Source organism: Stegodyphus dumicola, chromosome 1, assembly GCF_044657685.1.
Source record: "Stegodyphus dumicola isolate Sdum_Otavi_A_Nest chromosome 1, ASM4465768v1".
Lineage (NCBI taxonomy): Eukaryota > Metazoa > Arthropoda > Arachnida > Araneae > Eresidae > Stegodyphus > Stegodyphus dumicola.
Window position 1 is genome coordinate 242,578,675 of NC_140768.1, and position 576,716 is coordinate 243,155,390.

Here is a 576,716-nt window from a genome sequence, read left to right on the forward strand (position 1 = left end):
CCGTACGTATGTATGCATGTATATCGCATAACTCAACAGCAGAATAGATGAACTGGCTGATGAATGAGATCAGGCAGTTCGGCTTTTATAGAGTAAAATCACTTTGGGGGTAGAAAACAAGTAAACAGCTTGGACAAAGGAGCTTCTTGAGAAAATAAATGTATTTTCGAGTTACAATGCAATTTCCTTGTAATTAGCTATATATGAGTTGCAATGCAAGTATTTATATACTACGTGCATTATCGAGATGTTAATAGAAACCAAACAAAACAAAAAAATTCTTTGTAGCAAAATTGTTAACTATATTATTTCTCCAAGACATTTACGCATGTGTGTATTCTTTTCATGAATGATGAAAAATATGTTAACAGTTTTCCGAGCAGATGCTCCAAATTATACAGCTTTGAAGATTAAGTAATAAAAACATAAACTCTTATTTCTGGTTATGTGCTGAAAAAGATGTTACCCTTTTCAAAGAAAACACCTAATAGCGGAATCTCCAAGTTGATTTCAACGTAAATATACCTCCAGGGGGTACTGAACTAAAAGCTTACCACCTTTGTACATTTTCTACTTTATATGGGAGACCATTACCTTTGTGCAAGGACAAAAAAGCATCCGCTATCTATTTCTCAGTTCTTTCATTTTGTTAAATATGACGAGAAATGGAGCTGCCGTAAATTCTAAATTTATTGCTTCTTCCAAAGACTCTGATTTCAAGTTGTGTATTTGCCGTCTGTTAGTAATTTAAGCTACCCTGGCTTTAAATTCAGAAACATCCTTTCATCAGTAATTACAGTACATATAAACAAAATATCACTATTTAAATTCAGACTTTAAAATCTTCATTTATGTTAAACTATGGAAAGTGCAATATATATATATATATATATATATATATATATATATAAATTTAAGCAGTTTATTTCGTGAAAATTTATCACATTTTTCGTAGGAATTATTAAAACTGTTTTGCATTTTGCATGTAAACTCTCTCTCTCTCTCTCTATATATATATATATGTAAACACACATACAAAACACTGTGTATACATATGGTGATGTATGTTTGTGAGCATGTGTGCGCGTGTATGTTATATTTCGCTATTATATATCATATCAGTATTTTATTGAAAGTAGTTATAAACAACATTTAATAAAAAAAACTGAAAAGTATAGTAAATCTGAAAATGATAGTGCAATTATGAAACTGAATATTACATGAAATCGAAAATTCATGTGAAGCAACTATGGAATGAAAATAAATTCTAGTTAGGTTTCACAGCATACAAAATAACACTTTAATCTAACCACTTGAGTAAAACGAATGCCAAGAAAATATCCTGAAAATGTATATCGGGAAAAAAAAAATCTCCGGAAAAGACCTCACGGAAAATATGCACCTGGTTAAAAATATCGCTAGAATAATAAACAATGTAAATATTTTATCAGGTATATATACACATGCACCTTGAAAAATATTTGTAATTTTTATACTTTGTAGAGATATATAGAGGATTCTTTAGTATTAAATATATTTTTCATTTATTTATTACAAAATATTCTTTCTTACTAAAAATATGCTTAATGATTACATCGTTTATATATCCTAATTAATTATGAATATTTTTTTAGTTTTTTGTTATTTGTGTTTCGTTTCTGAGAATTATTAAAATTCAAGCAATCTGAATTTTACACAAAAATAAATTCTTTCCTTAGTGACAAGTATAACTTTTGCATTAGAAATTATTCATGATAAATGCAATCTTGCTTTTTCGCCAACAGAATGTTTTGGCTTATTTGACTACATCAAAGCATACTAGAGCTGCCTGCCTAAGAGGAGGGTCTCTTCGTGGAGGAATTTTTAAAGGTTAGGTTATTTAATTACGGCAAAGCCTCGAGGGCTATCTGCCTAAGGGGAGGGATGGCTTCGTGGAGGACACTCTAAGGGAAACTGGCTCGTATACACGTTACACATGGTGAAAACCACGAAAACACCCATGCAGCCAGCCCGTTCGCGGGATTCGAACCTCGAACCGAACTACGAGTGTTCAGCGACTTTACCGCTCGGCCGCTGGTGGGCCCCAGGAATTTTTAAAGAAACTGCTCGTATATATGTTACATATGCGGAAAACTATGAAAACGCCCATGCAGCCAGCCCGTTCTCTTAGAATCTAACTTAAGTCAGAACTCGGTATTCTGCGACTATTCAGCGACTTTACCGCTCGGCTGACAGTGACAGAATGTCTACTACCTATACATTAATCTACTACATAGGTAGATTTGTTTCCGAGAAAGAGATGCGAAACAGAAAAGATATGCGAATCATATCCATCTCACTGAGATGAATATGATCATTTTCAATGTGCCATTTGGTAGTGCTCTATTTAAATGGTCAACGTGTAAGTTAAGTGGGTGGCCAAATACCAGACAAGACATTTTTTAAAGCATAAAGATAATTAATTGTATTTTAAAAATTGAGTTTGTAATCAAGCTTCGCTATCTAGGAATAAGATATAGCTTGCAGTTAAGTTATATTCTTTTTTAAAAAAAATATTTCTTTTGTTCACCTATTAAAAATAACAATCAGCAGCGTGTGTTTTTGAAAATATCCCTAAATGCAACATAAATACAAGGCAGATTTCTTTAGGGAATCCTTTACGAACCTAAGTGGTAAGATTTTACCACTTAGGTGGAAAACGTTTTGCTAAATTAAACTCTAAATTTACAAAGACTATTTTATGAGAAAACAGAAGGAGGACTCTACATTAGACTAATAATTAGCAAGTTGCTCATCAGTGAAACATGATGGCAATCTTGTATAAAATGAAAGTCAGAACGATATTATTGCAAATTCTCCAATAAAGCATCTAACGTATTGCAAATTAAAAATTTAAAAAAGCGTTCTTTATTTTGTGAGTTTATTTGTGAAACTATTTGAGAAATAACTTCATTTTATCTTGTAATATTGGAAAATATTTTCAGCTGTCATCATCTATCACAAATTAAATACTTTGAAAGTAGATTCATTTTAAGCTGTTTAAAATATTATTTGTGTTCGTGCTTAGGGTGAAGAAATGTTTGTGTGCTGTGTTCATTCATAAGTATATGTATTTCGCCAGGATTTTGATTTTGCACTTCCCAGTTTTTATCAAATAACATAAAAATAGCATTTCATGGGGGAAAAACATTTTTTTGTTTATCTTTAATTTAAACAACAAAGGGATTAGAATTTTTGTTACTTTGCAAAAAGTACTTAGTAAAAAGATGGATTTCGAATTTGAAATGTTTTTGCTATTTGGTTAGTAAATTAATTAATATAATGTAGTATCCTACTTAGTTCACTATGTGTTTATTGGGAACCATTTAAGGACATATTATAACGGTGGAAATTACTTTTGTTCTTTTTTAAGTTCCTCTATACATTATAAAATTAACCAATTGATAAAAATTTGCATTATACAATAAAATAAGTACTATAACACAACAACAACGATAAATAGCCTTCTTATATAACAGCCCCAATTAAAATTACTAACTAAAAACAACGAACGTGGAGACATTTCTATTATGTAGTAAAGTAAGCTTTAAAATATTTTGGAAGAACTGGTCAGAAATTATGTGAAAGAAAGTGAATCCAATTTTCATTTAAAAAAATTTTCTTATAATGTGTGAGCTTATTTTAAGCCATTTTACCTAGTAATAACAACTTGATATTGTTTCAGATTAAAAATAATGAATGCAATATCATCCATATTTCGAAATGGGCTTATTTAGTTATGCTGTTATAACTACTAATAACTGTTGATGAAACATTTCCACAGCAACATAATTTTGATCTGCTATGCAAGTTTATTTATGTGTTCATTTTTTAAACAAATATTGAATCGTCAAATGTAAAAAAAAAAAAAAAAAAGCATTAATAAAATCTTTAAATGCCTGTCTTTGAATTTGAGTTCGAATACAGCATATTTAAAACAAGAGACTATTACAAGACTTTGCTAGGATCCTGCTAGCCGCCCAAGACGCTTTGTTAGAAGGAAATAACTGATTGAAAGCATGTGTTCAAATTATCACATCTGTCATTTATCTGTCGAAGAAAAGGTAGGACTTTTGTATGAGTATGTTTCAAAGCTTGTTTTTCCGTTCCGTAAGTACGCCAATCCCCAGGGGTGTAATTACTCTTTTACGACAAATCTGAACTACTGCAGTTCTTCCGAAACGTGAAGAGAATATACTTACGATGACATTACTGAATGATCTCAAAGCCATCTGCTATTCTGAACTATTTTGTACTTTCTTTAAAAATACAGAAGGTTATAAGTACAGTTTTTTTGCACATCTACAGTTATTGTTTTCTAATTACTGTCATGTCACATAATTGCAAAAGCATTTGATATTTATTTAGTCTTTCGCATAATATGTCAAAACAAATTTCTCTTAAGTCATCTGTTTATGGCTGAAGTTGCTATGTGTATTTCTTTAATTTATGCTATGGAAGTTAAAAATACAGCGATCAATAAAAAATATAAAAATACTGCACATGTGAAAATAAAATTATGGTAAAAGGCTTGAACACCATCTCCAAAACAAGAGACTAAATTTTAAAAAAATCATGTTTGAGCTAAAATATTAATGTCTTGCAAAATCTTTCTAACATACGTGACAATTTTCGATAGAGGGACAAGCTTTTTTTTACTGCCTAGACCTAGAGTACTTTTTTTTTTTACTTCTTACTAAACAATCATAGATCCTTTCCCAGATTTTACTAATCAGGTCTTGCTGGCCTAAGATGTAATACTTTGGTAAAGAAATTCTAAAAAGTTTAGCTTTTTTTATTTCAGTAATTCTGAATACTTATAAAAATTCGGACTACTGCAAATTTTAGTAAAACTCATCCTATGATTCAAAAAGGTGCTTCAGACCGCTGACGAAGTTTTTAAATTAAAAAGAAACTGTATTTGATATGGTAATGAAGTTAAAATATCATTGCACCTGCTTAAACAATATTCAATCTAAGAATGCTACTATTTTAGAGAATTATATGCATTTCAAATAAAAAATAGCACAAATAATTATTATATATTCAAATTATACACTACTACTGCGTCATTCGTAAACAACATACATTCAAAAAACAATAAAAAATTAAAAAAAAAATCTTACAGGTTTCAGATTTTAAATTACGTCCAAAAGGACATTTCTTTAACGTTTTGTGTGGTACCTTTATTTATTAAATATCATGTTCTTTGCACTTACACCTTAAAATTCAGTTCAATAGCAATGTCGATAATTAATTTTAAAATGAGCATATATTTAGAATTTCCGTTACACAATTCCGCGCGCTGGAGATAAAAAGGTTTCCACCCCCGTAGAGTGTTGCTATTGTTTGCTTTGAAATCGTTGAGTTTGTTACTCAAAAATTCGTTAAAGTTTCACAAAATATGAAATAGATAATATCAAATTTGATCTTCCACATGCCCATATTCGTAGGAGGATTACGTCATTCAAACTTGGATGGCCTTTTTTCAAACCTTTTTTTTATCACAATGCCAGAAATATACACACATTTACGCAGATTTTCATTATTTACTTACTTCAAATGTAATGCGGGACTCTAACATTTGGTGGCAACAGTCTGAAAAGTGATTCGCCGTTTATAGTGATTCAACGCAAAATCGCAAAAACGAAAACAGTATCAGTATTTAAAACAATAGTCTCTCAAGGACTATTGTTTTAAATACTAATACGCCCCTTTGGACTAATAAATAAAAATATGAAAGGTTTCAGATTTTAAACTACAGCCAAAGGAGCGTTTTTAACGTTTTGTGTGTTACCTCATTAAATATCATGTTCTACGTACTCAAACCACAAAGTTCAGTTCAACAGCAAAATCTCAAAATTACTTTAAAATGAGCGTATCTTAGAGTCTCTCGCGCTGGAGATAAAAATGGGATTTTTTTTCGTACGGTGTTGACATTACTCGCTTTGAAATCGTTTAGTTTTTTAATCAAAAATTCGTTGAAGTGTTATAAAATATGAAATCGATAATAAAACAAATTTCAAATTCAAATTAGGGCTTCCATTTTTGAAATTTTGATAGCTCTAGGTACCGTTGTTTTATTACAATGCGAGAAACATACGTACATTCATGCAGATTCTTCATTATTAAATTTCTTTATGTATAATACAAAGCGATAAAATTTAGTGGCAACAATTTGAAAAGTGATCCGCCGTTTATAGTTTTCAATGAAAAATGCCAAAGCGAAATTAAAAGTCCTTCAGGGCAAATTGCCCCTTTGGACTAAAAATAAAGTAAGCAAACATAAAAAAGTAAATTTTCGTGCTTCTTTTCTTAATAGTATTTCGTTTTATTTATTTACTGCGGTTTTTTTTTAACTGAAATTTGTTACTTTTAGAAAAGTTGCGGGTTATATTTTGGACATTCAGTTGTTAGGCTGTAGGTTGGTTATTTTAATAATTTATATAGCAAAATACAGAAATTTTAACACACCTTTGCCTTTCTGCTTGTAGTTATTTTGCGTTGAACAATGTAATTACAATTATGTAAGAAAATCAAACTCATTGAATTTTTTTCTAATAAAAATCGCATTGAAATCAATGTACATATAAAGATTTGGAATATTTGAAATGAATTTGAACAGAACTTCATCAAACCAGTATAAGCGACGAATATTGTTCCAAAATGAATAAATAATTCGTCATTATTATTTTTACTATCAAATTAGATTATGCTTCATAAACCCGTTCAAAATACGTTTATTATAAATTACTGTTGATGGCTAATTTTTATTTGAATTATTGCTTAATTATGTTATTCTTTACATGTAATTATATAACTCATATTAAATGCAGTATTAAATTAAATGCAGTAATTAAATGCACTATTCGTTCGCTCGAATAATTAAAACTTATAACTTGTCGGTTTTAATTATGTATCTATATATCCATAAGTAAATTTGTTTAAATATTTCCTAATGCTATTTTTTAATTGAATTCACGAGCATTTCGCATATTTCTGAACAATCAATTTAAAAACTAAAGGATATTTTATGAAAATGTTATCTGTTTAAAGAGAGTATTGAAAAAACATGCTTACATGCTACTTTTTTATTTCGCGAAGAATGTCCACGTTTGTTTGTTGTTTATAAACCACTACATGTTCAAGCGTTTTCTTGGCGATTAAACATAGCGGTCTAAAACGAAAAAGAGCAACCCTCTTTGCCTCCTACTGAGAACTGTCATTTAGAGATCTCCAGGGTTCCAGAAATAAGGGGGGGCAGGAGACATCTGCACGGCCGCTTTAAGGCGGTCATAACGCTTTTGAGGTCTTCACCACTGACGGCCTAGAACCGTCAGTAACGCTTTCGAACACTTTTCCAGTGACCGCCTAGAAGCGTCCGTAACGCTTTCGAGGTAGGCCGTCTTGACCGCCTAAACCCGGTCATAACGCTCAGAGGGTTGAAAAATGCAATTGGAAATGCATAAAATGTTGTAGAGTACGAGCAGTAACATCTATTCAATTAATGGGAGAACTACCTGCAAGTAGAGTGATTCCAAGTAGAACCTTTTCAAAGGTTGGCGTTGATTATGCCGGCCCATTTTCTGTGAAAATGAAAAGGGGAAGAGGTATAAGACCAATTAAATGTTATGTCTGTATTTTCGTTTGTTTAGCTACAAAGGCTATCCATTTAGAGATTGCTAGCGACTTATCAAGTGAAGCATTCCTAGCTGCTCTAAAACGATTTGCTTCGAGAAGAGGAAAACCTCAAGAAATAAGAACTGATTGTGGAACTAATTTTATAGGTTCAAATAAAATCCTCAAGGAAGCAGTTTCATCTGTCGAGTCAACCTCAGAATTTCAAAGGTGGTTAGCAAATGAAAACATAAGGTGGATATTCAACCCGCCAGCTGCTCCACATCATGGTGGTATATGGGAGGCAGCTGTTAGATCTATGAAGCTGCATCTAAAGAAATGTGTTAGAACTAAAATTTTGACTTAGGAAGAGTTTCTAACTCTAATTGCACAAATTGAAGCATGCTTAAATTCGAGGCCAATAACACCGGTCTCCAGTGATCCCAATGATTTGACAGCTTTGACTCCTGGACACTTTATTATAGGGACTTCTTTAACAGCTGTTCCGGAACAAGATTTAACCGAAGTACGAGTGTCTCCATTGCAAAGATGGCAACTAACACAGCAAATGTTCCAAGGGTTTTGGAAGCGGTGGTCTAAAGAGTACCTGTGCCAACTACAGCAGCGTAACAAATGGAGACAGCCTAGCAGAAATATTCGTCTAAATGACTTGGTTCTCATTAAAGAAGATAATATGCCTTCATTACGTTGGAAACTCGGGCGAGTAATAGAAGTGTTTCCTGGAAGAGACAATAATGTCCGAGTGGTTAGACTAAAAACTGTGCACGGGGACATTAAACGTCCTATTACCAAACTGTGTCTTTTACCAGTTGAAGAACATTAACTTAAGTGTTTGGTTTATATTGAATATGTTTTATTATTATTTTCATTTCTTATTGTACTAATAATATTATTTGTTTGTTCTAGTTTAACCCTCATAGATAACGTTTCAATATAGTAAGATATAAGATGTTTTGCTAGAAGATTGGTAAGTGTAACATGTAATTTTATACTTTTTGAAGGTTTTTGTATCTTTTCAGTTTCTATGTTTTTCATTTACTTGTTTGCATATATTGAAGATTGTATTAAGATGAATGTAATTCATGGGGGGGGGAGGATGTTTTGGCCTCCTCGGTGATTGCGGTGATTTGTGCCCAGAGGGCGCACCGCAGAAAAGGTTAGTTGCGTTACAGAACGTAAGGGAAGCGGACACGCCAAAATGTCGGGCGTATTACCGCTAATTGAGGTAATTGCATCGTATCTGTCAGGTGGAAGAAAACTAGTATGATGTATCAATTCACACGCCAGGTGGCAGAATATGTCTATCATGTACATGCCAGGTGGCATACGACTTGTAAATAAATTGTAAATAAATGTACAGTAAAATATCTTGGTGCAATAGATCAAGGAACACGCATCAACAACCTTCTGATCATTTGGATACGTACACAGATGGTAGTCACTTATTTATATTCTGGGGGGGGATCTCATGTTGTTAAATTACATTAAATTTACAAACTAAGGAGACATTAAATATTGAGAAGAAAACAATATTTACAATAAACTGAAAAATCAACTAGGAAGGAATAGCACTGGCACTAGTTGTAGTGCTGAAAGTGTACAGAAATGCCTTCAAACTTCAGTTGATATTGAAATAGAACATGCAGCAGTCAAAATTTATAAATGTCACTAAACTAAAAGATTTCTGTGAATCTGTATATGTAGACTATAAAAAAGTTCTTCAACATAAACAACACCCATTTTCTTTTGCTATTTCCAGCTGTTGACAGAATACTTGAAATTTTATTTCACAAGATCATTTTGAAAGGATAAAAATTTTATCGAAATGTACTATTTATGGTTTGTACAAGGGCAACGTTATTTAACAAAGCTATATTAATTATGGAAAGTACAAAAGCAACTGATATTGTCAATGAAATTGGGAAAAATTCTGAAGAAAAATAGATATAAAATTTCAGTAATTTCAAAGAAAACACATTTCATTGCACAGTGCCATTCAAATGATAGATTTCATTGCACAGTGCCATTCAAATGATAGATTATATTTTCAAGAAATGCGAGATACACTAGCAGCAATCAAAAGAATGTCAATTATCTGAGCATCATAAAAAAAATTGTTTGAAGAAAGAGGTAAACTGGCTGAATCAACAGTAAAAGGCTTTACTAAGCTGCAAAATTAACAGCCAACTAAATTGCAGTGAAATTTTCCATACTGTAAAAAATAACAAAGAATTTTTAAACAAAGTTCACACTAGACACTAATGAATAATATATTGAGTTACTAAAAAACTATGTTGACTTATTGTTATTTTTTGTTAATAACTTCTTTAGTAAGGCTTTTCAATCCTTCTTTATTTTCCTTTTTTTTCTTAGTACAGTCAAAAGTCGTTAATTCGGACACCCATAATCCGGAATGATCTATAATCCTGACCTCAAAGCTGCAAACTTTCTGCGCATGCGTCGCGTTCACGCATGCGCACAGGCGTTTACGAGTGCGCGTAAGACCTTTAACGGCTGCGAATATGTTTTTGCGCATGCGCGTTTAATGTGTAACGGACGGTATAATCTAAGCAAAAATTATTTAATTCAGTTAATGTTGCAGATTGCGTTGTTCCTTAATCTTCGAATTGGATCCGGCTTATTATTTTTTGCGGACTGTTAGAGCAATTTCATAAAAGTAAGCTTGAACTTTCGATTATGTCAAATAGAATTTCCGATATATATTTACTAATATGTAATTTGTATCTGCAAAGCGAAAGTATGTTTTGAAATCCAAAATCTGTTTATCAATTTCACGTCGCGGATTGGAAGTTGATCTGTCAGCACTATCCTTATCTTCAGGGCAGATGTTTTTATTTTATTTGGCTTATAATTCCTTACTAAGTGTAGTATTTCATTGATGTACTCCGTCTTTGATATGATTTAAATCAAGTTCCTCGTCATTATAATTCGTCTCTGATAGTGAAGAAAGTGACTCAAAGGTTATTGAAAACGAAAAAATTTCGATTGACAAATTAGTCGGTACTCTCGACACAGCAATTATAGAACTTAAACAGCGGAACTTTGTAACTAAACAAGAAATTATGTCTGTTTAATAGAATTAAAGAGAAAGTATTATCACATGAAACGGAGCAAATTAAACAACTGACATTGAAAGAAATGTTTAATAAAGTAAACAAATAAATATTTAGCTTTTTCTTTTTGTAAATTTTGATACCCTTTAGATCATAATTGTTGGCATTAATTCTTTCTAAAGTTTTGATTCATAACATAATCATGGGAAATATATTTGCAAATTTGTTCAAAGGCCTTTTTGTGGGCGGTAGTGGGTGGCGTACCCGGCCGGAGTCAGGAGTGATCCGGTTTTAAAAAGGGACATAAGCTGGAACGGGTTCTCTGTGAGACTGGAATACTCTTATTACTGCTGGATTTCTTTTGCGCGAGATAGAGACATCCTTTGAAGCGTGTTGGAGACATCGATTGCTGGATTTTAGGCGAAGTATTAGAGCATTAGCGAGATAGAGATTCCCGTGAAACTGTCCTGTTTCCATCCATGTGGCATACTGTGATACTGCCCTGTACGGGTACGTTTTTATTTAGAAGCGTTTTTGATTGTGATATCTAATTTTTATGGCATTTTTTATGATTATTCTATGGCCAATTGAGTATCTAAGGAAATTCAAGTAAAAATTTATGTAATACCATATCATATGTGGCAAAATTTTTCTTTTCTGTTTATTGTAAGGCAGATATATTGGCATATTTAATAAATGTGTTTGTATTTCTTTTGAAGCGTTGTTTGCCTTATTCTGTACTGGCTCAAGGCATATATAGTTGATTGCGATAATGTTATTTATGTAAAGTACAGGATAAATCTGTAATGAAAACTTGAAGCGTTTGTTGCCAAATCTGTACTGGCAAATGGCATACAATTTTATTGAGATTTGAAATCTTTCCGTAATTACTTTGGTTTCTTTGATTTTTGTCATCTTCGTTTTGTATTTTTCTTGTCTTGTGCTTGTTATTTGTATATTCTTTTTTGTATTGTATTGTTTTGTGTGTTGGATGTTTTTGTATTTTCTTATCTTGTTTTCTCTCGGGTTTTGGGGGGTTTTATTTTTTATAGTGTTTTATGTATGTGTGATTTGTATGTTTTTAGATTAAGTGTTATAGTTTTAAGTATACTTAAGTCCGTGTTAAAACCATTATGGGTGCACGGCACCTCTCGTTGTAAATCCTTTTAAAACTGCGTTTGTGCGCAGGTGAAGGTCGTAGGCCCTGCGGGCACCTTATTTTTTTTACAAATTTACATGCTTAGAGGTTCTCCTCAAACTTTGAAATACTTTTATTGTATAAATTTTATTGTAATTAATAGAGTTCAATCTTGAACTTATATATTTTTTATATTTTCTTGACTTGTATTTCATGATTTTTTAACTGAAATTTTTGGAGTCCCACCACTTGATACTAAGTCTTTAATCATGCCTGGCTCTGAAATCAGAATGGAGGAAGATTGTATTTCACCAGGAAAAGAAGAAAGAGATGTGATAAAGATTATTAATGGATTGCATAAGGTGGTAGACAAAATTAAAGCCCAGAGGAAGATTGGTTGTTCTCTTACAGATAAGCTGACTGAGGGACTTAATTTGATCCTAACTTGTATTGGTGATTTTGGTGAAGGAAGAGGTTCGCAGATCATAAGTTCGTCAGATAATACCAAAGATATTGAGATTAAAAATGAAATGTCTAGACTTAGAGAGGAATTAACTGCTGGAATTCAAAAGATCTCTGAAAATATCTCCCCTACCTATGCAAAAGTGGCAGATAAAGGATTAAATGAAATTATTATTAAACCAGCTGCTCCAGATGTTAATGCTTATGACGAAATATGTGATAAATTTAAACCAGAGGAAATTGGAATAAATATTAAAAAATCATCTGTTGGTAATAATGGGGAGTTACGACTCCGACTTGGCGATAAAAATGAAGTTGAACAACTTGAAAGGGCAATTGCAGACAATAAAGATCTGCATAAGAATCTCATTACGAAAAGGAAAAGATTCATTAAACCTAAAGTCATAGTTTATGATGTAGAGAATTGTGTCGAAAATGAGGAAATAGTGGAGATTTTTAAGTCCACTTGTATATGTGGTGGAGATTGTGTGAAACCTCTCTTTGGACTTCCATCTAAGAATGGAAATAAGAGACATCGTGTTTTTATTGTTAGCGGTCTGTGCCAAAGTGATTTTATTTCATCCAGAAGTATCAATAGAGGATGGAGGCACTATAATGTAAAGCTCTTCTTGCGACCGCGACAGTGTACCAAATGTCAGTCCTTCAGTCATACGAAGAAGAACTGTCAGGCAGAAATTTTTTGCCCCAAATGTGCTGGGCCACATGTTGGCAGAGAATGCACTAATGATAATTTATGCTGCATTAATTGCAACTACTCAAACCAAAAACTTCAAACTAATTATGATGTCTGTCACGGTGCTACCGACAGAAAATGCCCATGCTTGGTTAACGAGCAGAATTTCTTGAAAGATCATCTTGATGTTGAGTTTGATATTTAGTTCACTTTGGAATTCAGTGGTGGGTTCCAATTAATGCCTTTGATTGTAACTTTTAATTGTATTTGTCTTGTTTGTTCTATTATATACCTTGTATATATGTTTTTGACTATGTTTTTTGACTTCAATTACACTTTTATATATTTAATTATATTTTATCTTGTTGGAGAAATCAAATTATGATTATATTGAGCATCAATTTAAATCATTGTGCTCTGGCTCAGGCCCAGCTCCAGGTTCTTGATAAAATCATGGGTTCTATCCCAGACATTATTTGCATGCAGGAGCCCTATGCTGTTCAGGACTCATTAGCTTTTGTCAGCCCTGGCTGGAGATCCGCCTATTTTGGTAAGGGTAGGACAGGTATACTTGTTACTCGACCAGGTATTGATTTTACGAAAGATTTGGAAACAGACACCATTACTGCCATCTCTGTGTTTAACCGTGACTCTAAGAGATTGGGTATTATCACAGTCTACTTTTCTGCTGCAGAGGACATTGACAGCCATTTATCGAATTTGGAAACCGTTTTAACAAAATATGAAAGTTTTATCCTGACGGGTGATTTTAATTCTAAACACACATGTTGGGGCGCGGGAGTCATTGACTCTTGTGGCCGACTTGTTTGTGATTTTATTATTTCAAACAATTTGATCTTATACAATGAATCTGACTCTGTTGCCACTTTCATATCGGTTGTTGGCGAGGGATGGACGGATTTGGTTCTTTCCTCCTCGGATGTTTATACTTGCTCTGGAAAGCTAGAGATTCTATTGGATGAAAGTCTTAGTGATCACCTTTATGTACGCCTTGTCTATGATATGGACTTTCATATAGATCCCAAAATTAACATTTCCAGGGATGTCTCAAGGATCACAAGATTTTGTAAAAGCATGCATAAAAATGTACACGATTTTAAATTAGAGCTTGATGTTTGCAGTAATTCTAAAAGTCTTGATTATTGTACCACGAAATTCTTTGAAGATATCTCTCAAGATGTGGAAAAGAAATTAAGGGTTGGACATACCAACGATAAAAACATCTCTTGGTGGAATTCCCACCTTACCTGTCTTAGACGTAAAATACGAGCCTTGAGAAAAAGCTTCCAGACTCCTGGCATTTTAGAAGATGTCCGCCTAAAAAGAAAAATCCTATATAAAAAGGAATTAGCTATTTATAAGTGAACAATTAGGAAAACTAAGTCTGATACCAAAAGAAAATTTTTTATTAATAATGTCAACTATTATGATGGTTTTTACCGCATTGCCTCTGGTAAAACCAAACCTGCTTCTACTTTTAATAATCCTACGGGAATTAGTGACTTGAAAGAACTAAATCGCCAGACTATTACTGGGGCTTTGAAACTGGGCTGTTTTGATAGCTTTGCCTTTGATGATGAGAAAGTCGTAAATGATGTTGAGCCCTTGATTACATCTGTTGAGGTCAGATGTGCTGTTAACCAGCTGAGGAGGCGAAGTGCGGCTGGTCCTGACTCTTCTAGTCCAATTTTTTGTACAAGTTTTTATCTATACATTTTTAGATTTATTTTTACAACATTTTAATTTGTGTTTTAAATTTGGTGCTTTTCCTCGATGCTGGAAATTGGGCCGTGTGATCTTACTCCCTAAGCCAAATGGTAAACTGAGACCAATTGTACTCCTGAGTGTATTTGGTAAGGTTTATGAGAAAATCATAGTGGAAAGACTGAGACATTATTTAAATATTAATGCTCCTCTTAGTCGGCGGCAATATGGGTTTGTCCCTGGTCGTTCTACGGATGATGCTCTTTACGATGTTATGGATTTCATTAAAACACATAAAGAGACACAACATGTAGTTTTGGTTTCTTTAGATGTGTCCTCTGCATTTGACTCTGTACGATGGCGTTCCCTTCTCCAGACCCTCATTGCCCTAAAGACTCCAAGGAATATAGTACGGAGCTACTTTGACTACTTTGCTGAGCGCAGAATTATTTATAATAGATTTGGAAAAAGAGAGGCCTTGATTAAACTCGACATTTTTATTGGTTGTCCGCAGGGCTCCTGCAGTGCCCCCCTGCTCTGGAATATTATTATTGATAAGATCCTCTCTTTGGATTTTCCCGATGGAGTGGAACTTGTTGGGTATGCTGACGAACTTGTCATTTTAATTACTGCTCCGTCTTTAGCAAAAATTGAAAATTTATTCGATCACGTTATGGAGAAGCTTGAGAAATGGAGAATAAACGAAGGCTTAGAATTTAATATAAGCAAGTCCTCTGCTATTATGTTCCCGAGGGGCGGAGCGAATATTAGAACTCCACAGCTTCGTTATTTAGATCAAAGAATCAAGTTCGACACCACTATTAAATATCTAGGTGTGATCATAGACCATAAGCTCACCTTTACAGAGCATTTTAAAAACATACATCGATCTTCTGATAATTTGCTTATGTATTACAAGAGGACCTTCTCTGCGGACACTCTGGCTATTAAGGCACATACATTGAGAGAGATCTTTAAAAATGTTATTGTCCCGAGGATATTCTATGGTATCGGTGCCTGGGGTTCCAGAGAGGAGGAAATTGTTAGATTAAGGAACAAGTTTGATACCATTCAACGGAGCTGGTGCCTATGTATTACCCGTTCATTTCGTACTGTCTCTACTGAGGTGCTCTGCGTTCTCGCCGGCACGTCGCCCTTTTCTTTATTATATAAATTATTTTATGAAAAATTTCTTCTAAGGACTAATAGATTAGATCTTATTTTATATGATGACATTTTAATTACCAGATATATGTTTGAAAATTTTTATACGGGCTTCTTACACCCTTCTGATTCTATTATTATAGATTTTGATAAATGTTTGCCTACTGTAAATGAAATTGATGTTTATACTGATGGGTCGGGGCAGGCTGATAAATTTGGTGCGGCTTTTGTTGTTTATTATTATGGTATTGAAATAGCATCTGAAATGTACAAATTAAATAATTATAATTCAGTTTATCAGGCAGAGTGCTGTGCCATTCTTAAAGCTTTAAAATGGATTCAGAATTATTTATCCTCTGTAACCACCGTAAATATATTTTCTGATTGTATGTCCGTACTCCAATCCCTGTCCTCGACCCGCACCAATAATTCTTAATAATTCTTTGATTTTTGAAATTAAGGAAATTTATAAATGCTTGAAATGTAAAATGAGTATAAAAGTTCATTGGGTTAAAGCCCATGTTGGGTTTATTGGCAATGAAAGGGCCGACGTGCTGGCTAAGCAGGCTGCTACAGATGATGATATTCCGTTTCTTGAGGTGTCAGGTTCCAGGAGCTTTGCCACTCGAAATATGAAGAGTTACTATATGAAAACATGGTCTTTCTTATGGCATGAATCTGAGAGGTGCGTGGGTCTACTACAAAATATCAAAATTAAAAAAGATATGTCACTTTTCTCTGATATAGATGTCAACCAGTTTTTGACTGGTCATGGCAGATTTCCCGCGTACCTCTCCCGCTTTAACTTGCAGAACACTGATTTATGTGGTTTTTGTAATACTATTGGGAACGCGGAGCACTTTCTTTATCATTGTCCTCAATTGAATAACTTAAGAAATAAATATTTTGGCACTGCACCAGTTGATTTGAAAGGATTGAGAGGCTTTGCAAGGAGTGCTATGATTATGATTAACAGTAATAGAACGGCCTTTGGTATATATATTTGATGATTATGCTTTTATCTTTGAACTTTGTAGATAATTTTTTTTAGAATAACAGTGTTTTATCATGTAAGAAAATATATTTGATTTTATATATTGAGTTTTTATTGAGTTATATTAGCTCCAATTTATTGGACCTCTGATTGTTTCAGATATTGATTTTATTGTCTGCCAAATTTTATTGTTCTATTGTAAATTTTAATATATTGAAGTTTATACAAAACCCGAGAGAAATTTTACTGATTTATGCCTTGTCTTGTCTTATTTCATTTTTACACTTTACTTACGATTTAAACATTTTATGCCTGAGGTTTTAAGAAATTTTATTACTTATTGTCTAATTCATTGAGTATAAAATCCAATGTTTTAATTATTGCTTTGAACACTATACATGTCTTTCAGAGTTAAATGCCTGTGAATTTGTGCAGTATAAGTTTACCAAGATCTGTAAAAATTTTGTTTTTGTAATTATACTGAAGTACCACTGAACTAGGGTCTCAGTGGTCAAATCGGAGGTGATCCTTTCCTGGTTAACTTAGATTTTCAAAACAAATTAACTAACTTAATTAAATCTTTCTAAATTGATTGAATTGAATTGGGATGAAATAGTTAGACATGAATTTAATTAAATCTGATTAATTGTACCGGAACTAGAACAATTAGATTGAACACCAGTATTTGATTAAATAAAAGTTTAATTGGGAATTCCTCGGCGACTCTGTTCCTGGCCCTTCCAGGTATTTTCAATTCTTGGATTGTGTTATGTGTTTGTGTGCTTGATTATTGTGAGTTGTTTGTTTGTTTGTAGTTCTTCTTCCTTTTCTATTTAGTTGTTATTAACAAACATTTTCCTGATTTAGTTATTTTATGTTCTCCTCGCTTTCCTTTTGTATGTGTGAATTCCAGCTTTGTGACCTTTAATTGTAAGTTTACTTTCTTTTTGGTTTCTTTAGATTAATGTTTTTCGTTGCCCGGACTCATGCTTTGGTCTCTCGGATTATTTTAATATTATCTTTGGCTTAATGAGCAGATCTATATCGTTTTTTATATCTTTTGGTAGTTCCGGCTCTCTATACCGCGAGGAACTACGGATTGCTGGTAGCCGTCGTTTTGGTTCTTCCCTGGGGGAGACCTATACATGATCATTTGGTCTTTAATAAGACTAGGCGGATCGGTCTCCCTCGCATTTCACCCTTTAGATCATAATTGCTCTTTATTTCATAAATTACGGTTTCATATTTTTAATTTTGTAATTTCTGCATGCCATCTTACCAGATTTAAACTGATGATCTATAATCCGGAAAAATCGATAATCCGGAATCGCCGAAGTCCCGACGAGTCCGGATTAACGACTTTTGACTGTAGTTGCTTTTTCAGGTTTTATTTTCTGTGCGAGTATTTTCTCAAAATTCTTCTGGTTTGGGCAAAAAATATTACTGTAAGCCTAGTCATTACAGGATCGATGAAGAATAAAATGTGTCTTTTAATCAACAACAAGAAAATATACATATATAAACTGCATTAGAAAAAAAATTGAAAAATGAGTTTCAATTAATTGATTATGGGTGCTACTTTGGTAGACGGTTGCACGGATTTTGGCGAGCAATACGACTTATGGTGAACCCATTGCTAGTTAAGTTATTTAAGGTAACCGATACTTTGTTGTCATTTTATTTAAAAAATAATGCGTTTTATTATGCATAAATTCCGTGTTTTAAATATTGTTTATGGCTTCTAAATATTACAATAATACAATTTAATTTTGCATTTTTATAAAAATGATTTTATTATGTATGATTATTTAAGTAATCTTAATTCCATTTGTGATGTAATCAGCTCCCTGATTGGTTAATGAATATATGTGCATTACCGCGCCATTTTAAAATTTTATTATTCATCTCTTCGAATTCCTTATATTACATTTTTCAATTTTTTTAACAATTTTTTCCCTTAGATTACATTTTAAAAATTATATTACATTTTACAAATTTTTTTTCATTGACATCTAAATTATGATTCTGGTTTTTTTGTGGTACCTATCAATATACGACAGGTTAAATACTAAAAAAAAAAAAAAAAAAAAAGGAAGTACATATTTTTCTTTTACTTTATAATTGCATACTTCAATTTTTATTAAAAGCAATTAATACACTGTTTTCAAAATTTGCCGAGATATTTATTGTCACATATGTTTTAATGTTAAATAATTATATCCTATAAAACTTATTTTAAAGGATTTGAATTTAAGTAATATTTTAAATAAAAATTAAACGTTGGCGCAGTGTTTTCATAGCAGTGTTTTTATTCCATTTCTTTGCTATATGAAAGTAATACTTAGTATTTTATACTCGTAGTAAAGGGATTTCTTTACATTTGCCTGCCATTTTAAAAAGCAACATTTTCAACAAAAAATTAATCCATTATTTTTAACGATATTTATTTTTTTAAAGATTCGAAAACTTTACTGTGCGTAAAATACGTAAAAACAGCGTTTTTTGAGATGGCTGACGATTGTAAAAACCGCGCCAACAACTGCGCCAACATAAATCGCCAAAAAATCCGAGCAACCGTCTACCAAAGTAGCACCGATTATGGCAAAGCATTCAACAATTGAGAGATGCCTTTGTGGAAAATATGAATTTAAATAAATTTCAAAAGAAATTTTATAACAGTAAATATAGGATGGAATATCAAACAAAAATACATTAGGAAATAAATATGAAATAAGGCAAAATGAATTGATTATTAAGCGTTACAGAAACCTACAGTATTAATTTAAAAGAAACGCAAAAACATCAACACGGCAACGAAGAATAACGTAGGTTTCCCCATAAGCTTAACAATTTACAATGTGTGCCTGAAGTCTACATTCGTCGCCAATCGACGAAAGTTGCCGTCCTGAAAAAATGTGTATTGCGCGTGCGTAAAGTTACTACTCTGGACGCTACTACTCTAGTGTGACAATATTTAACGGTGTGTGGTGTATTTAATTATGGCAAAGCTCACTAGGGCTATCTGCCTAAGGGGAGGGATGCCTTCCTGAAGGACTTTCTAAGGGAAACTGGCTCGTATACACGTTACACATGGGGAAAACACCCATGCAGCCAGCCCGTTCGCGGGATTCGAACCTCGGATCGAATTACCAGTGTTCAGCGACTTTACCGCTCTGCCGCTGGTGGGCACCAATATTTAACGGAACAACATTAATCGCCAATCTTATGATACATCGCCAATAGTGTATAACAGATGCAGCCTATTACGATAGCAAAGCATATCTCCGTGCATGCGTGAAGCGGAGACACTACTGTCAAAAGTGGGGTAGGCCGTCTTGCCAGATCACAGAACTATCGCCCTATCAGTTTATTTAGCCATCTGTCTAAAGTCACTGAGAAAATTCTACTTTTCCACATCCAAAAAAATTCACCCTTAAATGAATTTTCTCCCAGAAGAACAATTCGGTTTGCGTAATCATCATAGCAGTTGCCACCAATTTCTTAGAGTTATCAACATTATCACTGAAGGCTACAACTACAAGCTTCCGACCGGTGCTGTATTCCTCGATATCGCGAAAGCTTTTGACAGGGTATAGCATAGAGTCCTTATTTACAAACTAATCATTCTCAATTCTCCAGATCATTTTATTCGCTTAATAGCCTCTTTTCTCAGCAACAGAACATTCACAATCAAAATCGGTACTGCTTACTCTACCACCAGAGTAATCAAAGCTGGTGTCCCACAGGTGTCGGCACTTTCACCGTACCTTTTTAGTATTTATACACAAGACATCCCTAAAGACCCTTCTGTTCATCTTGCACTCTTTGCCGATGACACCGCCATACTTACCAAAGCCTGCGCAGTTATCGCCGTAAAAAACCAACTCCAACACTATCTCATAAAACTGGAAAAATGGCTCACCCTTTGGAGGATTAAAATTAACACTGATAAAACCAAGGCAATAATTTTCCGTAAGGAAAACATGAAATACTATCCTTCACCCCCTGAAATGTTTGACGAAGAAATAGACTGGATTAATGAAACCAAATACCTTGATCAAAAACTTACCTTCAGAATCCACTTCCGCTTCGTAGTACAAAAATTTAAAATCACCACAGCTAGTATGTGACCTCTTCTTGGTAGAAAAAGCAACTTATCTACTACAAACAAATTAATTTTATATTGCTCCATACGTCGTCCAGCCCTCCTTTATGCAGCTCCGATATGGGGACATGCAGCTAAAACCAATATTAAACAATTACAAATTCTGCAAAATAAAATTCTACGAGAAATTATCAATGCTCCTTGGTATATTTCAAACATCTACATTCACAGAGACCTTCAAATCGAACTTATTCAAGAGTATATTAAACGATTAACAGTCAACTTCTTTTATTCAGTACAAACCCAGAGTAATAGCCTTATTAGCACTCTCAGATACTCCCCGCATCCCAGTGAAATACATCGGTACCCTTGTGACATTCTACCCACATAAGAATTAAAACCTTGATTGACTCATTCACGCTTAACTGACTCTGCAGTCTGCCACCCGCGGCTACATCTTATAACGACACTGAACTTACCCCTCCTTTTTCGCCGCCGCTAGCGCGGACCTGACTCTCTTTTTCCGCCTCCCACACCTCCTTCCACACTACACTTTCTCCTCCTCCATGATTCTTATCAGAAGTCGAGTAAAAAGATGTTTCTACATCTTGACTCTCGAGAATAAAATACAATCTGTGTGTGTGTCTTGCCAGGTGAAACTAGTCGATATTTCCGTGAAGTCAAAAATTCGAAAAGTTGGATAGGGTTTGGAAATACGCATTTCGGCAGGGACAGACTTTACGAAGAATGGCTGAACAGCCTCCTCTTCTAGGCCACCTTCGCAAAGTCCTTCTGGATGATATCAGAGCAGCCGAAGCTCTCTGTGCACCATAGAATGTCGACAGAAAAGTTAATTATGGGGACATCACTTCTCGTTTTTCGATGGCTGACCCAAATTTTCTTATGTTCGCTTAATTCACCTTAATAACCCCCGAGGCAGACTTTACGAAGAATGACTTAAATGCCTCCACTTCTAGTCGACCTTCGCAATGTCCTTCTGGTTGATATCAAACTAAAGCTCCTCGCATGCACTATAGAATGTCGACAGAAAAATAAGCTACGGGGCCGTAACCTTGCGTTTTCAGATGGCTGACCCAAGTTTTCTTATTTTAACCTAATTCTCCTTAATTTTCCCCTTTTCAAGACATTAACTCTAAATGCTGTTCCCAGTTACGAATTTTGATGTGTTTGAGCTGTAATATGAGACTAAGGCAAACCAATACAACTTGTTTTACTGAAAGTACATTTCAGATTTCATTCATCGGGAAATGGCTAACGAAGCGCGAAATAAAAATCAATACTGAAGAAACGGTGGCGATTTTTTTCATTGAAAAAAAGAAAATTGAGTAGAATCTTAAATTTTATGGAACTACTTTTCCATGAGATAAACAAGTCTCTTATCTTGGAGTGATCCTGACAAATTCTCTCTCATGGATCATACACATTACATCTATAATCTAGAAGTTTCGAACGTGCAAAGTTATATTCTACTCCTTGACTTCTGGAACTAGCATTCTGTCTTTTAAAAATGAGTTGCTCATTTATGCAGCTATTCTGCATTCAGGGGCGTAGCTAAAGGGGAGCAAGGGGCATCTGTTCCCGGGCGCAGAATCCAAGGGGCGCCAAACTGATGTTACCACATTTTATAATTAAATGTATTCCATGCTTGGCAAGCAGTAGGGGCGAGAAATCTTCAGTTGTCCCTGGGCGCTAAAAACCCTAGCTACGACTCTGTCTGCATTCCATGCTGTGTTATGCCTGTCCAGTCTGAGCTTATTCTTGCGAAACCAAAAGAAAACAACTGCAGACTGCCCAGAATAATGAGCTGAGGCAAATTACATATTTTCCTTGGCATATTCATTACAAAAGGATACTTGAAGAACAAAAAACTGTCCAGCTAAGGATTTATTATTATCATCTAGCTAAACGTTTTCACGAAAGACAGGAGCGAAAAACCTTGAAATGCCACATTTCAAAACAATGACACATGTTTGAAGGAAATGTGCCTAGGTGGAAGCTAAAGTGTAAATTTGCCTGGAAACTGGGAATGTAAACATTAGGCGGCTATGTTGAATTTAAGCGAGATTAATTTAGGTTTTTTTTTAAAACAAATTAGGATTGAAAGGAACTAATTTAACTATAAAATGAATTTAAAATCCAAATACTTATGGTTGGCATTTATAGTTGAAATTATTAAATATGCCTATTTATTCATATGAAAGTATATATTTCAGCTATCAGAATTACCTGCAGTTGGGATGATAGTGCTTCTTAATATAATTGTGTTCAGGCTGTGTTATTTCTTTGATTAAAAGTAGTAATAAAGAATTGGGAAACGTCTGCCAATGAAGGACTTTGTATTTTATATGTAAAGTGAATCATAAAAGTAAATTTTGAATTTCTTCTTACATAATTAGTTCTGTTTTTGAAAAAGTTACGTTTAAATTTATAGTTTGAATTCATAACTGAGTTTGTAAGTGAATTGGGTACTTTTCTTTTATCGGGATCGGATTCAGAAATGTATTCATGGATGTACGTATGTTAGTAGTACGTGCATACATATATACGTACATGCACACATTCATTTCTGAATCCGATTCCGATAAGAAAAATATACCGTGAATTGAATAGCTTTTACATATTCATAAAAACTCCCAGATTCTGGATATGCAATGATGCTAGTAAATTAACAAAGTGTTAAGCGCCACTGAAAGAAGAAATCAATTTACCATAATTGCAAAATTACTGTGTTGAATTACTTATTTTGAATATGCAAACCAAAACGGACTTGATTCTAATTTCATTTAACTAACTATTGTGTTAGTTTAAAGGTTATTTTTATTTTGATCATTAAATATTCTGCAGTATCTCACTGCTACAAAATTTAGTGTTACTTATTTTTTAAAATCAACACCCCAAAATATGACTTATATCAATTCTCAAAATAATAATAATATAGAATAAATAATTAATATAGAATACGATTACCTTTAGGTTAAAAAAAAGTAATAGTATGCTATTTTTTTTATTCTCAGTTAATTTTCATCTGTTAACAGATGAAAATTTAGTGTTAAACTGATCTAGACTGCATGAGTAAATATTTTGGAAGTTTAAAGTATCTGAAGCAATATGCAGTTTTATAACAATAAAAAAATAAATTACATTTTGTCCACAGACACAGTGGTCAGTGCTGCTGATGCCGTGTATATTAAAATATTCAGAAAAGGCATCATGTCCTACAATAAATCTTGTTAATTGTGGAGAAGTGATGTTGTGTTTGTTGTCCACTTGTGTGATGTAGTAGTACGTGCTGCAGTCTTGTTTACATTCATCCCACTCTGTTTGCCATTTGATTTTGTGCTTATGCTATTTACCTTACGTTCAGTTTCTTCTTCAATTATGAGTGTGTCCAAGTGCTGGTTGGGCATAATACAGGATTTCATGCTGATGTGGTTTTTAATTTACATTGGTCATTTAAAAGAGCCTAAAATTTTTCAGTAATGAACATATGTTAGTAAAAAAAAGAAACACATATATCTACTGTTCAGAAAATTGCTTTTTCATTTTTCTGCAGCCAAAATTATTCTGAAAACATCTTCTTTTGCTGAATTAGATTTTTCTAGATGCATTTCACGTTTATGAAAATCTTTCAGTTCTTGTTAATGATTTTAGTTCCAATCTGTCTTTCCCTCCAGCTTTTAAGGAAGTTATTTCATAGTTGTTTGTATTTTTCATGAATAGATGGTGCCTGCAGTTTGACTTCCTTCCTCTCTTTTTTACCACCTGAGCACAGAGACACAGCTAGGGTTTTCAGCACCCGGGGACAACTGAAGATTTTGCACCCTTTTCTGTGTGCGGAGAATGGAAAACATATTATTCTAAAATTTCATAACATCAGCTTGGCACCCCCTGGATGCTGCACCCAGGAACAGATGTCTCCCCTTGTCTAACCCTAGCTACGCTACTGCATGAGCCCTGGCTTCTCTTTCATCATTTGCACTTCTGCAGGTAAAGCAGAAGAGTTTATATTTAAACTTCAAGACTAATCCTGCAATATTAATAATAAATCGGGTCTTGCTGCTTTAACTTCTCCAATAATCATTATTTAGTGAGTTATTTTAACTCAAAAATATTAATAGCTAATGATAAAATCAAAGACTTTGCAAAGAAAATTAATTTGTGGTGTTAATACTGCTTGGAAATTAATTTTGCAGCATTTCCTACTTTTATTCTTTTTACTACTGGAAAGTTTTGCAACTAGAAAACAAATTAAAGGCTGTTTAATCCTTTATTAAAGAGATAATAACTCACTTGACAGATGTTAAGTATCGATTTAATATCTATTTTTCAGGCTCTGAATGGATCTGAATTTTTTTTTCAGTTTGTGTTACTTAAAAAATTATTTCATTTAAGCACAATACTGAGTTATCATTTGATAGAGAATTAAAATTTGTTTTCAGAATTTTAAAATTTATATTATTAGCATTTACTTTATCTTGTATGTGTAAGATGGTGTTTTCCCAATTTCTGTATACTGAACAGTTTAAATACTGAAACCGATTAACAGCAGAGCCACCTGTAACACCTGTAAGACTTAACCTGCTCATAATGAAACCATAAATATAACTACCTATAAATAAGACACAGACTCGTAGGTCTCATTAATTTTTTTTGTAGTCTTTTAAAATTGAACTTTTTAAAACTTCCTCCTCCCTGTTATAACCCTGTGTTTTAATTTTAATTTATAAATGATTAGTGCTAGTTAATTTTTGAACTAAGTATTTGTTAACTACACAGTTGATTTTCAATTTGTTGTACTTGCTTTGACACTAATATTAGTTTTGTATGAAATAATAAAAAAAGCAACATTCTCCTGATTTTTTATATTACCTAGTGTTACGTTTTGAGCAGTTAGTTTATTAATTGTGTATACTTTTGAGTCAACATACTACTTCAGTGTTTCTAGTAGAGTCACATTGCCAAAAATTTTGAATACTACTGGTCTAGTCTAATGTAAATTTTTGATTTAAATCTGATTCTCAAATACTTTATCCTACTTGTATTGTAACTAAAGTATTGTTTAATTCTTAAAGAAATTTTTTTTTTCTCATTTTCCTTTGTTCATTGGGTGATATTTTGTTCCTTTTTATTGTTATTATTATTTTTTATTAATTGCTGTTCTAAATCAAGTCTGATTTGTATCTCTTTCTTTTCAGCAGAATGAAAGTGAAACTAGAACGGATCATTTATTGGGCTGTTTGGACTAGTTCAGTATTATGGTCCCTTCTAAAGTTTGTTAAATCTAGTAAAGGTAAGTTTTTTAAACTTGTGCAATAGCCTGGTGCAAAATAACTTTGCAAGGAATGTAAAAATTGCCAAGTAAAGTTAATGCCATTCCCTTTTCTTCTAAAGAGTATATAGCTCCATTTCCTATAGAAGATAAATCCAAAATTTTCAGGTCAGTTATAGTTGCCTTTGAGTTAAAAGTCACAAAAATCGAAATAAAATTCCGGATGAGGATTCCTGTTATGCATCATTTAAGCAACCCTACAGTCAGGCTCTTTATCGCTGAATTCAAAATTTTTTCTCATTTCCATTGTCTCATAATAATAATTTGCAAGTGAGCTTTAAATTGAATTTGCGATTTTTCTGCAGTTCATGCATCTTTATGCTTCTTAAGGAAGCTTGCATCCTCGTAAGTTAAAAATCAATTCTTCTTCTTCAAGATTCTGCAATATATTTCAATGTTTGTTTACATTTGTATCTCGCAGGATGTTCTCTACCAAAATTGGGATGGTACTTCCATTTTCTTATAGGTATAAACTGGTTGCCACATGCTGTGCACTCTGGGCAATGTTCTTGGTGATGAGAGGGTTTGACGTAGGAGTATCAGCCGTTCCCAATAGATGTATTGCAAATGTCTGGCCATTTGAAACAGCGACAACAGCAGCAACATTTGAAATATAATTCAAATAAAAGCAGTATCATGCTCAAAGAAAAAGCTTATTTTAAGATGTTCATTACAGCTTGTACAACATTTCTTTTTGTATGCCTAGAAGTAGCAACTCATTATAGCTCTTATGCTTACATGTTGCAGCACATCATTCTGCAGCTTGTACTGAAGTTAGACTTGTGCCATATTTACAAGTACTTGCTCCTTTCTAGAAAAAATAAAAAGACAGCAAATATACCAATCATCTGTGATTGCAAATATATCAAAGTCATATAACATTACATAAAAAATTAAACAATTTTTAAAAGAATTGTTTTGAAGAAAATTTCAAATTGAACATATGAAGTGATTACATTTAAGGAATTGATAGATATAGTAAAATGTATTGTAGTAGATATTTGTCTGTCTGATACAAAGAGGGATATTTGTTACATTTATTTCTAATTTGTATAGTTTTATTATTTTTTTAGAATATTTTTATGCATTGAATCCTGATGATTTTCAAAATGGTTGGCAGATTTTACAAGGAGAAAAAAAGGTATGTAATTTATATACAGTCTATTTTGGAATGTATTAAAACTTTTTTTAGTAAGTCCTGGGATGTAAAATTTCAAATATTTTTAGACTGTAAAAGAAGTGATGACAACCATTGAAACCTGAGGTTTAATTAAATTAGGACTATACCTAGGGCATTCAATAAATTTTAAGCCTAACATACTTGTAGAAAATAAATGGCTAAAATTACTTCCTTAGTTTTTCTAAAGACATGGTATCTCCATTGTCAACTTTTTTTCGTGTTAATTCTTCATTTTAAATAGCCATAGTTATCAGTGTACATCAGCAATAGTTCCATTAAATAATCTAGTAATATATATCCTTTGTCAGAAAAGTTCCTAGACAAAGGCCATAAAAATAGAAAATTATATTTGCCAAGTAATGATCCTAACTGCTAATCAAAGTAGTCTCCTTGGCTATCTATACACAACTGCAAACATTTCTGGAAATCTTGGAAGCAAGCAGGGAAATCGTCATCTCTGATGCTTGCAAGCTCATTTGTCAAAGTCCATTGGATGTATGCAATAATCTTGATGAAGCTTTCCTTTCAGTCACCTTTTCACTCACGGAAACAAGAAAAAAATCACAATAATCTTTCACACAAATTTGGGATCACGTCTTGCTCTATCCAGTAGTTCAGCAGAAATTCGTCATCTTTCCTTTTTCTTTTCGTCTGTTAGTGAGAGAGGAACAATTCTTTCATTAAGTTTTTGTTTCCCTAAATCTTTGGGTAAAATCTTATGATGCACATCACAATTCAAATTCAGTTCTTCTGATATCGTACTCACAGTTACATGACAGTTTTGCAATAACAGCCTTACATGCACCACTTTTGCATCAGTATGTGCTACAAACGAGCAACCAGCTCTGCAATCGTCTTGAACTGAATCTCTGCCTTCATAAAACCTTTTGTGCCACTCAAAAGCACAACTCCTTGAAAGTGCCTTGCCTGCATATGCTTGCTTAATCATGTTCCATGCTTCACTAGGGGTTTCCCCGAACTTAACGCAGAATTTAATGTTCAGTCTTTGCTCACAATCAGCATCCATTGTGTCACCTTAATAAACGTGACAACAATCCGAACATGCCTAGTTTGTGTAATTCTCTGGTTTTTTTCTAAAGCGAAAATAGGTTGATGTGTACATGGATACTGAGTTTGTACAATTCTTTGACTTCTTATTTTGGAATTGTGTAGCAGCGACTTTTAGTGCAAAAATAGCTGCTACACGAAGCTAAAATAACAAGTAACAAACTTGGTGTCCATGTATTGCCAAAAATCGCCAATTATTGCCAAGGGACACCCATAAATATATTTTTACTGGAAAATTTTCCAGTTACTGGAGTTTGTGAAGAAAATTAGAGAAGTGGTAATAAATGAAGATGATATAGCAGAAATTTATTTTTTGGTAATAATGCCCCAATCATCAATCATCTAACAGTCAGCAAAGTCTATAATATGATTCTAAATCCAGAAAATATTGCTACTGAATTAAAAAAAGTAAATGAGAAATTATTGTGAACAAAAAAATTTCAATTGAAAGTTTAGTGATAATAGTCAACCTGGTAATTACAGGACTTGTGCTTTGTAATTGAACAAGAAATTATGTCTATGTATAGAATTAAAGAGGAAGTATTATCACAAAAAATGGAACAACATAAACAACTTATGTTGAAAGAAATGTTTAATAAAGAAAGCAAATAAATACTGAGCTTTTTTTGTAAATTTTAATTCTCTTAATGCCATAAATGTTTCATTATTTCATAAGCTACTATTTCATATTTTTAATTTTATAATATCTACATGTCATTTTACTAAGTTTAAAATGATGAATCCTGACGAATCTGGATTGTACTGTATCTTGTCTTCATCCTCTCAGTCACTATGTTGATGCTCTTCCTGCAAACAAATGGATGTTTTCTAACTAATGAAATGTGCTTGCAGATTTTCAATATCTGCTCAGTTGAAGAACTGTCTGACAATCATCCAAAAACCAAATCACATGACAGTTGAAGGTCATAGCCAAAAGTAATTTCTGATGGGGAAAGTTTGGTGCTGTCATAAGCAACACTCCTATATATCAGCATGAGTAAAAGCAGTTTTTTGTAACAGTCCTACTGACTCTATTTATTGAACATTAGTCGAACAACATTGGACTATCTCTTTTAATTCACAATACGTGAAGGGTGAATGTATCTGTTTGCCAATCTTTTCGAGCTTGAAATGCATCTCAGGACTAGCATCATTTTATTCCATTTGCCTTGCCCCAGAACATTCACAAATGTAATGTAGTGTATTTGTTTCACCTAAATGACTTCCACCAGAGTACTGTGAAGCTCTGACAGAATGCTAAGGATTCCAAATCTCGGTAAAATGAATTGCTATCTAAATGTCTTTCTGTCACCAGTTTCCCATTTGTGGTAGAGAACTCCATCTTGCAGGTGAAATGAATCCCATAAAGCACAGCCTATTTTCATTGTCGCACTAAAGGATGCAAATTTTCGTGAGCTGGGTTTTTCGCTTCTTCATTGGTCTTATTTTAGAATCTTCCATTTAGGCATTTCTCATTTCTTCATTCTTCTAGGGATCAGCCTATGATGCTAGTCTATTAATTTTTGTGACAAGTAGGCCTTTAAAGCCTTTATTTATTTTTTTCCTTTTGAACAATGTTTACAGGCTTCTGTGCAGTCTTGAAACTGCATCAGCATTTCTATGCAAAGGTCCTTTATGATGTTTAATTTCCATTCATACTTCTGTATCCTTGTGGGCACTTGATGCTCCTTCTTAACACATGAGAATTACAGTAGCTTTCTGATATCACTCACAAAGTAAACTTTAAAACGTAATTCAACTAGTTTGTTTGAACCACAGTCTCTTTGAAATTACATAGAACAGACTGGCTACTGTCTGTCAGATCTGTATTTATATGCTTTCCTGAGCTTTCGCAATCTTTAGAAAAATTCTCTCTTAGTACTTGGAAAAATTTGTGTGCATAAAACTTTCAGAAAATTGCAACATAAATTGTTACTGTGGCCCTTCAGGTGGGTTTTTGTCTCCGTCTTATTCTCTGATTGAGCTGTTTTCACACCTTAAATGTTATGGATTCAGAACTATAGAATTTAAATAAAAACTTATAAACAAAAAGCAATTTCTACGGATTTAATGTGGTAGTCCATAAATGCGTGCACATTTTTTGGTAAATTTTAAATAATATAAAAAACACCGTTTAACATTTTAATCAATAATATATTTTCCTCCATTATCTACAATGTCTCGCCATCTTACAGGCAGCTTTTTTATGCCATTGTTGTAGAAAAGACTCTGGTTTTGATGCAGAAAAATTTGAAAGTTCATTGTGTACATCCTGTTTAGAATTTAACTTTTTTCCTAGTAAAAAATTTTGTAAGGCTTGAAATAAGTGAAAATCACTTGGGGCAATGTCTGGGGAGTAAGCAGGATGTGGCAAAAGCTCCCAATTAAATTCACTTTTTTTTTTCTAGCATTGTTCGAGCCGTATGCGGTCTAGCGTTATCATGATGAAACAACACTTTCTTGATATTCGCCAATCGTGGGCGTTTTTTTTTTTATTAATTCTGAGTTTAGATGACAAAATTGTTCACTATAAACTTCTGAATTAGTCGTTTGATTTGGTTCTAACAGTTCAAAATAAATTACACCATACATTTCCCACCAAACACTCAAAAGAATGTTTTTGGGATGTAAAGACACCTTTGCTGTTGGAATCGGCTACTTATCTCTATCTGTCCACGTTCTTTTTCTTGTGATGTTATGATAAATAATCCATTTTTCGTCACCTGTTAACCAAACAATCTAAAAATGGCTCTCTTTCGAAACGCAATAAAAGGGAAGTGCAGACGTTTATTCGCTGTTGCCAATTGGCTTCGGATAGCTCATGCAGTACCCACTTTCCAAGCTTGGATATTTTCCCAATCTTCTTTAAATGATGAAAGACTATTCCATGAGATGAATTCATCCTTTCTGTGATCTGATCCACTGTTAATTGTGGCTCTGATTCCACAAAATTTTGAAGAATGTCATCATTAAAATTAACAGGACGTCTTGAACAGAGTTCATCATCAATGCTGCTTTTTCCAACTTAAAATTTTTTAAACCATTTTTTGGGCAGTCCTTACACTAAAAGTGTGTTCACGATGTACACAATTAATTGTTATCGCTGCAGACCTGGCAGATTCACCACACGAAAATAAAAAATGTAGCACATCACGTTTGTAATGATTATCTATACTTATCTTGTATGGTACTAAAATGCATTCAATATTTACGAAAGTTGGTGATGAACTGAATAATATATTAATCAAACGATGAAAAGTTTCAGCAGGTTCAAAATTGTATTGTTTTAGTAAATGCATTGTAGTGAATTCCACGCATACTCTTAATGCGCATGAATTTATGGACTGACCTCATAATTACACAGAAGTACTGTAAAAGTTTTAACTAAAATGCAACAAGTAAACAAACAAATTGATAAAACATTATGTAATATCATTACAATGCACAGAAACAAGAATGTAATCAAATTGGCTCAGATATTTACAGAAATTTACAAAAATATCTGTGGCATTTTCCCTTTAAATATTATTTTAGATATGTAACTTAGTTTTGTGTGATTTCAACATATATTTTTCTGACAGAATTATATGTGTTTGCTCATAGGATAATTCTGATGTTGAGTGGTCCATCATAAGTGACACTTTTAAACGTTACTGGATTATTCTTATGTTCCAAATATTCTGCACACAGTTTATTTTAAGGATGCACAGAAATGTAAGTATTTTTGAATTTTACATTTGTTTATAATTGTATTCAAAATTTTTCCCTCATATATTTATTTGCTATTTTATATATCATTTTATCAGCAATGGGTTATTTTTAACTGTCTATTTATAATTAAACATTTTATTAATTTATTCTCACAAATACTTTTTTAACTTATGCATTTTCTTATCATTATGTAAGCATCTCTAAACTGCTGCAATATATTAATTACATTTCTGATGTTTTTATTAATGGAATTATTATTTTTCATGAAAAATTGTTCACAGTTTTTTGGTTGTACTGCTGATTATATTGCTTCTTTTTTTATATATTGATGGATAAAATGAATCTACAGTGGATTTTTATGTCATGTAAATTTTATTAATTACAGGAATAGAGGTAGGAACTACTAAAAGTGTAAGGTTATTATAGTGCAAGGATACATGAAAAAATGTATATTGGCTGCTCTTTAGATTCTGCATTATTAAACAACATTAGGCATTTCTCAGCAAAGCATAAAAAATAGATATCTTATATAATTAAAAATTTAAAAAATGAAATAAATATTATATGACATTTAAAATTAAGCAGGAAAAAGCAACCTTAGAATGGTATAAATTTTGAATAAAACTATCGATTTTGAGAGTGATCAGACTAAGAATGGTCAGTGTCCTTCTCTTTCAGAAACTGAAATATTTTTTATTTTTTTTTTAAATAGAACTAGTAGCAATCTAATCTCTTTCAGAAACTAAAATATTTTTTAAAAATGGGAGGAGTAACAATCTATCCCAAGAAAATCATATTTATAATGATCAGTGCTGTTTAGAGAAATTAAATGCAGTGTCATCTGTTACTGAAACAAGTTTGAAAACATGTTTCTGCCATATTTCTAATATCAGAATAATGAATTCTAATTGTATACCACAAAATATTTGTGATTACTTCTGACTGTAGGCTATGTGTTATGATAGCAAAAGCAAAATTTGTGTAACAACTTTATTATCATCGCCTTTTATCCTTCTACCAGTTACAAAATTGCTCAGATTCTCCAGTTTAACTTTTAGGTAATTTTTTTTTGGGGGGGGGATACTGTTCTGTTATTGGAACTGGATTCAGATCAAGCCAAAAGCTGACGATCTGGTGAGAAATTTGAAGCATAAAAATAATCACCAAATTATTGTTGATACGGTTTAGTTGAAGAAAAGTCCAAGGGAAAAAATAACATAACAGATATTCTTACGGTTAGAATTTTTTAATGTAAATTAAGCAAATTACCAGAAAAAGTAGGAAAGAAAAACAGTTAATGAATTTAGTGAATTAAGAATAATGCAGAGGCATGAAACTGTGGCTATTATTTAAAATGTCTGAAAAAATTTGCAATTTAGGATGCTGCTGCCGCCACATTAACATTAAAGTAAAAATCTAATTGGTTATGTTTAGCACCACATTGAAGTTTGTTTCGCACTGTCCTATAACTTTTCAAAAGTTTGAGTATGATAACTAGTATCGGGACCGATAAAGTTATACTTATGGTTAATGCAGAAATGTTCAAATCTGGATCTTTACATCTCCGTTCCGGTGTTTCTTTCGAATTGAAGTAGAACTTCATTTTATGGTTTTTCGTGCACTTTCTTCCAACATGACCAATCATTCGTGAAGAAATTGTATGGAAGATGTTTCATCATTAGGTAAGTCCCAAAATTTCAACTCCATGATAAATATTAGGATAATAATTTAGTGAATTAAGATTAATGCAGAGGCATGAAACTGCGGCTATTATTTAAAATGTCTGAAAAGATTTGCAATTTAGGATGCTGCTGCCGCCACATTAACTCAAGTAAGAATCTAATTGGTTACACTTAGCACCACGTTGAAGTTTGTTTCGCACTGTCCTATAACTTTTCAAAAGTTTGAGTATGATAACTAGTATCGGGATCAATAAAATTATACTTATGATTAAGGCAGAAATGTTCAAATCCGGATCTTTACATCTCCATTCCGGTGTTTCTTTTGAATTGAAGTAGAACTTCATTTTATGGTTTTTCGTGCACTTTCTTCCAACATGACCAATCATTTATGAAGAAATTGTATGGAAGATGTTTCATCATTAGGCAAGTCCCAAAATTTTAACTCCATGGTAAATATTAGAATAATAAAAACAAAAGTGACTGTTACAATCTTTAGAATTTGCATTCTCGTTGCTAATATTGAAATGCATTCTTTTACTTTTTTAAAATGTAAGCATTGTAACAAATTTAAAAGTAAACATTGGCGACTTCACATAAATTAATCTCTTGGCAAATTTAGCAGAATATTTGGCAACGATTCCGGTCCCAGTAACAGAACAGTACGTTTTTCATATATCAGTAAAATTCATTGTTTAGTTCTTAAATATCTGGTCAGTGATTTTAATTCTTCAGAAATTTATATCATTGTCAATACAGTTTAATATACAGGGTGACCCAAAAGTTCATTAACATTTGAAAGTTCAGTAATTCACTGAGTAATATAGATATAGAGGTAAAAACTGACACACGTACTTGAAATGTCATGGGGTTTTATTAAAAGCAAAAAGAAAAAAAAAAAAAAAAAAAAAAAAAAAATTACTCAAAGTGATTAACGTATGGGGCTTCATATGATAACAAAAGCAATAATTAGCCTAACAACAGATTTTTAGGAAAGACTATTACTGTATATTAAACTTTATAACAACTATTCAACATGTTGGCCGTCATTCATCAACAACACCTGTAGTCGATCATCAATGCTTTGAACAGCACTGTAAAGTATATCTGTAGATATGATGAGAATTTGCCATCACCATGTTGTCTTTTAGCATCCCTGATGAGGTTGGATGATTGCATTTGACTTGCAATTTCAGATAACCCCATAACCAATAATCACCTGGATTGGGTCTGGGGACCTGACAGGTGTAACTGGTGGTTCAGCACACAATCTTCATCAAAAGATGTGTGCAAGAGATCTTCCACATGTGTAGCAATATGAAGTGAACTACCTTCCTGCATAAAAGTCATACCTTCCAACAGGTGTTTATCAACTAGTCTAGGAATGATGTAATCCTGTAACATATCAGCACTTCTCACATCTGTCACACTGACAATTTGATAGCAGAACCACATATTTCCTCAAAGAGAAAGGTCCAATCATGATTGATGTGATAAATCCACATCCATACCATAACCAACACCCAGAGGCGAGGATAGAAAAGTGACAAAGTCATGATGGGACTGATTCCTTCTTTCATTACAGCTCATTTCAGACACAATTCTCAAATGCAGCGTCACTGGCATTTTACTGCCCAGTGCCATATGTTGGTCTTTTTTATTTATTTATTTATTATTGTTTTTAACTTTCAATAAAACCCTGTGTCATTTCAAGCATTTGTGTCAGTTTTTACCTCTTTATCTACATTATTCCATGAATTTTTGAATTTTCAAATGATAATGGACTTTTCGGTTACCCTGTATATCAGTCAAACTGAAACAATGGTCAAATTTTTTGCATTAAAGAACATGAACCCATAGGATTGTTGTGATTATCAAGATTGGCATCTAGGTGTATGGTAGATTGAAAAGAAGTCTCTGTAGTAGTATAATTTCTAGTGCTTTTCTGATTTTAAGGCTGCTTTTATGCTGGGGTTGGTTGATGATTTTGGTTTTGTCCCATTCAGTTACCGAGTTTATATATTCTAATCTAATTCTAGATATTGATCTTGGGGAAACACAATAACTATGCAAAGCAGCCTTGCAGAAAACAGCAATAAAAAGAGATCTTGATTGAGCCATTTATTCTTGGATATTAATTTTTATGGATAGCCATTTATTCTTAGATATTATTTTTTATGGATAGCCATTTATTATCAGATATATTTGAAAAATTAAGCCATTTATTCGTCTTATTTGGAAGCTCTAATCTAATTCTGGATATCGATCCTGAGAAATACAGTAACTATGCCAAGCAGCCCTGCAGAAAATAGCAATAAAAAAAGAGCTTGCTTGAACCATTTATTCTAGCGTCAGCTGACGAAGCAGATGCATCATGTGCAAAAACTCATAGTATACTACAGTCAAAAGTCGTTAATTCGGCAACCAATAATCTGGAATGATCTATAATCCGGACCTCAAAGCTACAAACTTTCTGCTTATGCGTCGGTTTGACGCATGCGCGTAAGACCTTTACGGCTGTGAATATGCATGTGCGCGTGCACAGAATACGTTTATGAATGCGCGTTTAATGTATAACAGTTGGTATAAGCTAAGCTAAAGTTATCTAATTCAGTTAATGTTGCAGATTGTGTTGTTTCTTAATCTTCGAATTGGATTCGGCTTATTATTTTTTGCAGACTGTTAGAGCAATTTTATAAAAGTAAGCTTGAACTTTCGATTAAGTCGAATAGAATTTCTGATATATATTTACTAATATGTAAAGGATCTTCAAAGCGAAAGTATAAGTCCATTAAAAAAAAGTGGAATTGCTTCAAGAAATGGATAAACGCATATCCTTTGTTTATCTAAACTTTAACGTTTGTTTATCTTTAACGCCGTGGCACGCAATGAATTGGAAGTTGATCTGTCATCACTATCCTTATCTTCAGGACAGATGTTTTTATTTTATTTGGCTTATAATTTCTTATTAAATGTAGTATTTCATCTCGATGTACTCCGTCTTTGATATGATTTAAATCAAATTCCTCGTCATTATAATTCGCTTCTGAAAGCGAAGAAAGTGACAGAGGTTATTGAAAACGAAAAAATTTTGATTGACAAATTAGTCGGTATTCTAATTATGACAAATTAGTCGGTATTCGACACAGCAATTATAGGACTTGAACAGCGGAACTTTGTAACTGAACAAGAAATTATGTCTGTTTATAGAATTAAAGAGAATGTATTATCACATAAAAAACGAAGCAACATGGATAAGGTCCATTAAAAAAAAGTGGAATTGCTGCAAAAAATGGATAAAGGCATATCCTTTGTTTATCTAAACTTTAACGTTTGTTTATCTTTAACGCCGTGGCACGCAATGAATTGGAAGTTGATCTGTCATCACTATCCTTATCTTCAGGGTAGATGTTTTTATTTTATTTGGCTTATAATTTCTTACTAAATGTAGTATTTCATCTTGATGTACTCCGTCTTTGATATGATTTAAATCAAATTCCTCGTCATTATAATTTGCTTCCGAAAGCGAAGAAAGTAACAGAGGTTATTGAAAACGAAAAAATTTCGATTGACAAATTAGTCGGTATTCTAATTATGACAAGTTAGTCTGTATTCGACACAGCAATTATAGGACTTGAACAGCGGAACTTTGTAACTGAACAAGAAATTATGTCTGTTTATAGAATTAAAGAGAATGTATTATCACATAAAAAACGAAGCAACTTAAACAACTTACATTGAAAGAAATAAAGCTTTTTTTTTTTTTTTTTTTTTTTTAATTTTGATACCTTTTAGATCATAATTGTTCTTTATTTCATAAATTTCAGTTTCATATTTTTAATTTTATAATTTCTGCATGCCATCTTACCAGATTTAAATTGATGATCTATAATCCGGAAAAATCGATAATCTGGAATCGCCGAAGTCTCGACGAGTCCAGATTAACGACTTTTGACTGTATTGTGTTTAAACATGGCTTTAGTGAGTCAGCCTAGAACATTTTATTTTAACTGGGTGTGCTGTTTAATACTTATATATCTTCAGTGTATATAATTTATTGGTGTGGCTCTAGGGAATGATGTCATGCATAGAAAACATTCAAAAACACAAGGAGTAAATTAATATATTATCTATAAAAAATAAAGTTTTTTACAGAAATGCTGTCAACATGAAATTATACCTATAGCGTTCAAGATTAACAACTGAAATTTCAAAAAGAAAAGAATTTTCCTAAGATGCTAGAAGGAACTTCATTTAGATTAAAGCAGCGAGCAACAAGAGGACCTAAAGCGACTGTAGCCAAGTTGGAATTAAAAGCCTATATTTTATACCAGAAGTTCAACTCATGTGTTCCACCTTTAATTTTTGATAATCTTGTATAGAAAATAATAACTATGATAGAAACAGTAAAATAAAAAGTGAGATTGAGACATTTCAAGCAAAGGAATTTCCTCTCCAGAGAGATGTATTATAGACATCCTAAAAGAAATTTTGACAAACCCATTAGAGAATATTCTTAAAAAAATTTTAGACAAACCCAATATAGAATATCGTAATATTGTTAATTTTTTAAAGATCAAAATTCTAATGCATATGAAGAAGATACTTTTTAAGGGCCTCAAATATTCTCTCAGAATAGAAAATAATGCTTAACAAATTAATGAGCATACAGAAATGGCTATGGAGAATGTCACAGATTTTCATATACCCCTCACTGGAAACAAAACTGTTTTTGTTTTATTGGAGAATAAAAAAGTATTTCTACTCTGAATAAGTGCATCTTTCTGCATCTGGAAAACGAGAAAGTTCATGACCAAAAATGGTATTGGAGTATTCAGATTGGATAAAATGGTTGATCTAGTCAAGAAGAATTCAAGAAAAAAGTTCAGGAGTGTGTATAAAATACTAAATGCTCTGTTGACGATAGCACTAACACTGTAATTTGTTTTGGATCAATTAATATCAATAAAAGTTTCTGTTTAGAGCCAACAACTAACATTAACATCAATTGGGTGTTTAGAGCCAATAGCCAAGCCTATAAAAAGGAAGATCTGTTTATAGGAGCCTAAATGTCATCCATTTGGGCTGAAATTGCCACTAAATCATGTTACAACAGAGACCTTCCTTTCAACTTACTATGTATATGGACATTCCAGGACATTAAACCTTCAAAATACAATATTCATATGCTAAGCAATCCAGTAGAAAATAACAGTAAAAGAAGGCAAACTTGATCAAATCATTCTTTCCACCTAGCTAATGAAGCAGATAGGTCATCTGTAAAAGTTCCTACTTTGCTCATCTTTAAACAGGATTTTAGCATCTTGGCCTAGAACATTTTGTTTTAAATTATCTTGATTATGTTTATTTTAATAATTACTTTTTATTCTTCAACAGTTTTAATTGTGAAATTACTGAAATTTATCTGAAATTTTCAGATTATTTTTTTTAATATTTATTTCAACTTTTTGAAACTATAATGGTAAATTGTAAAGGGATTTAGATTGTAATGTAATGCTTATTTATTTATTCGTTCTGTGAAACTCAAGTTATATCTTGATTTATCTTTTATATTTTACTTAGAAGTAATCTGATTTGAAGTAAAATTTTCAGGGTGTTCCTTTCTTTTATGCTTTCTATTCCATGCTGTGCCTTGTAGCAATTATTGGAACTCAAGCAACTACTGTGTTTTTATCATACATTGCAATTATGTTTGTTGCTCATATTAGTGGGAGAAAAGGGCTTTGTTATTTGCTGACTTTACTTGCTTTGGTGTTGCTACATAACCCATATTTCCAAGATGCAAAGGTATGTTTATTAACTGGATCATTATATGGTATTTTACTAGAGTAATAATATAAAAATCTTATGAATTGGAGCATTATATGGTATTTTACTAGAGCAGTGATTCTAACCTTTTTTTGTTGCAGCACACTTTTAATGATTTCAAAATTTGACGGCATACACAAAAAAAGATAAGTTTAAAAGTGGTTTACTTACTTATAATACACTGTGTAAAATAATTTATAATAATAATTTTGAATGTAAAATAAAATATGTACTACAAAAACAGCAGTATGTTCATTAAGAGATTAATTACAAATTAAAAATACTTTTAATGAGAAATTTGAGCTTGATAATTTCATTTATATTTGGTCGTAAAAATGACAATGCTACTGTCATATCATCCTCTACATTTAACAGTCTCGATCTTTTTTTCGTTTTTATATTGGAAACTCATACAAATAAGATGTAGAAAACTATAATAATATTTTAAAAGCTTTTTTTGGCCGTCATGGGATAATCACGTCTGATGTAAATCCAAAATGAATTCATTGATTCTTCCGAAGATTTTAAAATTAAATCTCGATTATTATAAAGCAAAATTAGCTCTTCCTCTTCATTCAAAGTTAATTCAAATACAGAAGTCTTCGGCATTGGCTTGGATGCCACAATTGGCACGCTTATTAATATTTTAAAAATCGAATTTCGCCAATTCTCATGTATATCGTATACTAGGATTAAACCCATTATAATTTTTACTGTATATATTTCTAAAATTTGGCGGCACACAAAAGTGCCATGGCATAGTGGTTGAGGATCACTGTACTAGAGTAATAATGTAAAAATCAAAGCATTTATGGATGAAGCTGATCAGTATGCAAATGTATTCTGAAAAGAACAGTGAATGAAAATATTATTATGGTAGAATCTGCTCACTTTGGGATCAAGGGTTATGGGAATTAAAAGATTTTGTGGATTACTGGTCATTAATATCTCTGAAGTTTGTTTATATTTTTTCATTTCTAATTTTTACATTAAATCTGGAATAATTACATATATGAGGGCTGTCTAAAAAGTATCTAACCTCTGGTGGGGAGAAATATTACTTATATGACGGGAGTGAGATCCTGATTCCCTTTAAAGTAGGCCTCTTGCACTTCCACACAGCCCACAGATCCTTCACTGCTGAACACATTTCTGGAAGGCTTCCTTTAGAATGATATTTAGCTCTTCCATTGCATTCTGTGTTTTTTCTTCTCTATTTTGAAAATGCGATCTTTTCCATGTCGTCTTCAGTTTCAGAAACAACCAGAAGTCGCTGGGAGCTGTGTGTGGAAAGTAGGGAGGTTGATTAATGACTGGAATTCCATGCTTTATCCAGAAGTATTAATTTAGCATGATGAAAATGCTAGAGCATTGCCAGGATGCAACTGCCAGTTTTCTTGTGATTCATAGATCTGGCTTTTTATGCTTAACTGCATGACAGAATTGACGTAGAATTTTTAGTAATACTCTTTTGTCATTGTTTGTCTTCCTGGCACATAATTCTTAGGCACTGTTCCACAAATATCAAAGAATGCAGTTAACATCACTGTGATTTAGCTTTACACCTGTCATGCTTTTTTCAGCCTCGGGGACTCAGGATGCTTCCACTGTGATGACTGTACTTTTGTTTCTGCGTCATGGCTGATCCATTCATTAATTTGTATCTTTATCTCGAAACACCTGCTGAATCTTACAAATTGTTTTGCTTTGAGAATCACTAAGCTTTTGACAAAATTTGATGTAGTATCTTGCTCAACTTATTCAGTTATCTTGAGAGAAATCAAAAATCAACAAACATATATAACAGCACCTCAACTGGCAACAAGGGGGGCAGTGAATGGCACTCTTGACAATGTGGAGAAAAAATTCAAGCATGCACATTAAGTTGTATCTGTCCACTGTGAAGAGTGGTGCCGCCTTAGCTTCACTACTATGAGTGGGAAAATTTAAGGTTGACTCATAAATAACTAACAGGAACATACTCATACTTTAAGAATTACTTAATCAATATTTATTTAACGCAAAATTTTTACATTTTTAAAACAGTGTGTACAAAGAAAATAATATGAGCACAAAAGGAAAACATAAAAGAGAGAAAAAAGAATAAATAAAAGAGAAATTATCTGAAAGCATTCATTGTAAAAATGTATCCTTAAAGAATTCTGCTGTAAACATGTATCAATGTATCAAAATATTTTATGGCAAAATGTTATGTATTTGCTATCAGATTATTTTTTAAGTAGTTTTTACACTCTTAAATGAAAGGAGAAATAGATAATAAAAAAATACTCACTGAAGCTCTAGCAGTTCAGTTTTCTGTAAATTGAGTCTGTGTGCTATTTCTAGCATTACATTCTAAGCTTGTGCAGTTGGATTAGCAACACTATCAGCAGTTTACAAAAACTTGAAAATTTAAATTTCAAATTTATTAAAATAAAAATTTTGTTTTTTTAATCGCTTGTTATCATGTTTATATTTTTGATGCTAGAAAAATCTCTACAAATGTTGTTTTTAAAAAAATATATTTATTGAACAAATGTACTCCTGAAAACTTTCTCTGGAAAAATGTTTGGGTGGGGGAAGTGCAATTCTTGTAACTGCATGTTAGCTCTAATTGGTCTGAAATTGATGCTGAAATTTTTAAAAAGGAAGTGAAGAGTATTTCAACTCTTTAACTAAAAGCAATCTCTACCTCGACTAAAAGCATTAACAAGAAAATAAATAAAAAAGTCATATCTTTCTAAGGAAGTCAGGACAAGCGTGTAGAGTTACTAAATGCTATTAGGAAGCAGAGTCAGAAAGCATATTTTTGGCAGTATGTCGAAGATATTGGTTAATGCACAAATATCCATTAATTTTTGGGATTGTATAATGAATTTGATTATGCATGAAATTTCTTATATTTAACATTTTTACAAACTGGAATTTTAAATAGAGTTAGTTCTCTTGCTTCATTCTGGTTTAAGGTAGCATTCAGAAATCTGCATTCAGAAGCAGCATGTGTAGCAGTATTTATATACAATCCCCAAGAATCTTAATTAATTGTATCTTTTGTAATTTTGATCCTGAGGGGGGTACTTTACTTTTTCTCTACAGGGCTTCATTAAAGTTTGTTTGTTTTTTTGTATTTTTGTTAAGAGGATTATGTGATTAGTATAATTGCCAATATTGTGCCTTTTGCCCAGCTGTTGGATATAAGAGTCCTTAAAAACCTCAAGATGTTTCAGCAGAGAAGGTTAATGAAAAATGAAAGAGACAATGCTTAGCTGTTTTACTCATTCTTTTTAAAAAAGTTTAATCATTCAGATGCCATAAAGGAAATTTGACGTGAGTATGCATTCACTCCAGAAGGTTTGAAAAGTACTTTCAAAATATAATAAAAATTGGAATGGTGAAAACTTTACAAACAAATAAAGCAAAGTGAGCGGTCAGATGAAAGAAGTAGTGATGGTTTACATAAAACTTGATTGACTGTGTTCAAAGAATGTAATAATTCCTGAAATTGTGTTGATTAATTTTAAGATTAAATTTTATTTGGAAGGCAGTGAAGGCATTATACTGTCTGTAACAAACAACTGAAAATGTATTACATTCACAATTAATTACATCATCAAAATGCGTTGCATGTATTTTTTAAACCATAATCTTAAAGAAATCATCAATAGAGCTGCTAACCATCCCTTTAATACTAGAAGATTTACAATTTTTCATCACATCTTCCTGATTTTCCATTTAATCTCCAGATCTTCCAGTTGTCAATTTATAATTTATCTGAATTTAGATAGTTAGATCATTTCTTTTATATGTAGTTCTGGAAAAGCTGCTGATTTTTTAAATGTTAAAAGGAAATGCTATAAAGAAAGCAGGTTATGATTAATAAAGAACAGGTGAAGTTCTTTGTACGTGCGACACTGGCTTTATTTATTTAAGTGATTGAAGTATAAGAATATCATTACAGGGTCAATGTTAATGTTGCCGTGGGTTTTTTTAATGCAGGTATTGCATTGGCCTTTTGAGAATGGTCATAAGTTAGAAGAACACTAGCGATCCTCTTTCCTGTGAAGGCATTTGTGACTTTCATTTGACTAGTGCAAAAGTCCCAGGTTTGATCATTTTGGACATGAGTACCTTTTCTACCAAGGTACAGATATATAATTACATACTTTGTTCTATAAAATCATTTGAACAAACAATTTGTTATTTCATAAAATGTTAGATTGGTTTTTTTTACTCTTAATTTTAAAGGAAATTCTGAATAACTAAAGCTAATTTGGCCAAAACTTTGCCAAAGTAGCTGTAATCTGGGTGTGTACTGGTTAACTAAAACTGCATGTATAGAACTAGAGATTTTGCATAGCAAGAATTTATAAAAATGTAAGCATAATGCTTGAACTTTCATTAATTTTGATAATATGGGTTGCCTTTTTGCATTTAGCTCTTGCTTTTTACTTTAGTTTTCATTATTGTATCTTTTTTGCTGGTACTTAGAAATTTTTCTTAAAAAATTCACCTTATTATGAACACCATTTTATGAACTTCTTATTGACTATTTTTAGCTTCTTATATAGTTAAAATTGTAAATTTAATTTTTGGAAAATAAGTTGCCATTTAACTTTTTTTCTTTTTCTTTTTTCACTATTGTGTCTTTTCTGTTAATATTTGACACTTTTTCTTAAAACATTTTTATTAGTTTTTGTTTAATACAGTTTTGCACATTTTATATTTCCAGTGCTTAGACAATTTTGCCTTTTCTTGCAATATAATTACTTTTAATTTAAAAAAATCATTAAATTTTCTTTACTTTGTTTCATTTGCTTGCTACTTTGCATTCAAATTATTTAAATTTAAGTTTTCATAAAATATGAAATACATACTGTTATTAAGTTGCATCACGGCAAGCTGTATCTTGATAAGTGCTTTACTATAATTTCTTTAAATATTCTTGAATACGTTTCTTAAATTCTGTTCTCGATGTTTGTAAAAATATATTCTCATTTTATTGCTTTTGTTTTAAATTTAAAAGCAAATATTTTTATTTGATCGTTTCCTTTTGCAATTAATCCAGATATAACTCAAAAATTACTAAATATCTAATTGCTTCAGTGTAATATGTTTTGTATTTGCTTAGTTTTAGATGTTTGCTATTAAAATTATGTGTTACTGTTATTTAATTAACAATGCATTGTCTTTATTGGATAGAATTTGATTTTATTATTTCCATCATGTAAACTTGATTGTAGAATTATTGATTATAATACCTCAAATATTTCCAGGCATCTTTAACAAAAGGTGAAACTCAGTCGTTTCTGTTTGAAGTTGGGCTTGCTTGGATGATGGCCAAATGCTTAAGCTTTGCAGTTGATCGCATTGAAGATGACAATCATAAAAATGTGACTGCTATGGATGTTGCTACTACATTATCATATTGCTTATATTTACCAGCAGTGTTTACTGGGCCTATATTTCGCTACAGTCAGTTTTTAAAGGAAGTATGTTTCTGATAATTAATGTTTTTTCTTAAATTGTAAGATATATGCTAAATTAAAACATGCACAAGCAGAATTGCATTAAAAATACATTAAGGAAAAAATCTTAGGTTAATCTGGAGGTTTTAAACATTTGTTGAAAATTCCAGATATGAGAAAAATACACCAATAGCATTATCACACTGGAAACATGTCACACTATGACAGTTGCAACATCACATTCATGTCACATAACACCACACACTGTCAGTAATATTGTATGTAAGTTTTAATGTTGCAACATTTATGCTGTATTTTGATGTTGGTGTGAAGTAAAACCATGACCTTTTACAGTGCTATGTTGATGTTGTTATACTGATATATGAAATTATTTAGTTGTGAAGTCACACTCTGACAGTCTTTCTTAAAATACTTTTTTTGCAGTGTGATAAATGGATAACAATTACCATACTGCAAAGTTATTGAGTGCTTACATATTAGCGCAACCATCTTTGCAGAAGTTGCAAAATTTTTAAAATGTTCCAAATCTGACAACCGGGAGCATAACGGTTCTTCAGGCAAACATGCACATATACCACCATCTAGTGAGACTTAAAATAATATAAAACAACTTATCACCTCTGGTGCTTTAGTCGCTTATTAAGGCTTATTAAGTATATTAAGTGGATTACAACCTCTGAAACTCTAAGCGAAGTTACGACACTAACTGCGTCAGACAGAGCCCAATTAATTTTCAAAATTTGCCAGCTGTGCGTACACCACACCCTTTAGCTTTGTTCTGATTAGCAGGTCTCTCTAGGCAAGCAGCAGCACTGACAACAGCCAGTCTTTTGTTAATTATACTGATTATGATTTTACTTCTCATTTTAAACTATGGCGCTTGACATGAAATCTACCTGCTATTTAATAAACCTGTAGACTGAGCAAGTATTTGACAAAATGAGACATTAAAAAATCAACATAAAGCTAACTGTTAGTAAAACATAAATAAAATGTCACGTATCTTCTTTTAAATATGTTCAACTATTACAAGTGTAAAAATATTTATTAAATATGTAAAAATATTAAATATGTTACTTGAGAAATTTCATAAAGTTTTATTCTCAAACTTCTTAATAATTATATTAATAAGGTTATGTTGAATAATAATGCACCTTACTTACGGATCTATTTATTTTTAGGATGGTATTACAAAAGTTCAGGCATAGATAATATTTTTAATTGAAATTATTCAGTTCCCATTTGCTCGTAGGTCCTTAATTTTTTCATTAATGGTCCTTAAAAGTACTTTATTTCCGTGTGCAGAAATGTGTACTAACCCAGGTTTATGCAGCTATCCCATGGAATATTGTTTAGTTTGATTCAGTTGTTTGATTGATACAACCATGTTAAAGTGTGAAAAGCAGTCATTTTCTTTTTGTGGAAAGGGATGTGAAAACTTCAGAAATTGTCCAATTGTTTGCAAGAAGTATTCTGTTCCCACATTTGAAAACTCTTTATGGCATGTTCGATTTCAGAGTATAACAATGCGATAAGGAGAAAGAGAGGAAAGATTGAAAAAATTCTCCAAGGATAGCTTAAAAGAATTAGTTTTTCTTTGGGATAACTGTATTCAGTTAAATGGGGATTATGTTTAAAAACTGTATTATAATACTGATGAAAATTTTTAAAATATAAAAAAATATATATATACCTCAATTTCTACAATTTAGGAAACATTCTATGTATAAACTATAACATGTTGTTGTTGAACGAGCATTGTTCATTGTTACCTAGATATCGCAGAGATATAAATGCAAATCAAAATTAATTTAGATTTGCTGATACTGTGAAAATAACTTAGAAGGAAATTCAGTTATGATATTCATTGCCACCTTGACAGTATAGTGGTTAGGGAAGCCTACTGCGGTACCAAAGGGCCCGGGTTCGGAAGTTGGTGAGTTTCTTCTTTTTTACTCTTTTCCAATTCTTCCTTTTTGATGTTTTTTGTTCACCACATTTTCGTTGCTCATTTACGCTTTTGAAATATGTCAACAGATAAGAATCGATTTTGTAAATTACACCTGAAGTGTATGAAATACTTGAACCATCTCCATTTTTTGCTCAAATGCAAACATCAGAATATCATTCCCAAATTTATACAAGTTAAATGTAGTCTCAAATCTGTTCATATTTTGAAAATTATGCATAAATTCAAGTTATCACTACTTCGTAAACACTATAAGACAGATGCTCAAACATTTGGCTAAAATTGAACAGGAATTATATAACCTTCATTTAAAAATTGATAATTCCACTTTAAATTTTTCCTCATTTTATCATAAATCTTGGTCTAGGACTGAAACTGCTTGTCAATGCCATATAAACATTTTTGTTTCTAAATACCAAAAGCTCAAACTTTTCTAAGTCATAAAAACCTTCAGTTCTTCAAATCATCACCCCAATTGAAAAAGCTTTTAAATTCTCTAAAATTTATGAAACACAGAAAGATACATTTCGCCCAGCCATTCAGTTCACTTTAGAATGTGAATTTTAACTACAAGTCATTTGTTTTTAATCTCAACCAAAAAGAAAAGAAAACATTCATTCTAATCCTAATATTATAATTTCGAAGGCTGATAAGGGGGGACAGATTGTGTCTATGAACAAACATACATATATTAATGGGGCTACGAAACTGATAAGTGAAGGCCCATACTGTTTGATCTCTAAAGATCTCTCAACTTCTGACCTCACAAATGTTAAAATAGCATTTAAATCTTCTCACATACTTTCGACTCAGTTTAAGGAATCACTCATTCCACCTAATGCTAGCTGTGCTAGATTTTATACTCTCCTCAAAGTTCTTAAAATTGGAATTCCTTTTTTACCTATAGTTTCCAATTTAGGAACGGCATCATACCCTTAGCCAAATATTTAGTTTCCGTATTTTCTCCTTTACTTTCCAATAATATTCACACCGTAAAACTTCTTTCTAAGTCATTGATAAGCTTAAAGATATTTCTCCCTTGTACTGCATTATGGTTTCGTTTGATGTTAAATCACTGTTTACTAACATTCCAGTCGAAGGTGCACTAAAAGGCGTTGAAACTAGACTTCGAGAATTTCATTTCTCACATATTGAAATTGAAGAGTTAATTTCCCTCACTAAAAGTCTCTGTGAATCAGACTCACTTTTTTTTCCAAAATGAATGTTATCGCCAAATTGAAGGACTAGCTATGGGTAATCCCCTCAGTCCTGTACTTGCTGACATTTACATGCACTATTTTGAGGTCAAATTATTTGAAAAACTATCTTTTCGTCTGTGGATTCGCTACATAAACAACACTTTCGCTGTGTTTGATGGTGATAAGAAAGACTTAACCCAGGTATTATCTGTGATAAATTCGATTGAACCAGCCATTCAGTTCACTTTTGAGACTGAATCTGATAATACACTTTCCTTCCTTCATATTCTTATAATCCATAATGGATCTAATTTCAGCATAACTGTTTACTGTAAACCCTTTTCTGTTTGTTTATCTCCTCATGCTAAGTCATGTCACCCAGTTAAGCAAAAAATGGTTTCTTTTTACTATTATGTATTTTGAACTCTCAAAGTTTGTTCCTCAGAATCTTTTTCTTGCTAATGAACTCAATTATTTAAGATGTGTTGCACTTGACTGAGGATTTTCTCCTGTAGTCATTGATAAAGCTGTTCGAAAGTTCTCATCGTGCCATCTAAGAACACATTCTGATGTTAGAAATAACATTAATAACTTATCCATTTCATCCTTCTATTAGTTACAAAATTGCACGGATTTTACACAAGTTTAATTTTCAAGTTGTTTACTCGCCGATAAGTAAAATACGAGGTTTGGTTTTTAAAGATTCTTTTTCTGACTTTAATTCTTGGAGAATTCATAGCATAGCATGTCAGTGTGGCTTAAGTTATATTGGCCAAACAAAAAGAGCATTAAAATTTCGCGTAAAGGAACATGAATTTTACATCCAAAAAAGGCGAAATTAACAAATCTGTAAAAAAGGCGAAATTAACAAATCTATGAGGAGTGAAGGCTGGTCCTTATGACTGAACTATTTTCCAGTTTCTCTCACAAGAGGATTGATAGCATTGTGTAAATGTGAAGAACGCAGATGTTAAGTGAAGACATGAACGCACAACAGAATATACATATGTCTTTTTTTCCATCTGAGAATTCATCAATAAGAAGCTGCACATATGTTAATATATGGGACACCTTCTTCAATGTAGTCTATGCAATATAAAAGCTGAACTCCATTCCACAAAATGGCAGTTCACACTTTGCAATGTTGGACTCTGCCTGAGTGATATATTCCTAGTTGTATTGTGTAACCATCATATGTTCTATAATCATTAAAAAAAAGTTCTATAAAATTGTGTTTATTTATATTAATCATTACCAATATGTTAAGCATGTTAAAAGCAAATACAGTCAAAAGTTGTTAATCCGGACTCGTCAGGACTTTGGTGATTCCGAATTGTAGATCATCAGTTTAAATCTGGTAAGATGGCATGCAGAAATTATAAAATTAAAAATATGAAACCGTAATTTATGAAATAAAGAACAATTATGATCTAAAGGGTATCAAAATTTACAAAAAAAAAAAAAAAAAAAAAAAAAAAAAAAAGCTGAATATTTATTTGTTTACTTTATTAAACATTTCTTTCAATGTAAGTTGTTTAAGTTGCTTTGTTTTATGTGATAATACTTTCTCTTTAATTCTATAAACAGACATAATTTCTTGTTCAGTTACAAAGTTCCGCTGTTCAAGTCCTATAATTGCTGTGTCGAGAATACCGATTAATTTGTCAATCGAAATTTTTTCGTTTTCAATAACCTCTGTGTCACTTTCTTCACTATTGGAAGCAAATTATAATGATGAGGAATTTGATTTAAGTCATATCAAAGATGGAATGCATCGAGACGAAATACTACATTTAATAAGGAATTATAAGCCAAATAAAATGAAAACATTTGCCCTGAAGATAAGGATAGTGCTGACAGATAACTTCCAATTCATTGTGTGTCGTGCCCCCCCCATCGCTGCAGAGCAGCGTGAAATTGATAAACAGATTTTGGAATGATTAGGTCATTTTTTGCAGCAATTCCACTTTTTTTTAATGGACTTCAAAACATACTCTCGCTTTGTAGATCTTTTACATATTAGTAAATATATATCGGAAATTCTATTTGACATAATCGAAAGTTCAAGCTTACTTTTATAAAATTGCCCTAACAGTCTGCAAGATATAATAAGCCGGATCCAATTCGAAGATTAAGGAACAACGCAATCTGCAACATTAACTGAATTAGATAATTTTAGCTTAGCTTATACCGTTCGTTATGCATTAAACGCGCATGCGTAAACATATTTTGCGCATGCGCACACGCATATTCGCAGCCATAAAGGTCTTACGCGCATGCGCAGAATGTTTGTAGCTTTGAGGCCCGGATTATGGGTGTCCTAATTAACGACTTTTGACTGTACACTTTTTTACCCACTACTTTTTTGGGAGATCAAAGAATTAAAACAGGAAATTTACAGGAAGTACTTCTGTCACGTCACATTTTTTACATTATCTTTTATTATTAAAAGCAATAAAAGTTGAACTATATCTACCAAATAAAAATGGCTTCCTAAATTGAAATTTTTATCAGCGAGATAAAATTGAGACTAAAACTGATGCCCTTGCATCTGCAGTCGGATTATACAAATAAAAGTGAATCAGTTGTCAATTATTCCTTTTTGTTCATAATTTTTAAATTATGCATTAATTATTATATATTAATTATTACTGATATCATTTACATCATTATACAATAAACAGTGCTTACCTGAAAATTTTGCAGTAACGAGGTCAGCCAAGAGTAGAAACAAAACTAAAGAAATGACCACGAAAATCCTCAATACCAAAAAAAAAAAAAAAAAAAAAAAAAAAAAAAAAAAAACCATACTTAATTATTTTGTGATACTTTTTTAATATCACATTAAGAAAAAACATACTGTGAACTAAATATTTTTAACAAATAGGAACTAATTTAAATTGTAAGCTATTAGCATAAAAAAATATCGATGAATCGAGGGAATCAGGCCGCAGGATCATTAAAATAAAATAAATACATGCACAATAATAATACATGCGCAAAGCCAGTGTGCAAAGATAACTCTCATTGAAGAAGAATTACATGAACATGAAAGGTCACATTATATGTTTATTGTAACGCATATGTGACATCAGTGCAATATTCACACCTACATCACAATATGATATTCTATCTTGGTCACATATGTAACATGATGAAAATTTAACATTGATAAGTCACAGCAACTTCATGTGCTGTATGAGTAATGATTTATGAAAGTAACATTTTCAATGAAGCCGTTTTTGGTATCGGCCAAAGCCTCTAGACAACCTCAGAACTGATAACATATATATTTATAATGACAGATTTCTGAAATGCCTGACGAGTTCTTTTTCTCAGTTACTTTCATTCAGTATTATTAATGATCATTGCAACTGCATCTCACATGTAATAATCTGTAGGATAGCAGTCAGGTAAATTGTAAAATTCTTCATGACTTTCTTCTGACATGAAAGACTACATGACTTATTTCTTTTTTACTACATATCTTACTTTACGTTTATGTAGAAGAAATTACTACATGACCACAGCTTACCGAGGTGTAATTTATAACATTTAATTTTTATTTAGTTTTTAATAATTATTTTTATATTTAGAATAACTGTATTTAAAATAATTATCGAAAACTGTTTTTAGCACTAATATTATAAATAATGATTCCTGTTTCAATTTTTTAGGTTTTTGAATCAGAGAGATCACAGCCAGGAATAATCTTAAGAAATGTGTTACGTGTTTTTTATGTGTTGTTATGGTACTTCATTTATGAAATTTTGTTGCATTTTGTTTACTCATCAGCTGTTCAGTATTTTCCAGAAGTTGCATTTAATTTTGATAGCTGGTCTTTATGTGGATTAGGTTATACATTACCTATGATGTTCTACCTAAAATATTTCATTATTTATGGTATGGCAGGAAGCATTGCAAGACTGGAAGGTTTTAATTTTCCTCCTGCACCTAAATGTATAAGTTGTATTCATTTATCTTCATACCTGTGGCGGTGAGTTATTTAATTTCATTGTTTATAACTCAAATATTTTATCAGATATAAGAATAGGCATAGTGCATTTCATGATTAAATGAAACTTTTATTAATTGAAGTTTTGTATTTATAGCACTGTTAAATATTGTTTTTAAATTAGCATTAAATACCACATAAGTAGTAAAATTTTAGATTTACTTGACGCTTATAATAATTTTTTTGAAGACAAAAGTAGCTTTTCTTTTTCAACTACAACAATGCTATGAGTGAACTATCATTTAAAATATTTTAGCACCAGCATTTTAGCTAAAAACTGTACTTAGACAGATTCAGCTTCTGGGGATACATAATCAGTCTTTGCAGTGACTAGAACCATCAATAATTCAGTGGTCCGTTCAGTTGCTGCAACGCCCATAATCAGAATCGTAGCTAGGGTTTTCAGCGCCCAGGGACATTTGAAGATTTCGCGCCCGCTACTGCTTGCCAAGGATGGAAAAGATGTAATTCTAAAATGTCGTAGCATCAGTTTGGCGCCCCTTGGATTCTGCGCCCGGGGACAGATGCCCCCCTTGGCCCCCTCTAGCTACGCCCCTGCCCATAATGCTACCATGAAATGCGTCTCAGGTTGTGTGATGGTTACATGGTAGATAATATAAAGGTTGCCCTTGAGGGCTTCGCTCCATTGGTCAGTTCAGGGAGACTGATACTGTCAGGATATACTTGTCATGTGCTGTTTTAGTTTTTTCGGTGACCAGATATTGTCTGGTCATCAAAAAAAACGAAGACACTTTGTCGCCAGGGGTTGACCACTGGGGAGGGGTTTGCACCCCTGTGTATTGCCTGTAGGCATCACTCTGTGTTAAGGACTTTACATAGCCCAGGTCAGGAAGTCTCTACTTTCTAGTGTACTGTATATTACAGTTATTTTCTGACACAGTATTTTTTAAATAATATTATCAGGTTAAAAAGAAGATATGTCTGCCTTTGATAAATTTAAAATAAGCTTTCTTTCTGAAATCTCTTAACTCTATAATTTCCATTTTCAGGTAAGTGTAGGAGTTCTTACAGGCATGGTATTCTTGCTTAAATTTTGATAAGAATTCACTTTTTGTGACCAAAATTTTAAAAAGCTGGCTTTAATGAAGTCAATAATTTAGTACAGAAAACAAGAAACATGTTGGATATTTTTGAACAAAGTGATTTAAGAATTAAGTTAAACAGTTTTATGCCAACTATAACAAAATGATTTGCATCAAGGTGCTGCCATCACATTCATTAAAATCGAACTTTTGTGCAATTAGAATCTGGCATTTTGTTTCTGAAAAGATGTTTATGTTCATAAAATTAAAAGTAATAGTTATGCCAAATATAAATGAAACATAAATGTAATAAACTCCATCCAATAGGGTTGATAATGAAAGTCATTTTTTTAAAAGGAGTTGGTGAAAAAGTTGATAATCTTTAGTTTTTCAAAGACCATTATCCCTGAATTGTATTATTCTCAGTTTTGCCTTTAAAACTCTCTTAAATACATTTAGAAACTATTGCATTATATAAGTTATTAGCTTTTTATCTTAGTTATGAAATGCTAAGAGATTCATATATAAACATTATAATTTTTATGGCTATTTCTTGATCTAATATCCATAAAACAAAAAAACAAAACAAAACAAAAAACAGCCATAACAGATTTTTGTATTTGAGGCATATCTCAAAATTGCTAAACATTGTTTCGTTAATTTGACCTTAATATTTAATTCTTGTATTTCAATTTGTACTGCAGTACAAAGTCTTTAATCCGGACTTGTCAGGACTTCGACGATTCCGGATTATAGATCATCAATTTAAATCTGGTAAGATGGCATGCAGAAATTATAAAATTAAAAATATGAAACCATAATTTATGAAATAAAGAGCAATTATGATCTAAAGGGTATCAAAATTTACAAAAAAAAAAAAAAAAAAGCTTAATATTTATTTGTTTACTTTATTAAACATTTCTTTCAATGTAAGTTGTTTAAGTTGCTTCGTTTTATGTGATAATACTTTCTCTTTAATTCTATAAACAGACATAATTTCTTGTTCAGTTCCACTGTTCAAGTCCTGTAATTGCTGTGTCGAGAATACCGACTAACTTGTCAATCAAAATTTTTTCGTTTTCAATAACCTCTCGTTCACTTTCTTCACTATCGGAAGTGGTACATCGAAACATGCTTTCGCTTTGTAGATCCTTTGGCAGCTCCAGAATCGGAAACTCTTTTTGACATAATTGAAAGTTCAAGCGTAATTTTTATAAAATTCTCTAACAGTCTGCAAAAAATAATAAGCCGGATCTAATTAGAAAATTAAAGAGCAATGCAATCTGCAACATTTACTGAAATAGATAATTTTAACCTAACGTATACCATCCGTTATACATTAAATGCACATGCGTAAACATATTATGCTCATGCATAAATGCATTTGCGCATGCATAAAGGTATTATGTGCATGCATAAATGTATTATGTGTTTACGCATGCACAGAAAGTTTGTAGCTTTGAGGTCTGGATTATGGACGTCTGGATTAAAGACTTATCTTGTACTGTATTTCTTGTTTTTTTACCTAAGGCACGTGTTTAATTTAAAGCACAGTTTGCGCTACTGAGCATGAAATTTTATGCACATTCAAATGTTTTCTCAGTTTTTAGAGTAACTGTGCAGTTGTCTTTCTCCCCCTTGTTGACATAAATAACCAGTTATAGAAGTACTTTAAGTAAGGAAAATAGTTGTGTTATTGTCTTTGGTCCATATACAAATTTCTAATTATCCTAAAAAATAAAACAAAAGATGTGTGACTTTCTACCTGCAGTTCATAGTTTATTTATTGCAAAGCATAGTTTTGCAATCTTTTATGGTTTGCCATTCCTTTCTCAAGAATTGTATTGCTCATCATCCTCTTGGGACTTTCTTAATACCCCCTTATCTTTGCAAAATTAATATAGTCCATGTTTCTGTGAAAGCAATCAGCATCAAATAAAATAGGCCTTAAATTTTTTATTGCATTTATTGTTCATTTGCTTCTGAACTTCCTCTTATTGCTCTTTAGACTAATAATACTTCTCCTCCTAGAATTTCTTAGTGCACACATTAGAGAACTATGTAGTACTAAATCATTAATTGTCAAATGAGCAATTTTTGTTTTGCAATTGCTTCTTAAATTTAGAACTTAAAAAGTAAAGATGCATTTTTACTTGCTTGTTGCCTGTCTACAAAAGGCATGGTTAAGGCATGCTGTCTTAACAGACATGTTGTCTTTTCAATAATTTAAATAATATTTCTTTAAATAAAATTGATTCATTTTACATTTTACTTAATATTATCTCCAAAAATTCTGCATTAAAAGAGAATGAAACTTTTATATTTAACTGATTATTGGTATGAATATTATGCCAATGGGAATTTTTACTTCGTAGGAATCATATTTCATTACATTTCATCTCTGCAGAATTCTGAATTATTCTGAAATTATTTCCATGAAATTTTTTACAAATGCATATCTAGAATCAGTAATAATACAACTTGTAACTGGCTTTTTTAAACATACTGTGTTCTGCACATGGTCATTGGTCATGGATAACTGAAAAACACGGATAATCCAAACTATGAATTTGCATCCATATTGTTTATTTCTTTAAAAAATATGTAATTTTATTTTATTTTTGAGATGTTTTAAATATTTTTCGAATTTCACTGCGTACTTTTGAAAGTGCTATTTTGTCATTATATTCAAATTCCCTTTGGTCAATGAAGTCAAAGAGTTTCATCAGAACTCGTTGCTGTTTCAGGACTAACCAAACCAGTGATCAACCAAAACAATGCACATTCAGAATGAACTTTATGAGGTAATCATTGGAACTAAAACTAAAGATGCAATTCACCAGGTTTTAGTGTCTAGGGGTTACATACTGTGCTGCATAGCTTTAGTGTGCATGCATGGGTACTGTTATGTGCAGATAATCCTCACCTGGACAATCGAGAGTGTATTCTATCTACTATTGAGGAGGCATAGTTGGTAAATGTTATATAGTTGATTCTCATTTTTCAGTCTTGTCCCAAAAGCTTTATTTGATACTTGAATTTTAGCTCTCACCCACCAATGCTACCACCTGTTAGTGCTTCTGTATTAGTGTATTCTGCATTCCTGCTAGTGTTGTGACATTTTTCAGTAGCTGTTCTGTATTCTGTAAGAAAGATAAAGAGTTTTTATTTACCTCCTTTAGTTCCCCCCTAAGAAAGGGTAGAGATAGCTACTTTTTATCTTAAATGTCATCTTCATACCAGTTACAGCATCTTTCAGATCAATTACAGCAAATGCATATCTTCTTTGTATTATTAATATTTGTAACTCTTTTCCCTTTTTTAAAAGATTCAAAGATAGCTATGAATTTAATATGAAAAAACACTTCAATTGCAGATATTTGCAAAATTTAGCAGCAGTGTATTTACAAAAAGGATAGAGCTTATTTTAAACACATAAAAAATAAACAGAATTGAATTGGTATTACTCAAACAACCTCCCACCTTGCAATTTTGTAGGATGCCTATAAATTGCAACAAAAGTTATAAATAAAGTCTATTGGAAATTTTAACATTTTGACAGGATCTAGTGACAAAATTTGGGACTTTGGGTAATGAATCATCATCTTCACTGGAATCTGAATCATTAGCTGCAGGGCAGAGAGGCACTTTCATCCTTTTAAGCATCTTGAGCAATGAATGGTAACTTTTCCAAACTGTTGATTTCTCATGGATAAAGTCTGTGGAATGGTCTGAACTTCTCTCCATCAGCTGTTCTCACTCTGGCAACTCTTGATTACCCATCTGCTCCAGTAAAGTGCTCCAGTAGTGACGATTTCTAAAGGCCAGTTGATACGCTTTCCATCAGTTTCTAGGAGAACAACCTTCCCAACTCTTAAAGATTCATCCCGGCTCTTACCTTTATGAATCAACATTGCTAAATACTCATCCCAAATTCTCATTAGTAAATCCTGTCTTGATTTTTGTACAACAAAATGCAATCTTATATTTAGGCTTTTACTGTCAATTTCCTTTAAATCAGTTGTTTCACTGCTAGAATACTTTGTAAGAAATAAGCAGGAGATAATGGCTTCAGACCTTCCGAATTATCTTCAATATATGTAAGTTGTTGTATATCTTTGTGGGTAATTATTTCACAAGACACTGTATTTAATTACATGCTACTTTATTATGTACAAACACATCATCCTCACTCGTATACATATCATTACAACTACTCACATTCCAGTCTTAGATCTGGTTTACAATAACTTTGCGTGCTTGCCATGCTTGGTGCTGCATCAGCTGTTAGTCCGATTATGATTAAGTTCTTGATACACCACATCCCTCCCCCTTTAGCATGACTGCAGTCTATCTGGGGAACATCGAATTCTTCTGGACCGATGCAAAGGTTGTGGCACAGCAGCTTTCTTTAATAACCTGATTTTATCAGAAGCAAATCCGGTGGATGGAATATCTGATAAAACCTTAGGCTTAGAAGACGACATAGACTTGTCTACCTGGTGGCTATTATTTTTAGATGGTTCTGGAACTCAACTCTTATCAGGCTGTTTGGAAATCATGAGAGCTGGAGGTGGACATATGCAGATATCATCAATTATGGTTCCTCCATCATGCATTTGATCGATATATCGCTGCCATAGCTGACCATCTATATTTATGGTGTAAAGAAACTGCCCATCCTTGGATTGGACAGTTCTAAATCTCCATCGTTTGTCACCTTGGCGATAATTTTTCACTGCCACTCTATCGCCAACTCTAAATGCTCGATCTGCAAACTCGTAGGTTCCTTTTCAAACTATTTCTTCCACCTTCCTCTTAAGATCTGGTCTCAATAAATCTATTCTTGTTCGAATTTCCCTCTTCAGCATTAGCATTGCAGGGCTCTGTAAAGTAGTTAAATTCAGAGCTTTTCTATATTGAATCAAAAATGTACTGAGGTTTTGTCTCAAAGTTCCCCGATAATTTTGCATTGTTCTTAAAAATTGTATTACTGTAAGCACATACCGTTCAGCCTGCCCATTACTAGACGGTTTAAATGGTGCTGTAGTTTTGTGTTTGATTCCATTACGCTGTAGAAATATTTTAATCTCATGTGAAGTGAATTATGGCCCGTTATCACTCACTAACAATACTAGTAATCTGAATCGTGCAAAAAAGTCCCATAAACATTCTATTGTTTTCAAAATCGAGCTTGATTTCATTGGATAGGCTTCTAGCCACTTTGAGTGAGCATTGACGATTATCAAAAACATATGCTCAAAAATAGGTCCTGCATAATCAATGTGAATACCTTCCATTGGAGCGCTTGGGTACTGCCAATAATGAACTTTTACTTTAGGAGGATCTGTTTTATGTTTTACACATTCAGAACAGTTTTTAGTAGTACTTTTGATATACCATTCTAAAATACATAAGATCTAGCAATTGCTTTCATCTTTACAGTTCCTAAATGTCCGTGGTGCAACTCTTTCAAAACATCCTCACGGTATCGTTTTGGAATACAAATGCCTTGACCATACATTATGCAGCCATCTTGGAGACCATCTCCCTTCCTTTCAATTTACCACCGCTTTGAAGTATTCATAGCAGAGGACTGAGTTCTGCATCAATTTCAGTTTCTTTAGCCAAATCTTTGGCAGTGATTGGAAGAGTTTCAATCTGCTGTAACTAAAAAATAGTTACATCATCCTGTACAGACAGTTGCTCTGAGTTTGTCAGCAATCATGATAGAAAGTCAGCATTACCATGCTTGTTTGTTTTACGCTAAATAATGTCAAAGTGGAATGACTGTAAAGTCAAAGTGTAATTAATGTAAATTTCCTGCCTTTTAAGTACAGAAAAAAAAAAAAAAAAAAATTTAGTTCCCCAAATGATTGACAAAGCTTCTTTATCGGTTTGAGAATATTTTTTCTCTGTTTCAGTGAGTGTTCTAGAAGCATAAGCAATTGGCCTTTCTGTTTCATCAGGAGGTTCGTCAGAAAGTACCACACCTAACCCCACTGATGATGCATCATTTGCCAATGTTAAGGGCAATTTTGGATCATAATGCATCAAAATGAGAACACAATTCTTTTTTAATGTTTAGAAAAGCCTCCTGACAATCCTTCGTTCAAATCCATTTTGAGTTTTCTTAGTTAGTTGGTATAAAGGATTTGCGATTGTCGCTAATTTGGGGCAAAATTTTCCATAAAAATTAACCAATCCCAAAAAACTTTGAATTTTCTGTGCATTTCGGAATCTTGGAGACCTTTGCAATCGCTGATATTTTTTCAGCAGTTTTACGTAAACCATTAGCATCAATTTCATGACCTAAAATTTGTATCTCTTCCTGAGAAAATTTACCTATCTCTAAATTTAATTTCAGTCCATGAGTTCACTTCTCAAAGAAATTTTTTAAAGTATTTAAATGTGCCTCATCATCAGATCCTGTTATTTGCACATTTAGTTAATTGTAGCTTTGCAGTCACATAGAATAGTTTCCAGCTCTTTATAGTCAAGACATTTTCTGCCCAAAATTCTTCTTAGCATCTCTTTCAACATTCTAATCTTGCACTCTCACCATCCTCCATACCAGGCGGCTGTTGGAGGGTTAAAATTTCTTTTGATTTTCTTGATAGTGGAAAATTATATGATCTTCTCCCAATCTAAATTTCTTAGAGCATTGTTTGAACCAAGTTTTTACTGTTGTCAGAGTAGATTATATTTACTCTAACTCTTCAAGTAGAGAATCTTCTTAAAACCATTATAAAAACTTCTGTAGACAGGGAATTGACTAATTCAATATGAAGAGCTCTATAAATGGCATAGGTAAAAAGTACAACCCATGTCTTTTTGCCAGAACGTAAATACAAAGGGCCTGCGAGATCAATCTCTAAAACTTTGAAAACTGCCGCAGCCTTTATTCTGTCCCTAGGAAGAGGTGTAAAAGGTGGTTCTGTAGGTTTAGCTTTCAATCTTTTACATGAAATACAACTAGAACTAACTTGTTTTGCTAATTTATTGATTGAGATAATTCAGTAATCTTCTCTTAAATTAGCATTCAGAGTTGTAGTTCACATTGCTTTTGCCGAATAATCTCATGGCTTCCAGGCAACAATATGGGGCACTTGAAATTTTCCTCTTCATTTCCCAAGAGAAGCTTTGGTTTAAGTCAAACAATATCATTTTCATCTTTGAATATTTGCATGTTTTTCAAGATTTTCATTTTTCTTCCAGAAAAACTGATTAATTAATTAATTAAACTTAATTAATTCTTGCTAAATTAATTTTAGCAAACAGTTTTCAGCTCATTGAACTTTTTCATAAGTCAGTTCCGTTTTCTTAATTTTTTCTTTTCATTGGTACTCTTTAATGAAATGAAGTTCCAGGTATTCTAAGAATCTTCGTATATTTCGAGAAATAAAGTAAATTGTCAGTGAAGTTAACTGATCCATGCTCCACATTACTGACTGTCGTTTTTCTCTCTTCCAATGCAACCAAATTTTCATCAATGTATTGTTTTTCACTTAATGGCCAGAATTCTTGTGACTTCCATAACCATTTGCTTTTCAATAAATTCTTAGGATCACAACCTCTTGAAGGCAAATCTGCTGGGTTCATATGCCCTAGTACAAAATGCCAGTCATTCGGTTTGGCATTCTTTCTTATTTCTATGACTCTGTTTCCTACAAACGTATTCCAAGAACTCTCTCTTTTGATCCAAGTTAAAGCAACAGTTGAATCAGTCCAAAAATACACTGTATTGTCTTTCAATTCAAATCTGCCTGCTACTTAACCATATAATCTTGATAAGATCAAAGCTCCCAAGAGTTCTAATTTAGGAATTGTAATCTCTTTGGTAGGTGCCACTCTTGACCTACTCCTTACTAACTTGACTGAAATCTTCTCATTAAATTGAGAACGTATGAAAATACAAATTTCATTGGAAACTTCACTGACATCACAGGAACAGTTGTAGACTTACTCGGCAGTCTTCAAATAGAATCTTGCATTCTTTCAGTAAAGATAGTTCCTTGACCCAGGCTAAAAATGTATTTGATATACAGAAGTTGGACAAAAATATGGAAACTCCTTTAAAAAAACATGTTTCTTTGCTTAATATGGTGTAGGAAACCTGTTGGCATCCAAAACAGCTTGCAGTCTTCTCGGAATGGATAAATACAGTTCCTGTATGTTTGCCAAGGGAATATTATACCATTCTTCCTGCAAAACGGTGGCAAGTTCAGATAACGATGTTGACGGTGGATAACGAGAACGCACTTTCCGTTCCAACGTAGACCACAAAGGTTCGATAATATTCAGGTCTGGTGACTGTGGTGGCCAGACCTGAATGGAACCTGAAGGGGAGATGGGACAACTCATCCTCGTGCTCAGAAAACCAGTCCTGGACAATGTGAGCTGTGTGAACAGGGGCTTTGTCGTCTTGGAAGACACCATCACCATCGGGGAACAAAGTTTGTACCATGGGATGAACTTGATCGGCCAAAATGTTCACATAAGTCTTGGCAATCATGTGCCCTGACACAGTTATCATGGGGCTAGCAGAGAACCACGATATGGCTGCCCAAACCATAACAGAAACCCTGCCATGTTTCACTCTTGGCAACAAGCAGTCTGTATTATAGGCTTGAGATGGCGTTCTCCAGACGTAAACTCGGCCAGAAGTGGGAATGTGAAAGAAGACTCGTCAGACCATATTACTCGCTTCCACTGCTTTATAGTCCAGGCTTTATGACTTAAACACCACCTTTTCCTGTTACGGGCATTAGCATCACTGATGAGTGGCTTCTCAATTGCAGCACGGCCAGCAATTCCCTGTTTATGGAGCTCCCTTCTAATTGTTTTGGTACTCACAGGGTTCAGTAACACAACATTCATTTCAGCAGTAACTTTTGCAGCTGTGGTCTTCTTATTTTTCGTCACAATTGCCCTTAATGATCGTCTGTCACAATCACTCAGGACACACTTTCGTCCGTGCTGTGATTTAGCAGATGATGTTTTTCCGCTTTTCAAATACGCGGAATAAATCTTCGATACAGTACCTCTTGAAACACTAAACACCTCGGCTACCTTGCTTACGGAAGCACCTACCATACGTGCTCCAACAATTTGCCCACGTTCGAAGTCTGTTAACTCTGACATAATGCAATGACAACCTCACATAACAGTACTCCGACAACAACTGAACTGTTTAGCACGTTTACGAAGTTGTATAGGTGGCGTCAGTAGTCAAAAACGCCAGCGCCACCTACATATTTCATTAAAATCAATCTTTCTTTTCAAACATGCATTTCACAAGGTGTTTCCATATTTTTGTCCATCCATTGTTTCTATGGCAGTACATTATATCAATTAATAAGCAATACTTTAGGTATCAATGAAACAGGACATGTTATCCCAATAGGATCAAATAATCTTTGGGCAGCTGATAACACAACTCTTTTAGTAATCCCCTTTTCTGGAATTTCAACCATACTGCTGCAGAAAATTTCATTGGTTTCGGTGTTTCAAGAATTACTTAGAATTGAAATGAATCTGTCATGTGTCTCTTCTACAATTTTTTCAGAAGTAACCCAGCTTCATAGTTTGAATTATGCTGAAGACATCAACTCCTTAGCTTCAGAAATACATTTTTCTGCCTCTTCTTTAGTTTCTAAACTTGTAATACAGTTGACCACATAAAAACATTCTTTGAGTTGACAAGCTGTTTGCTTCCTTTCATCCGGAGCATTCTTTAGATGGTAAGCTGTAGAGAAGCACCACATACCACTCTACAATGTTGGAGAGTGATTATTTCTCCTCATCTTGATAACGCCTTCCACCACAGAAATTAAAAATATTCCCTATCCTCTGGATTCAAACTGATCTTTAAAAATGTTTTTTGATGTCTGATGTTATGCCAATTGTGTTTTTCCAAAACTGCATTATCAATTTGGGTAACAACTCTAATAAATTTGGCCCTTTTTCTAAACAATTATTCAAGGAATTTCCTTTGGAATCTTTTGTCGATGCATCAAAAACCAGTTGAATTTTGTTGTTGTTAAACCAATTTTTATTACAGGATGATGTGGTAAATAATGTCCCTTTTTCTTATCTTTATCTACAATTTCAGTAATTCCATCCTAAACCCACTCATTAAGCACATCTTCGTATTCTCTTAAATGTTTAGTTCTTTGGTAATTGATATTAACAGTTTAGTGGCTAATTTATTCATTTCTAATTCTGGACGTCCACTTTTCCATGCCATTTCCTTTTCCTTGCTTTAATAGCTACCAAATTATTATCAATGGACTCAATTCTCCCAGTCAATAATGCGCCAAGATAATCAGCTCTTATTAATAAACCTATTTCAGGCACATATTCTCCTGTATCACTTAAATGTATATTTTTCTTTTTCGAAATTGGATAAATATCAGGATCCTCTACACGTGAAATTGCACTGCAAATCTTCTTTTCATTGAAAACTGAAATAGTGCACTTGAAATTTGAAAACAAGCTTTGCAATGTAATATTGTAGACATTGTGGGACTCTTGTTTAGTTTCACTGCCCCAAAAGTCCATGACTCATCATTTCTTGATCTACAGGTTTCAATCCTAGTTTCTCTGCAATATCTTTTCTTATGAAAGATCTCTGAGCACCAGTGTCAAGTAATCCGTGAACGATTCTTGACCTGTCATCGTTGATGATTTTCACAAATACACAATAATGTTGGCAAATTTTTTGGCGACAGAGGAACCTGTGCATCCGATTCAGACTGTTTGACTTGTTTTGATTGATTTATATTTGGATAAATAATGCTATGGTGTTTTTCCTTGCATATACTACACTTTAAATTAAGCTTTGCAGATCTTAGAATTGTGTCCTGGTTTCAAACACACGAAACAAGCCTCCCTTTTCTTCAATGTTTCCTTTTTCGTCTCCAGTGGCATCTCGGCAGCCTTAAAGCATTCTGAGGTATTTTGAAATGACTTCATCACATAAAAAAATGAACAATGCTTGCCATTTTTCTCAGCTCTTTGCTTTTCATTAGATACAATGCAAGCTGCAGTGGGAATTTTTTCTTCACTTTAAATTTTTCAAATTCTTGATTATTCTCAAACCCTGATGGAGCAAGTTATAACTGCTCTTCACTTTTGACTTCCAAATGAGGAAATTCTAATAAGTTTCTTAACATATTCATCTTGTCTTTATTTTCTACATGGCTATGCATATGTTCCCATTTCTTGATAAGAACTTCTGGTAGACATGCTTTTACTAAAGGATATAACATTGCTTCATATTTTTCAGATGAGACCCCTAAAGTCTTTAATGCTCAAAGTCGAGTCTCCAGTTTATCATAAAGAGCCTGCAAAGTAAAATTTTCGCTACTTTTCGCTTGTGTTAAAACTAGATTTAAAAGTTAACGAACATAAATTTGAATTAAGAGTTCATTTTTAGCAAAACAAGATTTCAGCAGTTCAATAGCATTGTACTAGTTTTTACCAAATGGCAGAAAACTTGCATCTAAATCTCTGGTTCATGAACCTTCTTCAGTTGCTTATAAAAGATGAAATTTGGCATCTGCATCAATGATATCATCATCATGAATTTTTTTTAAAAATTGTCTCCAGAATCCTAGCCAGTTTTTACTATTATCATCAAAACGTTTCAATTCTAACTTGGGAAGATAGAAATTTTGCATAGTTTCATTTATTACACTGGAAATATCGCCCTTTCTTTCGGTGGTTGATAAAATTAAATTATCTTTCGTTTTCATAGCAACCCACTGATTTCGATAGCTTTCCATTAAATCCATATTTCTTAGAAAATTCATCTTTATTAAAGTTTTCCATTTCTAGCCTCGTTAGTTTAATTTTTTCATCTAATTGAAATAATCTGTCATTTTTGTCATTAAAAATATTAAATACAGGTATTAAATCAATCTTACTTTCAGAACAGTTTCCACTTCTTTCAAAGAAATTGTAAAGCATCGCCGTAGTTGTGTTCTTTCCCATTTTGAATTATTCATAGTTCTTTTGCTTGGACTCCAGAATTTTAAACGATTTGAAGATAACTAGGGATTTAACATGAAAACACATTTTTGTTGCAGATATTTACAAAATTTAGAAGCAGTATATTTACAAAAACGATAGAGCTTATTTTCAAAACATAAAATTTAGAGTTGAATATTGTAGCTGGTATTACTCAAATACCCAGAGAAGTCCTCAGGACCATGTTTGTTCATCTCATACTAATTATTACTACATTTTGCACCATGCATTTAGTACATATGCTTAAAAATAAAGCAATCTATCATTTTACTAAAAAATCATAAGTATTCCTATTTTTATGCAATTAAACTGTATGATGGAAGGTGAATGATGGAAATGTTATATTAACAACTGCCATTAAAGTGTTAGAATAAAAACTGCTACCTTCTTATTTAGCAGGGTTCATATGGAGATAGGGACAAACTGCAGAGAGTAACATTTTGTATGATTTGATTTTGGATGCAATTGCCAATATTTACCAGAAATTAAACAACCTTTTTAACCAATATGATGATAACAGAAATATGTTTCGTTGTCAAAAGATGCCAATACATTGTTTACTGTGTATCAGTGCTTTCCAGCTAATATCCAATTACTACTTATTTTTTAATGACATTTCTATATATAAATTTCCGATTTTACAAATGTGCAGTCTGACTTAAACTCATAAGTTTACCATATAATGTCTGTGCAATTAAGAAATATTTTATTCCTGAGAAATTTTTCATGAGATGGTGCATATTTATTTCAATGATGTTTATGAGTTCTGGTCATCATTATGCATTTTTTAATCAATCTCTTTTGCACACATATATAAACACATGCATACATTTATTCACATGTATTTTGTTTATATATGACTATATATTACAAAATATGACTTTTTTTGCAGGCATTTCGACAGAGGCCTTTATTTGTGGATATTAAGGTATAACTTCTTTGGTTTTTTTGATTGCATTTTATCACAAATGAGTGAAATACAAACGTGATGAACTGAGTTTTTAAATACTTTATAATCTAATTTTTATTAAAAATTTATTGATTTTACACTTTTTCTAAATTTAGTACTTATTATTTATCTACAAAAAAATTAAAAGAATTTCTGCCTTAATTTTTCTGTGAGGTCATAAAATTGACAGACATTTCTATATTTATACAGATATTTGTTTCTAAATAAAGGTATATATGTCTTTATTTAGAAACAGCTGTCTTTTTAAAATTTGAAACTAATAAAGTTCATTAAGCTGTTAAAGCTCCAGTTGTCAATGTAAACACATTGTGTATTATTACTGTGCTATCATTATGTTCTTTCTGAATCGATTGGGAGTACAGACATTCATTAATAAAATTCATTGCATTAGCAAAATAATATATGTGAATAACTATGAGCAAAATGTTCATCATTCAGTAGTGCTTAACATTATTAAATTCCAATAATAATGTTTTCAGCATCTCCAGTAAAAAATATATCTTGCTAACTTTGAGAATTTTTTTATCTATTTACTTTCCTCACTCTAAATAATTTATTAGAGCTGTGAGTTCTAGTAATTTGCTTAATTTCATATTTGTGAGATTCAAAAGATTAAATGATGAACCACAGATAGATTTTTGCATGAACTCCTGATTAATGATGGAGATTATGCCCATGATTAACTCAAAATCATGGATAATTTGAAGACTTTGAATTGTTAATCTGGATTGACTGAAGTTAAAAAGATACAGGGAAAAGAAATAGATTATATTTTAATCAACCAAAAATGTTAACATCTATTTTTAAACAGTTTAGTGGTTAAAATAATTTAATTTGGTTATGTAAATTAAATCAGCGTTGAGAGCTCTCTCTCTTTCCCTTCAGCATTTGCATACACCTTCTTTCTTCCTGTTGATATTTCTTCCTCATTTTGTGGTGCATTTGATGTTTGGTTTACTTTGCATTATTCTAATATTTCAATAGAAACTGATGTGAAACCTAAGATTTATGGCTCTGCTCTTGATGTACTTTTAAGAGAGTTTAACAATGTGTACATATTCCAGATTAAGTACAGTTTAACTGTGGATAAAAATAACTACTAAATAATATGACATCATCGACTGTAATTGCCATTATCCCCCCTTTTTCCCCTTTCTGTCTTTCTTTATACATACAGGGTGTCTCAAAAATGTAGTGACAAACTTTTAGAGAGGTAGGGCATATCATAAGAATTGAGAATTGCATAGTAACTCATGACTGAAAACATCATCCTTCACTGGTGTATTAATTTACACTGATGCAGACACCTTGGCTATGAAAGCAGGAACTGTCATTGTATGCCACTTCACGAGTGCTGGGGGGGGAGACAATTTTCTCATTTGGGCGATAGCCAGCATATAAAGAGCATGCAATGGTATAAGAATGGTGAGCTTGCAGACATGCACATAGTGTTTGGAACAGCTGAGGGCAGTGGACGAGCCATTGAAAGAATGTATCGAGAATGCTTCCCAGACAGACATCAACCACATCACAGCATGTTTGCACGTGTGCATCAAAATTTGTGCTATTATGGTTTATTAAGAATTAATAGAACTAGTAAGGAATTAATAGAACTAGTAAACTAGAAGTTAATAGAAGTAGTGAACTTCTTTAAATAAATATTTAAAGAATTATTATTAAAGAGGGCAGACCACGATTGACATGTTTTGTTATTATGCAAGAAAGTGTTTTGGATCCTGTGAAGACAAATCCCAGAGCCAGTATATGGGTCGTTGCCTCATTGCATGTTTTGAATGCTAAGTCCTTACATGCCATTCATTTCTAAAGGGTTAAGTTACTGCTGCCCAATGATCATCGTGCACATGTATGTTTTGCACAGTGGTATAATTTTAATGAAAGATGCATTTAAGACACACTCGGCAGTATTATGAACAGTTGTCAGACTTTGAGAAGATTTGCATGATAGGGCTAAAAAGGGCCTGTTGGTTAAGTAGGTGGATTGGCTAGCATATTGGTGGAAGCAAGTATAGCCATCTGTTGTTCGAACCAGTAGCTCAACAAAGGTATAGTCAGCTACTGTAGTGGCTCAGCACGTCCCTGGGTCATCAATGTGCATAATTAGAAGAGCTGCCACATCTGCACCAACAAGTTACGCTATCACAGATTCAGTGCCATTTGTTGACTCGCAGGGATACTATTTCCAGAAGACTAAGTGACCCTGGGCTCGGATCTTGACATCTATTAAGATGCTTGCCATGACACTTCACCATAAGCAATGTCATCTTACATGCTGCTGCTCTAAATCAAGTTCGACAGTATCCGATTGGAGAAATGTGATCTTGAGCTACAAATCACGCTTTTCTTTGTATTGATGATCACCACATACGTGTCTGGAGATGGAGAGATGAGCAGTCTAGTGTACCATTTATTAGTGAGTGGCAAAGAGCCAGAACACAAGGTGCAACAGTCTGGGGAGCAGTCAGCTGGGACAGCCATTCGCCATTAGTCATGTTGTGAGGTACTCCGACTGCTCGCAAGTACATTGATCACATTTTGCAGCCGATAATACTGCCTATGCTAGCAGGTCATCCAGGTTTTGTTTTCCAGCAGGACATACAGCACAACTTTTCCAACAAAGTCTTTGACATGTTAATGTCCTCGACTGGCCTGCCAGGTCTTCAGACCTGTCACCTATTGAACATATTTTGGAAATATTGGGCAGGCAAATTCAGCCATGTAAAAATATGTCCCAGCTCACTGACACTTGCTCCATTTGTGCCATAATCTACCACAGAGGGGCATTGGCAACTTAATAAACTCCATGTCCAATCAAGTATCAGCTTGTGTAGCTGCTGGGGTTGACTTTATCACCTACTGATTTTCACAATCTTTGTATTGCTACTCATAAATAAAATGCTTTTTCTCATTCCAGTTTTTGATCACTTTTTATATACTTGAATAGTATACTGCCGAGTTTCATAGTTGTAGCTCAATCCTTTTTGAGTGCATGCAGTTTTTTACAACAGTGTGCATATATAGTATACTCTCAATTATCCATATGTGGTGGTGTTTATGCATGCACAAGAGTGTGTAAAAAACAAACATGTGCAAGTTTGATCATGGAGAAAGATTCTTCCTAATACAGAAACTGGAGATTTATCTAATTGTGAAGAAGTTGAGATAACAACTTAGGTTATATGTTAAAAAATTAGAAATATAAAATTCTTCAAATATGTTGATTGGGAAAATAATCTAGGAATTGTTCGATATGCGATTCAGCAGAGCCAGCCTTTCAATGTTTAAGTAATGTGAACATCATTTCAGTTGTCACAAGAATAGAAGAGGCAGAGTGTGATACTGAAAATACAAGTGAAGAAGATCCTGATAATTACATTAATCCAAAGACAGCAATAACTTCTGTCGAAACTCTATTAGACTTTGTCGACCAATAGAATTTGAATACAGTTATAAAATATCCAGTGAAATTAAATAAATATTTAAACATTCTCAAAAGCAGGGGCATTGTTTCAGGTCATGTGGTGCATGCCTGAAAATAATAATTATTTTTTAACTCATTAGTATATTAAAAACCTTATTATTTTAAATATTTCATTTATGCAAAACAGTTATTGATTTTATTTCATATCAGTAATTCAAAACAGAATTAGTTGCATGTTGTTGTGTCTTCTCTAATTCTGCTTTTGCGTGGTATCCATATACCATCATCATTAATAAAATAATGTATTTCAGGAAGGCAAAAGGAAAATTTTTGTTCCTTCATTTCTCCCGCAATATGAGATGATTAACCAGTTTTTCCCTATGTGCATGCTGCCAGCACATAGCATTCAAGAAGGAAGAAATTAATATACGTTTTTCTTCCCCCCCTGAGATATAAGTGCATTCTTGTTTTCTCTGAATGAAAATATTTATTTCTGTTTTATTGTCTCCCTGTGTATAGTGGTTAGCAGAGGCTAACTACTAGCCTGAATGCTGGGGGAAAGTTATGTGTTCTTACGTCTCCTCTTGTGCTTTATGATCAGTGTAACCTGTTGGTGTACCTTGTACAGCATTCCCCATGATAAGGCAGCTGTAAGACTGATAGGGTCAGTTATTCTTGACAAATGCATGAGAAGTATGCATCCAGCCATTAAAAAAAAAAAAAAAAAAAAAAAAAAAAAAAAAGAGAGAGAGAGAGAGAGAGAGAGAGAGAGAAAGAAAACTACTACCTTTTATCCTCTGTATCATGTCTTATTATTATGAACTTACTTATTTTTTAGTTCTTTAATTATTTTACTAAATGTTTTTGATTTATAATTTATTAATTTTCATTTAATGTTTATAATATTTTAATTCATTATTTACTTAATTATTATTAACTTAATTTATCAATATATTTATATCTTTGTATTTTAATTCACTTTCATTATTTATTGCCTTATCTATTATTTTATTTAACTGTTTTTGTTTCCATTTCTGTCAACATTCTGTAGAGTTCCTGAACTTCTAATTTTAGAAATTAATTCCTGGCTGTAGTATTGGGATATGTTTAGAGCTTTTTACACACGAGTAATAAAGAATAGATCTTAGTAAACTATGTGCATTAAAATATCTATAAAACTTTTAAAAGATACCGTATAAAAGCCAGTAAAATGTTAAATTGATAGATAAATTATGTATATGCTTTCGTAAAACAAGAGCTTTCTCAATCAGTGTCCTAATTACACAAATAGATAAAATTGTATAAAATTGATAACTTTAAATAAAATTAGAAAATGTAAGCATGATTTAGCATCGATATTTTGTATTGCTTAAACTGTATGATTTTATAAATTGCAATTAAAAAACTTTATGACTACCATATAAAGAAAATAATGATTTATTAATTTGTTTCTGTACCCCCCCCCAAAAGAAACAATCACAGGTCACAAAAAGGCGACACACAAAGAAATAATTTTTTTCCCTCCAAACAGAATGCATCTAAAAAAAATGTGAAGTAAGTTACCTATAGTGTGAAACTGTAATATGTTCAAGAAAATAAGCCACATTTTCTACTTTATTTGCACTTATTCATTCTATTAATAAGTGTGAATCTGCAAATTTTCTTGAATGCTGAGAAATTTCTTTTTTCTGATTACAGTTTATCTGAAATTTTATTAAATATATCTAACTTTAGTCCAACGAATTATTTGACCTTGAATGTTCTCTATTTTTCTCTTGAGACTGAAAATAAATTTGCATGTGTAAATAGCATTAGTGATCATAACAGAAGTGAAAGAAGTCTCTGTTTTTATCACTATCAACATCAAATATACCAAAGCTCAAATTTTATCTAGCATTAGATTGAATTAATAATTGATTAACAGTTATTGATTATACTTGAAAACATATCATAGGATGATCAGTTGAGAAAAATTAAGTTATAACTCTAGGATATAAACTGTTCACAAACTTTACCTGCAAAAATTTCTATTTCAGTATTTTTGACCTTAAATTTGATACATTTTTATTGTGTGTATTTCATTATTTTACATGCTCCCAATAATTAACAATATATTAAAACACAAATAGTATAGCTAGCTTTTGAATACATGTAATTCTAACTTCCATTCATAAATATTTTTTTAAAATTTGTTTTCAGGAGCAAATCCTGTAGGCAACGTAAAATCACTTTTTTTTTTTTTTTTTTAATAAACACATGCAGTATGCATAAAAATTGATAGTTTGGATTATTCTTGACCTACATCCTCAACATAAGCACAGATAATCGAGAGTATTCTTTATATACATTGATTAATTGTTTAACAAAATGGCAGAAATAATGCTGCAGGCGTCCGGGTTCGTAAGAGATTGACACAGAACCTGTAGCTTGATAAATTATTTCAACCAAAAGAAACACTTCATAGTTCTGAAACTTCTCACAAAAATACTCGCACAGATCTTCACAGTATCACGGAACACAATCAGTAGTTACACATCACACTAATAAAGATAATAAGATTGCTCAGCATAGTTAAAGAGCAAAGCTCACATGGAGATATCTCAATATTTCAAATGAACGCTGAACTAACAACAACTCAGAAATCTAACTCAGAAACTCATGCTTTTCTGGGTCTTATATAATTTTCTCCCAGATGCTGAGAGATTTTTAGTACCTTCCATATCTTGAAATTACTGGAAAGCATATGGGGGCCAGATACATTACAGCTACTTGTATCATCAATTACAGTTATTCAGTTACAACACCCATTACAGTTATACAGGGACTGGACTAATATAATGTCTTCAAATGGTTGCCAAGTTTGCCGATTTCTGGTGAATTAGATGCCAAAACCGTCACCAGCTTGGGGATATCTCATCAATTCAGTGAAGTAGCCATTTACTCAACCATAAATAAGCTTGCCGCTGTATTCCTGCTTTTCTGAAAAAACTTCGCTTTTTTAGATTTTCATGTTATAATATTATGCAAATATATATATATTATACTGCAGTTTCACATATAATTTCATTAAAATTATTTACATGTGTGCAAAATTTGTAACAATAAGTTTTGGTTTTGTGTACAGATTGCTTTTATGTTGAGTTGTCATCACATCTGTGAAAGAGTCAATTTATTTTTATTTGAATTGTAGGTATATATATCATCCTTTGGTAAATAAACAGCGTACAATTTTTAGAAGGGTATATGCACTTGTTTTATCTTTCACATTTGTTTCCGTTTGGCATGGTATGGATAAACCTGTATGTGTATGGAGTACATTGAATTTTTTGCTTGTGTTTTCTGAAGTACTGATGCAATATACTTTATCCACTAGAGCTGGGAGATATTTTGAAGTAAGATAATACTTAATACAATTACATTAAAAATATTTTCATTGTATTTTAAAACAAATCTTTTATTTATGTTTCATGTTGACTTTTGAACAATTAAACTATAATATTTTCTGTTTTTAATACTTTTTGTTATAACTTAATTATGTAAACTGCTGTGACCAAAAAGTATCAAGGATGATTCCAAAAAATAAAAAATTCAATTTATTGCCAATATTTATTACATTCTCTTTAAAGTAATCCTCTTTTCCTGCAGTTCACTTGTGCCAACATTTTATCTGATATTCGAAACATGTTTTAAGATCATTTTCATGCAATTCTTTGAGGACTTCTTGTAGTTTTTTTTAAAAATTGTATCAAGAGACTCTAGGTGGTAACTATGTGACAGTTTTATTGGAAGAAATTTAAAACAGTTCACATTAAGCCATTTCAGATAAATATGCTGCTCATGGAGCTATTTTTTTGATTTCGATCAAAAATTCACGAACAGGTTACAGGTTATGGAGGACGGAGACGCCTGGTGTCTATGCACAATTTTAACACTGTTGCCTTTCGAAGGCATCAAACAATACTTGGATTCTTGTAACAATTTTGTCGGTAGAGGTTTCTGTAAAAGAAAAACAATCATAATTAATAATGTGTAACATTTTCGGAGGCCAGGATCTGCGCCCCCCAGCCGCTTCCAACCGGCAGTCTCCGGTCATCACTGAAACCCTGGCCATTTTGCAAATCAGGTGCTACAACTCCGTCCTTCGGTTAAGTTGTTTAATTTCTTAGTCTACTCAGGAACGTCGTCGGCTAGTCCCCGCTCTGCGACTTAAAAGTCATCGGAAACAACAAAATTATCTCCTTGGTCCCTTCCTTCAAAAACTAACGTGTTATTCAAAAATGGTTTCCTCGTATCTCCTGAAAACACTGTGCAGCCACTTTAATAGCTGGCGCGTTTTTTCAAAATTTGGTGTAGATGTTGATCAGCAGGAAGCCAAACCAGCAACCTGAACCTAGAAATCTTCATGGGAAGGGGTTTCCCGACTACCATAAGAGCCATTTATCTCCATTCCTCCTCTCAGCTTCCAAGGCCACACCAATGTGTCATCAGATCCACAGACAAAAACAAGGGGGGGGGGAAGAAACGAGCCTCGCTCGAGGTCCCAGTCGACAATGCAAAGCTTCTAACTCAACGAATATTTTCCCCCACCATAAAATATGCTGTAGAACCTCTCCATTCTCGCCTGTCCAGCAAAACATGGTCCTCTTTTCGGGAAACACCATATGGTATATCCATTCAGCACTTCACCCCCCACATATGGTTTTTCGTTTGGGAGAAAGTAATTTTGGGGTGCAGTAAAACCTCATAAGATAAGAGTTTCCGAGAATAAATTCCAAGCCGAAGGCAAGGGGTGAAAATTCTCTGAACCAAGTGAATACAAAATTGACTTGGGGAAATTTAAAAAAAAAATGCAACTACTAATTACACAACATTATAATTCATAATAAAAATGTCAGCACTATAAAAATTGTTTCTTCAGCAGCAATTTAAGTATACACACATATTAACCAAATTGAATTACAATTACAATCAATTTTTCCTACCGCCAGTCAGAAAATATGTATTCGTTTAACTTTAAAAGAAAGAGGGATAACAAAAATTAAGTTACTTAAGGTTAAGAAAAAAAAAAAAAAATTAAGCACACCAAGGTGCAGCAACAAGGCTTTAAAATAATTAAAGTTAAAAGTTAAACAACCTTAAAGGTCAAAACAGCAAGATACAAAAACCAAAAATCTTAAGTCCCTAAACTCAAATTAAAATTAAACAACTTCAACTCAAAAAACTTTTAAAGCAACTTAACCTAAATTTAAAGTTAACAAAAGTTACAATTTAAACTTACAACCAACTTTCAACCAAAAAAAAAAAAAAAAAAAAATTAGAACTTCAATTACAGATTAAAACTGAAATAATAAGCAAAACAACTTAAGCTTGAAAATAAAACGATTAATACATAACAAATCCTCCCCTGTTCCGAAAAGAAAAATTTTGGTTTACCAAAATTTTTCGAAAGAATCAATAGTCTCTGACTTTACAAGCACTCATATTGCAAGATACACGCTAAGTAGTAGTGACAGTGACAAATTTTTAAGAATTACTTGGAAACAAAACCAGCACTTAAACTGGGCAGAAATTACAAATCTTTAGCAAAACACTTAAGTGAAAACACAATTAACTAACCTACCAATTCTAATGAGAATCAGAATCACCCAACACTCACAGCAAAACAGAACACTCAAAAGTAAGCAACTCAAAGTATTAATCAAACAGACGGCAAAACAAGCCGGAAAAAAAAATAATAAAAAATAAAAAAAATAAACACACAAGAATTGAACTAGTACACAGCTAACCTTACTGAACTAAACGGTGAACCCGACGAAACTTCAAAGATCAATGAATCCAATACCAAAGACGAAATATAGTCGTCTTCCAAAATAAAATCAGTAAACTACAAAGTAAAACACAAAGTTGCTCCTAAGTTGTTCAACTAACCTACCCAAACAGATACAAAAAGGTAGGCTAAAGGGAAATAACCCAAATCTCAGAACACGTAAAAATAAGAAACGACAACCAACAAGTCAATACTAAGCCTAAATGCCCTAAGTTGCAACTTAGAAAGGAAAAAAAAAAAAATTTCGATAACCTTAACTTGAAGATGAAACCAAGTTGTCCAGCCACCAAGATCTAAAAAAAAAAAAAAATATTGAGACAAAAAGGTTGACAATCCTGACAAAAACGTGAGCTGGATAAGGCCAAAACAAATAACCAATCGCGCAGCACACACAATAACAAATACACTGGATCCAGTAAATTGTACACAAACAAAACTTGTGGTGAAGAAGAAATATCTTCCTAACCCTACCAATATGTACAAAAGTGTAAAGCTCAATTACTTCTTTACAAAACCATGAGTGTCTCTAGACCTTAAATTGTAAGGCACTTGTGTAGTAGTCTCACTAAGTTGACCAGCAGAACAACGATCTTAATCAGAGATCTCTAAAGTAGGAAATGTAATTCTATCTGGCACCTTGGTTAAACGATCAACACGTACTACCTGACGTGTATGTGGTTTAGAAACCAACTCTATCCTGAAGTTAACCTTTGATAACTTCTCTACTACTCAATAAGGTCCCTTGTTAAATTTACATAACTTCTTAGCCGTTCTGGCTGTACTACAGGAGAATATAAATACACTGTATCACCTAACTGTACGTTCTTGTGATAAACTTTAGACTCTCTCCTATTTTCTTGTTTCTCAGCTGCAGTAGTTAAATTTGTCTTTACTACTTGAAATGATTTTTGCAGTCTTATGAGCAGATCCTTTGAATACGTCTTAGTATCATCATACGTCTTAAATTTTGACTGTGTCAAAATGTCAACAGGTAACATTAAATCTCGGCCATACAAAAGAAAAGCCGGACAATCATCCAAAGCCTGATGCTTCCCAGATCTACGTGCTAACAAAGCAAATGGTAAATGCCTGTCCCAATCTTCTTGTGTTTCAGACACCAAATAACTTAAAGAATTGATGAGTGTACCATTTAACCTTTCCACAACCCCATCTCATTGTGGGTGATAACTTTTAGTTGTGTATTTACAAATTCCAAGTTTTTTATAAACATCAGTAATAGCTTGTGAAATGAAATTTGTACCTCTGTCTGTAATTATATGTTGTGGCACTCCATGAGAAGCAATAAACATTTCCAATTTTTCAATTATTGTTTCAGACGAGCAATTTTGTAAAGCATAAGCCTCTGGCCATCTAGTGAAATAATCAGTAATAACCAAAATATATTTATGTCCAGAAACTGTCAAAGGTAGAGGGCCTACAGTATCAATGGCAATACGTTCAGTTGGTCTATTAGCTATTGGAACTGTCATTAAAGAAGCTTTCTGTGAAGCTTTAAAACCTTGCTTCTGTATACATGAATGACAAGACTTTATGTAATTTAGAATTTGTTTATGCATGTTCTTCCAAAAGAAAGCTTTCTGAATTCTATGAAGTGTTTTATGAAACCAGAAAATTTTTGGAACTAATGTTTGTGGTACAACAATTCTATTTTTTTTTTTTTTTTTTTGCCAACATGCATTAGGATTCTTAAATTTACAGTACAAGATATCATTTTCAATTGAAAAAATTTGTGAAAGAGGTTTTGGAGTTTTATTGTTTAGTAATTCTTCTTTTATTTGTTTACAATAAGGATCTAGAGCGTGTTGTTCTTTAATGGTGTGTATAAGATCAGGTGTAGTAGAAGTTTGTATTTGTTCAGCTACATTGACAGATCTGGATAAATAATCAGCAGTTGAATTCAATTTTCCTGGTTTATGAACAATTTTATAATCATATTGAGACAACCCCATTATCCACCTGGCAATCCTAGATGTTGGATCTTTTACTTTTAACGCATGGGAAAGTGAAGCCTGATCACAATAAACAGTAAAACTTTTGCCTAAGAGATATTGTCTAAAATGGGCAGTCGCCCAAACTACAGCTAAAGCCTCTTTCTCAACTGTGCTATAATTAATTTCAGGACCCTTCAGCTTTCTGCTAGCAAAACAAATAAGGTGTAAAAATCCATTCTCATCTTCTTGACCTAAAATGGCTCCCAGAGCAAAATTCAAGGCATCTGTACACAAAGCAAAAGGTTTCTTGAAGTCAGGTAAAGCCAAAATAGGCTGTGTTAAAAGTTCAGTCTTTAAAGTATCAAAAGCCTGTTGAGTTTCATCAGTCCAACTAAAAGTTACTTTATCTTTAGTTAATTCAGTTAGTGGTAAAGCTTTGTGTGCAAAATTTTGAATAAATCTACGATAGAATCCTACAAGACCTAAAAATCTTCTCACTTCCTTCCTATTGTTAGGCACTTGAAAGCTATTAATAACCTTAAGTTTTTTATCATCAGGCTTGACTTTACCTTCAGAAACTTTAAAGCCTAAATAAGTGATCTCATTTCTCAGAAAATTGCATTTAGAAGGTTTTAATTTGAGATTAATTTCATCAAGTCTATCAAAGACAATTTTTAATTAAGTGTTCCTCTAATGTATTAGAAGCTATAACTATGTCATCAATATAAATACCTATCTGTAAAAGCGAAAGATTTGCCAACACAATTGACATAAATCTCTGAAAGGAACTAAGAGCATTTCTCAATCCAAATGGAACATGTGTCCAATGATAATGACCAGAAGGTGTAGTGAAACCACTTTTGTAAGTGTCTTCAGGGTGTATTTTCATTTGGAAGAAACCTGAGGTTAAATCCAACGTAGAAAAATAAGTAGCATTCCCTAAACCCTCAATAAGTTCAAACATGTTTGGCAGAGGAAACGAATCTTCAACAGTCTTTTCATTCAATTTTCTAAAATCTGTAACCAAACGATAACTACCATCTTGCTTCCTAACCAAAATAACAGGTGCAGAATAAGCACTATCACTTTCCTCTATAATTTTTGCCTCTAACAACTCAGCAATTTGTTTATCTAACTCTTGTCTTAAATGATAAGGAACTCTGTAAGGTTTCTGTCTGACAGGAATATTGTCCTTTAAATTGATATTATGCAAAATAGTATCACAACCAGTAAGTTCAGTAACTGAAGAAGCAAAAATATGCTTATACTTGTCTAAAAGACTCATAAGTTCATGTTTCTGTTGTTCCAGTATATGACTTAAGTCAAACTGCCCTCCCCAGGGTTCAAACTGATCACCAGTCTCAAGACTTGTTGAAAATACTGGCTGAATATCAGGTGTACTGGCATTAACAGGAGCCAAAGTGGCTAATTTCATACCTTTGTTGATGTGTATGAAGTCAGGAGAAAAATTTGCAACCTTAATGAAAAATTCATTACTATCATGTTTACTATTGACTGAACGTGCTACACAAAATTTAGAGTGCTGATGGTGAGTGAGAGGTTCAATAAGTACAGAAGACTGTGAAAAAGGTAAAAGAGGAGATGAGACTTTGAGAATATTCTCAGAGAAAGGAGGAAGTTTATGTTTTGTCACAGAGTAGCAAAAGATATCATTAATAGGGTTAATAGGAGATGAAGTACAATTATTAAAAACATCAGCATTTGACGTAGACTTATGAAGGTGCAAAGGCACTAAAATGTGTTGACCTAGCAAATCAAATGTATTAAAATCAATACACAGTTTGTTTAAATTTAAAAATGTAGTTCCTAACAGTGCAGCATACTGATCAGACACACTATCAATAATGAGAAATTCAGTTTCAAAGATCTGATCTTGAAATTTAACAGGCAAAGTGGCCTTCTTGTTAACTAACACCATGTTGCTTGAAATCCCTTTTAAATAAACTTCACAAGGTTGAACTTTTAGTTTCTTCCCAAAACACTGACAGTATTTAGCATTTAACAAGTTAACAGTAGCTCCTGAATCTAAAAGAAATTTCACTTTATTACCCAAACTCGAGCCATTCACTATTGGAAGAGGTGCTTCACCTAAAGAAACAGAATACACTGAAGGTACCTTCAAAAGGGCTTCCTGGGATGAAATGAAGGTTTTGTTCCCCCTATCCCTAACTAGTTTAAATTCTGGCTAAAAACAGGAGCCTGAGGATTTAACTGAGTCGTGTTGCTTGTATTAGCCTGTCTTGGAACCTGTTGTGTGTTAGGTGTCACTCTAGCATTACCTTGCTGGCTAGCAATGTTACGTGAAAACTGTCTCGCTCTGACATTGTTGTTAGGAACCTGAGATAAATTCACCATACAATTTCTAGCTATGTGACCTAACCTATTACATCTGTAACAACGAGGACCTACTTGTCTACTATTAACTGTAGACTTGGACATAAATGACTGTACTTGCGTTTGCAAATTTCCTAACATGTTAGTCAAAGAAACAATGTTCTCTTGCTGTGCCTTGATAGCTGCAGTTAGTTCGTCTTTCGAACTATTAACCTGTGCAGCCTTAAATGTGACACGAGGAGTGAAAACTGCATTAACTTCAACAGTGTGGACATTGTTAAGCTCATCTGCATGAGTCTTAACCCAAAACTCTTCTTCAGCTATAGCATGTCTTTTAGCAGCTGCATATGTTTTGTGGTTCTGAGGTAACAACAATTGCCTCAAATGTAAATGGAAACCTTCCAGAAAAACTGACAAAAGTAAATCAAGTCTCTGACTCTCCACAGTTGGATCTTCCATCTTATCCAATGGCACATTTTTACATGAGAGTGCCTCTATTCTAGCAGCAAACTGCCTAACTGTCTCTCTAGGCTTCTGAAAAGCCTGAATTAATGCTCTAATATGAGCATGCAAAATGTGCACTGTCGAAAATCTGTCCTTAAGGCATCCACTACAGCAACCAAGTTGCTCTCATTCTTGAGACGAGGATTACTGTGAATAAATGCAGCCGCCTCACCCTCCAATTTTACTTTAATGGTAGTCAACTTATCAGAATCAGTCCAGCCAACATGTGCTGCAACTAAATTAACTCTGTCAATAAAATCACTAAGCTGTGGTAGTCGGGAAGGGGTTTCCCGACTACCATAAGAGCCATTTATCTCCATTCCTCCACTCAGCTTCCAAGGCCACACCAATGTGTCATCAGATCCACAGACAAAAACAAGGGGGGGGGGAAGAAACGAGCCTCGCTCGAGGTCCCAGTCGACAATGCAAAGCTTCTAACTCAACGAATATTTTCCCCCACCATAAAATATGCTGTAGAACCTCTCCATTCTCGCCTGTCCAGCAAAACATGGTCCTCTTTTCGGGAAACACAATATGGTGTATCCATCCAGCACTTCACCCCCCACATATGATTTTTCGTTTGGGAGAAAGGAATTTTAGGGTGCAGTAAAACCTCTGATAAGAGTTTCCGAGAATGAATTCCAAGCCGAAGGCAAGGGGGGGAAATTCTCTGAACCAAGTTATTACAAAAATGACTTTGGGAAAATTAAAAAAAAAAAAAATGCAACTACTAATTACACAACATTATAATTCATAATAAAAATGTCAGCACTATAAAAATTGTTTCTTCAGCAGCAATTAAAGTATACACACATATTAACCAAATTGAATTACAATTACAATCAATTTTTCCTACCGCCAGTCAGAAAATATGTATTCGTTTAACTTTAAAAGAAAGAGGGATAACAAAAATTAAGTTACTTAAGGTTAAGAAAAAAAAAAAAAAAAACTTTAAGCACACCAAGGTGCAGCAACAAGGCTTTAAAATAATTAAAGTTAAAAGTTAAACAACCTTAAAAGTCAAAACAGCAAGATACAAAAACCAAAAATCTTAAGTCCCTAAACTCAAATTAAAATTAAACAACTTCAACTCAAAAAACTATTAAAGCAACTTAACCTAAATTTAAAGTTAACAAAAGTTACAATTTAAACTTACAACCAACTTTCAACAACAACAACAAAAATTAGAACTTCAATTATAGATCAAAACTGAAATAATAAGCAAAACAACTTAAGCTTGAAAATAAAATGATTAATACATAACACATAGGTAAACAGTTTGCACATTAACGGTTGCTTGAGTTTGCATGAGTAGTTTACAGTTGCTTGAGGTCTCTGTTTGCGAACGTGCACTTATGAGCTTGCTGTTCACAGATCTTTGCGAGAATTTTGACAGAGAAAACAGGAGGGTGCAGCTGGCTGCAGTTGTAGTGGTGCAAATAGCGGCAATTTTAGTACAGGAGGATGCACATTTGCACATTCTGCAGTTTGCACAGTTTGTGGTTTCAGTAAACACAGATCACATACATGGAGTTTCATGGAATCTAAAAAGTTTGAAGTTGATGGTCTTTGGTTGCTCATGTAGATCGTGTGGTGGGCTGTTATTGGGAAGATGGCAAGGGTTTAGTATGGCTGGCACAAAAAATTCACAGGCAGCAAAAACATAGTAAGCAGGTGCATTATCTATGGTGAAAAACTGAAAAATTTTCTTGTCACAATTTAGGTCATTTGCTTTGAATTGCTGTATGCAAATGCTGAATGAAATACAGTCAAAAGTCGTTAATTCGGACACCCATAATCTGGAATGGTCTATAATCCGGACCTCAAAGCTACAAACTTTGTGCGCATGCGTCGCGTTGACGCATGCACGTAAGACCTCTACGGCTGCGAATTTGCGTGTGCGCGTGCGAAAAATACGTTTACGAATGGGTGTTACGGACGATATAAGCTAAGCTAAAATTATCTAATTATCTATTTCAGTTAATGTTGCAGATTGCGTTGTTCCTTAATCTTCGAATTGGATCCGGCTTATTATTTTTTGCACACTGTTAGAGCAATTTTATAAAAGTAAGCTTGAACTTTCGGTTATGTCAAATAGAATTTCCGATTTATATTTACTAATATGTAACGGATCTTCAAAGCGAAAGTATGTTTCGGAGTTCATTAAACAAAAAGTGGAATTGCTGCAAAAAATGGATAAAGGCATATCCTTTGTTTATCTAAACTTTGTTTATCTTTAACGCCGCGTGTCCGGCGTGCGATGAATTGGAAGTTGATCTGTCAGCACTATCCTAATCTTCAGGGCAGATGTTTTTATTTTATTTGGCTTATAATTGCTTACGAAATGTAGTATTTCATTTTGATGTACTCCGTCTTTGATATGATTTAAATCAAATACCTCGTCATTATAATTCGATTCCGATAGCGAAGAAAGTAACAGAGGTTATTGAAAAAGAAAAAAATTCGATTGACGAATTAGCCGGTATTCTCGACACAGCAATTATAGGACTTCAACAGCGGAACTTTGTAACTGAACAAGAAATTATGTCTGTTTATAGAATTAAAGAGAATGTATTATCACATAAAAAACGAAGCAACTTAAACAACTTACATTGAAAGAAATGTTTAATAAAGTAAACAAATAAATATTAAGCTTTTTTTTTTAAATTTTGATATGCTTTAGATCATAATTGTTCTTTATTTCGTAAATTACGGTTTCATATTTTTAATTTTATAATTTCTGCATGCCATTTTACCAGATTTAAACTAATGATCTATAATCCGGAAAAATCGATAATCCGGACTCGTCGAAGTCCCGACGAGTCCGGATTAACGACTTTTGACTGTAATATTTTTTGTTCACTGTCTGGTCAGTTGATAGAAATTCATGATGCACAGTTCCATGACAGTAAAAAAAAAGAGTCACTACTTTGATAAGGTGTTTTTTAGTCTTACTTCACTTTTCTAGCACCTTGCACTTAATCAGTGAGCTGTTTCTGTAACAAAAACACAGATTCATGTTTCCTTTATACGGCAATTATTGTTGGTTTATTCACTGTTGCTCATTAGTTAAAGTGGATGGGCTACTAGAACAATAGCTCATCTTGTATTATCTGCTTTCGTAAATTGTCTAACACCGCTCATGAAATGTCTTGTATTGTCTTACACATTCCAAAATTTTTATTTTTGTTAAATGTTGTTCTTAAAGACCTTTGAAGCATTTCATATATTTTTGCAGCAAAAACTCAATTGAGAAAAATAATTCAATGCATAAACTTTGCTCACTTAAATTCACAATTTTTGGAAAATGCCAAAGCAAAAAGTTTATGTTCATTAAAAACAAATTTATTTGCAAAAGATAAAAGAAAATTAAATATCAATTGTTTGATGCTAATAAAAGTTTGGGGAAGGGGGATGAAGTTATTACTGGTAGTGTTTAGTGCATATTCCATATGCTTTTTTTATCACAATAATATTATCAGTCTTTTGTTTTAGATATGTGCAACGTGAACTTGAATGAAATTATGTAAAATTAACATTTATGATGTAACCCTATGTTCTGACTATGTTACAGAGAGATAGACAATTACAGACTTTCACCTTTAAGCCACTTTAACATAATTTTATTGAGTAGGAAATGAGTTTTTTTACTAGGGGAAAATACTTTCACTTTGCATTTTTTTAATATTCTATTATTTTGCATTTATTTTTAATATTGTTTATAGCTTGATGTCTGTGAAATTCAAGATTGCTTATGGCTGAACAAAAGTGTTATGCAGCTGTAATGAAGATTCATTTTCATTTGTTGTCATCGCAAAATTATACCGTTTGAGATTGACCATAATATACTTTTTTTTCTGTGTAACATGATCATCTCAAATATTGTCTTAAGTACCATAACTTTATCTTATTAACATAACTTTTTTTTAATTGCAATCAATGCAAATTTGTTTTAATAATAACAATGCAGAGTATTTCAAAAGGCAGTAGTGGATTATATTTGCTAGAAAAACAGTCTCAGCCTCATAGGCCTGTAGACCGATTCTTAAAGATTTTTCCCTTTTGCAACTTTGTCAAAGATAAACATTGGTTGTGAAATGTTACAGAAATGCATTTTATAACTATGGAAATTGTATGAAGCAATAAACTATCATTTTAATGTTAGAACATATGTGAGGTGCACACAGAGATTGTCTAATATAGCAAACTGTCACCTTTTATCCATCAGGTAATTTGTTTTTGTGTTGTAAAAAAAAAAAGTAATTCTGCAGGCAAGATTTGCTTCCCTCTTTAAAAAGAATATATATATATATATATATATTGCATGTTAAAAATTGAACTTGAAGCAGCATATTTATTTTTTTTTAATTCTAAAAAAATGATTTTAGTACTTCAGATGTTTCTGCATCAAGATAGCAAATTTGATTAATTCTGAGCTGATAATATCTGAATTTCTTTAACTGAGGCATAATTACTGATACATATCTTTAAAAGATTTTCTATTAAATTTACGTGCATTATGTTGCATCATTTAATAGACATTCTGTTAAAGAATCTTGACGTATTTCTTTCTTGCTTTTTTTTTTTTTTTTTTTTTTTTTTTTTTATATATATATATATATTTTTCATTTTAATATATATTTTACAATTTCCATGAAAAGTGTTATAATTATATCAAAATTTCTTGGACGTGTTATTTCTTCTAAATATAATCCTAATCAAAGGTTGAATTTTGACAAATTTTAAGGTTTATGAACTTCTTTTATATCTATAACCATTATAATACATGTTTAGAGCAGTTTTTTTCACAAAAAATTTCGAATACAGAATAACTATAAAAACAATCAGTGATGTGTATGTTATTTCAAAGCTGATGATTAGTGATGAAAAGCCAATATGCATGTATATCTGATATGTGTTTCAGGTAGTGCACTGCCCAAATAAACACGGAATAATATAATGTTGAATGATAATATTTAATAATACCACTAAGATTAAAACCAAACCTAAAATAAATCAAATGATGATTTGATTGTGATTCTTGTATTTTAGAATAATTTTTTGTTGTAACATTTTAAGCCGACATCTTTCTTAATTTTATGAACTGGTGGATTTTGATATCTTCAGTTTTTTAACAACTTGATGGATAGAAAGAAATACCTGGTTTCTCTACAAACAAACTTCTGTTCAATAATTTTCATGACCTTTTTATTTCATTTTGAATTTTTTCCCTAAATTTTAGATTGATATTATGTCATTGCTCTCCATACTATTTTTAAATTTGTCAAATTATTTCTTTCGATATTTTGCTATTTTTATAGCACAGTAGAGTTATAGCACTTGTCTTTCTGTATCACCAGAACCAGTAACATTTTGCTGATCAAACAAAACTCTAATTGCATTTTAATTTTGTAAATTTTCCACTTTCGCTTTGTGCTGTTATTTCTTGGAACCTATAAAATGAATTTAGTGAAAGGTTTTGTTCTTTTTATGGAAATTCTATCAGTAACAAAGTCAGGGAGCTGCTGTTGATTCCCACTAATATTCCTTTCTGTTTAGCCATACGCAAACCTGCCTGAAGGTTTATAGCTGTACCCTATTGTAAATTAAACTTTCAGTTCATTCTAGGTAGGGTTTCTCAGTTTATATCGAGGTTTACATGTGAACATGTTGAAGAAAATTAAAACGAAACAAATTAGCATGACTAGAAATGAAACTGGATGCCTTAAGAGACTGTACAAAGGAGAAAGTATTAACAAAGCTCCCATGGATTTAGGCATTGGGTGAAATTATTATGTGAATAACCCATCCTTTCTTCTGTAAAATTTGATATTTCGGGAACTTGTTGCCCTCTCAGTTCACATTAGATCAAATTTATGAGACATTACTGTATTTAAATTTATTTTGCTTCTTTTGGCATCACAATTATAAAAATGTATTGGTTTTTTCTTATCTTTTGTTAAATGAGGTGCCATTTTATAAATGGTTCAAAGTATTTAATTGGAACTTTTGAAGCAAATGAATTGCTGTTACCATAGTAACTTGAAAATTTTGCATATTTGTCTGTTGTCTGATACTTCACTACTTTTGTCTCTCTGTTTGTCTCATATCTTTTGAGGATGCTTTTTACATAATCTGCTTTCTGTGAAGTCTTTTTACTTCTTTGTACAAAGTAAAGGAATGATTGAATGATGTTTCTTCGCAACATCTGTACAAAGCGACAAAATAGAGGATTCCTTTTCCAAACACGGGTTGTAAAAAGGATTTAAAATGGATTTAGAAGAAACTTTTTTCATGATGTCTGTACGTACATATCTCTATTTCAATATTGACATTTTGTATATAGGGCAGCTATAATAGGTAATTGTGCACCTCCCTTTTCGGTTGCAACTGGCTGCACCAAAAGTATATAAATATATATACCCACTCTGTTACTTGGCTTCAGCTGAGTTTTTTTTTTTTTTTTTTATTTTTTATTTTTTATTCTTATATATTGATAAATTCTGCATTTTTTACTTTAAAAATTGTTTGTTTTTGCAATAGCCCAAAGGGGCAATTTGCCCAGAAGGAATATTAATTTCGTTTTGGCATTCTGCATTGATTCACTTTTGAAATTGTTAAAAATAAAATTATCTTGTGATCTCTGGCAGTCATGTGTTTGCTATCGTGGATATGTTTTTCCTGGCAGGCCTTGAGATAAATGTTTATGTAAACAAATATTTAGAATTTGGAATGTAACGGATATTTTTTTCTTACTAGATTAGTTTATTCTTTTTCTCTGATTAATTATATTTGGATTATATTTCAGTCCAATATGTTTATGCTTGAAATGTGTCGTGAATAAAAATAAGAAATACTTTATGCGAGAATCACGTTTATTCTTTAGTGGAATATAATATTTTTTTTCTGGTATTGCTGTTGAATTGAATTTTATTGTTTAAGTGCGAAGAACATGATATTTAATAAATAAAGGTAACACACAAAGCATTAAAAAAGGGTCCTTTTGGGCATAAATAAAATCTGAAAACATTAAGAATTTTTCTTTTTATAGTTTTCAATTTTTAATAATAATTTTTTGAGGTTTTATGTAATTTTGCCTTGTTGTGAATTGAGAACTGAATTAATTGAATGAGAAATATATCTCTAATGAAATTCGAGATAATAAGTTTAAATGAAATGCAGCAAACGCGTATAATTTAATATTCTGTACAAGGAAGTTATGTGGTGTTACACATCAGATTTTTTTCCAATTGTTCTAAACCTAATTTTTAAAATAATACGTTTGTTTTCAATTAGAGTGATAAAAACTTCAGTATTAAATTTATGTAATATCTTCTTTGGAATTGATGATTAACGTTCTAATTTAAATGAGTGTTTTTATATTATAGAAATTTTCGGTCACTTCCCAGAGGCGACTGAGAGCTTTTTCTGCTACACCACATTTCATCCTAATGTGTATATCATGTTCATTTTTCCTTTCTAATTGGGATATAGGAATTTTGCTTGTTCAGAGAGTGATATTTGGTAAGATACTTTCAAATAGTAAACTGATGAATTTATTAAAAAGTATTGGTATTTTTATATATTTTTAACTGACAGTTCTTGAATTAAGACCTAAGATAAAGATTTTCAGAGTATGTTTCAAGAGCTGAAAAGTCGAGATGCATTGTCACTAGAACAAAGATTTTAAATTGACAACACTACTACTAATCAATTTGAGAGTGCAAAGTGATGATGCCTTATGTTGTGGTTCATATCCAACTTTTTTCCTTTCTCTACGTAAGGACCACTAGTGACTTCATCCCAGAGAATAATCTAGGTCTGTTGGTGGTTTTATGGTCTACCCCAATGTAGTATGCAGGGGTGTTTGTGGGACCCCAAAAAATCCCCTGAAACTTTTACGGGCTTACTACTGACATTTACTCTACCAACATTTTGGAGTTTTGAGAAGGGGGGGGGGAGAAAAATGAAAAATTACAATTATGAAGTATTGAATGACCTAATTATAAAAGTTCAACGAATTACTTTTTTTGCAAAATTAATAACCATAAATTTTCAAACATATAAACTACTACATTTTATGTAAATATTTTAAATTACCTGAATTAATTCTTAAAAAAAAAATTATCTAATTTCTGCTGCTTTTTTTTATATTCTGATGTTTGTGGGCTTGTCTTTCTTTTGTGGTGAACTTCATAATTGCAGGAAAGTTGACTTTTATTTTCCTCATTTACAGTTGAAGAAATTTCCTCGAGAACTGCACATGCAGAGGTAGAAGCAGTTTGCTTTTCTGCTAATGTAGAAGGTTTTTCAGAGACTTTTATAGGTGACTCATCTGAAATACATGTTTGTAAGTCCTCTTGATATGTTTTCCAACTTCTGTTCATATTCAGTAAGAGATCTTTGTGAATTGGATCAGTCATTGGATTTTTTGAGCCATATTTTTCACATGAGGTTTCTTTAGAAGCCATTAAATCATATTTAATTGTCTGCACTGCATCTAGGGAAGAGAGGTTCTATAGTCAGTGACAAGTGTATCCATTAAGTTGAATGTACTTTCCACTAATGGGCCATGGAAGCAGCTAAGGCAGGCTTTGGCCAATGTAGGATACTTATAATCATTTGTGAAATCATCTTCTAAATTAAAAACTTTAGACCAATATTTATAAATTGTACACTTGACTTGATTTCCACTTTCATCAGATGTGTAGAGCATTTCTTTGGTGATATCAATATCACTCTGGTATAACCTTATTTCAGCTTCTGCTTTTGACTTTTCATTATCACTAAAAATATGGGACATAAAAGATGATAATTTTTCAAAAGCTAATATTGTACTGGTTTTACATCTTTGCTCTGGATCTAATCTTGTAAAACTAATTAGATATGAATTCTTAAGGGGTAATTTCTGTTTCATATGCTGTGCTGTATTAGTATAAGCTTTCATCAGAGAAATTTGGAATTCTTTTGCTGTTGGATGATTTTTTGATAATTTCTTCAGGAGAGTGGAAGCTTCTGCACCAGTAAATATTACTTTGCTAGGTAGATGGAATTTTGGATTTGTGACATCAACCTTTAATAAACCATTAAGTTGAGAAGCGATCAATGACAAATAGCTAATACGGCGAAAAATCCCCCTTCTCTACTTATTGGCGCCACGCCAGGAGAGATAAGACCTTTGAACCCAGAGTCACGTGATCGCACATCTGGTCGAACGAAGTCTCTCCCTTTTTTTTCTGCCGCGCCTACTTTTCGAACAGAATCCAGAAGAGAATGTCCGAGAACCGGGGGGAATGAGTCATAACTCGCAATAAGGAAAGAACAAAAAAGAAGTTTTTTCCCCCTTTTCACGCATTATCACTGCCTTTGGAGAAAGAAAGGAAAAGTTTTCACCACACACACTGACCTTGCGTTTTCTGCTTTCAAAGCAAACAAAATTACCCAGATCAAAATAAATAATTCATTATTATTCCTACTTCCTTTTGAACGACGATCCCCGGAATTTACGGGTATTGAAGTTCAAAATCCGCGGAATTCCGGGGTTTCCCCGAAGCACAAACACCCCTGAGTGTGGAAGCAAGACAATTGCTTTCAGAAAATATCCTTCCCCTTTAAACAAATAGTCATATGTGCTCTGCCATAATCTGATAAAAATCGAGATTAGTCGTGGGTTAAAGAAATGACATAGTCCAGGTCGAGCAAATAAAAATATATTGGGAATATCAGGTTACACGGGAACAAGCAACCACAGCTATGCACACCAGACAGGGATAGAATGACAACAAAACTGTTGTTGCCAATTCTCATAAAGTAAATATTGGGAGTGGCACATTTACATATATTTTTAACACGCCCCCTTGCCAGTCACACTATTTGCAAGATACTTACATACTTCCACAAAAATTTACCACGCTGTGGTTGTACACATTTACAGAAAAACAATGTAGCTGCTATTACATGCTTAAACACTATTGACTTCTACTTATGAATTACATCATTAAATGAACACATATTAAGTTATACTAGGAAACACAATGTTTATATAAAAGCAATTAAGAAAAAATTTGTATCTAGACTTCTTTCTGAAATTTTAAGTCAAGTCTCTACACAGACACTATCAGTCGTAAACTTCAAAGGAGATCATTTTTACGTACAAGTCCCGGCATAGTTCATGTCACGTAAAAGTTTTTTTGAGGTCTGCTTAGTTAGGAGATCAGCGAGATTGTCGCTGGATCGCACATGATCAAATATAATCACATTTTCCTTCACTAGGTCTCTCAGAAAATGAAATTTAATATCAATGTGCTTACTTCTTTCAGAAGTAACATGGTTCTTTGCTAAGAAGATTGCTCCCTGGTTGTCGACTAGCACTTTTTGAGGTGAAGCAGCTAATTCACTACAGATTTCCTTGATCAAATTTTTAATCCATAGGATTTCCTTGGCAGTGTGACACATTGCCACATACTCTGCTTCTGTCGTCGATAAAGCTGTTGTGGATTGCTTCTTGCTCGACCATGAGATTGGAGCACCTGCGAGTAGCATTATATAACCACTATAAGATTTACGGTCAGTTCTGTCACCTCCCCAGTCAGCGTCTGAGTAGACTTGAAGTGGCTCACCTGTCTTCTGGAATCTCAACTTCTGTGTCGTGTTCCCTTTAGGTATCTTAGAATGTGCTTCACACCTCTCCAATGTTCTTCCGTGTGTTTCTCATTGAACTGGCTCATATAAGTGGAAGAATAAGCCATGTCTGGGCGAGTACCACAAGTCAAATATAGAAGACTTCCTATAGCTTGTCTATAAGGGATTCCCTTGCTGTTTTCTTTGATTTCTTCCCACTGCTGTTCATCTACATTTTTATATTTTATGCTGGGGTCCAGTGGTGTGGATGCACATTTTGCTTCAGTCATTTTAAATGTTTCTAAGATTTCTGATGCATAAACGATTTGATCTAGTGTGTATGACCCATTATCTTCTTTGCATATTCGCATGGATAAGATCTGGCTTGCAGGACCTAGGTCCTTGACACTGAACCTTTCCTTAATGCCTTCCTTGAATTCATTTATCTCTGGCATGTTTCCAACTATCAGGAGGTCATCAACATAAACTCCAATTATGATGTTCTTCTCATGACAAAAGTAAATACAAGGTTCTGCATTTGATCTTTTCAATCCATACTGGATCAGGAAGTCATTCAAGCAAGTATTCCATGCACGTCCTGATTGTCGAAAACCATAGATGCTTTTCTTCAGGTGGCAGACAAGGTGTTCTTTCCCTTTCTCAATGCAGCCTTCTGGCTGTGCCATATATATGTCCTCTTCTAGGATTCCATTAAGGTATGCAGCTGTTACATCCATTTGGTGAACTTCTAGGTTTTTCTCTGCAGCTACGGCAAGCAATAATCTTACAGATTTGAGTCTGATGACTGGTGGAAAGGTGTCTTGAAAGTCCACTCCAGGCATTTGCAGATAGCCTTTTGCTACCAATCTGGCTTTGAACTTTGCTCGGTTCCCAATCTCGTCTTTTTTCTTACGAAACAACCATCTGGATGGTATTACCTTAGCTCCTGGTGGTTTTGTAGTTAGTTCCCAGGTTTGAGCTTGAGTGAGGTTCTGAATTTCTTCCTCCATGGCTTTTAACCACATGTCAGCTTCGGGTGATTTCAGGACATCTTTTAGGGTTACTGGGTCCTTTTCTTCAGATTGTTGTATCTCTTGGGCATCGTACAGATAGAAGTCTTCGAAACGTTTAGGAATTTTGATTTTTCTTTTTTCACCTCTCTCACTTCCACGGGTAGGATTTCTGGCTGCTACTTCGATTTCAGGGTCTAGGTTATTAGCAACGTCTTGTATTTGAGCAACTGATTGGCCTTCATCTTTGTAATCTGGAGTATTTTCAAGCTGTATGTCTGGACATCTTTCGGAATTTCGGTAAATTGGATCTGTATTGGGACATTCGGTTTCATCCAAGTTATTTACATCATAAGTTATATAATCTAGAGATGAGTCACGAGCTTCTGTTTCAGGTAGGTCCAAAGGATATTCTGATTCAAAGTCTTGAATTTTAAGGGTAGCTTGTTCTGCAGGATTGTCACACTTGCTCAGTTTTAAAGGGAAAACATTTTCTTCAAAAATGACATCTCTGCTGACGAAAAAATGTTTCTTCTTCAGATCATACAATTTGTAGCCTTTAACTCCTTTAGGATATCCCACAAAAACACATTCTGTAGCTTTAGGATCAAGCTTGCTTCCTCTTGAGTGTGAGCGAACATGGCTCCAGGCTCTGCATCCAAAAACTCTGAGGTGGTCTGTTTTGCTTCTATACCCTGACCATCGTTCCTCCGGAATATCATCATCAATTGCCATAGATGGCCGCTTGTTGTGGAGATAGGCCGCAGTGGCCATTGCTTCAGCCCAAAACCTGTGATCTGCTCCGGACTCAATAAGCAAGCATCTCGTTCTGTTTATCAATGTTTGGTTCAGTCTTTCAGCCAGACCATTTTGTTGAGGCGTGTCAGGTACAGTTAGTTGTCTTTGGATCCCATGCGCAGCAAGGTACTTGTCAAACTTTCCACTTATATATTCCCCACCATTGTCACTTCTCAAGAATTTGATTTTTCTGTTTTGGAGATTTTCTACCATGCAATGGTACTCCTCAAATTTTTCTAGTACGTCACTTTTGGCTTTCATAGGGAATGCCGTGGTATAGTGAGAAAATTCATCCGTGAAAGTCACAAAGTAATTTGAGCCTCCAAAGGAAGGGGGAGAAATTTTGCCAACAACATCTGAATGTATAACTTCTAGGATGTCTTTAGCTTTTGTACTAGCGGCTTTTGGAAATTTCTTCCTTTTCATTTTTCCCTGAATACAAACTTGGCAAGGTTCATTTGCTAATACTGTTGATTTCAGGTTTCTATCGATAGGGACAATATTGTTTGTTGTACACGAATGTGGATGACCAAGTCTACGATGCAGCAAGTCGGCACTTTCAGTTTTCGTAGCGTAGGCAGTTGCCATCTTTTCTTCGATTATGTATAGTCTTCCTTTTTTCTCACCAGATAAAAGAGTATCTCCATTCTTATCAATCACTTTGGCTTTTCCTTCAGCAAATTCTACTTTTAAGCCTCTTTCTTCAATTCTACCAATGGATAATAGATTTCCTCCTAGTTCTGGAACATATAGGACATTTTCAATAGTGATGTTTTTTTCTCCGTCTTCTTCTCCAACAGAAAATGAAATATTTCCAATTCCAGTGATCTTTATTCTTTCTGAATTAGCAACTTCAACTTCAGATGTGTACTTCTTAAGGACTGAGAATTTTCTTTTATCAGAGGTCATGTGTTCTGTAGCTCCGCTGTCTAAAATCCACAGATTACTTTTTCTTGATTTTTCTTCATTTGCGAGAAGTGCAATGTTTGTCTTGAGGTGAACTGCAGTTTTGGCGCTGTTTTGTTTCTGATATTTGGCCTCTTCACAATTTTTAGATATGTGCCCCCACTGGCCACAGCTGAAGCATTTAGTATTTCTTCCTCTGTTAGTTTCTTCTTCATTTGGCCTTTTAGCTGCATACTTCTTCATGGGTTTTCCAAATGCAGGCTTCTTCTGGTTAGTGGCAAAACTTTTAGTGTGAAGAGCTTGTTCTTCATGATACACTTTGGCTGAACTCTCACTTCTGACTATACGTTTCTCTTCTACGAGTAGCCTTGGTTTCACAATTTGTAGTTGTCAGATTTGCTTCATCTTTTTCCAAACTTAGGATAAGCGCTTCATAACTTCTAGGCAGTCCCAACAGCATCACTAGGGCCACTTCTCTATCTGTGAATGCATATCCACCATTAGCTAATTTTCTATGTAAGTCCATTAATCTTGCTAGATAGGATTGGACAGACTCATTTGGCTTCATATTTATGTTAAAAATTCTCTCATAAGCTGCAGTAAGTAAAGCAAACCGAATTTTGTATGCATTTCTTTTAAACAGTTCCAGGCGTCTCTGGCTCTAATACAATCTCCGATATCATCTAGAAATGTATCTTCAACTATGAGGAATAATAGGGTAAGAGCTTCGTCATTCTTTTTCCTCTCCGCTTCATTCATTTCAATTCCATATCCGGGTTCCACTACTTCCCAACATCTCTTCTGCACCAGCACGGCACGCGAACGTATACACCACGTGTGATAATTATCGCCGTTTATTTTCGGCATTTTATAATCTTCAGATGTCATCTTTTAAGTAAATATATTGAGCTAAATTAACCAAAACAATTTTTATTTACTTCGTTAAAGGATGGTTATCCAGCTCACTTCAGATTCACAACGTGGTTAGGCTTCGGTGCGATCTTCAATCCTGGATCATAATGGCATTTCCTTTTGAGCTTTTCGTGCTGATAACGTGATAAAAATCGAGATTAGTCGTGGGTTAAAGAAATGACATAGTCCAGGTCGAGCAAATAAAAATATATTGGGAATATCAGGTTACATGGGAACAAGCAACCACAGCTATGCACACCAGACAGGGATAGAATGACAACAAAACTGTTGTTGCCAATTCTCATAAAGTAAATATTGGGACTGGCACATTTACATATATTTTTAACATAATCAAATAATATAACCAATCCCTACCAGAGCAGCTGGCTGCGCTGTTCAATTAATTTGTAGAATTATTAGGTTTATCAATGCAGGAGACACAAAAAATGTGCTGTGCCCTCACTGGTATTTGAACTCTGAACCTCCAAATTATGCATCGGACATGCTTCCAGTTAATGCCATGAAGGCACGTGGAAAAGAGGGAGAAAATATCTTATGTACTCACAATTTAAAAGACGACTAGGGATAAGGGGGCACAAATGCCAAATCCTTATAGTGACAAATTATCATCCACCACCTTTTAGTTTCAGTGCCACCTGTAGAGTCTTTTTTAGAATTTTTTTGAACCGAGGAAATCTAAGAAATCTGCAGTGCCCTTGCTGGGATGTGAACTCTGGACTTCCTGATTATGCGTCGGACATGCTATCCACCACAAAGGCATGCAGGATAGGAGGGAGAAAATACCTTATGCAGTGCTTAAGGTTCATGGCTGCCAAAGCCCATAGCTTCCTATTCAAGAGAAGGCATGGATGTTTATAATTACCTAGCCCTATTTTTTGTAGGTATATTTGTTTAATCCCCTGTACTTCACTCTGAGCAACATTTTCTGCGACAAGATTGCTAAGTAAACAAAGGGTTCGGCCATTCCTGAACATTGCTTAATAAGTAAGTGTCAGTCTTTGGCAAGTGGAAAAGTATCCATTGTCAGTGACAAAAAAAAAAAAGGTCGTCTTCCTTGTATTCTTTGTAATTAATTTCATTTTCTGTCTTAAAGTTATTTTTAGTCTCCAATTCATTCAATTTATCCGCATTCTTAAAATTAGGAAAAAGAGCAGAAATTGTGACTAAATCATGTTACAATCGGAAGTTCTAATCATCTTAATACATTTGAACAGCTGTCTTAAGAAATAAAATGATTCAGCATGTTGCCATTAATGCACTAGCTGCAGTTATTCAGCAAAGCAGTTCCTATTTCATTTCATCTTAGAAATTATTGTATGGTGAATGGCATTATTAGTAAGCAGGAAGAATAAATATCAATCCAGTGGTTTTCCCACCATGATTTTGATTGCATTTCTTTCTTCTTCCTTTTTTTTTTTTTTTTTTTTAAGGAAAGGCTGATATGGATTACACAGTTTGGCAGCTCTCAAAACAAAGAACATTTGTTTTTTTTATTCTCTTAAGATAGGTGTTACCATACTGTGTTCAGAAAAACCACAAAATGAAATTGCATTTTATTATTGCTTTTTTTCTTGCTGCAAGAAAAAAGGTTTATAGAGGGGGATGTTAGTTCAAAGGATTGTGCATTCTTTTCTTTTTGGCAGACATTTGGTTAATTTACACTAATGTCAAGTGCTAACCCAAGCCAAATAGAAATAATTCACATGCAATTATTGATTAATATAATTAATATACGTTCTTATTTGTAGATTTATGATTTTTTCTTTTATAATCTATTACTCAGAAGTTACAGGGGGGATTATGGAAATATAAAAAGAAAGAATAAAACTGGAACCTATTCAAATTCCAGCTGATAAAGCAAATGAACCATTCTGAAAGCTAGAAAAATAACCCAGAATTTTTTATAATGTGCAGAATCTAAACTCTCAGGGTTTAATATTTCGTATTACATATTGGTTAATTTTATCCTGTATATCTCAATTACATACTGTCATAGTGCTGTAATGCTTTATTAGAAGTTTTTAATTTTCATATTCCTGAATAGAAATTTTATTTTTGCTCTTACATCACTTTGTAGTATGTTAACTGTTCATAAAAATCTTAATATACACTGCTCGACATTGAAAATGCAACACTAAGCCTTCTTAATGTTGCATTTTTCACAGTTGCACATTTCTTAGTCACAAATTTATGCAAATTTTAGAGTAGACGCACGTCACTGAGTTATGCGAATGATGTGAAATGCACAGCTCTCCGACACACATGCAGAATGGGCAATATTTGTGTCGTTATTTCTGCCAGACGAATTATCAAAGAAAGTTGGTTTTTGTCCCGGAGGATACGTGCAATACGAGAGAATGCCAGGCCACCGTCAACAAAGGCACTTCCAGCAGATAGGCGATTTCACGAGGGGTATGGTGATCGAACTGAGTAGGGCGGGTTGGTCCTTACATCAAATCGCAGCTGATACCCACATGGATGGAAGCACAGTGCATCGGCTATGGCAAACATGGTTAGAACAAGGAAATGTGGGAAGAAGGAAAGGAGCAGGTGCAGCCAGCACGCGTGGATCGTCACATCCGCCGACAAGCTGTGACGGTCTCGCAAGTCACTTGTACTGCGATTCTGCAGCATGTACAAGATACCCTGGATGTTCCCCTGTTGCCCAGAATCATTTCTCGTCGATTGGCCTACACTCACGGCGTCCGTTAAGAAGACTGCCATTGACCCCACAGCATAGACGCTAACATTTAGAATGCTGCTGGACTGGAGCAATGTGGATGACAGAATGGCGAAATGTCGTGTTCTCAGATGAGTCGCACTTCTGTTTATCCAGTGACAGTTGCCGCATACGTGCGTGGCGTCGACATGGAGACAGATCTAATCCGGCAGTAAATGGAACGCCCCACCGCGTGACTACGTTGCATAATGGCTTGGGCGCTATTGCATACAATTCCAGGTCACCCCTAGTTCATATTCAGGGCACAATGATGGCCCAACAATACTTGGATAATGTACTGCGGCCGGTGGCAATCCCCTACCTTCAGGGGCTGCCTAATGCAAATTTTCAGCAGGATAACGCCCAACAACACATTGTTCTGCAAGGTATACAGATGCTTCCCTGGCCACCGTACTCTCCTGACCTGTTACCAATCGAACATGTGTGGGATGTGATTGGATGCCGTTTGCAGACTCTGCCCCTGCCTTGTTCAGAAGACGAACTGTGGCAAATGGTTGAAAGGGAATGGAGAGCCATCCCTCAGGACACCATCTGCACTCTTATTGACTCTATGCATAGACGTGTTTCTTCGTGCATCACTGTCCGCGGTGATCCTACATTCTACTGAGCCGACACCGTTCTCGCTCTGTCTGACTATCAGTTTGAAATAAATATCACTTATTGCTGCTTTCTGTCTCTGTCTTTTTTCCAAATTTCATCACTTTCTAACCACTCCTTCTTGGTGTTGCATTTTCAATGGCGAGCAGTGTATTAACCCAGAGGAAAACGTGAACGTTTACTACAGCTAAGTGAAAACTATTTTTATATCATCTGTATATATGAAAATTTTTATGTATTTGTTATGATGGGAAAAATAATACATAATGTGATATGAAAAGTTTTTATTCAACAACAGATATTTATTCTTTAAAAAATGAAAACTGATACATTGGGATAAAAACTGTCTTATATTTATTGTGATATGAAAAATGAGACTCTGTTATGCAAATTGTTATAAATTTCAGTTATAGATGATGTAGTCCTATTAAAGTTATTACATATTACAGCTTTTAACATGTTCTTTAGAATTCTAGGTTTGATTTGTGCTTATTTCATTTTTGTAAATAAAATTTTAGCCTCTCTCTCTATATATATTTAATAATTTCAGTTCTTGACAATGTTGAAATGTAGATGCATAAAGTAGTTGTCAGTAATCAGTGCTTTTGTTTATTTAAAAAAAAAAAGTTCTTGACATAACATATAGTTAAATTGGTGCAATCTGTACACTCGTCCTTGATCACATTTGTAAATTTTTTGCATCTTTATCATTATTAATTTTGTTGGTGGAAAGAGAGCTGGCAACTAATAAAATAATAGCAGAGAAGTGAAAGAATGAGATGAAAGTCAGGTGCAGAATGATTTAGCTTTATTCCTTTTGGTTATCATTAAGTTTCCTTTCCTAAATTTAAAATCTTCATTAGCTGAAGTGTTATGCAAACACCAGTATCATTTGCATTAGAAAAAATCATATGGCAGGACTAAATTCATGAAAATTTTATATATATATATATATATTTAAATGTTTTTACTGGAACAAGGAATTGATCCAGTTATAGCATGGGAAATGTTGCTTTGGTTGATAATTCTTATGGCTGCTATTTCAGGAACACAATATAGATTATCTATCATTTTGTTTCTGTGTTTAAAATTTAAACCAAAATACTTCCAATTATTCCTTAATTCACTTCCAGGATTAATATCCTGAAATCAAAATTTTAGTGTTGTAATTTAACTCTTTTTGTAAGGTTATGAAATACACTAGAAATAGAAAATAATTCTTTTAGCTATCACATTTTTGGTCATTAAGGCTGCTAAAATATCAAAAAGGCATCAGAAATTGATTTCAAGATTTCTTCTAAATAAACAAATAGAGAAATTAAGATAAAACCATGTAAAACATATTGAATAATTCATGCATAAATATTAACTTTTTCCAGTTTTATACTGACATTTTCATTTAGTGAGTTTTGAATTTATGTTCATTAATTACTCATTAAGTTTTATATTTTTTTACTGTAACTTTTTGTTTGCATTTTTCTTTTAGGTGGATTTATTCCTCTTGTTCCTTTAGCATTTATAATGTACTGTGGCTGCCATGTATCAATGGATACAAGGGAATGGGAAGAGAATTCCGCAGTAAACAAGAAAACATTTTTTAGAACTAATATACCAAGGTGAAAATCAAAACAGGTCTTACATAACTTTAAAATTGCACTTTTACCATAAAATAGTCTCTCTGAATCAACATTTTGATGCCGGATGCTTGTTCTGTAGAACTAAGGAACAAATTCTAACCTTTTTCCCATGGTAAACATCATTTGTTTATTTCTTTATTTATGTGTGCTTGAGCCCACGAAACTAAAGTATATGATGGTTATGGTATCAAAATTACTTTTGTGACTAGGGCAATGCTGTGTGCAAATTAATTTTAGTTCAGTAAGAAATATCTGTCTTTTAAGATACTTTGATATAAAGCCACAGAAATCAGAGATTCTTCAGCAAATTCAGTTTTATGCACAGAAATGGTATTACTGCCTTTAGGAGATCCAACAAGGGTTCTCACATAACATTTTGAATCACTGCGGGAAATCAGTTTGTGTACAGTTCTTTCTGTGACAATATATGCATATCGGCAATCTCGTGTTGCAAAGTCATAGGCGTAGTAGAATTTTACGAATTTATTTGTATCTAAAGGATTAGTAAGAAATGTAGAGATAAGGTTTTCAATGAGTCTCCAGCTCTAATGATCATGTTATGTATTATCCATTTAAGCAAGTTCAATATGTGCTTGTTTTAAAATCCGTATGTAGTTGATAAAATGAGTTTCTTAAGGTTTTATTTTGATACCTAACAAATATTTTAAAATATGCATCCAACAACTTAGCTTCTATGAATATGTTCTTGCTCTTATTTTAATAAATTCATCATGAACTAAGTATATATACCAGTCTCGAGGTAATATGTTTTGTAAAAACTGCTGTATTCCTCTTGCATATTGCTCATGATGAACTAAATTAACAATTAATTTCCTCCCACTGAAAACCTTTCCTCGCACTATATAACACCTTTCCTCCCACTGAAAATTCTCAGATGCCCAAAAGGGGAATTTATGAAAATTGCCTGATCAAACATGAAATGTAAAAGTAGAAATAAATCTCTCATTATTTGTAAATAATTGTCATAATGAAAAAGCTGGAAAAAAATTTAAATCACAAAAATCACATTACAGAAAGTTTATATATCAATTAAAAAAATTTTGTGTTATAGTATAGGAAATATTTAACTGTAGGATATAAATGGTCTCTCAATGCTGGTTTTGCTGATACACACAATTACTTAAAAGAATTTTTTCCAATGTACGGCATGTGAATTAATTTTAGTGGCATATATAGATCACCCATGATGAATTTATTTAGAAAGTATAGATAGGTTTTATAATTAAGATGTAAGCTTTTATTAATTTTTAAATGAGAATGCTCATTTATTTTAAGTATCTGATTGTTAATCTACTTGAATCTGTTCAATGTATGTTGATAGAACAATTCATAATGATCAGAAACTAAATTTAAAATTCTAAGTGGAATAAAAAATTTAGAAAAAGTAAAATAAGGAGTATGTTTGTATGATTTTTAATAATGATAATAAACTTGATTTTGCTAAGAATATACTTCACATAATATGCAATTCAGTTTCTATGCATGAGATATAAAATTACATATGATTACAAAAATATAATTTCTAAGAACTAATAAATGATTTATATATAAAAGAAACACTTTTATTAAAACATGCCTAATCAAAAAATGTATTAATGAATAATTTTACTGTAGTTTCTTACATTTTTACATTGAAAAGTCCTGAGTAGGAAAGGAGAGCTTTAAAATTGCCATACATGTTTTGAAATGTAACATGCTACCCCTCTGTGCTAGAAATAACTTAGTTGTTACTTTTTTTTTAATGTTATAAATAAGAGCGATTAATAATATCAAAGTGAACATTTGCTTTCACTGTTGCTTAAAAAATGCTAAACTCTATGGCAATCATAACCAGTTATTTTAAGTAGTTTAAAAATATATATTGCCACCAACCTGTTTGGATCTATGACCACTAGTATCTTCATTTATATTGATACTTTATTTATGCATCTACCTATCATGCTATAAGACTCTTATTATATTAACTGACATGTATGAGCTGTGAAATAGTGTCATATGGGCTGTTATAACTTTAATTGTGACCACCACAAGGAAAAAATGAATTAAAATAAAAGGCTACAATTCTATACTGAGAAAGCTAATGAACAGATTTTCACTTAGATGTAAAATATCTGCTTACTACTCGTATATATATGGTATGTTATCCAATTAAAAGATTAACAAGCAGAAACACTTACAATAAGATGACTGTTAATGCATTTTTCAGCAGACTGGAATAGTAAACTTGACAAAATCAGAATAATAATAGGTACATTTGAAGGGGATATTGATAGAATAATGTAGGAGTACTGCAGTTTTAAAAATTAAATTGAAGTTTTGAATAATATAAGAGAAGAATAAAAATGCTGAATAAAATATTTTGGAAAGGTAAATGCTATATACATGAATGCAAAGTAATATGAAATGTAAAGTATGACGGAAAGATGACCTCATTTAATGAGGATGAAGCTCATAATCTGTGGATTAGCAATAAAGCAACTTATTGAAAGCAATAGGAACAGAAATAATAAATGGAGCAGTAATTAGAAATATTCAAGAGGCAGTGGGATGAATTCTCAGACTTCTGAGAATTCTGTAGCTGAAAGATACTTCATAGCTTTTTGTTAAAAAAAACTAATTATTGCATTTGAAGAAAAAAAAAATGCTGTATTTTTTTCCATTTTTTCCGTCCTTATGAATCTCTAATAGAACATGGAACATGATAAATTGAGAATTTTGTTTGTCAATACTTACAGCTTTTGAATATCTGAAGTATTTGTACTAGTCCAGGTAGAGGAATGTGGCAGATGATGGGTTAAATAGTTTGCACAAAAAAATCTCCTGCATTTGATTAACAGTTTAGAGTGGTTTTTAAGAATCTATTAAAGATTTAAGAATAACATAAACTTTGATTAGAATTTACTGAATATGCATGTTCTATGCAATTTATGTTTTTATTTATTTAATTTTTTAAAAGATTATAATGAGGTAATTAGCAGTACTAAAAAAGATATATTGATACCTAATGTCTGTAGTTTTCATGCGCAGACTTCTTAGGCATAAATTGTCAAAAAAATTTGTTTCAACAAATGAAGGCACCAGCCATACTCAGATTATTGTGACACTCACAAGTGGTTATCATATGCTTGCAATCATTTATTGTGATGTAATTAATACATTGGTACTATATATTGTCACAATTACGGCCTACCACATTGGTACTATATATTGTCCCAATTACGGCCTACCAGCAGGTGGGTGCTTAAAGTCGCCAAACCCTAGTAGATCAGTTTGAGGTTCAAATCCCATGGACAGCCTAGCTGCATGGTGTTTTTGTGGTTTTCCCCATGTGCGATGTGCATATGAACCAGTTTCCCTTAGAGAGTCCTGCACAAAGGCATACCTCACCTTAAGCAGATAGCCTCAAGTGCTTTACATTACCAAATAAATAACTAAACTAAAATTTTGAATCTCGTATGAATAAAATACTCTGTACAATGCAAGTTTGTATTTTCAAAATGCATTAAAATTTTGTATAAAGTTGAACAATGAAATTCTAAAATGTAGAAAATCAGAATAGTACACATTTTAATTTTACAATACATTGGAACTATGAGTAGTTATCCATTCAATACAATGCTAAGTATTCATTAAGAAGAAGAAACACTTATTCAGAAAGCATAATTTCTAAGAACAGTATACTGTTAAATGATACAAAAAAAAAAAAAAAAAACACTCAGTTACTGAAGTTATTAAATATCAAATTCTTTTGCTCATGATTTCAAATTTACATTTAGACAAGTTAACAATTAAAAAATTTATACAAATTATATATAAGATATATTTATATATCATATACAAGTTAAAATAAAAATTCATATGATTAATCATTTTTAAATCACTGATTGTATTCCACTAAAATATTAATTAAAATTTTAACTGAATTATAAACTTATCTTTTTAATTACTTAACAAGTATAAAAAATCTCCCTTGCAGCAGCAATATTTGTATCATACTTACGTCACATCCAAATCTTAGGGAATGTTGTATTACTTCTTAAAAATAATGAATATTTGTTCTAAACATATACAAGTGATCTATTACCAAACATCATTTATGAGCTTGTAAACAGGAATACCGTTGAAAAATCAAAAGTTGCCAAGTTAGTAATCATATTGCAATGAAGCATCATTTCATTAAATTTAAATCGAGGCACAAGAATTTTAAACTTAATTTCTGCTAAATAAAATAATGATAACACCCTTAATAATAACTACATAAAAGTTATACTTTCATGATGCAAAAGCTTCCATAGATTACCTTTCTGCTTCTTCAGCTAGAATTCGATTCAATAGTTAAACTCCTGTCTAAAAAAAGCAATTTTACATCTGCTTTTAATCTTATTTGATAATAACAGAATCACATTTTTTATTCCTAAGTATCACAAAATAAGTTGGTGTCCAGCTCATACATAAGTACTGAATAAAGAAATAGAAATCTTCATTTTTACAAAATGGTTAGAGTAGAGAGAAGGGTACTCTTTGTATTATCGCGAAGTTGTTGTTTTATTTATGGCAGCCCTATCATGATGTAATCGATTGCATGATTGCGGTAATTTCGTATAAGGGCTTGTGTGTGTTAATTTGGAAGTATATTGCTTGTTTTGCGGTTTAGACGGTAAAATGGGTGATTGTGGTAAGATTAATTTAAAGATTCTGTACAATTTGGAAAGAAGGGAGCATTACTTGATTGATGTGTATATAAAGGTTTACTTAGTAGCCATTATTAAGTGTCCTGTTTTTAGGAAGGAAATGTGTATGGTCGGATGATATTTTTTACTCTTATTTTGTGAATTTATGTCCCAAAGCCATTACACAGATTCTATAGATAATTTTAGGATGCTGTTAAGGAATTTTGTTTGACTGAAGACATGTTAATTCGTAAATAAGGTACCGTAATTTCGCGCGTATAGTCCGCGGACTATCTGTGTTTAAAATGCGAATTTTTGAAGCTGCGGACTATCCACCAGTGCGGATAATACGCTGGTTGTTCACGGTTAAAATTGTTGAAATTTAAAAAACACGCTGTCGTGAACTGCCGATGATCAAATATAAAAATAGCGTGAGATTCCAAGTATCCTTCGCACTGCTTTAGCACAACTGCCGGGAGGGGGAAAAGTCGATGCGTCAACTCGGTTTTTAGGAGCCATAGTAGCAAGTACCTGGAGTACGAAAAAAAAGCGTGATTCGTTTACTTTAGCGTGGTTTGGCAACACCGAGTGAGTGGGGTCGAAGGTCACATTTCATTACCACTTATCACGAAGATAGCACGTTGCACAGTATTTTGTTTTCGTATTTTGTCTTTCATCTTCGCTAACGTTGATGAAACATCGCCGGAGATTTACTGCTGAGAGGTAGTTGAGAAAACTGAAAAAGATGGAAATAGAGAAGCGGGCCGTTATTGGTTTAATCCTGGTATCCGGTGCACACGGGATTTGACTACTTTTGGCGACTTTATGATGAGCAGTAAAAACGGGACATATACGATGAGTAGTTAACGGGTCATTCAAAGAAAATATATAGTTAAACATAGTATATACTATGTATATAGTATATATACTATGCGTGTATAGTATATATATAGACGTTCTTTGGATCATTTTTGGTGTTGGCAAAGTCGCGCCAAGGCTGCACCGTATACTAGGATTTTACTCTATTATTTTGAAGTGGACAAGAAAGCGGTGAGAAATTTGCGCAAACAAAAGGATGTGTTTAAAAAGCATGGGAATATTGCCGTATTAAAAAAACGTAATTTCGGACGTATAGTCCGCGGACTATCCGGTGGTGCGGACTATCTGAGAATTTTTAAAATTTTTTTTATATAAAATCGTGTCTGCGGACTATACGTGCGAAATTACGGTAAGTGAATATATCCTTTGTGTAGTGCAAAGTCCTTTTTTATGTTATTTCATTGTTTGATTCAAAATGTATTTTATTGAGATTGCTCCTTTGACTTTTTAAGTGAATATAGTTCGATGTGGAGTCAAGTCAAGGAAGCACACAATGCCTAGTTTGTGCAATTCTCTGATGTTTCTTAAGTGAAAATAGGTCGATGTGTACATGGTTACTGAGTTTGTGCAATTCTTTGAGTTATTATTTTGGCTTGTGTATCTATGTACCGCCAAAAATTGCCAATTTTCACCAAGGGGTACCAGTAAATATATTTTTACCTACAAAATCTCTTGTCATTATATGAATTACTATGTAACATTCATTTTTCAATATATACAGAATTTTATGCATAAACTTATTTTCTATATTATGGGATATAATTCAGATCAGGGATGGCAAAACTTAATTCACTATTGGAACAGTAATGACACTGAACTTATTTATAGACTACTGCTCCAGTGTTAAAAGTATAAGGCTGCACAGAGTTAGTCACTGCTAAAGGGATGTTGTGAAAATTCGATATAGAACATACTACATGTCATGTAACTGGCTGCAGTCAGCCAATCAGCTGCCTGCCTCATGGTAAGAATCCAGCAAGTGAAACAGACGAGAGTGATCTGCAGAAAATGTGGTAGGGCGTTTACACCTGAGTTCGAGTTTCGATTTTAGCCAGCGTGGCTGATTAATTTGTAAGTTATTAAACAATTATTAGTTGTGTTTCATTTGAATAGTTTCTTAAATCATATAATATCAACGTCATGTAAATATTTGTACGTAAGAGTCATGCTTCTATATAATAAAGGATTCATTTTCCAATAATGTATTGTGTCATGTCTCTGCCATCCCGACAAGCATGACACTACAAATGAAATAATAAATCTCCTTCCTCTTAATATATAAGAATTTAATGCACAAATTCAAATATCTCAACCTACAGCATAAATGGGTTGATCAAATTACGCATTTATGCAAATAAATAATTTATATTCCACTTGCTCTAAATGTTTCTGTATTATACAACATTTGCTTAATGTACTGCCTTCCCCCCCCCAGATTAACAAAGCAATTTCTCCTCATTTAATTTTGTTTTCATGACTACAACTGCCAACTCATTTTAATATGTAAATACTAAAAGGAAACACCCACATGTTTTTAAAATAATATAAGAGTTTTCCTTTCAAATGAATAATAAAACAATAATTTGAAAAGTGGTTTAGAAATTTTTCTTTATTTTAACTTGTATGTATCAGGTTAGTATGCACTCTGAAGAGACTGCAATTCAAGGTGCATGTTATTTTAAAATAAGCTATTAGCTTTCCAAGATCATGGCATGAAATTATTTATTTAGTTTTTATCACTCAAATGTGAGGACAAAAACATGGAAACTAAACCTAACCTCAAATCATTTAATTAATACATTAGTTGTAAGATGCATCACTAGATACCTCATAAACAAGGCAGTCACAATTGCATATTCACAGCATTGTTCAGTAAGATTTGAGATAGATCATCAGTGCCTTGTCATTTCCTATTATATGAATAGTCATTACTTTTACTAAAAGAAACATTGTCATAATAGAAGTTTCAGAAAGCCCTTTATTTGATGCTTAACCTATGGAACACTCGAAATTGTTTAACACACAATGCACATAAAAGCTAAATTACATTACTATAACATAATTTAGAAAAGCAAATTACTTACTGTTGGAAAAGTGAGTCACAGCATGATTTATATTTCAAACTGCATTAAAAAAATCAGATTACTGTTTGATTCAATTCAAACTGCATTTAAAGACATACAGCTTGAAGTTGTGGTTTAGCCATACTTAATCTAGATATTAAAATTCTAATTTTTTTCTTGTTGGGTAGAAATAATATACATAACCTGTATTGCACCAGTTTAATATAAAATTTGAATAATACATACAATTCATATTGAAAATACATGTGAAAAATTAAAAAATTCATGTGCCATTGAAAAACAGCCATAATGAAATCTTAGCTATTTCACTTAATTTTTAGACAGCAAATATGAAATACAGTGAGAAATAATTTTCACTTAAACACATAAAAATATATTTCAACAGAAATTTCTTCACCTTTGTGCAAAACTATGTTAATGACATCAAAGACAATAGCTATTTTACTCATGGCAAAGAATTTAACACAGAAATCATTTTTTATTTTAGGATCTAAATACATTTATATCACCTGCATTCAAAACAAATATTTAAAGAAATTGGCGAAGCTTTTGATTATTTTCTGAAGCAACTATTCTAAAAAACAAATTTTGAGATGAAGTAAATTGTTTGCCAAGATAGCATTTATGTCTATGCTAAAAAACTCATTTCCAGCAAATTTCAGTTTATAATGTTCTAATATAAATTAATTATTTGCCAAACAAAAACTGGAATGTCATTTTTTTAATATCTCACATTCAGAAAGCTAATATACAAACAAATAACCCAAATTAACTTTAATAATAAATAAATAAGTAAAAGAAATTTAATGCTCTTGAAAGACATCAAATTATTCATTTTTAAGCATAAGTTAATCTTAACAAAGCCATAAAAATGTATTCTCACTAAAAGGCAATATATAAAATGTTAAGCAGTTGCTATATCTACATGCAAATCATAATATATTGTTTAAACATATTAAAAACATCACAACTAAATGCAGATCTGTTCTCATTTTATGGCTAACAAATATATAAAAATTTACATTGAAAATCTGAGAAAATGTTTATATGCAATTAATCAAAATATTGTAATACTGAACATCATGCTGTAGTATATTTAAGTGACTAGAAGATAATTAATATTTTTATGAGATTTCAAAGACCATTGACAAAAACAGCACTCTGGCATCCATTTTCAATAGAAGGGTCAACAAGTTTAGAAAGGCGGGATACTTCATTAGATAATGTTTCAATGTCTTTTTGTAAATGCATATTTTTAGTAAGTGTTTCCTCCAACATTCTTTGCATACGACGATTTGTTTCCCTTAAATTTTCATCACCTCTATCTTTAATAAAATCCACGATTCTTTTTATTGTCAATTTATCTTGCACAACAGAAGTATGCGGATCCGATCGACCTTCCATGCAATAAAATTGTATTAGAGCAGTTTTTTTTAAGACATCGTCTACTAGAGCTTCATTGCTCATTTCTAAATGATTAACTTTCTCTTCCAAAGTCCAGTTTTTCTGCTGTAGTTGTGCAATTTTTGCAAGCAGATTAGTGGTTTCGGTCTCCAGCACTGTAGGAGAAGCACGATTTGGCGATTCACGGCCACCAGATGATGTGTCACTTTGCATGTTATTATCTTTATTTTCTCTTTCGGCTGTTCCCCCAGAAACATAACTCCATGAACTGATGCTACTTGTATCACCTTTCTGTTTATCATACACATTTGAAGATTGAAGTATTTCATCTACTGAACGATTCTGTTCATTCAATACTTCTTGTAGCCGTTCTTGCAACTTTTCTGCTCTATTCCTTTCAACTTGTAACTGACGCTTAAGATCTTTAACCATGGCAAAACCCTTCTTTTCTTGTATTTTCTTTTCATCTATAGAGTCCTTGGCTTCTTGTTGAAGAACTTTTAATTTCTCTTCAAATTCAATTTTTTCTGCCTTTGTTATTTCTAACTGAATATTTAAATCTTGTAATTTGGAATCAAATTCTTGTTTCAAAGTTTCTATGGCATTTTTACATTCTTTTTCTTTTTCACATATTATTTCCTCATATTCTGCAATTTTATTATTCAGTTTTTCTTCCATATCTTTCACCTTATCATCAGAGCTACAACGTGCCGTTCGAAGTCTCTCAATTTCATCTTTCAAGGACTGTGCTTCATTTTTAGATTCTATGAGCTTTAATTTAGTTTCCTTCTCTTTATCAAATAATTTTTGCAAGGCTTCTTGTTCTTCTGCGAGTTGACGAGTTAAATTTTCAATTTCTCTGGAATGCTTATTTGTTGTTTCCAAAAGATGATTATTCATGTCTTCCATTAAATTTTTTCTTTCTTTTGCAAGATTGGTTTTCTCCAAAAGAGCTTCTTCTAATGATTGCTTTTCTTTTTCTAACTCCTCTATTTTAAGACACAAATCTTCATTACGTTTTTCAAGAGTTTTTATTTTGCTTTCTGATTCTTGCAACTGACAATTTAACTGCTGCATTTTATTCTGAATGTTAATTAATGAGGATCTAGTTTCGCTCAAGGAGCATTCAAATGTAGCTGTATCACCAGTTATTTCCACAGTTGCATCAAGGTCTTTGTTAACTTCATCAGATGTCAGTTTATCATTAAATTGAAAAGCACTTCTCAAACTGGATTGCATGGTTTGAAGTTGTTCCTTCAATTGCTCAACTTCTGAAGATTTTGATATTTGTAAAGTTTCAATTGTTTTTTTACTCTCTGTATACAACTGTTCTTTCTCATCCTGCAATTGCAAAAAACTTTCTTGTTTTTTTTTCAGTTTTTCAGAAAGTTTTTCATTTTCATTCTGCATTTTCAATAACTGCTCTCTATAATCATTTTCAAGTTTATTTATTGTATTTTGCAATATTTTATTTTCTTCTAATACTGTTTCTAGTTGCAAATCAAGCTTAGTGTTCATATCAGAAAGAGTTGAGTCTTCACACGGACTTTCGTTCTCACGAGAGGATATGAGTTTTCGCAAAGCAGCATTTTCAGCTTCTAATTTTATTTTATCATTCTGTGTTTCAAATGTGGAAGAGGAAATACACTGTGCTTTTGATAATTCTATTTCTTTTTTTAGCTCATCGTTTGATGCAACCAGGGATGAGATTTCATGCATTAATGTTTCATTTTGCAAGCGAAATTCATCTTCTTGCATTTGGAGCTTCTGCTGAAGTGCTTCATTTTCTTGGATAAGTTGATCTACTTCCCTAGCATTTTTGCTACGAGAAATTATTTTCTGACATTTTGCAAGTTCTTTCCTTAAATCCTCTAACAACTGATTATTTTGCAAAAGTTCAGTCTGAATTTTTACATTTTTTTCTCCTAATGTATAATTTTTAGTCCTAAGTTCTAATAACTGAGTTTGCATTCGCTGAAATTCTTCATCAGATAAGGATGCTGCCATGTCTCTGAAAAATAAAACAACAATACTGTCTTATAATAAAAATAACATTTATTAACCTCTTAAAAATGAAGTCAATAACTGAGAATAATTCGTATGCTGAGTATAAAATTTACTGAATTTGCATAATGATTATAGATAATAACTGGCACTACTAACACTGCAATGAAAACTCAACTATCCATAAAAGCCAGATATAAGAAAATTATAGATAGAGTACATAAAAAATGGAAATACTAATCATTTTTTCAAAATGTATGAAAGAAAGACAGAACTTATACCCTTCTTTACAAAAATTAAACCAGCTTATCGAGAATAAGTCAAGCTTACATAAAACCAAAGTGAAGTTCATGACTGTTGTGATGTAAATCGCATTGTTTGGTGACAATGTATATGCACCAATAATATAACGAGCTCTATTACAGCATTACAATCTGTCATTTACTTGACTTTTCAGAGGAAAAATTGTTTCAAAATTTCTAAACAATTCCAGTTAGTAGAATGCTGGATAGTTAAGCTTTTATTCTACATATATAACATTGGAAATTTTTTACACAAACAGAAATAAAAAGTTGTAGACTTGAGCTCTGCATATTATATTTCTTCAAAGTATACCTCATTTCAGTTGACACACTTGGTATCCACTAAAACCTTCTTAAATACAGTGATTCTAAACTGTTGCAAAGCAAATTTTTAATGAATTGGAGGTCAAAAATATACTTTGCACAACCATTCTATGATTACAGTGAATACAAAAAGTCACGAGAAGTAAAATCAGGGATGTATGCCAAATGTATTATTTAACATCTGAGGCAATGAAAAATTTTGTTCTGCGTACTACAACGTAGTTTGGGATATTGCAGCAACTTTGTGGCTGTTTTTCCCGAACTCCTGTATCATCTGTAAACTAAGAGATGTAACATTTAGCAGTGATTGTATAATGCTTCATTAGCAATATCATCATAATACAGTCTGTCTGGCTGAAGAATATTCTAGAGACATAAGGTATTTTTTTAGAAGCAGGAGATATAAAAAAAGAGCAGCACCGTCGTCAGGAATCAAACCACAGACTTCTGGAATATATGCTCAGCATGCAGTTCACTACACTATGAAAGCACGCTAAGAAGACAGGAGAAATATACTTCCCCTTTTGAAGGGCTACTGGGGTTTTTAGGGCACCCAATCGCCAAATCCTGGGTATGAAGAATCATCATCCACCACCCTTTTAGTTCAGGCGCCACTGTAAAGACATTAGGTATTTTTTTAAAGCAAGAAATGTGAAAAACAAGTAACACCTTTACCGGGAATCGAACCACTGACCTCTGAAATACGCGCCCAGCGTACAGACCACTACATCACGAAGGCACGCTAAGAAGGCAGGAGAAATACCTTATAATATTACTATCATTTTTGACCAATTTTTTTGGGGAAAAAAAAAAAAAACAGATGAGGACATAGCACTAATAAAACAAATTGCTACATAAAAGTTTCATCACTTGTTACAATATCACACCTTGTACTGGATTTATGAGATGAAACTTCATTATTTTAGATTAAATTCATTTCATTATTTTCATGTATCAACTTTTAGGTCACTGTCATTCCTGAATCATCTGTCTGCAACAAAACATCCAAACAGCAACGACATGCAAAAGATCATTTAAAATTGATTCATACCACGGCCTAGGGATGCCTAGATCTCTGTATATGTCATTTACATGCTCTCTTCAATCATATGAGACATTATGATCACATTCTTCTGAGCTGTCACAGTCACGAGATACAGTCGTGCTGTACAATGCTCAGCTTTTGTCACCCATGACGAAACTCACTCTAACTTAAAAATGGTACAATGACATGGAGCTTCCCTCTAAAAAACAAGACAGAATTATTTGTAGCTTTTCTGTGACAAAAACTGTTAGAATTATTTTTCCGAAGTACTGTTCTGTAAACTCAGTTTTGTCCCCTATTAAATAACCTATTCCAAACATTGCAAAAACCACGTCACTTTTGCTGCACTGCCATACATACAGTACAAGTAATTGTGATCTTATAATTATGTACTCAAGTAATATCCTGTTGCTTCTGCAGTCAACAGCAGTGGCATATACTCCAAGCTAAGTAAGCAATGTCAATAACTGATACTATAAATAATTTATAAACAAATCTTTTAATTAATATTTTTAGCTTAGCTTAAAACAAACAAAGCAATCAATGCACAGACAGCCTTGCCTTTGCTCCTTAAGTGAAGACTTGGATATTTTAGTTTCTATTACAATACAAAGTTACAGAGGGAAAAAGAACATCACTGGCAAATATGCATGACTGTGTAATATAATCTTCACTGTAGGGAGGGGGAAACCTTGCAGAAATTTCATTCTCCTTCATATCTAGCAGCAGTTTGATTTTGCCTTCACATCTAACTGCAAAAGCATGTACTTTTTTATTTTGGTTTTGTTTTTTTCTTTTGTATTATGCACATTTGTATTCGCTTTATTGTGCTGTCTCATACAATTTTTATTTTGCATAATACTATAAAAAGGGAGCAGTGTTTCTATATTCATGCAAGCTGGATTTCGTAGAAAGGTATGCCAAAATGAGCAGTGCTAAGGGCGCCATACTTGTGCTACGAGACCTGCAGACCTTAAAACCTGCCTGCTGTTGACAAACTGTTTTCAGCCAGAGGCTAAACTCAAGTTAAATGCCTTTAAATATTACAATATTTTCAGCACATTTTAAAAATTACTGTTCAAGAAATCTCAAAAAAGGTTAATAATTTATGATTTTGGAAACACATCATGTACTAACATGCTAGGCTGAAAGTTGCTGAGATCTCGCTATCCATACATGCCAAAGTCATTCAAATGACAAACTCCATTGATTAAAAATTACAGAATTTAAGTCACAGTCATTGTTTTTTAAAGACTCTATCTTACAAAGTGGGTACTCATATGCATGTTTTAAACTTAGAATGACAAATAATCCATGGGAAGAATATGTATGCATAAAAGCTGCTCGATGTGTACACATCATAAGAATGACAACTCATGGGAATAATGTTTATGCACAAAAGCTGCTCTATGTGTTCACATTATAAGTTATTCTTTACAATGTCCATGTCTTTATCCTTTAATACAGGAATTCAGAGACAGTATGACGTAAATAAAATCTGTTCAGCTAAAGAATCCAATAAGCTAATCATTCACATGGACTTCTATTCTAAAATGAAATTACAAAGTTTAATAAGAAATTAAAATAGGTACTCAGTATCAGTGCATTTTATCTTTAGGAAAAAAAATATGTGATATAGTCTATTTTATATACACCCAACTCTTATTTTACACGATTTTGAAATAACATGGTTCACCAATAAGAACAAATATACATTTTTGTCGGTTGGTTTATACATGTGTTAGTGACTTGGTCTACTTCATCAAAAAATTTGTAATGTTAAGAACACGCACGTAATAGCTGTTGAGCAGGTGATGAAAGTCGAAGGTATTTACCTTCGACTTCGAAGGAAAGTAATTACATGACTAAAAATACAAGCTTCGAAGCTTTTTCAAAAGCTAACTTGCTCCCATAGCAAATTCTGACTAGCTGATAAAGCATTTTCACCAACTACTTCACCAGATGATTATTAAAATATAAGCAGCATACTTAAAAAATTGGTATCTGTATATTTTTTGATAAAAAAATTGACAACTTTTTATTTTTACTTAGCTAATAAGTAATATAAAATACACTTATTTTGAACATAAAAAATTTTTGAAAATAAACTGATAAACACAGTTACATAATCACTGAAATTCTAAATATTCTGCATAATCTAAACCAGGGTTGGTTTACGGAAACCCACAATTACAGGTGGCCCTGAGCTTGATAAGGGCCCCCGCCATGCATATTCATAAACCTGGGGCTGAACTTCTCACTGAAACTGTACTTTAAAATGTCAGAGAAATCTTACATGCTCCAGCTCAACAATTAGAAAATAACACTGCAAAAACCACAGCAATAATTCTTTTGTCAGAATCTTTAAAATCAAATTGATGCTGTGCCATTGATTCACACCAAAGTATTTGAAACTCAAGTTCCTTGCTTCAAAACACAATGGTTCGACAGAGGGGTCTGCATAAATGACTTGTCGCCAACAAAGTGTAAAATTTTGAAAATTTTCTGGATGTTGCTGCTTCAGTATCAGAATTAAAAAATTGAACAAGTTATCCACATGCAATAGACAATCATAAATATCCAATTCCTTCACTTTGTTAACAGATGTGGTCACTTTCTGACATAAAACATTTTCTCTTTTTCCTGTTTATACTAATTTATGTTCAGAAACGAAAGACAAATAGCAACAATGAAACTTTTCAATATTATTTTTAAATAAGTTTTTATTTTATTTAATAGTACAGATTAATTTTTTTAATTGGTGGTAATGGTTATTCATTTTGTTTAGGGATGATAATGTCGATTAGTCGAGTTTTACAATATTTCCGCTGTTATTGAAAGTAAAATGATAAAATAAAAATGTATCAAAATTTTAAGTCAAGTGGGGGAACATTTCTATAAATTTTTATCATATTTCATATGTTTAGAACTTTAAAATGAGGATAATTTTTAACATTTTATAGACAGTAATCTGGTATTTTTCAGATTGCAAGTTCATCATTGTTATTTTCATTCCTATTGCCATCATTTCTTGGAAGAAAAACCTAGGCAAAAACATAATTCTTATATAAACTTTACTTGCTTTCTAGGCTAATTAATGGCAATTTTTTGGACATATCCCAATTTATTAATTATTAGAATATTTTTTTCATTCATTTTGCACTTTAAAAAATTTTAAAAGTTCATAAAATAAAAATACATATATAAAAAAGGGGGGCTTATAAAATAAAGTTTTTCTAATTTATAATTACATAGCACATAAAAAATTTTTAATGACAATTTCTAATGCATGCATTTAGAAATAGGATTAAAATAACATAAATCTGCAAAACTTTTCACATAAATTAAAAATTAAAAGATATAATAAAATATGACGAATAAAGAAGAAGAAAAATGAGGAAATTTCACACATGATTAGATACTAATCAAAAACAGCTATAAAGAAAATTATGCATTCATAAATATTTCTCAAATTTAATAAATAATTCCATAGTCATACTGGAAGCAGGGATTTTTTAAATAAAAAGTTCTTAATACTTGATCTCTGGGCCAGTTTTGCATAAGTAAATTTTCTTTAATTAAATAATATTATGCGAATAGGAAGCAATTTATAAAATAAATACTTTTACCAGATACTTTTTTGAATATATTTGGAATATACTCTAATTGGTAATATTTGACTTCATATTAGTAATATTTAATCTGTTTTGTTTTATTAAAAACTATTTTGCTACTACTAGAAATGTGTAAGAGTATGATTGTGGTTCTTAAGCAGCAGCTTTTCAGTATTCCTAAATTTTTTCATGAGGATCTTGGGCACCTTCCTCTAGCTTTTAAAAAACATCATGTGTATTCGGGAGACAATTATTAGTGACTTGAACAAATGAAAACAATTTCAATGTATTACAAAATAATTTTCAAGGATGTTTTGCAACCTTGATTGCTAGCAGTTGATTGAGAGGGAGACGCAAAATATTCTTTGCAGTAAAATATGGAAGTGATTATTTTCTCAGGCTATGTGTTAAAATCAGAAATTAGAAGGATCATAGCATCAATAATAAGAAAAGCCCTGGGACCAGACAATCTTACAAGAGAAGTGATAGAACTACGACTTGCGAATGAAGAGCTCTTGGTTCAGACTCTAAATAAATGGCTCGAGCTAAGATACTTTCCCAATTCACGGAAGAACGCAGAGTAGATTCTGCTTCAAAAAGAGGAGAAAAGTAAAAGCAAATCAGATTCGTACACACCCATCTGCCTATTACTGGAAAGGGGAAAGACAAAATGACTCAGCGACTAACCTATCATTTTGAAAATAATAACTAGCACAATTTGTCTTCAATAAAGGTAAAAGCACCATAAATATCCTTAACAATATCTAAGAAACCATCTTCCAGAACAATAGAGAAAATCTGTATACTTGTACAATATGGCTGGATGTAGCATTAGCCTTATGAACTATAGTGGCCGGCATTGAAAGTAAGGGTCAAAGAACTTGCTCTATTAACCGACAAACTAATAAGCAGCTACATGAAAGTCTAAAATAACACATAAAAGAGATACAGTAAGTATCACAGCAGAATACCACAAAGAAGCCTCCCCCAAGATTTGAATATAGGCCTATATTCTGGTACATGATAGCAGACACAGCTTTAAAGATGGACTTCGAAGAAAATGCTCAAATACAAGCATATGCTGATCATTTTATCTTGATAATCAGCGGAGAAAATCAAACTACAATACAGAAGAAAACAGAATATGCAGCAAATAATCTAATGTCCTGGAGTTCAACATATAAACTTAAATTTAGAGTAGAAAAGACTCAGATAATTATATTCTCAAAAGAGTAAAAAATAGCAGCTAATCCTCCAAACATAAAATGGCAAGGGATCTCTTTAAGAAGATTGTTCTGGATATAAAATTAGCATCGGTCTCTCACTTAACATCAGTCAAGAACAAAACAAACAAAGCATATAAATGAACTGAACAGAACAGTGCAAAAAATCTAAAAAGAAGACTTAATTGTATTTTAGAGCATAGAACAAATAAATGGTTCTCTATGGCAGCTTAGTGTAGATGAACACAGCAGGGCGTGTACCAAAAATTAACTTAATTATAATAATATAAACTTAAATTTAGAGTAGAAAAGACTCATAATTATATTCTCAAAAGAGTAAAAAATAGCAGCTAATCCTCCAAACATAAAATGGCAAGGGATCTCTTTAAGAAGATTGTTCTGGATATGAAATTAGCATCGGTCTCTCACTTAACATCAGTCAAGAACAAAACAAACAAAGCATATAAATGAACTGAACAGAACAGTGCAAAAGATCTAAAAAGAAGACTTAATTGTATTTTAGGGCATAGAACAAATAAATGGTTCTATATGGCAGCTCAGTGTAGATGAACACAGCAGGGCGTGTACCACAAATTAAAACAGAACCAGCAAAAAATGCTGCTCAAAATTACCCCAGTTTTCAGAATGCTGACAGCAGCACTACAAGTTCTTGCAGGGACAATGCTTCTGGATCTAAAAGCACAGATGGAACACACAATTTGCAGGCTCTAACTGTCTGGAAGGCACAAAGTGCAAAGAAAATACATTATTACATAGTAAATTTGTTGAGCACTCAGCCAAGCAAATATGTCTACAGCCAGCAGAAAAGATGGAAGTACACTGGCCCAACATCCCCAGGAAAACAAAGATAATTTTTTGCCGATGGCTCAAAGTCAAAAAATTGTTTAGAATCAGCCTACCTAGCTACTTTGAAGTTTACCATGAAGAACTGACTTAGCAATCATACTACCATTTTCCAAGCAGAGTCTATGCTCTTTACAAAACAATGGAAAGCATCGAAGAGAAGACTAAATTCTACACAGACAGCATGAGCGAGCTAAGAGAAATTAATAAAAGGAACTCAAAACCACTTCATATATATGCACTACGACAAGTGTTAGCAATGCTAAAGATCACCCACCCCACTACTCTAAATTGGGTTCAGGGCCAAGTAGGGGATCAGGGACAATAAAAATGCAAATGACTTACCAAAACTAGCTTCAATGACAGATGAGGCAGATGTGGAGGTTTTGCCTCAGAAGACACGGTGAAAAAATACTAGTCGCCATTTATAAAAGAATGGAACAGTAACAATACAGGAAGATTTACCTATGCAATTTTCCCCCAAACTGCTCTCAAGAAATTAGAATCATACTATTTTTATCTGCAAGCATGCACTAACTATGGAAAGTTCTCATTATATTTCATCCATTTCTTGAAAAACAAAGTAAATTGTGCTGCTGCACCACAGGAGAAGCTGACATCCTTCACTACATACTACACTGTTACAGAACTATGCAGCAGACACCTTCTACCCAACTACCATAATCTTTCACTTAGAATGCTACTCACGAATTACTCTATTTTCAAAGGAATTGGGGCCATCATAGCTTAAGTAAACAGTAAACACTTAATCACAGAAGTAGAAGCATAGCATAACAGGTGACAGCCTAACAAAGATGAGTAGCCTATGACCTACCATAAGTACATAATTTGTAAATAATTACTAACAAGTTCTACTAACATCTTGCCCTACTGGTAGAGATAAATTTTTAATCTGCATCTCCAGGATTTGGGGAGCTTTGCGAGTACTCATTATAAAACATACATTCATTGTATAGATTGCATTCTAAAACAAAAATGAATTAGGAGAAATGTGATGTAAATTTAATATATTGACATAAGCTTTACTTTTTATACATTTTAAAATTTTGCATATAGAAATTGTTAACTGTTTTATAATTCTGAATTTAGTGAAAATATGGACTTTATACTACATTTGCATTTTGCTTAACATTAAGTAAGTGTAACATTACAGTTTTTAATACATTTGCACTCCATTATTTTGAAAACAATTTACAAATAATGTAAAATTATTAATGATTATAATTTATACAACAGTCTGACCCAGACACAGAAAATACAATATGACAGTATTAAAAGGGATCCTGTTTAGTTAAGAGGACCCCATCTTGCCACTTGTGCAGAGCCCCGAAATTTCTTAAACCAGCCCTGTTTTAAACAAATATTCAAATAAATCATAGAATCAATACAAAACAAATAATTATAAATATTCTAAATGAGAAATTATGCAAAATTTGCATTACCAGCATAAATCATAATTAATATAAATAAAATGTTCAAAATACTTACAGTATGTTAAGAACAGTTATGAGAAAAACTTTCCTCAATGCTGTATAACAATATTCTTGAGAAACACAAAAGTTTCATTTAAATATGTGCTGTAAGCACATTTTAGAAGCATTACAAAAGAGTCCAATGGCTTTTAGCTTCCCACTAAAAGAATAAATGATAATAATCAATATATATCGTTACGTTTTTTGTATTGAATTAGCTATTTTTAAATAGAATTAATTAAATTTGTTTTATATTACTGTACAATGCAGCACAAGACTTATTTGAAGAGAAAGGTATGCCAGAAAAATTAAAAATAGAGGAGCATGCACATTTAATAAATAGATATCTCATAATTGTAAGCTTTTCAGGAAAAATCAAGAAATATCACAATATCCTCGTGCACATTTAAAAAGCTTATAAAAGCAGGCTCAAAATATCTCAATTCAATTTGTTTAGAAAACTGTTGTTTACTGTAGTGAATTTGCAGTGAAATCGGATTAGTTTTCTTTAAGTTCTGTTGAACATTTGAATAGTTTAACAGATAACTACTGTGAAATATTGCAATATTGTATGAATATTTGAGAAAATTTAAGCATTTTGTTTTATTTGCTGTGATAATAATAAATTTTAATTCACATTTCATCGGACTTGCGCATTCAATTCATTATGAACCCTTACGCACACAACACTTTTTGGTGTCAGAAGTGGGATTTGAATACCAATCACTAGAACGATGGAAGAACAATTGAGAAAGCTCATCACTACTTTTGCTGCATTCCAAGAAAAGATGGAAGCTGGCCAAGCATCATTTAAAGAAGACATGAAAGATTCTGTTAAAGCAGAGATGGAAGCTGGTCAGGGAAAATTTGAAGCATGTCCAGAGGAAATGAAAAGAGAAATAACCTGCTTAATAGAAATAAATTCGAGGCTATGGAAGACAGAATAGGAACTGTCGAAAATAAAGCTGGACAAATTGAAGAAAAGGTTTCTTTGTCAGAGATCAAATAGAAGAGAGAGAGTGTCGGCTGTGGAGCAACGAATCAAAGGAGGAGTTTCAGCCGTCCAATAATTCAAACAACAAATTAAAGAAGTTGACATTATAAAGAAATTTCTAGCAATGGCAGAGAGCAATTCTGATGTTTTTAAATTTTTACCCATGCCTGTTCGTTTCTCCCTGAAGTCATTCACTGGAGACACAGATGGGAAGACTTCCTGGCAAGTGTATAAGATGCAATTTTCAATAGTAGAGGAAGCAAACGGATGGGATTCCCAAGCTAGGGCCTGTCATCTCGCTGATTTTCTGAGAGCAGACGCTATGGGTATCCTTCAGACTCTTCCAGAAAACCAAAGGCTAGATTTCAAAGCTTTATTCAGCGCATTGGAGTTGCGCTTTCACGAGAAATGTGTAAAAGATTACAGCAGGCTTCAATTAAAATCCCATCAACAGAAGCCCACGGTAAAACTCCAAGAGCTCACTATGAATATAGAAAGGCTGTCCCATCTCTCCTTTTCGAAGGGCCCAACACAAGAGAAATACTCTGCCTGCAATACTTCATCGATGGCATTCGGGATCCCGAAATACAGAAAGCTCTATGAATGGTGGATGTCAAGAACTTGAAAAGTGCTCTTACGTATGCCATGAAATTCGAGGCAGCCCAGCAAGCAACTCGTAGCGATTGCTACCCAGTCAGAGCTGTGACAGTCCACGAGCCAGTGGATCAACTGATGGCTCGTTTAGAAGATTTATCCAGATAAGTCAATGCTTTGATATGGAGTAGGAGTGAGAACAGACTGGCTCTAAGGTATGCAAGATAAAACAGATGATTTTACCAGACAAGTCAGATTATGGAACAGAAGTGAAAAGAAACCAATTCTAAAGTGCCAGAACTGCGGTGCTGATGGTCACATACGAAGGAAAGTTCAGAAAACAACAGAGCATGGAAAATAAGACAGAGGATATAAACAGACAATTAAATGCCATGAGATGGAAAAGGAGTGACAAGGAATAAAAATGCTGGAACTGCAGAACACTCCAGGGCACAGAGATTAAGACCATTTCTCAGAAACGACACAGTAAACAAATTAATGATCATATTGGGGAGTGAAGTTTGAAGGCTAGTGAAAAACCCCATTTTAAAGCACTAAGATTTCTGCAGTGAGTGGCAGTAGTAATGGACTATCCAACAATGGGCATATCGATAGAGTTCCTTACAATATGATCATTGACACAGGAGCTAATGTTACCATCTTCGGAGAGATTTAGCTCAACAATTTAAAGAAAAACTCATTTGGATGCCATCCTGTGTTACCCTCCAGACTGCGTCTGGTGATAAAATAGACATAGATGAGAAGTTACATGTGAACATCACGTTTGGAAGTGCCACTTACCATCACGTGGCATATGTGGCAGAGATTACAGATCCTTGCATACTCTGACTGGACTTTTTAAGGAAATACAATTTTTTCTTAGCACCAGAGGACACAGCTATCCATCATCAGAAGGGATCCTTGCCTGGAAAGCCCAATGTCTTGTCTAACTCTACTAAGAAAGCTGCAAAATTATACTAGATGAAGGGAAACACCAGACTACCGACTATTCTCCATGCCAGATATGCTCATCGGTCGTGATCCTGGTCTTCCAAGTGAGGTCTTGTTTGGTCGTCTTCTGCATGCACCTTCATCGCTTGAAGAATATGTTCAAGATCTCCAGGCCTATTTTGAAGTGATGCAAGAGCAAGTCAACTTGGCGACGGAAAAGGTGAAGACCCACTACGACACGAGAGCTGCTGGATATCGATTCAACGAAGGAGACAAGGTGTGGTTGTTGAACCCGATTTGACGGAAAGGAGTCATCCGTAAATTACAGTCACCTCAAGATGGTCCTTACACAGTCCTAAACAGACCGAACAATGTTGTGGTTTGGATCCATAAGTCATCGAACTCCAAGTCTCGTTCATTATAACAGGTTAGCTCATTACTATGGCCATAGTACGAAGTGTAAAACCATGGTCTCCTTTTGATTTTGACTTCTATTTAGTATTTGAATTGTTTTAAACTATTATTGCAATTATTGTTTATGTTGTTTGTTATTGTAATGTTAATTATTGCATGGAACCTTAGTTGTAAGTTTGACTTCCAGTCTAGGGATTGTACTGCCCGGGATGTGCAGTCCTCGGGAAGGGGGCAGGGTTACAGTTTTTGTACTGAATTAGCTACTTTTTAATATAATTAATTAAAATTGTTTTATATTACCGTGCAAAGCAGTACGAAACTTATTTGAAGAGAAAGCTATGCTGGAAAAATTTTAAATAAAGGAGCATGCGTATTAGATACCTCATAATTGTATGCTTTTGCTTTTTGGGAAAATTCGAGAAAATACCAGAATATCGCTGTGCACATTTAAAAAGCTTTTAAAAGCACAATCAAAACATCTCAATTCAGTTTGTTTAGAAAACTGTTGTTGTTTACTGTAGCAAATTTGTGGTAAAATTGGATTAGCTTTCAATTCATTACAAACTCATACACATGCAACAATATTATAAACGTAAGTGTACAGTGTGTGTGTGCCACTAAAACTCAGAAACGAGTCCCGGTACAATCAATAAATGTTATATGGTGTGGTAGCCTTCTATATCCATGAAGAAGGTTCAAATTTTTACCTGAAGGGCATGCTTTTGAAGATATAAGGGCTGGAAATTTATAGAACAGTCCACAATGTTCAAGATTCCAGAACACTCTCAAAAGCTGTGGAACATTGAAGACTATTCGAAGCCTTTTTTGTATCGGTGGGGGAATATAAAACAAGATCCATCCTGGGTTCGTACTTCAGTTTCTTATCAATAAAGTATGAGTAATCGAAGTGATACGGTGACTGAATATAAATCGAAAATAAAATTTGAAAAGTGTACTTAGTGTATTTCTCAACAAAAAGTTGATTTGATTTATATTTTATAGAAAGCCCAAAGGTAAAAGAGGTGGAGATCTTGCCAGTTCTGAAGTAAAACTGCAAAAACCAAAACAGTCGAAGAGCACAAAGCATATTTACGTCCCCAACAAAGGAAAATAAGCACCGTGAGAAGAAGAAAAACTGAAGAACAATGAAATAAATTACTTGGAAGAATAAAGAATTGCAACACAATCTTATAATAAAAGACTGCGAAAGCAAGCCACCCATGAAAATATCACCCTACAAGAAGCACAGACAAGGGTAAGTAAACAGTACAACCTAACACATGAAGCACTTCACTATGATTCGATGAAAGTATATAACAAATGCAAACAAATCGTAGTCGGAAAATCAGATCACATCCGCCAATTTTGCAATGCGAAAAAATTCAGTAGCAAATACAGGAATCTGTTGCATGAATGGAAAAATTCTATTATCACCACTGGAACCAAATATGTAGGAATTTCTACATTACATTGATGGGGAAATTTCAGAATAATAATAAAACAAAACCTGAAAGGTTTCAGATTTAAAATTATGGCCAAAGAAGCGTTCTTTTAACATTTTGTGTTTAAATTTGGGCTTCCAGATGCTTATATTCGCAGTAGGAATACGTCATTCAAAATTTGATGGCTCTAGGTACTGTTGTTTTATTACAATGCGAGAAACATACATACATTTATGCAGATTCATTATTAATTTCTTCAAATGTAATACAGGGCGATAATATTTAGTGTAAACAGTTTTAAAGGTGAAACGGACATTCAGAATGATTCGATGCAAAATCGCAAAACGAAAACAATAGTCCCTCAGGGACAAAGCTCCTTCGGACTAATTAGTCTAGAGATTTAAAATTAACAAAGCACAAACTTTAAAACATTGTGACATCAACCTCAAAGACTCTCGCTTCTCTCACGGTCAGCTATACGTAGCTTGCTCTCGAGTAGGAAATTCGAAAATTTTGTCAGTATTTACGCCAGACAACAAAATGAAAAATGCTGTTTATAAACAAGTATTGTAAATAGAATATGTCATCAATAAAAAAATTTTATCTCTTATATTTTAAAGTTTATCCTTTTATTCCAACTGGAACAACTTCAGTATAGCTCACCTTCAAAGTTAGGCGAATTTTTTGCGGGACGGCAAAGTACGTGAAATATGTTGTTTTGGAAAATGGCTACCATCGAGATTTTTGACGAAACTCCATGTTTCAAAAATGGTGGCCATCTTGATTTCACCAGAAATCATAGATAATGGAAATAAATTTTTGACTATTATACATGATTTTAAAAGTAAAAAATTATTAAGGAATGATTAAGGTTAAAATGATATAATTTTAAAAACAATGCCAGAAAATCTCACCTTTGCTTGGCTTTCCCATATGTAAGATACCTTTGCACAGAATTTTACATTTTTCACAACAAACTTTATCCTTCATTAATCCACAATCCCTCAAAAATCCTCTAAAAAGTTCATACTCTCTTGCTAATTCATGCATAAAACATCTGTTTGGAATGCCTAGCTTTCCCAAACTTTTACACTTGTTTGAAAACTCCCACCTTAAATTTTCCTTTAAAATCTCCCGATACTTAATCACAACATCACATCACTAACAGCAGGTTTAGAGCAATTCTTAACTAAATGCAAAAAAGTCTATATCCAAAACAGTATTCTCCCCGATATCTGAGAGTTAAACAACTGCCGAAAATAGTGTTACAAATTTTGTGTTTAGATGGTTAATTTTAGTACAATTCTAATTTAAAATGTTGTATTTTCCTGTGCAATGCAGCATGAAACAAATTTTAAAAGAAAGCTATTAAAAATTGCCGGAAAAGTAAGAATACAGGGGCACATGCATTTAACTTTGAGTAAATGGATATCTCGGTAATTTGTATTGAAATTGAATAAATGTAATCGACCACTATGTTACCTGTAAACGTAATTCAATCCTTTTTAGAAATTAGAAATTTACAATTGTTTACATTGCATTTGCCAAAATAGTATGGGTTACCACATGCTCGTAAACTGGTGTGGGTTGCCACATCGTAACATTTATCACCATTCTTGGCAATATTTTTTGGTTAAAATTATGGGTGGGCTATGCTAAAGGTCGCTGCTTTTTCAGATGGCCCAGACTTTCCTTTTACTATCGATAGGCAGACTTTTGCCATCGATAATGAAATGGTCGTTGTTTATCGATTACGAAGGTTTTAATGTTTTGGATTCGTGTATGAACTTTGTCAGAAGGAAAATTAATATCGCGAGACCTTGCAATTTAAAGGAATACTTTGCAGACACGAAGTACAAACTGTTAAAAAAATTTGCTTACTACTATAGAAAATCATAATCATTTCGATGATAAGAGTATGTCATGAAGTATGTGATGTATGATACGAGTTATGAAAGTAAATGTAAAGATAATGTATGTATGTGAAGTAAATAAAATCCTCTAAAATGCAAACGCTTTACTTTGTTATCTAGTTGAAAGTTTGGCCATTTTGTTCTATTTGTTCCTAAGTACTTATCAACATAAATTTTTATTAATTTTATTGCCTAAGATCTAGTTGATGTTTCGAGATCTGGTTCAAGTTAAAAATAAAAAAAAACTGTTTATAAACGTTCATATTCATAATTTTGTTGCATAACGTGTAATAGAGTTCTGTTTTATTTTTATCTGGTTTCATTATCAGCTATTGCATGCTTTTTTTTAAAAAAAAATAGCTGATGCTTTACAGAACCTTCCATACTATATTAAACATTAAACAGGGTATACTATGATAGATTTGAAAATTTTTATTCTTTCTTCAGAAACTCAACAATTGCCTCAATGACTACTGTATTTTTCATCCTGTCTTATTGTATAAATGCAATCTGTTGATTTGAAATATAATAATTTAACAGTCAGTGTGTAAAGAAAATTCATTCTTTAGTTTTATCACAAACAACGTTTTTCAAAATAATCTTATAATTAAAACAGGAAAGTTTTCTGAAGTGTATTTATTTCTTGATGTATAAGTCAATGATACTTATCTTGTATAATATTAGTCTATTTTGACTGGCACCAGTAGACTAGCAGATAAGATAGCTGAACACTGGATGTTTGATCCAGGTACAAATACTGGTGAATAGGATAGCTGCATGGGAATTTTTCTGTTTTTCCTCATGTATTATGTGAATACAAGTCAATTTCTCATAGAAATACCTTCTCAAAGGCATCCCTTTACCTAAGGTACATAGCTCTCACTGTACATTACCTTGTTTTGTGTAATTCAGCATAGCCGTCAACACCTTAATAATTTTATTACAAAATGACAAGAATTTTTTTTTTTTGCTACCATATTACCACAGTTTCGCAGGATGCACCAAACTGTGTCAACCATGTGTATGTGCATATAACAATTCTTTAGTTTTTAATAAGCAGCATCACCATTTTTTGTATGTTTTTTTTTTTCTTTTTTTGTGTGCATTTGTCCAAGTTACAATGATTTTTATAACTCATTTTTATTTTTATAACAAATCATTTATAAACAAATCATACTTTTTTAAATATGAAATTTTAAAATATGCACTTGTGGAATTGGTCTGCAATGGATGAAATAGTAGTATGAATAAAATTCTGAAAAAATAAAGATGTATCAAATTATAAAGTTACAGAAGAATGAAGTTTGCTATGTTGTTTAAATTACCCAGAATCTTTCTCCCTTCGCTGTTGCTATACCACCAAAAGAAAACCAATTATGAACAGCATCCTGCAAACAAAAACTTGCTTTTAACAAGGTTTATTGATTGATTGGTACAGACTTTAATGGCATATTTGTTACCAAATGAATCTAAAGTAAACCAGAATGAAGGGTAGTTTTACAGGTTAACTTGTTTTCGAATTAGCAACTCTGTAAAAGGGATCATCCAGCTGTACTGACACTGCATGTTCTTTCTCATATCTTGTTATTTGATTGTAACAGGCAGTTAAGATAAAAACACTTGTAACACTGCTTAATTTTTATGTATGGAAGCCCAGTCACATGACTACAACATTTTTCCACTACTTTTTTTACACTGTACACTTGGTTTAGAAAGTTATTTACCAAGATTTTGGGATGTTGTATAAAAATATCATATGGAACAACTACAGTGAAATGTATTGTTTCAGAAGAGAGTATATCCTCTTACTGAATCTTTTCCTGCACTTATTGTTTGATTTAATATTTCCAGTATAGTGGAATGACTATCATGAAAACATAGTGTCCTGTAGCTCTTTCTGTATAATTAATTCCATTCAGATATTCACACTTTTATTTTTGTAAGTTAATGCAGAAGACAATACATATTTACATCTATTTCTGATACTTCCAATTTTAAGGAGTAATCATGGAGTCTATACTGTTACATAGAAGATGCTAAAAAAATATTTAACAGGGAGTTTAACATTATTCATGCAACAAAGGAGCTGAGGTTTATTGCATTTTTAACAATATGTTAAAACTCATACAAGAATTTATTTCTTTTATTATAGATGTAAATCAATGACCAGTTCTTAAAGTATTGAAAGATAAAAGTCAAGAAAAAAATTCTCAGTTCATTGTGCCAAAGTATTGTGTTAATAATGATAAAATTCAATTAAAGAAAGATTACTCATGTTATTATGTAGAATTGATGCTAAAATTCTATATTAGAAACAAGTATCAATTAATTGTGTTAGGTAGAATTAAAGAATAAACAGTCCGGCAGAAATTTATTAAATGCATAAAACATAACAAAAGCCAGGGCTGTATTTATTCATCTATTTCAAAAATTGTGGCTTTTCTATCCAACTCTCTTCAAATCTGTGAATTCAGAAAAAACTAAATTTGTAATTTTTTAGAGAGAAGCATTTCCATCCTCAGAAAAATAAATGTTAAAAAAGAATTGAAATACAAAATTTGTGCATTTTATGCAGAAAGTGAAAAGAAAATCATTATTTCATTATAATTTTAATCATAAAAACAGATCTGCTTAATATTATTTTTTGTAACAATACTTTATTTTAAGTATGTCCAGTGATATTAAAAATAGTTTTAAAATTTTGATTTTGACTTGAAGATGCCCCAGAGGAGTTGCACGAGATCTAAAATTTCTCTGAAACATAGTTTGAAAACCTTCAAACTACTTGTAAACTTCCAATTATGTGTAAAAAGAAATGTAGATGTAAACAATAGTGATTAAAAAGTTTTAATGACTAAAATATTTTCATTCCATCAGATTATTGGTTTATTTTGAAGAAGACACTGTAGAGACATTAGGATTTTTTTTGGAAGCTGAGAGACATGAAAAACGAGCAATGCCCTCCCCGCGACTTGAACCATGGACCTCTCGAATATGTGCCAAGGCATGCTACAAAGGCAGGAGAAATACCTTATAACACAATCCGATAATATGATCACAAATAGAAGATAAGAATTTTTTTCTTCTGGAAAATTTAAAAAAAAAAAATATTCATATTGCATATAATACAAGCCTATACCATAAATTGTAACATATATAAAATTCTTTGATTATCTAATGGGAAAAAAGTAATAAATGTAAATATTAATATATAAGAAATAATAAATGTAAATATTTGAATAAATGAATGGATAACAACAACCTCATGTTTAAATTACTTAGAAAAATTAATGCCAACAAAAACATTATTATTGAAACAAATGTAGATAAACACAAATTGAATATCTGTAATAATGTATTTAATTTATATATCTGTTTTGGAACGAAAGGTGTAAACAGCCTTAATGTGCTTAATAACTCAGATTTGTAATGCATATATTTTTATTTCCAATGGTAGACAAAAATATATCACACACTAAATAACAAACAGAGAATAAGGAAGCCTATTTAGTGGTTGAACATACTATTTAGTGCCTTCCAGTAACAGCCACATGGATCCTGTACAAAGAGAGCTATGTATTTCGCAGGTGGTGGAGGTTGTATCTTGGGCCTTTTTTTACAAAGGATGATCACGGAATTTTCAAATAGAAAGGTTTCGCTGAATAATGACCGGGTAAAAGATAAGTTATTATGATGAAATTAGCCTTTGGTATCGGAAATGGACATGTAGTTGAAGAACGAAAGCTTGCTTTAAATTACAGAGATTTCTAATACATTAATTTAATATATTTTTAAAAATATTTTAATTATATAATACTTTTCTAATATATTTATTTTATTACACAAAATTATTTTCTAATTAACAGAAAGTTACGGCATAAGTTTCAGTGTTCGATTGTCAGAAAGGCTTCTTCTGGATGGCTTAATAATAATAATACAAGGAAATAAGCTTATTTTACACATGCCTCCCTAAGACAATTATCCCTTCCTAAGACCTATGTTATTTATGTTGTTAAATTACCACTTTTGTCATCCTGATACTGTTGTGTGTCTATACATTTTGAATCTGAAATAATGCATTCAGCACAGCATGCACACTGGGTGTAAGGAAAGAGAAGTAACAGAAAGAAACTGAAGAGTATGGTTAAATGATAAAAACCAAATCCTTAATAGCACTATTGACAGAAAGAGGCCAAAATGCAAATAACAAGCAAATTTCCTTAAAAGCTAACAATGAAGAGGGATTAAAATTATAATCAATGGTTAAAACCATGGGATTTTTATTGATATAAAACATCAAATGCCAAATGAAGTGTTGTCCCCCCCCAGTATAATTTTTCGATGTGGAGAAATAAAAAACATGATTTTTTTAACTAGCAATCATAGGCAATGCAGAATTTATGAATTTCTTTTCTTTGAACATAATTTTGTGTTGTTCAGTACAAAATTTAGGTCACGCATCTCTGCTGTTTGAAGGAAACTTAAAAAAGAACTCTGTGAACATAATTCAAAAACAAAATATACGGGTCACTAAAATAAATAAAAATTCAGATTCTTTTCTTGTGTTCTAACATATGCAATTATTACTTCAGTAGATTCTAATATTTATTTTATAATCATGCATTATTACTACTTAGGCAACAATACAGACATATATATAAATTTTCGCTATTTTTTACTGTCATTACATGCACAATTGCTGTTTTTTTTTTATTAACAAGAGGATTGAACAAAGCATATCAATACTTTTGTATCAGCAATAGATTAAGTCTTTTAAAGTTCTCAAGATGAATTAATTCGAATAATGGAAATAATTGACTGTAGCATATTAATATTGCATCCACTCTCGTATACAGGAAGAAAAAAAAATTAAATATGAAGAGCGGCCCTTATCAATTCCGCAAGATTTTCCATATACAACCTTACCACAATTCCGCATAAAACGTAAACAAAGTATCAAGACTTCGTAATCGATTACAAATCGCAAAGCTATCAGCTATTCGCCATCGATGGGGAAGGAAAGTCTGAGCCATCTGAAAAAGCGGCGACCTATGCTAAAGCTATTCCTTCCAACTACCACACAATCTCATATCAACATCCAGAGCGAAGGTGGGTACCCCAGCTAGTAATAAAATAAAAGTTAAGGTAATCTGACACACCAAGCAGAAAAAGCTTTGATAATTTAAAAATTATTCAAATTAAATGGCTTATGTTTTGTTTTAAAATTAACAACAAAAGTAAAATGTGTTTTAATCATAATTTTTCATATTAACTTCTCATTAAGTAATATAATTTATTTTATCAAATCATTAGAAGTATTGCAAGCTGTGTGCATTCATACAGATACTAAAATCTACTCAATGTATGTATATTAACCCTTTGTTGCATCATGTCCACTCTAGTGGACAAAAGTTTAAATTTGTTTATTCTTCTGTAAATGCTTTAATAGATTTCATTCCTGTGTTTATTCATTCTATATTCTTAGCACTTTCAATTGTCGATTATAGATGGCTGCATAGCATCACTCAGTAAAGCATTGCTATTTGGAAAATGGCTGCTACTTCTGTTTCCAAGTTAGTACAATTTCTCGTAGTAAACATTATATAATATTGCTTACATTTTCTTATACTGCCCTTTTTTATTCATAATTAGTAATTTTAGACATTTTATTTTAAATGTCAGTTTGAGAAAATTGTGAAGTGGGTAAATAAAGATCTACCGAAAAGAGTGAATTGAATCTCAAGCCAAAACACCACAGGAAATGTTTATGTTTGGCAAGGAATTTCTAGAACATTTGACATTTGAATCCAACAGGTACAGGTTACAAAATCATAGCAAAATGAATTCAATCTATGAAATGAAGGTATTTTGGGGGATCTGTATGAGCATGTCAGTTGTAGATTTACCATTTAGAAGATGGTAATGATCACTACAAACAAGGCAGGAAATGATTTCATATGCAATGACCATAAATTGTTGGGAAGAGATTTGTATGCATGTACATACATGCATGCTGTCCATTGTAGTGAACAAACTGTAGCAATTACACTGGTTATCATAAATTAAGGAAAAATCACAAAAATAGCGATAACTCCCTCAAAAATAAGCCAAACCGTGTAAAATTTGGATATGTTGCCAAGTAAGAATATCTGAGTAAAACTGTGATATGCAAATTAGTGGCGCTGCTTTCGGAATACGTCATCTGCGAGGAGCATAAAAGTCCATGTTTGAGAGCAAGCCCACATATTTCACTGTGACAGTGACATCAGACATCTGAGATAGCCAATTTGTAACAATGACCTCCAGGCATCATTTGCCTGCTGAACTTCGATGGACAGCCATTGGGAGACTAAAGGCAGGACAAAGTCAAACAGAAGTGGCTAGATGGCTAAATGAGAGCCCTGTGGTTTATAGACTTTGGAGGCAATTTCAAACCACAGATTCAGCATCTAGGAGGTTCAGCCAAGGATGGCCAACTGCTACGACGAGCGCTGATGACCGATATTTGACATTATGTGCATGCAGGAATAGAATCGCTACTCCGACTCTTCTTAGATCCTCTCTTGCTGCAGCCACCAGAAGGTTCGTATCAACGTCAACTGTGCGTAGCAGGCTTCTCGAAGGTGGTCTGTATATGCAAGGCGACCAGCCATTTGTGTGCCGCTCACGTCACGTCATAGGAGGTACCGTTTTCAGTGGGCACGACAACATGTCCACTGGACGCCTGATCAATGGAGGGCAGTTCTCTTTACGGATGAGTCCAGGTTTAGTCAAGCGATAGTATGCGTTATTTGATATGGAGAGAACCTAGAACCCGTTATCATCCGTGAAAGAGATGCATATGGAAGGGGCAGTGTCTGTGTTTGGGGTGGCATTTCTTTGGGTGGACGAACAGACGTCCATGTCTTTCCAAGGAGAACCATGAATGCTCAGATTTATAGAGATGACATCCTTGATGTTTATGTGTGCTCATATACCAGGGCAATAAGTGATGCTTTCCTGTTACAGGACGACAATGCAAGACCACACAGGGCATCATAGATGATTATCTTCAACAGGAAACAATTATGCGCATGGATTGGCCAGCTCGATCCCCGGACTTGAATCCTATTCAGCACGTTTGGGATGCTTTAGGGAGACGTCTAGCTGCTCTCAATCCGCCCCCCCTCAGACCCTTGTTGTGCTTGCAACTGCTTTGCAAAAGCAATGGCTCTCGCTTCCTATGGAACTGATAGACTGCATAATTGTAAGCACTGGCTGATCTTTAGAATATGGTTACTTGGCGATTTTTTGGCGACCAACTCTCCTACAGCAACCCTCTTTTTTTTTTCCCCGCCGCCATTTTGTCTTCACGAAATAAAGACATGTTTCTTTTCTTTTTATCTACTGAACACTTCTTCCAACAATCTACTAGCCGAATTACACTTATGCTAGAAATTTTATCTAACAAAACTACTTATGACAAATATTCAATGCAAAATTGGGAAAAAGTGCACAATACCATACTCCTTACGCGTTTTTCAAAATAACACATACACATAAACCATGTCGACTTATTTTTACTTAAAAAAACATCCCAGAATTACAAAAAAATGGCATTGCGCACACTCTTCACAATATCCATGTACACTGCTTTTTCTCATAAATTAGAAAAATTTCATGAAAATACATGACAATTTTCTGAATCTTTAAACCCGGTAAAAAGAACATATATGAAATTACCTGATCGCGAAAAAGTATATACCCTTTCCAAATATGAACATTTCCACATATAAAATAAATAAAATATCCAAAAACTTTTACCTCTAAATCATCTATTATATTATAAACGTCACCAACGAATTCATACCGCAAGCATTACAAATACTTAGTGTCAAATATTTAAATTATTTCCATGCACGTTTACTTCAACTAAAACGTATACCAAATTCCTACAAACATAAAATTCACAAAATAACTATCATTTAATTAAAATATCACTAAACCATATCGTCGACTTATTTTTACTTAAAAAAAAAAAAAAAATCCCAGAATTGCACAAAAATGGCATTGCGCACACTCTTCACCATATCCATGTACACTGCTTTTTTCTCATAAATTAGAAAAATTTCACGAAAATGCATGACAATTTTCTGAATCTTTAAACCCGTTAAAAAGAACATATATGAAATTACCTAATAACGAAAAAGTATATACCCTTTCCAAATATAAACATTTCCATGTATAAAATAAATAAAATATCCAAAAACTTTTATCTCTAAATTATCTATTATATTATAAACGTCACCAACGAATTCATACCACAAACATTACAAATACTTAGTGTCAAATATTTAAATTATTTCCATGCACGTTTACTTAACTAAAACGTATACCAAATTCCTACAAACATAAAATTCACAAAATAACTATCATTTAATTAAAATATAATTAAATTCAAAAACACTACTTAAAATATAAATAAGCACATACATTAAATTAATAAAAATTAGCTTACAATCCTAATTACTTTAAACTAAATCATTGCTAATAACAATTTTCCCAATAATACCAAATTACTTTACTTCCACCTTACATTTAGAACAATGCATAAAAATAATATCCTCAAATAATTAAAAATACTAACTTACCTAATCTTCTTCAGAATCTTGCTTACATGGTGGATACACTTTTATTATGTATTCAATACAATTATTGAACGATTTTTTTTCTGCGAATTTTTCCTCCACACTTGCTCCGCTAAATAAAAAGCAAAATTCTCTTTATCACAATGCCTCGGAATAGCGCTTTTTATAGCACTCCACGTGCCCTTTATTGTATTGGTATGTGCACCTGTTTCCGGATCTTTAAAATAATATTTGTGGTTCAGAGCAAGATGTTTAAAACCTTCATCTTCCAAACATTCATACGATTTTTCACTTTAGACAGCACCATACAATCCCAAAATTATTCAACCCTACTTCACACAACACACAATGAAGCTTAATACAAAATAATATACAGCCACAGATATTTTTCCAAATTCCCCCCTTTTCCGATTAAAGAACCGTAATTCGTCCATTAATATCACATGACATATCCCATGATCTCTCATTTCCCTCACACAAAATAATGCGTAATCGGAACCGAGTACTGCTCACATTATTACCAAAGTCCCAGGTAGTAACCTTTATCGCCTCCAAAATGTCGCCAAACTACCAGTTACCATATTCTAAAGATCAGCCAAAGCATCACACATCGCTGAATGTGCTGTATTGCTTCTAGAGGCAATCATATTCCATATTGAAGGTACTTTTCCTATAGCAAACTGACACCTTCGATTTGTTCATTTTATACATTAGCTATACTACCATATTTGTCTGGTAATTTATTTTTATGTTATTTGATACCTTACTATGTGTTGTATATTGTGGGTAAGTTTCATTAAATTCTACATGTAACTTTTTCAGTAATCGTGATTTTCCCTTAATTTATGATAACCAGTGTATTTAAAATGAAATTTGAATAAAGATAATTTTTTTTATTATTACTAAGGTTATTTTAAGTAGAAAAAATACAAACATTTTCGTTTAGCTTCTCTAGATTATTTGTATGCAACAAAGGGTTAAAACTACCTTATAACTACATTACAAAATACACATTATTACAAAACTAAGAACTTTTATTAAGCTATTGATCTTGAAAGCCGTTATGACTGGTCAGTTTCTCAAATGCTATACAGTCAAAAGTCTTTAATCCGGACACGTCGGGCTTTCGGCTATTCCGAATTATCGGTTTTTCCGGATTATAGATCATCAGTTTAAATCTGGTAAGATGGCATGCAGAAATTATAAAATTAAAAATATGAAACCGTAATTTATGAAATAAAGAGCAATTATGATCTAAAGAGTATCAAAATTTTAAAAAAAAAAGCTTAATTTTTATTTGTTTACTTTACTCAACATTTCTTTACCAGGAATTTGATTTAAATCATATCAAAGACGGAGTACATCGAGATGAAATACTACATTTAGTAAGGAATTATAAGCCGAATACAGGGTTCGTACACATTTCCTTACATGAAAATTAAGGACTTTTAAGGACCATCAAAGAAAAAATTAAGGACCTATCAGCAAACAAAAAAATGAATAGAATAAAGCAATTATCCATACAACCGACTTCATGCTTGAATTTCACTTTAAGAAACTAACAAAATTTGCGGTTTTGCAGCTGAAGATGATGGTTCGGTAAAACCATCGAAACTAGTCCTGTGAAAATTTTGTAGGTATAACGCTGATTTTTGTTGTTTGACTTCTGAATTAGTATTTATTCGGCGTGTTATTGTGTCTTAATTAACAAAAGTGTGTATTATGCCCTATTATTAAATTCAATTTAATACTTACCATAAAACAATTTTGAAAATTAAACTAACTCCCTACAAGTTATGAAGTAGATAACATTAAATTAGGAACATAATTTCTTAAAAAACATGTATAAGTGTATTTTACACTAATAACAGTTTGAAAATTAAACTAACTCCCTACAAGTTATGAAGTAGATAACATTAAATTAGGAACATAATTTCTTGAAAAACATGTATAAGTGTATTTTACACTAATAACAGTCACTATTTTAGAGATTTACATGATTATTATTTAACTTATTTGATATTTATTTAAACACAGTGAACTACTATTATAATCACAATGTAAGAATATTTTGCAGATTAAAATAACTTATTTGTAAACATACAATTTATTTCCTTGGTTTTTTGAAAGATACTAGAATAATAAACTAAACAATAAAAGATACAAAACATTTGTGCTTTTTTTAAATCTGAAATCTTTTCAGCTATTTTAACATCTAATTTATTTATGTCTATTTCCTTTTCTTTAACTATTCTTCTACGTTCATTTGCTTTGATAAACAAATCAATGTTCCTGCTGGTCTCAGCTTCATCTGCTAAAGCATCTACTTCTTCATTAATATCTTTAATGTCCCTTTGAAGAAATTTTTTCTTCTGCTTCATATAATCAATTTCTTCCTCAATAATATTTCTTTTCCTCTTTGAATTTTCAGATTTAGTTAAAGATTTTTGTTCTTCTAAATACTGAACTTCTAAATAACGAACTCCACTTCTTGCAGAGGCTGCTACTGATCTCATTTCTTTATTAATTTCGATATTAAGAACACCTCCAGAAAATTTTATGTAATCAAATACTGTGCGTTGAAAAATGTATGATGAGTCACTTAAATTTTCAATTTCAATTGCTTTATTTACAGAGAAGCCCCTTTCCACAGAGGCCTGTTCATGTGACAAGATAAGAATACTTGTCACAGTGAATACTTGAATAGTGAAAATATACATTTTTTACTATATATATATATATATAATTTATTTCCTAAACAATATTGATTAATTGATTATATTATCTAAGTTTAATTAAAGTAGAATTATTTTAAAAGAGTGAATCCATACTGGTAAGTTATATTTTGAAAGATGTATACATATATACAGTACAAAGTCCAAGATCCGGACATTCAATATCTGGAATGATCTAAAATCTGGACCTCAAAGCCACTACCAACCAATTTTTTACGGCTTTTTTGAAGGGAAGGGGTATGCTTTACGCACGCACATTAGATTTTTTTCCTCATCATAAAAAAACATGTCGGAAATCCCGATTCTTAATCTCAGTTTGGCGCTAAATAAAATATCTCATTATTGAAGAAATAATTATTTTAGCATAAATTTGTGTGATTAGTAAATTGACTCCATAGCTGCGTATCTGCTTGGCATAATCTCAAACCGAAACATTTGTTAATTTTACACCAACTAATATTTTATATCCTTGATGCCGAAATCGCAAATCATTATTTATTGTATTTTGCTTTCATCACCGCATCTTTATCAACGGATGACAACCTGAGTGATGACTCATGCAGCGACGCCAAATAACAGAGTATTATCCGATTACAGATTTAAGTTTAATGCGCTAAAATGTTGACAAGGGGAGATTTAGCAGAAATTTCTTTTCTTATGCTAAAAATAGATTTTGTTAATGATACTCATAGGACAAATGATTATATTTAGTGCTATTTGAATTAAGAATAACTGATTTGTTATTCACATAAAGCCAGAACCAGCGCCAGAGCTCGCATGGCCACACCAGGCGGCAGAATTTAGTGAAGTTAAACAGAAGTTTTTCATTGTGATGACAATGCCCAATCATCAATCAATTAACGGAGGGCGAAATCTGTAGTATGGTTCTAAATCCAGAAAATACAGCTACCGATAGTGAAGAAAGTAACAGAGAGGTTACTGAACGAGAAAAAATTTTGATTGACAAGTTATTCGGAATTCTCGACACAGCAATTACAGGACTTGAGAAATGGAACTTAATAACTGAATAAGAAATTATATGTCTATAGTATTAGTCTAAAGTATTAGCAGAGAAAACAAATCAAACAACTCACATTGAAAGAAATGTTTAATAAAGTAAACATATAAATATTAAGCTCTTTTCTTTTGTAAATTTTGATACCCTTTAAATCATAAATGCTTCATTATTTCATAAATCACGATTTCATATTTTCAATTTTATAATTTCTACGTGCCATCTTAGTAGATTTAAAATGATCTAATATCCGGAAAAATCTCAAATCTGGGATCGCCAAAGTCCCGACGAGTCCAGACCTCGGACTGTATATATATATATATATATAATACGGAATGTATATTTTCAGTTAAACTTCTACCCAATAACTTTAGTAATTCATGAAAGTTAATTTTGCGTCTAGTTAATTCAGGAAAATTAGTTTCAATTAGTTGTTTTCAGCTTTAAAAATATTAAAAAATTTTTTAATTAGTTAGTTATTTTCAAATAATAATTGTATCGCCATTAGCAAAAATTATGCATTACTATCAACAACATAGGTTTAAACCAAATACTTAATTGTCTATTGAAGCTTCAAAATGTATTTCCGAACTTCACTTTTTCTCGGCTAGCGTTGCCGAATTTGCCCTTGGCGACCTAAAATCAAAATGGAGCCAACAGATTTCCCGCGAAACTGATAACAGACCCTCTGCAGAAATAAACTCATAATCCCGATATCCAATACATATAGTATGTGCAAAAGAGAAAACTCCGTAGAAGGTGATAAAAAATTAATTTATGGCTTAATTGAAACAAACACAGAAATTAAGCTAAGCAAAACCGTGTAAAAACAAATTGAAATGATGAACTGAAACTTAATTTTCATGTGGATTTTCAGCACTGACTCTCCCATTCTAGAAATTTCAATTTGTTTCAGACAAAGACCACATTTAAGGATTGCCATCCATCAATATCCAGTCTTTGTAGTCAGCTTGATGAAGCCACAGTTTATTGAAAATGCACTTTCCAGGCATCTCATTCCTATTGGCATTGGAATGGTTGTGACCTTCCAGGTTGGAATTGCTCTGATTTTGGCAAATATTTTCAGAATCCCCCCCTTTTTTTTTCTCGAGCACCTTCATCACCACTTTCACCTCTTAAAGAACTTCCGGCTTCACGCTTTCGTCACAATCTGCCTAAATTTATGGATAACACCTGTTTCGAAAGATTGCGTGAATAGCCAATCAGACACCGATACTTTGATACTTTCGTTCGGGTAGCTAATTGTTTTTTTTTTTTTTTTTTTTATCGTTTGCAACGCAAATCAGCCAACAGATTGGTTAAGAGCCGTGTAATTTTAATTCCATATTCATGAGAAATCGTAATTCACACTTAGAATGGCAATCATTAGAAATGATAAGAAATGTCAAATGAGCAAAATTAAGGACCATTTATTCATTTTGGCCAAAATTAAGGACTTTTAAGGACCAAAAATCATTTTTGAAAAAATTAAGGACTTTTAAGGACTGTACGAACCCTGCGAATAAAATAAACACAGCTGACAGATCAACTTCCAGTTCATTTCGTCGCCGCGATATCCCCCCCCCCCCGAGAGCAGCGTGAAATTGATAAACAGATTCGAAATGGTTAGAGAAACAAAGGATATGCCTTTATCCGTTTTTTGCAGCAATTCCACTTTTTGTTTGATGGACATCGAAACATGCTTTCGTTTTGTAGATCCTTTGGCAGCTCCAGAATCGGAAATTCTTTTTGACATAATCGAAAGTTCAAGCTTAGTTTTATAAAATTGCTCTAACAGTCTGCAAAAAATAATAAGCTGGGTTCAATTAGAAGATTAAGGGACAACGCAATCTGCAACATTTACCGAAATAGTTAATTTTAGCTTAGCTTATACCATCCGTTATACATTAAACGCGCATGCGTAAACGTATATGCGCATGCGTATAACGCAACTGCGTCTACGCATGCATCGAAAGTTTGTAGCTTTGAGGTCTGGATTATGGACGTCCGGATTAAAGACTTTTGACTGTATTCAGTTTTTATCACAAAAAGTTTTTTTGGTACTTAAGTATTAGGTTGTCCGGAAAATAATGCAGGTTTTTAACTTATATCTTTAAAGTATCATAACTCAAAAACAATTTTATTAATGAAAATAAGTACCAGCCGAATCAATGCATTTTTGCCGACGATATAGAAGTTTATTTATGCGGTAGAGTAAAATTCTGGAGTTCTGGACGCGATAAAGTTGTCAAAGGCATTTTTGGCTTCGTCTTGATTTCTGAAGCATTTCTTCTGCAGAATGTTATCCAGATGTTTGAAAAAGTGGTAATCGGTCGGCGATAGGTCAGGCGAATATAGTGGAAAGGGGAGAGTCTCGTATTCCAATTCATTCAACTTCTGTAGGGTCAGTTGCACGACGTGCGGCCGAGCATCGTCATGGAGAAGAAGTGGTCGCTTTCTGTTGACCAATGCCGAGCACATGCGTTACAATTTTTGGTGCATTTCGTCGATTTGCTGACAGTACTTACCTGCCATAACCGCTTCACCCAGATTTAGAAAGCTGTGGTGGATGAAACCGGCTGCAGACCCCCTAACAGTCACCATAATTTTCTTTTGGTGCATATTTGATTTATGGAAAGTGTTGTGGTATCTGACTGTGGTCCAACCACTGAGCCGAACGTCACCAGTTATTAGAGTCCGTTTTTCATCGCATGTGACAATTCGATCAAGAAAAGGGTCACTTTTGTTGCAGAGAAAAAGAGCAGATGACACTTCAAAACGGCGAATTTTTTTATTTTCACTCAATTCATGAGGCACCCACTTATTGAGCTTCTTTGACTTTCCTATACGATTTAAGTGATCAGAAATCGTTGTTTTGTTTACGCTAAGCTCCTCCACCGGCTCTCGAACAGTTGTGCACGGGTTTGTTTCAGCTTAAGTCTTCAAATCTTCATCATCATCAGTTGAAGAGCATCCACGATGCTCTTGTTTTTCCAGGTCAAATTCTCCATGATGAAACTTTTCGTACCACCGTTGAATTGTAAATTCATTAACACTTTTCTCGCCCCATACTTCATTGACATTTCGAGCCATTTGTGCTGCACTGTGGCCTAGCTTGTACTCATAAAAGTAAATTTGCAGAAAATCCTGTTTTGTCATCTAAACAAAAACACCTAGTAAATATTATTTTTTTTTTTATAATTTTGGAACAAAATGATTATTATAGAAATATAGAGCGAAAATAGAACTTCAAAATGATATATAAACCAATGTTATTCAAAATATTTTTCTTGCTAAAAATGTACAGGAAAGATAAACAATTGCAATAACCTGCATTATTTTCCGGACAACCCGATATCATCCCACTGAACATAAAGTCAACTACCATCAAACCATGAAACTTGTGGCGATCATACCCAAGATGCACCAATCATTCTGGCAGAACGCTTTTATTCTTACAATAAAATATTCATCAGTCTCTCTGCACAATTCACCAAACAGCCACTGCTGTGGAAGTACTCGACCCATTTCATTTTTTTGCTTTAGGAAAAAGCTTTTGTCAATTTCTACAATCTTGTTAGGCCTTCTAATGTTACCAGGTCTATTTCGAATGCTGTAAGTACGACTGTAGGTAATTGTTGCAATCTATTACTACTTTGTTGACCATATTCAGCTGTTCTTTTCCACATTCAACAAACATTAATTATTTAGACGAGGGTTTCTAAAATTTTTTGGTGTGAGGACTCTTATTATTTACGAAAACTTTGTGGACCCCATAAGTACTGTGCAAAGCTGACACACGCGCGAGTGAAACTGTCAGTTTCTTTACTTGTACTCTAATATACTATTGCAGTTTTAAGTCATTAACTTTAATTCTTAAAGTAAATGAATGTTTCTATTATAAAAAAAAAAAATTTCGAAACATTAACATTTTTCTTTGTTTGTATTGTCTTATCATTATCTATTTTCAAATACATTATGTAAATATATTCGGTAGTTGTAAAATTATTATAATAAGTTAAAGAAATATAAAAATTGCTAAAATTTTTGGCAACCCCCTACTGCAGGTCCTGTGGCCCCAATTGGGGTCGTGACACATATTTTAAGAAACTGTGCAAATGAATCAGAAAACAGTCACAAATATGATTCTACAGCCTTAAAACTAAGTCTCTTTTCAAATGGATATTCTTTTGTCACAATTTCCCATGTTATATTGCTATTGTTCATCAAATGAAAGTGGTGATGTTTTGTGAAGGTTCTAATGTCACACTTATCCACAAATGGCACTAAATTACACTATTTGACAAGTTTTATAGTTGACAGAATAAGTAAATTTTTTTTCCTTCTTATATAAATGTAATCAAAAGAATCACAAATTCAGTTCTAAAAATTCTGAAAACTTCATTAGTTAAGTCGCCTAATTTGCTATGTACATAAATCATTTGCACTTACAAGTTTTATACAAAAATAAAATTTAAAAAAAAAAAAAAAAAAGTGTTCTTTAATGAAAAATTGAATAATGAATGAAAAAGGGATCAAAGCAGGCAGACAAATTATGAAAATATCAAAATTTCTGAACGTTTTCAAAGGAAATGCTTCTGAAGAGGTTTTAAAGACAATAAAATTCTTGCTAGGAAGCCAAGAAAAGGTCATAAAAGAAAAGAGCTGCTTCTCAAGACAGATGTCAGCCAGTAACTACATACATTTTAATTACAGTATATTAATTAAAATAGATGTTTTAAAATAATTTAATGAATAAGCAAGTTGAATTAATTAATATAATACTGAAAATAATCTGCCAGTTGCTGAAATTATAGCCAGTTACATCCAGTTTTTACTATCAGCAGAACAAAACTATAATCAGTACATTTTCATTATCTACTCTCCTTGTTTCAACATACAACACTATTACTATGCATCTGGTGTATCTTAAATTATGCATGCAACAACAGCCAACCCACACTTGCATGTGCCAGATGTGTTTACGTGATTTTATACATTATATATATAACCATCATTTTGTTGAAGAATTTATACCAGCTGCAAAAATGTGAATTTCAACCGTACTACTTTTTTTCCTCCATAAAATTTCTTGTTTTCATAAAATGCTTTTAATTATTATTTATAAACAGAATAGTATGTATGAGTCATAGAGATAGCCAAACAATGTTTTTTGCCAAAATGGCAACGAGTGAAAACTTTTCTTACAGGTGGAGATAATTAGAAAATGCAACTAAACAATAATAAACAAAATCAGAAAAGGAGGTAAAATATTTGGAAGCACTTCCGCAGAGAACCCGGTAAATGTAAACATCGCCAACTCTGGCGATAATAGTTCAAACCAGGTAACCCAGCCGATTTATCGTTTTCGCTTGTTCGAAGTTTGCAACCATTTCTCTTGCGTTCATTTTGTTGAAATATCACTGTTGTTTGCATTTGCAGATTTACATTATTCTTCTCTTATTTATTATTATTTTTTCTGAAATTTTAACAACGAATAGATAGAAATATTTTCATAGATAGAGACCAGTTCTCGGTTCGGGATGAAAGGAAGAAAATACGGCGGGAGGGGTGAATGCTAATTTGTAACACGGCTGTTCACGTTGTGTGTTCTTAATTATTAACAGCTCTAAGAACCATGAGGTTTCCAACCTCTAAAATAATTTGTTTCCGTAGGCCGGAAAAATATGCATGTGCATCTTAAATAATTAAATAATGCTTTTATTTTTATTATTGGTTATTGTCATCTAAAATTATGAGAATAAATCAATTTTTATGGCGTAAACTTTTAACAAGATAATATATTGTTAATGCTTTTCTAACAATAACCTTTCAGAGGATGGTAGGTGTGACATAAATAGATGATTAAATTGAAATAAAAAATATTATTGATTATCTAAGATGACAGAATAGTTTGATGCATCACCATGGTCATCAAAATTAGCAAACCACTGCTGATGTAAAGAATATATTGTTTTCTGTGTTAATTGGAATTTAAGACAATTTTTTTTTTCATTTCTCACGTTTAACCGGTTAATTTCAATACATTAATACTAATTTATAATTTTAAATGAATTTTTATTTCCGTTATAAATGCTTATATATTGTCTTATGCTTAATATATTCTTTTCTGTGCTAACTTGAATTTAATTCAAATTTATTTTCGTATAACACGTTTAACCGGTTAGTTTTACATCTACATGCTTATTATCTGCGAATTTTTACTACCATATGCTTGTTTTGTCTGCTAACTTGAATTTACATGCACTAAAAATCACGTTTACAAAATATCACATTGACGGCTCGGCTCATCCAATCATCGTCGATGAACCGCGAGATTGGTGAGTAAAAATGCAACGGCGCCAACGGATTCTTTCCCGAAGCGCCAACGGGTTCTCTGCGGATGAAAACCCAAATATGGGAAATATTTTTTTTATTTAAGAAGTACAAATGTGGCAAACAGAATGTCTTCACCTTTTATGAGGAAAGCGTGTGCAGATATATAACATCGACATATTCTTTTCTGTTCAAAAAACTTGCATTTAAAAATTTATAGAGATAAGAAAGGTGTGAAAAATAAATACTGGTATTTTAAAAGTGTTATCTCAGTTTTATGGGCCTTGTAATTTTTCTTTAAGCATCAAGAAATCAGATAATTTTCTTAAATTATGTATTAAATCTTTGTTCCATGTTATATTATCAAGGACTAAATACTTTTAAACCATTAAATACCTTTTATTAATATGAATATCCAAATCATAAAGCTATACCAGAAAATACAATTTTGGAAACCAAATTATTTTATTTCAGGACTTTCTGTAAGAAGATAAACATAAACAAAGATATAATATACAGTGTTTTTAAATGCAGTGTAAAGTTCATGCATGAAATACTATTAATTAGATTAATTTATTCGATATGTAGCTTTAGAGTTACTAGAGTCTTAGAGATGTATTCAATATGTATCTTTAGAGATATTATATGCCATATCATTAAAATGCCTACATTGCACTTGATATTAATGTTTCAATTTCTAATTTAGAATTTTTTTGCAAAAGTAAATCCTTCCAAGTGTAATGACCTTCTAAGTGTAATTGAATTTTTTATATTAATGATATAATTAATGTATAGATCATATGATCATTTTTTATAGCAAGGGTTTTCCCCAGCAGGTTAGACTATGTTAATTTCATAGCTGTATAAATACAGCTATAAATAAATTAGAACACTCAGAACCTGCATTTCACTGTTAGTTCAGTTTTCAGCGAAAGAGATATACTCTTTATAATGAAATCAATAACAAAATTTTTTAGAGGAACTAAAATTTTAATAGGTCCCTTTTTTAAATAAATAAAATTATTTATGACTTGTTAGAAAGCTATCACTTGTCCATTATTTCAAGACATTATATTTTATCAATTTAAAATAAAAACAGAATACACGAACAGTATTTACCATCCAAACAATTTTGAGATTTCTAAAAATCTTCAATATTGATGCATATATATAATTTTTATACTCACATTAGAGAAACAGAAATATTCTCTTAACATTAATTTCCAATTCAAATGAATAATCTTCGCAGAATTGTCAATCGAAACTGCAATTCAATACACGTACAATGATAAAATAGATCGCACTTTCCAACGCAAAAATGATATAAAAATACAATTGAAGTTGTAGTGTTTAATTTTTTCAGTACCCTGTTGCACCTATTTTGCACTCTAAAGAATAGTCTAGAATAGAAAAGAAACACCGAAAGTAAGTACACACCAAGGAGGTTAGAATAGAAGGAGGGAGGGTTCGCGGTTTCCTCCACTAAGGCTCCTATATACCAGGCTGAATCATCAGGCATTCGCTATCCCAAGTGGGAGATTAAATGGCGGCTGTGTAGTTACGGTGCAACAATTTTTTTGTTTTTTTTGTGTAAAATGGGCGGATGTGCAGCTATTAATTGTTCAAATCATTAACGGAAAGGTCATACATTGGTAAAATTTCCTAAAAATGAAGAAAGAAGAAAAATATGGGTAAATAATTGCCGAAGAGACAATTGGAAACCTGGTCCAAGCGCTGAAATTTGCTTAGTAAGTATAATGTTAATTACGCCTTGATTTAGAGTTTATATCTTCTCTGATGTTTATAATGTGTAAGTAAAGTGAAATTCTTGTGTACAATAACCTAAGTATCTGCTAATTTCTGTAATAATAGCTATAATTAAATTAGTCTAGGGTTAATGTACCCGTCGCCAAACATCGCCAATGTGGATGTTTTGAATGTGGAAAAGAAATTTCTCTTCTAATATAAAGCGCAAATTTTGTTTTCCTGTGCTAATTGTGGAAATTATACTAATGTAACATGAAAATCATTAGCAAATTGAAATTTATTAAAAAACAAATCATAATTTGGAAAGTCAAGATAAAATCTGAATGTTTGCTAAAGATATATGTAACATTATACTATAGTTGCAATATCGTTGGAATGATATATAATTTTTTTCTTTATTTTATAATCACTATTGTTAAAAAGTTAGATGAGTTTTTTATGCACGGTGCCCACTAATGTTTCTTGGTTAAAATAACTTCCAGAATTTTGACATTGACATCTGAAGTCAATAGAATAAATTGAATAGTATGAGACAAAATATATATAATCTGACTTCAATAATTGCAAGTACCATATATTTATAATCACAGTATTATACAATTTGGCAATGGAGTAAAGATTTAGAAATGAATGCAGAACATTCAAATAAGCACAGAAAACTTGTGAAACTGCATGTGTATTTTTCAAAAATAATTGTAGTGTTTTTAATGCATGTGTAGTGTTTAATGCATGCATAACAATCAAATAAATCTGCCTATAATGATGAATTTCAAAGGCCAAGCCAAAATCCTTTCATGAATTTGATACTTCTAAAGAATGTGATCTCGTCAAATTAAATCCTCATGACATTGATAAACAGTTATTACTGATATGTGTTACAAAGCAGATTTTTATACATGATAAATAATATTTTCTGAAGCGTTATTTTGTGTTGTCATCTCTAAATAAGAAATTGCCTACAAATTCAGAAAGCTACTGAACTACGTTCTAGAGTTTTTAATAACTTTAATTGGATATGTCTGTGGGGATGTAATTTAAAAAATTGTCGTTTAAACTGGCCTTGATGCTTTTTAAAATGCATGTTGGCACTGTGCTTCGAAATTAGGCCTATGTTTTGAATGATTAGAGAATTAAAAATTAAATATTTCAATTAAAGCAATAAACATTACTACAATTATAACAAGAATCATAGTCTGCTCTAATTATAAATGTATTTATCGGCCTAGTATCTTAAAAGTTGGGTGAAGTGAACTCATATTTTCTTATCTATTGTAAGAGCACTATAGCAAGAAATATAAAGTTTTATTTTAGTTGTTTTTAATTTTATAGCAAAACACTACTTCATTTAATTTTTGGATAATGTTCTAAAGAACACTTTAAATTATAGGCAAAAAATAAATATTGGATAATTAAATTCTGCCCAAGCTTACAAGATGCTGCTGCTGATATGTTAGACATGGTTTGTTTATTGTTTCAGTTTTTTATAATACTGGGCCTAATTTAATTACCTGCATATTTATTTATTGCCTATACTTACTTACAGTTCATGCTTGCTGCCTTTGGCACAACCTCACTGTGTGAAACACTTTTCTCACATTTCTTTCGTGTGGTTTGTTTTTTGTACTTTTATTTATTTTGTATACTTTTTTTTATTACTTTATGTATTTACAGGATCATTTTGAGGAATTTCAATTTGAGTCACTATGCAAAGATAGTTAAAAACTAAGAAAAACTGCAGTACCAACACTCTTTAGCATTCCAAATCCACCACCATCTGTAACTGACAAGAGGATAAGAGAAGTAAGATGTCCTAAGCTAAATACTGAAGTGGTAAATTATTTAATATTCTCCAAAAAAATTGTTGAAAAAATCATTGTTATTACAAATATATTAATTCAGTCAACCATTGTTTAAAAAAATAATCACAGCATAACATGTTTACTATTTCTTTTTGAATTTAGGAAACTCTACCTGCTTCAAATGAAGAGTTGTTAAAAAAAAATAGAATTCCTTGAGCAACAGCTTCAAGAAAAAGATGCAAAATTGACATCATTTTTGTCCGATGAACAAGTAGGAACCCTTGCTGTGCAGTCAAAAAGGAACTGGTCAGAAAAGTCCATTATAAAAGGACTGAAGATGCGATTTGCTTTGAGCAAACATGGATATAATTACCTCAGAAGTACTGGATATCCAGCACCATCGTACAGTACCTTGAACAGGAGGATTAGGGACATAAAAATTAATTTCGGCATTTTAGAAAATTTGTTTTTTTTCCTCAAGACAAAAGTTCATTCATTGGATGCTCTTGATAGGAACTGCTGCCTTTTAGTTGACGAAATGGAAATAGCTTCATATCAAGATTTTGATACATCGTCTAAGTCATTCATTGGAAATGTTACGTTAGGAAGCTAAGCATTACACTATTGTAATGCTTAGAGGCCTTAAAACATCATGGAAACAGATTGTTGCCAATGAATTAACAGGGCCTTCAACATCAGGTTCTGACATGAAAGATCTAATTCATAGAACTGTAGTAGCAGCTACAGAAATAGGTTTAACTGTAAGAGCCTCTGTTTCAGATATGGGAAGCAATAACAGAGCAATGTGGTCGTCATTGGATGTGTCTGTCTCTAGGAGAGATAGGAAGACAAATTACAACATTGGAGGACCTGATGTTTTCATTCACAGTATTGCAGATGTACCACATCTCATTAAAAATATGAGAAATACATTTCTTTCAAGTATTATAATATTACCAGAGGAATTTCGCCACCAGCATGCCTTGCCATCGAGGATAGTATCTTCAGTGTATGTGAAACGACTCTGGTCAAGTGAGATAGAAGCAGATGCTGCCCTGAGATCTCTACATCACTTGAACAGAGTTCATCTCTTCCCAACACACTTTTCCTCGATGAATGGGGCATCTGCTGTGCAATTGTTTTCTGTAAAAACAGCTGCTGCTATTGAAAAAGCAGGTATTTTACACCAAGTTGCAAAAGAAGCATTAACTTCTGCATGGTGGCTGAGACTTGTAGCAGAATGGTTTACAATTATGACTACAAGGCATCCAAAAAAAGGCATCACTATCAAAAATCAAGATGAGAAATTTAATATTTTATTGAAATTCATTCATGTGACTGAAACTGTTCAGTTTGGGAAAGCATGGAAGCCATTTCAAACTGGCATTATTATGAGCACATTGAGTGTTGTGAAACTCTCAAAAGAATTATTTTCTGAGGGGTTTACATTTTTCTTACCAGGCAGGTTGACACAAGATGCGCTGGAAAATGCCTTTTCACAGATTAGACGAAAGTTGGGTGCAAAGCCTACTGCTTTGCAAGCCAAGAGAGCACTGAAATTAGTGTGCCTATCACAGTTCATTTCAGATATCAATAATCCAAATTATTGTTCTGAAAGTGACCACAGCCTCTTTGATGCTTCTGAATTAGAGGTTGCTATCAGAAAGGAGGTCTTGCATCCTATCTCCAATTCTGTAGTGCCATCTACCTCTTCTGCAGTGGCAGTGAAACGTCGCTTGCCCCCAGCTGTGGAAGAAAATGATATACATTACATCGCAGGAGCCATATATAATAAGTTGTTGAAAAAAAAAAGCATATGTGAAAATTGTAAAACAGCTATGACCATTTCAGAGGACATGCTGGAACCTGACATACCCGAGCATCGCACAATTCTTACAAAACATAGCAATAAAGGTGGACTGAAGGTCATCTCTTCAGGAATGTATCAAATATGTAGGGAAGCTGAACGAGAATTTCAAAAATGTAAAGATGTACTCCTTCGTTTACAATCAGCCATCACAAAAGAATTAGTTGAAAGAATAATTGATAAATGTACGCATGTGGCCATGACAGAATGCTGTAATCTTAAGAAAGTAATTATTGATAATTTTTTTATTACTAGATGCAAAGGCCTTACACAGCATCTTATCAACAAAAGAGCCCATAACGTTTCATATTCATCAACATCGGCCAATAAGAAACAAAAAGTAAAATAATTTTAGAAGGTATGTATGTTTTATATTAAATAATTTATGTGTTTTATGTAATATGTATTACTTTTTCCTAGGCTACGAGTATATAAATTTCTGTGTTTGATGTTATATATGTTACTTTCTGCTAGGCTATGAGTATATTATTATGGTATTATTTTCTTGTTTCTAATATATAGAAATATAGCATATTTTCCAGTATAAAATTTCAGTTCAGTTTTACTTAAAAGTATGGGAAAGCAGATTTGTTTCATGCATGATCTTTATAATACTGGAATGAAATGAATGAATTTTAATCTGTAAACAATTTTTTGTTAATATTGAAATGTGTTTCCTTGGGTACATTTTTAGGCACTTGTGGATCATGTCAGACAACATGCAATAGAAAAAAGATGTCCGTGTGCATAAATTTTTCATTGTGTTACTTCATTTTATCTAAATTTCAAGGATAATTCTTTTCATTTTTATATGGCATGTTATTAGTATAAAGGCTAGTGAAAATAAATTGGTATGTGTATCTGTTTTTGAAGTGTAATGCTTAAATAAAAAGATGGTGTGTGTTTCTTCATTTAAATAAAATTTCAAAGATAGTATTTTTCAGCGTTGTACTGTTTGTTATTTCTCAATGTAAAGGGTAACAAGGGGAAAAAAACTGGTATGGTACATCTGTTTTTTAAGCATGATAATTTTATTTATTTCTTTAGTGATGCATATATATATAGAGAGAGAAGGTATTTGGTCCAACTGAAGTTATAATAAATCTAATTTTACTAGATCTCTCCCTCCCCTCAGGTGTAGAAAATTTTCAAATGCAGAAAGTTTATTTGCAGAATTAATTCATTTCTGATAAACTTAATTTTTTATATACCATGTTATTAAGTTACACGTATGACTACTGTGTAATAAACTTGTATTTAGGGCAAAAAATTAACTGTTTTGCAGCTGGTGACTAATATCATATGCTTCTAAGAATATTACTTTAACTTTTTTCATAACTTTTGTATTTCAGGAACATGAAACTGTTATTTTGATATACTTAAATAATAAAAGTGTGTATCTGAATCAATTAATGGATACAAATATTTTACAGTTATTTTTAGAAGATATTTGCCATATCGCTTCTAATAATTCATAAAGTATATTAAAATATAGGTAAATAATTTGGTGCAGAATTCAAATTTAGGGTTTGAAATATAGTGAATCATGAGACTAAATGATTTTTATTGTCATGATTTGCCTGGGCTTAAGAATGTACTTTTCGCCCGGTGGAAATTGTCATCAAACTGTACTGAACAGGCTTTTTGTTGATAATAACTTCCAGGCTTATCAGTACCTCCTTTTGAGTGGAGGGTATACAAATATAGTACCCAATTTAAATTACATTGTGACTGTAATAATATTGTGGTATTAAATAAGTGATTATAATTACAATTTAGATAATTGCTTTGTAATTATATTACATTGTATCTGTGAACTCTTAATTTCATTACTTTATGCAATTATGTTGTAAGTGCATAATCTAATTGCAATAATATAATCTATTCACAATTACAAAATAATTATAAATGCAGTTACATCTTAAATAGAGGCCATTTTAATACTTTTAAATTTTTGCAAGATAACTTCCCATTAAGGTTCATTTGGAGGAAACTATGCAAATACTAAAAAAGAAGTTATGTTAAATTTACATATTTTGTACAGTAGTTTCTTGTTATAATGCTGTTCAATATATCTTCAATACTTTTGTAAATTTAACGACATTCTTTGCAATTACTGTGGGGCTTTAAAAAGAAGTTTCTTAGTTAGGCTTTCTAATAAGAATGTGTTAAAAATTAAGTATTATGTATAATAACTAACAATTAAAAAAACTTGACTGCATGAAAATGCTGTTGCTGTGTAAAATAAAAAATAAGCTTTCTTTTATGCTTTGAAATGAATTACATGTGGTTAAATCGTCCTTTTACAATTTAAGAATGTGGTTAACACACATTCTTAAATTGGACAGGTTTTATCTAAATTATTAGTATAAAATATATAAACTATGAATTATTTTGTAACATAACTCAAATTACAAAATTCATTCTATATACGTTCAAATTTATTATCTTTTATGGAATAACTGTTTTTTAATTTAGGTAAAAATTGGATTTTTAGAAGTATTACAAATACAATGCAACACAAAGGTGATCTGATTGGAGAGGAAGGACTTTTTATTACGGTTTCTAGTTCGTATTTATATTACATTTGGTGAAAGTCATCCAAAACACAGAATGCTGTACTTTCTTCTTCCATATATGTTATGAAATATTTCACACATTTAAAAGAAAGTGTTTCTTCAGAGTCTTGCACAATTATTTCCATATACCTCAGACTAAAATGACAACATATTCTTAAGTTATTTTTTTAGTATGAATTTACAGTGTTTTTATGGAAATTTTTGTTAAAATGTCATTAAGATAAATTTATTTGCACACTCTACGCTTTAACTATTTCCCCATTTGACACTATTGAAAGTTTTTATTCATATCTTATTTATTTTAGTCTGCTAACGAAACTGAAACATCTAAAGAATAAGTTATTTTGAATATGTTTACAAAATATACGCGAAATTTTTATTTAAGTGAAAACGTCTATATACTATTCGAGAATTAATTAATTATCCGAAAAGTTTATGTGCGCTGAATGCCGAGGGTCTATAAAATAAATCTTTAAAAAAAAAACAGCAGACATTCAGCCAGCGTGTGCGATAAACGCGCCAAAATTGGTAGCGCGTTCCCTCCCTCGCCAAGAGAGAAAAGTTGGTGATTCAGCCTGGTTTAGAGGAGCCTTATCCTCCACTATCGGGGAATGAAACTCCGCCGAACAAGCGGCGTCCATGTTTGTGACTTCAAAACATTGCATTACGGCAGTGACATGTACGTGTTTCTAACCTGTTCCGTGCATTTATTTTCCAGTAAAAATATGCTAAATTTATAATGAAATCCCTCGCTATTGTTGAATTTTTGTTTTAAAGTAATAAAGATGATATCCATAATTTACTATGTACAGCAAATTATTAAGAAATAGTTCGAAATCTAAATGCATGCGCATAACATTAAAGCCTTTAAAAAATGATGTTTCTGCATATTTCACGGACTTGCTTAGGTTAGAAAATAAATCTTAATAAAATAAAACAGGTTTATGTGAATTCATTGATTTCAGTTTATGCGCATTTCATATTTATTAATCTCAAAGAAACTGCCTTTAATTAAGTTGAATTACAGAAATACACGTATATAAGTTTTTGGATACATCTTTTCACATGTTCAATTGTGTAAATATTTTACTTAATTTTATCACTATACTGCCCAGAAATTTGTAAGTTTATGCAAAAACTTTTTAACAACAGAACAGTTTATCTTAAAAAAATGAATAATAATTAATATATAAAGAAAAGCATTGCTTTATTTAACACCTTTACAATTAATAAAAATAGTAACAATTGATTTCTTACTTTTCATGAAAGTTATAAAACGAATTAACTAAAACATTCAAATTATACAATTTAAATCCTACCATATAGCATTGTATCTTAAGGAACGAAGATACCAGCTATAAACAGAAACATTAAAATGTATTTAATATATTTTGATAATAGTTATATTAAATAACCTATTTTAAGTCCTTTTTTTTTCACATCTGGAAAGAAAACCACATGACGTGATATTTTTTGACATAGTTGTCATTTTACATAAAAAAAGAAAATTAATACTTACGTGTGAAAAATAATGCCCGGAATTTTTTTCGAGAATCTATTTGTGCATCCATATGCAATACAAGCTGACATGCTTCAAAAAGAAAAGAAAAAAAAATGTTGCAATGACAGACTTCCTTGCACAAGTCACGGTGATAACAGGAAGATGGCCGCCAAGCTTCACCGTTTGAGTTGAACCTTCCCTCCTTCTATTCTAACCTCCTTGGTACACACAGACCGTATTTTATCAAAGCCAACTAGATCTAGTTGGCTTTGCTGCGAACCCTCCCTCCTTCTATTCTAACCTCCTTGGTAGTAGCAGATCGTATTCGGAAAATATTGTTGCGTTTGCTCTGTGCTTATCAAGCAAAGGGCCCTCCCTATTCATGACATTTTTAACCACAGCGTTAAGTGGAACACATGCAAAATAACACTTTTAACCAGTTTGCTACAATAATAGATGTTAGATTCCATATGAGCAAACTTCAAATAGCATATTTAAAATAAAAAAAACATGCTTTATATGCAGACATGCTATTAATTTTTTTCAGAAATTTAAACTGTGAACTTGCTAAATATATTAAAGCGCCAGCATGCACTTATATATTTATCATGTAAAAATTTATTGACAATTCTAGAAAATTATCTATTGATTCAGGAAAGCTTTAGAAACTTAAAAATTACTGAAGTTGTATTCATACCAATTTGTACCCACAGCTTTAATGGCCTCTAAATATTTTAACATGTAATGTAAATAAAAGTAATATGCTTAACTCCATCGGTACTGAAATGCCATAGCTGAGAAATTAAGAATTATCATACAAACAGAGCCCTGAGAGACTTTTAATTTTTATATTACACATGAAATTACCTTGAATTCTAAAAGGAAAAAGTTATATAACTATGAAAGTATGATTATAAATCCAGTACAACCTCATAAAAATTTAAGCATACAGCTGGGAGAAATTTATTGTCAAAAAATAGATTTTGAGATGCTTAACATTATACATGTATTTAAAAGTACAAATTGAAAATTCAGTAAAGAAAGTATTTTTAGCTAATATACAAATGTGAAATATAATATATGAAAATGTTTTAGAAACTTTTAAAATAACTTAAATCATATGAGAAATTTGGCAGTTTAAAAAAAATACAAGAAAGAAGCTGAAATGCAGAGAAAAGAAGGGGGTCAAAAGCCACACATCTTTATATGAATGCAAAAATTCGGAAGTTTGGATACCCTAGAATGTTAAATAATAACGTTTTAGCGAACACTGCTAAAGAGCCAAAAATGGCACCCCAAAAACCTGAAATACAACCTTAAAGCGTGGCTACAATACGAGGCCCACGCTTGAACATGGCTGATGAGTCAACCTGTATCTCTAGTAGCTGTAATATGATTGGCTTATTTTAACGAACTTCCCCAACTCTCGAACGAAGGTTATTTACTGTAAGGATCCCTCCGACGCCCGTTGTCACGAATGCCAATTTAACCAACAGTCCTTACCAAGGAGGTTAGAACTCCTTGGTCCTTACGGTTACTGGAGCCGTTAAATTTAGCGGTCGTCCGTTAAGAGAAGATCGTTATTTACGCTCCTTGTCGTGAATCCGGCCCAAAGAGTATTAAATTAGAAATAGCACATAATTGAGTAAAATATTATTAATATATGTTAAAATAAGTGTCTTGCACCTATAAATATTTATTTAATGCTTTATTTTCGGTTTTCATTTGCTTTGTTATGCTTCCCTGTACTCATCGATGTTCAAACATGGTTTATTCTATAGCTTTTTAGTATTTGTTTTATGTGAATTGATTGCAAGTAATCTAATATACTCTTGAATAAGTTCGATTTGAAAGACTTTGGAGTTTATTCAGAACGTGTTTTCGCTGTGTTTCTGTTTTTAATTCACGATTGTGTTCGTGCTGTGCTTTCTACTTGCCGGTGGATTACTTCGATTTAGCGTGTGTTAATTTTTGTGTTGTGATCATCAGCGCTTCGTACTTGTGATCAACATGTGATATGGAGGAAAGTGAATCTCCTCCGGTTAATCAAAGAATATGTTCGAACCGAAATAGAGTTTAAGGAGGTTACACGATGGATGCGTTAGGCCGGCATCCAATTTAAGGCTTTTGACCTGAAACAGGACAGGCCTATAGAAATTGTCATTGGAGGTCTCCCTAAAGAAAGTGAACTCGAGGACGTAAAAAATGAAGTGGAATCTTGGGGATTTCAACTGAATAGGTAGGATCGGTTGACTAAACCGTGCACTAAACACCCTATGCCACTTGTTTATACACTTGTCCGACCTCATCCCTTCATTGACCAATTGTATAGCATTACCGATATGTGGGGGGGGGTGAGGTCAAGTTTAGGGCTTACAGAGGCCGTAAAGGCCCCACTCAATGCTTTAGGTGCCAAGGATTTTTTCATTCTTCTGAAACTTGTACCCTTAACATCCGTTGTGTGAGATGCGCTGGCCCGCACTGGGCAAAGGTATCTGACTACGTTCTGATCGTCAATTTTGAAGAAATTTTTCAAACAATTTTTATTACTTTAATTTAAAGCTTATATTTTTAGCTTCGAAAAACTATTTTTGTTTTGTCTCTCCGGTGATTAGAAGTAGAGTTATGGCTGTTTTTGTTCTACAGGAAATTGCTGTTTAAAAGGCCGGAAGTTGCTGTTTAAATGGCCGGAAGTTGATGTTTAAGGGACACAGACTGCTCTAAACACGAATATTTCATTTGAATACTGTTGGCGATATTCAAAAGAGGATTTTGAAATATATGTATCATTATTATGCGCTTGGAAGCAAGATTACTTTCGAAATTTCAGTATCGTATTAGGGAAATTTTCCGTTTGTGTTTACATTCTGATTTGATTATACTCTGAATTAGGGAGCTTGCTGTTATTCAGTATTATTTTTTATCTCATTCTGCTTTCTTATTTTAACATTGTGATAAAAATATTTTCACTTTATTATTGTAAACGTCGTAATGGGTCGGCGTGGAACTTTTCGTTCTAAAAAACGGCGATTTTTCCCGAAACAGATATACTGTGAAAGCTTCTATCAGTGAATCGAATCTAAGAAACAATGAAACATTTTCTGAAAATTATAATGAAGCTAATAATGCTGCTGATAATAAAATATTCGATGTTAAAATTCTAAAATCTTTATTTTCTGCATTATCCCGTCCAGTGTGTTTCGGAACTCAAAACAATAATGAGAGGTTTAATAACGTATCATACCAAAACAAGTGTTTGTTGAGTTGACAACATTGTGTCTTGGTTCCTATGTAGGAGTAATACAGTTTAATAATGGAATTTTGGATATGTTAAAAATATTGGAAAACTTAATATGAAACATGGACAATATACTGTCAAGGGATATAACTGATAAAACTCGGACTTGATAAAACTCGGACTGTCAATTCAAAACGGCATTCTTTACATTCCGCAAAAATCACAAGAAAAAATTTAAGAGCTTCTTTAAAGAAAAAAATCTTCTAAAATAGAGTTAACAGAAGGTGCAATATACACAACAGGGCACTTTTAGCAATGTAATATATCAATTTCGAATATATTTTCTAAAGATAAAACTTTAACCCTCTCAGCGTTATGGCCGGAATATTCCGTATAGAAGGCCGGCTTCTTATTCATTACACATGAGAATTTCTGCTAGCTTTTAATGTATCCGATTTCGGTATCGATGTAGACCACCAGCGGCCGAGCGGTAACGTCGCTGAACACTGGTAGTTCGGTCCGAGGTTCGAATCCCGCAAACGGGCCGGCTGCATGGGTGTTTTTCCCCATGTGTAACGTGTATACGAGCCAGTTTCCCTTAGAAAGTCCTCCACGAAGGCATCCCTCCCTTAAGGCAGATAGCCCTTGAGGGCTTTGCCGTAATCTAATAAACCAAACCAAACCAAATCGGTATGGATGTATATTTAAAGAAAAAGAATCAAGGTACAAAGTAAGAGAGCAGTCATTTAATTAAAATCAAGAAAATACCACTTATTCATGACAGTTTGAGGAATTTTTGAAATTTTAGGGTTAATCATGTAACGCTCGGAGGGTTAAATTTGTTTTTTGAAAAACTTGTTTTTGTCAACATTTCTAATACGAAAAACACCGTAACTTAAAATATTACCATAGCAATTTTATGATACTTCCCACACGTATTCTGTAGAATATTGGGAATTAAATGGACTAAAAGTTTAGGTTTCTATACATATTTAAGATTTTTGCAGACAATTTTGTAAATGAAAAGAGAAAAATTTTTCGAAAAATAGCTAGTGTATGTACTCAAACAGGTATATTTAATAGACATTTTGCTTTATGACTTTAGTTCATTTTATTCCTTATGCTTTAATAAATATAAGTGAGTGTGTGTGTGTGATTATGGCAAAGCCTCGAGAGCTATCTGCCTAAGGGGAGGGATGCCTTCGTGGAGGACTTTCTAAGGGAAACTGGCTCGTATACACGTTACACATGGGGAAAACCACGAAAACGCCCATGCAGCCAGCCCGTTCGCGGGATTCGAACCTCGGACCGAACTACCAGTGTTCAGCGACTTTACCGCTCGGCCACTGGTGGGCCTAAATATAAGCGAAAAAAATATAAGTAAAATATTGATAAATAATTTTTAGGGAACTAATCTCGTGATACTGAAATTTGAATACATTTTTGATCCCAAATGTGAGAAAAAAAGTAAAAATTACATTTTAATAATATGTTTATAAACTGTTTCTATCATTTTAGGTAGCATTCTGCTAATTAACACCAAAAATGAATTTATTTGTACACATTATCAAAATCAGGGTATCGAACGTAGTCGGATACCTTAAGTGACGATCAACCTGCTTGCTGTTGCAACTGTGGAGGTTCTCATCCAGCATCATTTAAATCTTGTCCTCGTTACGCAGGTAGCAACAAGAAGAGCACTAAAAAACAAGCTCCTAGGGCAGCTGCATAACAAGCCTCTGTGATTGCCCCACCAAGCACAAGCTTGTTGTCTTATGCAGCGACCCTAGGTAAAGGACCTACGGAGCCCCGATCCAAAACAAGGGTCCAAATCCGGCGGCTACTGCGAATGTGCCTCAAGTAGCCCCCTCAATTAGTAGAAGTGGAGTGTCTGAGGGGTAGTGTACGAACAGCGCCAAATTTGGTCGAAGATACCCGTCCCCCTCTTATTTAATCCCCGAACTGCGCGACGTTTCCTGTCCCCTATTTCTTTCCCAAGAAGATTGGGTGCTACAAAAAGTCATTTATCGCCATTAATGGGTCATTCTATTGAGACTGACCTTTATTTTCGTTTATCAATATTGTAAAATTGTGCATGCAAAACAAATATTAATTTAAAGTCTGGCGTGTGCTAAAGTAAAAATAAATTTCTTTTACACTCATTTTAAAGTTTTATGATGCTTAAAGGAATGCTGAGCCAGATCTTTTTTATTCTTTGTAAGAATTAAAAACTTTCCAAGTTGTAGATTTTAATCGCTGATTTATATATACAGTCAAAAGTCGTTAATTCGGACACCCATAATTCGGAATGATCTATAATCCGGACATCAAAACTAAAAATTTCTGCGCATGCGCCACGTTGACACATGCGCAGAGGCGTTCACGCGTGCGCGTAAGACCTTTTACGACTGCGCATATGAGTGTGCGCAAGTGCAAAATACGTTTTCGCGTGCGCATTTTATGTATAATGGACATATAAGCTAAAATTATCTAATTATCTATTTCAGTTAATGTTGATGATTGCGTTGTTCCTTAATTTTCGAATTGCATCCGGCTTATTATTTTTTGCAGACTGTAAGAGCAATTTTATAAAAGTAAGCTTAAACTTTCGATTATATCAAATAGAATTTCCGATATATATTTGTTAATATGTAAAGGATCTAAAGCGAAAGTATGTTTTGAAATCCGAAATCTGTTTATCAATTTCACGCTGCTCGGCGGCGGGCGCCTAATGAATTGGAAGTTGATTTGTCAGCACTATCCTTATCTTCAGCGCAGATGTTTTTATTTTATTTGGCTTATAATTCCTTACCAAATGTAGTATTTCATCTCGATATGCTCAGTCTTTGATATGATTTAAAACAAGTTCCTCGTCATTATAATTCGCTTCCGATAGCGAAGAAAAGTGACAGAGGTTATTGAAAACAAAAAACAAGAAATTATGTCTGTTTAATAGAATTAAAGAGAAAGTATTATCACATGAAACGAAGCAAAACTTAAACAACTTACATTGAAAGAAATGTTTAATAAAGTAAACAAATAAATATTAAGCTTTTTCTTTTTGCAAATTTTGATACCCTTTAGATCATAATTGTTCTTTATTTCATAAATTACGGTTTCATATTTTTAATTTTAGAATTTCTGCATGCCATCTTACGAGATTTAAACTGATGATCTATAATCCGGAAAAATCGATAATCCGAAATCGCCGAAGTCCCGACGAGTCCGGATTAACGACTTTTGACTGTATATATCACTTTTGAATAGTAAAATTGATAGATTAATGACATGCACAAAATTGATACATATTCAACGTATCAAATATCGGATTTGTAGGTCACCTTAAATAAGTTTCTTGTCTAGATAAATATTAACAAATCTTCTTAGATAGCAGAATGGTTTTAAACTTTTAAATTTATCATTTTAGGTAAACAGTTCTAATTTAATTAAAAAAATTTTCTTTATTAAATCTAAAAATTGGACTTCTTAAGTCGTTCTAAATTCACTCTAATATTATTACAATATATTCCCGTATTAAGCTTTCCATTTTTAGTCATTGAAGTTATTTTAAGGTTATTTTGTTACAAATTCCATATTTTAATACTAGAAACGTTTAAATATTTATTCTGTTTTCCACCTGATGTACTTTATACATTTAATTTCTAATACACATTTAATTAATAAATTAATAATTATGAGCATCAGCAGAATTTTCATAATAAAAAATAAAAATAAAAATAAAAAAATCGAACTCCCTTATATTTATATCCTGGAATTTTCAGTTCCCTTTTATTCCATTCCTTTTTCTCATATTGTTGCACTGTACTCAAGTTTTCATTGTATGTAGAATTTATATACTACTTTGTATTGTATTAATGCGAATTTATATTTAAATGATAATTTTTTCAAATTCTTTCATCACAACTCTAGTTAACAGAAGATGTTTCTAACACCTTGGCAAAGCTTAATCTTCAGCATGTAGCTTATTTTCTAACCTAGTTTCAGGCTGAATTATTTGTAAAATTAATTACTTGAAATTATTTGTTAACAATGATGGTCGCTAAATCCCGCTAATAATATTTCTAACTGTTGTAATTTATAATGCAACGAGTTCGCGTGATTTATAATATTATTCATTTATAATTTTTTCAGCGGTATTGAAATTAACTGATAATATTATACATTTAGATTACAGTGTTTTAGATTTTCATTGCCTTCTTCATTGATGCTTTTATGCTACATTCCTAATATTTCATAATGGCATACTTATCTATGTTTAACTCATTCACCAAACATGTTAATCTGTAATTCAGCCACTTTTGTTTTTACATATGCTGTATCTTCTACTTTCTTTAATATATTGTTCAGCTTAATTTCGAAAAATCTTACTATCAAGCGAAAAAGTCACTAAACATTGGTAGTTCGATCCGAGTTTCTAATCCCAGAGATCCTCCAGCTTTTTTTTTTTTTTTTTTTTGGTACTTATTTACTGTGTAAAAATGTAGCGTAAAATTTTCAGTTCATGAAGTAAAAATACTTTTTAAATTTATTCTTTAAAAATATTGCAAAAATTTTCACCTTAGCATATCTTTTTACAAATCCCTCTAATAAGAAAATATAAGGAAAGAGATTAACTCGGTTTCGGTGATTGATACATCGGTGGAAATTATATATAACATTTTCCCAAAAGCATAGAGTTTATATGGATATCAATAAATTAAGGATTATTTCTCCATCTAATTTTCTTAACATGTTTATTCCAGAATTTTCTTTTCACACTGTAGCGCTTAACTTTATGAGTTTTCTATAATCATTCAATTTCTCTAGCCATGGCAACTTTGCATACCTTCTGACAAGTAGTTATATTTTTAACCACTGTATTTTAATTCCTGTTGACTATCAGTACATTATTCACTTATTTCACAAGTGCAACTTTCATTTTATACGCAAATCTACGTAAAATAGCATTAAAACTTCAGTTATGCTGAGCTCCTCATCGATTGCTTGTTTTAGATTGAATAAAATTAAGCTTAATGTTACTGTTAATTAGCTTGTTATTAATTTAATTATACATTTCTAATTAATTATATGTTCAGATATTTCCAAGTATATTACTCAAACTTTTGTATCCCAATTTTTAATTTTTGGTTAAAAAAATAAGCTTTTATTTATTGAGAGTGATTACATTAATTTGCAGTATTGTTTATCTAATTCCTTTCTTCTAGATAAATTTTAGAAAAAACTTCTTAGCATAATAATTTAAATTTATTTACAATTTATACGTCAGTGTTCCAAATGCATAGTAATGTTGTTATAATAGATTTCATGCTAAGCATTTTTTAAATTTAACTAAATTTAATTTCTGCAAACATTTACATGATTACTTTAATTAACAAAAAATATTTTTAGCACACTTTAACACACTTTGATATGAAAGAATTTTTTGCATGCTAGTGAACTCTATTAAATTTTCCAGTCTAGTTCAGACATCTTGACTATTACTGATGTAATTTATTAAAAATATAATTTGTATGCTTTATAATTATTTAATTTATGATATTATTATAATAAGTGGAAGATGTTTGTAATGCTAATATTTATGTTTACCAATATCTTTTATTTTCTGTGTTAGCTCTCGCATTTATTACTGTTATTCAAGCAATTAGCCTGCTTGTTAGATACTTTTTTACTTGGTCTTGTGATACGTAATTCTATTTATTTATTTTTATTTTCCTCTTGGCTACAATTGGCTTCGAAAAGTTAAATTGTAACCCTGTAGAGGCAGCAGGGGAAAGAAATTCTGATCGGCGCATTTGGACTATAGCAGGATCTGAAGGGGATTTTTATCAGCGCAGTTGGAGTACACCCCTCTGAGGATGTTTTATTCTCTACTTTAAAATACCTTATTGAAATCTCCTGCGACCCAGCGGTAGATAATCATATTCTACTACAAGGGCCTTGCCAAAGCTTAGGCAAGTAGACGCTCTTACGAGTGCCTTACTAATTTATGAAAGCTATGTTATGCTTTCAAATTAGGATTATTCAGCTGCTTTGAACCATGTCTTAGGTTTTTCAGAGCTGTAATCTTTTCATAATGGCCTTAAATTCAATTTTCGAAACAGACAAAGTTCTATTACCAACAGAGAACTTACCATGTGTACATGGAATGCAAACGGCCTCATCAATAAGATCGATGAGGTCAAAGACTTTATCGCAGAGCACGATCTTGACGTGTTATTAGTCCAAGAGATTCCCTTAACCCCAGGGAGAACTCCCAAAATTGGAAATTATGACATGTACTCAACTGACAGGGTGTCAATAGCCAGTCAAGCAAGTGGTGGCACCTGCATCTACATGAAGCGTTCGATTAAGCATCACATGATACCCTTCTCTGATTTAAGTATTTTGGAAGCGACAATTATCAAAATTTCCCTCTACAATTCTCCCCCACTAATAGTCATTTCGGCATACTTACCTCCACTTTCAGCTGCACGTGGAAGAAGTACTTTTCCTATCAGTGATTTTGATAAACTTTTAGCAATATCAAATCACCTAATTATTGCCAGCGATCTAAATTCACATCATACCGCTTGGTTTTGCTCTAACAAGAACAGGTATGGCATTAGTCTAAATTCATGGTGCCAGAGTAACCATATACAGATCATAGATCCTACTCTCCCGACTTACTACCCTGTTAGAGGGTCCCCTGCAGTTCTTGATCTGGCTGCCTTTTATAATGTCAATTTTAGGCATGAAATAAAAGTGATTCAAGACCTTGATTCTGATCACTATCCAGTTTTGATGTTCAAAATCGTTACTGAAAATTACAGGAGCATGTCTCTACAAATTTTTTAGACTTATCTTAGAACGGAGGATTTTAGACTTATCTTAGAACGTACTGCTACCCCCTAACAAAATTTGCAGCAATTCGGACTTTGACAGGTGCTTACAAAATTTGGAGTCCATACTTAAAGAAACGAGAGCTGCGGCTTCCAAACCTATTTTCTATCCGGGTGTCAGACTCCTACCTGAGACTAAAACCAAAATTAAGCAGCGAAACTTTTTGCGAAAACTTTGGCAAAGGTCGCGCGATCCCAGTATCCGCGCCCAACTTCGCAAAATGCAGCACGAGATAAGGACTGAAACCTGTCTTTTTAAACAGACGGAGTGGAAACACTACATTGAGTCCTTAACGACTGAAGATAATTCTCTTTGGCGTGCCGCCGCGCGAATACGCAAACAATCTAGAGACATTCCTCCCCTTCAAACGACCGATGACGCACAGATGGCTTACACAGACACTGAAAAGGCTGAAGTTTTAGCCGACAGCCTTGCAACACAATTCACTCCAAATAACGACGCCTACTGTAACCGCTCGGTTACACAAGGGCACATACATTCACGTGTTGAAGAGTTTCTAACGCAACCTATCACGCCTGAACTCAGGCCCACTGATCCTAAAGAGGTGATGGAGTGCATCGAAAGACTAAAGCCAAATAAGGCTCCAGGCATAGATTGTGTCTCTAATCGCATGATTAAGAATTTCCCCGTCATGTTTGTTGTTTGGATTACGGTCCTTACTAATTTAATGCTCAGGAGAAGCTACTTGTTGGAAAATTGCAGCGGTCGTCCCCATTCCAAAACCGGGCAAAATTTAAATTTACCCGTCAATTACAGACCCACTAGTCTGCTTTCTTCACTCTCGAAAGTATATGAATTTGTCTCTTTTTTTGTGTTTTTTTTAATGTACTGATCATTATTGTTAATTTAAAATTTAAATTTATTTATAACTTCTAGTCCTCGGGATCCTTGTCTAATAGCAATGAATTCTATATTAAATAAATCTCGCTTACCTATTATTTTGGTGTGTTAATTGTTAATACTTTCCACATACACTTTCTTAAACAAGGTTGTAGCACGTTTAGATTACACAACGCAATGGTTTAACTTTTTCTAGGTCATTTTGATTTTGTTGTTGGTGTTCTTCTTAAGGTAATTAAAAGGCAAATTGTTCACCACTTTCAGTTGATTTATTTTATTTAAGAGTGAGGAAAATTATACACCCCAACATTCTCCAAAAGAAATAAATATGCCAATGAATAATATGTTTTTCAGTGTGATAAGATATCCATATTCGTTTGACGCAAATTAACTAATATATATTTTTAATCAAAATTTAATCAAAAAGGACAGATTTTTAATCAAAAAGGACAGATTTCAAATATTACTTTCAAGTACTAACTACACAGAAGTTACACTTTTTAAAGTTTTTAAACGCAGTTTTCAATAGTTTCAGCTTCTTTTATAAGTGCTTCGAACCATCTTATTTCTCTAATTTTTTGTTAGCAAGGTAAGGAACAATATATATAATGGCACTTTTTTCGCACAATCAGTTTTTGCATATGTCTGTCATATATTCGTATCCGAAATAGTCCATAACTGAAAGCCTAATTTTATTCAATTAGTTTTTTAGACTAAAATCATAGCTGCTTGTACTCTTTTTAAGATTATCCCGGATAAATATATATTCTAAAATAGAAATGGCAAAATCATTTCAGATGTAATTTTTGGTGTACTCCAACCGCGAATGAAAATACCCCCCTGGGTCCTGCTATAGTCCAACTGCGCGAATCAAAATTTCTTTCCCTTGTTGCCTACAGGCTTACAATTTAACTTTTGAAGCCAATTGTAGCCAAGAGGAAAATAAAAATAAAGAAATAGAATTACATATCACAAGAACAAGTAAAAAATATCTAACAGGCAGGCTAATTACTTGAATAACAGTAATAAACGCGAGAGCTAACAAAGAAAATGAAATGTATTAAACGTCAAACAACAAAAATCAGCGTTATATTTTCAAATTTGCTGTGAAATTTGAAAATATAATGCTGATTTCTGTTGTTCGACTTCTAAATTAATATTTGTTCGGCATGTTATTGTACCTTAAAATAAAAGGTATTGGTAAACATACATATTAGCATTACAAACATCTCTCATTTATTATAATAATATCATAAATTAAATAATTATAAAGCATACCAATTATATTTTTATAAATTACATCAATAATAGTCAAGATGTCTGAACTAGACTGGAAAATTTAATAGAGTTCACTGGCGTTCAAAAGATTATTCCATATCAAAGTGTGATAAAGTGTGCTAAAAATATTTTTTTGTTAATTAAAGTAATCATGCAAATGTTTACAGAAATTAATAGTTAAATTTAAAAAAAGCTTAGCATGAAATCTATTATAACAACATTACTATGCGTTTGGACACTGACATATAAATTGTAAATAAATTAAAATTATTATGCTAAGAAGTTTTTTTTCCTAAAATTTGGCTAGAAGAAAAGAATTAGATAAACAGTACTGCAAATTAATATAATCAATAACGCCTCTCAATAAATAAAAGTTTATTTTTTAACCAAAAATTAAAAATTGGGATGCAAAAGTTTGTGTAGTATACTTGGAAATATCTGAACTTATAATTAATTAGAAACATAATTAAATTAATAACAAGCTAATTAAAACATTAAGCTTAATTTCATTTAATCTAAAACAAGCAATCGGTCAGGAGCTCCGCATAACTGAAGTTTTACTTCTATTTTACGTAGATTTGCGCATAAAATAAATATTTGCACTTGTGAAACAAGTGAATAATGCACTGATAATCAGCAGGAATTAAAATACAGTTGTTTAAAATATAACTACTTCTCAGAAGATATGCAAAGTTGCCATGGCTACAGAAATTGAATGATTATAGAAAACTCATAAAGTTAAGCGCTACAGTGTGAAAAGAAAATTCTGGAATAAACATGTTAAGAAAATTAGATGGAGAAATAATCCTTAATTTATTGATATCCATATAAACTCTATGCTTTTGGGAAAATGTTATATATAATTTCCACCGATGTATCAATCACCGAAACCGAGTTAATTTCATTCCTTATTTTTCTTATTAGAGGGATTTGTAAAAAAATATGCTAAGGTAATGGTGAAAATTTTTGCAATATTTTAAAGAATAAATTTAAAAAATACTTTTGCTTCATGAACTGAAATTTTTACGATGCATTTTTAAACAGTAAATAAGTACAAAAAAAAAAAAAAAAAAAATAAAAAAAAATCTGGTATTAGAAACTCGAGTCGAACTACTAATGTTTAGTGACTTCCGCTTGATCATAAGACCTTTTGAAATTACCTATTAAGAAAAATAGAAGATACAGCACAGATAAGAACAAAAGTGGGCTGAAATTTGAAATTTACATGTTTGGTGAATGAGTTAAACTTATCTGTATGCCATTATGAAATATTAGGAATGTAGCATAAAAGCATCCGTGAAGAAGGCAATGGCAATCTAAATCATTGTAATCTAAATGTATAACATTATCAGTCTCTGCTATTAATTTCAATACTGCTGAAAAAATTATAAATGAATTGTATTATAAATCACATGAACTCGTTGCATTATAAATTACAACAGTTAGAAATACAGCGTGATTTAGTGACCATCTTTGTTAACAAATAATTTCAAATAATTAATTTTACAAATAATTTAGCCTGAAACTAGGTTAGAAAATAAGCTGCATGCTGAAGATCAAGCTTTACCAAGGTGTTAGAAATATCTTCTCTTAACTAGAGTTATGATCCAAGAATTTGTAAAAATTATCATTTAAATATAAAAATGGCATAAATACAATACAAAATATATAAATTCTACATACATGGAAACTTGAATACAGTGCAACAATATGTAAAAAAGGAATAAATAAAAAGGGAACTCAAACTCCCAAGATATGAATATAAGGGAGTTCGATTTTTTTTTGTTAAATATGAAAATTCTGCAGATGCTTATAATTATAAGTTTATTAATTAAATGTGTATTAGAACTTAAATGTATGCCAAAGTACATCAGGTACAGTAACTGGAGAACAGAATAAATATTTTAACGTTTCTAGTATTAAAATATGGAATTTGTAATAAAGTTAAATAACCTTAAAATCACTTCAATGACTAAAAATGGAAATCTTAATACAGTATATATTGCAATAATATTAGTGTGAATTTAGAACCACTTAAGAAATCCAATTTTTAGATTTAACAAAGAAATTTTTAAAAATTAAATTAGAACTGTTTAACTAAAATGATAAATTTGAAAGTTAAAATCATTCTGCTATCCAAGATGATTTCTTAATATTTATCTAGACAAGAAACTTATTTAAGGTGAGCTACAAATCCGATATTTGATATGTTGATTATGTATCAGTTTTGTGTATGTCATTAATCTATCAATTTTACTATTCAAAACTGATATATATATATATCAGCGACTAAAATCTACAACTTGGAAAGTTTTTAATTCTTACAGAGAATAAAACATATCTGGCTCATCATTCCTTTAAGCATCATGAAACTTTAAAATGAGTGTAAAAGAAATTTATTTTTCAGCACATGCCAGACTTTAAATTAATATTTGTTTTACATGCACAATTTTTACAATATTGATAAATGAAAATAAAGGATTGCTGTCTCAATAGAATGTCCCATTAATGGCGATAAACGACTTTTTGTAGCACCCAATCTTCTTGGAAAGAAATGGGGGACCATGGAGGTAGGAAAGGGAGGAGGGGCCAACCTGCGCTAAATGTGAAGCACTGCTTTGGAGCTTGGGTCACCAGATGGGGTGTTCTTTGTTTACATTCAGAAGCTCGCTTGACAAGATTCTGATAGTATTTCGACACATGACAGTTCCATAGAAATCGAAAAAGGGACACTTTCGCATGAAAGAAACATTCATAGTGTGATGGATAATAGCAATTTGTATAGTTTAGTGACATTTACGCAAAAATCACATCTTTTTTATTTTTCGATAACTAACAACAGCGATTTTGATTATGAATTTGTTTTATAAAATTATAAGCTGTTGCACTACAAAAATATAGATTTTAAGAAAAATGTTATGCTTAAAGAATGAAAAATACCTTACGGTATATTTAAAATTGTATACATCTTTTGATACCCTTGATAGACTATTCGCTACTTTTATTTTATTTTCCAAACGTCAAAATGTTTTAAATAAAACAATTTTTTTTCACATCCATATATTATTGTAACATGTACCTTTTAAAATTTTTTAGAGGAGAGGCTTTACTGCTGCTCATTTTAAACGCATCGTTTTAATTTTATATATCTGAAAAATAATCACTTTGGGCTTACCCGTTTTATAAATATAAAATTATGTATGTTAAAATATTTGTAATTAGGCACATAGGTCAGATTAAGTTTTTATTAAATAGAGTAACGCATGCAAGGGCTAACTGCCTAAAGAGAGAGATGCCATCGTGGGGGAATTTTGAAGAAAAACTGACCTTTGAGTGGGTATTAAAAATAATACTTATAATTTTCATTCAAATTATATTCATATATATTTTTTATGTAAAACTTTCGGGTGTATCCTAAATTAGTGTAAATTACTTTACACGAAAAATATAGTGAATGCACAGAAATTAAAGATTTGCACATGCCGGAAATGATAAATAGGAAATATGTATGGGTATTTATGCATGTGCTTGCAAAAAGCATGTACCTGCCTTTGGCAAAATACATAAATATTCATTTAATTATTTATAAATGTACTTGAAATGAAGAATTTATTCACTTATAAACAACTGTGAAAGTACTGTGAAGAAATCTAATTATTAAATGTATCTAATTTATAATGATTATAAATGTTATCTAAATATATAATAACCTTAATATTGAATTGTAAACATAAATTGAAATCCTGTTGACAAATACGTTATAAAACTATTTAATCAAGAATTGTTCGCATTGGAAAGCAATCTGTTAAAAGGTATTGTAAAGCAAATGCTATGAGATGCGCACTTAAGAACGTAATAAAGAGTTTTAAAATATGTATTGTTAAAATGAAGGGTAAAAAAAAATCTGATAATTATAATTAAAAGAATTATTCCCCTTACATTTTATAATAACTCTTACAAGTTTTAAATAATACTTAAAAAAAAAAAAAAAAAAAAAAAAAAAAGAACTTATTTTATTCCCTTTCAGAAATGTTCAGAGAAAATCAAGTACTATTTAATACCTATTTAATTATTAGGAATTAGCGAAATACTAATTCCTAATAATTCTCTAATTTAAAATGAACCGAATAGAGCATTAATTATAAATTGACTTACATTTTTCGATTTAAAAGATGCCTCAGAAGCCAAAAAATCATGTCATATTTAAGAAAGTATTTTAGGAAGAAGCTCTATAAATAGAAATGAAATAATGCATAATTTTAATATTAATAATACAATAAACTTTGATCTTAATTTTTGTACCTTAACCGAATAAAATCGAATTACCTTAATTTTTTTTTTTCTAATGTAATTAACGAAAACTTGAGAAAATATTTCATTCAAATTAAACCATTCTGAAAACTGTCCTGTGAAAAGTATAGCATTTAATTCCGTTCAGAATGAAATGCTGTTTAAAAATATGTTGTTTTCACATACTTAGGACTCTGAAGTGTTGTAGAAAAAAAAAATATATACATTTATATGTATATTTACGACGTAATTACAAAATATTTACATCCGAACGCGTCAAATCCCATAGAACTCAATGGTAAATGACCCAATGTTTTGGTCACCACGTAGGGATCGCCGGTGCTTCAGAGCAGGGTACGGGAGAAACTTGTTTAGGGTGACTCAATCTTACTTCCTACCTCCATGTGGGGGACAGGAAACGTCGCGGAGTTCGTGGATTAGAAAAGAGGGGGGGGGGGCGGGGATTTTCAATCAAATTTGGCGCAGTTTGTACCCTACTGTCCGGAGACTATGGAGGGTGACTTATCGTTGCAGTTAGATGCTTTTCAGGATACTGTTGTACAGACAATGCTGTATGAGGCTTAGCTGTATCCAAAATTTCCTCATCCTTTAAAACTGAAAGGCTGCCCTATCTTTGTTTGGTTTATCTTTAATGCCTTTGCGCCCCCATTTAAAACGGTTCTACCACTACACTTGTGTTCTTGACAGCAATACATCACCGTATAGAATTCGGATCCTCTCTAACTTTTCGGTAGAAGATTTGCCTAATTTGTAAAAAAAAATTCAATGTTACAACGTTGTTCCATCTCGAAGCAGATTTTTGTACAATGCCTTCTCAGGAAATGAAAACGATTCCAGTATTTTGATCTGGAAAACCTGTTATCGGCTATAACAAGAATTAGCATGTCGCTCTTCGCAAACATACATTAATGTTTTCACTTTTTTATTTTATCGTTTGGTCTTTTAATTTTTCCTGTTACTTTATGAGTGCACATTGTAATCACTTAAAAATCCGATATTTGATAGATTTATTATGAATCCGTTTTATGTATGTCATTAATCTATCAATTTTATTATTCAAAACTGATATATATATATATATACATATACATATATATATATATATATATATATATATACATATACATACACACATATATATATATATATATATACATATACATACATACATACATATATATATATATATATATATAACAGCAGCTAAAATCTACATAGTTCTTACAGAGAATAAAAAAGATCTGGCTCATTACTCTTTTAAGCATCATAAAACTTTAAAATGAGTGTAAAAGAAATTCATTTTTGCTTTAGCACATGCCAGATTTTAAATTAGTACAGTACAAAGTCCGTAATCCGGACGTCCATTATCCGGAATGATCTATAATCCAGACCTCAAAGCCACAAACTTACGCATGCGCGTAAAGCGATTACACCTGCGTGCTTTCAATAGTGAAGAAAGTGACAGAGAGGTTATTGAAAACGAAAAAATTTCTATTGACAAGTTAGTCGGTATTCTCGACACAGCAATTGCAGGATTTGAACAGTGGAACTTTGTAACTGAACAAGAAATTAGGTCTGTTTATAGAAGAAAGAATTAAAGAGAAAGTATTAGCATAAAAAACGAAGCAACTTAAACAACTTGCATTGAAAGAAATGTTTAATAAAGTAAGCAAATAAATATTAAGCTTTTTTTTTTTTTGTAAATTTTGATACCCTTTAGATCATAATTGCTCTTTATTTCATAAATTACGGTTTCATATTTTTAATTGTATAATTTCTGCATGCCATCTTACCAGATTTAAATTGATGATCTATAATCCGGAAAAACCCCTAATTCGGAATCGCCGAAGTTCTGACGAGTCCGGATTACGGACTTTGTATTGTATTTGTTTTGTATGCACAATTTTTACAGTATTTTATTAGATAATAATTTATTAGATTTATTAGACAGTATTTTATTAGATAGTAATTTATTAGATAAGAATGGGGAGGATCTTCGATCAAATTTCGCGCAGTTCGTACCCTACCTAATTTTTCTTTCTCAAAACAAACTATTTATTTCGCAAAAATAATTTTAGAGCTATGAAATATAAAATCAAGAAGAGGAATAAGTATTTTTAAATTCATTCAGTTGTAAAATAAAATAGGAAACGGCAGCACAATCTTATAATACATCATAATAATATCAGCTGAAAGTGATAAAAGAGAAAAAAAAGTTTCAAAGCTCTGTCCGACGCATTGGAGCTGCGCTTCGGGGAGAAATGTTTGAAAGATTACAGGAGGCTTCAGTTAAAATTTCCGTCAACAGAAGCGCACTGAAACACTCCAGGAGCTCGCCATGGATGTTGAAAGGCTGTCTCACTTCGCCTTTTCGGAGTGCCCGACAGAGACAAAGGAAACGCTGTCGCTACAATATTTCATTCGTCGGCATCCGGGAACCGGAAATATAGAAAGCTCTGCGAATGGCGGATGTCAAGGACTTAAAAAGCGCTCTAGTGTACGCCATAAAATACGAGGCAGCCCAGCAAACAACTCGTAGAAATCGCCAACCAGTCTGAGCTTTGCAAGTCTACGAGCCAGTGGATCAAGTGATGGCTTGTTTAGATGATTTATCCAGTCAAGTCAGGCTCTAAAGTGTTGAAAATGTGGTACTGAAGGCCACATACGATGGAATTGCAGAACACCCAAGAGCACGAAAAATAAAATAGATGATTTTATCAGAGAAATAAAATAGATGACTTGAGAAGGAACAGGAGTGAAAATAACCTATACTGAATTGCTCAAACTGCAGTCTTGAAGGCCACATACGAAAGAACTTCAGAACACACCAGAGCACAGAAAATAAGGCAGACGATTTAAACAGACAAGTGAATGTCATAAGACGGAAGCGAAGTGACAAGAAACAAAAGTGGTGGAATTGTGGAGCTGAAAGCCACGTACGAAGGTATTACAGAACACCACAGGGCAAGGAATAAGACCATTTCCCAGTAACGACGTGGGAAACAAATTAATGATCATATTGCGGAGCAGAGTTTGAACGATAGTGAAAAACCCCGTTTTAAAGACGTCAAAATTTCTGAAGTGAGTGGCAACAGGATATCGATGGAGTTCCTTGCAATTTGATCATTGACACAATAGCTAATGTTACCATCATTTGTAAAGATTTAACTCAACAATTTAAAGATAAACTCATTTGGACACCATCCTGTGTTCCAATGACACAGGATGGTGTCAGACTGCATCCCTAGTGATAAAATCGACACAGATGGGAAGTTAAACGTGAAACGTTTGGAAGTGCTGCCTAACGTCACACGGCATATGTGGCAGATATTACAGACCCTTGCATACTCGGACTTTTTAAGGAAATACAAATTTCCTTTGGACTTCAAAAAGAACAAACTGCTTTCAGCATCAGAGGACATAACTATCCATAATCAGAAGGGATCCTTACTTGGAAACGCCGATGCCTTGTCTGAAAGACCCTGCTCAGAAATCTGCCGAAATCATACTAATGTCGAAGAGAAACATGAAACTACCAGCTATTTTACATTTATACATATATTTATGCAGATTCTTCATTCTTTAATTTCTTTAAATATAATACAGGGCGATAATATTTGGTGGCAACAATTTGAAAAGTGAACCAACATTTATAGTGAATCAACGCAAAATGCTAAAACAAAATTAATAGTCCTTCTGGGATAATGCCCTTTTGGTCTAATAAGGAATTAGGCAAATTGGGCTTGGACCCAATATTTTGCTTTAGCCCCCTTTCCCATGTTTACACAGCATGGTGTCATAGCTGTCAACTGATATGGGTGGAAATAAATATGGAAAAAAGTGGGAGATTTTTATGCCACACGGTAATGCAACTTCAAATGAACTAATACTTTGATTTAATTTCAAATGCAAAATTTGGGTTAGTGATAACATGATTTTAATGCAAATTATTTTAATTAAAATTTAGCAAAAAAATTAAAATTTCGAGGCACAAGTTTTATGCTATTTACGTAGGTAATCCAGAAAGTAAGTTTCCCTATTTAAGAAAAAAAAGGAACTCATACTTTCAGGAACACATTTATTGGTAACAAGTACAGCAATGTTTCAGCTATTTTTCAACATAGCCATCACCAAAAATGAGCTACTTGTCGTATCGTAGGATCAACTTTTGTATCCCTCTGTCGCCTGTGAATGAAATCAGCGTGTGACAGATGTATTCAGCTCTTCATCGTTGCCAAAATGTTCACTGGAGGACAGGAATTTCTTGAAGTGCAAGAAATCGTGAAAATCACTGGGAGCAAAGACCAGGGCTGAAGGGTTGGATGTTCAAACAACTCCCAGCCAAATTCCGTCAAAACAGCTGCTGTGTGTCGAGCCGTATTTGGACGAGCACAACCAAAGCCAACTAGATATCTAGTTGGCCTTGAGCAGGCCTGTAGATATCTAGTTGGCCTTGGCACAACACCTGAAGTAAGCATTCCACGCCTCTTGTTTTGAATAGAATATTCAATTTCCGCAGTGTTTCACAGTAACGGTCAGCGTTCACTGTTTCACCCCGTGGAAGGAACTCAATGAGCAGAATCCCCTTCCTGTCTCAGAATACCGTGCACATCACTTTCCGTAACGACAGTGTCTGTTTGAATTTCGTCCTGACCGGAGATCTACTAAGCCGCCAATGCATTGACCGCTGCTTGACTTCTGAGGTAAAGTGCGAAATCAAAGTCTCATCGCCCGTGACGATCCTGTCGAGGAGCTCGTCGCAGTCATCGTGATACCGTTGCAGAAATGTCAGTGCTGCTCTTATGCGTTCAATTTTGTGTTGGGGTGTCAGCTTTTTCGGCACCCACCTAGTACACATTTTTGAACAGCAGGTGCTTAGTGACAATCTCATGCAACAAGGATCACGATATCTGCGGAAAATGGCTGCTCAGCTCCATAATCGTGAAATTACGGTTCTCCATAACGTGCTGCCACACAAGCTCATCATTGATGAGGGACAATCGCATACTGCGCTCTTCATCATGGTCACTTTGATGACCTTAGAAAACTGCCTACATCAGCGATGCACCATTTGCTTACTCATGATGTTTGGCCTAAAGACCTGATGATAAATTTCAATTGGCGTAATGCTTTGTGCATTCAATAACTTTATCACCAACTGAACCTCGCAGGGGGCGGGAGAAGAAATAAGAGCTTCCATTTCGGACCACTGCTATCACGCTACTGGCACGGGATCTTGGATCATATCTTTACTGCTGGCTTTAGCTACTAGGAGCTCTTACCAGTATATTATCATTTTACCATAAGCCATAAAGTTAAAAATTTAAGAGGCGTATTTAAATACACCGCGCCCGAAGGCGAGATCAATAAATGAGAGAACTCATAAAATAAGTTTTGCTAAATTGCATATCATGGCATAGCATGGGTGATTATATACGTAAATGGTGGCGAGAAGCGAAATGAAAGTCTAAGCTTCTGCGTGAGTCAAGAAGAGCAGAAATACGTGATCAGCGTCCGGCATTTAGATTGGTCGAGGAGTCAGAGTTCGAAAAATGAAGTTTTTGGCAATAAATAAAGTTCGAACATAATAAAAGCAACATCTATTTGTGAATTTAAGAGTCCTATGTCTTTCGAAACATTTGAAAATCTTCTAAACTTGCGATATAATCATTAAATGAATAGGAAACTGTAAAAGGCGAAAATGAGGTCATGTAGCTCACTAGGGCTAATGAGTGAGAGTAAGCACTTAGTGTTACCACGAACTTTGATTTTAAAACACACGATACGAAATAGTAAAAATAAAAAGTAAAAGTAAAAATCTTGGTTAAATTAGTAACTGGCACAGGGCGGAACCTGTCCAGCTGTCATATGATTGATACGTCACAGACCTGTTATAAATGCGCAATTGACACGGCTAACTACGTTTACTTTAAAGAGGAAAACATCGGGAAACTTACTTTCTGGATGTGCCTCGTATATTTGTTCTTGAAATTTTTTAAAAAAATATACTAGTGAAAACTCAAATAGGGAAGAAAAGATTTTATTTATCAAAATGTTTTTTAATACATGAAACATAATTTATAACTAATGAACATATTCTTCAGAACAGAATAACTAAAAGATTTAAAGGAAAATTAAATATAAATGTTTAACCATTAAATTAGATCTTCAGAAAAGTTATTCTGAAAATTACCTTGAGGAAAATGCAATTCACACAGTTTAAGTTTCGATAAAGGTCAATACAACTGACTTATTTTTCAGAGTTTCTCTTCATAGTGTTTCCTGTTACTTTGAAACTTTGTAATCACAATTCCTTCTTGATTTATATTTGGAAAAGAGGCAAACCAAATGCAAACAAAATAAAAAGTGCGAGATTTGAAAATTTACTGCCAGATGAGATGAAAAACTGGGAGTCTGTTGGTTTTATGGGAGGGTTGGTGGCTCTGCATAAAGACGTATGTGAAATGGTTGCAATTCATAAAAACATTCAGTATGTAGATAATTTATTTGAATATGGTCTGATTGCAAATTCAGTAAATTATGAATTAACTGAGGCAAGTGATCTTTTTTATGAAGATATAGATGAAGAATAAGTATATCAATAAAAGATATAACAGCTGCAACTGGAATTTCATTGAATTTCTGCCGAGAAGTAGAAACGCAATCAAATATTCAGCACCAATGAATACCTTGAAAAATGGAATAAATTAGCATTCAGAACACATGAAATAATTTAGCAAGACTAATTTTATATATGTATATATATATTCTCACCAAAATTTTAAAAGATAATGAAATTCCTTTAATTCCACTAATAGTGTATTAAGAAATATGGAGTACTCAACACCCTATAATACATTTTAAAAGTATGATTTTTTTTACCCTATAATACTTTTTAAAAGCATTAATTTTTTAACTCAAAGCTCCAAAAGAGAAGGATGTTATAAAGGGTATATAGGATTTTTTTAAATTTTAATTACTATTCTGTTACTAACCATCACCTTATATATATTCAAAGTCAACATGAGAAGCCAATGACGTGAAGACTTTTTACTTTTATAACATAGTTCCTTTACTTCCCTTTTCAACTTTTTCTGTAATTTTAATTACAAAATTTAAAAAACTACCATTTAACTTAATGGATTACAAAAAAATTATTAAAAACTATTTGATTGCTTTTGTGCAACTTCTTGAGTCTATTTCTTATGGATTAATTGATTTTTAAATTTAATTAAAGTTTTACACTAAATAATATTCTTTTCTCGCATTTTTTGTTTTACAAGTCAGAATTTACTTAAATATATTCAGTTAATATGCAAACGTTTTCTCTGACTAAAAAATAAAAATAAATTTTCATTGAAATATTTAAAAGTTTTTCTTTTGGTTTCAAAATTACATATTTTGTACCAGATTTTAGCCTTTTGAGCGAATACTTCCTCGTCAAGGTTTTTTAGTTTTGCCAAGAAACCAAACTGGCAAACCTGTACATCCCTACTGTTCCACATCTCAAAGTTTAGACTGGTGTCTAATGAAAGTGCTAGAAGTTTTTAATTACTTCTGGCATGTTTTGATTACATTTTTTTTCCCAACTATGTTTTCCAATTTCACTCGTATTTTAATCTTTGGATTACCTATTTAAAGGTAAACATTTTGATTAAAATTTTTCTCTGAATTATTTTTTTTTTCACTTTTGTTTTCAATTCTTTCAATAAAATAGAGTTCTTTTTATTTGAGGTTATTCTAATTAGAATTTAGTATATTTTTTTACTTGCTTTGGGGAAGGGCCATAATTTTTACGTAAACTATTACAATTAAAATACATTGAAATGGTTGATCGGCTAATTCTGGATACAGAAAAACAAGGATTTTTGTAGAAAAGAGATTTCAATGTTCCTCCCCCCAGAGAAAGTAGCATTGAAGTTAATTGAATTCCTCTTTTGTTCTTGTTCATTTTTCTTTAAATTTCATTAATTTTTTGAAATGAGGTTTTGCTTGTTTGAAAAATTTTGGTTTTAACATTTTTTAAATTCTTTGTTGCATTTATAAGATCATTTGAAATTTATTAATTATTAATTTAAATTTTTGGTCTTGAAAAATTAGTTCTAAATTTCTTACTTTGTCTTTAATGATAATTTTTCTGCCGCTTAATGCATGAAAATATTAGGCATGTTTATATTTGTTTTCAAAAGAATTGTTTTATAATTATATACAGTCAAAAGTCGTTAATTCGGACACCCATAATCCGGACCTCAAAGCTGCAAACTTTCTGCGCATGCGCACAGGCGTTTACGAGTGCACGTAAGACCTTTACGGCTGCGAATATGTTTTTGCGCATGCGCGTTTAATGTGTAACGGACGGTATAATCTAAGCAAAAATTATTTAATTCAGTTAATGTTGCAGATTGCGTTGTTCCTTAATCTTCGAATTGGATCCGGCTTATTATTTTTTGCGGACTGTTAGAGCAATTGGTGCTACTTTGGTAGACGGTTGCACGGATTTTTGGCGATTTACATTGGCGTAATTGTTGGCGCGGTTTTTACAGTCGTCAGCCATCTTGAAAAATGCTGTTTTTACGTATTTCACTCATAGTAAAGTATTCGAAACTTTAAAAAAATAAATATCATTAAAAATAATGGATTAATTTTTTGTTGAAAACGTTGTTTTCATTAAGATGGCTGACATATGTAAATAAATACATTTACTAAGAGTATAAAATGCTAAAGTAAGGTTAAATTATTACTTTCATATAATAGAATAAAAACATTGCGCCAACATTTAATTGGAATAAAATATTACTTAAATTGAATATTGAATTGAAAACATCATACCAACGTTTAAAAGAATTAAAATTTTTCAACTACTTAAATTCAAATCCTTTAAAATAAGTTTTATAGGATATAATTATTTAACATTAAAACATGTGGCAATAAATATCTCAGAAAATTTTAAAAAATATGTATTCAATTTTTAATAAAAATTGAAGTATACAATAACAAAGTAAAAGAAAAATATGTACTTACATTTTTTTGAAGCATTTTACTATACGCATATTGAGAAGCACCAGGGGAAAAAAAAAAAAAAAAAAAATCTTCATCTGTTATCCACATTTCTTGCATTTCATTGAAGAAGCAATTAGCGAGGTTTCCTTCAAATATTTTAAATAAATTTCCTCTGACCTTTGTAACAATAAATAAATGTTTGATTAGGAAATCCAGGTTGGCCAAAATAAGGTCTCAAACGGCAATTTTTTTATGCCGATACCAATAATTCTTGGTAATTACCACTAACAACATTCATCTTCGAAACGGAGACATCCATTCGCTTTGAAATCTGAAGAATTCGAAGAGATGAATAATAAAATTTTAAAATGGTGCGGTAATGCATAAATATTCAGTAACCAATCAGGGAGCTTATTACATCACGCCTAGAATTAAAATTATTTAAATAATCATTCATAATAAAATCATATTTAAAAAATGCAAAATTAAATTGTGTTTTAATATTTAACAGCCATAAATAATGTTTAAAACATTAGATTAAATTTATAGATATTAAAACCAATTACTTTTAAAATAATGTGACGTCATTCATTACATCACTCACAACATAAAATTCCATAAAATATCATAAACAATAAAATTTTTATTTCAAATAAAAATGGAAAATTAAATTCATTTTTATTATTTAAAAGTCATAAATAATATTTAAAACACGGAATTTATGCATAATAAAACGCATTATTTTTTAAATAAAATGACAACAAAGTATCGGTTACCATAAATAACTTGTCTAGCAATGGGTTTACCATAAGTCGTATCGCTCGCCAAAATCCGTGCAACCGTCTACCAAAGTAGCACGGAGCAATTTCATAAAAGTAAGCTTGAACTTTCGATTATGTGGAATAGAATTTCCGATATATATTTATGGTACTTTTCCGTTTCGCCGGCGCAAATCTCGCCAAGCAGACTTTACTGGCGACAACATACATTATACACACAAAAAATATTGAAAAAATGTTAGTCCTAAGAATTCTTTTTTGAAGGCATAAACATTTTAATATCGCTTAAAATTTTATAAAAAGCCAATAAATAAAGACAATAAATTTATAAAAAGACATTAATTTAAGAATTTACTATGCTTTCATGATTCAACATCCTGTTTCGCCGGTTCATATCACGTGACCCCAAGCGATCTCATCTCACGTATACTACTCTACGAAAATATAATGCTCTCAGTAATTATCTACATTAATTTCAAGTTAAATCTTAATTTGCAACACAAGTTTAAATGCAAGAAATACTTCAATTCGTACGAATAGCTTACTCAGAAATTTTGTAAAACTGCAGTGCTTTACTTCGCTAATGCATTCTCATTAGAATTGATGAATTTAACCCTTGACTTTACCTTTTCTATATTTTCAGCTTCGGGTAAGCACTGTGATTGCATCCTAATTGATTTAATTGCCGAAAATGGCCTTAGACATAAAACTGAACTATCTGAATGAGGCGTAAAAGGTTACCAGCGAGAATATTCCGTTTGGCATCGGTTGTACCATTATTGGCGACTTTATCGCTTGCGCCAGCAAAACGGAAAAGTACCATATTTACTAATATGTAATTTGTATCTACAAAGCGAAAGTATATTTTGAAATCCAAAATCTGTTTATCAATTTCACGCCGCGGATTGGAAGTTGATCTGTCAGCACTATCCTTATCTTCAGAGCAGATGTTTTTATTTTATTTGGCTTATAATTCCTTACTGAGTGTAGTATTTCATCTCGATGTACTCCGTCTTTGATATGATTTAATTCAAGTTCCTCGTCATTATAATCCGTCTCCGATAGTGAAGAAAGTGACTCAAAGGTTATTGAAAACGAAAAAATTTCGATTGACAAATTAGTCGGTACTCTCGACACAGCAATTACAGGACTTAAACAGCGGAACTTTGTAACTAAACAAGAAATTATGTCTGTTTAATAGAATTAAAGAGAAAGTATTATCACATGAAACGGAGCAAATTAAACAACTGACATTGAAAGAAATGTTTAATAAAGTAAACAAATAAATATTTAGCTTTTTCTTTTTGTAAATTTTGATACCCTTTAGATCATAATTGCTCTTTATTTCATAAATTACAGTTTCATATTTTTAATTTTGTAATTTCTGCATGCTATCTTACGAGATTTAAACTGATGATCTATAATCCGGAAAAATCGATAATCCGGAATCGCCGAAGTCCTGACGAGTCCGGATTAACGACTTTTGACTGCATAATCATTTTGAAAAAGAAATTTACAGTAACAATATATCATTCATAAATCAGCATTATATTTTTAAATTTTCACAGGACTAGTTTCGATGGTTTTACCGAACCACCGTCGTCAGCCACAAAAGCGCAAATGAACAAGATAGGATATAATGATTAGATAAGATAAGAAAGCCTGCACAAGAATAAGCAAGTGGGGCCATCTGTTGATGAAACCAGAACTAAAACATAATTTCTTTAATGCTTTCTGCTAATGAAATTTTTAAACTTGGCCATTTGCAGGTGAATGGTATGGAGATGTGCGGTGTCGAGCAGTACCCAGGAACTTGGTTAGTACATCGAAAAGTGATGATCCCTAGTCGGTAGTTAGCCGAAGTGATCCTTCCTTAGTCGGTAGTTAGCCGAAGTGGGGATCCGAATCTGGAGATCCAACCTGCGTAGAAAGCTGCTCCAACAGATTGTGCGGATATAACTGCTAACGGAAGTGCCTTTAGCCACTTAGAAAGGCTTTAATGCCTGGGTGAGAGAGAGAGTGAAGGATGCTAAACACTGCTCAACGAAATGACTGTGGAACGAAAGGATGAATGCAACCAGTGGCGATATCACAGTGCAGAATAACTGGAGGCTGACCAATTAAGAGAGGCTGCAGCACTTATGAGGTAGTCGAATTTCCTGATAAAATATTTTGCAATTCGGTATCATTTCCCTGCTCCTTGGCAAGCTGGTAGTAGTCAATAGCAGATGTGTGCTAATAGTAGCTATATGAATCTGAGACAACGCATCCGCTACCACATTGTTTGAACTTTTCAAGTAGCAAATACAGTCGTAAATTGGCTGATAAAGTCCAGTTGTCTTAGTTGTCATGGGTAGCATTTATCTTCTTTTTGCCAAAATGGAAATGTAAGCTGTTTGTGGTCCATGAATAAAATGAAGTTACAACCTTCGATCATATGTTGAAAGTGCCTTATGGCCATATATGATGCGAGGAGCTCTCTATCATATGTACTGTATCTCTGTTGTGTTGGAGATAGTTTGAGTAAAAAGCAAGAGGTTGCCATCCTTTTTCAACTTATTTGTGAAGAGCTGCACCCATAGCTATGTCAGAAGAATCAACTACAATTGCGAGTGGGGCCTCTGACGAAGGATGGTACAAGATCGTGGCATCTGACAGATCTTTCTTACATTTCTCAAGTGCATTTGTGGTTGATGCTTCTGACATAGCTATGAGAGGGGCTCTTCACCAACAAGTATTTATCAATGAATTTTATTTCAAAACTTTGTAACTTTCTTGCCATTTCAGTTTTTGCGAAGAACAGCATAGAAGAATGTGAATGTTTTCAATTAAGCAGCCATCAACTGAAAGACTTAACGACTTTTGACTGTATATGTAATGTTTTCAGTTATTCCAACACATCGTGGGCGAATGGTGAGGCTATTCCATTACACGTTCTGGCAGATGGTTGACGAAGCTGGGATGATTAAAGCATGGAGAAAAATGACGACTCAGGACTTTTCACTTTTAACAGCATATCTTTATTTTATTTTATAGCAGATGACTTTTTCCAGATGAAGTTAATGAAATAACTTATTCAGTAATTGAACTATTAGATACGACTGTCTTTAATACGTTATAACATTCTAACAAAGAAAGAGGAGCATAGCAGACGAGTTAGCAGAACGAAGGCAAGAAGGCATCTGTGTAGGAGAACTTATGACGCAGCATTTATATGAAAGGTTATGTAACAGAGTAGCTTCTAGAAAAATGTAGAAAAACTTATGACGCAGAATTTATATGAGGAGGTTATGTAATAGGTGCGAATGTTCTAGAAGGTACTGGGCTAGGGGACGATCTTGAATTTCAGAAAATTAAGGTTGCTTGTTCGCAAAGAGCAAAGCTATCGTATTTTTTTTATATTTTACATCTTCCCCCCCCCATCAAAAAGAGAATGGGTGAGAAATGTATTAGGACAGGAGTGAAGCAAAAGTATGAGAAAAGGCATGAAAACATTCAGAACATAGCGTACAAGCTTTAACTATGGCCTATCATAGTTCATGACTTTCTCATATAAAATTTTGACTTTATAGCATATGAAATTTTGAACATTAAAACTATGAGTTATAAATAAATATACAATATATGACTAATTTTAAAACTATAACATAATAAATATGGAATACTGATAAATAAATAAGTTATAATTACAAAAGTCCTCAATTTTGTTAAAAATGTCCATTTTGTGTTTTGTCCTTTTCATAAAAAGAGTTCGAAGAGAATGAAAATATCTGGTAAAATCTCGAAATGCCAGATAGTCCACAAATATGATGCATGTTGATAGTTCACAAATATGATGCATTTTTTTCCCTGAATATGTTTTCATAACAGTAAGCTTTGATTAGAAAATATTTTAAATTTTTCTTCTTTTGGATAAAACTTAGAAAAGAAATAGATTATACAATTTATGAATAATATATTATGTGCATTTTTCCCTCTCATCGTAGGCAATTAAAGATTGACATATTTTACACTTCAATACAAAATATTATAATTATTCAAAAAACAATTCCATATAAATAATACAATTATACACTAGAACATGAACACTTTGACTTTAAAACTATGGCATGCCCTCGCCAACCGATCAGCGTGATTACTTGCTGATGGTTGGGGGGTGCTTGGTACAAATATCGAAAAACCTCCGTTGCCTAATACAAGATAACTGGTTTTTGGCATCGTACATTACCTCAAAGTGGTTTTAGAAAAATAAAAATCATATAAAGTCAAAATTATAAGACAGATAACTTGTATAATCAAGTTAAAGTCTTTTTTATAATTTTGTAAATTAGAAACAAATATTATCCTACAATAAGAAGAAAATTTTTGCTACAAAATAATTCAAATTATGTGAAAAATATAAAAGGTCAAGATCGGGAGAATAATTTGTCATAGTCGGGAAAATAACTTGTCATAGTTAGGGTTTAAGTCTAAATTAGTATTAAAAGTCATAATCAGGAAAATGTTTAAAAGAGAATTTTGAAAAAATTAATTTTAATTTTGAACAGAGATAGGAATTCTTACTATTTCTGACAGTTAACTTAAACTCACTTGCTGGATTAAAATGTCTTAATCTAGTTGAATGAACAATTTCTGATTTCTTTTTAGTTAACGAATTAGGTTTATTATTTCATAAGTAACTTCAGAATATTGTTTTAAAATTTTATAAGGTCCTGAGAATGGAGGAGATGATTTACGTGTATTAGGGTATTGAAATTCTTCATACATTACTAAATCACCAATTTTAAAATTACTAGGTTTAAAATGAATATCATATCTTTCTTTATTTACATAATGATAATCATCAGATCTCTTTTGAGCTATTTTTCTAGCTTCTTCTATTGACGGATACGATTCTTGATTTTGAATTAAGGAATCATAAGGTAATTTTCCATACATTAAATATGATGGAGGGAATTTAATTACAGAATGAAGGGTATTATTATACTCTTAAGTTACTTGGGGTAACAATTTTGTCCATGCTATATTATTACCTTGATAAGAATTTAGTTTACATTTTAATCTAGTTATAATAGTTTGATTAACACGTTCAATTTTACCATTAGTTTGGGGTCTATTTGCAGTAGTTAGCAATTGTTTTACATTATGATTCCTTAAAAAGTGCTTAAATTTTGAAGATGTAAAAGCAGCGTTCCTATCACTTAAAATCTTTTTAGGGACCTTAATTTGGAAAATTTGTTTTAAGCAATTTATATAAGTACCTGTAGTTACACTTTTGGAAGCAAAAGTCCAGATATATCTAGTTGCATGATCAATAATTATGTGAATATACTTTTGAGTAGAATTATAATAATTTAAACCACCTACAGTATCAATAGATAATATTTCAAAAGGTTCACTAACTGATGGTAAATTTTGCATTAAACCAAATTTCTTTTGTTTACTTTTCTTATTAAACTGACATACTTCACAATGTTTACAATAATTTCTAACATCTTGAACAATTCCTGGCCAATAATATTGTGGAGATAACAAATTTAGCATAGATGATACACCAATATGACCAAATTGTATATAGGCCTTTTCAAAAAATTTCGTACATAGAGACATGGGTATCACAATCTTGTACAATCCCTGTTTTCTGATAGTTAAGACATCATTCATTTTCCTTATTACAAACATTATCTAAATTTTGATATTCTTTTATTTCTTCTAATGATAATAAATTACTTTTCAATCTTAAATGTTGACACATAGGATTTCTAGAGAGCATGTCAGCTTCAACATTAGTAGATCCTTTTTTATATTTTATATCAAAATCATACATAGATAATTTTAAAGACCACCTAAATAGACGACCTGTAGGGTGTTTTATATTTTTAAGCCAAACTAAAGCAGCATGATCAGTATGTACAGTAAAATGGTTACCATGTAAATAATAATAAAATTTATCAATTGCATCAATAATAGATAAACATTCCAGCTCAGTAATGGCATAATTTTGTTCAAGATCTTAATTTTCTAGAATGAAAAGCAATTGGATGTAAACTACCATCAAGATGTTCTTGTTTTAAAACAGCACCAACAGCTTCTTTGGACGCATCAACAAATACATGACAGGGATATTTAGAATTAAACAAAGTTAAAATAGGTCTAGAAATCAATGCATCTTTTAATTTTTGAAAAGCTTTTTGACATTCATCAGTCCAATTATAAGGAGTATCTTTCTTAAGTAAATTAGTTAATGGGGCTTTAATTTTAGCATAATTTTGAATAAATTTATGATAAACATTAATACTTCCTAAATCTTTGTAGTTCTTTGATATTTTTAGGGGGTTGCAATTTCTTAATAACCTCTATATTTGCATTACTGAGCTGGTATTTACCTGCTTGAATTTCATATCCTAGAAAATTTATTTTTTCTTTAGCAAAGTTACATTTAGATTGTTTTAATTTTATATTCTCTTTCTCACATATATCAAATATTATTTTAAGATGATTTAAATGTTCATCAAAATTTGGAGACAATACTATAATATCATCAAAATAATTTAAAGCAAATTGAATCTGATATTTGTTTAAAATTTGTCTAACAGCTCGTTGGAAAACAGCTGGGGAATTTTTCCAACCAAAAGGTAATCTAGTAAACTCATACAGTCCAAAATTTGTAGTAAATGCCAATTTTTCAGTATCCTTTTAATTTAATTTTATATGCCAATAGCCTGATGCCAAATCCAATGTAGAAAAGATTTTTGCATTTGTTAATTCATCTAATACAGCATCAATTCTAGGAATAAGTTCAGAATCAGTTTTAGTAATTTGGTTAAGCTTCCTGAAATCAATACACAATTTGCTTCTGGACTGCTCATCTCGCTTATAAGCTAAAGTTACAGGGGCAGCATAAGGACTATAAGAAGGTTTAATAATTCCAGCTTTTAACAATTCATCTATTTGTTTTTTTAATTTCACTATTATCTTTAGGAGATGCTCTTTATGGTCTATAGGCTATTGGTAACTCAGAAGTTAATATAACTCTGGGAGGTTCAACCCTTATACAACCAACATCATATTTACTTTTTGCAAATATATGATTATAACCATTCAACAATTTCTGTGATTCACTATCAGAATTTTTACTATTTTCAAAATAATTACCACAATTTTTAGTACTAAGATCATTTTTAGATACAAAATTTTCGCTATTATCAAAATATTTACTAGATTGTTCAGCACTGATATCATTTTTACATACATAATTATTTTGGAAAAACTTGTCTACTTTAACATTTTTACTTACCTGTTTTCCAAGCTGATACACTTCATAATTATTAAAATTCAATTGTAATTTAAATAATGAAACACATGGTAATGAAGCAATAAATAATTCAAATTTGAATCTACTACATAAAATATCACATTATTTTCTATTTTACCTACTTTACACTTTACTTTGATTATTTTCTCTATATGAACTTGACTAGATATTCAAAATATTTTATCATAGGATTTCACTGAAATTCTCTAAATTTATCAAAAATTTTGTTAAAAATTTTTAACGGTAAATCGTTAATTTGCGATCCCGTATCAATAATACTGGAAATTTTTTCCTGTCCAATTTGGACATTCACTTTAAAGTAATATCATTTTTTAACTTCTCTTTTAGGAACCGTGTTATTATTAATAGCAGGTAATTGTGGATATTGAATTGGCCGACACGCATACTGTAGAGGTCGGTATTGTACTTGTTGATAATTAAAAGGTCTCACACTACAAAAACTTTGATAAGGAGTTGCTTGCACTGGTCTGGGATAATAGCACCTCGGAACAGTTTGCCTTGGAGAAACAAATTGGTAATTACTATTTCCTAGACCATCCAACGAACTGGAAACAGTTTCCTAGCAAGAGTAATCCAGTCTTTCAGTGTGTCTAATTTTTGCACCTGTTAACAGCATTCTTTGAGACTCAGGAAGTCCTTCTGTAAGTGCTTCCACCATTGTGGAATCAGTTAGTTTCAAGCTGGCTCCTAATTTCAACTTATTACGAAAATAAACATCAATATTATTAAATTTCTCGTATTTTAAAGACACAAAATCACTAAAAGTAACAGATTCCGATGTTGTGAAGTACGTCTCGAAAATATCCTTTATGTTGTTCCAGTCTTTATCTAAACAATCACGTAAATAGTGGGCTAAAGCCTCTCCTCTAATACACTCTGAGAAAACAAATTTCTTTTCCTTTTCTGGAATGTTTTTTGCGGCACATTTCTCTTCAAACAATAGAAGATATTTGTCTATTGGAAAATTTGTACTTGTGCCATCAAAAATAGGGAATTGAAATTTCACTGTATCCACAATAGCTACGGATTCTTGCTTATCAGTTGACATTTTTGCCGTTTTTGAGCGTGTTAGCATTCCAATCACAAAATCTTGAATTTAAGAGTTCACATACACATCAATTTGAATACTAAAATCAATCACTTTAGAAGCACTTGATAAAACGCATAACTTTGGAGCCGAAGTAAAACACTTAAGCACCGCCGGAAAAGAAGCAAAAGCATAAGACGATCACACACTGTCCTTGACCCACTGTTGAATTTAGAAGCGCGTTAGAAATAAATCCAGGAGCTTTTTTCCCACGTAGAGGATATACCCTACCGGCTAATTAATAACTGTAATGTTTTCAGTTATTCCAACACGTCGTGGGCGAATGGTGAGGCTATTCCATTACACATTCTGGCAGATGGTTGACGAAGCTGGGATGATTGAAGCATGGAGAAAAATGACGACTCAGGACTTTTCACTTTTAACAGCATATCTTTATTTTATTTTATAGCAGATGACTTTTTCCAGATGAAGTTAATCAAATAAATTATTCAGTAATTGAACTATTAGATACGACTACTGTCTTTAATACGTTATAACATTCTAACAAAGAAAGAGGAGCATAGCGGAGGAGTTAGCAGAACAAAGGCAAGAAGGCATCTGTGTAGGAGAACTTATGACGCAGCATTTATATGAAAGGTTATGTAACAGAGTAGCTTCTAGAAAAATGTAGAAAAACTTATGACGCAGAATTTATATGAGGAGGTTATGTAATAGGTGCGAATGTTCTAGAAGATACTGGGCTAGGGGACGATCTTGAATTGCAGAAAATTAATTAAAGGTTGCTGGTTCGCAAAGAGCAAAGCCATCGTATTTTTTTAATATTTTACATATATATGTATATATATAATATGATTAACTGTGTTCTTAATTAGAAACTTTAATTATAAGATTATTTGCTATTTTGTTTAACAAGATTTTTTTGGCTTGAATGGAGTAATGTCTTTATTTGCATTGAGTATTAATTGTGATTTACGGCTTGAATCTAGCAAATAATTTGATGCTTATTTGGTGAAAAACTCTCTTTCACAAAAACTGATGTTGCCTATATAAGAGCATAATTTTCTTTTACACATTCATGAAATTTGAATTAATTATTTATAAAATAATCTACATTTTCTTAATTGTAAAGCAATGTAAAATGAAATTTAGAACTTAATACATAATAAGTAACAAAATTCAGTACAATAACACTATAAACTTTGATAAAAACGGGCAAATCCTCTACAGTGCAAATCAGTGTGACAACTTGCTGATGGCTGTGGGACGTTTAAATATAATTACACATAGAAGCCCCCTTACTTAATAAAGGCTTCCAGTATTGTATAATTATCAAAGTTTATATTTATAACTTATAGACATAAAAATCTTCAAATGAGTTAAATGAAATGAAAAACAAGTATGCAAAAATTAAAGATATATTAAATTCTAGACTGCCTTACAATAATAATATATACCAAATAATTTTGTGAATATAAAATATGAAAAAAAAATTCATAATTATATTTGTTTAGGGAAGACTTTTAAAACGTTTTAAGTATAAAAATTTCACACACATCCATTAACATTATTAAATCGTGGAAAATTTTCAAAATATTATAATGTAATTAAATTTTCATTTGAAACATCATATGAAATAATAAACTCTTCTTATTGAAATTCTCAATTTACTTATTTTGTACAAACTGGAAGACCCAACAGCATTCTCCAAGTACATACATATCCAGCTATTTGGGCAGTTACTTGGAAAGGCCTTGGCAGTCGACATGGTTTTAATTCCATTTTTATTTTCCAGTTGACATTTGTGGCCATAATTACTTGGCACTATTCAAGAACATTTACATTTTTGATATTATAGCGACAGCAAGCAAGACAACGAAATTAGATCTTAGCAGGGCAGAAAACGAGGCTGAAGTGCATAATTATGCAAGATGGACGCACACAAAGAGAAATGTTTTGGTTCGATTTAAAAAGTTTCAGTTTACCATTATTACATCATTAGTGCTGCGCAGACTATTCAAAAGGAAAGATCTAGAAATAACGCAATCCAGAGAAGTTATAACGATTTCTTATTCTGAGAGAGAGAATTAAAGTTTTACCGTTAGCTTAAATTATAATTTTGATTTACATATTTTTTATCTTACACACACGCGCACACACACACATATATATATATCTCAGTAAAGACATAAAGTAAGAAATTTAGAAATTTGAAATTCATAAAATCCAATAAATGCACAAAAGAATTTAATCAATGTCAAACTAAGAATTTTACACACAAAAGACTCTAATTAAAAAAAAAAAAAAAAAAAAAAAAAAAAATGAAATTTAAAGAAAAGAACACAGTAGAAGAGGAATTCAATCAATTTCAATGTTACATCGTCAAGAGGAGGAACATTGAAATCTCTCTTTCACAAAAAATCCTTGCTTTTCTATATCCAGAATTACCCGATGAATCATTACATATAATATTTTAATTTTAATAGTTCACCCAAAAATTCTGGTCCCTCCCCAAAGCAAGCTAAAAAACAAAGTAAGTTCTAAACATAATTCTACTTTTAAACAAAGAGTAATTGTATTGTAATTAGTTATTTTCAATTATTTTAACGGCTTTTTATAGGTTTTAAATTCCTTAACTATTTAAGATTATTTTATAAAAATTTATTTAAAAAAAATTTATTATTTTATAAAAAGCAGCTCAAGGTGCTAATTTTTAGACTTATTAGTTCTTTTGTACTTTTAAAAAAGCCTTTTTGACTACTTTATTATTATTTTATGATATTATATATATACACATATTTATAAATTGACTTTTTTGATCAAATCATTTAAAACTGCTAAAGCCCATTCCAAGTAAAATTGCTTAATGCATATAATATGCTTAAGCACTTTAGGAATAATTGTTTAATTTAATCTTTTTTTTTTAAACGGATTAAACGAAAAGTTAGATAACAAAACAATATAAAACATCTTATAAACTTTTTGTCTATGGTTTATGATAAGATATAGTTTACCTATTTAAACTATACTGAATCTTCTAAATATTAATGATATTTTAATTTCTCAAGTAAGTACTGTTTTGATGGAATATTATCTCCCTTGCCAATTTCCAAATAACATTCAATACAATGACATTTTAAGGTAGTGCCCTTTTCTGTCAGCCTCTATAGTATTGTTATAATGTAAGTCATTTGTACATATGTAGAATGAAATGAATTTAGAACTTAGCTTTCAAACAAACAAACAAAAAAATTGATTCTTATTAACAATTTATTACAGAGAATATTTTATCAGAAAAAAAGATTTTCACTAATATGCATATCAGTTTTTACAAATGACACAAGATGAAATTCTGTACTTGTACTAACTTCTTAGCTTTAAAATTATCTATTTTTTCCCTACAGTTCAACCACATATTAAAGTTATCAAATGATTTTACAATTTTATTAAGAAACAGCTTCAGAAATACTGAATATTATTATATTGGTCCATTGTGAGTTTTTCAACATGTGCAATTACATTCAATCACTGGAAGAATAAATTTGAATTTACAAAAGATATGGTACACTTTAGCTTTCTTTATTTTGAAACTGCAGTAAAATTCAGACAGCAAACAAAACAGCAGTAAAATTCATGTACATCTTATCAATAAGATTTTATATATAATTATAATTCAATTTACACAAAGCTTACAAATATACAATAAATCTAATTTGTGAATAGGCGGTACTACTTTTTAATTAATAACACGAAGCAGCTTCTCTAAAATAATTTCATGCTCATGAGCTTGCAGAAAATAAAAGCTGAGAAGTACAAAATTCCACTGCGTGTGGATAACATCAAACATATTCATCTCAACTTGCAGGAACAGCAAATTCATATTCATTTTCAAAACATTAAGTATTTTAATACAAGATATACAACTCTATAAAATACTTATCAATTTTTACATCTGCATAAAATGTATGTCAGAGTTACGTTAAGAGAAATTAGAGGAATAATAATAACATAAAAAAAAATCACCCAAGGCATTTTTTTCTGTCAGAACACAATCAATTTTTATTCCTATAGAAGTTATTATACCAACTTCCATATCCTAAAAGGTAGAAAGATTTTTAATATTAATATCATACGAAATGTTAATGTCATTACACTAAATATGTATAAAACAATTTCCTGCTGATATGTTGGTGATTAAAACCCATTTTTGAAAAGTTTAGTAAGAAATAACAATGAAAGATTAAAGATAAACACACAAAGATTTTTTAGACAAATATCAACATTTACACAATATATATAAAAAATTAAACAACTAAAAGTGAGCATAAAATTTATCTCCAAAATAAAATATGGAGAACACGAAGAGGAAAATATCCAAAATTTAAGTATATTAAAATTTCTAAATAATAATAAAAAAAAAAGACAATGAGAATAAAATCACAATATATAATAATGATCACAGTAAGAATTCAGATTTTCAAACACAGAAAGGAATATAGCAAAAAGTATGTAAAGTTTATAAAAATTCAAACTGCTAATAGAAGGCAGCAAAAATTGGTTAAAAGGTCAGGTATTGCAGGAAGGTTGAAAACAGATAATCATAAATGACAGAGAGACAAACCAAAAACTTACAAATATACTCTGTAAAAAAATATATATATAGTTCTCTTAGAGAGCCGAAAAATTCAATATATATCAGTTTATTTCATTTTAAAACCAGTACTTCTCTTTCTTTGCATTAATCTTCTCTTCCAAATCAGATAATCCTTTTCTTTAATTGTTTTTAGATCACTTACATGGCCACTTCTTCCAACTTGATAAGTAGCAAGTTGAAAAAAAACTATATATCAGTCCTTCTTACCGTGATCAATAAATTACATTTTGCAATTAATTAAAAATGTTAGAGTATATTCTTAGCTTCCTTTCTAATAATTATAATAATAAAAATCCCCCCCGAATGAGATGGCATATATGTTTCTTTAATGCATTATTCCCCCCTCAGATTCACAGTAAATAATTGATATGTATATAAATTAGATTATTTCTACATTATTTTCACTTTGCACAAAGTAAAACATTTGAACGAGTAAAACGTGTGTTTAAAATGCAACTAAAAACTTATGATTTCATACATTAAAGCTTTTGCAAAACAAAGTGAAGCAAGCTTAAATTCAAATAAAAATTAGAAAAAGCAACACTGACAGTTTAAACAAAAACTGGATAAAAAACAGTGCTAACTCTAAGTTGTAAAAGTAAACAAAATTACAAAATAAATGCTAATGGCATGTAATCATGAAATGATACTTTAAAGAAATTATTTAAAAAATTTTTTTAAAAGAAAGTGATTAAAAGAAATTATATAAGTTATTTTTTTATCATGCATTATGCAATATAAATCTCTATGGGATTCTAAATGTCAATAAAAGATATGAGATCCTAGATATATATTTTAGTTACACTGCAAAATAATAAGTTAATTTATAAGTAAGTCATAAAATGTTTTGTCTTCCCCCAAAAAAGCTTGAAAAATTTATTGATACAAAAGTATACCACAGCATAGAAACATATTAAATTTATTTCCCCTTAAATAATGCAAAAGAACAAATGATAATCAATCAATAAAATTTAACTTTTCACCAAATATATGACAAATATCATTAACTCGAGCAATTCTTCTTAAAACTGGCTTTATAAAACCATGTCAATATTGGTAAGATATGCATTTTATTAATCTAAAAAATAATCTAAACTACAGATGGCACTGAGATAAATCATAATTAGAACATCATTCTTAAGAAAACACATAATTAGAACATCATTCTTAAGAAAACAAAGTTAAAAAAAAAAGCAGAATGCAAACTGTAACATTTTTACAATTTTCTGGTCAACTGAAAAACTGTTTAAAGAAAAGAGCAATCTCACAATGAAGAAATGATAAATTTGAACCTCTCGATCATATAACACTATAATTCAAATTCATATTAACATAAACATAATTTGCATACAAATAATAAATCTGCATTGATACTTTCATTTAAGTAATAAATTACTTATTTATATCACTGAAAAAGTATTAAATATACGGGGAGTTTTCAAACTGCTCTAAAATACAGAAATGGGTTCTGAATTATATGCAAGAATATTTATTAACAAGTATTAATGAAATAAAAACCTTTCCAACATGTAAAACAACTAAATTGTTCTTCTTCAACTATAAAGCTCCAAGCATACACACTCATAACAAAGTTTCAATTTTACATTTCTTCATTTTCTTAAATATACCTTTAAGAAGACATTCGTAAAATATGTTCAACTCATTATGTTCAACAAGAGTAAAATTTAAAATTAAGATAACAGAAGTTTAAGTATGCTTAAGGATTACACAATATTTAATGAAATGATATATATATATATAAAACTAAGAAATGCTAAATTCAGTATAGCACATACTGGAATGAAATACTTTAGAACAAAGGTTCTCGATTTAAGGTAGCAGTAACCGAAGAGGCCTTCAGATTACTTAAAAATCTTCCTGCTGCAGATATTATATACAGTTATATTAATATACATTAAATATATCTATTTGTTAATGTATTACTTTTATAGCTCTTGCTATGCTTAATTTTAAGTCTGAACACAACTTCAGAAGACAAAATATTTCAAAATTTTATTACAAGACCAATACAATGATTAACATAATCATACAAAATAATGGAAATGCATAAAAAGGTTTTAAAGGACACTAAGAAATGAATTAAAAGTAATAAAAGATAAAGAAGCAAAGTGCTATGGCACATACAAATTTGAAATTATGAGAACCACTGCTCTAGAGTTTGAATTGAACACCTAGAAAACAAGAAAAAGACAAATAGAACACTTATGGCAATTATTGTCTACTTAGAAACACTTAAAGGGAAAACTTTATTCATTAGAAGATAGAGTTTTTCATATCAAATAAGGCTGACTCATTTAAAAGTGCATATATATTGCAGTGTTTACACATATTTTCTTAAAAGGAATATACAGCAGAACATTTTGACTAGTAAAAGATTCTTTGTACAAAAGAAATCTTTGAAAAAAAAAAAAAAAAAAAAAAAAAAAAGAAACAGATTATGAAAGCTAAAACATTCATTTTTCTCTTGTAACTTGGTCTGCCTGCAGACATTTAACAGGTTTTATAATTTGCTTTAAAAAAATCAACATCCAATGTAAAAAATTTTGAATGTTTTACAAACGCTACTGTACATATATTAAAACCAGTTTATGAGCTACATTCAGTCTTTTCAGGAGGAATGAATACATTCTTTTCAGTGATGTCAACAGCATAATTTATTTCCTAGTTTGCATAAAAACTTCAAAACACATTTTTTGAGCATTCTGCAAAAAAAAAAAAAAAAAAAAAAAGTAAAATTTACATAAATTTTTTTGAATTTTAATAAATGCATAAATTTTAAAAAACATATGGAAAATTAAAAGAAATATTGCTAACCAAGCAGAGATAATCTGAATTCCCCCCTTTAATTTTCATTTGCATTCTGTTTGAAGTATCTTTATAGATTAGCTGCAATCTTCTATCTGTGCTATAATTCCCCTATCTGGGTCTTTTTCAATGCCTGTGGAAAGAAACACAACAGAGGTGGCCAATGTGCTTCTAACACTCAATGGCTGATTGGAAAAAAAAATCTCTCTGGACTTTTATGTGCACTCTCTCATAGATATGCTAGGAGGCTATGGCCTCTTACGCATTGCAATAATAAATTTCTTAACATGTTGCGGTGACAGCGCAGCAATGGGACCAATGTCTCTGAGTCAGAGTTTAAAGGACAATGGCAGCCAGATGACTATGTTAGTGACAATAATCTTAGCTTGGAAGTTGAAGGGAAGGCCTCTGAGCACAGACATAGCAGACTTGTGTTCATAGCTTAATTAAGATAGTTTATGGTTCTAGGAACAGATATCTTTCAGAGACTCTTCAGTCCTTGTTTTCACAAGACAAAAACACATAAGAGTTTCTATTACAGAGTGGTTATAGAAAGATTTCAGTGACTTTTAAAACATGTAGCCCTATGCATGGGCCTCGGAAATAATAAGTAAGTCATGTGGCTTACAGCAGAACAAGTATGCAATACTAATTATACTCTATAAAATAACATACATCTATACTACAATTGCCATTTTAAAGTACTGGCCAGTTTCGCAAATAAAAATTATTTTTGTAAATATTTACATACTGTGAGCTGAGAAATATGTTCAGGTATTTCAGAACAGATCTTCCTCTATGCAATAACTTTTACATAAACATCTTAAATGAATTTTACAGAATATTAAATGCAAAAGTAATAGGCAAAAACTTACTTTAATTAACTAAACTGCAACTGAACTTGAAGTTGATGCTTGATGAAAAGGTCCTGTAAGAGGTGGCGTTCCAAGCAGTCCTAACCTCTGTTTCTGCTTTCGTTGTTCAGTCATCTATAATGAAATACAGAATACTCAGCAAATTAATGAGGTTATCAGATGAGTTGTTAAAGGTAATAAATACATTTATTTTTCAAAAATTTCTCACAGAACTTTTGTGCACATGCTTACTTTAAAGCATGCTTAGTAAACTCCCGATTTATGTAAATTCAAAGTCAGATAAGCATACAAAAGCTGTAACATTCAAAGTGAAACTTCCCAATCAGGATTCCTAAACAATAAAGACTTCCTAAACAATTCCTTCCTTCCCCGATCAATATGCCTTCGGGGGCTCTTTGTGATCACTTTGTGAGTACAGGTATTGCAATCTTGAGGTAACCTAGTTCTTCAGGGATTATCCTCTTGGTGAGATGGGGTCATGGCACCAATTACTATTGTTTAAATGGTCCTTGGACCATAGAGTGAACAGAAGATTAGACAAACATATTGTTTTCTAGAGAGGTGTTTTGTCAGCGTCTACGAGAATTTCCATGAATGAGATAACAAAAAAACCCTACTCATTTTTCTTGGTGCAATGTCAAAAATAAAAAAAACTGCAATCCCTCCAAAAAAACTGTGACTAGGATGATGTTTCTTGTCTATGACAGAACAGTTAAAGAACTTTAAATAGTATTAGGTAAACGAACTTGGAAAAAATTGTTGTGGCTGTTCTTGATGTTCAAATTGTTCTTTGGAAGAATGATTAAATACTGTGTTTCACAATTTTGTGATTAATTATTCAATACCAAAAATTGGTTCTACACAGCACACTCAAAGGCTGCCTGTCATGGCCCCCTAAATGTGCTTACTGCTCTGTCGTGAGCCATGAGGGTAAAATTCACCCTGCCAAGCTACTTTGTGTCAACTGTAAAGGAAGTGGACCTTCATTTTGTTGTTCATGTCCCAAATGAAAATCTGAAAAGGAAATTCAAAATACAAGAATTGCCAAAAATGATATCATATGCAGAAGCTAAATACTGATAGAAAGTACTCCACCTGGCCTGAATCAGTTTTGTGGATGCAACAAAACCTGTTCATTCAATCGCCACTCACACAGCATTTAGTACTCAAATAAAAGTTAAAATCAACCCCCCTTCAAATAGAATTAACTGAGAAACCATAACTTCTGGTCACACCTCTCTAGATAGTATATTTCCAGATACACCTGATTCTGAAATGGAAATGGAAAAAGGGATAGCTTTGGCAAAATTAACATCAGTGATGGCCACTTTCATATCTTGGAACTGTTAGAATTTCACCATAACGAACATCACAAGTTTGACAGATATTTATCACCCTGCCTACATTACAAAGTACAAGACATTTCAGAAGCAAGAAGATATCACAGATAAGCTGAGGAGATATTCAAATATCAAGAAAGACAGTATATCAGGTGAGCGTGACAGTGCAGAGTCAGTGTGCAGGTGTTGCTATCCTCACTTCATATGACCATCTTTCTTTTGAGCATATGTCTCCAAGCTGTTACAGTTTAGATCAATATCAGAATTCTAGTTACTTGTAGGTATCATCTACTTGCCTTCTAATGAAGTGATAAATAAAAAGGAATTAAGCTTTTTGGTAGAACAGTTGCCTGTTCCTTTCATTTTGATTGGGGATTTCAATATCACAATCCTCTGTGGGGTAATAGTGTCAAACTTTTGGGGAAGATAAATAGAAGAATTGACTGGTGATCACTGTTAACTGCAAAGAACAAATTTATTTCCACTAGCCCATGAGGACATTTCACAGTATTAATCTGGCCATTTGTTCACCATGACTCCCTCCAGCTTACTTAGAGTCAAAAACGTCACTTTAATGACCACTTATTTATTTTTGTAACCTTTAATGGAATTAAAAACATTGCAGATTTCTAAATAATCCTGATTTATGGACAAGCAGACTAAAAAATGTTTTTGTATTTAGCTATGCTCACTGATAAAACATGATAAAGAATGTGCCTGCCAATGAAGCTGTGATGGCCACATAATTCATACTGTGGTTCAAGCAACTAAAATCTATATTCCAAACAGCAGTGAAACCATGATTGTCAAAAAACTTTTGAACATAGGGGAAAAAAAAAAAAAAAAAAAAAAAGAGCCAGGAGAATCTTCTGCAGATACTCCATTAGCAATCACATCTCCTATATAAAAGTAAAAGAGAATGCAACACCAGAAACAGAAGGATGCTTAGATCCCTTATGTGTCATTCATTACATTTCAACTCCAAACAAGTGTGTATGAGGAAGGGTTAAAAAAAACTCAGGCATTTTTTATAAGGACCATGGACTTCCCATTTTGAAAATGAATGGTTTAACCTACAGCAGAAGAGAACAAATATAATGCCAACATCATAAATGAAAAATTTGGTGCTGCATCAAATAGTACTAACTATCCATCAGCATTCCTCTTAACTAAGTTTTGTTGCAAGAAAATACCCTTCAATTTTAACTCTCCCAGTATAGAAGCATACAGTGTTGACTTCACTATGCTGGAGATAAGAAAACTTTGGCTCTGACATCTATGATTATCCCTGATCTTTATGATACCAGCTATGTCATACTGAAGCATTTGTTCAGTAAATCATTGGAATCACTTCTCACTTTCTTACAACAGAGTATGGAGGAAGTACATTCTCTCTAATGCCTGGGAAAATGCTGTACCTGTAGCCAAAACTGGAGAGGATCCAAAGAATTACTCAAACTATTGCTGTATCACACTATATCGCCTATGCAAACTTCTGGACAAAAAGGTAAATGATCACCACGTCCATTATTTGGAAGAAAATGGTTACCTGTTCCCTAGCCAAAGTAGTTTCTGGGAAAGCAGATAGATGGACTACAGATAATGTGCTTCTTCTTGAGACTGCAGTGCATGACTTTTTTAAGAGGAACCATTCAGTGCCAATTTTTTTTTCAATGTGGAAAAAGTATATGATGAGACTTGGAGGTATGGAATTCTCAAAGATCATTATCATTGTGGCTTATGGAGAAACCATCCAGTTCACATCCACAATTTCATGAAGAACAGGCTCTTTCAAGTAAAAATTAGCTTTTTGCTATCTAAATCCTTTTACTACGAACAGAGAGTGCCACAAGGCTGTGTGCTGAGAGTGACCTTTTTAAATATTAAAATAAATGCAATTCTGAAGCAAACTTCTTTAAGTGTATCCAGCGCTTTATTACACCACTAGCATAGAAATAAGCTACCAAGGTACTGACATACAGTACATCAAAAGGCAAACTGAGATCGCCATTAATAGGATTGTTGAACAGACACAGATAAAAATGGATTTTTAAAGTTCTTTAATCAGAAGATGGTTTGTGATAATTTTTGCTGTAAAAGAAATCTTCATCCTGATCCAGAGATCTTATTAGAAGGCTCACCAGCTCCAGTATTGATGGAAATAAAATTTCTAGAAATAATATTTGATAAAAAAACTAACCTTTGTTTTATGCCTGAATAAAAAATGCTTGAAAATATTACACATTTTGAAATTACTATTATATACCTCTTGGATTGTGGATAAAACCTGCATGCTTTGAATTTACAGAGTTCTTATTTGCTCCAGACTCTACAGATCAGCGGTTTATAAATATATGCAAACTCTAGTGTTAGTGAAGCTTGATTCCATTCCTCACCAAGCTTTGAGAATCTCTTTAAGAGCTTTCAGAATATCTCCTGTGCAGAATTTGTATGTGGAATCTTTCGAGCCATCACTCCAGTTCAGGAACAAGCAGTTGTCTCTTTGATATTACTTCAAAATTCTTCTGCATCATGATCATCCAGCTAACCTTGTTATGTTTGATAACCACTTTCATTTGTTATACCAAGCACATCCCTCCTGTATTCTTGTTTTTGGATTATGCATCTGACAGTGATTACAAGAGGATGACTTAAAACAGGTGAAAAGACAAGCAGTAAAGCAACCAGAGATACCTCCTTGGAAAGATGCACACATCAAGCTTCTAAACATATTTTGCAATTTTGTTAAAGATAACACTGATTTCATGTACAAGCAGATTTTCTACGAACACAGACAAGCATTCAACAATATACACAAACAGATCTAGGTTCCATGATCATGCTTGATCGGCTATTGTGTTCGAGAATACTACCGAGGAAGGCAATTTCATCTCACTTGTACCATCTTTACTGCGGAGATCACTACTATATTTTTAGCCTTTTCTTTCATAGGTAAACAAACACAGATAAAATTTCATTATTTAAGCAGACTCACTGAGAGTGCTGAGTGCATTAGAATAGTATTTAGATAATACAAATCTGTTAATCATAGAAGTACTGAAGCTCACTATCAGCTTGAAGGCAAAAAGTTACAAGATACTTTATTGCTGGATACACGATTTTATAAAAGGGAATGAATTGATTGACATTGCTGTAAAATATGCTAGTGAAACGTACAGCTGATCTGTCCCATATTCCGATATAAATACAGTGATCAAACTCTGATGAAATGGCAGAGATCCCAGGATGTGCAGTTGAGCAATAAATTAAGAACTAAAGTCGACCATTTGAAGTGTGCCCGAAATTGAAAGCAGGAGGTTCTTCTAATATGGCTAAGAATCAACTAAAGGCTGATACATAAGTATCTAATGAGGAGGAAAAATGAGCCTGAATGTGTTGAATATAATACCATTTTAACTATTAAAGACAATTTAATTGATTGTCCTATTTTAAATTGCTTTCAAGTTTTATATTTTTATAAATGTGAGAACAGCTGTTAAATATTAATTATTAACTTTAATTAGTTTAAATACTATAAAATTTTAATACTTTTTCTGAATGCACTGAGTTTCATTTATAGTTGCTTGGAAAGTGTAACTAGATACTAGTTATGCTGTTATTTTCAAAATGCATCACAACATGGTTCGAAGATAAATCTTTGCAAATTTTATTCCTTGACTATACAGGTTTTTATTTACATTTTATGGTTTTTTTGATGTCCAAGCTTCACATGGGAATTTTCTGCCGTTCGGTTTTATTGAAATTTACAATAATTTCATACCTATAAATAATTTTATATTAATTTTCTACTTAATGTACATTAACTTAGTATATGTATCTTTTATCTTGCTTTAACTTTTAAACTCTGAAAAATGCACAACAAGCATCTGGCTCTCTGGTTTTGTAAAGGAGGGGGGGGGGAGAACTAATTAATTCGAACACATAATTCTTGCATTCAAAATTATTCATGAAGTTAATTTATAAAATAACACTATGTAATTAATATACATATATATGTATATATGCGTGTATATATATATATAGATATATATACTTAATTTCCAATGACAGATTAGAAGACAACTGTAGTCCGAAATACAAACAGAAGAAACTAGAAATACAGTAAGTCTATAAATCGTTCACCTTGTGCCAAGCTCTCCAGTATTTCTCCCACAAATCTCTCGAGCCTAGTGCAGGGCAGTGACTCGTACGATAAAGATGCTTGGAGAGAGAATCATGGCCAGTAGTGAGATGAAAAGTTGCAAAAGATCTGACCCTTGGCCATAATAGAATATTTGTGATTTCCTCAATTCTTTCTTGTCTTTGTTTGCCTCTTAGATGTTTTTCCAATAGTCCTCTCTAAAAGATTTTTTAATGAACCATTTGGCAGTATAAAAAAGAATTGGATTATCTGTTATTTGAGCAATTTTGGTAGCCTTCTTTGACAGGGAGTCAGTTATTTCCTTACCCAGGAGTCTACAGTGTGCTGATACCCACAGCAAAGAAACCTCTTTATGGTTTTCTATTAAATCAATAAGGGTTAGACGAATATTCAAAATATGAGCTGAAATAGGAGCTTCAAATAAAGCAATTGTCAGAAGGGCAGCCCTCTGAATCTGCTAGTATAACAGCTCTTGAAAAATTTTCAGATTTTCATTGGAGCTGTGACAAGGTGATTTGAATTGCAGAAATCTCCACTTCAAAAGCTGTTTTAAACCTTCCAGCAGGATTGTAAAATGAGAAGAGCCTACTGAAGACACCAGTGCCAGTATTGATACAGTATATATAGTATATATATGTATGCATACAATGATAGTAAATCAAAAAGTAAAAGTCGGAATGCAAATTAAATAAAAGTTCTGTTCCAAAAATATGAAGGTCTAACTATTTCTCTCTCCGGGTAAAGCTTACCAAACTGAATAAACGCAAATTAAGGAAACATTAAAAGAAAATTAATAGAGTAGAAATCTGATAATACACGAATGCTTGCAATCTACACTCATTTTTAGATTAAACAAACAAAATTCTGATTTTCAGAAATACTCTTGTTTTATAGTAAACATTGAATCGCTGCAAATTTTTTGTTTTAGTTAATCCTTTCCTTTTACATATGTATCACACAGTCTTTTAGATTTTGAGTTTATGTGGTTAGTAAGTGTAAAGCATTTCCTTGTCCACAATGCTTCAGATACTGAGTTGTAACTTAAATGTATAGTTTAAATTTAGTTTGTTTATGTATGTTATTAGCATATTTATTTACATTGGTGATGAATAGTATATATAGAGATATAATTAAAAATAGCACTTCTACAGATTTTTTTCCTGGCATCAAAAACAGAGAGTATTTCTATCACATTTGTTAACTGCTAGCAGTATTCTTAATCAAATTGCCTATGTGTGGAATGTAATAGTGGAATTAGCATAAGGGTTAAATTTATGGGAAAATCTTCCTGCAAAAGTTTTTGTTCCCTTTCATGTAAGAGCAAAAACTAATTTTCAAAGTAGTTTCGCTGGTAAATATATCAATATATCATGCACAAAAAGTCCGTACATAGCCTTTTATAAATAAAGGTACATGAGAACACTAATAACACTTTTTTAGCATTTAAAACTTGTAACATTACTTGCATGAAAATTATTTCAGCATATGGAATGTAAAATATATATATATATATAAAATTAAATTACTCGTAAATCACAAAGGAATATCACTGAATGGCATTTAAGGGTAACAAACCAACCATGAATTATTGTAATTTATTTATTAACCAACCCCTCAAAGCAAACTGAGTACGATGGAGGGAAACATGAAAATTCTGAAATTAAATATCTCGCCAATATATATAGGAATTAGGAAACTGTACAAAAAGTTAATAATTTTTATAAATTTATATATAAAATTTAATATTTTGAATTAAAAAAAAGGAATCCTTGCATCATTTAAAACATTTTTGTAACTGGATTATGAAATTAAAGGCTGGGTTAGGACTTCTGTAGACATGGTGTAGGTAATAAATTTTTTACTTTTTGTCTACACTGGTCTCTCTCTATATACAAAATGTTTTGTCTACACTGGTCTCTTTTGAAAAAAAAAAAAAAAAATCGAAGCACCATGAAGGAAGTAGTCGTTTTTGATGAAATTGAATATCTGTATAGCTCATATACAGATAATAAAATGCTTAAAACATCAAGGTACCTGTTCACGGCTCACAATCACCCATTGAGTGTTCAAATGAGTAGTTGGTTGAACTGCCCCTGGCAGCAATGCATGCTTGAATTCGTCGAGGTAAGGAGTGGTAGAGGTTTCCAATGTCATCCTGCGACACATTCTGCCAGGCATGTCTGGTGAAATGTCTGGTGACTGCTGCCCGAGGAAGAGTATCAACTGCACGACGACAGTCCAGAGATATGCAAGCAGTATGTGGTCTGGCATAATCTTGTGTGAAAATGGCCCCAGGATGACATGCCATGAAGGGTAATGCAACCGGCCACAGGATGGTATCAACATATCATTGAGCAGTTAAAGATGTATGAAGGATGACTAAAGATGACCTGCTGTCATAAGAAATAGTGCCCCACACTATCACACCAGGGGTTATGGCTGTATGCCTTTGTAAAACAAAGGCTGATCGGGACTGCTGGCCCCATCCTCTCCAAACATGAACACAGTGGTCATCTGCTTCAAGTATGAAGTGGGATTCATCGCTGAACACTATATGATGCCAGTCTGATGGTAGCCATGATGATCGGCTGCGACAACACTCCAGATGACTCTGCCGATGTTGTGGGGTCAAAGGCAAATGTCTTAAAGGTGAACTCTGTGAGAATAACCCCGCATCAGACAAGCTGTGTGAGATGGTAGACAGTACCACAAGAGGTATAGTTCGGACTGTCTTACCTGCAACCATGAACGCAAATATGCATGCGCCATTTGGACCGATTTATTCTCAAAATGGAGTGGATGGAATCAGGGTAGAATCATGTCGTAGGGTTTTTTCTATTTTACTTTTCCCCTGTTTATTTGTACAGCGTTCAAAGGGCACAGACTAAGAAGATAAAATTACTTTTCAGTAATCTAAGCTGATATGCTGATCATCATTTATTATTAGCTGTTTTATTAAATTGTGTTTAATATTAAGCATTTATGTATATATTTTTAAAAATACAAGTGTTTTCTAAAATTAGTTTTGCAGCATATGATTTTATAAAAAAACATAATAAGTAAATTTTATTATAATTATTCAATTATTATATTTTATATATGATTTTCATTATTATATTATTACAATGAATTCTAATAATTCCATTATTAGAATTAATTATAATAATTATATGGCAATAATAATTATTATAACTAGTTTATTTTTTTATCTTCGAGCTTCGATCTATCTGCATTATAACACACTGAAAAAAATTTCGTATTAAGTAATTATAGTAAATAAATATTACATCTCTTCAATTTTTGCACTGAAAGCTATATGCAGTATTACATGTACTGGAGAGCTAAAAAACGAAATTTCTTAGCTCAGTACTTATTATTCTGTATCACAGTCACTACACATATCCAAGTTGTCTTCCTCTTCATCAGAGGAAATAATCAAAGATTCGCATAAATCTTCAATCAAACCATCTTTTTCCCAGTAGTCATTTTCTACATGAGTGCAGTACTTCTTCCATTTTTCTATTGTTATCCAGTTGTGTTGCAATTCCAATCAAAGTTGCTTTATTTCACCCCATACGAATTTAATTGCATTAATGTCGCAGTGGTACGGGGGCAGACGTAGAGCCGCAAAACCATGTTTTTCGAGCATTGAATCAAATTTATGACTTTTCTTTAGGAGCATTTTGTTTCACAAGCTCCATTAACTCCACTTTCCATAAAACTGGAGAGAACTGTACATTTTTGTTAACTAACCAATGGATAATTTCTTCTTTTCGGCTTGTCATAAGTTGGACATTTATTTACTTGAACAGTGTGGTAGGAGGCATTACCTATTATCACTACAGCACTTGGTAGAAGATTCGGAATGAGATTTTCAGAAGTCCACTTTTTTAAAAACAGCAAAATTCATTTGCCTGTGATAGTCCCCGGATGGGTAAAAACCCCATATCTCCTCCAGCACATAAAACAATAATTCTTTTTGATGCATGGCTTTTTCTCCATACAAATCCAATACTATGCAGTACATTTCTTAATGTTTCTCGTTTCCATTAAAATCAATCTTTTCTTGCAGCACAGGAAGTAATTTTGAAAGGCATGGGATTTTCCTTTGCTTAATATAAAATTCATGAACAGTTCTTCGAATAATATTGCATTCAAAATCATCTAAACCAATCCGGTTTAATACTTCTTTTTTTTTTCTTTCAGGGAACTAAAAACTGCCTATCGACAAATTTTCTTTATTGTTGTCAGCGATACTCCTGCAATGCTACTGGCTCTTTTCTTTCCATTCTCGGCTTTGATGTCACAAAATATAATGACATTATGCAGCAGTTTCTTAGTATCACTGTGAAAAGCTTTGTTTTTACCAACAGAACTCATTTTAACAATAAAAACAAGCTATCCCTAATGCTTACACAAAAGATCGCAATATTAACAAATGTTAAGTAAACAGTCAATCAGGATCTAAATAAAACCCGCGCAAATGTGATGGAAACTTATTGATCGGTTATTTTTCTTTATGACAAAAAAGAATACATCTGCTAAAGAATATAGTTTCTTGATTTTAGTGACCTCATCTTTAAAAGTAAGCAATGAACTATGCATTGTTCATATAAAATTCATACATTATGAAAACAATTTCAACATTCTAGGTTTCTGGGCTGCAAACCAATTTGAAACTTAGCATTTATTTCTAAAAAACTAAAGGCGCGAAAGACGATTGATGCAACATCATCACCCGACGACATAAGAATTTTCCCTCCCTCGATCATATAAATTCCCTTTTACAGACTAAGAGAGAACTTTCACGTGACCTCTCACCACTTAACTGGCGCCCCTTTTGGACGATTCTTAGTGTTTTGGCGAAATGCCAACAGACGTTTCGCAACAGACGGACGAACAATATAGACGTGATTGTAGTGTGTTGAATAGTCGATAATGATATCGTTGGGGTGGTTCGGGTCTGGGGAACAATCCATCCTATCTTGCCTCGCATTTGTGATCCTTGGCCTTCCAGAGCCTTCATTTTATCGTTAGTTTCTTCTTTACGGAATTACAATGGCAGCAACAAAAAAAGATAAATTTTAAGCCTCTATTACTGGTTTTATACTTTGTGAATTACACACTAGAAATGTGCAGTATGATCACAATTCCTGTTCATTTGCCTTGAAACTTTGATCATTTGCATGTTCGATAAAGATGTTTTTGCATACCAAATTTCATCATGATCGCAAAAGTCTTTCTTGGTGCTTCGGTTTTTTTTGTAAAAGAGTGTATACTTGTGTTAAAGGATACTGATAAAAAAAATATATATATATTCAACAAAATTCAGTTTATTAGAGTAGATTTGTTTGTATATATGCATTTATTTAATAAAAAATAATTGAAACAAAAAACTTCACAAGAGCCTAATGAAAATTAATACAAAATTTTCAAGTTCAAAAAGTTGAGTTTTTGGAAAATAACCTAATATTTTTCTTTCCATTGTCTTTTTCAACATCAAATTGTTCAATGTCGTCCATTTTGTTATACATTTCACCATTGGAATGTGGGTCTATATAACTGCGCATGCTTTTCATTTTCTTCATCAGAATCTGCATCAATGATATTTTTTTTAGCTTTGAACAAACTCCAAAATGTCTTTCTCTGCCATAATTGGAGCTGTACACACATTATCATCAACTACTGCAACGAATTCTTCTGATAATACATTACAACAGTCCAATAGTACAGAAACTTTCTCAAACATTTCAGTAAACCTTTCAGGACGGGCGTCCCATATACGCATTCCCTGAGAACACCTCTTACAGCCGGGCATCCCATCCACGCATCACTAGACATTGCATTCAGAGGATGGGTGATGCGTATACGCATTTTAAGCTGGAACGTTTTTCTGAAGGCCACTAGATGGCATTTTATGTCCATTACTTTTGAAATTAACACAGTTTTAGGTTCCTGACCTTGAGTTTGATATATTCTGTCTGACTTTTGAGAAAAGGTATTTTACTCATCAACTGTTGCGAGGGTGGGGGGGGGAGGGAAAGCGTAAACAAACGTGGGCTCTTTAAATCGCCATGTGCTAATATAAATATTCGCGTGTCTGATTTATATTCAATTCCTTTTTTTTATTCTGTTTTCTCCCTCTAATATATACGGTCTTTTAGGGTTAATATGTGGAGTTCTATTATGTTTTGCATTGACTTCAGATATATTTCCGTTTCTTCTCTTTTTATTTTGGAAAGCCTCACCTCCAGTCTATTATGGAAGGCGCTATTTATCAGAGGAAGAATACCCTCCTATGGTTAATGAGCCATTTACTAATGCAGATGAGAGTGATGATTCTTTTTCTAAAGAGTTAGAAAGTTAGACTTCTCCGTGCTTCGAGATTTACCACACTCCGTCTTCATTTTAAACTTTGTTACTTCTTACTGTAAATAGTCTTTATGGTGTTGTTTTATTAATTTTAAACTTTATTGATTAATTTTATCAATTAAAACTTTGGAACAATTTGAATAGCGCTTCCAAAAATTATTTTACAAGACAAGGAAATTTTTAAGTATATTTTCATATAAAACAAAGAAAAAAACATTATTAAGTGCTAATTTTAACATATATAAGAGCTCAAGTAATAATCTAAAATGATTCCAAAAATTATGATGCTAGAAGTGAAACTTTTTTTTTTCTGATTTATTTTATAAAATTAGGCTTAGCACTTAGCAATGCAAAACCTCCGTCCTGTACAGTGACTGTTTTCGAGTCACTTCCATCCCGCACGAGCATCTTAAACAAAGGTGCGCCGTCGCGAAAAGGTTAAGTATTGACACAGTTTCAATATCCTCCTTCTCCATTTCTTTTGGCGCCAAAGAATCTGATACATTCGAGAATCGTTCATGACAAAAACAATTTTTATTTGTTCTTGGAATCGCTGAATTCCATGCAGAGTGCAACATACGAACCAAACTTACAGATTTTTACTCACACTGTGATGTACTCGTCACTGAATTTCAAAGCCAAATTGACAAGAGATGAGATGCTTGTATGGCATTTGTAGGGGTGGAAGGTGAAAGTAGCTTAAATAAACAAAACTGGCTCATGTCACAGGCTATTTCGAGGATATATCAAAGCTAAGTTAGCCTCCTTTCTATGAAACATGTGAAACCATCTCTCTTTCATTTCACACCCCCTCTTAAATCTCACCTGCGAGACCGGTGTTTTCCGTATTTTGTTCATTCCCAGAGAAGATATCTTTTTGTGTTAAGTGATTTTTGTTTCGTGTTAAGAGAAACAAAATGCATGAAAATATATAGTAGTTTGTTGGGACTTTTGTATTATTCCATGTTAACTGATATTTCATCTTAAGCGTTTTTGCATTAAATGTATTTTGCTGTACATACACACACACCAAAATTTTTGGTGCATTTTAAAAAAGACTTCTTTATACTTCTGATTTAATTTCATGAGAATATGTTAGAGAAAATTGTTTTAAACATGATAAAGAATAAAGATAATCTTTAAAAAATTGAAAACAAGAAGAATATTAAATCACAATTTATTGCTCAATGCAGAAATTTTCAAACATTCTTTGCTCATTATGTTCTGAATAAATCAAACAGATCCCCCGTCACCCCATACTTACAACAATTACTGCAATTTATTTATTAACCAACCCCTCAAAGCAAACTGAGTATGATGGGGAAAAAATGAAAATTCAGAAATATTCAAAATCAACATCAAATAAAATGTTAAGCAGAAAAATTTCAATTCCAATATAAAATTAGGCAAATTCTGAAATTGAGTAATGCTTAATTTTATACTTTCTCAATATCACAGAATTTCTTCACATATTTTAATTGAAAGAAATGCACTAACCAATTACTCTGTTTAAGAGTAGCTTAATCTAAAATCTTAATACAATAAATAACGCTTTTAAACATTTTACAAACAACAACTTTGCTTTTTTTTTTTTTTTTTAAATACCACAAATGCCAATGCAATATACGAATACCATACGAATACTAATACACAGCTTTTCAAATCTTCAATGCACAAAAAATATTAAGCATATACTGGAATAAAACATATTCTGTATTTTAATACATACAAAATTAAAACCTGATATTTAGATTTGAGAGTACAGTTAACGAAATATAACAAATATTAGATGCTAAGAAATTTAAAATTCAAAAATGATAAAAACACTAACTTGATCTCGCAGTTCAGCAAGCTGATGTGATAATGTTGATACAAGCTTTTGAGTATTTTCCAACTGAACCTGTAAAGTTCGCATTTCATTCTGCTCTCCTTCAGCTTCATCTGCAGCAAGAGACATAGCACGCATACGAGGAAACCAGTCCAGGTTACGATCCTAAAGAAATTTGTAAACGTAATTTTTTAAAAAAATTCATTAGAAACATGTAAAATATTCAGTACTGAAATTTTTTATGACAACCAGATAACTTTAACCTTTTTTAGCACTAGAAGAGGAATTATTTTATTTAAATAGAAAGTCTAGTTCAGGATCAGTTATTGAAGAAAAATATTATTTAGAAATTGAGGGGAAGAAAAAGACACAGATTACAATTTTGCAAAGTTACACTTCTATTTTTGTTAAAGATAACAAATAAACAACTAATAAATTAACATACATGGACAATTATTGGCTTCTTTTTCAATTTCAAATTGCTGGTGATATCTTCATTTTTCTTTATTATAATGGTTTTCTTATAGCAATAACTTATTATTTTCCCTCTGTATATTCTACTCATTATGATATCACAAACCAGAAATAAAAATTTAAATTCCTGCCATAGTTGGCTTCTTTTGAAAGTACCAAAACATAGTATGCTACATAAATAATTCGGTATAAAGAGAACTCAAGGTATGTCTAAAACATAGTCTATGCTACAGAAGAACTAAGCAATTTCTCTAAGAAATGGTTTTGTCAAAAAACAGCTATATGTTTTCAGATGGAGGAAGGAAAAAAAAGAAAAAAAGAAGAATGACATCAATAAAGTAGATGGATATTCAAATGGATTTGAAAATGTTTCATACACAGTGTAATATCTTGTTATTTAATAAATAAATATAATTATTGTTGAAGTGGCAACGCCATATTTGCATTAAACCCGTTACTCAGCAATGTGAGATATTGTTTTTAAAAGATTAGAATTCTGTATTTTTTTTACCAGCTAGGAGTAGTATGAAAATTTTGCCACTTAAGAATTGTATAAAATTTGTCTATCACAGTGAACTAGAAATAAAATTTATGTTCTACTAAGAAGATTGTCTGTTTTGTAAATTACTGCAAATACATTACACTCTTAATTAATTGGAGGTTCCACCGAGATCCTGGAAATTAGGAGTGCAATTATCAATTTCGATGGTGCTGGTTTCCTAATCCCAGAAATTTGCTAAATTTTTTAGAACAAGTTTGCCAATTCCAATTGCCGAGTTTGTTTATTTCAAGGAGAAATGAATGTAAGAAGTCTGCCGTTTTAAAGCCAGATTTGAAATGGATCATTTAAAGGTTATCTTCTGTGCTTCTGTAACTTGCGTCCGAGCAAAAATCTGTCAAAACAGGATACTGCTGATCTCTGAAAATAAGATTAACTTTTGGTTTTCTTAAAAAAGCTTTTATTGAATTTTAATACTTTGTTTCAGAATTATAGTTCATCGTGTATGATTTTATTTAAAATAACTCACACTAAAAATATTCAGCTTAAATTTATAATTGGTATTTGTGGTAAAGAAGTATTTTAAAATTATTATTTATGCTTTGCTTTTATTTGTATCGAATTTTTATGTTGATAATTGATATGTGTAAGCCATCCCGGCATTTATATATATATATTATATATATAAATATATAAAAAAAAAAAAAAAAGAACTGCTAGCTGAATTTTGAATTTGTTGCCAAGCAGGCGCGTGGAAAATAAGTAGCAACGTCAAACTGACGTAGTGTGATTTGATTATACTGCAGAATTGGCAAAAGTTTTTTTCTTAGTTCTCGCCACCTAGGCGTGTGGTAGATAGTAACGTCATCCCGACGTATTACAGATTGTATATTCTAAAAGTTGTATTGCCAAACTGGTAAAAATTGTTTTTGTTATCGCCAACCAGGCGTGGAGATAGATAGTAAAGTCGTCGAACTGACGTGGGTAAAATTGCCGTGAAACCTGAATTTATGATTGCTCAGTTGTATAAATTGATTACTGAAAGTCCCGGTTATGATGAGGAGTTCACTCGAGAACTACTGGCTGCAATTAGAGAAGAAAGGGAAAGAAAGGAATAATGCGAAAAAGAAAAAGAACGCGAAAGAGAAGAAAGAAGAGAAGAACGCGAAAGAGAAAGAAAAGAAGAGCGAATTAGAGCCTTTGAGCTACAGAAACTTCAGTTGGAAGCAATGGCTGCAACAGCACAGCTGGTAGAAACTACGCAGTTAGCTGAGCAGCCTTTAAAAATCAGAATTCACGATGTCATGCCACGTTTCAACTTTATTTCTGGTGTTATTTGAGCGTCAAGCTAAAATAATGAATATACCTGCTGAAAATCAAGTGACTCAACTTATTTCATTGCTGCCTCCCGACATTGTTCAGCTTATTGCTAGAGAACCAGAAGAGGACGCTAAAAAGTATGAATATGTAAAAACTTTACTGTTACAACGATTTAAATTAAGTGCGGAAAAATTTTGACAACTATTTAATAAACACCAAAAATCTACTGAAAGTACTTGGTATGATTTCTACTATGAATTAAAGAATTATTTAGAAGGATGGCTTAACGGATTAAACATTAAAACTTTTGAACAGCTAAAAGATCTCATGCTGGTTGATCAAATAAAAAAGCGTACCTCTCCCGATTTCAAAGAACATTTTATGGATCAATGGACAACCATCATTTCACCTACTGAAATAGTTAAGAAAATTGAAGATTTTGAAGATGTGAGAAAAACAATAAAACCGAAATTTTCTGCCAATCAAACTGAGAAAATTAACAAAGGATCATTTAAACCGCGTTACGATAATTTTGTGAAAAAAATAGAGCATCCGCCTCATTTTAAGCATTCTGATAGATGGGATGATTCAAAATACAAGAAAGATCATCAGCAAAGGAATCAGTTCCAAAACAAAAACCAAGAAAATTTATATGACAAAAGATATCAACCACGTTGTTTCGAGTGTGGATCATATGAACATTTTAAGCCTCAGTGTCCTCGCTTAAAACCAAATGAAAAGGTAAATTGCGTATCTTCAAATGATGATTTGTTAGAGACATATACAATTAACGGTTTAGTTAATGGGTATGAAATGCCTATTCTTTGAGACACAGGAGCCACAGTAGATGTTATATCTCGAAAATATGTAGATAAAGCAAAAATGATTGGAGAACATGTCTGGGTACAATATCTCTTAAATGACCATTTAGTATGTCTACCATTAGCTGAAGTTGAAATTAATTGCGAACTTGGTCATATAAAGACAAAAGCAGCTGTTGTTACAAATGATCCCAGAAGATATGTATTGGGTAACAAAACTGCATAATTGTCCAAAAATAAATCATTCTTAAATTTAGAAAAAAATAAATGCAGTTTTGACATGATCTCAAGTAAAAAGATCTCATGAAGATGATCGAAGCAGAGAAATTGAAATGGAGAAACTAGAACTGAAGTTTATTGAAACTGACGAAGATATTTTACCTCAAGCTGATGAGGAAGACAAGGAACTTAAGAAAGTGATTAATGTTAATTCAAAGCTAAAAATGAAAATTCCAGCAAGACAAATGATTTCAAAGTATAAGAAAACGGATTGTTGGTGAAAAAGAAATTAGATAAAAATGCAAATGAAAGGGAAGTAATTGTTAGTAATGAAAAATATAGGGATCCAATGCAGAACTACACAATTTTGATTCAGAACCAAACAAATATTAATGCTAAAACTCATAATAATTTGGTCAATACTCACCCTCCTAAAAGTCAAGTTTCTGTCAATGCTTCACAGAAATCTGACAAACCACCTTATTTACCTGGTGATTCATCTTCTATGGATAATGTGTATGATTATTCCTCTACAAGTTCCCCAGTTCCTTCTCCTCCAAAAAGCAAAGATGTGTTTGACAGTTTGTTAACAGCAGATCAAAGAACTTCTGATAAAAGAACGCATGAAGGTGCTTCTAAGGCTAAGAAATTAAAAATACGTTCAGAATATAAGCTCGTGTCAAAAAACTCAGGAAAGAGGCATAAACATGATAGAGGATACTCAAAGTTGCTACATTCAATGAGAATGCAAGTAACAGATAAGAACAAAGGTTCATCTCGCAACAAGCAAAAACTATCTGAAAAGAAAGAACTGACAAAATTAAACGATTCTCAGTTAAAAGTTCCAAATGAATTGTTAAGTTCTGGAGTTGAGATGCAAGTCAAAGAGAAGTTTTTCAAGAAACTAAACAGACAAGAGCGAGTTGTTGAAGAAGCAAAACTGCCGCAAAAGCCTTTGTCACACTCGCCTGATTTCAATAAGGAGTTTATTTTGCAAATTGATGTTTCAGATGTGTTTCAGATGGGTGTCATTTTAGCTCAAAAAGATGAACGAAACAATGAACATCCAGTATTATACCTCAGTAAGAAGTTTACAGAAACTGAAAAAAAGTACTCTACCTCAGAAAAGGAATGCGCCGCCATAATATTTGCTGTAAAGAAACTTCAATGTTATTTAGACGGGCATACTAAATTCCTCATCATGACCGATCATAATCCCTTAGTTTAACTCAAAAATAACGTGAGTCTAAATCCATGACTTATGAGTTCGGCACTAGTACTACAACCCTACAATTACATGATCGTTCATCGAAGTGGTAAAAACCATAAAAATGTAGACGCATTAAGTCGTACTCCATGGCCTGATTAAATAATTTGTTTCTCTATATAGATAAAAAAAATATTTTGTTCCTTCCTCTCTTCCTCAGTGTATCTTATTATGTTATATCTTGTATTTCAATTCTGTATTGTGCTGATATTGTTGTTTTGAAAAAACCATAAAAATATAAATTAAAGTTTATCTGGAGGGGTAGAGGTTGTAATATCTTGTTATTTAATAAATAAATATAATTATTGTTGAAGTGGCAACGCCATATTTGTATTAAAACCGTTACTCAGCAACGTGAGATATTGTTTTTAAAAGATTAGAATTCTGTATTTTTTTTACCAGCTAGGAGTAGTATGAAAATTTTGACACTTAAGAATTGTATAAAATTTGTCTATCACAGTGAACTAGAAATAAAATTTATGTTCTACTAAGAAGATTGTTTGTTTTGTAAATTACTGCAAATACATTACAACAGGCAATATTCCTATTTAAAATATTTATAATTACATTAAATATGCTGGCAGAATTATTATATACTCTTTTTTTTTCTTCATTTCTTAATACGGGAAGGGTAATACAATAACAGGGAGGGTCATTTTTCAATAGTGTATAATTTTAAATATTACCCTGAACATTCTGAATAACTGGAATTTTGCTGCAATCAGAAAATTAATGAGATGAAAACTTCATACTTTAAGCAATGTACACACCTTTATCATGGATGCAACATAGCTTTCTGGGCCAGTAAATTCAGTAGGATCTTTAACTCTCACCAGAACAATAAAATATAAGTAATGCCACATATTATGCTCACATCGTATGTGTTCTTCAAATGACACAGTTTTATTATCAAAAGATGCTCTATCAAGGCCTAAAGGAGAAATTAAATTTCAGGCATACAATGAAAGGACATAGATAAACTTATATACAAGAAACTACATAACACAAAATTTTGGAAACAAAGATACCATAATATTTGAATGCAAATTAATTTAAGAAATATATAGACTAGCATTCAGTTATATTGAAATTTACACAATAGCAGCCTGTATTAAACGAAAGGCATTTAATACATCAAAAATAAAATGAACACTAAACTGAGGTGATTTAATGACAAAACATTACCCTTTAGTACGTACATTAATTATTCTAATTGATCAACAGAGATCCATTGTTCACCTCAGTGAAGTAAAGTACATATATGCACACATATTTTAAATATATTTTTCTTTCAAATTTTGTTTTTCTTAGGCTCAGAATGAAAGAAAGAATTGAAACTGGTTTATACAGTCTTTTTTGTACTTTACTGCATATTGTACAGCACACTATTTACAATTAAGTTTAAACTATTAGCTAGCTTTTTGGGAAGGAAATATAGAGAAAATTTAATTAATTTTTATGGCAAGCTGTAAAGAGCAAATTTTTTCTAATTACACAAGACCCAGCTCAAAAGATAACAATGACAAGTACATGAATGTTTGTAACATAAATTACACATATGAAAACAAAATTTTTTACTATTATTTTGATTTATGGAAACATTTTAAATTATTTAAAATCCCTAAATATATTTGTCATTATTTGTTACAAAATTCATCTGAATAAATTGTTTTTCTCTAAGACAGACAATCCACGGTTTCAAATCATTTTGTCTTCTCTGAAGGCATCACTGAAGAAAAATACAGTACAAAGTCCGAAATCCGGACTCGTCGGGACTTCGGTGATTCCGGATTTGGGATTTTTCCTGATATTAGATCATCAGTTTAAATCTAGTAAGATGGCATGTAGAAATTATAAAATTAAAAATATGACATTATTATTTATGAAATAATGAAGTATTTATGATCTAAAGGGTATCAAAACCTACGAAAAAAGTTTAATATTTATTTGTTTACCTTATTAAATTTTTCTTTCAATGTAAGTTGTTTAAGTTGCTTCATTTTTGTGTGCCAATACTTTCTCTTTAATTCTGTAGACAGAGAAAATCTCTTGTTCAGTTACATTGTTGAAGTCCTGTAACTGCTGTTTCGAGAATTCCGACTAACTTGTCAATCGACATTTTCTCGTTTCCAGTAACTTCTCTGTCACTTTCTTCATTGTCAGTAGCGGTATTTTTTGGATCTAGAACTATACTACAGATTTCGCCATTCATTAATTGATTGATGATTGAGAAGCAGTGTCATCACAATGAAAAATTTCTTTTATATCATCTTCATTTATTACTGCTTCTCCACATTTCTTTACAAAATCCGTTAATTGGAAAATTTCACCTTTGCTTTGCAATATCCTAAAACCTTTAAAATTAGCCGCTATCATCATCAAATTTATCTATCCTTCACTACACATATTTGCCTATGCATCATGAGCTTGGCAACTAACGACAAGTTGTTCTGTTGAGTTTTATCATGCTTCTATCATGCACTAAGACAATTAAGCCTGAACTGCAACAGTTATTTATTATAGTTATGTCTATTTCTTGCACATGCTTAAAGCTCATCAGAGTTCTGAATAAATAAATTCCCACATATACTTAAGCCATATGAGGGCCAGCTCTAGATATCTTATCGCTTGATACAGTCTCTGTAGGCCGTAAATTCTGCGACTGGGTGCGGCCATACGAGCCCTGGCGCTGGTTCTAGGTTTATGTGAATAATAAATCAGTTATTCTTAGATCAAATAGTCCTAAATGTAATCTTTGGGTCTATGAGTATCATCAACAAAATCTATTTTTAGCATATGGAAAAAAAAAATGTTGGTAAATTTTTCCTTGTGAACATTTTTTAGCGCATTTAACTTAAATCTGTAATCATCACCAAGCGTCATGACAACATAAAAGGTTACCATACTCCTTTATTATTCAATTACAGATAAAAAAATTGTTTAAGCATCGCTACATGAGCCATTACTCAAGTTGTTATGTTTTTATAAACATGTGGTAATGAAAGGAAAGTATAATAAATAATTATTTGCCAGGTTGGCATCAGATCAACGATGTATCTAAGTGGAATGTTTCGGTTTGAGATGTATGCCAAGCAGATATGCAGCAAGGAGCAAATTACTGATTGTACAAATTTATGCCAAAATGATTATTCTTCAATAACAAGGTATTTTGAAGAAAAATTAAGAATCGGGAATCTACAGATGTTTTATTATGCGCGGGGGGGAATCAAATGCGCATGCGTAAAGCCTATGAGAAAAATATTGATGGTGGCTTTGAGGTCCAGATTTTAGATCATTCCAAATAATGGACATCCGGATTTAGGGCTTTGTACTGTATAACTATTGTTCCAGTTTGACTATGCCGATGTTCCAGTTTGACTATGCCGATGAACTTTCACTATGCCGATGTTCCAGTTTGACTAGAAACTTTCACTATGTCAATGTTCCGGTTTGATTAGAAACAAAACCTGAACCGAATGATTCTGTAGATTCTTTGACCTTGTCTTCTAGATGGACCTTAATTCAAAAACTTAGAGCTAATTTCTGGAACCATTGGAGCGTGGAATATCTTACTCATTTGCAGAACCGCTCAAAATGGAATCAAGTGAGGTCCAACCTCAAGAACATTATCTCAAGAACTAGTCTTGTTAAAGGATAAAAACAAGACACCCATGAGGTGGACAATAGCTCGCATCGAGGAAACCTTTCCTGGTCCAGATGGACTAGTACGAGTCATAGACGTCAGAACTTCAGATGGAATCTTTCGCCGAGACGTCTCCAATATCAGTCCACTCCCATTTCCAAATGATGTTGGACAATCGTCCAACGGGGGCCGGAATGTTCCGGTTTGACTAGAAACTTTCACTATGCCGATGTTCCGGTTTGATTAGAAACAAACTTTTCTCTGCCTCAGAATGGCAACAGTGACAACTTGACTTTCGATTCATTATGACGCAGCTAAAACGCTGCTCATGAGATGTAACATTAGATTCGATTCTAGATTAGATTAATTTTAGTATTTTAATAAATCCTTTTAAAACTAGATTAAGTATTTGATCATAGAATTATAGCTGAACCATCGCATGCAGAAATTTAGATGTGGCATTTAGATAAGTCATTAGATTCATAGTTAGATGCATAGGCAGCGACATTCGTGATTCAAATAGTGTACATTAGTGCGTACATAAACATTTTTTGGTGCTACATGCCAGGAAGCCAGCTAATATTCGAAAATATAGATTCGTAAGTATGGATTGGCACAGTGTGAAGTGTGCGAAGCCTGCAAACAGGTAGGATAAGTTTTCTATTTTAAAGTAATTATGGAAGATCCTGTCGCTAAGCTTAAATCGAAATGCAAAGTATTAAGGACCACAGTGTCCAAGGTACTAAAGAAAATTGAGACAGAATTAAGCAAAGATGATGTTAGTATAAATGTAATAGAAGAAACTTTAGACATATTAAACGAAAAGGCAAACACTTTGAGTGATTTAAACACTCAAATAGAACAGGATTTGAAGGTCCCAGAGGATGAATTTGAACTTGGAGTTTCATGTGCTCTAGAATATGAAGAAAAAAATCTAATTGTGGCAATTTAGAGCAAGAAAAAAATTGAAGGAATTACACAAACTCAAAAATTCGGATAAGGAAAGTATGAACATTCCTAATAAAACCGCTATAGATTCCAAACTTGAAAATAATAAAATTATTTGCCTTCCAAAATTGACTATCGCTAAATTTTTTGGTGATTCTAGGAATTGGCAGGAATTTTGGAGTCAATTTGAGGCAGCTATCCATAACAATGACTCATTATCAAAAGTAAATAAGTTCAGTTACTTAAAGTCATTACTAGGAGGGGTAGCTTATAATGCCGTTTTCGAACTCTCGCTTACAAATGAAGAACTACGATTCAGCTATAGAATTGTTAACTAGCAGGTTTGGGAGAAAAGATTTGGTAATAAATGCTCACATGAATAAACTGTTAAATCTTTCCCCTATTAGAAATGTAAGGGATATAGAAAATCTTAGGAATTTATATGATCAGTGTGAAACTCAAATTAGATGCTTAAAGTCAATGAACGTCGTATCAGAAACTTACGGTAGTTTACTTTGCCCAATATTGTTAAAATTAATTCCATCAGAGATAACATTAGAATACAGTCACAGTAGAAACAGTGACTACACATGGAATGTTGACAAATTAATGGAATTTATTCGTAAAGAAATAGAAAGCCGCGAAAGAGCTATGCAGTTAAATGAGAGTAAAGAAACAAAAACAAAACACCGAGCGGAAATGATTCATAACTGGAGGCATAAATCAAACGATCGTCTCCACTCCGCTCACGATAATGTAAACAACAAGCGCAGTAAACAGTTTGAGAAAAGTTCACCTAAAATGTATGAATATGTTGCTCCAGTCGCTAGCAGTAACTGTGACGAACTACACGATTCAGAGCGCTGCGAAATTAAAACCGTGGAGGAGACAAGAAATATTTTAAAATCTCAAGCCCGATGTTTTTTGTGTCTAAAATTCTCAGCATAAAATTAAGCAGTGTAAGGAAAGAAATATGTAATAAAAAACGCAATAGGTCTATTTGTTTTCAACTCGAAACCAAATCGGTTGTGTCGACAATTCCATCCAGTAAAGAAGATGTTCAGATTAGTCAATTAAAAACCGAAACTTTCCGCAGTGCATTGCTACAAATGTGTACTGTGATGATACGTCTATTTTCTGAGAAGGATAATTTAGAACCAGTTCGTATTCTATTGGACAATGGATCGATGAGAAGTTTTATAATTCAGGACATTTCAGAGAAGTGTAAATTACAAACCTTAAACACCACGCAGTAATTCTAATCAATTTGCTGAATGACAAATACCTTTTAATGAATTCGTTCTCAATGGAATTTTCACCTGTGACTGTTGAGTTCACTACAGCTCCCCTTCAAAGTTTAAGCTCTTCATGATCCTTGAAATCTCTTACTGATTCTGCAAGTTTAAGCCACGAATTGATGCTCTGTAATAGCCACTTAGGTCCATGCCACCACATGTCACTATTTCGTAGTTCAGAATTCACTATTCGTAGTTTACCCTGTTATTCGAAAGGAGACTGTCCGTATTTGCCTTTGGGGTTAACCAGGCAACAGAGCAAACTTACAATGTTGTGAAAGTTAAACTAGAAAACAGAAGTAAACCATCCTTAAATATATAAATTGAAGCTTTAGAAACTAACCAAATATGTGCAACTAATTTAGCTTTCCCTGATATCCCAGTTTCCAAAATTAACAAAGAGATAATAGGACTATAATTAGCTGATTCTTGTGAATTCAGTGACAAAAATATTACTGTTTTGATCGGAGCAGATTACTATCATGAAGTAATAACTGGTAGACTTAAACGTTTTAAAAATAAACTTATAGCTTCCGAAACAATATTTGGATGGTGCCTTCAAGGCCAGGCTGATTCTAACGGTAAATTGTTAAACATGGACATTATTGTTGATGACAAATTGGTCTCAACACAGTTAAAGCAGTTTTGGGAATTGGAAACACTGGGAATAGAACAAGGGAAGGAAATTAGTAAAATAGATAATGACATTTTAGAGAATTTTAACAGAACTATCAAATTTAAAGAAACACGATATGAGGTTAAGCTACCTTGGAATGAAGAAATGATCCACTGCTTCATCAGCAGTATCAGTCAGTTATAGAACAACATTTAAAAATGGGTATAGCTGAGGAAATTGATCCAAGTTCTGAAGAAATAGGAAGAATTTATTACATGCCTCACCAGCCAGTTATTCGACCTGACAAGCCCGTGAGAGTTGTATTGGATGCATCCAGCCATTTGAAAAACGAATATTCTTTAAACGATTGTCTCTATTCCGGTCCTAATTTAAATCCACCATTGTTAGAGATATTAATACAATTTCGTACACAGAGCATAGCATTTACTGCTGACATTGAACAAGCCTTTCTCCAGATTTCTCTGTCATCTGAAGATAGGAATGCTGTAAGATTTTTGTGGGCAAATAACCTTACAGATAAGGATGGGAAACGTAACAAGAAAATACTTAGAATGACTCGCGTTTTGTTTGGAGCTACATCCAGCCCATTTTTGCTTGCCGCTACTATCAAACATCACATAGATACTTTTAAAGAAACAACGCAATAACTAAACTATTAAACGAATTAAAAACTATTGAACGAATGTTTATACGTAGACGATTTAATAGGTGGGGATGAAGACGAAAACGAAGCCAAACTCATATATGAAGATATTAGATATATTTTGAAGGCTGCTGGTTTCAACATGCGAAAATGGAAAACAAATTGTGGGAATCTGCAGGAAGTTTTTGACGAATACGAAAATGGTGAAATCCAGAAAGTTCTGGAATAGAAGGTATTGGGATATAAATGGAATTACAAGGAAGACCTTCTGAAGATAGAATCATAAAATCTAACTAATCAAGGGAAAACAAAGTTAATGACAAAAAGAGAAGTTCTTAAAACTATTGCAAAGCTTTACGATCCCATTGGATTTATAAGTCCATTCACTATTAGGGCAAAAATACTAATGCAGGAAATTTGGCAACTTGGAGTAGATTGGAATGATCCGTTACCATTGGACTTTGAAAACAGAATGAAAAAATGGATTAATGAACTATCAGCGATTCAGGATGTAAAAACTCCGCGACATTACTTCCGAAAGACTAACAAGTCTGAATTGAGAGATATTCAAATGTATTGCTTTACCGACGCTAGTCAGAAGGCATATGGAGCTGTGATATACCTGCGATACGTCACGATGGACAGTGAAATAGGAAGTAGTTTTGTCATTTCCAAAACCAGAGTAGCTCCATTGAAGAAGCTGTCCCTTCCAAGATTAGAGCTGATGGGAGCGCTCATCGGAGCAAGATTAGCCTCAAAGGTGAAAGAAAAGTTAGAGAAAAGACTCCAGATGAATGTATATTTTGACTCTTCTGTTACGTTACATTGGATAAAGGGCAATCTAAATAAATGGAAGCCATTCATCCAGCATCGAGTAATGGAAATACGAGAGAAAACATCACCCGAGTTCTGGAATTATTGCCTTGGAGATGAAAATCCGGCTGATAGGCTGACCAGAGGAACAAAGACAAATTCCCCGAAAGGAATAATGTTGTCTGAACTACGAAATAGTGACATGTGGTGGCATGGACCTAAGTGGCTATTACAGAGCATCAATTCGTGGCTTAAACTTGCAGAATCAGTAAGAGATTTCAAGGATCATGAAGAGCTTAAACTTTGAAGGGGAGCTGTAGTGAACTCAACAGTCACAGGTGAAAATTCCATTGAGAACGAATTCATTAAAAGGTATTTGTCATTCAGCAAATTGATTAGAATTACTGCGTGGTGTTTAAGGTTTGTAAACAACTGTAGAACCAATCCACCATTAAGAAAAGAAAGTTTTTTGAGTGCTTCTGAACTACAGAATGCAACAAAGGTGCTAGTCAAATGTGTACAACATTCTGAATTTCAACCTGAAATTAAGTGCCTGCAATCAAAACAATCAGTTCCAAGTAACAGTAAGGTTTTATCCTTAAATGTATTTCTGGATGAAGATGAACTTTTACGAGTTGGTGGGAGACTACATTACCCCAATCTTTCAGAAGACCAGAAACATCAACTTCTTTTACTCAAAAGACATCATTTCATTGAATTATTCATAGATTATTATCACAAAAAATCTCTTCATTAGGGCGTTCAAACAACACTTTCTCTTATTAGACAATTATACTGGATACCTTCCGGACAAGATAGAGTTAGGCGCGTTATAAGTAAATGTATGACGTGCTTTCGAACAAGGAACCAAACTATAAACCAAATGATGGGAGACTTACTTAGAGATAGAGTTGTAATAACTAGACCATTCGAAAAAATAGGGTTGGACTTTGCAAGTGCAGTTTTAAACAAGCCTAATTTGAAAAGATCTAGAGTTACGTTTAAATCATACATCGCAATATTTATTTGCTTTAGTACAAAGGCTATTCATCTAGAAGTAGTATTGGATTTGTCTACTGAAGCATTTGTAGCATGCCTTAGAAGGTTTATTGCCAGACGATCTAAACCAACCATTGTTTGGAGTGATAATGCTACGATCTTCAAGGGAACGAAGAATGTTCTTGATAAACTCTTTAGAATTTGTAGATTGGATCCTATTCAGCGCTTTAGTTCCGAAGAAGGTATAACATGGAGATTTATTCCTCCTTCTTCCCCGCATTTTGGCGGATTATGGGAGGCTAATATAAAATCAATGAAGAGAATTTTGACAAAGGTCGCAAAAACGACAATTTTAAACTTTGAAGAGCTGTATACATTAATTACACAAATAGAAGCCTGCTTGAACACTCTACCTCTATCACCTATTTCGGCTGATCCAACAGATCTTCAGCCTTTGACTCAAGGTCATTTCCTAATAGGAGCTCCACTTTTGTCGATACCTGAACCGAATGATTCTGTAGATTCTTTGACCTTGTCTTCTAGATGGACCTTAATTCAAAAACTTAGAGCTAATTTCTGGAACCATTGGAGCGTGGAATATCTTACTCATTTGCAGAACCGCTCAAAATGGAATCAAGTGAGGTCCAACCTCAAGAACATTATCTCAAGAACTAGTCTTGTTAAAGGATAAAAACAAGACACCCATGAGGTGGACAATAGCTCGCATCGAGGAAACCTTTCCTGGTCCAGATGGACTAGTACGAGTCATAGACGTCAGAACTTCAGATGGAATCTTTCGCCGAGACGTCTCCAATATCAGTCCACTCCCATTTCCAAATGATGTTGGACAATCGTCCAACGGGGGCCGGAATGTTCCGGTTTGACTAGAAACTTTCACTATGCCGATGTTCCGGTTTGATTAGAAACAAACTTTTCTCTGCCTCAGAATGGCAACAGTGACAACTTGACTTTCGATTCATTATGATGCAGCTAGAACGCTGCTCATGAGATGTAACATTAGATTCGATTCTAGATTAGATTAATTTTAGTATTTTAATAAATCCTTTTAAAACTAGATTGAGTAATTGATCATAGAATTATAGCTGAACCATCGCTTGCAGAAATTTAGATGTGGCATTTAGATACGTCATTAGATTCATAGTTAGATGTGTAGGCAGCAACATTCGTGATTCGAATAGTGTACATTAGTGCGTACATAAACAACTATTAAGTAACATTTTAAAAATATAATTACCCTGCTATAACATTTTCATAAATGTGAATATAGAGACTGTGAGTATGTAAAGAAACTTTTATATTGTAATTTTTACAAATTTAATTTTTTTTAAAATTTAAAAATGTCAAAGTACTGTCGTAGAAGTATATGTACTATATAACCAATGGTTTTGAGAAAGTGCCATGTTTATTAGTCACACTATACATTGCATAAGCTTGATGTACACTGAAAAAAAAAAAAAAAAAAAAAAAAAAAAAAGAGGGACAGTTCTATATCTGCCACTCTACTGGGCCGATTGAAGAAATTCAACTTGTGTTTTTCATGTCTCGAAAGTGCGACTTAGGATATGTATTAGATTTATATATAGCATCATTCTAATATTCGATTTTGACACAAAAAATCGAACTTTTTGTAAAATAACATACCAATTGTTTTCCATATTTCAATTCTACGACTCAAATTTACGCCAAAGTACCAAGTTTACCCATTTTGAAATTTGTATATTTGTTGAAAGTGATAAAAACATCGAACGTGGTTTAGACATTTTGCTAAAATTATTTGGAAGTAGAAACGAAGTGTCTTTTCCTGTTCATGCACAATGTAAAAAGGTAGGAACGAGGTGCCTATTTTTCTGCTCTGGCATGACGGAAAGGAAAGGAAAATTGGTTGCCACATATTAAGAAAATCGCCAAGTGAATTATACTTGGCTCAAACTGAAAAAATTCCACCAAGATAAGTTTTTGAATTTCTCCATAAATTTTGCACCAAATTTTACAAAATTTAGTACCTAGGCATAATTTGAGTCGTAGAATGAAAATATGGAAAAAAATAATGGTATGTTATTTCAGAAAAAGTATGATTTTGTGTGTTAGAACAATGCTATATATAAATCTAATATATGACCCAAGTTGCGCTTTTGAGACATGAAAATCACAATTTGAATTTTGTCAATCGGCCCAATAGGTTGGGAGATATAGAATTGTCCCATTTTTTTTTGGGGGGGGCGTAGTGTAATTGTTTAATCGCTGGGTGCCGCATGAGCTGACTCAAGCAGATATGGACAGATGTGTTCGAGCCTGCACTAATCTGCTTGAATATCAATGCAAAGACAAAATTCTGAACCACATCATGAGTCGTGATGAAAATTGGATTTACTTCAACAATACTGGCCAAAAAGGGGGTGGTCTGCAGCCGCTGAGCCCATCGGCAGCATCACAAAGAGCAATTTGACTAACAAAAAGATCATGCTTTGTATCTGGTAGTAAAACCCTCGGCAGTAAGGTGTACAGCGAGATGCTAGTCTGTATTGATGCTGCTATCAAGGAAAAACATCGAACTGAGCTCTGAAGGAAAAAGGTAATGTTCCATCAAGGCAATGCAAGACCACATGTGTCAACACTCATGGAATAGACTCTTTATAGACTCAAATGGGATTTTTTGCAACACCCATCATATAGTCCCAACATTGCTCCTTCGGACTTCTACCTTTCTTCACACCTGCAGCTACATCTTGCTGGTGCTATCTTCCATTTTGCACAGGACGTCTGAAGTAAGGCTGATCTATTTTTGGACTCGTGGCCACCAAGTTTCTGGTTCGAAGGCTTTGCAGAACTATTAAAATGCTGGCAGAAAATTATAGATTTGAGTGGTGATTACTACCTGCACTAAAAGGTACTCTTTTTTTTATTTTTTTCTAACTTGATTATGAACGTTTTTTGGTGAAGAACTTTTGTTACAACCAGATATTTTGAATTCTGAAGAATTGTTCCTGTTCAAAATGAGAAAGGATGTTTTAACTAATGACAGCTGGCTTTAATCACACAGCTTTTAAACACAACTGGCTTGTACAAACCAGCTGTGATTTTACCTTTTACTCATTCTATGCAGCAGTCTTCTCAGCCATAATTAAAAAGTGATTGGTTTCATCATCTCTACTCAGCTCTGCTAAATTCTATCAATGTACCATGGCTTCAAACCTCTATAATGTCACAGACACACACACACACATACATACATATAAAATCTAGGTTATTAAATACAGTATAATGAATTATAACATTGTAAAAAAAAGTATTGTACATACCACAGATGAAACAAGTGTTTTTCAAAATTTCCTCTTTCTGTTGCTTTTCACTTCTTAAGTCAGCAAATGTATCGATGATAACACCAAAAATTAGATTTAGGACAATAATAATGACAACGAAAAAGAACAGCAGATCATATATAACTCTAGCGACAAACAATGATTCCTGTAATGCAAAAATAAAAGCAAATATTTAACTATATAACTTATTAAAAGCCATTCATTATTTTGAAGATAAATTATACAATACATAACTACAAAATCATTATGTCAAAAATGTAAAACAAACTCACAGAATCAGAGAGGTAACTACTAGGAATTAGCATGAATTTTCAGATTTTTGAAAGATAAAATTACAAAAATTCAGAGTACAATTTATTATGGAAAAGAACTTAATTCTTCATAAAAAATTCTGGTTGATTCTGGCTTCCAAATAATGCTTTTCTTTATGATACAAAAGATCACTACACTAATAAATGAGGGTTTTCACAGAAACCAGACATAATTTTCTTGCTTTTCCATAAAAAACAGAAAAATTTCCTTGATGAAGTATAATAAACTAGTAATAGAATTAAATAAAAGTAGTTAAAATTTTTATGCATTTACCACAAAATATAATGAAATAGTTAAGGATATTACCAAAATTTATCATTATAATATTGTTGCATTTTTTTCTGACACCAGTTGTTATGTTTAATTTTCTTCACAGGTTTGTGCAGATTTGGAGCGAATAACGATGATACTCGATGAAATATTGAAACACACTTTATTGGCCGGTATTAATCAGGACAGCTTCAAAGTCATGTTTTACAAACGTCGAAGATCTACTATAAGCACACTGGAATAATCAGCAACACAGCCTTCCCACTGTCAGGCAATAATGGTGGGAGACTTCACTGCAAAACACCAGAGTACAGCTCCCGACTCTGCTTGGTCTTTCTCGCAACTCCATGTACTCTCGAGACACTCCCCACTACAACTCGCGATGCACTCGACGACACACAGAGCACAGCTCCCGACTCTTTGGTTCAGTCGTTCCTGGAGCTTAACACACTCTCTCGATGATGCACTAACCGCGATACACTAAGAGACTCTTCGATGCACTCGACGACCCACTCAGCATTTGCTGCCCGGCTGTCAACTTGATCGACTCAGCACGGACTGACTAACTTGAGACTAACTATCTCGCACTCTCGAGACACTCCCTGATTGTGGACCAGCAGGGTTTATATAGCTTTCGGCTTGTGTTCTAGAATATTCTGGGCTAAACCAGTTAGAATTCATTCCAGAAGGTTCTCCATCCGTCCATGGCTTATTGCCAATTTTGTCGCCAAATGGGCTATTTATTGCGAAATTAAGCAACCCTGTCTTCCTTGTTATTTTATGGCAACCATAAAACTGCTTTGCGGAGAAGCTATCTTAACGCGCCTGTACATTTCGTAACACTGCCCCCTTCCAAGGACTGCACGTCTCGGGCAGTACAACTTTGGGATCTGATTAATGGCTAGACACCCAATTTAGAAAAATAAATTCTTTAATTAATCAAAATACGTACATGGCAATAAATAACAGGAATCTCAGCTATGAGTAAAACGCGTACAAGCACTTGTACAAACAGAAGGCGAAAGTTCTCTTTTGCAGTCGCGCAGAGATGATATTCTTATCGCGCATGCGCGAAGAGGAGAACTTGAAGTGCCGAAGAAATGAGTGTGTGTGGGGCTACCTTCCCCCCACACAACCCTTGGTCAGAAGCCTAATTCGATACAAACAAAATGTTATAAAACAAACAAATAACATAACTAAAGAAGCAAATATTTACACTATATACAATCTAGATACACAAATTAAACATAACAATTTTAAATTATACAAATTAAAGTTCAGAAAGAATTTCCGTCTTTTCCTTAAAATATACCCGGGTCAAATACTTCTCCACTGCAGTTCTCAAATGTATTTCTGTTTTGCATATCATAGTCTGAAGATTCAGTCCTTTCAGACTTGTCATAACACAGGAAGATCCGAGACAGTTTGTTCACTACTCTGTAGTTCATTCGCAGCATGCTTACAGTTCACTTTGGTATTTTTAGCAGATGGTACATGCTCATTCACCTCAGTTTCCTGGGAACCAGATCCCATGTTTGCACCAGGGTCACAAATAGAATCCTATTCTTTACGAGCAGAAATATCCAAGTTTAGATTCAAGTCCTTGTGTACAAAATCTGCACTATGAGATGCACACATAGTTTGCAAAGTGGGTGAATCTTCTTGCAGTACTGGAGCACACTGCCTAAGCTGTACATCAGCTTCTTCCAGCTCTGCATCCCATGCACTTTCAGATGATTCAATTCTTGCTAACTGCGACTTCGTAATTTCACTATCAGTTTTGTTGAACTTAATAGTCGCATTTTCACTTTCTTCCATTTCCACTTCAGGCACTTGAGAATCAAAAGCTTCTTTCCCTATTTTTTCACATTTTCGTTCTTTTTCTTTAATCCCGTTAGATGTTTCATCCATCATTTCTTGTCTCAGACAGTTCGTTAACCACTTCCTTCATTTCTTCCTCCTTTGACTCTTCAGAAGCCATTTCTCTCATTTCCACATCATCTTTTACGGCTCCACTTTCACCTGCTGGAGTTGATCTTGCACCTTTTCATGGCCCACATTTTTTTCTCATCGGACCTTCTTCTCTTCCAGTCCAGCTTTGATCTCAGTCCTCATCTCTGCATATCCAGCATTTAGCTCTTCCAGTCCAGCTTTTTTCTTATCATATCCAGCTTTTATCTTAGCTAAAAAGTCCATCAAAGTCTTCATTTCCTCTGCGCCATGATTTTTCTCTGCAGGCGGGTCACTGGCATTCACTCGCAAATCCTACTTCTGACATCAGTTGTTGCGTTTTTTTCTGACACCAGTTGTTACGTTTAATTTTCTTCACGGGTTTGTGCAGATTTCGAGTAAATAACGATGACACTTGATGAAATATCGAAACATACTTTATTGGCTGGTATTAATCAGGACAGCTCCAAAGTCACGTTTTATGGTCATCGAAGATTTGGAACAATCAGCAACAAGGCCTTCCCACTGTAAGGCAATAACAGTGGAGACTTCACTGCAAAGCACCAGAGTACAGCTCGCGACTCTGCTTGGTTGTTTTCGGAACTCCACGTACTCTCGAGACTCTCCACACTACAACTCGCAATGCACTCGATGACACACAGAGCACAGCTCCCAACTCTTCAGTTCAGTCGTTCCCGGAGCTTAACACATTCTCTCAGCGATGCACTAACTGCAAAACACTAAGAGAAACTTCGATGCACTCGACGACCCACTAGGCATTAGCTGCTCAGCTGTCAACTCGATCAACTCTGCACAGACTGACTAACTTGAGACTATCTTGCACTCTCGAGACACTCCCTGACTGCGGACCAGTAAGGTTTATATAGCTTTCGGCTTATGTTCGAGAACAGTGAAACTTTGTAACTGAACAAGAAATTATGCCTGTTTATAGAATTAAAGAGAAAGTATTAGCACAAAAAACGAAGCAACTTAAACAACTTACATTAATAGAAATGTTTAATAAAGTAAACAAATAAATATTAAGCTTTTTTTTTGTAAATTTTGATACCCTCTAAATCATAATTGCTCTTTATTTCATAAATTACGGTTTCATATTTTTAATTGTATAACTCCTGCATGCCATCTTACCAGATTTAAATTGATGATCTATAATCCGGAATCACCAAAGTCCCGACGAGTCCCGATTATGGACTTTGTACTGTATATATGAAAAATCCTAGAAAACACATTACAGTCAAAAGTCGTTAATTCGGACACCCATAATCCAGAATGATCTATAATCCGGACCACAAAGCTACAAACTTTCTGCGCAGAGACTATTACAGCTGCGAATATGCGTGTGCGCAAAATACATTTACGAATGCGCGTTTAATGTATAACGGACAGTATAAGCTAAGCTAAAATTATCTAATTCAGTTAATGTTGCAGATTGCGTTGTTCCTTAATCTTTGAATTGGATCCGGCTTATTATTTTTTGCAGACTGTTAGAGCAATTTTATAAAAGTAAGCTTGAACTTTCGATTGTGTCAAAAAGAATTTCCGATTCTGGAGCTACCAAAGGATCTACAAAGCGAAAGCATGTTCCGATGTCCATCAAACAAAAAGTGGAATTGCTGCAAATATCCTTTGACTCTCTAATCATTCTGAAATGTTTTTATCAATTTCACGCTGCTCTGCGGGGGGGGGGGGGGGGTAAACGTTGCGGCGCACTATGAACTGGAATTTGATCTGTCAGCACTATCCTTATCTTCAGGGCAGATGTTTTTATTTTATTTGGCTTATAATTCCTTACTAAATGTAGTATTTCATCTCGATGTACTGTGTTTGATATGATTTAAATCAAATTCCTCGTCATTATAATTCGCTAGGTTATTGAAAACGTAAAAATTTCGATTGACAAATTAGTCGGTATTCTTGACACAGCAATTACAGGACTTGAACAGCGGAACTTCGCAACTGAACAAGAAATTATGTTTGTTTATAGAATTAAAGAGAATATATTATCACATAAAAAAATGAAGCAACTTAAAAAACTTACATTGAAAGAAATGTTTAATAAAGTAAACAAATATATATTAAGCTTTTTTTTTTGTAAATTTTGATACCCTTTAGATCATAATTGTTCTTTATTTCATAAATTATGGTTTCACATTTTTAATTTTATAATTTCTGCATGCCATCTTACCAGATTTAAACTGATGATCTATAATCCAGAATCGCCGAAGTCCCGACGAGTCAGGATTAACGACTTTTGACTGCATAATCATTTTGAAAAAGAAATTTACAGTAACAATACATCATTCATAGTATTAAATATTACTTTATACCATTTTAAAATAGAACTGAAGAGAACACTGGATATGAAAAAACGGTTTAATATAGTCTTTATATTATATAACAAGATAGCATATTCTAAATTACATCATTTGCTTCTGAAAGGCAATTATATTAATTCAGAAGTCAAACAACAAAAATCAGCATTATATTTTCAAATTTTCACAGGACTAGTTTCGATGGTTTTACCGAACCACCATCGTCAGCCACAAAAGTGCAAATGAACGAGATAGGATATAATGATTAGATAAGATAAGAAAGCCTGCACAAGAATAAGCAAGTGGGGCCATCTGTTGATGAAACCAGAACTAAAACATAATATCTTTAATGCTTTCTGCTAATGAAATTTTTAAACTTGGCCATTTGCAGGTGAATGGTATGGAGATGTGCGGTGTCGAGCAGTACCCAGGAACTTGGTTAGTACATCGAAAAGTGATGATCCCTAGTCGGTAGTTAGCCGAAGTGATCCTTCCTTAGTCGGTAGTTAGCCGAAGTGATCCTTCCTTAGTCGGTAGTTAGCCGAAGTGGGGATCTGAATCTGGAGATCCAACCTGCGTAGAAAGCTGCTCCAACAGATTGTGTGGATATAACTGCTAACGGAAGTGCCTTTAGCCACTTAGAAAGGCTTTAATGCCTGGGTGTGAGAGAGAGTGAAGGATGCTAAACACTGCTCAACGAAATGACTGTGGAGCGAAAGGATGAATGCAACCAGTGGCGATATCACAGTGCAGAATAACTGGAGGCTGACCAATTAAGAGAGGCTGCAGCACTTATGAGGTAGTCGAATTTCCTGATAAAATATTTTGCAATTCGGTATCATTTCCCTGCTCCTTGGCAAGCTGGTAGTAGTCGATAGCAGATGTGTGCTAATAGTAGCTATATGAATCTGAGACAACGCATCCGCTACCACATTGTTTGAACTTTTCAAGTAGCAAATACAGTCGTAAATTGGCTGATAAAGTCCAGTTGTCTTAGTTGTCGTGGGTAGCATTTATCTTCTTTTTGCCAAAATGGAAATGTAAGCTGTTTGTGGTCCATGAATAAAATGAAGTTACAACCTTCGATCATATGTTGAAAGTGCCTTATGGCCATATATGATGCGAGGAGCTCTCTATCATATGTACTGTATCTCTGTTGTGTTGGAGATAGTTTGAGTAAAAAGCAAGAGGTTGCCATCCTTTTTCAACTTATTGGTGAAGAGCTGCACCCATAGCTATGTCAGAAGAATCAACTACAATTGCAAGTGGGGCCTCTGACGAAGGATGGTACAAGATCGTGGCATCTGACAGATCTTTCTTACATTTCTCAAGTGCATTTGTGGTTGATGCTTCTGACACAGCTATGAGAGCAGCTCTTCACCAACAAGTATTTATCAATGAATTTTATTTCAAAACTTTGTAACTTTCTTGCCATTTCAGTTTTTGCGAAGAACAGCATAGTAAGAATGTGAATGTTTTCAATTAAGCAGCCATCAACTGAAAGCCGTATTTCATCAATACTAAAAAGAAGGATTCATTTTTTATATATAATATCTCAAGCATGCAGAAATTCATTGATATTTATAATTTTGTTTTCAACTGAGAAATAAGTTATTTAACTAATATAATATGAGGCAGTTTAATATCATATTTTGTATCATAAATTAAGTTTTGTGTCTGTGCTAAGTTCTTGATGATTTAAGTTATTTAAGTTTCACTGATACAAGTTAAAGATACAAAGTCGATAATCTGGACGTTCATTATCTGGAATGATCTATAATCCGGGCCTCAAAGCCACAAACCTTTTTTTTTTGTATGCTTTATGTTGGCAGTGGCGATAAAGGCAAAGCATATTTTGCTTCCCTTAAATAAAGCTAAGACTAATCTAAATAAAATACATACTTTATTCCGTAAATTAAAATAAAATAAGCTAACACTGTAGCTTTTACACTTAAAATCATTTGCGTGAAAGAATTGCGTTATGCTAACTCATAACAAGAGATTCGCTGATACCGGCGTACATATAATACTCGGCCAATCCGCCGATCTTGACGTCATTGGCCAATCAGTGGCAACCACGTTAGCTTACCGCCGATTGACCTCCGATCAAAATTTGCATAAGGAAAAACTAAAGCCAACACCTTATGCATGAGCGTAAAGAATGCGCATACATTACGCGCCCTATACTTATATAACAAAGAATATGTATTGTTTATGTTCTTTGGTTATAACACCTTGGTTCTTTACTCTTATTAGGTATAGCGCATGCTTTATTTTGTATATTAGTACTTGAATAACCCTTATTCTTCGTATCTGGAACGCGGATTTTCTCATATATTTTAAATTTCTCTTTGAATTCAGAAATAGTTTTACACCCATACAAAATAATTTTGTTACTACTCTGATCGGGTATCCCATTGATTACATAATCAAGAATTGATGAATCATCAACAGAACCGCTACTGGCTATTTCACGCTTGGCAATTAAAATATTCGGAAAGAGATTCACCAGGTTTTAAGTGTCGTTTAAGTCCAGACATAGTCTAAATGAACCGCATTTTTTCTATTTAGCACTATATTACTTGCGTAATCAGAATAGCTTGGCTTAATGATTTGTTTCTCTAACCATTCGGAAAACTGTTTATCAATTTCCAGCTGCTCTGATGAAGGGGGGGGGCGTCGTGGCACGCAATGAACTGGAAGTTGATCTGTCAGCATTATCCTCATCTTCAGAGCAGATTTTTTTTTTTTTAAATTCGGCTTATAATTCCTTACTAAGTGTAGTATTTCATCTCTGTGTACTTCGTCTTTGATATGATTTAAATCAATTTCCTCAGCATTATAAATATTATGAATACACATCAAATAGTTTTCTGGTTGCAATTTTTTAATTTCGACTATGCGTAATGTATGCTTTACTCATGCGCACGTTGAAAGAAATGTTTAATAAAGTAAACAAATAAATATTAAGCTTTTTTTTTTTTTTTTTGGAAATTTTGATACCCTTTAGATCATAATTGCTCTTTATTTCATAAATTATGGTTTCATATTTTTAATTGTATAATTTCTGCATGCCATCTTCCAGATTTAAATTGATGATTTATAATTCGGAAAACCCCCTAATCCGGAATCGCCAAAGTCCCGACAAGTCCGGATTACAGACTTTGTACTGTATTTTATTTTATAATTTCTTGGGGAGGGGAGGGGAAAACTGGTAAAGAAAATATTTATAACAGTGCCCAATACGAAAATTTCATCCTATAAAGAAATGGAAGCTTTAAATTGGAAAAGACCAATGCAAAATTTAAAACTAGGCAAGAATGCTTTGGTGGAGATTTTGAATAAAATTCTGTTGATTCTTAGGAGGATCAGACACTGTTCCCTCTCCTTCAAGAGTGAAGGGTTCACTTCAAAAGTAAGAATAACTTCTAAATGTTTCTTCTTTTTTGCACTTCTAAATGGAAGCTTCCCTTAGAAAGTTCCATATCCACACTTTTTCAATGCTTTATGAAAAATGCAAATTCAAATTCCACTGCTAGGAATGGTTTATGATCATCTTGAAAGTTAAAAGTCACTAATGTTCTAATAGCAATATATATATATTTGTAAGATATAACAAAATCCGATAACCGCTTTAAAAATAATTGGCGACCTCAAAATTAACATTCTAGATTTGGTGAACTCCACCTAAATTCCTCTGTTCTTCTAAATTTCTATGTTATGTAAAGCTATTGGAAAAGGGCAACTAAAACTAATATTAACCAATCATAGCTTGCCTCTACAATTGCATCATACTTAGTATAAATATCTCTGGCGAGCTAATTACGTCATTATTCTGCTAGCTTCTACCTTGCTAATATCTCCTCGCTTCGCTTCTGCAAAATGCCTGCATCTTAATTTTAAGAAACCAAAGTACATAGCAATTAGATAATTATTTTTAAAGCAGCTATCAGATTTTATTATAAACTTCAGCTCTCTGTCCTAAAAATAGCACTATAAATCTAAACTGCGCCAAAAAATGTAATGACAACACAATATATTTGAATAGTCGATGATATCTTTTAGAATGATGAATTTACAGATAGGAATAAATGTTCCATTGAGTTAGTAGCATAGCCCAATCCAGTATGACTAATAAATGTAATATTAACACAAGTTGGGAAGCATTGAATGTAAGCACACTACAACGAAGATACGCAGAAATGCTGATGGCATAAATACTTGATGCTTAGAGCATCCATCCATTTTGAAGAAATTAAGCCGGATTAAATTCCGTTATTTATTTAAATTCACAATGGTGGCCATAATTCACTTGTCACTCTATTCGTGTCTATTAAAGAACATTTACAATTTTGATACTATGGCGATAAAAGCATGACTGCAGCAACATCTAATCTGGCTCGATTGTTTCTCCTTCAAAATGGATGGACGCTCTAAGCATCAAGTATTTATGCCATCAGCATTTCAGCGTATCTACATTGTAGTGTTCTAACATTCAGTTCTTCCAAAATTGTGTTAATATTACATTTATTAATCATACAGGATTGGACTATGCTACTAACTTCAATGGAACATTTATTCCTCAGTTGGATTTCTGTAAAATAGTATCTGCAAATTCATCATTCTAAAAGATATCGACTATTCAAATATGTTGTGTTGTTAATGAAAACAAGAAAAAGACGGAGCAGTGTTATGTGTAATACCTAGATAGGGCAGATTGCAGATCCATATTGAAAAGGAAGAAATTTGATCGCATACCATGCTAATAGGCTGAGTTCGTAATATCTAAGAAACTTGGCTGTCGAGGTGGTTTTTAATTTCATTTTTATTTTCCAGTTGACGTTTGTGGCCACAATCACTTGGCACTCATGCCTATTTAAGAACATTTACATTTTCGATATTTTTGTGATAGGAAGCGAGCACAGCAAAATTACGTCCAAGCAGCACACAGAGAGAAGCTAAAGTGAAAAAGTGAAGCATTAATTCAGAGAAAGAAGGGAGGGAATCCAAAGTTCCAGTTTTTAAGTTTTGGTTTACAGTTTGGTAACTGGTCAAGAGGCATCAGCATTAAGCATTATATAATATCGCATAATTAATTTGAATGATGCAGTTTAGACTTGTAGAGCTGTTTTTAAGACAGAGAGATGAAGTTCCCAAATTAAATAAAAAATAAAAGAGGTTATACCCAATTAAATTTAGAGATCACATTTCATAGAGAGAGAGACAAGTAATCATATAATTAAATTTATTATAAAAATATTTGCTGTTTACTTGAAATACATACATACCACAATGAATGCCTAGGAAAAAGACATATGTAAATCTGAATTTATAGACTGCACAACAGAAAGAAAATGAATGCACAAAAGAACAGGAACTTGCCTCATGTTATAAACTGCTGCTTAACCAAAGCATAAAACTTCACATGAAGAAAATATGAAGGATAATTAGTTTACAAAAAATCATCTTTTGCAATCATGTCTATTATGCAGTGAAATTATGTCAATATACCTTACAAATAAATATGGAAAGAGAAGCTCTCATTAATGTGAAACTATTCAGTTCAGGCATGAAAGATACTTTATATATATATATATAGAGAGAGAGAAGAAACTGTAAATATCACAGTAGGTTAATACTTGTATTGGGTTGGCAATTAAGTAATTACGGATTTCACTCATAGATGGCTTCAGTTGAATTTTTAGGGTTGCAGACGTAGTACAAATGTAAAACACATTTTGTTATTTGATAGTTGGCAATTCAGCTGTCAATCAGTAAAAAAAGTTTTTTGATCGGTTGCGTAGTTTTTGTTTGGCGTTCGTTGAAAAATGGAAAATCAAAAGGAACATTTTCGTCATATTTTGCTTTTTTATTTCCGTAAAGGGAAAAACGCATCGCAAACTCATAAAAAGTTATGTGCTGTTTATGGTGACGAAGCCTTAAAAGAAAGGCAGTGTCAAAATTGGTTTGCCAAATTTCGTTCTGGTGATTTTTCACTCAAAGATGAAAAACGCTCTGGTCGTACAGTTGAAGTTGATGATGACCTAATCAAAGCAATAATCGATTCGGATCGTCACAGTACAACATGTGAGATTGCAGAGAAGCTTCATGTATCACATACATGCATTGAAAATCACTTAAAACAACTTGGTTATGTTCAAAAACTCGATACATGGGTTCCTCATGAACTGAAAGAAACGCATTTAACGCAACGCATTAACAGCTGCAATTTGCTAAAGAAATGTAATGAAAATGATCCATTTTTAAAACGACTGAAAACTGGCGATGAAAAATGGGCTGTTTACAACAATATCAAGCGGAAAAGATCATGGAGAAGGCCAGGCGAATCAACTCAAACAACATCAAAAGCTGATATTCATCAAAAGAAGGTTTTGTTATCAGTTTGGTGGGATTACAAAGGAATTGTCACCTTTGAACTCTTACCACCCAACCGAACGATCAATTCTGATGTCTACATTGAACAACTAATGAAATTAAACAATGCAGTTGAAGAAAAGCAGCTCGAATTGACAAATCGAAAAGGTGTTGTATTCCATCATGACAATGGAAGGCTACACACATCTTTGGTCACTCGGCAAAAATTATTGGAGCTTGGTTGGGATGTTTTGCCACATCCACCATATAGTCCCGACCTTGCACCATCTGATTACTTTTTGTTTCGATCTTTACAAAACTCCTTGAATGGTAAAAATTTCAATAATGATGATGATGTCAAATCGTACCTGATTCAGTTTTTTGCTAATAAAAACCAGAAGTTTTATGAACGTGGGATTATGATGCTGCCTTAAAGATGGCAAAAGGTCATTGATCAAAATGGGCAATACATTACATAATAAAGTTATTTAGTTCCATTAAAAAATTGTCTTTGATTTTCTAAAAAAAAATCCGTAATTACTTAGTTGCCAACCCAATAGAATAGGAAAAAAAAAAAAAGAAAAAAAAAAAAAATGCATGATAAGACAGCGATAAAAAAAATTAATTCAAGATAAATTGATGAAACCCAATAAATTACTCTTTTGAAATTTTATACATTTAGAAATGAAAATGGCAATTCAACGGGGAAAAACTAAATGCCTGAAAAATACCTTTAAATGCTACTTAAGATAATGGTAAAAATAAATGAACAATTGAGAATTAAACTGAAATTCTATATGAATTTGTAGGACACACTCACAAAAGGCTACAAAAAGGGTAATTAAAACAGGCTAATTTATTTCATATATTTTGACCAAGCTTAACATAATTTTTAAAGTCTAGCTTATATTCAGAATATAAAAAATTCAAGTAACATTAATTCCTCCCCCCTCCCTAAATTTTTTTAATACACATTACAGTTTTTAAAAATTCAGGTTACAGAAAATAAGTTTTCTCTGTTCTAAATAAGACTAAGTTCTACTGATATCCTGCAAAATAAATTTGCATATTAGACTGAGATTTCAGACCTATGATTTAAGTAAACTATATGTGTTGAATCTAATGAAATAAAAGCTAGCATTTATAAAACATTTTTTACATGACTGCATTTCAAACTATTAAAAAATATCAACTTGAAATTTTCATTTTTCATCTCATGGATTAAATATTTTCTCAGTATTTATAACTTTAGGCATTTTAAAAGAGCATATTAGGGGTGAAAATGCAGATTATGTAACAAAATTTTCTCAAAAAACTAGAATTTCATCAGCTATAAATATACCTTTGAACTAGGAGCTCTAAGAACATCTCCAATACCACCACCATTTCTTAAACCTTGATTCAAAGTAGTAACAATGCACATTAACAAAGAATCACAAGCTCGTTCAACTGTTTTATCATCATCATCAACATCATCATTGCCATTAACCGCTGGTTCTGCAGCTTGAGCTAATAGCTTCCCTTCTGCAAAAGAATCAAACGTATGACTTATGTATGAATTTTATCATTCATAAAAGAATACATAAATCAAAATTAATGACTGAAATTTGTGAAACTCTGATTAATATATTTGGAAAAGAAGAGCATGTCAGCTAGAACTAGGTCAGGTTAGTACAACAATAATTACACATGAATTTTATTTTGCAGAAGCACTTTTAATGACTAAATATTATCACTCTCTTTAAGTACAACTACTGAGTTGTTCAAAAAGTAATTTCTTTTTTTAAATGGAAATTTTGTTCTTAATAATATATAAATATTTTTATTGAATAATATTTTGACTATTTTTGCCCAATACCTTTTTTCTTTTTAGCAGTAGCATGATTCCATGCTCATAAAAGTTCTGATCTTTACCTTTAAAAAACTGATGGAAGTGACTTTTGTGATCTCATATGAAGTAAATGTTTTATTATTTAAACAATTTTGTAAAGACCAGAACAAGTAATTATTTGAGGATGCCAGATATTGCGACCATGATAGATGTGGTAGTACATATCATCTAAGTTCTAACAGCTTCTGATAAGTTACCAGACTTATTTGAGACATAACAATATCACAGTGAAATACTACAATTTTTATGTTGGTCTATTCTGGCTTTTTCTGCTTGACAGTATCATTCAGTTTGTCCAGTTGATATCAATGCACTTCCAAATCCACTGTAGAATTGTCTGGTAGGAGCTTAAATACAGTTTTCTAAAAATTATTCCAAACAGGCAGCATCATTTTTCTCTTTTAATGAACATCAGCTTTTGAAGTGCTCTGAGCCAACTCATCCCTTCTGCTGCATGATTGCTTAAATTTGACATTGATGTAAACCACGGATGGACAAACTTTTTCAATTGTGGGCCAAAAATTGGGGGGGGGGAAGGAAAAATGTTTGGTGGGCCAAGACAAATTTTTCTTAAATTTTAAAAACAATATACAAGTAATACAATTTAAATATGTTAATGAGATGAATGAAATTGGGATTTCATTTTAAAAAGTTCCTTATATTGAGGTTCAAAGTGAGATGTACCGATTCTAAGGAACGAGGTTAAATGCTCATCTGTCAGTGGACTTCTGAAATAATTCTTTCTAAGGTTCATAGTTGAAAACACTAGTCCATATATAAAATGAAGCAAACACAGCACTGATTTTCTGGGCGTGAGATACTAAATTTAGGAAACTTACTTTAATGTTTGTAAAACTCTAACTTTGTAAATTTGTACTATAATGTTTTGTAAAACTCTAACATATTTAGAAACAACTGCATGATTGTTAGATTGCAACTCAATTAATTCAAGCTGCAAATGACTTCACTGCTTTACAATTTACACTGAAACGCATGGTAAAAAATATCCAATTCTGTTTAAATGCCAATGAAATCTTGAAATCTGCATTCGAATTCAAAATGCAGTTTTTTTCAAGCTATCTTCATAATTCTTAAGCTTTTCTTCATTTACTGAGGGTACTGAACTTAACCTCGGGAAATGAGACAAATTGTTCTTAGCTAGCTTCCCAGCAAACATATTAAGTTTTAGTTTAAAAGCTTTGAGATAAGCCCATATATCGTCAATAAATTGATTTTCCCTTTCATCTTGACATTTAAATTGCTCATATGACAAAGAAGATCTGTGAAAAATGCAAAGTCCGAAAGAAATTCTGTATCTTGTAACATTTCGCCCTCCGCAGAACACTGTTTCTTATGGAAGAATGATACAATGTTGTCTTTCAGCTGCCAAACTTGCTCGAAAACACATCCTGCCACCTTACTTTCATGTAATACAGTACATCAGAGTATTCAGATTGCGTGGACTGAAGAAAATCTGGAAATTGAAAAAGCCCACAAGAACGAATAGTATTTACAAGCTTCATGACTGCATCAAGCATGGTTTCATAGTCAATGCAGGTGTACACAGAGCATTTTGATGTATAACACAATGTAGAAAAACAACACTGTTCCCGAGATAGTTTTGATTAGAGTCCTAGAAATCCAGATTTTTTTTCCTGTCATATTTAGTGCTTCATCGGTCATAATATTACATATATTTGTTATAGGAATTTTCAAAGTTAAAAGCCCTTCCTGAAATTCACAAAAAATAGTTCCCTTTAAAGAATACATGCACGCCACCTCCTCGGCAATTTCAAGGTTCTCATCAACACCTCTTATAAATAATACTAATTGTACAGTATCAGTAGAGTTATATCAGTGCTTTCATCCACAGCTATGGAGAAAAATTTAAACTGGCCAATCATTGACTCTAATTGTGATGTCAAATTTTTATTGATGTCTTCTATTCTAGAAGTCACCGTTTTTCGAGATACGCTTACAGTCTCAAAATTATTTTTCCTACCTGGACATAAAACATCACAAACTTGGAGCATGCATTCTTTAACGAACTCCTCATCGTGACAGCTTTCTTATTTTTAGCAATACTGTATGCTACAATGTAACTTGTAGTATGTGTAGCTGCTTCTCGGATACTGTTTACCTTCTTGAAAAAATTATGTCGGCCTGATGATTTTTTATGAAAACTTTATGCATTTTGTTTTCTTTCATATTCGGACATTGCTTCATAATTGGAATTCTTATACTGAGATGTGAAATGATGGGAAATGTTAGATTCTTTGAAAACTGCTACAAGTTCACTGCAGATGAGACACACTGGTTCATCTTCTAATTCACCTATATTGCATTCCCATATGTCTGCTCCCCGAGAAAGATATAACGCTTGTTAGCGCCAATCTACAGCTACCTACAGCGCCAATCTACAGCTATAGCCAACAAAGAACTTCTGCTTTTAACACTTTACTGATTGAAAGCTGTCTGTGCTTGCTATTTCTGTCAATTAATGTTTTGTAGAACAAAAATAGAGAAAGTAAAAAGATTATCAGTCCTTCAAAAAAGGGAAGAAAAAAATAATATTTAAACAAAGTAGAAAAGGAGATGGATATATAAGATATAAATATATATTTCTTTTAATTTGCCTCAAACTGGCAAATTAAAATTTTATCCGCGGGCCGGATAGAATGTTTGACAAGTGAGTCGCAGACAGCAATGTGATGCGACAAATTTATTTCTTTAAAAAAAATAAGGAACCCATATATTGAAAGAATCATTTCATGTGATCATAAATGGCCCATATGCTATCTCTCGATGATTTCTAATGTTGTTGTTTGACAGTTTACTTTTATTTTTATTTTGTCAACTTCCAGAACATAATACATCTTCAGTAGTGAAAACTGCTGGATTTAAATATTGCAGACCACTTTTGGCACGAGTATTCTGTCAAGTCATCTCCTTCAAACACGTCACATTTTTCTTATTACCTGAACAGGATTCTTCTATTTTCGGACTATTTTCAGTAGAATATCCTGACAATGCTACTTATCAGTTTCTATTTTTAATAGGTATTTTTTGGTGGAGGAAGGGGGCTCAGAAACAATCAAGAAAAAAAGTTTTTAAAAAAAATTATGCTCATCTCTATAAAAAATATTCACGAGACAATACACTATGTCACTGACATAGGCAACCCATTACGTTGCCAAAATGTATTTTATGCGGCAACCTAGGTATGCACACATGAGCAGCAAACAAGCATGGATTTCCATTTTAATTAGACAGTTTTTTTTATTAATGTTTGTTCCTGTACTGGCTATATTTTTCTTCTTCTAAGAAACTGAAATGGACTGTGAAGTTTGCCAGCAGATGAAAAGAAAGTGTTGCCCCCTTTTTTTTTCTTTTTCTTCAGAAATACGGTATTTTGTCCAATAACAAAGAATGCAAAAATTCTTATTTCAGAAGTTGTGCTTCTTAACTGATCAATTTTTATGGACTGGAATTCGCTTGCGATACCCAATTTGCGAAATTCTTCGATTTTTTTTCAAGGGAAAACAAATTGCTGTGTACATGGGGAGAAAACAATGAAATAAAAAAATACATATGGATTTCTTGAAAAAAGTAAAGAGTTTTATTACAGATTTCTTTTATTTCCATAATTTTATCGATTCATTGCTCTTTCGTGGAATACTTGGTGGACTGTTATTTTCAAAATGACTGTTGCCTTTTGCATACTACCTTGGCAAAAAAACAAGTTATTAGTATATTTGTTGATCTTTTGGAATGTGGTGCAGATAATCAGAAAGCACTCAATATTTTTTTACAAATAAACCTTCAAATATCAGTTGTCAAAATAAATAATGACAATATAGCTGAGAATGAAGAAGGCTGGTTAAAAAACTAGTACCTCCAATGGCGAAAAAATTAAATTACTATCAGAGCAATACAATAAATGAAAGGCGAGTCCTACAAGCAAAAAGAAACTTCATGAATTACCTAATTTATTTTGAACATGATAACTAAACATGATTCATTTTATGATATTATTCTATAAATAATAAGCAAAAGAATAAGTTAGGAAGAGAAAGCCTTGACAATGCTGCACTTTGGCCCACCAGCGGCCAAGCGGTAAAAGCCACTGAACACTGGTAGTTCGGTCTGGGGTTTGAATCCCGGAGAACAGGCTGGCTGCATGGGCATTTTCGTAGTTTTCCCCATGTGTAATGTGGATACAAGCCAGTTTCCCTTAAAAAGACCTCCCTCTCCGTGTAGTGACTAAGGGCGGAGCACGTAATAAATAAAAAATGCTGCACTTTATTTAAACAAATAATAATCTATAATGCATGCTAGTTTCACTGACTGTCTTCTGGCCTTTGCTACTGTTTTATGTTTAAAGATTGCAAACACTTTAGGAACTAGGTTTACAGTATTTAATATATTGCTAATGTTGTACATATTTAACTTTATTCCAAGAATTCTACAAGAAGCAGTGACTGAGATAGTTTAAACTCTTAGTTATAACTACCAGTTTCACAGTGACTCAACTTTCCAGATTTTTTCCAACTCAGATTTTACTCTCATTAGTACTAAAATTAAAATGGCAAGAATAATAAATCCCCTGATAACACAAGAAAGTTAAATAAGGGTAAATTAGGTTTAATTTAACAATTTAATTTAGGCTTGCAACTTGAAGAACAACTGATGCACATAAAATTTTTTATTGATTTTATAAAAAAAATTCACTGTAATCAATTTTTTAGTAAGCAGCTTCTTTGTTTAATCTATAAGTATAACATAGTACACTTAATTTTTTATCAAATTCTATCAAAAATTAAAATAAAATATTAGGTAATTTCATATTTTACAGCCTACAGAAATTAGTTTTAAGAAAAATAACATGTTCTTCTATTTCTGTTATCTGATTAAAGAATTTTCAGTATTTTCAACTTTAATTATAAGAACATTAATACATATTTTAATTACATTTCATTGGGTAATTACACAAATTAGTCAAGATTACTAACCACTTGCATTGTCAGATGCATTTTTCTCTGGGATGGAATCATAAATATTTTCATTTCGAAAAGGACAACTTGAATCTTTCGCAGAACAGTAATTGTCTTGAGACATTGGCACTTGAAAAGGCTGAGGTGATGTACTACGAGAATTTTCTTCTACTCCTATAGCACCTGAAGAAAATGTATAAAAAGAATACCAAGCAATTTATTAATTTTTAAGCATACATCAGTTTCATTGTTCAGAATTTTAGCATATCAGAGATAAACAAACACAGAACTATCAAATTTGAAATACATGTTTTCTGGCCAATGAAGGTGTGCCCTTAAAGTATCCTTTCTTGTTCTCAAAATTTTAATTAGATTTTTTTTAAATTTCAATTTTTAAAATGCAGCTTTGTTGATTTATTCCCCCCCCCCCCAAAAAAAAAAAAAAAAAAAAAAAAAAAAAAAAAAACTCCAAATTCTGCAATTTATTTTTGCATCACTGAGTGGAATGAAAATAAAATCTATTATATGAAGTCATTATTGAATTTTTAATGTAATTAATTTTTGACAATTTTTAAAAAATTTAAAAAATTAAGTCTTTCAATTCAGATTCATTATTTTAAAGTTCCGATATTAAAAAAATTATCTGTTAAAAAATTTTTAAAGGTTATAAAACAAAAATGATAAAAATATTAATAGGTAAATTTTCTAAAAATTTTTTGTTTATAGATTGCAGTATGATAAGGAAGTTTCCATTTTTTGGGCATCATGTCATTTCCATTGGAAACATGGTTTCAAGAATATGACATTATTACATTTTCCCACCATTCTTTGTTGAACGCCAGATATGTGACCTGATATCCCAGCAGTGTTATAATAAAATTGTAATCTACAGTTTGTTAATGAAATTTGATTGGAATTTAATTATTCTAAAATTTTATTTTCAATTGAGGCTGCATCTTTAGCATGAATTTCAATAAATCCCACGACGATTCATTGATAGAAACTTTCTGCTGGTAAAATTGATAGAAACTTTCTGCTGGTACCTACATACCTAAAGACTTGCTACATTTGATCTCGATGACCAATATCAGGAGTTGAATCAAATAAGTCCATAATATTTATTTCTTGTGCTGTCACAGATTAGTTGATTATTATAGTTTAGTGGCCGAATTAGTAATAGTTCAAGGTCAAAGAGTTTATAATATAATAAGACTAAAGTATATTTGTTATCATTTTAAAATAACAAACGTGAGCTGTATGTGTATTTCGCTTTAAAAAAAAATTCACTATTTTAGAAAAATAAAATGTTCAGAAAGAAAGAAGAAAGAACGTTTTGCATACGGAGATATTTGATTGATTTACAGCAAACATTACTAATAATATATTTTATAAGACAAATCAAGAAAGGACATAACTATATTACAATAATTATTAATTAAAAATTTATTTCTCATAAATCAATCAAAATGGAAACTGAAATTTTCTGGAAAATCTTGTTTGTCTTGGGAACCATCTGGCACCTTTCTGTGAACGGCACCCAGGGCATGATAGACCCCTTTGCCTCCTTCTCGCTATACCAGATATCAGAAATGAATTAACAATAAATTCCAGAAAATTCATATAAAACTTTGCAAAATCTATATTTATTATTTGTATCAAGCCAAAGAAATGATTTAATTTTAATGAAATTTTACATATCCTACAATTATGAAATTACTGAAATCCTAAATAAAGTACAGATTTACCTTTTGTGAAAAACTAAATCACATTTTGAATTCTGTACATATAAAGTTAAATATTATATCATTTTCTAAGATTGATTTTTTTTATGTTCATTTTTTGATATATATGAACATACAAGCTAAAAACAATTTAACTTTGAAACTTTAAGAACCATGCAAATAAAGGGTTTGAGCACTTAAAAAGTAAAATTTATTATTACCATTACTGCTTTAAAAAACATTAATTTTTTTTAAATAATACACCCTGCAACAACAACAACAACAACAACAAAAAAAAACAAAAAAAAAAAAAAAAAAAAAAAAAAAACTATGCATTCAGAAGAAATTGAGCCACAATCACGAAACTCAGCAGAAATGTAGTTTCGTAAGAGACATGCATATGATTAAAATTTTGATGCCAATGAGACAAGGGTAAGCACCATAAGGGTATATGAGATGCGCAGTTAAGAGAGTTTAAAAGCAAGATTGCTTGTGCGGTAGGGCTATTCAAACGAATGTGTTGGATGAAGAGTACTGTGACTAGGAATGCCTCTGAGACTTAACTGGTGGCAGAAAAAACAGTTGTCAGACTTTGAAAAAGGATGCATAGTAGGCCTCAGAGAAGCAGATTTGTTGAACAGGCGAATTGGCCACCACCTCGGTCGGAGTGATATGGTAGTTGCTGGATGTTGGTGACAATGGATCATGGAATATAGTCTACCATCGCGGAGGGTCAGGGCATCCCAGGAACACAAATGACAGCGATGATCAACCAATCATAAGAGTGGCTATTTCTGCACCAACAACCTCGCTAGCATAGATTTGATGCCATTTACCATTTTCCAGTCATGCGGTGGTATCGAGAGGAACCATTCAGACATGACTGGCTGATGCAGCCAACATTCATCAAGAAGCCTATCACTGACCCCATGCTATAGGTAGTGTCAATTGGTTTTTGCTTAACTCGGGCAAGCTGGACTGCAACCGACTGGAGGTCGGCGATCTTCAGGGATGACTCCCGATTCGGTTTCAGTGCTGATGACTAAAGCCCATGTGTGTGAAGGCGGTCAGGCCAGCAGTCCGATCTAGCATTCGTTGTCGAGAGGCATACGGTGATTACACAAGGTGTGACAGTGTGGGGAGTGATTTCTTGGGAGACACGATCGCCTCTAGCCATCCTTCAAGCCAACTTTGACGGCTTGCAGTTATGTGGACAATATTTTAATGCTGGTTGTACTAGCTATGCTATCAAGCCATCCAAGTGCCATTTATCAGCAAGACGACGCTCGTCCACATACCATGTGACTCTCCCAACCATGTCTTCAAGGATATGGCTTATTCCAGTGGCCTGCCAGATCACCAGACCTCTTGCTAATACAGCACGTTTGGGACATGCTCGGAAGGCAACCCTAACCTCCCTATATGAAGCTTCTTCATTATGTCTCATGTCTGGGCAACACTAAGTACTTACACATATCTCTCATAAAAAGGAAGTGATATATGGAAAACTTTTGGTATATATATATACATATATATATCAAAAACAGAGTTCACTCCTTTGTACAGTTAATGCTAACACAGTGAATGCTGCTGTGATGCAAAATTAAGGACATTTGGGTTATTATAAATTTTTAAACTTACTTATTCTTATAAAGAAAAAAATAGGGGAAAAAAACAAAACAGGTTTTAGCAAATGGTTTTTGGTAACATTTATACGTTAGCTCTGGAAAATAACATTTTCAAAGGGATTATGAGGAAAAAGTTTTCCTCTCATTAAAATGAACTCTGAGATGAAGTATCATGTTGAAGATTTTTGCTGAATGCTTACACACTGCAGAAAGTAACTGATTATTGAAAAGTTTCCCTTTTCTATTTTTTTCAAACTTTAAAGTTTAATGTTTACTCAAGTACAAGAATAAAAGCTAGTTTCAGAATTCAGTTAATACATTTACTATTTTAATGAGAAGTCACACAAGCCCCTGTTTTTAGCAGTGAAATTGATTCACTCTCTCCATATTCACTAATTGTTTAAAGGTAATGCAAACATAAACACTATTTTTTTTCTTTCTTATAAAGACCTATGTTATTTGAAAAATTGAATTATGAAAAATAGTTTCTTGTGCCTGATTAGCTTTCTGACTTTTTTTTTTTTGACATACCCTTAGCTAAACTGTAGCTGTATGCAATTATTCTCTGCAATTCATGTGTGTTTACGAAATTAAAAAAATTAAATGGAAATCTGAAAGAGCACCTCAAACATATACTAAAAGCAGCTCTGAGATTTCTCTAGCTGAAAGTCTTTTTAATTAGTAAAAATATTTTTTTTCCAACTACATTACACCACATTGAAATTGTGCAAAAAACATAAAGATCATACGAAAAAGAATGCCTCAAATATGAGATGAAATATGGCTTTGAACATGTCCCAAAATTTTAATAATAATAATTTTAAAAAGTTCAGATTTTGTATAAATACCTGGCAGGTTTGTTTCAGTTCTCACATCAACTTCCATTAGGAAATCATCTCGAAAGAATAAATATCCAATAATAGAAAATAGATATACTAAAATTAGTGCTAAAACAGCAGTTAGTATGATAGAACGTCCATTTCTAGTAACTGACTTGATGACATTTTTCAAAGTTTCTTCTTGATATACTACATCTAAGAGCTAAAAGAGGAACCAAAATAAAATTAATACCATAAAATATTTTATATATAAAATTTTAAGGATTTCCAAGGTTTTATTTGCATAGCAGATTAACTAATCAAAATAATAAATTCATTTTTATGAGTCACATTATGCTGTTAAATAGAATTACGATTATCAATTTGTAATTGCAGTAGGCACTGCTTATAGTGATCATGTTTGTAAAATGATTATTTTGATAACAGTTACAGACAATTTTATAACTATTTTGATTAATAGAAAATGACTATTTTGATAACATAAGTGATGAGAAAAATATTTTTTAAAATACCAACAAAATTTAACAAATTTAATGTAACTAGAAACCTACAAATGCTTAGTTTCACAGCATTTTAATTAGAAAAAGCCAATAACATTTCATTGTCTGGAATTCTTATGCAAAAGTTCAGTTTTTGATCTGTTCATAATGTATCTGAAAATTATTTCAGTGATGCTGTATTCATAATCTTAATACTCATATAGCAACCCTTATCTCGGGATTTGTAAGAAATTCACTAACTTCATCATTACCTTCTTTAGAAAGCTTAACACATGACATGCTTGAATTTTTTTCAAAAAGTGATATATTTCAAAAATGATATATAAAGTAATAGGCAGATATCTTCTTCTGTCACTGAATCTACAATGTGAGGTTTTTATTAATATTCATCTAAGCATTAAATTCTTCAAAATTCATGTTCGCTGAAGACGTTTTTTATTCTTCACCTTGTATTTTATCATTTATTAAAAGGCTGTCATGTTTAAAACAGTTCTTGATTGTCTTTTCTAAGTCATAGCTGCAACATTTTAATATCAATATAATCTTAATATCTTAAATCAATATCAAGTCACTTGGCAACTTAAGGCAATACAGCTCTGCCATTTGGTGATCTCTTTATTCTATTTCAACCTAATCTGGTGACATAACTTCAGTTTAAAAAATACATTCTATAATATTTTGATAACTTAACTGACTTGTTGATCACAATAAATGATGTATTTTCCATGATGTCACATACAAATGGGAAGGGCTTTGGCAATTCAACAACATAATGTTAAGTGATGAAGACATTAATCATGATTGCATTAAGTGCTGCCTACCATACAAGATATAAATAATACAGTACAAAGTCTGAAATCCAGACTGGTTGGGACTTCAGCAATTCCAGATTTGGGACTTTTCCGGATAATAGATCATCAATTTAAATCTGGTAAGATGGCAGCAGAAATTATACAATTAAAATATGAAATCATAATTTATGAAATAACATTTATGATCTAAATGGTATCAAAATTTACAAAAGAAAGCTTAATATTTATTTGTTTACTTTATTAAACATTTCTTTCAATGTAATTTGTTTAAGATGCTTCCACAAAAAATTCAAAAAGTTCCTTTTTCTTGTGTCATATACAGTGGACTTTCCAATGCCATACTCTTCCCATAATTTTGAGACTGATATGCCTTTATCCATTTTTTGCAGCAATCCCACTTTTTGTTTAATGGACATCAAAACATGGTTTCACTTTTTAGATCCTTTGGGAACTCCAGAATTGGAAACTCTTTTTGACATAATCGAAAGTTCAAGCGTAGTTTTTAAAATTGCCGCAATAATGAAAGTCTGCAAAAAATAAGCTGGATCAAATTAGAAGATCAGGAAGCAGCACAGTCTGCTACATTAATTGAAATGACTTAGAATCAATAAAGATAATTTTAGCCTACCTTAATAGCATCCGTTATACATTACTGGCTGTGTATCACAAGATTAGCGACAAAAGCCAAGTTGTTTCACTAAATTTTGTTTTGCTCCTATAGCATACTGAATTAAGCCTGAATTGTATTATTTTAGTTATCTACTATACTTACATTTATTTCTTGCTTTAAACTAATCTGAGTCCTGAATAAATAAACTCTCACATATAATTAAGGCTTTATCTAGGGCCGGCGCTCAATTACGGGTCCTAAATTCTACTACAAAGTGCTTTTCTAAGTTCTAAATTTTCACCATGCCTAAACTTTGGATCCCAGTGCTTTCACTAGATCATAAATACTTCTTATCCCTTAATTTTGCCACTCGGACCAAGGACCAAGGCAATGGCTTAAGGAGTATGCTTATCCGAATTCCAAAAATTTCGTCTTCCCTAAATTCTGCCGTCTGGTGCCGACATATTCTGCTGCCGCTTCTGGGTTTATGGTGAATAACATATCAGTTATTTTTAATTAAAATAGCACTAAATGTTATCTTTTGGCCTATGAGTTTCATTAACAAAATCTATTTTTAGCATATGAAAAGAAATTTTTGTTGAATTTTTCCTCGTCAACATTTCTTTGAGCATTTAAAAATCTATAATCAATCAAGCATTAGCATAGTAGGTTGTCATACTCTTTTTATTCAATTACTAATATAAAAAAAGTTTAGACATCACAGCATGAGTTATTACTGAAGCTGTCATGCATTGATAAACATGCGGATTAAATAATGCATGCAAAAAATTAAATAATGACTCATCAGATCGGCATCAGGGATATAAAATAGGTGAATGTTTCGATTTGAGATGCATGCCAAGTAGATACGCAGCTACGGAGCCAAATTATTAATCTCACAAATTTATGCTTACATGATTGTTTTTCCATAACGAGGTATTTTATTTAGTGCCTAAGTGAAATTAGGAATCAGAATTTTTAAGTGAAAATCTCCACATGTTTTATCATGGAAGAAAAAATCAAATGCACATGCGTAAAGCATTAATAATAAATAATGTTTGTGATTTTGAGGTCCGGATTTCGGACTTTGTACTGTATTACTGCATTCATATCCAACATACTAACCACCATATTTAACATACTTCTATATACTAGCTTAACCTATATCTAAAATTACAAATAATCATACATTTAATTTAATAAATGATGAAATTTTTAAATGAGAAATAGATTTTAATGATTTTTATTTATATTAAGTGATCCTGAAGAGGATAATAAGCTTATTTTCTTTCAACTCAATGTGCTTCAACTTTAATTTTAGGCATAAATTTAATTACAAGGCAGATAGCTTAAAAAATAAGTGCACACATAAAAATATATAACTATTAAAAATAAATTAAAAACTGCTTACCAAAACACTGTAAAAAAATGGATGTGCACAGAGTCCCAAAATACAAAATATTAGATAGACCATATGGTACAAGAGTTCAAAATCTGTTAGAATTTGACGAAAACTTTTGGTAAAAGTTCCATGGTTACCCATGATACTGACTAGGTGAACAGCTGTTATAACAACCTGCAAAATAAAGTGAAAATGTGCTATAAGAATGGAAACATTAAATGCTAAGCTCTCATAAAAAGTGTAAAGTATCAGAAATTCATTTTTGAATACTTCTAAATTAACAACATATTAAAAATTACTAAGAATTACCAACAATAACAATAATTTAAGATTAAAGGAATTTGTGAGCTAGTTGAACGGAAGACTGGTTTTGCAACAATACTGCTGTACTCAGTGGTAGATGCACAAGTTGCAATCATGAGGGGCCTCACATTCCAAAAGGCACTAGAATGACTGATTAATTAAAAAAAAAATATTAAAAACATCTTCCGTGTCTTAAGACGACTGGCTTCTAAATGGTGAAGTGGGCCACCCCACTTCATATATCTGCCCACTGGCTGCACTGAAGCCTAATTTTCTTTCATTGATATTCTGAGAAATGATTAAAAACTCCCACATACTGAGATCAACCTATGACTAAGAATCAACCTGTTCATAGTTCTTTCTATTAGACACAATTCAATCACTATCATGCTATGCTGTGGAGCATCCTCACTTTGCTTACCTTCTGTAGCAGACAAGATATGCCATTTCTTCAATTAAAAATTTTTATGACACTGATAATCATAAATTAGGACTATATATATATAAGAGACTAGGACATGCAAACTGAGCTACTGATATAGGTTCTAAAACAGTGCTTCTCAAACTATTTGCCCCATGCACCCCTTTCATTATCTTCCTCCTCCCCAAAACTAAAAAAATACATACATACATACATTTATTTATATTCAGATTATTTTTTAATGCATTTTATAAGTTAAATAACACAAAGTATAGAAAATGTTGATAAGTACCAAAACTTGAATAAAAATAGTTTTTTATATTTATGAACTAAACCTAAATATTAACATCAAAATAAAAGGCTAACTGCATGTTCCCTCTGAAACTATGAAATTCCTCTCCAGTGGGAATTTCCTTGTTGGAAATTGTTCTAACACAAGGTAAACATGATTGATCTTGGGTTGTGATTCCCTGAATATTCATCATAAATGCATTAATTTCACACATACATTAAACCAAAAAATAGGTAACATTTAAAAACAAAACATTTACATTTACTGTTCCTAACATCCAAAGAGTTGGCTGAAGTCCAACAGAATATATCATTCTAAGTATTGAAGAAAACACATAGGCACGAATAACAGTTGTTCCAGGAACAGTTATGACTGCAGCCAAGGAAGCAAACATTACAGTCCAAATCAAGCCAGATACACGAGGATCAATTTTACCTAAGCAAAAAAAGAAAAATCTTTAAAAATTTATCTGAAAGAAATCATTAGACAAGCACACACTTAAATAACAGGTAAAAAAGTTCATAAATGCCAAAATTACTTTATTTATTTGATTATAAGGCAACACCAACTAAAGTTGGCCGCAGGAAGTAAATAAATGAATCTAATTTCACTGACTTAATGCTCTTGGTTCAAAGCTGATAGACACTTTTTTAAACTGGGGGGGGGGGAGAGGGGGATTGGCTTGCTATAAGGTACATAGTTGTCTTTTGCGAAATTTTTGCAGATTTCATATATGTTGTTTCGGCAAATTAGTAGAAAATGTGCTTAGTTTGATAAACAGTCAAACTCAGTAAAAAGGGTATAAGGTATTTCTCCCGCCTTCTTAGCATGCCTTCGCAGTGCAGTGGGTCCGCACGCTCGGCGCATATTCGAGAAGCCCGTGTTTCAAGTCCCAATGAAGGCATCGCTCATTTAACATAACTCCTGCTTCCAAAAAATACCTAATGTCTGTACAGGGTTGCTAGCTAAAATATTATTTTGTTAATATACTTGCTCATGGGTACATAACTTACACTGTTATGTGTTTTGTTTCATCATTTCCTCGCAAAAGAGATGTTATTTGAAAAAATTATTTTATTAGTCAAAAGGGACTTTGTCTCTGAAGGACTATTGTTTTCCTTTTGCGATTTTGTGAATCACTATAAACGCGTATTACTTTACAAACTGTTGCCACACATTTTAGAGTCCTGCATCATATTTGAAGAAATTAAATAATGAAGAATCTGCATAAATGTATGTATGTTTCTTGCATTGTGATAAAACAAAGGTACCTAGTGCCAACCATTTTGAATGACGTAATCCTGCTGCGAATATGAGCATCTGAAAGCCCAAATTTGAAATTTGGAATTTGTTTTATTATCGATTTCATATTTTGTAAAACTTAACAAATTTTTGATTAACAAATTCAACGATTTAAAAGCGAACAATAGCAACACTCTACGGGGGAAAAATTTTTTTTATCTTTAGCGAGTGGAACTGCGCATCGAAAATTCTAAAGATATGCTCATTTTAAAATTATTTTGCGGCATTGCTGATGAACTGAATTTTATGGTTTAAGTGCAAAAGGCCATGGTATTTAATAAATAAAGGTAACACACAAAACGTTAAAAAAGCGCTCCCTTAGACGCAATTTAAAATCTGAAACCTTTCATATTTTTTTTTTACATGCTCTTTTAGAATATAACTTTTAGAGTATATTCACCATTTTCTTGTGAAAGAGACGCTAACTAAAAATGCATCTTGTTTTAGTATACATACTCGCTATTATAAATGTATTTTGTTATGTTAAATAAGAAAATTTTTACCATTTTCTCCAAAATGTGATGCTAATTAAAAATTATCTTTTTAATATTCTTACTCGTTACTTTTATTTTCGTGTGCTAAATAGAAGAGATTACTGACCATATTCTTCAAAAAAGAGAAGCTAATTAAAAATTATTTTGCTTACATGCTTATACAAAGAACTAGAAATATGAACGATCAGCTACAGTCTCACCGGTATCTGAACAACAGATCTTCTAATGCTACCTATCTTCTTGACACTGTGGCCCACCAGCAGCCGAGCGGCAAAGTCGCTGAACACTGCTAGTTCGGTCTGAGGTTCGAATCCCGCGAACGGGCTGGCTGCATGGGCGTTTTCGTGGTTTTCCCCATGTGTAACGTCTATATGACCCAGTTTCCCTTAGAAAGTCCTCCACGAAGGCATCCCTGCCCCTTAGGCAGATAGACCTTGAGGCTTTGCCATAATCACACACACACTTCTTGACGCATTTTTCTTCAGCCAGAGAAACGAAAAATCTAAAAAGTGTTGGTCCGGCAAAAATCAAAACACAGAAATACATCTGAAGATCTTATTTACTGTCACTCCCTTTCAATGATACCATCTCTAATTTTGTCACTGATTAAATTTTCTAACCTGTCCTAACTAATTACTTATTTTCGACTTCTGTTTTCAGATCACCAGCACTGAAATGACGAATACCATTATAGGTGACGTGGGGTCCTTTTTTGTCCCATTTGAGGTGCGTAATTGCGTTAATATGTGCTATGAAGTAAAAGCACTTCATAGTTAAATCTTGCTATATTAAATAATAACTTGCTATATTAAAAAATGTCCGAATAAGTTGCAAAAATGCATTAAAAATTCCAATTAGTTTAGATAATAGCTTATTTTTAATTTTAGTGTTTGAATATTTCTCTAATAACTTATTTTAAACTTCAGGGTTTGAAAGCTCACTTGAGAAATCTCGAAGAACAGGAAAAGCCTCTTCCTGCAGTTTCTCTTAGTAAAAAGCAAACTTTCTACATACAAGCGGCTCAAGTATTAAATTTTCTTTTCCTCATTTTATAGTTTTTTAATGTCTCGTAATAGTAACGTAGCAGTGAAGAATATGATGATGCTTTACTCGTACATATGTTTACATGAAATTTTCTTTCAAAAAATTTCAGAAAAACGTAAGTTATTCCTTTAAAAAAAAAAAAAAAAACTTTCTGCTGTTATTTATAATAAAACATAATTAATAAGACAAGGAATAGACAAAGTATAAGGAATTCCTGGTGTATATTAGACTGAACTCGGGAACAAATGAACAAATCAGAAATAAATGGGCAAAAATCATTGACAATTTAAAGAGGCTTCACATGTTGATGCATCATTTTACCATATGAGAGATATGACTTGCATCTTCATTAAATGAATGTTAAAAAAAAGCTGCATGTTTCCAGTAGCCAAAAATAGTGATTTTCGTATAGAGCTATTAGAATATGGGTGTTGAATCTTTTGCCATATCTGGATCTACAACTCAAAAATGCCAAAAGACTAACATCCTGAAAACATTATTCCATAACTAATGCAATATGGCGTATTTTGATGTAGCATCCGGTAAAATAGTATATAATTCTTAATAGAAAATACAAACTTCTTATTGAGAATATTAGGTTTTTTGCTCATGAAAATATAGTTTCGCAGATGTGGTAACGATAGTGTCTGATATAAAATGCGATGAGTTACGAGAGATAATGGCGCTGGTTCCAAAATAAAACTAAGTTAGGCCACACAAATATTTAATTATTTACATAATGTACAAAGTTACAAGTTAAGTGCTCCATTAGCACAGACAAAGTGGAACGAGCGGACGCACCATAGGTCCGCTGCGTACATTCTTCAACAACCAACTCGACTAAATTTGGCTTCTCTCACAAGCGGGCGCTGATCCTAGAGGGCGCTATATTAAACTGAACATTCCGGCCCCCATTGAAACAAGTTTCAATAATGCTATAAAAGTTTTACAATCAATTCAAGTTTACACATACATATGCAATACACAATGAAATGCAATTTAACACAAATTATTTCAATTACAATTAAATTCAGTAGCATATAACATAAAAAAAATAAAAATGTCACACATAAAAATATTACACTTGCACTAAATGAATAATGTAATAATGTCCATTCATAATATGGAAATTTTATATCTGATAGTTGTCTGGTATGGGCAAAATACTTAATTTTGTGACAGGCCTTTTAAAGAGACCCTTTGCTGTGTGTACACTAACTATTCTAACTCTTTTATCCAATCTGGGTATAACTTCTTCAACTCGACCTAATATCCAGTGACAAATAGGCCAATTGTCTTCCTTCATGAGCAACATGTATAGAACATAAAAAAAAAAAAAAAAAAAAAAAAATTGCGTTCAACGCCTAATTAGTTTAAAGCACATTCTAAAGTATCTTTAAATTCCAACATTTTTTATAGCTGCTTTATGTAACAATCTTATAAAAATACATAAAAATATTATATTATATACCCATAAAATAATAAAAATTCAGTCCCAACATGTTAATGAAATTTCAATGTAACTGCTAATTTTATTACTATTAAAATTTTGACATGTTGGCATATACATAATAACAAAATCTTTATCAAGCATTTACTTAAGTAATAAATATGTAAAAATTTTACCTGTGAAATCAGGAAATGGATAAAAAATAGCAACTATGATGTTGACTAGCACTGCTAAATTAAAGGCTATGGTGCTCCACATGGACATGTGACGGCTTACCCAGTAAAGAAGAGGTTGTCCTGGCAAAGAAAGATTATTGTTATACTGATTAATAAATATTTGCAATATTAACAGAGATTTGTATAGAACATATATCACATTTGACAACACTATTAAAAATATTTTGAAAACTGAAACTTGAAGGAAGAGAACACTGCATGAAATAGAGGTACAGAGGCGACAGAACTGCAGGAATGATAAATCTTGAAGCATACTGAACAAAAATATGAAAATCCATAATTACAATTTTGAAAAAACAAAACACAATTGATTATCCATTTGGTATGCAAATGAATTAATGATGATTTTTGGTGTAATCTCTCTATATTGATCCTTACATTAGTTGTATGTATGAACAATACAATATTTTTTCATGCAAAAACTCTGGTAAGTTGGTTGTTTATTTAAAATAATTTCTGCATTTGAATCCAAAGCACTATACCCAAAAACTATATTTCCCCTCTCCTAAAAAATAGTCAAGCTAAGAATAATAATAAAAAAAAAAAAAAAAAAAAAAAAAACCCTTTTAGTTCAATTTTACAAATTAACATGCTATTTCGCACTAGAATAAATACAATTTCTATTACTGTAAAGAGCACTACGTATTCTTGCTATTTAAACCTACTTTCACTGAAATCAGCTGAGTGTTATAAGAGGAAAATACTTGTTCTTCTGTCAAAAAAACAGTTCTATATATTGCAGAAAAGTCTGACAATATGTAAACAAAAAAGGCATCCCTTGATTACAAGAATAAATCATTTATGTGTATACTGAACCAAAAATTATTTATTTACTACTTTAAAAATCATATAAATATCTAGTAACAGCTCTTGAAATTTAATTCTAACACGCAACTCCAACTACACGAAGTTAAGCCACTTCTGATTTATACGCTTCTTCACTTCTCCCATTTCCCAAAAAATAAATTTCACATTTTAATTTCAATACTTCTTCATTGCCTCACCCTCATTTTGATAATCACATACATGTAGAGAAATGAAACAGCAATCATTTTAGCTTAAGTATTATATGTTTGTTCATGTATTAAGTATAAGAACTTTTGCATAATAGAGAGCTAAGTACAGCATAATAAGGAAACTGAAAAACTAAAATATACAACTGTAGCCAAAAACAATGAAAAATATCATGATTAAAAAAACATGCTTTACTGCAAAGTGGTTCTTGGATACTGTGGCAGAAGAGGAAAAAAACTACAATTAGCAAATGCTTACACACTTTTTAAAATGATTTCAATAAAAATTTAAATAGTAAATGTTTTGGAATAAAAATTTCTGGCAACAATTTATTATTGGAAATGAAAAATATAATTTTATATTTATTCTTCTTTCAAAATGCTGCATGTAAAGAAGCATTGAACTGAAGGATATGTTACTGCACTTTCCAAAGAGAAATATATCCATTCTATAAATTCAAAACTGTTATGAAATGCATGGTGCAAATAAGCAACATTATTAATTGAAAGGGAAAAACCATCATTCATTACTTCTACATAGAAAGAAGACTTCAAACAAATAAAGGTCCGTACCATTTAAAATGTTTCTAAAGTTAGATTGTTGGTCAGAAGAGAAAATCTGATGACATAAAGATCAGCTGCAAAGTCTTTATATACAATTGTAACAACAGTAAATAAGATAATAAACCAAGATTTACAACTTAGAAAACCTAAACAAAATAATATTTGCCAGCTTTTGCTATGGCATGTGGCTCAATACAAAATAATTTGTAAAACTCTGTATGAAAACTACTTAGTGGGAGATAAATGAAAACACATTGTGACCCTTGATGCAGCATGGATTTACCTAAATGACTGCCACAAAAGAAGGTATATTTATTTAAAAAAAAAAAAAAAATGTGCAAATCTGCTTTCATCGGTACAAATAGAGTTTCAGCAAGGAGCTTATGATTGTCACAAGATTCTCTCAAAATAGGAAATTAAAAATAAGAAGAGCTGAAAAAAATGTTAAAATCAACTCAACTTGCCATTACGAGAAGGTTTGGTTTATTTGATTATGGCACAGAAAGAACCTTAGGCTATCTGCCTAAGGGAAGGAATGCCTTTGTGAAGGTCTTTCTAAGGGAAACTGGCTCAAATACATGTTACACATGGGAAAAACCATAAAAATGGTCAAACAGTAAGTCTGTTTGTTAGGATTTAAATCCTGGACTGAACTACTATAGTTTAGCAATTTTAACACTTGGCTGCTGGTAGGCTTATTACCAAGAGAAAGGTTTACATTAAATATTTATAAAAGAAATTCCATTTTTTTAAATCCCAATGATGTTCAAACAGTGAAATTTCATCAAGATAAAGAAATAAGTCATAATTCATAAAATACCATTGCATTCCTTGAAAAATTAAAAACGATACAAGTACTACATATATACATTTAAGAAGTATTCCTGCAAAGTTCCCTGACATTTCACCTATGGACTATTATGCTTCTAGTTTCTTGAGCTCTTTCTAAGCACAAACTCACTATGAATGTTCTTCCAGTAGAGGACTGGGAAAGAAATGGAAATAAAAAAACACCAGAAATTTTATGAAAAGCCCTTCTATCACAAAACCACAATGCAAACTTATAATCCAGAAGAAAGCTTATCAGACTCAACATTTAGAAAAATACTCACTGCATTTTATATTCTAAAAATGTGTAAACACCCTCTGTATAAATTTCATGATTTCAGTACTGACCCAGAAGCTATGCCTTACAATTAGATAAATAAATAAATGATACACTTAAAAAACTAATTAATCATGCCTTATTTTTATAAATAATTTTAATCAACAATTAGGCTCTTAATTAATATAATAATTGAATGAAAGGAATGGGAAATTAAAATTAATACAGTTGCAAATAAATCTGATGTGAACCAGGATAAAGACATTTAAACTTGATGCACTTCTTTCTTCACTTCATGGTACTTTGAATCTAATAAAAATACGTAATAAGTGCACCATTATTATAAGCACAGCCAGATTTAGACTTGATAAGGCCTTAAGCTATTTGAGATAATTGGACCTTTATATATCTTTTATACTATATTTTACTTTTTCTGGGGCCTCCAAGAAAGTGGAGGCTCTAAGCTATAGCTTGTGTAGCTTATACGTAAATCCTGCACTGAATATAGGGCTGTCATTTTGCATGCTGAACCAAACTTTTGCATAAATTTATTCTTTTCATAGCTATTTTAGCTATGCAACTCCTTTTACACTATTAATACAAAGTCAGAGATCCGAAATTGCTCACACTTTGGCGATTCCACATTTTGGAAATTTCTGGATTTTAGATCATTAGTTAAACTCTAGTAAGATAGTATTTCGAAATCACACAATTAAAAATCTGAACTAATGAAGCATTAATAAACTTAGCAGAATAACAAAAATTACCAAAAACTCAATGTTTACTTTATTTTTGTAAACATTTCTTTCAATGTAGTTGTTTAAACTACTTCATTTTCTTTACTTTCTCTTTAATTTTATATAGATAGACATAAGTTTTTGGTCAGTTACAATATAATTGCCATATTGACAATTTCTAATTAACTGACAATTGAAATTTTTTTATTCTCAACTTTTTTCACTATGAATTGCAATATTTCTGGATTTAAAACCATACAACAGATTTCACTGTCCATTAGCTGACTGCTGATTGGGCATTATCATTTCAATGTAAAACTTCTGCTATATCATCTCTCCACATTTCTTTACAAACTCTATTTAATAGGAAAATTTTCCCTCCTGCAGCATTCAAAATTTATGTCAAAATAAATTTACTGTTTTGACTAATTTGAAATTGCATTTTTTTAAGTCTGAATTGCACCAAGGCTGTTATAAAAAGGCAAGTATCAATTATGTTTTCATTTTGTAGAACCTGCTACAGCTCCAGAATTAGAAATTCTTTTATACATAAACAAAAATTTAAACTTCTATTCTGATAAGATATCAATAATAATAACTGCCTGCAAAAATTAAAAAATAATCAGCTGGATTAAACTAGAAAGCTAAGGAAAAGCAAACTTTGCTATGTTAATTAAATTTCAGTTCTTTGTTATTGATGTTGTTGGTTTGTCCAACAATGAATACTCTACAAAAGCTCCTAACAGTACTAGCTTCAGAGTCAAACTGCACTGTTATTAACTGCAACAGGCCAAGAACAAAGTCAATAAAGAGTGCTCATGGTAAGTCATTTGATTTCTTAAGATAGTGTAAAACCTTATATCATTTGAAAGACCAAGAGTAACTAACTGGAAGTGGCTGGAATGTTTTGCCTAATCTGCTGAATAACCTAAACCTTGAACTAACAGAATACCAGACTTTCCAGTTGCCAAGTTGTACGTCCTCATTAGTCCAAATCATGGTGAATGAGTAGTGAACAGATTTCTGGGTTTTAAAGGCATCCCTTAGCACAAAATGTATGAAACATAAGCATATCAATATGTAATTTTAAATTAGGCAAAAGCCAAAATTACCACTAATACTGCTTTTATAGAAAAATTCACATATTTTTGAGAGAGATACTGAAATGTGGTCCTTTCTTTCAAAAAGCAAAAAAATCAATATTATAGAAAAGAAATATGTAATTTAAATTGACAAAATAAAAATCTTTCTCTTTTTCGGTATCAATTACGTACAAGAAACGATCATTTATTCTTTTCACAAAAATCTCCTCAAATGTTCCTTAAAATGTTTTTTTTTTTTTTTTTCTCTAAAACCACATATTTAGGGTTAAATCTTCTTCAATTTTGAAACTTCATCAAATAACTTTTAATAGAAAAGGGAAACAACAACAAAAAACTATAACAATAATAATCAATGCAATATGAAAGTATGACTTGTAAGGGGTATTTAACCCTTTCAGGGGCAATATGTAAAAGAATTTAAAATATCATACAATTTTGCATGAATTGTAACATATGGACCCTAAGAACAAAAAATTGAGACTTAGAAAAAAATCTAGAGTGAAATCCTGAATTTTGAAGGCTGGTGTATATTTATATCCGCCTGTAAGACATTTCTTTTCCATGTAGCTGCAAATTTTTGGGTATTTTTGACGTGTGTCTATAGGAATGGGTGCCTACGTAAATCTGTAGTTAAAAAGCACTAAAATTTCTTTAGAAATTTAAAATTTTAGAAACAAAATTTATGTTTTTAGGCAATTTGATGATGCCACCCAGTTGAATATAAATGAGTAAAATATATGTAAAAAGCTTTTAAAGTGATTTAAATTCAATACTGTTTTTTTATCGAAAAGTTTAGCAAATATCACACTGCTTGCATAAAACGTATCATGCTGTAACTGACCTAGCATAATGTTACAACAAAATGTAACTCAAGCTGAAAAATGAAGACTAGGACTCAGTTGAAAAATTAGTTATATATTTGAGTACAGAAAGAGAAGGCTGGTGCTGCTATCTATTCGCAAGGTACCCTCAGTATGGGCACTCATATATTGTATATACTGATATTAAAATCCTATAAATAATCTTTTAATTACCAATTTTGATTGAAATAGAGTAAATATATAAGGTTTAGGAAGTGTACATCATATATTTGAAGATTTTGAATTTTTTCCTCCCCTCCAATAGAATTTATGAATCTTCAAACATGAAAACTTTGAACGAGGTATATTAATGTCATAACTGCAAAATATTGAGCATTCATAGGGTAGTGTTGCCAATTAGAATCAAAAAGAAACTCAAGATTACAGTTTCTGATGAAGAAAAATTAGCATTTTTTAGGTTAAAAATTTGAGAAACTTTCCTTATATGGTATACACTGGTGGCCTTTAAAGGGTTGAAAAAGATACAGCAACTTTTATTTGCACACAACATTAAAATTCATGCAATTCAAAAACAAGTCATATATTAAATCACAAGGAATTGATGAATTTTTGTGATATGAGATATCTTAAGTATGTACTTAACCTAAATCAATACACATCATCAAAGTGATAGTCAATTTTATGCTACACACATTCTAGATGCATAATTACTAATAGGATATATATTGCAGTGATGTGCTACCGAAATTTTTGTAACTTGATGAATATGGTCATCAGATACATAATGTCTTAAAGGAAAAAAAAAAAAAAAAAAAAAAAAAAGATTAGATCTAATGAGCTACAGGTGACAAGTAGAACAGATTGATATCTTATGCATTTAAGTCAGAAATAAAGAATGTTAAAACTTAACATCCAATGCAATTGCACATAAGAAAATTTAAATTTTCTTCGCCCATCAGAATGTTTCTATACAGCAAGAAATAATCATTTTCCAAGCAAATAAAGTTTTAATTCTTTTTTAAACATCCCATACACATAAGATATGATATATTCATAAACAACTGCTTAGAAACTGTAATAAATTTCTAAATAAAAACCAAAAACTAAAAATAAATATATTTAAAATGCACCTCTAAGTTTCTTTTGCCATTTCATTTCATTAAATAAATCATCTGTTCTTTCAAAGAAATCAGATACCTAAGAATTGAGAAAAAGACAATTACACAAACATACTCATTGATTAAGACACAATAACACGCCGAATAAATACTAATTCAGAAGTCAAACAACAAAAATCAGCGTTAATTTACAAAATTTTCACAGCTGTGAAAATTTTGTAAATTAACGCTGATTTTTGTTGTTTGACTTCTGAATTAATACTCATTGATTTTTACACAATTTCAGATAGGCATAATTTTTACATATTTAAATGCAGAAATTGTCATCAATGTCTTTTAATTCTTTTAGAGCAACTTAATTCAATAAGTAATTTAATATACATATCAAACAATAACATATGAGAGCTAAAGATCTGAATTTTTCAGTTACTTAACGCACTTTGCTTCCTTGTTCATCCCTTTCAGCTTTATAATAAACCTCCATCTTTGATTCTCTGGTTAAAAATTCACAAATCTGAGGGACAGGGAAGACAATTTGCTCCATTGTGCGATCATGACGAACAATCTAAATTCAACAGAAGAAGGAGAAATACTTTTAGTAATGACACTTCGCTTCAGTTGTAATTAGCACAAGGCATAAAGAATTAAAATGATATAAAAGTTTAACATGTACATTTTGGCAACACATAAGTAAAGAGGCATTTTTATTTTCTTGTACCAAGTAAAGGAAATAAAAAATTTTGGGTATAACATTTCAACAGAAATATCCATTTTGATCATTCCTGAAACTATTTTGACTTTTTTTTTTTTTCCTTCTCCACAATGTCTGCATGCAATGACAAAATACAGGACTTCCCTTTTCCAAAATAGATTGTAAGATGAATTTAAAATGGATTTTTTCATGACGTCTGTAAGAGCATAGGTATACATCTCACGTAACTCCAAAACAATCAGGCATAGAACGCTGAAATTTTCTATATGGGATTGCTATAACATCTAGATGTGTACCTCAATTTTTTAGAGCAATTGGCAAAAGTCACCCCATTTACCTCGCTAAAAGTTCATACCATATACAAAGTTCACTTTCGCAATCATTGGTCGTAGCCATACACTTCAAATTACAGACATGTTTTAAATGAAGAAAATATTCATGTTTCAGCAATGTTAAATTAAAAAAAAAAAATTTGGACAAACAACAAAATATAACTTTTAATGCAGTCTCCTGGTTCCTATACTTACATTTGGGATGGTTTTATACTCACTATGAAAAAATAAAATTAGAAATTTGACTCCCATACGACTATGCTGACCAGGATTATTTAAATTGAAATTTATAATTTTTGAAATCATTTTAAACTTGTCTTGAGTGATCACATAATTGAATTAGAACAATTTGAGGAAATAAGTTTAAATGAAGTGCAACAAAAAATGTGTATAATTTAATAGGCTGTACAAGGAAGTTGTATTGTTTCCACATCCAATTTCTTTTTTATTAAACAACATTTGAGAATAAAAATAGAACAGCATTCTAGGAGTTAAGAAATAAAATAAAGCAATTTAAAACAATAATAATACAACTGATGGGTTTTGTTATTGCATGTTGAGGAAAAGAAGTTGAACTTTGTTAACTACGTGACAATAACTAAATTACAACATAGATGAGATAGTTCTCTTTAATTGATATAAGAATGTCTAAGAAAAATAGTACAGTCAAAAGTCGTTAATTCGGACACCCATAATCCGGAATGATCTATAATCCGTACCTCAAAGCTACAAACTTTCTGCGCATGCGTCGCTTTGATGCACGCGCATAGGCGATTACGCGTGTGCGTAAGACCTTTATGGCTGCAAATATATGTGTGCGCATGCACGTTTAATGTATAACGGACGGTAAAAGGTAAGCTAAAATTATCTAATTCAGTTAATGTTGCAGATTGCGTTGTTCCTTAATCTTCGAATTGGATCCGGCTTATTATTTTTTGCAGATTGTTAGAGCAATTTTATAAAAGTAAGCTTGAACTTTCGATTATGTCAAATAGAATTTCCGATATATATTTACTAATGTGTAAAGGATTTACAAAGCGAAAGTATTTTTCGAAATCCGAAATCTGTTTATCAATTTCAAGCTGCTCTGCGGCGGGGGGAGGGGGGGGGAACGCCGTGACGCGTAATGAATTGGAAGTTGATCTGTCAGCACTATCCTTATCTTCACGGCAGATGTTTTTATTTCATTTGGCTTATAATTTCTTACTAAATGTAGTATTTCATGTCGATGTACTCCGTCTTTGATATGATTTAAAGCAATTATAGGACTTGAACAGCGGAACTTTGTAACTAAACAAGAAATTATGTCTGTTTAATAGAATTAAAGAGAAAGTATTATCATATGAAAAGAAGCAACTTAAACAACTTACATTGAAAGAAATGTTTAATAAAGTAAACAAATAAATATTAAGCTTTTTTTTGTGAATTTTGATACCCTTTAGATCATAATTGTTCTTTATTTCATAAATTACGGTTTCATATTTTTAATTTTGTAATTTCTGCATGTCATCTTACCAGATTTAAACTGATGATCTATAATCCGGAAAAATCGATAATCCGGAATCGCCGAAGTCCCGACGAGTCCGGATTAACGACTTTTGACTGTATATCAGAAAATCATGAAACTGCTTAGTGCATATTAACAGTATAAGAAGAAAAAATTCTTAGTGGAGGAAACTTTGCTGTAATGATATGAATTTAATCCATGTTAAGTGCATAATGCAATAAGTTTAGTGTGCAGTACTAGTAAAAATGAATATCACATTTTTCGGAAAGTAGGTAACATGATGAAAACCTATGTACTAGACAATCTAGCAAACCTAACCAGTGCTCCTCCACACTCTGCAAAGTATATAAGCATCTTACTGAAATATAATACAGGGCAGTCCATATTACTGAAAAATTTCAATAGAGAGGACCTGGAAGAGATTGCCTGTAATAGCCAGCTCATTTGGCTTCACAACATACAATTTTTGGTTGTGAGCAATATTCAAAGAAAGTTTTTATGCAACAAAAATCACATACTATCAGCAATGCATATGAAAGATTTAAAGTTGTTATATATTGGGTCTGGGAAAAAGTTCATGCACTTTTGGAGTAAAATTCAACTGGTTTTCTTACAGTGTGAAATAAGAATTATTTAAACCAAATATGCTCCATTATTATTGACAATGTTTCGCTATCTTTCAGGTAGAGCCATGATGCCATTGGTGAAGAACTTCTGTAGTTTTTGGTTAAAACCTGAATCAAGTAGTTTTCACAGGCTTAATTCCATTGAGAGAGTTCTGAAGAAATGAAAGAAGTGATAATCTGATGATGCTATGTCTGGACTATATGGTGGGTGCATCATAACTTCACAACCAAGCTTGCACAATTTTTGACGAGTCATCAATGAAGTGTGTGGTCAGGTATTGTCATGATGACAGACAATACTTTTCTTATTATTTAATTCAAGCCATTTTCTTTCAGTTGCCTGAATAATCTCTAGTTGTTCACAACAGAGTTGAGAATTAATCATCTGAGCAACTGGAAGTAGCTCATAGAGGACATTCCTTTCCAGTCCAATCACATACATAGCAGCATCTTATTTGGCATCAATCCTGGCTTCGTAACAGCTTGTGATGACTCTCCATCCTTATCTATGATCTTTTATGCTCACGATTGTCATACATAATCCATTTCTCATTCATGGTTATGACACGTTTGAGAAATAGCTCGAGTTCATTGTGTTTCAGCAGTGCATCGCAAATGTTAATTCGGTCTAACATGTTTCCCCATGCTTAACTCATGTGGAACCCAGACATGGAGCTTTTTTTTTTTTTTTGTAGCCAGCTCTGTTTAAATGGTTCAAAACAAGTTTGTGATCAATGCCCAGCTCCATACCAATGTTCACACTGCTGATGTGTTTATCTTGGACTTTTACAAGAATTTCATCAGCTTTTTCAGTAATTGGAGGACCAGAGCATGACTCAACTTTTACATTTAAATTACCAGAACAAAAGCAAATGAACCATTTCTGTGCATAAGATTTTTGTTATGGAAGCTTCACCATACACAGCAAAAAATTTTTCACAAGCCTTGACAGCATTCTTTCCTTTGTCATAATGATAATACTGCAAAATACAGAGAAATTTCCCCTTACTTTTCTCCATTCGATATTTATACACTCACAGTAATGCTCGAAGAATCACCTTTCCAACAAGCATTTAATGGTGTGGCTGTGATCTATGTTTTCTGAGTTATTTGCTATTGATGCCATCTACTGAGAAAAGCACAACAAACTTTTATCCAGACACATTATATTACACCACCAGGCAGAGGTGTCTCTGTGCTCCACATGGGATACGTTTAAAAAATATCTGGACAATGATGGCACACATGTGAAAAAATCCTCATGTAAATATTTTTTGTAAATATATAAATTCTGTTGAAACAAATTTATATAATGAGAAGTACACTTCCTATATTCCTTATAGCGTTTATATTTTTTGAAGCTATATATAAATACAGGGTGTTTCATATTGAATGGGGCAAAAAGAAAGCATACCTGTGAATGCTGTGATTACTTAATTTTGATAATTCAAATTTACAGTGAAACAATAGTTATCCAAGTTTCTATAGATGTTCTACGTGTGCCCCTCCGGAGACAGCAAATATCTATGCAATATTCCCGTTCCTGCCATACTTGTAAAAGAATACCCTTCGTTAACTATTCGAGCACTTCAGTTATCCACTGCTTTTCAGTTGCTGTAAGTCCTGGGGAAATGACTGTACAAACTCTTTGTCTTTAATAAAAACACCATATGAAAAAAATCACAAAGTGTTAGCTCTGTTGATCTTGGTGGCAAAAAAGCAATCGCATATCGTTTGGCCCATGGTCAATCCAGTGATAGGTAGACTATCATTAAGGTGCTGGAGTATGTTTTTATGCCAATGTGGTGGAGCACTGTACTGCTGCAGAATGAAGTTGGAAACCACTTCCACCACCTGAGGGATGAGAGAACAAATATTCTGATAGCATATCTTGGTACATGCATGCTAATCAATTTTTTCACAATGGAAAAAGGGACCAAAAACACAACTGTTGGAAATGTTGCAGACAATGTTCACCTTTGGAGAATCATGCTCCTGTTCCATTACACCACGTGAATTTTCTATGCCCCAAAATTGTAAATAGAGGCAATTAACTTTGCCAGAAATTTAAAAAGTGGCTTCATTTGTAAACACAAATCTGTTCGCCAAACCATCTACTTCCAATTTACCTTGCAAATTCTCAAAGAAAGCTTTATGCTATGGTTTATCGGAAGGCCCTGCACTACCTGAAAGTTGCATGGCTAGAATTGTAGACATTTTGTAGCACACACCATACTGTTACATGAAACACATCGAGTTCAGAACTTGCATGATGCATTGATTTAGTGGAACTTTGTAAAAACATTTCATAGATTTTTTCCAAATGGCTGCTGTTCGTTGTGGATTTCTTTTCTCACACCAGCAACTTATGTCCTGAAACTGCTTCATCCATTATTTGATGCCTGTATGCATGTTTCTCAGACTGAACAAACTTTCTTTAGGACACAACAAGTTTTGCTTCTTCCATGCCCTGCTTATGTCCCCAATAAGTCACCCATTGAACATGTTTAATATTTCATTGATCGGCAACTCGCTCATACAGCTACTAGTGAAGCACACACTAAGACTTAACTTGTGTCATGTCGAAGCCATATTGAATGTCATTCCGCAGGATTATATTTAGAACCTGTATGATTCAATGCTACGATGCATACAGGCTCTCATCGCTCAGCATGGCAGACACACAAAGTACTGATTTGCAAATTTTTTTTTAGTTCAAAGGGGCAATTTGCCCAGAAGGACCATTAATTTCATTTTGGCATTTTGCATTGAATCACTAAAAAATAGCGTATCACTTACAAATTGTTGTCACCAAATATTATCGCCCTGTGTTATATTTAAAGAAATTAAATAATGAAGAATCTGCATAAATGTATGTATGTTTTTCGCATTGTGAAAACAATGGTACCTAGTGACATCAAATTTTGAATAACACATTCTTTCGCTGAATATGGGCTTCTGGAAGCCCTAATTTTGAATTTGAAACTTGTTTTTATTATCAATTTCATATTTTGTAACACTTTAACGAATTTTTGATTACAAACTCAATGATTTCAAAGCGAACAATGGCAACACTGCATGGGGGGATTTTTTTTTTTTTTTTTTAAATCTCCAGCGTGCAAGACTGTGTATAGAAAATTCTAAAGATATGCTGATTTTAAAATTACTTTGCAATATTGCTGCTGAATTGAATTTTATAGTTTAAGTGCAAATAACATGATATTTTATAAATAAAGTAACACACAAAGTGTTAAAAAAAGCCCCTTTGAGCATAATGTAAAATCTGAAAGCCTTCAGATTTTTTTTTTTTGGAGGGATAGGGTTTTGTAAATTTGATCAGTTATTTGAACCAGTATCAGTAATATGTGGAATAAATTTCATTCATTTCTGACAATTCCTTCATGGTGCTGCATTTTTCACGAACATTAATTAGTATACAATTGTAGTTTCAGAATTAATTTATTTCAGCTAAGTCAATCACAGAATTTGTACTATGCTATTCTTTTTGTCGCATTCAATATGAAATACCTTATATTTAAGCAAAAATATACTTACCAAAAGAAGTTTCTTTCAGTTTCAATTTTAATTTGTTCAATAAGAAATAATCTAGAGACATAAAAACAATGAATAGAACATAGAAAGAAACCAGTTTTCTCAGAGACCAAAAAATCATGGGCATTCTTAACCAATACTCATGCAAGAGTAAAAAAGTGTTTTGTTAAAAATAGAGCATGCAAATCCTGTGACTATTTGTTCATAACAGCTTTAAAAGCCTTCAAAATGTCTAACAATAGCCTTCAAAATGCCCGAAAAATTATAAAGACATTTTAAAAAAGCAAAGAAAATTACAGACATTATCTTGATATGAGACTAGGCAGGAATACTCTTATGGCTGAAGGGTAATCTATGCTCTTTTAAATCAAATTCGGGACCTTTCTTAATGGCTCATATTGGAAACATATTTTATTATTCAGAAACAACAGTTTTCAAGAAATATGAAAATCTCTCATTTGCAGTTCTGATTGAAGCTATGCAATGTTGCTCATTATCATGCTATCAAAAACAATTAACAAACCTTTTATTTCTCTAGATCTTCCACTAACATGATGAGCAGAAGTTTTATTTACTTTAGATCTACAATAAGCTTAATATATACATGCCAACTAGGCAGTAAAACCTAAGAATGTTTTACCTAGTTGGAGGGGGGGGGAACTATTAGAAATAAGTCAAATATGACTATTCTGCTTTATTTGCACTCAAAACAGAGTTTTTTTTTTACTGTTACATCAACGCACATTCTGCCAATTATGATTGAAGTCATCCTGGAAATTCTGGCACAAAGCATATGAATGGGCCAAATTGCCATTAATGTAAATTTATTCAAGATACAGATGTAATTTGCAATAATACATGTTATTTATTCACTATTCTTATTTTTTGATACAGCTACTTCAGATGCTACTTCTACTACTGAAACTTTCTTAGAAATGTTGTGCTTTGAAAATTCATTTCTAATGGAGAGAAAATTTTATGTAATACATATGTGAAGGGGCATTTAAAAATGATGCCATTGGTCTTGAACTACAGTATTAATCAGAAAAATTATGGAACACATCATGTAAATATATAAAATAATTTATGAATAAGCTAGATAACCCTTTTTTTTTTTTTTTTTTTAAACCAGGTATTCTTCTTTGCAAACTGACTACTTTTTCATACTGCATGTGAATAAAAATTCTTATTCAGTAGAAAATAGCTTGGAAAAATGTAATTCAAAAGATCATTACTTGTATAAAGCTCTTCTTTAGACAAACTTATCTGCCACTAAATAATCCAGAGAACATATGTTTGGATATGACAGAAAAATTGCCAAAAATACAATTAAAGTTTTAAACAAGACTTTTAAGTGTAATTAAATTACTATATTATTATAATAGGTAGCTGCCAAATGAAAATTTGACCTTCTGGAATAATGTCAAAAAGTTTTGATAATAATATGTATTTAATGGCCCAAATGTCGTTTTTGCCCTTGGCTCTAAAAAATAATAATAATACTTCTGTGGATTTCTCACTACTTTACTTCAAGTTACTGAAAGTTGAAAATATATTTTTTAAATAACAACATATTTTTTTGTACAATTGTGTTGCATAAATAATTTTTTAGCAAAATCTTAGGTACCAAATATTGCTCTCCCTCAAGTTTTATAAGGGAAGAACATCAAGTTCAGAATTTCTAACTAAAACTGAGAAGCTGTGGTTTACATTTAAATATTTAACAATGCTGTTAAACCAAAAAAACTGCATTTTTGTATAACCATCTTTAAAAAATAAAATTTTAATAAAATTTTAAGTTACATTGCTGTTACACTCTTTAATTTTAAAGAAAGTATCTGCATGATTAACTGATTTCAAAGCAGAGAAACAACAAAAATGAATTCTACCAACAGAAAATTACTTACTTCAATTTGAGCAGTATGGCTAGCATAATATTGCAAGGCTTGATTCATCTTAGATTCAGGATCAGCAAGATTAGGTTTCAACATAGCTGCTAATTCTTTATTATGCTGAGCAAGCTGGTGGCACAAAATGTAAATGTTGTGACCAACTTCTTTTGGTGAAACCCCATCATCAATTTCAAGAACATCTTCACTGTCTTCATCATCTTCATCTTCACCTTCTTGATGATATGCATTACATGCTACATCCACCTATAGCAAATGTAAAATAACTTTCTTATGCATACTAGAAAAATTTATGCATCTTTTCCACTGAATTTTAGATTTTTCTTACCTGGATTATACATGTAAGATAAAAAGTATGCATATCAAAATTATAATTAGCAACAACCCCTTAATCTCCTATTTCAATTTGGGTACTTTCCATCTTTCTCTTCTAAAAATAACAATAACTCTTTTGGACTGCATTTCATTTCTAGATTAATCCTATCATATTACTTCTATATAATGATGACGGCACAGCTAATTTGGAACTCAAAACTTTGAGAACAAAAACCTTTCCCTTAATAAGCTCCATACTGGATAACTGCTCACTTTGCTTCTATTCAGACTAAGTGGATGCTTCTTTTTCCTATTACAACAATATCATAAATGTAAACGTTCTTGAAAAGGCCCTATTAGTGCACCAATTTGTTTGTGATCACAAAATGCTTATTGAAATAAAAATTAATATTTAATCTGCCTCGGCTGACAAGCTTGCTTTTCACTATGGATCAACACCTCAACATCTATGCTATCAACATTAATACATCATTTATCTGAATCTACAACAACATTATAAAAATATGCAAGAAAAATAAAAAGATATGAATAAAAATTTATAATTTAAACTAGAAATAGCTCTTTTATGCTGAACTTTAATTTGGGTATTTCCTCTCCCTATTGTAAAAAGAGTAATACCTTATTTTGCACTGCATCATTTCCAGACTTATCCATGCCACATGACTCTTACATAATGCTGGTGACATAAATGGAACTATCACAGCCTATTATAATTTTTAGAGCATTAATAATTATCCAATCAAATGTACTGAGAACTGAAACTAACTCATTCTAAATTTAAGATTTCATCTTGAATGCAAGACGTCCATTTTCTTCATTTCGGCCGAGATAGACTGCTATCCGCTGTTTCTCTTTTTTTCCCACCGCAAAGCTATCCAAGATGTAAATGTTCTTGAAAAGATACGAGTAGTGTGTCAATCTGCTTGCAATAGAAAAAAGTAAAAAAAAAAAAAAAAAAAAAAAAAAAAAAAAAAAAAAAAATCTTTGACTGCTAAGTTGCTGTTTAATTATGGATCAACATCTATGAAATACAATATTTCACAATCTAAATTTGCTTCATCTCGCACATGTAAACATGCATGCAAAGGTATTTATTTAAGCATTTTTTGAATTGTCTCCTACAAAAAATATATATACACACACACATACATATATATACATAAGACAGAACAAAATATGATAGCTGCTTTAAAAAAAGAATTGGCGATCTCAAAATTAACACACTCTATTTATATATGTATATCAATAATTATATGAAAAAATTATAAGGTGGGAGCCTTCATAGGTTATATCTTCTGGTATGAGGAGGGCAAAAAAAGGAACAAAAAAAAGAGGTAAAAACAGGGCTTCTGTTTTGAACCAACACTCTCTCATCATACTCTTTCTTTATATGCAATTATTTTTTTTAAAGCAGCTATCGTATTTTGTTATATCTTACACATATATATATACATACAGTTCTTAAGTAAAAAGATACTGAATTGAGCAACAAAATACATTAGCGCCAAGTAACCATAGATAATTACATTAAAAAATGCATTGTAGTATAGCAAAACCATGGATAAATGCTAACAACTACACTTAACATGATATTCATGCAGCATATAAAATACAGCAAATTTCAATTGATAAATTATACACATCAAAATATTAAATAAAATAAATAATAAACTATACTGCATGCCAGCGATCTCAAATATGTAGCCTGTGGGCTGCTTATGGCCTTTGAAGCAATTTTATGTGGCTCACAAAGACATTTCAACTATGTACTTGTTGCAAATATGGTGTCCCAGAAATTTCAAGATTTTAGTTATTTGAGTCTATATTAGTTTCATTCCCATTAAAAACAAATTTGTATTCCTGTAAATACAAATTTGAATTTTTTTCTTTTGCGATATTATTACTTCTATTTATGTATGTTTTAATATACATTAAATAAAATAAATTTAAAATTTATTAAAAATATTTTTTAATTTTATTAGTACAATTTTTCATTTTGTTAAAAAATATTCAGGCCCATTAATTGTTTTTGATCATGCATGTGGCCTGCATATAATTTGAGTTTGAGACCACTGCTGTATGTTACATTGAGCATTTAACAATATACCGGGTGGTTATAATTAAACTATTCCTATAAACGTTATCTATCCTACAGTGCAAATGGGTGAACGGAATGCAATGAAAATTTGTATATGGCCTATATGAGATGCGCTCAAGGAATTTAGAAAAAACATTGTTGGTTCCAAAATGTTCTCCAGAGGGCACATTTTCGAGAAAAACATGAAATTTAACACAACGACCAAAATGGAATACAAAAACAATAATAACAATCCAGCAGTGGCGTAGCAAGAGGGGGGCAAGGGGGTGCATGATGCCCCGGGAGCCGCTCGTACAGGGGCGCCAAATGGTCTCCAAACAAGATTTTCCGGAAAATTTCTATTTTTATTTTGATCGATTTCTGGAAAATATATTTAAAATTAATAACTATTGTAATATAATTAATTATTTTCTTGATTTGTGTGATAAAATGTGTAATAAAATGTTTGCAGTACATCAACCAAAACGTTCTTTCTGATCACTTTATTTCTCCAAAGTAGAGATATATATTTAAACGAAATGCACGTATATCTCCCGCTTTTTATTTTAAAACGATAACACGACCTTGTCCCGAATTTCTCAAATATATCCAGTTTCCAAAATCCAATTCCATAATCTGGAAATGACATTTTTTGAGATTCGTAACGCTTCCGCTACAATGGATTGCGTTTGACTCTCCTATAAACGGCTGATGGCCTTCCTGGCTACCAATTCAACTAAGCCATCTTCCTGAGACGTTGTATATTAACTTCTACGAAGCATTTAACGCATGTGAATTGTTTTTAATCTTCTATTACAAAAGGAATACTGCAGGTCGTTCCTTACTCCTTATCTAAAACACATAGTTTTCGACGTCACAGACTAAATTTGCGTATTCCCAACTTTGTAAACGTTATAATTTTCCTTTATAATCTCTTCTATTTTCTTTTGTTCAAAAATGTTATCGATTATATGGTTATTTCATACCGAACCCACAATATCCCCTAATTGTTTTGAGCAGTGAATGTGACTGCATGACGTTACTCCGCAGTAGAAAAGAAACAGAACCTAAAACTCCACTACATATCTATAGAGAATATGTTTTTCCAAACCTAAGAGTCGCACTTTAAATACTACTTACTATGAACGTTCGTTCAGCAAATTAAAATAAATTTTCACATATTTACAATCAAAGGTGGGACAAGATCTCCTAAGTCATCTAGCATTTTTAAGTGTGGAAAGAGAAAAATTTGGAAGGATCGACTTTGATGAAGTAAATGATAAATTTGCTTCATCCAAGGTAAGAAAAATGTATACACAATAATTAATTTTATTCATGTATTATATTATTATTAATAAATATAAGAGCCCGACCAAGTCGAGGTGCACGTGATTGAAGCGAGATGAGGACAAATTAAAATTTTTAAGTTGGTTGGTAGTGTGTCTGACAATTTTAGATCTTTGGCACTCCAAGCATGAACGTATCCAGTTGGCTATGTCCTTTTGCATGCTAGGCCATACGAAACGTTTCTATATAAGTTTCCTTGAAGCCTTGATGCCAGGATGTGACAGACGATGTAACTGACTAAAAATGGCATGGCGAAACCCGGAGGAACAGTCGACCCGGAGGGAAGTCGAAATCTTGAATCCTGAACATCACAATAAAGTGATTTTCCAGGTGACAGCTGCATAGGCTGCAAGTTGAGATTAGTGGAAGATTTTCTTTTCAAGAGGGTTTGTAGTTCTGAATTCCGGTGTTGTTCATCCGCAAGGGCAGCAAAGTTTATTGGCGAAGGAACGGCTAGTTCTTCAATACGAGACAAGATGTCTGCTACAATATTCTGCGAACCCGCAATATAACAGATATCTGTTGAAAATTGCCCTATGAAGTCTAGGTGTCTCATTTGACGAGGAGAAGCTTTCTTCGCTGTTGAAAAGAGGCTGCTGAAAAGTATAGATTAAGGGTTCGTGATCTGTGAAGATCATGAAAACGCGTCCCTATAGCATATAATATTTCACAGCTTCATAATTTCCTAATAATTCGCGATCGTAAGTGCTGTATCTGGTTTGTACTAGTAAGAGTTTTTTAGAAAAATATGAAAGGGGTTTCCATAATTCTTGACCTTTCTGTTTTAAAACTGCTCCTATACCTGTCGTTGATGCGTCAACGTGTAGAGATATTAAGTTATTTTTTGGAAGCAGAAGAGATGAAAAATATGCAACGCCTTCGCCGGGAATCGAAACGCGGACCTCTGGAGTACTGGCCCAGAGTGCAGAACCACTACACCACGAAGGCACGCTAGGAAAGCGGAAGAAATACCTTATATACTCCCCTTTTTAAAGGGCGACTGGGGTTTTTAGGGGACGCAATCGCCAAATCCTGGGTGTGGAGAATCCTCATTCAACACCCCTTTTATTTCGGGCGCCACTGTAGAGACATTAGGATATTTGGAAGCAAGAGAGATTGAAAAAATAGCAATCGCCTTCGCCGGGAATCGAACCGCGGACCTCTGGAGTACCGGCCCAGCGTGCAAAACCACTACACCACGAAAGCACGCTAGGAAAGCGGGAGAAATACCTTATAAACGTAGAGTGATAACGGTTTAGATGCGGAAGGATACTGCAAATTTGTTGCCGAAATTAAATCATTTTGCATTTTTGGAACGCTTCGCGAGATTCTGCGGTCCAGGTTATAACACGTTTATCGTTTTTCTTGATTCCAACCAAAAAAGAATTTAGAGGTGCTTGTATGGTTGTTGCATGAGGTAAGAAACGTCGATAAAATTTGAGCATAACAAGAAATCTTCTTAAGTCGTTAGTCCTTCACTGTAGATGGTTCGGGCATATCGCGGATAGTGGTGACTCTATCTGGAAGGGGTCGAACGCCATCAGAGGAAATTTCATGACCAAGAAAGCATACTCTTGGTTGGCCAAAAACGCATTTGGATGAATTAAGACTGACACCGTACCTTTGAAAACGTTCAAAAACTGTTCTCAAATGTGAAAGGTGTTCTTGCTCTGAAGAGGAGGCGATTAAGACGTCATCAAAATAAGGTACACAAAAGTCGAGGCCGTTTAACACCTGGTTCATGAAGCGTTGGATCGTTTGAGCAGCATTGCATAAGCCGAAATCATGACCGGAAACTCAAATAGTCCAAAAGGCGTAATAACCGCAGTTTTTGGAATATCAGTTGGCTTATCGGGCACTTGGTGATACGCCTGCTCAAGATCAATGGTTGTAAAAATAGCTTTTCACTCGAAAACTTGCATACAGTCTTGAATGTGAGGGACTGGGTAACGACCAGGAATTGTAGCTGCATTTAACCAGCGATAATCGCCACTTACCATTTCGTTTTCGAACTAGATGGAGCGGATTTATGCAGGAACCTTTTGAAGGACGGCAAATTCCCTGTTCCATCACGTATTGAAATTCCTCTTTGGCGGCTTTAAGCTTGTCCAGAGGTAAGCGTCTTGGTTTAGCGTCAATCGGAGGTCCGGTAGTTTCAATATACTGTAATACATTCTGCTTGGGTTCGGAAATACCCATAACTGGGCGCGTGTTTGTAGGGAATTCTCTGAGAAGTTGATGTCGTGGGTAGTTACCGGAAATCAGTTTAATGCTCAAATCTTGACTATTGCGAATTACTCCCGGATAAGTTAAGTTGGTTGTGGAATCTATCAAACGGCGATTCTTAAGATCGGCAAGAAAAGAAAATTTTTGAAAAAAATCTGCGCCAATAATAGGACTTGAAACAGTAGCAATCATGAATGGCCATTGGAAGTTGCGGTGCAATTCTAAATCAACAGATATCAGGCGTTCACCAAAAGTTTGAATAGGAGTTCCATTTGCTACATAAAGTTGTAACTTGGTAAGGCGCTTTTGTTCGTGAAAATGTGGTGGAACGACAGAAACATCAAAAGACAAGAACTACAAGAAACCTTAAGCCCGAATTCTTTTCGATGAGAAAAAGGCGTGCAAAATTCCAGCCGCTGTCGTTCACAACTTCGAGCAACAGCCCTTCTCGTTTCCCTGGTCGTTATAACGACACGGTGGGCGGTATTTGTTTGCCTTGTTTCGAAATTTGTGGTGGTAAAAACAAATACTCGGAGGAGGGCTTTGATAACGTTTCCTCAGTTGGCTACGGCGTGTATTTCGACCACGTGATGTGGAGCGGTTGCGCTGAAAAGGTTCAGCTTGGATGACTACTAACTGAGCAACCTGTTTGAACAAATCATCAATATAAGCTTGTAACGCCACAATACCTGGACCAGGAGCCTGCATTACGTGTATTTACGCTGGAATGGCCATCTCGTGAATTTTATCAGCGATTTCGGGAAGATTTTTAAGTGGCTCGCTACTGGCCGCTAAAATGGTTTGCATGTTAGATGGGAGTCTATTCATTCATAATGTTTTAAGAATGTTATCCGTTAGTTTACCGGCGACTAATTCTGACATTTTAGACAGCAAGTGAGAAGGCCTCATATCACCCAACCGTAAATCATGCAACAGCTGCTCGATTTTAACTGTCTCGGATTCTTTATAAACAGAAATTAATTTTTTTGTATTTGTTCGTCGTCGGTGGATTCAAAATTATTTCATGAGCTGATTGCAGTACCTCTGATTCTAACGCGGCTATCACTGTATAAAATTGAGTTTCGTCGGCAGTAATGTGACTCAACTGCGCATCCAATTGAATGAACCATAAACGATGGGTCTCGGCGAGAAAAAAGCGGTGGCTTAACTGCCACTCGCGCCAATTGCGAAGCAGCATCGTTGTCAACCACTTTAGATCAATCAAATATGCACAATAATAATATGTATAGAATATGCACAATAATAATATGTATAGAATATGCACAATAATAATATGTATAGAAAAATAATCAATATGTATATAGTGACACAGTTTCTTGGTATTTGAAATCAGAGATATTGGAGGCTCAAATGCAGCAGACGATATATATATCCGCTGAAATTATGACAGAAATATGTTGACTCACCGGAATGCGGTAAAAAGCTTGAAATGACAGGTGGATGTCTTACTTCATCTCATCACACTGGATAACTTACTGTTGCTCAGAATGTAAACATATAAACTCCATATTCGTGCAACATTGAAGGTTGCTATTCGTAATAAATATGTGTCACCAATTATGGTAGTACAATTTTTTGAGACAAATCGTTAAACAATTATAACAATTGAATGGAATAAACATCATTTTTGTTTTTGGTTGCTATGGTTTATCAGACTGGCAGAGTTGAGTTGTAGTAGGCAAGTTGCCACATATCTATTTATCTATAATGTATATTAAACTTTTAATTGTTTAAAAACTGTACTTTTTAAAAACACTTATATAAATATGTAAAATAAATAACACCTTTTTAACTAATTCTAGATCATCGTATGTCAGATTTTTCCGCCGACACAGATGCATTTCCGAATCCAAGGCTAGTGCAGTTAGGTAGTGACTAATCTTAATATATTTTTGAGTATTTTATGGCAGATTCAGCATTTTATTATTATTTGCATTATTTTCTTATTACGAATATATTCTATACACTATATTACTGAAAGTTTTTTTGTGGGGGGCGCCAAAACGTTATTTTGCCCCGGGCTCCAGTTATGCTTGCTACGCCACTGCAATCCAGAACAAGAATTACGAATAATAAAATGCAAAACCAGAAAAAGCTGGTAGCTGTAGGAGAAAAATGTCGAGATATGCGTGCTTGAGAAGAAAATGAAGCAAACAGGTTAGGGTATGAAACGTTTGTAGACGTTGTCATGTTTAAGCCAATGTTTTTGGCTGTACTAAGTACAGTCTCTTTAGTTGAATGTGCGTTATTGGTAAAGCTGTTTTACAAAAACAAGTTGAATGCTTCTGCTACAGTTCGTGAATTTCATCGTAGAAAGAACCTACTGCGTGGACCAATGCCTACTAAAGGTATCCGGGCCATGATTAAGAGATTTGATGAGATGGGGAAATTAGGAGTTAACCTGGAAGAGGCAGTACACGTGTCACACCGATACCTGTTGATGCCATCAAGACAGCTGTTCACACACAGCCCCAGACTTTAGAGTTTGGGGCAGTAGCGCATATGCAGTTTCTCAACAGACAGGTTATTCTTACAGCACTGTTTGAAAAGTAATCAGAAACATAATGCACTACTTCCCTTACAAGATCCGTCATACCCATAGACTCCAACCTCCAGCAAAAATTGTCAGTAGTCAATGCGCGAAGAACATTTCTACAACTTTGAAAATGCGTGTGTAATGCATGTTGTAATTAACCATTTGTTAATTTTTAATTAATCATTAATTGTAATCAATTTTATTACATTTAAAATCCATATACATATAAAACTGAATAATTAAAAATATACATTTTAAATTATATGTACATTTAATTAGAAATTTTCATTTAACTCCTCAGGCATGTATATCACTAAATCTTCTAATACATGAAAAAGCAAGTATTTTAAATCACTATTAATCATAGAAAAAATCATATATCTTTATTCTGGATTTGATTTCCACAAGGAAATAAAATTTAAATAACCAAGAAAAATATATATAAGTATTAAAAAATACTTATAATTTACGAATGCAAAAAAGATTTATATGTAGCATGCTTAAGTTCTGATTTTGAGAATGTTTTTTTATAACACAGTTTTTCATTCGCCTGCATATTTATTTTTTAAATCAAAACTTCTTCGAGAGTTTAGTAACCTAAATTTGGTCGGAATTCCATCCGATTTTTTTTAATAATAGAAAAAATTCTTTGGCAAGCTGAATTTGAATGAGGTATTATTGAGACAGCAAGCATTACAGTAGGCAATACTTTGTATTTAATACTCCCATTCATATTTTTTAATTTGGCAATTCCCCCCCCCCATGCTATATCAATATGCAAATCTACAATTTCTTTTAAATCATCGACTTCAGTGTTTCTCAACTGGATTTACTCCAAGGACTAGTAAAATATTTCGGTACGTTCTCGCAGACAGTTAAGTTTAATAATTCAACCCATTGGCACAATTTTTTCACATAAATACAAAATAAGTAAAAAATAATTTATCAAATTAAAGGAAATAAAAACTAAAATCAATGAGATTGCTGCTGGTCTCTGCTGCTGACTAAAGTGTCAATCCTAAGCCTTAAACCAGTTGCAGCAACATGTAAAGCAGGTGCAAGGAGCAAGTCGATTTCAACGTTTCGTCTTAATAACAATCATAGCCAAAAATGTAGTTTCACACAAATACGTTGTTTTTACGAGTCTGCGTACACACTATATTCATGAGATTTATGTTATTCTAATGCTATGTATATATTTTGATTTATTAAAAGAGTTTATTTTGCTAAATGGATGTCTAGCAATTAATTAGGCCCCCAAAGGCTGATAAATAGTTTTCAGTTGTCTAAGCATGCAGAAGAATGTAAGCAACATAAAAAGCGAAACCTAACCTAAGGCGCCTTAAACACTACGATAGATATTCAGTGTTCAAGTAATCAGCGATACTCAAGGCAGACAGGGGTACACTAACTGGTGTACTAAGTGTATGGCACGGCAATTTATGAAAGGCGATTAGGTACATAGTCGCCAGCTTGTTACATTTTTCATCATGGATCATATTATTTTCTAAATTAGTAAACTATTATTATTGTAATGTAGGTGCTGTTGTAATAGTGGTTGTCGGCCAATGACACTGGATTTTGGACAGATAGCTGGATATTTTGCGAATTGGCAAATATTTCTTGTGCACCGGTGCCGGTTGAGAAACACTATTCTACTTGATACATGAAAAATTCAACTTCCACTTGATTAAGATATTTTTCATCATTGATTAAGATATTTTTCATATCTTAATCAACTTCCACTTGATTAACATATTTTTCAATGGATGGAAAAGTATTCATCAAGTAAAGAACAGATGAAAATGAAACTTCAGTTCTCAAGTTAATTTCAGCATGTTTTAGAAGTGGATCACTTAGTGGAAATTTATCAATTATATATGAACACACAATTACAAAAAAAGCTCGCACAGAATTTAAAAAATGATTTCACTTCACTTTCATTAAACTTGGCATTTTTTAAATATAGTCTTGTTTCCGCACCAATCACTAAATTTTAATTTCTTTTTGTTTACTACATTTCTGAAATGGAATAGACATTAGAGTAACATCTTCATTTTCTTCAGAAATTACTGATGGTTTTATCAGTCTAACAAATAAATTCATTAAAAGTTCAACAAGTTCTCTTCTCGATTTATGTATATAAGAAGCTTGTTGTTGCAAATTAATATTTATGTTATAAAAAAAGGCAAAGTATTTTTCAAAAATAACAAGTACACTTTGGTGGTAGGTGACTGTAACATTTTTTTTAATGTTTTGGCAATCTCTTTCCTTCATTCTCACTGTTATCTGGTTGATCTCCAAAAACATTTATCACAGCATCCCACTGTTCCAAAATCCTTGTTATAAATTCTAAAAGAGACAACCATCTTGTACTGCAATATTTCAAAATTTTATGAGATTTCGCATTCTGTCAGAAACTTTGTTGAACAACTTTGAAGCTATGCTTCTGTTTCGAACTTTTCTTCAAGTAAAAATATATATCTATTAACAACATTTCAATTTCTGAGCCAATAATTTTTCAGTAGCCTATTTTGCAGCTATATGCAAGAGGTGGCATGGACAACCTGGGATGATTATACTTGGTTGATGCATTTTGATAAACAATGCTACACCTTTAAACTTTCAATCATATTACTAGCATTATCTGAAGAAAATGATCAGCAATTTTTCCATTCTAAACTTTTGCTTTTAAAGTTTTCATTTATACAATTAAAAACATTTTCTCCAATATTATTCATGCATTCTAAAATAGAAATCAATGACGTAATTATACTTTTCTTTACTATAATATGTTATAATCAATGGGTACAGCTTTTTATCATTACTTAGAAAAAATGATGTATTGCACACTGATTTTATAATATCAGCGACAGTACTTTCTGCATGCGTTTTCACAATAGCAGCAGTTTTGGTATGACTGCAGCTAAATTTTTTTGCTATGCCAAAATCCGGAAACATTGCTTTGAAAAGCTCTTTGGAACGATCCAAACCAGAAAGGGGTACATTACGTTCAATTAAAAATCAAACAAACAGCATTTGGCTTTTACAGGATCTGTTTCATCATCTTTCATTAAGAAACTTGTTATTTCTTTAGATTTTATAGTGCCAAGTTATATATACTTTTGATAAAAAACATGCCGTTTACAGTCATCTTTTCCGCCATGCGCAACTGAGAAGTCTTTGTTGCATACACTACAGTGTGCATGATTCACAGAAATTTCAGATGCTTTAATGCATGGAAATTCTGAAGAATATGAATCTTTAAATTTCCGCTTTAATAATTTTGGCTTCTTCTTTCGAGGTAGCATTATTAACAAAAAACTTCCACCTGAATCACAGTTCACAAGACCACACGCTAAGCTCTTGCTGTAATCTAAACAGTGGAGCCGAATGCAGCCTAAACACGCAGCAGCAAGGAACCTGGGAGACAGACAAAGTAGACAGATGTAGCGGGGGAACTATTGACAAGTCATTAACGGTTGGAGTTACTGATCTACGACTGGCTATTCTTCAAAACCAGCAACGCACTCAAAACAGGATATATAATGACACGAGTATTTAGCCAACCATCGGATGAATTAGTTGGTTCCGTTTTGCGTACTGGTTCTCCTGCTCTGTAGAATCTGTAGTTTTTCCCATACTTTTCGTAGCTCGTAGTTTTTCATGAATTTCTATAGAAACTACAGAGAATAGTAGCTGCAGTCTATGGATACTCAGGAGCTGCTTGATAGAAACAAGCCACAAGGTCTCTCATTTGCAGTCAGTTTTCTCAACAGAATGACTGTTGATATGTCATGGCCTTGGAATATTCCGTGGAGTGATGAGGCTCATTTCTACCTCAATGGGACAATGAACACACAGAATTGCCGCATTTGGGCTAAGGAAAATCCTCAGATCCACACTGAAATTTCTCTACAGTCTTCAAAGGTCACCACCTGGTGTGGATTCATGGGAGCATGCATCCATGGGCCATTCTTCTTTGAGGAAATTGTTGAATGTGGGCCTGTCACATGTTCCGTTACAGGCTGTCGGTACCATGACATGCTACAGATGTTTCTTGTGTCGCAACTACAGCAAAGGTGGGTCCTTACATCAACCATTTTCATGCAGGATGGTGTGCACTTACATATCCATAAGTCCGTGAAGGCACTATTGCTCCAGCACTTCATAGAGAACGTGTTATTAAACACTCCTTTCCTAATCTATGGCCACCATATTTGGCGGATCTAACTTCATGCGATTTCTGGTTATGGGGCTGTTTAATCGTAGAGGTGTTTCGATGTTGAATGACTTAAAGAACTTCATAACGCTTCATGTTCAAAGCCTCACAACTGATCAGTTACGATCTGCTATTGAACATGCTGTCCATCAAGTTGAAATTTTGCAGGTGAATGAGAATTGTCACGTGAAGCATCTTTCCCTACATCATCCTGGACACGATTAACAACTGCTTCTCTTGTACAATTTCATCCTACTCTGTTCTTGTTTCTGCAAACTGAACTGTTTTTGTTTCTTCCTTACCTTTAACTTAATGTGGTTCAATGACAAGGTGATCAGGAACTAGTCAATAAATTTTAATATTGTTTCTGTATTCCGTTTCAGTCGTTTATTGTGTTAAATTTCATGTTTTTACTGAAAAGGGGCCTTCTGGTGGACCTTTTGGAATTAAATTTTTTTTTCGAAATTCTGTGAGTGCATCTTGTGTATAGCCCACATACAAAATTTTGTTGCATTCTGTTTACCCGTTTGCGCTGTAGGATGCCGTTTACAGGGGAAGTTTAATTATAACCACCCAGTACTATCGCTCATACGTATAAATATTTTAATAGTTTAGCTTATTTTAAGAGACAATGCACTATATAATATCATAAAGAGTTTTTTAAAATGGTGACAGGAAAACAATAATAATGTTAATAATAATCATAAAATTTCCATTCATTCATGAAAACTGCACTGCATAAACAATGAAGAGACTTCTAGATCACTCATATTTGCATCATGGGAATACAGTAACAGTGTTTTTGAACTGTTTTACTTTATATTACAGCTCTTGACTGTTTTACATGTATTGTATCTTGTAAACCATTTTGTTCTTTTCATATTTTAAACCTTACAAGTCATTTACTTCTTTAGGTTTTAAGAAAAAGTTCTCAAGATTTCAAGTGTTATTGATGGATAACTGAAACTAGAGATTCCTTAATCAGCACATATAGAGGCATGATTATATAAATATAAGTACACAGCAACATCACAGATATATACTACTTGTCACAGTCAGTTAACATAATGTTTCCGTACAGTTTGCTTGGGAGAAGTTTAATTTTTTTTTAATAATACACTGTAAACACTTGATAACAACATAACATTCCCCTCCCTTTTTTCTCATAAAATACATTATTTCTACTTAAATTTATAATACAGAATAAGGTACTATTCCGTTTTGAGGATCGTAAAAAACTGCAGCGAAAATGTATGGGCAAAAGCGCCAAATCTAGCAAATGCGCCCATTTAACAGCGTGCCAAATCTAGCTTATGTGCTGATTTCAGATTGCGTAAGTTTATATAGTTCTATATTTCTTAAGACGCCATTGAAATACTAGTTTAATTTTTAAATCCTTTTTTAATATCCTATGGATTTAACAATTTTGAAATTGCCCATGACGAAAAGTCGGCAATAGAATTTTGGGTAAAGTACATAATCACCCACTGCTTGACGTGTTTTTAAGAATTGCACATACTCGGTATCCATGAGCACATCGACCTATTTTCACTTAAAAAAAATCCCAGAATTGCACAAAAATGGCACTGCGCACACCCTTGGCTTTATCTATGTACACATCGACCTACTTTCACTTAAAAAGTAAAAGAAAATTGACAAAAATCCAATTGTTTTGACCCTTGTAAAAAGAGAAAAAAATGGCATTCATTATAGAAAATTACACTTGAAAAACCAACGAGATGAAATTATGCTTTAGCGATAACTCGGTAGCAAAATAGTGATGCAGGCTTCCATTCAGTTATGTTTAGCAATTTTTGTATAAATTATAATAATGATCTGAAATAGTTATTTACTCATATGCTTCCATTCAGTCATGTTTAGGCTTTTTTATATAAATTATAATAATAAAAAAGAATTATATGAAATTAACCTTTCATCTAAATTAAAACATCAATCTTAGATAGTTATTTACTATTATACTTCCTTTCTTGCGTTAGGGTTGCCGCAATTATTTTTGGCAGCACTGACATCAACTATAGTTTGCGATTTTTTACGGCCCTCAAAACCGAATAGTACCCAGAATAATAAGCATAATAATAGCATGAACATTTTCAAAATCCAATATACTAACTATTAAATGGAAACATTATTTTCCCTAAGCACTTCAGTGTTACTGTATTGGGACTTATAAGTATGAAGAACCTCAAATTCATTTAACTTAGATTTTTCATGAAAATTTTTATTACTATCAAGCAAAAAATGAAGTATATACTGCTACCACAGCAAACAGAAGTAAATTGTTTGAACAACAGCTTTAGACATTAATTCAAAATGGAGTGATTTATAAGTTTATAGCTGTCAGAGTAATGGCCAATCTTGTGCTTTAGCAAAAATTTCCATATTTCCTTTAATGTCCAAACGATAAACACACATATGGGATTACTTTGTTATAATAAATATTAACACTACATGAGAAATTTTATATCAAAATGTGAAAGCAGAAATATAAATTATGACTCAAAATAATAATAAAAAAGTTCATGCCTATTTACTTAAATAAAACATACAAAATTTCATAATCATCACTGCATTTTTAATATTTCAGGAAAACTCACCAGTTGCTTGGGGCTCATATTGTACAAAATCCTCTCAGCATTTTCACTGTCTCCACGACTTTCCATAATAGCCAGAAGCAATTTAGAAGCATTATTCTAAAATTATAAATGAAAGAGAAAAGACGCATTTCAATAATAATTAAAAAATTGCACTCATTACATAAAAATAAAGCAAGTAACTTGATAAAATTAATTTAATACAAATACTTTATGATTATTTGTAGCCTCACAAAAAGTAAACAAGATATTGTTTTTCATAAATTATAATAAAAATGAACACTTTAGATGAAATAAGAAATTTTGTAAGGAAAAAAATACTGATAAAAAATGACAGTTGAATATAAAGCATTAAACCTACATATACTCAAACATAGATATTGTATCCGTATGCAAAGGTTGACTGTTATCAAGAATATACTTGATAAAATGGCAAAAACATGACATTTCATACAAAATGTTGAAACCAGGTGTTTGGACAATCAGAAAGTATTTTAATATTTTTCTTCGATTGTCTTATAAAATGTTTACGTAAGCTTACATGGCTGAAGATCTTTTATGCAAGAAATAAGATCCTTTCATATTTTTCTGAAAATTCAAACTAAACTATACATATTATACGAACAAGAATAATACCAATTTTATGCTTCTCTTGGCTTATAAACTGTATTTATGTACATAACACATAAAGTAACATCACAAATTTTGAACTCAGCAAAAAATATGAATATGTGCATTTCAATGCATAAGGCTGACTCTTAAATAATTAGATATCAAAGAATATGTGCATTTCCATGAATAAGGCTGACTCTTAAATAATTAGATATCAAGGAATATGTGCATTTCCATGAGTAAGGCTGACTCTTAAATAATTAGATATCAAGAAACAATCTCATGTTTTGCTCTTTTTGTCAGAGATGAAGAAAGAACAATGTCAGATTGTTTTTTGAAATACCCAACTGTCTTGAATATAAGATGATAATTTCCCTCTTCAAGTGAACTTTTAGAAAATTATAGCCATCCCATATGTATAGACTAACATTACTGTGTTCCAGCTGAAATTCAACTTTAAATTACCCTGATTTTCCATGATCAAATGGAGCAATTCCTCCAACCAAGCATAAAGAACTAATTATCAGATTTAAGTATGAATAATTGCATTTTTATGTGTTGCAAAATATAGTGAAATAACCAAGAATGTTAAAGAATATTTTAAAATAACTGATACTGTGAAGCAAATAAAAAATAAATACAGGAAACATGCACTAAATGATTACATAGGCATTTTAAATAAATTCTAGAAAAAAGTTCATTCTACAAAAATTTAGAACAGTATGTATATTAAATATTACTCCTTTGACATTTCATAATAAAATTGAAGAGTTTAGAATTTTGCTGTATCGAAAAATATGTTTGATTAATTTAGATATGTTTGATTAATTTAATATGTTTATTATACAATCCCATAATGTGGTGGCTTCTTAACCCTCAGTTGGAGGGGCTGGCGTATGGTACAATCTTAGAGGGACGGCGTATGAAGTACGCCAGGTCATTTTTCGAGCCTCTGCTTCGTGTTTGAAACTATTTAATTTTATACATGGCATTAATTAGGTGATTCGTCATAGTAAAAATGATATAAGAAAAGGAATAACAGAAAAAAAAAAAAAAAAAAAAAAGCAGTAAAGATGGAAACTATGAATTTTTAATTCAAAAAGGTGGATGCACTGGAAATGTAATTTAAATAGTATTCTGCATTATTTTCTGTATGAAAATTATAAGAACATAAATCAAAATTACAAATTATAAATATTCCGTAAAGAAAAGTTTGGTAAGTAATAAATTTCACAAATGAGAAATTTGGAAACCTTTTGCTATTTTAATCCTCTTCTGATTGTCCCTGTTCACTGCAGCAGGGTTTGCAAAGTTGTACTGTCTTGCCCAGATGATCTTTGCAGGTAAACTTAGAACACTCAGAACATTTTATGGTAGTGTAATTATTCTTCATTCTACCGCACTCAGCGCAGCGGCCTTTGATCTTTTTTGCAGGTGGTTTCTCGTCCCTTTTGGCCGTCTTGTCCGCTTCTGTTGTTACCAAGTCTTCTAATAATAGCTTTGGAATGCGACAGGAGAAATGGCATTTTCAGACGATTCTGAAGATATGGTTTCAACAAAGATGTAGTAGATTTTTCAAAAAATATCTTCTAAACTTGATGGTTGCATCAGGTTTGGAGAAGTTCAAGAGCACTTGCGAATTTATGCCCGCTACGTTTAGTAGTGCAAAAAATATTGCCATTGTCCACCTCTTGGTTTTTCGGGCGACAGTGAAATTAGTACAAAGATAGTCAACGGTATCAATTCCGCCTTTACATTTGTTATAATCGAGGATTATTTGAGGATTATTTATTACATTTGTTATAATCGAGGATTATTCGTTTCCTGGTCAATTTTGTCATCATCGTGTAAAGTACTGAGCAGTATTACTCACTTATTTTTTTTCGTTGAATATGAAACAATTGTCATATCCTTTTGAAAACCAAACAGTGAACTGCGGACTTCTCTGGTTTTTGATGGCTGGAATTCATTTGGAATTTCCTTTTTATTTATTTTTTTCAGCGTGCCCACAAGTGCTATACCTTTGGTAAGAAGATATTGAGCTAGCGGATACCAATTATCGGTCGTCAGATTACGGTTGGAACATTCGTACGCATCAATTAGCCTTTTGACAATGTCAATACTTGAATTAGAAGCCTTGTAAGGTCCTGGGGTTTGATTGCCACAGTAAATTTCAAGCTTCAATGTATAAAACGTTCGTGAGTCAACAACTGCAAAAATTTTCAGACCATACTTTGCGGGCTTGTTGGGGATGAATTGAATAAAAGAGCACCTCCCGCGAAAGGGTTCCAACTTCTCGTCGATTGTGAGTTCATCACCTGGTGTATAAACGTTTTGACAGTTCTGATTGAAAGATTAAAAAAATTCTCTTAGTGCAGCAAGCTTATCAGTTTTACTTCGCACATACCTTGTGCCTTTATCATCGAATCTAATAGCAGCACACAGGTTTCTGAATCGCTTGAGACCCATAACCCCTTGCAAAATTTCAATTCCAGTACCGTCTTTTGCCCATGCTTCCTCCAAATTGAGTTTTGACATTTTTTTGCAACCTAATAAGAATAAAATTCCCAAAAAGGCCAACATTTCTACTCTATTAGTATCACACATATTTCTCTTTGAGATGTTTTGGAGATCATCTGCAGTCCTGTTACATTTGAGATAAATATCTGTATATTGTACGATAGCATCAATCATATTTGTATTTATGATTTTCTGAAAAGCAGAAAGCTCATCATTCATATCGTCACAAGTTTTGTCACTTGGGCATATTTTTTTCATCAAATTTTTCGAGGCGTTCTGGTGAATTTGCTCTTGAGGGGAACTTAATTCCACTTATAAGTTTCCTTTTCTTCTTTCAGAAACTTTCCTGAAACTTTCTTCTTTTTGTAAATTGTTTTTACAAAAAAGTCCTCATATTTTAAATCACTCATGTCAGTTTCAATATCACTAAAATCGTCATTTGTTGGGGAAACATCATTTGAGGAAGGAAAATGAGGATGTTTAGAAACATTTCCCTCAATTTCTGAGTCACTTTCCTGATCAGAATGTTCGATGACTTACGATTCATTGACATCAGATGCGTTATCCAAATTGTCGGAGTCTTCATCAACCGAGACTTCTTCTAAAACGCGCAAATAATCTTCAGGAGGTACAATATTCTTTCTGTACATACTTGGAGTGGCGTACTGCGTTCGCTTACGCGACACATTCACAATAACTGCTTTCGGAAGGTAGGCGAAAACCAGACTGACCAGAAATACCAGGTGCATTGCACTCATGGAATGTTTCTAGGAGGGTAGAGGAAGGGAGGAAGCTCAGGAAGGAGTTGTCTAAAAATTACAGCCCAAAAGATGGCATTGGCGGTACTCTGTACGCTGGCCCCTCCACTGCAGGGTTAATAACGAAATTTAGTTTTGAATGCCAATGACACTTTTAAAGAGAGAGGTAAAAAACAGTGAAATTTCTAAAAACAAAAAAGTACAGCTCATTACAAAGTGAAGAACAAAGTTATAAATTTGGTAAAATTATTTATGTGACAGATAAAATACTTTCTGCAAGAAAACCAAAGACTGCAGTAACAATTCATTAACTTTCTCTTTGAGAGGGACAGCTTTTAATTACTGTATATTATTTAAAATATGGATCATTTTATTATTTGAGAGAAATAATTGGTATTTTTTTAAAACATTAAAATTTCCCATGTCCTTTTCAAAGAAAGTATATATTTTTTCCTGATCATTTCCCGTTTCTCTGATTTTTCAGTATTTCTTAACTGTATGAGAACCCTGCATTTAAATATAGTAATTTAATACCAATCTGGCGATTTTTCCATTAAAAAAAAAAGCACATTCATTTATTCTAAGTAATAAATAATCTGTCATATTTTGAGGTAAATTATAACAGACTGTTTAATTATCTTCCTCAGAGAAAACCTTTAATACATGAAACTCATTTTTGTGAGACCATCTTATATCATTCAACATGTTTTCTTCTCATAAAACACAGACGATTCTATCTTCTGCTTAGATCAATACATATGAGGACTGGAAATTTAATAGTGGAAACTATTTATTTACAAGGAATACAAAAGTTATTCATGTCACCATGTTTTACAGTCCTTCAAATAGTCACCAGCATTGTGTACAACCCGTTTCCAACGATGTGGAAGTCGCAGAATACCTGTAGCAGCGCCTGTTTTGTTGATAGTTTGAATGGACCGGTCTACTGCCACAAGAATCTCAGGAACAGTTTGGAAGCGAGTGCCACGAAGTGTTTCCTTCATCTTGGGAATTAAGTCATAGTCACAAGAACTTATGTGGTATGGTAGATGGTAAAGCACTTCCCAGACTCACCGCTTGAACAAATCAGTCACAGCTCGCGCTGCATGCACCCGAGCATTGTCATGCAAAATGAGAGGAGCGTTCTGCAGAAAGTGTCGCCGTTTTTTTCTCAAAGCTGTTCGGAGATTGTGCTCCAAAAATGAGCAGTAATACAGCACAGTGACGGTCTCCTGTGGGGGAACGGTATGCGTTAAGATGACACCATCACAGTCGTACATGAGAATCACCATAACTTTCACAATGCTGGGGTTCTGACGAAATTTCGAACGTTGTGGTGACCCGTGATGATGCCATTCGTTTGATTGGCATTTCAGTTCTGGCTGGTACGATCGGGCCCAAGTCTCATCCAGCAAAATGATACGGTGTAAAAAAGCATCTCCTTCGCGCTTATAGTGCTCCAGGTGGGTTCGGGCAGAATCGTATCATAGCCATTTCTGCATTTCCGTCAATTGATGTGGAACCCATCGTGAAGCAATTTTTCTCATGGACAGGCGTTCCTTCAGAATGTGCAGCACAATCGTATGCCCTAATCCTGTTTGTCCGCCAGCTGACAAATTGTTTGGCGGCGATCACTGTCCATTAGTGCGGCAACAGCTTGCACATCTGCATCACTGACACTCGGATGACCTGGCCGCAGCATGTCTGCCACGTTTTGGCGTCCTTCATTGAATGCTTTCACCCATCTTGCTACGGTTCTGTAAGGCAATGCAGATTCCCCACAAGCCTCTTGAAGCCCTTGATGACACTGTCGTGCTGTACAACCTCTGGCACATTCAATTTTTATCCAACATCGTGGTATTTGTTTTGAAAACATCCTGACAACACTTACTTTAGACCGCGAGCTAATACAAGGATCCATTCTTCGCGTCACTCTGCATGCGCGTGACGTAGGTAGGACAAGTCTTTTTGCTGAGAGGTAAGGTAGGTATGTAGTTCACGTGTGGTATACGTGATATTCTTCGGTTTTGTTGCGTAGCGTTTTTTCAGCTGTGTTGCCACTATTAAAGTTCCAACCCTCATATATAAAATTTTATTTAAAATTACCATCTGTTTTAAGTTAAATTTCACCTAAAAATCATGAAAAACAAATTTATGCTTCAGTAGTCTTATCAGGCACTTCATATTACAATAAAAGACAGAAAATTTAAGTCTCTGTTTTAATGATTAAAATTACATCATTCAGAATATTTCACAAGATTTTCTTTTAATAACGTATATTGATAAATAATTAGTCAATAAAAATTTGGCATAGATACCACTGAGTAACAATTTACTCATAAAAAAACATTCAGCATATACACCATGTCCATAAAATATTATATAGCCTTTATAATGGTTGCTCTAAGACATGGACTTTCAATTATAAAAATGTTTTAAGTAACATAAGCATTTACGTTTTAGCATTTTTAAATGTAAAAACTCAATTTTGAAAAAATTATGGAATTTAGTTTTTTTATATGATCTTTATTATATTTAGCAAAAAATTAAACTCATTCTAAAAAAATAAATACCAAAGATTTGATATTTTAAAAATTTTAAAAACTAAAAAAAGGGGAGGGGGAGATTATTTGTATTACTTAAAACAGAAACTATATGCCAATCAAACAACCAGTGGCTTCAGAAATAAAGGTCACATAAAGACCTCTATGGAGACAATTTATATTTACATCAATGGCTCAGATCTATTGTTATATATATTGCTAAATTTATAATTGAGAAAGTAATATAAACAAACCTTTAATTCTAATACAAGATCCATTCTTTTCTTTCCCAAGGGATTTATATCATTCAGGATGAGTGCAATTATTATATCAATTCCATTGCTTTCATGAACAGCTATGCAATTCTATGAAAAAGAAAATTTTTTAGAAACTAGGTTATAAATATATGTCTCACAGAATTCTCATAATAAATTTATGACCGATCAGTTTTAAATAATTTTGATACATTTATAGTACAGTATAAGCAAATGACTTTATTTAATGCAAGTAATATTAAAAATTAAAAATGATTTTAATAAAACTAGCATAAAAGTGATACCCAATATACAATGGAAATTTATACCTCAGATACTTCATGAAATTCTTACTTGATTTTCATGGCAAGGCCCTTGACAATATTCAGTGAGTGTTTCCAGAGTTTGATCAACAAGAGAAACATTATGTTCATTGATGTAAAGTCCAAGCAAACCTAATCCTCCAGTTGTACTGCCACAAATGCAATCGAGAAACATCAATGTTTCAGACACAAGATTGTAGTTATTTTTGTTATTTTGGTTTCGTAAAAAGTTCTGAAAAAAGATAAAATACAAAGACAGATTTCAGCTGTTTCTGAAGAACAAAATTTCAGATAATACTTCTTCCAAGTTTTCATTATATATATAAATATATACCCCTCCAAAAAAATGACATAGCCAGCACATGAGATTCCACCAATTCCATGTTTTAAATAGCAGTGACCATCAAGTAAAATATCACTTCCGGTTGATTGTTTTAGACAAAATCTGATTTGTTGTTCTAATAAACAGAAAGATCTGTAATATGAAATTTTGAATAATATTTTATTAGGTATAATTGGTCAACTGTAAAAACTGCTTTTTCTAAACTTATAGCAACATAATCAAATGCTTGCCTACTTTCTTTTTATAAAATTAAAATTTGTTTCTAATTGGGGCTTGAGTAACATATCATTTAATTGGAATTAAAGAAAAGTAAATATTTATAATATTTGAAATAAATACATTGAAATGTATACAATAATTTAATTTTCTTAAATTTCCATTGAATGCAATAATTTAGTTTCTTAATTATGTTATCTATCTACAGTATCAAAAAATCTAAATTTATTTTGATCTGCATGTATATTCCCATGACAAATATCAGTACACAATATTCATTGAACTGCAACAATATGTTATGGTTTAGATATGCAACAGTACGATATGTCGATCGCTACAAAACCGTTATAGGCTTCAAGTACCATTTCTAGTTTCTAATATTACTCAAACTCTAATCAACTCTCTTTACGAATGTAAAACACATATATGTGGAAAACAATTTTTTTGAAGTTTGATATAGAACACATATACACATACATATATGTCACATATACACATACACAGACAATCATCATTGGGAAAATAGTAAAAATGTGTTATGGGGACCTTAATTTGTGCTTATTCTCTGAAAACTTAATACTGAATTTTCGGGCCAAAAATATTATCTTTCTTACTTGAGTATAAATGATGGCAAGAGGGGGGGGATACAACTCGGCACTTAAAAAATTATAAGACATTAAAGGGACATATCTATATGGTTCTAGGAAAAAAAGCCCACAGGAATAATGCTCATAGAAAAATGCTCACAGGAAAAAAGCCCACACAGAAAAAAAGCTCACATGGAAAAATGCTCACTTAGAAATATGCTCACACGGAAAAAAGCTCACACAGAAGTATGCTCACATGGAAATAAGCCCGCAATTCACATAGAAATATCCTTACATTAATGAATCAATTGATTTGAACATCGTACACCTACTTGGATTTTCTAAAGAAAAATTATTTAAATTACCCAAACATCTATTTTATATATTTCAAAAACTTTATAACTTATGTGTAGATTTAGTTGCTACATAAGATTAACAAATGAATTAAACAGAGAGGGGAAAGGAAGTAAACATGAAACAGAATTATACAGTAAAAAATTATTATAATTTTAATTGTTAAAAAATAATAAATATAAGATACATGTTTTTAATATAAACATTTAGAAGAATAATGAATAAGAATTTAGAATGATTATTTTATTTAAATTACTTAAAATATTTAATTTTATCATTGATTTCATCACAGTTTCTTACATGATTCATGATTACCAAATGTAAGTTTTTCATGTTTTCTTTTTTTTACTTCAGTACATCCTGTATTTACATTAGCTAATAACAAACGTTGAGAGGCTAAATCTGTTTTCAGTCCATCAAATAAAAACCACATACTGGGATGGCTACAATTAAATAATGAATTTAGTGTGTTATGAGACTCTTCGCAACAATTTGTGGTTTTAGGAGATTTTTTGAAGGCTGCTTCATAATGTTCAACTGAGAGGAATCATCAAAGTGCCTAAAAATGTTACTTTTATTTCTAAAATTTTAAATTTCTGCAGAAATTTTACAACTTTTTTGGCTCAAAACTTGAATAACTACTTTTAAACATCAATTTCTATAGATACACATCAAAAGTATGCAAAAATAAAGTAAAGAACAAAAATTAATTATTAGCAGTTACAGGAATAAAATGTCGTACAGAGGCAGTGGTAAAAAATATTACAGTACATGCAAAATTTTACTACAGTTTTCATGCTTTTATTTATCGCCCCTGAAAAAGTTAATGTGAGCATTTGTCCATGTGAACATATTTCATGTGAGCTTTTTTCCGTGTGAGCATATTTCTAAGTGAGCATTTTTCTATATGGGCATACTTCCTTGTGGGCTTTTTTCCTGTGAGCATTATTCTGTGAGCATTTTTCCAGTTACCATCTATATAATTCAGAATTTAAAAAAAAATTATATTTAATATATTGATATTTTAATGTTACTATGTGGCCCATGTAGTTTAAAGGAAAATATGTTTCATACATTTTTCAAGAAAAAGCATTAGCAGTAATAATATAAGCATTTTATACACAAAAAATAAAAATTTAATAATACATCACTCTTTGGAATGATTCAAAATTTATGGAAAAATCAAACTGAAACCTTCAATCAACATGCATAACTACTAGCACTCATCAGCTAATACAATATATCCATGACATCAGCTGTAGAAATTGAAAATTATGGCAGTTGTTTAGCTAACAATGATTTGATGGTGGTCAGTTTATGACTGAAATTCAACTATTTGAAATACTTTAAGAAAGGGAAAACAAATAATCTAAATTACTTTAATACATGAAACATTTTCAATAAAGGATCAGCTTTAAAGAATATCAAATTAAGTTCAGCTAAAAGGAAATAAAACTATGAAAATTTGTTGCAGCGATTTATGAAATTATGGATTTTACATTATCAAGTAATATATTTCAACATAAATTTTGAATACTTTCAAGGGTAAGGGTATCTATTAATGAATTAGTTTAAAAACAGAGAGAAACATCAATACGGTAATAATTTAGAAACAGCAGAAATTGCTTTGCTACAGTTGAAAATCAAGTTGTTTCACAAAAATCACAGATCTTCACATTAACATTCAGCACAAAAATCTCTCTCTGTATAAAGTTACACCAAAGACCTCTCTATATAGGGTGACATTTTTCTGTTGTTCTAGATATATAAAAGCTTTTTCTTGTATAAAGTTTGTAAACAACCTATATTCAGCCTAATTTAAAAGCCACTATACAAGTTTCTGTCTTTGTTCACAATAATCTACACCGAGTAATAATGATCTGCGGCAAATGAACTAAGTAGTTTTTTTTATGTAAATAATACATGTTGTTATATGCATATTTTCATAAACACAACAACAAAAATGTTCCCTTTTATACGTCTCCCTCATATAAAACAATTTATTATGTTACCTTAATCATAAGCACATTTGCATTACCATGAGAGGCGACAGTTATATCAGAGTTCCCAATTTATTTTTGGACCATCATCCCCTTCACAAGAAAACAAATTCTAATGCCCTCCAGTTAATTTTACCTAATATTAAAATATTATTGTGTATTACCTACACTTATTTTATCTGTCTATCTATTAAAAATCTCAAAGTAGAAATTAATTAATGTGACCATCAAATGTAATAAAAAACTGTTTATTAAAAATTTTAAAATAAACATAAAATTAATAATAATAAAAAATAATAAAATGGTTGAGGTGGAATTTTTACAATTTGTTAATGTTGGGTTCCAGTTTTATTAACCTCAGACACAAACTGCCAACGATGTTCAATGATCTGCAGGCTATTCCTTTTCTTAAACTATAAATTTGCTACTGCTCTGAACCCATGTTCAGTCAAATATGATGAAGGAGAAGCAATTAAAATTTCTGTAATCTTGCCAACAATCCCGAGTAGACAGCCGGTACTGATTTTTTGAAGTCATAACTTTTAGTATTCATTTTTGAATTTTATTTTTAGTTCTTAGCTAGTTGTCAGTTCTATGAGTTCCTCTTCCAAATTTGATGATTCTGCTGCATTTCGTTATTATTCATGTTTAAAAGAATCACTTAATAAAATTAACATGAAGAATATGCAAGTGTTGGTAGGAAATAAGTACACCTTTATATTTTGCAGAGATTGTTGATAATGTAGGAAAATGGCTGCATTCACCTCTATCTAGATTTTGTTTGAACAACAGAAGTAAAAAAACTGCACAAAAGCAGCTCTGATGTTTTCTTTTTTAATTAAATTCAACTCATCACTTTGCCACTGTAAACTAACTTCATTAAATATTTCAGCCAGATCTGTTAAGCAAGCATTGGGATGTAATCAAGCCTTCATTAGGTTTTATGTGTGTTTTCAAGGAAGTCCAGTACTGGGTCAAACAGAGCGTGTGTATGTGTGTGCATATGTGTGTGGAGATTCAAATACCTTATGAGAAGCCAACAAACTTCTGTGTGCAACAGCAAGCAGTTGTCATTTCTCTCATTTTTGCTACAAATTTGGCCAAATAATCTGTCATGTACTGAAATACTTCTAATCATATTGACTGCACTTATAAATGTAACAAAGCAATGCATGAAGGTATTCATTCAAACTTTTTGCAACCAAATGCTGATGAATAACACAATATATCATAAGTAGTTTGACACTACTTGTTTCAAATGCACTATGAAACCTTTCATTGCTGGAGCCCCATTATAGCAGCTGACAAAATATTACAAACAGGAATTTCTTTCTCTTGAAAAACTTTGCTCAAAGTATTAAATATTGATTCTTCCTTTGTACCATTTTCCAGATTTTTAGCAAATAATAACTCTTGACAATTCTTTTCTTCTTTTACAAACTAAATGTATGATAAGAGTAATGCTTCATTATTTGGTATTTGGGTTGAATGGAAAATTTGCAAGTAACTGCACAATGCTTTAGCTATTCCATCTATTTTTTTTTATACCAAACTATTTCTCAGAGGAATTTTTCTGATGATACCTGACAGTGTCTTATAGAGTAGGATAATCTTTATCACCTCTCTAATTGCCAATAAAAACAATTCCTCACCAATTGTGTCTGGTTTCACTGCTTTTGTGATTAACAATGAAACATTATATGAGGCTCGTAGTCCTACATCTTGTTGCTTAGAAGACAATGCAAAAAGGTTTGATTTGTTAGTTTACTGATTTAAATATTTCTTACAGTCTTTGAAAGTATGATAAATTTTTGTTCTTTTTAATGAGCCTTTTATTCGAATGCTTTTGTAGCCTAAAAGGCTTCATTTGAAAAAGCGTTTTGGGAAATTAAATACATAGGCAATGAATGGTTTGCAGAAGATTGCATAATTTCATATTTCAAGTACACAATACAATACTGCAGCATTTCCTCTTAGATTTAGACATTTTTGGTATACAAAATTTACCATGGTTTAAACAAATTAACCTATTTCAACACATTTACAGCTAGTTAAAATAATAATGGCTATAATGACTTCTTCACTTTCTCTCATGAATATGGATCTTTTGCAAAGCACACAAAAGTAATAACACATTCATTCTTACAGCTATTCTTAACTTTTCTAGACTTGATTTTGTGCATATATCAACTTGTATGCCTTTGTTTGTTTGTAACGCTAATGCACTTGCTCTATAAACAAGTCATTACTAACTTCCATATTTTTGTCAAAACATGCTTGACTGCTTGAATTATGTCTCTGTTTACCATGCAAAGACTTGTCACAAACAATACTAAAACCAAATTAGGTTTATACATATACTTAATTTGGTTTAATGTTTTCCTAATGCTAATTTAAATATTTTAATGTTTACTTAAGCAATAACAATAAGATAAAAATTTAAGATAGCTAAGTAAAATGTTTAGGCACCTAAATAGTAGATATTTTTGAAGTATTTTATGATATTAATTTTCTAAATAGGTTGGTATGCCACAACAGCCTCTCTTAATGCCAACCACAACCATTTGTCTCTGGGCCTGCTACTGCCACCCCCTGAAAAAAGATTCCAGCTTCCACTGGGGGTAGTATTACCCTATGGGAATCTATGAGTTATATGAATGTAAATACAGTAAATTTGCTGATATTAATAAAGAAATAGAAAGGACTTCAGTTTTAAAGCAACATCAATTTGAAAATCTTACCTGAAGATCATAGTTGTGGTTTTCACAAAGAAGTTGAAGAAATCTTAGTATCGGTTGCATAACCATAACTTCTGGTGGGAGTTTATTTTCCTCGGCATCTTTTGCTTTCTCAGCCTTTTCAGCCAAAATTTCCTCTAAAGCAACATGCGTATGAGTACCTAAAATAAGGATATTAATACAAAACACAAAATGAAGAAACTTAACTACCAGAAAAATAATTGTATGAGACAGTTGAGCTAATTTTCTTTCTAGGATTATAAAAGTTATATAACCTACATATTTGAATGCTATAAATGCAATTTTCAGAAATCCATACAGTATTTAATAATAATATTATTATTGTTATTACAGTCAATCAATTAAGTAATACAGAGGACATACATAAATAATCAAATGGCAATTAAAAACACAAACAGTTATATAATTATAATTAGCAGAAAAATTATGTAAACAGTTTACCCATTTCTTCAGACATTTTTACCCGCCAAGTTAATTTGATAATGTAAATTAAATCAATACTAAATGTAAAACAAACACACTATGAATAAGGATAGAATAAATATCAACAGTAATGAAGAAGAAACTAAGTTTAAAGAGAATTAAAAAAAATGAAATTTATAACAGAACTTAAAAGATGTCATTAAATTCAAATCAGTACAAAAAAGTCAGAATTTTTAATTGTAGTATGTTTATATGTTTTGGGTTGCATATTTTTTAATTGTACACTATAGTGGAAAAATCATCTCTCAAATTCTATGACATCGTTTCGTTATTCCCCACATCCATTTTCAAGTTTTTGTATTGTCTTAAGCTGATGATTTGTTATCATAATCTTCCCATCATTTCGCAATAAATAAACTTTGTTTCTCTCTCTCTTTTAAAGTGTCCCAGTTATTTATTTTAAAGTGTCCAGTTGACTGTTATTACTGTCACTAAAATGATAAATTGTATTGCTTCATTTAAACATATTTGGTGTAAAATATAATATATTCATTTTCAGTTTGCATACTCCTCCTCCACCCCCCCCCCCCCCCCACAAAAAAAGGTTATCTCTATGTGCAAATATTCCCTTTGACTCACATATTCCTTCACCGACTCTTCACTTATAAGTGACCTAATAATTTCATTTCTTAAAGTGTAAAATTCATCATTATGACAATAAATATATTATACCAATTTATGAAGCAATAAAATATATAGCAATATTGTAGAGAATCTCCAGCAGAAGGCCTTGCAGTAACTCTAAACTGAGTCTGATTCCAGAAAAAATCTGAGTTTCAGTTTTAGCTGAATAGCTACAGTAGATATAGTATGAGATTAATTTTATATAATATGATTAAATAAAGATATGTATTTAATTTGCATATACACAAAATGCTGAGTTATTCTGAATTATTTTATCATTACCAAAGTAAATTTAATCAACCCAAGTATTATTTCCTATACTTTTAAAATATGGCAAAAATAAAAGGATAATTTTCTTCTATTCCTACAGTTTTTTTAACTTATATATTTAATTTTTAAAAACTTTAATTTAACAGTGAATTCTTGATTAACCAAATAGATTCTATCTAACGAGGGGGAAAAAAAGTGACTGCAGATAATGTCATAGCATTTGGGGACTTTTTCTAAATCCATAACAGTATATAATTTAACTATAAATGATCTAGAACAGTGGTTGCCAACCGGTGGTCCGTAGAAAAACTGGGACATTTTATATATTTTTATGAAGATTCAGTTTAAAAATGACGAGTAACAATACCTATTATGGAATATGGATTATACTTTTTTTTTTAAATTTTAGCTACTACTTTTAGTGAAATTCCTTCTGAATTTAGCCACTTTTTATCTACTTTTGCAAGTGTATCTAGCGACATTTGAAAGTGAGAGCTGGCATCCATAGATATGCTGCTGTTATCAATAATAGCGGGTACTGGAATCATCTTTTCCTTTGAATTACAAACATATTCTATTGTAGTTGTTAATGACACAGTTTTTCTCCATGTCAATAGGCAACTTGATGAATTTTATGAGAACCATCTGTATTCTTGTTTATAATTGCATCATTGGAAGTTTCCATTTTTTGTTTTGTCTAATTGTTGATCAATGGCACCATTGTTGATTAAGCGATGATTATTATGTTTACAATTAAAAATTTGCGGCATAACACTATCAGTTTATTGATATTGCTTTATGTTTGCCAGTTTGTTCTTGCTTTTTGTGAAGTTCCTTTTCAATGATATGGAAATGTGAAGCTTTCTGTACAAGAAGGTAAGATTTTTGTACTTTTGATGTAATTTTTCAATGTGAACGAAATATGTGTAGTTTGCTGATTATTATTGTATACATGTATTTACCTTTCTAATTCAATTTAGTGGTCCACCAAATATAAAATTATATATGTAACGGTCTGTGAAGTTTTAAGGGTTGACGACCACAGACCTAGAATACAGTGCAAATATTTAATAATTAAAAAAGAAATTCTGACTTTTTGATTGCAAGTTTTAATTTAAATGACATCTATAACTAACTTATTTCCATCATCTCTAATGATATTAATTTTTATTTAGAGAAAATTTTTTAATAATAATTTAATTTAAGCAATCAAATAAGCATGTCCTTCTGATTAAATTTCTTGAAAATAAAGACAAATTTTTAATAGTATTTTTCTTTTAATTATAATATGTATTATACTTCCTTCCATTTTTGTTTAACTGCACTTGGATTAATCCTGGTTTTGAGTCGATCATGAATACTGCTCCCATAATTCAAGCAATTCCCGACTTACCAGACAAAGCAATATCAGTAATTCAAGATAACCGACTGATTTTGCAGGCACCTAATATGTCATTGACTGAGGAGGCACTTTTACTAAAATACCAAGGCTATTTAAAAAAGAATGATGTACGTAAAATCCAAATTTTGTGGCTTTCTACAGAACTTCCAAATTTACTTGTTTAAAAAAAAGCTTCACGTAAAAAAAAAGTTTTTTTTTTTTTTTTTTTTTTTTTTTTTTTACAGAAAAGAAAAATATTGTGTGTTATTTGACTTAATAGTTTTGATAATGATTAATAAAATAGAAATATAGGAAATTTTGGATGGCACTATTTTATAGGACTAAGTTTTTCAACCTGCATTTTTCTAGACTAGGATATATAGACCACCATTTCTTACCTTTCACAGCAATTTTATAAATCAGATACCAGATAAAAGAGAATCAAGGACAGGGAATCACATTTTTTCAAATATCCTGTTGACACCCCCCAAGGGCTTTATTATTCTAAGATTCAGACATAAATTTGAAATAATTTCTTATTTTTAATACTGAAGATTAAAAATCTCCAAAAAAATTTTTTAATCGGCACACTTTTCAACCACTATGCCAACTTAAATTTTAAAGCTGGACAAAATTAAACTGACATATAAAACACTTTTCTTAAAATTAATAGACAAACATGGAAAATACGCTTTTCCAAAAAGTTAAAATTTATAGTACTTACAGACAGCTGGAAAAATGCCTGCAATGGTGAGTAATGTGATATAAATCAGCAGAGAAAAAATATAAGTAAGTTAATAACAACACACACACTTTGGAAAAGAAAATACTTAATTTTTAAATTTTATCAAACTTATTTTTATTAGATAAATATGTAAAAGTGATAAGAATGAAGTAATCTAAGCCAAGCTGTGAATTAAAGGGGAGAAGTCTTATTTCTGTGTTGTCACCCTAGATAATGCAGTAGTCAGCAAAAGTTGACTGCTAGGCCAAACCAAGACTGTAAGTTCGATCCCATACGGAAGGTTTGCTTGAATGTATGCGTCTTCTTGCCTCCTCGTAAGTGTAATTACTGGTCTACTCCTTGTGCTTTATTCATATTAATATGATAACTGAATGCTCATATAATTTAGCCTCTTCTGATGAATATTTTTGATTAAAAACCTGCCCTTCGGATACTCTTACCCTAAAAAATTTCCTAGAAGAACAGTACAATAACACCCGTAATTGTTATTCTTTTTCTTCTAGAAAAGTGGCAAAATATAATATACAAAGGATCCCACATGCACAGAATATATCTTGTGAGATAATAGTAAACTCGTAAGAAAAAGTAGATGAATTTATGATTGTTTAATCCTTTTGAGATGGAAGTTTCACATATGCAAGTCTGCCAATGTTATCTCATAGCAGGGTGTATCATATGTGAATCACTGTTTAAACTGACTCTAAGGACAGGCATACAACATATGAATTTGTTAGAACATTTAATAAGTATTTTCTGTTACCACTAGATGCAGCCCTAGGTCTGTTATGATAGAATTTATTGAGACTGGAGAATGCTGACCTTCATTCTATTGCAGTGCTTTTTATTTTTAGTATTTTATTTTAAAACGAAAGTGTAAAATTGGGGGGGGGGATGTTCTCAATGTTTCTGAATACTTTAGTTTTTATTGCAGACATGCAAATGGCCTATTTTCAAATTTTGCCTACATGTGCTGTCTCAGAAGAAAAGATAAAAAAAATTCAAGATAAATTAATATTTAAAGTTTAATTTGAGCAATGCATTGCAAAAAATAACTATAAATATATTTCTACAATTTACAATATAAAAAAATCAACTGAAAATTTTTAGATAAAAATTTAGCAAATCAATAAAAATGATTTATCTTCCACTTCATGTCAAGTACATTACCTTTAGATTATTTTACCCCAATTAGTTTGTAAATCTGCCTAAAAGGGGGCAGTATATTCAAAGTAGTCTAATATAGATTGATTAGTTTATCTATGTCACTGAATATGTAGCACCCCTTTTAGACAGATTTACAAACTAATTTTGAGTAAAATAATCTCAATATAATGGACTTGATATGAAGTGGAAGACAAATTGTGTATGCGTCTTCTTGCCTCCTCGTAAGTGTAATTACTGGTCTACTCCTTGTGCTTTATTCATATTAATATGATAACTGAATGAATAATCATATAATTTAGCCTCTTCTGATGAATATTTTTGATTAAAAACCTGCCCTTTGGATACTAAAACATTTCCTAGAAGAACAGTACAATAACACCCGTAATTGTTATTCTTTTTCTTCTAGAAAAGTGGCAAAATATAATATACAAAGGATCCCATATGCACAGAATATATCTTGTGAGATAATAGTAAACTCGTAAGAAAACGTAGATGAATTTATGATTGTTTAATCCTTTTGAGATGGAAGTTTCACATATGCAAGTCTGCCAATGTTATCTCATAGCAGGGTGTATCATATGTGAATCACTGTTTAAACTGACATGTCCAGTATGTTACCTTTAGATTATTTTACCCTAATTAGTTTGTAAATCTGCCTAAAAGGGGGCAGTATATGTAGAGTAGTCTAATATAGCTTGATTAGTTTATCTATGTCACTGAATATGCAGTACCCCTTTTAGACAGATTTACAAACTAATTTTGAGTAAAATAATCTCAATATAATGGACTTGATATGAAGTGGAAGACAAATTATTTTTTTATTAATTTTTTAAAGAAAAAAAAAAAAAACTTCTGTAATTAATTTTTATCATGAATATAACACATTAATAGTTCATATTAAAAATAATTAAACTTCTTTATTCAAAAAAATAAATTAATTACAAAACAAAGAGGTTGAATAACATAAAACCTGAAATGGACAGGCATGTTTTGCCTATGATCACACATTTTAAGATTTATTTCTAAAAAATCTCAATTGATTTTTTAAATATTTTGAATCATAGAAATATATTTATAGTGATCTTTATGTAGTGTATTGCTCAAATTAAACTTTAAACATAATTTATCTTTAATTTTCTTTCTTTTCTTCTGGGACAGCATATGTAAGCAAAATTTGAAAATGGGCCAAATATATGTCCTATCATTTTAGAAGTTTCATTCATTCCTCTCAGAGTTGGTTAGTGGTGAGGTGAATATTTTTTGTATCATTTAGTGAAACATGTTTTATCCTTCAAATGGCAAGGAAAATATAATGAATAAGTTTTAATATTAATTCTGACAACTACCTGAGCACTCCTCACATAATATGACAAATATTAAAACAACTGGATCACAAATTTAATTTAGACTAAATTTTTCCAAAGTTAGTCTTAACAGCACGAATTACCCATCTCCACAAGACTGTACATCTTGTTAGCACTTTGTCCCAACAGGGTTGTTTTGGTGATTGAGGAACCCGTCACGAAAGGTTTAGTAGATATGAGAATTGTATAGTAACTGATGAAATTAACTATTTGCATAATAACATTAACTAATCAAAAGAGAGCTCAGTTCAGATGGATTAAAGACTGCTGCCAATGCAAAGAGCTTTATATCTTACTAAAATCATCACAAGAAAAGGTTGAATTTTACCTTGTTTGAAAGTCTGTGCTTTTATTTTGTCCACATTACAGCTGTATTATTTAAACTGAAAGTACTTCATTTATCATATTAATTAAAAAAACATAAAGCAAAATAAAATTACCTTGCCCAAGATTCAACAAATCAGTTTCAGAAGCTGCTGTCCCAGATGTACCAAGAGTACGGACATGAGCATAAGCCTTGCTAGTAGCAACAGCTGCGTCTTCCAACTGTTCCTTTAACTCATCTGTCATAACAAGACCATTCTGCTTCAAATCTATAATAATTCATATAAAAATGTCAGTGCTACAAGCATACAAATATAATTTAAGAAAAACTAAGTATATATATATATATATATATATATGCTGCACTTTAAAGACCAACAACTGTGAATTTAATCAGTTTCATTCATTTAAGATTTATTAAACATTACATTTAGCCTATCCCCTTTAAAATAAACAGACAAAAAATGCACAAATTAAAAACAACTGAATTACCAAATTATTTACATAATGGAACCAAACACTTCAATAAAAACAATCTAACACATGTAAGAAAACTAATCTATACTTTCACTTACATCTATTAAAGATACACATTCATACATAAAAGAAAAGCTTAAACACACATATAAAAAAAATAGTATTACACAGGAAGAGAAGAATATTGTAACAGCAAAATCTTTACAGGATGGAGTTAATTTTTTTTGCTAGAAATATGCTGCAAACTACTGCATAAATGTATAAATATTATAAATTACAAATATGAAATATATTTTCTAATATGAGTTAAATCATTAGAGTACTATTTACAACATGAAATTTATTTTTCATTCACAGGTGTTTATAATAAATTATAAACACAATTTAGAAATTATTATTATTTTTTGAAGCTAAAACTCAAATCTTCACCAGCTAATACATAAACATGAGGAAAGTTGCTAAAGGCACATTAAAAATTTGGACTGGAATGAACAGTGGCATTCCTGAGTGCTAGCTCACAAACTCTTTGGTGTTAGCACAGATAAGAAGTGTGACACCACTTGGCCTGTGCGCTTGAAAGCTGTAAATGATCTCGTGGGTTGAATATGGGTCTGATTCACAGAAGTCAAATATTACACCACCATAAAAAAAAAAAAAAAAAAAAAAAAAAAAATATGTAATGTCACAAATTATTTGGAATATGGCAAAAAAACACATGAGGGCTATCTGATTAAGGACAGGAATCTCTTCATTGAGTATTTTTGAAGGGAAACTGACTCATATACATATTGTCCATGGATAAAACTGGATAAAACCATCAAAACTCCCATGCAATTATTTAGCTTGCAACGATTTCAGCCTAGGTCAAATTACCACTACTTGATGGTCTTACTGCTCGGCTGTTGGTTTGCAAAATTTAGTAAGAGGTCTCAGGTTACAACTCTGTATTGGCAGAAATGTACTGTTTCTGAATACTAGTTGATATGAATTTTCCTCCTTTATTAAAAATAAAAACAGATTTTGCAACAGATAATGAATTTGAATGTTGGTTCTTCTAACTCTCCACATTAAAAATTAAAGTTCACTTATACACAATTTTCTTCAATATTTTTTTTTTTTTTTAAAAGAACTATATGCCAAAAATGAGCTGCTACTCTCCTTATATTTAAATTAAATTTTTAAAGCAAAATTAACAATTTCATAACAAGTGTTGATACACTAGATAATTTTCTTAATATCTACAATGATAATAATATTAATTAAAAAATTATAGTTTTTGAAAATCAAAACATATTTTAATTCATTTGGCTAAATTTTCCAACCATTAATTTGAATAAAATACTAGAAACTAAAATGCAAAAATGATATTGAGCACAAAGCATGGTTAACAAAAACTCAAAGCACATGCAAAACACAGAAACGCATACAACAAAATGAGACTGTGGAACAACTGATATGCTTATTATAAATCATTCCTATGAGAAATTATCAATATTCCACACAATTAATCCGTTGGAGACTAGAAGACTATGTACAGCATTTAGGCCAATTTACTAAAATAGTACTGAAGTTCATTAACTGAACTTCATCAGTGTTTCCTAAAACTCAGAAAATATTCATAGCATCAAGAAGATTAAACATAAATGGTTGATATTTTTACATTTCCAAGAACCTAAAAAACTATATATTTATATTATTTCCTGATATTTTGGCAATGAAATCGAAAATAAGTTAACATTACTTTTAATTCGCCGTCCTTCTTTGCAAAGATCTTTCCCTACTGTATCTTTTTCATCACCAGTCCGATTTGTTAATTCAACCGTGCTCACAGCTACAGAAGATTTTATTTCTTGTTGAGCAATTTTCATTTTTTCATAAAATACTTTGAAAAACTTCTCAGAAAAGTTTCCTCCAGTAAGCTTCAAAAGCATGGATTTCTAATACCAGAGTAAAAAAACAAATAAAATTAAATAAAAGAAAAATACAAATAAAATAAGTAGTACAATTATATCCACACTGCATACTAAATATATAATAATAATAATAATAAAAAAGACAGTACCTTGCCCATTTAAATTTTTAAATGAAAGAATAATATTTTATTTAAAAAAACTGTGCAATAGAGAAAGTCAATTTCTAATTGAAAAAATTGCAAATGGATATGATTTACATTTCTGACAAAAATATATAACTTAATAATTCTGGAGATTAAGAGGACTTTCATTTAGACATTTATAGATTAGATTTGTTGAGAACAAAAGGTACAAGGCAATGTTTATACAATTTAGTTTAGCCTTCATTTCTACATCAATTACAAGGTAAATGAATTTGAATATTGTATTTGATCTAATGAAATTTATCATTTTAATATTAAGTAGTGAAATCAAAGTTAATCCATATAGCCTCTACTGTTTTCACATTTATACGTACTAGGAATTATTCCTATAGTTCAAGGCATAAACAAACATACACATTACTTGCAAATACATTAGGAAAGAAGCAGAGATTTCAAAACCAGCATAGTTACCTGTATTACCGGATTTCCACCTTCCAACAAAGCAATTCCTAATTCTACACTTTCTAAAAATATGGCATGGCTGGGATTTTTCATGATCAGTTCTACAACTAAATTAGAAGCTCCTTCTTCATTCAAATGGCACTGCACTTCTGCTAAAGTCATCTCAGCTCGAGTCAGAATCATTCCTCCAGGCCCATGAATTATTGGAGTAGAAGCACCAGGTTGATTAACAGGCTGTTTGCCATTAACAATGCTGTCTCTTTTCTGGATTTTGCCAAAGTATCTTAAAAGTAAAGTCTGGCGCAATGCTTCCCCCTAAAAAGTATTACTCAATTTTTAAAAAGATTTAACAGTATGCAAATATTATTCACACTTATACATACAATATCTAAACTAATAAAAAGTTATCATCATATTATTTAATACTCATATTTAGATTAGCAAATATTATGTTTTTAAAAAGCAATATTTAGTGGCCATTATCTGATTAAATGGACTTTTACTAACATATGAAAATTAGTTGTGCCTCAGTTAAATTCATATAATTCAATAAATAAACTTAGAATGTGACGAGTAAGTACACAAACAGCTGACAGATTATCTAACATTCCAAACTAACAAATTATAGGTCTGTTTCCAAAGGAAGATTTAAAAAGTGTGGATGGAGAGTGTATTTCTAACACTATTAGTAAATGGATTTTTAGTAAATGGATAAATGTGAAGACTCACGTGAAACAATAGTGATATGCTGGTGGTGTGGTGCGTATTTAATTATAGCAAAGCACACGAGGGCTATCTGCCTAAGGGAAGGTATGCCTTCGTGGAAGACTTTCTAAGGGAAACTGGCTCGTATACATGTTACACATGGGGAAAACCACGAAAACGCCCATGCAGCCAGCCCGTTCGCGGGATTCGAACCACGGACCGAACTACCAGTGTGATATGCTGGTGAAATGACGTAATGTTCTTATTAATTGGAAACAGAGAATATTAAAAAATTAAATTACTGGAAAGTGGCAACTAAGAAATTTAAGGATATCTTGATTTTGTTTCTAACTTTCACAGTTATGAATATATTAAAAATATAACTGCAATTAGTATATCTCAGATGATTATTAAAATTATTATTAGAATTGGTATTTGTAAACCTGCTAATATCATAGTTTTATTTATACATATTCATGCCAAAATATGGTGCAGAGGTATGCATGGAATTCAACATAACTTATATCTGAGAATTGTCATCTTACTAAATAAATGCCACATTGCGAACAATGCAATCAATACTTTTCCAGGAAAAGCTTGGTAATACAGGTAGTAAATATTGTAAACTTTAAAAATGGAAACTTTTTTTAATACTTAAGTAAATGATACATAGTAAAGTCGTGAAATTTTAAAACAACGATTTATTAAAAAATGCACATTTTTATTAAAAAATATTTTTGCTTCTGTCTTGTTTGTTACTAACACACATTCACCTCAAGTATTATAACTAGTACTCCCCTCCCGAATGCTTAAGGTATCACAACAATTTTGCATAATTAAATTACTGTCAGTGTAAAGTGATGAAAGAGCAATCTTAATATGGTCATTTGCAAATTGATAAATTTTACCTAAAAATTTCTAAAATATTTAATTTTATACACTTATTAGATAATTCTGACAGCTGCTTGTAGAAGTAAACTATAGCACCATCTTTTTACAATGAAAAATCGAAAATATAAAAAATAAATTATAACAAATTATTGCGAAAAAAATTATGCAATTATGCAATTTATTAAATTCTTTTTCATAATTTATAACAATATTTACCATATACTTGATGAAAAATATTTAAACAAATTCTTTTACAATTATAAAATTACTAAATAGTACTCTTTTGCAATCAACAGCATAAGACTAAAAAATTGAAAATTGATTTTTATGGCTTAAAATCTCAAACTATGTTCACAGATAGTGAATACCTCTCAGTACAAAGTTTCTATTCATATATAGAGTGGCCTTCAAACTGTGTTCCATGAAACCCTGGGGTTCTGCAAGTCCAACCCAGCAGTTCTGTGAGTCAAATTAAAAATTTGACATATGACATATGTCAAAGAGAATGTGCAAAGCTTTGCAAAACTAAACAGTTTTTTAAAGGAAAATGAATTAAATTTAGATTGCAGTGTTAACATTTACACAATGGAGTACCTTTCTCATTTGAAAGAAACTATAAAAGAATATTTTAGAAGAAAAAACTAAGTATAACCCAATAAAAATTCGAATTAGTACTATAATAAATCAGAAGGCTTGTTAATGAAGGAAAGGGAATAATTTATTGACATATCAACAGATTCAAAGTTAAAATCTAAATTTAAGCAAGAACAGCTACTAAAATTTTTGGTTACATATTCATCCAGAAGACCCAAAAATTTCTCACACAAATATAAAAATTTTTATGCCATTCAGAGCAACCTATTTAAGAAAAAATTTTTTCTTGAAGTATGTGGCAACAAAAACAAAGTGCAGAAACAAATTAAATATGACTGCAGATAACATCAATGCCACCCCAGCCACTAAATATAATTCTAGGGTAAGTGTCACCTGGAGCACAAGTTAATGCTATTAATGAGTAAATTACATTAAAACTTGACATTAATTTTTTTAAATAAAAGACAATTAACTGTCTTTACTTAAAATATCTATAACATACTGATATATTTTCAACATTATTTTTAGATATATCCTTCTAAGGTTGGGCTGGGGTTCTTAAAAAAAAAACTTTATAAGAAAACCATCTAAGAGTTACGCAAGTCAGCTAAGTTTGAAAACCATTGACATACAGCATCAGTTGTTGTCAAATTACATGCAAAGAATTCTACATTTATCATCTTCAAAAAAATACTTATGTATTATAAACTGAAGGAAAATAAACAATCTACATGCTACATTCTAACAATAACAAAAAACAAATAAACTATACATAATGTATCAACAAATGGAATGAAAAAGTTGAATAATTTATACAAAAATTATAAAAACAATTACTGGGAAGGGGATCTATATGGATGTGCACAAATACAAAGTTATATTAAGTGAAGCCATGAAGAGTAAACTAAATGAATAACACTACATTTTTGCCAATCATGCACATGCACATCAGATGGACCATTAATTCTTACCCTCATCTGATCTTCTATTTCCTTCTTTGTTAGAGCTTTAGCCTCTGCCTAAAACATTAATAGCATGAGAGAAAGAAAAAGAGCAAAGCACTGAAACTGTTAGGAAAGAGAGAGATTTAGAAAAACAGCGAGAGAAAAATTTTGTTAAGATTACAAAACAAGCTGCAGTATGTTTTTACAAATAAAGAGAGTACACACACAGCACTTTGTGAAACTTAGTATAAGCTTTTAGTATATGCAGAAAGAAGACAACTAAGACTTGAAGAGGAAAAGTTAGATAATTCATTCATGTTAACAGCTAAATCACATTCAGTGTAATTCATTCAGCACAATTTCTCAATTTATTCTTTTTATTATGATAATTCAGAATATATTCTTTATTTACGATATTTGGAATGAAAAACAAAAACATATGAAATCATTTGCAATTACCTTTTTTGAAAATTCTTGAAAATTCCCTTGTTGAATAATAATTACACATGTGCAGTTTTCTTTTACTTTTGACTGTTATGAATGGTAATCAAAATATTTCCATTTAAGAGCATTTAAGTACTGTGTATGATATGTGTGGCTGTGAACCTCTTCTGAGTGAACTGATAGACCATGATCAGACATCACGAGTAAGATATGTTTCTACATATGGAATGTTTGATTTGCCATGGCTATGAAATATGTTTAATGCAGATCAACTTGCAGATCTCTCTCTCTCTCTCCATTAAAATATATATATATATATATATATATATATATATATATATATATATATAAAGGGAAGTTATGAAGTTGGAACTGTGATATCCCCAATATCAGAGCACTTTTGACAATCTGCACTTATATCTCATGTTGAGTAATTTTTTTCGTTTCCCAACAGATGACAATGTCAGTTAGTTGATGACTTTGTGGCAATCAAGCAGCATGTGCATTTAATTAAAAAATCCACATACTGATTTTAGAGTCAGAATTGGACTTTTGCCTTGGGGAAAAATATGTGGTTCGTATGCTAAAGACTTTCATTCAAACACCAGGATCACTTTATGGGCACCAAAGCAATGGCGGTTCAATTAACATCTTCAACTAGGAAATAATGCCATTGAAGGTGGCAATGAGTAAGCCAGTCCCTGGTTCTCTCTCTCTCTCTCTTTTTTTTTTCTTTTTTTTTGAAGATGGATTTACGTAACTTTTCACGTGAGAAGTGAATATACTTCTATAAGGGACATCTTCAATCTAGTTCACCAATGAGACTTAATGCTAATAATAATTCCTTCAAAATAATGAGCACCTATTACGTCCTATGACTCTTAAATGGAAACATTTTGATCACTAAATATAAAAAATTTTTGAAAGAGCTACAATTCAAATGATCCCAAGCTCTTTTAAAGTGTATTTAACCTTTAATACTCTAAACATGAAGAAAGTACATTACCAATAACTTTTCTGCTAATTTTTTTTAAAGCAGTAAACTTTATTGCTGTTGCAAGACTCACTCTACTTTATTATGCATAAATATTAAATAATTACTCACTGAACTATTTTTGGGAAAATGAATACAAATCATTAATGTTTCCTCAGCAGTCTGTTTTATATTAAAAAATGTTAACAATCTTCAATCAAAATAAACAAACAGTTATTAAAAGAGACCATACAATAAGACAAATATTTATTCATTGTATGACATATATATTATAATAATAACCATGTAATATGATAAATTATTGCATGTGATGTAAAAAAAAGCAGATACTTTTACATGTAATCCCAAAATAGTATGCAAATAGATTATTAATTCAGCTCCTAATCTAAAATTTAATGCATGAGGCATGACATCATGTATAATTTCACACACACACACACACCACACCACACACGCACGCACGCACGCACACACACACACACACACACAAACAAAACAAAAACAAAATTCCAATGGAAAATCAATAAAAGTTTATTACTTATTTACCTCTAATACTCTCAAACTACAAAAGAGGGATGTTCAAATATAGATTACAATTTATCAGCTAAATTTTATTCATTGAATACAATGAAGAAACTTAGTCACAATGCAAATCCAATACCCATTTCAGTGTTCAAGTTTTCTAACTCCAGAAGAACAAGTTCTAGACTGCATGTTGATCTAGACTTGCATGATGTCAATAACCCAATCATTAGACTTTATAATTTCTTTGTCTTTACACACTTATCCATTTTGACTGCAAAATAAAAGTAGCACTCAGATGTTATTATAGTGTTTAAAATCTTACCTCCATTTTTTTCATAATGCTGCTGTAGTTGTGTGACGGTAACCAAATTTTGGTTCAGAAAACATAGCACTCAGATTGCTAAATTTAGAATGACCTTTGATTAATGTTTCCATACTACCAACATTTAGTTTAGGTATTCCCCCTTTAATTTCTCTGATGGTGATTCTTTAATCAACCCCAATTTGTGCATCAGTGGCAGTCATCTTGCCTTCACCAGTTAAGGTTTTTGGCCAACAACATGCAGCTCCTTTTCAACTCTCACTTTTTTTTTAAAAAATTATAATAATAATAAAAAAAACTTGCAACAATTATACCCTGCAGTTAAGAAAGACATTACAAACTTACTTTTAAGTAGTGAATAAATATAAGATGGAATAACACTTTTATCTGTCAAAAATCTAATGATCATTCACTGTACATCTGTTGTAAATCTATTGCTCTTACATGTCCATTATAATTAACAGGGCTGATAGAAAGAGAAACTAGTACTGCTATTGGCAATTTCAAATATGTATGTGCTTTCACAGTGAATGTATTGAATTCTATACAAGAATCGGGTATGAAAATTCCTGTTTATATTTGAGCATCCCTTATATAATGATGTATATATTATATGCATGTTTATACATATGAAGCAGCTCACAACAGATATCAGTAGACATGCACATATACATGTGCCTGATATGTCAGTATATTATACATAAAAATGTATTTCAATATGAAAATATGTAATACATAACATACTTTTTCACCATAATCAGGATCCAAAGACATCATCTCTTTTAAAGTCTGCAAAACTTTTATACATAATTTTTCCTCTTTTTCTTCAAGCAATCTCTCTGTATGACTAATAAGCCTAAGGATGCAAAATTTTACAATTAATATAACAGTTACATAAAAACATAATTAAAAACAAATGCAAAGAAATAAAAAAATTAAATGCAAAATAAAACACTTTTTACCCCAATATATATAATAAATATTTCAAAACACATCATAATCAGACAATTGCCAAATTGCTTTGAACACTTTATTTCCCTTTTGACTACTAACCATAATGTTAAACGTACAACGGTTTCTTGCATGCATTATTGATGTTTACATTTTTTAACCCTGCTTATGATTATAAGTTAAGAAGGAAGATACAGAGCTTTTAAGATAAATTTTCTGTAATTTTGGTTTTTAAGGCCATATAACATTTTTGCAGTAATTATGCCTATAAATTTACAAAATGGGTTTTAAGTATACCTAGATTTTGATGGCTACAGGAACATATTTGCAATACATTATTCTTTTACTGCACTTGGCAACAATATTAAAACTATTTCAATTTAATTTTGAGGGGGGATAATTTTAGTTCTGTCATGATTTGAATTAGTGAGGTTGGTTTGCTTAAAGTTTGTGAATACAAATGAACACCACTTTATAACATCTTAAATTTGTTTTACTACTTGATTTCGTTACCATGTGATCAGAATGAATCACTGTGAGCAAAACAAGATTTTTCACTATAAAATATTAGATGTGCAAAGTTTGTTTTAAAACAAAGAGGAAGTACAGAAACAAGAACTGTTTTAAGATGACATACCGAAACACATCTACATAGTTATACAGAAATATATAGAGGCAAACAAAGAATTAATGAAAAGTGCAATCAGAAAGCTGTAAAATCTAGCATTTTTGAATCACAGACATTGCTCTCTTCACAATAAAGAATGTAAGATTTTTATAAGTTTGCTTCTTTGATGAGTCAATATTCGAAGTTCACAGATAAAATATTTTAACCCATAAGGACACTCAATGAGAAATCTTATATGAATTACAGTCAGCAAACAGTCAGACACCTAGTATCTGGTATAGTTTAGTCCATAATATTTCAATATGTAATTGAAAGGCCTTACACTGAGGAGGGGGGACCTACAAATCAATAAAATTCAGTCAAAAGTCGTTAATCCGAACCTCAAAGCTATAAATTTTAACGCATAATGCATTGATGCATGCACGTAATACCTTTACGCATGTGCACATGCGTGTATGCATGTGCATAATACGTTTACGCATGCACGTTTAATGTATAACAGATGGTATAAGCTAGGCTAAAATTATCTATTTGTTGTAGATTGCGTAGTTCCTTAATCTTCGAATTGGATCCGGCTTATTATTTTTTGCAGACTGTTAGAGCAATTTTATAAAAGTAAGTTAGAACTTTTGATTATGTCAAATAGAATTTCTGATTCTGGAACTACCAAAGGATATACAAAGCGAAAGCATGTTTCGATGTCCATCAAACAAAAAGTGGAATTGCTGCAAAAAATGGATAAAGGCATACCCTTTGATTCTCTAATCATTCCGAAATATGTTCATCAATTTCATGCTGCTCTGCTGAGTGCGGGGGGGGGGGGCGTCGCGGCACACAATGAACTGGAAGTTGATCTATCAGAACTATCCTCATCTTCAGGGCAGATGTTTTTATTTTATTTGGCTTATAATTCCTTACTAAATGTAGTATTTTATCTCGATGTACTCCGTCTCTGATATGATTTAAATAAAATTCCTCGTCATTATAAATATCACGAATACACATCAAATAGTTTTCTGGTTGCAATTTTCTAATTTCGTCTATGCGTAATGTATGCTTTACGCATGCGCGCATTGAAAGAAATGTTTAATAAAGTAAACAAATAAATATTAAGCTTTTTCTTTTGTAAATTTTGATACCCTTTAGATCATAATTGCTCTTTATTTCATAAATTATGGTTTCATATTTTTAATTTTATTTCTGCATGCCATCTTACCAGATTTAAACTGATGATCTATAATTCGGAATCGCCGAAGTCCCAACGAGTCCAGATTAAAGACTTTTTACTGTATTTGAAAATCCTTTTTAAAAGTACGACATTTCATACATGAAACTGGTTTTTAAATTTCTACATATTCTAGATTTCTTTCTTTCAGGTAAGACTACAGGGAGCTAATGTTAATTTCTTTTACAGTTAAAAAACAGCCTGGAAATAAATTTAAGACAAATGTATTTAAAATTAATAATGCAATACTAAGGTAGATGAAATATGCATTAAAAATTATTATTTCAACGTTAAGCACAGATCATAAAGAATCTTACTTTGATATAAATCCACCATGCTCACATTTTTTTCGAGCTTCAGTCCCTGGAGGAAATAAAAGTTCAGGCCTGTGAAGAACATCTACCAAAACAGACAGTTCTGATTGGACCAGTGGGTGAAGTTGATCTTCTAACAAAGATACTATGTCCTAAATAAAGTATATCAAATATAGGGCACCTTCGAGTATTTTAAAAACATTTTAAGATCTTGAGCACATTTCACATTTAGTATTATATTTATTTTAACATGATTCATACATAAATTTGATAATTAAATAAAAAATTATGGTACCTGAGAATTAGTTGGCATCTGCCAATATGCCACTAATAATACACTAACCAGCACACAACTTAACTTGCAGGATATGGAAATCTTAGAAGTTGTCCTAGATTCTTCTGAAAAGAAGTGAGTTTTTAGCTTGAACCAATTGGGGGGGATAAGATTTTTTTTTTTAAATTTTAATGTTTAATTAATATTTAATAACTAATAAATTATAATTATTTTTGACATAAAAATAAATTTTAATAATCTTAATAAATTCTAATGTAAAAAATTCAGACTAATAACAGCAAGAGCATACCTGCACAGAGTCATTTTTTTGGGTAACCCTTTTCCCATGAAAGTTCTCAGAATATAACTTTTTAATCTTGTGCTAATTTTTAATACATTCTGCAAAACCATTTTACCAAATCTGCTCAGAAATGATGTAGAAGTAATTAATTATTTCTAGGTATATAAAATTTTGCCTAAAAATGACAAGTGTTCCATTTCTCATGCAAGGAAATTGTAGAAGACAAAGATGCAATGTTAACTACATCAATGTGTCAGAATAAGAATTAGGAACTGGCTCAAAGGAAGTCATTTGCTTTCTTATTTAGAAGAGTTCATATGAAGGCACAGATAATAACAATTTACTTAATTTGATTTTGAATTCAACTGCTAGGTAACGCAAGCTGGAAATATAAGGCAGGGGGAACCATTTAACAAAACTGCTGATACTGAAAATTTATTTCATTGACAAAAGGCATCAACAGATTGCTGGGAGTGTATTGGCAGGTGTCAGCTAATATCCAGATACCAAGAAAACTTACATTACACTAAGATTTTTACCTGCAGACCTTCAATAATACTCCGGTCATTTTTAAATACATTTACAGAGGAAGGTATTCTCCTTGGAGTTCGAGCTGCTGATAGCCATGCTCTAGTATGCTTACTTATCATAGCATTTTTATTAAACATTGCAGCCACCTGAGTGTCTAAATCAACAGGAATAGCAATTCCTCTGTTCTTTCCTGCAATTAAATTGTTATATATATATACATATTCTGTGTGAACACGTACACACATATATATTTTATATAAATTTTAAAACAATATTATGCTTTTAAGTTTACCATCAAAATCTCATAAAAAGTTCATAACAAGAGTCGAAAATAGCTATAAAAGAATTTTAGTGATATAAAAAATAGCTGTTTCTATGGTGGAGGAGAAGGCTCATGTATGAGGATCACAAATACATTACAGTACAAAATTAACATTCCTTTTAATACTTTTTTACATTTGTTTTCTTATTATTATAATTACTGAAGAAGGTGCTATTGTTTAACTGCATAATATTCATGTTCTTAGCCAAATAGAAATTGTTACTATATTTTTTAAAAGAAATATTTGTAGTAATAAACGTTTTGCACAACAATCTCGTAAAAAAAGGGGGAGGGGGAAAAAAAGAACACCTGCATTTTGAATAAGTTTACTTTTCTTTATAGAATATGTGGAAAAATCTGTGGAAAGCATTAACTTATGACAAAACACATATGATGATCAAAGCAAGTCCTTACCCCTACACTATTGGGTGCTTTTATTTTGAATAACTTTTTCTAAACTATATATGCTGATTACTGAAGCCTTTACATGACTAATGACTATAATATTCACAATAAATTATAACTGCATATTTATATTTACATATAAAGGAACAAATATTTTAATAAAGTACCTAGATCAGGGATGGGCAAACTTTTTCGATCGCGGGTCAAAAATCGAAAAAATAAAGTTTGGCGAGCCAAGATGAATTTTTCTAAAATTTTAAAAACAATATACAAGTATTACAATTTAATATATTAATGAGATGAATGAAATTGCGATTTCATTTTTAAAAGTTCCTTATATTGAGGTTTGAAGTGAGATGTACTGATTCTAAGGAACGAGGCTAAATGCTCATCTGTCAGTCTACTTCTGAAATAATTCTTTCTAAGGTTCATAGTTGAAAACACTTGTTCACATATATAAGATGAAGCAAACATAGCACTGATTTTCTGGGCATGAGATATTAAATTTAGGAAACTTACTTTCGATAATGATTTGTAAAACTCTAACTTTGGCATATTTAGAAACAATTGCTTGAGATGATTGTTAGATTGCAACTCAATTAATTCAAGCTGCAAATCTGACCTCACTGCTTCACAATTTACGTTGAATGGTATGGTAAAAATATCCAATTCTGCTTGAATGGCACTGAAATCTTGAAATCTGCATTCAAACTCAAAATGCAGTTTTTTCAAGCTATCTTCATAATTCTTAAGGTTCTCTTCATTTACTGAGGGTATTGAATTTAACCTCGGGAAATGAGATAAGTCGTTCTTACCTAGCTGCCCAGCAAACATATTAAGTTTTAGTTTAAAAGCTTTGATATGTGATCAAATGTCGTCGATAAATTGATTTTTCCCTTGCATCTTGACATTCAAGTTGTTCATATGACAAAGAAGATCTGTGAAAAATGCAAAGTCTGAAAGCCATTTTGTAGCTTCTAACATTTCGCACTCCGCAGAACACTGTTTCTCATGGAAGAAGGACACAATGTCATCTTTCAGCTGCCAAACGCACTCGAAAACACATCCTGCATTAAGCCACCTTACTTTCGTGTAATACAGTACATCAGAGTATTCAGATTGCACTGACTGAAGAAAATCTTGAAATTGCCTGTGAGTAAGCCCACAAGATCGAATAGTATTTACAAGCTTCACGACTGTATCAAGCACGGGTTTCATATTCAATGCAGATTTACACAGAACATTTAAAGGGAAAATCGGAAAGTATACCCAACAGGTTGCTAATAAAACCTAAACAAATTCTTGAAATATGCCGAAACATCAGTTTTAAAGGCTTTGATGTTATGCACATGCATTTAGATTTCGAACTGTTTCTTAATGATTTTCTGTACATAGTAAATTACAGATATCATCTTTATAACTTTAAAACAAAAAATTAACAACAACGAAACATTTCATTATAAATTTAACATATTTATGCTGGAAAATACATGCACAGAACAGCATAGAAACACATACGTTTCACTGCTGTAATTCAATGTTTTGAAGTTACAAATATGGACACCACTTGTTCAGTGGAGTTTCATTTCCCGATAGTGGAGGAAACTGCAAACCTTTCCTCCTTCTATTCTAACCTTTTAAAAAACATTAGGCGTAGCCGCACTTAAACAAACTTTTAAATAATTAATAATTTTACAACTATTGCATGCAGATTAACTAAAAGTATACAAGCCTTAACTGGAAGATAAGAACAACATAATTCACTAATTTTGAAATCAGAAAATGCACAATTTAAGAACATAAAAGAATAAAAAAAACTGAGCTCACAGAGCCGAGTAACAGAGTGGGTACATATATATTTATATACTTTTGGTGAGGCCGACTGCAAGCAAAAAGGGAGATCAACTATATGTTATGGCAGCCCCATATACAAAATTTCAACATTATGAGGCTACTCGTTTTTGAGTTATGCAAGATTCAAACATCCGTACAAACATCATGAAAAAATCTCTTTTGAATCCATTTTAAATCAATTTTACAATTGGTTTGGGAAAAAAAAGTCCTTTGTTCTGTCCTTATGTACAGATTTCATTTAAAAAACATCATTAAATTGCATTCAATAGCAGTCGAAATGGATATTTTTGTTGATATATGATACCCAGAATTGTTCGTTATTACAGTACTTTCTTCAGATAACTATCTACAAATTCCAGATAATTTTGAACAGCTTTTTTAAAATGAATGAAAGGGTCACTAATTTTGAATTCTTGGAATATTTTTGGAATGACACAATGATAATAATTTGGAATTTATTATAATTTCATGCATAAAATATTTTCTTTAGCTTATAAAACAAAAACTGAGCAATATATCTTTTATAGTTATATTTAAATACATAAATAAGAATTTTTACAAGCATTACCAATATCAGATAAAGTCTTGATGCAACTTTCAACATTCATCCTTTGTTGTATAGTCAACCAAGCACAATTTGATAATCTAAATGCTCCTTGTAAAAGACGCACAAATACTGGCTGATGTGTCTTAAAGAGAAAATCACACATATATTATTAGAAAAAATTATATGGCTAGATTTTGTGATTTTTACAGCAAACCTATTTTCTAAATTCATATACAAATACTACACATATACACATGCAATATCATGTACAACATGCATAACAGAGATGGACAGAGAGATATACATGCATAGACTCAGTTATTTTATAATTAAAAGGAAAAATGTATGATTAATACATGACTATTTTTATTAGAAAGGTGTAGAATAAAAATTAGTAAACACTTGATAATTTTCTGCAAGCAACCATGCTATAATGGAGCTGTTCCTCAGCCAGTAAATTAATAACATATATAAAAAGTAAAAAATTTAAAACCAACTTCATAAACAAATGAATATGGAATGCCTCTGCATCAGGAAGGCATTCAAAAATTCTTGGATGAACAGTTATAATTATATAATTTAGACTGGCTCATCAGCTAATTTTGGATGAACAGAAAAGCAGTGGTTTTCCTGGGAGGAGGGATTGAATTGAATCTGATCTCTCTCTTCTTGATAACGTTGAATCAGATTTACATTGTATTCCTCTTCCTGTATTATTTGCTATAATTTTGTCCATATCTGTAGTTTTTGGGAATTGTTCCGGTTTGGTGATTACTGGTTGATGTTTTTTCCAAATTTATTGGAAATTTTGGATTTTACTTATATTGAATTTCATTTATTTCATGTCTTTGTGAATTTGGTTCTAAATTTCTTCTTTTTGTCTAAAATTAATTAATTTTTTAGCAGCATAATACACGAAAATAGTATTGAGATAATTCTGTTTAAAAAAAAAATTGTGATACTGTAACATAAAAGTAAGCAGCTATTAGTGGCTTTTACTAATAAAAAAAGTTTAACAAAAACTTGGGATTTAGACCTAACAACACAAAGGAAAAAAGTTGAAGTTTCCTTTATAAACTTTATTGTAATTTAGGCTAGCTCCCTGATTACTTTCACTATCTTCTCAGATCAAATACATAAAAATTAAGGAATGTCAGAGTTCCAATTTAAAACCTGTAGACATAATGACACTCCAATCAACCCTAGTGCAACAAAGCATCAAAATTTGAAAAAATTTAATTATAAACATGTAAAACTTGTAATATTGTTTACATTGAAAAAACTAAAAATAATCTTAACATCAAAATCAACAACCACAGATCACACATAAAAAATCAATAACAATAGTATTAATTCAATTACCAAGAAACTAAAAACATTTCAAATTTCATGATTTCAACAATACAGTTTTAAAGATCTTAGATACTATTCCTACTCTTACATATAGATTTTTTAAGTAATCTCTTTATATTTTACAGTTTAGTATGCTTTATCCATATGGATTAAACTCTTCAATTAATAATAAATCTTTTATGTTACGGTTTACGAACAGTTTCATTTTTTCAGCAAGAAAACACAAAGAGGTGCCAGAGAAAAAAATCAAAAAAGTAAAAGCTTCTATATATACTACTATACTAGAATCAAAATTCCAGGATATGTTTGATAAGCCATATAAGGAGAAAAATATTCTTGATAAGCTTTGTTCATTCACTCGCAGGCATCTACTTATCATTCAAAATTTCTTCAAAAATAAGTTTACAGGCAATAGCCTCACCAAACATTTAGTAGTTGACTTTATCAAATTTAAATTTAACTATAATTTGTCTAAGTCTAAAATAATTTTCTGTACTATCAACTTTCTTCATAGGGGTTTTGATGATTTCAATCTACATTAAATCTTTACACATGCGCACAGGGGCATAGTCTCAAGGCATGCAATACATGCCTATAAAATTGAAATTGTGTAAAAAGAATTATTATCTTTTAACTCATTTGTATAGTAAAAACCTTATTTATTATTTTAAATATACTGTTTTGCATTGCATCATTGATTTTATTTCATATCAGAGATTCAAAATAGAACATGTAGCATGCTGTTGTGTCCTCTAATTCTGCTTTCTCAAGCTATCCATATATCAGCATCTAAAATAAAATAATGTATTTCAGAAAGACAAAGAGAAAACTTTATTCCTTCTTTTTTCCTGCTATGTGAGATGATTGAACAGTTTTTCCCTATCTGCATGCTCTCTCAACACAAAGCATTCAAGAAAGAAGAAATGAATATTCATTGTTTAGCTCTGAATTTAGCATTATTTATCATTATGTTTTAAACATTACTATTGTGCAATTGTCAGTTTTCTGCTTCGAAGTTTACATTTAAGTTTAAAGCTGCTTATTTAAAGTAGGCTTATTTTTTAGATGCTTATTCTTATTTCTGAACTTCTTTCAAAATTCTGCATGATGATGTATTGTACCAGTGATATTAAATGAAGCATCGTTTCACAAAAATTTTGATACATAGATAAAAATGAAACAGGGGCTTTTAAAGGACTTAATTCAACTAATATTTCAATTTTGATCATGCTCTGAAAAAAATGACTTAATGATAAAATTTAGCGTTCATGCGCTGTAAATATAACGATAAAATTTGAGACATACTCAAACTGCATAATGCAAGAAAACTAGCTAGTTAGTTAATAATTTATGATGTTAAAGAAAAGCCAAACTTTTCCCATGATCATCTGTAGTTGTGAATTTAACAAATTCAGTGTGCTATTTATTAGTACCTAAAAGACAGCCCATGTCCGATTATGGCACTTTAATTTTTTGAGTGAAATCATAATTTTAGCCAGACTGTAATGAAGCTAAAGTTAGGCCAAACTCCTTGTACATCTGAATTGCAATATTAATGGAAAATACTGTTAACAGAAAATATTAATGATAAATTTTACTTAGCAGTTAGTTAAACTAATGTTGGTACTAGAAACAGAATGAGTGACTAAATTTCCATGCAAAGAGCAAAATGCATGGGAAAACTTCAGCAGTTGAAGAAGAAAATTCTTCTTGTCAAATGGCAAACCCCTCAGAAAATATTTGAAGGGTATATTCATTTGGTCAAAATGTGTTTAAATGGATTAGAAGCCAAAAATAAAAATTCATATATCTCAGTGGGAAGAAAAACACTTTTTCTTCTCTCTGAGGTACAAACTCCATTGTATGCCTGAATTGCAATATGAATGTAAAACATTGTTAACAGAAGATATTAATGCCATATTTTATTTAACAGTTAGTAAAACTGATATTAGTACTAGAAACACAATGAGCAACTGAATTTTCATGCGGAGAGCAAAATGAATGGGAAAACTTCAGCAAATGAGGAAAAAAAAATTCTTCTTGTCAAAAAGCAAGAACCACAAAAGACACTTTTTGGGCTATATTCATTTGGTCAAAACGTTTTTAAATGGATTAAAAGCAAAATAAAAATTAACCTTTATTTCAGTGAAAAGAAAAATATTTTTCGTTCCACTGAGATATAAGTGCATTCTTGTTTATTCTTGTTTTACCCTGAATAAAATATTAATTTTTGTTTTATTGTCCCCCCTGTGCAGAGGTTAGCAGAGGCTGACTTCCAGTCTGAATGTCAGTGTTTATGTGTTCTTGATCTTCTCATGAGCCCATTATCAGACCACTCCTGGTATATTGTGTACAATGTTATTCGAGATGAGACAGCTTAATCAGTCTGGCTGTTATCGACAAATGCATGAGAAGCATGTATCCAGCCATTGTCGGGGGGGGGGTGAAGAAGAAAAGAGAGACAGCAAGAAAGAAAACTACTACCTTTTATCCTTTGTATCATGTCTTATTATTATGAACTTACTCACCTTTCATTTCTTTAACTATTTCATTAAATGTTTTCAAATTATAGTATATCATTAACTTAGTTTAGCAAAATATTTATACCTTTTTATTTTATTTAATTTTTCATTATTTATTTCTTTATCTATTCTTTTATTTATCTGTTTTTTCCCTCTTTGATTCTGTTTTTGTCAGCATTCTATAGAAGTTCCAGCACTTCTAATTTTAAAAATTAAATTCTGGTTGTAGTATTATAACATGTTTAGAGCAATAAAGACTAGATCTTATTAAAATAAAGCATTAAAACTAAGCACATTAAAATGGCTATAAAACTTTATAAAGATAGTACATAAAAGGCAATAAAATATTAAATCGATAGATATATAATGTATATGCCTCCATAAAACAAGAGCTGTCTTAATCAATGTGCTAATTACACAAATAGATGAAATTATATAAAATTGATAATTTTAAGCAAAAGTAGGAAATGTAGGCATACTTTAGCATGGATATTTCATATTGCTTAAACTTACTGATTTTATAAATAGCAATTAAAAAACAATATGAATACCCTATACAGAAAATAATGATTTCTTAGTTTGTTTCTTTCTAAAAAGCACAATCACATATCACAGAAAGCCAATATGTGGAACTGTAATATGTTCAGGAAAGCAAACAGAAAGCTTGATTCTAGAAGCCCAAATTTTGAATTTGTTTTATTATCTATTTCATATTTTGTAAAACTTTAACGAATTTTTGATTAACAATTAGCGAGCAATGGCAAGACTCTACTGGGGGGGGAAGGTTACTACTTTACCTATTTATTTATGTACAGCGTGCAGAACTGTGTATCAGAAATTCTAAAGATATGCTCATTTTAAAATTATTCTACTATATTGCTGTTAAACTGAATTTTATGGTTTAAGTCCAAAGAACATGATATTTAATAAATAATGGTAACACACAAAACGTTAAAAAAACACCCCTTTGGACGTAATTTAAAATCTGAAACCTTTCAGATTTTTTTTTAAAATTTTTATTTTATTTTATTTATTTACCTCCCCCTTTTTTTAATTTGGTGTTCAGCAGCATGCCCTTTGTGAAAACTCAGCATATGCCATACATTAATCTTTCTATACAGTAAAAGGTATCTCTTAGAAATTAGAATCTAAAAACTTAATATGCACTGTTGTTTTTAAGTCCATTGACTATGGTCTGCCAAAATTTTAATTCCTAATACCTTAGTTAATTATGTTACGAGGATAGAATTACTTTTTATTTACATAATATGTGCACGAAAAATTATTTTTTGATAAATTATTATTTCTCTATAGGGCCAGCATAATGATTTTCACTAAAAGACCAAAATTCTCAGAACATGTAGTAAGCAAAAATTGCTTTTGATAAGCAGAAGAGATGAAGAAAAAGAAATATCTCAATTGATTTAGCCTTCAGATCGGAAGCATTTTTGAAAATATCCCATATCATTTCATTATTCAACAGATATAATAAAAAAGAGATTTAATGCAGTTAGTTACTGCAAAAAAGAAAAAAATCTCTAAAATAAAATTTACATTTTTACAAACATTTAGGTGATAAAATAATGTAGCATTTAATAAAAAAAACTTACTACAATAAATATTTTACACTAGATTCACAACACTAATGTTACTCATGCGTTTAATGAGTGAACACAGCTCGTGTGTTCGATTATATAATATCAATCCATCTGAAAATGAAGTTAATGATTTAAAAAAACCATTAACAGCAATTTTAAATAAATGACAAAATTTTTATGCAAATTTTCTACTTAATTAACTAAGTAGTTTAATTAAAAAGACTCAATTTTTAATATTATGACTCAATCTTCCTTAGTTTGGCATTAATTTTAAAGTAATGCTCTATCACTTCAAAAATATCTGAATTGAAATTGCTTTGGCCTTTCTAATAAACAGTCAGATTATGTTAGTCTCCCTAGTGTATATTAAACAACACCTGAAAAAAAAAATACTATGCAATTTCTAAAAATACACACACTTGGTGCAAAGGCCTAAGTAAGGTTATAATATAAATACAGAAACCTTAAGTGTGAAGTCAAATTATACTAAATGAAAATAAAATAATTTCAAAGCTTTATTCAAGCTAATTAATGCTATTATGGCTCAGAATTTTTATATCATCATCTTTGAAGCATTTGAAAATAACTACAGATTTTCATGATTACTGCTGATTCTGCTATAAACCATTAATCATTTTGATTTCTAAAATAAGTTGAAAATTATTTTAGATATCTCTTAATCACAAATAATTCACATAAACTGCTTGAACTAATAAGAAAAAATTTAATATTAATTCCTTAGCAACCTAATATTTTTAATGAATTAATTAATAAATATCTTATCAAATAATATGTATTTATCACAGAACAACTATATACTTATGTTTAAGACATTCAACATTTACAAAATATTCTTATCCAACACACATTAAGTTATGTGTTATTAAGAATTACAAATTAAGAATATGTGTTGAAAATATTAACACAAAAACAAAGACTCACTCAGCACACACAAATATGAATTTGAAACTTTTCTCATGCTTATGTATTTTCAAACTATATCATACTCACATCAGTAAGATCAATTGCCGTTAATTGCCCTTGAGCCCAGAACACCCTAGCATGCAAAAGTTGCTTCTGATAAGCAGAAAAGATGAAGAAAAAGAAGTAGCACAGGTAGACATGCAAAAAAGGTAAACTAAGAAGGTAAAACCATTCTCAAAATTATATAAAATACAATCTTTAACCATTGTAAAATTAAGCAAATAAAAAATGAATAATAAGAAAGAAACTGATTTCAGTTTAATAAAACTTGGAATTTCTGACTGATGGATAGATAAATAAATAAATATTATAACAGTATTAAAATACATAAAAAATTCTCTAGTACTTGTAAATAATTTATATTTAAAGAAGAAATAGAAAAATTCTTAACTTTGCTTCTAAAGAAACTAAATTTTACACAAAATTTTGATACACTGTTTCAATACTACACAATAAATCGGAAAAAATTATATTTCTTTTAAGGTCGCATATAAGAAGTAAAATACACATGCACAAAAGAACAGTGCTTCAGGCATAAAGCTGCATCCAACACCATGGTGCACAAAAAGAGTTACTTGATACATTTTAAAACTCACCCAGTTGGTTTTGATGTTTAAGCAGTGCAGAAAATGTTAAAAAAGAAAACAAATCATTGTTAGATAATTACGTACACTCAAAAACAATATTAAAACTTAGTTTCATTAAAAACTGAAAGCATGATTATGTAATAAGATTCAAAATTAAGTAATTCGATATAGCATTATTGAAAATTACCTCATAATATAGATTATAAAAAACAGTAAGTATAAAAATGCATTGCTAAGCATTATAATGTTAAAACTCTTGTAAAATCTTAATAAATGAAAATACAAAAACATTAAAAATGGCTTAGTTCACACTCAACTTTTCAAAACCATGCTTATCTCAGATGAAATTTAATACCTTACAAGGTCTATAATCACTTTATTCACTGCTCCTGTAAATGTAACAAATAAATATATGATGTATATAATTTTAAACAACACCAAAATTAGAATTTTTGGGGAGAGAAAATTACAGATTAGCAAGGAACCATTAGTTACTGCTAGAACTTCATAAGTAATGCAGCATGTCTTGGTAAAGATAAGATATCAATTCAGTCAAATACCATATTTTTAATACAAATCATACAAGAAAATTATATGCTCTAATGTTACTCTCAAATTTCAACTGCAGTATCTGACTTATACTGGATCTTATACAACTGTCTAATTGGTCAGTAATTTACTGTTGTTTTACCTTTTATAAGATGAAATAATAATAATGAAAATTATGACCAATCCTACAAACTAAAAATAATATATTTAATGAGATTAAGATAAAAATATTCATATCATTACTTCTAAAACAAATCATTGGACATGAACATTAATAAAACATGTAAGAAACATTATCAGTAACCTTCAGATAATGAAGTAAATGAGTAACACCAGTTTTATTTTTACATCAAGAATTTTTAATTTATTCATTATAAGATAATTAATTATTATGGTCTAGTAGATATATATATATATATCAACTATTATACAAATATGTATTTATATAACATCTGGATAGTTTTTTCTCTACTTTACAAATAACAGTAGTTAAAAATAAATTTTCAGAAAAATATTAAGACCAGATTAATAAATTTAATAACAAAACATATTCCTCAAATAAAATTAGATAATTAAATACAGTGTTCTCAAAAATAGATATTTATGCACTACTGACCTGCACAGTTGTACTCTGATCGGAAAAAGGGGAATTAAAAAATGTTGTGATGATGTTCATAACTGAATTAGTAACATAATTTTCTAACTGCAGATCTGCATGCCTCCGATCATGTGTAGCATTGCAAACCTGAAAAGATGTTAAAAAAAGGGTTAAACTGATATTGAAAAACAGACTGAAGCAGTAAAAACTGACACTGTGTTAAGAACTAACAGTTAAATTTTTTCAGTATTAATAATCAGAAAATATCATAGACATCAATTAATCTTTATTGCAATATATGCTTAAATAAATGCATTACTTCTAAATACTCCTGGAATTATAGATTGCTTAACTGTAAATACTTCTGCTATTACAAAATGGTTAAATATATTTTTGCTTAGTTTAAAAAAATACACGAACCTGGAGTAAATAAATTATATGTTTAATATACTTTGGAATGAAAACATGACTGTTTAAATTTATTTAATATTTGAACAATAAAAATCTGATGTGTACACCACATGACTTCCTTGTACAGAATATTAAACTATACACATTTTTTCTTGCATTTTATTTAAACTTATTAGATTGAATTAAACCTACTTCGCCGACAGCGCATAAACCAAAATAGAATAAATGCATTCTTTAAAATTCACTTTGTTTACCATAGCGACACTCTGGCGCTAAGTTTATTTAACAGTATTATATTTCATTCATATTATAACTCAGAAAGCACAAAATGTATATCATTTAAAGAATTATCTAATCGTTGCCACATGTTCTATTCAAATACTATAATAAAGCTAGAACTATGTATAAAAGAAATTAAGCAAATAAAACAAAAAAGAAACAGTTTTTCACAGACGATTGAGATTTCATGATTTCATTTAATTAATTCAGTTCTTACTTCGAGAGAAGGCAAAAATACATAAAAACTCAAAATATCTATATTAAAAATTACAAAGTAAATCTCAAACGCTTATTTCCTCGAAAAAAATTACAGAAAGAATTAAGCATGATTTAATTGGCAATAATAAATGAATGCGTTATCTTTGTTGTTGCGAAGCTAAGTTTCTCTAGATTAGCAACAAATCCACTAGTCTCCTGTTTCAAATGTAAACATCAATGGCCGCCATTAAAAACAGGCTTAGCGGCAATTAAACAACTTTAAAATTGCTGATAATTCTAAAAATATTGCACACAGATTTACTAAAGGCATAAAATCCTTAACCGGAAGATAAAAACAATATAATTCAATCATTTTTAAAGAAAAAAATGTACAATTTACAAACATATAAGAGTAAAGAAACTGAGATTACTGAGCCGGGTAATAGAGTGGATATATATATAAATATATTTATATACGTTTGGTGCGGCCGATTGCAACCATATATACGAGGTGCACATCTACATGTTATAGCAGTCCTATATACAAAATTTCAACATTCTGAGGCTACTCGTTTTTGAGTTATGCGAAATATGTACGTACATACGTTTGTACAGACGAAACGAAAAATTCTCTTCAGAATTAATTTTAAAGCAGTTTTATAATTTTTTTTTAAGGAAAAGAGTATTTTATTCTGTCCTTACACACAGATATCACGCAAAAACATCGTTAAATTGCATTCAATAGCGGTCAAAATGGATATTTTCGTTGAAATATGCTGCCTGAAATTTTTCGCGATTACAATACTTCCTTTTTACTTCGTACAAGGAAGTAAAAAGCATAACTTAAATATGGAGTATGAAATAATTATGGTAAAAATACATTAAGAATTACATAAACATTAATGTCATTAGAATGTTCACTTTTAATTATGACATTTAATTATAAAAATGAAATATAGCTAGTAGCTTAATTTTATAATATACATACACAGGCACATTTACTGAAAATATTATTACATTTTACTAAACAATGCAACATCACTTAAAAAAAAAATATTTACAGAAAATATAAAAACGAGAGAAAATAGTTACCTGTGCCATATCCACAAGAAAATTTTCAAACAGTGTCCAAATGTGATTGCTTGTGTAAATTTCTTTCATTTCCACCTCAGTATCAATGAAACAATGGCTAAGAAAATTAATATACGCTTCTTTGACCTAGAATCCAAAATGAAAACAAAAAAATAAAATCACATCATTACCTTGATTTTGCAACGAAAATGTATTGCACGTAATTTAAAAATCTTTTGCTATATGACAATATTGCTATTGCTAAGCTTTTGTCTTCTAAAAGCAAATGAACTTAGAACCAAAGGAATTTAAGTTTTGTGGGCCAATTAGATCAAGCCACACCTAACTTTCTCACTTGCTGGCTTTTAATAAATAGGTTATCAAAAACTGTCAAATTTTCAATTTCATATTAATTACATACAAAACATGAAAATAGTCTGCATAAAGAAAAACATACCTCAGGTAAACAATCTGGATGAGTGACCACTTGAACAATATCATCCAAAGACAACAAAGAATGACACTTTATTTCTGTGAAAACATTTTTACCCTCTGTACAACAAGCTAGAAGTTTAACTAAGTTTATATGATACTGGAGAGGACCAGCTTCATCCATTCGTTGCCTTTCTGAGCGCATCATTTCAACCAAATGATTGAAGGATGTTTTATCATTATAGAATACAAGAACATCTTCTCCAGCATTGACCATCTACAAAATTAAGGATTAAAAATTATAAAAATACATATTATAAGAATCATAATTTAAAATTTAAATTTTCTTCTTACAAATAGAGAATTATATTATACATAAGCGGCTTAAGTGTTTGTCGCCAATAGTTTATTGTTGCCATTCGGAAAAATGATCGCGGAAATTAATGTTTGTGCAGTTTTTAATTACTATCTCGGCCGATTAAAGTCATACGAAGATGAGGACGGTACTGATGGATTCGGAAAATTTTTTGGAATCCAAGGATACGCATCTTGAATTTTAACTTGGTGCCGTTCCGTAGATATTCCAGAAAAAGAATTTGGCACGTAGCCAAATCCCTCTAATAGGGAAAACCCAAGAAAGAAAGTGGAGAACGTAGGGGAAAATTCGTTTTTAATTAATATCTCGACTAATTAAAGTCCCACAGAGACGCAAATGGTCAAAATGGCAGGTCATGGACCTGCAGAATCCAATGTTGTGCTTCGCTAGGCCCTGGAGCCAGCCGTTTCGGAAGAGATGATGTTACTTCACCTCATATATATATGCGGCTTAAGTATCTGTTTGTCGCCGATAATTTATTGGTTGCTTGCGTAACTGTACTAGCCAATGGGGTGAAGTTGCCACGGTACAGGTTTGCTGTTTCACTTGAGACGTAGACAATGTCCTCTGCAAGGCGAGATTAAAAATGATGGAAAGATCTACACAAGAAGTGCTGTGCACAAAGATATTTTTGACACATGAACTAACATTTTATTATTTAAATCACCTTTATTTATTGAGCTAGAGGTGGCTCTTAAGAAATGTACTGCCAGTGGTTTCCTTCATTGCACTCTACTTTAAGCAATTAAGCAAATAGATGGGGGAAACACCGTGGGGCAGTAAGCAAAGGGGCGTCCTCTCCATCTGCTATGGGTAATTTAGTTTGAATTAGTAGACACCTTTGCACAAATTATTTTAATTACAATTTATAATATTTAGAACTGCGGTAATTTTATATGACCGCCGGGGTTTCTAGTTATATATATATATTATCAAACATATAGTATATATACACTGGTGTGCAAAAATTAAGGACGAGATGGTTTTTTCAATATAACTTTGTACAAAAGCTTTCCAAATCAACACATTTAATACCATAAGATCCCCAATACGTAAGGACATGAGTAATGTAAGCAACACTTACTAAAAGAGAAATCAGAGGGATAAAAAGAAGCTTTATTGAAAACGTAGCATGGAGCGCAATGCGACTGAAGGCCGAAACATCCCTCTGATGGGTGTCCAGCAAGAAACATCCGGTCTTTAATAGGGGATATGATCTTCCCTGACTGCTAGGCAGGTTTCACAGCATCTGCCCATGCTGAGAATGAGGGTGTCAATGAGTTGTTGAGGCATTGCTGCCCATTCGTCTTGCAGCGCCAATCGAAGCTCCGGAATCGTTACTGATGGTAAGGTACGAGCTGCCAAGCGTCTGCCTAGAAAATCCCATACATGCTCGATGGGATTGAGATCCGGAGATCGTGCCGGCCAATCCATATGTTCAATATCCTCACTCTCTAAGAGCTGTTCGGCAGCTACTGTGCGATGACATGGTGCATTGTCGTCCATGAAAAGGAACTGCGGACCCATAGCGCCTATAAAAAGACGCACATATGGAAGAAGAATCTCGTTACAATAACGGGTTCCGTTGACTGAACCTGCGTCGAAGATGTGAAGGTCTGTACGACTACCAAGCATGATGCCCCCCAAACGAGAACACCGCAACCTCCATACCTGTCCCTTTCAATGATGTTCGAGGGATGATTGCGGCTTCCCCGCTCTCTCCAGATTAGTATGCGATGAGAATCGCTACTCAGACTGAATCTGGTCTCATCTGTAAAGAGTACTCGTCCCTATTCATTGTCTCTCCAATTCCGGTGTTCCCGGCACCACAGAGAACGCCTTCTCTGATGGGCAGGCGTTAGAGGTACACACCGTACAGGGCGTCGTGCAAACAGACCACCACCGTGCAGTCTTCTGGCCACGGTAAAACGCGATATCGGTCGTCCAGTCGCCTGTGTTGCGTGTCTAGCGATTTCTCCCGCTGTCTGCCGCCTGTTTCTTCTGGCCTGTAAGGCAATATACCGGTCATCTGCGAGTGTGGTTCCTCGTGGACGAACACTACTAAACCCCCGGATAGCTGTTCCTGTAGTTTGAAATTGTCTCCAAAGTCGTGAAACGATGCTGTAAGCAATTCCGAACTCTGCAGCCACACTTGTCACACTGCGGCCTTCCTCCAACTTCTCAATGATTCGACCTCGGGTAAAAGCATCCAGATGTCATCTAACAGACTGATTATTTGCCATTTCTCGCTGAGGCAGCAACTCAGTGTGATTTTAACTGCTATACGGCGTGCAATCTCTTTGCCAGAAATAGTGATCTTACACCAACAACATGCTTTATACTACTCAGACATTCCCCCATTACGTCTACCAGCATATCTGCGCATGTGCTACCGTACATCACCTTAAAAATCAGAATGAAAAAGAATAAAATTCCACATTAAAAATTTTGACGGTCTAACCTAATTTCTCCAGTTTACATAATAAACTGGTAGAACGCAAATTAAAGAAAACTACAGAATTGTAATAAAATAATGTTTACTTTAAGGAGTAAAAAACATATCAAATACATGAAATTTGTACATAACAAAACCAAAAATAAATAAAGTTTTAATATCTTTTGTTTTATGCTTCAAACAGAATATGTCAAAGGAAAAGTGTTTTGAAGCCTTAAATCATGTTGATTAATGAGTGGTGAAAACATGTTTCGTTCCTCTGAATCCATCAAGTCTCCAAACCGCTTTTTATTAATCCAACATTCATATCAAACAAAATTTATTTCAAAAATCTAAAAAAAAATTAAGTTCTTTTCCCTACACGTCCTCGCATTCATACAGTACAAACAGCTATATACAAATTGGAAAAAAATAAATAAATAAAAATAAAATCTGGAGCAGCCTAAAAGGGCTAGATACTAACTAAATTCATGAAAAAATTAAAAATAATTCTGATTACAGAATTAATTAATCAATTTAACTTCAAAAGGGAAACATAAATTGTTCAGTCAATGTATTTATGTCCTAATACTAGGGCTGGCTCATTTATGTAAAGGAAAGTTTAAACTTTTTTGGGAATTTAAGAAAAAAATTGCCGAAGGGAAAATAAAAAATAGTAATTACTAAAAAGACTCTTGTAAATAAGGGGAAAATATTAATATGAAATCAATGAAACTATTGAAAAAATCAAACTTACAGGTCAGCAATATGTCTGAACTGCTAAAAGTATAGAACTTCAAACGAACCTTGAAAAAGGGAGAGACCAGAAAATGAAAAAAAAAAATCTTCGACTAACAAATAGTAAAAGACATAAAACCATAAAAAAGCCCATGCTTTCTTGGTGTGAAGCAACTGGTGGCTAAAACAAAATGGGGGTGGGGGGTTCTCACCAGAAAGAGGCACCAGAAGTGATAATATGGCGTCGCTTTTAGATTCTTGCCTTTTATAAGAAACCATCCAAGATGGCAATGCTTTAAACAATAATAGTTTTAAAACTGGCCAAAAGCAGAGGAAAAATGAAATAAGGGATTAAAATAATAAATAAAGCGAATGCCAGCTTTTTTTAAAGTGTGCGAAAATGTGAACTTCTGAATTTGATTTTCTAAGAGGTTATATTAATAAAGTTCTGTATTTCTTATTGAAGATAGTCTATTTCATTGCAAATTATATACACATGATAAAAGCAAATTTTAGAAGTACTGATGTAGGAATACTGAGACGTAGAAATATAGTTATGTTGCTTGGCATAGATACTTGATGCTTATAGAGGCGACCCATATTGAAGAGGAAGAAGTCGAGGCAGATTAAATTCCATTTTTATTTACATTCACATCCGTGGTTACAATTCATTTGACACTCTAATCGTGTCTATTTTCAAGAACATTTACATTTTTTAATACTATTGCAATAAGAAGAGAGCACAATGGCACGAAAGCAGCACCACAGAGGGTGAAGCTAAAAGTACGCATTTATCCAATATGGCAGTCTGTTAAGAGAAAGGTTTTGGTTTATATTAGAAAGGTTTCAGTTCTCAGAGCTTAGGTTCCCAATTAACTACTTCATCAGTATTATGTGCAAACTTTGTGGCACAGACTAATATAGAAATGGTGCAGTACAGAAATGTTGTTATTTGCAGAATAGAGAAAAAAATACCCAAATTAAAAATGAGAAATTAAGAAGCTATTAAAAAATTAAATTATAAAGTTGATTTACATATTTTTATCTTATATATTGATATGTAAGAGAAATAAAAAATATGTAAAAGATAAATTATAATTTAAATTAGTAACATAAATTAATTTCCTCTCTGTATTCTAAAAATACTAATTTCTACTTGCACTGCATCATTTCAAGGCTAATAATACATGTCATATGATTCTTACATAATTCTGATGATGTAAATGAAAAAAAAAACAACCAATACTAATTTTACAGTAGTATTAATCATCTAATCAAAATGCATTGACAACTAAAACTAACTCACTCTGAATTAAAATTTCATTGTGAACACAACACACTTGCTCGCTACTATTTGGCCAAGCTGGTCTGCTGCTTTCTTCTTACTGCAAAGTTATCAAAAATGTAAACCTCTTGAAATAGGCAAAAATAATGTGCCAACTTGTTTGTGGCCGCAACATGTTTACTTAAATAAAATGGGATTTAATCTGCCTCAGCTATTAATTTCCTATTCATCATGGATCAACATTTCTACGCCACCAAAATTCCTGCTGCTTATTACTTCTAAGTTTGTTTCTATTACATAATATATATATATATGGTATTCTAACTTCAGAGCCTAACAGATCTCGCATGCTATCTAATATATAAGTGTTTACTGCATGAGTAAAATTGATGGAACTCTTGCCACTTTGTGTTTTTAAAAAGTGAGATGAACGATGCTATATAAGTATTAATAGATACACACTGTGGGAGAAAAAAAAAAAAAAAAAAAAAATAGACACACTTCTATATCACCCATTCTACTAGGTTGATTGACAAAACTCAAATTGCGTTTTCCATGCCTCAAAAGCACGACTTAGGATATATATTAGATTTATATATAGCTTTGCTCTAACATAGGTATTTTGATAGAAAAAAGGACTTTTCCTCAAATATCATACACATTTTTTTCATATTTCAATTCTACGACTCAAAATAAATAAATACGCCAAGTTTCAAAACGTGCCAAAATGTAAATTCACATACATCTTAGGAAATTTGGAATAAAAAACTCTAATTTTTAGCAGGTATGCTTAGGAATACATATACTTTAAGATGGTGTCACACAAAATGACCATATTAGAAAAATGCTATACATAAATCTAATACATATCCTAAGTCTAAAACGCAATTTGAATTTCATCAATTGGCCCAGTAGAACGGGAGATATAGAACTTTATCCCCTTTTTTACTTCCTTGTACAAAGTAAAAAAGGAAGTATTATAATCCCGAAAAGTTTCAGGCATTATATTTCACTGTAAATATCCATTTTCACTGCTATGGAATGCAATTTAATGATGTTTTTGCTTGACATCTGTACGTAAGGACAGAATAAAGGACTCTTTCCCCCCAAAAAAATTGTAAAACTAATTTTAAATGAATTCTGAAGAGAATTTTTCATGGCATCTGTGCGTACATACGTACGTATCTCACATAACTCAAAAACGAGTAGCCCCAGAACATTGAAATTTTGTATATAGGACTGCTATAACATGCAGATGTGCACCTCGTATTTTGGTTGCAATTGGCCGCACCAAAAGTATATAAATACATGTATATATATATATATATATGTATATATATCCACTCTGTTACTCAGCTCAGTGATCTCGGTTTCTTTATTCTTATATGTTTGTAAATTGTGCATTTTTTTTTTGCTTTAAAAATGATTGAATTATGCTGTTCCTATCTTCTGGTTAAGATTTTTATGCTTTTAGTAAATCTGTATGCAATATTTTTAGAATTATGAACAATTTAAGTTGTTTAAGTGCCACTAAGCCTAATAATTTTTGTCATGTCGGCCATTGCTTGTTTACATTTGAAACAACAGAAGATTCGTTGCCAATCTAGAGAAAGCAAGCTACGCAATAACAAAGGTAACACCTTCTTTTATTATTGCAAATTAAATCATGTTTAATCCATTCAGGAATTTATTCGAGGAAATAAGTGTTTAAGATTTACTTCAGAATTTTCAATACAGACATTTTGAGTTTTTATGAATTTTTGTCTTGTTACAAAGAACTGAATTAATTGAATGAGAAATGCTGAATCGTCTGTGAAAAACTGTTTCTTTCTTTTCTTTTTGTTGTTCTTTGCTTAATTACTTTTCTACATCGTTTTAGATTTATTATAGTATCTGAGTAGAACATGTGGCAACGATTAGATAATTCTTAAGATGATATAAATTTTGCGCATTCTGAGTTAAAAAATGATTGAAATGTAGCGCTGTTAAGTGAACCTAGGGCCGGAGTGTTGTTATGGTAAACAAATATAGTGAATTTTAAAGAGTGCATTTATTCTATTGTGGTTTATGTGCTATCAACGAAGTAGATTTAAGGGTAAACAAATATAGTGAATTTTAAAGAGTGCATTTATTCTATTGTGATTTATGCGCTATCAACAAAGTATATTTAATTCAATCCAATAAGTTTAAATGAAATGCAAGAAAAATACATATAATTTAATATTCCATACAAGGAAGTCATGCGGTGCATGCATTAGATTTCCCCCCCCCCTCCTGCAGTGTACATAAGGAGAATACTATGTTTATTAAAGCTTAGCTTATTTACAAAGAGAAAAGAGAAAGACTTTTAATTACATATTTACATTAAATTATGTGTCATAGCCATACAACTAAAACCATCTTTTCAGCTTCAGGTAATAATTTTCATATCACTGCTAACAGGGAATTTAAAATATTAAGCTAATGCCAGCTTTTTTTAATGAATACAAAATGTTGAATCTCGGTATTTGATTTTCTAATAGAAGATTTATTTTTAGTAATTAATTTTAGTAAGAATTTTTCAGTAATTCTTCTTGAAGGTAATCTATTTCATTACAAACTTTTTTGATTTTAAGAATTTGTGCATATATAGTATTAAGGATAACTTTCTTGGAAATGTTGGAGTTCCAATTTATGATCGAGGTAACTATCTAGTTTTGTTAAGTTTGAGGCATTTAGGATAAATACTAGCATCTTCTAATTTATTAAAGTTGTTGAATGTGACAATGTCATTGACATATCTGTAAATATTGGCAGAATAGGTATACTGTTCATTTGCATGGGAATACTGAAACTGATATTCTTTTGAGAAGAGGAACAAATTACAGATTGCAGAAGAAGTTCTCAACCCCAATGGGATCCCCGTGACTTGTTTAAAAAATGTGTTATTAAAATTAATGTAATTATATATACACACACATATCCATATATAAGATAAAAAAATATGAAAGCAAACTTCTAATTTTAATTGCTATAACCTCTTTTGTTCTTCATTTCATTTGGGAACTTCATCTCTCTGTCTTAGAAATAGCGCCATAAGTTTAAACTGCATCATTCAAATTAATCATGCGATCTTATATATCGCTCAATGCAGAAGTTTCTTGCCCAATCAAAATAATTGTAAACCAAAACTAACTTGAACTGAAATGTTTCGACTCCCTCTCTTCTTCCTCTGAACTACTGCAACATTCTCCTCTTTTCGCTTATGCTTTCATCCTGTTAAGACGCTTCTGCTATAATCTATATTCGTTTCTAACGCTATAGTATCAACATTGTTCTGGAAATAGGCACGATTGGAGTGCTAAGTGAACTGCGAACATAAATGAGAATTTAAATAAATATGGAATTTAACCTGGCTTAACTGCTTCTTCTTAAAAATGGATGGACGCTCTAAGCATCAACTATTTAAGGTAAACAACATTAATAATCAAATCATTCATGTTGTGTCATTGAACTGCAGTTTTATTACATATATATATAATTTGATAATAATAAGCAAAAAACTTGATCTTGATAAATGATAACTTATGGAATTTTTTACAAATGCAAAAAGCAACTATATTGAATTCAAACTTTCCCATGTACTAAATCTGCACAATTTATTAAAATTTTTAAATTGTGCAGATTAAAAAATTAAAAATTATTAAATTATTAAATTAAATAAAAATTATTAAATTAAAAAAGCACTTTGGTTCAAAAATAATTAGTTACTACTGAATAATTTTATATATCAGTGTTATATGCATTAACATGCAATGCTTATAGTATATTACTTGGCTACATTTTACAGTTGAAACAGACATTTGTCCTTGAGATATGTAATAAAATTAATAAAATTAGCTGCATTTTGGTGTTGGTGGGTAATGAATTTATAATAGGAATTATTAAAAGAGACAAAATAACTGATCCTGAAACTATGTAAATATTGTAACAAAATTACGTTATACTGTAACACCTATTGCGGGTTCAATTAAAGTTAACTAGCTTAATTTTAAGTGAAATAAAGTATTACTTATGTTCTGTGGAGTGAGTTACCACCCAAAACTTCTAACCCTCAACAAACAATCACAGAAATAAAAATAATTTTATTTTACCTATCTTAAATTATTAAAATCTATATAACACAAAGTTACCAGCCAACTAGACATGGCTTAAACGCAAACTTCTTTCACAACTGCTACAAATTCAACAATTTAATCTAATCAGCAAAGGCTACAAGCTTCTCCTAGAAGCACAACTCTCACATACATCCATAATTTGGTACTTACGTATTAGCAACTCTCACATACATCCATAATTTGGTACTTACGTATTAGCATAACCAACCACCTTGGTGATTTTTCACAGAAATAAAGGTGATTTGGTGAATTTTCGGATTGTAACTTACAATGGATATAGGTACCTAAAGAACTGTTATGTGCATGCTTGCCAGAGTTTGGCGATGTCTACTAAGGTGATTGTGATAATACATAAGTGCTCATAATTCTAACTTTATAGTACAATAGCTTGATACTCAAAACTTAATTTCCGGAATAAGTGAATCTTAAGGCGAATTGAGGCAGAAAGGAAAGATGCTAATTAAATTACATTTCATTAGTAAAACTTAAATATAAATGACCATAATATATTTAAGGAACTTATTAGTAATATTTAAGAATTAGTTTTGTAAATATATGTTTAATAACTCATAAATGAAGTTTTAAGTGTAAATTTGATGGAATTTACAACTTATTTAAAACTTAAATGGAAAAAAAAATATATATATCACGTTTTTCTAAATTAGTGCAGAAACTCTGATCAATTTGTCAAAATTGGAAACTGAAATCTTAAAGGTTTTCCACACAATGATACTCCAATCACAGTACAAAAGAAAACACATTTGAGAATGAAATCAGGATTTCCTGAATCAATGACGCTGATAATTAATGAATTAACCTTAACGATTCTCATTTTCTATATAACATTCAGTGATGCACTGTATTGATTATGTTTTTATGATGATCATTTATTCAATTTTTCAGTAATTAAACTATACATAATGGTTGATAATGTGATTCATAATCAACCACTGCTGATCTGATTAATTCTAGTTTTAGATAAATTTAAGTGATTAACCATAAGCTATGTAAATTCACACATAGATATAAAAAGCATCTGCAGTGAAAAATATTACATTGCATTGTTTTTACACAATAAATTACTTGAATACAGTAATCATAGTCTAGCACTCCAGCAGTCAAATAATAACATTCATTTATTTATAATATATTATAACAAGAGAACACTTTAACAATAGCAAAAATAAAATGTATATTATTTTGACGGGGGGAGAAGCAAACTAAGTTATGAATAAGAGTTTCATAAGTTGAAAACCGATTTAACAAATTAGATACATTCAAATTGCTACTTCTTTATTTCAACTACATGCAATTATTATTATTATTTTTTCCCTGAATAATAATTCATTGTGGGCTATCTGATACCTGCTGATAAACCATGAGAAAACTATAGCAACATTTTGCCAATGAAACCTGGTTTTCTGATTTCGAGCAAATATTGTCAGGCAATTATATTCAAAAATGACTTATTCTTTGCAGCTCGTCTCTGTCTCCATCTGAACTCTGACAAGTATACAAAGATAAATGATGATATGCTTTGTATACGTCATTCCTTCATTCTGTTGACCTCTACATATGTTCTACATGGACAGGATTAAAGTTGACATTGACATAAAAAAAAAAAAAAAAAAAAAAAAATCCAGAACAACTTCAATGCCTGTTCACAGCTTACAAGAATCAGAATCATGGGAGGTGTTTCTGGTGATATATCAATGGGTGACAGATAACCAACAAGTACATCAGAACTTCAACATAACATTATTCTTCAGCTAACTGCACAATTCAAATAATGAGACATTATTAAATAAAGCATAACAGTTACATAATTAAAAGATAATATGACAGATATATATGTAAATATATATACACACATACATACCTCCTGCATAACAATATCTTGACCTTTCCTAATATACTGCCCTTCAGCTTTTACTATAGTTTGTAAGAACTTCAGATACTGTACATGTCTCCCGTGAGTTTCTATGCAATGCACAAAATGTTGTACAACACGCTCACTGAGTTCATTGCAAAGTGCAACATTATCCATGAATATACTCCGCATTGTTTGGGCTTCCAACAACTGAAAAGAGATCACTATAAATCAATAATAATGAGAAAAAAAAAAAAAAAACGCACTGAAACTTAAAAAAATATTTTAAAAATATTATCATTAAGAATTAGATTACAATCTACACTTCAAATCTGACTGACTTCTGTTCTTAAATATGACTTCATAGTTTGATAACAAAAGAAAAACTATATGTAGCTTTGCATAAGCAATGGGACTACCTTTCTTCAAAAAGGAAAAATATTCTGAACTTAGAGAAGAAATACCTTGTTTAAACAAGTTAAATAAAAGTAAATACACAGCATCATCTATCAACTAAAAATTCAAAATTATTACCATATATATGTTATAAAAAATTTCAAATGGAATGAAGTTGAGAGATTTAATTTTAAGGATCAGCATAACAGATAAGATACTGATTAAACAATCTTTTTTTCTTGGTCATTAAAAAGAAAAGTGTCATCAATTTAACACCCTTAAAAAGATAATAATAATAAAATAATTTCAGTATTTGTGCAAAATAATACACTTAATGACTATGATTAGTGGGTACAGGAGAAATTGTTTTAGTCAATCCATTAATTTGGCTACAGTAACTGTTTTGATAAATGAAATAAGTCTGATTTAAAGAAAATTCAGTAAAAGAGAGTAAATTTTCAGTTTTAGTACTATAGAAATATAATTCTAAAGTATGGTTTTAATATTAGACAGTGTCCCTTTGACATAAATATAAGTAAAAAAATATTTTACATTAACAGAAACTATGCTTGAATTGTGGAGAGTAATTTCTTGAATTTATAGATAAATTCAAATGAATTTTTCCTGACGTTAATATTATAGGAAAGTAATATGGAGGATTAGTAACTAAAGGCTAACAGTTAATATAATTTCAAATTAGAAAAAATACAAATTTAGTGGATTTGGGAAAGAGCATAAAGTCTAGCATCATTAGCATTGGCTCTTTAGAAACAGCAATTAGAGGGCCTTTATTTTATATTTATGTAAATCCATATTTTAATGTACTTTTCATTCACAATAAAATCTGATTACATCCATTCAGTCTAGAAATACCATTTAGACTTATTAAGCTTAAGGCTAATAAAAATAAAGCTAATATAATTGATGTTACTACATTTCTCTCTAGTCGAACAACAGATGAATAAAATTTTTTAAATTATTTTCCAGATAGCTTGCTTCTTTTTTGCTTCTGACTTAAAGCAATGAAGATGCAAAATTTTCAGCTCCTTATGTCTGTCTATAAACAGATGCATCCAGTTCTCTTATATCATTTTCTCTTTATATTTTCTAACTGATTATCTGTAATATTTACATAATGAATGCATGCAATGAAGATAATAATGTTTGTTTCTTGATTACTTGGTTATCTTCAATATAAAATGAGATGAACTAAACCAATGTTTGTCATGTAAAATAAATTATTTCCAAAATCATTATATAAAACTTCCATTTAAAAACATGCTTATTTTAATCCAAATAAATATATTCATTGCGATAACATGCTCAAACAGGCCCACCAGCAGCCGAGTGGTAAAGCCGCTGAACACTGGTAGTTCGGTCCGAGGTTCGAATCCTGCGAACGGACTGGCTGCATGGGCGTTTTCGTGGTTTTCCCTATGTGTAATGTGTATACGAGCCAGTTTCCTTTAGAAAGTCCTCTGCGACGGCATCCCTCCCTTTAGGCAGATAGCCCTAGTGTGCTTTGCCGTAATCTTAATAAACCAAACCAAACCAAACCAAACCAAACCATGCTCAAACAATTGGAAATATACTATGCTCTCCTTTTGTTGCTTAAAAAATAAGAATTTTATTTTATTTTTCAAGATATTCTTTCATTTAATATGATAAATATTATTTACAACAAATCTATATATGCTATTAAAAAACAAGGAATAATTAACTATAGTATTAAGAAAATAAAATGCTGTCATTTTATCCAACATACTATGATGCAAACTGAAACAGCATCTAAGAAATTCTACATTTTATATGCAACAACAAACCCCTCCCAATCCCCCCCTTACATTATAAATTTTGCCTTTTCATTTCCTACATGTAAATCAAAAATAAAGGTCAGCAATCACCTACATTAAATTAATCTTGTAATATTTTCTCACAACTTTCAAAGAAAATTCACAAAAGAATTTATAAATGTATTTCTATATACCATGGAACATAAAAAAACAATTTTGATACTCATATTCACATGTATAATTCAATGGAATGTGATTAGTGAAATTCATTTTTGAATAATAATATAGATAAAATTAAATGTGGAAACAAGTATACACTTACTAGAAATAATAATTTTTAATGCACAGATTTCATAAATAACAAAAATGAATGCACAGCTCAGATTTAGATGATTAGACTCAGAATTTGGTTAAAACAGTGGATTCACAATTGGAATTAGACTTGATTTTTATTTCTCATGCAAGTAAACTTAAGTTATCAAAAAAGTAACAACAGACACTGTATAGCTATAAGTAGCCAGACATGGAGAAGTGGATGTGGCTGTTATCGTGGTGTGAAACAACAATGAACAATATCAAAATGTTGCAAATAGCTTTGGGAAGATAAAAACACATGAGCATTAGAAAACAATGGGTAAGTGAGCACAGGTGAATAATTTCGAATGTGGCATGATCATTAGTGTCATTGCTGGAACAAACTGGTTTATGAAATACTGACCTTGCTGAAGGTGCCTAAACCAACTATTAATGACATCATTATAAAATGTAAACATCCAATATTAAAAGATGTTACATCATAATAAATGTAAACAAAACAATTATGAGTAAACAGCAAGAAAATATAGTGGTAAATTACATAAACTTATCAACAAATTCATTCAATCCTGAAGAAGGTAGAGAAAACTTGTACTTCCTTGGCAGAAGCAATCATTTATGAGTGCTCAAGTACTGCTGGATTCATCATAAACCCAGGACTTTTCACTAGGAACCGAGAAACACAGGCTTTTCTGAATCTGTGGCTGCCCAGAAGATCAAAATGAGCATGGAGAATGTGAAGCATTACTTGCAATGATGCAAAGCTCATTACTGACCACAAAGCAATGGAAACAAATTTCGTTACAGGATGCAGCAATTAATGGATGCATCCGGGATGCTAGGAAATGACGCATTACACATTTCATACCTGAGTATACTGAGCAAACTATCAGGTCTGGTATCAAAGATAACATGTTTTAAGATTTTTCTCATGTTTCAGTCCATATCACTTATTTCCTGTGGGAGGAAAGATAATTCTGATACTGTTAACCCCTTCGAGCCGGGTAGCGAAAACGCGCGCTTATCGAGGAGGCCGGCAGTGTCTTCCGCGAGCGTCTCTCCAGGGTCGGGGGCTTTTTTGCTACTAAGCCTAAATCCATGAAATTTCCGAAGTATCAACGCATTGTTTAATAATGCTCTATAGAGAATTTAAACGGCTTATGCTTTATAGATATTTTTATATATATACTTTAATTATCTTATTTCTTGTTTAAATGCATATTTTACACATTTTATTTTAATTACTTGCCATTTTATGACTTTTAACATTATACATTTGAAAACTAAATATATTACTTAAAATTCTCTTTTCGTATGAAAAATTTGAAAACAGGGATCTACACACAGTCCTACGTTACATTCCTTGAACTTGTAATAACTCATTTGCCGTTTTGGAGGATTTTTCCGGGAAGGTGAACAAACGAAGCATCGTCGTCTCATTTTCTTATCAATCTCTTCTGAACAAAGTTTTGGAAAATGTCTTTCAGTTAATCTTTCAGAATCAATATCAGAATTTCAGAATCAATATCTGAAATATTTTGCATCATTTCTGCTATTTCATGCTCTGTTAAACATTTTCGACGCTTTGACATTGCAACGGTAAAAACAGAAAGAATTCACGTCTAACAAGATATAAGTATTTTCTAAAAACTGAACTGTAAACCAAAATACTCAACGCTTTAGCGCATATAAAACTTCTACTTACAATAAACAACTACCACAGGCAAATAAAGTGCGATTTAAAGAGACGTCATAAATCACGCCATTCGGAAACATTTAGTTCCCCATTTGTTTATGTAATCAAAAACACGTGTATGTGAGTCATGTTTCTCTCATTTCGAGTAGAAGGTCTAATGTACATGTATCTGAAACCATATGGACATACAGTGCCATCTTGTGGCAGAAATTATAGTTTGAAAAACGTTCCAGAACGCTGGCACAAATACATGACAGTAGGTAGTAAACGAGAAAATGCTCTGTCACGCCTGCGTGTTGGCCGGTAGGTGACTGTGTTCGTTGCTGGCACGTAGATGTGACAGTCGGCATGAAGGGGTTAACAATTCTATACTTCAAATTCTCTGGCAACAGTTCAAGGAAGCACCATTCTTGTATCAAAAGAATAATTATTCAATCTACATATCAAAGTTGTTCTTCAATGATTTAAAGAGACATGTGTTGAAAAACTCAGTCTTCATATAGCTTCTATCACAATTCCATTGAATACCTCTGGGAAGAACTAGAACACGTATTGTATGTGTGACTAGACCACCAGTCTTCAGTGGTTAGATTCACTGCAACTCTCATGAATAAATGGATGGCAATTTTAATTTCTATGGATACACAGCATAAGAAGGCAGAAAGCCTTTCAAGGCAGTTTGTCATTGATGTCAAATGATGGATCCACATCTTAAAATGTGCCAGCAACAAAAGTAGATGTCTGGATACTTTTGGATATACAGTGGCTATCTGTTAAAAAATTAATTTCTTATGACAGAACATATGTAGTTGGAAATATTTGATCATGCTAATTTCTTTGAAACTATATAAACATATCAATTTTTAATACTCTTGTACTGAGCAGAAAGTAAATACTATAATAGTGAGCAACTACTGAATATATATTCTAGGCTCTCAATGCTGAATTCATGCAATCCAACATATTCTCTATCTGTGAAGTAAAATTTAAAGCAGAATTAATATGCGACTACATCCTAAGAAAACAAAAGGGTAAAGGTCACTAAAATTCTACTACAATAAATAATTTAGATCCTACAATTTGTGCTAAGATATGTGCGCAGAGTGCGAATGTGCAAATTAAAAGTCAAAAGCAGATGGTGGTTACTTTGCACAATCTATTGATAAATGTGTCATTTTTTAAAATAAAAGGTGCATTTGCATCTTAAGTTACCTTACCCGCAAATGAGACTGGAGAACAATTCCAGATATGAAAATAAGAAAACAATTATTTTAAAATTATAATAGCAGTTAAAACAATAGTATAAAATAGTTAAATGAGATACAATACAAAGTCCGTAATCCGTACGTCCAATATCCGGAATGATCTATAATCTGGACAAGTCACAAAGTTACGCATGCGCGTAAAGCCAGTAAAACGTTTACACCTGCGCACTTCTGATAGTGAAGAAAGTGACAGAGAGGTTATTGAAAATGAAATAATTTCGATTAGCAAGTTAGTCAATATTCTCGACACAGCAATTACAGGACTTAAACAGTGGAACTTTGCAGCTGAACAGGAAATTATGTCTGTTTATAGAATTAAAGAGAAAGTGTTAGCACAAAAAATGAAGCAATTTAAACAACTTACATTGAAAGAAATGTTTAATAAAGTAAACAAATATTAAGCTTTTTTTTCTTTTGTAAATTTTGATACCCTTTATATCATAATTGCTCCTTATTTCATAAATTATGGTTTCATAATTTTAATTGCATAATTTCTGCATGCTGTCTTACCAGATTTAAATTGCTGATCTATAATCCGGAAAAACCCCTAATCCAGAATTGCCAAAGTCCCGACGAGTCCGGATTACGGATTTTGTACTGTATATTATTATTAATCTTTAGTACTCACATAAAAATAATAAATAAAAAAAAAAAAAAAAAAAGACTACTTTAATGTACATTTCTGTAGCATGATGGAAAGAATTCATAATATAAACCTGATATTGAATAAACGAATAATTACATGAAAATATTTAATAAATCAATAGTTATGAGTAAACCTAAAAAGAATTAAAGTAACAGCCTTTATCTACAGTAAGTTGCTGCTGAAATTCAATATAAGGAATTGATTAAGAGGAAAGTGAAATTTATTTTAATTTATTTCTGTGCCCTGTCTATAATGACATTATACACTGGGCACAGCCAAACTGAGGCTCTTTGGTCTCTTAATGCAGTTTGCACCATTACAAACAATACTTTCATTTTTGAAACCTCATTCTATTTTGAAATGGAAATCATGCTAGGATATGATTTTTACAATAGGGAATTTCATTTTTAATATTATATTATACATACAATAATTTTAACATTTCATCTTATGCACCATCTCTGTAACTTGATGTGGTTGTGGTCATACTATTTTTAGGCAAGGGTATTAAAACATCAGAAAAGGTTAATACATTAACAACATTTTGCATTTAACATGTACTTCAGATTTTAATGAAAGGTACAAAGAATATGTTTAGTTCTAACTGACACGGGAAGAAACTAATCATATTCAATTGTTTGTTTGCATTTGATGAATTAAATGATTTAGGGTTACCTTTTTATCTTCATATGCTGGTCCTCTCATCAGATAAAGGAAATTATTTTTTATGCAAATATATAAATAATTATTTTTTATGTAAATAACTTTCTAAGTTGACAGCATTTCTTAAATATTTTCTGTACACCAAACTGAAGTTTTTATGCATAGCCCTGTGTCTTCTCTCAGTTTATAATTCACAGTAAAATGAAATCATTAATTCTCAAGTCACTGCATTATTCTTCACTAGAATGAAAAGCTTTTTATAAGTTTAAATATTATTGCATCACAAGAACACACTTTCCTGCATACAGTGTAAGAGCAATAATTATTTATTTATTTATATTCATATTACATTTTACCATTTTGATTATAAAATTGAATATCGTTGTTAAATTACTCAAAAAAATTTCTTTCTAACCAAAAACAATTTTACAGCTTTTAAAATAATATAAATATCTAGTCAGTAGTTTTATTGGGTTCAAAAATTTGCCTCAGATGAAATTTGGCCACCTCTCTATAGAACAATAAAGGGTTAAGCTGAAGAACTTCCAAAAGAAATAAAACAAATATTTACTATCACTCTCATGGACTTGTTTCTATTACATTTATTTTTGGTTGGTGTTTTTTACAATCTTATCTATTTTGAAATCATCTATACCTGGAAATATTTTGACTATATTAACTTTTAATAACTCTATTTAGCATTCTTCAAAATGTTAGCTTTTAATTATATATAACACAACTCCAATTTTTTCACTTTCTTTGTCATTCTTGCATTTAATACTCATAAGAGAAGCTGAAATAATATACTTTACTTTTAGTAATGCATATACACTATTATTTGCTATAAAAATTATTTGAACCATAAATTGTGCAATTCCTAAGTATATATATAATTTTAAAAATGTATGACATTAAAAATTTAAAGTACATAAAATTTGTTAGAAATGATCCCCCTTTTCTTAAATAAAAAAAATTTAAAAGCACATTAATGGATTTAACTTATCTGTCACCGAATAGCAGATAACCAGGTACAGACATTACATATCAAAAACTTTTCTACATTAAAGTGAAATTAAATTTTCATGTAGAATATATACTAGATGCAATCAAAATTTTATTTTTACTGGAATAAGAAAATTAATATTTTTATTGCATCCAAAATGTACCAGACTCATAAAACATCTTAATGCAGTGGACCAGAGAATGATAAAGTAATAAATATTCTCACTTTCAGAAAATTCTTTGATAAAAATCATCATGTAAAACAAACCAAAAATATATATTAACTTACACCAGGGTTCAGAAATAGCTCGATATGTTTATGCAGTAAGGCTTGGTTTGCATGGTTATTAAGACAAAAATGCTGAAGAAACTCATGAGCAAGTCTCATTAATTCATTCATTCTTATATCTTCTTTCTATATAAATAAATAAATTAATAAGAGATTTTTTTTATTTCAGAAAATAAAAGCACTTGTGTATTTTCATAAATGATATAAAATAAAAAAGCTTTAACCTTATCATATGGGATTTGCAAAAGCTCTAGGATCACTGCATGAGCACCCATGTTTCGTAAGAGTCGTTGTTCATGCTTACGAGGCTTCTTGCCTGTAGCTGTTTCTTGCACACACAGTTTAGTCAATCGTAATAATATCTAACAGATACAAATAAACTATATTACATCTTTGAAAACTGTGGATGCTATTTTGTTTTCTTATGCAAGAAAAGAGTGGTATACAACAAATGTCTCAGTTTCTTAAAACTCGAAAGATTAATGAGCAAAAAAGCAGTCATTTAAACATAAATGAATCCAAATATCCTAGGTATAAACTAGAAGCATTATTAAATTAATGAAGTAATTTTGAATTTAAAGCAAAAGATATATTTAGTGGCCATAAACAATTATACTTGTAAGAATTAAGTTTATTTCTTTCATTTACGAAAAAATTCTCTTGAATGCCATACAGAAAAATTTAGGTAGTTTATGAATACACTATATGCTATATAATTCCACAGATTAAAATTAAAAGCATAGAGCTTAATTACTTTAAAATTACTTACTATACTTAGCAAATATGACTAAATGAAGAGATGAGATTTAAATTTTAAAAATACCTGACAGCAACTTGGTAAAAATTATGTATGTTACAAAATGTCTAATAAATATCTTAAATGTTTATCATTTTCAGAAAATACAAAGTATAGTACCTGCTGAATAGTTTTGTAATTCTTATTCTGAATAGGATCCACAGGGGGCCCAATATCTAAATCTATGGCAGATCCTTCATTTGCAGCAGGTCCTAAGTCCTAAATTACATGCAGTTTTTAGACAGAAAATACACAGTAATACCTACATAGAAAATGACACTAAAAGAAAAATTAAATTTTATTGACTTTTCAGAATACTCTAATTCCTATAAATTTTCTGACAGGACAAGTATAAGGCCACATTTAACAAACAAATTGATTTTAATTTTAAAAGCAAGCAAAGCAGGAGGTATAGGAAATTAAATCTCTTAATATTCTGTTCAAAATGCTGTTAGAATAAATCACAAATAATTAATGAAATACCATACATCATTCCCCAAAAATATTATTAATGAGATATATCTTTAAATTTCTTTAAAAAAATGACCACCATTTAGTTTTTTTAAAAAAAAAAGTTTAAAAAAAAAAAATGTAACATTAATGCAGTCTTTTAAACACACATACCAGATGACTTTTTTTCTTTGATTTTGATTCCTTTTTTCTATCAGAATCACCATCTCCATCATCATCAGTGTTTTTCTTCTTCTTGGTTACTTCTTCCAGCTTAGATTTGAAAACCCACAGTTCAGACTTCTCTACAAGCAATCGGAGTTCATCAAGATCTGCTTTAATTTGCTTATAGTTTTCTACATCACTTGCAGAAACAAGCAGTTGGACCTACAAATAGAAAATATATGTGATTTATAAAAGAATATTCATAAATCATTAGTTAAAAAGTTTCAGTTTACTCATAATAGACTAAACTCAATTACTCTTTTGAATAAAAAAAAAACTAAAATTCAGCCAAAGTTCCATAAAACAAAGAAAAGTAATGTTTCAGATTAATATTTATATAATAATTTTGATACTAAATCATTAATTTCAAAATCTAAATTCTGGGAAAGAAGAGTTTAACTTGGACATAACTGTTTCCATACAGGATAAAAATGGTCACAAATGCTTAAATAGAGCTCTATGATTGAAAAAGGAAAACACATGATAAAATCTCTAAAATTGCCTTAAACTATCATACATTCTTTAAGTTCAATAACAAAAATAGTCAGGTTTCTTTATCGTTAAGTGTACTGAACAGTTATATGTGTTCAAAAAACTACAAATCTACCATTCAGTTTTATCCCACTATCTCTAGACTCTGTTCTTTAAGACTACTCAAACCAAATCTTTTGGTACTAGAGCTTTTTTTTTTTTTCCCTGTTATCGGCCTAAATATAACTACACGATGGAAAAAATTTAATTAATCCTGTCTTACTTTGCCTTCTCCTACATATACTACTGACATTCTAATTAAAAGCAAAAATTATTTCTTCTTATTCTTTCATTTTCTATATGCACTCTATTCATATTTCCCTCTGCTCTGACGAATTCTCTTATTTAAATGCTTTAATGGTCACAGAAGGTTCTTATCACTACATATCGTCACTGAAAATTTTTTGAGTTTTCACTCACCATAAACAACATTCCTTTGTTAAATGTAATTACACAACAGTCCATTACATCTACCCTGAATATCATAAAAGAAACAGCTATAAAATTAGGTCTGTAGATTCTCTAGGAAGGGCCCACAGTGATTTCCTTAAAGTCTACAAAGATTCTTTTTTTTTTAAAACTTCATGATAAAAGTGAATCCTTTCACCCCACATAACCTCAATGGTCAAATTACTCTCTGTATTATCAGATAGTCTGGAAAATAATCTAACAAAAGAAGTGTTGCTGATTCACAGATAAAATGTACTCAAGTGATTTTTTCAAAATCAGAGGATAATTTTTTTAACATATTTTTAAACAGATTCTAATATTTTAAAATTTTGACAATGGAAAATCTATTCACTCATACATCTTGAAATTTTCACATATTATAAAATTAATCCTTTGCACTTCCTTAAAAATATGATAGTTCAAGAAAATCAAATAGAAAAATGAATAAAGTTTCAGCATTATCACATTTATGATTTCATATGACTGAGGAAGAAGATTAGATAGTACAGAGATCATGATATTTTTCAAGAACTAGTTCAGAATATATGCAGGCAACAATATATATCAGCACAAAAGTCATCCCTATGCAGCTAAGAAGGAGTAACTTTTTCCACCTTTGCATACAAAGGCCTTTTTCCTTCCCTCCTATGGACTTTACAGCATTTTACTACAAAAATAATTTTCCTTTTTCCTATGCACAATGATGAAGCTGAATGAAAGCCCCCCCCCAAAAAAAAATTAACTTCCAAGTTTCTTTCTATCAATACAATTCACAATTACAGTTCTGTCTTTAAAGACTGTACTGTAACTCCAAATTATTTAAAAAAAGGGGGTAGGTAGGTAGGCGAGGGAGAACGCCTGATGTATAACTTAGGTAAACAGTCATGTGTCTGTCCTGTGTCCTCCAAGGGCTGAATTGGGAGTTTATTAAATTTAAAAGAAAATGCATACATTGTCATACAAGGGCATGTATGTATACATAATTACATATTTATGTTTATTTATATGCTTACTTATATGTCTATTATTTATATGTTATGTGTAAAGGGGTAGAGAATCACTTTACTTGCAGCACAGATCACACCACAATTAGCCTAGAGTTTTTTCGAAAGAATTTTTCACAAGAAATTTAATGGCACCTTTCATAGATTATTAATTTGCTCTAGATCTTTGGACATATACCAAAGGGATTTTTTCAGTAAGAAATTAAGAGAAAATCATTAAAAATTCCTATAAAAAAACCTATTGTTATTATAACACTATTTAATACTAAGATACATATGCAGTGGATCAAATATATAACATATATATATGAAACACTGCACATGACACTGTACATTAATGTTTTTCTGCTATCCAGATCAAAAGCAATTTTTCCAATATTCTCAAACATCTCTGATCTTTGTTTAGTAACCAATTTCACCCCTTTTGTAACATTAGCAGCTTTAATGAAATCTTTGACTTTCACTATCTCTAACACCACTGTATTTGGGGTACAATATGCAATAGCGAAATCCCAGATATACATGCCATTTTCATACTTTTCAAAAGTCTCTTTTTCACTTCCAAGGTGATCTTAACAATTTTCTTCCTTGCTTCACTGTTCTCATTAACTCTGCTAAAATTTACTGTTAATGAATTTTAAAAAAATTACATGAAAATCACTTGAAAAAGAGTTATAGGATGAGTTGTTTACTTACAGTTGCAACAGGCATACTGATGCTCATAGGCAATCATAGCACTGTCTCAAAAAGTGTAGTGTGCACAGTCATGACTCATCAAACCCAGTCATGTTTCAAACAAATATTGTTTACCAAACAAAAATTTTCACATCCAAACAGGATGTATTTGAAAGCAGACATATTACCAAGGTACCACTGTCTTCTATAATTATTATTTTTATTACTACTAAATAGTATTAGTCTACTATGTATTTATGCTTCTCCTATCAAGATTAACGATAAAACAGATTTAACTTAATTTCCTGTTAAGTTTTCCTCCCTAAATACATACCTCAAAACATGAATTAATTAAACATCTAAAAGTTTCTCTTTATTTTAGTAAATAATTTTAAATCTATTCTTTACTGAATTACAGTGTTAAAATACTTTAATTTTTGGTGACTTATTTTTGCTTCCTTCTTCTTTCTAATTGACAGTTTCAGATTGCTTTCCTTTCCCATAACATATGACATTTTGTGCCAATGCCATAAATTTCCTTATTTTTATGTATTAACCAACTTGCTTGTTGTAATGGAAGCTATAATGCTCTCAACTAAAATACATCCAGTAATTTTCAATATTTTTTTTTTTTAAAGTTGAATTCCCTTTCTACATTTTAATTTATTAGTTAACTATCAAAGCAGACAGGTAATCCTAATAAATTTTAATATTTTTACTTACAGTTGCTCTTGCTGGCAATTTATGATATGCATTGAGCTTACAGTTTAAAGATAAATAAATAAAAAAAAGATTTTTAAATATAAGAACAATACAGAGAAGAATATAACAGTTTAATAATACAGTCAGCAGCATCATTAGATTTAAAGGTATAAAAAGATCAATTTTTCTTTCTTTTGTAAATGTTTAGTAGAATAACCACAAGTCATTTAATCAAATTACTAGAAGTGGTGACTTTAATAAATATTATTTTTGCAGTAAGAATTAAAAAAAAAAAAAAAAAAAAAATTCAGGCTCAAATAATTTAAAAAAAAAGAATTTATATGAACATAAAAATATACTTGTTTAAATGCTTGCAAAACTTCCTGACGTTGACTAAAATGCCTGAAAAGTAGTAGCAGAGCTCCAGACACTAAAGGTGGATAATCATGCATTGTGAGATGAAGAAGCACTCTAAGAAAAGTACGTCCACCTTGACCATCTAAATCTATTTCTGTGCAGTCATCCCTTAATAGAATAAATAATATATCTGATGAAAAATAATGAATTTCGAAAATTATTAAAAAAATCTGCACATAATAAAAATTTAATGAAAAGATTTGTTAACTTTTTTACTTATTTTATGAAACAGTGAAAATCTATCACTTCAAGAATAGATAAAATTTCAGGAAACGGGGATATTTACATCATATTATGAAAATCATGATTACTTTGCAATAACACATAACTCTTGAAATTATTGAATGACTAAGTTTCATTAAATAATATAATCAGCTAACAAATCAACTTAAATTTATGAACAAAATTAAAAAGTTGTCTACTAACAATTTAAAGGAAATTATGCATAATGCTTCACATATTAAAATGCATTTAAGTAAACGTCTCATCATTTACATTTATTTTAAATCTAAAGTCCTCATGGCTTTATCATATCCAAAGAATCTAACATAACCTGTATGCAATGAATATGGATGGACTGGTGAGAAGCTTAAGGGGTGGCCAATCCCCTTAGAGCAGATATACAAATGTTGATGTGGCCTGGAGGATTAGAAGCACTCAAGTGTGAAAATAAGTTCATGAGAAAGGTTACTTTTCTCGAAGGGGTTGATTAGGTTTTTAATTATGTATCTTTCCTTTATAACAAAATATGGTGCAGGAAGAATTTGGTAGTATAAATGGATATTAAGTTTTATCTCAAACCATACATATTTCTGTGCTTATTAAAAAAAATTAAAACTTGTTAGAGAAACTTAAAGGAAGATGGGTAAGCGCAGCAGTTTCAAAATTTTGCCCTACCTTGGAAAAATTAGAGATCAGGACGTTGCTAGCTAATATCAGCTGTTTAAATTCATCTCTTCAAGCTCAAACCCAAGTCTCCCTGATATCAGAGGGTTAATATTACATCCACAAGATTAAAAATTAGATTTTAAGTAATTATCAATATATTATTAAAAAAGAAACTCACTTTCCACCAAATATAGCTTCAGCATGATGACTGATCCTCTCTAAATCAATGCCTGAAAGAAAGGAAATTACAGTACAACAGTAACGATTCAGACAAAGGATAAAATCATATTCAAATTATAAACATGCATTTTTATTCACATTTAAAGTTAAGACAAGTATTTTAAAACAATAAGAATGGATGAATAAAATTTAAACATTGAAAATACAAGCTAATAATATATACACCATATTTTCCACTTATTAGCGCTGTATTAAATATTGATCCCAAAACAGTTTTATGTTATAGATGAAAGTGAGTGAAAGCATGCACTACTTTCTCAGCAATGCAATTTTGCATATTATGCATATTATGTTTACATTTCAAATTATTTTAATATTAATTTTGATTTGCATCACATTGGTTGCATCAGGATTTTTGAATTATGCGATTATAAGTTCTGCAATCAAACTGAGGTTATATGATTAGCCTACAGATACCTAAAATTATGAACAACAGAATTCTATACATCAAATATCCAATTTCAGTAAGTGTCAGATTAAGAAATTGCCACAAAAATGCCAACAATATTTTACAAACTATGATATCTGAAATTTTGTGATTTAAAATATTCTGTGTTATTGTAAACTTAAAACTCACATGTCATGAAATTCAACAATATAATTTCATATTTCCCTTTTCTTTGCCAAACATACAGCAAGGAATAATAAGGTACTTTTCCATTGACATCATATATTCTTGTCCCCGATTTTGGGAAGCAAAAACTGTTACCAAACAGTGCAATTTACTGCCAATAATAGATAAGCGTAATGTCACAACATATGCATTTGCTTTGGTTTTAAGTAACCACAATCAATTCTCAATAAGCCTATTTTGTTTTAGTGAAGAAAGATATAAACTGATTGCTATTTCTCTGAAGATTGAGAAACCCATTAAAATTTCAGACCTGTTTTCTATAGAAAAGCAAGCAGTGGACTATTTTAAAAATTATGGGATTCTTTTCATCACACTCAAAACATCGAAAAACTCTGGGATTTGGCAAGTAAAAATGTGCTGTTGTGTTGGCAAAGATGACTATTCTGTAGCTATTTTAAATGCTATTATTGATTTTTAGCCTCCACTCCAGCCCAACAGAAGTTTTACTGAATGTCAGATAATCAAAATGCTTAAGCTCTTATTTATTTACTAGTTGTAACTAGTATGTGTCAATTATACAAGTAAATTAAGAATGATCTGAGATTATCTAACTAAATAAAGGGATCTATTGCTTCCACCAGAACCGCCAGTGCAAATTTTGGCAGGATCCCTGCCTAATTTTCATTATCAATGAGAAAATACGCAAGTACTGAAAATTTTTTCATCTTTAATTGTTAGCAAGCCAAGAAGTCAAAAGACAAAATGATAAAATAAAAACTATTTAAAATGTAATTTAAAATTAAAGGGGGAAAAATCTGAAAGCTTTCAGATTTTACATTACTCCCAAAGGGACTTTTTTTCAACATTTTGTGAGTTACCTTTATTTATTAAATATAATGTTCTTTGCACTTAAACCATAAAATTCAATTCAACAGCAATATTGCAAAGTAAGTTTAAAATGAGCATATCTGTACAATTTCCGATACACAGTCTTGCACATTGGAGATATTTTTTTTCCCCCTGTACAGTGTTGCCATTGAAATCCTTGAGTTTGTTAATCAAAAATTCGTTAAAGTATTACAAAATATGAAATCGATAATAAAACAAATTCCAAATTAGGGCTTCCAGATGCCCATAATCTGTGGAAGATTACATTATTTAAAATTTGATGGCTTTAAGGTACAGTTTGTTTTATCACAATGCAAGAAACATATACACATTTAAGCAGATTCCTCATTATTTAATTTCTTTAAATATAACACAAGGTGCTAATATTTGGTGGCAACAATTTGAAAAGTGAATTAACGTTTATATAGAGAATCAATGCAAAATGCCAAAATTCAGTTAACAGTGTTTCTGGGCAAATTGTCCCTTTGGACTCTCTCTCTCTATATATAAATATATAAAATGATTATATAAAATAGTAGCTCTTCATAAGAGAACAGACAACATTTTCACACAAACAATAATTTTACATCACTGTTGTCTACTCCTTGATGCAGCTTCAGTTTTATATAACTCTCAAATCTTCTGCTTTAATTGTCGTTTCATCTTTTTAATTTTTTCATTTTGTCCTTTGCCTTCTAAGCCTGTCAAGCATAAATATTAAAAAAATTCTCTTATGAATTATTTGCTTTATCACATTATTTGCAGCAGCATTTGGTGCACAATTAAAAAACATATTTTTAATTTTTGAATTTTCAATATTATTTCACAGATACATATACAGCCAAAAGTCATTAATTCGGACACCCATAATCTGGAATGATCTATAATCCGGACCTCAAAGCTAAAAACTTTCTGCGCATGCGCCACGTTGACACATGCGCATAGGCGTTTATGCGTGCACGTAAGACCTTTACGACTGCGCATATGTGTGTGCGCAAGCGCAGAATACGTTTTCGCATGCGCGTTTTATGTATAACAGACGGTATAAGTTAAAATTATCTAATTATCGATTTCAGTTATGTTGATGATTGCGTTGTTCCTTAACCTTCGAATTGGATCCGTCTTATTATTTTTTGCAGACTGTAAGAGCAATTTTATAAAAGTAAACTTGAACTTTTGATTATGTCAAATAGAATTTCCATGCTGGAGCTCCTAAAGGATCTACAAAACGAAAGTATGTTTCGATGTCTATCAAACAAAAAGTGGAATTGCGGCAATTAATGGATGAAGCCATGAAGAAGGTGACAGAGATGTTAGTGAAAACGAAAAAATTTCGATTGACAAGTTAGTCGGTATTCTCGGCACAGCAATTACGGGACTTGAACAGCGGAACTTTGTAACTGAACAAGAAATTATGTCTGTTTATAGAATTAAAGAGAAAGTATTATCACATAAAACGAAGCAACTTAAATAACTTACATTGAAAGAAATGTTTAATAAAGTAAACAAATAAATATTCAGCTTTTTTTTTTGTAAATTTTGATACCCTTTAGATCATAATTGTTCTTTATTTCATTAATTACGGTTTCATATTTTTAATTTTGTAATTTCTGCATGCCATCTTACCAGATTTAAACTGATTGCTCTATAATCCGGAAAAATCGATATTCGGAATCACCGAAATCCCGACGAGTCCGGATTAACGACTTTTGACTGTATTAAATTACATATGTATAACACACAAAATAGGTTTCATTGGAAAAGTGGTGGTAACATTCAAAGGTTTTTCACATTAGTCTTGGTGCATATAAAATATAAATACTGATTAACAATTTAATCATCATAACTCACTAAACTCTGCTAAAGACAGTAAATGATTAACTTTCAATATCAAAATAGACAAAAATAAATTTAAAAAAAGTTTCTGTAATATAGTATTCAACATAAATGGCACAGAGAAATAAATATTTACATCATTTAATATCACAAATGAAGGCACCTTTCTCTCCAATTGTAAGTGTTTCTTCTGTAGCTGTTTTATCATGGCTTTCATCAAATTCACGCTTAAATATTGATAATAAGCCTGTAATTCTGTAGTCTAGACGTACATTCAAAATGAACTAAGAAAAGGAAATAATTAATTATATGCAAAGTATAATAATAAGTACATCATAAAAATTATTACATTATTTGCTGTATAGGTATTTATCAGTTATCCTAAGCCACATTTTTCTCGTGATATTTTTTTTTGAGGGGGGGGGGTAAAGAAATATACTTAGTGACACTGTGGTAACTCTACCAAACTCTTGCAAAACATCTATAGCTTATGGTTTTGTACACAGCAAATTCTGTAATCTCCACTTGTTGTCATTATCAATTAAATGTTTAGCCATTGAAATGGAGAAAAAGCGAAACTGATGGATCAAGAGAGAGGAGGAAAAACTACAAATGATGGAAGTTAAAAATGTTTTTTTTATAGGCCAAAAAACCAAAGATAAAAAAACAAATAAGATTACCAAAATGTCATTTGAAATTTTTTATTGGCAAAGATTCTTGGGAGCCAAAAAACTTAACTATGAAAATGTGAGGAGCAACTGATAAGTATCTATGAGTAACTGTATGAATAGTAATACGAATGCATTAAAGATATAAATACATTAAATGGTAAATGTAATTAATTATTGACAGTAATCTAACAAAAAAGAATGAAATACATTTTTGAAAGTTAAAATTTATATATATTGAAGAGCCACAACATTATGACCATCAACTCACTAATGTGTTGACCTTTGGCCTTGCAGAACAGCTGCAACTCACCATGGATGCCATGTTCTTTGTAGGTTATACCAAATGTCTAAGGAGTGATAATGCAAAGTTGAGATATTCCCACATGGTGGTGTTTCGAGGTCTGAGCTGCAGCTCTAAATGTGCTCTATTGGGTTAAGATCTGGCAAGTAAGGTGGCAAGGACATTATTTGGAATTCATCTTTATGTTCCTTGAACCACTCCAACACAATTTGCGCCTTATGACATGGGGATTGTCCTGCTGGAAGATTTCATTTCCAGTTGGGAAGACAGACATCTTGCAAGAGTGCAATTGATCTGCAGTCCTGTTCAGATAGTCCAAGGCTTTCATGGTCTGTTCTATCAAAACTAAAGAGTCTCACAGCCACTCATGAGAATGTTTCCCAAAGCATAATACCACTACCACCAGCTTGTGTATCACCTGTTGTATGGGGTGTTAACTGTTCTCCTGGAAGATGGCATACCTTAACATGACCACTTGATGTGATGAATGAGAAATGATTCATCTGACCAGGCAAGTGTCTTCCACTTGTCCATGGTTTAATCTCCACGTTCACAGGCTCATTCTAGGTGTATTTGACAATGACACTCGGTCAACAGAGGCACATGAGTGAGATGTCTGCTGTGCAGTTGTATATCCAACAGTCTCTGCTGAATTGTGTGTTCCAAAATACTTGCACTTGGACCTGCACTGTATTGGGCTGTCAGCTGAGCCACTGTCTGGCACCAATTCTGCTGTACCAAGCGGGACAGTCTCTGATGTCCTTTTTCTTTGATGAAGCATGGGTGTCCAACACCTTGGCATCTACTGCTGGTTTCAAAACCAATTTATCTACTTTGCATAAATACTAACAACAGCAGATGGTGAAATAACCTACCAGCTTTTCAGTTTTGGAGATACTTGTTCCAATTCTTTCAGCCATTACAATCTGCCTTCTATCAAATTCTCTCAGATCAGCAGCCTTTCCTATCACTCACAAAAGTAAGGGCAAGAATGATTCCTTACCTTTTTCCAGTAGCAGTTAAATACTATTCCCACATAATCACGCACCCACCACATCATCCAGACGAGTTTATTGAAAAATGTAGCCATAATGTTTTGCCTCGTCAGTGTATATAAATCTATACTTCTAGAAAATGCTAGAAAATGATGGATTAGGTTATTTGAGTATGGGAAGGCATAGGGCTGTCTGTCTAACAGTAAAGATGCCTTTACAAGAAAGTGGCTTTATGTTTACATGTGAAAGTCACAAAAACACATCTTGCAGCCAGCCAATCTGCTTGATTTTAAACCCGGATCAAACTACTAGTATTCAATGGTCTTAACCATTTGGCCACTAGTGAGACTCTGAATGACAGCACATTTAATAACACATCATTCAATGAGGATGACAGTTATCAGTCACATCCCTACAGTCTAAAAAATGTATACACGCATATTAACTAGATGTTGTAAAAAGTCAACAAGTCAGATATGTAAAAGAAGTAACACATGTGTATTGAAATTTCAGCCAAAAGCATCTGATTTAAGTCCATGTGAATTTCTTTTTCTTCTTTCCGTTATAAAGATTCTATAGGGCAAGCTAAAATTTCCTCAAAGGTTTTTATATATAAGTTTATGGTATATTAACTGCAACAAATACAGCAAAAATCCCTCCAAATTTGTATGCATTTTAGCAAAGCTTAATTTATGGATCCCTGATGATAGGCAGACATCAGAAGCCAAGTTCTTGCCACACACATTCCAGCAACAGGTTGTGTGATAACTTTTCTACTTGTATATGGTAAAAGGGACATAAATACACAAAATCTTTGAGGTAACTCCACAGAGGAGTGGGTGGGGATATGGAGTTATATCAGGTGAGCATGCAGCATGAAAAAAGAGGAAAATCATTTTGAGAAGCACATCCAAACTAAAGATCGGGAAGTTTGACAATCAGCTAAGTGCAGGCATATTCCTAAAAATCTTAAGAACTCTATATTGTTGAAAAATGAACTCCTTACTGTCTTTCTGATATTGTGGCACTAGCTACTGTTGCAGCAGTAGTTTAGTACAGCAGCAGTACATCCATAAGAGTTTGCTTTGAAAAGAAAAATAGTCCACAGTAGATAAATCTACAATTAAGAAGTCTGTTACAAATGAAAACCCGGAAAAACTCTTTATGTACTGAAATGCATATATTTGCATGTACAAAGTCACAAAAACACACCATGCAGCCAGCCCATTTGCCTGATTTTACACCCGGATCGAACTTAACATGTATAAGTTACAACAATAATATTTGTTATAGTTATTGCAAAATAAACTTATGAAATCCAGAAGAAACTATGAATCACCTTATATTCATATTCTGCCTTTGTTGTATGATGACTAGGAATTACTAAGTGGGAATTATATAGAAACTATCCCCCATTGGATTACTAAATGCACATTTATTAAGTCACACTTGGTTTCTGCACAGAATGTCTGCAAGGTGAAGCACTGTAAAATGAACTTATGCTTACATATCCCCCCCCCAAGATGGTGTGGATTAAATATCTAGCCTATTTTTTGTATAATATAATTTTAAAAAAAATTCTCACAATTTATTATCAAACTAAATTTTGCTTGAAATGCTTAGTACATAGAGTCCTTATATCAGAATAGAGAGCTGTCCCTATTCGATGTACGTTGGCTGTAAGATCTTCATCCTCCTACAGATATAGTTACTCTTATTGTTTTGTGTCAGAGAAATCACAATGCTTAGAAGTTAATAAGTAATTATAAAATTCCAGATAATGTTTATGAAATGATCTTCAGATAATGTTTGAATGAACATGATTATTTAAAATTTTCAGGGCTTACTTCACAGAACATGATATACTAAACACTGCTTTTAGTAATTTAAATAAAACTGCTATAAAGAAGCTACAAATGCTAACTGATCCATTAACATTTTATGAAAAATATTAACAAATTCATATTCAAACAGAAAATTTAGAAAAGTATACAAAATTAAGGCAGAAGTAATGGTTTAAAACACAAAAATTTTAAATAACTAACCTGTAGAATTTCAATAATTTTCAATTTGGTATCCATTACCAATGTATCTTCAGCTCCAGTTATTGAGGCTTTCTTCTGAATGGTTGCTGCAACCTGTTTAGTCATTCCAGCTGTTCCAAGAACCATATTAGTCATTACAGCCCCCATATCTCCAATGGATTTTAAAACTCCACCTCTAGCTGCAACAAATCAGCAAGTAAATAGTGTTCCAGCCTGATTATTATATTAGATGATAAATATAACACTTTTTGATTACATAATTCATAAAAAAATGATAAAAACTACACTCTGATTTTCTAAAATGTTGATATTATTGGGAAGTTATATCTACAAAATTATGCTAATAATGTTTTCAGATTAACTTCAGAAGCAAAGTATTCTGTAACTTACTATTTATCTATAATAATAAAAGAAAAAATGTGTCTGTCCTTTATACTGCATAGAAAATAAGTTCCAGAGCTATAAAACATGACATACAGATTCTACAAGAAAAGGGAAGGTCAGACTGCATCTTTAAAATGACTTTTTTTTAAAACACAGATTTCTTTTAACTTAACGATTAAATGATTTTTTACAGTTTCTCTTTGTAGGTACTTCATTTAACAATCCCACTAATTATTTCAGTGTCTGAAACATTGCGAGACAGATAAAAAAATTATCTTCTAAATGAATCTTCAAAATTTATTTTAAATCTCAAACATAATTTACCAGCTTATTAAAACTGAATTTTCTTTATTACTACAATCTCTTTTAAAATTTTGATATCAAGAAATATACTACTTATAATGCTAGATATAATGCAAAAAGGAACTTTCTCTCTTTTAAAATAAGAATGGTTCAAATAAAAATGAATTAGACAATTTTCAATATATTTTAAAAGTAGATCACCATACAATTTCACATAGCTAGTTAAGAGCTGTTGGAAGTTTTGTTCCTTAATCATGTGGCCTAACTTATAAATGGCATGATGACATAACTATTTATTGCTATGCTGAGCATTCCTCCCTCGTTTTGTTTATTTATTTATTTTACATTTATGGACTTTAACAACTTGCATTAGTCTTTTAGAAATAGTTTACTTTCTCCTATATGCAGAATTACATCACTAGTAAAAAATAAAACATTTCCAAAATAATAATAAAATTGCTTTAAAAAAATGAAGATATTTTTCCTTTAGATAATTATTCCTAAAAATTAGAAAACTTTAATATATGATAAAACTATGAGAAAACTTATTATGAAAACTTGATTTAAGACGCAAAATATAAAAATAGCTAATTAACATTATAAAGACTTTCTGATTATCAAAGATTTTATTGATACGGTCTAAATATTTCAATGTTGCCTTAAATTTACAAGTAGTTAAAAAAAAAAGGGGGGGAAGGAAAGAAGAATTTTACCTTTTTTTAAAGAAAAATCCACGATTTCATTAATAAAACCAATATGCCACTACACTTAAAATATCAAAAATCATGCCAGCTTTATTTGAAAATGAGTATGGTTGCTCTGAATGGCACATATTTGAAACATATATAGAGAATCTTATCTAATGCAATAACATGGTGATTATTAAGACGCTTTCCTTAGAATTTTAGGTAATATGATAGGCTAAAATTTTACTGTAAATATGCCATAAATATAGTAAAGACATTATACAGTAGAATTCTGATAATATGCGACTGCTTTTTCCATAAATGCAGGTAATCCAATATAGTATTTTAATGTTAAGAAAGTTTTGGGTAATAATTAAGACACAATAAAGTATTTGTGCTTTTGCAACTGAGGATGGTAGTTCAGTAAAACCATCGAAACTAGTCCCGTGAAAATTTGAAAATATAACGCTGATTTTTGTTGTTTGACTTCTGAATTAGAAAGTTTTGGTTTTTAGAAAATTCAGTATGATAAAATTTAATGCTAATTTTCTCTTATATAAATATGCAAATAAATAAACTGCATTTATAGCATTTGATTGGAAAAGTAAATTCATTTTATTATGGAAGTAATTTAGTACTTACTAAGTTTTGAGTGTGTATGCTAGATTGGTGTGGAATGAAAGTTAGAAATTAGTTTTAAATGTATGTAGTTTTGAATTAATTGCTTTATTAATTATCGAAAGAATAATCTTGTAACATGAATTGTACAGATGATAGTTCTGCAAATCAAAAGAAAAGTGCAAATTTGTTGGCTGAGCTTTCAGATGATTAACCGAATAATTTCAGTAATGATGGTGACAAAACGGAGGAATTTCCCACCTCCCAAAGATGCCCATAATATTTTAGATGTTAAATGCTACATGTAGGACATAGGCTATTTATGAATAATACCGTATATACCCGCATATAAGTCGAGATATTTTGGACAAAAAAACGACTTCAAAGTGGGGGGTCGACTTATACGCGGAGCCATAAAAAATTAAAAGAATCGGAAGTTAAAAAATTTCTTTATATAATGCAGTTGTTTTCTTCCCGCACTCAAATTGGACAACTTATCAAATAAGTCACTTACTTGAAGTAATTTCATGACTTAAATTATGTGACACAGAGTTTTTAACTAGTGTAAATCACAGAGTTTTTAACTAGTGTAGTGTAAGTTCCGATTAAACCAAAGAATTTTCGGCCCCCAAACAACTGATCAATATCGAGCAATAAAAAAGTTTCGCCAACACGCCAAGAAAAGAGAAATGCAGATAGTTTTTACGTACGTATAAGTCTTTATAATAGTTATTTTCCATTCATGAAATACTTTTGTTAACAGGCGTACACGTCAAAATTAAAAAAAATAGCCCATGCAATAACTGAACAGTTTTGAATATTTCTTTTAACTTTTAAAAAGGGGAAATGCAGATAGATTTTAAGTACGCGAATCTTTTCCGGAACAAATTCTAGAAGAAGGATTTTGATTTTGTTTATTTACCAAGATATTTTTTATCGTATATTTACTTTTTTTTCTCAGATGATTTTGAATAAATGTAGTACTTAAAAAAAATTTTTCAAAGTTTCTCGATCGATTTCGGAAGTGTGTGTGTGGGGGGGTTGACTTATACACGGTATCGACTTATACGCCGGTATATATGGTAATTATAATAGTTATGAACTAGAGAAATGTCTTGCTGAAAACACATTGCACTGGACAATCAGAAAGAACAAGAAGGCATTTCTGAAAGAGATTAGCTTTCCTCCACCCCAAAAAAACTAAAGTAAGGGCTGACTTAGCAAAGTCTTCTAATGGTGTAATGATTGCTAAGTGGAAGCATACAAGAGACATCACTTATATTTCTAATGAATACAAAAATTATATTGTAGAAATGAGCAATAAAAAAGGAAAAATGAAATTGAAACCCCTTCCTGTACTTCAATAAATGAATTTATGGCAGGCATTGATAAGCAAGATCAAATGCTTGTCTACTATCCATGTCAAAGGTATACCATTAGGTGACCTACCAAAATATTTTTGCATATTTTGCAAATAATGATCATGAATTCCCCCTTTATAATAAATATTATAATGGAAATATTACACTTTATGACTTTCGTTTATCGGCGACCAGAACTTTATTGAAACATTCCTTCATGTTTCAATAAACTGACCATCTGACCTTCATTCTCCAACATACAATCAATCTGAACCAGAATATGCACTCAAACCATGAGAGGAAAAGAAAGGTGGGAAGCATGTAGCGCAAAAATTGTTATTCCCAAGGAATTCTACGGCTCAATGATACAGCAAAGAGCTTCAATACAAAGACTACGTAGACAAATTTCATAATTTCATTTAAAATTTAATTAACTTTAAATTTGCTTTTTACGAATAGAGAATGTTTGTTAAATTTAAAGACACCATCTATACCTGCAAAGTCTGCGAAGAATCTCCCAACAATTGTTTAGATTGTGCAAAAATAATATACAAAAAAAATATTTTGAAATATATAGTTTGTAATGATATTGTAATTAACTCGCAATAAATTCCTTTGTAATACACATATTTGTTTGTGATGCAGTTTTATACAAAAATAATGCATATTGTTCCTATTTTGATTCACTTTTAAATGCCATGTGCCAGCATGTTATGATGCATGGAGAAATAATTTTATTTCTAGTCCCAATTACAGACAGGCAAGTCCTTCTTAATCATAAAATTCTATGACTAAAGGCCTAACAATCAGTGTGATAGACATGATCATTGTTTATTACTTCTTTTAAATCATATTTCTTATAATATGTCAACATTTTGGTACAATATACATGTACATCAAGGAAATAACTATTAACGCAACCTCAAATGATCAGCAGCGAAAATGTTAAAATAATTTTGAGTTTATGTAGTTAGCAAGTGTAAATTATTTACGTGTCCATAATTTTTTAAACACCATGTATTTTGTGCTGGTTTGTTTACATTCCACATAATGAGGAAACTTATTTATATTGGTCTTAAACAGAGACAGATTATAAAACAAAATTGTAATTTTTATCTAATCTCTCCAGTCAAAAATGAAAAACATAATTAAAAAAAAAGTGGTTAAGAACAATTATTAATCCAACATTTTAATTCTAGCATTTTTGAGTTTACAGTTTTAATAACCCAACTGCGCACTGCACACACACACACAAATGGCAGTTCTACATCTCCAGTTTTACTGGGCCAATTGACGAAATTCAACTTGAGTTTTTCATGTCTCCAAATTGCGAATTAGGAAATATATTAGATTTATATATAGCATTGTTCTAATATTGGTATTTTGACACAAAATCGGACTTTTTCTGAAATAACATACCATTTTTTTTCTATATTTCAATTCTACGACTCAAATTACGTCAAACTACCAAGTTTTGTAAAAATAGCACAAGTAGTTTTTTAAAAATTAGCTCTCAAAATTTTAGCTTTTTAAAAATTTGTATTTTTAAATAATTTTTATAAATTTTTCAAAAAAAATTGAATTATAAGCTATAAAATTTTTGACACCATCTTAAAGTATATGTATTCCTAAGCATACCTGCAAAAAATTAAGAGTTTTTTATTCCAAATTTTTTAAGATATATTTGAATTTACATTTTGCCACGTTTTGAAATTTGGTGTATTTATTATAAGTGATAATAATGAAAATGTGGTTTGCGCACTTTGTTAAAATCATTTGGAAGTAGAAACGATGTGACATTTTTTCCCGCTCATACACAATGTAAAAAGGTAGGAGTGAGATGCCTTTTTTCTCGCTCTGGCATAATGGAAGGGAAAGGAAAATTGGTTGCCATATATTAAGAAGTTCGCCAAGTAACTTATTCTTGGTGAAACTGAAAAAATTTCGCGAAGATAAATTTTTGAATTTCTTTGGAATTTCGTACCAGATTTTACAAAATTTAGCATCTGGGCATAATTTGAGTTGTAGAATCAAAATATAGGAAATATATGGTGGAATTAGCATAGAAAATAAGGAAAATTTACTCCAGGGAATGTGATAAATAATTTATCTATTTTTTTCTTTCATTTATTAGTATAAAATTACTTTGAAAGTAAAGTAATTTTTCTGGTAAATATACCAATTTCTTGCATAAAATATTCTGATGCAATTTTATAAAAGAATTATTTACTTTCTTAAAACCCCTTTGCGCCGACTGTCACGTCTACGTGCCAACAACGAACACACTCACTTCCCGGCCGACACACAGGTGTGCCAGAGCATTTTCCCGTTCTGCCCCGACTGTCACGTATTTGTGCCAGTGTCCTGGAACGTTTTAAAAACTATAATTTCTGCCACAAGCTGGCACTGTATGTCCATATGGTTTCAGATACATGTACATTAGACCTTCTGCTCGAAATGAAAGAAGCATGACTCACATACATGTGTTTTTGATTTTACAAACAAAAGGGGAAATAAATGTTTCCGAATGGCGTGATTTATAACGTCTCTTTAAATTCACACGTGGTAGTTGTTTATTGTAAGTAGAGAAATTTTATTTTCGCTAAAGCGTTGGGTATTTCGGTTTGCAGTTAAGTTTTTAGAAAATAATTAGATCTTGTTAGACGTGAATTCTTTCTGTTTTTACCGTTGCAATGTCGAAGCGTCGAAAGTGTTTAACAGAGCATGAAATAGCAGAAATGATGCAAAATATTTCAGATATTGATTTTAAATATATCACACCAGCAGAATCATTAAATCCGCTCAGATTAACTGAAAACTTTGTTCAGAAGAGACTGATAAGAAAATGAGACGACAATGCTTCGTTTGTTCACATCCCCGGAAAAATCCTCCAAAACGGCAAATGAGTTATTACGAGTGCAAAGAATGTAATGTAGGACTGTGTGTAGATCCCTGCTTTCAAATTTTTCATACGAAAAGAGAATTTTAAGTAATATATTTAGTTTTCAGATGTATAATGTTAAAAGTCATAAAATGGTGAGTAATGAAAATAAAATGTGTAAAATATGCATTTAAACAAGAGATAAGGTAATTAAAGTATATATAAAAATATCTATAAAGCATAAGCTGTTTAAATACTCTATAGAGCATTATTAAACAATGCGTTGATTCTTCGGAAATTTCATGGATTTAGGCTTAATAGCAAAAAAGCCCAGGTCCTGGACAGACGCTCACATAAGACACTGCCGACCTCCGCGATAAGCGCGCGTTTGCACTACCCGGCGCGAAGGGGTTAAATTGTTTCTCTTTTATTTATCCCATTATCTCCTACATTTACACCTTTTACTGGCATTATTTTTTTTTGTATATAATTATATTATGTATATAATTATATTTGAAATTTATTTTTGTATTTGAAAAATATAATAATTCTGTATTTTATAAGTCTTGATTATGTAATTATTAAATTTTTAATAGTTATTATGTGCAAAAAGTCCAAATTTTATGTAAAAGTTTAAGGAAGAGAAATGTAAATAAGACTCAAAACATGACCTAAAAATTTTTCAAATTATGAAATTCTCGCACAATCATTGGTCCCTAGTATACACATTATCAGAATTTTACTATAATTAACAAAGGATATGACATTCTATTGTCAGCACACAGCAAAATATTAAACAAGTACATTAACAAGCCAAACATGTAAATCATGCTAGAATTGCAATATTAAAATCAATAGGCAGATACCATGCATGTATTAAAAAAACAGCCATAATTATTTAAAAAAAAACTGTTTTTGTTTGAACAAAATTACATATATAGTTGTAACTTCATAAAATGACAAATTCTGCACCCCCTTATACAATTTGGAAAATAGTAAAAGCAATAGTCCTGTAAAAAATTAAAGACCATAATATGACAGACTGAATCATTCTAAATATTTTCATGAAAAATGCAAAAACAAATGTATAATGCCAATTTACAGAATTCTGTACTACTAATATTGATTGCAGTTGCTATGATTTTGCTTCAATTTACATCAATACTGAAAAATTAAATTTGTTTTCTGTATTAAACTTTGGTGCACTTTCATTGTACAGTAGATTTTTCAGTTTTGTGAACTTAAGAGGATCTGAAAATGGGAACAACATTAAAAAGACAGAGGAATTAAGAGATCATTGCTGTTGTTTGCAAAAATATATAGTTAATAAAATGAAAGTTTCTAAAAACAAAATTTCACCGTATTAGGAAAAAAAATCGATGCTTAACATTATTTAATAATCTCTAAATGTCCTCATTCTTTCAGTTTCTTCAATTTTCTATTGTGTGCAGAGAAGTTTCTTTCTGGAAAACAATTGCTTTAATTCAGGTAATATATAAGACCGCCTTTATCCCATAAAAACAATAACAGTTTTTTTTAATACAAAATGTAAAGCTTTAAGCACTAAATCAAAGATTTTTTTTCAGCTTACATGCATCAATACGCAGAATTAAATCAAACTCCTAAAGGAAATTATGGTATAGCATTATAGTACTTGTTTCTACTAAGTACAACTAAATTTTCTATGTATGCTGGATTAATATGTTATTTACAATATACGAGCAAGTTTTTTTTTTTTTTTGGAAGCAGGAAACATAAAAAATCTACTTGCCAGGATTTGAACACCAAATCTTACAATTACCAGCTGGATAGGCTACCAGTTTTACCACAAGAGCACATATGAAAAACTGCAAATGATTACTTACATTCTTCCTTATTTAAAGGGTAATTGAAGAAAGAATGAAACCTAATAAATCCAATCCAGATGGTGCCGGTTACTGTTCACAAGATTTTTAGTATCTATTTTATTATTTTTATTATTATTTAAGTGGGAAAAGTGAAAAATTAACTATGCCCTCAATGGGATACCTGTAGACCTTTCAATGGTTAACTGAACATGCTAAACATTAAGCAACGTGAGCACATACGAAGGGATGTGATAATTCTTCATAACAATACTTTTTATTGCATATTATTGTTATCTTACCGTTACTGCATGCTCTTATGTTTCAATTTATTTCCAAATCTAGCAATTTACAATTTCATTCAGATATTTTGTGGTACTTATTTACAATAACATACTGTTACAAAATGTCAGGCACGGTATCCCCACAAAGCAGGTTTAGGGTTGCCATAAAATGGCAAAGGAAGGCAGGGTTGTGCCACATTTGGTGAGAAATCGCCCATTTGGCGACAAAATTGGCGATATGCCATGGACGGATGGAGAACCTTCTGGAACAAATTCTTACCGGTTTAGCCCAGAATGTTCTCGAACACAATCCAAAAGCTATATAAAAACCTGCTGGTATGCGAAGAGTTAGTTAGCCCGTGCTGAGTCGATCGAGTTGACAGCCGGTCAGCGAGTGCAGAGTGGGTCATCGATAGCACCAAAAGAGTCTCCTACTGTATTGCAGTTAGGGCATCGTCGAGAGAGTATGTTGAGCTCTGGGAACGACTGAACCAAAGAGTCGGGAGCTGTACTCTAGGGTATCGTCGAGTGCATCACGAGTTGTAACGCGGAGAGTCTCGAGAGTACGTTGAGTTCCGAGAATGACCGAGCAGTGTCGGGAGCTCTGGTGCTTTGCAGTGAAGCTGTCTCCAGTGTTATAGCCTGATATTGTGAAGGCTGTGTCGCTGAGTGCAACAGCGTGTCTATAGTTCTTCACGACTTTAAACGTGATATCGACTATCGTAAACATGGTTATTGGAGATGTCTTGGATAATACTGGCCAATAAAGCGTGTTTCAATCAAGTAGTGTGTCATTGTTATTCACTCCAAATCCTCACGAACCTGTAACGAACGTACCAAAGGAAGAAAATAACGTAACAACTGGTGTCAGAAAGTAATGTAACAATACATAATTTTTTTTTTTTTTTCATTTAGAAATGTAAATTACTTTCTAACAAGTTATTACGTTATAACTCTTAATTTGTTTTTGACATACACACAGAAATAAAGTTTATAGTGTGTTATTCAAAAGTGAAGCCCTTCTTAGACTCATGTTCTACTATACTATTTTTAATATAAAATTTATCACAGAACAATTTAAAAAACTTTAATTCTATTTTTTAAATATCACCTGATTTTACTTCCTTTTTCTCTTCACTTGCCTGATTCTCATCCTCCTTAGCAGCTTGCAATGCAATATTAAAATAAGCACACTTTTAAGCATATACAGTTATCAACTACTTAAAAAATAATATAAGTTTGGCTGTAAATATCCTTTTCCCATTGCTTCACTTTAATAAAACATACAAAAGTTTAACACAGTTTTTCTGATTTATAATTTTTCAATACTTGTTCTTACCTCAGTCAGAACTTAATATCATTATAATAAAAGAATTTTTGCATAGATATAAAGAGAATAAAAACTGCATTACTAAAATCCTAAAATAATAAAGGTAAGCTGCTTGCATTCAAGATGATATAAGATTGAATTTTATGTATATTTACAATTTAGCCTAACGAAAAGTAATTAAAATATATTTTAATTATTATATCAGAATAAATTTTTACTGCCCTGTTAATAATTGAATACAATGACAAGCAAATAATAAAACATAGAAAAAATTGAACCAAATTTACAATTTTACATGAAAGAAATATTCATTCATATAAGAGTTTATAACTGATGCAAGATTATAAATTCAGATTATTATTCATGTAAGAATCAATCAGTGACATAATCAAATAATGAAACATATAGTATAATCTTATGAATTAAGTAGGGATATACCATCCAATTCAGCTGCTGTTAATTTGCTGTTTAGAAAACTTGATTCAGGAACACAATCCAAAATGCTCAGCAGTGTCTTTGTTAAACGCAAGAGATCACAAAAACTATAGAATCCAAAATAGATCAACTCTCTAGCTAATTTTACCACCTGCAAAATAATAAATACATATTTACAGTCAATGCTTAAACATAAAAAAGCAGTTCTTACACTTATGCAAAATAACATATTTTATTTATGAAGGTCTACAGTACGGATCAAAGTTCGAAACGTGAACATCCGACATCTGGAATGATCTAAAATCCAACTTCTATACTCCAGCAACTTTTATTTTGGATGCTTTATGCATGTGCATTTGATATTTTTTCATAATACAACATGTGGAAAGTCCCGATTCCTAATTCACTTTGGCATTAAATAAAATAACTCCAGATTGAAAAAATAATTAATGAATTAGCATAAATTTGTATGATCAATTTTTTTTTTTCTTTTTTTGGTAGCTGACTTTTTGCTTGGTATAGATCTAACTGAAGCACTGTTGATCTTACACTCACTGATAATTTATATGCCTGACACTAAACTCATGAATCATTATCTGATATCTTTTTCCTTTTATGGCCACATGACCAACAAAGCATGGCAACTGGAGAAATAACTCTGCAGTGATGTCTAAACGTTTTCTTAAAATATTAGTAACTGAATACCAAAGAATATGGTAATCTTTTATGCCGATATTACATCTGGCAATGATTAGAGACTTCAGCTAATTCTGCTGTGAAGTACTGAGAGTGTTGATGAAGAGAAATTCAATAGAAATTCTTCCCATATGCAAAAAATATATTTTGTAATCGATAATCATAGATCAAAAGATTATATTTTGCAGTAGAAAAAGGATATTTGAACAAAATTTATATTGTCAGTGTTTGAATTCTGAATAATTAATTAAGTTACTCAGATAAGCTTAGTAGAGGCACCAAAGCTGGTAAAGCCTCAAACTAAAATTTACTATCTATCTACCTGCCAGTGAGGCAAAATCTACCTGCCAGTGAGGCAAAATTTTTAGAATTTAGAGAAGCACTGAGCAACAAAATTATTGAAAAACCTTTAGAAATTAGGGAAGGCACACAGATGCAAAATTTTTAGAATTTAGAGAGGGACTTGGCAGCAGAATACAGGGCCTGCAGAGACTTCACCAGGCTGCAAAATGTCTAGCATCGACCCTAAATAAGCTTAGATATATGTAAGAATTTATACGGTAATCACAAAAATACTTTCCCAATATATGAATCCCTATTGGTCTATTTGCTAATTCAACCGAAATGAAAAATATTTGAAGGTATGCCTGCTCGAGATTGTGATGCTCTCATGGTTACAGTTACAGCAAAAAAATTTCAAAATTTTCAAATAGCAACTCCCGCTTTTTTCCTTGCACAAATTGATCAGTGCATTGAAAAACTATAAATGGGCACAAATTGACCAGTGCATTGAAAAAATATAAATGGGCACAAATTGACCAGTGCATTGAAAAAATATAAATGGGCACAAATTGATCAGTGCATTGAAAAACTATAAATGGTGTTGGAACAATGCACATATGATGAAAACTGCCGGCGTAAAACATTTGCAAAAAAAGCACTGTAAAGAGCCAATGACAGTACAAGAGAGAAGAAGAAAAAAAAAAAAAACTTCTATTAGAATTACTGAATTACAGATGATAACACATTGTATGAAGGAGATTATTGACAACAATGGACAAACTTAACATCACAGGAGGAATCTATATAACTTCATGTTTTACGGCATTTTTCAATTCTGACAAATGACAAGAATTTGATGTACAATGCCTTCAATTTTATATAACTTCAGAACCAGAAATCCATCAAAGTGAGATCGGGGGATCACAGTGCCCAAAAAATGGTAAAGTTACGGAAGTTGACTGTATCTTGAAATGTTGTACACACTAAAAATTTGTAATTCTGAACACTCGCTCTTTACAATTCTCTTGTTTGTAAATGTTTTATGATGACAATTTTTGCCATATGTGTAATGTTCCAACACCATTTATGGTTTTTCAGTGCACTGATCAATTTATGCAATGAAAATCTGGGAGCTGTCATTCGAAAATTTTGAAATTTTTTTCACTGTAGCCATAACAATGAAAGTTCTACTGTTTTAAAATCATCACGATCTCAAGCACATACTTTTAAATAATAATATCTGAAATTTCATTTCAGTTGGTTGAGATGATAGGCCACTAGGGGTTTATATATCAAGGAAGTTTTTTATGACTACCCTGTATTTATTTGGGAATTAGATAAGCTTTAAGCACATGCAGAAAATAGTTGTAAGTATAATAAGTAACTAATATAATTTAGGCTTAACATCATCAACATGTATAGAGACAAGAAAAACTTTAGTGGAACAATATATCTTGAGTCACCATTCCTATAATACATTGGGGCCCACCAGTGGCCGAGTGGTAAAGTCGCTGAACACTGTTCAGTCTGAGGTTCGAATTCCACGAATGTGCTGGCTGCAAGGGCGCTTTCGTGGTTTTCCCCAAGGAAAACCACGTGGTTGCAAGGGCGTTTTCGTGTAACATGTATATGAGTCAGTTACCCTTAGAAAGTCCTCCACAAAGGCATCCCTCCCCTTAGGCAGATAGCCCTAGTGTGCTTTGCCATAATTAAATAAACCAAACCAAACCTATAATACACTGACAGTAGTGTATAGCAGGCACTAACTAAGCTTTACGATGACAGCTGTAAATTATAAGGTTTTTTTTTCAGTTATTACAAACAAAAAACGAATTTTTCCAATTAATGGAATTTAGAAGGAAATGTGGACAAGTAGTAATAAATGAAGATGATGTAACAGAAGTTTTCATTGTGATGCCAATGCCACAATCATCAATGAACTAATGCATGGCGAAATCTGCTGTATGGTTTTAAATGAAGGAAATATTGCTACTAACAGCAAAGAACATGACAAAGAGGCTTTTAAGAATGAAACAATTTTAGCTGCCAATTTAGTACGAAATATCGGCACAGCAACTTTAGAACTTGAAAAATGGAATTTTGTAACTGAATAAGAAATTATGTCTATCTATAAAATTAAAGAGAAAGTGTTAGTACAAAAAACGAAGCAACTTAAACAACTTACATTGAAAGTAATAAAAAAAAAAAAAAAAAAAAAAAAAAAAAATATTACTGAGCTTTTTTTTTTTTTTTTTTTTTTTTTTTTGTGTGTGTGTGTGTGTGTGTGTGTGAATTTTGAATCCCTTAATCTTTTAATAATCAAATGCTTCATTATTTCATAAACCAGTAATTCCTATTTTTAATTTTATAATTTCTATATGTCATCTTATTAAATTTCATCTAATGATCTAATATCTGGAAAATTCTCAAACTAACTTTCTACTATTTCATTTTTGCTGCATTAATTATATAATAAAAACAGAAACAAACCAAAATAAATAAATAAGTAAAAAATTTCAAAAAAAATCAAGATTTTAATTTAGTAGAAGTGTTGCATTCTGGGCATTTAAACGTAATACATTGCCAATGGATTAAAAGACATTTATCTGCTATTATACCAGACTAAAAGTCTATTAAGGAATCACTAATAAATAGTGCCAGAAGAAAAGTAATACCTCAAATGTAAGCTTATTCTGTTCCCTATCAGCAAAGGACCACATGTGTCCAACAACATTACACAAGTAATCTTCCACAAAAGCAATTGTAGGTGCAAATTTAGCTCTCACAGCTTCTTTGTTAGGATCAGGATGTTTATTTGCATCATAACTATCAAAACAGAAAAGTAGAACATAAATTATGCTGCTTAAAACAGACAAATAAGTAATACATGACAAGAAAAGGTACATAAAATCAGCACTGCTGATTCCTGAACATTATCACTCACTCTTGAATTGATAGTTTCCGAGTAATATCAGACCATAATCGTGCATACTTTACAGGTGTTATCTGCTCTTGAGGATCTCTGTCAACATGCATATGCAACATTAAGCGACAAAAAGCAGCTCTTAAATCAAAGGGTAAGTGTTCATCTGCCATGCATCTACCATAAACAGAGAAAAAAAAATGACATTTAAATGTATTGCCTTTATACACAGCTACACATAAATTAGAATTCAAATTCATAAAATGAGTTTTCCAAAAAGTATTTTATATACAACAAAAATAAGAAACCAATTAATTACTTTTGAATTAGATCAATATCCAGGTGAGGAGAGAGATTGTTGATTGCTAAATACTGACGATCAAGACACATTCCTGAGAAAAGATCTAGCTGGTGCCTGGGAAAGGGGACAGGCATTAAAAAATCTATATATATATTCTATTTGCTAACTATAGCTGAAAAGCTAAACATATATTTAAAAAAATAGGATACTTATAAATATATAAAATACATGAACTCTTGCTGTATAGCACTAAAATTTCAAACGATTTTTCTGTTAAACCTTTATACTAATCATTTTATTAAGAAATTTATTACAAATTTATAATGGAAATAAAAAATCTTATGCATAAATGGAAATTCACCTATAATATGAGAGAATAGATTGGTCATCTTTACTCCCCTCTGCAGCACCAGCTGCAAGTTCTCGAACGCTCTTACTTTTCCTACCGTTATCCCAAAATAGGACAACATCTTCCTCTTCTTCAATTGTCACCATAGGTTCAACTTCTCCATTTGTACCTTCAACTTCAACTTCAACTTCCATCTGTGTTCTTACCATTCTACATTCAGAGTAAAAGCCATTAAAAAATTCTCATAGATATCTGGTGATATTCATCATATTAACAATTTGATAAAGGAATTAAAAAAAGTAAAATTATTCAGCTGATGTAAGATAAGGTTATATTTTGTTATGTTTTAAATGAAACTAAAATATTTTTATTAACGTTTTGAAAAAATTTAAATAAAAATATTAAAAATTGATTTTTAGCATTAAAATCTAAAATAAAAATTTAATGTATCAATTAACATACATGCAGATCAATGAATTAAACATTACAGTCAACTTTTAAAATAAAGCAAGAAAGCAAACTTTGATTAGTACAAATTTTGAATTAAAAAAAAAAAAAAAAAAAAATGAGGACATTTGGATGTAGGTCCCTCTTTTTCAAAAGCAGTACTAGAGAAATACTGGGAACTATATCAGTATTTAACCCCCAAATCATGATTAATCTGGGTTCATGTAGGGGATAAGGAGGAAGAATAACCCAAACTATAATTAAAAGAAAAATACTCTTTAAGATTTGCTTATATTTTCAAGCAGTTTAATCTAGAGAAAAAGTTAATTTGGTAAAATAATTTAAGTAAATATTTAAAGAACACATTATAAATAACAAAAGAATAAAAACATTACAACTGAAAAAACTAAATCAGAAATGCTTTTAAAGAAGAATATCTGAACAGAGAATTTCAACAATGTCACAGACTTCAAACTTGCATAAAAAAAGGCTGTATATTTCCTTTTTTATTCTATTTTCCTTATATAATTCAGATTCTGTACAATTAAGCTGCACACTGTTGAGGATTAAAATTTTGACATCACCTGCTATCACTGATGCTACCCCCACATTCATCCCCCTTTTTATATTTCCCATAGATAATTTTATTTTAAGGTGATGGCTTGTGATCATAATTTTTCCTTTGTTCTGCAATTAAAAAAAATTAATCTTTTCTCTAGACATAGTTCTCAGCTAACCTACTTGCAACTAATTTCAAGTTCACTGCAAAATATTAGTGAAGTGATAATTTCAATGAGAAATCAAACTAATTAACTTGAGAAAACAGAAACTGTTAAATGTCTTGTTACATACAACAGACACAATATTATATAATTACTTGGGGGTTTACTTCTTCATGTAGTAGAGCTACTTTAAGTTGTATGTTGATCGTATCAATCACATATTTTTATTAAACCAAAAATACTACAGAATATGTCTTGCAATAATATATATATATATATGTTAATTTAATATTATATCACTTAAAATTTCTTGAAATTAGTTCATTAAACAATTTTGCAGCTAGAATAACGCCTAGCTCAAATGTAAGAATACACACATATGAATATGAAATTCAAAATGTTATTTTTGATATATTTTTCTGTAAAATATTTACACCCTTTAAATATAATTCAAATTAATCAGAAAAAACTAACAATGTTCATGCAAAGCAACAAAACATCCAAACCAATTTCCACCAGTAAAACTATCAGAAATATGTATATGTCCTGTACATTGAAGCAGCACATATTTATATCATAAAGCATCATAAATAATGGAAATATATGCTCATCAGAGAGGCGGTGATAATTAATAATTATAATAAACTTTGTTGTGGGTTGCAATATAATACATTTTACAGATAAATTTAACACAATTTTTACTGGATTGTACAAATTACAGCTTGGATCCCCTCTCCCATTTTAAGTATGAAACAGCGAAATAACTTTTCTGATAGCTATTTCAAACATGTTAACAGAAACTAAATTAAAGCAAACAAAATCTAGTTCTCTGCAGATTTAATCAAATTAAATTTTTAATTGAAGTTTTTATATAAGTATTTACATATAAAATGAAAAAATTCCAGATTATTCTCAAAATAAAATTAGCACAGTCTGAAATAAAAACTGCTACACAATTTAAAAACAACATAACGTGCAAAACACAATTACTCTTATCTCTCAATAAATAAAGTTATAACTAATGATTCTACCAACCTAGTTTCAATAAGAATATCAGAATTTTTTGGACTAAGAACTGCCTTGCATATTAATTCTTGGGTTATTGGAATGGCAACTTTATTTGATATGCAAAGATCTGATAGGTAATCAAGAAACCTAAAAGATGTTACAACTTTTTAATACATATACAAAAGTGACAGATAAATACATATACTTTACATATATAAGTACAGATGTGTATATATAAGAACTGATATATCTGTAATAATTGCAAAATACCAAAATGAAGAAAAAGTGTATAATTTTAAATTATATTCCAATTTATAAACTTTTACTAAAGGACAAAACTTTATTTTAACCTCTCCAGACATGTTTAGATATATACAAATGACAGACGGAGAGCAAAATAAAGAAATGATATTAAAAATAAATAGAAAAGTCTAATTTTTACATACAAAACTTGCACACATCAGTTGGAGGTAACTGAAGATTACAATTTGATGACAGTTATGGATTATGATTTGATGAGAGTAAAGTTCCACTATCAGTTATAATGCAAGATCATATCCTGTGTTAATATGCATCTCATTAAAATTCTGATTTTAAATTATACACTATCAATAACTGTTGGTACCTTTACATTTTTGAGATGCAAACAGTTAAAATTTTACAGATATTTTGAAACATTTTTTACTTCCATTTACTGAAAAATAATTAGTCAATGAGCTATTTGTGTTTTCAGATAAGTATTCAACTGTTAAGCAATGATTAAGAGGATATAACATGGAAGTTAAATCTTTTTATCATATCTCTGTGCAGTCTTTGAACAATGCAGATTTTAATCTCATAAAGTAATTTTTCAATATTTATTAAGGAAATTGAGCTAAGGAGAACCTAAAGACAAAAGGAATGTTAAGAATAATAATATCATCTGGAACCATGAGTAATTAAAATTAAGCATATTTGCTTATTCTTTAGTTTATCATATTGTTGAGTGATTATGACCTGAGTACTACCTAAAATTATACCTCATGAATGCAAGAAGTTAGTACATTTAATACCAAATTGGATTTCTCTCACCTTGACAATCCAATCAAATATCAATTCTGTCAATATTTCTAGCTTAAAAAATTAATGATTTAATATTTTTCTGCAACATTCCTTTCTCGAATACATTTTTCATAATATAAAAATATACTTCATCCTAAAGCTTATTTACATAACTACATACTTCACTAACTATAAAGCAATTTACATAAAATATACGTAATTATTATTATCCTATCAAAAGCGAAATTGTCGAAAAGTAGGGCAATTTAGCGCCAATTACAGTTAAGCAAGAAGTAACAACATACTCATAACATTTGCACTTTCCTTTGATGTAATTTAACTGATTCTTGATAAGTCACCCTGCCTTCAACAGAGCAACAAGCAGTGGATTATTTTCAAAGTTAAGAGATACTACCATTAAAAATCTTGTGGATTAATAAGCATGATATGATCAGCTAAATCAGGCCAAAAAAGCAGCAATAAACAGGAACAATTAGCTGTGAGAAATTGGCACTCACAGTGTTCTCATAGAATTTTTTATAAAACAAGAGAGCATAACAAAAAACATAAATCAGCGAAAGCCATTTTTATCATGCACAAAAACAAAGCAGGTCAAATATTGATTATATGTTAAATAAGCAGGCATTAGTTTCTTCAGAATTCCATAGGAATCATTAGTGTAATTTTGGCAGAATTTCCTTCAATTTCATGGTTTGAAAACAGCTAACTTTTACAGGTGATGGGATAATATAGAAGTACCTAAATATATAATGAAACTTTCATGTGATGACCTCGCATGGTTCCATCTCATTTTTAGATGTAAGAGAAGAATTTTGATTTGTTTAATTAAATATTATTGCTCATTTATTTGAATACTTATCATTTTGTTACTTTTTGATTTTTTGAAAATTTGATATAATAAATTTAACAGTATTTTTTCCCTAATTATGTAAATAAACTTTTCAACAAAAATACATTATATTTATAATACAGTTTTATGAAAGAAATGATTTTATTACTTAATTTATTTAGCATTTTCTGCACATATGTCAACACTTTCTTTTTATAATAATAATGTATTATAACTGTTTTTTAACGTATATTATTACTTTTGGTTGTATATTCCATTGTTCTTCATAACTTTTCAAACACTGAGTTCCAACTTAAATGCATTTTCAGTTGGTTTATTAGTTTTCCATATAAATTTTTTTGGACCTTTTTAAAATAAAATTGATGATTACAGAAAAGGAAAACAGAAATAAGGACTTTGCTACAAGTTTATTCAAAATGACCAGAGACAGAATAGACATCCTATAAGAAAGTATAATTCCATATAAATGGCATACCAAATATTAAAAACGGTTTCAAGATTGAAATAATAAATATTACCTGCTTTCTCGATTTTTTCTCACTAAACTTACAAATGTTTCAATTTCAGCAGCAGTGATATGTTTTTCCAAGAGTTTACGATTGCTATGGAGCAAAGCAGTAATAGTATCTTCAGCTAAAACATCATAACCAATCTGTTTTTGCATAAAACCAAACCATTTTGCGATATATTCCTATAATATTTCAAAGAAAAAAATATTTTATTTCATAAAAATTACAATTATGATGATAGAAAGTTATTAAAAAATTGATTAAAAATGACTAGTTAGGTAAATGATTATATAAAAGGATTTTTTTTTTGTACAGGATCTTCTGAGGGAAGCAGATATTTCATGTCACACATGAAAACGGCCACACAAACTTTAACAGCTAGCCAATTCAACACTCAGGAGAGAATCTACAAGAAACTAACAGTCTTGCAGGTACATTGCAGCAGTTTCACAGTTTCAGCTGCTAGCTCATTGGTCATCCCTATCTGCTTCATTGTCTTGGCTACCTGAAGGATTTTTTTAACAAAGATTAATTCATATTTATATTTGAAGTTTTTTAAATTTTAGAGTGGAATGCAGCTTTTCAGATATTGGACTCTATCTTGCAGGTCAGCAAATCCTTGAAAGAAGAAAAAAAGTTAACATCCTCTCATGCAGAGGATTATTTCCTGCTTTATTTAATATAATGAAATAAAAACATGAACCCAGGAACAAATAGAAAATAGGATACTTAAAGAAAAAAAATCCCTACAACTATTTTATTCAAGTACTATAAGTTTAAAAAGAATATAATCATTTACCTTATTACATTACTGTAGACTGACTAACAAATAAAACTTCTTTGCTGTTAATGCTGCCGCACAAAGTACTGAAGCTATACTGAACAATAATACATGTGTTATTATTCATATTAATTGTTAAACAGAGGCATTGCTTAATCATGCATAAATATGACAAAGAAAAAACCTTGAAAATTACACTGATGAGCCAAAACATTATGACCCTCTCCACATTCTTCAATGAACTCGTGTGGATGACATGGAGGGCACATGATTAAGTGGGTATGGTATTGAACTGCTGTTGGAGAAGGTAAGTAATCAATCTTGCACTTTTGCAATGACGGGAAAAGCTGCTGATTTAAGCAAATTTCATAGAGGGCAGATTATAATCGCCCAAAGACTCAGAACCAGTATCTCCGAAACTGCACGATTGGAACGTTTTCCATGATCTGCCATTGTTAGTATTAACTAGTTAACTCTGACAGAGCTGGCAATACTGTGGACATAAACTATATGTGAGACTGACAGAACATCTAAAATATGCAAACCTCCAATTTGAATACTCTATGACTAATTTGTATTCCGGGAGAAGTAAAGAAGAAATAACAGTGAAGATTCAAATCATGATAATTGGTTAATTAACATAAAATCCTACACATGTATTCAAAATTTGGTGGCTTGAAATTCTGCCATTTTTCCATAGTGCAAGGAACATACATATACATTCTTCATTATCTAAAAACAAAGCTTATAATTATACACCGATTAATACTAATTAAAAACAATTATTGAGATTGTGAAGGACTTGATAATTTTACCCAAATTTAAAGTTAAACAATAGTAAAATACTTATAGTTTTTATATGAAGGTCCACTGAATAAACAAAATAAAACAATAAGAAGAATAAACCTCATTTAAATGAAAGATTTACAGCATGAAAACCCTAAAATAATTATTCTTAGCAATCAATAATTTCTTTTTCTTATTTTTGCTGCTGCTTGCTTGGATTATGATATTCCGTCATCTCATGATTAACAAGGATAATACTGGGGATAACATCCCTGAGTAACTCAAAATCATGGTTAATCTGAGGAGAGCTATAAAACACAGGAAAGAGGAATAATGCATATTATAATCAACACAAAAATGCTATTAAGAATTTATCTGTATTTTTAAGCAGTTCAATCTGAAAATCAGTTAATTTGATTCTAAAAATCAATATTCAAAAGTCAAATTATAAAGTCAATATTCAAAACAAAAAAGAACATATTACAAATAACACAGAAATAAACATCATTAGAAATGAAGAAATTAAGTTATAAATAAAGTTATAAATGAAGGAGCAGTATTTACAAGAAAACTTGAAAATGTAAAACTTGTAATAAAAGTCAGTTAAAACATTTTGTTTTTTAGTGTACAAAAACTGCATATTCTGAATGACACATATTAGTTTACATACTGGTTGTGGATAAAAACAATTCCCAAATACTATGAAACCATCTACTATCACAGAGCCCAGTTAATCTGCTCTCAGTAAATTAGGACTTGACTGTATGATAGCAAAAAATAAAAATTAATTTGATTATAAAAAACAATAATTATTTTTTGTTTTGTAAAGCTAGATAATTATTTCTCATGAGCATGAGTACTTCATTTTTTGAAATTTGAACTGGAAGAGCAAAAATATTATAACACATAGAAGGCATCTACAATATAATACCAAAATGAATACCTGATTTTTACGATAATCTTGTTGGGACAATCTAAGTATACGATAACATAAACGACAGATATGTTTGAATGGTGCGTGTCTGGGATCACTAAGTTCTTCCATCCGTAGTATTGGTCCATCTCCAACATCTGCAAATGGTGCTTGGAGTATTTTAAATAGCTGGGGAAAAAAAGCAAAATAGTAAATACTCACTTTTTCAAAGAAAATCAAATTAAAGATGTATGATCTTCAAGCACAATCACCTGTTTTAAAATATTCTGCTCTCGAAGTAACTTTTGACGTTCTCTGTTAGGATGAGATACAACAAGATCCAAAGGATCTGGCTTTTTGGGGTCATTCTCCTTCATGGCCACAAAGTAAATAATTTCCTGTAGCAACTGAGTAACAAACCTTAAGATAGAAAATGAAACAAAAGCTGTCAATGCAGCAAATGCTATTGTATCAATTACAGAAGTCAAATTAAATCAAATTTGTTTAATTCATTCTAAACATAGTTTTATGAACTGCTCTACATAAGGAGAAACATAAACATTTAAGAAACATGAGCTCAAGCATTTATTTTGCATTATAAAAGATATATATAGTTTTACAGAATGCTTGTTGATTATCTGGTACCCAAATGTACATGGTGATGAAATCTAAATTTTTTGTAATCATTTTTATTTTTGGCAGATATAGTTTGGCAACAGCCAAACAACCTAATACCAAGCAGACTGTTATTCTGTACCTCCACATGAACTCTGATAAGGCAAATAATGATGAGCTGCACCACTTTACTACTTAAGGCCCGTTTCCACTGCTGCATATGCGTTGCGGTGCGTATGCATTTCTCCAATCAGTGAGTGAATTCACTTTGATTGACATCTGCAATCCGGTCGGTGTGCGGTGAGAGATGACATACGGATGGAGTTTAACAATGTTCAACTTCTATCCGTATGTCTGCGGATGCGTTGGGGTCACGTGGTGAAAAAGGAGCAATAATGTGTAGTCACCAAAAATTAATGGTGGCAGAAGAGCGAAGAATGCTCGCTTAGGAAAAGAACGTTTTGCTAAAAAATACTTATTTCTGAATTAACATTATAGCTAGAAATCTGCTTGCTGAAAAAGATAGCAATCAGCTGAATTTAGTTAAAAAAAGATAAGAAAAACAAGATAACTGCAACTACAGTACTTGTTCATTCAAGAAAATCAGTGGCAAAAATTATAATTCCAAGTCCATGAAATAGCAAAATTTGTTCTGATAATCATTTCCTAGTTCTGCATACTCATTTAGCTTTAATGAAAATGAAAGTCTGACTATATCAAACTGCTATAGCAAATTAGATATGATTAAAAGATTTGCTATTTTTTTCTTTTGAAACAGGTAAAAACTAAAAACGTTAATTATAAATTAAATTTGATAGCCTTTTAAATACTCCAGTTCATTGAAGAGTATGTTAAATTTGTATTTCCCTTTATAAATATATCTTTTTGGCTAACATATATTTGTAAGCACATGAAATATATTTTTAGCAGCCCATTTAACTTCAATCGTAACGCCACTTAAAAGATAATGATTTTTGTAAAAAATGTACTAGAAGCTGAAGAACAAACTCTGGTGAATTTTTCAGACGATAGCACACTGAAATAGGACCAAAAAACTTAAGTTTTAAGAATTGATTTACTTGATGATGTATATAAGCCAAAATATGCATGCGATTCACGTGCAATCCTAGCTTAGTGGTAAAGCTGATGGTAAGTAACGAAGTTCAACTTTTGGAGTCGTGAGTTCGAATCCCATACGCTTTTTGCACCCTGTCTGCAACTTTCTTAGCTTTTTATTCCAATTTGATCTATATTCGTGTTTTATAAATTATTTCTATTATTATATGCATTAAATATATTGTTTTATTTATGCTCTTATTTATTTAAATTTTTTCCGCAAAAAAAGTTTGAAAATTATATAATACTAATTTAAAGCATATCCTGTACACATATATTTGAATTTAACAAACATTCTCTATTCGTAAAAAGCAAATTTAAAGTTAATTTAATTTTAAATGAAATTTAATGCAAACAAAGAAATGATTAATTATTGCTGCGAACTAATCTACAATATCATTTAAATTCTGAGAGCATATGTAAATCAAGTGCAAGTATCAAAATCCATGAATAAATATATAATTCCAAAAATTTATTAATCCTAAAAAATTTATAAAAATGCATAAGTGAATAATGGGATAGATTATTAATCCTAAAAAATTATAAAAATGCATAAATGAATAATAGGATAGATTTAATCCTAAAAAATTTATAAAAATGCATAAGTGAATAATAGGATAAATAAATTTTTGGAAATATATATTTATTCATGGATTTTGATACTTGCACTTGATTTACATATGCTCTCAGAATTTAAATGATATTGTATATTAGTTCGCAGCAATAATTAATCATTTATTTGCTTGCATTAAATTTCATTGAAATTTAATTAACTTTAAATTTGCTTTTTACGAGTAGAAAATGTTTGTTAAATTCAAATTTCATTCCTTGCAGCAATGACGCAAGAGAATTATTTAAATTTAATTTATTCTGAAACCCTGCAGATATATATATATATATATTTTCGTTTCACTTTTATGTGAATGTATATACATGTGCTCAGACTTTGGGATGTTTATGACTCTAAACTTTCATTCCAATTAACATGAGACAGTATTAATGCCCTAAACATTTTTTAACAAAAAAATTACTATAATAATTGCTTTTAAATTCAGTCCTCTCCAGCAGAAGCGCAGGAATTAATTAATTAAATATTTCCATTTTCTTTACCTAATGTGTGTATATATAAAGAGAAAAATCTTATTTTTATAACTTCTTTTATAAAAAGAGATATGAATTAAAAATGTTTAAATTAAAAGTAATATGTTATGGATTATGCATAAAATATAACTGCCCATAGTGCATTTTAAAACAAACGAGATTTTTAATAAATTATCCAGCTATGACCCTGAAGTCAGCGGTATACAAGCATAGCAAATTTTGTGTAAATATTGTGAACCTTTCTTTACAGTTGCTCTGTACTTTTAAAGTACCAACTATTTTTTAATTCCTTTAACTTTTTGTTTTATTTATTTATTTGTTTACTTTTTCACTAACAGTACATTTTAGTTTTAATAATATATATATATTATTTCATAATATTTAAGGCTTCTAGAAAGACAATTTTTTTTTTTTTTTAAATTTACTTCAGTTTCCATGGAATTAGTGATGTTCATAATATGCATTATAACCTTACTTATCTAAAAATTGCTAGCACACTTTGCTTTCGCAGTTCATAAGCAAAAATAAAAATTTCCAATAACATGGAGTTCAGCGTCGTAACTCGCGAACTGCTTGTTTGGCGCCAAAATATTACAGTGACACCTAGCGGCGGAAAATGAAAATATTTTACGGATACGCAGCAGTGGAAATGCTTGTACAGATACCGTAGACGTGTCTTCAATTGACGCAACGCGTTCGTACGCAGTAGTGGAAACGAGCCTTTATACCTACATTTCCCTGGTCCTCACAAAAGTTTTATTGTTTACTAGCAGCTTTGCTGCCAGCCTTCGTCTGGCTTTTAAATATACCGGGAAAATGGCTGAAGGAAACAACAAACGTTAAATTTAAAAACTGCGTAGAATTTTACTCTGCAGAACAACTTCATAAAAAAAAAGTTATTACGTATAACAAAATTACAATAAAAAAAGCAATATCCCTTAATACAAATATTAATTATCCTAATAAATAAATTAACCAACTTCCCTTTGCAAAATCTTAAGAACTCAAATGGTATAAAGGACGTTAAGAACTTTGTTTCCTAAAAAAAATCACTCAAAACTTTTCAATATCTTAAAAACAGTGAAATGAGCAATAAATAACATAAAAGAATACAAAAAAACAAAAAATTCTGAAAAGCAAAGTATAATTAATGATATTTTATCTTATATTTTCAGGAGAAAAAAATTACAATGAAATAAGCTATATCCCTTAATACAAATATTAATTATCCTAATAAAAAAATTAACCAACTTTTCGTTGAAGAAAAAAAATCATGCAAAACTTTTCAATATCTTACAAACAGTGAAATAAGCAAAAAAAAAAAAAAAAAAAATAACATGAAAGAAACTCAAAAAACAAAAAATTCTGCGCAGAATTTTACTCTGCAGAACAACTTTATAAAAAAAAAAAAAAAAAAAAGTATTATATATATAAAAAAAATGACAATGAAATATGCCAATCTCTTAAAAACAGTGACATAAGAAATACGATGAAAAATTGTTGCCAAACCCATATTTCTAAAAGAATGAAACTATTCAAAATGATGCGATTTCATCAAAAATCTATCAACAACAATAAGAAAGGAAAATTGCTGCCAAAATCACATTTTTAAAGATGTGAGATGTGAGAAGTGTACTCGGAAGCTTCATTAAAAAAAAAAAAAATTTAAATACAAAATATAATCATTTTTCCAAAATTCTTTTTGTAAAAGCAGTCGCAAGGATGAAAGTTTAACGTGTCCAAAAATCAAAGAAAAATAAACTGTACATTTTTAAAAATAAACTTTTTTAGAAAAAGTTGAAAAGGTTTTAAGCTCCCTTTGTTAAATAAATTCATATTTAATCGATTTATTGAAACACGAAATTTATTTTAAGTTCGTAAAATAGCTAAGTGCCTACGTTTTACGACGATTTTAAAATGCAGTATGTAGAGTAAAATCTCGCTTTCCTACAGCCCATTATGTCTCAAAATGACGCGATTTCGTCACAAAACATAAAATTAAAAAAATTCTAATTCAAATTTCGAAAAAATCGCTTCGAGGTGCACTGGCTCTTGCTTAGATGCACCTATGTACTAAATTTCGTAGCCGTGGGTCTATTAGCTTATGCACAGCGCGAACAAGAGACACACTCTTTCTTTTATTATATGTAAGATATACAGATGCTAATATTGAGATCAAAACTGACACTGAAATTTAAAAAAAAAAAAAAAAAAAAAAAAAATCTTCCTCCTCTCCCCCCCCTCAAACTGAGAGAAAACATGAACAAGAAAGAAATAAAAATCTCATCTTTTTAGAACTGAGGCTGCTTCTAAGGCTGCTGAGTGCTTGGAAGATTGAATCATGGCTGGCAGTTCTTGTAATACATTGACATGAACTGATACAAAATAATCAATTAATAGCTTTTTTTCTTTACTTAGCATAACTTAAAACTTTAAAATACAATATTTTTTAAAAATAATATTATAAGTAAAAAATAGAATAAAATAACCATTCCAAGCCCCTAAAGTAATTCCCCCCAACAAGATATAAGAATTGCACATTTGCTAAAAATTTGCATAAAATATTAGAAGACATACTATTAAAATACATATAACATAAAATCAGGTCATTAAATATGATGTTTGTTTCTCTTACCTCCTTTCATTTTGTATTATTTGTCCTTTTTCCAAATTTGAGGAAATAGCATCAAGAACTTTGCAAGCATCATTTGCGAAGTCCAAATCTCTCACTTCGGTAGCTGAAACAGGCACAATAGCAAATGCTTCTTTATCTTCTTTTATAGGAGCACACCCAACCTATGAAATGGGCATAAAAGTTTCAACCTGATCTCCTTTATTACAGTTGTTCACTCAGTATGTATTTATAAAATATTACATGCATAAGCTTAAAAATAAATTTAATACTGATAAATTATCTTTTAGATATTAACGAACATTTATTATGGAGACTTTATTAAAATAATTTATCGAGAAAAAATAATGTTTTTGGAAATTGATAACAATCACTGACTTACAGTTTTATTTGCATTACAATAGGACTATTTTAACTGCACTGCCAATGATTTTATTAACTAACTGCAAACAGTTGTGTAAATATTTATTGATTTAGTATCTATGGCTTTAGGCATTCATTATTTACAGCACCTAAATTATTTTTGAAAATTAGAAAAGTAAATTTTTTATAAAGAAAAAAAAAAAAAAAAAAAAGGCAAGCGAGAATTCATGAGCATACAGTGAAATGCTGTAGTTGTCAATATTTTCACTACAAGTATAAATGCATACTTCATCATTCATTATTCAATTTGATATTTCATTGCTTATACAATGCTTTGGCAGAAAAGTGAAATTATTATTATTTTGTTATTTTCTTAAGCTGCAGAGAATACAAGGGCAATCAGTAGACATTTTTGCTTCCCGGAGCTATCTCTACAAGTCCTAAATTCTAATCATTATTAACTTTTTCAATGTGTTAGCAGCACAAATTATGAATTAAATTTCACCATATTTATGCATGTTAGATAAATACAGTGCTACAAAGAGCATTCATTGTTACCTACAGGTTCAAATAATTGTAACTGATCTTGGAACACATTTATTGCAAATACAACAGTACTACTGTACATACCAGAACTATCCAATTAAATATTATGCCATAAAATTGTATGCAGTCAAATTTTGTTTTTTCGTTATTATTATGTGTCCCAACTTTTAAACAGGGGAGAAAAAAAAAGCTCTTGTTAATGCACTACACCAGTTTAGCAACTCTATCAGAGTTCTTCAGACCACTGTCAAATGGCCAGGATTTCTAATTACGCCATTTACAATCAAACAGCTCTAAGAAGGGTAGCCAACTTGGCACAATCCATTAACAAGAAGATTTTGGGCATCATTCAAATAATAGGGCTCAGAATAATAAGGAAGAACCCAAATTTTTAATAGCCATACAGAAAAGGAAGTAAATAAATTAACAAAATAAACCATTAATTATATCTACAACAATCAATGGTCAATACATTTCAAACATTTAATATCATTTCAATGGTAATTGTGCTACCAAAAGTATTATTCAAAATTATTACATTAAAAAATAATTAATTGTTGGAAATTTTTTTCTTAAATTTTTTTATTCATATTTTTATTAAGATTTTAACATTTAAATTTTAATTAGCTATATTAGATCTATATTTTTATAAACTGCTGAAAACATAGATCCACAGGTTCAATTAATAAAAAACACAGATAATTGTTTTCTTAAATACTGAATCCAATGCCACTTGTTTCAATTTTTTAATTGTCTAATTTGTTAGTTTTTGTTTTATGATACTACAAACAAAAACTTTTTTCATAATGTATTAATACAAAATAATTTTCATTACTGATGAAATTATGGCATACCTTCTGACAATCTCTTGTTTCATTTCATGTTTTTCTAAAGCACTAGCTAATACATTAGATGAATAAATAGAATTTTTTTAAAATTTAAAAATCTATCCATTTTCTCTCCATTTTTTTAAAAAAATTATATGATCAAAATAAATTACAACAAAATTACAGAAGGCTGCAAAAAAATAAGAATTAATATATGAAATACCCATTGACATGGATGCGATTGTTAATGTGCTTATGAGTAATTTGAAAGTGGGTTAAGTTTCAGATACAGAGAATGCATCAGAATGGGTAGCCTGAGTATTAATGTAGAGTATTTTTAATAGCACAAGTTACTTTGAGTAGAAAAAAAGCAAGAATGTGTTAGCTGAAAAAGTGGCCATATTTTCAGGCATTAATATTTTCAAATATATGCAATGAAAAATATGTGCTTGCATATTTTCTGTATATATTGGGTTGGAGGGAAAGTTCTGTCGTATTTTAAAGAAAATATTTGAATTCATTTATAAAAATATGTGTTTAATATTAATCAATTATATATGCTCCATTATTTGTTACAACCTGTTGCCATCTTCCAGGTAACCTGTAAATTCCTGTTTTGTAGAAGTTCTCATCCATGGAGTTAAAATAGTCAGCAACTGCCTTAGAAACACTTTCAAAAGACTTGAATTTTTTTCCTGTTAGATAATTTTGCAGAGATCTGAACAGGTAATAATCAGAGGGTGCAATGTCAGGTGAATACAGGGCGTGACTAAGGATTTCCCATCCTAACGCATTCAGTTTTTGTAGTGTCACCACTGCAGTATGCGGGCGAGCATTATCATGATGGAACACTATTCCTTTTCTGGACGCTAATGCTGGCCTTTTTTCTTTGATAGCTGCATTAAATTTATCCAGCTGATTGCAGTACAGATCCGCGTTGATGTTTTTTCCCTGTTTCAGCAACTCGTAATACACTGGACCTTTCCTGTCCCACCACAAACAAAGCAGTACTTTTCGTTGATGGATACTTGGTTTTGGAACTGTTGCTGATGATGTTCCTGGTTTGCAGTAAGATTTTTTTCTTTTAATATTCTCGTAAAGAATCCACTTTTCATCTCCAGTAACCAGCCTGTCCAAAAACGGCTCCACATTGTGTCTAATCAGATGTGATGAACATATTCTTACACGATCAGACAAATTCTTTTCCGTTAATTCATGTGGAACCCAAACACTTTGTTTTAACACAAACCCAAGAGATTTAATGTGATCTCCAACAGTTGTATGATGAATGCCAAACTCTTCTGCAATTTCTCGACTTGTTAAATGTGGATTATTTTCCAACATGGATCGCAAAACATCATTATCGATCTTGGATGGTCGTCCAGATCGAACACTTTCTTTGAGGCTCTTTCCTTTTAAGAAGGACTAGATAATGGATAAAGCAGTCTAAAAAAAATCACAAATTACCTTTGAGAAGTTTGTATTAACAAACACAGAAGTTTATGCTGGCAAATAATATGCTTTGATATAAATTAAACTAATTAAAAAAGCAGCTTCTATCCCTGCATCACATTTCAAATGCTCACCAATCATATTTACACATAACATATTATATTTAATTACATTACAACATGTATATGTAATAAATATTCTTTTGCATTATACTATTCCCCTTCCCGGAAAGCTACTTTTCCCAGTTAGAAATAAAACTTCTAAGGCAATGACCAATATACGAGAAGAAAAATTTAACTAATACTAAAAGCCATATTGCATATATATTTACTTTTGACATTACAGGTCTTTCCTCTTCCTTATCAATTGGAATAGTTGTGCTATGAACCCATGTATTTGTGCACAGATGTCGTAAACGTACATAGGAAGATCTAAAAAATAAAATACAACATATGGATTAAGTGAATGCAGATAGTAAAAATATTTTTTATTTAATCAATCACTATTCCTATTTAAATTGTCTTTCAGTAATAAGATACAAAATATCTTTCTTTAACTAAATGATTGAAAATGTTACACATATTATTATAATTGAGTATTGTACATTTTTATGAAATTTTTAATCCTTTTTATTTTTATATATGCAATTACTAATTAAATAAATTATTTTACTGAACGGAGACAAAAATTATTAGCAAAATTCCAATTAGCTGCTTATGCCAAAATACATGCACATCTTAGTTACTGAACATAAGATTTTGGTATTGCTTAGATTAGCAAAAGCCAAAAGCTTGCTCAAATCAAAAAAATTATTGAAAAGTAAATGACATTTACACCAACCTGCCCACCAAAACTGAGTCAGCAATTTTGCTGGGAGTTTGAAGGAAATGCTTTTATTTAATTAGATAATAACATGATTGCTTCTTAACTATAAAATCAACAGATAAAAGTTATGAATGTGGTATATGAAAACTTAAATAACTACAAGTTAAGGTTTTTGGATTATATGACAAAGAAATTTATTTAAATTAGGGCTAATCACTCTAGCAGTTAAAAATCCCTAATGGAATATAAAATGGTGACCAAAACAGTCATTTTCTATATCAACTTATTGCCATATAATTCACTTGAATATGAATCTAACTGTTATTGTGCTGTTCTGTGATATCTTTTATAGTACCATTTTGACAAACACCACAGTCTTTAACATAATTTGGACATATTTCCTTAAATGAAAATTAAGGACTTTCAAGGATTTTTAAAGAACACCAATAAAAAAAAAATTAAGGGCATTTTATCACATAGAATTGAAGAAATTAAAGAAATTATCTATGCAACCACTTCCACTCTCACAACAGCATTCCAAGAATAAAACAAACATGTATAATGCATTATTCAGGGTTCGTACACATTTGCACACGGAAATTAAGTACTTTTAAGGACCATTAATGAAAAAAATTAAGGACCTATGAGCAAATGGGAAAATAAATTTAATTAAAAATATTATTCTATGCCTGAATTTCACTTTTGTAATATCATCCTAAAAATAAAATAGGTCCCTAAGTAGCGTGCGTTATTACTAAATATGAATTAATGAACATAATTATTAACAAGTTTGAGAATAAAATAAAATCCATGCAGTTTACCATGATAATATTTTACATTTATAATATTTTACATAAATATTTTACATTTATAATGGGTTGGACATATTTGAAAGAAGATATGTGACATTTACGTTTTACTAATAGTTAGCTTTATGTTGATTTTTTTATGTCTCATTTTGTCACATACTTAGTCAGTCTAGAGGACAGGTTCTCAACCGGTGGTACGCAAGAAAAAATAGGTGGTACACAAAAAAGCAAAGTATTTTAAGCTATTTATTTCAAAAATTAAAACCCCAACATCCTGATTGAGTTTTTTCTCTAATACTCGTAATTTTATGCGACCTGAGCTTTGTTCAAGATTGGTGGTGGTAGAAGTACTTTGTAGTAGTGGTACTAAAGGTTTTCAGTTTTTGTTTAGATGGTAAAAGTTAGTCAAAAGGTTGAGAATCGCTGGTCTAGAGGTTTAGTAAATAGCAGGTAGATTTTTATATCAAACAGCATAGGTTAAAATGAGAAGCAAGATCATAATCAGCATCATTCATAACAAAAGATTGAATGTTATCACCGGTGCTGCTTGTCTAGAGAGAGACCTGCTGATTAGAACAAACCTGAAAGGCCTGATGTAGGCACGGTTGGCAAGTATTGAAAGTTAGTCAGGCTCTGTTTGATGCAGTTAGTGTCATAGCTTTGTGTAGAGTTCCAGGGGTTGTAACCCAGTTAATATATTTTCAGGTTCCAATAAGCCATTAAAGCACCAGGGGTGATAAGTTGTTTTGTATTATTTTAAGTCTCACTAGATGCAAAGAATAAGTTATACTTGAATTTCTACATTTTTGTGTTTTATCTTGTGATCACAGTGAGTATCAATGAAAGGCAATAAATAACTCGCTTTAATATGTAGAGATGTAAACAGTTAGTTATAAATAATTAAATTAGGTAAATAGTTAACCTTAGTCATTATGGATTTACATGGCCACTATTAAATTTTTTTTAACAGTATTTGTTAAAAAAGGCCTATTAAAATCAACATCTAATAAAAATTCACAGCTTAAAATGCATGTAATTTACAACACTGATTCTTAAAGGATATTAGAATAATTACACTTTGAAAGCTACAAAACATTTATGTTTTGTAACAACAACACTCAACAAAATATTTATCCGTAATTTTAATTTGAAGCCTTCCCAAACATTTTGCCCAGTTTACACCCATTTCCTTCTCTTTATAAGCATCTTTTCTAACAATAATTAGAGATTTGTCTCAATATGCAAACCAATGCTCTCACTAGTTTCTGCGTGCTTTATCTCCTAACTTGTCAACCTCCCCACAATGTACCTATGAGGGTTTATTTGATCTGGTAAAAGTGAAATAGTCCAAAACCCCCGATAGATGTGAAGCAAATTATCACTATGTCTGAAAGTAACTACAATATCAGACAAAGGTTTAAATAAGCCTCTTATTTAAAAAGAACTTAGAACAAACATAAAGACATGTTCTGATGCTTCAATTACATCTCACGGTGACGTAATTAAACAAGAACAGTCAAATTCAAACTAAAAATGTGGACTAGTGGTCAAAGATTATACAACTTAATTTTAATTTAAGCTGACTCAGTAATTCTATCATATGAGGAAACAGAAATGGAAAATTATAGTAAAGGCTGAAATCATAAATAATTGTGGAATTTACATAATAATAACTGCCCATATCTTTAAAGAATAATTTTCTTTATGTATTCAGTTTCTTTCTTCAGCATGTTTCCTTTTCATTTTAGAATTTTTGGATTTAATTAAGGATTTCTGATTCTGTTTTTCTAAAAAACACTAAATGCATTTAGAATGTATAGAAAAAGTGACTAATTTAATTTCTTTAGTAATATAGATTTCAGAAGAAATATGAAATTTCCAAATGAAATAAAAAATAAAAGAGGTTATAGTAAATTAAATTTTGAAGTTTGCTTTCATATTTTTTATCTTACATATATATAATATTTGTATTAGATCATTCTAAATCTCAAACCTAAGTACATTTTTAATTCATAAGATAAAATTGAAAAAAAAAAAAAAAAAAAAAAGTAACTGCAGGCTATTATATATAGGATGCAACATGCTATTTTATATCAATTCTATTTACTTGCGAACAAATCTTTATGCTTTCCAGAACACTGCAGCATATATTCATTTTAAAAACCATTTTGTAAAAAAACAAAATAAATATTATTTCCAAAACTTTAGAACTTTGTACATTTTTATGAATAATACATAAATACATTTATGAAATTATATATGGTTGTAATTTGGGACCAATTGCAGCAAAGTGAATTGGAGGCTGAAGAAATTTATACTCCAATATAAAACTAATAATGGATAATACTAATAAATAATAATGGATAAAACTAATAATGTGTAATACTATATGGTGCACAAGGAATTTAAAATTTTCAATTAAAAAAAATATAAAACTGCAGAAAAGATGACTCACCAGTGGTACATGCGACCACAAATGTGAATGTTGCTGTCACTCGCCAGTGGATAACTAACCCCAAAAACAAACCAATAATGATCCACTGATGGGTCATGTTGCATTTAAGGTGTTAAAAAAGTATTTAAACTATTATATGTTAAAAGCCACAAAAAGTCGATAACACTATAAAATGCTTGTGTCTTTTTTAATATGAAAAGTTTTCAGATATTTTAAACCTTTTTCCTTATCCTTTACTACATTTCTAAGTTCATTTGCTTAACAAACAAATCAATGTTTCCATTAGTCTGTCACCACCCATGCAGTATATGCTAATTTGTTAATATTACCAACAATACCTCTTTGAAGAAGAATTTGCTTTATGCAATTAATTTTTTCTTCAATGAATATTTGATTTATGTCTGAATTTTATGATTTACTTGGAAATTTTTGTTGCTCTACAAAACTGTACATATTAAGAATGAGAAGAGAGATTTTATTTCATTAGTAATTTCAATAATGAGAATAATTTCAGAAAACTTTATGATATATGATATGATGCATATACAGATAGAAAATTTTTTAAATTATCAATTTTCAGTATCTTTAAATCAGAGTAATAACTATAACAGAGAATTTTTTTTCAATTTTAATATCTTTATCTATGAAAATCACAAAACAAAAGAAGAGAAAATAAAGGAAAGAGAAAGATATTTTGAACCCAAAGTAGACAAGATACTTCTTTATGATTACAGCCTCGTTATTAAAACAAGATCAAAAGCCATCTTGTTACTGAACTGCATGATAGCAGCAACAGTACTCAAAGCTTCTTGCAAACTGTTGCCTAACAGTCGGCAATACTAAACACAATCGTTGAAAAAAAAAACTATGACTAAAGTTGCCACCTAGATATAGCACATTACCAAATAAAGGGCTCTAGGCACTGTTTAAACAGCTGGGGGCTTTGATAATATGGAAGGGTCATAGATAATTCAGATAATTTTGTTTTCACAACTTTTTTCCAAGAATTCTCCAAATAATATGAAAAACTCAACACAAGTTTCTTGTTACGTCGGCAGCTAAATGCTCCTATGTTTGCTGAGAATGGACCTGTACTGAAAACTGCCTGTGGTAAACCTGTAGCCGCCTCAGGACGTTGCGTATTAAAATTTGATTTGAATGGGACTAATTGACTATTTGAATGGGAAGCCGTTTGAATTCCTTGAGTTTCCTGAATGTAGTCATCAAATGGTACTTGGATGGAACTTTTTCCGTGCAAGCGATGCCGCTATCGATTGTGGAAACCAAGAACTTACACTTACAGAAATCCTTCCAGACAATGAATATTTAAATTAGTCAGAGCCTTCCTTGTTTGCCGCAACCGATTATGTAATTGAAGCAAACACTGCAAAGCGAATATGTGTATTGAATTCAGAACTATGGGAAGCAGATGGAGCTATGATTGTTGGAAATAGATTTCTGATGTGCGAAAAAGAACTATCGATAGCTTCAACTGTCACTATAGAGGATAGTTGTGGTAAATTATGGGTAACTAATTGTTCTCGACGAACCGAATTGATATCAAAAGGGATGAATGTAGGCTGTTTAACGACCATAAAAAACGCTATTTGCTCCCTAAGTGGTCAGGCTCCAGAAGGTTCAAAGGGACATAGGTTAGGAAAAGGTTATCTGAAGAAAATTTAAAAGAAGTTTTCGATACTGATTTGACCAATGCTGAGAAAGATGAGCTACTGAGACGACTAGATGAATTTAGTGACTTTTTTTACTTTAACAGTATTGCGAAAAATCCCGATGCAATGCGGTGAAACACAAGGTTGATAAAGGTGACAGTGCACCAATCAAACAAAGGCAATACCGTGTGTCAGCCACTAAGAGGCGTGTGATTGCAGACAAAGTGCAACAAATGCTAAAAGAAGATGTGATACAAATGTCAGACAGCCCATGGTCATCTCCAGTCGTGCTTGTGAAGAAAAATGGTGAATGGCGTTTTTGTGTCGATTACATAAAATTGAATAAGGTACTAAAAAGGACGTCTATCCGTTACCTGGCATCGATGATGCTTTGGACTGCCTGGCTGGTGCAAAAATTTTCTTTATGATGGATCTGAAGTCAGGCTACTGGCAAATAGAGATACAGAGAAAAAGACAGCTTTTATAAATCCAGATGGTCTCTATGAATTTAAAGTCATGCCGTTCGGATTATGGAATGCTCCAGCCACATTTGAACGGATGATGGACTCTGTACTAAGAGGTCTCAAATGGAATACTTGTCTTTGCTACCTCGACAACATAATCGTGTACTCACCTAATTTCGAAGAACATCAAAAGCGTTTGAGGGAAATACTGAAATGTATCCAAAGAGCAGGACTGAAGCTAAATTCCAAGAAACATTCATTCGGCAAAAAGAAGCTGACTATACTGGGACACTTAGTCGATCAACATGGGATATATCCCGATCCACAAAAGGTAGAGGCTGTAGAAAAGTTCCCTGTTCTGAAAAATATCATCGATGTACGAAGTTTCCTGGGCTTGTGCTCCTACTACTGACGATTTATCAAAAATTTCGCAGATATCGCAAAGCCCTTGCACGACTTGTTGAAGAAAGATGCAAAATTTTCTTGGAACGCGTTACAGATTGAATTTTTCGCAATGCTCAAAAGGCTGCTGACCAGTGGCACTGTTTTGAGACATTTTATCCCAGCCGCAGAAACCAGAATACATTCTGACGCTAGCGGCTATCGCATCGGTGCAATACTGGCCAGGATGGCAAAGAAAGACCAATAGCCTATGCATCCAGGTCCCTTACTGCAGCTGAAATGAACTATTCCACCACTGAAAAAGAATGCATTGCCGTCATGTGGGCAATTAGTAAATTCAAGTTATATCTCTACGGAAAACCCTTCACGGTAGTCACACATCACCACTCTTTATGTTCGTTGGCCAATGTTAAGGATCCATCCGGATGATTTGCACAGTAGGCTCTCAATTTGCAGGAATACGACATAAATATCGTCTACAAGAGCGGTTGCAAACACTCCGATGCAGACTCACTATCAAGGAAGCCTCTTAGAGAACCAATAATTGAGAACAATGAAGACATGCCTTTCTTTGCAGCGATCATAGATTATGGAAAAGAGCAGCAGAAGGACAAACAATTAAAATCCATCATTACAACTCTCAAGAGAGGTGATGCATATCAAAATTATCAAATAAGAAATGGTATACTGTACAAAAGAAGCTATAATCCTATGGGACAGCAATGGTTCTTGGTAGTACCAAAGCAACTTCGTAGTGAAGTTCTAAGAAGTCTTCACAGGGTTCGTAGTCACATTTTAGTTAAAAAAATAAGCACCTATAAGTACTTTTCAAACACATTTTAAGGAAAAAATAAGCACATGCCTAATTACATTATACACAACTGCATAATTTTAAAAGAAAAATTAGACTTGTAATTTAAAATATGAGCATTGCAATATTTATTAAGAGAATGAGCATTACCTCAACCATGGAAAACAATTAACTTTTTTTTAAAATTTTAAATGACAGTTCAATTTACAGAATTAGTTTACAATGAGAGAAAAAAAAACTATGCAGAACTAAACTATATTATAAAATTTAATGATGAAATTTCAGTTCAAAATATAGAAAATAAATAATAAGCCATATTAATTGTATTCGTTTGGCACCTAATGATAAATACAATTTATTTTTCCACTCATATTAATATTTAAAAAATTTAACTTGAATCAAAATTCTGAACATTTTCTAAAATTTCACTGCATAACAGTTTTCCCTTAACATACATTCCAAGCAAAGTAATTTAAGTAAAAAAGAGGCACATTTCTGAAATCAGAAGACGGGAAATTACTTCGTGCAGTCATCCATTAACAGTAAAAGCTTAACTAACCCACATACTTGGAAATTGCCGAATATTCCGGATAGTAACTGGAAAAAGAGGAGTGGGTGAGATTGTAGCCGTTCTTTAGATTTCTCGGCTAAGTAAATGATTTTGACCTTTCGATATGTGCATCATATAAGAATAGGCCAACAAAACTTAGAAATATACTGCTTAGAAAGCACGGTAAAACTCTTTTAAGTGTTCATAAACAAATCTCAAACTGAACATCAAAGTTAATTATCTCTGCAAAATACCGCAAACGTTATTGCGCAATACATGCCACATAATTCTTCCATATGTGATATTACACAATCGGAATCAACAGCTGCCGGTATTCGAAGAATAAAGAACTAAATAAAAGAAAAGAAAAGGACTTACTAATCTGGGGTGTTTGTGATTCTAATTTTCAACAGACTGTGTTAAATTTCCAGAATAGAATCAATCTTTGCTTGGGTTGGGTAGACTGCAAAAACTTATAGCCCTATTCCCAATCCAGATTGGACAGTGACAAAAAAAAAAAAAAAAAAAAAAAAAAAAGTCCGCTGCTTCAATATTAGAGATTTTGCTGAGAAAGTGGAGAACCTCCCAACCTCTGTACTGTATAATGTATTGGGGGGGGGAAATTTTTTTGACTATTCAATTATTTTCCTTTCATTTAAGCCATTCCGAATATTATTCCTTAGAAAGCTAATCTGTGTAAAAACACACCCATTTTTGAAAGTTTACCTATACTTCAGCAGTTACTGCAACTACATTATTATAAATATTCATACATATGCTCATAATATAAGCATAACGATCATAATAAACACGAATATGAACTGACCACATGGAACGAGAATGCAAATTATTAAAATCTTGATAGAAATTCAAATGTGTGTAGTATTTGGGTGGGAGGAAAAGAATACCGAATGCACCGGAATTTTCTACTGTTTTCGCAATTCTTTGACCAATAGAACGACGTGAACCTGTCTGTACCCAAGGGATTTGTACGGGACTCCCTTACAAATTCTTTGGTGCACACCATAGGTTACGTTAATGCACAGAAAGGGGGGAAAAGCAATTTCCGGGAGTATGATTCACCATCTGACGTTGCATATAAGGAAGAAAAGTTGTTTATTTAGTTTCTGCTTTGGTACGGGGGGAAAAAATGCACGTTCATTAAAAAAAAAGCACTAAAAGCAAAAAATAAAAAATAAGCACAAAAAAAAAAAAAAAAAAGGGCTTTAAAGAAAAAGTAAGCACCTATAAAGGCCTTTATGTTTTATTTTCAAATATAAGGACTTATAAGCACTTGTAAGGACTGCTACGAATCCTGCTTCATGATGCTCCAACCGCTGGCCATCTTGGATTTGCCAAAACGTACGACCGAATAAGGAGGAAGTACCATTGGCCAGGGCTATATGGAAGCACAAGGCAGTATGTATCACACTGCCGAGAATGTCAAAGACGGAAATCGCCGCTGCAACGTCCACGAGGACAGCTTCATCCGATGAAACCCCCTGACACAGCGTTTACCAAAATTGGAATAGATCTACTTGGATGCTTTCCTGTTACTCAAAATGGAAACCGGTGGATTATAGTTTGCACAGATTACCTTACCAGATTTACAGTCACAAAGACAATACCGACAGCTGAGGGCGCCGGAATTGCCAAGTTTATAGTTGAAGAAATTATACTGAAGCATGGTGCCCTCAAAGAAATGATAAGTGACTGAGGACACAACTTCCTATCCAACGTTGTTAAAGAAGTACCTCATCTATGCAAGATGTCTCATCTACTGACGATTGCTTACCACCCTCAGACCAATGGCTTAACTGAAAGGTTCAATAAGACACTAGCAGATATGTTGTCCATGTAAGTAGACGTTGAACATAAAAATTGGGATATTATTCTACCATTTGTAACATATGCCTATAATTCAGCCAAACAAGACACAACAGGATTCAGCCCATTCTTTCTCATTTATGGCAGACATATCCAGACTCCTCTCGACGTAATTTTCCCATACAGTATCGAAGATAGTTATGCGCAACATCTGATCACTAGAGCTGAAGAAGCTAGACAACTTGCAAAATTCCATATTCTTAAAGCGCAAACCACAGACAAGCGCCGATACAACGAGAGGCATCGACCTGTCAGTTACAACATCAGAGACTTTGTCTGGGTCTTCACTCCAGTACAAAAGGTTGGGTTATCCGAAAAGCTCCTAAGACGTTACTTTGGACCTTAATAACACAACAGCTCTCTGACGTGATGAACAAAGTATGGAACAAAATAAGAAATGACGGAATTCAAAAGACATCGTTCACGTATTGAGATTGAAGCCCTATCTTGACCCAAAAGTAAAACTAGACGATGAAAGAAAGCCTAATATTTCCAGGAGATCTGTTACAAGAAGTCAGACCAGATCGCAGCAGGATGCTGCTTCTTCCTAAGAAAGGGGAAATGTAACGAAAATTGCTCTTTTAGACCGAGCTCCTCATAGCTTAGCGGAGAAGACGCAGGACTCAAAACCTGAAGGTCCCGTGTACGAAACACATCAACCACGAGATGCCTGATGATTGGTTTTTATGCAAATTTCTTGTTAATGTTATCTTATTTATGTAAATTTTCTTCTTATTCTTCCACAGCATTTCCAGTTTGGAATGTCGTTCAATTCGAGTTAATAAAAAAGACTTCAGTACTTGCCTGTTCATTTGTAGAATCCCTTCATCTACCCGACAATATCATAATAACATTCTAAAATTTGTTAAAAAATTGCCCAAAATTCACAAATCATCAAATGAAAGATTTGCAGACTGATCTAAAAACTGTCCATATTTTGGATAATCATTGAACTTGGAAATGCACAACAAAACTATTCATATCACATACACACACACACACACACACACACACACACACAAAAAAAAAAAAAAAAAAAAAAAGGGGGGGAGTGAGACAAGAAAAAAGTGAAACAGCACTTATGAATTGACTTACAAGAAAGTCCTTACTAGAAAACCTAAATTGGCTTACTGAAGATCAAGGTTACAAAAAACCACAGCAAAATTCTTGTACGTGCATTGTGATGCCACATCTCTTATTGTCAATAAATTTCACTCTAAGGAAAAAACTTTTAAAAATGGTTGACAGCAATTACTTGAATTGCCAATTTAGCATCGCCTTATTGCTCGAGTAAAGGACGAAACACCTTCATATTTATTTCTTAATTATTGTTCATTGAACGGGAGTTGGTTTGTTCCCCTTGAAAAGTCAACTAATTTCCGATCAATGACAATGATTACTTGCATTTAATTAAATTTTTGCTTTTAATTCCTTTTACAATTGAAATTTTGTTATTCATGACTTAATTCCAGTCCCCGTTAAACATTTTAACAATTTACATTCAAGTTACTTAAAAATATCTTTCGAAATAGAACTTACTAAGTATGGATTCACTCTTTTCAGATAATTCTACTATAATTAATCTTAGGAGATAATATAATCAATATTATTTAGTAAATAAATTATTATTAACTTACTTTGCAGCAATTGCGCAAGTAGTAGAATAACTTGATTTTGCACTAAATGAATTTAAGATCATACAACATATATATACATGTATATATAAAAAAGGAAAGCTTTTAGATTGTATATTATGCCCAAAAGGGTGTTTTTTTAATGCTTTGTGTGTTACCTTTATTTATTAAATAGCATGTTCTTTGCACTTAAACCATGAAATTCAATTCAACAGCAATATCACCAAATATTTAAAAGAACATAAATACACAATTTCACGTGCTGCAGATAAACCCCCCATACAGTGTTGCCATTGCTCATCTTTGACATCGTTAAGTTTCTTAATAAAAATTCATAAATGCTTTACAAAATATGAAATAGATAATAAAACAGATTTGGGCTTCCAAATGTCCATATTCGGGTGGACACATTTGTTATTTAAAATTTGATGGCTCTAGGTACCATTGTTTTATCACAATGTGAGAAACATATATACATTTACACAGATTCTTCATTATTTAATTTCTTTAAATATAATACAGGGCCCAAATATTTGGTGGCAACAATTTAAAAAGTGATTCTCTGTTTATAGTGAATCAACACACAATGCCAAAATTAAGTTAATAGCACTTCTGGGCAAATTGCCCTTTTGGGCTAAAAATTGCTAAAACTCATTTTTTAGCAATCAAATGAAAAAGTTACAAAACTTATGCCTAAATGATTTTACTAACAAAAACTTTGTATGTCAAAAACTGCTCAGTTGTAATAATTAATTGGAATGCATATCTTTTATCTGCTGTTTACATTAGAAACTTAAAAAAGTTTTAAAAAACTGGAACAAAAGAAATGGAACATGCAGAAAAATTTATATTGATCAAATGAATGTTATTCATTATGTTTAACAAAATACAGCTAGCTATTAGCCACACAAAAAAGAATGTTGCCATTTTTTAATTCCTCTGTTAAGTGTTTTAGTAATAAAACACACATGTCAATTTAAGTGATAAAATTTAAAAACTATAATTCTGATGGAATTAAAAATGTGAAAAATTAGAATATCAATGAATCACATTAATAATTAAATTTCCAATATGTACATTTACATAAAGACCAAATTCAATTTTGAATTTTTTTTTGAAAATAACATCATTTAAATAAATAATTAAAACTGCAAATAATGCATAACAAAAACATATTGAAAACTACATATTTACAAATGAAATAAATACCTATTAAAATTTAGACAATAATTTCAAAATTTAGTAAAGTACTAACTGAGGTACAAGATCATCTCCTCTAGATAGGGTAGTTGCATCTAATTCAAATATGGAAGCAATATCAGTAGAATGTGGAACAGCCACTAAACAATATACATTATTATTAGCTGAACCTCTGAGCTTGTTTCTCATGGCATCCATCGTATCATCATTATCAACTTCAGCTGCTAAATAATGACCAGTGGCCAGGTGTTTAAACCGAAACAAACTATTCCAGTGACCAGCACCACCTCTGCATGGATCATGTTGAACTACCTGTAATGAACAGTATGCATTATCTATAAGAAATCAGATTAACTTTGCAATAATTAATGGGTAAACACATACATCACAGCTGTCACATTCTTGCAACTAGATGGCAGGCATCTCTTCCTTTACCTTTTCTGTAATTAAGTTCCGGGAACGAGTTTAGATTGGAACCGCTCTGAAGAGCGTAAAGACGAAACTTCAGAATTAAAATGTACTGTCTTAAAATAATTATTACCCACCTTGTAAATAGTGTATAATAGTATTTTATTTGAATAAATAAGAAAAAGCCAAGATGGCCTGTTAATTGTAATAGAAACTTTTACTGAAAACGTGATTATTAGAAGCCTGGCATCGAGAACACTGAAGATGCAGCAGGTAAGGAATTTTACATTAATTTTATTGTAAATAGAAGAACCTGATGCAACAACAGCAATATAAGAAAGCACTGCAATTCTGATATGTTTTACAAGGGTTTGCATATAAAATGGCATCACATATTTAAGCTAAATACGCTAAAAAATCACATATTTAAGCTAGATACACTCTGCAAGAAAGATAATTAAATGGACTAAATATCATACATTGAAATTAATTAAATAATATCTTCTTTTAGCATAAACCTTTGGAATTATTGATACCTTTAATACTTTTTGTTAATAGCAGGCTGGTTACATACGATATACAACGTTTTCAGAATGGCAATTTAAGGGAAACAACAGTACATTATATTTGGGCTTATACAACATTATGAAGATATCTAAAAAAATTCAAGAGAAAATAAGATTCATATGTTTGCTTAATCCCTCTTAATATCAAAATTTGCAAACAAACTTTAAAGCAAAGTTTATGAAAGGCAGCTGATCAATATTCTTAAATTTGATAATGAATACATCAACAAAATATTAAAAAGATTTTAAAGAATAAGCAATTAAAATTTCTGCACAACCAAATGTACTTTCAAATATATTTATTTACAATTTTCAGCATCATATTATATAAACTTGTATCGTAATAAATTTCGATACTACTCTTATATATGTCCTCAAGTTGCCAAATGTGACTTTATGGGTTCTGCGCTGGTTTTTGGTGCGACTGTGTGTTCTGCAATGGTTTTTGGCATGATGTTGTTTGTATGGCAACTCTTTTGACATTGAAACTTGATTTTGCTGTAGTGGTTTTATTGGCTGGGCGTTTTGAAATGGCTTATGTTGAAATGAAAGATGTGTTGGCAAAATTTCAGTCACATATTTTGGATTGTGTGCAAGTTAAATTTAGTATTAAAAGGTACGACGTTAGAGTTGTTAACGAGTCTTTTGTTTATGGGTGTGTTTATGCGGATTTTATTCACGAATATATGCTGGACTTTATGTTCTGTGTCTCAGAAGATACAGAGGAAGGATAAAGTGGTGGAAATTGATGAGTTCTGCTGACGTTTGAAATTGATATTTCTGCTGTTTGAAGAAGCAGTAAGTGCAGTTTATTTTATTGTTGTTCTTATTTTGTAGAATGTTATATTCATTGTTTTTTTGCTATGAATTTTTGTTGTTATTGTTGTTTTTTGAATTGTTTGTAATTTATTTTAGTTTATTTTGTTGATTTGTGCACAATGGCTATTGTGCAATTCGTTGATGTTTTTTTTTTTGAGTTAAAACAGAATGCTGTGTACCTGGTATTATTTGAAATTTACTCTTGTTATGTTAGTTTATTTTAGTGAGGTGTAGGTAATTCCTAGATTCTTATGCTGCATAGATTGTGCAATTCTCTAATTTTTTTCAAAGTTAAAACAGATCTTTGTGTACGTGGATTCTTGACAAATATTTTTGGTTAGAAACTTTACGTTTTTGCTATTTTAATTTTTTGTTTCAGAGTTTGGGGATAAATTATGTGTTAAAAACATGGTTTTTGCATGCGCAAAAACTGCATTTTTGCAGACATTTTAGGCTTAAGGTTTGAAATGTAGACAAAAAATTTAGATAGTAATATGGCACCATGGAGTTTCTCGTCAAAAATCTTTGGCATGAACTTTGTTGCCAACTGAGGGCGTGTATAAGAGTAGTTCCTAAATTCCACACTTAGAATAATTGAGCACAAACAATCAGCCAGTTTTTACGTTAACAATAAAGTTAAATATTGCATATTTGCGAACTGCAAGCTTGCAAAAAGAAAATTTGGAATGAAGCATTATTCCATACAAATTCACATATTCTTCAATATTCCAAATAATTCACACAGACAATATCAAGCATACTAGGCTTCAATATTTCACAATGACACAATTTGGAGTTTCTCACTACTCTTTTCTCTTTTCAGCTTTGACAAAATATTTTCCTTTATGACTTCAGCTTTGCTTACAAATACTTTTGTGAGTTACAGTTGCAGAAAAAGCCTTCTTGATAAATAATCTGCTCTTTTCTACAGCTCACAAAGCTAAATAGTTCAGAAGCCATTACTTGTTGTTATAATTAATCATAGCATTACTTGTTGTTATAATAATTCATAACACATCAAAATGAAGAAAGAATTCAGTTAAAGAAAGTCTGCATTGAACGAAAGAAATCTTCCTTAAAATCAAAGTATCGCTGCACACTTCATTTAGACATAATTGAATTTAAAGCATAATTACATGTTGTCAAAAATTTCAATATTACAAAATAAGCAATAAGTAAAATTTTCTGAGAAGAAGTATTGAATATCTACTAAATATGTGAAGCATGAAAAATTAAAGTGCAATATCACAAGACAAAAGTCAAGTATTTAATATCAAGGTCCCTACAAATAAAAATGAAGATTCAAAAAGTGCATTTCATGCTTTATTTGCTTGAAATCAAAAGCAAGAAGATAAATTCTACAGTTACCTTGAAAAGGAAGCATTAAGTGATCATATTTCTTGCAAGTTCAATCAGCAATAAATCAGATGATGTCATTAGAGAAACCAGATGGATATTTGAAAACCTGTTATTTTCTACATGTTCATATAGTAATAAATTAGATGATAATAAATTAGAGATACATAAAAATTGAATGAACAATCAAAGTCTTAATCATATTCCATGCTGCATATTTTTGCCTAATCTTGTCATAAAGCAGCCAAAGCCAGTTAGAGGTTGGTTGGTATAATTCCTGGTGATTCCTTAACTGGTTCCTGGCAACACCAGATGAAAATAATTGAAATATAAATCCAGATTAAATCTCAATACATATAATAAATAAAAACAAAATAAGCTAAAAATTATTCAAATTCAATAATACTGAAATGGATTAAAATTAACCTCTTTTCGGATTAAACAGTCAAAAGATATGTCAGAACAATTAAAATAATTTAAATGAAGCTATTTAAAATACACACGTTCTATTAAAAACGATGCACCGATAGAAAGGCATTATCTTGGGCATATGGGCTCACTCGACTTCTTATTATGTGTAATGCGAGAGTGGCCAATTCTGAGCCAAATCAACATGACCTCCTCCCCCTGGCTTTCATTCACTTCCCAATCTCCCACTCTACAATTTACATTTCTCAATTTGTTGCAAGACTGAATGCCTCACAGTTGCTGCCATTTACTAATGATATTCTGCCTGATGACAATGCTGATGTTTTTAAATGGAACAAGCATACCGAACATTTTAAGAGCAAATTTAACTGCGATGTCTGCCAGCTCATTGCTTTTTATTTCCACATGTCCAGGAACTCAGCAGTAAAGAATCTGATAACCATGTATCCTGAAATTCAAATTCAGTTTTATTACATCAACAACTATTGGATTCTGTGTAACAAAAAGTGTTTCTAGACCTTTCAGGATAGTAAACTAGTCTGTATAAATTATGAATTTCTTACTACATAATTTAGACATGAAAGACAGAGCATAATTTACAACAGATAATTCAGAGGTCAAGAGTGAGCATAAATAATGAAACAAATGCCTTCCATATGACTGCCAATCATATAATTTGCTCTTATATGATTAGTTTCTCTTGAACCATCTGTATATATGGGAATATATCTGCTGTATTATTTATTACCTATGTTCAGAAAGGAAGTGCCTATACATCATATTGTTAGTGCTTTGTTTGTAAAGATGATGAAAAGCATCAAGAAGCTGGATTTGTGCTTGTTCCCAAGCTGGCCAGTTGGAAATTAAAAATTAAGTGTCACAAACAATAATTACACAGGAAACAGGAGCTCCAGCAATAATAATAAACAATTACAAAAGTCATCAACAATATGACAGACTTACAAAGTACAGGAGAGTATTTTGAAAGAAAAACACCATTGTTTTTCTGAGCTGGAAAACACGAAAAATTAAATGTGCTTTCTCTGGGAATTAAAAAGCATTTAGCTCAGTAAGCATTTACACACCACTCCTCAGATGCTTTCCCACTTAATATGGATTGAGGAGAGGCATGAATCCAGATGAGCAAATTATCATCCACAACATATTTTCCTGTTCAGGTGCTTATGCAGAGATGAATGCATTTTTTTTAAGCCAGAAGAAGAACTTACCTCAACCTCCCATAAAGCTTTCGAGCTGGTAGCTGCAGTGGCAGTAGTTCGACCAGTAGATCTCAAAAATACATATTGTGTCTTTTTGTAGTCGTCCATTGTTAGAAATTTTTCTTGTTCTGCATGAAATAATCTAACAACATCCCCCTATACAAGATTTTTAATAATTAAAAAAATTAAACTTAGAAAAGAAAAACTAAATCTAATTACAATATCTAATTACATAAAACATAATAAATGTGGGGCAATAAATATTTTAACAAAAACAGAATCATAAATATTTTTAAATAATATTTATATTTACAGCATTCTTTAACCCTTTCACGACAGTGCACCTTTGTTTAAAGTGTCGGGATGGAAGGGAATTGAAGGCAGTCATCGCACAGGACGGGGGTTTTGCATCGCTAAGACTAATTTTATAAAAATCAGAAAAAAAAAAAAAAAGTTTCACTTCTAGCATTGTAATTTTGGGTACCATTTTAGATTATTACTTGAGCTCTTATATATGTTAAATTAACATTTAACAATCTTTTTTTTTTCTTTATTTTACATGAAAATATATTTAAAATATTGCTTATCTTCTAAAATAATTTTCAGCAGCGCTATTCAAATTATTGCAAAGTTTTAATTGATAAAATTCATCAATAAAGTTTAAAATTAATAAAACAATCCAATAAAGACTATTTACAGTAAGAAGTAACAAAATTTAAAATGAAGACTGAGTGTGGTAAATCTCGAAGCACGAAGAAGTATCACTTTCTAACTCTTTAGAAAATGAATCATCACTCTTATTTATGTTTTCCTCTGATAAATAGCACCTTCACACCATAATAGACTGAAAATGAGGCTTTACGAAATAAAAAGGGAAAGGCCTGAAATATATCTGAAAGCAATGCAAAATGTAACAGAGCTCCACATAGTAACCCTAAAAGACCATACATAGTAGAAGAAAAAATAGAATAAAAAAAAAATTGGATATAAATCAGACATGCGAATTTAAAGAGCCCACCTCTGTTTACACTTCGCCACCCACCTTCATAACAGTCGATGAGTAAAATACCAAAGTCAGGAAGAATATATCAAACTCAAGGTCAGGAACCTAAAACTTTGTTCATTTCAAAAGTAAAGGACACAGAATGCCATCTAGTGGCCTTCAGAAAAATATTCCAGTTTAAAATGCGTATACACATCGCCCGTCCCCTGAATTCAATCTCTAGTGATATGTGGATGGGACGCCAGGCTGCAAGAGACATTCTTAGGGAATGCATATGGGACGTTAATCTGGAAAGGGTTAAAATAAGATTTCTAATAGGCCATCATTAATACAAGTCCTTAAAACAAATTACTCTAAGTACAGCTACTGGTCATCTCAAATGAATATACTCACCATTCTAAACAAATAATTATTTTTATTATTAGTTTTAAAATAGCGTGGTACCTCAGTAGATGTCATTAATCTATTCCAGATCCTTGGACTTACACCAAACCAGACGCACACCAAATTTTTCCAATAAGAAATAAAGGGAAAGTAATTAATCCATTCTTATACAAAAATGCTACAAAAATTATTATAATATTATTTAATATGAAAATACTAATGCAATGGGTAAAATATATGCTAAGCATAAATGAAAATTTACTTATCACTTTTCTGTCTCATTTCTTTGTCAGGTCCCTACTTGGATATAGTTGAGGATCACCAGGTCTGATCTTTACTAAAACTCTCTAAAAGAACTTAGAGAGACTTTGTTCTGCCTTCACTTCAGAAATATGATAATGAAAGCGTTCATATACTGAGGTATGTTATACATCATATAAGATATGGGATTTTCATAAGCATTTCTAACAATGAGTAAAAATGAGAAAATGCTAACAGTTCTACAGTAAATGATAGATGATATATCTTACTTCAGTCTAAATCTTACTTAAGTCTATCTTACTTCAGTCTTGATGAATGACAAAGTTCCTTTTTGAGATTACTGATATTTCCAATAATAAGAACATTATGTTAACTAATTTGTGCAGAGAATAACGAATACCAGTTTTTACATTTTTTACCCATGATTTTTTTAATTATCCCAAAACTGAATTTAATATTTTAAAATTTACAGCATAAATTAGACTCGCTGCTCATGGTTTTTTATCATCATCATCATTAGATCTGAGCTCAAAGCAAAAACTTCAATCAAAGTTTGAAGTAAAATTTATAAACACTGACAAAATTTAATAATTATTACCTTAAAATTAGAAAGTTTTCTTCTTTTGTTGCTGATACATTATTTTCAAATATCAGCTAAAGATACTATCCATTAATCTGTAGCGATGAATATCTAAGCAAAAACTTAACCCTTATACAGCAGATCTCTCTGTTGTATTATTTTTATCCAACTATATTTTACATACCAGCTTGCTTTAGTTTTTCAACTAGAAAAATAGAGCATTTTACAATAGCTACTGCTATCATATTAATATGTTCCAATACATTCCAAAGACATTTAGTAGAGTTGAAAACGCAGCTTTATATCAGCAAGTATATATGTTCTTCATCTACATGCCTTCAAACCCTGAAGATTGAGATCCTGCTTTGTAAACAGCTATACAGCTGCCGAAGAGGGATTCCAATCTAAACTTTTATTGCACTGCAACTAGCCAAAACGTTTTGGCTTATCTCAAACTTCAAAGATCTAAAAATTAAAACTACAAGTGCAAATAAATCATCAAAAACAACCAACACCATTGTAATACTATGTCTAAATTTCACTGATGGCACAATGTAGTTCTGCAGATGCTATTCAATCAGCTGACAGGTCCTGATAAGTGCAATGACCTATTAGATCATACACTGCAGTTCATTACTCTGTTGAACTCCTTGCCTTGGTCCAAGATTCAAATCAAAGCATTATGACATCATTTCAAATCTCATCAGTACTACACGTAATCATACGTACATAACACAATCCTGGGATGTAAATGTAATGAGTAAGTGAACAGTCATAGTACTGCCTCCAAGCCGAAACTGAATCAATCATCTGCAGAAGCTGCTTAAGCTGTCTCATGATTATGTTTTATAAAAAAAACTTCTGATTTCATGGTCCTGATATGTCAGTTTTTTTAGCCTAGCAGACTATCAGTTTGGTTTTTTACTCCCATAATACTTCTATCTCAGCTTATGCTGTGTTATCACAGCCAACAGCAGATCAGACCATATTCATTCTCTGAAAGTGTACTGGACAATAATATCAGTTCACTAATTGTAAAATAAAAATCAGATTTTAAAAACCTTTTCCTAAGAAAATTCTTGATCATCAAGAAACACACCAATTTTACCAGCAAATGGACAAGACCATATTTAATATCTCCTTATTATTTACCATGATGGCAAAGCAGTTTGAAATCAACATATCTGTGCTTATGATTCGCAATAATGATCACATATAATTGTACCACATGGATTTTATATATATGTGATCAGTCCACTTAAAGTTAAAAGATTTTAGAAAACTTTATACTACTTTATACTAATATACTACTAATAATAAGATACTTTATATACTACTTTAACTTTATACTAATATATATATATATATTGCAGAATATAACCAAAAGTAAAGAAAACTTTTGGTTATATTCTGCAAGTATACAGAGACAGAGACATTAACTAATACATACTTGTGCATAAAAAAGAAAGGTTACTTACTCCTTTTAAAACATCATCAATATTTTCTTTGTATTCCATAAACAAGGAAATTTTCCAACTTGTATTTGAATTAACAGCATTCACCTAAAAATTTAAATTATATATATATATATATAAAGAAATTTGAAAAATATTTAACTAAATAGTATCAATGTAGTACAAAATGCTGCAAAATTAATGAGAATATAGAAAAGGATAAAACAATATAAATTTATCAAAACAGCTAGTAACATTGATCAGCTCGTTTTGGGGAATCCCCTTGCCAGATCACTCAGTGGTCTTTGATCTACGTGCTTGCGCGCTGGCGAATTCATTGTTTATTACATTTAATGTGAAAATAATTATTTCAAGATGCCTCCGAAGAAGATTGTTGCCTCAGATAGTGCTGCAAAGAAAAATAAGGAAACCATGGCTGTTGAAAGGGAGGTAATGTTACCCGCGTCCGTGATTATCCTTAAGTCACACATGCCCCCTAGGTGGTGCTAAATGGGTAACTGTCACAAAGTCCTGTGGCATACCGGGGTTTAGTGGGATGAGGTTCGGTCTGATGATGAGTAATCTTATGACGACCCAACAGACCGCTCTTCCTTGGGAAAACTGGCAATTGTGGGGAGGATTTGAAATTCCGAGGACCTTTGATCTGGAGAGGAGGGGTCTTGGAGGAAGCAGCCATGTAGAGGATACAGGAGAAAAGCTGAGTTTTGCGTCTCAGGCTGTCAGATAGTACAGGAGCCCGGGGCAGCCTAAATATAGAAAAGGATAAAACAATATAAATTTATCAAAACAGCTAGTAACATTGATCAGCTCATTTTGGGGAATCCCCTCGCCAGATCACTCAGTGTTCTTTGATCTACGTGTTTGCACGCTGGCAAGTTCATTGTTTATTACATTTAATGTGAAAATAATTATTTCAAGATGCCTCCAAAGAAGATTGTTGCCTCAGATAGTGCTGGAAAGAAAAATAAGGAAGCCATGGCCGTAGCATGTCCTGGCTTCTCTATCAGCTGGTGTATAATCTCGCCTGCCTTGTAGTTCCAGGTGGTGCCTGGGTGGGGTCCTGCCTGACAGAGCGGGGGGCTCTTCCGAGGTCCCTGCTGGCTGCTGAATCTGGGGCTAGCCCCTCCAAACTGGCTCTTAGAAAATCGGAAGGAATTTTTCTCTCCCTTTTTTCAAACAGATACCAAAATGGATGCTTGCAATATAAAATTAGATAAAAACGCATCTTCTGAAACCTCCACTTTAACCACTGTAGCTCCTTCTGAGGGTGTGAATACGCCCTCGGGTGCGGACGCTCTTCTCTTCAGGACTACAGAAACTAGAACCGCTGGTGAAAGGGTGAATGTGCCTTCGGACACGGACGCCTTGAACCCAGTGGGGATGGATACTGACTCCTCTGTCAGAAGTACCGTGCCAGATGTGCAAGCAGATGACCAGTCACCAATGATGGAGGTTGTAAATAAAAGAAGAGAAAAGAAACAACGCCAGAAAGAGCGGAAACGGCTGGAGAGGGCCATGGAAGGGATCTCGATCTCTGGGGAGAAGGGAGCGAAGGAGAAAACAGATAAAGCTGGGACCTCTGGAGCGACCTCCAAACCGGTGAGGAAGAGCCATCCAAGCAATGAAGAGTCTCGTAAGAGAGAACGCATTGCTGGTGACACCCCGGAAATGGCCCTCAAGAAACGACGGCTTTATAGTCAAGCTGCAAGAAAGGCAATTACTCTGCGTGTTATCTGCAAGGATGACTCCAGAGACATAACATCGGTGGATTCAGATTTCATCACCTCTATAATTGATGACCGAATTATCGATGGCTCTATCACCACCTGCAGGGTCCACAAGACAGTCCTGCAGCCGAATGGCCTCAACATTGCATGTGAGGACCAGGAGACTGTGGATGTCCTAAAGACTTTAATTAATGATCTACCTGGCCCTGAAGAAAACCCTCCCGGTTATCATGACATGGCTCCCGGGGACAGACCCCCCATGAAGAGGTTTTTCGCTTGGTTTCCTGGTAGCAAGTCACCAAAAGATAACATCAAGCTCCTTGATGCCTGTAACAAGGGCCTGGATGTTAAGAAGATCACCATCAAGGCAGTTATCCCTGAAGATGGAGGTAATACCCTGGTGGCTGGGAGTGGAACCTGAGCTTATGGATTATCTGGAGGCCCAGAATTTCAAACTTCTTTGTGGTGCCCGTGGCTGTGTACTGCTGAAGGAACCAAGGCAACAGGAGAAATCAATTCTTCCGCCCAAGGATCCTCCGAGGAAACAGTTGATGGAAGAAGGGGAGACCGAAAAGGAGTCGGAACCAAAGCTTTCTTTGGAGGCTCTGAGGAAGACATCTGAATAGTTTTTCCCTGTCACTACTTCCTTTGAAGTAGTGGGCTAAGGATGCGGCTTTTAACTAAGTCTCTCCTAAAATCCTTCAGGATTTCTAAAATTATTCTTTTCTTTCATTTAACCTGTTTTAATGGTTAAGGTTAGTCAGTTAAACCTGCAACATAGCAGAGCAGCTTCATACAATTTAGCTGCTCAATTAGGTAAGCAAGGCACTTTTGTTGCCTTAATTCAAGAACCTTGGGTGTATAAGGGTAAAATCCTTGGTAGGCCCATGAACGCACACTTCTTTTCGTCAGAGGGATCTAATAAAAGACCTAGAACTAGCATTTACATTTCTAAAAATATAAAGGCTATGAAATTATCCCAATTTACATCAGAGGACTTAACTGCTATTTTAACTAAGGATTTCAGTTTTAACAGTTCACAGAGGAAACATTTGTTTTTGCTCGGTTTACATGGCTTATGACCTTAACATTCCGCAAGAATTTATAGATCTTGCGAGTTTCTGTGAAATAAACAATATTCCTATGGTTATTGGTGGTGATGTTAAACGCTCACCACCTATCATGGGGCAGTTCTGATACTAATCCTAGAGGAGAAAAACTCATGGAACTTAAATGAATACCAACCTAACTTGGGTAAACAGGGGAAATCGTCCCACCTTTGTTAACAGAAGAAGAGAAGAAGTCATTGACCTCACATTAATTTCTTCTGATATTTATAACCTTATTGAGAATTGGCATGTAAGTGACAATCCCTCACTTTCAGACCATCGCCTTATACAATTTTGTTTAGAGAAGAAATTCCAGCTGAATATTTCAGAAACATTAAAAACACAAATTGGGACCTTTATAAAGACTCCCTGGTTTCTAATATCATCAACCTTCAGGTTTTAGACAATAATTGTACAGTCGAGGAGCTTGATACTCAAGCAAACAATCTGACAAATGTCATTATTGAATCTTATCATGCATCATGCCTTCTCAAACGAAGGAAGCACTCTCCTAGCAAGAGAGTTTGGTGGACCAAGGAGCTTGAAAGCCTCCGCCTAGAGGTTCGGAGAGCTCACAGGAAAGCAGTCAGAAATAAATGTGAAATTAACTGGTCTAACTTCAAAATTCTACAAAGGAAATTTAAAAGTGAAATCAGGAAAACTAAATACAACTCATGGAGATCGTTCTGCACAGATATTCTGTCCTACCATGAGACTGCCAGAGTATATAAGATTCTTAAAAGATCTCAGGAGTCTCAACTCTCATCGATTATGCAACCTGATGGCAGTTATACTATAAACCCTTTGGATACACTTTCGACCATGTTGAATTTTCATCTGGGGGACACAAGTGTCACCTCTGAACTCCAGGAAAATCCATTGGAACTACTTCATAATCCATTAGATTTGGATTGTGGTGATGGCGATAAGGAGCGCGCCTTGCGCCCTCCGATAAGTGTGGCAACCCTAGAGGAGAAGTTTCTTACGAGTAGCGAGCAGAGCGAAACAGGCAGGCTGTCGGGCAGTGTGCGCGAAGTTCCGAAATAAATCTTAATTTTTATTGTGCACTATGTCTTGTTAATATTATATTAATGCAGTAAGAACATAATCTGTGATATGGAATTCGAGGATAGGTGGTAAAACATAACCGGAAATTTCCATAATGGTAACCTGGACTGTGTTAAATCGTATGAACAGTTCTCAAGCACTTTCGGTTTTGACTACAAGCCATCACTCAAGATCTCCAAACCAGAAGTAATGGATTACATCGGTTTTCATCCTCCGGATCACAGATGAGTAGTAATTATAGATCATTTTATAATTCTGTTTTCTACTTATCATTTAATTTCATTTTCTTTAGTTAAATTTTTCCTTTTATTTTGGCTTAAAAACCTTGCACAATGTCTGATGTTCATGCCGTCCAAATTCCGGTTTATAACCGATCAGACCCATCTTTATGGTTTATTATGTGTGAAAGTACCTTTGCTCTTGCCACCCCCAAACCTATCACAGAATCCATTACTAAATATAATTATGTAGTTTCTCATCTTCCTCCAGATATCGCATCACTAGTACGGGATTTACTTATGAAACCAGACCTTATTGATCCATATGCAAAGCTTAAAACTGAGTTAATAAATCGTTCGGGAGAATCTTCTCAGCAAGAAATTCGCCAATTATTATCTGGAGAGGAATTAGGTTCTCGAAAACCTTCCGATTTGCTTATAAATATGAAACGTCGAGCAGAATCTTTAAATGTTCCTGATAACTTAATGTTAGAATTATTCCTTCAACGTTTGCCTTCGACTGTTCAGTCTATTTTGGCAGCGGTTTCCAATTTAACTGTAGATAAAGCTGCAGAAATTGCCGACAGAATTTTAGAAGTAAATCCAACCCCAGGGACTTGTGCCGTTTCTCGCACAGTCGATCAGTCTCTTGAGGATAAATTATTTAAACAAATAGAAAAATTAAACAAACGTATTGATCGCATTTCTCTTTCTCGTGGTCCCTCGCCAAATCGCGGAGATCGCAATAAGGAAAGAAGCAATTCCAAAAGGAGAGATTATTCTGTTTGCTGGTATCATAGACGTTTTGGGAAAAAGTGTAGAGATGACAAATGTACAAAACCTTGTTCATGGCAGGGAAACGAAACCAGCAAAGAATAGAGGCGACTTATTCTTTGCCTCAAGTTTCACGTCGCCTGTTCGTTCGTGACCGTAGAACAAACCTTTCATTCTTGGTCGATACTGGCTCTGACGTGTCCTTACTTCCAGCAAATAATTCTCAAAAACGGAATTCGTCCCAACAAACACTTTTCGCTGCTAATTCTTCTACTATTCATGTTTATGGTCAAAAAACACTTTCTTTGGATTTCAAATTAAGACGACAGTTTACATGGACTTTTCTTATAGCAAATGTTAGTACACCCATTCTTGGAGCAGATTTTCTCCATTTCTTTGAATTGGTCCCTGATCTCAGAAACAAATGTCTCAAAGATTTAAAAATGCATTTTAAAACCGTCGGTTGCGTGAAAACTGCAAGCATTTATTCAGTAAAAACTGTATTTAGTGATACACCATATCACAAAATTTTAAAAGAATTTCCTTCAGTTACTAGATTACCAGATCCTAACCAACCTTTTAAACACAACACCGTTCATTATATCATAACTAAAGGTCCACCTGTGGTTGCAAAACCTCGTCGGTTAGCTCCAGATCGCTTAAAAATAGCAAAACAAGAATTTCAAACTATGATGCAATTGGGGCATTTGAGACCTTCGAGCAGCAATTATGCATCCCCACTTCACATGGTTCCAAAAAAGGGAAGTCTGGAATGGAGACCTGTAGGAGATTATCGAGCATTGAACGCTCAAACAATAAAAGACAAATACCCTATTCCATGTTTAGCCGATTTTACTGCTGCATTGCACGGTACTAAAATTTTTAGTCATGTCGACCTGATTAAGGCATACCATCAAATACCAATTAACCCAGCCGACATCCACAAAACCACCATATGCACACCATTCGGTTTATTCGAAAGTATCCGTATGCAATTCGGCTTATGCAATGCATCTGCGACTTTTCAACGTTTTATAGATGAAGTCACGCAGGATTTAGAAGGCGTTTACGCTTTTGTCGATGACTTGCTCATAGCCTCTAAAGATTCTGAGGAACATTGCAGGCATTTGAAAGCTTTATTTTCCAAACTTCAGGAATATGGACTTTGCATAAATGTTTCAAAATGCACCTTTGGTCAAACATCTATTGATTTCTTAGGTTTTCACCTTAGTGAAAACGGAATTGAACCTCTTCCTGACAAAGTCAAATGTATTTTAGATTTTCCTCAACCTACCACTCTCACTCAGCTTCGCCGATTTTTAGGCATGTTTAACTTTTATAGATGTTTCATACCTAAAGCAGCACATATTCTTTCTCCTTTAATAAAATTGTTAGAAGGCTATATTAATAAAAAGAAATCTCGTTCTCGTGTTCAGGATTCATCCCCACAATTAAATTGGAACGAGAATGCTGAACAAGCCTTTATTGCTGCCAAAAATGCCATTGCTCAGGCTACCCTTTTGAGACATCCTATTCCCGGAGCCCAGCTAAGCATCTGGGTAGATGCCTCAGACGTCGCAATCGGCGGCACACTTATGCAGTTGTCTCAACAAACATGGGAACCTATAGCATTTTTCTCTATGAAACTCAGTAAAAGTCAACAGAAATGGTCCGCGTACAATAGGGAATTATTTTCTATTTATTCTGCAATTAAGAAATTCCGACACATGTTAGAGGGCAGAAATTTTATAATTTATACGGATCAAAAACCGTTAATATACGCTTTTAAACAGAACCCTCATAAATGTTCACCTCGACAATTGCGCCATTTAGATTTTATTTCTCAGTACTCTACTGACATTAGGCATGTGCAAGGTTCAAAAAACGTCGTTGCTGACGCTCTTTCAAGAATCGAAATTGATTCCATAACAAAATCTCCATTTTTGGATTTTAAAAAATTTTCGGAAGCTCAACGGCATGATCCGGAGGTACAAGACCTTCTCAAAAACAACACATCATCTTTGAAACTGGAATTTAAACCGTGCCAATATTCTGATGGTAATATTCTTTGTGACATATCAACAGACATTCCTTGTCCATTTGTTCCGAATTCCTTTCGCAGACTCATCTTTAATCACCTGCATAATCTGTCTCATCCAGGAATTGCAGCTACTACGAAGCTTATTTGTTCTCGTTATGTATGGCCCGATATGAAACGTCATATCAAAAATTGGGTGAAATCCTGTGAATCTTGCCAAAAATCGAAAATTACTAGGCATACTAAAGCACCACTGGGCACATTCTCTCTTCCTGATGCACGTTTTTCAGAAATCCATATGGATATCGTCGGACCGTTACCTCCATCAGAAGGCAATGTGTACCTTTTGACTCTAATAGATAGATTCTCCAGATGGCCTGAAGCCATTCCCATCTCGGATATGAAAACGGAAACCATTTGCAGAGCCATCTTCAACTGTTGGATATCTCGTTTTGGCTGCCCATCGATCATAACAACAGACCAAGGTTCTCAAATGAGATCCGCACTTTTTGCAGAATTCACGCGCATTTTGGGTACGAACAGAATCACAACAACAGCCTATCATCCAATGTCCAACGGCATTGTTGAACGATTTCATCGACATTTAAAATCTTCTCTCAAGGCTCACGAGACCAATAACTGGACTGAAACACTACCAGTTGTTATGCTTGGTATTCGGACAGCCGTAAAGGAAGATCTACAGTCATCTTGTGCTGAACTGGTGTACGGCACAACTCTCAAGCTGCCTAGTGATATGATAACGTCATCTAAGATATCTCCGTATGACACACAATTTATCACGAATCTTAGGCATAGAATGCAACAATTGAATCCAATAGCAACATCTGCACATTGCCAAGAAAAATGTTACGTAAGTGCTACCTTAAAGTCGTGTACGCATGTATACTTACGTGTCGATCGAGTAAAGCCACCTCTGTGCCAACCATATACAGGTCCGCATAAAGTTCTTTCTAGAACGGACAAAACTTTCACAATTGATATTAACGGTCTGAAATCTACTGTGTCTATAGACCGTGTGAAACCAGCTTATTTGCTTTCGGACTCTAAATTGCCTAAACTGAAAACAAATAAAGACTTAAAGACAGTTCAGCAGAATAAATCTGCAAACGAACTCTCTAAGACACAAACTGTCACCAGATCGGGAAGACATGTTCACTTCCCTAAGAAACTTGCTTCTTATATAACAATTTAAAACACTTTTTTAAAATTCATATCTTAACATATTTCTTGTTATTTCATGTTTATTATATGTGTCAATACCTTGTTATATATTGAATTGCATTTTGATCTTTTCTAATTTTATATTCTAATTTTGTAATCATGTAAAAAATACCCGACAGCACGGATACTCTGAGATAATTTCATAACCTATGTCGTTCCTTTGAATAGTCATTAAAGGAACTGGGGGGAAACTCTGTGGTGATGGCGATAAGGAGCGCGCCTTGCGCCCTCCGATAAGTGTGGCAACCCTAGAGGAGAAGTTTCTTATGAGTAGCGAGCAGAGCGAAACAGGCAGGCTGTCGGGCAGTGTGCGCGAAGTTCCGAAATAAAGCTTAATTTTTATTGTGCACTATGTCTTGTTAATATTATATTAATGCAGTAAGAACATAATCTGTGATATGGAATTCGAGGATAGGTGGTAAAACATAACCGGAAATTTCCATAGGATTTTGCTAAGACAATAGTGAACTTTGAAAAGGCTAAAGCGGCCCTTGATGTATTTCTTCCCTTTAAATCTCCAGTAAACAATGGCATTTACCCAATTCTGCTTCAGAAAAGCTGGGATATTTTTGGCCACATTCTCGTGGACATATTCGAATCCAGTTTGGTTTTGGATATGTTCCTAAGGTGTGGAGAACTTCACGAGGTGTGTTTCTTCCTAAACCAGGAAAAGATACATATGAGAAACCAAACTCATTTAGAATGATTACGCTAACATCCTTCCAGCTTAAGCTGTTGGAGCGATTGATTTTCTGGCACCTCCAGTCAGATAATAATCTGAACCAAACTTTTGGCTTAGACCAACACGGTTTTAGGCCTGGCTTCTCCACTGAGCCGGCCTTACACCAACTCGTGTGGAGAATAGAAAAAACAATTATAGAGAGACACTTTGCCATTGGGATTCTACTGGATATTGTAGGAGCCTTTGATAACATCGGTTTCGAGAAAATACATAAGGCCCTTACTGGAAGTCATATTCACCCTATGATAACTAGATGGGTCATCTTTATAATTAAAAACAGGAATATCTGTGTCAGTCTCACTGACTATGAAGTAAAGAGAGATATTACTAAAGGGTGTCCGCAGGGTGGTATTCTTTCTCCAATCCTGTGGAACCTGGTATTCGACTCACTCTTAGTACTTCTACGGGAGGAACCTGGCATGTCACAGGCTTATGCAGATGACCTTATTGTGTTATTACAGGGTTTCGATATCGGAACCCTACACAATCAAGCTCAGCAGATCTTGAATAAAGTTTCACACTGGGGTGAAACAAATGGCCTATCTTTCTCTGCTGAAAAATCTGAGGTCATAGTTTTCACGTGGAGAAGGAAATGGAAACTGACAGATTTATATCTGGGTAACCAGATTATCAGACGTAAGGAATGCGTTAAATATCTAGGATGTTACCTGAACAGTAAACTTACATGGATCACCCATATAAAAGAAAAGGCACAAACAGCCACAAATGTTCTAGTACTTTGTAGGCGAATTGTTGGTAAACAATAGGGCCTTAACCCAAAATCTACTCTATGGATTTATACTGCCATAGTCCGGCCAATGCTATCTTACGGATGCGTGGTCTGGATCAATGTTATTAACAAAAGCACATATTTAAACATTTTACAAAAGGTGCAAAGACTTGCTTGCCTATGCATTAGTGGGGGCTTTAAATAGTACCCCTACTGCTGCATTAGAATTTTTATTGCAAATTCCACCCTTGAAATTATTATTGAGAGGAGAAGCAATTAAAGCCATGTATAGATTGAATAAAAATGCCACATGGTGCCAAAGGACAGGTTTTGGTCATAAAAGCCACATTGACATATGCCTGGACTTGGGCAATGAGATCCCTATAATCTATATGCCCAAAGATGCAATTACTAAAACAATAGTTCCAGATAAACTATTCTCAACTCGCATACCAAAAAGGAATGAGATAGAATCTCTAATTGACCTAATTCCAACAGGATCAATTGAATGTTACACAGATGGATCAAAATCCAACTTCACTGGAGCTGGAGCTATTATAAGAACCAAGGGATCTGAAGCAGATTTCATTAGATTTTATCTATACATACCTTGGTAAATTAACAACTGTTTTCCAAGCCGAGGTTCTGGAGATCAATATGGTCGCCAGGGAGATCTTAGCTAAAAATACAGTTGATAAGTATATATATATTCTCTTTGACAGCCAATCAGCCATTCTTGCCCTGGCTAATCGTGTCAAGTTACAAAACTGTGTTTTGAACTGTACTCAAGATCTCAATTCTCTGGCTCAGGCCCATAATACCATTAGTTTAGTCTGGGTCCCAGGTCATTGTGATTTTGCTGGAAATGAACTAGCTGATAAAGTAGCTAAAGATGCTTCGCAACTACCCATGTCTGGCCCAGAAACATTTTACCCAGTTTCATATCAAACTGTTAAAAAAGAAGTAAGAAGCTGGATAAAGAACAAACATGATGATATATGGTCTAAACTACCAGATTATGCTCATTCTAAATTGGTGCTCAGTACACTTATTTTATCAGGTAAACTCATATACCTCAATAGAACTAACTTACACCAGGTAATTCAAATTGTTACCGGACATGCTTATCCGGCTAAGCATCTCCACAAATGTGATCTTGTCGAATCTCCTCTCTGCCAGCTTGTGGAGAAGAAGAGGAAACACCTTTTCACTTTCTGGGACGATGTCCGGTGTTTTCTGTCCCTAGAAACAAATTCCTTGGGTTTCCCTATATTACCTTTGATCAGGCCCTTCTATACAAAGGGCTCTCTGGCATAATAGGGTTTCTGATGTATACTAAACATCTACAGGTAAGGTGAATTTGAAACCACAAGAAACAAGCATTGAGACGCCCTGTGAGTTCTTTTTTTTTTTTTTTTTTTTTTTTTTTTGAAAAGAAACTATGCAGGGATTTCCCTTGAAAATAGATATCAAATCTTTATACACTACCTGACCATTTGGCTTGAGAAAGCACCTCTGCCCTCCTTATTTAATTAATTTTTTTTTTTTTTTGACTCGCCATTGCACTCTTGTTTGTTCAAGAATTTGCGTTTGGTGGTTTGGGAGGGATTGAATCGGCTCTTCTTCCAATAGGGAAGTTTTCACGATTCAACCGACACCCTGAATTTAGAGATGGGATCTTTTGCTGATACTATAGATTTGGTGTCAGTTTGGGATCTTATATATTTATTTATTACTTACCTTTGATGGGAGTTACCATTTAAATCCCTTGATTTGAATGATCAAATGGTGGAAGAGCAATTTGAAATTAAGAAAGAAATCATAGATAAACATAAGCATGGTGTAAAGAGTGACAGAATTGGTAAACACTTATGGACTTTCAACACCGACAATCTGCACTATTCGGAAGTAGGAAGAAATTAAGAAACTTGATGCAGCCAAGCACCATCTAAAACTTCTAGAAGCTGTTGTTGGTGTGGATTAGAGAGAAGCAGTTAAATGGTCAGTCTCGGAAGCTATCATAAAGGTAAACTACGGTTATATCATGTACCAGTGTTATTTATTAGAAAAATTTATTTTTATGTTGATATTTTTGGGGTGCAGAATGGATTAACTTGATTTTCATTATTTTCAATGGGGAAGTTTGTTTCTAGATACGAGAAATTCGCTATACAAGCCCAATGCTGGAATGAATTACACTTGTATCTCGAGGTTCCATTGTATATGATGACATATATCTGAATATATATGCAATCAGTTTATATGATCTGAATATGCAATCAATCCACTTGTTTTATCCAGTACAAAGTCTGAGATACAGGACTTCGGCAATTCGAAATTTCTGAAATTCTGAGTTTCAGTTTGTCGAATTAAATCTAGTAACATTACAAGCAGAATTTACAAAAATATATTCTTTATCAATATTCCCTAAAAAAAAGAGGTATTTTGTATAAAGAAAGTTTTTTTTTCTTTTCTGAATAACTATTACCTGAAACTAAAATGTGACTCAAAGCCAAATAGGCAATAGTTTCTGGATTTGAAATCATACTACTGATATTCACTGTTCTGTTAAATGACTGATGATTGAGGCATTGTCATCGCAATGTAAGTTATGTTATCAGTTATGTCATCTTCCTTTAAAATTTCTTCTGATATTAACTTTATTGGAAACCTTTGAATTTCAATGTGACATCCCCAAACCTCCAGATTCGTAGCTTATCATGATAGCTGGTTTTAAATTATGCCACGCATTTTTAAGAAACTTTGCAATGCTCCACATATAAGATTTTAAATTAAAACATTCTAGAACTTTTGGCTTCTCCCCCCCCAAGCAACAGCTTTTAAAAAGCTTGTCTATATTTCAATGCAAAATCCAAATGGCTAAATGACAAACGTACAATTTCAGGGCAAGAGCAAAACACAGGCATTATCATATACAGAAATTGAAAACATTAAATGTAATTTGAAATTGAACATAAATTTTAGAAAATTAAAATAAACAGACCCCCCCCAAAAAGAAAACCTTCTTCAAATCAAGAAGTTAAAGGGAAGAGCACAATTTTCTATGTTAACTGTGGTTCCTTAGAATCAAATTCTTTTTCCTTTTTCGAAAGTGTGGTTGAGGCTAGCATTAATACAATGTAGATCAATGTACTGCCATTGCCCATAGTGTGATTTCCTAGCCAGCAGGTGTTAAAGTGACACCTCAGTTAGTCAAGAGAAAAATCTCTTTGATGGCATAAATGTTTTTTTTTTTTTTTTTTTTTTTTTTTTTAAATTTCCAAACCTTTGTAGGGTTAAAAAAAATTGTTAGTTGTCAAGAGGTTTCGATATTAAATTATTTCAGATACTGGATATGTGGATTTAAGACTTTGTACTGTACAACAAAAAGCAAGAGAAATGATTAACGTAACAAAAAAATGTGAAATTAAGTGTGTTGTCCGGTTCTGAGTAACCAAATAATGCCATTCTTAGGGAACTGCTTCATAAGAGTGCCCAAGGTGAGAACCTGTCACCAAAATATTCTATACTGGCGGAAGTACCTGATGCCAATTAAGTATTAAGCCAATTAAGTAAAGGAAACCTTTGAATTTCAATGTGACATCCCCAAACCTCCAGATTCGTAGCTTATCATGATAGCTGGTTTTAAATTATGCCATGCATTTTTAAGAAACTTTGCAATGCTCCACATATAAGATTTTAAATTAAAACATTTCTAGAACTTTTGGCTTCTGCCCCCCCCCCCAAGCAACAGCTTTTAAAAAGCTTGTCTATATTTCAATGCAAAATAAATCCAAATGGCTAAATGACAAACGTACAATTTCAGGGCAAGAGCAAAACACAGGCATTATCATATACAGAAATTGAAAACATTAAATGTAATTTGAAATTGAACATAAATTTTAGAAAATTAAAATAAACAGACCCCCCCCCCAAAAAAAAAGAAAACCTTCTTCAAATCAAGAAGTTAAGGGAAGAGCACAATTTTCTATGTTAACTGTGGTTCCTTAGAATCAAATTCTTTTTCCTTTTTCGAAAGTGTGGTTGAGGCTAGCATTAATACAATGTAGATCAATGTACTGCCATTGCCCATAGTGTGATTTCCTAGCCAGCAGGTGTTAAAGTGACACCTCAGTTAGTCAAGAGAAAAATCTCTTTGATGGCATAAATGTTTTTTTTTTTTTTTTTTTTTTTTTTTAAATTTCCAAACCTTTGTAGGGTTAAAAAAAATTGTTAGTTGTCAAGAGGTTTCGATATTAAATTATTTCAGATACTGGATATGTGGATTTAAGACTTTGTACTGTACAACAAAAAGCAAGAGAAATGATTAACGTAACAAAAAATGTGAAATTAAGTGTGCTGTCCGGTTCTGAGTAACCAAATAATGCCATTCTTAGGGAACTGCTTCATAAGAGTGCCCAAGGTAAGAACCTGTCACCAAAATATTCTATACTGGCGGAAGTACCTGATGCCAATTAAGTTTGATTGAGAGTAATGCATCTAACAACAGAGAGAATGATACTGCTGTAATTTTTCTCTAATAACGATGCAAAAAATACGATTCATAGTCATACACTTTTCACTCTGATGCAATATGGAACCCACATAAAACATTTTGATAGAAAAATTAGCTAATTCTCTCTCATTATATCAGCAACAATGGCACGCAGTTTTTAATGATTTTCGTCTTTCTAATCAAATGGTCATCCAAGGTCATATTTCACCTATATTCAATTTTAGTTGAGTAAATGTGGCAAAACATTTATCATAATTGATCAGAAATCAATAACGCAAACAAAAACACAAACAGACATTCTTCTTTATATGTATAGATTTTGAAAAACTTACAATTTTTTTACTTACAAACTCTATGATTTGAAAGTGAGCAGTAGCAACACTTTTAGAAATAAAGCATTTTTACCTCCAATGTGCGAGACAGTTGTCACTCAGAAAAATGAGTACGAAAATTAGCGCTTTCAGAGTTTTTAATTAATATTTCGGCTGATTAAAGTCATACTAAGATCGGAATAGTCGAAATGGCTTTCCATGAATTTCTGGAATCGGGAATAATGTATTTAATGTTTGGCAATGCTATTTTTGTTTCATCATGAAATTTTGAACTTTTTTACTAATAAATTCTAGGATTGGAAAGCAAGCAGTGGCAAAAACTTTTGAAATAAAGCAGATTTTCATCTCCAGCTTACGAGACTGTTGCCATTCGGAAAAGTGACGGCGAAAATTGCTGTTTTTCCAAGTTTTTAATTAATATCTCCGATTTTAGCTATTCCCCCCCCCTTTTTTTTTTTTTTGAAAAAAGTTGACGTCGACCTTTTTCAGGACCCAGAAAGAAACTGTAGAAAGTTTGGTGACAATAGCTATAGTAGTGACTGAGTTATTGGAGGGCAAACAAAAATACTTTCTTCTTTATATATATATATATAGATAGATAACGATATAGATAACGTATCTTTTTCCTCTGACATATAATGGTCAACAATGGCACTAAAACTACATCTGAAAATGATGATCTAAATTCAGATAAATTTAAAAATAGGACATAAGATGAAAAATCAAAGGTCTCCTAATCTTATGGAAAGGATGGCAGCTTTGCATGTGAAAAATATTTTCAAAATGTGCTTTATTTTTATTTAATTATATTCACTTGTTTATTACTTACTTCTTTGCATCCTGGATTATCTTGAAGTTCATAATTACTAGCATGCAGTGGTTGACCAGCATTGACGGGCGTCAAGACTACTTTGTCACCAACCACAACCTAAATAATGATTACCAAAACATGCAGAAATTAATAACAATCATTTTCACTCAAAAGTATAATAATATTTTTAAAATTATATTTTGACAATTGTTTATTTCTACCATCCATTATATTAATTTACTTCTTAACATACTAAACACAATTTTCTTCAAAAATTTGTTTTACATAATTAAATATAACATTACATCCTAAACAATTTTCTCAAATAACAGAAATAAACTGTTAAAATAAAAGTTTTATTTGGCATAATTTCAATAAAATGAAAGAATAAAATTTTAACTTTAATTATAATATAAAGATTTCTTAAAAATAAAAAGGGAAGAAAAGTACGTATTCCGATTACCAACAACTACCCCAGAAAAATTGCAACTATGTGGTTACAGATTTTTTGTTAAATACATGAAAAGAAACAGCAATTTTAAAAATTGCAACACACTGAGAATTATGGAACAATGAATGAATAAAGTTTAAAAACCATAACCATTTGTAGCAAAACACTCTGAAAAAATCCTTATGCAACCTTTTTTTTTTTTTTTTTCACTATTGTTCTCCCAGTGCACACAATGATTTTTTCCCCACTGCTTAAAAAAATCAAAGATTTGGAGTTGTGCACACTATTGTTTGTTCATACATAGTGATCTGTTTTCATTCAAAATAATTAAATAAATAAATCAGAATAGCACAAATTTAGCATCAACAAATAAATTTTCATCCACCAAATTCAATCATTTCACAAAATACAAATTTTTGTGTTCACCAATCTTTGGCGAAATGCCATATTTCTGAAGAAATGAAAGTTTTGTATCAGCTCTCAAATTCCACAGTCCCAGTATGATTCCTTAGCTTAATGGGGGGGGGCAAAAAAACCACAAAATGTTGAATTTAAAGGTGGATATCTGAAGATTATTTACAGGGAAAAACAAAAGGACTTAATGCAACACATATTAATGACTTTTGAATTCAAAGGTAGAAATCTATTATGCACAAATCTGTGTTGCAGTAAACCTGTAAATACAGTTTGGCTATATCATGGGTTGCTTTTGCTGGGTCATGGCATGTTGCGTCACAAATAATTTTCAGTGTGTGTGTGTGTGGTGGGCAGGGGTGCAGATAATAAGGAAAAACCCTCCAAAAGGTATTTCAGCTTATAAAACTAATAAAGAAAAATTTTTATATTATGCAAAATATGTGCATAGATTTTCATAAACTATGCGTTGGACAAAATACAAGTTAAAAAAAAAGTATATCAAAACAGCATTTCCCTTTTAAAATGGATGTATTGGCTTAAAAGAATGTAAATATTATCGGAAATTAGTAGTTAGTTAAACATTTAAAAAGGTTAAATTTTTTAATCTGTATTTCTTTAATATCTTATTTCAATAATCACAGACAAAAATGATGTCACAACAACTTCTCCTACTTGATTGGAAAGGCGTTGTCTATAAGGATTTTGTATCCATATGTGAAATAATAAATCAGGATTTTTCTAAGAAAATGTTAGGAAGTTTACAGTGCAGTATTTATCACTCTTGTCCACAGGTCTGTGCTTTATCACACCTGTCTGTATATCTATCTAGGAATTAGTTTTTGATGCATGTTAATGCAAGACCACATAAGTTCAAAAATTCCAACCACAGCTTTTCAAGATAATTAATTGTGTTGCAACATCCACCAAATCTCCGAATGAAATTGCAGCATCAATTCATAAAGCAGTTATTTTAAGGGAATGGAAGTACGCTACTTTTCAAAATTTTTCTAGTAGTAGACAGTGACCTTTCAGTTTATGTTGTAAAACTAAACTAGAACTTATAATGGAATAAAACATTTATATAATGATAATTCCAAGTGTTACTACTTGATAATTGTTAAAGTAGAGTAATACTTTATGACATAACTAATTATGCACTTTCTTTACAGAAAAGAACCATATAAAATCCACAATAAAGACAATGAGGTTTTTAACCCTCTAAGCGGCAAGGCCATATATATACGGCCTGGAATATTTATTGTGATATCTGTAAGAACGTATATATATACGTACATTTTAAGATATGTCAACGAAATTAAGGCAATATATCAAAAGGAAACAAATCCAGGTATGAAATACCAGTAGAGGTTTTACATTAAAATCAAAAAATAATTTGTTCTCATAGTAGTTTTGATAAATTTGTTCTTTCTTAGCAAAACCCCTGGCCGCCCAGAGGGTTAATGGAAATAGTAACAGATTCTGCACTAAGAGGAACAAAATAAATAAAGTACAATAAAAACAAGAATGCAATGAAGATCATGTACAAGATCCTAACGAAGTGATCACAACAAATGTGGTTTTACACATGAATAGGTGATTGATCTTTGGAATATGGTAAGAAATATGGTATGGTAACCTCAAATCTCATTATATTTTCATCATCTATTTGGTATATTCCCAAGTGTTTGCTCAGAAAAGTTGTCAAATTTTTCCCGTTCTGGCAAGATAGTTGTAATCTAGCTTGACAAAGAGGTATGCAATGGTAATCTTGCCTCATATACTAGAATGGAAATGCTATGCATTATAGACTTTCATGCACACAGCCAAATAATACTAAATTAGTGAGAAAGGTTAAGGTGGAAACATGAATAACACTGTAGCATTTGCAAGGTTTACAGCTTACAGTGTAGATGAAAGATTTCCACTTCTTTTTAATAAACAGAAAATACCCCAGTCATTTTAAATAGTGCTCTTCCTGTGCCTTCACCATTCTCATTTACATTCTGAAATAATATTCTTGGAGCCACTCATTACTATTGTCACTTCAATAACATAATGCACTATCTTGAAACATTTAATTCCCATTGTCATATGCACTCTGATGATGCCAAGGAGACATTATGCAATCAATATACATTTGAATAATCTACTAAAAATTTATATCACATTTGCAAAAGCCTATAATACTTTTTTCCTATACTCAGTCGCCATGGTTTATTTTGGATTAAGAGCCGACTGTAAAGCACTTCTTTTAGACAAATGATAAAAACTGCACAACAGTGTTATCAAAGCAGCACTACCACTGGTTGCAATGATTAACAAAAAAATTAAAACATCAACTATTTGGAAAACAATAACTGTGTAATGATGCAATAGCAATTATTAATGCAATAGGCAAATCTGCATAAATATATAATTCAAAAGTTTAAATAATTTCTTAATCTGTACCTCAATTTTTTAACAACATTGTTAATGAACTGCAACTAACACATAAATATATGAATACACAAACACAGGGATTATGAATAGTTAGCTTAGGATTTCTCAACAGCATCAATCTGAGCAGTTTATTTATACTTGGTTCTGATTTGTATATATTCCTACTGTACTGCTATTTTTGAAATGCACAATCATTTCAAAATCTTTTTTAAAAAAAAGTTTTGCATTAGATCTGTTTTGGTTGAGGAAAATTGCAGCTGAAACCATCATTATGCTTTGGAAAACCTTTCAGATAATGCTCTTAGTAAATCACAAGTTACAAAATAGTTTCAAAATTAAAAAATGGAGACATGTTAAATTAAGACTGCTAAAATTTACATATTCATAAATGAGAGAAACATTAACGAAGTACAACAGGCTACTTATAGAAGCTGAAAGACTATTTATTCACCAAATTTCTGGGGGGGGAGGGAACTTCTTCATCTGACAAGAAAATAGTAGTTGTGTCTCTCACACACACTGCTCACCAAATCTTGCTCAGCACGACTTTCTTATGTTCCCCCCCCCTCTAAAGCAATTCAGTGCTGCAGGTAAGGTTAAAAAAGAAGCTCCCTTAGATGAATAATATTTTTAATATTTTGTGTCAAAACTTTCAGAACTGATTCTATATTTTTAGAAGTGAGCAAAACATTGGGAAAAGCATACAGTGTTGGTGGAGAATACTTGCAAAGAGCCTGAAATATGTAAGAGTAAAGTATAATTTTGGTTATTTTTGGATACTCCATCATATATTAAAGCTTCACTTAAAAAAAAAAAAAGGAAAAGAAAATCCCATTATTATGAATACACGTGAAATCTGAAACTAATTACAGGAACCTAAAATACCAACAAATTTTGAGTATACACCTGAATAATCATAAAATTACGTAATAACCGTAAAAATAAATGCAAATTTTTTTCTCTATTTTGCACATTCCAAAGCCAGTGCATACCTTAAGTCTTTATAATTTACTTACTATTTAATAAACGAACAAAAATATAACAATGAATTAGTATAAAAATAAGCAATATAAAATACTTCATATAGCTTACATTATCTCCAGTGGACCTTAATTTATAGAAAGGCACAATGTAGAACCAAGACCCTTCATTACCAGCAGAATCCAAGCAAACTCTCATAGCATTCTTTTCTAGTAGTGCAGGTAGCCTTTTGTTAACAGTCAGATACTTATTACTCTTTAAATGTAGCAACTGGAATTTAAAAATAAAATAAATAAATAAAAATTACAACACTGTCATTTTTTTGAAGAAGACTAAGATTCATTGTTGGAGTAAAACTTAGTAACATTCAACAATAGCAAAAGAGAAAAAGCTAAACAGGTATTTTATAGATGCATATAAATGTGATAAACTTTAGTTATTGATTTTTTGCATAAAAACTGTTCAAAGAAAATATAACTGACAACAAAAGCTGTGGAATTATGATAAAAGAGAAAGTATTAATATCATTACAGATTTTGAAATACCTTTACAAATCACGCTTTATCAAATCCCTAATGATATTCACAACAATAGATTATAATATATTTAATTAAAAAGTTATATATATAATGAAAACATGAAAACTTTTTGAACAAAAGTTAGTAAATTAATTATATCCAGCTGATCAGAAAGTAATGCAGGACAGAGCCAAACCAACTTCATATGGGAGGTAAATATTACTTAAATTATTAATAGATAATCATCATTTTACGAAATTTCTCCCCATTTTTCAAGAAAATTTCCAATTCTTGTTTTGAAGAATTTCTTGAATTTTGTTCCAAAATAATCATTTATTAAATGGAACTCAAACACTGGTATAAAATTAAAACCTTTAAATTTATTTTAAGAGATCTACTGTTATTTACTGTGTACAGTGAGACCTCTCTGCTGTTTCTTCACCAATGAGATGTAGATTTCATTCTGTCAGCATCTTCTATCTCCTTTGATCATTCACTTCTAGGTTTATTTTCAATTCTAATTTAAATTTTGAAACTTTTACATCACCCTTAAATTGACATTTTCCGTTTGAAGGTGGATGTATTCAAAAAGTGAGTCAAAACACTTAATGATGCAGAGACTATGCAGCTCATCATATGACATATATAATAAAACTAATGAGACACTAACTGAGTGAAACTGGGGAAGAAAGGGCATAGTATGAAGATTATAATATTTGTAAAAACTTCAACAACGAAATGCCTTAAAATGATTATTATTTAAATTTTGGCAAGTCAAAATCTTTTACTACTTTTCGAATCTCCCACATATTTAAAAAATTCTGAAATGTGAAGCAATACCTAAAAATAGAGTCACAGAAAATGTTGTATACCTTAATATTAAATTTGAAAGTTAAGAAAAAGATAATGAAAATATGTAACAATCTAATAAAGAATGAAGTAATGAAAACCGTGTTTAATATTCTATTTTTGTGGCTATTAGAAATAAAATGCATAAGTCTGCCTAAAATCCATATCAGATTAGTACACAAAAATTAAAATTCTTTATTTAATAACAACTCTGCTAGTATAACGTTAAACAAAAAAAAAAAAAAAAAAAAAAGATCATACATTTTTAAAGAAGCAAATCCAATTAGCCATCACTCATCATTTTTAGTTTGGAAATCATTTATCAAAATAAAATTAGAAATTAAACAAACAAGGACTTGATATAAATATGTTGCATATAAGAAATGAAGCCTAGCACCAAATATGCTTTATTTTTAGAGGGAAAAAATATTTAAAAATAATTGACAATGTTAGAAACAAAAAAACAGCACTTGCTTATGCTGTACAAAGATTTTGAGAATGTTTAGTTCGCTACATAAGAAAAACATGTAAAGAAAATAAAGATTACAAACCTGCATTACACCACCATATTGTATCACAGTGCCTACTAATTTCTTATTTTCAGATTCATTTTGCTTTTTCTCCAATTCTGCAGCATGCTGGAAAAACATAAAATTAATGGCTCCTTATAATATATATATATATATATATATATATAATATTAAAAGCACAAGGAAAAGCCGGAACAGTGTTGATGCGTGATTAGACCCATATTGAAGAAGATTTTGATTACGTAGTATGCTAGTAATGCTAACTTGGTAATATCTAAAGAACTTCCCAATCGAGGCAGTTTTAATTCCATTTTTATTTTGCAACTGATATTTGTGGCCACAATAACTTGGCACTCTAGTCATGCCTTTCCACAGAAGATTTACATTTTTGATATTGTTGAGATAGAAAGCAAGCCAGCCAAATTACATCTTAGCACAGTAGAGAGCAAAAGCTGAAGTGCGTATTTATGAAAGATGGAAGCACGCGAAGAGAAAAGTTTTGGTTTACAATTCTCAATTATTACGTCATCAGAGCTGCGCGGGCCATAGAGTGGTCTAGAAATGACGCAATGCAGAGAAGTTATTACGATTTTACAATAGAGAGGAAGAATTAATGTTTATAGTTATATTATAATTCTGATTCATATAATTTTATCTTGCATATATATATATATTTAATTTGTCACCTTTCCAAAATTAATATCTTTTACTAACTTTAAAATTATCTAATCCTCAGAAATACGATGTGCCCAACATTTGTTAAAATACCATACAAAGAAAAATTGAAAAGATGTTATACACTACTTTCTTTTAAGATTTATTTATATAGGTAGAACATTTTAAAGAACACAGATATTAACACCAAAATGATTTGTTCTTACATGCAATTTCTTTAATAACACAGCATCAGTGGCACTTGTAGCACTCTGTTTTGCAGCTTTCCAAAACTGTTTCTGAGCAGAGTATCGGCTCATGGGACACATCCGGAAAAGACAGTCTATACAACAAAATTTCTGTTTTTATTTTTTTCAAATAAATAATTCTACAAACATGAACTTCAGAAATATATTTTCCAACATATTATACATTACATAAAATACAACAAAATAATGCATTATGTATTATTATTGCATAAATATTAATATTTAAAAATACATGGTACACTGTAGTAACTACTGCATCTGCTACTTCAGCATTATGTCATCAGTCCAAATTTCAACTTAAAATACTTAATACGAATTATCTTGGTGATTCTTTACCAACCCCTGTATAGTGTTGTTGTTGTTATTAATTTTTCTATTTACACATAATCTAGATCAAATTAAAAAATTTTACTGTGGCCAATAAGAAGAGTATAGAACTTATCATCGACAAAAGTTTCAGGCAACTTATTAGTGACAGCATAAATTTACTGAACTGCAAAATCAATTTTGATGGAGAATATCCCAGGAAACATATCAAGGGATCTTGTACCTATCCTTCCTTACTATAAACCTCTTGATGAGATTTTCAGCTTAATGCTATTTCAAGTGCCCTCAAACTACAAAGATATTTTACACTTACATGTATGTCTTCCCTGGGATGATACCATGCCCAATGATGTGGCACCTGCACCTGCTAACCAACCACACCAATTAAGGCACATAGAAGATTTACACAATATGCCAACTGAATTTCAAGATTCCAAAGAAAAAGAAGAACACTTGGTGCTTTCAACCTTTACATAAAGATTTAAGTTATGTAGAAATTTTGGACTACTCTGAAACACACATGGAGAGAAATGAACAAAACTAGCTACTGTTAAATAACAAAGATGAACCAAAAGATTATATTGGTAACAGGTTAAAAAAATACATATAAAGAAAAGTAATTTAGCAGTTTTAATTCAAATGATAAAGAATCAAATTGTCTAAACAAAATACTTCTCAAACTAATTAAAAAGTGACTGTTATTCCATTATGATAAAAAATGGTAATACTTATTTGAAATTACTATTAATATCATTTGTTTATAGATCTAAACAATAATTGGAATAAGTCATGGAATGGAGAAGGAACAAAAACTGTAAAATGTGTGTTGATTTCAAATAAAATTGTTACACATGATTATTTTTTCAATACTTGATGATAAATCAAAAAGGCGAATAATGTAAATAAACAGTTAAAAAGGAAAGCTAGCTTATATAAATTAACAAGGAAAATAATCACCGCTGTTCTAACACATACTGTGAATAGAAAAATACACTCTTAATGAAAACATGATGATAAAAATCTTAAAATTAATCATAACTATTCTATTATAGTGACATGTGGTATGAAAATGTAATTTTGTTTATTTTTTAATCATAATTTTGAAGTACAAATAAACTAAAAGAATATGTTACTTAATGGAATTTTGAATGTTGTTAAACTTATTTGTAATAAAAATTATAAAAAACTTTTTTCATTTTTCAAAAATAATTAATCTAAAAAGAAATACTTTACTAAAATTATTTTCAAAATTCAGATATGCAATAAAAATAATTCAACAGAAAGGATAAGGAAATCATGACAGGATTATAAAGAAATTACACATATACAGCACAAAGTCCAATATATTGAGAATGATTTAATTTCTGAATCTCCAGAGACAAAAACAAATAAATAAATAAAACAATAATAATAATAATCCCCTCTTTGCAAAGTCATGAACAGAGCATATAACACTCAACAAAAGGAATCAGGTGTGCCATCAATGCAGTTTTTCTCTGGTGTGCAGTATATGCAATCTCTAATATAGACTAATATATGCCACTTTGAACATCTGATAACTAGGGAATTGCATTGTGGCCAATGACGTTAATTGACACTGTATTAATGTTGCCATTGATCATACTTTTGATGGGGGATTAACATTTTTTTTATCTAATCTATAATAAAGAAAGCTCAAATATTTAGCATAAACAGATGCCTTTTTGCCAATACAGTACAAGAAAATTTTGTAACTGGAAGAGAAAGGGAACACTACATTGTTTGAAGTATAATGATGTAACAGATTAATATGTTCAGTTGTTTTTTTTCAGCTGCTTACAAATTACAGTGAAACCCTTTCCAAACAGATTTCAGAGTTCCAAATGATTTCAGTTGTTTTTAATGAAAGCAGTCACATTAGAGAATACCACTACTGGCAATGTTCAGCATCAAGCTATCCTCAACAGCACGTCGAAGAAACATTTCTCAGAATTTTTATTTTTGGGATGCTTGGTTGACTTATGTGAAAACCAGTTCTCTGGAAAAATCATACGAGGGACAGAGCTTCACACAAATATTTTTAGTTGTTTCAAAAAGTCCCAGGTGGCAAGACAGGATACAGATTTCAAAGAGAGAGGTTTGAGCTAGGAGCACTCCAGTGGTAAGTGATGGACAAGCTTGTTTCTCAGAAAAGCTTCTTCTAGACTCATCCATTGTTAGATATGATAACCCCATTACAGTGACGATGGCAGTACAAAGTCTGAACTTTGGATGTCCTATAGCTGGAATAATCTATTATCCAGACCTTCCATAAATAAATTTTCTTCTTTTTTTTTTCCCCCTCCCATAGTGTAGGAATGGAAAAACAACTAAAGGAAAAGCAAGTATTCAAGCAAAAGCAAATAGGCCATAAATCAATGTTTGTTCTGGTTAGCTGAGCTTTTTCTTCTTTCTTCCCTCTCCCCCCCCAAAGAAAAACATTATCCATGATAGTATTTAATCATCTTGCATGCTGTTTGAGTTTTAAATATCTGCTGCCTAGTGAATCATATTTTAATTTTTGACTCTCAAATGCAGGAGCAGCATTTTTCTATTTTATTCAGCACTGTACACAATAATACAGCCAGGATGACTCATGTTTGGGGTAGAATATTACAAGTATTGGTTTCCTTTTGTTGGCTAACCAAAGAAGTACTGAATGCTTCAAAATGCAAAAATAAAGTAGCTTTTTAAAATCTCAGCAGCTGTAAAACTAGTTTAGAAATCTTAAAATATTTTTGTATAAAATCCAAACATATTACGACAGGTCTGCAGATATTTTTTTAAATGCTTGCACACACATAACTGACATAGGCCAATGGATTTTTTAAATGTGCCACTTAATTTTGGTGTCCATTTCTCAACTTAATTTCTGTCCATATTTCATGCAGCTCAAAGATAAATTCAGAATTTTTTTTTACAAGCCACTCTTTCTATGCATTTTACCAATTACCAAAAATGCATATCTAGAAAGTATGGTCATTTGATTACTAAATAGATTCCTGATCTTATAAAAACATCTTTTTGACAATATGAAGTTATAAAAAGTTCATATGGTTACACTTAAGAAATCCAGGCCAACTACAGTGAAGAAACTGCACTGAAATGTGGGATCTTCTTGAGACATCACACAAATCTACATCTGCTTTCTTTAACACAATGACATGTGGAAAATTTCATTTTTAATGTCAGCATAATTACATATATATATATAATAAAATCTATACTTACCCCGAAATTTTTTTGGTGGAGATGCGAGATCTCCAGCATCTGGTTGAACAACGCATCTGTCATCAACAAGGCTAAAAAAAAAAAAAAAAACCACCATTAGAAACTGAACAAAAAGGTCATTAAAACTAATCTTTTTCAAGTAAAAAGGCTAATGAAAAATTACAGTACAGTTCAAAGTCCGTAATCCGGACTCGTCGGGACTTCGGCGATTCCGGATTATAGATCAATTTAAATCTGGTAAGATGGCATGCAGAAATTATACAATTAAAAATATGAAACTGCAATTTACGAAATAAAGAGCAATTATGATATAAAGGGTATAAAAAATTACAAAAAAAAAAAAGCTTAATATTTATTTGTTTACTTTAGCAAACATTTCTTTCAATGTAAGTTGTTTAAGTTGCTTCATTTTTTGTGCTAATACTTTCTTTTTAATTCTATAAACAGACATAATTTCTTGTTCAGTTACAAAGTTCCACTGTTCAAGTCCTGTAATTACTGTGTCGAGAATACCGACTAACTTGTAAATCGAAATTTTTTCGTTTTCAATAATGTTCTCTGTTACTTTCTTCATTAACGGAAGCGCGCATGGGTAAACGCTTTACTGGCTTTACGCGCATGAGTAGCGGACGTGTGCTTCCGTTAGTGAAGAACACGTCCGCTGCTCATGCACGTAAAGCAGTAAAGCGTTAGGCATTTACACATGCACGTAAGACCTTTATGGCTGCGCATATGCATGTGCGCATGCGCATAATACGTTTAATGTATAAGGGACGGTATAAGGTAAAATTATCTAATTATTTATTTCAGTTAATGTTGCAGATTGTGTTGTTCCTTAAGCTTCGAATTGGATCCCGTTTATTATTTTTTGCAGACTGTTAGAGCAATTTTATAAAAGTAAGCTTGAACTTTCATCACACACTAATTTGAAGAATATGTATGCCCTTAGATGGAACTGGGATTGACATATTTCCTAAAACCATGAGTCACACTCGATTCCTCTTTCTGATGAGATGTCTATGCTTTGACAATATCAATGATATCAAAGTAGAAGAAAAATAGATTAATTGGCTCCTATCAGAGATTTTTTTGAAACATTTGTTACAAATTGTAAAAATGCATATACTGCTGGAGAATTTATCACAACTGATGAAAAAACTGGAACCTTTTCAGGGATGGTGCAGATTCAGGCAGTATATGCCCCAAAAGCCTGCTAAGTACGGCATCAAAATATTTCCACTAGTAGATTCTAGAGTATTTTAGACTTGGAATATGGAGATTCATACTGGCCGATGGACCCTCCAAAACAGACTGTAGTTCGATAGCTATTCTGATGCTGTTGATGACACAGCTTTTCAATTCTGGATGGAACTTGACATCTGACAACTGGTATACAGGATATGAGCTAACACAAGAACTTTTGGAAAATAAAATTACAATGGTTGTAACACTTAGACAAAATAAAAGAGAAATACTGCCTGAATTTTTGGTGGAAAAGGAGCTGTACTCTTCAGTCTTTGGATTTAAAAAAGAAACAACAACTGTTTCATATTCTTCAAAAAAGAACAAGAATGTAGTTATGTTATCCAGAATGCATACGGATGATGATCAGTGGAAATAAAAGCATTAGCAGTATGCACTGTGGAACTGAAAAAAACCAGATATCATCACGTTTTATAATCTTATAAAAGGAGCTGTGGATGTTGTTGACAAAATGATTGCAGCATACACTAGAGTAAGGATATCAAATCACTAGTCAATGGTTATTTTATTTTCCATGTTGAATGTGGCTGCTATAAATGTCAGAATTTGTTGATGTCCATGAAACATCCTCCCACACAGTTAAGAAACAGAAGTTTCTTTTTGAAAACACTGGGACTCGTTCTTTCAGAGCAACACAGAAACTGTCAGCCTGAAAGAAAAACAACTTACCCAAGCACTTCTAAGCAAATGAAAATTGCTAATAGTGAACCGCCTGTAAAAAAACTCAAATTATAAACAATGTGTGTTTTGTCCATGTAATAAGGAGAGAAAAATCAACGTTTATGTGAAAAAAGTCTCTATGTTGAACATCAGTATGTAGTTTGTCAAAATTGTCTTTAAACGTGTAAGTATGCACAATTCACTAAAATTCTGTAATGTACTATTTTGTAATATTTAATTACGTAAGGTTTGCTTATAAACAGTATTAAATGATATTTAAATGGCGGAAATGAACTAGGGTATGAGATACTGGGCGCAAGTTCTCGTGTTAAAAAATTGGTGCGTGTTCTCGCGGTTAAATTATACAGTCAAAAGTCATTAATTCGGACACCCATAATCCGGACCTCAAAGCTAAAAATCTTTCTGCGCATGCGCATAGGCGTTTTACGCATGTGCGCAAGACATTTACGGCTATAAGTATCTTGCGTTGCTATGGCTCAGCCCTTCTTCTAGTTCCTGCTTTCCTGGCACTTGAGTGTGCGGTTTCCAGCCCCTTCAGAAGGATGCATCAGTCCGGTGAATAAAGTTCCTTGGTTCCTGTTCACAAGATGACTGTTCCTGAATAAAGTTCCTTGGTTCCTGTATACAAGATGGTTGTTCCAGAATGAGTTCTTTGGTTCATATCCACAAGATGATTGTTCCAGAATGAGTTCCTTGGTTCCAGAGACTACCATGTGAGTGACTGCCGTGGGCGGCATCCATGTTCTTCAATGAAGGTGGCATTTAAAATACGTGAGCGGCGATTCCTCGTGTTCAACTAATGCAAACGGAGTTAGGCCGGTTTTGAGTGCTTTCAAGAACTTGATTTAAATTTCAGGTGTTTTCTCGACTATTGATCATGGACTTTTTGAATGTGTAGCCAACTTCATTTTTAGGCCGCATAATTACTGTTTAGGACATTTTTGTATGTATTGAATGCCAGTGTTTTTGGAGACCAGGTAAAAATATTATTTGATGAATGATCGTTATATTATATTTTTCCTAAGACTCTGATATTGTTTAAATTTATTTTCTGTGTTTTTATTCTTTATTATATTGTTAATAAATTGGTTAAGTTCGAAACCTTTTATTGTCTTCAATGTCTACACAACATATTATCTCAGGAAGCTTTTATTGCTACTATTGCTAAATGTTTAATTTTTTAAACTTTAAACTTTGCTTTAGCATCATTTTGGTTATGGGCCCAGCCCCTGAGTTATTTTTAGTACAGGCTTTTGAAGTTTAAAGTTAAATTTAGGACTTAGGAGATTGGGGGGCAGTTTTTGTTGAAATTCAAATATGGCTACTGTTAGTGTCATGCATAATATTGCTAAACATGAAGCATGTAATTACTTTACATGGTCCAAAGATATGAAGTTTGTTTTAAATGAAAAAAATGCATGGCTTTTGGTCAAGGATATTGAAAAATGTCCTGATTTAAATGATGTTAATGGTATTACAAAAGAAATTATTGCCGACTATCAAAATAGGTCGATTGGCATTATCGTTAATTTATATGAATGTAAGCCCTGGATATAGAAGCTTGATAAGTGAAAGTGATGACCCGGTAGTGGCATGGAATATGCTTGCCAAATACTTTCAGCCAGATTATCAATCAAGACATATGTCCTTGTTCTCAGAGTTCTTAAATTGTAAAATTAAGCCAAATGAAAGTATTAGTTTCTTTTCTTCTAGATTAAAACGTGAAACTGAACAAGTAGCTGATATTAATCAGGCTGTAAGAGACATATATATACGTTTCCAGTTTCTTAGGTTCCTTCCAGATAAATTTGATCAAGTAGTTCAGAATGTTTTGAGGTGGCCAGATGAAAAGTTCATAGTTAAAAATGTTGAACTTGAAATACTAGCAGAGGAAACACGTCTTAATTTAAGAGAGATAGATAGGGAAAATTCCAATAAGACTATAGAAGTCCAAAGTACTCACTGTGAACACAAATTTAAGCAGATTAAAGGGCTCAAGTGTTATAAATGTGGCTGTCCAGGTCATATTCAAAAATACTGTAGAATGAAAGGTAATTTTTCCAGATCACCCTCACCTGCTTCTTCTGTTTCCTCAGCTGTATCTAGTAGTAATAAAGCATCTCTTAAGTGTAAGAATAAACCCAAGTTGAGTAAAGGTAAAAATAATTTCCATGCTCAGTCCCATTTTATAGCTCAAGCTAATGTTAACAATTTGGAGGAAAATGATGATAGTTGGATTTTTTGATACTGCTGCATCTCATCATTTTTGTAAAAATCGTGAATTGTTTGATACTTTTTCTCCTATGAAAAATGAGAATATGCTAGTAGCTATTGATGGGGTAACTTTTCCAATTCATGGGAAGGGTACTGTTAAAATGAAATTTGGGGATACAGTTATTTTGCTTAAAGATGTGTTATACTCACCTGAACTGAGACGAAATTTAATATCTGGACCTAGGGTGGATATCAATGGAGCAAGATTTTATGGTAAAAATGGGTAAATTAAAGTTACTGATGATGAAAATGAAACTTTGTACAAAGCTAAGTTGATAAGAAGTAACTATCATGTATTCCCGAAAATAGTGAAAAAGGGGGGCAAATCTGTAAAATTTGAGGCATCCACAGTTCAGCATAACAATAGTGAATTATAGCATGGTCGGTTTGGTCATATAAATTATGGTGCTATTGTCAGGACTAGTAAGAGACATTCAGTTCAAGGTCTTACTGTTTTAAAGCACTCACCTAATTTGTTTTGTGAACATTGCCAAATCAATAAGCAAAGACGAATCTCCTATAGACCCTTAGAAGGTATTCAAGTAACGAGGCCGCTTGAAAGGGTTTTCTCTGATATATGGGGACCTATTAACATTCCAGGTAGGAATAGTGAACGTTATTTCGTTTCCTTTATTGACGAATATTCTCGTTACATGGTAGTGAGAAAAGTCACGTGTTTGAAGTATTTGAAAGGGATATAGCACATGCGGAAAGATCTTTGAACCTTAGACTGAAATACTTTAGGACTGACAATGGGCGAGAATATGATAATGATCAATTCAGGTCATATTGTAATAAAAATGGTGTAAAGCAAGAATTTACAGATGTATATACTCCAGAACAGAATGGAGTTTGCGAGAGATTTAATCAGACAGCTCTCAACAATGTACGTGCAATCTTACATGATAGTGGAATGAGTTCCGAATTTTGGTCAGATGCAGTAATGTATTTTGCATATTCATTTAATAGAATTTGTCATAAGGGCCATGATAGAACCCCATTCGAACTGTACACTAAGCGGAACCATCAGTACGTCACCTTAAGGCATTTGGAACGATTGCCTATGTGGGAATTCCAAAGGCTAAAAGAAATTCTAAGCTTGATCCAAAGGCAACGAAGGGCCGATTGATTGGGTACAGTGTACGAACAAAAGGGTACAAGATTTGGTTGGAAAATGAGCAAAAGGTAGTAGAAACCCTAAATGCTACTTTTAAAGAGTCAATTGGAATGCAGAAAAGTGGCAGTGGAGCTGCACTGGGCACCTTTCCTGATTTGGAATCTGAAGAAAGGGTAGAGTTCCAATCTACTGATACTCCAGTTGGCTATTTTCCTGAAATAGAGGAAAGAACCGATACCAATGTACCTTCTTCTACAATTGGCACTGACACTCAATCTACATTGAGACAAGTAACTTGGCTTCGTAAACCTGTTCCAAGGCCAGACGGCACTCGTACGGATGTGTATTATTTTGAGAGGGGGTCTAATCAAAGACTACGATCGCCAAATGATGTAGAAAGGTATTGCACTGAACATAATATTCAGTATGATCCTACCTTGTTTGATTTCAAGGGAAGCAATACTTACAGTGGTGAAATCGACCCAACTGGCACTCCTTCAACGTCATATACCCGAGAAAGCTGACTAGAGGTTTCAATTCCAAACACTTATAACAAGGCAATGAAATCCACAAAAAAGCTTAAATGGATAGAGGCAATGGAAGAGGAAATGGCCAACATGCGAAAGCATAAGGTATGGCATCTTGTTCCACTTCCTAAAGACAAGACTCCACTAGGTTGCAGGTGGATTTTCAACATTAAACATGACGAATTTGGAAACGTTCGTTTTAAAGCTCGTTTAGTGGCTCAGGGTTATCGGCAAATTAAATACGATACCTATGATGAAACCTACTCTCCCTGTAGTCAACTTTTCAGTAATAAGGCTCTTTTTCTCCCCTTTTAGTTGCACACCTTGGATGGGCAAATATACAATGCGACGTAAAAAGCGCCTATCTCTACGCTCTTTTATCAGAGGAAATTTACATGTCCCAACCTCAGAGATTTGTAGAGCGAGATAAAGAAACTTTTGTGTGTAGTTTAGATAGAGCCTTGTATGGTTTGCATCAGAGTGGGCGATTATGGTACTACGAGTTTGATAGAACACTATGTAACCTAGGGTTTATCAAGTTTGAGTGGTGTAATTGTGTCTAGCGTTTTAAAGATTTTGTTATTCTGTTGGTTTATGATGATGATATAGTTGTGTTTGGAAAAAGTGAAGTTCAGGCCAAAAGAATATTAAAAGTCCTGAATTCACATTTTGATTTGAAAATTTTAGGTAAAACAAGAAAGCTTTTGGGTGTGGAATTTGAATATGAGAACAATAGTGTTTTAATTCCTCAGCAATTATATATAGAAGACATAGTTGATCGATTTAAGTCTTTTAAAATACAAATTACTTCCCTTCCAATAGTTAAAGGTGCGAAATACTCAAAGTCTCAAAGTCCCAGTACACAAGAAGAAACGACTGAAATGATGAACTATCCTTATAGAAATGTTTTGGGATGTCTCTCGTTTCTTTGTAATCGTACTCGTCTGGATATAGCTTATGCCGTTAATATATTTTCTCAGTTCCAAAGCAATCCTGGTAAGTTTCACTGGGAAGGATTGCTTAAACTTTTAAGGTACATTTCCAATACCAGACAGCACAAACTTAAACTGGTATGCAAGGAACTGAAGCTCAATATATATTCAGATTTGGATTTTGCTTCAAGCAGGGATGATATGGTGTCTATTAGTGGACAAATAGCTTTGTTGGGAGAATCACCTGTATCTTGGCGTACATTTAAAGAAAGGGGAGTGAGTTTGTCTACTATGGAGGCTGAATTTATCTCCATGACTGAATCAGCAAAAGAAATAGTTTGGTTTAGAAATATCTTGGATGAATGCATTCAGTTTAAGATTGCAAGTAACTATGTTTCGAGGCCAATATTGTTTGCTGATAACATGGCTGCTATATGTTTTACAAAATCACCCATTGAAAACTCGAGGACCAAACATATAGATGTGAAACTATTTTTCATTCATGATCTATTGAAAAGGGAAATTTTTGATTTAAAATATGTTCCAAGTAAAGATAATCTGGCTGATCCCATGACAAAACCACTGACTAAGCATAATCTGATAAGATTTTGTGGAACAATTTTCATATGAAATTTATTTTTGTGTGTATTTAAATTAAGAGTTTTGCTTATTTGAAACTAATATGTTATAAGTCATATTATGATGGATATTAGGTAAATGTAAAACTGTATAGTGTAGAATGTTGTATGAGTGACCAGGGCCCTGGGTAAAAGTATTGAGTGTGTGTTCATATATCTGTCTTTATATTGTTTTGTAACATGTTGGACTTTCTTGCTATGGTAAAATTTTTTGAATAATGGGATAAAATGTTCCCAAAGGAAAATTTTTCTTAAAAATTTTGGATTTGAATGAAATTGTGATATTTATTTATTCTTGTTTTGAATTTTGTAAAGATACTGGCATTCAGTTTTTATTTCAGGTCGGAGATGATGATGTGGGGGACATTTGTAGGAAAATATAACTTATTGTAAACCTTTTACTGCATCATCTCTCCTCCTTGAAATGTTTATTTAGTTTAGTTCTTATTTTAATGTGATAGAGTAGTTACTTCTACTTCTTTTTCTTACTGCCACTGTTTGCGTTGAGAACGAACTGTTTCAACTTAATTGAGATGCAAAAATGAAACGTGATGTTACGTCATTTGGAAAGCCGATTCGTGCCGATAGCTGATTGGTTGCCGTGAGATGACGTCATGCCTACTTCTGCTATAAGTATCTAGCGTCGCTGTGGTTCAGCCCTTCTTCTAGTTCCTGCTTTCCTGGCACATGAGTGTGCGGTTTCCAGCCCCTTCAGAAGGATGCATGCAGTCCGGTGAATAAAGTTCCTTGGTTCCTGTTCACAAGATGACTGTTCCTGAATAAAGTTCCTTGGTTCCTGTATACAAGATGGTTGTTCCAGAATGAGTTCTTTGGTTCATATCCACAAGACGATTGTTCCAGAATGAGTTCCTTGGTTCCAGAGACTACCATGTGAGTGACTGCTGTGGGCGGCATCCATGTTCTTCAATGAAGGTGGCATTTAAAATACGTGAGCGGCGATTCCTCGTGTTCAACTAATGCAAATGAAGTTAGGCCGGTTTTGAGTGCTTTCAAGAACTTGATTTAAATTTCAGGTGTTTTCTCGACCATTGATCATGGACTTTTTGAATGTGTAGCCAACTTCATTTTTAGGCCGCATAATTACTGTTTAGGACATTTTTGTTTGTATTGAATGCCAGTGTTTTTGGAGACCAGGTAAAAATATTATTTGATGAATGATGGTTATATTATATTTTCCCTAAGACTCTGATATTGTTTAAATTTATTTTCTGTGTTTTTATTCTTTATTATATTGTTAATAAATTGGTTAAGTTCGAAACCTTTTATTGTCTTCAATCTCTGCACAACATATTATCTCAGGGAGCTTTTATTGCTACTATTGCTAAATGTTTAATGTTTTAAACTTTGCTTTAGCATCATTTTCGCGTGCGCGTTTAATGTATAACGGACGGTATAAGCTAAAATTATTTAATTATCTATTTCAGTTAATGTTGATGATTGCGTTGTTCTTTAATCTTCGAATTGGATCTGGCTTATTATTTTTTGCAGACTGTAAGAGCAATTTTATAAAAGTAAGCTTGAACTTTCGATTATGTCAAATAGAATTTCCGATGCTGGACCTCCCAAAGGATCTAGAAAACGAAAGTATATTTCGATGTCCATCAAACAAAAAACGAATTGCTACAAAAAATGGATAAAGGCATATCCTTTGTTTATTTAACCGTTCCGAAATCTATTTATCAATTTCATGCTGCTCTGTGGGGGGGGGGACATCGCGGCGCACAATGAACTGGAAGTTGATCTGTCAGCACTATCGTTATCTTCAGGGCAGATGTTTTTATTTTTTTCAGCTTATAATTCCTTACTAAATGTAGTATTTAATCTTGATGTACTCTGTCTTTGATATGATTTAAATCAAATTCCTCGTCATTATAAATATCACGAATACAAATCAAATAGTTTTCTGGTTGCAATTTTCTAATTTCGGCTATGCGTGAGGTATGCTTTACGCATGCGCATGTTGAAAGAAATGTTTAATAAAGTAAACAAATAAATATTAAGCTTCTTTTTTTGTAAATTTTGATACCCTTTAGATCATAATTGCTCATTATTTTATAAATTACGGTTTCATATTTTTAATTTTATAATTTCTGCATGCCATCTTACCAGATTTAAACTGATGATCTATAACCCGGAAAAATCGATAATCCGGAATCGCTGAAGTCCCGACGAGTCCGGATTAAAGACTTTTGACTGTATTTACATTTTCCACTTCTGCTGTTTAATTTTTATCTTTTCATTTTTAGTTCATTCTTACTGGATTTTATAATTTACATTTTTTATGATATCAGTTTTCTTATTTTTAGATTTACATGACATATGGTGACGTTAATATTTGCACCACAAGCATAGATTTGGCCCAACATTATCTAATAGAAAAATACTATAAATACAAAAATAATTGTTTCGGAAAAAAATATTTAAAAAATTGACAAAACTCACCCTAAAGTACTTAAAAAGCCACACACATTTCCTTCTGCATAGAGGGAGACAATATCCCCGATATGTAAAAAGCTTGCTGATCCCATATCGGCCATTGCATTTCAGCTGCAAATTAACAGCCTACTCTGCCCTCCAATGAGCCTGTAAGAATATAACACACAATTTTATTCATAATATTTATCCATCTATCCATATCCACAGCTAACTTAAATTGGATAAATATGACGGCTAATAAGGTTAAATTATCTGTATGCACTGCATGTTGAATTACACAGACCATACTCAGGATTGATGTTATGTTGCTGAAATAACACATTTACCAACTGATAGGGAATTAAATTAATACATGATCATATTGATACACTTATAACTTGCCCAAGATGTCTGAAATAAACACCAAATCTGACAGCATATAACTTGTTTTTTATAGAAAAAAGTTTTAAATCATGTATGTGGTATCATATGCATTATGAAAAAGATAACAGTCTTCATCATCATTACGCCTCAGAAGCTTTAAACACAACAGTATGGCATCTGACCCTCTGATCAGAATTTGGATGAAATCATGACAGCCATCTTAATATTACATTATTAAGTGTATATGATGTAATGAGGTGCCAATGGTAAACTTGCTATTGCCATATATGCTTTGATCCTCTTTCCAGGTGGCAATTCAAGATTGTTATCTTATACCTGGAGCTCTTGTGACAAAAATATTTTCAACTGCATTTCAAAGGTCACTCTCTCAGCTAAAGCATATTACTCCCTGCATTTTATTTGTTTACTTAATTTGCCTTAAAATACTTCTACCAATCTCCCTATATTTTATATATATATATATACATATATTTTGCTGTCAACATTTATAAACCGTATATAGCCACTGCTTTATATGGGTAACTAATAGAAAAACCACACAGTATTTTAACATACCCAACGTGAATCTTCTAAAACCTGTCATTTGGGTACAAGACAAAAAATTTACCTTTTGGTATATTTTAGCATAATTATCTTATAGCATGATGATTGTTTTATACACAATAAATGTTCCAAAAATACAATACATATTGTACTGCCTTCTGACTCATAAACTTTTAAAGATCTTTGAAACTTTACAAGCCTGCTTTTTTCCCCTGGTTACTACACTGATTATCATAAATTAAGGAAAAATCACAAAAATAGCGATAACTCCCTCAAAAATAAGCCAAACCATGTAAAATTTGAATATGTTGCCAAGTAAGAGTAGCTGAGTAAAACTCCAATATGCAAATTAGTGGCGCTGTACTCAGAATATGTCATCTGCGAGGAGCATAAAAGTCCATGTTTGAGAGCAAGCCCACATATTTCACTGTGACAGTGACATCAGAAATCTGAGATAGCCTATTCGTAAAAATGACCTCCAGGCATCATTTGCTTGTAGAACTGCGATGGAGAGCCATTGGGAGACTAGAGGCAGGACAAATTCAAACAGAAGTGGCCAGATGGCTAAATGCGAGTCCTTCTGTGGTTCATAGACTTTGGAGGCAATTTCAAACCACATATTTGGCATCTAGGAGGTTCAGCCAAGGATGGCCAACTGCTACGACGAGCGCTGATGACCAATATTTGACATTATGTGCACTCAGGAATAGAACCGCTACTCCAACTCTTCTTAGATCCTCCCTTGCTGCAGCCACCGGAAAGTTAATGTCAACGTCAACCGTGTGTAGAAGGCTTCACGAAGGTGGTCTGTAAGGCGAACAACCATTTGTGTGCTGCTCCCATTACACCACAAGAGGGACCGTTTGCAGTGGGCGCGAGAACATGTCCACTGGACGCCTGAGCAATGGAGGGCTATTCTCTTTATGGATGAGTCCAGGTTTAGTCTAGAACACGACAGTAGGCATTATTTGATATGGAGAGAACGTGGAACCTGTTATCATCTGTCAAACATCCGTGAAAGAGACGTACACGGAAGAGGCAGTGTCTGTGTTTGAAGCGGCATCTCTTTGGGTGGACGCACAGAACTCCGTGTTTTTCCAAGGGGAACCGTGAATGCTCATGTTTATAGAGACGACATTCTTGATGCTTATGTGCGCCCATATGATGGGGCAATAGGTGATGCTTTCCTGTTACAGGACGACAATGCAAGACCACACAGGGCTCGCATCGTATATGATTATCTTCAACAGGAAACAATTATGAGCATGGAGTGGCCAGCTCGATCCTCGGACTTGAATCCTATCGAGCACATTTGGGATGCTTTAGGGAGACGTCTACATGCTCTCAATCTGCCTCCTCAGACCTTTGCCGCACTCCCAACTGCTTTGCAAGAGCAATGGCTCTCGCTTCCTATGGAACTTATACACCGCATAATTGAAAGCATCACACATCGCTGAATGTGCTGTATTGCTTCTAGAGGCGATCATATTCCATATTGAAGGTACTTTTACTATAGCACACTGACATCTTCAATTTGTTCATTTTAGTCATATGTTAATTTCTATATTACCATAATTGTCTGGTAATTTCTTTTTATGTTACTTGATACCTTACTATGTGTTGTATATTGTGGGTAAGTTTCATAAAATTCTACATGTAACTTTTTCAGTAATCATGATTTTTCCTTAATTTATGATAACCAGTGTATATACTGAATTTCTGCGTCTACATTTATTTTTCTTGGAATTCTATTTTTAATTTATTTAAGTTTATATTGTTTGGTATATACAGAAATATTCTAAGCATCTGAGACCTCCCCCCTCCCCAAAAAAACCTTTTTCAAAAGTTTATGTGCCCAGTATAAAAAATAAAAACGATTTTTATTTGTGATTAATAAACAATGTTAATGATTATACTGCATAAAATTGATTAACTGTATATTCACCACTTCAAATTCTCCATAAAAAGAAAAGCTTTTTTATTTACAAAAATGACAAAAAGAAATTTTATACAAACTTCAAGAAGGAAAAAATAATAACAGCAACCATTTATACTTGTGAAACATATGAAAAATGAATTTATGCAGGAAAAATTGTTATTTCTTTTATTAACTTATATTAATCACGAGCATAATCCTACAGTCATCATCATCTTAAAAAAGGTGTTCATTTATTTTCTTTTTATCTACAGCTACAGCATCATCATATTGATCCCAATCAGTATCTGAATTACTCAGATCTTCACATTTGGAAATTGTCCTTCTACAAAGAATCTTCTGCTTCTCTATCTAAAAGTTGACTCTTATGCTTTCAAAGTTTAAAAGCTTGGATGTTTAGTAATAAAGAGAAGTGGGTTTATAAGCTAGGTATACTTTAAAATACTGATTATTCAGTTAAAATCTTAAGGCCAACTTACATGATGTGTTAAGCATTATGTAAAAAAAAGCAGTTATCCTATGGAAAATTTGGAGGTTTTTTAACACTGAATGCATATATTTATTAAAATCGTGGCTATCAGTAAACAGCCCCACTTCTAAGAAGTTGTGTTAAAAAGCAGGACTACAATATTAATCATACGAAATGGCCCAGCAGATTCTACAGAATAAACCCAATCAAAGATAAATGGGAAAGCCACTGGAAGATGTGTTATTACTAGAAATCTTTCTATAAATAAATAGGTGGTCATTCCTATAGTTTGAAAGAAAAGGTCCAATTTAATTTCAAGAACTCTCAGATCACTTGATCATGTGATATGAAAATGCTAATGGCTTAATAGCAATGTCATACATCCAATGTGATAATAATATCAAAAAAATTTTGAAAAAAATTCAGAAAAAAGCATAAAGGGAATTTTTCAGAAAGATTGACACATACCAGAATATTCTGTAGTAATAGCTAAGGAGAAGTCTTATAAATGGAGGGGGCAAAAAAAAAAAAAAAAAAGAAATTAAAAAAAAAAGGAAAAGGAAAATAAGACAAAGAAAATTAATATATTAGCAGCAGCTTGTCTCATTCTGCTAAACAGTGATTCAAAACCACTGCTTTATAACATTTATCAGCTTATTTAAATTTCAAAATCGAGATATTCAAAAATCACCAAAATGAAAGGTAAAGACACTTTTTAACTTGACATAAAGCATACATTTGCTTCACTTTAATGTTACTTTTTATTGAAAAAAGGTAATTTTAGCATATAATATTTGTCTGAAAAATTGAATAAAAATTTTAAAACAAAATTTCTTTTAATCTCACCCAAATGCTGAGAAGTCACTAAACATTGTGATATACTACAACAAAATCCATATCCTAAAATGGTAGAAACTTGTTTTTGATGTAATACAGAGGAATTCAAATGTGATATCGAAAATGTCTACCAATACTTAAAATACAGATTTTGTGACAAATACTACATTGGTATAAATTTTGATGCCTCTACAAAAGACTGCAAAATTCTTAAAAATGAATTTTGTGCATAAAATTCTTAAAATTAAGAGAGTTTTAAAAGATTACAAAAAAATTTGCAAAATTTGGCTGATATGTATGGCTGTTAAATATTTACTGGATTAAATTTAAATATTTTGAGCAGCATGCAGTACGAGGATCGACAGAAAATTGCCAATTTTCTAAAATTACTTTTGTTTCTAACAGTGTAGTTTATGCTTTTAAACTCAAAGCGATCAAAATGCTGATCACGAACACTCTATTCCTTAACAAACTTAATCCCATCACGGATGACGCCATTTTTTAATCATCTTTATGTTTTTGTAAATCTTTTTATTTTAATTTATTCACAATCAAACCTCTCATTAGCAGACATTCACAAAGCAGATTTTTTTTAATCCTACTAGTCCCGTTCACAAGTGAAAACTCAACGAGTCCTGAAAATTGGTTCTTCCAAATGTCCCAGTCAGATGGCAAAGTAGCATCCTCCATGTTAAGTTGAGAATATGTTTCCTTCACTTTATACCTTTTCAAATGAAGGCAGAATGGGGAATTTACCCATTGCATTGCTGAGGTAGCTTTATAATAGGTATTAATAACAAACTGATTTAAATCATATGTCCAACGAAATGTAAGCAAAAGCTTTAGTTCAATAAAAACTTCATGGGACTATCTGAAATAAATAGTTTCTTAACTCCAATTTTTAAACACCATAAACAAGTGAGTGAGTGAGCGCCACCAAGGAAGACCACTGACCTGGCCTTAGCCTCACAGTGTGTTATCTTCCTGGCAGAAACCATCTACTCTCTGCTCCATCCTGCTCCGGGAACGCAGCCGAATAGACGGCTAAGAGCCTCATAAAGTCTACATATAAGCTTGGATGTTGTTGTACGGGGAAAGAGTATCCTGTTAGGAACTACTTAAAATTAAGCAAAGAAGCAATCAAAAGACTGTTAAGAATCGCTGTTAGAATAGACAGAAACTTGTGTTAGATAAAGTAAAGATAGGAGGACTTTGCCTGAGAAATTAACTGCCGTGGATTTTCTGGACTTGCTAAATGTCTACATGCGGGTGCTTATCCTGACACAACTGTCATATCTTTATGGGGCTTCTGTGAAATCGTTGGTCCTGCATGGAGGAAAGTTGTAACCTATTAAATTATTGCACATAGTAAACTTAAAAATAAATAAATAAATAAATAAATAAAAAATAAAAAAATAATAAAGAGAGAGATTAAAAGATGATTAAAAAAATCCTAGCGCCCAAACATAATTTAACGCAATTTACTTTCCATGTGCCTGACTCTTATGTAAGAACATTTAAAAGAATGGGTACCTGTTATCACTAAGATAACAAATTCCTGCATAATTTAGTTCTTTGCGCATACTTAAACTGTAGTTGTTTTACAAATTGAACCATTCACCTACATTGAAAACTACGAAGATTATAAACATACCTTTTAGAGCATTTCAAATGCTTTAAAAGGAAAATGGCCCCCTTGGAAAAAAAATACAGTACAAATCTGGACGAATTCTGGATGTTCAACATCTGGAATAATCTAAAATCGAGACCCCAGCAACCTTCTTTTCCTTTTTCTAGAAATTTTTTTGTATGCTTTATGCATATGCATTTGATATTTTTTCATAATAAAGCATGGTGGAAAGTCCAATTCTTAATTTTACTTTAGCACTATATAAAATACCTCCATATTGAAGAAACAATCATTTATTAGCATAAATCTGTAAGATCAATAATTTCACTCTGCAGCAGCTTATTAGCTTGGCATACATTTCAAAACTAAACATCAAAACACCATTGAGTTTATACCTATTGAATAATCCCCATGCCCACCTGGTAAATAATTATTTATTATTTTTTGCTTTCATCACCATATGACTATCAACACACGGCAGCTTGAGAAATGACTCACGCAGCCATGTCTAAAAAAAATTTTTAAAGAAAAAAATTTAATAGTTGAATACCAAAGAGCATACCTTTAAGGTCCACACCACACTTAGGGATGATTACAAACTCCAGCTACTACACTGTCTGAACTGTGAATTTAGAGGATGAGAAATTTAGCAGAAATTTCTTTTCATATGCAAAAGAATAGATTTTGCACATGATACTCATACCCTGAAAGATTACATTTAGTGCTCTCTGATTTGAGAGCAACTGATTTATTCAGATAAGCCCAGAACTGGTGCTAGAGCTGGTACAACTGTACCAAATGGAAGAATATATAAGGTTAAAAATTTTTAGAATTTAGAGAAGCACAAAGCAATAAAATTAAAGGATGGCAAAATCTTTAGAATTTAGGGAACACACTAGGTCACAAAATTTTTAGAATTTAGGAAGGCGCGTGGCAGCAGAATTTAGGGGCAGCAGAGATTGTACTAGGCTGCAAAATATTCAGCGCCAGTCCTGGATAAGCCTTAAGTATATGTAGAAATTTAATTATTCTGGACTCAGGTAAACCTTAACAATGTGTGGGACACAGGCATAAGTATAGTAAATAACTAATATAATTCAGGCTTAATTTTTTAAGTGTGTGAAAGAAGCAAAACAAAATTTAGTGGAACATGTTTTATGTTGTCAATCTCATGATATGTTATCAATGGTTTATAGCAGATGCTAGCTAAGTTTTATGATGAGAGCCACGAGTTTGAAGCTTTCAAACAAAAAGCAAAATTTTCTAATTAATGTAATTTTTGAAGAAATGTTGAGAAGTAATAATAAATGAAGATGATATAATTAAAGTTTTTCATTGCGATGAAAATGTGTTGATCATCAGTCAACTTGCATACGGTGAAACTTATAGTATGGCTCTAAATCCAGAAAATTTCACTATTGAGAATGAAAAAAAGTTAGAGAAGTTGTTTAGAATGAAGAAATTTCAAATGGCAATTTAGAGGTAATTCTTTGCACAGCAATTATAGTATTTGAACAATGGAACTTTGTAACTGAATAAGGTCTATCTATAGAATTCGAGAGAAAATATTAGCACAAAGAATGAAGTTACTTAAACAACTTAAATTGAAAGACACATTTAATTAAGCAATAAAATAAATACTGACCTTTTTTTTTTTTTTTTTTTTTTGTTTGTTTTTCAATTTTGAAACCCTTAAAGTCACAAATACTTTATTATTTAATAAATCACTATTTCATATTTTTAATTTTATAATTTCTACACGTAATCTTACAAGATTTGAACCGATGATCTAATATCCAGAGAAATCCCAAATCTAGAACTGCCTAAGTTCTGATAAGTCTGCATCTTGACTTTGTGTTGTAATAATAAATTAAAAGAACAGAAAATTTGAAAAATGTACATTTTGAGATAATTGTTGATTTTCTGGAAAGTATGTTGCAACTAATTTCAAGACATCTCAATCAAAAATTCTTAATTAATTGAAGTCACATAAATTAAATACTTCAAAAGTAATTATTTATAGAATGAAAAGGAAAAGTCACCTACACTTACTGAAATTTTTACTTAACGAAATTTTAACTTACGAAATATAAGTTGTTTAAGGAAGAAAATACAATTAATCCTCCGATTGCTCAATTTTTTAAAATAAAAATCACTTCAAATACTGCATATTTTTTTAATTCTCTCCCAGATTGCATTTTCAGGCCTTTATTGGAAATCGAAGCACACTTTATTTCTGCTAGAATATCTTATCCCATTATTCAAAAATATCATATTTCATTTAAAAAAATAATATTATATCTTATGTTAGTTACTCATGACAGCATTCGAAACAACCTAGATGTTTGACAAGGGGTAGGGTCCTTGACCCAGGCACCCTGGTGTTACACCGCTTCTAAGCGCAAATGAATATTTTTATATTTCATATTTAAAATCTACACACTGATACATGAAATTTATGCATACGTATGAAATTTAGTGAACAACCTACCCCATATCTTGAACATAGCATGATTTATTCCGTCTAAATATAGCACAAAATGCATTACTGATGGTTAAATAAATAAACAGCATAATATGTTTTCAGTAGAGGTAACATATGCATGAATGTGGATATCAAAGAATAAGCAAATTTGGCTAATCTTTGTATTATGGCAATTTGGCGATTTTTTGGCGAAAATTTGCCGACCAACCCTGCTACAGCAACCTGCTAGTTTTTGTTTGGACGCCATTTTGTTTTCATGAAGTAAAGGCATGTGGTTTTTTTCCCCCCCCCCCAACAATCTGCTATCCGAATTACGCTTATGCTAGAACTTTTATGGAACAAAAGTGCTTAATCAAGACGAAGATTAGGTGCGAAATTGAGAGATCGTGAAGAATCGCAAACTGCTTGCCGCGTTTTTAAGAATTGCACATACACGGTATCCATGTACACGTCAACCTATTTTCACTTAAAAAAAATCCCAGAATTGCACAAAAATGGCATTGTGCACACTCTTGACTTTATCCATGTTAGGAACAGCTTTAGTATTGGTCCTTTTGGCGATTTTTTTATTTGGCGACAAACTTCGGTTGCCAAGGTAGACCCGGTTTTGAAGATAGGAAAAAAAATGGCAGATTGTCAACAAAACCCGATCTAGACTAAATAACAATCCTAAAAAATAAGCTCTTAATCAGAATAAACAGTCTTTCTCTAATTTTCAATATTTCTAGTACTGCTATGATAAATTCTTGAAACACTACTGTAAATGAATTTATGACAATTATTATGTTATGAGTAATGAAATTTACAAAATGTTAACATTTTTAATTACAAAATATAATGTATTAAACATTAATATTTTAAGTAGTTAGTTCATATTTATATTTTATTATATTAGTACTTAGCTAATATTTTAAATTTACAAAAGGTTAATTTTTATGTTTATGAATAATGAAATTTACAAAAGGTTAATAAATGCATTTCAAACTAGTATATGTTACTTCAGTTTCTTAGATTCTGTTATTAAAAGAAAATAAAAAAAAATATTTCAAAGTGAAGGAAATCAAATTCAATTATAATGGGCAAGTTTTGTACCAGTGTTAGAAATATTTTTTATGATTAAATTTTGTAAATGGTAAAAATATTAAGAAGTGTGTATTTTTTAATCTCTCAATTTATTACAAGTAATTTATGATTATAATTTAAAAACTAAAATTAAATTATCATAATGAGTAAATTTTGTACCAATGGTAATAATACAACAATCATCGTAAATGATGATTTCTGCGAAAAATTCGAACAGTCATTGAAATCCACTAGTGGTGGAGTGATAGCCACTGAACAGTGGTAGTTCAGGCTGGCTATATGGGAGTTTTAGTAGTTTTCCGTAGATGTAATGTGAATCTGAGCCAGTTTCTCTTAAAAAGTACTTTATGAAGGCATTCTTCTTCTGCTAGCCAGCATATGTATTTATTTTCTATTCATAATTCTCTTTTATTTTCTTATTTCTTAATTCTAAATCTTACTTCTGAAGAGAAGTGTTGCATCTATAGGTCGAAATATATGGTCAATATGTTTGCAAAATCCTGTCAGTTTTGGAAAGCATTTAAATAAACTAAATACAAAAATGCATTACACTATTTTATGTACTGAATAATTAATCAGGGAACAAAGTATATTGTAACGTTCCTTTATTTTGTAACCAGATTTATTTTATGCTTGGGATCTTTACTGTCAATTTCCTCCATCCGTTTTCTCACCAGAATCCAAATGAAGATTTTATTTTGTAAAACAAACCGTGTTTTGCCTTTTGAGGCCACATTAATAGGTTGCTAGATAAGAAAAGATTTGTAGTCTTCAGCCTTGCATTATAATTGCTGATAGTTGAATTCCATGCCAGTTAAGTTTTTAACCAACTTTGCATTAAATTGATTTGTGCAGAGTTTGGGCTACAAATTTATTTGAATTTAAATTTTACATTTGAACTTAATTGTTATCATAAGTTATCTTGCCACAAGTGGTTGACTGAGTCGTAAGCACAAAGTGTGCCTTCTGTTCTGTACATCTAAACTTTATAATAGAATAAAAGTATATCTTAATAAGAATATATCTAAACTTTATGATAATAACATTTAAAGACATTGAAATCAGTATCTAAGTGCTTCCCATGTAGTCAAATTTTTATATATAAATTGTACTCTTACTTTTATTATAGAGTTTTTATTACAAAAAATTCAGATTTCTGTTAGATAAAATGTTTAAGTAATGTAGAAAATTTGCATAAAATTTAAAATAAAAAGTCGACTGTTATGTCAACATACTATTAATAAAAGTAATAATACTCAGTGAAGGTTATTCATATACAGCTGTTAGGTTGTAAAATTTACAAAATTTGAGAACTCTAAATTATAAGCAACATATTCCATAATCTAAGCAACATTATATTTTTTATAGTCAGACAAATTATGAAAATGTTATAAAAGCAATAATGAAACCTGATTTTGGTCTTGATTTGAACCTATGAATTCATGCAATTACACATCCCTTTAGTTCTAATATGAGGTAAATAAGTATTTTTAGACCATGGTAATTTTGATCTCATTAGCAAAGGAAACCCCAAGAGTTTACCTCATGCTACTGAAAATGTGTTTTTTTTTTCCTTGGGGGGGGGGGTGGAATTTATAATAATATGCAGAGTTGACATATGAAAAAATGTCAAGACTTATGTGATGTAATAGTAAAAGCACCAGTTTTAACAAAAATTTGGCTTTTAAAAAAATATTTTAAATGTTGTGCTTTCCTAACACAAAAGTAACTTTAAGAAAAACACACAATTTATCTCTCCTGCCATCAAAGCTCTGATACCTATCAAATTCATTAAAGTTACGTGGACAGAAATGGCGGCATGTTTGAAGCTCAGTATTTAGGGTTACCAAGGTTATCATAATTTTTCATTTATTGCTCCAAAATGTCGCCAAAAAGGACTAATACTAAAGCTGTGCCCCATGTTACACTGCTAAAGTCCTAGCTAGCTTTATTGCCTTACCAAAATGTCACCAAACTACCTGTTACTCCAAAGATTAGCCGCAAATTTTTCCACATTTAATGTTACCAGTGGAAATTGCAGGGTAGGCAACTAGAGGATTAAACATCTCTTGAATAGTTAATAGCAAATCTCTCACACAAGTCTAAAAATATGAGTTACATAACATATGCCTTCCTGATTAGCAATTTTGGTCATGTAATGCATTTTAATGAAAAAATCTGAAATTTACAATTGCAAGTGCTAAGGCACATTATTATATACTTTTTAATTAAATTGTGGATACTTGCCTATTCAACATTGGACACTCCAAAGGTCAGAAGTGGTGGCCATTTTATTGTAGAGGCTCCTAATAGGTAGCCACCACTGCATGACGGGACAGACAGTTACAACCATGCCTTTGGGATTCGAACCTAGGCAGTTTGGTATCGCACTAGGCTCTCCTAACCACTATACCGTCTTGGCGGCATGCACATTACCGATGCATTTGCTACACCAATTTATTTAGGAAAGCAGGTTTTTGCCATTAGTGAAACACTATATTACTATTAAAATACTTCAACTATAAGTAAGCCAGTCATTGCTTCTTGAAGATTGAAAATTGAAATAATAAAAAAATCACTAATCATAATTGAACTACACAAATTTATAAAATGGATGGATATTTACTTAACAAAATCTTGCTTTTTATAATTTTTTTTCTATTTAGCTACAACTTCAAAACTAATGAATTTATGCATGTCTCTTGGCTTACAAGTCGGCATCAGTTGACTTATAATACAGGCAACTTGTTCACTAAGCTCTGATGTTACAATTATGTATAATACTTTTTTTTTTTCCAACTTATGAGTTCTGGCTTCCAAGACTCACTTCAATTCTATCAATAATAAAGATCTAAAGATTTTAGAAATCATAGCCCATTTACTTAACATTTTTATTAAAAAACAAATTTCCATTTCAGCTTAACAAATGCAGTGAACCACCTCATGCAACCACTTCTAAAAGTGTGTTATTTCTTGTGTATCGTGTGGCATGTCCGTGTAGTGCGTTTGAGTAAGTATGATAGTCAGAGGTATCTTAGAAAAGTATTTTTGATGAAATAAACAAACACAAGTAATGAACACCGTCTCTTTGGTTTCTGTGGATGTGGGCACGGATAACGAAAACTATCTGGAAATGTGGCTGAGTATCTTTTGAGAGGTTTCACTGTATTTAAAACTTTCATGTATATGATGCAGAAAGTGCAGAATCACCCACTGCTTGGCACGTTTTTAAGAATTGCACATACTCAGTATCCATGTACACATCGACCTATTTTCACTTAAAAAAACATCCCAGAATTGCACAAAAATTGCATTGTGCACTCCCTTCATTTTATCCATGTACACATCAACCTATTTTCACTTAAAAAGTCAAAGGAAATTCACAAAAATCCAATTCTTTTTTACTCTTGTTAAAAGCGCCAAACAAATAAGTGCCTGATTCTGCACTTTACCCAACTTGATTTCGGACTTGTTAACTGAAATTTCTTCATTCTAGCATTCTAGAGTACATTTAATTTTTCTAAAATTAACTTTACTACATGAAAAAGACAAAGAGATAATAATGTACATTTATTTACATTCAGTGACGCAAATCTGTAGTTTTACATATTTTTGAATTTATGTCATCTGAATGACCGACGGCACTATAAATAAATCATAAACAAGTACCCAGACATCAGTCACACTAAAATTACAGAACCACGCGATAATATCCCATACACACAATACACAACTGTTTTTTACCGCTATTTCAAGATTCAGCCACATAAGTTTATATACATATATTTACGGCCGAGTTAAATAGCGTCGAATTTTCTAGTGAATGTATTAGTCTCTATTTTACATACCGTTGAAAAAAAAAAGTCATTCTTATCTTATCATCAAAAGCAATTAAAAATACACACCTCCAAATTTTAAATACCCTAGCTCTGGTTTTTGAATTTTAATTTAAATACATGAAAAATAATTTTATGATCAAATTACTGAAAAATGATGCCCGTTATTAATAATTTTTTAAATACGCATGCAAAATTTATACTTGAAATAAGAACTGAAATAACTTACTTTGCATGATAATTAAAAAAGTTAATAAACAAACAAATGATCGTAACAATTTGCCTATTGTCAGTAGCAAAATGCTCTTAAAAATGCATATTTATAATGCAACCTAGTAACCATTTCGAAATGCAAAAGGGGAATTATTAAAGGATTATCTAAGATTTTATATCTATATTTCGCAATTTAAATATAATTATAATTAATAAAACTACGATTACACTCACACTGACATTGAACAACTAAAAATTGTTGCCAGATTCCGGTGAACATATTATCACCGGAAGACCTAAAACGTGAGTACCCAACTAGGATATGTTAGAACCCAACCTCAGTTGTGTATTTTCTTTTCATAGTTTATCACTGTAATAGTGGCAATCATCTGATTTTTGTTGTAGTTTGTTGCAGTTCTATGGATTTTGAAAATAAATATGACGCTGTATAATTTTATATGTAAAGTTATTTTATTTTAAGTTTATTAGGAGAAAGGAGAACGGTTAGTTCTTGCAAATTTCGAACAATTTTGGTGACGACGGAAGTGATCGCTAAAACGTCAAGGTAATTTTGTTAGTTTTATCCACGGAGTATAATGAAGGAGGTGAAACTGCCTAGTAGAAAAACGGTCCTAAAATGTCGCGTTCACCAGATGGCGCTGTTGTTCCATCTTATTAGTTCCAAATGTAAACATTTATTGAGTAGCCAGGCGGCGAAGCTTACTACCGAATGAAAAAATGTTTATGTTTTTAATGTTATGGATTGCGTTATTATCAACGTTATAATATTCTGCTCACTAATGATTGTATTTTATTCCTCAAATTATAAAATTAATTTACAGCTTTCATGCTGTAAGGCTTGTAGTACTTTTTATGAATGATTAATTTAATGATTATTTTTCAGTCCCTCCCCCTTAGAAAAATAATCATATTACTAGTAATAATACTTGCTGTATATATGTAAAATGTAATTAGAATAGTTTCTTCGCGTCTCTCATTTTGTAAAATGCTTAGATACACAGCTTGATATAAACTGTGGCGAAATTTTAATGAAGCTTATAGAATTATTCTGCTTCAGTCAGTAAATTTTCTGTACTATCATAATAAGTTATTCTTTTTTATGAATCAGATGTCAGTTTTGATTTTGATATTTTTATCGTGTTCTGTTAAAAATTTCCATATCTTTGTTATTTGAGAAGTATGTTTCAAATTGATTTCAAAAGATTTTAAAATAGAATTCTGATTTGAATTCAGTTAAGTATTCTGAACGCTTGGTTATGCTGAATTATATTATTCATAATTAAATATAAAGAGTAAAAAATATTGATTAATTCAATATATCTTTAATTTTGTCCTGCTTGAACTAACTTCTAACCAATAAATGCAGTATTTTAACTAAAAATATAATGCAAATCTTTTTTATTTTAAAAGTACATGTCCTCTTTTCTTTCCAAAGGAGGAAAATTCTGTCCCATTCAATAGCCTAAAAGATGAATTTCTTATGTTCAGACAAATTTTATCACAGTTATAATGATATAATATTTTCTCGCTGTTAAGTTTCAAATTGGTACATGTAGCTTTTTTGAAAAAAATGTTTTGCATGTGTTATGTTTTACTGGAAAAGATCCCCTATTTTTTATTTTCCATTTGTTGAACTGATCATTTACTAATAGAGTCTAATTACATTTGTTGCAAAACTACTAGTTTAATATCAGAATACCTAATATATGCTTGCTGCGGTATTTAAAAACATCATTAACTGTATAAAACTAAAGTCTATTTTCTCTTGCAGTAATTATTTACTTTTTATTCTCAATTTAATATCTCTTTTTCAACGATTAAAGAGTCGCAATAAAAGAAACAAGTTCAATTAAATAACAAAAATTTAATAAAAATGTAACAGTAATTATAGAAATAATCCCGAAACAATCTTAGCAGTATTGTTTTATATTGTTACACACAAGTGTGAGCTGTAGCAAGGCCAACTAGATATATCTACAGGCCTGCTCCAATCTGATGATCACATGATCTGACGTCATAATCTTAGTCCTTCAATTTTGTAACTAGCGGCTCAAAACAGGGATGGCTGTGAACGGCTCCCTATGAGAAAATCTTTTGAACGAACTGCGCATGCGCCGTTTCTTTCTATCGCCAACAAATGATGGTAAACCTATTGTAATTTCTCGCCAGCGTTTCGCGTTTCATTTGAATTAGCGTAGGTGTTGTCAGTGAGATTAATAACAACGATAATAAAAAAAGTCATTTCAAATGTTTACGCAAGGAAATATTTTTTGCTCTTTTTCACACTATATATGCTATCATCGATAGAATTAAGAACTTTTAGTAATTAGGTCAAAATTAATTTTAGCGTGTAAATTTCAAACTCACAAATTTGAGTACAGATTTTCATCAGATGTCTGAAGGCAGTTACTATATTTCAGTACAGCAAATCCTGGAATATAAAAGAAAAAAAATTTAATTGAAGTTTATTCTTCAGCTTCATTCTAATTCCTATCGATACATCTCTCTAAAACAGTTTATTACAGAAGTTTCAGATGTAAAAGAAGTTCATAAAAGTATTAATCAATGAAATTATTTCCAATGGTCGGTGAAATCGGTTGCAGTTTCAGACACTGTTGCAGAAGTTTTCACATACAATTGCTGTTTATTGTGCAAGTAATATTGAAACTAACTAAAGTGCTTGCATAGATTTCTGCATCTTGGCGGAAAAAATGGAACATTAGTGGAAACAAATTATGCATATATTGATACTGTAAAATTTGGGAAGTTTCAAAGACCCAGCAGAAAATATGGTGGCATTGATATCAGTTGCATATTTACTTTTCCAGACTATTATATCTGAAAAGTACGAAAAGCATTTCATCTACACCATCAGCTTCTTACAAAAATAACTGAGGCTCATCTCAGTTATTTTTGTAATATAGTATGTACGTATTAATAAAAGATGCTGTGAATGTAATTTGCTGTACAAGATAATAAAGATGAGTGTCGTCAGGATTTCTAAATATATGTTTGAACAATTATGTACAAAACATTCCTTCAAATTCACTTGAAAGAAATGAGGAAACGAAACTGAAAAAATTCAAGAATCAGTAAAAAGCAACTTTTTTTATATTTGGATGATATTTTCTTAATGCTATGTTTAAAATCACAATTTCTTAAACTGTTTGTTTTAAGTATACATTTATACTTCTTGCAGGGTTAAAGTGGCCCTAAATCAACATAATTTATTATATTATAAATAATGAAAATTGTACATTACTTATATAAAGAGAAACATAAAGTGACATAGTATGTTAAGTTAGGTTTGCAAAGGTAATTTAAATATTTTTATTGTGCAAGACTTGTATGCTTAAGAATTTTTCAATCTTGGTGTTATTTATCGTATAAAACATCACGATTCAAATAAAAGTACTATTTTGTGGTATAATTCCATTATAGGGGCCGTAGCAAATTGCAGCAAAAATATATGCGCAAAATCTAACGAAAGCGGCGATTTCACACCACGTAAATTTAAATAGTTCTATATTTGTAAGTCATCGCCCACACGATATATTGATTAGGGAAGCTGACTGCGATACTACAAGGCCTAGGCTCGAATTCCGGAAAAGGCATGGTTATAACTGCTGGTTCCTTCATAGATTTTTCCGCACATCCCTATTGGTTTATTAGGTGCCTCCGTAATAAAGTGACCACCACCTGGCCTTAGTTGTGGCCAAGCCGAAGGCCCGCCGTTGGGGGGGGGGGAATATTTGTAAGTCGCCATTGGAATACTGGTTTATTCTTTTTTGATAATGATATGGATCTAACAATTTGGGAATTGCCCAATGACAAAATGTCTGCAATATAATTTTTCCAAAGAAAAGACATCATTCATTATAGAATATTATGATCGAAAAACCATGAGATGAAATTATGCTTTAGCGGTAACTCAATAGCGAAATGGAGGTGCAGGAATGAACCTGTATTCTGAAGAAAGGATTAAGAAGTCAGATATTGGATCGAAGGAACAAAAATCCCCTTCCTTATAACTGATAGGCAGGCTCACCTATTTTTGGTATCAAGAGATGACATCTATTGAATTTTGTGAACTCCAACTGAAGATGAACCACAATACAACTGTAGACTGAAAGATATGCGTGAGGTGTGTGCCATAGCATTAATTTCTCAGCCTAAGTTGAAATTCGGCGGATGTGGAAAAAATTATGAAGCAGACAAAAGCCTTTTCAGTAGAAGCAAGAATAACATTGGACGTCTTCTTCTGCCACAATGGGTTTTCGGTGGATTGTGCAGAGAATCAAAAGAATGTTTTAGTCGCTATTCCAGATCGATCGGTGAAAACCTTATGGAACATCATAAAGGTTTGGTTTGGTTTATGTGATTAGAGCAAAGCCTCGAGGGCTATCTCCCTAAGGGAAGAGAGGCCTACGTGGAGGACTTTCTAAGGGAAACTGGCTTGTATACACGTAGAGAAAACCATTAAATTGTCCATACACTCAGCCCGTTTGCGGGATTCAAACCTCAGACCGAACTACCAGTGTTCAGCGACTTTATCGCTCGGCCACTGATGTTCGAACATCATAAAGGAAAATGTCACAGAAGGAAGCATTATTTATACTGACTGCTAGAAATCATATAAGTTGGATGAACTGCGATATGTCGGCATTAAACATTTTACTGTCACCCACAACTAGAATTTTGTGGACCCCGAAACGGGGACCATACGCAAACGATACAGCGACTGTGGGGCAGTGATAAATGGCGTAATAAACACCATCGGGGCACATTTCAATTCTTATTTGTCCGAGTTTATGTATAGACATTTGCACAAAAAAAAAAAAAAAAAAAAAAAAAACTGAAATTTTTTCTGCGATGTTGCAGGATCTTAAAAATTTTATGCCTCCCGTTTAATTTCACTTATTTTTAACCCTTTTTTTAATAAATTAAATTAACAAAAAAGTGTAATATATGAAGTTAACCTTCCATCAACTTAAATTAATAATCTTAGATAGTTACAATAATGCTTTCTTACAGTTACAATTAGCCGTTTGTTTATATTAAATTATAATAATAAAGTGTATTATATGAAGGTAAACTTTCATATAAATTAAAATAATACTCTTAGATAGTTATTTTTTATTATTATGCTTTTCTTGAGTTAAGGTTACCATAATTATTTTGGCATCAACAATAGTTTTGGTGATTTTTTGCGGTCCCTATAACGGAATTGTACCGTATTTTTAAATGAAAATCTAGTTATTTAAGTCCTTTTTATCTATAAAAATACATACTGCAATTATTAAGTCATAAGGCCCTTTTCAAAAGTTTATGTCTAATTTAAAATAATTAGTTAATGTCAACTTAATCATATATATAATTATTGTAAAATCGTGGTGTTTAAAATGCTTTTCCCTACTGAAAAAGAGTGTTTTTGTTATAACTTTATAGAATTAAAAATCCCTCAAAGTAGTATATTTATAGTTTAAAATGTTTGTCAATAAAAATTTATTTATTTACATGATGTTTCTTAAAGTGAAGTAAAAAAAAAATGATTGCTTGCTTATTTATATTCATGAAGGTATATTTCTAATACAAGTAATAATAACTTTTGAAAAATGTTTCATGATTCGAGTAAAATCTGGATATAAGACCTTTATAGCAGTCGAAACAATGTCGTTTCTTTTCAAATTGTATGTGCCATGTTCAAATGCATGATTTATGTGAATTCAATCACAAATTTGATTCTGCTTTGATCTGAGTGTTTCATGAATTTTTGCTGTATTGAAGAAAATTTTTTGGAAATTAGTTAATGGCATTAAGGTTCTTTAAATTAGTGTGTTCAAGATTCGGCGTATATGAATCTATTCATGCACATTATGTTTCTGAGAATAAAATCAGAAAACTGTTATCCTCCTTATTTATAAATATGTTGGTAATTTCAAATGTAGGTAATAATGGAACTCTGATGTAAATAGAATTATTATAAAAAATGTTGTATGATTCTGACAAAATTTGAATGTAAAGGTTTTTTATATCATTTGACACAAGGCTGCGGTTATTCACTTAAATCAATTAGGCCCTTTTCAGATTGTATCTGCCATGTCCAAATGCATAATTGATGTGAATTTATTCACAAGTTTGATTCTAATATATGGAGTTTTTCTAATTTTGAAGAAAGTGTTTTGGATATTGACTAATAGCATTAATACTCTTTCAAATAATGTAGCTATTATTTAATGTAGAGTTTATGTGAATCTATTCGTGCATGTTGTTCCTGAAAATGACATCAGAACATTAAATACCTGTTTATTTATATTCATGAAAAAATATTTCAAACCTAGGTAATTATTTATTACTATTGTATGTAGAGCTAATATAAAGTGTTTCGCATTTGTGTTAGAAGTTGGATGTTTGAAGTTTTTGCTTTGAAAATTATTTCAAACCTTAAAAACTGTGTCTTTAGTATTACAAAGTTTGCTTTATCTAAGTGTAATCGTATAACAAGTTAGGATATATAATTTAGATCTTTTATGCTTGTTCTCAGCATTAAAAATCAAGTTATGGTTATATGCAAAAAAAAAAAAAAAAAAAAAAAAGAATCTTTTCAAATTATGTGTCTAACATTCAGATGTTTGATTTAAGTCAGTTTATTTGAAAATGAAACTGAAGAAATTTATTACTTGCTACTATTATTAGTATGCGGTGTAGCTGAAAATCAATTAAAAACATTTTATGATAAAATTTTTGTATCCGAAACTGCAAGATAATTTTCTTTTTTCCCTTTTTGTAATTTATTATGTACTTTAAAACTTGTTATTGAGTTCTTCCATTTCCTTATTTTTCAAGTGTTAAAATACTATATGAAATTTTTATAGATGATTACTATATGATATACTATATGATTTTTTAGTAAAATAAAAATTTATTTTTGATTTGTGCAATTTTCTTACTTTATGAAATCACAAAACTTGTTTAAGAACTACAAAACTCGTTTAAGAACATCTTATTACAAATAATGTTTAAACATTTAATACTTCTAAAATCTAAATTTATAGGTGATGAAAGCATAAATGAAGTACGTCATACTCAATTAATCACACTACATAAGAGAAACATTTACGAAAGTCAGTAAACATGTATTGCCACTATTTCATTATTATTATTTTTTTTAATTTGCATTTTTAAAATTCTCTAAAATGGGGCATAAATAATATAACGATAGAAATAAAATGACTGCATAATAGGTATATAAAGCGGTTGAAATCTGATGTAAGAAAGTTAATTTTACTATATTATGCAAGGATGAATTTCAATCAGGAAGTTGGAAGGTTTGTTTAGAAGGAGATTCTGATATAACATTCTGATTGGTCGTGAGGCATTCCTCCTTAAGGCAGATATCTGTAAAATACTTTTACATAATCCAAATAATCCTAATCCCTTAGTTCTCAGTGAAGATATTCCTTCTGTTAGGTAGCTAGCACACATTTCATCATTCTCAATTAAACTAGCAAACCTCTTTAAATGTAATAGTTTTGATTCCCATAGAACATTTTAAAATTTAGGAAAATATTTTTTTGTTGTAATCTACATGAGCATTAAAGTTATATATGAATGGAAAATATTCAAATAATTATTCCAAAACTAAATAAATATGATTATGGTTATTAGAGAAAAAATTCTGAAATTTGTAGTTTTTTTTTTTTTTTTTTTTTTAGTTTTGTTAAAGATGTCTTCAAATCAATCCATAATAAAATTATTACTTTCAGGTTACGTTAACTTCATATGGACTATCTGCCTAAGGAAAAGGGTGCTTCCATGGAGGACCTTTCTTAGGGAAACGAGCACCGAAAATATTTATTTTTATGACAGGAGTTTCTCTTATTTTGTTCTCAGAAGCACTATCATAATATTCGAAAAATGTCTCTTCTGCCTAGTGATGGCTCGGAAGCTGAACGTGAATGTTTTCACGGAAAGAATTTTAATATTTAACTGTTCAGTTTTCATTGTTCGCAATGAACTCTGTCTAAATAGCAGATCTTTCATTTTCAGCATTTAAAACAGTTATCATATGTGTGAAAAATATTATTTATATATAAATTGAAAAAGGAACCACTCTCACATTCGAATTTTCCGATAATTGATAGAAACAACGCCAAGTGGCGCGTAGTAGCCAAATGATCATTTGAAAATAAATACATTTCATTATGTCCTTGAGCATGCGCATAACAGGCCTTCCGTAAGGAGCCGCTCACAGCCATCCCTGTTTTGAGCCGCTAGTCAATTTTGTAAGTTGACATTGCTTCGCCGTAGGACTAGTGCTAGTGAGATAATTGTTTACATGTGTTTTTTCTTCTGAAAAATTTTGTATTTTACCGGAAAGTAAAATATTATATTGTGAGTTCGAATTTATAAGAAAAAATGTGTTTTAGAATGCCAAGAACGTGTAGTGTACCTAAATGCCGATCAAATTACGATAGCAGTAATGAACATGTGTCGATTTTCAAATTTCCTTCGTATCCTGTACTCTCTCAGAAATGGATAAAAAATATTAATTGCAAAGATTTTGTAGCTGGCAAACACGGTAGTGTATGCATTAAGCATTTTGAAGAAAAAATTTGTCGTTCGAGAAGATAAAGCTGTTCGTGATGATGGAACGGCATTAGTAATGGTTTTGCAAGAAAAATGGATATTCATAACCAAAGGTAAGATCTTTTGGCTATCGAAATTAGAATTTTTAAACTGTTCAAAAGTGCTTGTATCTTTAAAAATATTGGACGATTTAAATGTAAGAGTTTTTTTCAATGAAAATGAAATTCCCATTGAAAAGTTCAAATGGATATTTGGAGAAGAAAAACTATGTGATAAATGGTTTAAACTTGAGACAGTGATTAGCCATTTGGATGGTTTTACTGCTTCTGATATTCATGATGACTGCAATTTAAATTTAGATAAAATATCAGAACTACTGTTGAAATGTGCAGAAACAGAAAATAATCCACATTCTGAGAAATTTAAGTTTTTGTATGAACAGATTCAATTAATGCAAATGAAACAGCATTCGTATAGTGCAGAATTTTTGCCTGGTCTTGTTATATATTTTATTGTAATCCAAACAGCTACAATGTTATACGTAACAGTAAGTATTTTATATTGCCTCATCCGTCATACTTAAGAAAGTTATCTCTGAAAATTGGCCGAGCAGATTCTGGATTACAAACAAGTCACTGGATGTATTTGAAAAAAAAAAAAAAAAAATGTGAAATTTTAAATGATTCTGAAAAAATTGTCAATTTGTTATTAGATGTGATATATATAAAACCACAAGTTTCGTATAAAAGTGGTCGTGTTTAGGTTTTTCGGATAATTCGCAGATGGAGGCCACAACTCTGCAAACATTTATGATAAGCTATATTAGCAAAAAACAGAAATATTGTAGCAATGTTTCCCGTAAAAAACTTATCATCACATCAATTATTAATATTTACAAAACAAGTAATTGACCATGTACAGTCTTGTGGTTATCGAATCATAACTCTAATATAAGACAATAATAGAATTAACAGAAATATGTTCAAAATGCTTTGTGGTGGTGCATTAAAATCCTCATTTATAAACCTTACCATGCATAATCTTCCTATATTTACATTATTTGATACAGTTCATTGGTAAAAGTTTACAATTGGGTGCCCCTCGTTTATTGACGATTCTTTCTTGACGCCAAGATCGGTGCCAGGAAGTCACAATTTCAAGATGGCCGCTACACAAAACCAAAATAAGAAGTTGAAGAATTGCATAAGATCTGTGTCCATGTACACATCAATCTGTTTTTACTTAAAAAAACATCCTAGAATTGCACAAACTAGGCATTGCGCCTTAAATATGTCCATGTACACATCAATCTATTTTCATTTAAATAAAATCGGGAAGCTAAAACAAATTTAAAACTATTGTGGTAACCAGAAGTGAGGTTTCATCTCCAAAATTTTTTAAAAAATGTCGCCAATCGAAGGGGCACCCAATTCTACACTAAAGCCAGTTCATTTATCGAAATCTATACGAAACAACTGGTTCAATCAGAACGATTCAAACCAAACATTTTTTATACCGTCATTTGAAAACTCAAATATTGTTTACAATTCCAGTGTTCTACATTTAAAAAAATTGTATAAAATAGAAAAAAACGATAATATTAAAATGGCTCTAACTTTATCAAGGAAAGTTTTATTTCCGTCTTCTATAGAGGAACAGAATGTAAGTACTGCTATTAAACTTTTTGATGAAAAGACTTTAGCTGCTCTGCAAATTGAATCGCAGAATAATAGAATTCGGTATGGAAAAGATGTCTTAAGAACTAAACATTTTATTGATGTAATTTTAAAGTGGTGGAAAATTGTGAATGTTAAACACTCTAAAAAGGCCTTACAGTTTCGAGATGTATTTATGCAGCTTATAAGGACAACAGAAGATAAAAGCTTAGAATGTTTATCACAGTTTTGTTCGTGGCTTATATCATGGAACGATTTTTGCCCAACAACAAAAAATTGTAAGTCACAAATTGGGGAAACTATCAAAAGAAGCCCAAGTTGCTCTTCTCCATACAACAGCAACATTGAATGAACTTTCAAAGTATTTGTTAAAAGAATTTAAATTACCTTTTATTCCTTCAGGAAAATTTCAGACAGATAACCTTGAGGTACGTTTTGGTCAATTTCAACAAATGAGTGGCTGTAATTATAATGTATCCTTACAGCAGATTATAAAGTCGGAAAGAAAACTAAAATTAATTAGTTTGCTTAAAATGCAATTTCTGAGAAAGGTTCATTTATTTTACAACATTTTTCTTGTAATGATATTGAAGATTTTAATGATGATCAACTTATTGATAAGGAATTTGATGATGTTTTGCATCAATCCAACGATGTTAATCTTACAGAAAAAGATACAATGTGTCTAATTTACATTTCTGGATATGTTTGTAGATCTGTATTGAAGCATATAAATCGTAATCTCTCCAGGAAAAAATTAATTCTTGACGAAGAAATGATAGTTGAACATTGGGAAGATTTTGCGTACTTAGCTGCTATTGATCGAGGTGGTTTATTTTGGCCAACAGAATTCGTGCTTTTCATTCCTCTGCATTTAAAATATTTTCAATCCTAATATCTGAAATGTATGAGAAATTATATATTTCATCAAAAAATCAACATTCTATATTAATAAGTCTCATCACAGAGAAAGTTGAAAACAGGATTATTTGGAATGATAGTATTTGTGAATGTGGCAAATCATTGCATGATTTGTTGAAAAGTTGTGTCACACGCATTTCCAATATATTGCAGAATATTTACTGTAAGGTTAAAAATAACAATTTAAAGGAAACCAATGACCAAAAAAGAAAAATGGGTAAATTAAGTAAATAATTCTGGAATTTAGGTGAATATTTTATGTAATTTTAAAGTTAAATAATTAGTATTTGCAAACTGTGCATAACTGAGCCATAGAAACTTGCTGCTGCCTACTAGTGGCTGAGTGGTAAAATAGCTGAAAACTGATAGTTTGGTCTGGAGTTCCAATCTCGGCGAACGGGCTGGCTGATAATTACCTTATACGGGCAAATAGAATTGATAATTACCTTATATGATCAAATAGAATCAAAAGTTAATTAAGTTTGAAAATATTGACAAGTGTGATAGAAGCTGATGAACCAACAAAAAGGAAGATGTTAATTTTAAAAGTGAAATAAAAACTTGGGAAATATGGGATGATAATGCGATAGCAAGAAATCTAATGAATTGGACTGTGACAGCTCCATAAGCGTTAAAATATGTGAATGAACAGAATACAAAGAAATGATGGGAGAAAATAAAAAATGAAATGGCGGCAAGAACACAAGATATTCATATCAAATGTAGAAAGAATTAGGTCAACTGAAAATGAGTCAAAACGAATCTGTAGATGCTTACATGAATACAGTTGTAATTCTGAAAAGTAAAAGCATTCAAGTTGGGATGAAATAAGAGATAAAAAATTAATTTACCTCATACTAGAAGGACGTTAAAGTTGATTGTTGTTAAAATTATCAAAAGTAATAAAGAGAAAGATATAGCTTCAATTATACAAGCTTTAAGATAAACAAATTGTAGATCATGATTTAAAAGCAATTTTTACCAAAACTAAAGCAGAAGAAAAGACGAGCGAGAACAATGAAAAAAGGGTTGATCTTTACATTATGGTAACTTGGTGATTTTTTGGCGAAAATTTGGCAACCAACTCTCCTACAGCAACCCTGTGTTTTTTTTCCCCCGCCGCCATCTACTGAACACTTCTTCCAACAATCTACTAGCCGAATTACACTTATGCTAGAAATTTTATCAAACAAAACTGCTTAATCATGACAAATATTCACTGCAAAATTGGGAAAAAGTGCACAATACAATACTCCTTATGCGTTTTTCAAAATAACACATACACATAAACTATGTACACGCCGACTTATTTTTACTTAAAAGAACATCCCAGAATTGCACAAAAATGGCATTGCGCACACTCTTCACTATATCCATGTACACTGCTTTTTTCTCATAAATTAGAAAAATTTCACGAAAGTACATGACAATTTTCTCAATCTTTAAACCCGGTAAAAAGAACATATATGAAATTACCTGATCGCGAAAAAGTATTTACCCTTTCCAAATATGAACATTTCCACATATAAAATAAATAAAATATCCAAAAACTTTTACCTCTAAATCATCTATTATATTATAAACGTCACCAACGAATTCATACCGCAACTGTCCATTAATATCACATGACATATCCCATGATCTCTCATTTCCCTCACGCAAAATAATGCGTAATCGGAACTGAGTACTGCTCACATTATTACCAAAGTCCCAGGTAGTAACCTTTATCGCCTCCAAAATGTCGCCAAACTACCAGTTACCATATTGTAAAGATCAACCGAAAAAAGATTATGTAGTATGATGTATGAAATGATAGAAGAACTAAGTTCAATGGAGGCTCATGAAGTCTGGAAATTAGTTGAAAGATCTATCAATAAGAAAATTACGATGTTTACGAAAACTACAAAATAAGATTTTTGATGTAAAAACTGCATATTTAAATGGATACTTGAATAAACCAATTTATATGAACAACCACCTGGATTTAAATCAGATTCAGACTGTCAAGCATTAATAGATTGGATTAAAAAAACAAAACAAAGTAGTAGTTCAAGGCACATTAATCGAAATCCTTTGAAGTAAGCCAAATCAACTAGCTAAATCATGTTTATTTTTGTAGACCTCAAATCAGGGGCTACAATGATAAGCCTGTTTTGGCATTCATATTTCAAAAATTTGAATGGCAAACTTTTTGTTGATGTGAATTAATGACATTTAACTTAATAATTAATATCTTATAACATTGTAATGATATGCTGGATTTTTCATTGCTTAATACTGCATGCATCTTTTACTATTTGTCTATTATTAAATAAATTTACAGTGTATATTTAATCAGATGTTCTTTCATAAGAATTTTTTATAGCATGATATGGTGCTCATTGGGGTAGATTGCATAGTTATGATCTCACTTTGTTTTCAGGGAATTTTATAATATATTTTTGGATATGCTACAAGATTTCTCGGATAATGTTCATGCTTTAAAACATCTTTAAAATAAAACTTTTTTTTGTCATATATTTCCCAAAATGTTCACTTGTATGTTTATAATTAAAAAGTACTTTAAGATATTGGATTAAATGTTGAAATGTTTTTATGAGAAAGAAAAAAAAATGGCTTTTGCTTCAATAGAATTGCATGTAAAATCATAAATGTAAATCAAAATTTTATTTAAATTAATATGTTTATGAATTTTGTTATGAAATATCACATATCTTTTTAATATTTAAGCAGTATAAATCAATCTAATTAATTTAAGCAATACAAATTAATGTAGTAATATGTGGTATATAAAGAGTTTAAATATTTTTAAAAGAAAAAAAAAGAATGTCTAAATTAATTGAATACTAAGCATCTGTAAACTATATCCATTTTGGTATATAGAATGATATAGATGATATATTGTAATATCAGTGAGTCGTAGAAACTTATTCAAGTTTATGAAGTTTATTTTTGTGGACCTCGCATCAGAGTCTGCAATAATAATGTTCCATTATTAATATTTAAAAAATTCAAATGACAACTTATTGCAGATGTTAAATGATAATTTCAACTGGCTAATCAGTATCTTATACTATCGTAATGACTCGCAGGATTTTTCATTGCTTAATATTGTGTATTTTTAATGAGATGTATTAAGAGTGTATTTTTAATAAGATTTTCTTTCATAAGAATTTTTTGGAGCATGATATGATGCTCATTGGGATTGATTGCATAGTTATGATCTTGCTTTTTTTAAGAGAACTTGAAATATATTTTTGAATATTCTGTGTAATGTTTTTGCTATAAAACATCTTTAGAATGAATCTTTTTTCAATATGTAGACTAAACTTCAGATATACTTTTAATATATTAATGTATTAATAAGATTTATGTATTTCACTTAATGTCTACATGTGTATTTATTATTAAAAAGCATCTTAGGATCTCTGATTGAATCTTGAAAAATCTTTATGGGAATAAAGAAAAGAAAGAGTTCATTTTGCTTCAATATCATTGCACCAAAAACAATTATAAAGCAATATTATATTAGAATTAATGAATTGATATTAATTTTATTATGAAATACTATATGTGTTTGTTTAGTATTCAAGCAGTATAAATCAGTCTTCATAATTTAAGCAATATAAAATCATCTGAGAGCTTTAACATATTTTTTCTTTTTATTACAAAATGAAAACATCTCATGTTTAGTTCATTACATATGTTATATTTTCATTGATATTATCATACCGTATAATTTTTATAAATAATTTTTGTGTCCATTTTATTTCCGTATAAAAGTTCAGATATGTTTCAGTTTAATTTAAATCAGCTCTGCTAAATTTACAATATCACTCAAATCTTATTTTTATTTTCTGTTTAATAAATCGGTATTTAGTATTTAAATATCATTACGATATAACATAGTACGTTATTATTCCTAAAATTCGAAATATTAGTTGTAAAAATTAATTTGACTTGACTTTTGTGTTGGAAATAAAACGCTGCGCACTACATAAATGAAACAGTCGGCTGCATCTACCGTGGGAACGATCGCCTTCGATTGTGACGTCACAAATCGGTGGAGCAGGCCTGTAGATATCTAGTTGGTCTTGGCTGTAGGAAGTGTGTGTAGAATACTTCAGTAGTACTGTGGCTTAGGATCATGGTGTTTGCTATGTCATGGTGAGCTGTCCAATAAAAGGAAAAGAAGAGTCCTGGATACATTTTCAAAGATCGTTTATTTATCAATTCTCGTCAGACTTTGCTCCATATTGATTGCATGAAGTCCGCCACAGTAGAATCCCTCCTGGCACCTAAAAAATTTGTATTTCTGTGCACTGAGCGTAGTTTCACAGCCTTCGTTAACAACATTCAACATTTCTCATACGGTAAGTGGAAACAAAAAGTCAAACATACTCCAGAAAGAAAAGTATAAGGGCTGTCTCTCAAATTTGGAAAATAATGGCAGCTGTCATCACTTTTTTTTTTTTTGGTACATAAAACATCTCCAGTACTAATACCATAATATAGTAGGGCTTATTCCGCTAACTGCAAAAGAGGGCGAAGAAATGCCAACCACGAAAAAACCAACTACGACATATTTGAAACAAGAAGAGTACACGCAGCAGAAATCCAGAGGGAAGCGAAAAAACAATGAATAGACTAAGAGATTCACTAATTCCCACTATTTATAAGCTAGCACAGTTACACATTTCAACCAATGAAAATATCAAGGATCAAGAAATTTTAATTTATGGAGCACTTAGCAGGAAGCCTTTATCTCCACATCATCAAAGATTAAAAATTTATCATCATCAAAAAAGAGGTTCAGCTAATAGGATAAAAACTTGGAAAGCCAAAACAAAAAGCTTTAAACGAATAAAGTCTTCACATGAGAAAAAAGGTAAAAACACTTAAGAAGGACTTTTTAATTAAATTTTGCATCAATACATTAAGGACCAGAATTTAGAAAGGGCACTCATATCATAATTTAGAATAGCGAAATAAAAAAGGGGAATTCCTCGATTCTTAATAAAATTAAAAGTACAGACAATGCAGAAGATAAGAAACAAAATGAAAATATTCCACAGCGAGAACAACCAATCGTAATATTTCTTTCACTTTGCAGACAAACTGAACTGAAATGAGTTGTCTGATGACATAGCTTGGTCATGTTATAACAAACCTGTTGGCAAAAATATTGTCGTCAGATGAAATCCCTTATCTGGTTCTAGATGGCTGTAATAATTCCAAGGACATAAATTTAATGTGACCTCATCAGATATTCACCCCTTTTTGAGGGATGGAGGAAAAATTAATTATGTGCATAATAAAAATTCCGGTATCATGGTGCCAGCCTCATATAAAATCATGACAATCGCTATGGAGCTAACAGTCTGAAATACATATTACATAGATTACATTTTAAATGGGAAGATTTTTTCATTTAGGTATCACCCAAACCATGCTATCTACACAAAAACAAAATTTTTAACATTAAAACATAGAACCACTTATTTAAATTATTCCATAATTCAATACAAGAAACTTTTTATGCAAAATATATATAAGTGCATGATATAAATATGGTACATAAAATTTTCGAATATACGATATTGCAAGTACACAGTACAGAATTGTAAATGAAGTATTTCTATGATAAAGCAAAATGCAATTTTTGTACATCCCCAGTTACACTTAATTAGATAAATCACATACAGGATGAAGAAACAATACAAACCATTATAATCACATCATACCAGGAAATTTTGAAATCAAACACTTATGCACATATATATTAGGCCCAATGTCGTTGAATCTCGAAATGATATTTAAGGGTGATCAAGCCTTAAACTCTAATGATTATGCTCACTCAATCAAGAAATCAACAAAAGACACATAACAATAAATTTCGAACAATTTAACATATTGCATAACTTGTAATAATGTTCTATGATATTACAAGAAATGAGTGAAAAAAAAAAGAATTAAGTGTACTGAAGTGTGGGAGAATCTTTTAGGAGCCAAACGAAGGTACTATTGTAAATATTTTGATGGATAAGCAATGCATTTTCAAATGGAATACCTTTTTCATGAAGTATAAGCAAAGAGCTCTTGATGCAGGTATTAACATGTTCATTTTGTTCATTATACTCAGGTCTCTGAGGAATACAGTGAGATAGTTTAATATCCAAGCATTTGGTAATCGATTCAAACACCAGTGAAGGGTATTGTGTGTCTAAATCAAGATCATTTCTGGTCTTCCAGGTACATATATTGTAATAAATGTGCTGTAATAGTTTCAGCAGTGAGATTTTTGAGAGGTCATAAAACAAGATGTTTAGAAAAATGATCTAGAATAACGAGATCATGTCCACAATTTCGTACAGGACAACCAATATACACGGAAAAAAATCATTTGGATATTTAGGTATTCTGATAGCTTTAAATGGAGCCTATTTAGGAGTGAAAGATTTGTATTTGTTATGTAAATGATACGGGAAAACAAAATTCTTTGTGTCATTATACATACCCTTCTAAAAGAATCTTTCAATAAGATTTCGTACATTTTCTGAACTCCAAGATGGGATGATGGGATATATGAGAAATTTCTCATTTTCACAGGATTTCAGTGCTAGTGGGACAACAACTAATTCAGCATTATTTCATTTATTCTAAACAAACATCAGAAGCTTATTGAATCATTTATGAAGAAATTATGTACTTTTGCTGAATTAAGCAAGACAGGATTTTTCAAAATGTTGGTAATTTCTGAAGTACATGGATCAGAAATTTGCTGAGCAAGATTGCTGATTCACCTGGACCTAAGTGAATTTGTGTTTCAAACAAGCATTGCAATCTAATGATATAGTATAACAATTAGCATTTGCATAACATTAGCCACATTAATTAAAGGTACATAAAAATTATTAAATTCAGCTATTGCATCTTTAGTACATATTAACACATCATGTTTGGATAAAAACAAACAAAACAGCAAGACAAACAATATACACTGGCTGAAAAATTAAAATTGGACCAGTTAGCACCCAATTATTTAGACATGGGAACAAAATACCATTATTAAATCAAAACAATGAGAAAGCAAGAAATATTATCTATAAAATAATATACAATTAATATCATTGCTTATAAGGTATTACACATACTGACCAATGAATTAGAAATGCAAGATCAATATTTTATTGGATCACAGTGCATGAGAAAATTGACAGATGCATATTACTTTACGAGGAGAAAATTTTTAATAGCGATTTAATCAATGGATTTTGGCCATTACTCTTAACTTCATGTTGAAACAGGTATTCAGTAGGGGATTAGCTAATTCTACTTTTCAAGACCACAATTTTGTACTCATAATTTCAGAGGTAGCAGGATTTTATAGACTAAGTGCATCAGTTGCAACTTAACAAAATTTGCGAGACAATTAACAATCTTATGCACGTAATACACATGCCTGCCTATGGAATATGCCTGCCATTTGTCAGTATTAATAATTGGTTCTTCTGCCATATGCTTCTTAACCAGACACTTGTTGGTTTCTTTCCTAAGGCATGAAACCAATGGCAATGAAATATGCCTAATCCATTTCCATTGAGACATAATTTCATGTTATGTCTCTCAGAACATGTTTTTGATTGAAAAATAATCCTTCTAAGACACTACAGACAAGTATCATCTCTGACAATTCCCTTAATTAAAAAAAAATCCATCTATTCATAGCTCAAAAATTCAGAAAAGATAACATAGAAATCTGAAAAAATAACAATAAATAAGTGAAGAATAAATTACACATGAAAAAAAAAAAAAGCAATGAATGTGTAGCACAATAGTACCAAGTGCAGTTTGACGCGCAATACTGAAATTATAAAAATGTCAAAACAAAACTAACCTTTACAGTCATATCTTTATAAATTATAACCCTTTTTTTCACACATGTAATTAGTTGCCCATCAAGCACATACAATGAATTCAACTACAGAATTTACAGTCCACAAACAATGCAGTTTGGAAATCTTCTGCACACTTTCAGTCAACAGAGGAAATGTAAAATCCTTTTTAGTAGCGGCAACATTATGTGCAACCAATGGAGCATTCTTTTCACAGGCACATTTCTTGCAGCAGATGCTTTTCTTTTACGTGACGATTTGGATAAATATGAAGGCAGATTTGGAAAGATTGAGGGTATTGCTCCTTCTTGGAGACTAGGGCGGCCCATTTCCAACTTAAATATTGTCCCATCGAACAACTTCGTCTCGTAAAATCGTTTTATATCACTTACTGCAAAATGATGCTCGCATACAACATCCTTCTCTGAAAGTATTCGGTCGGCCCGAGGAATTGCATGTCTACATTTGTCTAGCAGCACAGGATCCTGTAAAATATATTTCAACAAGTATGTATAAATATCAGAATTCAGTTACATACAAAATTAAAATACTCTTGTTGTATGCATTTTTTTAACGTGCTTTCGATGCAAATTTAATATTTAATGATTAAAATTTAATTTGAAAATAGTAATGGCAAATTAAAATTTAATTGCAGCACTAACGCTTGAATAGTTTTACACATTCAAATTTAAAATCCTTGTGCATAATGGTTCTCACTGTGCAGTGTATCAAGATTTAAATCTTAACTTTTAACAGCCATTCAATTATGTGATTAGGTGGCATGATTTTATAATATTCATAACTTATTTAATATGCTGAATTTATCTCATGGAAAATAAATTTTTGATTACACTTATCTGCTGTTATGTTTACACTCAACCATGCAAGTGAAGTTAATTTTAAGCAGCACAGTGTTCATTTCCATTTATTATAAAAACCTACTTCAAACGGAAAAGAAGGGGAAATGAGTTAATCTTCTTTTCTGTAAATGAAATAAAGAGGCAAATATTTCATCATTCTTGCATAATTCCAGAAATTTATTTAACTTTAAAATCTCAGAATTGCCTGCTTTCATGCACGAAATGCAAATGCACATAAGTTATGTGAAATATTTAACTAATTTCCAATTTAAAGTTCTGTGAAATATTTAACTAATTTCCAGTCTATTACTTTTTAAATACCCTCTTATTTACTAGCAATCCAGATGTTCTGTAAAGTTATATAAATTCGTCTGACTGTGATCAGGCATGATATTAATGTTGCTTACATTTGGAGCTCTAAATATACTTGGATTCTTGATTCCCAAGCTTTTATTCTTCTGCCTAACAGATGTATAACCAGTGTTGCATCCAGGGACGAAGCAGGTTGCACTATAAGAATTACTCATGATGGAAATTGACATCAAATCAATATTTTCTGTATTGCTGCTTATGTCAAATCCTACGAAAAGTAGAACAGCTAACGATTCCAGCGCCCTCTATAAATAATGCGACAAAAGTGGACCATTTTTGGGAAAAGTTGTAATACCAGTTTCCCCTCCTTGTTTATACTCCTTGGTTTTATCGAATTTAATTCTATTTGACTTTATTGAATTTATTTTTATTGAAATGGAATCGTTAATTGAGAAACGAAAACCTGTCAGGGCGTCTTTTACGAGAACAATTAATGCAATTTTGCAAGAATTAGAAAGGAAATTCCTGATGCAAAATCTGTAAAAACGAAACTTGTTACTTTAGAACGTTTATCTGTTGAACTTAATGCATTTGATACTCAAATATTAAATTCGGAATTTTCTTCAAATGATAAGTTTGAAAGTGAATGGGCGAAAATTGAAGAATACAAAGAAAAATTAGATTTAATACGAGTAGAAACGGAATTATTCTTCAATCGCCAAACGACACTATCCATAGGCAGTGTTCAGCCGAATTCAAACAAACGGAAACTGAAATTACCTAAAATTGAGTTAAAACAATTCGGTGGCGAAATTAATGATTGGTTACCCTTTTGGGGGCAATTTCAGCGAATACATGAAGATAAAGAAATTGAAAACGAGGATAAGATGCATTATCTCGTTCAAGCGACCGTACCCGGTACGAGACCACGGGATATTGTAAACAGCTTCCCTGCAACTGCCGAAAATTATGAAAAAGTTATAGAAAGCTTAAAAAATAGGTTCGGCAGGGAAGAATTGTTGGTAGAATTCTATATTCGGGAATTATTAGGTTTGATTATTAAAAATGTCACTGATCAAAAAGGAAAATGCAGTATATTAGAATTGTATGACAAGTTAGAGCCGTATTTACGTTCGTTGAGTCAATAGGAATGACGAGCAATAAATACGCTGCAGTGCTGTTTCCGCTCGTGGAATCTTGCATTCCCGAGGAAATTTTACGAGTTTGGCTTAGAAATTATGCATCAATAATTACAGCAGAAAATTCTCTCTCTGATAAATTGAAACAATTATTATTGTTTTTAAAGAATGAAGTGGAAGGAGAGCAGAGAATTTCTTTGGCGAAAGCTGGATTTAAATTAATTGATTCGGGTGCCAAGACAGAAAGTAGAAGAGATAAAAGGTACCAGAGTGAACGTTTCGTGCCTACAGCAAATGATTTATTCTCAGGCAATAATAAAGCAACCAATTATAGTGAGAAGAATTCCTGCATATTTTGTGAAAAATTTCATGAAAGTCGAGATTGCTTTGTTGCGCCTCAAAATTGGACACAGGGCCAAGCAATGTAAGACAAATGTACGATGTATGATATGCTCGAAAAGACAATGGGGTGTCATGTGTCCGGATTTTCCCACCAATCAAAAGAGCAATGATGTTGAAAAGAATAAAGAAGAGGAAAACAAAACGTATCACTTGCGGGCACTAATTTCCTAGATGAAGTGTTTCTTCAAACACTATTAATTAATATAGACGCAAACAAAAAGCAGAAGACAGTAAGAGCACATTATGAAAAATTGTGTTAAAATACATTATGAAAAGAGCACTTATCGATACAGGATCGCAACGTTCATACATATTAAAGGAGACTGCTGTGGACATAGAGTGCCACCAGTGGCGTAGCTAGGGTGGGGCAAGGGGGGACATCTGTCCCCGGGCGCAGCATTCAGGGGGCGCCAAACTGATGTTACGAAATTTTAGAATGAAATGTTTTCCATTCTTGGCACAGAGAAAGGGGCGCAAAATCGTCACTTGTCCCCGGGCGCCGAAAACCCTAGCTACGTCTCTGGGTGCCACATATTTGGATCTGAATCTTTAATCCATGCACTTTTTGGAGGAGTAACAGCAAAGAGGGAAATTCACAAACGCTATGAAGTGAACGTTAGAAGCCTAAGAGGTGATTTTTCTAGACGACTAATCTTGTTGGAACAGTCGAAGATTTGTGGACCAGTAGCCAGTTTACAGCATGGACCATGGATAGAAGAACTAAGACAGAAGAATATCCATGCATCTGATGTAGGAAAAAAGGATTTGAAAATAGAAGTTCTTATTGGAGCTGACGTCGCAGGTGTTCTGTTAACCGGAAGAATTCAGAAATTAGAAAATGGGCTGACTGCTGGGGAATCACTACTTGGATGAACAATCATGGGAAAGATAAAAGATAACGTTTCAGAAAGAAACTCCTTGTCCATGTCTTCAACCATATCGTCGATGTTGACTCACAGCAGTGACATAGAAAACTTGTGGAAGCTAGAAGCACTGGGAATTACAGATGCCAAAGAAAGTAAAACTGACTCAGAATTAGAAGAAGCAGTGTGGGATCATTTTCATAAGACTCTGAAGAGGGTGGATGATCGCTACGAAGTCAGTTTACCTTGGATCAACGATAAAGAAGCTTTACCAAGTAAGAGAGAAGTTGCTGAAAAGCGATTGATTTCCATGACAAAGAAGCTCATGCTGAAAGATAAATTTGAAACATACAATGCAGTGTTCGAAGAATGGCTCGAATCTGGAGTAATAGAAGAAGTAACAGAAGAGGAGGAACGAGTTAACAATCATTATCTTCCCCCCAGACCGGTCTTCAAAGATAACTGTACAACAGCAGTAAGGCCTGTATTTGACGCTTCGTGCAAGCAAAAAGATTTCCTGTCACTTAATGACTGTTTAGCAAAAGGTCAAAATTTAATTGAATTAATACCTAGATTGCTTCTTGAATTTAGGCAAGGAAGAATAGGGATTATCTCAGATATTAAAAGAGCTTTTCTTCAAATATCTGTTCAAACATCTGATCGTGATTTCCTAAGATTCCTATAGTAGAAAAACTCGGAACAAAAGGAAATAAAAAAATTTCGCCATTACAGAGTAGTCTTCGGACTAAAATGCAGTCCGTTTCTTTTAGGAGCAGGGACCAACTCTCATTTAGACCAATGTGAACCTTCTTTGAAGGAAGTAGCTACAAAATTGAAAAATTCCTTCTATGTTGACAACTGTGTCACTTCAGTGAATTCGAATGAAGAAGCAGAATACTTTATTGCAAAATCAACTCAGTTAATGGCAAGTGCTAACTTTGACTTAAGAGGGTGGGAGCAAACAGAACTGAACAGTGGAAAATCTACAATGAACGAACCATTGAAAGTACTTGGTCTTCTGTGGGATAAATATGAAGATTCTTTGTTTTGTGACATCCCTAATGTCAACTTGATTGATCTCTCAGTGACAAGACGAAACGTTCTATCAATTGTACAGAGAGTTTTTGACCCAATAGGTTTCACCTGCCCTTTTACACTCCTTCCAAAGTTATACTTGGAAAAGAGCTGGGAAACTAAATTGAGCTGGGATGCAGAGCTATCTGATGATATTAAAAGAAACTTCTTGAAGTGGGTTAAAGAATTGCCCTTGTTATCCTCTGTGAAGATTCCCAGACTACTTTCATTGACAAAAGAACAGTCTTTTAGTTTGCATACGTTTGCCGATGCTTCACAGGGTGCAAGTGCAGTATATTTGAAAAGTCAAAAGAAAGAAGTCAAAGTGACCCTAGTTCAAGCCAAAGCACGAGTGGCTCCCTTGAAAAAAATAAGTATACCACGACTTGCATTGCTTGCTTGTCTTATTGGAGTGCGATTAGCATCATTTGTCAAGAAGAACCTTGAGGTCGAAATTTCAAAGGAATATTACTGGACCGATTCGTCAACAGCACTGTTCTGGATAAAGAACGTAGAAGTTTGGAGCACTTTTGTGAATAACAGAGTTTCAGAAATTAGAATCCTATCGGATCGTGAAAATTGGCATCATGTACCAAGTGCGGAAAACCCAGCCGATATGCCATCAAGAGGATGCTCTGTGAAGAAACTCATTGAATCAAGATGGTGGGAGGGCCCACCTTGGTTGGCACTGCCGGAAGAAGAATGGCCTCGTTCTATCCCAATCGATAATAAAGAAGAGGTTAATACTGAAAAACGTAAAGCAGTTATAGTTTCGTTAAGCAATGTTAGCGATATGTCTTCACAATTCTTTGGCTATTTTTCACAGTATAAGAAAATACTTATAATGATTGGGTGGATACACAGATTCATAGGAAATACCCGAAAGAAGAAAGAGAATCAGGAGAGTTAAAAGTTTATGAATTGATAAGGGCTGAGAAATCTATCGTGAAGATTATTCAACATGATTCTTTTTCATCTGATGATATTAAGAAGCTGAAGTCAATAAGTGTGTTCAAAGATAACGAAGGCATTTTACGTGTCAGGTATAGGTTGGGCAAGTTTAATAGTAGAATAAGTACTTCAGGTTGATTTTGGTCCCTCCCATCGTGTTGCCTTGTAACGATTATAGTTAGAAGCTGCAGATAGTTGAGTACCATGGTTACTTTTTGTGCACTTCCTTTCCATTTAGAGTGTTTTTTTTTAGTTCCATTTAGACTCCATTAAAAATTTTGTGAATAACTCTGTGAAGGCTGACTTGAGGTATTGTCCAGGGCTTAATTTCTAAGATTAGAAGTGCCGGAGCCCTATGGAAGACCGTCAGCAAAGAGGCACAAAAGTAAATAAATAAATAAAATGACAATTAAACACATTAATTTTAAAATTAAATAGTTAGTTATTATCAAATTAATTAATAGCTATTTAATTAATGTTTATAAATTGTTATTAATTCAATAATTATTATATAATTAATTAATTATAATTTAATTGATAATTATTAAATAATTAATTATTATTTATTGACATAATTAAAGATTAAAGTAATTAAATAATTAAAATTAAATAAAATGTAAAAAGATAAACTGAAATTTAATACTCGATTTTTAATATAATTTTATTGTTAAAATAAAATTTTCGAGATAAAATTTCAACTGAAATTGTTATTCAGTTACATAAAAGAAGTGCCGCAGCCTTCTTATTTAGGGCTCCGGTGCGTTCCGACTAGAATTATGATTTATTACAAAAACTAAGAAGCACTGGCCCAATTTAAGCTCTGATCGTAAGGGGGAAAGTTCTTTTATCATCACAAAAATTAAATATACTTAAAGTATAGCTGATGAAAAATTCCAGGGCGCAACAGAATGAGGGTATGAGTGGGTGGAAACAAAAAAGGAGGGAAACCTTGGTCAGAGAGAACGGGTGGCTTGGCAAATGCGGTCAAGAGCAGGAAACTGTCGTTAATTACAAAAGGGGAAAGTAAACGGCTGTTTCAGGGATCATTAGGAGAGATATATTTAAAAAAAAAGTGTTTTTAGGTCTCATTCAGTATTAGTAGATCAGGAATAAAATCTTGAATGGAGCTCTCCTCTGTTTTTCACTGTAAGTCAGTAACGCGTACAAGGATGCACATGGTATCGGAATGGAGACAAATTACATAGGATACAAAAAGTTTTGAAGTGCCCTTTTATGTATTTATTAAACAGCTTAATAATATTAGTATGCACTTTTTTTGGTTTATTAATAAATAAATAATTAATATTAATAAATTCTAATAAATTTATTAATAAATTAAAAAATACGTTTTTTAATAAAATAGTACATAAACATATCAGTGATAAAGTATTTACAACTATTTTAGTAATAGTAATAATTAGTAAATATCCATATCATTAATGTAATTAATGAAAGGCATATGAAACCAAAATAGGATTTGCATTAATAAATTTTAGTTAAGAATAGTGGCTCTCATTGTTCTGATTATTATTGGAATAATTTAAAGATTAAATCCGATAGTAGCTTAAGATGGTTTTGCAGTTGGAAAAACAAGAATATAACTCATTTTGATTCACCTTTCTTTTCTTTATGATTGACGAATATCCGTTTTCCATACATGTGATCAAATAGGGAGTAAGTGTTTAATCCATAAGATAATAAGTATTGATTAAAATTTCCTATAACTACTTCTAATTAAGGCTTCCTAAGAGCAACCCCCTTAATTTTGACTCTCAGCTTTTAATTGTAGACTAGGATATGAGCATAGGATCTACCTTTAAACAATGGGATTTTTTTTTAAACACTGTGCAATGACAATGCCTAGTAATAATAGTTTTAGAGTCACTAAGAATCATTTTCTGGATTCCCATACTGATTTTTTTCCAAGAGATATTAAAAGTTGCAATTGACGAGTTATGAGCAATGCATAATACATACATATATAACGTAAGCATACCATAAAGAAAAATGAACCCCAACAAAAGCTGATCGACTGTTATTGAACTCTAAAGAGAGGTTTATCAGAGGGAAAATGGCAATTAAAATTCCACTTAATTGATTTTAATTATTTATTTACTGTATCGATTTATTACTAATTGTAATGGATTGGAGTATTTGAATATGAATTAGCTGAATATTTAAGAAAAATATTATGACTGCGAGAATAGAAAAAACATTTTTTGAATATCTGCTTTCTTATAGAATGCAGATGAATTCATTTTTACTCAATGAAAATCAAAATTTAGTAGCTGATTAATCTGTCCTGTATCGAGTACCTTAGTTCAGTGATCCGTATTAATGTGCCCTTTAAAAACAAATTAAATTCTTCAAGAATAATTAGAAAAGGACATAATTCTCTTCTTACCCTTAAATTCAATAAAAAAACAGCATTTTCAGCTATAACCAGGTGAAATAATTCTCTAAATATAATTCAAAGCATAAAAATTAAGGTACATAAACGGATTGGAAATGGAACTAGCACTGAGATTCTCTTTAAGAAATATGGTGAAGCTTACGAAAAGTCTACGAAGTGAAGTAATTCCGTAGAATATTTTCTAACTCTTTATGATTAAATTGCATTCAATTATACTTAATAAACGCCATGTAAATATAATTTAATGTATATGTGTGGATGTGTGTGTGTGGCTTACTAGCGGCTGAGCGGTAAAGTCGTTGAACTCTGGCAGGTCGATCCGGGGTTCGAATCCCGGTGAACGGGATGGCTGAATTGGCGTTTTCGTGGTTTTCCCCACGTGTAACGTGCGTAAGAGTCAGTTTTGCTTAGAAAGTTCTCCGCGAGGCACCCTTTCCCTTAGGTAAATAGCAGTCGAATGCTTTGCTATAATCAAACAAACCAGACCAAACAATAGATATATAAATAAGCAGCTTAAAAACTGCTATATTTTATGTATACTTATAAAGTAGTATTTAAATATATATAATGATTAAAAGAAAGGAAAAGTCGGATCTTAACTGATTGCATATAATGTTATCCCTATAAATGCCCTAACAATTCTTTCTCACTTAAAGTCGTAACCCAAAAGGAGAACAAGTAAAATTAAACTTCAGATATGTATAATACAAAAAATACATAATAACTTGTATTCGCACTAAATGGATTTAAGTTCATACAACATTTGATATGCTAAATAGCAGCTATTAGCGCTATTTATCTCTTACTTAATGTACCCACTTTATATATTATCTCCAACCTTTTAAGTTTTAAAGTTCTTATACAAAAACTTTACTGTATTGAAGGTTAGCAGCCTCCTTACTTTTATATCTTGCTAGTTTAACTCATATTGAAATCACTAAATGTCATTCCACTAGATGACAAACTTGAAAATTTAACGCCATGCCTGCTACAGGTAAACCCAAAAAACAATTTCTATGAAAAACATTTAACTGTATTTACATGATTACATGCGGTACTTGACATATTAAATATATAGGAAAGACTAAAAACAATCTTAACTTTCGAATCAATAACCATAGAGCTCAAATCAAAAAATTCAACGCACAAAAAAATAACATTAAAATAAGTACACCATCACAACTTAATACAGCAGAATTAGAACACTTTAAACACCATGACTTCAACTCTATTCAACTTCAGATACTAGATATAATACCCAATCACAAAACACGAATTTTTCAGGAATCTCTCTATATACGTACTAAAACAACGTTCACTTTATCCATATGGACTTAACACTTATATACATAGTCATAGAGATACTTCTAAGAAGTCTATTTTCAGCCAATTTAAACTCTACAGCATCAAAACGCAGAGAGGAAAAAGAGGAAGCAAAATAAAAAATAATGCGAGATTTTTATCCACTTTGGATACACTTGCATTGAAAAAACAATTGAAATGTTTTTTTGACTCAGACTGCTTTCCCAAGAAACTTCTCAACTGGTTACACTCCTGTACTAATAAATTCCTTATCAAACTAAAAAAATTCATTCAAGAAAGCTACGACGACATACAAATCATTAAAGACATGATTCTTGATTTTAGTCTTTTCAGACTCTCTAATAGTCTCACTCAACGCAAAATTTATTTTAAAGTCAATTTTCTGCATCCGCAGTTTGACAATATTCATTTCTCAAGAATCATCAGAGATTGTAAAGATTACTTCCCCGCAGTTGACACTATACCAATGATTGCATTTAAATATCAAAGGACCTTAAGCAACTTGCTTACTAACCACCATGAAATAGATGAAACTGCAGAATGACATTGTAAGACACCAATTTACAGCAATTACGTAGATTCTCATCACCAGCACATAATTACTGGCAACCTGAATATCATACAAAACCATCAACTAAAAACACTAATGAGTTATGGTACAAAATTTAGACCAGTCAGAAACATGACTACAAATTACTGTTACAAGACTTTCGAAAACAACATCAACGAATTTATAGTTAAAGCAAGCTATCAACTGAATTTTCCCATAGATACCTTCTTAAAATGGAAAGCTAAAATTCTTCAACGCATATCCACAGAAATCAGTCACCTCAAATTTAAAAGTACACTGAACTGGTCGCAACTTACATCTGATATTAGTAAATTAAAACAGCTTTTTATTATTACAAAAATAGATAAAGCAACTAATAACTTTAGCATTATATGAAAACAATTCTACACTGAGATTATTCATAAAGAACTTCTCAACACAACTACTTATCAATCAGCCAACCTTACAGAAACATCTATAATAAACAGGATTAAAACTTTTCATAAGAAACTCAATATTACTTTCAATGCAAACTACAACAGATTTACTAATCTTTATACATAGATATATATATAATTTAAGGATTGCATATTAACTACTACATATAAAACCCAAAAGTGCACCAATAATGCGTTTTTAGGTATTATTTAACTTCATTCTGAAGAATTTTTTGAAGTCTAGTTTGCGTTATTTTATTCATAAGTCTCAAATAAAAAAAAATATTGTTTATATGTCATTAGAAAATTAACGAAAAAGCAGCGACCACAATGTAATTGAAAAACAGTCCTTTAGACGTGAAAAGGTTGAAGGCCATTTGAATGAAGATTATTTTTTCAGATACTCAGCTACTTCGCATACATGTAACATAGCATTCGAAATGAAAAACTCAATATTTACTACAAATTCATTTATATAACAAATATATGTCTTTCTACTCCTATGGCTTTAAAAAAAGATGTTATTTGCCTTACAGTTTATCGTTCAATAATAAATTTTCATTGTACAAAATTCCATTCATTAGAAAAATTCAATTTGTATTTTCCTCTGTATAAAACTGAATGTAGAGAAGTAACATGTTTAAACGGCCCCCCACATTTTCTCAAGACCCCGAGCAAGATTATACCCTCCTCGTCAGCTCTCCCTCTGAAAAAAGGGATGGTAAATTTACGACCTGACCGCATATGAGATGATTTCGAGAGAACGTTCTTTTTGACCACGGCTCTCTGCTGATATAATTATAGCCATCAAGCAGATGTGTGGCAGGGGTAAAATGAGTCTTGAACTTGACTCCTAAGGAGGAATGTAAAGTTATTGGTTACGCTTCCCCCCATTAGTGGGTTCTGTGGAAAGACGATGTATAGGACGTGCTTGAGCAGTTCATCTCAGTATTTCACTCTTGTTGTACTCGCTGTCACTTGACGTACATTTAAGAACACAATATTTCCATCCTGCGAGGATAACTAATTGTAAGCATAGATACACTAGATACGATGGCATGGCGAGAAATTTACGCGTTCCTAAACAAACTGCCCCAAATTTATTGGCCTTCTTAAAGGGAAAGGTTTCCGCATGTGAGTGAGGGGACTTTACTTGAACGTCTCATGTTCTCGTGAGTTCGTATTTCTAGGGAAATTATCATTATTGTTAAACTAAAACGTTAGGAATTCTAATTTTTCCCCTTTATATTGTAGTCCAGTTTTATAAAAAGAAGTACCGGAGATCATCTCATTTAGGGCTTTGGTGCGCTCCGGTTAAAATTGTAATTTATCTCAAAAATTGAGAAGTACCGGAGCCGAGCTCCGGTAGGCTCCGGCACAATTTAAGCACTGGTATTGTCGCAAATGAAGTTCTGCGAAATGGGTAGCGACCGTAAATAGCAGGTAGGAGACCTGCAGATGATAGAATTTCGGTGCATGAGGATTTCGTCGTTGAAAGAAAACCTTTGCAACGCATCAGAAGACTACCCCTACAGCACATTTAGTTGCTACGTCTCAATGTTGCATTTTCTTCACATTACATTTGTAATCAAGGTACAACGTCGCAGAAATGTCGCATTGTGATGTGGATGTGAATGTTGTACTTACATACACGTCGCAGGAAACGTTTAATGTAACGACAAGAAATTCGCAGTCTTCCCCACCGTGACCTTTCTTCACCTTGCTCACTTCTTTAATGGGAGGTATTCCTGCGCGCTGACCTCCCCCCCCGATTCATTGCGTTTCAGTAAACCTTTTTGAATAAATGATTCTATTATACTACTAGTTTGCAATTCTAGTTATTTCATTTTTGTTTTTATTGACGTGGTACTTCGAAATCTTTGAACTATATTCTGTGGTGAATGGATTCACATTCTACTATATCTAGTGTTATCAAGAGAGACTGACGAAAGAGTTTTTTGTCTGCATAGCGTTTGTTTGTCTTAAGGGTTTTCGCGACAATTGTTTTAGTTTTGTTCACCGAACACATTGTCTGTGCTACATTTTCAGTTAAGCGCTGTTTATTGTACATTGAAGTGAATGATATCAGTAATAATTAATATGTAATAATAAAAGCATAATTTAAATGCTATGGAGGAAAAGAAATACTGGCAGTAGACTAACTTTTATTTGTATTACAAAGAGTACGGACGCAAGGGCCATTATCGAAAGTCATTTTATTTTTGTCTCACTGCTTAGAAATTTTAATTTAGAGAGTCGGGTTTATTTGGTAGATATAATTCCCTTTTTGTTGTTTTTAATGTTAAAAGATAATGTGAAGAAAGAATTGATTTTATGCATTTTACTGCAGTACTTTCATCGTGTTCAGCTATTTTTCGAAATTATTCACAAAATAATTACTTACTTCCATGCGTGGTACTTAGCGCCACATTATACATGATGCAATACTTCCATAACCACGTTTTACTTATATAGAACACGTTTTTTAATTATTATAACTTTACAAATGGTGTACTGTAAGTAAATTTCTGAGATTAGCTTTAAAATTTATTATATCAGATCTTTTCTTTTCGCAAATTATGTCAAACTTTTACGTATAATATATTTGTATTATTAAAGTAACCAAATTTCCTTATTAAGAGATTTAGTTGGAGAAAAATATTTCCTAGTTTAGGTCAAATTATTTGAATACGGCAAAACATACGAGGGCTACTTACTTAAGAGAAGGGATGCCTTTGTGGAGGACTTTCTAAGGAAACTAACTCGTATTCACTTCATATATTAAGAGACACATGAAAACCTGTGCAAAAGTATTTGTTAATTGAGTGATTAAGAGAATATATTTAAGGTATTAATTTTTTAAATAGATACATAAATTATTTAAATGATAACAATATAAAAAAAAAAGAAATTACATTTCATCGTTACTTATATATGAAGGAAGTTAAAATTTCACTTTTGACAAAAGAGTATAAATTAATAGTAATTTGTCTCTAAAAGTACAAGTTACTTCATGTTATAAAGAAACCGAATTTCAAATTGTATTTTAAGAAAATTTAACTTCTTGCAGACAATTTTATAAATGTGATGAAAATTACTATAAATCGAAATGTATATTTAAGATTCATCGATAAACGTTATTCGAAAAAATAATTTTATTTTAAGTTAATATATTTCACTTCTGCAAACAAGATATTTTATTTTGTTATTATAACATTAATTACATCTAACCCTCTAATTAAGTCTAATTTAATTATCTAAGCTTATCACATCTAGTTTTGCTTTAATGTATCATTTGCAGAAATAGAACTTGAAAAGATACTAATTTCTGCAATCGTATTTAAAAAGCTTGGAAAAATTAAGAAAGGAATCTTTCACAAAGGAATTTAAAAATTTCATTGTGATAACTTGGAAATTCGCATATTATAAAACACTGATGAATTAAAGTTGTAAGGATCTTAAGTTTTACTAACGTTTATTTTATTTTAAATCTTTACTATCACTTCTTATTTTCTACTTCCGCCCAGAATTATAAGCGTGAAGGATTTTATGCAAAGTTTGTCTGGCAAACGCCAAGTACTTAAGTTGTGGCTTTTTGCCAAGCGAAAGAGAGGAAGCAGTGAGTTCGAAGCAGGCCGCTTACCTTAGAAGTTACGCAGTTGCTATTTGCCTTCCAGGCCAGAGGTTTTAATCCTCTTGATAAATTAAACGTATTGTAGTGTTCACAGTCTCTGTGCTACATACGCTTCCTGTTATTATAAGGCCAATCTTCCACGTGTATTATTCTAAAGTTAAATTAGAGTTTAGTTTTATTTTTATACTTTTACGTTAGACCCCGAGTGGCGGGTCATTGTATTCCGAAGTACGGAAGTCATTGTACGAGTATATAGAGTAAAAAAATGGGTTTTGTATACCCTTCGTCTGTATCCTGTCTACTTACTACAATTAGTGAACGTAGCTTTAGTAAGCTCTCTGTTCCTAGTCAGGTCCTTGTATGTTCCCGAAGAAGGTTAGAAGGAACATTGAACCTGATAGTGGTGCCCAACGAAGAAGAATAACCATGGCCGAGTTTCAAGAAGAACCTGTGCTGCCTGCAGAAACGGCTCAGAATCCAGAAATGCCAGCTGCCGCCCTGGAAGGATTCGGTTACATCGTCCAGACCATGCGCGCTTCGATGAAACCAGAAGCAACGTTTAACGGAAACTCACCGTTAACCAGTTTTTTGGAAAAATTGGATGACCTCTTCATGCTCTACCCCGTGCACGAGTTTCAAAAAGTTACCTTAGCTACCAGCGCTTTGAGGGGCCAAGCGCTTAACTGGTTCAAATGTATCGGCAGAAGTCTCTTGGGTCAAGCAGGAAGTCCCACCTATACTTACGAAAATTTCAAGACTGCCCTACTAAAAGCCTTCCCTTTTGTAAGGGATCGTGCGAAATTAGAAACGGAACGTTTTAGTATATATCAACAAAGAATCGAAAACCTCTCGAGCTTTATTTTAAGAAAAATTCACGTTTTCAAGCTCTTGTATGGAAACCGTCCGGATCCTGAAATAATTCAAGTGATTTTGCCGAGGTTACTGCCCCAAGTGCAAGACTTTATTGAATTAAGAAATCCGACTACACTGGAAAAGTTATTTGAGCTAGCAATCCAGTTTGAAAGTAGAAGAACGGCGGACGGCGAAAGAAGACGCCAATATCAACAGCGAAACCAATTTGGTACGCCAAGACTACAGCAAACTCAAGCATACGGCTACGGAGAAAAAGCGAATCAGTGGGCAAGGAAACCCGAGCATTCAAAACAGCCGGCGAACGTCGACAGTTCAATAGCAACCCAGGAAAAAAGTCTCAAGGCCAGGGGAAAAGGAAGGAAACCACGGAAAGGAAAAATAATTTAAACTAAAACGGATTTCTGCTGACGAGAGGGTGCGGAAATCCGAAGGCCACGAAAATCCCTCTTCCTTCAAGTTAAATACAGTAATGGTGAAAAATTTGACTCTTCCGAAGATTGAAGTCTTGGTGAATAATATCCCGGCCACCGCACTCCTGGATACCGGCGCGCAGTGTTTCTGTGTGGCAGAAGTCTTTTTTAGAAAGTATTTTCGCAAATACCGCATATATAATGCGGATAATACGACAGTATTAGCGGCGCAAGGAGAAAAATGTAAGTGCGTAGGTAAAGTACCTTTGTATATCCGTATCAAGGACGAACAAGTAAAGGTGATGTTTTTTATAGTAAAGAATCTGCAAGCGCATTTAATCTTAGGAATAGACTTTCTTTCAGACGCACAAGCTACACTGGATTTTAATGAAGCGTCCCTTAAGCTGACAATGAAACCAGTGCGTGTAGAAAAGGTTGAACCGCCAAGGTTAAATCTTGACCACCTGCCTAATGACGAGCAAGATAGAATCCGACAAGTGGTAAGTGAATTTGCTTCGTTATTTAGTGATATTCCAGGATTTACTCAGGTTACTAACCATAGTATTGACACCGGAGATGCATTGCCAGTTCGTCAAAAACCATACCGGTATGATAAGAATAAGGAAAAAATTATAGAATGGCATATTACCGATATGCTACGTAAAAAAATCATAACGCCCATCTCAAGTAGTTATGCTAGCCCGGTGGTTTTATGTAAGAAAAATAATGACTATCCTTTGGAGCATCCAAAAAGGTGGAGATTCGCTATTGATTACCGTAAATTAAATTCCATAACGAAATATCCGGTATATCCGTTACCGATCATAGAAGAAATTTTAAGGAACATAAAATCAACCAAATTTATGACGACTTTAGACTTAACGACTGGTTATTTTCAAATAGGGGTGAGGCCTGAGGACGTGCCTAAGACTGCTTTTATAACCAAGTCTGGCACTTATGCATTTTTGCGTATGCCGTTTGGCCTTTCAGGGGCCCCGGCAACATTTCAGCGATGCATGGACATTGTGTTAAGACCTGTTCTTGGAAAGTCCACATTTATCTATTTAGACGATATCATTATTACTAGTGATAATCTAGATCAACATGTACAGGATTTAAGACAGGTGTTTTCTTTATTAAGTGAGGCTGGTCTAAAAGTTAATGTCGAAAAGTGCAAATTTGCAGCCCCTGAATTAAAATATTTAGGTTACAAAATATCTCAAAAAGGGATCGAAACAGATGAATCAAAAATAATCGCTGTACAAAAGTATCCGACTCCAAACACGGCAAAGAAGCTCTCTTCTTTTCTAGGACTTTGTTCATATTATAGGTCCTTTATAAAAGATTTTGCGGCTATCGCTGAGCCATTGTTAAAATTAAAAAGAAAAAGGCAAGATTCTCGTGGACGGCCGAAGCCAATAGTGCTTTCGAAAAATTAAAACAAGCATTAACGCAAGCCCCTGTGTTGAAATTTCCTGAAAAGGATGAAAATTTAGAAATTTCAGCGGATGCTTCGGATTATGCGGTAGGAGCGATACTTTCGCAAAATCAGCAGCCCGTGGCATTTTTTAGCCGAACTTTAAATCAAACACAAAGAAACTATTCCGCGACCGAGAGAGAGGCACTTGCAGTTCTGTTAGCAGTGCAAAAGTTCCGAGTCTATTTTGGAAAGGCGCCGATAACAGTATACTCTGATCATGCGGCGGTAACTAGATTGTACTCAGGGAAAAATTTATCCCCAAGGTTAATAAGATAGGCACTCAAGCTGCAAGAATATAATCTGGTAATCAAGCATACCCCTGGAAAGGAAAATATCGTAGCAGATGCCCTATCAAGGATTAAAATAGACGAACAAGGCAATACCGTAAAGATAGCAATGCTTACAGCGTGTACAATAAATTCCCGAGAAACTGTAATAACCGAACTGGGTAAGGATCCTGAGTTTGGAAGTATTTATGAGTATTTGAAGGATCCTGAAAATTTTAGCCACCAAGATATTGTGGTGATAAGAAATAGGGCGGCCCATTACGAACTAATAGATGGTCTATTATTTTATACAAAAACTACGAATTCCAACAACGAATTTCGACCTGTTATCCCAGCTAGTCTTAGATTAAATATCCTGCATGAGCTCCATGACAGCCCTTTAGCTTCTCATGTTGGTATTCGAAAAACTATCCAACGCGTACGCGAGGCAGTCTACTTTCCTGAACTGCAAAAGTTAACAAGGGCGTATGTCCAGTCCTGCCCAACATATCAAGCCGTTAATTATATTAATTTCCGCCCGGCCGGGTTTCTAAATAGTATTAAATCCGAATTTCCAAATGAAATAATTGGCATCGATTTATTGGGCCCTTTCCCAAAAAGTCAGTTAAATAAATGTCGCTATCTCCTTGTTATGGTTGATCATTTTAGTAAATGGACCGAAATTGTTCCCTTAAAACGAGCCTCCGCGAAATTCGTTACTGATTCTATTTTAAATAAATATATTTTAAAATACGGGGCGCCCCTAAAAGTTATATCGGATAATGGTCCTCAATTTGTAAGTAATATATTTGAAGACATGTGCCAAAAACTGGGCATACGTCATTTAAAAATGGTCCCGTATCGGCCGCAATCAAATATAGCGGAACGGGTCAATAGAAATATAGTGAAAATTATCCGTAGTTATGTTAAAAATTTTCATAAAAGCTGGGATAACTATGTCAATGAATTTGCTTTCGCCCTTAGGACCGCAAAACATGATACAACGGGCAAAACTCCTGCTGAGTTATTTCTAGGCAGAAAGATTATAACACCGTTAGATAAATTATTTTATGTGCAACAAAGAGCCCCAGAATTTAAAATGGGTGATATAGAAAAACTAATAAAAGAAGCAAAAAAGAATACGGAAGTAGCACAAAGAAAACAGAAGTTATATTATGATTTGAAACGACGGGGAGTAACTTATAAAGTGGGGATGAAGTTTTAAAAATTAAGCATTCACTTTCTTCAGCACCAGAAGATAAAACTGCCAAATTTTTTCCACGATTTGAAGGACCATATGTTATAGAAAAAATAACTCACGCTGTTGTAGTGTTAAAAGCCAGAAATGGTGAAACCTGTTCCGCAAACATTGATCAAATTAAGCCCTACTTCGATCGTAATAAAATGCAAATCTTTTCAGATCTTTTGCAGGATCCGGCACGGCAGACACCGCAGGTACAAGTTCCAGAGGTGGGAAAACGACAAGTACAAGGGCAAGCCAATGAGAGACAGAAGCAAGTGAAAAGAAAATTGCCCCGCGAAAAAATTGAATGTAACAAGAAAAAGAAGCCGTTCCACCGTCCAGAAAACAGAGTTCACGAACACCCCCAGAATGAAGAAGGGAGAAGGGCGACGTATGTGAAGAGGACCAGGAGAAATGACGGCAACTATAACCCGGCTTTAAAACGGAAGATCTACTCATCCGACAGAACTCTCCGCAGCAAAAGTCGTCGAACTGCCGAAGGGCCATCAGCGGCGGAGGAAAAAGTTCAAGGAAAGTTTGAACGGCCAGCAACGAGGTCCAAGCAAGAACACGGAAGAAATTTCCTGGTTCCGCCAAGACCAGCTGCCATCAAACGGCAAAGACCACAAGCAGAGGAGAAAAGGAAAGTATTCAAGGGTGGCTGTACTGGTGAAAAAAGGAAGCTTCCAGAGGAAAGCACTGAAGGGCGAGCCCGTACAAGAAGGAGGATAAACCAAGCTACTATCTGCAGTACCTTTAAAGACTGGGCCCAGAAAAGGATGTCCGAATATTACAAAGATAAGTAAAATTTTATGTTACTTTGCAAACTTAAGTTAATCTTTCATTCTTACTGCAAGTGGCAGATTTCAAGAAGTTTTACCTCATGCGAGGTCTACCTTTATCGCCAAAAGGGCGAGAAATGAGTTGTGACCGATTTTCTTATTATGTTTTTCAATTACTCGCGCGTAAAACTAAAGTTGATGTATAATAGCGTTGTGTAAAAACGTAAATATTGTAAAAAGTTATTGTATAAATTTTATTTAAAACATTCTAGCAAGAGAGAAGTTTTGGTCTGAAAGACTTTTTGAAATGTAGTATTATTTCAATGTAGAAAGAATTGGCACTTGCTTTGAAAAGAATAGAAGTTAACAATGTACTACTAATGTATGTTTTCAAATCTGTAAAATTAACGGCATGTTGATATGTTCTGTTATTTTAAATGTTAAGAAATACCGTGATATGGTAAAAGTGAAAGTAATGTTAAAAATTTGTTATTCGTGTGACTGTAAAGACTAAATCATGGCGAATATGTGTTAAAGGTTGAATGATGTAGTTAGGCTCTCTGACGCTACACTTTAGAGTTAGCCACTTTTAGAATAGTACCTCAGGGTTTAGAGTTGAAATTAGGGTGTGTTAAGAGGTCTCGTTATGTTGAATTTTAACACGTTAGTGTTTTGATTGTAGGAGGAAGTGTGGCACACGTAGACAGAAACACATTCGTGTTTGGTGTTCTTTTACAACACATGTCAGAGAGCACGGGGAGAGATAATTAAAATAGTCATGAATGAAATAAGAATGTTAAGAGAAGTATATTCTATATGTTATTTGCAATGTCATTGTGTAACATTTCATTAAACTAGTTTTCCTTCCAGATCTCTGGAAGGAACCAGAATTGAATAAAAGCTCCTGGTTAGATGCAGTACAGATGAAAAAAAGATTGTTGTATATCCTGGGAGCTGCTGTTGTAACAAATTTCTTTCTTTTAAATTTTCTAGTTTCTAACGAAGTTATGTTTGTAAAAGGTTGGCCTCGCGTTAGATTCTAGAGCTAAAAGTTTTCAACAAGGTCGTTTTAGACCTCAGTTTCAAACTAATTAACTCTGGCGGGAAGTATGTAAGGATCTTAAGTTTTACTAACGTTTATTTTATTTTAAATCTTTACTATCACTTCTTATTTTCTACTTCCGCCCAGAATTATAAGCGTGAAGGATTTTATGCAAAGTTTGTCTGGCGAACGCCAAGTACTTAAGTTGTGGCTTTTTGCCAAGCGAAAGAGAGGAAGCAGTGAGTTCGAAGCAGGCCGCTTACCTTAGAAGTTACGCAGTTGCTATTTGCCTTCCAGGCCAGAGGTTTTAATCCTCTTGATAAATTAAACGTATTGTAGTGTTCACAGTCTCTGTGCTACATACGCTTCCTGTTATTATAAGGCCAATCTTCCACGTGTATTATTCTAAAGTTAAATTAGAGTTTAGTTTTATTTTTATACTTTTACGTTAGACCCCGAGTGGCGGGTCATTGTATTCCGAAGTACGGAAGTCATTGTACGAGTACATAGAGAAAAATAAAGGGTTTTGTATACCCTTCGTCTGTATCCTGTCTACTTACTACAATTAGTGAACATAGCTTTAGTAAGCTCTCTGTTCCTAGTCAGGTCCTTGTATGTTCCCGAAGAAGGTTAGAAGGAACATTGAACCTGATAAAGTCTTTGCGAAACAGGGAAAGAAAAACTGATTTAAGGTAACATATAACTTCATGGAATTCTTTTTATTCGGACAGACCTCAGTTCCTTGCCGCATTTAAACAAGCAAATAAATTTGTTTGGAAATTTTATAACAGAAAGCCAATTCCTGGAGAGTCAATCGAAGGTTCTGAAAACTCCGTATAATTGCGTTGCATTATACTGTGGGACAAACAAATATTTCTTTTAATATAAGAGGAGGAGTTTTATATTTTCGTTATTTTTTAATTTTAACAAAAGTTGTAAAGTTATTCCTACAAAATTAAGTAGTGGAATTACTTTTATTTTCATAAATACAGTCAATTTAAATTTTAACTTAAGTAAATAACTGAAATTCAGTTTTAATTGCGCAGTTTCTAAAATGAAAGGCATAAAAGTGTTTTCATATTTCATTTCACACCGTGTTTTCATTTTTTAATATGAAAGAAATGAAATAATCTATTTCTTTTAAGTTAAAAGTAAACTAAGGAAACTGTTTCTTTAATTCCCGTCTAGTAAAAAAAACTATAACATCATTGCTAAATCATGCATTGATGCCTTTTTGACATTTTAACAGTTTGAAATAATTTCTGATTTCAATAAAGAAATCAAATGAAAACTTTAAAGAGAGTACAGTTTAAAGAAAAATGAAGTACTTAAAAGAAAGTAAAGCATCAAGGCCTTATCATCAGATTTTAATATCTGAAACTAATCTCATAACTACTTCTCCTAAACATTTTTATTACGTTCCAAATTCTTATACCTATAGTATATGTGCTCAATTATTTTCAAATGCCTGATTAATCCAAAAAAAGTACGGCTCTGTGTTGTACAGATTCATTTAGATTAAATTAATAACTTTTTGAAAGTATGCATTGTGAAACATATCTTCATATTATTTAAATTAAATAAAAAAACTGAATCATGTTTATATTAAAGGAGAAGGATAGCAAGAATCCCTATATTTCATGTTACCTCATATTTACAACAAAACACATTTTCCGAATCCTCATCTTTGTTCTGAAAAATCGTATTAAAATAATTCCAAATGTTCTGATTTCGTTGTCTGTTTGTAGAAATTTGTGAATAGCAAAAAATCTTTTTCTCACGCTTCTATAAAGTTCATGCATCTCTGGTATTTTTCTCGTCGATAACTCTTCATTCTTAATAATAATTTTAAAATTTATTTTCAATTATCATATATTAATTATTACTGTTATCATTCAAGTCAGTATACAATAAGTGTTTACTCCCCATATGTGTTGATTCAATAAAGGAGCTTGTGTTCTTTAACGCATAAACAGCCGAGTTTCATTCAGTTTACCGTATGAGCTATGAATAGTATTTACTAAACACTGCTGTGAAGGTCATAGTCCCAAGTAGCACACTTCGTTGCAAACTAGTCCGAGAGGTTGCAAAGTGGTCCTGGCAACTTTTGCGACGTCTTTACAACGTTGCGAAGATGAAAAATATTTGCCGTTGCATCTTGGCAATTTGTCGACATCGCTGAAACGTATTGATATGACCGATTTTAGACGTGGTCGTTTTAGCACTTTTTTCATAGTTCATCAGCGTTACTTTTAGAATGAAAAGAGACTAAATCTGCCCTTTCAAGAATCTGAAGTCCGCATAAGATTTATTTTTCAATGTTTCATTACTTTATTTCATCTAAATATATTAATCTAAGGTAGAATCATCTAATGAAATATAAATTTAATATAAATACTTTTGATTTATTAAATTTAGTTAGTACTAAAAATACGTGCTAAATTATTGTTTAAAATTTTGTTAAAATAATTAATACTTAAATTATTTTTTTATAAATATTATAACAAAATATTTAAAAGTGAAACTAATCTATAAAGTAAAAATTAATAAGTTATGTATTCTATATATTTAAAAAATATATATTTCCTAAATCAATGCGAATCACATATTAGCAATTATTTCACTGCTGAAATCTGACTTTATTTATTATTTTCGAACAAAAATACGATATTCATTACCTATAAAAATTCCGATGAACTGTTTGTTATGTTTTTACGTATTCAAAAATGCTTGGTTTAATCCTAGTATACGGTACACTCGGGATTTGGCGACATTGAAATTACAAATGTTTTAGCGAGCCCGATAAATATTTTTTGTAAATATAATCTTGCGAACATTGTTAGTAATTCTATTCAGTTGAAATAATTCCTCTAGGCCATTTAAAAAAGATTCTATTAAATTATCAGAAGAACCGTTGAAAGGTCGACCGATTGACATTCCATGTACTACTAAGAACATATAGTGAATTTGAGTTTCAGAAAGCAGCGTCTCCTTTTAATCTGTATCACGTAAAGAACATCGGTAAAACAAAAAGACTAAAGTAAAAGTACTTTCCATGTATATTATTTACTGGTTGATTATATAAACGAACATCTGAGCTCGAGGCTTGCATGCTTTGGCTAGCTGCTAAATTCGTCAAGTAACTGCGTAATTAGAATAGAAGAGAAACACGCCAATGTGACAATGAAAATCGCAATAACAACCTTGTATTTAGCGTACATATATTAAAACACTCAATCGGTTTCGAGGACAGCTAAAGGTCCCTCCTCACCAACGTCCCTGTTCTTTCTCCTGATGAGGAGAGACCATTAGCTGCCCTCGAACTACGTAATTAATTGAGATTCCAGCAGTTTTTTCAAGTACTTTGGTAAAGATACCAAACTCACTTCATGTTTGAAATTGAATCAATCAATGAGTGATATAAATAATATTGTTTATATTAAAAGTAAATGTAATGCACTATCAATCAAAGAACGCTCTGTGAATCTTATCATTGATCTGCCCCTATCTAGTACTTACTTCAACTTCAAGTGAATTTGCATTGCTGTGAGCTCCTGTTTGGAAGCCTCTGAATTGAGGATAAATCGTCGTAGAAATGCCGAATTTGTGCTTATTTTGTTTCTGAATATCTGCTCTACAAGAAGACACCAATAGTTTAGTGTCTATTATTACCTATTATTCTATTAGTTAGAAAATATCAAAAGCAACGGACTACAATGCTAATCGTGAATAATACAGTGTTCGTGAAATTGTGTTCGTTTTGGTGATTTATGTGTTTCCGTAGTTGGTGTTCTCCAATCTTCATTGTTTCCATCCATGCAATATTTGGATACACGGATTAGTGATTCGGTTATAACGTCCTAAGTGCTATATTGTATACCATTCATATTAAACGATTATTGCGTTGGTGCTCAGAATGAATTCGTGTAAAATCAAAAATAACATACAACGGTAAGGCATTTTCTGGTTTTGCTGAAAATGCGATCAGTGCAGAAGGAACAACAATACAAGCTGTTAATGATATATTCATTAATTTCAAAATACAAAAAATTATTGGACTGGTATCAGTACTTAATATGACTGCTGAAGATGAATTAGATATATGACAAGAACCATTAAAATTAATAATGCACATTCTATAGGATGCAGAAAAGGTTAATGATTTTAAAGTGTACGAAATGTATGATCGCAAAAAATAGTGTTAAGGAAACATTAGCATTTCTATTAAATATTGTAATCTATAATTATGTGATATTTAATTGTGTAATATTAAAAAACACTAAATATTTTTTATTGATTGCAAATTGCACTTTTATTACTTTTCGTTTGGTTCTTCCAAACACTGTGTAATTCGCGTTTTTTTAAATATTGCCGTTATGTATGTTTATTAGATTATCTCTATAAATGAACGTTGGAAATTAAGTTTTATTTTTTTATTAAATTTAACTATATTCCATTTTCTTCGCTTACTTTTTATGTGCTTGTGATAACAAAGAAATTCATAATAAATAGAAATAAAAAGTTTCATCACGTGCTATTTAACCAAGAGCTTACTTTAACGTACTTAGCTTACTATCGTATACTATATTATTTAAATTATTTCTGTACAGTATCATAAAAAGTGCATGAAATAATCATTGTAATCTAGCACTATTCTAAAATGTAGAAACTAAAAAAATAAGTAAATACTTTAACATAATAATCGAAAGAAATGGTGTTAAGGAACTTCAGCATTACTAATAAATGCCAAACCGAACATCCATAATCATTACACTTTTAATTGCTTACTATTTGTCATGTATCTGGCTACGGTGAGCCAATCAACTGCCTGGCAGAGCCCAGCAAGTGAGAGAGACGACAGTTGCATGTTAGCCTCAGAGGAGGCAGGTGCGAGATTAACTATGTTGTAGGAGCTAGGTAGTGCTCCGAGTTTACCATTATTCTTTGAATGTTAATTTTTTTCACCATTATTCTTTGAACGTTAATAATTAATAAATGTTTGTTTCGTTTTCCTTATGGTGCCTTATTCATCCGTGAGGTCATTACAGCACGCTCTCTTTCGAGAACCAGAGCGAACGAAGGTGACTGGATTTTGAGAAAAGGTGAGAAACTTTTGTTGTAATTTTAAGGAAAATTTCTTCTAAATATGTTTAAAGGAATAGTTAAAAGTGATTTGATTTCGATGTTGAAGGAACTCGGTGAAAAATCCGATTCTAGTTTAAAAGTTGTAGAATTAAATGATAAGCTTTTAAGTTCTAAAGAATATTTGAAAGATAAAGATTTTGTTATTGAATTTCTCAATACTACGGTTGAAGAAAGGAAAAAGCCAGAAGAAATTGTGTTTGATGCAAATCGAAAGTTGCTACGAATCTGGTAACAACGTAGAAAATACACTTTCATTAGATAAGCTTTTGAAAGCTGTACAGGCATTATCGATTTCTGTACCTAAAAAGGGTGAAGCATGGAACTTATTTTTTGATTCCATAGAAAGGGCTTTTAAGCATAAGAACGTACCAAATGCGTTTAAGTCTGAAATTTTACTTAAACTTATATGTGATAATTCTTCTAATATTCTAGTATATGTTAAAGATGATGATTTGAAAGATTATGAAAAAATTAAATCTTTAATCTTTAAGGAATATGAACCATCGCCAATTATATGTTTAGAAAGGTTTCGCCAAGCTCAAAGGTTGACGGGAGAAACTCATTTGCAGTTCGCCTCTCGTTTAAGATCATGCTGGATCCATTATTGTAAAAGTAGAAACGTCAATGATTTTGAGTCTTTAATTAATAATTTCTGACAAACGTTTTCAAATATTGGATAGTGATTTAGCGTGCCATGTTGCAGTTCGACAAGGTGAAAGTTGGCTACCTCCAGAAGAACTAGCGAAGGAATGCGACACTTATTTCATCGCAAAAGGTAAATCTTTTGATGACATAAGAGGTGAAAAACGCACTAATTTTCGTGATTCATGCAAGAAAAACTCTAAATATATTCCACCAGCGCTAAGGAAAGATTCATTGGTAAATGAACAGAAACATTCGTAAACCGCGAGAATGTTATGTGTGTAGTAGCAGTTTACATTTGGCTAAGGATTGCCCGAACAGGCGAAATAAATTTGAGAGGTCCAATAAACAGAACGATAATTTTCCGGTGAAACCGAAAGTTAACACTTCAAGTAAACCGAGGGACAGTGCGGTTGTTACAAATGTAAATTCTAAACATTTACAAAAACGCGAGTGTTCCGACGGAAAACTTAATTTTTATTCCTTGGAAAAGATTACTATTTACATTGCAGGGAAGCAAGTAGAAGCTATAAAAGATTCAGGTACGGAAATACCAATTTTTAACACTACATTAATTCCTGATTTAAAAATAGAAAGTAAGGGTAAAATCATTTTAAGTTTTGCATTTGGCGACGTCATAGAGGCAACGTTAGCAACTATTCCCATTTATTACAAAAAAACCAAGCAGTTGTCTATATTCGCGCGTAGAAGCTCTTTTCGCGTTGACAGATAAGCTCAATATTCAATGTTTAATTACACCAGATGTATGGGATCGCATATTTGAAGACGAGAATGAATCAATAGTCTACCCCGAGACGAAACCGGAAACTCAAAAACAAAAACAACATAAGGTTGGCGCCGTTGAACTGTCAAATGTAAATCTTTTTTATAGCTCAGTTGCGAATCAGAATGATGAAAGACTAAACAGTTATTCGGAATCGAATAAATTTAAGGTCGATCAGAGAAACTGCCAAACATTAATAAATTCTTTTAAGGACGCAGAATTAGGGAAGAATAATTTCTTTTTACAGGACGAATTATTATTTCACAAAGAAAAAATTTGTGGGGAAAACCTACAACAGTTAGTTTTGCCCGAGAATTATCGAAATAAAGTCCTTCAATTAGCTCATGATTCCATATTCGGAAATCATTTAGGTATGAAAAAAACTAAAGAAAGAATTAAGCTTTCATTTTATTGGCCGAACATATCCAAAGATGTAGAAAATTATTTCAGAACATGCGAAAGATGTCAATTAAAAAGTCCGGAAAGACAATCAGATAAAATTCCGATTACTCCTACTGTTCGCGCGTCATATCCCTTTCATACAGTAAATATAGATATTATTGGTGAAATTTCACCGCCTTCAGGAAGGAAACATAAATATTGTTTGTGTTTGATAGATAATCATTCAAAATGGCCAGAAGACCTTTAAAACGTCTGTCTGCTAAAGCTACTTGTGAGGCTCTTTTAGATATTTTTATGAGAACCGGTATTCCAGAAATAATTTGTAGTGATCAAGGCGCTAATTTTACCTCACAGTTAACTCAAGAATTCGAAAAAAGGTTAGGAACTCATCCTCGTTTTTCGACGCCTGGTTACCCAGCATCAAACGGCTCAGTGGAAAAATGGAATCGGGTATTTAAACAAATGTTACATCATGTAATTCGCACAGATCCTGTTAATTGGGACAAGCACATACCTTATTTACTTTTTGCGTATTGTGAAGTTCCAAATTGCACTGCAGGTGTATCTCCATTTATGCTTATGTACGGTCGTGAAGCTAGAGGTCCCTTAGCTGTGTTAAAATCATCATGGTCCGGTGAAATACCATTACCTCTTAATCTGAGTAATTCAGCAGTTGATTATCTACAAGAATTAAAGATAAATTTAGAGAAACCATCTGAGCTCGCTTCTTTATCTGCCGCGAAAAAACAAGAAGCTTCTGCATATTATTTTAACCGTCGCAAAAGTTTAAAGAATTTAAAATTGGTGATCTAGTATATTTACTTATACCAGACTCTAGCAACAAGTTATATGCTAGGTGGACAGGTCCAGGTGAAGTTGTTGAAAGAGTAAATCCTCATTCTTATAAAGTTAAATTACTCGATGGGAGTGTGAGGCATGTTCATGTGAACAAAATAAGAAAATTTTATGTTCGAGCACAAACTGTGGGAGTGATGTTTGAAGATGATTCTGAGTTTGGGGAATTCATGCAACTCCAAATAAAGGAGATTGCGCAGCAACCAGAAGAGACATCGAGGTGGATATTAGTCATTTAGAGGGTAGCAAACAAAAGGAATTACACGAGCTCTTACTCAAGCACATCGCGTTATTTTCTGGTGAGATCCAAATAGCCAGCGTTGGTGAACATGGAATTCGGTTGTTACCTGGAGCTGAAAGAAAAATGCCATATATCTATAAGATCCCAGAATCTTTGAAACCTGAAGTAGATAAACAGATCGAGGAATTAGAGAGCTTGGGTCTTATTGAGCCAAGTGAAGCTGAAATAGCATACCCAGTCGTATGTGTTGCCAAGAAAGACGGAATTATGCGTTTATGTATTGATTTCAGGTTGTTGAATCAAGTAACCAAGCCTGTTGATTTTCCAATGGAGAATGTGACTGATCTAATCAATAAAATTGGACACGCGAATGTTACTACCTGTTTAGATGTCTTGAAAGGTTACTGGGAAATATCTTTAGAAGAAGAAAGTCGTGATTTAACATCATTCAAGACACATCGTTCCCAATATCGTTGGAAAGTGATACCTTTCGGATTAAAAAATGCAGCTTCTACTTTTCAGCGGGTGATGAATGATGCCTTAAGAAAACATAGTGGTTTTTGCAAAGCCTATATTGATGATATTGCTATCTTTCACCAGATTGGAATTCGCATCTCAAACATTTAGATGCTGTGCTAACTACATTAAGTGATATCAGATTTACGGTGAACGTTATGAAATGTGTTTTTGCACGTTCAGAGATAAAGTAATTAGGACATATAATAGGAGCTGGAAGACATCAACCTGATCCTGAAAAATTACAAGCCATTGAAATTATAAAAAGTCCTAAAACAAAGGATGCTCTAAAGAGTGCATTAGGCTTATTCAACTATTATCGTGATTACATAAAGAATTATGCAGAAATAGCTCGCCCATTGACGGAGCTTACGAAAAAGAAAATTCGTGAGATAATTCCATGGACTGATATTGAGGAATCAGCATTTCAAGAAATGAAACGTCGACTGTGTGAAGCACCAAAACTGTACACTCCAGAACCAGGAAAACCTTACACCATACAGTGTGGTGTTAGTTCATATGGTGTTGGTGCTTGCTTGTCACAACGAGACAGCAAAGGCAGTTTGCATCCTATCAGCTTTGCCAGTCAAAAACTTTCGAAAACGCAGCAGAACTGGTCAACTATTGAACGCGAGGCTTATGCCGTTGTGTGGTCATTAAAAAAGTTCGAGTATTGGGTGTTTGGATCGAATATCGAGCTGATCACAGACCATAATACATTATTATATTTGCATAAGTCGTCACCGCATTCTGCCAAATTACAGAGGTTGGCAATGGCACTTCAGCGTTATAATATTCATATTTCTCATTGCTCTGGTGCACAATTAAAAAATGCAGATGGTCTTTCAAGACTAGTTAATGAGTCAAATAGGTGTGAACTAAGTATGAACTAATATGTTTTAAAACTTTGCATTAGTTATTTTTCTTTTGTTCCGGAATTGTACGAGAGCTACTTTCCATCTGTTTTGAAAAACAAATTACTGGTTTTCATTGAATGTTGCATTATAATATTGTGTTTTAAAATAGTATTGCATATATGTTTTATTACAGAACTCCGGTATTGTATCAAGTCGTCTGTTCATCTGTTGTGATATGAATGTTTATTGCACTTATTTTATAAAGTATGTTATTCCGTCATGTATACGTGTTCATATATTTTGAATTAATTTGGTATGTGGAGTATACAATTTAAGTTTGTATTTGCTGGTTCAGTTTTCAGATTCTGCTTCGCTTTGGCGTAGCACAATCTTACCGGGGGGTGTCATGTATCTGGCTACGGTGAGCCAATCAACTGCCTGGCAGAGCCCAGCAAGTGAGAGAGACGACAGTTGCATGTGAGCCTCAGAGGAGGCAGGTGGGAGATTAGCTATGTTGTAGGAGCTAGGTAGTGCTCCGAGTTTACCATTATTCTTTGAACGTTAATTCTTTTTACCATTATTCTTTGAACGTTAATAATTAATAAATGTTTGTTTCGTTTTCCTTACGGTGCCTTATTCATCCGTGAGGTCATTACACTATTTAAAAAACAAATAATTTTTTATTAATTGTAAAGTTTAGTTCTGTTACTTATCAGAAATGATAATGCTCTTATCAGAAACGCTCTTGTTTTTACCCACACATATATCTTTACTTTTATTTATGTCTAATTGAGTTTTATTTATTTAAAACCTACTATTAATGTTATATATTTATAATAAACACTTTCATAATTACTCTCACTTAAGAGAAAAAATGTATCTTAAAAAATCGTAACTTCGAATTTAAGCTATTTAAAAAATATAGTTTAAAGTACTGAAAATAATTAAGGCTTTTATTAATTCTGCATATTTAGTCTAAAGAGAAAAAATTGTATTATCTTCTGGTTTTCAGGAAATGATAGAATATTTAAACTAATATAAGATAGTAAAATAAATACAAGGAATACAAAATTTTAAAAAAGAACAAAAGTATATTAATTATTAAACTTATTTTTCTGCATAAATCAATATGTAACGCAAGGACAAAATAACGACATTTTCACAACTGTTGCAAAAAGGTGGAATTTTGCGAACATTTAGACGTCTTTAAGACGTCGTGATATGATGCTTTCACAACCAAAATATTACCTGCGAAAGACGCAATAATGACGTTTACGTGACAAAAACCCTCATTAGCAAAGACGTAATAAAGACGTCTTTGCAACGGTTGCAAAACAGTGGAGTTTCGCGGACATCTGGGCGTCTTAAAGACGACATATTGCAACGTTTTCGCAACGACATCCGCGACGAGCTGTGCTACTTGGGGTATAGTGTATATTCTCAGAAGTGAGTAATACAGAATTTTCGTAAGTCAGCTTTGGTTTAATTGTTTTATGAATTGGAATAATTAACTCATGCAAATTTGTTATGCTTTTGCATAGTACTCTATTTGTTAAGAGAATAGATGAATGCGTTTAGGAATTGCTGAAATATTTAACACAAATGATTCACATTAATCCTCAAATGAAACAAATCATACGATATTTTTACCGTAATACAGTTATTTAAATATATTGAAGCTGTGCAGTGTAAGACAGTTATTTTAAATTTATGGCTTAAAAATATCATAAAATTGTAATTTGTATATGGAGTAATAATGGTGAAAGAGAATGCCCGTTTTGTGTAACTAATATAACTAAGTATAAATATTTATTTCCTGTAATTTAGTTTCCAAAACCGCGTTTCCCAGCTACTGACTTTTGTACCCATAACTATTTGTTCAGTATTATAGATTAAGCAACAAATCGCTAATTTGGAAACGAAGATTGTAGTTAACTAATTTGGTGTGTATGATTGTGCTGATTTATAAGAGCTTTGAATTCAAAACGAAACATTTCGTTAAATAGCAAGATAATAAAATAGGTAAATGTCCTATAAATATAGTACTAAAACAGTTTTTCTTTTAGCCAGTCATCAAAATAATTTAGCTCTTTTTCTGGAAGGAAAGCAATTAAGGAAAAAAGAAATAGAGAACAGAAAACAGTATTAAAAGCTAAACTGTTAAAAAAATATTCCAAGCCAAATAGAATTTTTTTACAGTATTTCTGTTTAGAATGAGGGGAAAAAGGCATTAAAAATATAGTTATTATAAACATTGCAAGCCAAAGAATACTTTTCTGAAATATTTCTATTTTGAAAGAGGGTAGAAGAAGGTGTTAAATTAAGATATAAAATTAAATTTTTAATAAGCTATAATAAGAACTCAAACTTTTAGTACAATTTAGAAATTTTGGAAAAATATGAACTGTCCTTAAATATTAAATTCTGAAGAATGAAAGCAAAATTATGTAGCTTCTGGACAGCTTATGCTCAAAAGTGTTAGCAATTTAATACGGTTAGAAAATGACCATAGATCACTTTTGTATCATATATATTGTAATACGTTTGCATTTTCTGTACACTCTAGTTTACACAGATATGTAATAAACATAAATGGATTACAGTTATATAACCTTAAGAGGGTGAGATACAACCCAGGGATAAATAGAAGGGCTAGGTCATTCCTTTGTTCGACTTCTCGCCGACACGACCTGATGGAGGGGTTAACTGGAAGTAATCTGACGTGTCTGTGTTGCACCTGCTTTGATTTCGCGCGTTTAAAACTGTAGTTTCATTCAGTTGCGAAACGATTTTCTGGAGGTTGCATATCCCAAATTAATTTAAATCATATATTTGTTTTCTAATAATGCAAATATTTAATAATTTGTGTGTATATATATAGTTTTAAGTTCAATGTTCAATTAGCAGCTCAATGTTTGCTCTGTCAGTTTTCCTTTTAAATTCTATATATAAAGTATCCTTTATGTAATATGGCTTCTTGTGCTGTAGCAACGTGCCGTAACACTTATATAGAAATACAAAAGGAAGATATATTGTATTTCATGCTTTCCCAAAGGACAATTTGCTTTTGTCGAAAGAATGGATACATAAATGTCGAAGACAGGATTCTATTAATGTGAAAAACGAAAGAATTTGCCGCGAACATTTTCTGTACAGTGATTATGAAGATGACATGAGAAATCACTTGTTTGGATTGCCGCAAAAGAAACTGTTGAAATGCAATACTGTGCCGAAAGTAAATTTATCCTGTGCAGTAAACGAAATAACATCAAGAAATCGGAGGCATTTGAAAAGAAAACTAATGCAGAGTGCTTTTGAAAGACTACACGAATTAAGCCCAAAGAAAATTTATTTTGAGGCCGAAAACGAAATTAAAGCTGACAATAATAAATCATATGTGAATGATTTTGAAATAAAACTCCCAAGTGGCATTTTCCTAAGTGACAATATCCCTGAATGACCTAAGTGTAAAGATAAACAAGGATGTATTGATAATTTGAAGAACAAAATAATATCCTTAGAAAATTGTAATAAAATATTGAAAAATATAGAAAAGAAAAATTTTAGAATGTTTGCTCAGCGACAAAGAAGGTGGACGACATCTAGAAAGAAATTTGTATCGGAAATTCAGAAATTAAAATCCCAAACAGCGAAATTTAGGGAAAAACAACACAGATCGGAGAATTTGGAAAAACGTATAAAGCATGTTTTTACAAAGACGCAGATTGACGCATTGCTAGAAAAGAAGGAAAAAAATCAGGTGGACTAGTGAAGATATTTCACGTTGCATTGTCATAAGAGCTCTGTAGAATACGTTTCTTAAATAGAAATGCATATGTTTTTTCCCAAAGAAAAGCAACCCAAAAGGCAAAACAGTAAATTGCTTCGAATATGGTAGCCAGTGAATAATTTTTCAACAACTTGCAGTTGCATTGTGACTGTAGAAATAAGCATGTATAATATGTTTTGATTTGAAATATACCTAGAAGACATTTTAGAAGTTAATAGCGTAAAGCATATTTCAAATGAGAACTAATTTTGTTAAGTTATTGTTAAAGTTATTTTTATTGTATCTTGTGTTATTATTGATTCGATTTTGTGCTAGCTTAGCATTCTAGATAAAATATAATAATATAACTTTAAAGTAATTGGCATAAGGTGTGTTGGTGTTGGCAAATTTATTTAATTATGGCAAAGCACACTAGGGCTATCTGCCTAAGGGGAGGGATGCCTTCGTGGAGGACTTTCTAAGGGAAACTGGCTCGTATACACGTTACACATGGGGAAAACCACGAAAACACCCATGCAGCCAGCCCGTTCGCGGGATTCGAACCTCGGACCGAACTACCAGTAATTGGCATAAGAAAACCTGCCTCCTTAACCCCCACTTTTGAAAAATTAAATAAATTTTTTAGGTACTGCGAGTAAAGTTGTTTTGTTTAAATTAAGATAATAAGCTTGCATGCATTTATTTAAATGTAATATTCATGTAAGCCTAAGTTACAAAATTATTAAAAAAATATATATGTTATTATATTGAATCGGGAGAAAAAGATGCCAATGTAAAATTTACAATTAGGCTGAAACTCAAACTTAGATTAGCAAAAATTTTGAAAACTATGCCAATTTAAAGTTGTTTTTTGAATAATTTTAAATAGCTGTTATTATAGTTATCTTAGTTATTACAGTTCTCTTAGTTAACATGCAGATAAAGAAAGGATTAGAAATAAACAGGCACTTAAAAAAAATCCCTGCAAAATAAAAAAAAAAGAAACTTTATGCTAAGAGTAGCGCATTTTATATGTTATTTTAAAATTGAGTAAGTACTATTAAATTTTTTAATGTTCAGTGTAAAATGCATACTGCAGTAACATTGTCTCTGCTAAATTATAGCTATCTTTCACACACAGCTCATTTTAAACGCTGGTTCTTCAGATTTAAAACGCTAATTTCTATGTTGTCAATTGCATCTCCGCGCTCAGTGTCATCATGGCTACGTCATCACTCCCCACTGCCTGTTTCAGGGTGAAAAGCTATATGAGCTAGCCCTTCTCTTTTAAGTCCTCGATACAACCTCAGTAAGATGCAGACAGTGACAACCTCAGTGACATTATATTCATGGCACTTTATTATGCTGCATTCATGTCACTCTATATGGCTTTATTGTTAGCATAAATTTAGGTATTTTGCATAATGAAACTCGAAAGGCATACGAAACGAACGTGCGCCAAGGTATATATTGGCGAGAGAAAGTAAAGCTCGTGTGCAATGTAGTGTATTTGATTTTCACCCTAGCTACTTGTACCTGGCCAAAGGTCTAATCCAGTAGTACTTTCTTCTCTTTCAGGTACGATGGCAAAGTATGTTCCTGTTTATTTTTCTTATTGCCTAATATAGGTAAGCCTGATGATGTTTAGTACTGATGATGATTCTCTGTAAGTTATTCTTTTCAATACTTCAGTGTTTAAATGTCCGTGAACATTATTACTTTTTGTTATGCTTAAGTTAAGCAAAATTATCCTATTTTATTAAATAAAAGATTTCGAAGTTAAAATTTTGACTTATGATTCTTTAATTCTTTGCTTGAGGAAACGTACTCATTACGCCTTCAGTGCTAATGCACAACCAACAAAAGATTATGAGACTGAGAAATTGAAATTTTGTAATGTTGTAAGATTCCACGGGCATAAAGTGTTAAAACTCTTTGTTGAAAAAAAAAAAAAAAAAAAAAAAAAAAAAAACTAGTTACAAAGTTTATAAGAATAATTGTAACAAGTAATAATGTCTATTCTAAAAGAATCAATTTGTATAGAAAAATTAACAGATGAAAATTATTCAGTGTGGAAATTTAAAATAAAACAACTTCTAATAAAAGAAGGTTTAGATGATGTTGTATTCGAAGAAAAACCGGAAACTGATACTGATATTTGGTTAAAGAATGATCGTAAAGCTAAAGCTTTAATATGTCTAAACATTTCGGATTCGCAAATTATCCATGTTTTACATAGTAAATCTGCAAAAGAAGTTTGGCAGAAGTTAAAATTTGTCCATGAACGTGTAAATTTAAAAAATAAGTTATTTCTTCTTAGAAAACAATATTCCATTAGATATAATGAAAGTTCTAAAATGCAGGAACATATCAAAGGAGTACTAGAGTTGGCTGAAAAGCTGCGTAGTATAGGTGAAGAAATTAAAGAAAATAACTTAATAGCCATACTACTATGTTCTTTACCAAATTCATACAACTCCTTAATAACTGCAATAGAAAGTAAATCGGAAGCTGAATTGTCGCTAGAATATGTTAAAAACAAACTAATAGATGAGTATTGTAGACGTATGGAAACTAAGAAAGTTCAAAAGTACGATTCAGTTGCTTTAAAAAGTAAAATTTTGTACTTATTGTAAGAGAAATAACCATACGATAAATGACTGTTTTCATTTAAAACGCAACGCTAGAACTTCCCCGAAAACAGATGTAAATAATAGTAAAGTAAGAAATTATTCTCAAAATTATTAAAGTAATGCATGCCAAATAGCAAATACGCAAAGTATAGAAAACGTAACAAAACTTAAAGAAAATAAGTATCTTAAAAGTATTGAAACTGAAAATTCGCACATTCAGTTTAATCAAGTTCTAAAAGTGGAAAATAAACATGAAAACACGCAAACGCAAGAATGGGTTATCGACTCAGGAGCCTCAACTCATATGACGAGTGATAAAAATTTTTTCTCTCGGTTAAATGACTCTAATAAACAAATAGTAACTGTAGCCAATGGTGCTAAATTAAATTCTTATGGTATTGGTGAAGGCTATTTTAAAGTTCAAAACTTAAAGGGCCAGATTACACAAATGAAATTGGAAAATGTATTGTATGTACCAGGTTTAGATAGTAATTTACTTTCTGTTCAATCTGTTACCAATAAAGGTTGCATTGTTACATTTGATAGTAATAAGTGTTACATAAAGCGTAACAATATACTCGTAGCCGACGGCAACGCTCAGCAAGGTTTATATAAATTGATCGTAAACCCAATTGATGAGAAAGCATACTCAGCTAATAATGTTTCATGTTCAAATACGAACTGTATACTAAAATGGCATCAAAGATTAGGCCACAGAAATATAGATGCCATAAAAACACTTGAGAAAAATGATTTGGCAGACGGCATTAAACTTGGCAAATGCACTCATAGTGTGGAATGTTCTACTTGTGTAAAAGCGAAACTAACTGAAACACCTTATCTCAAAACTAGTTTTAGATCTAAATATCCACTGGATTTAGTGCACACAGATGTGTGTGGGCCAATTGAAGTCAACAGCTTAGGAGGGAAAAGATATTTCGTAACTTTCATTTATGACTATTCGCGTTATACTCAAATTTATTTTATTACTTCAAAAGATGAAGTATTCGACAAACTTAAACAGTATGTTGCATCGACAACAAATAAATTTAGAAAGAAAATAAAGGTTCTCAGATCCGACAACGGTACAGAATACTGTAACGAAAGTACTGAAAATTATTTAAAGAAACTTGGCATTTTTCACCAAACTTCGGTTCCTTATTGTCCGGCACAGAATGGCGTCGCAGAAAGGAAAAATCGCTCTTTAATAGAAATGACAAAAGCTATGCTAATAAACTCTAAATTACCGAAAGGATTCTGGGCTGAAGCAGCAGCTACTGCTGCATATCTTCAAAATAGGTTACGAACTAAAGCCACAGATAGAACACCATATGAATTGTGGAATGGTAGAAAACCAAACTTAAGTCACTTACGACTGTTTGGCTGTACAGCATTTTATTATGTGAACAAACAAAAACGGCGTAAATTCGACAACAGAGCCGAAGAAGGTGTGGTCATAGGATACGATTTACGAAGTAAGGGATACAGGATTTATGTAGGTGGAAGAAAAATAAGGTAAGTAGAACTGTTAAATTTTCAGAAAACGCGTCTTTACCTGACAAACTTGCAGAAAATAATGCTGGAGATTAAGAATTAATTCACTTCAATAACTCGCAAGAAGATGAAGAAAATAATGAAGAAACATCTCTTGGCGATGATTTTACAGAAGATTCAAAAAGTTCCGAAGAGTTAATTAAATGTGAAGAAAATGTAGAAAGAAGGGTTTCTAGCAGATCAACCAAAGGGGTCCCACCGGAAAGATTCTCTCATAAAGCAGAAGACGAAGAATCAATCTTACTTAAAATTAAAGATCCAGAAAGCTTTGAAGAAATTCTAAACTTACCAAAACGTGAACAAGAAGCTTGGATCAAGGCTATGCAAGAAGAAATACATTCTCTAAAAGAAAATGAAACCTATAAACTTACAGAATTACCACCAGGAAAACATGCAGTAGGCAGCAAATGGGTGTTTAAGACAAAATATGATGAAACTGGTAAAAATATAAAATACAAAGCACGCTTAGTAGCCAAAGGATTTACTCAAAAATACGGCAGTGATTATGATGAAACTTTTTCACCAGTAGTGAAACACACTACGATAAGAGTTTTCTTAGCATGGGCAACGTATAATGATGCCAAGGTACATCAACTAGATGTTCAAACAGCTTTTTTGTACGGCAACTTAAATGAAGAAATATATATGGAACAACCAGAAGGATTCGTGGTTCCGGAAGAAAGACAAAGTTTGTAAATTACAGAAGTCGATTTATGGTCTCAAACAAGCAGCTAGGTGCTGGAATGCAGAAATTGAAAATACACTGAAGAATCTGGGGTTCAGTCAAAGCAAAGCAGATCCGTGTCTTTTCACAAAAGTGGTTCGTGATAAAAGAATTAATTTAATAGTGTATGTTGATGACATCCTAATAAGTTCTACAGAAGAAGGACTAATTCTTCAAACAATTAATGATTTAAAGAAACGTTACCAAATAACGCATCTTGGTGAAGCTAAATATTTCTTAGGCATGGAAATAAATCGCAAGAAAGATGGAAGTTATCTCTTATCACAGAAAAATAAAATAAATCAACTTGTCAAGCAATTTCAACTTGAAGAAGCGAAACACGCTAGCACACCAATAGAAACGAACTATTATAACCTAAACAAGGAAGAAAATTTCCTAACTTCAAATGATAAATTTCGCCAAGCTATTGGAAGTCTTTTGTATATATCGTCTATCACAAGACCAGATATCACAGCTTCAACTCACATACTCAGCAGAAGGTGTAATAATCCACGTCAAAAGGACTGGAATGCTGTTAAAAGAATCATTAGATACTTAAACACGACAAAGAACCTATCCTTACAAATTTCGTCGAGTGAAGAACCTAATATTACAGTTTATTCAGATGCTGATTGGGGACAAGATATTGAAGATAGAAAATCTACATCAGGAAGTGTTATTTTATTAGGAAGAAACTGTATTTCATGGTTTTCAAGAAAACAAACTTGTGTTTCTTTATCCTCAGCAGAAGCTGAATATGTTGCACTATCGCAAGCTACGCAAGAACTACGAGTACGCAAGAACTATTATGGCTATTAAAATTAACAGAAGATTTCAATCTACCCCAAACTCTACCGATAAAGGTATTTGAAGATAATCAGTCTACTATAAGACTTGTAGAATCTGAAAAATTCAGTTCACGCACAAAACATATTGATACAAAAGTTCATCATATACGCGAATTGAATAACAAAGGAATAGTAAAACTTGCTTATCTTTCAACAGAGGAAATGGTTGCTGATATTATGACTAAACCAATTCCTAAAGCTAAATTTCAGTTTTGCAGGAATGAATTACAATTGGTATGAGTTTCATTAGCAAAACAGGGGCAATGTTAGCATAAATTTAGGTATTTTGCATAATGAAACTCGAAAGGCATACGAAACGAACGTGCGCCAAGGTATATATTGGCGAGAGAAAGTAAAGCTCGTGTGCAATGCAGTATATTTGATTTTCACCCTAGCTACTTGTACCTGGCCAAAGGTCTAATCCAGTAGTACTTTCTTCTCTTTCAGGTACGATGGCAAAGTATATTCCTGTTTATTTTACTTATTGCCTAATATAGGTAAGCCTGATGATATTTAGTACTGATGATGATTCTCTGTAAGTTATTCTTTTCAATACTTCAGTGTTTAAATGTCCGTGAACATTATTAGTTTTTGTTATGCTTAAGTTAAGCAAAATTATCCTATTTTATTAAATAAAAGATTTCGAAGTTAAAATTTTGACTTATGATTCTTTAATTCTGTGCTTGAGGAAACGTACTCATTACGCCTTCAGTGCTAATGCACAACCAACATTTATATTAAGTCGAAGTTAATTGTTACATGAATATTGCAGTGTGACTTCACAACAATATTACTGTGTAACTTGACAACAAAGTCGCAGCGTGACTTCACAGTAATGTCACAATGTGACTTCACAGCAAAGTCCCAATCTGACTTCACATCACCCTCGCAATGTGACGTTGCAAAAAGTGGACATTAAGCCATTCCTACAACGTTACTGCGACATTGAGGTCGTCACAATGCGACAAGTTTGCAATGTTTTAGCGACGTGCCGTGCTATTGGGGTAATGTGGTGCATTCATGTTACATATGTTTGGAAATGTATTGTATTTACTGCCATTGGATATCTTTATATTGATGGAATACTTATATCTCAATTCGATTTTAATCTGGTTGTAAAGTATAGCATTGTTCATATACATTCAACCAGTGTAATATTATTTTCCCTTTAGCTTTACTTTGAGTGGCAACAGTTGTAAAACGTTATTAATTTGGTAGAATAAACTTTCAGAAACATCTCGGTGAAACTGTGAAAAAAATTAATATCACACTTGCAACTATGCGCCCACTTCTTGGCAGAGTAAGTCATATGCCCGCTACTAATAAACTCCTCTTATATAAATCTATACTTCGAAGAGTGCTATGCTAGTCCTGTCTCGGGCCACGCTGCCAAAACTCACCTTCATCACATCCAAGTTCTTCAAAACAAAGCACTCAGAGAGATTATAAACGCGCCATGGTTCATTCCAAATTCGTATATCCACCGTAATCTCAAAGTAGAAACCATTCAAGATTATATTAAAAAATTTGCCAGAAATTTCTTCTATTCAATTCTCACTCATCCTAGCAACTGCATCAACTCTCTTAGATCTTTTCCCAGAGACTGGTAGTTCGGTCCGAGGTTCGAATCCCGCGAACGGGCTGGCTGCATGGGCGTTTTCGTGGTTTTCCCCATGTGTAACGTGTATACCCCATGCCAATTTCCCTTAGAAAGTCCTCCACGAAGGCATCCCTCCCTTTAGGCAGATAGCCCTCGTTAGGGCCATAAAATTTTGCCATAATTAAATACACCAACACCAACACCTTTTCCCAGAGAAAAGCACAAATATCCATCTGACATTCTCCATCCTTAACATTTTTTACTCATACTAGATTTCTCAGTTCACTGATTTGGACCAGACACTCACCTTATTCATCGACTGATGGAGGCCACTTGACTTTTACTTTCGCCTTTTTGTTTTACCGATGTTTTTCACCTAATACAGAGTAAAAGGAGGCGCTGCTTTCTGAAACTCAAATTCACTATATGTTCTTAGTTAGTAGTAGTAGAATAAACTTGTTTGGTTGTGTTTAAATCCTTAGAGAAATTATTTAGGTAGAAATGAGTTGATGAATGGACAAAATGGTGTACATTTACTGTCGTAACTAACATTTGGTGACCCTCAGTGCCTGATTAAAATATAAGAGGTGAGTACTTTATCTAAGAAATACTTAATTGAGTTTTCGGTTGTGGTTTGCAATGGAGCATCTTGTTAAGAACCGATCTCCGTTACGAACATCATTTACTAAGACATGTAAAAGTTTAATGTCTGTGTTTGATGATAAAAATATAGAAATAAGTGATGTTAAGATTAAATTAGCTACTTTAGAACGCATTAATGCTGGTTTAATGACTCTTGATAACGAAATTTTAGAACTTGCCTTGAGTGCAGACGATAATGGTAAAGTTATTCTGATGAATTTTAATATGAAGAAGAATTTAAATTCAAATTTGATAAAGCTATAGTTTTCGTCAATTCTTGTATAGAAAGTAAATCACAACCAAACAGGAATATATTAAGTAATGACAAATCAAAAATAAAATTTCCCAAACTTGAACTAATGAAATTTAGCGGTTAGGTTATGTTTCTGGAATCAGTTTAAACGAACTCACGATCATAAAGAAATGGAATTGGAAGACAAATTCCAATATTTAATACAATGTATGTCGCCAGGTACAAGAGCGAAAGAGATTATCGACAGCTATCCATCTACGGCAGAAAATTATACAAAAGCGATTGAAAGCCTCAAAGCAAGATTTGGCCTTGAGGAATTGTTACTGGAATACTATGTTCGTGAACTATTAACTTTAGTTGTTAAAAATGCTACCAAAACAAGATTTAGTATCACTGAATTATATGATAAACTTGAATCCCACCTCAGATCATTAGAATCCATGGGGATGACCACAGACAAATATTTTGCAATGATCTTCCCGCTTGTGGAGTCGTGTATTGTAGAAGACGTGTTGAGAGTTTGGTTGAGAAACTCAGTAAATGAAGAGAAATCATATAGTGCAAGACTGACCCAGCTTTTAAATTTTCTAAAGGCTGAGGTCGAAGAGGAAGAAAGAATAATTCTAGCAAAGTGATCCCTACAGAAAAATTCATAAGGCATAGAGAAAATATTACTATACCTACTGAAAGCAACTTGTTTTCGGGAGCCAAAGAAATAAACAACACTAATATAGTAAATTGTATATTCCGTGAAAAATCTCATCAAAGTAAAGATTGCTACAAAGTTAAAATTTAAATCATGGTGAAAACTGAAAATTATGAAAGAGAAAAAATATTGCTTTACATGTTTGAAAACAAACTATCTAGTTAAAAATTGTAAAATCAAAGTTCTATGTATGTTTTGTGGTAGGAAGCATTTTATTATTTGTTGTCCAGAATTTAAGCAGAAATCGAAAGTTCCTGTCGAGTGCAATCAAGAAAATTGTGAAATTAGCAGTCTTTTTTCAACAGGCACTTCAGGAAGAGTTTTGCTTCAAACTTTAGTGGTTGCCATTAAACATGAAGGAAAGAAATTTCATCTTCGAGCTTTGATCGATACTGGATCTGAATATTTCTATATTTTAAAATCAACAGTAGGATCCTTAGGAATAAGATCAGAAGCTCATAAAAATTAACACACGTTGTGTTTGAAGGAAGGGTATGTGATGTGATTCATAAATGTTATAAAATAAATATTGAGAATCTTCATACTGGTTATAGCTGCAAGTTTCCTGTGTTAGATCAGCCTATAATTTGCGGATCTATATCTAGTCTACAGAAAGGACCTTGTTATCCGGCTGGAAAGGGAATTCATATCACAGATATTGATTTTGTCAACCCGCAGATTGATCTTTTGGTAGGCTCGGACTTTGCAAGAAATATTTATACAGGAAAAATACACAAATTATGTACAAGCATTTTTGCCATGGAAACACTGCTCGGATAGGTTTTAATGGGTAAATCGTCAACACGTGGAGGTCAAAATTCTATTGCTGCCGTAGTTACCTCCCTCTTAATTCACAATGAAGACATCAGAAACCTCTGGAAATTTGAAGCCGTTCACATTACATAATCCTTTGAAATGAAATCTAGAAGTAAACTTGATAAGGTCGTAAACAATCATTTTATGGCAAATTTAAGAGAAGATGAAAACGCTGACTATTTAAAATGTTTGAAAGGTCAAGAAAAAGAAATATCAAAAGAAGTTAAGATAGAAATGTCCTTTTTGAAGAAGTTTAGGAATGATCCAAACCTGGAGGAGAATAAGAAATTTTTAAGAGATTTTTATTTTAGATAAGAAGTGTAAAAAAAATATAAAAATTATGAGATTCCTACTAATGAAGAAACAGATATTGCAGTGTTAAGTGATGATGAAAAAGATATGAAGAAGCAAGAATTGTTTGAACGTAAGTATAATTTCCGATTTGAAGAGAAGGATTCAAAATTCATTACACGATATCCAAGGATCATTGAAGGTTCTCTCAGATGTGTTGATAATAAAAGAAAGAAGAAGCATGAAGAATACGTTGAAAGAAAAAAATGAAGAAAGAGCAGAAAAGAGAAGATCTAAAACATTCGAAAGATTTAATGAGAAAAGAACTCGAAGAAAATTTTTAAAGTTGAAAGAAGTGCCATGTCAAGATTAATCGAAACTTAACGAAGATAATATTGAAAGTGATTTTGATCCTGAAAAACATGACCAGAAAACGAAAGAGAGCTTTTTAATGATGATTATTATGCTATTCGAGAAGAAGAACGTACAAAATTTCCATATGATGAGGAACTCGATAATGAAGATTGGGACCATTGGATTGGATAGAGTAAAAGTGATGAGTACGGTGAAGAACAGATTGAAAGTGCTTCTGAAACATCAGGTGTTGAGATTACAAATTCCAAAATTTATTCTAAATCACAGGTTAAGAAAGAAATAATTGAGTAAACTCACACAGGAAGGATAAAGGTTAGTAAGAAATCCTTATCTGATAATATAATTCCTAAACCTAAAACAGTTATGAATTCAGATGGCAAAACGTTTGATGACCATTTGGATGAGTGGAAATATTTAGATTATAAAGTGGTCGATCTATAAAGGTGCCTTCTAGATTCAAGGACTTTGAAATTTAAAATAGACTTTACATGAACTTTAAAATGGACTTTTAGATTAGATTTTGATTTAATTAAATATTTGTTTTGATAAAAATCCTGTTATCAAAAGGTGGGCGTATGTTAAGTATAGCATTGTTCATATATATTCAACCAGTGTAATATTATTTCCCCTTTAGCTTTGCTTTGACTGGCAACAGTTGTAAAACGTTATTAATTTGGTAGAATAAACTTGTTTGGCTGTGTTTAAATTCTTAGAGAGATTATTTAGGTAGAAATGAGTTGGTGAATGGACAAAAAATTGTGTACATTTACTGTCGTAACTAACACTGGTTATGAATTTGAGACTCTCTAATGCATATCATGAATTTCTATAGGTTGCAAACTGATTTGTAAAGTAATTAAAAAAATTTCTTTGCATTTATAATAGCCTTAAATATTTGTGAATAATATATGATTAAAATCAGGGAACTCTGTTCATATAAAAAATTAAAATTTTATCACGTCATGTTTAAAAAGAAATATTACTTGAAATGCACTAAGAAACTATAAGTAAAGACTCCAAATAACTTCACAGTATTTGTTATATTTTTCAATATTGCGATTGTAATATTTAATAATTTGTAAATGGCAACATTTAACATTTAATATTTAGTAACTTGTAATTGGCAACACTTTGGATACAGATATGAAAATAGAACTATGCTGGTATTGCAGTTCTCTGCAATATAATGCATTCTGTGACTATAAATAAATGATTTCTAAAAACTAAAAGTGAACCCTCATTATTCTATACGGTATCAGGAGTATTTTGATTTCAAAATAAAAAGTTTAAAACCACCAGAGCCGATAAAATTTGATGGAAGTCCTGCTTCAAATTGGCAAATAATGGCTGCAATCATTCGAAATATATGAAGTAGCTAGTGGATTACATTATACAGAAGAGAAGGTAAGATTTAATACTTTTCTTCATGTAATAGGAATTCTGGTTTTGAAATATATAATACATTTCCTATAGAAGAGAGTAACGATATTAAATTAAATGAAATTAAGACAAAATTTACGGAATATTGTATTCCTAAGAAAACATGACATATGAAAGACATTCAGTCTTTACTAGAAATCAAACCGCGTCAGAAACCATAGATAAATATGTAACTGACTTTCGAAATAAAGTTAGAACATACGAGTTTGCATAATTAACGGATAGTTTAATAAAGGATAAAATTGTTTGTGGTATTAAAGATGTAGTGAGAGCAAGATTGTTACATGAAACAGAATGAACATTGGAAAAAGCTCATGATATATGCAGATCTACTGAAATAAGTCTAGATCAAGTGAAAATCCTAAAAGATGAGGAAACTGTTGTAAACGTAGTGTAAAAGAAACCAAGTAAACATAATAAGAATACCTACAAAGAGGTAAAGACCGAGAAACAAAAGACAAAAGTTTGTTCTAAATGTGGAGCATTTCATCAGTATCGAAACTGTCCAGCATATGGAAAAATCTGTCATAAGTGTAAAAAGGCAAATCATTTCGCAAATCGTTGCAAAAGCTATATAATAAAAAAATGAGGCAGTCAAGGTAAACAAAAAAGATTGATAAATTAAATTAATAAATCATGTGAGGAAGAGTTAGAATTTTTATGTTAGGCATATTAACCTTTAAGTGCTGTGAGCGGTCTCTCAGACCGCGAGACATTTTCCATTAAATGCTTCCAACCCTTAGAATAATTAATGGGTATTGCCATTCGTGTACCTTCCTAAATCAGATGTCCAAGGTGACATGCCAAGTTGCATTTGAGTAGCTATTATTTCTTCTTTCCCTTTTTTTAATTTTACCCCCTCAGCGGTCTGTTGGACCGATCACAGCAGATACGATTCAAATTTCGGCCGATAAAGTTCACTTTTCGTTATTGTTACATATTTCGGTTTTTTATAAATATTCTTGAAATGGCTTGAAATGCGTGCAGAAAACGTTCTATATATCTTACCTAAGACCAAATTGAATATATAGTTCGAAATTGGTCTAATTTAGAGTTCTGTGATGAAAGTTCCCATGATGAAATTATTGATAGCGACCACAACACAACTTCAGAAATATCTGCCAATGAAAATGAAAATTCATGTTCTCCTTCTACAAGAAATTTTTTATTGGAAAAAATGAATTAAAATGATCTGTTCAAGGGCCCAACAAGGGTTTTCGAACTCGTAGTCACAATATTATTCTTCGTTCAATCTATTCAACTGATCGTCGAACCCGACGTTGGCCTATGGCATTATTCTTCAGAAACTTGGATATCTGTGCAACAAATGCATTCGTATTATTTCAATCTTATCCCATTGGCTCCGAAAATGAAACGAAAAGATTTCATTAGCAATTCAGTTGGTGCAGTCTCATGTAAAACGGAGGATAACTTCATCATTTCTACCTAAAGAACTCAAACTTACAATAAGAAGAGTTTTCGGAATAAATGATGATGAAGGAAACATTGTGATTGAAGACGATAAATTAGATAAAAAAAAAGAACGTGCTATATTTGTCCACGAGTTAAAAAAGGAAAACAGCTTACAAATATATAGCATGCAAAGAATCAGTGTGTCTACAAAGCAGTAGAAAAGTATGCATAAAATGCAGCTCGAATTATAAGTTGAAAAAAAATAATTTTCTATATTCTTATTAAAGTATTCTTATCGCAAATTTTAATGCAAAATAAAAAAGTTGAATTTTAAAATTTACTTCTTCCATCCAGATACGTAAGCGAAGGAATTATTATCATAGTATACCTTTTATTTTAATAAACTGATTTAAGCATAAAAATTGCTTTATATCTCATGAAAAAGTTAAATATATGAAATTAAATAATATTTATTCAAATAAGAAAAAAAAATATCTCATTTTGTTTTTAGCAGAAGCGGTCTGAGGGACCGCTCACAGTAGTTATGCGACAATTTACATAAGTCACAGTAGTTAAAGGTTAAACCTTAATTCAGATAACAAGAAAGAGAAATGGACTGTTGACGTTAATTTAAATAAAAGTAAACTAAATTTGCAGTTGGATACTGGTGCAATGTGCAATGTTATTTCTAAAAGCAAAGTTAAATTGTGAAATGTTCCAATACAGAAGTCTGAAATTAAAAGATTAGTTACATTCTCAGAGAATAAAATGGATACTTTAGGAAAAGTAGTACTTAACTGCCAATATGAAAAAAAAAAAAAAAAAAAAAAAAATGATTATGTGGAGGAATTCCAAGTTATTGACAAAGAAGTGTACCTTCTATATTAGGATTAAAATCGTGTTTGCAACTAGGTTTGATTCAAAAAGTAATGTCTGTTTACACTGAAGACTTATACTGGGGGAATACAAAGATGTATTTGAAGGCTTGGGTTGTTTGAATGGAGAATATAAAATCCAGTTAAAACAAGATGCAACACCAGTAATACATCTTCCAAGAAAAGTACATAATAAAGTTAAGAAAGAATTACAAAGAATGGAAAATTTAGATGTTATTGAGAAAGTGAGAGAACCAACTGAATGGGTAAATTCAATGGTCACAGTTGTCAAACCGAACAAAATAAGAACATGTTTAGATCCTAGAGATTTAAATAAAGCTATAAAACGGGAACATTATCTGATGTCAACCATTGAAAAAGTTGTCACTAGAATACCAAACGCAAAAAATATTTTCTGCTTTAGATGCTGTAGAGTTCCTCACTTTGGAATTCTAAGTTAATGTTGGAAGTGAAGAATCTAAGAACTGATAAGCGAATAATCGCTTGAGTTCGGTGACAAGAAACACAACATAGAAGGTTAACTAACCCTTTATTATTTCAATAAGATTTATCAAAACTCCGCCTGGAAGTGTACAAGCAAAGCCCGCAATTGGACTTGAACTTAAAAGACTAAGAATTAAACTAAAACTAAGATTAACCAAAGAAGTATAGCCGAAGCTATCAAGGTTCAAATCGAGTTGGCCCCTTAACTTATTTGATTACGAGGCTTAGCAAGGGCCCGAGTACGGCCGAGCGTAATAACAGCTTTGAGAGAGAGAGAGAGTGGCCGAAAAGGCAGACGCGCGTAAATCAGAAACTCTGATTCTCTCTGACTCAGTAAGTAACTTCGTGGTTTAAATACCGCTCCTCCTCATTAAATATTCAGCAAGATTCCAAAACTACGTTCTGGCTGGAAGTAGTACGTTGAAGTTAAGAATTTGACAGAAAAGGAACTTAAAATTTAACTGTTAATTAAATTAACACAATTCTTACAATGCTAATAGTGCTTTTTGGCAAATCCAGCTTGACAAGGAAAACTAAAGTTGTAGTAATTTGTGTACATTCAATACACCTTTCGGCAGATACAAATTTAAAAGATTACATTTTGGCCTATGTTCAGATCCAAAAATTTGCCAAAGAAAATTAAGCCAAATAATAGAAGGTCTAGAAGGCGTTGAATGTATTATAGATGACATCTTAATATGGGGATCTGATAAAAAGGAACATGGGCTACGACTTAAAAAACTACTCCAGAGAGCACGAGAAAATAATCTGAAGTTCAGTAAGCCTAAATGTAAAATAAAAGTTAATCGTGTGAATTATATAGGGCATAAGTTAAGTGAAACTCGTCTAAAACCTGATTTTTCTAAAGTGTATAAGGTATTTCTCTTACTTTCCTAGCGTGCCTTCGTGGTGAAGTTGTTCTGCACGCTGGGCCGGTATTCTAGAGGTCTGTGGCTCGATTCCCGGCGAAGGCGGTTGCTAATTTTTCATCTCTCCAGCTTCCAAAATATCCTAATGTCTCTACAGTGGCGCCCGAACTAAAAGTGTTGTGGATGATGACTCTCCACACCCAGGATTTAGCAACTAGGCCCCTAAAAAAACCTCAGTCGCTTTTTAAAAAAAAGGGGAGTATATAAGGTATATCTCCCGCTTTCCTAGTGTGTCATCGTGGTATAGTGGTTCTGCACGCTGAGCCGGTATTACAGAGGTCTGTGGTTCGATTCCCGGCCAAGGCGGTTGCTATTTTTTCATCTCTCCAGCTTCCAAAAAATCCTAATGTCTGTACAGTGGCGCCCGAAATAAAAGGGTTGTGGATGATGACTCGCCACACCCAGGATTTGGCGACTAGGTCCCCTAAAAAAACCCAATCGTCCTTTTAAAAAAAGGGGAGTATATAAGCTATATCTCCCGCTTTCCTAGCGTGCCTTCGTGGTGTAGTGGTTCTGAACGCTGGGCCGCTATTCCAGAGGTCCGTGCGACAGCGTCGATTCCCCCCCCCCCGCTAATGCTTATGGAGGAGAAAACGAAGAGGAGGAAGGGGTGAAGGCGAGTGTTTATGTAAACTCAGACTTGTCGTCTGCTGAACGCCTACGCGAAGAGCAAGTTAACTGTCCCTCGCTGAGAGAAGCATGGAAGCTAGCAATAGAAAAAAAAGGAAATTATTTATTTATTGATCATCTTTTACATCACCAAGAAAAAATATTAGGACAGACTGTTTTTCAGTTAGTGCTTCCGCTTAGTAGAAGAGCACAAGTGTTGGAATTAGCACATAGTTCCATTTTCGGTGCACATCTTGGAATAAGAAAAACAAAGGAGCGAATACGATATTCATTTTATTGGCCTGGATTAGCACAAGATGTCGAAACCTTTTGTAAAACGTGCAAAGATTGTCAGTTGAAAAGTCCAGAAAAGCGATCTGACAAGATTCCCATCATACCAGTCAGAAGGCCAGGATTACCTTTCGAAACAGTTAACATCGACGTTATTGGACCTATTGAACCTCCTTCTGCTAGGAAACATAAATATATGTTATGTCTGGTAGATCAACATTCCCGATGGCCAGAAGCCATTCCACTGAGAAGTTTGACAGCAAAAGCCACTTGCGACGCGCTTTTGGAGATTTTCACGAGAATAGGAATCCCTAATACAATAGCTAGTGGCAACGGAACTAACTTTGCTTCAAAATTAACTAAAGAATTCCAGAAAGGACTAGGTTCTCACTCTAGGTTCTCTACACCTGCTTACAGTGCTTCAAATGGATCAGTAGAAAGATGGAACAAGTCCTTCAAGCAAATGTTACATCATGTCATCAGGACTGATCCTTCGAATTGGGATAAGCACATCCCATACCTGCTCTTTGCATACAGAGAAGTACCAAACTGCACCACGGGTATCTCACCATTTCAGCTGATGTATGGAAGACAATCAAGAGGTCCTTTAGCAGTACTGAAATCTTCATGGTCAGGAGAAATACCTATACCACCTAATCTAAGTGAATCGGCAGTGGATTACTTACAGCTTTCAAAAATAAGGTTAGAACAAGCAGCCGAACAAGCCAATTTAATTGCAAGTGATAAACAACAAAAATATGCTGAGTACTTTAATCGGAGACCAATACCAAAAAAATTTCAAAATCGGAGAACAAGTTTATTTACTCATACCAGATTCAAATAACAAACTCTATGCACGATAAACTGGTCCAGGAGAAATCGTGAATCATTGCCCACCTCATTCCTATAAAGTAAAACTACCTGATGGAAAGATCAAACATGTTCATGCAAATAAAATTAGAAAATTCCAAGCTAGTGTCAATGCAGTTGGAGTGATATTTGAAAATGAAGAATTTGGAGAAATTATAACTTTGCCAAGAAAAGATCTCTCGACCCCCCTGGAAGATTTTAAAATAGATGCAAATCTGAATTTAGAAAATTTGAATCCGCAGCAGAGAAGAAAATTGATAGCTCTTATCAATAAACACCGAGCACTATTCACCGGAAAGCTGAAAACAGCTAAAGTTGAAGCTCATAAAATTAGATTAATACCCAATATGGAGAGGAAGAAACCTTACATTTATAGGATTCCTGAAGCATTGAAACCCAAGGTCGATGAAGAAGTAGAAGAATTATTGAAATCGGCACTTATAGAAGAAAGCAATGCAGAAATAGCTCATCCAGTAGTTTGTGTAAGCAAAAACGATGGAGATATCAGATTGTGCTTAGATTATCGAGCTTTGAATGCAGTGACGAAGCCAGATGACTTTCCTATGCAAAACGCCATTGATTTAATGTACAGTATAGGAAGAGCCAACGTCATAACAACTTTAGATTTGCTGAAAGGATATTGGGCAATTCCCATGGAGGAACAAAGTAAAGAGTACACATCCTTCAAAACTCATCGAGGTCAATATCAGTTTAAAGTGCTACCCTTTGGATTAAGGAACGCAGCAGCAACTTTTCAGAGAGTAATGAATAACGCGCTGAAAGAATTTCAACAATTTTCAAGAGCCTATATTGACGACATAGCTATATTTTCCACGGATTTCGACACTCATCTCCAACATCTGGATAAAGTTTTCACCAAATTAGAGTCACTTGGATTTACTATCAATTCGAAGAAATTTTCGTTTGCAAAACCTCAAATTAAATATTTAGGACACATTATTGGATCAGGAAAACATCAACCAGATCCCGAGAAAATAGAGGCAATCAAGAAGCTGGAAACGCCGAAAACGAAAAGAGATCTTAAAAGTCTGTTAGGATTATGTAATTATTATCGCGATTATATCCCAGGGTATGCAGAGATCGCCTACCCACTCACAGAACTCACGAAAAATAAACAACCGGAAATACTCGAATGGAAAGAAATTCATGAGTCAACATTTCAACAACTGAAGGAACGATTAGCGATGTCAACGGAGCTGATCACCCCAACACTGCAGGATCCGTTTGTCATTCATTCTGATGCATCCCAAATCGGAATAGGTGCATGTTTATCACAGCAAAGGGGAGAGAAGCAATTTCCCATCTGCTACGCGAGCAAGAAATTATCGAAACCTCAACACAGCTGGCCGACTATAGAGCGTGAAGCTTATGCTATAGTATGGGCTTTGAAGAAGTTTGAACCTTGGATATTCGGTTCATCGGTGAAAATTGTGACTGATCATAATCCTCTAGCCTTTATAGTGAGAAATGCTCCGCAATCGTCCAAATTACAACGATGGGCCATAGCTTTGCAGAAATATAATCTCGAAATAGAACATTGACCTGGGGAAAAAACTGCCAAACGCGGATGCATTATCCAGACTTCCCACCTGTGAACTTTGAACATTAATTTACTGTTCATCTTCACGAACATTTTGTATAGTTAATGATTAGATAGTTTTTCTTTGCTTTTCATAATCATTTTACAATTTTGTGCAAATAAGATGTTTATGTAATTTGAAATAGATAGAGAAATTATTGGATAACAAATATTCGAGGCAAGTGGTAAATTTAGATAGTTGTCTTCCAAGGATATAAATCATGCTGCAGCATCATTAATTAAAAAGAATGTTAAGAATATAATTTTATATATATATAAGAAACTTAATAATTTTACTGTCATCATTGAAATAATACTAGGGTATATTTTAACATGTTTATAAAAGAAATATCAACTTGGTTTCTTTGGGTTAAGAATTGATAAATTGTTAACAATAATAATAATGTTCAAAACAAGTGAAGTTAAAAATGAGTTATTTATGTTTATATATGTTTATGCAGTAAATTGAGGTGCAATTGTAGGTATTATATTGCAAATGTCTATAGTAATTGAGATTTGAAAATTAGGAAAGAATGTATAAAAGTATATGTAGTTTTTTTTTCTTTTTCACGTTGATCGCAAACAGTTGCTAGATTTTAGTTTCCAGATTGCTGATTGATTTGTAAATAATATTAACAACAATCTTACGACGGGGGTGTGATATCTGGCGACTGTTTGGCGATCAACAAAGCGTGCTTGGCGCAGGTAGCTCTTCTCCGAGAAGAGTTAATGTATTTATTAAGAGTTTCATGTTAGCCTCGGAAGAGGAAGGTAAGTAGATTGTACTATGCGGTAGGAGCGACGTACTGCTCTGAGTCACTATTATATTATGCTTTGAATTATATATTTAATAAATGTTTGTTTCGTCTTGCTAAATGGTGTGTGATATCTGGCGACTGTTTGACTGTGCATTGGCGAATAAAGTTTGTAAGTTTTCGCTTCCGTAATTATTTCTTTCTGCGTTTGGTTCTTCTGCCGCAGGATTAATCAACACTTCGTATATTTCTGGAGTTACTAGGCAAGGCACATTTAGCTTATCAGTCACTGCAATTAATGTATCCACAAAATTAAATATATTGCTTCCATGATCTTTATGGTAAATAGGTACACGGAAAACTTTTGCTTCAATTGGTTGTCCGAAAGCAGGTGTTAGCAATATTTTACCTCCTTCTCTCTCCTCTAAATTTGGAATGAGCGATGAATGTACGATCGTTATCTTCGTTCCAGAGTCTACGATAGCTTCGATTTTCTCAGACTTAATAAAAATATCTACTTTTTGCAGTGGTTGAACGATGCGTTCTTCGAATTCGGATCGTAGATGGGATGAGTCTACTTTAGCTACGATGGCTTCTTCTTTTGATGTTCTGTTTGAATTTTTTTGAGTTTTGGAATCATCCTTTCCCTTCTTATTTACTGCAGTTTCGTTCTTTCTTCTTTTGTCTGGGCAATCTCTTGCGATGTGTTGATAATTTCCACAAATATAACATTCTTTTCTTCTCGCGTGAGATCTTTCGTGTTTTGGATATTCTTTTCTCATGGGTGGCGGAATATATTTGTCTTGTGCAACTGTTGTATCTAGGAATCTCGGTGATCGCTTAATTCCATTTCGAACTTCGTCGAAAGATTTTCCTTTGGCCGTGAAATAAATATCACATTCTGTAGCTAACTCTTGAGGCTTCAGCCATTTATTTCCTTGGCGTATTGCGACGTGTGCAGCTGTTTCTTCATCTAAAGCTTGGAATAATTTATCCGAAATAATTAACTCCTTGAGTGTTTCGAAATCCTTTACTTCTCTTGACTTGCAGTAATAGTCCCATGTAGCTGTTAGTCTTGAAGCGAACTGGATATGCGTTTCGCCGGAATAACGTTTAGTTTTTCTGAAGTTTTCTAAACAGGTTTGAGGAGTAGGTTGATATTCCTTCAGAACAAGAGTTTTCACTTTTTCGTAATTTTGCAGATCTTCCTCCTTTATATAAACAAGAACATTTGAAGCTTTTTATCCAATTAATTTCAATAATATTTCTGATTTATATTCTTCGGGAACCTTCTTGTGCTTAAATGCTCTTTCGATAGAATCGAAAAATATATTCCTTTCTTCTGCTCTCTTCGGTGCTGGTATAGTCAGTGTTTCTACTCCTTTGATCAGCTTGTCCAGGGAAATTTCGGTTTCTCGTTCTGTGTTTTGGATTAAAATTGTTGGAATTCTGCTTCCTTCATTTTGAGTTGCCAGAATCTTCGCTAGTTCTATTTCGTGTTCTCTTTCTGTTCTTATTCTTTCTTCTTCCATTTGCATTCTTTCCATTTCTTCTTTTCTTTTTCTATTCTCCACTGTAGTAATCAGAATTTCTTTCACGAAATCAGCATCTTCGATGTATTCCTTGCTATTCTGGAGTTTGTGTTTCAGTTCTACCAGCTTCAAATCTGGGGATGCTTCTTCGCCAATTTCCAATAGAACTGTTACTAAATCCTAAATCGTTTTTGAAAATTTTCTTCTATTTTCCTTTAGAATCAAGCCTTTCAAACTCTCGATTAAATAATTCTCACGTTTCTACTCCCTTTTGCAAATGCACACTTCTTTCGTTAGTTAGGCTTAACTTTACTCCTCTTTCGTTTTCAACGCTCTAAACTTCTAACCTCTCTGGTTATCTCGTAAGAGAGCGTGTTGTGATGACTTCGTGGTTTAACAAGGCACCATTTAGCAAGACGAAACAAACATTTATTAAATATATAATTCAAAGCGTAATATAATAGTGACTCAGAGCAGTACGTCGCTCCTACCACATAGTACAATCTACTACCTTCCTCTTCCGAGGCTAACATGCAACTCTTAATAAATACATTAACCCTTCTCGGAGAAGAGCTACCTGCGCCAAGAACGCTCTGTTGATCGCCAAACAGTCGCCAGATATCACAGTTCGATTCCCGGCGAAGACGGTTGCTAATTTTTAATCTCTCCAGCTTCCAAAAAATCCTAATGTTTCTACAGTGGCGCCCGAACTAAAAGAGTTGTGGATGATGACTCTCCACACCCAGGACGAGTAGCGGACTTAGCTTAGGAGTTCGAAAGGATTAGTAGCGGACTTATCTCTGAGTTTATGCTACGTATTTGAATTATGTTCCTAGTTGGTGTTAGACACCTTCAGTTTATATTGATATTTCTCGGCTAGGCTTTGGTGCGTGCAGCCGATTTAGAGTTTGTTAAGTTAAGCCAGTCATTAGCTATCTTAATTTAATGTGTATTTTACATTCGTATTTTCTGTTAATTCAGTTAGCCACAGGTGGTGGTGAATTGTGACTACCAGTGCGTGCAACTGTTTATTTTAGTTAAAATAAAAGGTTATTTAAAACTTTTTTTTACAGTATTTATTCTTCAAGACAGTGATTTCGTCTTCTAGTACCTAGAATCCACATTGTATGTTATCTAAGAGAACACGGAGACTATACAATCTATTACGAAACTATACGAAGGCAACACTTCCTTTTCTGATCAGTCTTTTTATCTCAACAACAGTCATATTTCATTGTTTAAACTGTTTCAAAAAGTTGTTTGTAATTGTTTTAACTGTTTAAAAAAATGAAACAATATTGGTATGCAGAATAAGGCAATCAAGATTGCGATCTGATGATATAGTAGGAGAAAAATTATCCATGAGTACTTGGTACCTATATCACAGGTAGTGCATTACCTGTAACGATGACTGCTATTTTTGCTTCCTTCTGTTGTGAAATTCCCTATATTTGAGTGGCAGTCCATCAGCTTATTTTTTACACTTATGGTTCTCGGATACATGCTACAATAACGTTTTTATTCTGCTGGAGTGCTTTTTTAAGTTATCTGTTGCAGAGTGCTGAACTTTGATATATCTTCTTGTCCTAATTATCATAGTTTGTCCTATGTTTCAGTTGTGTGTTACCTATCTCCCGTGAAATGGGTAGTTTTATTGCGGGAATCATGGTTGGCAGTGTGTATTGTGTTGCATTTATCATTAGTTTTTAAGCAATCTACGCACTTTTTATTTTGCACCTAGTAGTATTTTACTTTGTTACCTTCGTCACTGCACGCTGTGCATGCTTTATTTTGTGTGCAATTTTTGGCACTGTGGTTAAACCCCAAACATCTGACGTACTGCGAGGTTTTGAGGAATTCTTTACGTTGTTCCTCGTCCATTGGATGTTAACCTTCTTATTTTTCAAAAGGGTATTTGAAGTAACTGGGTCAACTAAGAGGACCCAATGTTGACCAAAGCGTGCATTTATGGCGAACTGTATTACTATCTCTGCGTCCTCGAATCCTTCGTTTTGCTTCGTTAACAACTGTATGATATTTTACTGAGCCATATCATAATCTACATTGTAGACAATCACCTGTAAATTCTGCTTCTAGGAATATTTGTTCTTCATATTTTCTCTATGAAACAAAAGACATTCCAATGCTAAGGCATAACTACGATGCGAATGTGGTTCAGTCTACCTGCGTGGACTGTGCCAGTGAGTCGCAGATGGGTTCTAGAACAGTGTGAGGAGATGTCTCTATTTAAGAGAAGACATACAGTTGGACTGAATGAAGTAGTGGGGTCAAATAGAGGGATCGATAGACATTGAGGGTGGAGCGATGTTATCAGTGGACAATGTTGGCAGGAATGGGTGAACCGTGGCCGCAGACAGCCTTAGTAAGATAGTTTTTGACCACCGAGACCGACAACAGAATGCGAGAACAGAGTGACTATCCAACTGGCGCTCACAGCCATTAATGCGTCCTCATCAACAATCCAACAATGGTCTAACTATCCACCTAACTGTCAATCCAACCGGGATATTAGTTACTGCAATGATCACAGATAGGCGACTCAGCGAACGGAGGCTGAGGTCACGGATATCATTGTGCCGACTGTCCTTCGCTGTAGCATAGCGCCAGACACGTTTGAGCGATGCCGGGCACATTCGACCTGAGATCTCACGGACTGGAGTAAAATTGTTTCCAGCCATGAGTCCCGCCTCGAAATGAACCCCGATGATCAGCGAAGGTGTGTCTGGAGACGTCCTGGACAGTGGTGGGATGTCCACCTAACTGTCATCTTGCACATATCTCGACAATCAGGGATTATAGTATGATATGTCATTTCGCTTGGTAACCGCACCTTTTTGGCGGTCATTCGCGACACTCTTACAGCACCATACACAAGTAGCTTTGGATGGAATTTTGTCAGTTGTTTAATAGAATTACGAATTTGCAGGGGAATGTGATACTGGTTTTAAACTTTTTGAAGTTATCAGAGGTCCGTATCGATTTACATGCAGATACTGTGTAACTCTATTTGGTTTTAGATTATTACTATTTTTAAACACGAATTTTTTTTGAATGTGTTTTTTATTCTAATTTTTAATTGCCAGGTGCTATTTGATTATCCCGATTGTCCGTTCCGTGATTCGGATGATGATGTAAGTTTTTAATATTTTACACATAACTCATAACTTTCTAGCGTATTTTTCTGAATGCATTTTACCATTTGAGCGTATTTTATTTTGAATGAATTCACTTTTATTTTGATAGTTAATCGATGAAGTGGATCAGATCTTTCTGGAAAATCCTATGGATCTACCCTTGTACTATCATGTGGGTTCTGCATTTGAGGTAAATTTTCGTTTCGTTATGATTCTGTTAGAATATTTTTTTTTCTTAGTACTAAAAATGAATGTATTTATTTTTAGACTTCTTCCTCATCAGCTCGTGGTCCTGTGTATATGGCTGGTACCGATGAACGTTCGTTATATATTTTTCTTTTTTTACATGATTTATTGAAATAATGTATTTTGAAAATGTTTGAAAATGTACTGAAACTTATTTATTTTTTTTTCCAGATCGATGAGGCATTTGTACTCACAGAAAAGTCTCGTCGCCAAAATCATAAATATTAGGCCGAGGAAATTACTTTCCGGGCCAGTATAGATATGGAACGGCTGCCTCAGGATGTTCAAGGTGTGCCCATGGAATTCCAGATACCGTCCGGGAATTGTTCGAGCAGCTGATTCGGCGAACAACAGCTAATCTGGGCCCATCAGACCTCATCCGATTCTGCATCCAGGCAGAAGGGCTGGATAAGCCGATAAGTACTTCCCTCATGGCAGTTTCGACTCTCACAGTCGAAAAAATTCTGGCTGCCGTGATGAAAGTGTTGCAGTCGAAAGACAAGATCGAACTGGATACAGGATTTTCGGTGGACGTGATCACCATTAGACGACCTGTCGGTGCTGGACCGAACAGGAAAGTAGTCAACATCTCTATGGATAGGCTCAGTAAAAAATATATTTTGTCCATTCCCTATGACGATGAAGGACTGTGCTGTGCCAAAGCGATTGTTAATGCCTTGGCGCATTTGCACAAAGATACAAGTGCCATCAATGCAATGCAAAAGCGTTGTCGACCAGCCCTTGTGAGACGTGCCAAGGGAACTTCATAGGCCCCTTCCTTTAGGCCAGGGGTCGCCAAACATTTTTGAACATCGCCCCCTATATAATTTTTCGAAACCTCCATAGACCCCCCAGAAAGGTAATTTTCAGGTAATTAAAATAAAACTTTATATTAGTCTAAATATTTAATAAATCAGAAACAGTAAGTAAAGTAGCTACAGATTTTTTACTTCTTAATGAGATGAGTGTGCCTGGTGTTTCTTGGCAAGGTTCGCTATGTTGGGTTCAAAACTAGTCAATTTTTACCGTAAATCCCCTAGAAGCTCCATATTTAATTTATTTCTGTTTTTAGTTAAAATTGAATTAACGTGACTGAAACCGGCTTCAACCATATACGAACTTGGAAACGCCAGCATAAATGGCTGAGCCATTTCGTAAAGTTTCATAATATTTTGCTTTATATTTATATTAGTCCAAAATTTATGTATTGTCAAATTTTTAATAAGCGTTTTTGCTTCAATATAGGACAATAGTTCAGCAAGCTCATCTTGTATGTTGATGTCGACGTTATCAATTTGCGCCGAAAATGGCGCAATAACCCAATCAGGGATGTCGATGTTTTCCAAATCAGCGCGGTTTAAAATCGTAGCTTAATTTTTCTAAGTTGTGTCTATGCAACACACAATGAATAGTACGAATACGGGGCACTTTTTCTTTGAGGCATGTAGCAAAACCTCGGTAACGCCCCTACCATAGAAGGTGCGCCATCTGTGGCTACTGCTATTATATTTTAAAGCGGAATGTCATATTAATTTAAATATTCTTGTAAACATCTAAAAATTGTCACTCCCTTCCTATCGGTTTCAAGATATTTAGCAAATAAAAATTCATCAATGACGTCTCCTTTAATTTTACTGAAATATCTAACATACGCCATAAGAATAGCAGAAACGCCAAAAACAGATTCATCAAGTTGTATAGAGAACTTGCAATTTTTTAGTTCCGAAACTACTGTGTTTTCTATTTCTTCGGCCATTTCGTCAATACGCCGTTTTACAGAATTTGCACTTAATAGCAAAGACTTTAAAACATTAGTAGAGTCTTTTTTCATCACATTCTCAATGACGTCTTTAATTGCAGGTACTACAATTTCTTCTGCTATTGTGTGGGGTTTTCCCCTCTTTGCTATATTAAGCGAAATCTTGTACGAAGCAATTAATCTTCCTTCATTTTCAGTTTCAGTAGACTGTTTCATAAAACTCTTTAGAGTTGGTCGACATATGAATTTTTCTTTGAGTTTTTTTGAAAAATTCTAATTCTTCATTTTTTTTTTTATCTGAATGAAGCCTTTCAAGATGATCTTTCATTTTTGATGGTTTCATGAATTCATTTCCAAAAGTTTTTTCGCATATAAGACACTTAGGAATAGTTTCATTTGTCGATGAACAAATAAATCCAAATTTTAAGTAATCCAATCAATAATACCGACATTTCTTTTTAGATACTGAAGCTGTCATTTTTAAATTAGGGTTCTGTAAATAAGTTAAAATTAAGTTGGTATATTATACTAATCCACATTATTAAAGCTTACCTTTTCACAAGTAAAAATAATTAAAATTGATATCAAAACTAAACGAATAGTTTTATAGAAACAATAACTCATTATCCAATGGTAGATATAATAGTAGTAATAATGACACTACAAGCATTTAATACTGTTCACAGTTCACAAAGATAGCTGAAAATGCATATGATATTTGCGTTTGTAGCATCCAGTGTAGAATTGGACAAGCGCACATATGCATCTGACTCATATGCAAGGCTCGTATGGTTTGCGATGGAGACAAAAAGCGAACCAACGACACGATGCGCAACTGCCGTATAAAAAAGAAAAAAACTAAAAGCACTAAAACCACACACATAAAAAGAAAGAAAACGGAGTACTGAAGATTCCTTTCACGCTTAATGCATAGAAAGCCAACGGCAATGTCGTCGCTCGCCAAGTCTGCGCCAAAGGCTCCTAATTGGTTGATGAGTTCGCCAGCAAGAGACACGGATAAGCCTCAATCGCTCTTCTGGCTACATACTATGAGTCGTGCAAATTACAAACTGGTCACAAGGTCAAGTTGTGACGTCACGGTATTCATACGAAAACCCATAAGGAAAAAAGGGGCAGATTGTTTTCTGATTTATTATTTTATTTTCTATAAAGAATGTAATATTTAAGTCAATTATAAAAATATTTTAAATTTTTACGTACGCAGTTAGATATGTTTGATTTGCGTATTAAGAACTGTTTTTCCTTCGAGTCCCAATAGACCCCCATTCGACCCCTTGGGTCAGATAGACCCCTACTGTTGTTAAATAGACCCTTAGGGGTCTATATAGACCACTTTGGCGACCCCTGCTCTAGGCCCTTGCACGTTTGCGGAGATGGCCATATTTGAAGACCACTTGGATGTGCAAATTGCCGTCTTTTCTTCGGAAAACTTGAACCGGGTAAATCAATATTTTTATCTCAAGATATTTCTGTTTTTATTAGATTAACTTTATGCATGTATGCAGTTCGTTTCCACGTTAAAAAATATAACTTGAAAATACTGAATACATGGGGAATTTTCTAGATTGTGTTACATTTTTTTAGATTACTTTTATGTATGAAATTTATTCAGATGCTAAAAACATAACTTGAAAAGTTTTTAGATTAATTTTACATTTAAGATAAAATTTATATTTTATGCATGCATTTCTTTAGACGCTAAAAATATGTCTTACAAAAGTGCATGGTGAATTTTTGAATTACTCTAAATTTTAAGATTATATTTTATGCATGAATGTATGCAGTTCGCTTTGATGTTAAAAAATACGTATACCTTATAAAAATTAAATGCATAGTGAGATCTTAGTTTACTTTAAATTGCTAGATTAATTTTATATATGGAATTCGTTAAAACTTTGACTTGTAAAAATTTTTATGTTTAGAATACTTTAACTTTTATGCGCGCAATTCGTTTCGATGTTAAAAATAAAACTTTTAAAAGTGAATGCACAGATAATTTTTAGATGACTAACTTTATGTATGCGGTTCGCTTCGATGTTAAAAATATGACTTGTAAAAATTGAATGCATGGTGATTTTTAGATTCATTTTATGCATGCACACAATTCGTTAAGATTTTAAAACTTTAAACTATAAAAAAATGAATGCACGATGAGTTTTACTTTTACATATATACATGTAATTCCTTTCAATGTTAAATGCAGAGGGAATTTTTAGATCGCTTTATGTATGCAATTAACTATTAAAAACTGATTTTACTTTGATTTTTTGGAATTTAATAGAATTTTTTTTTGTTTTGCTGTGTTTTAGCTGGTCTATAAAAGAAGAGAGAGGTCTCAACGGATCAATTTATGGCTCCACGATGGACATTACAATGTGATTAAATCCTTGAAAGGGTTTTTGCTAGCAACCATTATTGCACAGCATGTGAAAAGCCGTACGATCACCCGGAAGAACATCGATGCGCCAATGCGTGCCCTATATGCCTAAGGACTGATTGCTTTCCAGGCCAGTCTCAGAGATGCCAGGATTGTGACCGTCTCTGCCGCTCTGATGCCTGTTATACAGCACACAAAGCCCTGATTGGAAATCAAGAGTTTTCACTTTGTGATAGAGTAAGTGTTTTTTGAAAAATTATCTTAACAAAGTTATTTATCCTGCACTTTTTTTGAAATTGTTGTGTTTAAAAAAATAATAATTGTCGTTACAGGTATACCAGTGCAGGGACTACTGCTAAGTGATCCGGAGGCGCGATTTCTCTAAAGAGCTTCACAAGTGTGGAACCACCAAGTGTCCGTCTTGCAGCCAGTTTGTCGTGGCTGCTGAGCACCGTTGTTATTTGTGACGTGTTGCTCCGAAGAAGTCTGATGACAAGTTCATTTCCTTTGACTTTGAAACGGACCAGTCTTCTGGGGAACACCTCGTAAATTTCGCGGTGGCTCAGTATGCCGACGGCACAGAAAACGTGTTTCCGAGATACACGGCATGTCAAGATTTCTGCACCTGACTGTTCTCCACAGAGCACAAGGGCTTCACCGCCGTGGCACATAACATGAGAGGGTAAGTTAAAAATACTTCAGTTTGCATGATTTTTAAGTACGATTATTTTTTCAATATTATTCACACTTTTTTTGTTATTTACAGGTTCGACGGACAGTTCGTGATGGCCTGGCTCCTGGAGCAAGGTACAGCGCCGGAGGTGATCCCTAACGGGTCTATGATCATGAATGTAAGACACCCTAGTCTGAACATTCGGGTCATAGACTCGTTAAATTTTCTACCGATGGCGTTGGCTAAGCTACCGGGATGCTTCGGTCTCACCGAGTTGAAAAAGGGTTACTTCCCCCATCTTTTCAACTCCCGAGAAAATCAAAATTATGTCGGACCGCTGCCTGAGGCCCGGTACTACAGCCCGGATACTATGAGCACTCCAGCCCGAAAAGCATTTCTATCCTGGCACGAAGAACACAAGGCGGACATGTTCAACTTCCAAGAAGAGATACTGGCCTATTGCAGGTATATTGTTTTACATCCTTCTTGCTTCAATTTTATATTTTATGTTTCGTATATTTATTTTTTTTTTCTTTTAATAGATTGGACGTAGATATTCTTCGTCGCTGTTGCCTGGAGTTTCTAGCCCAGTTTTTGGATGTGGTGGGTGTGGATCCATTCCAGTAAGTCATTATCTTAATTCTTTTATACAATAATGATCCTGTTCACAGTTATGTTCTTATGGAATAATCATGCTCATGAAGTTGTTTTTTTTCTTTTCAGGTACGTGACCATTGCGTCAGCCTGTATGGCAACATATCGGAGTGGTCACATTCAGCCCGACACGATTGCCATGGTGCCCACACACGGCTACGTCAACTCTACGAATTACAGCCCTGATTCGATCCGGTGGTTGGACTTTGTTGCTGCTTCGGAAGGCATTCACAGAATCGCCGGAATCTCGGTAGACGGTTTATGCCAAGCAACACAAACCGTCTATCAGTTTCAGGTAAGAAAATATAACCATTCTTTTTCTATGTGATTCTTTTGAATGATTTTACACTTTTAATGTTTAATTTACATATTGAACACTATTAATGTATTTGTATTATTTTAGGGCTGTTTCTTCCACGGGTGTAGTTCGTGCTATGACGGGGATGTCATTCATCCGCTAAAAGGGCTTTCCATGGAAATTTTGAGAGAAAAGACAGAAGAGGCCGCACGAAAACTTCGAGCCCAGAGTTTCCACGTCATAGAAATGTGGGAGCACGAGTTTCAACGGCAGAAGGAAGAAAATCCAGATCTCCAAGCTTTCCTGGATCAACACCATCTGAGGGACCGGCTCAATCCTCGCGAGTCATTTTTCGGAGGACGGACCAATGCCCTAAAATTGTTCCACGAGGGAGAGGCTAAATATATGGATTTCACATCTCTCTATCCATGGGTTCGTACTTTTTTATCATTTTAAAACCTTTTCATGTATGATGTGCTTTTCTGATATTTATGTATGTTTTTTTTGTGATGTGCTTTTCTGACTTTTTGTTTTATTTCACAGGTGAACAAATATTGCGTCTACCCTGTGGGACATCCGGAAATCATCAAGGAAAGCTTCGGGGATCAAGAACACTACTTTGGCATTATTCAATGCCGTGTCATTCCTTCTCTCAACCTATATCTTCCAGTTCTTCCATAGCGGTGCCGAAAGAAACTGATGTTCCCCATTGTATTTATCATTTGTGTGTCCTATCCTTCTCACAGCACGGTCAAGAAACAGAACATTGGTGCCGTGATCTCTGCTTAGTGAAGGATCGGATCGATAAATGATTTTGAATTTGCCAATTTTGTGTAACTTATATTTTTAGTGAAGGTATTAAGTATGTGCTAGGATTAATTAGAGTTTTTGATTTGTGTTTGCTTATTTGTTAATACAAGAGGATAAATTTTGAGAATCTTTGTGAATTTCAGGAATTTTGGACTTTAACGTTAGGCAAACAGAACTGAACTGTTTAGAACTGAGCTTTAAAATTAGGAAAAAAAATATATATATTTTTATGTAGCAGAATAGGTACTGTACATTTTTACTGTTAAAAATTCTTGAGTGTTTTCTGGCTGTATATTTTTGATTTTCGATTTACTGATTTATGATACAAGATGGAAAATGAATTATTTCACAATAATCCTATGCTATTTGTGCATCCTTGTATCAATTTTCGAGTGTTTGTCGGTAAAACGGACTCTATTGAGCACTATTAAGAGAAAGAGACTTAAAGACTCTAATTATTTTACTGAATGAGACAAGCCCTAGCTATGTGTTAGCTACAATTTTTTTTTATTTTTTGTGTTTTTGCTAATTATTTAACCTAGAATCTTGTGAAATGTGTAATTGTGAGGGGTAACGTTAGAGAAATTTTGACTTTTTGACTTGATTGAATAATATTTTGTGAAATGTATGTAATGTTTTCATGATTATCTAGCTTAGTATCTTATTACTTTTTGATTTACAATGTTTGGATATGATTGCAGTATTGTGTAATGTGTTGATAAATTTCATTTGGTATTTATTGAGCAATGAATTTCATAAGTTCTTAAGGCATAATGATACAAATGAATGAGTTAAAAATTTGTAGATTGTTTTTCTGAATTGCAAAATTCTCTTTTAAAGTTAACATGGGTTAGATACGAAATTTTGCCTGAGATCAGCAATAGTGATGTTTGCATATTTATTTTTTTTTTGGATTGAATTCTTCAGCTTGATTGAAGTTCTGATTAATTTAATGAGTCAGAGTAATTGAGATTAGTTATCTTCTGAGGTTTAAGTTTGTGAAGAATTGTCACGTGAGAATTGTTTAAACGGTTAGAAATTGAATTTAGTCTTGAGAATTGTAGAAAGTGAATTTCAATGAGAATTTTGTGATAACGGGAATTTGTTTTATGAAAATTTTGAAATAAGTTTGAGAAGATTAGTTACTTTAGCTCTGTACTCATGAGTGGGAATTTTCTGTGGATTACAAGTAGTTTCTCTTGAATTTACTAGTGGATCGTAATAGATTTGTTTGAGTTAATGAATTTTCTTTCTTGGTTGGACTTGTTGCAGAATTTGGAGTTAATTCTTGTTTTGGCTTCAGTTTTGTATTTGACTTGTTAGTATCAAGATTGTTGTATCAGGTTTTTGTTTTGTTTTCGGTGGTTTCTGCCGTAAAATGTAAGTTCTCTGATGCTTACTTTTTGTGGAAGAATTGAGATTTCTGTGGTTATAGGAAATGGTAGAATTTGATTTGTGAGATTTTTAGGAATTTTTGAGTTATGAGTATTTTTTTTTTTTTTTTTAGTTTAGCACTTTTGAGAACTTTGCATTTGTTGCTTGCAGTTAGGTCTTGCGTGAAGTTGTAATGTCCTAAAAGCTGGTTTTCTTGTAAATACTTGCACTTCATAGTGGCACTTGACCTCTTATACCGGAGGAAACAGGAACTTGTTATCTGAGAAAACTATTGTTGTATCATTTTCATTGTGTTGGTTCAGGATTGTAACGTTTCAGTCAGCACACTTTTTTTTCCGAGATAGGAGATCTTATGTTCCCTTTCAACGTGTCTGGGGGTTTGCTTGATACGTAAAGTTTGAGTCTGTCATTTATAATACAGCGCTTTTCTCAGCTTACATGGACGCGGTAAAGAGTTACTTTGTTTCTTTTTTATGGGTGGAGGTGTTGCTGAAAGCTGTTACTTAGGTTACTATACAATGTTTTGGAAGAGTCTGATGCAGAATAGATCTCAGTTTTTGCCTAAATTGGGGGTTATGTTTTGAACACTTTGTTGATTTGGGATATTTTATTTAGTGTTCTAGTAACGTGCTTCAGTCCAGCTTTGATTGATTTCTTTGACTAGTTTGAATTTTTTTTTTCTCGTGGACTTAGTGGATTTTTAGAATTACTGGATTTTTTTTTGTTGTCTTACTAAGGGGACTTAAATATGTTTTTGTTACTCACTAGTGTTTACCTTGAGGTTTGAAATTTTTTTAGCGACGCTTCACTCTTGCTGGTTGATTTTTTTTTGGATTAATTTCAATTACAGTGAAATATTTTTGACTTGATATGGTTTAACGTAATGACAATTTGTGTATTTGTTTAGGTATTGCAGTTTAAAAATTTTGTTTAAGTATCACTGATCTCGATGCTCATTTGAATTATGTGCGAAGTTTTTACAGTTTAATTGTATTTTCATTCTATGTGTATTTGTGTATCTTAGTAGTATCTGTTTGTAAATTTTGGTAAACCAAAGTTTTTTCCATAGGGTGAAGGAACGTTGTGTAGATAATTGTCTGATCGCGTTATAAAAAACTAGGTGAATGATTTTCTGATTTAAAAAAGTTTTAATTTTATTTGATTCTGAATTATTTATTTTAATGCTTTAATTTTGCGGAAAAACAGATGCTTCTAAGAATATTATTTAGTTTCAAAGAATATTATTTATTTTCCTTTTATTTGCAATATTTGTCCAAGCTTTGATTCATTGTGAAAAGAAGCAGGGAAGGGAGGCAATTTTGCTAAGTCATGATTTGCGCGTTTTGTCCTTTAAAATGTTCTAGAAGAAATTTCTTTGTGCAATTGACCTTTAGGACAGGAAGTACATGACAGAAGGGTCAGAGGTTGCCACTTAACATTCGATGTAAGTCGTTCTGGTTTTGGCGATCGGAGGTCCGGTTGTTGGCTAAGTGAAGAGGGGCGCGCATGTGTGATCACCCTAATTCGGTCATTCGGGGAAAGAAGCGCAAATTTTGTCCAGATTAAGGGGACGATAAATGAAGCCATTGTGGGAACCCGTGTTTGTGAAGGAGAGTAAGAAAATTCGAGTTTGAATCACTTTTGGACGTTACTTTTGGACTGACCTTTGACTAAGACTGTAACTTCGAACTTGCTCTTGGGTTCAGCTATAGAAAAGGAGATGTAATTTTCGTTGTGAGATGTGCTTCCGGCGGGGAGCAGCAATTATGCTATCCGGCCGCAGATTTGCTCTATGCCCTTATCGGAAAAACCAAGGACGATGTCTTTCGGTCTTGTATTAGGAAAAAAAATACCTCGCTTCATAGTCTACGATTCCCTGTGAGTCCATGCGGGCAGCCGTGCGGGGCAGCAGTGCTCTTGCCTTCCAGAGTGAAAATTCTTCGTCGTTAGAAAACCAGTTACCCGGCCGTGTGTTTCGCCAAAAGTGCCAGGACAGGACGATATCCTCTGAAACTTCGACTTGTAACCGAGGGGCAGTGCCGTTCGTCGAAAGCCTGGAATTAGGATACGAGTTCTCCACTTCAAGATGTCTACCTAAGATAAGTCCTTTTTCTGTGTTTGATGTATTCCTATGAACTTTAAGTAAAGTTCCAGAAACTTCCTTGGAATTTTAAAACCAACATTGAATCTTTAAATTAATACTAAAGGAAAAAAATTGTCTCCCCCTTTCTCCCCTTCTTAATTTACCGAGACAAACTGGAAAGTCTTAATAAGATATTGTAAAAATATAATTTGTTTGTGTAATCATCCTTAGAATAGATGTTGAATTTCAGATAATGTGTTTCTTTTAACATCTTAGAAATTACTGCAGTAGTTCAAGTTAAGTTAAATGAGTCATATAGTATATTTGCAAATCATTGATTTAAATGTAAGAAAAAAAAAAGAAAATGATAAATTGAAGAATTCACTTGTGTCTAAAATAAGAAAGTTGAACTGTAACTAAAATAAGAAACCTGTAACAAAAATAAGAAAATTGAGTCTCTGATTAGGATAAGATTTAATTTTAATTGTTGAGGAATTTGAATAACTTGTATTTTAATCTGGAATCCTATTTCTTATGTTTTCTTAATATCCTTTATTTGTTTTCTTATATGTATATTGATTTTACATCTTGTTTATACGATCCTCTCACGGCACGGTCCCGGATGCATTTACACAACGCAATGCACTTTAAATTTCACTTATACGATCACTAAATGTGTGGAAATTAGCTGACTCTTAAGAGTTTAGTTCTCAGTTGATATTTAGTTAGTTACGGTTTCACCTGTATGTTTCTGCATTAGTTTCCTCCCTAAGAGGAAGTAGAAACACAACACAATTTAAGGCATAGTTTCGAAGAGGATTTTCTTTTAGGTCTAGCATACCTAGTTTTTACATTCATTAAATGTTTGTTTTTTACAAAGTCTTGAGGAAAGTTATTCACATTGAGTACATTTTTAAACTGTTCATAGGCAGTAGGTCTTTCAGTTTTATTTCTCAGCAGAAAGTTTATCAGTTGAACAATGTTGGACCCAGAAAACACATGACCGTCCAGAATCAGTTCTTTATTCTGCGTCCAGGAAAACTGATGTTCTTTTAGAAAATCTATTATTTTCAGTGCCGTTCTTTTCTGTTTCACAGGAACAGTCTGCATAATTTCCTTTTCTACATCTGTCTCAGAAAATTGTTCAGGCGGTTGTTTTTCAGACGCATTCACATGAGGAAACGTAACATACTTTTGCAGAACCTGGAGGTACAATTTGGATTTTTCTTCATCGTCCATTTTTTTTTAAGATGTTTTGAATTTGGGTATCTAAATCACTCAAATGTTCATCTTCAAACTGGTGCTGTAAGAGATTTAAATAATATTAAAATCTTGTAGATTAAATAATTTAAATAGATGAACATTAAGGTATTTGTGAATGGCAATATTTGAAACCAGACTCGAGTGCCTCGTGCGACTCTCGCACGAAGAATATAATTTATTTTTAAATGATAGAATATGTTTTCTTTTCTTGTTTTGTATGTCGCCATTTTTTTGAGTGTTAAATAAAAGTTATTGTTGTGTTCCATCATTGGAGTTGCTTCATATCGCCAAAGAAGTATTACAGTCATTATTATTTTGGAGGCACCGACCGAGATCGAACAATCGTGCGTATTTTTATTTTAGTTCATCACTGAACATAATATTAGTGATACCAGATTATTACTTCCTGTTGATAATAAATTGCCTTATTTTATTAGTTCATCACTGAACGTAACTTCCTGTTGACATTGAATTGAGTTATTTTATTAGTTCATCACTGAACGTAACTTCCTGTTGATATTAAATTGTTTTATTTTATTAGTTCATCACTGAACATAATATTAGTGATAACAAGTTATTACATCCTGTTAATATTGAATTGCTTTATTTTATTAGTTCATCACTGAACGTAATATTAGTGATATCAGGTTATTACTTCCTGTTAACACTGAACTGCCTTATTTTATTAGTTTATCACTTGAACGTAAACTTAGTGATACCATTTTAATGCCGTTTCTACTAGAACGCAAAGGAAAAAATAGCTGAAGAGCAGATCTTGGAACCGATGAAGGAAGAAAATAAAGCATCCAGAGATGTATTTGAAGAAGAAGTTAAATCACCAGAATTAAACGTGGAAGATGTTCACGAAAATTTGAAAAACGATAAAGAAATTAATATTGAGAATCATTTTGCAATGCAGCGTTATCATCATCTTTCGGCTTTTGATTTAGTATCAAAGCCGCTACTAATAGACGAAGAAAACAATTGTCGAAAGCAAATGACAACTGAATATTTTCCGAAAGGCACAGATGAACTGAGGAAAGGCTTTGCTGTGAATTATAGCCGAGGAACTGGTCCAACATGGAAGAGATCTAGGCGCCGTCAAGGAAAAAAAGGAAGACTAATTTGAACACCGGTCCATTTTCTTCCTATTTAAATGTGGTGTAAAAATATTTGTTTAAAACTTAAAAATTTTGGCCTGAAGTTTGGAAATTTATCAGAGAAGTTACCTTTTCTCTTTAAGCAAATGAGCAAGCCGAGCTTATTAAACTGTCGAATTTTACAGAACTTTTCCCTTCGGAAAAAGTCTCTCCGTTGGGGGAGAGGTTGTAACAGATTTAAATAATATTAAAATCTTGTAGATTAAATAATTTAAATAGATGAACATTAAGGTATTTGTGAATGGCAATATTTGAAACCAGACTCGAGTGCCTCGTGCGACTCTCGCACGAAGAATGTAATTTATTTTTAAATGATAGAATATGTTTTCTTTTCTTGTTTTGTATGTCGCCATTTTTTGAGTGTTAAATAAAAGTTATTGTTGTGTTCCATCATTGGAGTTGCTTCATATCGCCAAAGAAGTATTACAGTGCATACGATCCAGGGGCAGCAGGACAAATTTCTTACTGTGTTCCATGGAGAAGAGAGGATAAGACACTGACTGCTGCAGGAATCAGGAAAGATAGAAAACCGTCACCTTTTTGAACCAAACGACGTCTTTTCTTAAAAAGAGGTACTTTTTTGTCCGCTAATTTCCTCAACGTTCTTTTAAAAGGGACGAGTCGATTTTTGACACGTTTGGTGATGGGTACGTTTCCTTTTAGAAGATTTAAAACACACTCACAAACTGATTTAATGAGATGATTCGGACACTTTTTCAGTACAGCTGCTTTTATTCGACTTTTTCCTAACAGTTTTAGATAATCCACATCCTTCAGAGGAGACATTCTGACAAATGAGCTCTTTTTCTTGTACACTTTGTTTTATATAGGTAGCAAATGCAGCCGCTTTGGTTAAAGCATAGCAATTAAATCCTTTTGCATGAATGGAACATGTTAAAGTATGTTTCTTTTTTAAATTTTCTATCTTAGGACAGTCTAGATTTATGATGTCTCTACATAATAAATTTTCTAAAAATACTTTCTTTTCTAATCCTTTCACGTATATGACAGAGTAACTAGATGACAAATATTGCAAAATAATACGAAGATGAGTATAAGGTAATACACCCTCATTCCAAATTCATGTGGCCCACCAGCGGCCGAGCGGTAAAGTCGCTGAACACTGGTAGTTCGGTCCGAGGTTCGAATCCCGCGAACGGGCTGCCTGCATGGGTGTTTTCGTGGTTTTTCCCATGTGTAACGTGTATACGAGCCAGTTTCACTTAGAAAGTCCTCCACGAAGGCATCCCTCCCCTTAGGCAGATAGCCCTAGTGTGCTTTGCCATAATTAAATACACCACCACCTAACCCCTCGGCCATTGGTGAGGCTGTATAGTCTTATAAGAGAAGCATTATTATTTCTAAGAGATTTTGCTAAATTAATTAACTCTTAATAGTAAAAGCTATATTTTATGGAATGTTTTAATTTTTCCTTTATCAAAAGGAATAATTTTTCAATTGAATTTGTAGTTGTTTACTTATTTTCATTGTCTTTCTCTGCTGAGAATATTCTTTCAATTATCACTGATAAGGGGACGTAACACAGCCTTCACTTATACTTTTTTAATTAAGAACAGTTAACTTACAGCATTTTTAATTTTAAAACTTCTTTTTCCAAGTAGTTCTGTTGTTCTTAACAGATATAATTCTCTACTGAGATCTTCATAGCTATTTTGTTCTGTAAGATTTGGAACATCCAAAGCAAGTGCCTTTATGATGAAAAAAACAGTCTGGTTTGTATTATTTAGAATTTAGCAGAATTTAGCATTTAGAATTTAGCATTCATAAACTTTTATTACAGGCTCTTAGACATTTATTCATTCATACGACTTCAAAGCTTTGTAGAGCACTCTATTAATGGGATATTTGGCTGTCGATTTTTCTAGGCTTTTGGCATGTCCTAGCACAACACCCGGACTGACTCTCACTTTTCTTACAAACAATGAAGCTTGTTCGAGTAAAACTTTAAATTCACCTTCACCCAATAAACAAAATTCTGGTTTGCTGCGTATGAGTTTAATTTTCATATCCACTATATTCAGCAAAAGTCTTTCCTGATGAAACATAACCAAGTGCAATCGGCCAATCATATCGACCGAGGCACTCAGTTTAAACAATTCTGCTCGTTGGTTGAATCCTTCATTCGGCTAAGTGTCTTGAGTGTCAAAAACATTCATACGTCCTGCTGTATCTTTGAAAAACAATTCTGATGACAGTTGAGACGTTTTCGTATCAAAACCATGATTCAGTAATCTTTCTATCATGGCTCTGTAAGGATACGTGTTATTACTGGTGGAAACGAGTCTTTCATTTAAGCTAATATCCAGTTGAGAAAACATAGAATGTAAAAAGAGATTGACAGGTCCCACTTTACTTTCAGCCGTGATTGGCTTGCCATCATTTTTTAAAATTTTCACTTTGACGTAGAGTTGTGTCTGTGATAAGTCTAGGTAGTCGTCTCCGCTTCCAGAAACATTGAACTCGACAGGAATTCCTTCCGATACATTGTCTAATGGATGAAATTCAACCCACTGACCTTTTTCGATTACTGTTTTGTGGGAGGTAGCGAAAATAAACCCAGTTCGGATTTTCCGCATTCCGGAGAATCTTTTAACAGAAAAGCCAATACGAGTCAAAAATATCACGTGGTTGCACCTTCCTGGTTTTAGACGAAATGAAGTGTTTGGAGATTTTGCGCTTCCTTTTAAACCTTCCGTGACCAATCATCTCGTCTGCTTTCTGAACTGCTTTCCTCGCTAATTTTTTCCAGCTTCTTTAGATCTGGTTTTGAGGGAGACTTCAAAATTTTCTCCCGACAATACGTCGTTTGCAATTTGTGTTCCAGTACGCAAAGCTTCTTTTCCAACTGTTTTGGCTCCACTCATCAAAAACGGCATAGCACTGCGAAACAGCTTTGCAAAAAATCCACCAATACCATAACCTTTCTGTAAAATGGTTCCTTGATAGTAAGGTAATCCATTTCCAGTTTGAGCTAAATAATAATCTTCAAATTTTTATCGTGCAACACGTATAAGGCACGGGCATGCTTAATGCTTCTAATCTTGCATACACAATCCAAATGAAATCAATTTACGGATGAATGCTACTTTTATAGAATTTGTCTCAGACGAAAATGCAACACAAGAAATACTTTGCCTCTTTCGAATGGTACTAAATCTCCAGAGTGAAGTCTTATGTCAATCTGTATAGTCTGAAAATGCTGACGTATAACTGGCAAGTAAAAGGGCCGGGGGTAATGAGTGTTTATGATGTCTCCGTCATTTCCTTCTACGGTGACAATTTTTAACAACGGGGCTTGTACATCTCCCACAATTTGAGTCTCTACGAGATCGCAATACGCATACATGACAGGAAAAGATACTTTGGGATCGGTTAGAAAAGGACTTTGTTCCAATCCTTTGTAAACACCCGGCTCGAACCCTAGAAGCTCAGCTAATCCTTCGTGAAGAATGACTTTGCAGTTTTCGTCAGTCTTAATGGTCACATTTTCGTGAATTCAATTTTATTTTTATGGGAAGGTATTTTCATGGCTTTTAGTAAATCTGGTATTGTTTCATAACATTCAGGAGGCACTCTTCGACCTTCCAATTTTCCATCACCCAAATCAAATCCAAATAAATTATTGTCTTTTCGGACGTTATACCATGTATGAGGGTAAATAAAGTCCACAAGAGATAACTCTCACTGACTATTTAAATCCATCGGAGTAGGAAGCTGAGTGGTAAATTGTGATATTTTGTTATCTGGAAAAAAAAAAAAACGCATGGATCTGTCGCTGATCAGTGTGATAAAGAAAGACATGTTTCGTTCAAATGACAGATAAGCAGAATGTACGGGCCTTTTATACCCTTCTCACATCATCCACCCAAGCATTGAAGTTTTAGGGGTAGCCCTGAAATTTCACAAAATATTCTATTTTCCCGCGACGTTTCCTTTTTTTTTTTAAAACTTTTTCTACGGGATAATAACCAGAGTCCGAAACCTTTTGAAGTTCTTGTTTGTAAAAAGTTCCTTATATAACTTCTCCTGCTAGATCTTTCAGTTTATAGACAACAGGAATCCGTCGAATAATTTTAAAAATTGTAAAAATTTCTCATGTCCAGTTTTGTTCGTATCCTTTTTCAAAGAGCATTTTTTCTCGGCTGTTGCGTACCGTATCTCCAATCTTTAAATCTGAAGAAATAGGGTTTTGTACTGGTTGCTGACCATACAGCGTTTTCCAAATTTTTTCTTGATTTTGTAATGTAACGGATACAGGTTCTGTCTTAATACTACGATGCCATGTATGGTTATAACTGGATATCAATTTATCAATCACATCAATGTACTTTTGTGTATTCATTTCGGTAAAGTATTTCCACATTTTTGTTTTTAGAGTTCGATTAAATCGTTCTACGACAGAAGCTTTGGTTGTATTATGTGTCGTGAAAAAGCGAACGTTTCTCTTTTCAAAAAATTTTGAACTTGTTTATTGGTAAATTCTTTCCCTGCATCTGTTTGTAATGATTCGGGTGTACGTTCCGAAAATATCTTTTCGAAAGCGGATTGGATGGACACAGGTGTTTTATCTTTGAGAGGGATAGCCCAAGCGTATTTCGAAATGATGTCTATACAGGTCAGCAAATACTTATATCCATCATTAAAAGACGCCAGGGATTGCATATCCACTAAATCAGATTGAAATTGCTCTTTTAAGCCTCCTACGATGACTCTGTTCCTGAGAAACTTGTGCCTCAAAGGCTTGTGCAAAGTATAAGAATCTTTGATTTGCAACCATTTCTGGATGTCTTTTGTTTTTACGCGACCTTTTAAAGCACGATGCAAAGTAGCAACACCTCCGAAACTTGCGGGGGACCTGTGGATCCCGATAGGTCTGAGACAGAGCTGTGTTTATTGCAACAGTTGTTATGATCTAAGTGTACACTTATATTCATTTATATATATTTAACTAGAATAGGGAAATAATGCCAGAGTTTCTAATAACTTCCCAATATAAAGATTTCAGAAAATAGGTTAACACATGTACAAAGGAGAAAATGAATGCTACTTAACATCTCAAAGTTTGAACAAGTAATGATATATATGTTTAAGAACAACCATATTTATACTCTATAAAAATCAATAGGTTTGTACTCAATAGATATATTTAAAAAATTATGTAAGTGTTCATTACAGATTAATTCTTTTAAATAGGGTCTGAACCTGGAGACAGTCATGAGATCATTGTAAAATAAAATAACATTTTATTGAACATCATAATTATTTTACAAATATTCATAGTATTCAATACCTAAGACACCAGTGGTAGTACAAAATGTGTTTCTTACTTCATCGAGTACATTGTTTAAACACACAGATTTTAAAAAGTCCTTGGTAATGTAGTGAGCAGGTTTCAGTAACATTAAATAGGATTCTTCACCCCAAATATTTCCGTAAAATTGTCTGGCGATGTCAACACCATTGAATCTCAGAGCAATGGCATTCACAGTTTCTGTTTTATGAACGAGTTTTTCACAGTCTATGAGCTTGGGATATTTTAGTTCTTCTTGTTGGTTCTTCAAGCGACGTCTTTAGAATAATTTGGAGACGTGCTCTTCCCATAGAAATGTCGAAGGACTGGGGCAGATTTTCCTCCTTAACAGGTTCGTCGGATATGCTTTCGTAGGTTTCACAAAAGTTCATGTTTTGATAAACGAGGTTGGTGACAATGTCGCTGATACGGCTAAAGTTGGTCATCAGTTCTTCCCACTGCGTAGTTGTAATGCTGAGGCTACTTTTTTCATCTCCTTGAGCAGAAAGTTGTTTCAGAGTGAAGTGAGAATCCTTATGCGTGACCACAAAGTTCTTGGGCAACTCCAGATTTAGTGTCAACAGATCTTGTTCCTCAACTGTCATGCTGGTTGCGAGAATATTCAAACACCATGGCTCAAAGTTCACCCCACGTCTTGTCGGATAGTAAGCTTTACCATATTTGGCATACTCTCGGATGTGCACAGTCACTTTTCCCTTGTAAGTGCTGGGTCCCACAAAGACATTGTTTCCCATGTGAATGAGCTCCTCTGGAATAGCCTCTTCGGTCAAGAGTCCTTTGCGCTGAAAAAAAAATAAAATCAGTTAGTATACCAATAATATACATAAAAAATGGGGTCACATACAATATCAACTTCGACATATAAACTACTTTTCGCAAATACGTACTTTTTTCTCGAAATGGGATGTTTCTTCTGCTTTTCTTTTGGCACAAGAGCTAGCTGATTCTCTTGGAACATCTTGGGTGCGGTCTTCATGGCTCAACACTTTATTATTCAAAGGCATAGGTTCTTTCTCAAATAGGTTTTCCATCTGAAAAAAATAAAGACAAATTAAGCACATATTGGAAATTCAACTATTTTTAAACATTAAAATTCTAAAAACAGTATATTTTCAAAAAGTTACTTACCTCTGGTGCGTTGTGGTTTCGTGCCTGATCCATTCGAAGCAGTGAAGAATGATAGACAGGGGTCGAAACAAAAGCAGGTACGTACACTCTGGGCAACAGGCAGGAAAGAAATGTGGAACGTTGCTCGGGATATCCTTATATCGGGTAGGAACTCTTTATTTCATCTGAACGATGATTGGTTAAGAGACGGTGAGGTCATATTTCAAAGAATCTGATTGGTAGACAGAAAAGTATCCATACACCTTAGCGGAGGTATACAAAGGTGTGATACGGCAGACGCCATTTTGTAAGACAACATGTTCCAACAAGAAATGGATGATGTCATTCCAAACACGTGGTTAAGAGCTCATTGCCATAAACATAAAAATAGTGCCGTTGCCACAAAAATTAAAAACTTTGAAAACAAAATCGTTGCCACAGAATCAAAACGAAACTTTGATGATGTCATTCCACCACGTGATACAAGATGGCGCTCGTGTCGTCACTTCCGGAGAAATCCAAGATGGCGGAGGCTACGCCCCTTTTCCGTGACGTCACTTCCGTCCGGCGAGTACCTGGGCTTACTACTGACATATCAACATTCCTCTATCTAGGTGATGTAATAGTTATTAATAACACAATTGATGAATCCATTGAGAATTTGCGAGAAATATGTATAATAGTAAGAAATAGGGTTGAGGGTAAATGCGTCCAAATGCAAATTCGTAGCCGAAGAACTAAGTTACTTGGTTTACAAAATATCACAGCGAAGAACAGCAAGAGATAATCCAAAATAATTTGTGATTAAAAGCTACACGTCGTTGATAGTAGCAAAGAGTCAGTTTTGAGTTTCTATTCATACTACAGGACGTTCATAAAGCCCTTGTGAAATTTTAAAAAGTTTAGTTACGGGAGCGAGTATAGCTTTTAAGAAGCTAAAAACTGCGTTGATTCAAGCTCTGGTCTTGAAATTTTCTATTCCAGAGGGAAATGGGGAGGTAACTGCAGACAGCCTGATTTCGCGGTGGGAGCTGTGTTTATTGTGGATGGTAAGTTGGTATGCCCTAATGAAACTCAAAGAAATTATGTTGCTACCGACAGAAAAACTTTAGTCCTGTTGCTTGATCAGAAATCCAGCATGCATTTCGACAAAGAGCTGGTAATTATATCTATGGATCATAGCGCGATCATTCGCCTGTATTCGGGAAAGAATATTGGGCTGTTTAAACCGTAACTGGACTTTTGGAACTATTATTTACTTTCTAACTGTTAACTGCATTATTTCATACACCTAAAACTGTGGCATTAACTAAAATAAAGTATATGTAATTGTAATTGTATCCTGTATCTTAGTGAGTAATGCAGTTCTGCTCGCGTGTAGACATACGCTTCTTTGAGCTCGTTTTTGTTAAATATAACAGTTGTTACATTATGGAGAGGCTGTTTTACAAAATATATATATAAAAATTTTTTTAATTAAAATTAAACGCACAGAATTATGGCTGGTTATCCCAGCAAACTTAATATTAAATAGTAGTGGTATTGTGAGGCTATCTAGACATGAGAAAATAATGCAGATTGCGACGAAAAATTTTATTTCTCTCAGCTGCAAAAATTTGTTACGTGATACGTCAAGTCCTGTTGAACTTGCCTGTTAATTAGCGATATCAGTTATAGTTCGGACCGGTATTTGAATTTCATAAAAGCCAGATTCCGTAATGAAATAGTTGTTATAATGAAATAGTTTTATTAGGACCTTATCCTAGAAGTGAACGAAATAAAAATAGAATTTTACAAGTATTTTACAAGTTTGATCACTTTTCAAAATGGGTATGCAAAGGGTGTTTGCGAAAACTGTTGCCGGCTCTTTTTTGAATAAGCTTATCTTAAAATATAGAGGAGTCGTTAGTTAAAGAAAAATCTGATAGAGGTTCACAATTTCGTGAGTCAGGTTTTTAAGGAGTTGTGTCCGTTTTTAAACGGCTCAAAATAACGTTTTTAAAATAAAAAAAGGCTTTTATTTTGTGTAACTCACAAGGAATCTTGTGTAACTCATATTCTATTAATTATAATTATTACTTCACCTGCAATCACAATATTGGGATTATTTAAAAAATGTTTTCAACTCGTTTTAAGAAACTTCGTACTTCGTCACACATCTTCTATCAAATGTTTGGAAATTAAGCTCTCAACTATCTTTTCCGAATAGCCTTTATACACCACAGCACACTCAAAATCAAAACAAATATGCCATATATCGAGTCAACTGTCATTAAAATACGTATTTCACTATTTTTCTTGCTAGATTTGTTTCTTCAATAAAAGTTAAAAATACATTTTTAATATCAAACAACATCAAACAAACCATTACCTTAACTTTTTTTTTAATTGAATGCATTTTCCCGAGAATAACTTTTATCATCAATAAAGATTTAAATATCATCTGCATACTTTATTTCTCTCGATACAAATGGCAACTTTTCCACGACAGAATGTTGTGTAATATATTAAGCCACCTAAAGATATACGTAGGTAGTACATTCACGTTCTACCATCATTACTTGTTTTCTCACTTAAAGGAAGTATTAACATGTAAGTCTTATCAAAAGCAGTTTCAAATACCTGTTTCTCATTTAATGTGCTGAATTTTTACTTGACCGTGCAGAAGTTAGAAATGAGCCATTAAAGCCGAAGCGCTTTGTCAATGAAGATGATTGCAAGCGTTTCCCTAATTATCTTCTGTAATGGGCCACCACTGCCGCACTAAAAATAATAAAGATTTGTACGCTATTTTAGGGCTTTTATCCAACGCCTTAATTATTTCGCAGAGAAGAGGTCGAAAGCGCTCGCTTTTCAAAGTATTAATTCTAAGGATTTCGGAATTTCCGTTTTTAACCATTCATTTGGATTCTTTTGAATAAACTTAACTAGCGGTTCATATTTTGTAAACCTGTGATTTTTTAAATGAAATTCGAAGGTAGTATTGGGAGTATTTGCATACTGTAGTGAATATATTAATTATTTCCTTTCCATATTATCGAATAAAATGAACATGAATAAAGATAACATGATTAAGGAATAACATAAGCCGTAATTATACAAACTCTGTGAATTTTAACAGGGGTAAAGAAGAGAAGGTTTTATTTCTCATTAATTTCATTGCCATGCATTTCAAGAAAAGCTCAGTATTTATTATGTGGATGTTTGTATGTATGAAATTATAAATCAGTAACCAAAGTCAAATTTATTAAAGGTGGATGAATCTTGAGCACGAAATGGGCTTATTGTGTAAGTAACCTGCTTAACCTAACAGCCTGGTATTAAAAGCTTTGCCAAGATGGCGAGTTATCGAAAAGTACTCAGTTAATACTGACATTATAGATTTCATAATCTAATAAATTTTATTGAAAACGACTTGCGAGTTACCGAACCGTGCAGAACTTATAATAACTTAACAGAATTTAAATGTGGCTTCACCCAGGTCTAAAATTAATTAAAAAAAAACGTTCTAACATAAAGAAATCAATTTGATCTGTATAAACATATTGAAATATTCTGTATCTGGAAATTAAATGAAAACTTTAGCTTCAGAGTTGCCAATTAATAAGTTCTGTGCTATTCTTTTAAGCTAAACATGATAGCGAAAGAACGGGAGAAAGTAAGCAGCAATACTGCCCCTTCAATAATTGTATTGCTGCTGACTTTTTCTCGAGTGAGGTGCCTTGCATCCTGGCGGACACTCCGCCTCTCTCAATAATCTACAAGTTTCATTAAGATAAGGCTATATTAAGAAACAATATTTCGGACTTATTTACCTATAATGAAATCCCAGTTTTTGCTGATTCACTTTTTGTCTTTAATTTACATTTGATCCATTCGGCAAAACGTATTTTTATAAATTATAATATTTATGATCCTTTTTTAAAGGAATACCAAATTTTTACTGATGGATCGGGTTATGAGGGCGGGGTGGGCTCGGCTTTGTTGTATATTACTTTGATACTGAGATCTATCACTATAAATTGGGCCTTCAAAAATATAACCCCTGTTTATCAAACTGAGCTCATCGCTTTCCTCCATGCCTTTAAATGGATATTGAAAAGTAATTTTGCAAGAAATTCTAACTTTTATAATTTTACAGATTGTGTCTCGCTTAAATGCACTTTATTAATGCAGAAAATAATAATGGTCTGCTTATCGATATTAAAGATCTTTACCAAAAACTATCCTTATCCTTTAATATTTAGTTGGGTTTAAAGCCCATATCGGAATATTCGGTAATGAGAGAGTGGATGTGCTCACAAAACAGCCTGCCTTAGGGAATGTTTCGGGGACGCCCTGTGTTCAGGGTTAAAAAAAAATCTGATGTGTACACCACATGACTTCCTTGTACAGAATATTAAATTTTACGCATTTTTCTTGCATTTTATTTAAACTTATTAGATTGAATTAAACCTACTTCGCCGACAGCGCATAAACCACAATAGAATAAATGCATTCTTTAAAATTCACTTTGTTTACCATAGCGACACTCTGGCGCTAGGTTTACTTAACAGTATTATATTTCCTTCATATTATAACTCAGAATGCACAAAATGTATATCATTTAAAGAATTATCTAATCGTTCCCACATGTTCTATTCAAATACTATAATAAAGCTAGAACTATGTATAAAAGATATTAAGCAAACAAAACAAAAAAGAATCAGTTTTTCACAGACAATTGAGTATTTCTCATTTAATTAATTCAGTTATCACTTCGCGAGCAGGCAAAAATACATAAAAACTCAAAATATCTATATTAAAAATTACGAAGTAAATCTCAAACGCTTATTTCCTCGAAAAAATTCCAGAAAGAATTAAGCACGATTTAATTGGCAATAATATATGAATACGTTATCATTGTTGTTGCGAATCTAAGTTTCTCTAGATTGGCAACAAATCCACTAGTCTCCTGTTTCAAATGTAAACATCAATGGGCGCCATTAAAAACAGGCTTAGCGGAACTTAAAGAACTTTAAAATTGTTGGTAATTCTAAAAGTATTGCACACAGATTTACTAAAGACATAAAATCCTTAACCGGAAGATAAAAACAACATAATTCAATCATTTTTAAAGCAAAAAATGTACAATTTACAAACATATACGAGTAAAGAAACTGAGATCACTGAGCCGGGTAATAGAGTGGATATATATATAAATATATTTATATACGTTTGGTGCGGCCGATTGCAATCAAAATACGAGGTGCACATCTACATGTTATAGCAGTCCTATATACAAAATTTCAACGTTCTGAGGCTACTCGTTTTTGAGTTATGCGAGATACGCACGTACGTACGTACATACGTTCGTACAGACGCCACAGAAAATTCTCTTCAGAATTCATTTTAAAGCAGTTTTTTAGTTTTTTTGAAGGAAAAGAGTATTTTATTCTGTCCTTACGTACAGATATCACGCAAAAACATCGTTAAATTGCATTCGATAGCGGTCAAAATGGATATTTTCGTTGAAATATGCTGCCTGAAACTTTTCGCGATTACAATACTTCCTTTTTACTTCGTAAGTAAAAATAGCAACCAAAGTTATTTATTTGCATTATTTTAAACAACGGCATTTACAGTGGAATACTTCTGAAAGGAAAAGCCGTGATTTGAAACATTTAAACATGACTAAGAAAAAGAATATTATCTTCAATGATTTTGAAGTTAACCAGTTTCTGACCGGACAGGGGCGTTTCCCGGGATACTTCCTTAGGTTTAAGATACAGGATGGCTATAAATATAAACTACGTGGTCTGTTTAGTGATGCTAAGCACTTTCTCGAGGTCTATCCATACTTTAATAGCTTAAGAAACAATAAAAAAATTGATTTTGAATATCCCTTTTTATGCTATAAAGATTTCGCACAATTATGTAAATCTGTAATGAAAATTATTAACGGTGAGCCCCGGGGAAGGCAATCAGTATATGTTTTTGCTTTTTATTGCCATCACTATTTGGTCCATTTTACTAATTTTTTGTTACCATTGTTTGTGTTTGTTACTCGCGTTTTTTTTTTTCTTTTTGTCTGCTCTTGTTTAAATGTTTGTATTTGTTCTTTTTCTTCACATTTATATTTGTAATTATTATCAACACATGATTATTTTCATTTAGTTATCTTATGTTTCAATTATTTTCCTTTGTTGAAATGGGCGCGGCCTGTTATGACCATGAGACCGACTAGTTTGGTTAGGTGGGTCGTCTTGCGCCCACTACTGATACCTTATATACTCCAACTTTTAAAGGGCGACTAGGGACTGGGGACCCAGTCGCCAAATCCTGATGGTGGAGAATCATCACCCACCAAACATTTTTAGTTCGGGCTCCCCTGTAGAGACAATAGGTTATTACTTGAAATCAGGAGATGTTAAAAATGAGCAATGCCCTCACCGGGACTCGAACCTCGGACCTCTCGAACACTCGCCGAGCGTGCTGACCATTACACGACGAAGGCATGCTAAGAAGGTGGGAGAAATGCCTTATAATGCGATATGCATTTTTGTAATATATTATTATGCATTTCCAGTAGCAGCTCAAACTTGAAATTCATTAAACTACACCTAATGATGTGTTATAAAGCAGGGTTCAGAAGTGTTTCCTGAGCGTGAGCTAGCTGTCTTATCACAAGCAACATGACGATCTATTTTTAGGTTCTATAAAGTAAGAATTCAGTACTTCATAGTAATACCAGCCGTAGAAAAAATATCAAATAACTATCCAGTAATGTAACAAACGGCTAGAGCTATTTCGGAGGCTTGTTCTGGTGTAAATGGTTATTTTTTTGTTTATATCAATTATATAATACCACGTAAGGAGTAGAACTTAAAGGGAAAAGATGCTTCGTTAAGGAGTTTTTAAGGAGTACTAGCTTGTATTCACGTAAGGTAAGAAACCAGGAAAATGCCATGCAACTAGGCTGTTTATCTGGATTCAAACGCGGATCATCTATGACTGTTGTGCTCTATAAGCATTCAATAGGGAAGAATACAAGTAAATTCCTATCAAAGAATATATTGTTTTGTAACTCTTCCGAAAGAGAAATACAGTCCTTTTCATTCGACTCAAATTGTGGTGTAAAAGACAAGATGCTGAAATAGAAGCCACTCAGAACCATTAGCTGATGATAAGTAAAGTAACCTAAGAAAAAGAATTCTTTGCAAACTTTAAAAGCATTGAAGATTCAATTCTAAGTGAAAAGCGGTCTCATTTGCTTTTTTCTTCGCATAGAATAAATATGGAATGTTACACGGAATTATAGTATTCTTCTCAAGTGTTCTTACTTACAGCAATCAAAAGAGCGCATTATTTGGAGGTCCCACGTTCAATTCGCGGCAAGGTACTGTTTGTTGTAAACGAGGTTTCCTTCCCAAATTTATTAAATTTCCCATACTTGGTGTCATTCCAAGTAACTAAGAGTGTTCCATTTGCTGTTATGACGTAATGAGAAGCATATCGAGACAGTTATCCGAATGTCTTGATTTCGGGCGAAAATGCTGTTTGTTTTCAGCTTTTTTTTTTTTTTTTTTTTTAAGCTTATACAGCTTCTTTTCCTGTGACGAACGATCTATAAAAAAGGGTGGACCATTAAGTTTTCATTAGACTTGACTTGATCGATTACGAATTTCCTCTTCCCAGTCACCTTTAAAGAACAGGAAATTTAAGGTATTAAAGCCATTCTTCGCATTTGCTCTTTTCTCAGAACATCGATATAGTAAGTCCCGAATTTGATCCCATGAGTAGACGCTATTTATTTAAAGTATTTCCCATTCCCAAATTCTTCAGATACTGCACATGCGACGAAAAAGTTAAAAATAATATATATTTTCAAACGTGCTTGAGCTATAACACTCAACATTTCAGTCCCGCTATTCGAAAGTCCTGCTCTCAATTCTGGTTAAAATTAATTTCTTGTACTCAGACTACTTCGCTTTTCTACGTATTCTATTAATGCAAGCAATCAAATTATTAACCTTGCCTAATGTAACCCTCCCCGCCTGGTCGGTCGAATGAATAAGTTGCTGTTGCTCATAACGTACTGCGTTCGACTGTAAACAAAGCAACTCTATATTTTCAAATGTTTCTTGATCCAACTTTACACAGCTTTTCAATAACCGACAAGTGAAAAGAAGTAAGATATTCCTTCTATGGGCTCTTAGGATGTAATTACATCATTAATGATCAACAAATAACAGAGAGATCCGAATACCGTATTCGAATTTGAAGAAAGATATTATTTATTTCAACTAGGCTTCACCTTCTAACTCCTAAACTCTTTCGTAAATGACTTCTGAATTAAAAATAAGATTGAAGATATTTTTTGACCAGCTTGAACTGGTAGAATAGCGATTGTTTTGTCTTTTCCCAGTCGCCTTTGATGCTGAGTAAGGACAGAAATAATTAAAAATTTTCTCCTCCACGATCTTATAAAATAACGGCACACTGAGGCTGTTATTTAAAATTTTGGATGCTCGATTTTGAGCAAAATCTTGTTTATTCTTAACTTTTTCTTTTCCCTATAATTCCTTATCTACTACAATTCTAATGCACTTTAGAACATTAAATATTGCAGTAAAACAAAGGTGTTTTGCCTGCCGCATTCTTAAGAGCACAGATCTCTTCCGTTTCACTAAAAATAAAAATTCAGCAATTTTACACTAAATAATCCATAATTAGATTTCTGAAAAATAGACTTTCTTCCTTTGAAATTTTTCCTACATTAACATAACATATTTTGCTCATCAATGTTTCTTTGCTGAATAAATAAGTCAAATGTATGAGATTAGGTATTTTGCCGTTTGACTGTTAAATATCAAATGAATCAGTACAGAAAAATAAGAACATTTTAACCTTCTGTTGTTAAAACCTAAAGTAGAGATAGTTAAAAACTGAAGTAGAACTGTTATAGAGATAGGGTAATTGGTTATAACACATCGCCTTGGTTCATAAGGATACTTTTTCAATGACTTTTTTCATTGATTAATTTTCCTAAATTACTGCACTAAAATACTAGATTTCTATGTCATTGAACTTACATGTATTACGGCAAAAAAGAGTATAGAAATTTCTGCAACTAGCTTTGTATCTATGGCATTAAATTAAAAATAGGTAGCTGCATTAAGATAAACCTAATTAAATCCAAATCGAATTCCCAAGTTATTTATTTCCAAAATGTTCAGTAATTCCCACTACGCTTTGTGAAAGTTAATTTAACGGAACTTGAATGCAAGTAATGGACTTTTAGTGAAAAGTAATAAAAAAGGACTCTTTTAAAAGCAATAAAAAAGTTTGTAAGTAGCCCTTCATTAGAATTCAAATATCATATGAGAATTAAAGAAGACTGCTAAAAAGTGAATGAATATGTGTATGGTGTAATGGCAGTAATAACCACTTTTTTAGTTTTCTTGTTTTATCTGTTAAAGGAATTCTTACACCATGATATCAAAAGTAGATTTCTGTTCAATGAATTCAAACGTTATAAAAACACTACCTTTTATTTGACTTTCGAGGAAGCTATCTCTAATTGCCCCGGAAATGAATATAAGCAACTATTCACTAATAATTGCCAGGTAAATTATAACAGCCGAGATAAAAATAATTTAGTACCTTTCTGTTAATTCTCAATCAATAATTTCTTTCGAATCTTTCTTTTTCTCTATGCTTAAACATAACTCCATTTCCATTTAGGATTGGAATAAAGGAAAGTATTTTCGATTTCCAACGTTGTTATGAAAAATAGAAACATGTTCACCAAATGGAAGCCTTTGAAAAAGATTTCAGATTATTTAGATTATGGCAAAGCACTCAAGGCCTATCTGACTTAGGAACAGATGCTATTCCAAAGGACATTTTAAATGAAACAAGCTCATATCCAGGTTACGCATGAGAAACTCGCGGAAATCGTTCGGTTGGCTGTGCTTTGAACCTAGATGAAACTATCAACGTTTAGTGGTTTACGTTCGGCAGTTGGTGTATTGTTAAGAGATACTTCATTTTCAGAAAATTGTTAAAAAGGTATCTTATTATCGATTTCCTACTAAGCATCGCTTAGCCACTAAAAGCTGCATCTGAGAAGTTAATCAAATTATTTAAATAAGTTACTCCCAAAAGCTAATTGAAGTTGCATTTATCTCTTGTGGTTCTTAAATAATTGCTCATATCAATAATAAATGTTTACGTTTTATAGCAAATGAACTGTAGGACAAACAAAATACAACAATTTTTAATATCATGCCTCATCTAAGATATACTGCAAATCTCACAGGTTACTTGCGGTTAGTTATTAACGATGTTTATTTTATGATTGTTAATTTTTAAAGTACGTTTGAGCTCACGCCAAATCCGGCGCCATTTCGAGTCCATAGGATTCGAAGCTGAGTAAGCTGAGTAAGTACAAGTTGTTCAGTCTGTGCTGTGCCGTCAATAAATGTAGTATTGTGTTAGTATGTGTCTTTGCCGCCTAGTTCTCTAACCTGGTTCTACGTAACATTTTATGGTGTTAGGAGTGGGGTACCCGGGATATACGAGGATATAGCGGAAGATTTTTTATCGGTAAAAATCTGTTGTGAGGGAAGGCACTGAAGAAGGCTAATCTTTGGAATATGGTAACAGGTAGTTTGGCGACATTTTAATAAGGCAATAAAGGTGCTATCTAGGACTTTAGCAGTGTACATGGATAAAGTCAAGAGTGTGCGCAATGCCATTTTTGTGCAATTCTGGGATGTTTTTTTAAGTGAAAATAGGTCGACGTGTACATGGATACCGTGTATATGCAATACTTAAAAACGCGGCAAGCAGTGGGCCACTCTGCACTTTCTTCCAATTTCGCACTTAATCTTCGTCATGATTAAGCACTTTTGTTAAATGAAAGTTCTAGCATAAGCGTAATTCGGCTAGCAGATTGTTGGGAAAGAAATGTTGAGAGGAGGGGAAAAAAAAAAAAAAAAAAATTCGTGAAAAGAATATGGCGTTCCCCCCAAAAAAAAAAACAACTAGCAGGATGCTGTAGCAGGGTTGGTCGCCAAATTTTCGCCAAAAAATCGCCAAGTTACCCCATAATCCGAAGATTAACCAAAGGAAAATTGCGAGGTGATGGCGCAGGATTGTTTGAGGTGAGCTGGTTAATTTCGTTTCAATTTGTCGATGTTGAAATGGTTTATTGGGTGTTTTAGAAATGTTTGCATAGTTAGGAAGATGTTTGAATTTGAAGTAGTTTGAAGAGTAGGTCTGTTTTTGTAATTAATTGGAGCTAGAATATTGTTGTATGTGTTATGTATTTAAGTTGTTTCTTTAATGTATATGTTTGTCGTATATTGAATTAGAACTGTTGTTTTGAATAGAGTAACATTGTACGTAATAAATTTAAGTTAAAATGGATGCGTTAGGTAAAAAAATAAGCGTAAATAACTTAGAACTGCTACTACGAAATTGTTAAACAGCATCGAAGAAATATTTAAAGATCTAAGTAGTGTTGCTTTAGATGCACCGAATAAAAAAT

The 576,716-nt window shown here is 32.3% G+C and overlaps 5 protein-coding genes across 23 annotated transcripts; 1 reads left to right on the forward strand and 4 right to left on the reverse strand.

Moving 5' to 3' along the window:
• The first annotated feature begins 22,771 nt into the window (after positions 1 to 22,771).
• Positions 22,772 to 101,970, forward strand: rasp (protein-cysteine N-palmitoyltransferase Rasp). 6 transcript variants are annotated; one of them, XM_085826900.1, is made up of 12 exons: positions 22,787 to 23,419; positions 24,775 to 25,041; positions 26,250 to 26,344; positions 27,457 to 27,524; positions 32,235 to 32,345; positions 39,635 to 39,829; positions 45,124 to 45,339; positions 52,182 to 52,501; positions 66,488 to 66,523; positions 73,195 to 73,396; positions 88,031 to 88,166; positions 99,733 to 101,970. In XM_085826900.1, exons 2-12 carry the CDS (start codon positions 24,947 to 24,949, stop codon positions 99,864 to 99,866), a joined length of 1,608 nt encoding a protein of 535 aa, XP_085683026.1. In that variant the 5' UTR covers positions 22,787 to 23,419; positions 24,775 to 24,946; the 3' UTR covers positions 99,867 to 101,970. The 6 variants fall into 6 exon arrangements, with proteins under 6 accessions (XP_085683059.1, XP_085683061.1, XP_085683026.1 ...); XM_085826908.1 differs by having other exon boundaries at positions 26,253 to 26,344; XM_085826933.1 differs by lacking the exon at positions 88,031 to 88,166 and having other exon boundaries at positions 22,772 to 23,419.
• Positions 101,971 to 107,413: 5,443 nt separating this feature from the next.
• LOC146999521 (GRIP1-associated protein 1-like) lies at positions 107,414 to 146,325 on the reverse strand. Of its 3 annotated transcripts, none has more exons than XM_085826894.1 (3): positions 146,269 to 146,325; positions 119,827 to 119,970; positions 107,414 to 110,952 (listed from the first exon to the last, which is right to left on the reverse strand). In XM_085826894.1, the coding sequence occupies exon 3, from the start codon at positions 110,946 to 110,948 to the stop codon at positions 108,672 to 108,674; it is 2,277 nt and encodes a 758-aa protein (XP_085683020.1). In that variant the 5' UTR covers positions 110,949 to 110,952; positions 119,827 to 119,970; positions 146,269 to 146,325; the 3' UTR covers positions 107,414 to 108,671. The 3 variants fall into 3 exon arrangements, 2 of the variants coding, with proteins under 2 accessions (XP_085683020.1, XP_085683015.1); XM_085826889.1 differs by lacking the exon at positions 146,269 to 146,325 and adding an exon at positions 146,019 to 146,255; XR_015044049.1 differs by lacking the exons at positions 107,414 to 110,952; positions 146,269 to 146,325 and adding exons at positions 110,979 to 119,685; positions 146,019 to 146,262.
• A 46,019-nt stretch (positions 146,326 to 192,344) lies between these two features.
• On the reverse strand, positions 192,345 to 469,477 carry Itpr (Inositol 1,4,5,-trisphosphate receptor). Of its 12 annotated transcripts, none has more exons than XM_085826993.1 (61): positions 469,237 to 469,477; positions 455,811 to 455,951; positions 445,916 to 445,986; positions 442,298 to 442,413; positions 441,438 to 441,524; positions 439,631 to 439,789; positions 435,250 to 435,348; positions 419,928 to 420,011; positions 416,231 to 416,377; positions 411,479 to 411,735; positions 399,048 to 399,147; positions 395,532 to 395,692; positions 390,337 to 390,484; positions 390,095 to 390,253; positions 387,594 to 387,766; positions 385,191 to 385,310; positions 382,999 to 383,196; positions 382,656 to 382,751; positions 382,358 to 382,513; positions 382,089 to 382,239; positions 378,439 to 378,586; positions 377,782 to 377,835; positions 368,310 to 368,488; positions 364,461 to 364,581; positions 360,938 to 360,989; positions 359,814 to 359,979; positions 356,042 to 356,254; positions 355,538 to 355,636; positions 354,846 to 354,983; positions 354,622 to 354,747; positions 346,566 to 346,766; positions 335,722 to 335,973; positions 335,286 to 335,411; positions 333,324 to 333,452; positions 331,599 to 331,664; positions 325,136 to 325,256; positions 321,176 to 321,279; positions 320,884 to 321,032; positions 318,507 to 318,618; positions 315,505 to 315,552; positions 312,353 to 312,658; positions 311,567 to 311,762; positions 309,465 to 309,617; positions 302,976 to 303,133; positions 296,766 to 296,966; positions 296,412 to 296,522; positions 289,728 to 289,823; positions 274,345 to 274,593; positions 266,148 to 266,273; positions 265,721 to 265,787; positions 259,188 to 259,307; positions 254,981 to 255,156; positions 253,715 to 253,879; positions 250,391 to 250,583; positions 246,212 to 246,376; positions 240,651 to 240,832; positions 228,048 to 228,213; positions 216,520 to 216,680; positions 211,153 to 211,314; positions 197,448 to 197,561; positions 192,345 to 196,469 (listed from the first exon to the last, which is right to left on the reverse strand). In XM_085826993.1, the coding sequence occupies exons 2-60, from the start codon at positions 455,903 to 455,905 to the stop codon at positions 197,457 to 197,459; spliced, it is 8,439 nt and encodes a 2,812-aa protein (XP_085683119.1). In that variant the 5' UTR covers positions 455,906 to 455,951; positions 469,237 to 469,477; the 3' UTR covers positions 192,345 to 196,469; positions 197,448 to 197,456. The 12 variants fall into 12 exon arrangements, with proteins under 12 accessions (XP_085683119.1, XP_085683088.1, XP_085683085.1 ...); XM_085826962.1 differs by lacking the exon at positions 321,176 to 321,279 and adding an exon at positions 321,995 to 322,176 and having other exon boundaries at positions 302,976 to 303,109; XM_085826959.1 differs by lacking the exon at positions 321,176 to 321,279 and adding an exon at positions 321,995 to 322,176 and having other exon boundaries at positions 192,345 to 195,938.
• Positions 469,478 to 484,631: 15,154 nt separating this feature from the next.
• Positions 484,632 to 529,262, reverse strand: LOC146999522 (uncharacterized). The gene is made up of 3 exons (XM_085810211.1): positions 529,254 to 529,262; positions 489,590 to 489,799; positions 484,632 to 488,807 (listed from the first exon to the last, which is right to left on the reverse strand). The coding sequence occupies exons 1-3, from the start codon at positions 529,260 to 529,262 to the stop codon at positions 488,466 to 488,468; spliced, it is 561 nt and encodes a 186-aa protein (XP_085666337.1). The 3' UTR covers positions 484,632 to 488,465.
• A 34,785-nt stretch (positions 529,263 to 564,047) lies between these two features.
• Positions 564,048 to 565,365, reverse strand: LOC146999523 (uncharacterized). Its single transcript, XM_085811827.1, has 3 exons — positions 565,202 to 565,365; positions 564,961 to 565,104; positions 564,048 to 564,855 (listed from the first exon to the last, which is right to left on the reverse strand). The coding sequence occupies exons 1-3, from the start codon at positions 565,232 to 565,234 to the stop codon at positions 564,274 to 564,276; spliced, it is 759 nt and encodes a 252-aa protein (XP_085667953.1). The 5' UTR covers positions 565,235 to 565,365; the 3' UTR covers positions 564,048 to 564,273.
• Positions 565,366 to 576,716: the final 11,351 nt, after the last annotated feature.

Bases quoted from the DNA above. Each gene is read 5' to 3' on its own strand.
- LOC146999521 (XM_085826894.1), bottom strand. From the start codon at position 110,948: ATGGCAGCATCCTTATCTGATGAAGAATTTCAGCGAATGCAAACTCAG.
- Itpr (XM_085826959.1), bottom strand. From the start codon at position 455,905: ATGGCCGATATGGGATCAGCAAGCTTTTTACATATCGGGGATATTGTC. The intron at 325,257-331,598 runs GTGAGTATGATA...TTTCTCTTTAAG, and splicing joins CGGCAATTGATCTTACTGAT to ACACATCAGCCAGTATTTGT. The intron at 322,177-325,135 runs GTAATGCTTGTA...ATTTAATTGCAG, and splicing joins CAAGACTTTATCTGATATTG to GAAAGAACAGAGGAATTGCT.
- LOC146999522 (XM_085810211.1), bottom strand. The intron at 488,808-489,589 runs GTAAGCAACATT...TATATTTTACAG, and splicing joins GTATATTTAGAGCTCCAAAT to GATCCTGTGCTGCTAGACAA.
- rasp (XM_085826900.1), top strand. From the start codon at position 24,947: ATGCTGCACCCAGGAACAGATGTCTCCCCTTGTCTAACCCTAGCTACG. The intron at 27,525-32,234 runs GTATGTAATTTA...GTTTGCTCATAG, and splicing joins TTTTACAAGGAGAAAAAAAG to GATAATTCTGATGTTGAGTG. The intron at 66,524-73,194 runs GTATAACTTCTT...TTTGAATTGTAG, and splicing joins CTTTATTTGTGGATATTAAG to GTATATATATCATCCTTTGG.
- LOC146999523 (XM_085811827.1), bottom strand. From the start codon at position 565,234: ATGGATCAGGCACGAAACCACAACGCACCAGAG. The intron at 565,105-565,201 runs GTAAGTAACTTT...TATTTTTTTCAG, and splicing joins GAAACCACAACGCACCAGAG to ATGGAAAACCTATTTGAGAA. The intron at 564,856-564,960 runs GTACGTATTTGC...TTTTTTTTTCAG, and splicing joins CATCCCATTTCGAGAAAAAA to CGCAAAGGACTCTTGACCGA.